At 37.4% G+C, this 556,411-nt stretch overlaps 67 protein-coding genes, 1 long non-coding RNA gene and 7 pseudogenes across 104 annotated transcripts in view; 42 read left to right on the top strand and 33 right to left on the bottom strand.

Moving 5' to 3' along the window:
* LOC137951469 (LOB domain-containing protein 4-like) overlaps positions 1-1,699 on the top strand; it is a 1,920-nt gene extending 221 nt beyond the window's left edge. The window contains exons 1-2 of the mRNA XM_068798135.1: positions 1-223; positions 1,045-1,699. The exon at positions 1-223 is cut by the window's left edge and continues 221 nt beyond it. Of these exons, the coding sequence (XP_068654236.1) occupies positions 47-223; positions 1,045-1,383 (516 nt within the window). The 5' untranslated portion in view covers positions 1-46 and the 3' untranslated portion in view covers positions 1,384-1,699. The remainder of the gene's footprint in view (positions 224-1,044) is intronic.
* A 2,152-nt stretch (positions 1,700-3,851) lies between these two features.
* Positions 3,852-6,200, top strand: LOC137951285 (protein FAR1-RELATED SEQUENCE 2-like; the record flags this gene model as incomplete). The annotated part of the gene is given in 5 exon segments (XM_068797871.1): positions 3,852-3,907; positions 3,909-3,936; positions 3,938-3,970; positions 4,934-4,982; positions 6,184-6,200. Coding segments are annotated over 5 exon segments (183 nt in total), but the record flags the coding sequence as incomplete, so codon positions are not given.
* Positions 6,201-15,913: 9,713 nt separating this feature from the next.
* On the top strand, positions 15,914-18,309 carry LOC137951284 (myb family transcription factor PHL12-like). Its single transcript, XM_068797870.1, has 5 exons — positions 15,914-16,037; positions 16,516-16,592; positions 16,919-17,088; positions 17,609-17,729; positions 18,043-18,309. The coding sequence occupies exons 1-5, from the start codon at positions 15,914-15,916 to the stop codon at positions 18,307-18,309; spliced, it is 759 nt and encodes a 252-aa protein (XP_068653971.1).
* Positions 18,310-20,036: 1,727 nt separating this feature from the next.
* Positions 20,037-22,044, bottom strand: LOC137951283 (elongation factor 2-like; annotated as a pseudogene).
* A 2,210-nt stretch (positions 22,045-24,254) lies between these two features.
* LOC137951118 (zinc finger protein CONSTANS-LIKE 4) lies at positions 24,255-25,277 on the bottom strand. Its single transcript, XM_068797719.1, has 4 exons — positions 25,174-25,277; positions 24,934-25,071; positions 24,698-24,808; positions 24,255-24,481 (listed from the first exon to the last, which is right to left on the bottom strand). The coding sequence occupies exons 1-4, from the start codon at positions 25,243-25,245 to the stop codon at positions 24,413-24,415; spliced, it is 390 nt and encodes a 129-aa protein (XP_068653820.1). The 5' UTR covers positions 25,246-25,277; the 3' UTR covers positions 24,255-24,412.
* A 3,146-nt stretch (positions 25,278-28,423) lies between these two features.
* On the bottom strand, positions 28,424-41,861 carry LOC137951840 (uncharacterized protein At4g15545). Its single transcript, XM_068798783.1, has 10 exons — positions 41,473-41,861; positions 41,049-41,117; positions 30,290-30,343; positions 30,103-30,166; positions 29,936-30,004; positions 29,576-29,812; positions 29,380-29,425; positions 29,196-29,274; positions 28,940-29,075; positions 28,424-28,802 (listed from the first exon to the last, which is right to left on the bottom strand). Exons 1-9 carry the CDS (start codon positions 41,755-41,757, stop codon positions 28,983-28,985), a joined length of 996 nt encoding a protein of 331 aa, XP_068654884.1. The 5' UTR covers positions 41,758-41,861; the 3' UTR covers positions 28,424-28,802; positions 28,940-28,982.
* Positions 41,862-43,354: 1,493 nt separating this feature from the next.
* Positions 43,355-47,322, bottom strand: LOC137951706 (phytoene synthase 2, chloroplastic-like). Its single transcript, XM_068798567.1, has 6 exons — positions 46,920-47,322; positions 45,860-45,910; positions 45,333-45,505; positions 45,013-45,248; positions 43,998-44,190; positions 43,355-43,674 (listed from the first exon to the last, which is right to left on the bottom strand). The coding sequence occupies exons 1-6, from the start codon at positions 47,224-47,226 to the stop codon at positions 43,489-43,491; spliced, it is 1,146 nt and encodes a 381-aa protein (XP_068654668.1). The 5' UTR covers positions 47,227-47,322; the 3' UTR covers positions 43,355-43,488.
* Positions 47,323-49,763: 2,441 nt separating this feature from the next.
* LOC137951705 (protein JASON) lies at positions 49,764-53,925 on the top strand. 2 transcript variants are annotated; one of them, XM_068798566.1, is made up of 7 exons: positions 49,764-50,055; positions 50,181-50,226; positions 50,340-50,434; positions 51,668-51,924; positions 52,461-53,301; positions 53,387-53,466; positions 53,623-53,925. In XM_068798566.1, exons 1-7 carry the CDS (start codon positions 49,915-49,917, stop codon positions 53,708-53,710), a joined length of 1,548 nt encoding a protein of 515 aa, XP_068654667.1. In that variant the 5' UTR covers positions 49,764-49,914; the 3' UTR covers positions 53,711-53,925. The 2 variants fall into 2 exon arrangements, with proteins under 2 accessions (XP_068654667.1, XP_068654666.1); XM_068798565.1 differs by having other exon boundaries at positions 49,764-50,061.
* A 1,372-nt stretch (positions 53,926-55,297) lies between these two features.
* LOC137951966 (glutathione S-transferase F9-like) lies at positions 55,298-56,371 on the top strand. The gene is made up of 3 exons (XM_068798969.1): positions 55,298-55,557; positions 55,653-55,701; positions 55,784-56,371. Exons 1-3 carry the CDS (start codon positions 55,411-55,413, stop codon positions 56,221-56,223), a joined length of 636 nt encoding a protein of 211 aa, XP_068655070.1. The 5' UTR covers positions 55,298-55,410; the 3' UTR covers positions 56,224-56,371.
* Positions 56,372-56,600: 229 nt separating this feature from the next.
* On the bottom strand, positions 56,601-66,069 carry LOC137951965 (CBBY-like protein). The gene is made up of 11 exons (XM_068798968.1): positions 65,832-66,069; positions 63,804-63,853; positions 63,548-63,611; positions 63,188-63,236; positions 62,857-62,925; positions 62,095-62,156; positions 61,339-61,419; positions 60,469-60,623; positions 60,279-60,363; positions 57,016-57,159; positions 56,601-56,838 (listed from the first exon to the last, which is right to left on the bottom strand). The coding sequence occupies exons 1-11, from the start codon at positions 66,059-66,061 to the stop codon at positions 56,733-56,735; spliced, it is 1,095 nt and encodes a 364-aa protein (XP_068655069.1). The 5' UTR covers positions 66,062-66,069; the 3' UTR covers positions 56,601-56,732.
* Positions 66,070-66,660: 591 nt separating this feature from the next.
* Positions 66,661-68,026, bottom strand: LOC137951282 (transcription factor JUNGBRUNNEN 1-like). Its single transcript, XM_068797869.1, has 3 exons — positions 67,834-68,026; positions 67,192-67,493; positions 66,661-67,080 (listed from the first exon to the last, which is right to left on the bottom strand). Exons 1-3 carry the CDS (start codon positions 68,024-68,026, stop codon positions 66,661-66,663), a joined length of 915 nt encoding a protein of 304 aa, XP_068653970.1.
* A 12,346-nt stretch (positions 68,027-80,372) lies between these two features.
* Positions 80,373-82,302, bottom strand: LOC137951281 (transcription factor JUNGBRUNNEN 1-like). Its single transcript, XM_068797868.1, has 3 exons — positions 82,089-82,302; positions 81,241-81,539; positions 80,373-80,774 (listed from the first exon to the last, which is right to left on the bottom strand). The coding sequence occupies exons 1-3, from the start codon at positions 82,300-82,302 to the stop codon at positions 80,373-80,375; spliced, it is 915 nt and encodes a 304-aa protein (XP_068653969.1).
* Positions 82,303-84,686: 2,384 nt separating this feature from the next.
* Positions 84,687-85,151, bottom strand: LOC137951280 (cytochrome P450 86A7-like). The gene has a single exon (XM_068797867.1). It carries the CDS (start codon positions 85,149-85,151, stop codon positions 84,687-84,689), a length of 465 nt encoding a protein of 154 aa, XP_068653968.1.
* A 7,980-nt stretch (positions 85,152-93,131) lies between these two features.
* LOC137951793 (molybdenum cofactor sulfurase) lies at positions 93,132-115,062 on the bottom strand. 4 transcript variants are annotated; one of them, XR_011112163.1, is made up of 24 exons: positions 114,778-115,062; positions 114,580-114,678; positions 114,225-114,283; positions 113,847-114,007; positions 113,532-113,695; positions 113,310-113,436; positions 112,841-112,943; positions 112,721-112,766; positions 112,567-112,605; positions 112,326-112,482; positions 111,715-111,817; positions 108,862-108,900; positions 108,572-108,688; positions 107,888-107,965; positions 107,668-107,769; positions 106,610-106,712; positions 100,996-101,106; positions 100,094-100,158; positions 99,815-99,966; positions 99,411-99,643; positions 98,953-99,095; positions 98,686-98,796; positions 97,579-97,824; positions 93,330-93,415 (listed from the first exon to the last, which is right to left on the bottom strand). XR_011112163.1 is itself a non-coding variant. In XM_068798706.1 (23 exons), the coding sequence occupies exons 1-23, from the start codon at positions 114,887-114,889 to the stop codon at positions 93,299-93,301; spliced, it is 2,541 nt and encodes an 846-aa protein (XP_068654807.1). In that variant the 5' UTR covers positions 114,890-115,062; the 3' UTR covers positions 93,132-93,298. The 4 variants fall into 4 exon arrangements, 3 of the variants coding, with proteins under 3 accessions (XP_068654807.1, XP_068654808.1, XP_068654809.1); XM_068798706.1 differs by lacking the exon at positions 97,579-97,824 and having other exon boundaries at positions 93,132-93,415; XM_068798707.1 differs by lacking the exon at positions 97,579-97,824 and having other exon boundaries at positions 93,132-93,415; positions 113,544-113,695.
* A 440-nt stretch (positions 115,063-115,502) lies between these two features.
* On the bottom strand, positions 115,503-122,101 carry LOC137951758 (ubiquitin carboxyl-terminal hydrolase 2-like). The gene is made up of 6 exons (XM_068798647.1): positions 121,870-122,101; positions 120,813-120,862; positions 119,048-119,094; positions 116,715-116,761; positions 116,529-116,631; positions 115,503-116,418 (listed from the first exon to the last, which is right to left on the bottom strand). The coding sequence occupies exons 2-6, from the start codon at positions 120,841-120,843 to the stop codon at positions 115,648-115,650; spliced, it is 999 nt and encodes a 332-aa protein (XP_068654748.1). The 5' UTR covers positions 120,844-120,862; positions 121,870-122,101; the 3' UTR covers positions 115,503-115,647.
* Positions 122,102-124,526: 2,425 nt separating this feature from the next.
* Positions 124,527-128,707, bottom strand: LOC137951849 (uncharacterized). Its single transcript, XM_068798797.1, has 10 exons — positions 128,511-128,707; positions 128,105-128,209; positions 127,226-127,287; positions 127,051-127,134; positions 126,933-126,964; positions 126,725-126,806; positions 126,061-126,310; positions 125,697-125,924; positions 125,224-125,516; positions 124,527-124,996 (listed from the first exon to the last, which is right to left on the bottom strand). Exons 1-10 carry the CDS (start codon positions 128,532-128,534, stop codon positions 124,750-124,752), a joined length of 1,407 nt encoding a protein of 468 aa, XP_068654898.1. The 5' UTR covers positions 128,535-128,707; the 3' UTR covers positions 124,527-124,749.
* A 6,877-nt stretch (positions 128,708-135,584) lies between these two features.
* On the top strand, positions 135,585-138,507 carry LOC137951968 (trihelix transcription factor ASR3-like). 3 transcript variants are annotated; one of them, XM_068798977.1, is made up of 3 exons: positions 135,586-136,285; positions 136,378-137,000; positions 137,992-138,507. In XM_068798977.1, the coding sequence occupies exons 2-3, from the start codon at positions 136,388-136,390 to the stop codon at positions 138,330-138,332; spliced, it is 954 nt and encodes a 317-aa protein (XP_068655078.1). In that variant the 5' UTR covers positions 135,586-136,285; positions 136,378-136,387; the 3' UTR covers positions 138,333-138,507. The 3 variants fall into 3 exon arrangements, with proteins under 3 accessions (XP_068655077.1, XP_068655078.1, XP_068655075.1); XM_068798976.1 differs by having other exon boundaries at positions 135,585-137,000; positions 138,007-138,507; XM_068798974.1 differs by having other exon boundaries at positions 135,586-137,000.
* Positions 138,508-138,999: 492 nt separating this feature from the next.
* On the bottom strand, positions 139,000-150,940 carry LOC137952291 (uncharacterized). 2 transcript variants are annotated; one of them, XR_011112212.1, is made up of 3 exons: positions 149,783-150,940; positions 148,397-148,546; positions 139,000-139,511 (listed from the first exon to the last, which is right to left on the bottom strand). XR_011112212.1 is itself a non-coding variant. In XM_068799412.1 (2 exons), exons 1-2 carry the CDS (start codon positions 150,925-150,927, stop codon positions 139,505-139,507), a joined length of 1,152 nt encoding a protein of 383 aa, XP_068655513.1. In that variant the 5' UTR covers positions 150,928-150,940; the 3' UTR covers positions 139,000-139,504. The 2 variants fall into 2 exon arrangements, 1 of the variants encoding a protein (XP_068655513.1); XM_068799412.1 differs by lacking the exon at positions 148,397-148,546.
* On the top strand, positions 141,366-145,693 carry LOC137952062 (calcium-dependent protein kinase 15-like; annotated as a pseudogene).
* A 535-nt stretch (positions 150,941-151,475) lies between the features above and the next one.
* LOC137951679 (ras-related protein RABF2a-like) lies at positions 151,476-154,618 on the top strand. Its single transcript, XM_068798510.1, has 7 exons — positions 151,476-151,629; positions 152,266-152,343; positions 152,442-152,610; positions 153,326-153,373; positions 153,678-153,751; positions 153,904-153,997; positions 154,337-154,618. Exons 1-7 carry the CDS (start codon positions 151,591-151,593, stop codon positions 154,429-154,431), a joined length of 597 nt encoding a protein of 198 aa, XP_068654611.1. The 5' UTR covers positions 151,476-151,590; the 3' UTR covers positions 154,432-154,618.
* A 603-nt stretch (positions 154,619-155,221) lies between these two features.
* Positions 155,222-156,399, bottom strand: LOC137951279 (probable aspartyl protease At4g16563; annotated as a pseudogene).
* A 933-nt stretch (positions 156,400-157,332) lies between these two features.
* LOC137951850 (uncharacterized) lies at positions 157,333-163,026 on the bottom strand. 4 transcript variants are annotated; one of them, XM_068798799.1, is made up of 10 exons: positions 162,829-163,026; positions 162,066-162,223; positions 160,770-160,918; positions 159,349-159,437; positions 159,118-159,256; positions 158,855-158,929; positions 158,612-158,733; positions 158,414-158,489; positions 157,821-157,880; positions 157,333-157,722 (listed from the first exon to the last, which is right to left on the bottom strand). In XM_068798799.1, exons 3-10 carry the CDS (start codon positions 160,908-160,910, stop codon positions 157,594-157,596), a joined length of 831 nt encoding a protein of 276 aa, XP_068654900.1. In that variant the 5' UTR covers positions 160,911-160,918; positions 162,066-162,223; positions 162,829-163,026; the 3' UTR covers positions 157,333-157,593. The 4 variants fall into 4 exon arrangements, with proteins under 4 accessions (XP_068654900.1, XP_068654902.1, XP_068654903.1 ...); XM_068798801.1 differs by having other exon boundaries at positions 162,066-162,210; XM_068798802.1 differs by having other exon boundaries at positions 162,066-162,189.
* Positions 163,027-164,309: 1,283 nt separating this feature from the next.
* LOC137951526 (BTB/POZ domain and ankyrin repeat-containing protein NPR1-like) lies at positions 164,310-170,264 on the bottom strand. The gene is made up of 5 exons (XM_068798239.1): positions 170,155-170,264; positions 168,590-170,013; positions 167,458-168,208; positions 166,594-166,791; positions 164,310-164,783 (listed from the first exon to the last, which is right to left on the bottom strand). Exons 2-5 carry the CDS (start codon positions 169,139-169,141, stop codon positions 164,512-164,514), a joined length of 1,773 nt encoding a protein of 590 aa, XP_068654340.1. The 5' UTR covers positions 169,142-170,013; positions 170,155-170,264; the 3' UTR covers positions 164,310-164,511.
* Positions 170,265-175,289: 5,025 nt separating this feature from the next.
* LOC137951640 (uncharacterized) lies at positions 175,290-178,121 on the top strand. The gene is made up of 3 exons (XR_011112147.1): positions 175,290-177,240; positions 177,363-177,437; positions 177,649-178,121. It is a non-coding gene; the product is annotated as an uncharacterized lncRNA (long non-coding RNA).
* Positions 178,122-179,062: 941 nt separating this feature from the next.
* On the bottom strand, positions 179,063-183,261 carry LOC137952272 (protein argonaute 2-like). The gene is made up of 3 exons (XM_068799388.1): positions 182,870-183,261; positions 180,996-182,214; positions 179,063-180,745 (listed from the first exon to the last, which is right to left on the bottom strand). Exons 1-3 carry the CDS (start codon positions 183,201-183,203, stop codon positions 179,299-179,301), a joined length of 3,000 nt encoding a protein of 999 aa, XP_068655489.1. The 5' UTR covers positions 183,204-183,261; the 3' UTR covers positions 179,063-179,298.
* Positions 183,262-189,230: 5,969 nt separating this feature from the next.
* On the top strand, positions 189,231-199,046 carry LOC137951647 (xylose isomerase-like). Of its 4 annotated transcripts, none has more exons than XM_068798465.1 (21): positions 189,231-189,318; positions 190,243-190,325; positions 190,412-190,525; positions 190,645-190,719; positions 190,966-191,095; positions 191,207-191,298; positions 191,394-191,444; positions 191,724-191,803; positions 192,714-192,768; positions 195,088-195,189; positions 195,331-195,382; positions 195,852-195,897; positions 195,973-196,028; positions 197,435-197,486; positions 197,585-197,664; positions 197,749-197,819; positions 197,914-197,954; positions 198,049-198,148; positions 198,227-198,298; positions 198,401-198,478; positions 198,568-199,046. In XM_068798465.1, exons 2-21 carry the CDS (start codon positions 190,266-190,268, stop codon positions 198,601-198,603), a joined length of 1,443 nt encoding a protein of 480 aa, XP_068654566.1. In that variant the 5' UTR covers positions 189,231-189,318; positions 190,243-190,265; the 3' UTR covers positions 198,604-199,046. The 4 variants fall into 4 exon arrangements, with proteins under 4 accessions (XP_068654566.1, XP_068654567.1, XP_068654564.1 ...); XM_068798466.1 differs by lacking the exon at positions 189,231-189,318 and adding an exon at positions 189,336-189,517 and having other exon boundaries at positions 191,727-191,803; XM_068798463.1 differs by lacking the exon at positions 189,231-189,318 and adding an exon at positions 189,336-189,517.
* Positions 199,047-199,346: 300 nt separating this feature from the next.
* Positions 199,347-199,829, bottom strand: LOC137951278 (mitogen-activated protein kinase kinase 5-like). Its single transcript, XM_068797865.1, has one exon. The coding sequence runs from the start codon at positions 199,827-199,829 to the stop codon at positions 199,347-199,349; it is 483 nt and encodes a 160-aa protein (XP_068653966.1).
* Positions 199,830-210,038: 10,209 nt separating this feature from the next.
* On the top strand, positions 210,039-212,261 carry LOC137951320 (transcription factor MYB13). The gene is made up of 3 exons (XM_068797901.1): positions 210,039-210,209; positions 210,816-210,945; positions 211,058-212,261. Exons 1-3 carry the CDS (start codon positions 210,071-210,073, stop codon positions 211,881-211,883), a joined length of 1,095 nt encoding a protein of 364 aa, XP_068654002.1. The 5' UTR covers positions 210,039-210,070; the 3' UTR covers positions 211,884-212,261.
* A 1,550-nt stretch (positions 212,262-213,811) lies between these two features.
* LOC137951643 (protein REBELOTE) lies at positions 213,812-225,881 on the top strand. Of its 5 annotated transcripts, none has more exons than XM_068798451.1 (14): positions 213,812-213,974; positions 214,223-214,361; positions 214,494-214,551; positions 214,943-215,063; positions 215,161-215,212; positions 215,283-215,389; positions 216,929-216,997; positions 217,380-217,904; positions 218,891-219,193; positions 219,722-220,045; positions 220,413-220,619; positions 221,583-221,672; positions 221,780-221,877; positions 225,499-225,881. In XM_068798451.1, exons 2-14 carry the CDS (start codon positions 214,244-214,246, stop codon positions 225,542-225,544), a joined length of 2,118 nt encoding a protein of 705 aa, XP_068654552.1. In that variant the 5' UTR covers positions 213,812-213,974; positions 214,223-214,243; the 3' UTR covers positions 225,545-225,881. The 5 variants fall into 5 exon arrangements, with proteins under 5 accessions (XP_068654552.1, XP_068654554.1, XP_068654551.1 ...); XM_068798453.1 differs by having other exon boundaries at positions 214,219-214,361; positions 215,295-215,389; XM_068798450.1 differs by having other exon boundaries at positions 214,219-214,361.
* A 613-nt stretch (positions 225,882-226,494) lies between these two features.
* On the top strand, positions 226,495-250,161 carry LOC137951568 (uncharacterized). Of its 3 annotated transcripts, none has more exons than XM_068798322.1 (17): positions 226,495-226,711; positions 226,953-227,157; positions 227,755-228,063; positions 228,175-228,264; positions 229,087-229,560; positions 229,793-229,900; positions 231,130-231,260; positions 231,385-231,517; positions 231,820-232,180; positions 232,272-232,759; positions 232,946-233,125; positions 233,208-233,366; positions 243,246-243,320; positions 243,961-244,105; positions 248,008-248,201; positions 249,129-249,344; positions 249,467-250,161. In XM_068798322.1, the coding sequence occupies exons 1-17, from the start codon at positions 226,503-226,505 to the stop codon at positions 250,094-250,096; spliced, it is 4,107 nt and encodes a 1,368-aa protein (XP_068654423.1). In that variant the 5' UTR covers positions 226,495-226,502; the 3' UTR covers positions 250,097-250,161. The 3 variants fall into 3 exon arrangements, with proteins under 3 accessions (XP_068654423.1, XP_068654422.1, XP_068654424.1); XM_068798321.1 differs by having other exon boundaries at positions 247,993-248,201; XM_068798323.1 differs by lacking the exon at positions 226,495-226,711 and having other exon boundaries at positions 227,010-227,157; positions 227,741-228,063; positions 247,993-248,201.
* Positions 250,162-250,776: 615 nt separating this feature from the next.
* On the bottom strand, positions 250,777-252,566 carry LOC137951677 (ubiquitin-NEDD8-like protein RUB2). The gene is made up of 3 exons (XM_068798508.1): positions 252,354-252,566; positions 251,226-251,485; positions 250,777-251,053 (listed from the first exon to the last, which is right to left on the bottom strand). Exons 1-3 carry the CDS (start codon positions 252,444-252,446, stop codon positions 250,945-250,947), a joined length of 462 nt encoding a protein of 153 aa, XP_068654609.1. The 5' UTR covers positions 252,447-252,566; the 3' UTR covers positions 250,777-250,944.
* A 647-nt stretch (positions 252,567-253,213) lies between these two features.
* On the top strand, positions 253,214-255,091 carry LOC137952198 (uncharacterized). Its single transcript, XM_068799272.1, has 2 exons — positions 253,214-253,536; positions 254,412-255,091. The coding sequence occupies exons 1-2, from the start codon at positions 253,351-253,353 to the stop codon at positions 254,895-254,897; spliced, it is 672 nt and encodes a 223-aa protein (XP_068655373.1). The 5' UTR covers positions 253,214-253,350; the 3' UTR covers positions 254,898-255,091.
* A 5,587-nt stretch (positions 255,092-260,678) lies between these two features.
* On the top strand, positions 260,679-267,418 carry LOC137951791 (nucleolar complex-associated protein 3). Of its 3 annotated transcripts, XM_068798703.1 has the most exons (14): positions 260,711-260,725; positions 260,846-261,016; positions 261,800-261,969; positions 262,065-262,264; positions 262,370-262,578; positions 262,669-262,771; positions 263,049-263,212; positions 263,487-263,625; positions 264,035-264,211; positions 264,294-264,433; positions 264,535-264,858; positions 264,970-265,112; positions 266,313-266,410; positions 266,658-267,418. In XM_068798703.1, the coding sequence occupies exons 2-14, from the start codon at positions 260,859-260,861 to the stop codon at positions 267,174-267,176; spliced, it is 2,544 nt and encodes an 847-aa protein (XP_068654804.1). In that variant the 5' UTR covers positions 260,711-260,725; positions 260,846-260,858; the 3' UTR covers positions 267,177-267,418. The 3 variants fall into 3 exon arrangements, with proteins under 3 accessions (XP_068654805.1, XP_068654803.1, XP_068654804.1); XM_068798704.1 differs by having other exon boundaries at positions 260,679-261,016; positions 266,342-266,410; positions 266,658-266,747; XM_068798702.1 differs by having other exon boundaries at positions 260,688-261,016.
* A 350-nt stretch (positions 267,419-267,768) lies between these two features.
* Positions 267,769-276,691, top strand: LOC137951539 (peroxisomal ATPase PEX6). 2 transcript variants are annotated; one of them, XM_068798261.1, is made up of 16 exons: positions 267,769-268,236; positions 268,765-269,406; positions 269,510-269,753; positions 270,281-270,422; positions 271,137-271,320; positions 271,414-271,605; positions 271,681-271,956; positions 272,099-272,170; positions 272,369-272,455; positions 272,555-272,677; positions 272,775-272,885; positions 273,000-273,038; positions 273,161-273,282; positions 273,376-273,520; positions 275,040-275,111; positions 276,275-276,691. In XM_068798261.1, the coding sequence occupies exons 1-16, from the start codon at positions 267,955-267,957 to the stop codon at positions 276,362-276,364; spliced, it is 2,823 nt and encodes a 940-aa protein (XP_068654362.1). In that variant the 5' UTR covers positions 267,769-267,954; the 3' UTR covers positions 276,365-276,691. The 2 variants fall into 2 exon arrangements, with proteins under 2 accessions (XP_068654362.1, XP_068654363.1); XM_068798262.1 differs by lacking the exon at positions 276,275-276,691 and having other exon boundaries at positions 273,438-273,520; positions 275,040-275,113.
* A 777-nt stretch (positions 276,692-277,468) lies between these two features.
* On the top strand, positions 277,469-280,060 carry LOC137951277 (probable receptor-like protein kinase At5g61350). The gene has a single exon (XM_068797864.1). The coding sequence runs from the start codon at positions 277,469-277,471 to the stop codon at positions 280,058-280,060; it is 2,592 nt and encodes an 863-aa protein (XP_068653965.1).
* A 4,866-nt stretch (positions 280,061-284,926) lies between these two features.
* LOC137951275 (auxin-responsive protein SAUR71-like) lies at positions 284,927-285,256 on the bottom strand. Its single transcript, XM_068797863.1, has one exon. It carries the CDS (start codon positions 285,254-285,256, stop codon positions 284,927-284,929), a length of 330 nt encoding a protein of 109 aa, XP_068653964.1.
* Positions 285,257-288,470: 3,214 nt separating this feature from the next.
* Positions 288,471-288,950, top strand: LOC137951274 (protein PHLOEM PROTEIN 2-LIKE A9-like). The gene has a single exon (XM_068797862.1). It carries the CDS (start codon positions 288,471-288,473, stop codon positions 288,948-288,950), a length of 480 nt encoding a protein of 159 aa, XP_068653963.1.
* A 5,508-nt stretch (positions 288,951-294,458) lies between these two features.
* LOC137951759 (porphobilinogen deaminase, chloroplastic-like) lies at positions 294,459-304,393 on the bottom strand. 2 transcript variants are annotated; one of them, XM_068798648.1, is made up of 5 exons: positions 304,050-304,393; positions 302,726-303,131; positions 296,115-296,318; positions 295,044-295,221; positions 294,459-294,773 (listed from the first exon to the last, which is right to left on the bottom strand). In XM_068798648.1, the coding sequence occupies exons 1-5, from the start codon at positions 304,265-304,267 to the stop codon at positions 294,661-294,663; spliced, it is 1,119 nt and encodes a 372-aa protein (XP_068654749.1). In that variant the 5' UTR covers positions 304,268-304,393; the 3' UTR covers positions 294,459-294,660. The 2 variants fall into 2 exon arrangements, with proteins under 2 accessions (XP_068654749.1, XP_068654750.1); XM_068798649.1 differs by having other exon boundaries at positions 302,726-303,136; positions 304,050-304,108.
* Positions 304,394-304,726: 333 nt separating this feature from the next.
* LOC137951632 (exocyst complex component EXO84C) lies at positions 304,727-311,183 on the bottom strand. Of its 2 annotated transcripts, none has more exons than XM_068798427.1 (7): positions 311,005-311,183; positions 309,883-309,977; positions 308,166-309,207; positions 306,260-306,784; positions 305,706-305,894; positions 305,323-305,459; positions 304,727-305,223 (listed from the first exon to the last, which is right to left on the bottom strand). In XM_068798427.1, exons 1-7 carry the CDS (start codon positions 311,098-311,100, stop codon positions 304,980-304,982), a joined length of 2,328 nt encoding a protein of 775 aa, XP_068654528.1. In that variant the 5' UTR covers positions 311,101-311,183; the 3' UTR covers positions 304,727-304,979. The 2 variants fall into 2 exon arrangements, with proteins under 2 accessions (XP_068654528.1, XP_068654529.1); XM_068798428.1 differs by lacking the exon at positions 311,005-311,183 and adding an exon at positions 310,338-310,418.
* A 2,597-nt stretch (positions 311,184-313,780) lies between these two features.
* LOC137952366 (peptidyl-prolyl cis-trans isomerase FKBP17-1, chloroplastic) lies at positions 313,781-315,119 on the top strand. The gene is made up of 4 exons (XM_068799513.1): positions 313,781-314,090; positions 314,380-314,502; positions 314,588-314,704; positions 314,837-315,119. Exons 1-4 carry the CDS (start codon positions 313,797-313,799, stop codon positions 314,957-314,959), a joined length of 657 nt encoding a protein of 218 aa, XP_068655614.1. The 5' UTR covers positions 313,781-313,796; the 3' UTR covers positions 314,960-315,119.
* Positions 315,120-315,764: 645 nt separating this feature from the next.
* On the top strand, positions 315,765-324,402 carry LOC137951357 (vesicle-associated membrane protein 722-like). Its single transcript, XM_068797961.1, has 5 exons — positions 315,765-316,220; positions 317,158-317,299; positions 317,391-317,511; positions 323,751-323,813; positions 323,960-324,402. The coding sequence occupies exons 1-5, from the start codon at positions 316,031-316,033 to the stop codon at positions 324,107-324,109; spliced, it is 666 nt and encodes a 221-aa protein (XP_068654062.1). The 5' UTR covers positions 315,765-316,030; the 3' UTR covers positions 324,110-324,402.
* A 349-nt stretch (positions 324,403-324,751) lies between these two features.
* Positions 324,752-329,194, top strand: LOC137952220 (OVARIAN TUMOR DOMAIN-containing deubiquitinating enzyme 11-like). 3 transcript variants are annotated; one of them, XM_068799303.1, is made up of 11 exons: positions 324,752-324,852; positions 324,932-324,986; positions 325,649-325,845; positions 326,006-326,079; positions 326,291-326,345; positions 326,765-326,818; positions 327,040-327,113; positions 327,346-327,394; positions 328,197-328,296; positions 328,781-328,837; positions 328,928-329,194. In XM_068799303.1, exons 3-11 carry the CDS (start codon positions 325,681-325,683, stop codon positions 328,969-328,971), a joined length of 672 nt encoding a protein of 223 aa, XP_068655404.1. In that variant the 5' UTR covers positions 324,752-324,852; positions 324,932-324,986; positions 325,649-325,680; the 3' UTR covers positions 328,972-329,194. The 3 variants fall into 3 exon arrangements, with proteins under 3 accessions (XP_068655404.1, XP_068655403.1, XP_068655402.1); XM_068799302.1 differs by having other exon boundaries at positions 326,744-326,818; positions 328,212-328,296; XM_068799301.1 differs by having other exon boundaries at positions 326,744-326,818.
* A 2,586-nt stretch (positions 329,195-331,780) lies between these two features.
* LOC137952250 (probable BOI-related E3 ubiquitin-protein ligase 3) lies at positions 331,781-333,154 on the top strand. The gene is made up of 3 exons (XM_068799359.1): positions 331,781-331,949; positions 332,043-332,295; positions 332,620-333,154. Exons 1-3 carry the CDS (start codon positions 331,891-331,893, stop codon positions 333,118-333,120), a joined length of 813 nt encoding a protein of 270 aa, XP_068655460.1. The 5' UTR covers positions 331,781-331,890; the 3' UTR covers positions 333,121-333,154.
* A 4,684-nt stretch (positions 333,155-337,838) lies between these two features.
* LOC137951273 (uncharacterized mitochondrial protein AtMg00810-like) lies at positions 337,839-338,666 on the bottom strand. Its single transcript, XM_068797861.1, has one exon. It carries the CDS (start codon positions 338,664-338,666, stop codon positions 337,839-337,841), a length of 828 nt encoding a protein of 275 aa, XP_068653962.1.
* A 5,751-nt stretch (positions 338,667-344,417) lies between these two features.
* On the top strand, positions 344,418-345,676 carry LOC137951272 (fe(2+) transport protein 1-like). The gene is made up of 3 exons (XM_068797860.1): positions 344,418-345,047; positions 345,139-345,288; positions 345,371-345,676. The coding sequence occupies exons 1-3, from the start codon at positions 344,418-344,420 to the stop codon at positions 345,674-345,676; spliced, it is 1,086 nt and encodes a 361-aa protein (XP_068653961.1).
* A 5,107-nt stretch (positions 345,677-350,783) lies between these two features.
* Positions 350,784-354,704, top strand: LOC137951650 (E3 ubiquitin-protein ligase RSL1-like). Of its 2 annotated transcripts, XM_068798470.1 has the most exons (4): positions 350,784-351,433; positions 351,869-352,053; positions 352,910-353,631; positions 354,097-354,704. In XM_068798470.1, exons 1-4 carry the CDS (start codon positions 351,304-351,306, stop codon positions 354,485-354,487), a joined length of 1,428 nt encoding a protein of 475 aa, XP_068654571.1. In that variant the 5' UTR covers positions 350,784-351,303; the 3' UTR covers positions 354,488-354,704. The 2 variants fall into 2 exon arrangements, with proteins under 2 accessions (XP_068654571.1, XP_068654570.1); XM_068798469.1 differs by having other exon boundaries at positions 351,346-352,053.
* A 1,079-nt stretch (positions 354,705-355,783) lies between these two features.
* Positions 355,784-358,632, bottom strand: LOC137951659 (O-fucosyltransferase 23-like). Of its 2 annotated transcripts, none has more exons than XM_068798482.1 (2): positions 358,469-358,632; positions 355,784-357,572 (listed from the first exon to the last, which is right to left on the bottom strand). In XM_068798482.1, the coding sequence occupies exon 2, from the start codon at positions 357,461-357,463 to the stop codon at positions 356,099-356,101; it is 1,365 nt and encodes a 454-aa protein (XP_068654583.1). In that variant the 5' UTR covers positions 357,464-357,572; positions 358,469-358,632; the 3' UTR covers positions 355,784-356,098. The 2 variants fall into 2 exon arrangements, with proteins under 2 accessions (XP_068654583.1, XP_068654584.1); XM_068798483.1 differs by having other exon boundaries at positions 358,522-358,627.
* Positions 358,633-363,251: 4,619 nt separating this feature from the next.
* LOC137952354 (DExH-box ATP-dependent RNA helicase DExH6-like) lies at positions 363,252-377,410 on the top strand. Of its 2 annotated transcripts, none has more exons than XM_068799493.1 (15): positions 363,252-363,469; positions 363,788-364,031; positions 365,164-365,254; positions 365,420-365,735; positions 365,891-365,965; positions 366,070-366,114; positions 367,489-367,579; positions 367,662-367,720; positions 367,868-368,029; positions 369,825-369,877; positions 371,304-371,337; positions 371,466-371,555; positions 371,659-372,663; positions 372,833-373,909; positions 376,607-377,410. In XM_068799493.1, exons 1-15 carry the CDS (start codon positions 363,332-363,334, stop codon positions 377,012-377,014), a joined length of 3,888 nt encoding a protein of 1,295 aa, XP_068655594.1. In that variant the 5' UTR covers positions 363,252-363,331; the 3' UTR covers positions 377,015-377,410. The 2 variants fall into 2 exon arrangements, with proteins under 2 accessions (XP_068655594.1, XP_068655595.1); XM_068799494.1 differs by having other exon boundaries at positions 363,379-363,469; positions 363,793-364,031.
* Positions 377,411-378,835: 1,425 nt separating this feature from the next.
* Positions 378,836-379,581, top strand: LOC137952355 (germin-like protein 8-2). The gene is made up of 2 exons (XM_068799496.1): positions 378,836-378,950; positions 379,046-379,581. The coding sequence occupies exons 1-2, from the start codon at positions 378,839-378,841 to the stop codon at positions 379,579-379,581; spliced, it is 648 nt and encodes a 215-aa protein (XP_068655597.1). The 5' UTR covers positions 378,836-378,838.
* Positions 379,582-381,019: 1,438 nt separating this feature from the next.
* Positions 381,020-381,982, top strand: LOC137951407 (putative germin-like protein 2-1; annotated as a pseudogene).
* A 14,303-nt stretch (positions 381,983-396,285) lies between these two features.
* LOC137952386 (probable WRKY transcription factor 14) lies at positions 396,286-398,682 on the top strand. Its single transcript, XM_068799541.1, has 3 exons — positions 396,286-396,920; positions 397,622-397,762; positions 398,082-398,682. The coding sequence occupies exons 1-3, from the start codon at positions 396,370-396,372 to the stop codon at positions 398,680-398,682; spliced, it is 1,293 nt and encodes a 430-aa protein (XP_068655642.1). The 5' UTR covers positions 396,286-396,369.
* Positions 398,683-405,302: 6,620 nt separating this feature from the next.
* On the top strand, positions 405,303-410,834 carry LOC137951930 (uncharacterized). The gene is made up of 11 exons (XM_068798926.1): positions 405,303-405,553; positions 406,516-406,704; positions 406,926-406,979; positions 407,201-407,311; positions 407,582-407,644; positions 407,727-407,981; positions 408,163-408,309; positions 408,402-408,429; positions 408,513-408,583; positions 409,887-409,946; positions 410,369-410,834. Exons 1-11 carry the CDS (start codon positions 405,347-405,349, stop codon positions 410,435-410,437), a joined length of 1,254 nt encoding a protein of 417 aa, XP_068655027.1. The 5' UTR covers positions 405,303-405,346; the 3' UTR covers positions 410,438-410,834.
* A 580-nt stretch (positions 410,835-411,414) lies between these two features.
* On the top strand, positions 411,415-411,783 carry LOC137951271 (auxin-responsive protein SAUR77-like). Its single transcript, XM_068797857.1, has one exon. It carries the CDS (start codon positions 411,415-411,417, stop codon positions 411,781-411,783), a length of 369 nt encoding a protein of 122 aa, XP_068653958.1.
* LOC137951931 (uncharacterized oxidoreductase C24B10.20-like) lies at positions 411,780-418,154 on the top strand (annotated as a pseudogene).
* A 592-nt stretch (positions 418,155-418,746) lies between these two features.
* Positions 418,747-419,260, bottom strand: LOC137951071 (non-specific lipid-transfer protein C, cotyledon-specific isoform-like). Its single transcript, XM_068797636.1, has 2 exons — positions 418,910-419,260; positions 418,747-418,800 (listed from the first exon to the last, which is right to left on the bottom strand). Exons 1-2 carry the CDS (start codon positions 419,251-419,253, stop codon positions 418,791-418,793), a joined length of 354 nt encoding a protein of 117 aa, XP_068653737.1. The 5' UTR covers positions 419,254-419,260; the 3' UTR covers positions 418,747-418,790.
* Positions 419,261-421,227: 1,967 nt separating this feature from the next.
* LOC137951495 (twinkle homolog protein, chloroplastic/mitochondrial-like) lies at positions 421,228-429,071 on the top strand. The gene is made up of 21 exons (XM_068798185.1): positions 421,228-421,637; positions 422,231-422,364; positions 422,714-422,769; positions 422,854-422,911; positions 423,012-423,122; positions 423,298-423,381; positions 423,461-423,541; positions 423,726-423,791; positions 423,880-423,996; positions 425,368-425,415; positions 425,505-425,590; positions 425,702-425,762; positions 426,272-426,454; positions 426,567-426,698; positions 426,778-426,839; positions 427,385-427,468; positions 427,749-427,880; positions 428,091-428,187; positions 428,261-428,395; positions 428,483-428,550; positions 428,636-429,071. Exons 1-21 carry the CDS (start codon positions 421,400-421,402, stop codon positions 428,697-428,699), a joined length of 2,097 nt encoding a protein of 698 aa, XP_068654286.1. The 5' UTR covers positions 421,228-421,399; the 3' UTR covers positions 428,700-429,071.
* Positions 429,072-429,582: 511 nt separating this feature from the next.
* LOC137951715 (patellin-4-like) lies at positions 429,583-432,163 on the top strand. Its single transcript, XM_068798578.1, has 4 exons — positions 429,583-431,068; positions 431,174-431,298; positions 431,378-431,522; positions 431,742-432,163. The coding sequence occupies exons 1-4, from the start codon at positions 429,686-429,688 to the stop codon at positions 431,991-431,993; spliced, it is 1,905 nt and encodes a 634-aa protein (XP_068654679.1). The 5' UTR covers positions 429,583-429,685; the 3' UTR covers positions 431,994-432,163.
* Positions 432,164-434,767: 2,604 nt separating this feature from the next.
* Positions 434,768-437,440, top strand: LOC137951270 (G-type lectin S-receptor-like serine/threonine-protein kinase At1g11330). The gene is made up of 7 exons (XM_068797856.1): positions 434,768-434,836; positions 434,952-435,205; positions 435,490-435,556; positions 436,261-436,471; positions 436,562-436,799; positions 436,882-437,032; positions 437,138-437,440. Exons 1-7 carry the CDS (start codon positions 434,768-434,770, stop codon positions 437,438-437,440), a joined length of 1,293 nt encoding a protein of 430 aa, XP_068653957.1.
* A 4,622-nt stretch (positions 437,441-442,062) lies between these two features.
* On the top strand, positions 442,063-445,604 carry LOC137951337 (G-type lectin S-receptor-like serine/threonine-protein kinase At1g11330). Its single transcript, XM_068797927.1, has 8 exons — positions 442,063-442,800; positions 443,393-443,428; positions 443,575-443,688; positions 443,866-444,038; positions 444,164-444,374; positions 444,477-444,714; positions 444,807-444,957; positions 445,209-445,604. The coding sequence occupies exons 1-8, from the start codon at positions 442,116-442,118 to the stop codon at positions 445,509-445,511; spliced, it is 1,911 nt and encodes a 636-aa protein (XP_068654028.1). The 5' UTR covers positions 442,063-442,115; the 3' UTR covers positions 445,512-445,604.
* Positions 445,417-453,255, bottom strand: LOC137951335 (uncharacterized). 2 transcript variants are annotated; one of them, XM_068797924.1, is made up of 9 exons: positions 453,110-453,255; positions 452,903-453,017; positions 451,626-452,671; positions 449,869-451,265; positions 449,532-449,662; positions 448,234-448,982; positions 448,023-448,135; positions 445,928-446,257; positions 445,417-445,691 (listed from the first exon to the last, which is right to left on the bottom strand). In XM_068797924.1, exons 1-9 carry the CDS (start codon positions 453,161-453,163, stop codon positions 445,688-445,690), a joined length of 3,939 nt encoding a protein of 1,312 aa, XP_068654025.1. In that variant the 5' UTR covers positions 453,164-453,255; the 3' UTR covers positions 445,417-445,687. The 2 variants fall into 2 exon arrangements, with proteins under 2 accessions (XP_068654025.1, XP_068654026.1); XM_068797925.1 differs by lacking the exon at positions 445,417-445,691 and having other exon boundaries at positions 445,842-446,257; positions 448,369-448,982.
* A 1,108-nt stretch (positions 453,256-454,363) lies between these two features.
* LOC137951543 (uncharacterized) lies at positions 454,364-462,566 on the top strand. 3 transcript variants are annotated; one of them, XM_068798268.1, is made up of 18 exons: positions 454,364-454,448; positions 455,233-455,305; positions 455,771-455,814; positions 455,998-456,040; positions 456,194-456,421; positions 456,573-456,686; positions 458,181-458,252; positions 458,487-458,531; positions 458,633-458,712; positions 459,322-459,386; positions 459,470-459,536; positions 459,680-459,793; positions 460,655-460,728; positions 461,109-461,206; positions 461,327-461,386; positions 461,462-461,527; positions 461,617-461,670; positions 462,260-462,566. In XM_068798268.1, the coding sequence occupies exons 1-18, from the start codon at positions 454,390-454,392 to the stop codon at positions 462,308-462,310; spliced, it is 1,407 nt and encodes a 468-aa protein (XP_068654369.1). In that variant the 5' UTR covers positions 454,364-454,389; the 3' UTR covers positions 462,311-462,566. The 3 variants fall into 3 exon arrangements, with proteins under 3 accessions (XP_068654369.1, XP_068654368.1, XP_068654370.1); XM_068798267.1 differs by having other exon boundaries at positions 459,467-459,536; XM_068798269.1 differs by lacking the exon at positions 456,573-456,686 and having other exon boundaries at positions 459,467-459,536.
* Positions 462,567-463,008: 442 nt separating this feature from the next.
* On the bottom strand, positions 463,009-465,981 carry LOC137951562 (dihydroceramide fatty acyl 2-hydroxylase FAH1-like). Of its 3 annotated transcripts, XR_011112136.1 has the most exons (8): positions 465,858-465,981; positions 464,819-464,880; positions 464,580-464,672; positions 464,293-464,489; positions 464,086-464,191; positions 463,605-463,751; positions 463,285-463,466; positions 463,009-463,118 (listed from the first exon to the last, which is right to left on the bottom strand). XR_011112136.1 is itself a non-coding variant. In XM_068798303.1 (7 exons), the coding sequence occupies exons 2-7, from the start codon at positions 464,867-464,869 to the stop codon at positions 463,338-463,340; spliced, it is 723 nt and encodes a 240-aa protein (XP_068654404.1). In that variant the 5' UTR covers positions 464,870-464,883; positions 465,858-465,981; the 3' UTR covers positions 463,009-463,337. The 3 variants fall into 3 exon arrangements, 2 of the variants coding, with proteins under 2 accessions (XP_068654404.1, XP_068654403.1); XM_068798303.1 differs by having other exon boundaries at positions 463,009-463,466; positions 464,819-464,883; XM_068798302.1 differs by having other exon boundaries at positions 463,009-463,466.
* A 1,852-nt stretch (positions 465,982-467,833) lies between these two features.
* LOC137951269 (pentatricopeptide repeat-containing protein At2g29760, chloroplastic-like) lies at positions 467,834-469,510 on the top strand. Its single transcript, XM_068797855.1, has one exon. The coding sequence runs from the start codon at positions 467,834-467,836 to the stop codon at positions 469,508-469,510; it is 1,677 nt and encodes a 558-aa protein (XP_068653956.1).
* Positions 469,511-470,387: 877 nt separating this feature from the next.
* LOC137951268 (uncharacterized) lies at positions 470,388-471,773 on the bottom strand. The gene has a single exon (XM_068797853.1). The coding sequence runs from the start codon at positions 471,771-471,773 to the stop codon at positions 470,388-470,390; it is 1,386 nt and encodes a 461-aa protein (XP_068653954.1).
* Positions 471,774-489,441: 17,668 nt separating this feature from the next.
* Positions 489,442-492,414, top strand: LOC137951112 (tubulin beta-7 chain). The gene is made up of 3 exons (XM_068797711.1): positions 489,442-489,911; positions 491,012-491,281; positions 491,422-492,414. Exons 1-3 carry the CDS (start codon positions 489,518-489,520, stop codon positions 492,096-492,098), a joined length of 1,341 nt encoding a protein of 446 aa, XP_068653812.1. The 5' UTR covers positions 489,442-489,517; the 3' UTR covers positions 492,099-492,414.
* A 165-nt stretch (positions 492,415-492,579) lies between these two features.
* On the bottom strand, positions 492,580-493,431 carry LOC137952029 (putative germin-like protein 2-1; annotated as a pseudogene).
* Positions 493,432-494,527: 1,096 nt separating this feature from the next.
* LOC137951121 (germin-like protein 8-2) lies at positions 494,528-495,435 on the bottom strand. Its single transcript, XM_068797721.1, has 2 exons — positions 495,324-495,435; positions 494,528-495,211 (listed from the first exon to the last, which is right to left on the bottom strand). Exons 1-2 carry the CDS (start codon positions 495,433-495,435, stop codon positions 494,676-494,678), a joined length of 648 nt encoding a protein of 215 aa, XP_068653822.1. The 3' UTR covers positions 494,528-494,675.
* Positions 495,436-497,603: 2,168 nt separating this feature from the next.
* Positions 497,604-498,503, top strand: LOC137951119 (germin-like protein 8-2). The gene is made up of 2 exons (XM_068797720.1): positions 497,604-497,715; positions 497,828-498,503. The coding sequence occupies exons 1-2, from the start codon at positions 497,604-497,606 to the stop codon at positions 498,361-498,363; spliced, it is 648 nt and encodes a 215-aa protein (XP_068653821.1). The 3' UTR covers positions 498,364-498,503.
* A 4,425-nt stretch (positions 498,504-502,928) lies between these two features.
* Positions 502,929-503,836, bottom strand: LOC137951111 (germin-like protein 8-2). The gene is made up of 2 exons (XM_068797710.1): positions 503,719-503,836; positions 502,929-503,606 (listed from the first exon to the last, which is right to left on the bottom strand). Exons 1-2 carry the CDS (start codon positions 503,828-503,830, stop codon positions 503,071-503,073), a joined length of 648 nt encoding a protein of 215 aa, XP_068653811.1. The 5' UTR covers positions 503,831-503,836; the 3' UTR covers positions 502,929-503,070.
* A 2,509-nt stretch (positions 503,837-506,345) lies between these two features.
* LOC137952360 (germin-like protein 8-2) lies at positions 506,346-507,280 on the top strand. The gene is made up of 2 exons (XM_068799507.1): positions 506,346-506,457; positions 506,570-507,280. The coding sequence occupies exons 1-2, from the start codon at positions 506,346-506,348 to the stop codon at positions 507,103-507,105; spliced, it is 648 nt and encodes a 215-aa protein (XP_068655608.1). The 3' UTR covers positions 507,106-507,280.
* Positions 507,281-507,775: 495 nt separating this feature from the next.
* On the bottom strand, positions 507,776-508,102 carry LOC137951267 (germin-like protein 8-7). Its single transcript, XM_068797852.1, has one exon. The coding sequence runs from the start codon at positions 508,100-508,102 to the stop codon at positions 507,776-507,778; it is 327 nt and encodes a 108-aa protein (XP_068653953.1).
* Positions 508,103-519,397: 11,295 nt separating this feature from the next.
* LOC137952361 (germin-like protein 8-2) lies at positions 519,398-520,163 on the top strand. The gene is made up of 2 exons (XM_068799508.1): positions 519,398-519,509; positions 519,623-520,163. The coding sequence occupies exons 1-2, from the start codon at positions 519,398-519,400 to the stop codon at positions 520,156-520,158; spliced, it is 648 nt and encodes a 215-aa protein (XP_068655609.1). The 3' UTR covers positions 520,159-520,163.
* Positions 520,164-521,330: 1,167 nt separating this feature from the next.
* LOC137951266 (pentatricopeptide repeat-containing protein At4g21300-like) lies at positions 521,331-527,217 on the top strand (annotated as a pseudogene).
* A 10,498-nt stretch (positions 527,218-537,715) lies between these two features.
* Positions 537,716-539,762, bottom strand: LOC137951393 (protein LIGHT-DEPENDENT SHORT HYPOCOTYLS 4-like). The gene has a single exon (XM_068798013.1). It carries the CDS (start codon positions 539,097-539,099, stop codon positions 538,386-538,388), a length of 714 nt encoding a protein of 237 aa, XP_068654114.1. The 5' UTR covers positions 539,100-539,762; the 3' UTR covers positions 537,716-538,385.
* Positions 539,763-551,314: 11,552 nt separating this feature from the next.
* On the bottom strand, positions 551,315-555,909 carry LOC137952153 (protein CHUP1, chloroplastic-like). Of its 3 annotated transcripts, none has more exons than XM_068799221.1 (9): positions 555,287-555,909; positions 555,128-555,205; positions 554,232-555,008; positions 553,154-554,149; positions 552,940-553,071; positions 552,656-552,837; positions 552,421-552,532; positions 552,167-552,310; positions 551,315-551,726 (listed from the first exon to the last, which is right to left on the bottom strand). In XM_068799221.1, the coding sequence occupies exons 3-9, from the start codon at positions 554,988-554,990 to the stop codon at positions 551,625-551,627; spliced, it is 2,427 nt and encodes an 808-aa protein (XP_068655322.1). In that variant the 5' UTR covers positions 554,991-555,008; positions 555,128-555,205; positions 555,287-555,909; the 3' UTR covers positions 551,315-551,624. The 3 variants fall into 3 exon arrangements, with proteins under 3 accessions (XP_068655322.1, XP_068655324.1, XP_068655323.1); XM_068799223.1 differs by having other exon boundaries at positions 555,294-555,909; XM_068799222.1 differs by lacking the exon at positions 555,287-555,909 and having other exon boundaries at positions 555,128-555,274.
* Positions 555,910-556,411: the final 502 nt, after the last annotated feature.

Genomic DNA, 556,411 nt, shown 5'->3' with positions numbered 1-556,411 from the left:
GGGATCTTTGTTAGAGAGGGGGAAGCGGTCGACCCTACTGGGGAGAATGAGGGAAGCGAACCGGAAGCAAGGAGCGGCGTCGCCGTGTGCTGCCTGTAAATTGCTAAGGAGGCGTTGCGCTCAGGACTGCGTCTTCGCGCCGTATTTCCCCGCCGACGAGCCTCAAAAGTTCGCCAATGTGCACAAGGTCTTCGGTGCCAGCAATGTGAACAAAATGCTACAGGTAGATGCCAATTCTCCCTTTCAGTTCTTGCTCGGGAGAACCGCACATGACTCTCGCGGAGCATCGCCGATCACCTCCACCTGGGTGACTCCGGCAAGTGTCGCCGCTTCAGAAAAGAGCCCTGGGCCCATGAAGTGGGATCCCACGGGCGTCCACTTGTGGGGACAGAGACCGACCGCCGACCGTGGCCTGCACGAGATCATCCTTTGTCCTTGCTTTGTTTCGCTTATTTTGAAGGCTGCACAAGGCATCATGGGTCTAAAAAAATGGACCAATATTTCACAATGGGCCCACTAGAATGGACATTGACATAAATAGGCTAACCACTCTTTTGCCAAAAATCTATGGTCCATGTGAGGGCATTATGGTTGGTATGCTGTGGGCCACCCCTAAAAAATTGAGACTGATGTAACAACTTTGACCTCATTCAGAACAGAAAAAAAAAGTTTAGAACGGAAACGTTTTCAAACGATAAGATAGAATTTGTAGGGAGGGGTCCGTCACATGAGGATTCTTAGTTGTTTAATTTAGTGCCCCCTCCCTCTGGGTCTGCCTTTGAAAGAGATGTTCTTGAATTGACCCATTCTTTACGCTCGAGAAGAATTCAAAATTCTTGCCTTCGAGGTGACATAATCTTGATGTCACTCTTGGATCATCAAACATGAACCACCACTTTTTAATTTTTTCAGTTTTGTTTCGTTTTTCTTACTTGGAGTCTTCGTTTTTCTCAGACATCTCTCGCTATTCAAGCTTCTGTATTGGGTTGAGAGGTTTTCTTCCACTGAAAATGAAAAGCTTTAACTGTGTGCATGTCGGAGCAGGAGTTGCCGGTGAACCAGCGGAGCGATGCGGTGAGCAGCATGGTGTACGAGGCGAATGCGAGGGTGAGGGATCCTGTGTATGGGTGTGTAGGGGCTATATCTTCTCTCCAACATCAGATTGATTCACTACAGACTCAACTGGCTCTGGCTCAGGCAGAAGTGGTCCATATGAGGATGCGCCAAACCGCTTCCTTCTCCGGCAGCCTCGCCGCCGGGAACTCGGGCTTGAGCGTGATCAATTCGCCTTCTTCGAAGATGATCACATCTCACAGACCCTTGATTGCTTTAGATATGATGGTTGATCAGGTCAACATGGGCGAGTCTCTGTGGTCTTGTTAGTTAGAGAGGCTAGATACTTTAAGATTTTACCAGTATTAAGGACCTTTCTTTGCTTGCCACCTATTTATACTTTCCCTCATCTTTATCATTTATCTATTACCTACTTACAATACCTCTCATATAGTGAATTGTGACCCTGCACCCACTTGAAAGAGGATGGAGGCGTCTTGATCTTATGATCGATTAACAGTATATTGTAAATATTGTTTTAACATATGATGGAGAGTTGATGTAGTTGTTATGGTTAGACTTTGAAGGCTTGTTTCCATGAGCTTTTGTCGATGTTTTTGATATGGGTGTAATAGAACAGTATCATTATTGAGCAGCAGAAGCAGATGAATGCATTGCTTTCCCATTTCTGAAATTTAAATTTACACAAAGAAACTGCACTAAGAATTGCTCACTTGTGCTTTATGGGGACACTGTAGGGGCCTCTCTCTTACTCGTGAGGATTCCTTAAATGACCCAGTGTGGAGTAATGACAATACAAAGCAGCAGAGACATGAAGGAATGTTTCACTTCAAAAGTCCCCAGTAAATTCCAACTGCAGTAGTCCTAATCAAAACTCGTTTAAGTACATCACAGATTTACAGTATTAAACTTCATTATTGGAGCAATGTCAAGATAAAAGAAATTTAAACAGCTGTTTTGTCACCTTGTCTAGTGAAGATTAAGACCAAAGAAGCATCTATAATCGCCGAAAGAATCGACAAATCCCTTTGTTCTGCGTGTGATTTTGTAGATTGGTTGTTTGTATCTCACCATTGGAAATTTTCAGTCGCTCATCAGTCACCTTCACTCAGTTTTAAGCCAAGGACTGCTAAGTCTTCTTCTGAGCAGCGGGAAGTGGCATCCCATCATAGGTGGGAATGAGCTTTGGATTATATAATCACAGATCGAGTTCTGTAGTACAAGGCTAGTAGGGATTAAATGGTTGAGGAGATCTGATCAAATCTGTTGACTTTGCAAAAGCAAATGACTGTGACTGAATTTATTGTTAAAATGTTGGTGGTTTTCAATGAAAAAGTTTTCAGGTTTGTGGAAAAAGTGCATGAAGAGAATCCCCACCAAATCTATTGACTCAGAAATGGGACCAACTGCTTCAAATCACTGTTCAGGTCTCATTCAATTAAACTTTTTATTTAATCTAAGTTTTTTAGAAGATCAGCTTACATCTGTTACAAGTGAATTAAGAGAATCAAAAGAAAACTTTTAAAAGGAATGAGATGATCAACAGATCAAACTCCAGTCAATTCACTTGGGCAAAATGTTTCTTCTTATTTTTGAGTCACACATTTTACAAGTATCTTCTATAACTTTTTGTAATTGACATTACAGAGATGAAGTTTTTTCCCACAATCAATCTGTATCATGGCTTCTTCATTAAGGCATGGCCTGAAAGTCTCAGATACTGATTGAGTCAAGTTTTTTGTGTATTGACAGCAGACATTTTCAACCAGACATCACCGACAAATCTTCTGCAACTTCCAGTGTTCTCTATTTGTGACCATCAAATGGAATGTCCAGTATTCATCTAAAATTTTTTGCAACTTCCTGTCTGAACCTCATCTTAGTATGAGATGAAATCCGGGTTTCACTATTGACATGGGTTTCATTTCAAACCAAGATTGAAAGTTTGAAAAAAAATAAAAACATGGTTAAGAAAAGATGAGTTTAAAGAGAGAGAGAGAGAGAGAGAGAGAGAGAGTTAGGGATGCATTTAGCCACCCACCCATCTCCGTAAAATTTAAGAATTTCTCCAAGCAAGGGATCCAAAGAAATTCCGAAAGATTGCAGAAACTTCAGCCCTGATGGTGTACGAGAAAATTTGGGAGGAAATATAAGTTTCCAAGTGAAAGTGTCTCAAATGTGCTTGTGTACAAAAGGTTTAGATGGAACTATTCATGTTTTACATTACCTCGAAAGAGATCTCATCTTAAATGATGGAATCTCACTTCCCTGAAGAATAGTTCAGTGGAATATATAATATAAGGTGATGCTATCTCTTTGTTATGACAATGTGATTTAATTTCTCTTTGCATTACTCCCCTTTTAATGAGTTCAAAGTTACATTTACTAAATCTTCTAAAACAATTAGCAACAAATTACTATTTTGATGGTCATAATTTTGATGAAAACCATAAAAAAAGCGAGGAATCCGTAAGAGATGGATGTGGGGAATTAATTAGATTCACTAAAGATTCTGATGAGAAGTGGGAAGTGGTGGAATTTGTTGAGGGTCACAATCATGTCCTATTGACTCCTTGTAAAAGGTAATTTTTGCCCTTGCATATGCAAATTACACAAGTGCATAAAAAACTTGTTTGATGCTAATGTTTCTACATCAAAAGTTTTTTTCTTTCTTTGAGATATTATCTGGAGTACATGACAAGGTTGGGTATACTGAAAGAGATGTTATAAATTATGAGAGTGACAAAAGACAAGAATTAAGAGATTATGATACTGAAATGTTGTTTTATCATTTCAAGGATTTACAAGAAGTAAATCCTTCATTTTTTATAGTATGAAATGAATAATGAGAAGAGGTTAACTCACTGTTTTTTGGATAGATGGAGAAGCTAGGAAGGCATATCACAATTTTGGTGAAGCAGTTGCTTTTGATACTACTTATGATTTTAACTAATATAAATTGATGCTTGCGCCTTTTACTGGAGTTAATAATCATGAACAATCTACAATGTTTGGGTAGTGGATTATTGAAGGATGAGAATCGGAATTCATTTATTTGGCTATTTCAGCAAATTCTCATTGCTATGTCAAACCAACACCCTCATGCAATTGTAACAGAACAGGACCCTAGCATAGTACATGCAATCAAAATTATATTTCCAAATACTTTTCACAAGTATTGTTTGTGGCATATACTAAATAAGGTTGGTGAGAGAGTTGGTCCTATTGCTTGTGATGAAAAATTCCAAAGTGATTTTGCAGATTGTGTATGAAACTCTGAGACACCAGAAAAATTTGAAGCAAAATGGTTAAGTACTAATGAAACATTTCAATTAGATCATAATGATTGGTTTCACAAAATCTTTAGTGAACGGAGTTAGTGGGTTCCTACATATTGCAAACACTTATTCATGGATGGAACGTAGATGAAACAAAGGAGCGAAAGTATGAACTCTTTCTTTGACTCTTACTTCAATAAAAAGAAATCATTAGTTGAATTCATTCACAACTATGAAGAACCATAAGCAAACAAAGGCAGTAGGTGAAAAAGGTTGATCATGACACATCTTATACGAAGCCCTGAATGATTACCCAATTCAATGTTTAGAAGCAAATAGCAAAGGTATACACAAGGTCCATATTTTTTAAGTTCCAAAAAGAACTGAAAGAGAGTCTAAGCTTTGTTTCACAAAGGGAGGAAAATTCAACAATGCATTGGGTAAAATTACTTGGGGTGGGTACATACTCAAATGAATGACCTTGAAGACTTTCATATGATCCACATCAACAACTTGCCTATATGAAGTTTGAGTCAGAAAGGATCCCTTGTAGGCACATTCTTATTGTTTTAAGAAATTAGTTTATTGAACAACTTCCTAACCATTACATCAGGAAGAGATGGACACAAAGTATAACTGTTAGTTCAGGTCATAGTGGCTATGAATTTTGAGGTGATGTTGTGCCCTTAACACCTAATAGAAGTCGTGATATGGGACTTATTACAAAAGAGAAAATAGTTGCCCTTCACCTACAGTTGCTTGAGCTCCAATCACTTGAACTAGTGGAAAATGAATTTAGGAATGAGAAAGGTAAAGGTAATCCTTCAATCTATCCTCCTGAGATTTCAAAAACAAAAGGTAGTGGTAAGAGATTGAATGGAGGTAAAGAGAAGGGAAGGGAATGGAAAAGACTTATCAAATCATAAGGTTGTGTCATAATTGTAATGAGCTAGCACACCATGGTAAGAGGAATTGTCCTAAGTCAAAGAAAAAGTAATTAATTACTTATTTAGTTATGTTCACAATAATTTATTTTATATTCTTATATACTTGTTGATTACGTTTTTTTAAGTGAAACATCTATATCTGTTGGAAGATGGGCCCAAACCCACAGGATTAAGGAAGGCCTACATATCCAAGTGTTTTGGAAGATGGGCCCAAACCTATAAGATCAAGGAAGACCCGCATATCTAAAAGTGTTAGAAGATGGGCCCAAGCCCATAAAATATGGACCCACCATGATCACAAGAGCTGGTGGGACCGACCATGATCACGTGAGGTGGCATTATGAGTCTTACTTATAGAGCCCTAATTATTATGGAAGGAAGTATCACAGAAGAGTTTCATTTTAAATGTGTTTTAGTCATATTAGTCTTCTATTTATATTAGATTATTTGATTATGCTAGGACTTATCTTTTTAAGTGTTAGACTTTGGGTGTAATTGGGATAAAGGTAGTTTAATTGCAGTTGGACTCTACTACTTTCCTCTATAATAAATTGAGGTTCATGTACTCTGATTATAATAAGTCAATGAAATATTTCTCTTTTCCATAAATTCAACATGGTATTAGAGCAGGTTTTGTGAGTTGACTTGGTCAACTCACAGAGGTAATGTGATATTTTTCTGATTTATTATCTCTAGCAGTTTAGGTTCATATTTATCTTTTTTTTTTCAGTCCCTATATCCGTTATTTGCTTTACGTTTTCACCTCCATAATGAGCTTTTCATATTGCATATTATATAATGAAGGAAATATATTCGAGTGTACTTTTCCAAGGAATTTTATTTTTTACAATCGGAGTTATTTACAAAGAGATCGATATTTGAAGCAGCAAAGGTCAGATTGCAAAAGAGGTTCATGCAACAACAGAAAGCTTCAACTTGTGAGCTATTTTATGCTATCAAGAACGAGACTTCATATGAAGAATTATATATAAAAAAATATCTATAAGCCTATTTTCTTACATATTCAACCAATTCTCGATCTGAGTTTTTTATATGAAGATATTGATCTTGGAAGAGTACTTAGTTCGACAAAGATCGAAATATATCCGATTATATATTTCAATAGAAGTATATTTTATGAAGATAAATTATACTTGGATGAAAGGTATTTAAGTCTAGTTTTAGAAGGAGAAAATTTTATGTCAATCTAATCTTTATTTAAGGATATATTCACATTAGAAAAATCAAAGGTCATATTGGTATCCTGTTGCTTTGAAAAAGCCGAATTTAAGCCAATTGTTTTACGTCACTTTTTGAATTGCTATTATTGATCAACTATATCAGGTAAATATCTCACTTACCCTTTTTTGGTTACTACATTTATGTTATTTGGTTCAAGCTGGGAACATTGCCATTACCTCCTAGCTTGAGGGGGAGAAGTAGAAGAAATACAAGAAAGAGGTTTTTTATTTCATATATTTTGGTAAGTTTTATGTGACCAAAATATTCAAGAAAGGGGGAGCACAAAAGATGAAGTTTTTATATCTAAGAAGATTTTTTTTGCAACAAAGAAAATTGAAGATCAAGAATCCTGACTTACAGTAATAATTATTGTAATTATTGGTGATACCTGACTCGGCTCGACTCGATTTTATTTCTCGGATTGGATTATTATTTTGAGGTATTCACAACATATTCCTTGCTCAACATATTATTTGGTGTAGATACTCGCATTGGATTATTTCATGGGTCTTTTTTACAAGGATTTTATTATTTTGGTTTGTGTTATACGGGCCCAGTCCCATTTCAACTGCTACCATTATTATTGAAGAAGTGGTGGCCTTAGCATCCTATCTTCTTCTTTACCCATTACCCATTGGTTATTTGGCAGCTTTTCTCATACCATCCTTTATTTGACTCTCACATACCTCTTTGGGCCAACCTCTTTCGTGTTGCTTCGGTTGGGAGTTTAAGTCCATCATGGTTGGGTATTTTAAGTCCATTGAGACTTTTTTTATGTACTTGTGGGTCTTTTATCGCTGTCTTGTAAATGACATGCATTACCCACTTATCATGTCTTTTATCGCCGTCTTGTGAATGATATGCATTACCCACTTATCACGTCTTTTATCCCCGTCTTGTGAATGATAGACATTTATCACCCATTTTTACCTGTGAGAGTCGGTGCTCGGGTTGGGACACCGTGATGGAGGAACTTATTACTACATATATGTTATCCTCCTTAATTGGCATTTATTACTCCTACCACTTGAGGGTCGTTGTCATGTGAAGGGCCACGGTGATGAAAGAATTTTATTACACTTCTGAGCATTGTGTATAGACCCACTACCTACGAAAGATAGGAGTGCCACTACCTGAGAATGATAGGAGTGTGCCCTACTTCCAACATGGGTTATGACTGGAGTATGGAGCAATTTCATACGACTTGGAGTAATTTTACTCTCACTTATCTTATGCCAGTTGGGCCTCATGGAAGAGAGCACCAACATGAGGGGGAGTGTTGGAAGATATGAAGGACTGCCATTTTATTCGAGAAGAACTTATTCATCATTTGCACCAAGTTGGGAGTTCATGATGTTCTCTCCCAGCTTGAGGGGGAGTGTTAGAAGATGGGCCCAAACCCACATGACCAAGGAAGACCCACATATCCAAGTGTGTTGGAAGATGGGCTCAAGCCCATAAGATCAATGAATGCCCTTATATCTAAGAATGTTGGAAGATGGGCCCAAGCCCATAAGATATGGATCCACCATGATCACACGAACTGGTGGGACCACCATGCTCACGTGAGGTGGCATTATGAGTCTTACACAAGAAGAAGTCTTACAGAGCCCCATTATTATGGAAGGAAATCTCACAAAAGAGTTTCAGTTTAAAGGTGTTTTAGTCATGATAGTCTTTTATTTATATTGGGTTATTTAATTATGTTAGGACTTATCTTTACGTGTTAGAGTTTGGGTGTAATTGGGACAAAAATAGTTTAATTGTAGTTGAACTCTACTACTTTATTGTAAATAGAGGTTCATGTACACTGATTATAATAAGTCAATGAAGTATTTTTTTTTCCATAAATTCAACAATATCAATAGAGGGGCATCCCTTGCATGAGTTTCAAGCTTCAACAACAAATGCAAACAATTGTGATTTCTTAAGTTAATGGTTATATGAGCGTTTTAAGTTTATATATTTTGCTATGGTGATACATGAATAAAAAAAGTTGATATTATTGTAATTATTTTGTAGGTTTGTGAACAACAAAAGATTGTGAGCTGCTAGAAGGAAATTTTTGCACAAGTTGATCTTTTATAGTATGCGTTTTGTAGGCATACATTGATCTTTCAGATAGATGATGTTCTACACAAGTTGAGTTAGAGATGTTAAAGAGAACAAGATTAATTATTAGAAATTTTGAGGATGAAAACTCTGTCAAGTTTTGAAGCACATTATTCTATATCATTTGTACTACGAAATTCTCTTCATTAATGAATTGTATCATATAAACATATTTTTGTAGTTTCAGATTGTAAATTTGAGCATCAAGAAAAAGAATATGATTACACAGCTCGCCAATGTTCTTTTAAACAAATATTTTTCTATGCAAGTAAATGAGGTAGTCATCAAAAGCAAGATGTCATCATTTGTATAATCTTCCATCTTGGACTACCTTTCATGGCAAAATATATTTTTATACCATAATAAGCAAAGTTATGCAGCATACATTTTTTTCAATGAACACACTTAAAACAATAACACTCTGAACAACAACTAGCCAGTTCTCAGGCATTTCTTTTAATCACCAGCTTCTATATCTATATCAGGCCTTAAAAAATATCAGCTTCTCAAAATGACCATACATCATTCACTCAATATGCCGTGTTACATTGAATCAATTCATTTAGCTAGTCCAAATTCTCACGAAGCTGTAAAAAGCAAAAATCAATGAGATAGATATAGATAAATTCTCACTAGTCTTAAAAGTCATCTATGTCAAAATCCTTGCAAATTACTTCTCTTTTGAGGTTGAACAATGGAAATACAATAAACAATAAGTAAAGAAATAAAAATCTATGGTTAAAAGCTCAAAGCAATATCAACAAATGGCTAACTAAGAAAAGTAAAGAGTTTAGTACACAATATGAGTAATATGCCTCTTCTAGGATTTGAACCCAGATCTCTAGTTGCATGGTGCCATACCATTAGGCCACATAATCTTCTCATTAGAATGAAAACGACACAACTAGTATACAACTCAGTGCAAATAGTTATATATACACCTAACACCTCAAGACCTTCATAGTCATCCTTAAACTCTGTAGTATCATCAGACAACCTTGTTATCAATTGACTCACCTCTCATGCTTTGCTTTGAAAAAATACCTATATTGATTTTTGGTGACCTGTTTGTGAATTTTCTTTCAATATTTTTTTCCATAGCACAAATATCAAAGTTTAGTACTTTCTCGAATAATCTCATCGTCAAGTTCAAATATCACATTACAAGGTCAACACAATACAATTCAGCATGAATAACTTCCACATCCAGATGTAGTCACATTTAGAAACAAATGCCATTGACAAGCATAATCCAACATTGAGGAATAACACTAATCATCAGTATCCCTTACTTGATTTGCTTACCCTGAATATGACCAATACAAATCCACTAAACCAATCTGTAAAAAAAACAAAAGGAGAAAGTAAAAGTTACACTGCTTTGAACATCACCTAGAAGCCAAGTTGACTTGTATACACAATTTTATGAAACTAAAGGAAAACTTATTTTTAGGCTTTTTGTGACAAAAAGAAGATGATAATATGGTTGCATACGAAAGAAGAAATAGTCACATAAAATAGATCAATTTGGGACTTACTGTTCTCCCCCCCCATCTTCAAGTCCTTGTCTACTCGTCATGAATGTTATGCCTCTTCACTTAGCAACATAATGAACCTGCAAATCACATAAGAAATTTGGTCTTTGTGATAGGAAGAAAACTTTAAGCTTGCAATCTTACATAGTTCCTTTATCAAAATGAATGTGGTTTAGACATTTGTATGAAGAAGGAAGAGTAGAGGTCTGGATGTATGCAAATGGACATGGAGTCCTAAGTCTAATTAGCATTACCATATGCAAGATAGATATAACATTTAGAAGAAAATGTTAAAAATCATTTGCTAGAACATATTTCAAAGCATAGAAGCTTTGAGAGTCCAAAATTTGCAACCTTTGCCGTTAAGTTTTCATCCAAAAGAATGTTTGAAGACTTGACATCTCTATGAATTATGGGAGGATTTGCTAGCTTATGAAGATAAAAGAGTCCGCTTGTTGAGCCTAAGGCAATTTGGAGTCTTCTCTTCCAATGAAGGTAAACCGCACTTTTATGTACAAGTGATTGATTTTGAAGGAAATTTTTATAAACAGTTCGGAATATGGTTGGGGAAGGAGGACTAACCGGTTAAGCTCTCTCCTAATGTTCCATTTGGGGCTTAATATTCCATCCCATTATCTTTTCCTGCTTGTGCCCATGATGTTGGAAAGATGGATAGACCATTTAGCAGGATGACCTTATATAAAATGATTGAAGTTGAAGAGTTCCAATTGAACTTGAAGATAATCATCCATGTTGAAAAATCAGTTCTGAAGAGAGACTGAGCCAAGGTTGAGGTCAAGTTCTATCCACAGGTGCATTTCTAGTGCATGAAATAATGTACTATTTGATAAGTCACGGAAGAATGGTGCTCTGAAATACAGAGTTCCTTCATATGGATAGGCACAGTTGCAACTCTGGGGGCTAAACTTGTGATATGCAGGACATGATTTGCTTCCACAACTAGCCAGACTGGTGGAGTAAGGTTCGTCTGATTGCTGCTAGAGTTGACAGTAATTGAGGCTAGGAATCTGAGTGTAGATTGGATTGCCATAAAGTCTGATGTAATGAGATATGCACATCAGTGGCGATTCAATAGAAACAACATAATGCTTGGAACTAATACTGACAAAATATTTGAAAAATGAAGTCTATTCTTCCTTATAAAGACATAAAGAATTACTGAAATCGAGTTTCCCACAAGCATCCCTTGCTCCATTAGACTGCAAAGATTGAACACAAAAAATTGATCACTCCACTTTGTTGATAAAAACAAAAATTGACGAGTTTCCGTTTCATCGAGTACTGACCACAGAAACTGCAAATTATGGCAGACTGTGGGCAATGACATCTATGACAAATTCTTGATTTAAATCTGTTGTTGGGCTAACATTACTGGGCTTAGGTTCTTGGAGTTATCTTCGTTCAGTAGTGCCTTGAAAATAAATGGCATTTATCCAAAAAAATTAGATTAAGTTGGAAATTTTCAGCAATTCTGGTACTATGGTGGCGTGGCTAATTCTTAGAACACGTAATTCAATATAAGGTCCAAAATTTATTCTATGAAGGAGCAGTTGTGATGTCACTGTGTGACTTTTGGTTGCGGTTCAATAGTCTCATGGGGGGCTTTCTGCACACATGTCTTGAATTCAAGTCTCCTTAGGTTAAGGGTCTATTTGGAACCCCTAGATAAGAAAAGAACATGAGAATTTGATCATTATTATTTTTAAAAATTAGATAATGATCAAATTCTTTTTTTCATTAACTATTTTTGGAAATAATAATGGTCCAATTTTATTTTTTTTACGATGGGGTTCCAAATAGACCCTAAAGGTATCGAGGTATAGACCAATTGTTATAAAATTTATCTATATCAATTCTAAAAAAACTTCACTCACGCGAAATTACATCCGGCCATTTACCGAACAAGAACAAGAATGGTGTAACAGTCTTTAATAGTAGAAATCAGAAAAGTCTTCAAATTTATCAGAATTTTCAAGATTTTAACAGTGAGTATCATCACTCAAGGTGGTTAGGAGATGCTGGTAGTTCATGGCTTTGTAATCAGGCAACCCATTTTAATCCTAAAATAGTTTTCCTTTCCTGGAGGTAAGACGATGAATAGAAACTTGATTGCAATTTGATTGATGAAGTAATCCTAAGAAAGATGAAACTTAGTTGCTGTTTCTTTCCACTACTGACATTTTGGTAGGTTTTTCTTGACTTTTGTTGCATGGGCTTTGTGGCCATTATTTCTCCAAATCAGTTCATTACAAGCAATTGTTTACTGGAGGTGATTGATCAATCCAGCCTGTGATGCTTTTTGTTTTGGTTCTTAGAATTCATTTCAGTTGTTCAACCAATTTTGAAGGAGAAAACTAAGAAATACTGTTTATGAATTCATAATTTCGGACTCATTCTATAACAGTAGGCGCCCCTCTTTAGGAAAGTTCCTTCTATGTTCTTCAAATTTGCATTTTCTCATGGAGATAATCTTGGAGTTGGGTACTCTGAATCTCTTCTTCTAGGGGTGGGAGTCCCAGTTTTTCGAAACTTCTTGCCCTGGGAAAAACCCAAGACGTCTTATATCCGATACATAAATCGTCTGGGTAAGACACCCACCCCTTATCTTTTCCTCTCACCTTTTCTCTCTCTTCTCTCTTCTCTTTCTTTCTTGGAAGAGGTCCATTAAAGAATAAAGACCAACTCTTTGGTGTTTTTTTTGGTTTAACAACTCCACGGCTTGCCAAACCCTATCAAACCCCCTACGAGACAGCCAACAGATTCCACATTCTCACATGCAGACTTAGCTAAAATTTCTTTTTCCTTTTGACATGCTCTCACATCCCTTTCTTCACTCCAAAGAGATAACTTTAAATAATATCCCACCTCCCACATTTTCTTTGACATTCGCTGCATATTACTTTTCATGGAAACAATTCCTTCTTTTCTTCTTCTTCCTTTCGTTCATTTCCAGGCTCCATCTCTGCTTCTGCTTTCACATTGACAGTGAACATCTTTGACCCTTCCAACCACCCGAGACAAAAGCAGAAGATCCAGGACTTTTAACCGCCTAACTAGGGCGGATTTGGATAACGAAATTTTCAATAATGATCTAAAATAGAGTTTTCGTGGAACGAGAGGGATCCGTCACTGTATCTGGATTCAGTAAATATTTGATGCAGTCGGAACTAGATATCTAGCTTTCTTCTCCTCTTGTTTAGATTTTGAGATTTGTAAATAAATTGGATTCAAATAATGTTATATCCACTTTGTATACGTATCTGGTCTATTAACACAACCTTTGGTTAAAAGAGTTTTTTTGTTTTTTGTTTTGTTTTCCTTGTGATTTGTAAGAAAGTGGAACTTATGCCTTTGAAATCTTCCCATAGGACTAGTTCATGAAGAAGACCTATTCATAATCCAATTTCGGGAATGAGTTTCATTCACGTGAATAACTCAAGCAGGCACGAGGGTTTTTTCTTTGAATTATTAGTATGCTGTCAAATTCTTGAAGACTAGAACTAATTTCAACTTATATTTCTATTTTTTTACCAGTTTTGGAAAGCAAATGGAATTTGGTTTACATTTGGTTTCAAATTGGAGTTTTGAAAGAGGAACAGCATAAATTAAAAGCAAGGTACCTACTAAGGTAACAGTACTGAGACATTGAACAATGCCAATTGTGTAGATGGTCCCAGATTTGTTTAGGTTAACTGCTAGCTTTTCTAGGCCACAAGGGTTCTTTTCCTCACAGCTGTATAGGGTAGGCTACCTTGGACTTCTGCTCTCTTCCATCTTTCTATTCAACCTTCATGGAAATTTCCAAAACAAGCAGAAACAAGTCCATGTTGTCAGAGATGGCTCCACATTTCGATTCGTTTCAATTACACGAGAGGCACCATCAAATGGTGGTCAATCGTTCACACTGTTCTCAGTTTGCTCGATATCGCCCTGTACGAGGTTCGGTTAGAGAAGATTCCCTTCTCTCCTTCCCTTACGACTTCAAATTCTGGTTTATAAGTTGTGTCTATTTCACCAGAAGCCCCATTATTATCAAAAGTCCTTTCCTGAAGCTGAAACGTAAGACTGATCACCAGCTGGTAAGTTCTTCGCAGAACCCACCTTCTTCTACGTAGGGGAAACCCTAACTTTCCCATGCAATGAACCACATGGTGGATTGAAGTACGTTCAAACCCTGAAACAGTTTCCTATTTCCTTTTTCTTTTTTCGGAGGAATATCAGCAAACAGCTTCGTTGCTTCGTTGTCCCCGGAAGGAGAGAAAGCGAATCATTCCGAGCTGTCCTGGAAGAATTTCAGTTTTTTCAAAGCAGCAGCAGTGTTGAACACGGAAGTAGATCGTCTGAGGGGCTGGAAGTAGGCACCGTCTATTGTTGACAAGGGATTGATGGGGAAAAGAGAGCGAGGGATATGGGGGCGCGTTTCGCTTGGCCTTTTGTCTGCACATAAATCCCATTCTCTTGAGTCTTGAATTGACTGTTCTGCAGTTTGCACACCGCACACCTCTCTTACGAAGTCGGAATCAACCCATTTTTTCCTTAATTTTAACAAACGGCAAAAAGGGGCTGGAGATGAGATGTTAGTCCAGAGATTGGGACGTTCGCATGATCCGGAATGTTAAGAGATGAGAGGTTCAACTGTTGGGAGATTTTGGAGGAATTTTTTTTTTAAGCAAGGTTTTAAATTTTCTTTGTCAGATAAAGAGTTAGAGAATATTAGATATTAAGATTATTTTTTTTAAAAATGATGAGTATGTTGTCATTTTATCTTAATCAAAAGCGATCTCCTTAAGTAAATTTTTGTTTTCATGTTAAAATTTAATTGACTCACCACTTTTTGCCTACTCTCTACCAAACCTTTTGGATTGCTCTGAATCGTCACGAACACACTTATTTGTCTTCTTCTCCAAGAATAATCTTTTTTTAAGGAGTTTTAAAGCTTGAAAAACCTGAGAAACCCTTTTTGATCAGTTGAAGCTTTTAGGGAGAATCGACCATTGAAAAAAACACACACAAAAAGCCCACGTGATGGAATGTTGAAGTGTTTTTAAGCTTTACGCCATGGGAAAAATCAAAGAAGAAAAAGATATCAAGGAAGGATAATTCCTAATTCTCTCTGCTGTTGCTCCCATTGGCTCAGAACAGAAGAACTGGAGTACGATTCTAAGCTGTTTCTTAATCATTTTTAACAGCTTTTTTACAGTGAAACTGGCTCATTATCTCTGGTTAAATTGAACAGAACTGCAAAAATTTCGGCTGTGATGTATTCCTGGGGGACCAATCAAGTTCCTCGCTTGTTGATGGCCATAAACGTGTCAAAATCAAGGTAGAGAGCGGGATTTGGTTTCCTGGAATGTGTATCACACTAGGGTTTTGATCTTCTTTAATGTCTTTTGGGTTGCAGGGTCAGTGTTGCAGCATATTTTGACTGGAGAACGAACCTTGAAAGTCCGAAAGAGTGCGAGACTCTTCTTTCGCTGCTGCTGCTGCTGCATATTTATGGTGTCCATGAAGTGACGGAGGATTGCTAGACCTGCCTAACATGGGAGGCAAACAGAAATTTATTATTGGAAGCCAGCAGGAAACTACATAAAGGAGAAAAGAGTCTCTGAATTCTTTTTCTTCCGTTCTCCTTATTTTTTTTCTCTCTTTGTCTGCTTCGATCTTCTTCTTCTTTGTTGCTCTACTGGCGGGAAAAGGAAGTATTATGAGAGAACCGGAGAGAATTACGACGAGGCAGTACACTAGATCGGAGGTTCCACGGCTCCGGTGGACGGCAGACCTCCATTCCCGCTTCACTGAAGCCGTCGACCTTCTGGGTGGTCCGCACAGTAAGTTTGCCGCGTGAAAGCTTGGTTCAGCCATGGATGTTTTCAGGAGAATGAAGCCTCTTCTTCTTGTTTGCTTCTATGAAAAAACAAGCTCGGAGGCAAAATTAAACTGAAACTGTACTTTTCTATTGTAAAACTACCAGATTGTTATGTAGAGACCAGAATCTTAAAAAGATTTGCGTCTTCTGTTACCTAAAAACCTGCAAAGGAAACAAATTAAATCAGCAAACTTCTGTTGTATTTTACTCTCAATTTTTGTTTAAGTTGCACTGATCTGAGTGCAAGAAAACGAGAGAAATTAAAATCTATGTTGGTTATTTTAGTACAAAAAATAGTTCAGTGATTACGTAGGTTGAATAAGTCGGCTTTGCTTCTAGTTCTGAAAAAGTGGTTAATTCCCTTTAAGAAAGTAAAGAAACTCAAGAAAAAAATCTTTTTTTGTTGATAGTTTTTTCTCTGTTTTTTTTTTTTTTTGCAGAAGCTACACCTAATCGAATTCTTCTCCTCATGGGCGTGAAAGGACTCAATCTAGCTCATGTGAAGAGCCACCTTCAGGTACGATTTTCTTTTACTAAAGGTAAAGAGACATTGGTTCAAAGGAAACGGATTAATCAATTTGCACAATTAGTTTCTTCGTACGATCAGCCATGTGTCTGTTTTCATCTTCTCCAAATCTTTGATTTGGAGAAGACAACGAAAACTGTATCAGTATTTCCCTGAATCAAGATCACAGATTTAAAGTTTCGTGGGCATTCTTGTGTACCGTTCAAGGAACTTGCAGAATCGACGCATAATTAACAATCTGAAATGCTCTACCATTTCCAACCATTTCGTTCATATCCACGTTCATCTTTAATAATTTAATTTCCTCTGATCAACAGATGTACAGAACTGCGAAGAATGGCGATCGTGTTAGAGGCTTTCCGACCAGAGGTTCAAGCCCGGGAAGACGGAATATGAGCTGCAACAGTGTTGCAATTTTTGATTCATCGAGTTTCTGCACCTTACCCCGGTGGACTAGGGAACCAAGCTACAGTTGCTCATCTCAACGGTAAATTTAAGTTGGTAATTTTCAGTTTCATTTTACAGTAGCTGATGCTTTTGGAATGATAAGAACTTTAAGCTTCGGTAGCCATTTCCTTGGTAGCGAACAAAGAGTTCATCTGCTTCACAGAAGCAGCAGAAATCCATGAGAAACAACAAGCGGATGAAACCACAGTTGTGTAGAAATCGCTTCTGGGTTTTCAAATTCTTTAGCAGTAGCCTTCATGAAGGAAAGATTTTATTGTAACAAAATCAAGAAACGAAAAACCTTTGCACTGTTTCTTCTGATGCTCACACAAGCTTCAAGAAATCACTCAATAGTTTTCTCCCTCTTCCAGATCTCTCTCTTTTTGCTTGTTTTTCTTTAATGAGGATTTCTGTTGCAGTAGGTCGAAACATTCGGATCCGTGAAAAAAGTCCCATGTTTGAGAAGTAATAGAAGATCACTGCCTAGTTCTCGTCGTTTATCTTCATTTTCGTTATTTGCTGCAAAAGACATGATCAGGATCTTAATTATGGATGTTCAGGTCAGAAGGGAGGGAACCATGGACACTTGAGCTGGGCAAAAATTGTTTTGGGGGCGAAAGCCATTGGGAAAGTGATGGTAATTGCTACAGCAAAGTAGAGATGGAGAGCTTTGGAAGTCAGGTGAGCTTACTTTCCTCATTGCATGCTTATATATGGCACTGTTGAAATGTAGGGACTGCTCTCACTTCTGAGACTAAACATATCAAAGTCAGTAACTCTTCAAAAGAGTTTCATTTCGTCTACATTTCAGATTAAGAACAATCTTCATTAAAGGGTTTCTTTTATCTGAAAATTTGAATGTATAGTTGCAGAATATATGTTATTACCTTCATTCTTCTTCATCCTACACTACGTAGTCTTGATGACAAATACGTATCAAAGGTCTGAAGTTTGAATTCTGAACTTGTTTTCTTTTAAATTTCTTTGGTGGCAGCTCACTCAGATGAGTTCTCTCCAAGGAAAAGCCAAAGAAGAGGACACCAGAGACAGCTGTGAGCTATCTCTGTCATTTGGGACATGGGAGACGAATACAGATGGAAAGATGGGAGAGACATTATGCAATGGTGGTGAATCAGATATTAGTGAAGGAGGAACCTCAAGCAGGATCGCTGAAAATCACAAACCAGTCATGGCTGATCATATAGACTTAGAGCTCTCCATATCAATCATTCCAAGTTCAACTTCGAAACACTATTCTTGAATTGATTCTTTTTTTTTTTGTATGCTGTTTCTTTAGCCAATGTTGTAAAGGTTGTAGTACTTGATCTCGTTGGTTATTTGTAAAATAACCCCTTAGTGTTCTTAAGATTTTCTTAGTCCTGATGTTCTACTTCCGTGATTGTTGGAATATTTTCGCTCCAGTTAGTCCAGTGAGGCTGCAAACCTGACTTTTTTTTTTTTTACTTACTTTTTTTTTATAACTTTATAGCTGAAGTGGGTTCACCTCTCTCCTGATCTCTGTCCCTCTGTCTTTGTGTATCTCGTTGCTCATGTAGAGAAGAGAAGTCCCTGTTTTGATCGATTGTTTGCAGAAGAAGGGGAGGAGCACCCTCTTCTTTCCTGCCTTCATTTGTTTAGTAGACAAGATACCTTCTAGTATTCCATCGTCAACAGTAGAGGGAAGAGGCCATATCCACCCCTCTCCATGCAAGAGTAGGGCAGTATCCATCACACAGCGAGTAGTAATACAGCTTCGCACTCTACGCTGCCGGGTTAAAATAAACTCACTTAGCCTTTGTTAAAAAAATGGTTTCGGTAATGAATCCAAGAATTTGCAATGCTGACTCGTCTCATCACCGCCCCGTGCAACTCAAAATCTTAGGGCACGTTCTGTCACTCTGCAGCACTCAGTCCTGACGTTCGGAATTTAAGGTCACCGATACGCCTAACACCAGTAGGTGCTTGGATGATAGTGAAACACTTAAAACGGTTGTCTATTTTCGTCCAGACAATTGATATCAATTGATATCATATTTGAATGGTTTTCAAAACCCAGACCTGACCCAAATTTTGTCCTATGCCTTTGTCTCATTTTTCGACTTCCCAATTACATTCTTGCGGTTGTTCGAATTTTACTTGATCTGAATATATCGGGGATTTAAGCTCAAGCTTAGCCTTGAGCCTAAAATTGGAATCGAGATCGAGCCCAAATAAATAATATATTGTGATTAACTTAGTACTATTGAACTGCAATCTACCATAATGGAGCCGATGATTTTACAATGGAACATACTAATGTATAATAACCAGCTTAATAGACCTAAAAGAAATAGCAGACACCTCCATCAATAATGTTTATTCCATTGACAAATAACAACATTAGGAGTTAAGGAACCCAAAAAAGTTAAATGATCGATTGTCTTTGAGGTTTCAGGTAAATAAAGGCAACTATCAACCAACTAAGAGGGAATTAACAAGAGTAATTAGAGTAAAAGGTATTTTTGTAAAAAATCTATACTAACAAGTTAACTCACGAGCTAACAAGTTGAGCTTAGAAAATCTCAAGTTTAGCTTGTTATACTTAACGGGCCTTATTTCAAGTTTGAACTCGAGGTGAGTTCAAGTAAAAAAACTAAACTGAGCTGAATTTTTTTTAAGTCTAGCTCGAACAGTTTCCGAGCCGGTTTGGCTTGGTGCCACCCCTACTTGAATATTTGGTCATCCCCACATTAAGCCATAGCCAAATTTATCTTTAATACAATTTTATAAAAATAGTAAATAATTAAAATATATTAAATGTATTAAATCAATAAAATAATACAAAATTTATTTGCAACTCTTAAATTGTTTTTATCAAATGCTTTTGTTAAAATAAAAAAGAATCTCATAATAATTTATTTCCAAGGGTAAGCTTTAACCGGAGAAAACTTTCTTTTGTTTTATTTTTTATTTTTTATATATTTACAACAGTCTTATATATACATAAAATTAAAACCGGATCTCCTCTAATTTCTTGGATTGTATTTCTGCTCTGATTTTCCAGAGGACTTCAGATATTTGCTCCTTCAAACCTTTCCTTTTCCTAATATCAGCAACCAATTGCCCTGCCTGAGAAGTTGGCTCCATCGGATCGGAAGACACCTCTTTGCTTTAGCCTGGCCGGAAGTGGCAGCTCTCATATCAGTTGAGAAACCAAACGACTCAATAACTGGAAGATATGCCTTGATGTTGTAAAGAGGACTTCCAGGCCTCTGTAATTCTTCAAACACGTGGCCTCGCTTCTGATTCAGAACACAAAGATGCCACCAAGGGCCTGTTCTGGTGCTTGAATCTCCACAAGATAGACATGCTCCATTAACCTGGGCTTGGCGGTCAACTGGGAGGCATATATGACCCTTCTTGCTGTTGGAATAACATGACCACCTCCTCCGTGACTTGCATCAGCAAGGAGAACAACGTCACAGACTTCAAAGCATACAGCACGCATGTTCTCTTCAGCTAGAGCATCTTCCTTTGATGCCCACTGAAACCCAGCAACATCAGAATCCTTGATTTCATTAAGGTATTCAACTCCCTTACATACTCAACAACCATATTTGGTCCAGTGGTTTCTGGCCCAAAACACCAAATCTTCCTTGCTAGGTCTTGTCCCAGCCAAATTCCTTAGAGAGAAACTTGGCACGGTTCTTTGGATCATCTCTTGGGCCAATTTGGCCCTCATCAATGGCCTCAGCTAAACCTTCTTCCATAGGCCTAGCTTCCATATAAAGCCAGATTGTGTTTGTTAGGAGACTTGCTCATTATAGTACGGCATGACTTCTCAAGAACAAAGATTTCAACTCCACCCATGAAGACTTCTTGCAAATCCTTAAGGCAGATTTGAAGATGGAGTTCTCCAGCTCCTGTAATGATTATATAAAAGTAATTCAATGAATGGATCTAAGATATAACTGTCATAAATAAAAAAGCAATAAAGGCACATGAAAAATAACCTTTTTTTAAGCCTAAAATTGGTCAATGCCAAACTGATTTTATCTCACTGGTCAAGTCACCATGAAATTTTCAAAAGAACAAAAGGAGGGAAAACTCACTTATGAGTATCGCATTCATTTGGAGAAAACTGACAAATTTCTTTTACTCTAGTGGTTCCTTCATGTGTGACCTCAAGTTTTCCCCAAAATTCCTTAACGGACTTACATATGGAGACCCTATTGAACTCGTTTGGTCCTAAGGCACATAACAAGAGATTTATGGTCTTGAAGTTTGTTTTGAGTTACTCATTGTCGTCCCTAGTTAATTCACTAAATTCTTTTGCAATCGAGATGCCATTTTCAATTTTTTTGGGCTCAAAGGGGCCATTTTTTGTTACATGCCAAATGTCTCAATCCATGGATTGAAAGAAGAACTCCATTCTTACTTTCCAATATCCATAATTTGTTCCATTAAATAACAGTGGACGGTTGGTAGACTGTCCTTTGGGAAGGAGCAATTTATCTGAGATGTCATTTATTGTTTTCAAAATCAAGGAGATTTTGAATTCAATTAAGTTCTTGGCCTACTCTGATACCAATTATTGGTCCAATTGGCTTATCAAGAGGGAGGTGGGGGGAGGGGTTTGAATTGAGTTATTCAAATTAAAACTGATTTATGTGTGAAATCAAACTATCATACATAAAAGTAATTCAATATAAATTGAGCAGGCCATAGGGACAAAAAGATTTTTTATTCTCGATGTTCTCCTGGTAATAGTCACACAACAGGAACCCTTGCTTGGAAAAAATTTCACTATTATATTCTAATAGCTAGAAAATCACTAGGAGATTTTAGCTCTTTCTGGCCACGAGTAGCTCAATACACGATTTAACATTATTCATTATGGGTTGTACATAAACTTCTCTAAACAACGTCTATATAATGACTAGTGTAAGGCACTTTTTAATGTTGTGCTGACTTCATTGCCAGTAATTGCCCCGGGTTTTCTAGCAAGATTTGTCATCAGATGTCTGGTTACAGGTATGAAATATCTTTTGCTTCTGTTGATTTACCAAAGAATATGTGTGCCACTAATGACATCCTTAAAACCACATGGGCCTGCACGTCTAAGGCTTTAGGTTGCATTTTTATTTATTTTACCATCTATATACAGAGTTAAGATTTTCTACTTAATCTTTTAGATTTTTTTTCAACTCTTTGCTGATCTAATTTCAAGTGGACCTTATACATCTTGAGAGTCAACGAAGTCGATCACCATAAAGGAAAAAGACCTGGACGAAAGATCAGAAATTAAGCTGTTATTTTCATTCCTCTGTTACTTCTGCTATTGTTTGTGAGATTAACACTTGTTGAAGTGAGGTGGGACTACATGGTCCAAGAACAGAAAAGAAAAAGTATTGATTTGCTTCTGAACCTACCAAAATGGAAGCAAATATGGACCACCTCTTCTGCTGCCTCTCGAGTCTGGGGAGAGGTAGCAGATATGGACCAGTTGGGAGCTTCCATGTTCACTTGCATTGATCAAACTCCACTTGGATACAACATCTGTTTATTTGGAGCAGTATCTTATTTTGGTACATTTTCTACTCATATATGGTGTTCTTCCCTAGTGGAAGAAGCACTTGGTCCTGCTCCTCTGTTTTGGCTAGCTACATTTCTTGTGCTAACTGTTGCTTTACTACCACATCTTGTGCAAATAGTCATCCAGAGATCATTGTATCCAATGCATGATCATTTGATACAGGAGGTTAAGCACTATAATAGAGATGTCGAGGACAGTTTAATGAGTTTAAGGGAACAGAACAACTCAAAGAAGCAGACACAACTTGGGTTTCCAGCCAGGGTGGAAGGCACAATTCGGTAATGGAAGGAACACTATAAACAGGAATTGGTGCATACAAAAAGCGCATACAGACCACTGTTCATTCTCTTGGATCTTTCAGTCAATTCTCCAGCCACTGATTTACCTGAAGTTTGCAGCCAGAGTGCAGTTTGAAGAGCCCTGTTATGGTGGTATTGTTGCACCAACTCAGTAGGCAACCTTGTAAGTAGGCCCTCCCCACCTTAACATCTTTGAGATCAAGCTTTTCAGCTCTTCCGCACCGTAATTACAGGAAATTTCCGGAGATCATTTGCAAACTTTCCTCTTTGTTCAATACCGAAACAGGGAAGCTCTTCCACTAAAAAAGACTTGTATCGCGTTACTTTTGTTTTTGCTCTGCGTTGTTGTTTCTGTTGATCGCCCTTCCTTGCTTCAATTAGCAACCAGTACACGTTCTTCTGTTGTTATCTTTTTACTTTTGCTGCAGGTTTATGCTTTCTTCTATTCGTTACTGCTTCCTAATGCTGTTTTCATTTTCATTCAGACAGTTTACAGGTGATCTACTCGTAGCTGCAACCAAATAGGTATCTTCTGCTCTCTCTTTGTTCTGTTCTTATCTTCTTCTATTTTTCTTTTTCTTAATTTCGTTGCAGGATTACGTTTTCTTCTCCTCTTGCTTTTGCTATTCTGTATTTTTCATCTTTGCTACTTCCTGATGCTGTTTTCGTGTTGATTCTGACAATGATCCAGAGTCTTCATGAAGTTACGTGGGAAGAAATCAAATCAGTATACAGCTTTGGAGAGCCTTGAACTCGGAAACCTGATTTGGTCCTGCCCCAGCTTGGCTTGCATAAAGACATAATGGTTGAAATATAAATTCCGTAGTTATTAAGAGAGAGAAAATCATATTCTCAATGAAGTTTCTGTTCCAGTGTCAGATTCTTTATCTAATCAACTTCAATAAAATGCACTTAAAATAAGTTCTCTTATCCCAGTACTAACCATCGAAATTGCTTAAAATAAGTTCCAAAAATACTATTAAAACGATCGAAGCCACAAACACCCTTCAATTTCCCAATTACGCAATTCGTGATTCAAATAAAGAAGATTTCAAGTGCTTGAAATTCGATAATTAAACCCATACAACTAATACCATATAATCCAGTTAGATGACCAAAGAATGGTCCATTACTTAGATCCCTTTCAACATAACCTTTCTTTTTACCCTCTTCTTGTTCAAAGGAGTTCTCCCTTTGATAGGCACTTAAAAGAGTTCTCTACTCGTGCACTGTGATTATAAAAGATGAGTGGCAGCAACTATTGCATCTGCTAAAGAAAAATCAGATGAACTTGCATTGAATTATAAACAAAAGGGTCATCCTATGCCATTTTGATTGATATTCTCGACCACTTTATTTCTTGTCAGACACGATTTCTTGAAGAGAAAGAAAGAATGAAGAAAGAACACGATCTGTTTCAAATATTTCAGCTGCTTCTTCTTGGTTTTATTCTCTTTTCTCTTTTCCTTCTTCTCTTTCAAAGTCATGCATCAGTCGAGTAATAAGAATGGATAAATGCACACGGCCTGCTCATACCAATCCACTCCATTATCTTCACCCTGCAATTTCATCCAAGGGAAAGCCATGAGAGGAGTTTTATAAGAAGGCTTGTTAATGAATCTTTATTATGAGTTATTGCTCGTTTAATAATACTAGTTTCGTTGAAACTAAGTTCACGGAAAATGATCAAACAGGTACATTTTGGAACTGTTGATGAATGAATTTCATTCACCTGAATTCTAGTTTTGACAAGTTCATAGTTAAGTTGATTATACCTTGTTTCTGTTGTCATGGTGTTCCTCCTCGGCCCGATGAATTTCATTGTTGCTGGCGAATCTTCCTCGGACTCGTCGGCGTCTGTCTGCTAGGGTTTTACGGCATGCATACTGGAGTAAAAACAGATGGAAGCTTCAGATGGATTTAGACACTTTAAGCACATGGCGCTTGAGCAGAACTAAAGCTAGCTTTTTAGCATATTAAATATTTAATATAAAACGAGCTGAAGCTTTACCTTGATCGTCTTGTTGAAGTTTCTCTGATTTCTCTTCTGCAAGTATCTTAGAATTCTTCCCTTTCTTTCTTCTACAGAGTAACGGGCCACTTTTGCACCGGAATCTCCATTCTTAGACAGCGAATTGCCATGAAACTCCTGCAGATTCACCAAAAAAAAAAAAATGTTTAGCTAAATCCAGAATCCATTCAGAGATACGAACACGAAGAAAAATGAGCAGCAGATTGGGTCCGTAAATACCCAGAGATCATCCATGGAAGCAGCGGCGTAACCACAGCGGAAATCCGGAACGAACCCGCCGCAGTTCTCCATCAACCCGCAAGAATTCGCGGGAGCACAGTTGAACTCTCCATCCAGCTTCGTCTCGACCCCGGCCGTGTCCATCACCGAGACTCCAAACCGGTCAGGAAACGCAGTCTGGAAGTCCGAGGGGGTATCGTCGATTTCCGACCAGATTGTATCGAGTTGGCCGGAACCCAGGTGGAAGCTGTCTGCAGCCCAGACGCCGCAGTTGTCGCCGGCGGTGGGAATGTCCCAAAACCCCGCCTGGAAATTGCATTCTGGGTCTGTGGTGACGTGAGGAACCGAGGTCATCTCTGCTACCAACGATTGAATCTATGAATGGGTGGAGCCTGGACGTGAATTTATACAGCCTTAACTTGTTTGTCGTTTATGCATGCCTGAACAAGCAAGTTGCCAAACACTAGGAGCCAGGCCCCCGCCTTGGTCTGGTTTTCATTTGATTAACCCCATTACTAATTATCATCCATGACGCCCATAAAGGCTTACCTAAACATGATCTCCATCAACTTATTTCCTTATAATTAGCTTCTTAAAGTTTATAGTTGAAAGATTAGTATACATAATTGTTACTAAGCATCGATCGATTCGTCCGATTCGTCCTAATTTATGTCGTCGATTTGGATTTCTTAAGTTGGATATAAGTTTGGACATTTGGCTTAATGCATCCTCAATATCTAACCTTATGCTAAAAGATTCCTATGCATAAACATATAGTACCTGATACTGATATGGCAAATCTTAGTTTTGGACCATCCCAGAGGAAGTAAATGGGAATTAACTGGGCTGATTTAGGAGCTGGGTTGAATTGAGTTGAGTTAAGTTACAAGTTTCAAAGTGAAGACTCAAGAGAAAGAACTGAGTTATTTTCTTTTGTTTCAAAGTGAAGACTCGAGAGAAAAGAGTTGAGTTGAGTTATTTTCTTTTGTTTTTTCACCATGAAGAAAATGACAATCTGACATAAAACATAAAAAAGTGAAAGAAGGGATCTTGGACGGTCCATCCGAATCCGATACCTTTGCACCCCAATCTTTCCGATTATTTCACGTAAATATTTTGGTGGTTTTCGGTTTCTGTCTTCCCCATTTCATTGGCTCTAGGACCAATTTACTGCAGACAATTCTGCAACAAGCTTCAAAGGGTCTTCCTTTATGAAATTTGTTAAAAAGCAAAAGAAAGACTGGGTTCGACTGGAGAGAGAGATTGCAATCTCCAGCCTGACAAACTTGTCTCTGTATTGATTGATGTGTGGCATCGTGTTCCCCTACTGAACTCGTTTTTATTGACAGTTAGATGCCATGAGAAGTGAATCTGTAGAGCAAGGCCATGTTGAACAAGATCACTGGAGATTTAGGGTGTTTCCATGTTCTGGGTCTCTGCTTCCGCTACATCTAGAAGTATTCTTTGTTCTCCATGTTACCATCTTTGTGGCTCTGGGACTACTTTCTTCTGGGTTTGTCTCCTTTTTCATTTACAACCCAATCCATTCAACTGCAAGTAGGATGGACTTTCCCCTCGAAAGGAGATCCTGTCAAGAAGACAAGGATTTCTTTTAGATGTTCATGTTTTTATTCCCTATCACCTGTTTTAGTTTTTTGCGGAAGTGAATGTGAACAGCAGAGGAAATATAGATTGCCTGTCTTGGGAGAAACAACCAGACGAAACTCCATTGCCCATCTTCAAGTTGATGATGGGAATATAGCAGTCCTGATTTGTACGGATCCCCGGTAGTAAGCCGCTGGCATTGGGTGAACAATGAAGCCTGCAAATTGAGGAATTGATACCTAGCTTAAGCTAGTGACAGATGATAGATTTGACAGGTAATTTACGAAGCTTTAGCGACAATCACACGGACACTTCCCCTCTTTGAATACTTTCATGTCGTTTCTAGGTTAAAGCAAAGGATAAGTGCAGGCCGTAGAAGCCTAGATTTTGGATTGAAGTGCCCAGATATCAAAGAGTCAACAATGAAGCACTTTTGACAGAGGAAGGAAGAAGAGATGGCCTTTGAGATGCTTGGTGGGAATTGGCCTAACCTTAGTCTGGTTTGCCTTTTGCCCCGGAGGATTCAATACCCTTAAAATTTACTTCTCTCACTGGGCTGTTTAAACTAAGCTTGATTTGCTACAGCAGGGCTGTTTAAGAGCTATGACATATAACCTGTTCGGTTTGATCCTTCTTTTCGTCTGCGCCAACGTTGGAAGAATGCCGGATGTTCAGAGCTTTCTGTATTTAATCAATCTTTACAACATTTTGTGCATGGAAACCTAATATGATTGTTGGGATCAATTGTTTGTAGCTATTTACTTTTTTACCTGCCCAAAAAGAGAACAATAGAAGAAAAGGAGGACATCTAAAGAGAACTATTGAGAAGATAAGATGCCTGAGGGAGGTATCTATTCTATAATGGAAGGAGGGAGGAGGGAGAGAGGGATGACCAAAAGAAACTCCTATTTAGCTAAAGTAACTACTCTAATTACTCTAATTACTCTTAATTAGAATTGAAATTTCTACTTTTAAGGAGCAAGTTATACTAGTTTCAGTTAATCACTCTAATTTCATCACTATTGTTAACCATGATCTATGTAAAGATATTTGTAACTTCGTCATCATTGGGAACAGATGTGAGAGTAACTTTATCCTCTACTTTCTGCTAAATAAAGTGATAGTCAAGTTCTATATATTTGGTACATGGGTGGGAAAAAAAAGTTCTCTTCTATAGCTAAAATGTTTTGATTTATTATTATAAAGGACCTAAGTGAATATAGTATTGTTTGAACCTATGTCACCTAGAAACTATTAGAAGCTAATGCTTGACATTTGCTTCAATACTCATTCGAGAAATACTTTTTTTGTTAGCGAACCTTTAAATAGCTGAGTATCCTTTTGAGAGCATTTTAGTTCTTTCTGATCAATGTCATTCAATATTAGTACGCCTCGAAGGCTTACTTTGCGTTGAAATTTCAATTAATCAAAACTAGAGTAGAGAGAAGCTCCACGGAGCTTTTGGGTAAGCCTCAAAGCGTACTCTTTTAAGCATTACAGAGTTCAGGTTCTGGGTGAGAAAAGGAGGTTCTGGGCAGTCGTTTTTTACTATCTGATTCTGTCTGTGTTGCCACTTGAGCTACAAAGTAACAAGAATGATGAGATTTACGAGCAGCAGACACAAAATTCAAACGGATTCGAAACAGAAAACGAAGTGCATCAGATTGTTTTGACAAAAATATATCAACATTGATACAGGTAGAGTTATAAATATACATTTTCAATTAAACCTATTGAAATAAACAAGTAACCCTTCCGGTCAAAACCAGATTGGCATTAAGAAACTGTTCAGAGGAACTGAAGAGTACGCCATGAGCATAACATGGGCTAATAATTTACCAAGCCTGCCACCAGGTATCCACTTTATGCCCTACACAAACAAGAACGACGCTTACCAATCTTCGGTTAGGTGTTAGCTCAGCAATGTTGAAGTAACCATTACATCTTCCTCTCAGTTAAAGTTGTCCGCCTGTTGTGCATCCATTTCATCTGTAACAAGGCCACAGAAAGAAACCACAAAGTACCTGTAGGAGGTGGGGAAGATGAGGTTAAGAGTGTCGTACAAGAACCATTGTAATCAACTGATGCTACTGAATTAAACACTACCAAATAGTCACACATCCACTCATGTGTGCACGAGTGAGAGAGGCAGAAAGAGTACTTGCTACTATAGCTCTTCCGTCAGAGAATTTTCCGTGGAAGGTTTAAGCTGCACTGCGATTTAGCAATCCCTGGAAAGATAAATAGAGATCGTTGTTCTCGATGCCAAATATCACTTCTGCTTTCCTTAAGGTTTCCTTCATCAAAGAAGCATAATTTGTCAATTAGATAATAATTAGTGGCAAGAGCTATGAATCAGAAATGATACAGCCCGGTAGGGTCATTGCAAAAGCTGTTTGTTCCAGAAACTGTATTACCTCCCGTGATTGCCTCTGGGCATTGAGCTCCTTAATGTTGGCTAAGAAAGCACCAAACTGCTCATATGAGAGACGACTTCTGAAGTACATAATGTCAAGAAATGATATATTATTAAAAATGATTTTAAATTTTAGCAATAACATAAAGCAGTTCTAGGAACTTATAAAAAATACATGGACTAACCTGGCTTGGCGGAAGAATTCCTTTCCATCAATACGAGGAGTTCGTGCTGATAAGCACACAACCTCAGTTAGTAACATAATACAAGGAAATACAGTGTATGCAACAAGCAAAATGGTAAACTAAGTCCACCAAAGTAGTCCAATGTCTGGATAAAATCATTTAGAAGCTCTACAGTGAAAACTTATATTATACTCACCAGGCAAAGAGCGTCCACGAGGAGGGGAGCTCGGTGCAGAGGACTGTGTACTTGAGGGATACCATGATGACAACAATCCCCTACCTTCAAAATTACCAGATACATTTTTTGGAGATACAGCTGCCGAATATCCCCTAGGAGAACCACCTGTTGAAGTAACTTTAGGTGTTTCTGTGGGAGTAAATCGTGGAGTGATATACGGAGTCATTGAAAATCTCTGACCAATATACCGTGAAGCTGTAAGCAAATAGAGATTTTGAATTACATAAAAAAATAAAAACAAGAATCACAATGTAAACACTTGGCTTTCAAAAAAATGGGTGTCAACACTCCAACAGACTTATGTAAAAGCAGCTTTACCTTCTATCTCCCTGTTTCCAGTGGAGCCACCAACATAATTTGTTGCCATGTAGCCATTTGAGGACTCATCTGATTTATAATACCATAAAAAGATTTAAACATTCATGCTTAATATATCGTCAATGTAAGTATAATAAGCCAATTACACTCAAGAATGTAAATATTACCCTTCACCAAGGAGGATTTTGTGACTGATTGGTCACATGTCCCAATATCAACCGTCTCTGCTTGCTGTAGAATAACAAGAAAACTGTTGAGTTTTCAACAATAGCTTGGTCTGGGCAGTTCATATGAAGAAAATAACAACTGTGACTACCCAGTAAAACAAAAGAGATCATTGTAGTAATATCTTACATGTGCATTATCATCATTCAATGATTGCATCAGCTGTCTCTTGAATGTCTCCAACTGTTGAAACAGATAAGTGAGAATCAAAATATTTATGGAACTTTGGAAATTAGTTAATGTTTTGCTAAAAGAAAAACAAAATTGAAATATTAACATGATTCCATATGCTTTTTTATTCTGCTAAATGAACTACTTATTCCCATAAATATCCCTGTTTCATTAGAAGAGAACTATTCATGAGGCACCATAGCTCCTAAAATTTGATAAAATAGCATATTCTTATTTTACACATATATTTTATCAGTGCATACAAAGTGTTGAAATGTCAACCCACTCAAAAACTTAACACAAGGCACAGGTAAAGAAAAATAGAAGACAATCCATGCACCTCTCCTCAGAAACTAGTAAAGAAAGCAGCCAGCCAGAATTTATCTTTGGATATTGAATATGCTCACATAACCAAAAGTGTACATAAATGTACGAAACAACCAACTGCTTCTCTACTTCCATATTTGGTTTCTTGGACCAAAGTTCATAGTTCTGGCCCTAATCTTGATTATTCAACCAGAAATTGTCCACGAACCATACAGACACGAGAGATTAAGATATTAAATTTAGAAATCTAAAGAATATAATATCAAAACAAATCTATAAATTATATTGATGACAAAAACAGAAAGTAGTAGTTACAACAAAATGGCATCAAGCTAATATTACACACAGTACAGTGTCCACCTTCAACAATGCTCATAATACGTCAAGCACACATGAATCTTCAGTAAAATAATTTTTCTTTGAGAGTTAACAGATGTTGTATAGTTTATTGTAAATGTTGAATAGACACAGACTACACCCTAAATCCTGGTGAGACTTGAACCCAAGACCTCACACAGGATATTCCAGAAATTTCAAGGCAATATGTGCATAGATGTGTAAGAATGTAATCAAATAATGTTCTCAAGAAGATGCAAGATGCTGATAAGTATTCTTTTTTCCTTTGAAAGTAGAATTATGATCAAATACAACAGGAAGCAAAGATATTAGGATTGTCAGCCGCATATTGTCAAGGGCCTAGATAAGGTTAAACATAAAAAGCCTCTCTACATCAATTAATCCTCATTTCTTAGAGCTTCCCTAATGAAACCTCTTTTCTCATTGTTATATAAAAAATAAAAAATAAGCATGCTTAATACAGCATTCAGTAGAGTAATATAACCTGATAATGCCTTAATACAACCAAAATAACAAGACATTAAAAATGAAGTTTTCCATGACTTTTGATACAATAAGAAGGCTTACAAGCATTTCCAACAAAAATAGGAAGTATCATGAAAGAACATGTTGAAACAGTTACAATGACTCCTAAATTAGTAGGGGTGTCAGTTTTATCCCATTTCCTGATTATTCATCTGTTGTTTATTAAACAAACTAGATACGGAACAAAAAATTGTATCCATATATGTAATCAGGTAATTTTACCCATCTACCACTCATTAAAAGGAACCGAATCGGGTAATACCTATACCATATCTGATTACCCGAATACCATTTATGTAAGGGTAATAACACAATTTCTTTAAATACCTATATATTCTAAGTTTCTAATTCTAACCATATTTTCACTATTCCCTGTTCCAACCATTGACCAAGAGGATATGCTCGACGCTTTGGAATTTCTTCCCCTCTACTCTCTCTCACTCAGATCTTTCACTTCCAAGCTCCAGCCTCCATTCCTCTCCAAAAGTTTGCCCTCTCTTTCTCAGCCTCTCTCCCTCAAACCCTAAGCCCCCTCTCAATCAATCTGTCACTCGTCCCCCCTTCCTCTCTCTGTAAAGCCTCTCTACCTCTCGTCATATCCCTTCTACCGTCTTTTTCTCAGAGTCTCAGCCCCTAGCTCAACCACCTCCCTCTAGTCTTGTTCCCTCCCTCAAAAGAATTAAACACTCTCTCTCTAAAGCTCTCTATTTAAAGCCCTCAATCTCTTGTCCCAATTCCCATTTCTGTATAAACTGTAAATGGATTTTTAGTTTGGGAGAAGAGTTAAGGATGTCTCACTTTTATAAGGAAGTCAATGTTATAGAAGAAATTTGTCGAGGAATGATGGCTATTTAACAATGGTCTAGTTTGATCATTTGATGCCATAGGAAGTGTATAATTATGTTTGTAACTCTAATGGGATTTTCAAGGCTGAAAGGACTACAATAGCCCGTAGCTTTTGAATGTTTTGTCTGAATTATCTTTTATTAAAAAACAGAAATAGGATGATTATTTGCATTAACCAGTACTGCAGCAGTAATTGTGATAATCATTCTCTCTATTTTTTGCAGATAAACAAACATAGGCCAGCATCAAATTCAAATGATGTAATGATGATGTAGATTTATCTTTTTGAAATATTTTTTCTAAATATATGCAGGAAAGACCTTATGTTTGATGTTATATGACTTTTTACTGTCTTTAGACATTACGTTTTCTTTTTTCTTTTTCTTTAAGTGTTTTATATTTTAATCATTTTTTACTATTTTCTGCTTATTTATCTGTTTACCCATTTACCAGGTCAATAACCGGGTAAATAAATAGAATCGGAATACCTTCAAATAATAATTAGACAGAATTGATATGGAATATGGTGCTTGAAATGGTATACATAATAGGTTATTCCATTTTGTATACCATTCACACCCCTATAGGATAGCATGGTTGATGTTGGCTGGCAGACTAGTTTGCCCTTACTAACGCAACAAGGCAATAAGTATATCATCTCTTTTTTTTTTTATAAAGCAAATATATCATCTCTTTTACAGCATACAAACTCCTTTTCTTTTTTTCTTTAAGGTCAACACAAATTTATTGAGAGATGTTAAAAGACACGTGTGTAGGGATGACATGGCTAGTAAATAAGGAGAACTTCCATAGAGATGGAATAGAATTGTAATTATGCAAGCTGGTGTATGACCTCTTATGTTTTTTTCCTTTTGAAGTATGTAACCCTAAGGGCATTGTAGTCATTGTAAACACCTTCCCACAATTATAAATATAGTCTCAAGGCATGGGGTAGAGCATTCAATCCTTTTCCTCTTGATTCAAATTTGTCCTTACACCTCTTTCTTTTTTCTTCTTCTTTCTCTCCCTTAGTTTCTTCTCTCCTCTCTCCCAAGAGTTAGAGTTCCTCTCTTCTCTCCTTCCCTTGAGATCTCTTGTGTTTATGTGTTGGCCCTATAAATCAACAAGAGACACTTAAGATAACAGAGAGATTATGATTTGATAACACTGGCAAAGCCTTGGCTCTGGAAGAAGGTACCAATGTCAATATTGTCAACCTCACTCATAATATTTGAATTTTGAACATTTCGATGTCCATAAGTTAGTCGTGCAACCCAGAAAAGTGAATAGGAGAAACAAAATACAAATTTATCTTGGTCTTGAATCAAAACTATTTCTACTCATTTACTTTGTAAGTATACAAGCTCAACTAACAATGAGCACCTAACCAATAAGAATTTCACTTTTGAAGTTACCACAACCCAACCATTTTTTTTGTGTTACATTTTGTTCACCTGTTCTTTTTGCAAGAGAGCTAAAGGTTCCTTTGTATTAGGGTCACATGAAAGGTTTAGACTTTTTGAACACCCTAGTGGATGCATAAAGAACCCTCTGACTTTTTTATATTCTTTGAGAATGACTTCAAAAAGTAAAAACCTAGTTCTTGCAAATTTTCTATACTCTTATCCATAGTTAGGGATACCTAAAAAGTGAATAACTAAGTAGAAAATTTCATTTACTTTTAATGGGTTAATTAGTTCCTTGATCGTAGGAGGTTATTTCCGTTTTCATAGTCATGGGTAGTTTCTTGTATGGCTATATATAGCCGGGATGAAATGTAACAGAGATATGGTGATTAATCTTGAAATATCTGATACAAGAATTTAAGATGAAGAAGAATATATGAACAGAGAATGAACAGAGAAGGAGAAGACAGAGTAAGGAAGATAGATTTCAAGATTAATCACACATATCTCTGTTACATTTCATCCCGGCTATATATAGCCATACAAGAAACTACCCATGACTATGAAAACGAAAATAACCTCCTACGATCAAGGAACTAATTAACCCATTAAAAGTAAATAATTGTTAACCCACTAACCCACTAACTAATTACCAACGACCTTAGCCATGTCCGGCTCTACCTTCCTGGTCTCTTCATGTGGCCATATCCTGATACAAGAATTTAAGATGAAGAAGAATATATGAACAGAGAATGAACAGAGAAGGAGAAGACAGAGTAAGGAAGATAGATTTCAAGATTAATCACACATATCTCTGTTACATTTCATCCTAGCTATATATAGCCATACAAGAAACTACCCATGACTATGAAAACGGAAATAACCTCCTACGATCAAGGAAATGATTAACCCATTAAAAGTAAATAACTGTTAACCCACTAACCCACTAACTAATTACCAACAACCTTAGCCATGTCCGGCTCTACCTTCGTGGTCTCTTCATGTGGCCATATCATTCCCCACCCCTTAAGAATCCTTGTCCTCAATGATGAAACCAGGATAGGACTTGGTGAAACGCCACTCATTCTCCCAAGTTGCATCTTCTGTCGGTGCCCCCACCCATTTCACTAAGATTTCAGATTTGGGCCGATATTTACCCTTTTGGATCACACTTCGATCTAAGACCTTCTCGGGTTGTGGAAGAACCGTTGCCGTGTCCGAAACAAGGGGAAGTTGGTTAGATGTTGGAGTAACTAGACCCAAATGCTTCCGTAACAAACTGACATGAAACACATCATGAATTTGAGAACCAGGAGGTAAAGCCAGTTTATAAGCCACCAGACCAAGCTTCGCAATAATTTTGTATGGCCCAAAGAAACGTGGGGCGAACTTTATGGAGGCCCTAAAAACCACAGAAGTCTGTTTATAGGGTTGGAGTTTCAGATACACATAATCGCCCACTAGGAATGATACCTCTCGTCTGTGTTGGTCTGCTTGACATTTCATCCGCTCCTGAGCCAACAAAAGGTTACGCCGTAGTTCACGTAGGATGACATCGCGGTCACATAGATACTCATCAACTGCTTGTACACAAGAAGTGCCTGGTACATAAGCCAGTAAACTTGGAGGTGGAATACCATAAAAAGCTTCAAAAGGTGTCATCTTGGTAGAAGAGTGAATGGAAGTATTGTAGCTGAACTCGGCCCAGGGAACCCATTCGATCCATTTTCGCGGCTGGTCTCCTGCAAAACAACGTAAATATTGCTCCAAAGTTCGATTGACAACTTCCGTTTGGCCGTCAGATTGAGGATGGTAGCTCGAGCTCATACATAACTTGGTTCCTTGTAGCTGGAACAATGCTCGCCAAAAGGAGCTGATAAACACCTTGTCTCGATCACTAACAATTGAATGTGGAATTCCGTGCAAGCGAACCACTTGGGCAACAAATGCCTTGGCAACTATGACAGTCGTAAATGGGTGTTTCAATGCTACGAAATGAGCATATTTTGTCAATCGGTCGACGACTACCATGATAACAGTATACCCATGGGAAGAGGGTAACCCTTCAATAAAATCCATCGAGACATCCGTCCACATTTGAGTCGGTATGGGTAGCGGTTGAAGCAATCCTGCGGGCTTCATACAATCGGTTTTAAACCGCTGGCAGATATCACATTGTTGCAAAAAATCCTTTACCTTATGGCGCATTTTAGACCAGAAGAAACTCTGTTTGATACGGGAGAGAGTTTTATGAAACCCAAAGTGCCCACCTATAGGCGACGAATGGCAATCAGCCATGATCTTTGGAATCAAGAAAGAGGTGGGGCTCAAATAAACTTTGTCTTTTATAAACCACACACCGTCACGTTGGAGTAGCTTGGGTCCTGCTAGAGATGGCCCTTCTTGTAATAAGTCTTTATTAAAGGAATCCTGTTGGACTTCCTTTTGAAGCATCGGCCACCAATCTACACGTGGTTGAGAAATAGATAAGAATTGAAATTCAGCTACACGTGATAAAGAATCTGCACCTTGATTTTCAGGCCCATGTTTATACTCAATTTCATAATCATAACCAAGTATTTTGGGCAGCCAACGAGTCTGTGCTGGTGTAGTAATTCGTTGCTCCAGTAAGTACTTGAGACTTTGTTGGTCGGTGCGGACTGTAAATGGTTTCCCCAGCAAGTATGGTCGCCATTTCTTTATAGCTTTAACAATTGCCAACATTTCTTTCTCATAGGTGGACAATGCCAAGGCCGAACCTTTTAATGCTTCGCTAAAATACGCCACTGGTTGATTATGCTGAGTCAGAATTGCACCGAGTCCTATTCCGCTGGCATCACATTCAATGACAAATCGTTGAGTAAAATCGGGCAGACATAGGGTTGGGGGTGATGTCAATGCTTTTTTTAATAACTGGAAAGCTATCTCTGCATCATCATTCCATTGAAAATCATCCTTGCCTAAGAGATGGGTCAAAGGAGCTGCTATACTTCCGAAATGGCGGATAAATTTCTGGTACTAACCTGCTAACCCGAGAAACCCCCTGACCCCCTTGGCTGTAGTTGGTGTTGGCCATTCCAAGACAACTTGAATCTTGGTTGGATCCACCGATACTCCTTGCGTAGAGATTACATGACCCAAGTAGTCGACCTGTGAAACTCCGAATTGGCATTTCGACTCCTTTGCAAAGAAACTGTTAGTTGATAATATTTGTAGAACAATTTGCAGATGTGTAAGGTGGTCTTCCCATGACTTCGAATATACGAGGATATCATCAAAGAAAACCAAAATAAATTGCCGGAGATAAGGACGGAATAAATCATTCATGAGACCTTGGAAGGTTGCTGGAGCGTTGGTGAGTCCAAATGGCATAACCACAAACTCATAATGCCCTTCGTGTGTTCGAAAGGCGGTTTTAGGAATATCTTCTTCTCGCACGCGAATTTGATGATAGCCCGACCGTAAATCTAATTTAGACTAAAATTTCGCACCATAGAGCTCATCTAATAATTCATCAATGATAGGAATTGGATACTTATCTTTAACCGTGATGTCGTTGAGAGCGCGGTAATCCACACAAAATCACCAAGTGCCATCTGTTTTCTTTACTAACAGGACTGGAGACGAGTATGGGTTGTGGCTTGGCCGTATCAGACCAGAGTGCAAAAGCTCTTTTACCATTTTCTCTATCTCAATTTTCTGGTAATAAGGGTACCGATATGGCCGCACACTGACTGGTCCCGCTGTCGGCTGCAATGGAATATGATGGTCATGTGAGCGCCTTGGAGGTAAGCTGGCTGGTGTTTCAAACACCTGAGAGTATTGAGCGAGTAGGCGGCCCATCTCAGGAGGGTAAGAAGTTGATTGGTTGTTGCCGCTGTTGGAAGGAATTATTTGAAAAAATATTCCCGTGCCTTGTAACCCATTGAATTCTTTGTCGGTTAAGGCTTCTATGCCAGACCGTTTCAATCCTTGAAATGTGTGGAAGGTTCCTGCCATGTGGAATTGCATGGTGAGCTGCTTGTAGTTCGTTTGGATGGGTCCAAGAGTTGCAAGCCATTGTACTCCCAATACCAACTGGCATGCCGCGACCGGAAGAATATAATAGTCGGTGGTGATGGAAAGTCCTTGAATGGTGAGAGTGAGCGCTCGACACTGACCAATGCATTCTATCTTCTCTCGATTAGCAACCATGACTTGGAGTTTCTTATCTTGTAATACCGGTAACCCAAACTTCGAGACGATGGCCTGATCAATGACGTTATGGGTGTTGCCACCATCTATCAGTACCGTTACATTTTTGTTTTTCAATTTTCCAAGGACGCGTAACGTTTGTGGGTGTTCGGTACCTGCAATAGCATGAAAAGAAATTTCAGGTAAAACTTCATGAGAGTTTGGTTCTGATCGATCGTCCTCCACATCTTTGATGCCCGTATGGGGTGAATCCTCGATCCTAAATAATTGTGGTCGTTCGCAACGATGGCCTGGAACGAACTTCTCGTCACAATAATAACATAACCCCTTCTCTCGACGTTCTCGGGCTTCTTGGTTGGTGATACGGCAGAAGGTTGCCGGATGAGGATTGGAGCTTTGGTGTATGCGTTGGGTCGGTGGAGGTCCTAACACACCAACGATTGAGTTTGGTGAGACCTTTGGTGTAAAAGTTGTCTGAGACCGGAGTTGCTGGTTTGGTCTCCTCTACAACTGGTTTCGTTCCTCGATTAGCTGAGCCACTCCTATTGTATCTGCCAAGGTGCGAGGTTGTTTAATCTTAACATCTATGCGAATATCGTCTCGTAGTCCTGCAATAAAACAACCTATAAGGAACCTTTCGGACAGACCATCCACTTGGTGAGAAAGCCTTTCAAAAACTTCTTGATAAGATGTGACGGATGTGGTTTGTTTAAGCCGATTCAGAGCTTCGGACGGGTCCTCATAATCGGTTGGACCAAATCGAAGGTGTACAGCCTTGGTGAACTCCTCCCATGTGAGTGGTCCGCGAAACTTCGTCAACCACCGGTGCCATTGTAGGGCGACGCCTTCTAAGTGGAAAGAGGCGAGCTAAACTTGGACTTCAGGTGCAATGTTTTTGAAGTCAAAGTATTGTTCTGCCTTGTAAATCCATCCAATTGGGTCGTCTCCGTTAAATTTCGGGAAGGATAACTTGAGGTTCTGATGAGAATGGTCATTTCGAGTGTTTGGACGAGAAGGATGTGGGTGGAAAGCTTCATCACGTGCAAAGGGGTTGATGTCAGAAGAGCTAGTGTTTGGGCTTCGAAAGGCTCGAAGAGCTTGAAGTTCGGTTAACACCGTTTCTAAGGTGGTGTTTACCTGATCAAAACTTGACTCGTGCCGAGCCAAAATTTCATTGACCTCGTTGCGGAATTTTGCATGCGTTTTGCTGCGAGTATCCATGGTTTTTTTTTTTTTTTTTTCTCTCTGGTTTGCGGCAACACCAACATCAGCAAAAAAAATTATTTGTACCTAAGGTCGCAGCGTCGGTACCTTAGTTCTGTAATTGGATGCGTCTCGGCAGTGGCCAGCTCCAGTACCGGCAACAACGGCAACGACGATTCCGGCAACACGGCAACGTAGCAGCAGCGAGGAGGAATCAGGCACAGAGCTTGAGTCCCGGCGGCGGCAATTTTTCTTCCCCAAACAGAGATTTCCTCTGAATTCGAAGAAAAATTCTTCTTCTTCCCGAACAAAAATTTCTCTGCGTTCGAAATTTCTTCCTGAACAGAGATCTCTGATTTCGGAATTTCTTTCCGGCGACAGAGAGAAGGCTGCGGTAAAAAAAAAAATTCAGCAAATAAAAAATTTTGGAACAGAGGGGTTTGAAAGGAAACGGTGACAGCAGTTCGGAACGACGGAAAGAACGGAAGGAGAATTAGGAAAATTGAAGAGCGTGACAAAGAGAGACGCAGAGACAAAGGAAGGAACTCGCGGAATGGAATCCCGGAGTCGTAACAGTTCGAAACGACGGAAAGAACGGAAGGAGAATTAGGAAAATTGAAGAGCGTGACAGAGAGAGACGCAGAGACAGAGGAAGTAACTCGCAGAAGGGAATCCCGGAGTTGTAACAGCTCTGATACCACTGATACAAGAATTTAAGATGAAGAAGAATATATGAACAGAGAATGAACAGAGAAGGAGAAGACAGAGTAAAGAAGATAGACTTCAAGATTAATCACACTTATCTCTGTTACATTTCATCCCGGCTATATATAGCCATACAAGAAACTACCCATGACTATGAAAACGGAAATAATCTCCTACGATCAAGGAACTGATTAACCCATTAAAAGTAAATAATTGTTAACCCACTAACCCACTAACTAATTACCAACAACCTTAGCCATGTCCGGCTCTACCTTCGTGGTCTCTTCATGTGGCCATATCAAAAATTTCAACTTTGACAGGAATTATGTTATTTCCCATTAAAAAAGTAGTTTACAAAAGACTTTCTTTTTTTTTTAATAGCAAAGTCACTCATGGTATCAACGCCTCCTTTTCCATTTTTTTGTGAGTTCCATGGAAAGCGCATAAGGTCTATTGATTAAAACCAAGAAAGCACTTAACTTGGCAGTAAACAATAACAAAACAGGAGAGAAGTTTATAAAATGCAATTATGCACAGTCAAACTGTAAGCAGGATATGATAGGTGCTTGTCAACCTTCAACGTTGATCTATAATCTGCATGTACTAAAGATAGAAGAGGTGAAAAAAGAAATAATAATAAGACAGAGTATAAATGAATTCTCACATTTTTCAGATTAAGGATAAAAAGAGTAAGCTAGAACATAACTATTTCATTAATAGCATATATCTATGGAGAAAACTATTTGCAGGTAAAGAAAAAATCAGAGAAATGGTACAGGAGACACTACTTAACTCGAGGAGTAATGTCACCATCTATAGCCCAAAGCAGGTAATGAAGTCATGCAACTTCATCTATTAATGATCTTATCAACAGTGTGACATTCAAAAATTTGCATCACAAGTGATTTTGATGGTCCATTTAGTTAAGCCAAAGGAACTTTATCTTAAATTAATGACATTCAGCAATTTCATTCTACGCATTTTCTACCCAAAATCGTGTAGCTAATCAATGTAAAGAAGGTTCTCCTCGATATGAAAAAACCATAAAATAGTGTGTGTGTGTGTGTGTGTGTGTGTGTGTGAGTGAGAGAGAGAGAGAGAGAGATTGAATCAACAGTACATGATTGATATTATTCATTAAATATACATCTCACCTTTGCCAAATCCCGGTTCAATTTCTTCACCGTTGCTGTCAATGCATCTCGCTCACTCAGCAGCTTAACCTTCAAATATAATGTTTTGCAGTTAAAACAACTAAAATCACTTTTTAGAAAGAAAATATGTACATTGCCTGAGAAATAAAAAAGCAAGGTAACATGAAAACTTTGAGAAACTAAATAGAGTGGAAATAAGGTTTCTTATTGAAATCTGTACTTTCTCAGCTTCCTTTTCCTCAACAACTTGACACTATCAGAGATGATACGAACAACATGGACAGAACCCCACAAACAAATGCAGAGTAAAAGCCCTTGCAACTCAAAGATTGCCCTCCACCTCCACTCATTACCTTCAGCAAACCAATTAAAAGAGAATGAAGGAACATCAGAAATGCAAGAAGAAGGGCAACAAGGATATTACATTTTCATCAACAGTCGCCCTTAGCTTTGCATCCATATCACGGAACATTTCACCCATCTCAGACAGCTTTTCCTGAAGGTCAAAAATAAAGCGGTCCTTCTCAACAACCTTTTGCCGGAGTCGTCCGGTCTCAGAATCAAGCTTTGAGACCCGCGACGCAATGGCCATGGAAGTAATTTTCCTGGCAAGATCGAGTTGGTCATAGGGATCCGTGGGGATGACGGAGAGAATCTCATCGGGAAGATGAAAATCGGCGCCGCCGCCAGCGATATGGTTGCTCATCATCGACGGAGTGTTGATCGAAATGTAAGAAAATCGGCAGCGTCCCCTGGAAGAGGGTTTCGGGGGCTCCGGAATAGGAAGCAAGCTCCACCTCCACGATAGTGGTAAATCTCCTCAGAGACAAAAGGGGTAAAAGGGGTATTTAGCTGAAACGTCTCCGTAAATTAGATTTGCTTTCAAATGTTTTGAAAGCGTTTCCCTCCAAGTCCATGCCTTTTCGCGCTGCCATGCCCCCCACTGTCCACTTCAACTAATCAACGGCAGCGTTCTCGACTTATCGTATGGGTCATCGAGCACCTTTAAATCCCTTACAGAATGGTTTATATTATTTTAATTAATAAATTTAAGATATTTGTTTATTTTTTAATACTCCCCGAATCACGTGTATGCCCCTCTTTTGCATCTATACATTTGGTTAATTTAGGTTAAACCCCATATATGATTACCAGTTCTGAGCTTAAATATTAGCACCAACTTTGATACTATGTGAAATTTAGTCCTAAGACTCATCCCAAAAATATGTATCGGTTCAACGGTTTGATCCATGTTTCAACCCAGTTAAACTGCAACCAGAGGCAATGACCACCATGGTCCAACCAGAAGTATCAAAACGACTTGGTTTAACACTATCACTCACGGGTGGGTCCTTACGTGGGACTGTCATTTTAAACCTATTCTACTATCAAAGGAAGTACCATGCAGAAACAGAAGGATAAAACTGCAGCAACTAAAAGGAAAAAAATGGAGAGAAGCAAGAAAATTATAGATTTCATTGCAGCTGGGAACCGTCAATTAGCCATTCCTTTTTATTATTTGATGCATTTGATGCATCAAATACACTAAAAAAGGCTATATTTGATGCATTCTCGTTTCACATTTACATGTCAAGTGATATGAAACCCATTGACTCAAAATGAGAAGTACTAAATATTTTGGGTTGACTGAAGAGCAATATTACCCATCAATGAACTTCAGGCCATTTTCAGAAGATATTTTTGGCAAACTTCCAAGTATCAAGAAGTTACCTGTTATCTAAGAAATATATGTTAGCAAGAGAGTAACTCCCTCATCGATACATCAGAAAGAGTTAAATAATAGTAGTAAAAACAAATAAAAAGAAGTCAGCTCAGATGCCATTGACCACAATCTTCTGTCCAACATGAACAAAGAAGACTGATTCTAGGAATGGCTAATTGACGGTTCCCAGCTGCAATGAAATCTATAATTTTCCTGTCTGGCCAATGAATTGGAACACAACTCTGTATTCAGAGTTCAATCTTGAAAGCCTAGAGTTAAAAAAAAAAAATATCTAAAATTCTAATGGGGCAAAGGGACTCTCACTGGGGACCTGTTTTATATAATTCAAACATTCATCTCTCCAAATTCCTCCAGTGACAGCTTTTTACTTCATGGATTGCCGCCCTGGTGTGATAAATGATCAGAACCACACTGAGTTGCAAGAGGGTTATGCCAAGAAGCTAGTTGAAAGAAAATAAAATTGGAGTCCATGAGTTTGGTCCTTGTTGTCAAGACTTCTAAGCCCACATTTGAACTTAATTGCATTTAGAAAACGAAAGAATTGCCATACCAAAAGATAAAATGAAAGAATTGCATTTCACTATTTCTTAAGCAATCATACTTACATTTTCTTCTTGGAAAAGATTCTCAAGATTTTGGAATAAAAATGCATGACCGACAAGTTATATCTAAAGATGAACCCTAAGCAATAAGATTTTATGTTCTTCTCACAGAACCTGTACTTACGGATTTTGAAGGGCCCATTAAGGTTCTTGCATAGGCTACAGGCAATGATACTAGTTTTTTTGCTTTCCCTACATATGCACGCTTAGTGAAGTTGTTATAGTCATTCGCTTCAATTGCATCTAAGATCTGCCTGTATAGCAAAAGGGACGCCAAAACCTGCAAAAAGTTGCAAAAGTGTAAGATGTCGTACAGTTGCACATAAAAATTGCTGTTGAGAATCTCTTCTTATAACTGCCGTATGAAGCATCATGAATCACAGTTCTAGTTACTGCATTGCAGCATTATTACCCCTGGGCAAAAACATTTACTTTGTCTCCTATAAACAGATACTTAGCATCATCAGGAATGAGGGTATTTTTGCATTACTCATCCAATATAAGATCCACAAGGTGGACATAGGAAGATGGACGCTGCCTTCTAAAAATGAGTGGTTCACATATAGTATCATGTTACGTGAGAAGGTAAGTTTCTGTTTGTACCGGCCATCTACTAGCTGAATTGAGCTCTGAAACACCCTTCTCAGCTTCGTTGAAGAACAACCGCGCACGTTTTATTTGATCTTTCATAAAGCTCTTCCATTTGTCAGTCACTTTCCCTCTAAAAATGTCATCATCTGATAGGCCAGCATGTGCCAGCTCATCTTGAGGAAGGTATACTCTCCCTCTTCTAGCACTGCAAGAATGAGTGAGAAAAGATCAAATACAGAAGGAAGAGAAGGTCAGGGAGTGTTGAAATATCTTTTTGCCAAGGCATGTTGAACTTATGAAGAGTTTGAACCACTTAAAGGTGCTTTCCACACAGAGATCTTGAGTTTATAAACAGTATTAACCATTAAATCATCTTGTAGCACAATTCCAACTGTTATATCAAAAATCTCAAATAACTATGAGTTTTTATGTTCTATATTGAAATTGTTGAAATACAAGTCAAAGAGCATCTTGATCATTTATTATTTGTGTATGTCCCTGTAAGTGCTGCAGTAAGTTAGTCAACATGATAGGAGTATATGTTTCAATTTTCAAGTTATTCTGATGAGTATTTAGGGAGTTATTGAGTTTTATGTAATGAAGGATATTATAGTAATTTGTCTACATTCACTTAAGTGAGTTAATTAAACAAAGAGGGCTGGAGTTCAGCACTAACATGTGCTTGTGCCACATCTCTTTCTATCTCCCTCTTGCCTCTTATTCCTTTCTCCTTCTTCTCCTTCTGTCTCTCTTCTTCTTTGCTATTTGTCATTATACATTTGACCAAACACTTAAGGATCATTTGAAATAATTAAGTTCAGATGATCCCAGATATTATGCTTTCAGACCTCAGATTCATTGTTGTATTGAAGGCCATGTTTCATTGGACCATTTCTCTGACCTCAGACATCATATTTAGAAGTCATAGACAGGCCAATTTCACATTCTGCCTTCATTCAATGCAAGATGTTTAAAAACAAAACCAAAAAACAGAAATCAGACTATTGAGATTGATATGAAATCTTACTCCTCTCCAACATCCCTAAGTATGTTCGTTAGCTGATTTGCAATCCCAAGGGACAAAGCTGCATTATAGACACTCTCAGAGGTTGCTTTTGACTTGGGGCAAATCCCCATCACTGGAACGCTCACAAGCCCCACAGTCCCAGCCACATAGTAGCAGTACAGATAGAGCTCGTCAAAGTTGTTATATCTTGATTTTCTCAAGTCTAATCTCATTCCTTCAATCATGTCCTTGAATGGCTACTTGAGAGAAAGAACAACACACCAAATTAGTGTGGTCACTTACAGTAAAAGTGAAATTTCATGCAACTCAATTATCATTACCTGAATGTCAACCGGGTACTTCAATACAGTGTCTGATAAAGCTGCATCATACATGTCATATGGGCGTCCTTGAAAAAGATCATTTAACCTTTTTTCCCAACGATCAAGAGCTGTGGGGGTTATGTGTGAAGCATTTGGCCCATCCACAAGTTCATCTGTACGCCTGCACCACACTAAGCATGAAGACCATGTTAGTAAGAATATATGAACAAAAATACTCCAACTGAAACCAGACCCTGTGACAAAGTGTCATTAAGAACCAGACAAAAAACATTTCGTATTAAAAATGAATTGATAGAATGGGAAACCATCCAATCATTCAAGTAGTTAGACCACTAAAATGACATACAGATGTTTTAAATCGCCTCCTCATGTAGGTCCTGCAGTTGCTCTTATATAAAGATTGGCATTCAATTATCAAGGTTATTTGTCTAGGTTACTAAATTGTCTGGGCACTGAGATAAGCTACGCAGTGCCTAAAAAAACACTAAAAACAATGCAATAATCAAATTACTGTGCAGTCATACCATAAATTGCCCATACAGCTCTCTGCCTTTCTGGAGTCATGAGCAATGTTCCTGAAAATAGAAAAACAAAATATCAATAAAAACTGTGGCAGCATGGACCTCTATTTACAGTGAACCATCCCTAGAGTTGTGTACACCACTGAAGTATATACTAAGCAAGTTTCTGGCCCATGTTAGCTTTTTGAATCCCTTCGCATTTCCTATAAATGTGTTACTTTAATCCAGCTGAATTTTGAAGCCCCAGAAAAATCAGTCACAAAACCATTGAGTCGGTCTAGTTTAAACAAACTAAACAAACAAATGTTGCAATTCATAAGATACAGTGAAGTATTAGGAATTACCAGTGCTACAGAATGTAAACGCCAACAGAAAACTTGCTTCACTCTAAAATGGTAAAAGGTAAGAATTGCATTATGGTAGAGGATAATGTGACGCAATGAAAGCATCAGATGGCAATAACAGTCATCGCCAAAAGCAAATAAAATTGCAAATCAATGTCTAAAAAAGAAAGACCCCAAACTATCGGGTGCTTCAACTCTTATGGAAAGAAACCAATAAAATGAGAAAGTAAGCCTAAATACTTTCCAGTGGATTCAGTAATGATGTAAGTAAAAGCAAAGTTCTGAAAACGAAACATTCTATCAAATACACCCTGCTCGATATACAGATAAATTCAGGAGAAAAAAGGAAATAATTTCAAGTTTAAGTGCTTCAAATTTCAAACCACAGCTTAAATCCACAAACTTAAATTAGGACGGTAAATGGAAGACACGATTCAAAAAGAAGTAATACATGAATCTAAACGCTAAAAGAACGAGTACAACTCCCTCTGCTTCACAACATTTTCTACGAGAAGTACTACATGAATCTAACGTTAAAACAACGCGTACTACATCCTTTGATTCCCAATATGAATTAGCAGAAAAAATATAAATGCCAAAAAGACGAGAAAAACACCCAAAAACAGTTTGTAAAACTGTAAAAGTAAATAATGCCAATACTTCTCTTCAGGTACACAAAACTGAAAAAAAATCACAGACAGGCACAATTAAAAGAGTACCCAAGTAAAAGGTCTTCGCATACTCAGCACAAACTTCACCACAGCGATCATACGCTTCATTCAACAGATTCTTATCCTTCAAAACATCCGCCAAAGCTTTATCGTTCCCCACCCTCCTCTGCTCTCTCACCAAAGCCGCCTGCTTCAACACCACCCCATACACCATCTCTTCCGAAGACCTGGACGGACTCGCAACAACACTAGCCGAAACCGAAAACCCATTAGAGGAATTCAAGCAAGGAATTCGAAACCTTTTCGTCTTGCAATCGATTCCGGGAAAAACCGTCCAGAGATGAGCTGCAGACATGATAAGACGTTAACTTTATCGTATGGGCGAACCTGCTAAGCCCCCATGGAGGAAAAGGAAGGTGACAGAATTGTTCACTGCGGTTGTTCTAGTGGGAGGGATCTTCTATCGTGGAGCTCGCTTGGAGTCCAGTACAGTTCGGACAAGCAAGAGAGCCGCGTTGTCTGCCTTTTGTGGATGGTAACGTGGGAGACTGGAAGCCTTTCAATTCGTCCAATGGTTCACGTTCAGGAAACATAGCATTAGCTCACTGAGTCACCGAGTCCGCCCGGAATCAGCGGCCAGGATCAATAACATGTGACGACGGTTGAAACCGATTGGTCAAATTCTTGATAGAATCCTTGTCCGAAGAAAAGTGCGCAATAGCGAATATATTAATACATAAATTAAGTTTTAATTATGAATGAAGTGTCACCGTTTATACACTCGCAACTCCGGGTAAAGAATAATATGCACACACTTTAGGGATAAATATATTTTTTGTTATCAATGTTCCTCTAGTGATAGTCACTGCCCAAGAACCCTTGTTTGGGAAAAAAAAATTATTATACTTTAATAACTACAAAATTTAAAAAAAAAATTTGGCTCTCTTTGGCCGTGTAGTTCAATACATGATTTTAAACAATGCCAATATCCCCAAGAGATTGTTATTAGCACATTGTGAAATGATTAAGGAATATGTACTATGATGGATGTAAGAATGATCGAAAGAGAATAAGGTTTTCAAAATGTGTGGCTCTCTCTCTCTCTCTCTCTAAAAAACTTTTGATAAAAATTTGTAAGATAAAGGATAGTAGCTCGAAGATATGCTAATAAATCCTCATTCACTGTTTTACTCACGGTTTGGCGAGTTATTTATAAATTCCCTAACTCAAATTAGTCGTTATTTGCCCGTTTGCAAAAATCAATACTTTAATTGATCGATTATATTGATTACTTCTATGTCAGAGTGTGATTTACTAATCGATTAATATGTTATCGTTGGTCCATAAAAGTCAAGTTAATCGATCATTATCAGTGGATGATTGATCAATCAAGATTCCCACTGGTTATGCAATGCAAGTATGATCGATCCGTGTATTTTTCTATGATCGACCATGTTTTATGTCCCTTATTGGCAAGGTTATGAGTAATTGATCAATCATTCTATGAAATTTTGCTTGCCTGGACAGTAATGATCGATTAATCCAGGTAGGATGATTGATCATGCATTATAGCATGAAACGGGCATGTTTTGGATGATCGATCAATCAACTATGGTTGATAAATCATGCTTTAAATTTTTGGCCAACACAATTTTAGATGATCAATCATTACTAGCGGTTGATCGATCGTTCCAATGCCTAGTTTTAAAATGTAACTTTTGATGAAAGTTTGAGAATTTTTCTCTAAATGTGCTAACATGTTTTATAAATGATGTTTATGATGATCCTAAACATTTCTATATGCAATTTATAACCTAAAACTCAAATTTAACAAATGTACTTAAAGAATAGGAAGTTTGGAATGCTTTATTACAAAAGTGACTGAGTTTAGACATTTATCTATTACACTAGGACTCTAGTTGTTTCATTGTGGGTATTTCTTCAAGAGACGTTATTCAATTTTGCTTGAGGTATTGAATTTGGCTTTGACGCTTTAGACCTAGATATACTCTCGAAGGTGAAATATATGAAATATTTGTATTTTTAAATTATTAGTATAATTAAATTTTGTTATCATAAAAAACAATATGAGAGTCAACATCAACCAATAGTCACAAGAATGACTTCTTTATTATGTCGAGTATTCTTATCTTCATGAAAATAATGAGTTTTTTGAAGAGAAAGGTTAAAAAAAAGCTAAAGGAAAAAAATTTCCATTAACCAAAATTTGATGGTATTTGTACCATTTTGGACGAGATTTTTTTTAAATTTTTTTTTGTTGCATTAGAAAAATATTAAAATGATAAAAAGTGAGTTTCTTATTCAAGTTGGAATCGACCTAGGTTATTCAAATCCTGATTTAAGTTGGATCAAGTTGGGTCAGGTGAAGCCCGAGTTCAGAACACAAGGAGGATGTGGAACTCTGACTCGCTAGATGTAGCTATAAATAGTTGCATATGTGATTCACAATCAAGATTTTTCGACCTAGAATCGACTCAATTTTAGTTATTCAAAATATGAATCGAGTTAGGATAGATTGAGTCAAGTTAGCTTCAAGTCCAAAGCCAGGGTGAGTTGGGTGAGACTCACACAAAATAAGAGAGGTGAGTCCAACTCCCAACCGCGACCTGGTTTGGAAAAATCAGCAACATTGACTTCTCATTTATTTTCTTAATATAAAAATTTGAATAAAGCTGACAATAATTCAAAACAAATCTGGATTAAACAAAACGATGAGGAAACAGGCTCTAGCCCATGGGTAGCCTACTAGATTCGACTTCGTCTAAGCGGAGGCCCACAAATATTTGGTTTTCCCTCGCAACTAACCAAATTTAAATTTCGAAAGTCCCAAATGACATAATCATCCTCGTCTCCTCTCGTTGTTTCCTCGACTCTCAGACACTCTTGAAATCCCGCCGACTATTTCTCTCTTTCGTGCTTGTTTCCTCCCTTGATCTCTATTAATTTTCATTCGTTCGATAACTTGGAGGTTATCTTTACTGGAACCGGAAGGGTCAGGTCTGCGATTCTTAAGTTTTGATTAATGCACCGGGATCAGGTAAATATATTGGGGCGCCTTCTCCTCGACGTCTTTAGTTGCATGGGGTGCTTCTTTGGCTGCTTCCGTGTCAAAGATGGCAATCGCCGTCAGCCTCCGCTTGTGTCCGACCGCATCTCTTCCAAGGCCAGCGTGAAGTCTCTGATGACCTTAGTTCATTTTAATTTTTTTTTTTCTGTTTTTTGGATTATCGTATGAAACAACTTGTGAAATGATCTTGAATCTTGATTTTTTTAACGATTTTCCTTCAGGACCCGCTGGCCTCGAAAAGTCGCCTTGCTTCATTGCTTCTCGAAGGTATTAGTATCAATCTGGGAATATTGGGGAATCTTGTTTTTCTTCATTGATGAATTGGTCTAGGGTATTGAACCTGTTTCCATTTTTCTCTTTGTTCATGTACTTCTCCAAAGATCAAAATGCTGTGAAGCATACGAAGAGCCATGATCTGCAGCCTTCGAAGATTACTGATGGTCGAGGCTCCGAAGATCAGGAACTGAAGGATGAAGTAAAGTTTTTATCTCTCTACTTGTTTCAACTTCATTCTTTTTACTGTATTATCATGCCATCTATTAATATAACGTGATATTCCCTTTCATTCTATAACCATGTGCTAGTTGCTCCTGAAGCCGTTGCTTCCACTTCTCGAGTGATACCAATCGATCGGTGCTCCCGTAATAAAACATGTTCTTGGTATGCGGGCAGATGCTCTTATCTATTTGGAATTTAGAGATTGTCGTATAAATCCCCTTAGTAGCTAACGAGGAGTTAGAACATAGGGATTTTTAATTAATTAATTAATTTATTAGTTTAGTTTTTCTCTGGGTGCTAGAATGTAAGAAGGTTGTTGAACTTGAAACTTAAGCCAAATTGCTCGATCATCTTCATTTGTACCCCAATAACATAAGGTGCTTAAAGCGTAGACGCTAATTTGTATGTTCTATATTTTGACCACATATAACGATACTAACTTTAGAATTATCTTTTGAGGCTCAGAGAATATAAGTGCAATTTGGTGATCACTCTTTTAATGTATCTCATTAGAAACACATGATAACAGGATATGGCTGGCAGAATTTTATTGACAGAACCTATTTTAAAAAGGATCGTTCGACTAGATTGGATCAAGATTTGGTTACTTTCCTTTATCTTCACAGAAAATCTCCTATAACAACTAGCAATTTAGAAATTTTTTAAAAGTAGCATATGAATAAACTTTTCTGTTTGTAAATTGAGTCAAAGTGTTCTTAGCATGGTTGAGGAAATCTTTACAAACAGATTTAATGCAAACTGATGCAGGTGTGAGATAACTGCTTCAAAATATGTGAGAAATGTTAATAATATTTCACATGGATGGAGATGTGGGGATGTCTTCAAAAAGTTTGAATTTAGATTGTGCCAATTTATATTAGAGTAAGGAGGAAAAGTGCTCATGTAGCTGCCGAAAGGTTGGGGCAAAACTATAATGATGCTGGTAAAGTTGAATTACAATAAATGTAATTTCTATAAATCATCAGTCTGAAGTTTTCTTAATATTGTGGTTCTATAAAATATGGCCAACGCCAACGTCTATAGTGTGAATTAGGCCCTGATGATGAGTGAAGAATGATCCATACTAGTCTATTTTTGCTATATATACAGACGAAAATTGATATAGTCCAATGCACTAATTTTACAAGAAGCTAGTTTGAAGTACTACTATAGTGAAATATATCACTCATTTGTAGATGGTTCACTGCAGGCAAAATTTCTGAAGTCCTGTGGGGCACTACTTCAAACTCCAGTTGAAATTAGGAAAAGATTGGAAAGGGAGAAACTTGAAGTTGGGTATGATGCATCATCCAAATATCATTCTTGGCTTCCCGGTACTGCTTGCAAGAAAGAAAATTCGGATGAACAACAAAGTCAAAATCCTCATTCATCTTATAAGCTCCAGGAGGAGAAAAATGAGCTCTCGGTGCCAGAAAGGTCAGCTTTGCCTGAGGAGAAATCAAGAAGGTATTTCTTTCAACTAGAGAAATCATTTTATTACAAACTGTTCTTGATCTATGCCACATTATTCAGTGAGATGAATGATTTATTTCAAGCTGTTCCTTGCAAGAAGGATTAGTTTTTTTACTGGATCAATCATCTAATCCTCTGTATCTGCCAAGCCATTGGTTATTTTTTCTGCATACCCTGAATGAGTATCATACTCTCGTTGTGCATTTGTTGCCGTGCAATGTCCAGGATTACAGCCTTTCTGTTGATATCCATGACGCATAAGATGGAAAAAGCTGGCATCTGTTGGATGGTTATCGTAGTTTTAGAATGAAATTTTGGCCCTTTTGGACGTTTATAATGGGACCAAGTTTTGATGGTATATCTTGTTTGTCAATATAGTATGATATATAATTTCTTGCATGGGAAATTTTTTCTTCACAATTCTCACTAGACTGCATCCTTGCTGCTCATTTTGTCTGTTCTGCTTTAATATTTTCATCATTTGGATCTATCTATGTGCTAATGTTCTATATTTTTTTATTACCCCGAAGCTTTATGCCAGAGCTACAGAAGATGGAAAGGTGTAGTGGTGGCTCTCTTAACAGAAGTGAACTTGAGCCTATACAACCAGAAGTTCAACGACTTCATGAAGACTATAATGAGTTACCTGCTACCTCATCCGAGCTTCCAGTTTCAAAAACCCAATGCAGGACCAAGTCTGTAAGATTTGAGAATGATAATCTTGTTAACACGGAATTTGTTTCTACTGGAAGCACCCCACTTAGGAATGAGACACGACATCGAAAGCAATGTGATTCTCCGGACTCTGATGATGGTAAACATAAACTGGTTGGACCCCGGTATTCACCTTACCCCACTCCTCTCAGACTTACAGACGACATGCAAACCCCAGGTACTGTTTACCCAGCAAAAACGTTAAATTTTGCAATGGGGAGAAATCCTCGTGTCCGTTCTCTATATGTTTACCCAGTCCTTAATCCTGTCGAAAACATTTCCCAATGGAATGCACTGAAGGAAGATTCTGATACCTTTCAAGTGCATTCGTCGGGAGAAATTTCCAACCTCAATAAAGCTTCTAGCTGCGAAGATCGAGAGCATGGCGCCAAGTGTCTTGCTATTCTGGATCAGCAGAACCCACTTCCTGTCGATGCAAGTTTGTCGCATTGGGTGAAGCCTGCATCAAAGGACGAGAGAAATGCAAGCGTTGCGAGTCCTTCAAAAGGAATGTCTGACTCAGGTAGGAGCACTGAGATAGACAGGCCGATTATTGGTCTTGTTGCAACACACTGGAACGACGAGGAACCTTCACAAATTCCTCCAAAAGAATGGGATGGTAATGGCATTCCAAATTCTACAACTAAATACAAAGAGGTAGTAATGCTTATCCTTTTCCATAAAACAGTAAGCTGTAGTATTTTATTCTTGTTTATTAAAAGGTGGACTGGTTCCTCTACAGGATCAGAAAGTTAGCTGGCATGCCACGCCCTTTGAAGAGAGACTTGAAAAGGCTCTCTCAGATGAGAGACTTCTTCCTAGGTATTTACTTTTCATGCCGATACATCACTAGGTCCTTCGATGAAGCATTTGTTCTTGATCTTGCCGATTGAAGGATTTTAAAGCCCTTTCTATCTATTCTGCCATGATCTGTTGAATCTTTTTATTCATGTCTGTCATGACTTTTATCATCTGTAGGAAACTTCTTACTGGGACACCAATTCATTTTGAAGAGAGCGAGGAAAGCGACACTGCAACTTCCTTCTTGTCGATCCCCCCCACATAGAGCAGTTCAGAATTGATGGATTTGGGCATCCGTTGTTGTTACATTTGGGAGATGTTTTTGTAAATTGAAAGGCAGTACTACTACCGGCTCCCCGTGTCTGTATATACTACCATATTGATCGTATTCTTGTATTACCTTTTTGTATGTGATGAGGTACCTAATGAATGTGGAGATCTGGACCCGCTACGGTTCTGCATCAACTCAAAACTTTCATATGTGATTCACTTCTCATTTAGATTTTCTACTTTTTGTAGTTGTTCAGGATGTGTGTGCAGAGTTGGTAGAATAGATGGCTGGAGCAACCTGTTCAATGATTTTCAGTATATGTTACATTGCTGTTTGCTTCTATTTAGAAGATATATCTAGGGGTGTTATTTTATCATCTAGGAATATTTTGGTCATTTTACCATTTTTGTGGTTAATTTTTTTTAATGTAATCGTGTTTTGCATATTAAATTACATCAATAGTTAAACTTTTATGTACATAGGATGTAATAGGCATGACATGTAATAACAGAAAGTTGCTAATCAGTGGGTTTTGTTATACCAATTTGTTGTAGAAAGAAATAAATGTTAGGGATTTGGTTGTGGTACAAATGATGATATTTGCAACTAATGGATGACAGAGTAATATCAACACTCTTTTGTTTGTTTCAAGTTTAAAAAGAATTAATTTTGAGTCATTCTTGTTGTTCAATGAGTGAAGGATTGTGTTTTTTTTTTAAATATTTGGTTCTCTTGTAATCATAATTTTTTATCTGTTTATTTTGAACTATTTATGGCATGGATATCTTACAGGTATAAAGAGAGTGAAAAGAGGGGAGGGAAGTTCCCTTCCTTTCTTTTTTTTACTTTATGCAGAGTGTATAGACAATTTTATGTAGGGTTTATGTACAAAGGTTATTCCTAATTTTATGTAGAGGCCATGTTTGATTTTATGTAGAGGTTATGTCCAATTTTAAGTAAAATTTATGTATAATTTATTTTATATATATTTTACGTAAAATTTTAAATGTAGATTGAAACTGTAACCCGGCTCGAGCTTGAGCTTGGTTAAAATTTTGAGCTCGAGTTTAATTATAATTTTAGGTTTGAGTTTGAAATATTTAAATCAAGCCTAACCTAACTTAAATATATGTAAGTTTGAGTATGGCTCGACTCGATGTCACCCCTAATGTTGCTAATTCCCTTTATTTAATTGATTAGGCAAATGAGAAGTTGTGTACATCGAATACATCCATGTTGATATTATGGCCCAATAGCTGGACATGTACCTCACTAATCACAAGATGTTGGGTCTCATAAACAACAACCATTTAAATTGAAAAGATGATTTAGCCATCAATCCATAGTTTATGATAGTGGGAACATTCTTATGTAGGTTAGTGTTGTACCTTTTTTACTTTGACTAATCATTTTAGGTTGGACCAAATCTGACCAAATCTACATGCCGGCCGCCTGTGGGCGGCTGTGGCTACTTTCATACGAATAATCAATTTTTCTTCTTGTTCAAGATTACTTCCCACGAGATACTCGCTCCTGTCCTTAGGCGACAACATGATCCAGTCGCCACCATGAATCACGTGGGTGGTTTGCAAGCGTAGCTTATTTCTCTTCTGTTCTTATAAAACGACTAGCCGCATTTTTCCTCTCCTTGAATTTGCGTTTGCCTCCCAGAACAGGAGAGAGAGAGAGAGAAGATGGTAGTGAAGGTGCACGGGCCCGCATACGCCTCTGCAGCGAGGAGGGTACTCGCTTGCCTCATTGAGAAAGATGTTGAGTTCGAGATCGTCCCGGTTGATCTGATCAAAGGAGAGCAGAAGGGGCCTGAGTACCGAAAGTTACAGGTGAATTTCTCTACCCTGCTTCTTCTGTCTTGCTGTTTAATTGCATCTTTCCTTTGAGCTTTTTCTGTACTTACGTTTTGGGTAATCTGTCACAGCCATTCGGAACGGTCCCAGTTGTGCAGGACGGAGATTTCACTCTCTACGGTAGGCTTAAAGGAACCTTCTCTAGTGGATAATTCAATCCGTCATCTCTTGTCCTATGTTGATGATGATCTTTAAATTGCAGAGTCGCGAGCTATTCTCCGATACTATGCGGAGAAGTATTCAGCACAGGGGACCAACCTGCTTGGCAAGAATTTGGAAGAAAGAGCACATGTGGAACAATGGCTGGAAGTTGAGGGACAGAACTACCAACCACATATTTACACTTTAGTTCTTCAGCTTCTCTTTTTTCCCAAGATGGGGAAGACGGCGGATGAGAAGACGGTTAAGGAGAGTGAAGAGAATCTGGCACAAGTGCTGGACATCTATGAAGAGAGACTGTCAACGAGCAAATACTTGGCAGGAGATTTCTTCAGTTTGGCTGATTTGAGTCACCTTCCTTTCACTCACTACCTTGTCAATGATATGGAGAAGGGTTATATGATTAAAGATAGGAAACATGTGAATGCTTGGTGGGAAGATATCTCCAGCAGGCCTTCTTGGAAGAAGGTTTTGGAACTCTGAATATCAGTTTGCCAATCTTACTAAAGAAAAAAGAAAAAAACATAATTTTTCCTGCTTAGTTGTTGTTGCTGGGTTTCATCTGCTTATGGAAGTTGTCGAGTAAGCCTGTTTTGGTTGATTGTGCAATAAACTCCTTTTTCCAGCTAAATTCTTGTTTCTGGGTATTGAGAATTTGGGTCTGCTGGAGGATTCGTCTGCTTATGGAAGTTCTCAAGTAAGCATGTTTTAGTTTAATTCGCAAAAAAAAAAAAAAACAAAAAAACAATGCGTACTCTCACTTCAAGAGTGGAGCTTCCCAACCTTATTTCATTCCTCTGGAATCTTACCTTGCTTTCCTAATCAAACATTGCAATATCCCTAACCATAACAAAATAATGAAAGACGCAAAATGAAATGGTTACTCTTACTTTGTATTCCAGACTATCAATGGCACAAGAGCTTCCCTACTTACATGTTTGTTACGAGTACATCACAATGCTTAGTTATTTTCATAGTTCTGGGTGCAAAATTTAAGACTCTAGCTTTTTCTGCCGTAATCTGGGGATGCTGAGGTCTGCACCTCCAAATCCATCCATAACAGCACTGGCTGAAGGGAACTCAGCTCTTGAGGTGAAGCTAGAAAAGAGACACAAGAAGAACTTGTTATTACATCATCTACGATGTAGGAAACTAAGTAATTAAGCACGCAAGTCAAAGGAGTTTGAGCGGGCAAGAGAGGAAACAATTCCGAACAGGTACTCTTGAAACCAAAAGATCAAATAGCAGCTGATAACAATTAAAGAAATGCATTACCTGCTCCTAAGAACCACACAAGGCATGCCAATTTGCTCAGCTGCAAGCACCCCAGATTGGCTTCCTGCGATAAGCACACAGTCTTGTACAGGTACACCAGCATATTCTGCTCCAGCACGCAATGTCACCACAATCTTTTTAAAGCTGGATGTGCCAAAAGCAATCAATTTCAGCTTCCAGTGAAAATCTTGAATCAAAGTTTAATACTACAATAGAAAAATAATTAATTGTTCTCACAGTCCAATATAAGACGATGCTCAAGTAAAATGAAGATCCCAGAAGGGTCCTCGAGTATTAAGTAGGTGAAAACTTTTGATATGGTCACATGAAGAAGATCACGAAGGTAGAGCTGGACATGGCTAAGGCTGTTGTGTAGTGGGTTAGTGGTTTAGCAGTTATTAATTAGTGTTTATTCAGTTAATTGTAATGGGTTAATTAGTTCTTTGATCGTGGGAGGTTATTTCTTTTTCAAAGTCGTAGGTAGTTTCTTGTATGGCTATATATAGCCGGGATGACATGTAATTAGGATATGTGTGATTAATCTTGAAATCTATCTTCCTTACTCTGTCTTCTCCTTCTCCTTCATATACTCTTCTTCATCTTAAATTCTTGTATCAGTGGTATCAGAGCTGTTACGACTCCGGGATTCCGTTCCGCGAGTTCCTTCCTCTGTCTCTGCGTCTCTCTCTGTCAACGCTCTTCAATCTTCCCCAATTCTTCTTCCGTTCTTCCCGTCTTTCCAAACTGCTGTCACCGTTTCCTTTCGAACCTCTCTGTTCCGATTTTTTTTATTTGCTGAAAATCGGAGTTACCGCAGCCTTCCCTCTGTCGCCGGAAAGAAATTCCGAAATCAGAGAAAATCTCTGTTCGGGAAGAAATTTCGCCGTAAGAAAATCCGAAGTCAGAGAAAATCTCTGTTCGGGAAGAAATTTCAAAATCAGAGAAATTTCTGTTCGGAAAGAATTTTTTTGTTTCGAAATCAGAGGAAATCTCTGTTTGGGAAGAAAATTTGCAGCCACCGACTTCCTCAACGCTGTTGTTGCCGCCGCCGGGACTCAAGCTCTGCACCTGAAGAGTCATTGCCACCTCGCTGCTACGTCGCCGTTGAGAATCAACCCGCAGATCTTCCTCAACGCTGACGCACACGTCGTTGCCATTGTTGCCGGATAGCCGTTGCCGTTACCATTGCCGGTACTGGAGCTGGCCACCGCCTCGCCGCCGCCGTGCATCCATCGCTCGATCACCCCACTCTCTACGGTGTAGTTGCCGGAACTCGACCTCTGCCACCGAAGCCGTCCTCTGACTCTTCGTCTTTCTGCCGCCGGAAATTCGAGAAAATCTCTATGTGAAAGGAATCAGAACCATCGCCTCCTCGCCGTCGCCGTGCATCCATCGCTCGATCACCCCCACTCTCTGCTCTGCGCTCTCATCTACCTGCGCTCGGTGCGAATCTACTCACCAGCTCAGTCAATTTTTTTTTCGGAACTCGACCTCTAGAAACAGAGGTCTCTGTTTACAGTTGCCGTCGCCGCTAAGTCACCCGTTTGAGTCCGAGTGTCGTTGATCCTCCAAAAAAAAAAAAAAAAAAAAAACCGGGTTCGTCCATGGATACTCGCGGCAAAACGAATGCAGAGTTCCGTAATGAGGTCAACGAAATCTTGGCACGACACGAGTCAAGTTTCGATCAGGTGAACGCAACCTTACAAGCCGTGTTAACCGAGCTCCAAGCTCTTCGAGCCTTTCGTAGCCAAAACACTAGCCCTTCTGAAACCAACCCATTTGCACGTGATGAATCCTCACACCCACATATTTCTCGCTCAAACACTATACATGATCACTCTCATCAACACCTCAAGTTGTCCTTTCCAAAGTTTAACGGAGACGACCGAACTGGATGGATTTACAAGGCTGAGCAATACTTTGAATTCAAACACATTGCACCAGAACTACAAGTTCAGCTAGCCTCCTTCCATTTAGAGGGCATCGCCTTGCAATGGCACAGGTGGTTGACGAAATTTCGCGGACCATTCGCATGGGATGAGTTTACCAAGGCTATACAACTTCGATTTGGTCCAACCAACTACGAGGACCCTTCAGAAGCTTTGAATCGCCTTCAACAAACCACAACCGTAGCAACTTATCAAGAAGCTTTTGAAATGCTTTCCCACCGAGTGGACGGCCTACCGGAAAAATTTCTAATTGGTTGTTTTATTGCAGGACTTTGAGACAACATTCGCATCGACATTAAAATTAAACAACCTAGACCTTGGCAGATACAATAGGAGTGGCTCGGCTCATCGAGGAACGCAATCAGCTGCAGCGGCAACCAAATCACCAACTACTCTCACAACCAACTTTTGCGACACCAAAGGTCTCAACCAAACCAATAGCTGGGGTGTAAGGACCTCCACCAACCCAGCACATAAACCAAAGCTCTAATACTCAACCAACAACCTTCTGCCGAATAACCAACCAAGAGGCACGAGAACGTCGAGAAAAGGGGTTATGCTATTATTGTGATGAGAAGTTCGTTCCAGGCCATCGTTGCGAACGACCACAATTATTTATGATCGAGGATTTTTTCCCTACGGGCATCGGGGATATTGAGAGCGATCAACCAGAACCAGACCCTCCATGAAGTTCACCCAACGTTTCTTGGTTCCATACACAGTCATTACGAAAGTTGGTCTGGTGGTTCATTTACTAGCTTAAGGACAAGGATCCTATCCTGATTTCATCCTTGAGGACAAGGATTCTTAAGGGGAGGGGAATGATATGGTCACATGAAGAAGATCACGAAGGTAGGGCCGGACATGGCTAAGGCTGTTGTGTAGTGGTTAGTAGTTTAACAGTTATTAATTAGTGTTTATTCAGTTAATTGTAATGGGTTAATTAGTTCTTTGATCGTGGGAGGTTATTTCTTTTTCAAAGTCGTAGGTAGTTTCTTGTATGGCTATATATAGCCGGGATGACATGTAATTAGGATATGTGTGATTAATCTTGAAATCTATCTTCCTTACTCTGTCTTCTCCTTCTCCTTCATATACTCTTCTTCATCTTAAATTCTTGTATCAACTTTGTCCTATGTACAGGGAGGGAATACTGTTTTGACATTTGCAAATAAAGAATGCAGATTTGGGTCACAGAATGAACTAGTCCATCAAGGAGATCATATAAAAGGTGTATACTTTTAAGGAACCACCAAACATCAATTTGCATTTCACAACAAAGTGTCTTCGACACGTGAAAATAATGTGACAAACCTCTCATTAGAGCTTGTGTCAATATCAACACTCAATTTCAACAGAGAGGCAACCTCCTTAGCTATTCTTTGTTTCTCAATTGAAGCTGTCTCAAAAGACAAGTAAAGAGGCTGAGTACCATATTGACAAAGAAGGATTTTCAGACTCCAGAATCAAAGTTAAGAAAGCCTGAGGCATTGGAAACTCTCACCTGATTTGCTTGCTTCTTTAGCCAGTTCCTCATCCAGACTAGAAGAGACTCCTTTACCAAATATTAGTTGACCATAGAGACTTCCTTCCATTTCAGCCTTGCCCACTATCTTTATCTTTGAAGTTCTTTCACTTCCCAGCTTTTCGACAACAGACCTAATAAATTAAGGGAAAATGATTGAGAAACAGATATTTCTACATTATTTCCTCTTCAGGTTCATAATCCTTGAAATACTTGTAAAATAGTCACCGATTCTATGATTTCACATGTGCAATTCATTAGATGAATTTCGAGATGATGCTCTTTCTTCTGTTCTTCATTTTCTTTGAAATGAAAAATGTATGCTGTTATTAAGTCTTCAAACGGATTTTCACTCCCACACAAAACAGAGGAAAACCAATCAAATACCTCTTGGCCAGTAGAGAGCAGTCATTTACTTATTAAACAACCTTTTATTACATAGATTCCAAATATTGTTAGGACTGTATAAACACAAATACTGCTATATTGGAAGTATCTAAGTAACTAAGGTTGTCAGAACTAGATCCAATATACTGAACATGTTGCACTGCTTCACTATTTTCTTTTCCCAAAAAAAAAAAAAAAAAGAACAGTTGGTTGACAAGTTACACAGAAGATTCATCTAAGCTGAGTGGCTGACTCAAAACCTACCTATTGCCTTGCCAATAGATGGACAAATATTATTCTCATAATTTTTTCGATGAGTAAAGAAACGTTTATGACAGACAATTTGGGAATACCACTAGATTTATAGTCAAAATTTGGATATCTAGACACAACAAGAGGCAACTTTCTATGCCTAATAAAATGTATTTGAATGATAACAAAAACATCTCAGAAAGCACATACCTGGCCATTTTATCACCATTTTTACTATAGGCTGTTAGCATAATCACGGGAATTCCTTCATTCAATGCATCATCAATGAAACTGCAAACATAAAATGAAAAACAACACTGAAATCTTGATAAGAAAACAGAATTGAACTATTGAACTGCTAAAACGCGACATATAAAGTATTGCAGATTCCCAGCAATAATTTTAACATATTTAGACTACTACTTTGTGTTATTGAAGCAAAATATTTGATGACAAGCTTTCCTCACTTTTACAGAAATATACAAATGTCTTTTCTGTTTAATCTGATAATCATTAACATTGTTAAACTCTTAATAGAAAAACTTAAAAGCAGATATTTCTATTAGTCCAACGTATTTCCATAGCTTATGGCTATCTGGCACATTCACTCTTGATTTTATCCATCTACGATTTTTTAGAATTTGTGACTAGCGCACTTTATTTTCTTCTTTCTGGTTTAACCATATGATATTAACATAATTAAAAGTTTTAGTTCTAAAGCTTAAAATAGATTTTGCTTTACTTCTGTAGCTTGTGGCTATTGAATCAATTAGCCCCTATTCTTGTTTGAAGGTCAAGGGAATTGATGATTTGGACAAGAAAGCATTTGTAAAGGAAACATGATATCCTGCTGAAGAGAAGTGTTAGTTTTCATTGTCTACGTTGAGGATATGTATCTTACATTTAATTCAAGAGAGAGTAGATAACCTGTATTCTGTTACAGAATGACGTTAGAAGAGAACTCACTTTTCAGCACCAGGTCGTAAAGCCAAACTTTTTGTCATTACATACTCATCCAAGGCTTTACGCTGCCAAAATACCAAATACCAATAAGTAGTTCAATAGTTTGCAGAAACAGATCACTTTTAAACACAAAGATCTAATACAGGGAATGCTATAAAAAGGTCAGAATGAGTAAGGAATCTAATAAACAAACAATGTAAGATAAATATCTGCCATATATTTTAAGTGTTTGTTCATCCAAGAAGCACCTTTACAATGGTCGAAAAGTGATGGGTTCAAGGTAGGAGATTCTCATCAATATGAGGCTAATTGTGTGAGATAACTATCAGAAATGTTTAGTATTTGTTCAACCAAGAAGCACCTTTACGATGATTGAAAAGTGATGGGGTCAAGGTAGGAGATTCTCATCAATGAGAGGCTTTTTGTCCTAAAACAAAAAAGGTAATCAAATAGTAGTTAATGAGTCTAGAGGCATAGTGCCAATATTTTGCTACATGTAGGGAGGCAGGACGCATCACCTATTTCATTGTGGAACAAAAATCAAATCAAGGCTCTTGGATAAAATAATGACCCAGTGGCAATTTTTATAGGAGAACATTCACATTCCATTTTGAAAAATTTTCTTAGTTAATCTTCTTGAAGCAAGTGATCCAAGTAACATTAACTAAAATTTTCTATGTCTCCTAGAAAGGAAATTATGGGCAATGCTACCAACAGGTAACACACCAGTAAGTTGTTGGCCTTGCAGTTTCAGCACATGATTACCTTCTCCTTCAGTACACTTTTCATGAAATTCTCCTTCTCAGTTGTAGGTAGTGAAGTAGGCCAACCAATCTGAAGAAGAGATAACAAATTGAGATACCGTTATAAAGATCTTTTCTTGAACCTGAATACACAATGTGATTACGTTCTGAAAATTAAAAGTAGTTCCTTTCTGCACATAATACATATTTAGCCTTGGAACATGGCAAACTTTCTAATCTTGCAAACTTGAAGCCCCATTGCAACTAGTTTTTCTTCTATTTGTGGAGAATAACTATAGTCACAATGTGATTACGGAACACAGAATGCTTGATGCATTTTCAAGGTATCTTACCCGGTTAAAGAATAACATAAGCATCCTCTCCTCATCTCCACCAGCCTTCCTGAGAAGTATTTAAAATAATTGCTGTAGTGTGAAACAATAATATTTACTATAAATCCCCCTACTGGAGGTTGAGTGTGAAAGTGAATTTGACACGCTTAAAAGAACAAAGCCCAACTCCAAGTGAATTTGACATGAACAACGAGGTAGCTTGATTCTAAAGTGAATTTGACTATAAAAGGAGCTAGCTAATAAAAGGAAAAATCTCTTTTCACTAGTAGTTGAGATCTAAATACAAGAAAAAAGTGCACTATGTAATTGACAATTATGGCACTGAGAGGACTTATAATGGCTTGGAGGTTGAGCAAACACCTTGCGAGATCTAAATATATTGGATCAGTCCAATTTGCACAATCCAACCCAAGTTTCTGAAATGCTGATGACACAGAAGAATTAAAAGAAAAAATAGAAGAATGAGTGAAAACTAAAAGATCATTCAACAAAGATATGATTGAAAATGTTTCCTAATAAAACATATATATGGGAAGAAACATTCAGAAAATAGTAAAAAACAAGTCATCATGGCAAAACAAGACAAAAAAAGTGAGGGGTTAATGAAAAGACACACCTATATTAAATGCTTCACGATTGCCTGATCTGTAGACATCCAGGAGGACTCTGACAAAAGAAATTAAGAAGAATAAATGCCTAACAACATTCACATGCTCATGCTCAAAGAACACCTTTCAGAATAATACAACAAAATATGCTAAAATGAAACAATGATCTTCCCATATATCAAAGGATGACTACACATCAGTCAATTGGAGTAGAATTCAGCATTTAGTGTCACATATGGCTAATAGGAAGTGAATCAACATAAAGGTGAAGATGTATGCTTTTCTTAAGAGTGAAACTAAGAAAATAGCAGAGCAAGATAACTGAAAGGGAACATTTTATTTTACACAACATGCATGCCCCCTGTACTAAATCATTCACAACTTCTATATTTGAGAAGCCTTTCTTCTATAGTTCTCTTTTCTCCTGCCTAACAATGACACTTCAGATAAAAGAAACCAAGTGATCTTTCAGTCTGTAGAGAACACCTTGGGACAGCCAATACATTTCCTGAACACAGAGATAGCCAATATATAAGAAACAAAGGAGAGTTATTTGAGATGGCTGGGGCATGTTTGACAGAGACTGAGCATTGTAGCAGTGAAAAGGGTTTTGACAATGTTAGGAGAATGATGGAGATGAAACCAGAGTATCACATATTAATATTGGGTAGATTTTTGGGTACCTAGTTTTTTTTTTTTTTGTGAATTAATGGCCTGCACAAATTTTTTGGCATATATAATGGTCCAAACTCATTATCAGCCGCTAATCATACTTTTCTCCCTCAAAAAAAAAAAAAAAAAAAAAAACTTCTCACTCAGTATGTGGAATCCTGGATGAAATAGAGGAAGACCATAAACAATATGAATAAAGTGGTGGTTAAGACATGCATAACAGGAATCAAAATAGAGAGGCAACAATCTGACTAATGATGATGGGTTTCTATATAAGTTAGTAGTTCAGTATTAGTGATAGTAACCGTATGATCAAAAGTCATCACCACCACGGTTTTATAGTGTCATGACTCCACTATCCATCATGCATGTTGCAGAAAATGACTTTGTAGATAATATGATAGGACTATATGCTAGAGCAATTAAACATAGCAAGTTAAATATCAGTTAAAATTCGATGCTTTTACTTGGGCCAGTTCTAAAATACCAAAAAATTGGCGGTTAACTCTTTAACTTTTGTCCTTTGAGCTTAAGGACTGTACTTTCATAAGTACCGAAGCCATCTATGAAAGGAGTACTACCTACTCCTAGTCTCCCTGATAGCAACACCAGCTATGTACCACTTCAGGGAGTTTATCTTTAAAAGGAAAAGTTTCGGGAACAAAGAAAATGTCGCAGTGAGATTAGTTCTTGCAGATTTACTAATTGGATCATTAAAGAGAAAAAGTGATCAGTTTCACAACCTGTTCCAATTACCATACAGTCATATAAGGAATGCACTTTTTCATATTTACTTTGCCGTTGTCCCTTGAAGAACTAATGATGGAATAGACTGATTTCTTTAGAGGCAATTGAACATCAGTAAAAGTAGAAGAATTCCTCAAACCGAATCTTTTACCTCCTGAAATCATTTTTATGGTGGAGTACTAGAGCCCTTTGGTTCCATTACACCAACTAAATTTTTAACAGCTACCAATCATCTTCTTCAACTACTTTCTTCTTTATCTCCAACTTGCAACATGTGAAAAAACAAACAGGAGAAAAACAAGAAAACAGAAAAAAATGGAGACCAAGCTTACAAATTTAATTATTGATATTATTCAAACATATAATCCAATAAATCCAACAGAAGCTAGAAATGAAGAGTCACTTAACAAAACTCTAGATGCACACGAATTATAAGAACAAAAAAAAGATAATCTTGAAACAGACAATGAGAGCTATCAATCCCGTGGATACCAAAAACCTTCAACCACATGGGTAGCAGCAGTGGAAGCAGCACCAGAAATGTAAAGATGGCACAGATACGAACCAACCAAACCCAGGATACTTATCAGTAGAAAATAGAAAAATTAAAACCTTACCCTTCTACTTCAAGGAGAACAGCGAGCTGCCGAGACGCGGGTTCCACTTTCTTGGGTGGCAAACTCCACGAAGCAAAACGTGGAAACCGCAAACTTTTGCAAGGAAAGGTGAGGCTTCTAAGCGGGGAGAAAAGGAAGAGATTAGAAGGAAGAACGATTTTGGGGATTTCCGGTTTCAATGTCCTTGAAAAGCGAAGAGAGTGGAGAGTTGAGCAGGAACCTGATTCCATGGCCAAACTGTGAGGTTCTGAGGAGCACGCACGAGCTGAAGCTGAATTGCTCATGTAGAGTTCAGCTGTCGAATACGGACATTCAGGGCCCATAGGCCCTATTGGTCATTGTAACCTTCATGGCCCATTTAGGATACAAAGGACTTAGTGTGAGTTATTAGGGGTTTAAGCAATAATTTTTAAAAATGAGTTTTAAAAAAAATAAAACTCTTGCAATTTTTTTTTAATATTTTAAATTTAATCTGATCGACTGTCTTCTATAGCAAATTCAAGCACCTGACTTTTCATATAACAGGCCTGATCACTACTTTTAATAAGCTTATTCAGACCAGAATCACTTGGATTAATTTCTAAGATTAAATCCTGGGATGTCCCTCAAAATGAGAAACTGATCAGTTCTGCACGTCTCAAAGAAGGAGAAGAAGAAGAAGAAGAAGGAAATTAAAGAACATCTCATAGCATCAAACCACTTCATCCTCTACCCGAGATTACTGTAAATTTTTTTGGCTTGAATGTAGAGTACACAGTAACTCAGTTTATGAATCCTGTGGCTCTTTAAGTTGTTTTACCAGACGAAATTATTACACCATTTCTACAAGTTATCTGTAGCTGTAGTAGAGGTTTGGATCCAAGGCGCAATCGACCACGACGCCGAGCTCATCCCAGCCGCCGTATTTGCAGACCTTTTCAGTACTGTCTGAGCTCGAAAAACTGGAATATGGAGCAGTAATCGAAGGTGTTTGAGTTATAGGGCTCCACTGTCCTGACAAGAACTGGTTCCTGTCTTCGTCATGGTTGAGTTGGGGTACTTGCTGCTTCTTAACTGGGTTGATGGTCGAACCTCCTACGACTGAACAACCTTCTCTTTCATCACGACCACCTGGTTCGTCTTGGATGGATATTTTCGGACTCGAACCAGATGGTTTTCGCTTGTTCAAATAAATCTCAGTATTGCATCCTGGTGTGAATTTCCTGTTGGAAGCAGTTCTTCTGAAGATCCGACAGATTGTCCAGACTTCCTGAAACCCCCACAGTGAAGTTGTTAATATCTGGGTTGAAGAACAATTAGTGATTCGAACTGAAACATAGAGAGGAATAAGAATTATACTCCATGAAAGGAGAGAACTTACAGCATCTTGGGTGTCTTTCGCAGTGAAGACACTGGTATTTTTGGTGGCTGAGGGAAGGCGAAACTCATGCATCATCCATTCAGTTTTGGTGCCTTTTCCTGCACTCCCCTTGTAGTAAACCAAGGATTTCTTTAGCCCAATGCAGTTTTGGGTCTTCTCTCCGTGATAATAGATGGGTCGATCAATTCCTGTTGCCTTCCAGAAACCAGATCTTGTCACCCTGTTGGGTCTGATACTGTTTCTGTATTTTCTTCCTCTCAAGCAAAAGAAATACCATTCCTTCTCCCCAACACTGCTAACTCCTTCATTTCAATCACAAACAAGAAGGGACACAAAAGATAAACGAATTTAAGTTCAGTCTGTTGATATTCATTCTGGTACAATATGTGACAAGAGCTTGAAACTGAGAATGAAGTTTTATATGTTATTATTCATCTGAGGCAACCATGATCTCACTGTTCATGACTCCACAGCCTGAGATAATTAACTGAAACCCAGATTCTTCAATTCTATTATAGATAAACTGGTAAGATGAATGGTAGCAGTACTGGTAAAAGATTTATGAGCAGATACTTCTGCTAGAAATTATGTAAGCACGGCGCTAGCTGGAGGAACAAATCATGAAGGGTGAATCATACTTACTGGGAAGATCCCATGGATCATACTTATAGATATCAATCTGTTTGATCACTTCCATGATAATAGGTTTCTTCTCCACCTTACGACGTAGATAAAACCCAACGAGTTCTTCATCTGTGGGATGAAACCTGAACCCCGGAAGAATCACATCCTCTTCACTCATCTTCGTCATCTCCTCCTCCATCACCATCTCCATCCCGATCTCCATCTTCCTCAGCCGTCGAAAAACATCAAGAGCAGCAGAGTTATAAACTTGAAGGTAGTCTCAGTTAGGTCCAGGTAGCGTCGGGGGTGATGAATAAACGTTCGTTTCGTTGGAGTTCTGGGCCCAAAGCACCTTTTACAGTATTCCTCGCAAGACTTTTCAGAAAGAGGCAATGTGGAATTCAGAAGGAGCTTGTTAAGGAAAGGACAACATACTTCGATCAGATTGAAGAAACTGCTGTGGAGGACAGGCAAGACTTTGCTGAGGATTGTGACAATTTGAACAAAACCTCCTAAATGTTTGACTTTTTGAAGATATCTCATTCCTCGTCTGTCATGCTCATGGGAGAGCTTCTCTCTTGGCTTGAATTTTAGTTTGAATTTCCTTTTTTTTTTTTTTTCTTCTTTTCTCTTTGAGACAAGGTTGAATAGTCTTTGTTTCTGTCTTCAATTTTATTTTTTTGGTTATATAGTCATGGTCTTTTTTTCTTTTTTTTTAATGACTATTGACTGATAATTTTACCCAATTATCGTTTCTATTTATGTTTTTGCCAGTTTGTTTATGAATAGATGAAGAACAAAAAGTGTTACCCTACCTATGATCCTGTTACTATTTATTAAATGCAATGGTTTGGTGCTTTATAATCACTCCTTGTGTATTTGTAATCAATGAACCTTTCCTCATGTCATAAATAACTTAATCTAAATATAATTCATTTAAAGATAATATATACTATAGTGTTATATTTTATAGTATTTTATATCTTTTTTATGTTATTCATATTAGAATTATTATTTTCACATTTAATTCTTAATCTTTTAATTTACCCATTTAGCCTATAACTTTCAGGTAATTGGGTTAAATAATTAAGTAAAAAACACTTTTAATTTATTTCAGATGAAATGATCAACTAAATATACAAAAAAAAAAAACCAAAATAACCTTTACTCCTTTAGATTCTTTTGTGTTTATAATCCTACCCATTCATGACTTGTTGTGGCATTTTCCATAGCGAAAATTGAAAATCCGAGTGGTATTCAATACAAAAACAACTTATAGTAATACGGATCGATGGGGCATGTTTTAAAGTTCAATTATTGGAATAACTCATCTAATATAGACATAAAAATAGGGCAAAATAAGATTTAATTAACATAATTTTGTGTCGTTATTGAGTAATAACTTGGATCAAGTTGATTTTGACAAAATAGGTTTTATGTTAAGTTGTTTATTTATTTATTTATCATGGAGAACATGCCTTATTTAGCAACTTCTTTTTAGTTTTGATGTAATGAATCTACTATAATAGTGGTTTATAGATAATACATGATTATTGATGAGAACTCATAGCCAACTTGGTATGAGCTAGTAGTCAATCTTCAAGGAAGTTGAGCTTCAAGATTTGGATTACTTAAAAAGAGCCAAAACTAGATTGTTTGTAGGTCTTATAAAACTAAAAAAGGTCTATGATTAAATGTTTCAACAAGGGTTAGTGTCATTCAATTTCAATCCACATTGGGTTTTCCTGAGACCCCTCTAATTAGAAGTCGATATAGAGGTTGTCTTTTTTCAGTGGGTCCCATATGAATGGATGGTCCAAATTACTGCCTCAGATTGAGACATGTCTAAGAAAATCTCATGGTCATTAAGTTATTGAGAGTCCTAGGTTCCTTTGAAGTAGAGACACCTTATTGGACCCTTGACCCAGGCTGCAATATGAAAATGAGATAATGATCACATTCTCTTTTTTACTAACTATTTTTGGGAATAATAATGGTCAAATTCTTATTTTTTTTCTTCTCCATGGGAACCCTTACAATTTCGACAAATTGAAACTAAACATTGCAATATTCTTTTAGATAGAATTGAAAGATTTTTTTTCTCTAATAACCATTCAATAATTTTTCTATGAACTCAGGTAATTCAAAATTAAACTGATCAAGTCTGAACTGTTTCATACATGCATGGTACTTCTAGAGGGTACAAGAAAGGAAAATATGAAGCACGGAGTATTGACAAACGAGGCACAAAGATTTATGGAAATTATACTCTTTGTTGAATGTTGGGCAATCAATCACTTAAAAGCAAATATTCTAGGCCCAACTTTAACACTTCAAGAAAATTTGAAAGTCTCTTGTCAAATAAAAAATCACGAGTCCATTGGATTCTCCAGGGTTGTCCATTGAGGAGAAGTAATTCTTCTTTTGGAAAGCCTTCAAGGGTAGGGCTCTCCAAGTGAGGTTTGTCTCTCGGAAGAGTTAGAGAAGACTCCAGTTCTGATTCAACTTAGTGGAAGAGGGGTTTAGATCTAATAGTTTGTAAGGGAAGTGGGAGGAGGGGGGAACTCTTCCCCTCCCCCTTCTCTATCCGTAAATTGAGTTCTTAGGGTGACAAGAAATAGTGGGAGGAAGCAGTACCAGAAGAGGGAAGGGGACCCCCTACTTTTTGTCCATGCCAGAAGTTTTCTCTGGACGGAAAGGGAGTGGAGACTTGCCCCCCTTCCCCGAGTAAAACAGGAGAAATGGTGAAAACCTGCATCTGTCTGTCAACAGGAACGAGATGGAACGAGTCCAAGTAGATGATGGTATCCTAATGGGGACATGGAATCTGACTCCGCCCCAGTAAAATCCAAGTCAGGGTTGCAAACTCCAGGTTGACTTGACCAACTCACGAATCAACCCAGTGAGTGACGAATCCAATTCACGAATTAAACGAATTATTTATTTCTGTCTTTCTTTATTCATGGTTCAGGTTGCAAACTTGCAACGAAGTGTTGACGTATGGATGAGAGCAAGTCTGGATTTGCGGTCTTCCTGCTATAGACATTCCAAATTCTGTGGAGTCAATGTGAAAGAGAAAGCTTCTTCTAGATTCATTAATAAAATCACAAGAAATATCTCGAGTCTTTTGAAAATTAAGCCAAAGAACTTTCAAATTGACGTAGCCTTCCTAACTAACCATCATTTCTCCCAAAGAAAATGCCTTCATTGACGTTTTCATGCCTAGCTACCCAGCACTAGTCAAGGATTTCATAGTCATCACATGGTCCCTCTTTCGGTATTTTTATGGGAAATATTGTACATATATTATGTTGCATGCCGAATCTGATTTAGATACTAATTTCATAAATCTACAGGGTTTTTGTTAACTCAGACTCAAGACTCAATTTAGACACATGAAAATCGGGGTTGGATTGGGACTCACTAGTTCGGTGATTGGACTTGGAACGAGTTGGAAGGGATTCAAGTAGAATAGAAGAGTCGAATCCCTCCCTATAACTCGACTCACCCAAGTCGCAATCGACTCGATAAGTAAGAAAACCATGTATAATATATAATTATTATATTCATTGATTGGATCAATCGATACAACATAATATATAAATTTGAATGTAACATCTCATTGTAGGCATACATATTCACTTATAAATCATTGTGTGACTTTTTAGTCATTGGTATCTTACATGGCTCCTCTTAATCATCAGGATTAGTTACCTATATACCCCTAATATATAACATAAATATATAATCAAACTAATGCTTATAAAACCATTGTAATATTTACAAAAATACCAAATGCCCTGATATCGAAATTTAACTTTGGCAAAAAAAAAAGCTTCCATATTGTTTGACTTTTTTCTCCCATGAGGGCATGTAAGTTATTCGTTATGGCCTTCACGATGATATAAGACTTACTCAATAATTATACTCTTCATCAAATTAATCAAGACCTTTAGGTCTAAAAGAACCCTAATGAGTCCACATTAAGTGTTATGCATGCAATAACATTATTATTTTATTTATAGTCTAATTAATTTTATTTATTTATGTTAAAGGATTAATAGACCACAAGGGTATTGTTGTAATATTTTATGTTAAACCTTGTAAGGGTGAACCCTATTTATGGGGTAAGAGTAATGAGAAGGACAAACATTGATTTAGCGTAAACAAGAGTTTTGAGTTTTCCTCAACAAGCTTAGGGGTGTACGTTCTTCTCAAAGAACTTAGGGTTTTCAAGCTTCCCTTTGGCTTGATTTTTGTTTTTCTCTACTTCCTCAGATTCGGGATCATAACAACTGGTATCAGAGTAGGAATACAATGAGCGATTCTTCGTCCAAAGGAAAATGGATTGCCGTGCTTGATCTATTGGAAGAAATACGTGGACTTATAGTATGGGAAGAAGCCTTGCGGGACGGAAAGCGTAAAAATTCCAATAAAATTTCTGCAATGGAGAGGCATCCCGCTGCCGCAGAAAAGGTTAGTCGACCTAAACTCGCTCGAGATGCTGTAACAGACGGGCAGAAAGGCCAAGTGCCAGAAATTTCACAAATTCTGAGCAGGGAAGTCATGCACAAAAATCCTGAGCATGGCAATGAGACCTAGAAAATCCAAAACATCACACCCACCTTCTCGAATAGGAGAACGAAAAATCAAATCACCTTTGCTCACGGCAAGCAAAACTCCTTCCCAAACATGAGAAGGAAAAATTTCCAGTGACTCTTCCAACCAGGAAATGTTTTCGAGATATGATTCTCACAGGAAGGGCTGATTTGGGTTTGGCATCAACAATCCCCTTCTCACGGGACGCAAAACATCTCCTAGTACAGGAGACACAAAAAATATGAGAGCCCTCTATTTCGAAAAATCTCTAAGCGGCGAAGCCCCAAAGGGCGTTGTTCGCCATCGAAAAAAGAAGAGGCTCCGTCGGCTTCATTGGACAAAATTCCGGTGGGCTTTGGCTTCCGGACTCTCACTCTCCCTCTCAATCTCGCTCTTGGTAGCCCAACGGGGAGCTAACTTCAACGTATTTTGGGGTAAGTTTATGGAACACGCTCAATTGGTATGTCTAAACAATTCTTCCATGGGGGTGAAGGGGCTCCAAGTGGCTGAGCAGCAACGACGCTGCTCGAATTTTTAGCTTGGTGATTTTCTATTTTGTCAAGCAGAGAAATATAACCATTTTGACAGAATTCCTATTTTTGTGTCTGAAATGCGAGTTGGGATTTTTTTGGGGATTCCGGGATTGATAGTAACAATTCTATGGGGGATGAATGATTTTTCTATTGATGAGAACAACAACAGTGAGTTTGTTCTTGGTCAAATTGACAATGTTGTGCTGAAAGTTTTGGGTCCCATGTATGATGCTCGGGCCCTGTTAGTAGAAAATTTTCTATTCGGTGGGAGTTCTGAATATGAGAAGGGAGCCAATGTGGAAAAAATGGAGATAAATTTTTTTTAGGTGTGTTGGGAATGGTCTTGTGGATGCATTATTTTTATGTGGCTGGGTTGGACAGTGAGACGAATTGTCCACTAGTTACTGCTATTACAGTGCAGAAAGGGGCTCCAGTAGATAGCCGGGGTGGCACTAATCCAGAGGAGATATTTGATGAGAATAAAAAGACTTCGATAGGATTTTTGGGTGTTACTGGTTCTAACTTCATCATTGGAGTGCTCTGCAGAGAAGGTATGGTGGAAATAGCAACTGCCCTATTTTTTGAACTAAAAAAAAATGGGTTGGCACGACATGATTTTATTTCTATGAAATTGATGGATGCCAAGTTTAATGAAGTTGGTGAAGAGGGTATCTTCGAGTTGCTTCACTGGATTGAAATGGGAATGGTTTTGGATGTTGTTGTCTACTCTGTTGTGGTTGATAGACTCTGTAAAGAAGGATGTCTGAAAGAGGCTTTAGATTTCTGTGAGAGGATGAGAGCCAACGGTGCACTTGCATTTTTTTGTGAGTACCACAACCGGGGACTTTTACCTGACTTTTTGGGTTTTCTTATTTTGGTGAGGGGACTGTTTATTAAGGGTAGAATGGAAGATGCAAAAACCATTATGAAAGAGATGCTCCAAAGTCCATATATAACAGAGTTGATAGATAAAGCAGGGAATGAGATTGAAATAGAGTCACTAACACATTTTCTCGATGGTTTAGTAGATCATGGAATTATTCTCGAGGCATTCAATGAGCTTGATGTAATGTCTGAAATAAAGGTGGCATACTGGAATACTATGCTAAGGAGTTTGATGTTTTTGGGAATTGTAGAGAAAGGGCTGTGGGGGATGATTTTTCATATTGTGGATAGAAAACAAATCAAATTCTGGACAATCTCATGGACAACACTGCTGTTGGGCTCTACATAAAGAGGTCATCCTAGCGAGGCCATAGAGCTCTTTCCAGAAAAGAAGTGGAAAACTAATGATCCCAATTCTGTAACTATAACTGGCCTTCTTTCTATATGTTCACTGTTAAGGAAGGTGAAAATGGGTCAAGTAGTACAGCTTCCTGGCCAATTTGAGGACATTGGACTGGCTCCATTGGGTGACTGCAGGGTGGTTGTTCTCAATACAGTTGGGTATGCACATAATAGGTCCCTTGAAGAGGCTCATGGATTCTTCAACATTTTTTTTGTGCTGCTGCTGTGGCACTACAGCAACCAGTGCTGACTACAGTGGCACTGCAAAAACCAGTGCGGAAATTTAAAATTGTTGTTGCTGTTGCAGTGAAGAAAGGTGCAAAATAGCAGAAAATGCAAACTGAGAGTAAGGAATTTATTTCATCGATGGAAAATCTGGGTGCTGCTAGTGGAACAATAGGCTCTGCTAACCAGGATAATGGGGTAATGTTGATGGTGGTATATACAAACTATGGGAGGAATACAATCAAATTTTTTTTAGCACTGAACACTCTTCCAACGGTATGGAAGGTCACTCTGTTCCAACAGAATTGAAGGTCAATCTGCCCACAGTTAAAATTCCCAATCTCTTGCAGTGGGCTCATCCTATACTGGTTGAAATGACTACGATAGAGGGAGAGTTCTGGAATTATATAATCAGAGGTTATGATGAAAAGGGGACTGTTATACTTGCTGAAAATTATTGGGTGGGTGAAGTGAGAAAGAATGGGGAGACTAATGGGTTCTTCCACCAAATGATGTCTCTGATGCCAGTGCAGGACACAGGGCTGCCAGACAGCCAAGGAAACAATGTTGTTGTGGTAGTCCAGAAAACATTGTTGCTAGACAGCCAAGGACACAGTGTTGTTGTTGTAGTGCAAAAAATATTGTTGCTAGGCAGCCAACAACCAGTGTTAAAACCAGTGGCAGTGCAAAATGATAAAGGTGCGATTAATTTTGGAAATTTTGATAGTTGTTGGCTGTAATTGAGTAGATGCTCCAGAAATTTTTTTGGTCATTGACAGCCGTAGTTTTGGGTTTGGATCGTCATGGATACTTATTCTAGCCCATGTTGGCATGCGGGTTTGTAGGCTACAAGCATTCTATGTTGTGATTCCTGTGGAGCATGTGTGTCGACATAGTGTTGTGATTTCTGTGGAGAAAAATATTGCAGAGCAAACAACATTACCAATTCTTGGTATATCTAGGAATTTAGCTATTGTTGGGGTGGACCCTTCTGTAATGGGCATAGGTTGTAGCTGTTGCAATTCCTACTGCTGTGAAGGCACTGTATGAGGACACATGCCTTGCTTTCTATTTGGGCATAACTCTTTCTATTTGGGGGAGGTTGGTAAAGGAGCTAAAAGAAAACTTGTGGTCAACATGATAATGAACAATATGACGAATGCTTTGTCTACAAATGGAGCACACATTTATCTACATCCCTGGGTATCTTTTCACCAACTTCTCTGCCAAATTCCAGCAACATTGTTGCTGACAAGTCAGACCTCCAACATATTTTTGTTGGGGACATGCTACATTTTGCCCATGAGGCAAACGTTGTGGCAGATCACACAAGGGTTGTTAATATCAAACCAGAAGTTGCCAATTTGGAGCAAGTGATAGTTCAACTTGTTGTTTGGTTGTTTATCCATATTGGGGTATGCTACAACAAGTGATGCTTGCAGTGTCGGCAAAAAAAATAATTACTTCTCTGGTAGAATGCTCTAGTTTTGTCATCCAGAGGGCTGTCCCAGATACCGTGGATACTACTTGGGAGCAGGTGGAAACGTCGGCTAGCAGACCCTATCTTCGAACTTGAGGACAAACTCTTTCTTCCAAGGGGATGTAATGTTATGCATGCAATAACATTATTATTTTATTTACATTAATTTACTTTATTTTATTTCAGTTAAAGGATTAATAGGCCACAAGGGTATTTTTATAATATTTTATCTTAAACTTTGTAAGGGTGAACCCTATTTAAGGGGTAAGAGTAATGAGAAGGACAAACATTGATTTAGCGTAAACAAGGGTTTTGAGTTCTCCTCAACGAGCTCAGGGGTGTGCGTTCTCCTCAAAGAACCTAGGGTTTTCAAGCTTCCCTTCGGCTTGATTTCGTCTTTCTCTTCTTCCTCTCTACGAATCGTTGTGTTAGATCTTGTTAGATCTGGAATCATAACATTAAGTAACTCTTTTGGAAGCCATATCAAAATGGCATTAATGTAAATACCTCTCCCACATCAAAGAGAAGGCAAAAGAGGTAATTAAAATGTCTTCTCATAAGGATGGTACAAGGGTGTAGTTAAGGAAGATGATGTATGTGTACTTATGTCTTTTTTTTTTAAAGCTTGTAGCCCTAAGAGCATTATAGTCATTATGAACCTCTTTGCACAACTATAAATAGAGTCTCAATGAATGGGGTAGATCATTAAGTCTCTCCCCTTTCTCTCAAATTCCTCTCTAGCTTTTTCTCTTCTCCCAAGCTCTCTCTTTCTATATCTCTAGTCGTCTCTTCCCTTTACCTCTCATCTTCTTTCTTTCTCTTCCTTTCTTTTTCTCTTTTTCTTCCTCTCCTCTATCACCACCTTGGCCAAGGGCCTTGTCATGAGATCCTAAATCCAACATGGTATCAGATAAGTGGATTTAAGATACCAATATTAAGATAGTGATTAAAATTATCAAGCTTTATGTAAAGTTCTTTTGAAGAAGCAAGGATTAGGCTTCACCAAAGAAAAGTTCTTTATCCTTGTTTTTTCCCTCTAATATCATTGGCACCGAGGCTTTCATCTCTGAAAGCTGAGCAAGGGATGGTGATTCTCGTTTAATCTAGATAGAAAGCTTAAAAGTTACATCTGTTGCTTCAATGGTAACTGTTTCATGACTTTTTTATACTCGATTTTTAAAATCTAGTTCAATTGATCAAGCTCGGTTATGCTGTTATTTTTGTGCATGAAAAGTTGATTTGGTTGCTGGGAAAATACTTGTGAAGGAGCTCTTATGATTAACATAACTAAAGCTCATTGATCTGGTGTGTTTTTTAGTTTTTGATTTTGTTATATGTTGTTCATCCATGAAGAACTCAGTTTGCTAAAAAAGAGGGATGCCGAGACCCTCGAAGGTTGATATCATTTTTTTGTTTCATGATTATGGAATGTTGAATGATATTTGATTGAAGCTAGGCTTGTTTATCATTGTTTTCATGAGTATAAAGAAGCCATGCATACTTGATTAAGATCTCTTGATGTTTCATTGTTTGATGATGATAAGTTGATATTCAAAATTGAACTTGTGAAGTTTTCTTTGGAAGTACCAAATTTGTTTTGATTAATAGAGGATGCATGCTGGTGTTTTTCCTCTTATTGGAAAGTGTTTCACTTTGAGATAAAGGGTGAATTGACTTACCTAATCAAGAAAAAAAGGAAATTAGAGGTTGTCTTTTGGATGATAGTTGGTGCCTAAAACATAGAAGGAAACGGCTTATCTATAAGAATCATGACCACTTCAACGTTGAAGTTTTTCGAATGCAGATTGGGATGGATCACCTGATGTCGGGAAGTCCATTTTTGGGTACTATACCTTAGTTGGAGGTAAGTTGGTTACATAGAGAAGCAAAAAACAAAATATTGTTGCCAGATCTAGTGTTGAAGTAGAGTACAAAGCTATGACCCACACAATTAGTGAGTTTCTATGGATCAAATCCCTTCTTACTGAATTGGATTTATATAAAGGAGCTTCTATGGAATTATATTGTGACAACCAGGTGGTTATTATATCACTTCAATTCCGGTCTTCTACGAGAGGACAAAACACATTGAAGTAAAATGTGACTTTATACAGGAGAAATTTCAGGCTGATATCTTATCTCTCAAACATGTTTCATTACAAGGGCAGGTGGCAGACATTCTTACGAAACCAGTCATATTCAAGATTTTAACTACTCTATGTGGCAAGCAAGGTATCTACGATGTTTTCTCTCCCCCAGCTTGAGGGGAAGTGTTGGAAGACATCTCGAAATGACATCAATGTAAATACCTCTCCCATGTCAAAGAGATGGCAAACGAGGTAATTAATAGATCTTCTCGTAAGGATGACACAAATGTGTAATTAAAAAAAATGTATGTCTACTTATGTCTTTTATTTTCAAAGATTGTAGCCCTAAGGACATTGTAATCATTATGAACCTCGTTACACAAGTATAAATAGATGCTCAAGGCATGAGATAGATCATTAAGTCTCTCTCCTTTCTCTCAAATTTATCCTTAGCTTTCTCTCTTCTCCCAAGCTCTCTCTCTCCATCTCTCTAGTTGTCTCTTCCCTTTACATCTCTTCTTCTTTCTTCCTCTTCCTTTATTTTCCTCTTCTTCTTCCTCTCCTGTCTCACTACCTTGGTCAAAGACTATGTCAGGGGATCCTTAATTCAACAAATTCATAGCCATAATCGTAACATCATTTTCTTAATATTACAAATAGTATGTAAATAATTTTGTCATATTTTAAGTGTACCTATAAGTAATACATTACGGTTTAAACTTGACGAGTTAGTTTCATTATTTTAATTTATTAATACCCTCATGCATCTTCCTTAATGCTATGCATTTATTTCTCCAAACTTATTTATTTATCCATTTAATTGTTGCATTTATAAGTATAGAACATGGCATGTCTAAACTCTTGACACTTATCCCTCCTTCGCCATCTTTCAATTTCCTGAATGAAATAAGATATCTATTTTTTATATAAAACTTATATTAAACATATATCAAATTTCAGTCATGGTTAACTCTAAAAATAAGTAATCAAATAATCTGAAAGCCTTGTTACAAGTAATAAATTCAAGATTGTAAGATTATTCTATTAGATGCTAGATATTACGTACATTGACATGCCCCCTTGCCCACCCTTGGTCCTTCTCTTCCCCGAACCAACACTCAGGCATCAAAAGTCTCTCTCTATCTCACTCAAAAATCTTATTTTTTCGTGATCCGAACTCCTTGTTAGACTTTACACACACAGAAAAGAGAAGGTAGACTTGGGTCTTGACAAAAAGGAGAAAGCAGTTTGAGTCTATTCATGTGGGCGTCGGATCTAATAAACAAAGAGGGCAGTGGGTGGACGTGAAAATGTCCTCAGCTGAGCATGCTGGTCCATGCATTAACTGGGTCACCTTGGAATGAGATGCACTTGTGGAAGATCAGACTCGCTGGACCGTGCCCTAGACTTAGCCAAGCATGTGATAGGGTGTGAATGGATTTTATACATGGTGGGGATCTTTTGTCATTCATGCCCGAATTCAAAGATTAAGTGGACTTCATAATTCATAAGTTTTTCTTTTCTTTTCTTTTCTGTTTTTCTTCGTATTCATCTACTACTACTACTACTACCATTTTCTTGAACTGATATTGTCATTTCTCCTCTCTAACCATTATCTTTTTCTTTGGACTGGGATAAGTCTTCTCTTCTAGAAACCTCCATTTGTTTCACACTCAATAGATAGATCAGTTTATGTCTTTGAGTTGATTTATTGATTCTTTATTCTTCTTTCTCTGTACATGTGAATTGGTTTTATAAAGTTATTATTTTAATCATTTGCACTTTTCCTATGAAAATATTCATAAAAAAACTAAAAAAAAACTAACTGAAGTCAGGAGACTTCATTCCCTTAGACTAAAGACACAATTATTCTAATGTTTGATATATGCGGGACTATTCTAATACACTCTCTCACGTGTAAACCCTCTTTCTAGTTACGCAGGTTATTTTTATAATATTTATTGTGATACCATGTTAAATTAGGTCAAACTTTATCTTAAAACGATTAGCCAAAGTTAGAGACCTCTTCCTAATTAATTGATGTGAGACAATTCTAGCATATCTCTTGATCTCTCTTATTTCATATCTTATATATATAGTATATGCCATTGTGTGAAAAAGTGGAGAGAGAACCAGTTTTAACACTAGCATCAACTCTTCCATGTTTTATTTCATTTTGATTAGGCACTAACATAGAGAAATTATGAAATATTTCTCTATATATTTCTTTAGTGACAAACACAACATAGAGCATAATATAACCAAGTCCATCATACCATTTATTTCATACTCTGAAACACGATCTATAATCCATGTTAAAATCTAAAAGGAGCTAAAAAAATTCTACTAGTATCTACAACCATATACAAGTGTACGATCTAAGGCGAATTCGACAACGGCGCCGAGCTCATCCCAGCTTCCGTTTGAGTAAAATGAACTCTCAGCTGTATCTGGGATGCTCGTACATGGAGTAGTCACAATAGATTGTGCTACTGTGCTCACCTGGCCTGATAATAACTGGCTTTGCTCTTCACTGTGGGTGATGATCACTGGTTTCATCTGAGTCTGGTTAGTATGGAAGGCTCGATAATAGCTTATTTCCTTTCTTGCATCAGACTCCATACTGCAGGTTTTGGAGCTTGAGTCAGTTGGGTTTTGTTTGATCAATTGTGAGGCACGCCAATTATCTGGTGCAAATTTTCTGGGTGTGGCTGTCCTCTTGAAGATTCTGCACAGAGTCCATACTTCCTGCCATCACCAACAAGAAAAGATCGAGTGAAGAAGATAACAACTAGCACAGCAACTTTACTCGATTATTTGTTCTATCATTCTACCTGGCTTTTTTGTTTAAAAAAAAAAAACAAAAAATCGATTACCCTATTACCCAGTAAGAGAAACCTAACTTCTAATATATAGATGTTTGAATAAAAGTAATTTAATCATATGTATAATTAATATCTCAAAGGTTTTATAATTTTGTTATGATTTTATGCGTTATATTTTGAAAGTTTTATTCACTGGTTAATGAAACACCCTTTTGCCCTTCCGAATAACGCAGATAAGAGAACAGGTTAGGGGTAATCGGTACGAACAAAGGGAATTTCTCTTGCTCATTCTATCCCTTACGGACACTTTCATCTCAACAACAACAAATCAATTCCTATCTTCTGTTGCTAAGGGAGATAAAACTTGAAGGAGAAATTTTAAATCTTACAGCTTCTTGGGTGTTCTTGACACTGGTATTGATGTTCTTCTCCGCATCAGCAGGAGGAAGACGAAATTCATGCATCATCCAGTCAGTCTTTGAACCTTTTCCAGCACTTCCTCTGTAGTACACCAGGGACTTCTTCAGGCCAACGCAGTTGTTGGCTTGAGAAGAGTAGATTGGTCTGTCGATGCCTGTAGCTTTCCAGAAACCAGACCCAGTCACCCTGTTTGGTCTTATGCTGTTCCTGTACTTCCTCCCCCTCAAGCAAAAGAAATAACATTCTTTGTCTCCTACATTGCTGACCCCTTTAACAGACAAAAAAAGCAAACATGAGTTAGATTTCTGTAGCTCTTAATGGTGCTGATGATAACAACTATGATTTGAATGTTAGTTCCCCCATAACAAAATCAAAACCAGATGGATTTGACATTCCAGAAAACCAGGTTCATGCTCTTCTTTACTGGTTTTACTTTTTAAGGGCTGTGCTAAAACCAATTCCCGTACAAGTCATAGAGATGTTTGAACGGTGACGTGAAAGACAACCTGCTGCTACTCTGGTTTTGGTAAAGCTCAACTAACTTAAATCCATGGTAGGTTTTGACTTCTGGAACTTTCATCGAATAACCTATACTTGTTGAGAAGATGAATAATGGTACTTTTTTTTTTTTTTTCTGATTTTCGTTTTCAAGGATTATAAAGAGATTCTGATCATAAATTTTATGAGGAAAAAGAAATCGAACTCTGTGGTGCAAAGAGGAACTCTTCAAAGCCATGCAGAAGCTTTAAAACTTGGCCAAAATTAAGTACCGGAAGTAAAGAAGACGATGATAAAAGAGCAGAAACAAATTACTCACTTGGAAGATCCCATGGGTTATATTTGTAGATATCAATCTGTTTGATGAGCTCAATACTGAGAGGTTTCTTCTCCACTTTACGACGGAGATAAAACCCAACAAGCTCCTCATCTGTCGGATGAAATCTGAATCCCGGAAGTGTCACTTCTTCCTCTCTGGTGTCCGAGCTGCACTTGTTCGCCACCTCCATCTCCATCTCCATCTCCATCTCCATCTCCGTCGCCAGTTTCTGAAGCAACTAAGGACCTTCCGTCACGGGCTTCTTATAAGTGTGAAGACGGTTCGTCTGGTCAAGCCGCGAAGGCCGATTTTTTTGTCTTTGAAACTAATGGGTCTTTAATGATTCAGAGAAGACTCGGCTAAATCGATGAAAAGAGATGTTTCCACTGTTAAAAGCCACCTGTGACACAGGAAAATATTTTATAAATGAATAATACTATTGCCGAAGATGAGGAAGAAGTTCTTGCAGCATGGATTTGACTGAACTCCAAGTTGGACTTTCCGTAGATTTCGTTTATAAAAAAATAATTGTTGTGAAAGCAAAAATCCATCATTGTTGTTGACATTTCCTCCCTCATTCAAAGTTTCCACAACATCCCTTTTTATAAGGGATATTTAGGAAAATACCAGAATAAAAAATTTTAATTAGCCAAAAATTGAAGTTTCAAACTTATTTAATTAGCTAAACGTCCTTTGATAAAAGATGCTCTCAGAAATTTGTATATATATATATATATATATATATATATACAAGGGTGATCTAATACGAAAATCTATTTTGTGCGAAACATGCGAAACGCTATCTCAGCTGTTCGATCAAACGAATATCTCAGCTGTTTCGCATGTTTCTCACCAAATAGTTTTTCCTATTGGATCACCCTTGTATATATATATATATATATATAAAATAGAAAAAAATCCCATTTTGTAATATTAACAACTTAAGGTATGTTTGGATTAAGGGACAAGTCATATGATTTATTTAAAAAGGAAAATTAGGAACAAGTGATAAGTTAAGTATCATAAATTTATTATCACACTAAGAAATACTTATTATAAATATTTTTGGGAGCATAAAATAATATGTTCTAATATAGGACATGGTCTTAATTCAAATAAATATAATAAAATATTAATAATAGTTTTAATAATAGAATATGAACTTGAATAGTTTATTTAGTTACCATATCAATCTACAAGATCTAGGGGAAAAAAACTGAACTCAATGTAGAACAATAATGGTCAAATGAGTGATATAGTTGAAATTGATGAACAAAAATAAAAATAAGTCACTCCAATAATCAATATGTAAACTTAAAAATTTAATAACTTAATAAATAAAGAGTTAGATTGTAGATCAAAAGCAGAGTCACACGATTGCTCACTATTATAAGGTTATTGGGTGTCTGATTCATAAAATAGGTACTTTTATGTCGACCTACTTCAAGGAGAAAGAAAAAATGATATGCATTATCATTAACTTGTGGATCGAACAAAAAACAAGTCTTCTCTATACACTTAAGAAGGATCACTACAAGATTTCCAAGGCACTATATACATTGTATAAGTATCGGCCTGTACCCATAATTACCTCCATAGTACAATTATTAGGTATTCAAGTACATGTTGTTCTACCTCATTCAAATTAAATAGATATTTATGAATTATATCAATGTATTTATTATTATTTAATTTAATTTAATTATTCACTCTATTATATTATAATTAATAAAAGTAAGTATATTAGTCATAAACCTATATATATTAATATATTTATAATAATAATGATGTATTATAAGTACTTTAGTTTATTATAAATTATAAATTATAATATAATAATAATTATTAATAATAAATAAGATACTTCTTTATTCTTATTTTAAAATTTTAATTATTTTAATCATTAATCAATGTCACATTTTTAATGGACATACCATCATATAAGCTTAAAATGAAGTAAAGTAGAAAAATGAAGGAGAGAAAGGACGAGAAAAAAAACATGTGGATTGATTTGTTAATTTATCTCAGTTGTCGTGATCATCTAGAATGATTCCGATTCCTCAAATAGTTTAATCTCTGGAGGCGTTACCCATCTTGTTTAGGTTTTTTTGATCTAGATCATTGTCACTATCCCCCCGTTGTTGACTTCCAACTGTGATAATATTTGGGTATGAGATTTCGTAACGATCAAAGACAAACTAGAAGAAGACCCAAATTCTGTGGATGACAATTTCAGTTAAATACCCAATTTCAAAAACATATTTTGAGAAACAACGATGCCATGAATTTATTTTGAAAAATACCCAACTTTGACCGGTCCACTGTACATGTGTTACCACGTCATCAGTATAGTGTGAGTAGATGAACACATCAACTGCTATGTCACTATTCCAACACGCCATCTGCCATGTAAGCTACCACATCATTAAATGATAAAAATTTGAATAATTTTTTTTATTTTAAAAAATCAAATTTATGAATACACTTTTTATTACCTTCTATAAAAAAAATAATAAATTATTAAAAAATCTAATAAACAACAGCTAGATCTTGTTTCTTGACAGAGATAAACCTTGCCAAGTGATCATCTAAATCCTGCTATGCTTGGCTGTATTTCTTCTCCCATCCAAATCCCAGTAACCGCATCGTCTTCCACAAGAAGCTCGGTAGGGAGTGTCGCAAGAAAGTAAGTCGAGTCGCTGTATCTAGTGCCGTCGAAAATCCATTCTCCATGAAAGTCACAGACAGAAAGCCAGGATTCGTTCCTAATACAGAGGCACAAGTAGAATCAAAAGAAAGTCTCTTGAACACTTCCTGAAAATCCAGCGTCAAACCCCTAGAGACAGCATTTTGCAGCACAGGCAAGAGGCCTTCCCTCACCACCTCATGGTTCTTCTCCACATAGAAGCTCTGAAACCTCTTGGAGATGAATCGCGAGATCGCCATCTTCCTTTGCATAAACCAACACTCCCCATCGGCGTTAAATATCCCGGCACCCAGGAAGTCGAATATCTCAACGAAGTTGGGGCCTTTGTCGAAGTTAGCGAAATTCGTCTTCATCATGTATTCTGGGGGTCGCAAGTGCAGACAATCTCCTTCCAGTGATGACAGGGCAAAAATAGGGCTTATCATATAATGACGTGGTAGATTACATTGGCAGACGATGTGTTCATCTACTAACACTGTATTACTGACGTGGTAAAACATAACTAGTCAAAGCTTAAATATCACTTTGATCGGTCAAAATTGAGTATTTTTCAAAATAAGTTCATGGTGTCGTTGTTTCTTAAATGCAAAGTCTGTCGGGGTTGTCTCCATCGCCTGACCAGATCGCAAGGTTTGAAACAGCTAGTCATTTTAGGACTCTATATCATGGAATGGTGATACAGACTCGCGAGGTCTTGAGTTTAAAAGCTGGACTCAGAGTGAGTTAGGGAGAATCACAGTAGGGGTAAGTCTGACTCCTTAACTTGACAACCTGCCCTCTCCAGAATTCGAGTTGACTCATCATGAGAAGTGGCTCACAGAGTCTTGTCTTTCAAAAAACAGGGTATCGACCTTCTGATATAATCCCTGGTTGACCGGAGCCGAGTCCTAGCTCTGAACCACATTTGATTTAAAAACAGAAAGCGAAAGAAATAAAAGAAAAAGTTTCATTAATATCTGGGAGAAAAATTCAAAACAAAAAGGGAAGATTATTGTGTTTTTGTCACAGGAAGCGTTCAAAATTCAAACCATCTGCTATCATTTTTCAAAGAACGGATGGTGGTGGTGAGAGCGGCCGGAGACGACTTTGAAGAGACGACTGGACTTTCTCCGGTCAACCGTTGGAAGAAAAAAGAGGGCTGTGGAGAATAATTAATGGCCCGTAACTGAAGATACGAACAAAGGAGGAAGAAGAAGTCGTCAGGGTGACGCTGCGTCTTTGGACGAAGCAAATTTGACTTGGAAGTTAGAACTTAGAACGAGGGCCTTCAGAACCTTCACGTTGATCAATAATAATGTGTGACGTTGAAGTGAAGCTCTATCAGCAGGCAAGCAATTTTATAAAATTTAAACCTAGGTACATCTATATTTTAGCTTAATTTTTAAATATTAATTAATTAAATTAAAATTTGATTTTTTATTTTTAGTTATTTCTTATCTTATACTTTTATTATTATTGATATGAGTTTATTTTTTTATTAATTTTAATTATAAATAGAGATAATAGCATTATTATAAATTTGATGAATTACATATTATAAATAATAAAAATGGGTCTAACAAAGATTAATTTGACTTGATTCCTCTCTCTCTCTCTCTCTCTCTCTCTCTCCTATGTTTTGTTAGAATTAGAAAGTTGAAATTGGTTCTTTGAACTCAAAAAGACCAATCACAACCTCTTGTGCTTAAGAGGTTCTACAATTTTGTTTTGTCATCTCTCGGTATTGTTGTATGCAAGTTAATCACGCTTATGCACTTGTAAACAATGTATCTTATCTTAATAAAAAAGATGAACATAGCTTAAGAAATATTGTTGAAGATTAAACCTAAAGCTCATTTCTTGAAGAGGAAGAAGAGATTCTTGAAGTTAGTTTTTGAAGTCGGTTCATTATGTCATTGTGTTCTAAATAAATTGCAAAACGCAACTTTAAAAGTAAGCAACCGATAGCTATAAATGAGTCATGTTATGAAGGAGTCATCTGCATCCTCAAGAATTAAAATTTGAAGTTCAATTATTTGAGTGTTTGCTTGATATTGATTGTTACTCAAAAATCTTCTGCTTAAGAATGCAAAGTTTGTCTTTAAATAAGGCAAAGAATACTCATCTATTCAATTTGACCAATTAACTCGACGTTGATTTCAAGGAAGTGATACAATTAATAATTGGGTTCAGTTCAAGTTAAATTATCAAACTTGATTTCTTGTTGAATCCTATTGTGTCTTTTCATAAATGAAAAATAACTAATTAAACTACTAATAAACCAATTAATAGAACAATTAAGCAATAAATTAAAATATAAATATATAATTAGATAATTATTTATTAGTTAAACAACTTAATGTGATAAATAATTATATAACTAATTCAATAGTTTCTAATTATTTATTTAATTAAATATTTTAGAGTTTAATTTTGATAATTTAATTAGTAATTTTTTATATAAAATCAATTTATGTGTATCTTATTTATGAATTTATTTTTATTTTTAGTTAACATTTAGAATTTTTTTAAATATTATTATATAAATATAAATAAACCAATTTAAGATGTCAAATTTTCATTTAATATATTAATAAGAGTTTATGCTTGGAAACAAAGAAACTGTATTCTAAATTTAATTTAAATTAGTAGCACCTTTCCCACCGGAAAGTGTATAGTTCGATTTTCTTTGGAACCCTTTCCCAACAAATTTTTAAAGTCACTAGAAAAGTGTTTCTTGTGAGTGCAGAATTTTTTGAGAATTCCTTTTCTCAACGAATTTAAAAATTCAGTGGCATAAATTGAATTGTGGGAGCAAATCTATAATTCATTGTGAAAGATAATATTTTTTCCAACAGATCATAAAATTTGGTGGGATAAGCATTTCTATGCATAAATATTTGTTTTCAAAAATCGATTTTCTTGCAGTGAAGGTTTTCTTGCATTTGAGCCTTTAAATTTTTTTTTTTTGTAATTTTTTATTAGAATAACACGAAACCCATTTTCCAATCCACTTTAATTAATTTTCGATAAGAGGAATTTCAATAAAAGTTATCTTGTCCTTTGAATATCGTAAAAGTCGATCAAATCACGAAGCTAATGAAGTAACCGAGTTTGATCAAACTGAGTTCAATGGGTTTAACTACCGATTGAATCCAAATAAAGTTATATGATCATATTTCTAATAACTTTGTAAGAAATAAGAAAATATTAGAGGAGAAAATTCTTCCATGCTCAAGATATTGGAGGGGGTCGTGGTGGAGCCCTTGTCCCTCTCATGTGGACATGGGAGTGGCAATTGTCCTCCTTGTCAACATGAGGAAGCTTCACACATCGATAGGGAGGACGGACACAACCCCTCCCTGATTGATAGGAGGGAGGGTGCAACCCCTCCTCTATCCTCTCTTTTCCAATTCCATTTAGATGGGGGAGTTTGTGCTCCCTCTCAAAGTTTTACCTATCAGACCTACACAATATGACCACATTTTTTTATCAAATGGTTCAGTCCAAGTTTCCCTCTTCATCCCCCTCTATGGATTGATATGGTCCTAGTTACCTTTACATTCTCTACAACATGCACGAATGGAAAAAATATTTTGATCAAAGGAAATTTTTTGTACTTGCATTTTGTTCTATGGACTACCATGGACACAAATACACCTAAAGAAGAATCTTTTGTCAAGGAGTAAGTGAACAACATTTGGGTAACACCCATACTCAGCCCCCTTTTTATATATCCAACTTACACCTCTTAGTATAGCAAGTTTATGACCTTTAGCATTAGTATGAACCTGGAATTAATCATTCCTAGAACTATCTTGTTTAAAGTAAAATGTTACAACTTGGAATTGGAACCTGTATTGGACCCTAGAGATTCCCTCGGCTTAGAATCGAGGTGGGTCAAGGGGGACTCGCTCATTGTAGAAGAGTCAAATATGACCCCATGATCCAATCCACCCTATCTCAAATCCAAGTTGACCTGGCCTATTTGGGGGTTGACACATGAGTTGTAACACCATGGTCCAAACCAACAAAAAAATACTCCAAGATTCTGCCTCAAATATACATATGTTCACACCACCATCAATGTTGTATATTGTTTGATTGTTACATTTATTTAAATAAGTATCGACTTCCACATAACACTAGTATTATGCCAATATCTCTATCATATCATGATCTTCACAATAAAATTTATATTGGTCAATAATAAGGTACACTCTAATACATCACCCACTTTTCACAACCTCACCCTACACATGATTGAGCACTAGAGAAAGTATTAGAGGCTGCGTACAAATATTCCAACTGTTGCTTTCCAATGCATCATCCAATGAATGTTTGATGTATATATTGAACCTTGTTCATCTACTAGATGCATGGCTAAATCCCTTCATATAAGTGGTACTACTCCCTCATGTAGTCATCGACTTGCCTAATCAACATGGTTTTGCAACTCATATAAGTGGTACTACTCCCTCATGTAGTCATCGACTTGCCTAATCAACATGGATTTGAAAGGGGACTATGCAGTTTAGGATAGACTAGTCTCTCCTATTATTCCCAAATTGACTTGTGTCTAGCCTTTTGATTTGGAGTGATCCGACACAATCTAAATTTTCGTAAGGTTCAAGTAAAATTTCAAGTTCTGATCGCAAAACCTTATTAACCACCTGTTCATTTCCTATTGGTAGGTTTTTGCCTAGAAAATATATATTCTTATTGATTGAACCAAACCCTTATGCCCTTCCCTTACAACTTCGAATTCCTAGGGTGAAATATTCCTATATATGAGGTACACCCACCTTGAAGTCTTCAATTGGACCCCATTCTTGTCAACCTATGTTCTCATTTCATTTGTAACCTTTTTTCAAATAAGACCTTAGTGATGTAATTTCATCCTAGTCTTAAGTGATGAACTATAAGGGAGTATATGCGCATTGTTTACTAATCTTTTTGCTGGTGAAAGTTGTTGAAAAGCATAGCTCTAAACTAAGAAGTTTAGATGCTTTAGTCCATACTTAGCTTTGAACTAAGAAGTATGAATACTGAAAACATATTAGTCATGAACATTTGATACTTAGCTTTGATCCCAATATCCATAAGATTTTGGCACATTTAACGCTTTATAATATTTGTACTACAAGGTCGGGTTGTTTCCTTTTTTAACATAATAAGCGAATGCTAGAATAAACATGATACATTTAGAGAATTTGTTCACTATCTCTAATACCATGATCCATCTACCTTGGATGACACCAAGATGAAATCTGTCAAACCACTTTCCCAAGTTCTCTCAGAGATGAAGTAGTGGCATGAAACATGCATTGACTTCCTTGGCTCAATCATCTCTTATCGACACATCAAACTAGTTCACACATTTTAATCCTCATTATCAATCATCCTAGTTAAATAATAGTCCTTGTCTAAGCAATACAAAGGTTCATTTTTCCAATGAATATCATGAGATTCCTCAAATTGTTATACCTTTGAGACAAAGAGGCAATGTCCCTGGGTGAAGAGTAGGCCATGCTTAATTAATTGAAAATCATCTTATTCTATCTTATAGGTTGGCTTCAATCGTGAGTTTAGCTAAATTAATGTGTTCAAAGCCCTCCATGAATCTAATTAAGAAGGGTAATACACTAATTGCTAGTTCTATGAGATTGTAGCTTCCATCTGAAGGTCAGGTTTGCATTCGAGCATAATATCAAATTCCTCTTTCATAAATTCTTTAGGATTTTAAGTTATTTAAACCTATTTCTATAAATTTTGGTTTATTGGTTACCTACCAACTTACTTATTTGGCATTCATGTCTAATGACACACATTTTTGGCTCAATCATTTCTATCATCGCGAGTAAACTTTTTTTTTTTTTCATGAATACTGCTAAGTAATATCTCACATGGATCAATAAAGATTTTGGGTTTATTAGTTGAGAAAAAAATTCCTCTACAATGTGGTTGGTCATTTTTTAATGAACTTTAGATCCAATTTTTATGTAGTATCTGAGTAGGTGCTCATACCTAAACCACCGCCCAGGAGCCACAAAGAATGCTTACATACAAGGAAGTGTATTAAAGAATAGCTAAAGAATAGCTCCACATGGGTTAATAAGTAGAAGATATTGGGTTTATTAATTGAGCAAGAGGCTTACTTTCTTAACTTAACTAGTCATTTTTGGGATAAGATATAGACCCAAGTTTGACATATGGACTAGTCTCTCTTGAAGGACTTACTCTTAGGCTTCCTCTTTGGGTTGTCCCTTTTGACCCAAGTGAAGTCAAATTTTAATAAACTCACCATAGTAATTGCAAGAACCTTGACTTTATATTGCAACAAACTCTTGATTCATTAAAGGCTGCAAATCCATCATAAATGAGAAGGGCCAATACTTTTCAATATATTATGTGCATTTTTGAATGTTACTCCCAAATTAATCCCATATGCTTGAAACACTTGAGCTTCTTCCACATGTTTTATGAAGTTCATCAACTTATGTTTACAAAAATTCTCTGATTGCTCTATATTTCCATCCTCCTTCGTTTCTTACTTAATTAACTTTAGTTAGTCATTTTAAAATGGACTTGGATCAACTTTAACACTACCATCATTTGCAAGGAAATTGACAATGGAGTGACAACAAAAAAGGTTAAAGATAAGTTCTTAAAAAGTTGAACCCTACCTCAATAATGCAAACCCATCCCTACCTTGACTTTTGCTGCTCATAAACCTTTTTAAAAAAAAATAAAAATAACTATTGTAAAGGAAAGCAAAAACCAATAAATTAGAATATCTAAAGTCATCTAAAAATCAAATTTGCACTCAAGGAGTATTTTTAGTTTAATCAGAAAAAATAAATCATAAAATTTCAAATGCTACACTCAATAACAAATATTGTAAAAAAAATTAAAATGAGCTATAATCTAGCAATTACCTTCTCCACATTATGAAATGCTTGAATTTGTATTATATCCTGGGGAAAAAAGGGGAAGAACTTTCATGTCACTTGGTTATGGTTAGGTTGAGTCCCATAGGACCATAACACACTATGAGTCTGGGTCCATATGCATGCAATAGAATATAAGCGGCAAAAAAAAAAAAAAAAAAAAAAAATCCTGGTAAAAAAATTATATATTATGTTGATAGTTCAAGATCTAAGAGAAGTATAACATGATATTTACCCCTAGATTCGTCCCAAATGAAAGAAAAATAATAAACCCACATCTTTTCTAAGTGTGAATATACATTTGAAGTAGAGTTCCTTAATATGGGTCCCAAGTTTTTCAAGTCATGGGAAGACTGCTTTTCTCCCTAAGACGATCGAAGATTTGAAACTTACCCAAAACGCAGTATATTTTAGAAGATATACAAGGTTCCTTACTGTAGAATTTGGATAATGAATTCATGCTTAACAAAGTAAAGAGTGTTCATGACCAATGAGTTTGCAGTCGCTTCCTTTGAATAGCATGAAAAGAACCTTTTTTCTTTAAAAAAAACAATTGTTTCTTGTGTTGGCAAGGAAGAGTTGTTAGTGAAGGCAGGTAAGGAGTCAAGTATGTCTCTTTCTCATAATATAGAAGCACGGTCAGAGTTTATTTAATGATCAACAATGACAGTCATTACTGTCTTTGAAATTAATTTTGCTAGGATATATTTTTATCCTATATCTCGAACCAGCAAATCCCTAGTTCTGGAAGGAACTCTCTTCTTTCTTCTTCTTCTTTCCGTTTACAAGACTAATTCTTGCGGGACAATAGAAACTTCTTCTTCTTCTTTCCGTTTACAAGACTAATTCTTGGGGGACAATAGAAACTTCTATAGTCAATAAATGAAAGGAGAATGGAGGACTTCCCTTATGACGGTAAGGGGTAGGTGAAGTTTTTTTTTTTTTTTCTTCAGTAGGGCCTCCCACTGCTGACAAAAAAGAGGTAGGGTTCCCTCTCCCCCACTTCCAGTATCATTTGAACTGAAGAATGGGAGCGGGGGCCTTCCCCTCCTGTGTCTATTATGTTATCACATGGGAAGGGTTTTTGCTAGGTCTTCTTCCCCAAGACCCATACATTGGACGAACAACATTTGAACTAGAAGATCCAAACTCTAAGTCGAGCTTAAAAGGATCTGGGCCCACTCTGTCATCGATTTCTTCGCGAACTAAACTCAGAACTCAACCGTGTCTCCCCGGTAAACAAAATCCTGCGATCTATACATTAAATTAATATTAATAATATATTAAAAGATCTATACATTAATTAATTAATATTAATATTAATATTAAAATTCATTTTAATTTAATGTTATACCCTATATTTTAAAAAAAAAAGAATTTGAATCAAATAAATTTTAATAATTTTTAAAAATTATTAAAATTTTATTCCTCCATCAAGCTGTAAGCTTCATAGTTGCGTCGCATAACTTTGATACAGCCGAGAAGATAATCTGTATCCTAAGCAAATGATATCTGTTCTAAGCCTTCCGTCAGAGCTGTGGAGAAGCAAAACTTCTGCTCTGTCTTTTGTGAGACTAATCTGTTTTGGGATGTATTCTTTGACCTACTTGAACCCTTGTCTCCAGAACTTCCTCCTCGCCCTGCTTTATGCTCTCTTCATACTTTAGCAATATGCCAAATAAAATTCTTCCCTGTTTCCACAGAGATCAATCAAAATATGAGTCAAAGAGGAAGCGAACAGTGGCACATATCTGAGGAGTTTTCCAGGCTATTAGAAATCATGCATATGTTCATAGAACCACTTTAGAATCACAAATTTGTTAAACTGATAATAGTATCATTGACTACATGGAAAGCGGTCAGTGAATGATCTATGCTTAAACAGCAAAGAGTGCAAACGAACATATACTAGCTGATTCACTCGATTTTCACCAATTACTATATAGGGCCCCACATCATAGAAACTTATGGATGCTCTTCAATCAGAAAAAAACGTAAATATGATGAGGAATCCTGGACTCAGATGATGGAACTAGCTCTAGTGATGGGTGTAGTTTGGGAATTAGATCAATTAAAGAAATGAATGTTGTTCTCCTACTAAAATGGTTTTGGCGTTTCAACACTGTCCTGAAGCTGGTTTGGAGACAGATCATTGCTGCAAAACTTAATTGGCAGGAAACGTGGTGGCTCTCACAGAAATCTCTCACCCCTCTGACGCTCCCTCATGGTATTTCGATCGAAATTTGCTGAGGGGATTTGCCACTATGCTGGAAATGGAGTTAGCCTATCCTTTTGGAAAGATCAATGGAGAGACAACGCTCCCCTAATGCACACTTATCCCCTTCTCTACCAACTAGTTAGAGACCAAACCATCTCGATGGCTAATTCTAGACATGGGACGGGGATCAATGAAAGCTGGGATCTTCAATTCCAAAGGAGTCTAAAAGATGAAGAAGCTGAAAAGCCTGCCACTTCACCCTTCCTTTGCAAAATGTCAAACTAAGAGAAGGCATGAATGGCAAATTAATATGGACCCCTGACAGCAGCAGGATTTACTCAGTCTCATCACCCTATTTCAACCTGAAAGGCAAGCAGGTTAGCCTCATAATGCTGCAGCCATTAGCTGGAGACTCTCCGCCCCCCCCCCAAGGCTCGCTTTTTCTTTACAGTGGTTTGATGGGAAAGATTCTCATTGTAGACAACCTAAGAAGAAGAGGTAACTCTATCCCAAATGCTCTCTGTGATTTCTATGGTTTTGAGGAGGAAAGTATCAGCCATGTCATTTCACTTGAGTGTTTAGGTCCATTGCTTTGAGAAAATTGGCATCTAGATCTGGATTCCTAGTTCCCTCACTCACCTTTGTCAACTCGGGATGGTAATCTACCTTCCAAGGCTGGGCAAAATGCTCCTCTCAATAGCTTTAGTCCATATCCCTTGGAGCTTTGGCTTGAATGCAACAATAGGCTCTTCGACCTCAAGCATAGCTCTGAAAATGAGGTCATCCACAAAATCCCTGGTTCCATGGTCTCTGGCCTTACGATTCATAGAGAGTTTGAAAGCTTTCTAGACACCTCTCTTCGGGAAAATTGGAAACTTCTTGCTTAAATATCTTGAGAGGTCACCTTCCCCTCTTGGGGTCATCAAACCTGAATTCTGATAGAAGTGCTCTTGGATGCTCTTGTCCAACAGGAATTGGTGGTGTTATTAGAAGTCATGATGGTTTGGTGCTCGCTACTTTCTCAGGGCCAATTGGAAGGGTTGACTCCATCACGACTAATTGTCTGCTCTCAGGCTGGGAATCCTCACCTTCACTTCGTGTGTTCGATGCTCTCCTTCAGTAGCGTCTTTGGATTGAAGGCGATTCTAAAGTCATTATTGGGTGGTCTTCTTCTTTTTCCAGACCTCTTTGAAGGCACTAGCAGATGTATCATAGGATTATGAATCTTAACTCTCCTCTTGATGGTGTCTGGTTTCATGTTCCTCAATCAGCCAATTCAGTTGTTGACTCCCTTGCCAAGGAGGGGATTACCCATCAACACCTTGTTGTTTTAGAGCCCTTCCCTCTTCCTTTATAGTTTGTTCTCTGGCTTTGCCTAATAAAATCCCATCCTTTTCAAAAACATAAAAAAAAAAAAAAAAACTTTATAGGGGCTGAAAAATGGATACAACCCATACTTGCAACTTGAAATGAGAGGCTACCTATACATATCAAATATCCACAGCTCTTTGTAAACATTCAAGAAACAACATAACAAAAATGAAAATCAATAAAGACAGATTAAAATAAGTCCTTTGCTAAATGTAGTGTAAGGGGTAGTTTGGTCATTTTACATGGTCTATATTCTTCGATGAGAGTACTGCCATGTTTAGGATGTTAAGGTGTGTCTATAGTCCAGATTTCATGTTGTTTAGAGCTATGGTTAGGAAGTCATGAGGAGTTATGTCTAAGAGGGGTAAATAAGTAATTGTCTCATAAAACCACTTAAGTTAATAAGAAGGAAGAGGGGTCGAGTTTTTTATCCTAACAAGAGCTCTCTCCTCTAGTACTATATTTCCTGTATCACCTTGTATTTTTGGGTGTCTGTTTTGTACATGTGTTTGGTTCTTCTACAAATAAATTGTCCTATCATGCAATCAAGTGTGTTTTTCTGGGGTATTCTCATACACAAAAGGGATACAAATTTTTTTGCCCATCCACTTGGAAGACATTTGTATCGGCTAATATGACTTTTTTTTAAAGATGTTCCTTTCTTCTCTACTTATTGATAAGGTGTCTACTTCGTCCTTCACAAATACAGGTATAATTTCTCCTTATCCTGTGGAAGATGTTCCTAATCTGCCAACAACGACAAATCATTTAGAAACGGGCCAAGGTTCCCTCTATCTCGTCTGTTCTAGAATCCTCTTTGTCTATAGCTCCTGAGGTAATTGATTTGCATCTTCTAGTTGCTATTCGTAAGGGTGTACATATGTCCACTCGACTCCAGTTGCCTCATTATGTGTCATTTGATTCGTTGTCTATTCAATACAAACAATATGCTATGTCATTGTCTTCCTATATCATTCCTTCTTCTATGTAGGATGCTCTCCGGTCTCCTCAGTGGAAGCGTGCTATGGATATTGAGATGAAGGTTTTATGTGACAGAGGTACATGGAATTTATGTGATCCACCTTCAGGTTTTACAGTTGTAGGATATCGTTGAGTATACACTGTGAAGTACAAAGCGGATGGTCCTATTGAAAGATATAAACCTCGTTTGGTTCTTAAGGGGTATACTCAAAACCTAGGACATCCATGTTTTTGAGACGTTCTCACCTATTTTCAGATTGACTTCTCTCTATTTTCTTGTGTTTGTTGCAGTTAACCATGGATGATTCTTATTTTAGTTAGACATTAAAAATACTTTCTTAAATAAAATTTAGAAGAAGTGGTTTATATGGAGCAACCTCATGGGTATATTGCTCAGGAGGAGATTGGAAAAAGGTGTGAAGACTAAACAAGGCAATTTATGGACTTAAACAGAGTCCTTTTCTATAAGTGCGTTAAGCCAATTCATAGAACATCCATGCAAGGTTCATCTAGAGGTTGCTACGAGGATACTGAGGTATTTAAAAGGGTCACCTGGAAAAGGGTTGTTTTTAACCTTACAATCACTTGAAGATATAAGCCTTTTTAGATGCAGACAATGCTGGCTCCACTTGGTAGTAAATCCACCACTTGTTATTGTGTATTTGTAGGTGGAAACTTGGTAAGTTGGAAGAGTAAAAAGAAGAATGTGGTTGCATGTTCTAGTGCAGAAGTTGAGTATGGAGTTATGACTCATACTCGAAGTGAGTTGATGTGGGTGAGTTTTGTTCCTCAGAAGTTAAACTTGTGGGTTGCACAACTTATAACCAGTATTGTGATAACCAGGTTTGTAGGCTATCTAGTGTTTAATAAAAGGATCAAACATATAGAAGTTGATTGCCACTTTATTCGAGATGTTGTAATGCGAAAAGAAGTTGCTTCCCCCTACTTTTGATCTAGTGATCAAGTTGGTGATATTTTTACTAAAGCCTTGGCTAGATGTGAATTTGGGCCATTTTGTAACAAGTCGAGGCTTCTAAACATATATGCTCCAGCTTAAGGAAGAGTATTAAATGTAGTGTAAGGGGCAATTTGGTCAGTTTACATTGTTTGTGATCTTTGATCAGTGTACAGTCATGTTTATGATGTTAAGTGTCTATGGTCCAGATTTTATGTTGTTTAGAAACGTGGTTAGGAAGTTATGAAGAGTTATGTGTAAGGGGGTAAATATGTAATTGTCTCTCAAAATACTTAAGTTAGTAAGGAGGAAGAGGGTCGATTTTTTACCCTTATGAGAGCTCTCTCCAACGCTCACTTTCAGCCACTTTCTTCTCCCTTTCTTCTTCTTTTTCTCTTCTCTCACTCTTCTATTTCTCGGTTCTTCCCATCCTTGTGGTTTGAGTGGCTCAGTTAGTGGTTCCAATCTCTGGTCTGATTCTCTTGCAACATAAGGAGTCTCCCTTCAATCTCTAGTTGTTCCAATGACACATAATCTCTGCCACTTTATTAATCTTTCTTGCTTAATAAAGTTCACTATTTCCAAAAAAACAAAAGAGTTAGTGGTTCCAATAAATGCATTTGTCAAACCTAACATGGATATTTAGAATTTCAAATCTGTCACATTGAATATATAACATAAGAGAATTCTTGCTTTCTATCATTCTTGTATATAAATATTGTTGGAGAGTAAAAGAGTCCATTACTCTACAGTAATACATGTACTTCACGCTCAGGCCAGTTGTTTGTGTGGGAGTTATTGAGTGCAAAAGAATAGTCCCACATTGGTGTGACTTCAAAAGATCCTATGCTCATAAAGAAGAGACCTCCTAAATTCACTTGGTCATTAGGAAAAACTAATCCAACTTCAACATGATAGCATGACCAACCCAAACACGTGTTTGTGTTTAGTGTAGCCTCTTTGTCTCTTTTCTACGGCCTATGTGTGTATGTTTTCAATGTCTCGAGTCTTGGATGCAAGGGGGAGTTTTGATGGGTAAAAAAGTCCACTTGTATATGGTTGTACATGTGTTCTATAACTCAAGCTAATTGTTTGAGAAGACCACATTACTTTGAACTTAAAAAAGGTCTAATGCTTATAAGTAGGAAAGAGGTACCTTAACTTGAGCTAGTCATTTTGAGAGGAATTAGAGCAACTATAACAATTACGTTTGTTAATAAGTGTCACACCCACCCCACCCATACACACACACACACACACACACACACACATCCCTCTTTTTTTTATAGATTCTGAATTTAGATTATATGAACAGAGGCATCTTGATTCTAAGGCAACACAAAGTTGGTTCATACTGAGAAAGAACTTCAAAACCAACTGAGACTTACAAGATAACCTAAAAGCCACCAAGTTAGTCGTGCAAAATAGCAACCTACCTGAAATCGCCTGTATGATGCTAAAGTTGCCAATGGTTCCTTTGACCTCTCAAGTTGGCCAGCTTGTACATCAAGATTTACCATCTGACAACGGTTGCAACCACCTAAAGACTGCAAAAAGAATGATATCTCATACAGAAGTTTGAGCTATAACACAAATAAATATACTAACATCTACATTTGTTAAGCCTACTGACACCATGGAAAGCCTGAACTCAACCGTGGGGTGGTTATAGCAGCTATTTTTACCAGCCTCTAGAAGCTTACCGTAAAATACACATTCCCGATATAAAGACTTCGCCAACTGTCTTCAGCATAAGGTTCTGATCCTGAAATGATGAAGTTTGGACGAAACCTCATGGGATATACATGAGAAAGATTTTTTGCCTCATGATTCCTCCCATGTATGTCTGCCATCAAAGACAATTTATATGAGTGCAAATGGTTAAGTAGAAACACAAATAACCAGAAAAAAAAGTCACTACACTAGCACACAAATCAAACTCATGAAATCTTTTTTTCAGATTAAGAAGTTAAAAAGTCAAATGACCTAATGTTTTTGATATTTTTCAGAATTCTCATGTCTTATTCTTGGTAATCTCTTACGGTAATTTACTTTTTTGTGTATTACTTATTTTTCAAGCGTTTAGGGTATATAAAAAAGAATGAGAATAAAAAAAAGTTATACAAGAAAAAGTAAGAAACAACGAACTAGTAGGACATACTTGAATCTACCTTGTGAGTAAGGTCTGCAACACTCTCCTTAGATATTAGTAATAATTGAGCCTCATTAACAAAATTCAATTGGCTCTGAACATCTCTGCAATCTCTTATTCTGTAATTCTTGTTCACATGTTGATGGGAGGCAGGACCCAAACATCTCAGTAAGGTACAAGGACGAGCAACAGCTTTGGAAAACCAGATGTTGATTTCATTATTGTACCCCGACACTTCATACCTAATCAGATCAAATTGGCTTTAACTTTAAACCTAAGTCAAACTAAAATTAAAAATTGAAATAAAAACTGAAGTTCTTTGTCATCTATTTTACAATAAAACTTTAAAATAACCTATTTTTGTTGACCTTTTGCAACAAGTAATTTTACAATGACTCCCAACAATCTCATACCTATGGCCATAAAGATCAACTTCTTCCCTCATACCGCTACATGAATTCTGTTGAATAGAAATCTGCAGTTTTGCTTCACAAATTTTTGATTCCACAATTAGTGTTCTCTCAATGAGATTTATTGAAGTATTGATCAGAGACATCTCTGGCACCTGTAAGAGAATGGGAGTTAATATGAGATAGTTCTATTAAGCTCATTCATGGTACAACATATGGGTAGGGGGGGGGGGGGGAGGCGCGAAGAGAGAGAGAGAGAGAGATGCAATACTGCACCCCCACCTTTTTCTGTGTAAGTATTTCACCACTTGGGCTTTTGAGGAGCCACTCCCGATCATACCGCAGGCCTAGAGAGGAAAGACCAAAACCATAATGATATCATGCGTTTCATTGCTGTTTCAATCTTTTGGAAACACTATAAATACTACATGAGCTGACCAAGACAAATTATTTAAAAATAACACCATCAGAGAATAAAAAGTCAAAATCTCATATCAGATATCAGTGACATAATGTACATGTCAAAATTCATATTACACAAAAAATTCAAAAATGTAGTCAAAGTCATATGCCTAGCGTTCTTTCTGTTAGCCACAATCAAATCAATCTCTCTAGAAAATCTGGAATTTCTGGGCTGATCAACCAGATTAAATGTTTTTATCTAGGCAAACAGCTCAGCGAACAGAAATCCAATTCACAACAGATAAAAACAGAACTTACAGCCGTACCAGTTCTTTCATTAGTAGTAGCTTAATTATAGCTATTGTTTTCTGTTTTCAAAAGTAATTTTCTACTTTTTCAGTGAAAATAGAGTATAAAATAATAGCTCCTTGCAAGAAGAGAGAAAGGAGTAAAGAAATGAGCCAAGAGAAAATAAATTTTAAAAAAAAGGAACTTCGCTGCTAAATAATGGTTTCTTACAAACTGGACTTCTCGCTTCTGCAACCATATCAAGCATAATATATATATAGAAAAAGTGGTTGTAAATTGGTCCCAAAAAAAGGCCAAAGAGCAGAAGGTTCATTAATCTGACAAAGAAATAAACAAAACTATCACGTGTAAGCTAATTTTTGAGTATCAACTATCAACAGTAATCCATTTCATTCTTATTAATGACTATTCAAATGAAGAAAGCCAAACAAACAACAAAGAAATTATTCTTTAGTTAGTCCATAGAGTCGTACCATTACTGTCAAGAGGCCAACTGTCCACAGTGAATCCACCACATGATTTTATAGGATAGATTATGATGGACTCTAGATATGTGCCTGCCACTGAGTGGCTCCTTTTCATTCCTGTAATTCATCCATCGTTAAAACATCAGCAACTTTTAGATTCTCATTAAACTTAAAGCAGGATTAGATGTGAGAAAGCGTAATTCATCCAGTATTAAGACATCAGCAATTTTCAGATTCTCATTAAACTTTGTTGGAAGATATAATTCGATTTTAGTGGCAACGATGTAAAATCTCTTCCTTTCTTGTCCCTTTCCCCCATTCTTAGGGTAAAGGGCATTGTTGTAATTTTTTACACTTTTACTATTATAAATAGATGATAAGGGGGAGGATTAGGCACATCACTTAACCGTAATCCTCTTTCCCCCTTTCTCAAACTCTCTCCAAGACATCCGTCCCTCTCTCCTTCTCTTTTTCTAGTCCTTCTCTCTTCTCACTTCTCTTTTCCTCGTTCTCTTTGGTTTCTTCTTCCCTTTGACTGATCAGTTTACATTGATTATCATGGGATCTTAAATCCAACATGGTATCAGAGCTATGGATTTAGGATCCTGAGGTTAAGGTGGTGATAAATTGATTTTTTTTATCAAGCTTCACATGGAATTTTTGTTGGTGAAGCAAGGACCAAGTTGAAGCATTCAGATTATTCAAAGATAAGTTTTTTTTCTCCCTCCTTTGTTGAGATGTTATACTGATCTTTGATCTCGAAAAGAAGGTTGATGAATGAGTTTTCTCGTCCTATTTGGATAGAAGGTTAAGTGTTTCTATGTCTTATGTTTTAGCATAAGATTTTTGTACTCAGTTTGCTCAAACTCATGCAAGTTCGATAAAGGAGCAGTTTATGCACTGTTGTTGGTTTGAATCCTTGGAAAATTATATTTTGGATCAAACTTTATTAGTTCTCTGTTGTAACAGTGGATTATCATGATCAAAAGCATGTTTGAGATCAGTGGTTTTCCTAGAGGACTATTGCATGTTACTGTTTTTCTGGTTTGCTCTATATAGAGCTCGTTGATAGTTGAGAGGAAAGTTTTTTCTTTTTGGAAAGGAAGTTTTTGTGTTTTGTTATGTTGAAGGCTTTCTATATTGGTTTATACTCTGAGATTTCTTACCTAAATTATTCAAGAGAAAAAGGAAGTCAAAGGTTGTGATCTTTTATACTAGTTGGTGCATATTTTCTAGAAGGAAAGTTTCTTTCATTAGAGATATTCTGATTTTGTCCATGATCTTTTGAGGTTTGATTTGGTTTTAAGATTCTTTATTGATTAAGAAAGATATGAAATCTATCCTAGATAGTATGACTAGCACGTGGAATAATTTACTCTTTGATTAAGTGCATTCCATACCCCTCTTTCACACCTCAAGTTGAGATATCTTCAGCTATGTATTCTAGTAATAGGGGTACAAATTCAACCAACAAAGGTCACGATAGAAATCCTAGGAGTGGTAGAGCTCGTTCAAGCTCCTCAAGGACTAATAATTGATTGAGTACTTATTGTGGAGGATTAAATCATCTGGTTGATTCTTGTTGGAAACTTCATGGCAAGCCGGATTGGGCTATTGGTAATCAGGCATCGGTCAATAATATTGATAAAATGATGAGAAAACCAAGTCATAGAAAGAGAAGAAAACAGTCTCAGATGATGACTTTGAACTATTGCAGAGGTTGAAAACTTTGATGGTATCACATCCACATCTTCCTCCACTATTGTTGCTGCTACTACTGTTTTAGGTATGATTTCTGCCATTTCTTCTTCTTCATCTTGGATAATTGATTTTGGAGCCTTCGAGCATCTCATAGGTAATAAAAGTCTTTTACATTCTTTGTCTCCATGTCTACTAGATAAATTTGTTACCACAGTAGATGGATCCCAAACCATGGTCCTTGGGATGAGATCCTCCTCTACTACTCCTACACTTCAGCTTAATGATATTTTATTTGTTCCTCAGTTTCCGTTAAATTTATTATTTGTAAGCCAGTTAACCAAAAAGTTTAATTGTTTTGTCACTTTTTCCTCTTCTTCTTGTATTTTCCAAGGTCTAGTTACAAAATAGGTGATTGGTGAAGGCCATGAAAAAGGGGGTCTCTACTACTTAAATTTGCCTCAAGTGACTGCGGCTTCTAATTCTCAGATATAAGCACAACAATAGTACAACAGATTAGGGCATCTGTCATTGTCACTTCAACAAATGTTTCTTTCTTTAAAGTCTCTCTCCCGTTTGAACTGTGAGGTGTATGAATTAAGCAAACACCAAAGAACTACTTACTCTCCTCAAGTAGAAGTTAAATGTGTTGCTCTTTTTTCTTTGGTTCATTCTGATGTATGGGGACCCTTGAGTATTTCAAATGTTTCTCAAGTTAAGTACTTATATTAGATTTGTCAATGATTTCACTAGAGTAACATGGTTGTTTTATTCAAGGATAAATCCTAAATTCTTCCCATATTTAAATCTTTTTACACCATGGTCTCAAATCAATTTAGTCACAAATTACAAGTACTTCACTCCGATAATGCCAAGGAATATATGTCAGGAGACTTTCAAAACTTCTGTAAGGATAATGGCATTATGCGTCAAATCCCATGTGCCAACATGCCTCAACAGAATGGTATAACTGAAAGAAAGAATCGACATATTCTTGAAGTAGCTCGTTGCCTTCTTTACTTCATGAATGTGCCCTACTTTTATCGGCTACATGCAATTCTCACTGCCTGCTGCCAGCCATCCTCTGTACTTAATCATAAGTCTCCATATTCCTTATTATTTCCAGGTGAGGACCAGTTTTCTCTTCCCTTGAAAGTATTTGGTTGTATTTGTTTTGTATATGTCACATCCTCACAGAAAGTAAGCTAGATCCGATGGCTTTTAAGTGTATCTTTTTGGGTTACTCTTGCACCCAAAAATGATACGATTGTAATAATCCCTGTCTTCGTAAATTGTTTATATCCAAGGATGTGACATTCTTTGAAGATAAACCTTTTTCCTCCTCCAAGGATGCTCCTCCAGGTCTTTCTTCAATTCCTAGAGCCCCTAAGCCTGTTGTGACCATTGATGTGGACATCTCTCTTCAACCCCCTGATGTATCCGCTGATATCATACCTATGGAGTCTACGGATCATTCCGAGGTAAGTCCTTCATCTTCTCCTCCTATTTTTGGTCCACCTTATGATATGGACCATTGCTCTCCGTAAGGAACCTAGGACTTGTACTAGGTTTGGTACCTCTCATCCTATATCTAATTTTGTTTCTCACCATCGTTTGTCTCCTTCTTGTTGTCATTTCCTTGTATCTATTTCTTTTGTATTTGTCCCACAGTCATATCAAAAGGCCCTGAGACATCGAGGATGGAAGGCAGTGATGGAAGAGGAAATATATGTTTTATATGAGAATAAGACTTGGACCTTGGTTCCACTTCCTTCCGGGAAGAGACCCGTGGGCAGTAAATGGGTATTTGTTGTTAAGCATAATTTGGATGGTTCCATAGCCCGTCTCAAAGCCCATCTAGTAGCAAAGGGGTACACTCAATGTTATGGAGTTGATTACGAAGAAACTTTTTACCTTGTGGCCAAGTTAAATTCGGTCTAAATTTCATTCTCTCGCTGTAATTTTTTCTTGGTCTGTATATCAACTTGATGTGAAGAATGTTTTCCTAAATGGAGACATTAAGGAGGAGATCTATACGTATCAACCACCACGATTTGAGGTTGAGAGGGAGTTGGTATACATATTGAAAAAAAATTTGTATGGTTTAAAACAGTCTCCTCGAGCTTGGTTTGATAAATTTAACCAAGCGATGCTTCGATTTGGATTTACCAGGTGTTCAGTAGATCATTTTGTCTTTGTAAAAAATACCTCAAAGGGAATCGTATTACTGGTAGTTTATGTGAACGATATTGCTTTGACTGATAGTGATACTGATAGTGATACAGATAGCATAAAAGAAGTCAAATAGAAGATATGCAGTGAATTCAAAACAAAAGACTTTGGACTTCTTAAATATTTTTTGGGCATTGAGGTCTTTCAGTCCAAGCATGACATCGTCCTATCTCAAAGGAAATACGTTATTGATCTACTTGAGGATACAAGAATGATAGGATGTCGATCGGCCAACACCCCTATGGATGCTAATACAAAGTTATGTGTAGGCTCCGGTGAAGATGTTGATGTAGGTAAATATTAGAGACTGGTGGGAAAACTTATTTATCTTACTGTGATCAGATCAAATATATCACATGTAGTAAGTGTGGTTAGTCAGTACATGCATAAACCACAACTTACTCATTGGCAAGCTTTAGAGAGGATTCTCATATATTTAAAAAGAGCTTCAAGCAAGGAACTCCTATATAAGTGTCATGGTCATTTCAACATTGAAGGTTTTGCAGATGCTGATTGGGCTGGATCACCTGATGATAGAAAATCCACTTTTGGTTATTGCACATTAGTTAGAGGTAACTTGGTTATATAGAAGAGTAAAAAACAAAATGTTGTTGCAAGATCCAATGCTGAGGCAGAATACAAGGCTATGCCGCATGCGGTGAGTGAGTTTCTATGGATCAAGTCCCTCCTGACTAAATTAGGGTTCCACAAAGAATCATCTATGGAACTTCATTGTGACAACTAAGTTGTCATCCACATTGCTTCCAACCAGTCTTCCACAAGAGAACAAAACATATTGAGGTAGACTGCTATTTCATATGTGAAAAATTACAAGCAGGCATTATATCTCTCAGACATGTTTCATCTCAGGAACAGGTTGCAGATATTCTTACAAAGCTAGTGGCATCCAAGATTCAAACCACTATATGTGCCAACCTAAGTATATATGATGTTTTCTCTCACCCAGCTTGAGGTGGAGTGTTAGAAGATGTAATTAGAGTATAGTGGCAATGATGTAAAATCTCTTCCTTTCTTGTCCATTTCCCTTCTTAGGGTAAAGGGCATTAATGTAATTTTTGACATTTTTACTATTATAAATAGATGCTAAGGGGAAGGATTAGGCACGTTACTTATTCCTGATCCTCTTTCTTCCTTTCTCAAACTCTCTCCAAGACTTTCGTCTCTCTCTCCTTCTCTTTCTCTCTTCCTTCTCTCTCTTTTGTTTTGTTTGTTTTTGAGAAAGTGATGAATTCTATAAACCAGAAACAAAAACAAGATTAGGTAGGCCTCCTCCTTACAAGAGGAGCATGGAGGGAGACCCCCTGCTTAGCACAACCGTCTACAACAAAATTCTTCCTTCTCTCTTCTCACTTCTCTTTTCCTCTAGTTTTTGGGTTTCTTCTTCCCTTTGACTAATCGGTTAACATTGATTATCATGGAATCCTAAATCCAACAAACTTAAAGCAACGTTAGATGTGAGAAAGCCATGAAAAAAAAAAACCCATGATCCAAAATAAGAAAAGATGGCTTATTTGCAATCCTTCCTTTACCAACAATGCATTCATTTTGTCCAACTCTTACGCAATATTAGACTTTCCTCCAATTATATGACAAACGAAGTCAAGATGACAAGAAAGATGGAATAAGAATCTGGAAACCCAAAAAAGCATGTCAACACATGGAGAGTAACCTTCTTCTTTTTGTAATGGTGTCATCTTTGTTGGCAGCAGATAATCTTCCCTAGATTGGCTTTGCTTTGAGACAAATGCACTCACAATAAAATTGATAAACATCTGCAATATTAGATGAAAAGACTAATTGTAAAACATAATGTCCAACAATGATACAAATTTATAGGAATTGACAATTAAGCAAAATGAATCTGTAGACCAAAATCATATGAAAGGCTCAAACTTCTATGAAACAGTTCATGGAACAAGTTGAAGTAACACAATTCGACACAACCACAGCGAACAGAAAGCCACTGCAGATGAACTTCTAGAAGTTCCTTGCAAAATCACCAACTGAAGTTAAGCGGCTTCTTCCCCTCCATGCCCAAACCAATATGGGATTATTCTTCCACAACAATTCTCTCTATCAAACAGCTAGCTGGAGGGTTGGGGCAAAGGTATAGCCATTAAAAATTGCGGTTTTTTACCCACTAACACCCCCTCTCACATCAAGGCTTAAACAAAATAGCCCACAACATGGATAACAATATACACAAATGCAATGCAGAACACATACATGAACTACTAAATAGAAATATAAAGGCTTGAATTTGCTGTGTACCATGTTGACGTTAGCTAGTTCTTCATAAAATCGCTACAGAACGTTAGGAGAATTTTTCACAATGATCAAGCATGGGATCTTTCTAAGTCCAAGTATACGTGGGATTATTCTTCCACAATAACTCACTCCAAGAATTAGTATGATATGTGCAGCACAAGTACAGTCTCAGTGGAACTTTTTACCCACAGCAAGGATTACCCCTCATAAGTCAGGATTTAAAAATATCTCATTAAGTTACATGGTCCAGAATTTCCGCCACCTAACAGAAATGAATTGTAGAGATGAAGAGCATATCATACATTTGACTGTGTTACAGAAAATGTCATTTCTTAACTCTTGTAAACTTTTTTGTTCTTTTTACTGTTCCTTTCTCCTATAGTATGCTTATCAATGTAGCAAAATCTTCAAGAAAATCAGTTTTTTTACAAGAATAACATGAATAACAAGAATATTCACCTTAGCATCTTCAAATGTTGACATATAACCAAAGGATATCCGAACAGCTCCTGTTGGTTTCCCATGTATAATGTCAAAATCATCCCAGCAAACATGCCCAGCCTGAAAAAGATGCATAGGTAATAGAATTTAAGAAATATAAAGGAATAGAAGACATGATCTAAACTAAGTAACAAGAGAACAACCACAAACAACAGGGAGTGGGTGACAAGGGTAGCACCTCAATGTTAGAAAGTAGATCAGAGTGGGCTAAGCCGAGAAATTTTGAGCATGCACCTGGGTTGCAAAAGCATCCTGTCTAAAGAAAAAAGGAAACAAGAAGAATATAGCAGATGCTACGACAGGATGATATAGAAAATTGACATTGATCAATAGACAGTCAGGTGTCCTGTTCAATCATTCAAGTAAAAAATGGAGACTAGGATGGCAGCGGGATGGAGTTACCCCCACACTGACTTGTTTGGAGGGACCAAATTGAGCAAAAAGACCCCATCATTTTTCCTTTTGAAATATTGATTACACACACATATTACACCCCTTTCCCCAGTGAAACTTGAACCCGAGACCAGACACTAGAAATGCCCCATGTGACAATTGAGAGGAAGGCCCAATCCACATAAAATACACAGACTTATGCTTTTAAAGAAAATTTAAAAACTAATATTGCTAACCGCAAATATAAATTGGTATAACACGGCCAAAATTGCTCCCAAGACAGTATTAGTCCACAATATTCTAGTTTTGAAAAATAATCCTCAAGCAGGCCTTGTAGCCATCCCTATATCCAGTTATTTAAAACATCACTATGTCCAAATGCCTCAACAAGATTGTGTTTATGCAAACTTTCTCCAAACCAAGAAAAAAGCTAAGGCCTCTCATGTAGATAAGAATCATGAAGGCCTACCCGCAATTGTATCTCAGACAAGGAAGCCAACTTTTCCACCTCCCTATGTCCGAACCAAGATCCATCAGGTCTTTTCAGATTGAATGCTATAGTAGGACCCTTGTCCCAAGATGATACCTGGAAAAAGTAAATTGGAGTAAATGTTGTCAAAATCTTCCCGAATAAGGACCCATGAAACACAAGACAAACATCTCATACACTACTACATGCATATTACAAAAGCAATAAACAATATCCAAGATTAAATAACTAGAAGAGAAAAATACACATATAAAAAAAAATTATATTACCTGTATAGTAGCAGAAGATTGATAGTATCCCTGTTTTTTCTATTAAAAAAAATGGTATAGATCAAGCTAACATTCAGGGGAAGAAATATAACAAAGGGGGAAGGGAAAAAGCATTTTAAAAGATTTAAAACACTCTGGCTCAAGCCACTGGATATCCTGACAAGCTAGATATCTTGATCAGTGATAATTTTCATACTCAGTAGAAGTGAGTTGGAAGATATAATTAAGGTTTATTTAGTTTACTTTGTTTCCTGCAAAACGTCATTTTCTAGGGAAGGGAGATCAAACCGATTGTAATTTTTTATATTGTTTAAGTCATAAATAGGGGGAGAGGCGTCTGTAAACCCTAATCCCTCCCGTCTCTTTAATCTTAAAATTGCAACATGGTATTAGAGCATGTCATATATGCTTATTTGTAGGTTGATTTCATCAATTCACAGAGGTGATGTTTTTAATCCTATTCCTTATTCTTGTATTAGCTACTCTTCATCCTAGAACATTGTTGTTTTCTGTAAACCCATTTTCTTTTGTACTTTTCTGCTTTTCCCCTTAACTGTGCTTCAGCATCAAGAGGTTCTTTGAGGTATCCCGTGTTTTGAATATAGGGTTGAAGATTGAAGCAAAATGGATAAAAGAGAAGACACTTCTTATGGAGTGAGGAAATTCAGGTGAAAATTGTGTTCGTTCCAATTTATTGTTTGGTTGTTTTTGTCAACCGTCTGTAGAAACTGTTTTAGCCTTAGATTATATGATGAGCGTACTTTGGTTAGGAGAAGTTTAACAGAGAACATACTAGCAGCTTCTCCCACTTTATGAGAGCAATTTTTTTAGTCCACACTCGATGAATCTTTCACCATACCCAGCAGTAATAAGCCTTCCTAGCTTTTATTACAAACCTCCTTCTCTTGGGGAACTCTGTTTTGTGTTTTCTTTCTTGGTAGCACACTCATTTCTCATTGCACAAGCCACTTGGCAACACGGTACTTGATTGTTGGCTATATTAACATTCCCACAAGATCTATCTTTTTGGTGCTGGTAAAAGAGAACCTATTGTTCAATCACATGATGGCGTCATTTTTTTTCCCTCACATGCTGTGTTTTGGTACTGATCTTGATAAATTCATAACCACCTCCTCAATCAACGAAGATCGATGAGGTCTATCAAGCAGCACTAGTTGATATGGTGATCGAACTGCAGGAATTCATTTGTGGAGATCTTCCATTTGGAGTTTCAAAGTATGATTGGGCGTCTTAAATGAGTTCTTGAAAGTCTTCATTAATGAAAAGCTCTGGAGTTATTTCAAGAAAACTCTGTTGTTCAACTGTTTCTCTTTTCTTTTCAGCGAGATGTCGAGTTCTGCATATTCAGCTTCTCCACCAGCAGCCACAAACATTCAGATTTCTATACGAATGTTGTGCTGGAGGATTTAGTTGGAGAATCAGCAATTGGCCCAAATCAGATCAAATTTAATTTCTGGGTCATTTGGTTTTTTTTTTTGTTTTTTAGTAGTTTCTGCTAATGGAGTGGGGATATTTCATGGATGTTTTCAATTTCATCAGGGGATTTTGGATCATACTCAGCCCCTGTTCTGAGCGAGCTGGTGCATGAGTGCTCATCAGTTTGATCAATGTAATGAAACCTAGCAATAATCTGAAGCAGTTCGCAAAGTTTTTAGTGTATGAAATATGCAGCAGAATGCTGCTGCCTCCATTGCCAGATGCTGGAGAAAAATTTTAAACCTCAGAGGTTCATGATGTACCATATATCCCTACAAGGAACTGGCCCCACAAACTATCAAACATCAATGGAGGAACATAAGGAGCACATGGAGCCTACTTTATCTTGTTTAATTTCACACTTAGAATCAAAAGGAGGTTGCGATCTTGACTGTGTCTACGGCATCTCATGGCTGGACCCTATTGGTCTTGCTGCTGGTTTTGTTATAAACATGCTGAAGCTGTTGAAGATTTACTTGGTGCTGCCTTTTGTTCAAAACTATTCTTTTCTATCCCTCTTGAGAAATACTTACTATGAGATCTTGGTGAAATTGATGGTCTTGGTCAATTTTCCAATCAGTCTGATGGTTATCTTTGGTGAGTCTATCATCCTTGTTTCTTATTGATTGCATTTAAGCCAGTATATCCCCCTTTTTTGTGTATTTTTTAAATTTCTTTTTCTTTTACTTGTCCCCATTGCATCTTGTATAATGTAGACTCTTTCTCATTCAATAAGATCAATTCCTCATAATTTGTTCTGGAACTCCTTTTTTCAATTTGGACCTTAAAACTTTTGTATGATTCAAACTTTGTCTAGGGAATTGCTTGTGTCAATCCCTTGGTTAAGAGTTCCTTATGTTGGTCTTTTTATTTTTTTATATACAGGTGACTTTTGTTGTTACCCTTAAGTGGGTTTTCTATTGGCGTCCTCTAGTGATTATTATTACTATTTTATAATTGAAATCATTTATGTTAGTTTCAAATTTTCTTATTTTCTCACCTGTATTTCTTTTACACCTTCCTGGGTTTGCCCTCTAATTAGGTTGTGAGAGTCCTTGTCTACTTTGGACATCAAGAGATGGTTTGCTATCAGAGGGAGAAGGTGTAAGAAACATTTTGCATTATCTAAAGTTTTATTATGATCAAGCTGGGGATCATTGCAAGATTTTCCCAACTTGGGGGGGGGGGGGGGCACACGTTCTTAATGCAAAAGCCACAAATTTTGAAGTTGTCCATCTAAAAATAATAGAAGACTAAATGTAGGAGGGAACAGTCCATCAATATCTGGCAGCAAAGTACTAAGAACAAATTTTTTAGCATATGATGGTGCAATTTCTAAGCTCATAAAGAACTGACCTTGGAAAAGCTTCTTTCATAAATAACACAAACAGGGGCTCCATTTGCATGTCTTAAGGCCAACAGTATTCTCCTCGTATAAGTGGCAAGGGATTTTGTATGCCTTATCAGGAAACAAATAAAAAACAACATTAACCTAATAGCATGAGGCTAGCTGATCATAATAAAACCTCTGTAACTAATGTCACCATATGTTAATTGTTAGATATAATTTAAGGGATAGTTTGGTTATTTTACAGAGTCTGTATATTTCAGTGAAAGTGTCATTAGATTCAATATGTGTATATAGTCTATGGTCCAAGTTTCATAGTTTTTGGACATGTAATTATGAAGGATGTAAGGAGATGCATGTAGGAGGCATAGAGAAATTATTTTCTCTCCATACACTTAAATGAATAAAAGAGAGATGGGGCTTGCGAGTTTTCCCTATCAAGAGCAGCTCACACTCTCTTCACAACCCTTCCTCCTCCTTCCGTCTTTCTTCTCCCCTCTCTCATAATCCTTTTCTTCATTATTTTACATGAATAAATGATAGAGTAGATGCAGTAGTCACATGGTCATCATCCTTAATATAGAAATAGAGGAAAATGTTTATTGCACTGTATCCTTACCGAGAAATTGCAGAAATTGATAACATGTTAACTATTTTGAACCCATGATGAAGGGAAGCTATGCTGAGGAATGACAGAGTTCCATCTTCAAACCATTCTTCAATACCTTCCCTTCTCTTTACAAAGTCAATATCAGCAACTGATGCAGCTACAGTACCTTAGAATTTCAAAATTTATGAAGCCATATTAGCTTCCAAATGAAATATAAGTATGTATGTCATGCTTTTATGATACTACTAACCTCCACTAAAATATATCTTCTTTAGTAAACCAGCAGCTTCTGTGATTGCACAAAGAAACCCGTTATAAAAAATATGTGCTACTCAATAAATCCAAAAAACTTACACACACAGATTAATTAGAATAGAAAGTGGAAAAAGTACTAATGTGTGTACCGGTTCGAACAACAAGAGCACCAAGTCCAGTAGGATAGCCAAATATCTAACCAAGAAAACAAGATGATAAATGGGTCACTCTTCCATAAGTAAAATTGTTAGAGCCAACCTCCTCCATACCTTGTAAAAAGAAATAACCACAAAATCAGCAGGAAAATGAGTCAGATCCGGTGGTTGGGTTCCGCATCCTTTCGCAGCATCTAACAAAACCATCCACTGACCCCTGCCTCTCAAACAGTTCAAGAACAAGGCTTAGGATTGACACATTTATAGAATTGAAGTTTTCAAAAAAAAAAAAAACAGTAAGAGAACCAACTGCTAGAGTACTTGATTAATATACCAATTCAACATAATGGTTATGAGATCAAAGTAATAAACTGCCAGTTAAGTGGGAGACTCTAACTAGCAGACCTAGTTTTGAGAATTCAACATGATAAAATGGCATCTCTGACTCTTACACAGTAGAATTATTCTATTGGATCCAAGTAGCATGTATGGGAACGAGTAATCATGAAACATTCAACAGTTACTGATGCTACAGTGAAATTACAAAGAAACTATAGCAAGAACTCATATAACTTTTATATACCTACAATAAGGTGAACCTTCCAAAACTCTTCCAGGATATTTCTTGATAACATTCACCAAATTGAGGTCAAATTTTGTGCCAGAGAAATTGCATTCTGAAGGAAAGGCAAATAAGTTGTATATAGTACCTGCAAAAGAAATTTCATTCAGAAAACACAGTGCAAATATAGCTTCTATACAATAACACTAATGTTTCAAATAAATAAAAAATTGCTTAAGATACCAGACTGAGTACTGTTTTGCACTTCTCTTGAGAAAGCTCTCCTCTGGACTGGGTGTTGTATTATTTTAACAGAAGTTGGATTAAGATGAGTATTTGATGCACTACGCTCCTCAACCTCTTCAATATCTACAGCAAGAGCTGTTGCTCCATGGTTCAGAGCATATCTATTATTTCTTAATTAAGGATTTCTAGACATCAGAGACCAACAGCAGTGAGAGAAATATCAAATAGGATGTACTCCTACATAAACCCCACTCATGAAACTCACATAACTCAATGAACTTGTAGGAATTGAGGCTTGTCACAGAAGGATACTCCCTGATGCCTAGCACACTATTGTGGTTCTCCATCGAATACATGTAACAGCTTTCCCTGCTCCAAGGGAAGGCCTCACCCACTATCTTGAGAGCAGCTGTTGCCCCAGAGGTAAATATGCATCTATAAGCATCTGAAGGAGCATTGCAATAGTCAAGGACCTGGCAGAAAAATTGTTAGTTGCAGCAACAAATAAAACATATAGAACAGGTAAATCCCGCCACAAACTATTTGTTATCATAAAAGACAGTTCCCACATCATTACTATTGTCAGCAATCCGGATCTTCAAATATATATCACATGCCAACTACTATTACCAAAAAATTCACAATAAGCTGATGGAATCCAAAAGCGTGACAAAAGACATATTCTAGTACCTGTTGTCTCGCTGCTCTTACGATATCAGAAGTAGCCGAGCTGGTGTCACTTTGGCTATCTAAATTCCCCAATTTAATGAAAACATTTTACCACAACAGTAGCTTTGAAGCAACCAAAAGCACATTAGCAACATTCAATGTCTCAACAGAAAACTCCAAGTTGTCCTCAAAACTATAAAGTAAAGCTTGATTTACTAGAAATTAAAGCTCAAAATAAAATACTAGGGAAAGAAAAAGTAAAACATAAGCGAAAGGTAAACAACTAATCCAACTATAACACAAGAAGAACTATCAAATTGAATTAATTTTCGGTAATTCTATAATATGATAGCCTCTTGCATTATAAACGGGATACGAGGATTGCCATAAACGTTGCCTTTGAAGTCTCTAAATATAGATTCCAATTGCGATTCCGAATATAGAGAAGCGCCGGCGTGGTCCAAGTAAACAAGACCTGAAATTACAGAAACGCAAACAATAGGAGGGGAAAAAAACTAAACTAAAACCGACGGAAATAGCAGAATTAATTTCTATAAGAAAGAGCCAGTCGGACCATCTAATCTTCTGAACTCCGAATTTCTTATTTCGTCGATGTTCTTCGGGGCGTTCGGATATCCGTAATCTTGGGCGAATTCCTTCACAAACTCGTCCTTTACTTGCTCCATCGTACTCAAACTCTCTAGACGAAGTAGTAATTGAAGAAACTCAAGGCGAAAGTCCTAAAGGCTTTGAAGCATCACCCTGCAAATTTCTGTGAGAAGATTCTGACACTGAGAATAAAAAACACGACACATAAGCTCTCGGTAAGAATCTATTTCGGATCCGCCGCCATGCTGGTAAGTAGTAACAGCAGAAAGAACTATGACAATTAAGGGTGCCTATTTATAGTTTTGTTTGTCTTTAAAATGATAAAAAGTACCAAAAATATCGGTGAATTACTTTTTTTATTAGTGTACTTAATGAAAAGTGCACTTTAAATAACTTTTTACTACTTTTAATGTTTCGCAGATAAAAGAATAAAATATTATTATAAAATTTTAAATTTTTGAATTTTAATGACAAAGTGTATACTGTAATAGTTTCAAACTTTTTGTTATTTTGATTATACCACGACAAATTCCTAGAATAAGAGTAGAAATTCATGATAATCAGCCGGGCGGCGCGGCCCAGATCCCACTCTCAAGTTCGAAGAAAACTGATATCTTTTTAACCAGACTTCTGATACTGGAAATGCGTCTCTTGAAACATTTCAGCAACAGGCACTAGAAAACAGGATCATAAATAAATCAATCTTCTCCTCATGGCAGGGAGAGCTATAATGCTGCTTTCTAGGAAGTTGAGAGACTAAGTTACACAAAAAGATCACCGCTAGCATTCCTATCAACAGTATCAAGAACCAATCATGGTGGGCTCATCCTTTTTCTTACTTGGGGCTGCCTGCCTTCTCCCGAGCTTTCTCGATCAACGGCTTCAACTGCTTCTTTTCTGCCAATATCTTCAGAAAGTTGAAGAGGAAAGGAATGTAGTTGTGCTTCCTCCTTATATTTTCCGTCCTCCATTTCTTGCACTTCTCCTCCTCTATTAATATCTTCTCAGTCGCAGCCTCAATCCCTGCATTCACCTCTAAAAGAGATTTGTTCATTGCATTAATAGTGTCTGTTGCTCTTTCAGCTTGTGCTATTGTTGACTGCTGCAATATTACATCCCTCTTCCTTTGTAGCTCCCTGAGTTCAGCAGTATACATCTCCTTCCTGTTTTTTATAATAGCCATCAGATTGAATCGAATCTCACTTCTGGAGTACCTCTCAATTCTTTCCTGAATCACAGGTTGAACCAACTGTAACCAATCCAAGTCACCAGGCCCTCCTGGACAATCTCCTAGGCTAATAGGGCCCTCCTTCAGTCCATCCAGCTCATAAAGAACACCATCAACAGGTATGTAGCTGATGAAATGGTAAACATCATCATCCTTTATTGCTACTTTCTGCTCATCAGGAACAAAGGGCTCTGGCCTAGCAAAACTATTGTGGGCTGTACGGATAGCTTCACTGTTGTTGATTGCCAAGCCCTTTAGATCAGGTGGAAAATTTTTTGTGAATTCTCTCAACATGGAGAGTTCTGGCCCTATGTCCACCTCTGGACAGTTCATAAGTATAGAAAGTATGGCCTGAGTTGCACATGCATTATTAATAACCTGCAATGATCATTATTTGATTAAAGGGAGCCAAAAAGGGTTTTCCTTTTCCACTTACTATTAAATGATAGGTTGAGATAGTAGAATTAACATTCTCAGAAAAGACTAACCTGACTAGCAAAAAATAAATTAGGATTAGGATCCTTAAGTACAGGGCGGTCATCCTTCTCTCCAGGACGCCACTTGAAAAGGAATATCAGCCCATATACTGGTCTGTTAAAGAGAGTAAATGTCATTAAAACATGAAGAAACAAAGTGCTAAAGCAATAGAAAGGCTAGCAAAAGATTAAAATTACCGGAGATTGTTTAGTGAGTCCAAGTCCAATGAATACAATTCTTCCACCTGAGTCCAAGCAGTAAGCTGTTAGTTTCTCTTCCTTTTCAAGAAAGAATGAAAAAGATAATAAAATACTAGATAATAATGATCTTCCGCATAAAGCACAAAAATGCTGAAATCACAGTTTCAGCAAAATTATTGCACTATCTTTGACATATCAACCAATTGCCTCACACATAGGGGTGGCATCTAGCTGACCCGAGCCCGATCTTGCCTATGTTCGAGCCAAGTTTGATTTAAATATTTTGAACTCGAGCTCAAGCCGAGGCTAGCCTCGAGCCTAAAATTATAATAGACCTCAAGCTTGAGCCGAGTTCGAACTCCAACCTACATTTAAAACTTTGCATAAAATACAAGTCAAATAAGTTGTATATAAAATTATGCATATATTTTACATAAAATTGGGCATAACCTCTACTAATTGGACATAACCTATAACCTTTGTATATTAACCCTGTATAAAATTATCTATACACTATGCATAAAATTATTCATTAAAACTGCATAATTATGCATAAACTTTATTCAATAATCAAACACAAAAACATTCCTTTGAAAAGCAACACTAGGTTTGTCCACTTGTACTCAACCAGATCGTTTTGATTCAAGGACTAGAAAACTAGATCATGGAGACAATGAATTTTTTTAAGAAAAATGGTTTTGAACGACTTAATTGTATGCCCATTTTTGTTTTTTCTTCGGAACATAGATTCATACAAGAGCAGTTCTGAAATGCTACCAATATGTTCTTCAGAAAAACTTGAGTGGGGTTAGCATTAAGAGAGTACATCAAACAATTTGAGTCTCTTTAAGAGCCGTGAGGAAGAGACAGTCGGAGTTCAAGAAACAATTTTTTTTTATGTGCTTATGATCTCACACGTGTGAAATCGCACGATGCCTTCACGCGCAGGGGAAAAATTATTTCTCCCCTAACTTAGGTCTCTAGTTTTCCACCGAGACGACGCGGGGGGGCAAGGGGGTCTAGCGGCGCCAGCGAGGAGCTATCCTCAGGGCTGACGGTTGCAACGAAGGCGGCGGCGACCGAAGCAGCGGTGAAGGAAGATGAAGGGAGGAAGAAATCGAACGGAGCAGCGGCAAATGCGGCCAACGAGCAGCTATCGACGGCGACGAACGCAGCCACAGAAGCAGATGGGAGGGGCTCGGCGGTGAAGAGAGGAGGAAGAATTCCGCCCCCCCCCCCCGCTCCTGCTCTCGGCTCGCGCCTCCCAGTCCCAACTCCCGAACCCTCGTTAAGTTAACGAGCCGGCTCGCGAGCTTTTGAACCAAACCATGGTTCGGTCGAGCTCGGCTCGTTAACTCAAACGAGCCTTATCTAAATCAAATCGAACCGAGCCAGAACCGAGCCGAGCTTGAGCCGCTCGCAAACCGGCTCAGTTCGATGCCACCCCTACTCACACACTCTAATAAGGTGTTTGTTTTGATCAACTGAAGTGCAGTTCTTTAATGCCATGGCAAAAAACTAGTTAAGCCAACTTAAAAGAAACAATAAACAAGGAGTTTATAACACATAGTTATAAGACCAAAGGAAACACATACTATGAGTTTATTATTTTCTTTCATTAAAAATTAACAAGAACATACATGTTTATCAACAAAAAAAACTTAATCATCCCACTGAAACATCACAAGATGTTCAAATCCAACAGTGAAAAAACTCTCAGATTCTGCCACTAGGAAAAGTATGTGAAAATAATAGAGTATGCCACAGAAAATTCCTATAATAAGAAAAGAAAAAGAAAACCGTGTCAAACAATGGAAATCATCAACATCTAGTAACATAAGAGAAAGTGCAATAAAAAGAAGACTCCCCCTTGGAGGCTATGGGGACTTCTCCAGATTTAGCTGATAATGTTTTTTAGAGTAACATATCAAGGGTCTGCTTCAAAATATATGAAGTTCAAACATAAAAAAAAGGAAACCCTGACCAGAAACAGTGTGACATGGTAAGGAACAGATAAGCAACTCTTATTCCTGAAACACTACAAAAACATTGCTGCGTGTGTTAACCAGGCATATGAAAATGAAATAAACAAGAAATACTATGCATAACAAAATGGTGAACTCACATGTTCCCTCTAGTTTATATGGAATTTAAATGGCTATATGACTGAGTAATTGTGCAGATAAGATCCTATTTTCCAGATACCCCTGTGCAATGCACACATGACCCACATCCTTGATCATATCAACTGACAACAAAAGTCCTTATACTAAAAGCTACAGCAGCAGAAAACGTTTCTCAAGCACTTGCAACAAATGAACACAAATTACCTGGACGCCTTTTACTAGCATTTGTTGTATAAGTTCAGTAAAAACACCTGTCAATGCGAATCAGGCATTGTCAGCAATTACTTCTTAAGAATGCATTCTTTTCAAGAGAGAAACAAACCAATAAATAAAAGCAGATGTCAAACTTGAAGTTCAAAAACCGAGCCATTTAGTTAAGTAACATATAAAGTTCAGAATTGTGCTCAGAAATTATCTCATTAAAAAGACCAGTTAGCGAATGCAGCAGTGAGTAATTCTCTTACAGAACTTTTCTTTTTAATAAAGATGAATTTGATAAAGCAAGAAAAAAGAAACAAGGTCAAAGGCAGAAAAGACTCTAAACCCAAAAAATACAACAAACAGAAAGCAAAGAGATAAAGAGGGCAAAGAAAAGAGCTGCTTACACCAAAAGTTGGCTATTGGTCCCTTCTCTAGCAAGAGTATTCACTACATTCATCTCCTTGTTTTCTCCCTCTCAAATCTCCTCTACTGTACTTTCAATTTTTTCAACTATCCTCTCTGTCCTCGCGACATTATCAACTAAAGTTAGACAGTTTTTACCAATGCAGTATCTTCACAGTACATCCTTCTTACAAGTGTTTTAGCCTGCTCGTGCAGTTGCTGTACAGAGGACCTCCCTCTTTTTCTTGCTTACATCCAAGGATCTCCTCTGCTTCTTGCTTATAACCAACATCATGTATTCCAGTCTGTTTTCAATATCAGATAGCACTCTCCGTTTAACTTCTTTTTTCATCATGTATGCTTAACTATTCTAGAATGTCATATTTCAAAGACATCACCACTCTTTGCCATGATGAATGTATGCACCTAGACAACTAGCCACCTGACAGTGATCGTACACCATCTGCCAGCTGGGTATAAATAGTAAACTCCACTTCCATCTCCTTACATGTCAAATTTAAGTTTAAAAGAAAAAAAGGCTTCTGGACAGAAAAAAATAATGATAATTTTCCATTCTTTTTCACTGAAAAGAGCAAGGATAGACAGGTGTCTAGTTTATGACATGTTTCAACACCATTTTGGTTCTTTCTAAATGTTGAACAGATGAGAAGATTAAGCCAGGGAGAAAGATGAAATGAGCAGCCACACAAGGGAAGACTTCTAAAGTTAAAAAAAGATACCTTGGCAAATTGATCAATACTGTCAATGAGAGACCAACAGGGTATCAGTCTCCTGTCTTTAGTTGTTAAAGAGGACTACTGAGTTTCTCATTTAACAAGTAATTGAAAGATTGGATGGTTAAGGACAAATATAAACATGATTTGAGGCCTAGTCATGCCAAGTGGCATAAAAAAAGTAATAATTATTTCAGTTGTTTCTTCATAATATTTAGAACCCAACATAATTTTTTCTAGGCAATGAATAAAAACTCTTTTGCTCTCAAATAATAAACCAAAAAATGAAAAAGTTACGGTAGTTGCAATGAAGTTGGTTCTAGGTGGTTTAAGCTGTTTACCATAGAAAACAAAAATCTGTTCCATGGTATTTACTTTCTTCTTTTTTATATATATGGTACTTAATTTCATTTTGTGCTTATGGTCCTTTTGGAGCCAAAACAGGAAAAAAAAAATCTAACTCATAACCAGTCTCTAGCAGACAAACATATTCTTTTTTTTTAAACATATTCTTGATGTGAGAATTGAGTTCAAGTCCAATTCCCACCAATCCATGGGGACATTCAGTATGTATCTAACCAATGTTCAAATAAATAATAATAATAAATTTGAAAAAAGAGATATAAGTATACCGGGATCAGATTCAATTGTGCACCACGACATGCTGAGGAAATTTCTCAAGCTGCATGGTAGAGAAATAGATGAGAAATTACATATAAACAAAAAACAGTTGTAGGTCAACAGGAAACCATTAACCTATCAAAGAATCAGTTGTCATTAACATAAAATGCTATACAGGGCTGGTTATAGTGGATACCAGATAACAATAAACAATTGATTCTCATACCACCCAAAAATATTAGCATAACAGACCGAGCTGAACATGCTCTAACTTTTCACAAAAAAATATATTGTATAACTAATACCACCGGGGCCATCACTTCGTAATTGATTCTACATTCTCAAAACAACAATGCCATTTTTTCAACACTAAGGATTTGATAAGATTCTAATAGTTTATATATAGAAAAAGGCATACTTAAAATTGAGACAAGAAAAATACTAAGGAAAAGAAGATGAGGTAAGCAGGTAACAATTTGCAAACAAGAAGGTGGAGAAAATCTGCTCAAACTTCAATAAATCAGAAAAGACTCTAAAACTTGGTACCAGAACTCAGATACTTAAAGGTTTCTTCATCTGAAGGGCAAACACATTTCTTACTCCCTGTATCCTTAATGCAGCAAAAAGAGGACTTAACAAATCCTAGTTGAACACAAGAGGAAAGAATGAGGACCTATTCTAATAAAATAACAGCGCACCAATATGCTTTACGCCCCAATATGAAAATAGCTCCACCGAAGCCTCTGCAGCTTCAACCCACTAAAAGTAGAATGAGGCCAAACAAAGATTTCACAACGACTCAGGCACGGGCAACCAAACCCAGGAATGCAAAGAACAGACTTTCCTACACGAATGAAACGTGCTACTCCGAATTGCAAATAGTGATCTTCCTAGTCCTAACCATCAGCATCCGTTCCAAAAATGTCCGACAGGACGATGCAACACACATAGAAGTAAACAAATAAAAAAAAATAAGGCCCTAAAAATAAAAATAAAAACAGTAAGAATAGTGAAAACAACATGGATAAACAAGTGACGCGACCAAAAATAAAAGAAACAAATACATACATTGAGACAACGGCCTCTCCACAAAATTCACAGTCCCTCAACTAGCTCCTGCGGAGACGTTAAAACTGGAATTCATAGAACACAAGTACAGAGGAGTTTGATTCGGAGAAACCCTATTTCCGTCCTTTGACTGCTGATATTGGAGAAGAGTCGGAAGACGGAACGTCAAGAAGCTATATGTGAAACTTGAGGGAGGGCGGGTGCTAAAGATTGGACTTTTAAAGTCCAAGATTTTACAAGTTCATGGACTATTACAAATCCAAGGACTTTCAATGGATTTAGTAATTGTACACCATGGCGGTATTTATGTATTGATCATCCATTACTGGTTCAGTATCGTTAAATGATTTACATGCCATTGAAAGATGACAAAAACACCTATTCACTCCTCTTTTTCGAATTAATGCCCTTTTTACTTTCTTAATATCATCAAATTTTCTTGTAGAATTATATGCTAAATCCATGAAAAGACATAAATATCTTGTAGATCCGATGTGAAAACGGTTATCTCAGCCAACCAATCAAACTGTTATCTTAGTCATCCAATTAATGACTATCTCAGCCGTCATCAACGGCTATATCATGATCGGCTAAAATTACCATGTGTCCCTAAATCCATCGTTACCTATGATATGATATGATCCAAGAAATTCCATTTCACCTCATCAAAATGTTTTTTCTATGTCTAACTTGGTAATTGTCTAATTCGATATATTGCTCTAATGGAAATAATGAATAAATTCGTGAACAAAATAATAGAAACAAGTACTCATTTTTATTTAATAAATGCATGTGGTCCAATTCCTGCACCGAATCCATGAGGGCTTGGTCAATATGTCCCACTAAGAGAAAAGTAAAAGATTTTTTGAAGTGAGGCATATTTAGCTTCGGTCTCTCATTAGTCTCTTCCTTGGAAAATTTTGCCTAGAAACTAATTATATTTGGTAATCTCTATTATATCTCTCCATTGACAATTAAAAAGTTATTGAATAGTAGATATGGAAGAGTCTTATATGACTCTTATAGCAAGAAATATCACAAAGCCAGGATTAATATGGTCGAACCTTAGAAGAGTCTCACGAGAAAGAGGTATCACCGTAGAGGTTCAATTTAAAGGTGTTTTACCGGTGTTAATCTTCTATGCATGTTAGTTGTTTAATTGTTTAATTGTTTAGAAAAAGAGTGAGATACAAAGAAATTCTTGAAAATTGGGAACGCGATCGGTACCCACGGGATTCCCTCCTAGGATCTCTCCATGGCTACCAACGAACCCCCCCTTCGTGTCATCTCCTTCCCTGGAGTCGGATTCACTCCTTGTCATTGACCGTTGATATGTTGGTCTGGTCACATTTAAACTAGTGAGATTTCGATTTTCTTAGTCATGATGTTATATAATGTGTACATATGAAGCAAGCAAACGTACTAGTATCAATTTAAAGAATGCAAGAAAGGTATTTTGTCAGATTTTATTATATAATATGATATTATGTTTGTTTGGATTCTTCACAAAACGCAGGGAACAGAATTTGTTTCTTTGGTGGAACTAAGAAAGGAATAAATTCATGTCTGATCTCCATCGCATTACTCTTTCCTCCTCAGCAAATCACTTATACCTGCTCTTTGGGTCTGCGGTTCGTTCACGACGAAACTTGTCCACCTTTCAATCAAACAAGGGTGGCTGAATGGAAAACCACAAAGAAATCTTTTCTGAGAAGGACACTGAACAAAGCCCAGAAGACGAAGTCGGTTCTTCCATGGAGTTGGAGAAGGTTGATTTAAGCGACACCGTAAGTTCACCTCATTCATGACTGCTTGCTTGAATTTGAATTGCGCTTTATTTACTGCTTTGGCAGGATTCGCTAGGGAGACGCGACAGCAAGATGGAATCAGTGGAAAAAGACGAAGGCGAGTTTTCATTGAACATCAAAGCTCCGTGCCCAGAAGAAGCCTGGAGCCAGGACTGGAACGATGTTGCTTGGGATCTAGAGTTGGAATCAGGAGACGAAGGAGCGAGCTGCGATGGGGGAGCAGAACTGGATTCATCTCCTCACTGCAAGCAATCAAAGCAGAAACTGAAAGGAGAATAACTGGCAAAGACGTTGCCCATGTCATTAATGATTCATATAATCTCTTGTTTATATAATTTCGTTCAAGTTTTATACATTTAAAATTTTTATATGTGAAGCCGAATGTTTGGTCATCTGTGAAGACCATGAATCCCTGAAGCATAAGAGAGAAGATTGCATTATATCGATGGACATTGATTAAAAACTTTAAATGAAAACCCTTTTTAAAATCGTTTTAGCCTAAAGTCAAGAGGGTATATTTTACTTCTTGTGAAAATCGCTATATTCTACCCAAACCTGCAAATGCTCTCCGTGTGTAAGATTAATATTCTGAAAGCTTCCATTATCATCACTACAATAACCAGCAGGAAGGGAGACGATAGAGTTGAGACCATAGATATGGATCTCACATGGCTGTCATTTCTATCCTCAAACTCGATGGTCATATAATTCATTTGGGCGGGCAACTTACTTTTGTCAGTCATAGCAGGTCTGGGAAATATGATCAAACTACCCTTTAAACCTGAACAACGAGAATTAGAAACCAATCCCACCATTGTTTTGTTTTTGTAACCTCAAAATAAACGGTGAGGCATGAGGTATCGCCAGTATGAAAATGCAAAAATGAAGTATGAAAATAAGAAATGAACCTAAGAATATTATTTGACCACACAAACCAAATGGCAACCAATGCAATCTGGAACTTTTAATATTTACCTTCTATGAAAAATACGGACGAATGAAAAGCAACTCTGATATTGGCTTTTGTCATACAGAAATTTGTAGAAACACCAAGGACCAGTAAAAGGTTTCTTCAAGGTTCAGGAGAGCCATCTGCATGATCATTGACGTCAACCGGTGGGCTCACAACAGGAATATCCAGACTGCCCCTCTCTGCCTCAAGAGAGATCTCCTTCACATCAGCTTCTATTTTATCTACAGCATCTCCATCCTCAGAGAGTGGAACTGATCTTGAGACACTTAGACAGGCTTTGTCCACATTCCCGTCTGAGCAGGACTCTGCTTTCTCTTCAAAAATTTGCTTCCCTGTGTTTTGCTGCCTGGAGACAAGAAAACAGTTTTGTTTGCAAGCACATATTTAATCGGACAAGTCCAAGGCCTTGTTGAAATTTTCTCTGAGAGGAGTAGTATTGAATAAAGTGACTAAATGATACTATTCAACAACAAAAAATAAATGAATACAAAACTCTTGCACTAGACTCACGGAATTGATAACAAAGGCAAGCTGATTAAGTAAAGAGAAATGGGGACAGGGAAAAAGTAAAACCTCTGAACTTGTGATTGCAAAACATTGATATATGCAAGAAGCTCTTCCTTTTCTTTGGAAGCAACAGACTCTTTCACTGCAGCATCCTTCCTCAGAGTATCAGCATCTGCCTCAGCAACCCGTGCCCGCTCTTCAGCTCTTAGAACTGCAGCTTCTAATATTACCACATGCTCTCTAGCTTTTGCAAGCTCAGAGCGCCACATAAGCGCTTCTTGAAAAGCAGAGTCTCTTTGCTTCAGCACCTGATTCTTCTCATTGTTTAAAACCAATGTTTGTTCTTCTACAGTTCTCACCTGCCACATTAGTGAGGTCAACTAAAGGCAGCTTCTTCGTTCTAACAAATTGAGAAACAATCCAAAAACATCAACAAGAAGGAGATCAATGTCTTTTCAGTCGAACATGTTTTTAAGGCCTTCTCCTCAAGCACCACAGCAGAATGAAAACAAAATTCATAGAAATGAAAAGAATATAACCTTATACATGGAAAGCTCCAGCTGCTTCTTGCTTTCCTTGCTCAAGCGCTCAATTTCTGCACAAGCAATTCTTCTGTCTTCTTCAATTGCATAAGCAGCAGAAGCTGCAGCCTCAGCAGCTTCAGCAGTGTCAGTTAATTTCTCAGCAATCTCTTTTATTGTCGCATCACGAGCACGAAGCTCCCTAGCCAACTGTTGTAACTCTTCATCCTTCACCCTTAAAGTTTCCTGAAGTACCATAGCAAGAGGATCATTGTACAAAAAATAAGATGATACTTGAGAATTCACTAGGTTCATTAAATCAAAAAATCTCTTCATACACAATGACACAAAAGAATAAAGATAGCAGGATAGAAGTTGATACCTTCATAATGGTTAGGTCGTCCATTTGACCTGCATTTGACTTATTTGTTTCGTTTGCCTTGTTGTTTGTTACAAAGCCAAGTGCAGCTCTCATAGATATTCTCATGGCTGCTTCAATTTCTTTGGAAGCCTCCACGGCTGTGGAATTGGCAGCTGCAACCACAGTTGCAACCGTTCCTAATGTAGCAGAACCATTTCCGCTAAGGGAATTGACAGCTTCCTTATGAGCCTTTAGTACTAGCTGCGCTGCACTGGTTGTTTGGAAAAAGCATGATACACCAACACTCAGTAAACTAATAATAAACTAGACTGTAACACAGCTTGTAATACAGGGAGCTACTGGAAAGTTTTCTCAATGAACCTCTTTACCAGCATAAAGCTTAATCCTATGGACAGCATGTATGGGTACTAAGTAGACTCACTAAGTGAATGGTCCCAGCACAGAGTACCATAGCAAAAACTGACCATTGAATAAACCCAATCAATCAATATTGGTAACTGAATGTAGACCATTCTGTACTCTAACCTAATAACCATATAACCAGGATATATAATAGTGTTTTAAATCAGGATCCATATGTGCTTTTACGCTGCTTGAGATACTTCATCATCGCTCCTAGAATATATTTTAGAACAGGATACAGAAGTTAAGCATATAGGCTTACAGTAAGGTGGATACCCAAGCTCCAGCAGCACCTGGAGTTTCTGCACAAAGGAAGTACTCTTTTTTTTGTGGGGTCCCAATATCTTGTGGATGTCGTAAAGAAACATGCATGTATCAGGACTCGGGACAAAGTTAAGAATTACTGCTAACCTCGGGAACACCAGTTCCATATATAAAGCAAAAAATTACATTCTCAAACTCAAGGATACAAAAACAGCACCCATCATATTTTGGCAGTCCACTGCACCAATAACACGAGTGTAGTAAGGAACAATATCAAAGCTATTACAAGAATTCAAAAAGTAGCATCATAAGTAAGAGGCTCACTGAAAATTCACTGGAGAGATGGTGATTGTGCTGTTTGAATCGAACAAGATACTGCCCTTTACAACTGACTCATTTCTTCGAAGTCTAAGCCATTAAAGATACAGAGTTGAAAAAATCCAAAAACTAATGAAGGTGTATTTAAGGAGCAAAGGTTTAGGAATGTGAATACTCATACTTGTATTCCATCTTTCCAGTGGTAGGATCTAATATCACCCATCGCTCATTCCATTTCCTCAGCTGTTTGGAAAATAAATCACCAATAAGAAACAGCACACATGGGAGATTTATAGTGTGAGGTCCTACATTCAAGCCTCAGTAAGGGTAAAAGGGGTGTATGTCATGTGTAATCAACATTTTAGAAAGAAAAAAAGAAAGAAAGAAAGAAACGACACAGTAAAAATGGAGAGCCACAATGTATTTTCATATTAGCGATGCACCGTGAGTGGATAATCTGAAACAGTACTAACCAACCCACTTTGACTAGTCATGGGTAGTTTATAGAGGCATGACAAATTGATAAAATTAAAGAAGTCTCCTTTCATATATCCTAGAAACAAACAGCGAAACCAAGAAAAACAAAGACTTGGTCCGTCATACAAATCTGTTTACTGTCAGAACCTATGCGACAAAAAAGGTAGATGGCATGACTAAATTTCAAGAAAAGCTTCTAATTAAGGCACCTTATGTTGCTCGTGTACTGTTCCATTCATATAGACCGTGTTCTACGGATTAGATGCATCATCGAATTGGAAATGAAATGCCTTTGGGGGTAGCAACGAGCGAGGAAAATTCATGCATACCTAAATGTAATTATCTGACAGAGATTCCTTTCCTAGAGAGAGAAAGACAGAAAGAGAGAAAGAAAGAGTTTAGCATAAAAAGTCCATCACGATTCAGTAAATTCGTCGCGGACATGATCTGGGCAGCATGGACTTCAAAAAAGATCAAATTATAAATCCAAACCATCTGAAACACCTAATTATCCACAAAACTGTAAATATCAACAGTGTATCACAACTTAGACACGAAAATGAAGCTAGTTAAATATACGTACCGTTTCCGACCGTTTTAGAAGCGGCCCCTGCAATATATTCCTTCCCGATCCCGCCGTCAGCTGTCTCTTTATCTTCTCGAGACTGTTCTCCGTATCCCCCAGGCTCTGCCGGACGATCAATTAAAATGAGGAAAACAAATCAGTATCTTTCCCTCCTAAAATTAAAGCATTATTTTAGCTACATTAAGTGTCCGAATAAATAACACAATTAAAAATCCTCAACAGAAACTCATCGAGAGCATCCATTCAAATTCATACATAGAGAGGTGTTAGGAGTGAGTGGAGAACTTTCCCTCCTAAATATCGGTACGAAAAACACAATCAGAAATCTTCAACAGAAACTCAGCGAGAGCATCCATCCAAATTCAGACAAGGAGAGATGATAGGAGTGTGTCAAGAAGAATACCGGTGCAGCTCCATTAGAGGCCATGGATCCAGAAATCGAGGATTGGAGAAATAAATAAAAAATGAAAACCGATTAAAATGAATAAATCGGAAATAAAAGGAAGAAGAATAGGTCCTCGCAGTTGGTCGGAATCTGGAGCAGGGGTTGTGAGGGCTGGTAGGTTTCATGCGACTTTCGGTTATCACGTCTCCGGGGAAGTTCACTCCTGCGCTCTCGTAGAAGCCGCCTTTTCGCCTTTTCTATTTGAACCTGGACCGGAATGACTATACTGGACTTTTACAGATGGGCCTTGGGCCGATGAGGTCACCTATTATGGACCAAGATGAGTTAATTTTTGGTTATTTAGATACTATATTATATCTATATTATATTGTAATATATTTTTAAATAAAAAATTATCCAAAATAAGATAATATAATTTAAATAATTTAAATTTATTTCAAATGTGACAGTTCATTTAAAGAAAGAGACCACCTGATTTATGTGAACATAGATCTATACTTTTTTTTCTTAAGAATCACAAATAAAAAATAAAAAAAAGAATTATAAAGTGAATTTCTGTACCCCCACAGATTTTTTTCTTCTAATTGTTTGATTTTTTGAATTAATATTAACTAAATCGATATAAACCCCTTCCAATTTCTTCGATCTGGAAGCCCCTTAAACGATTAGTCAGTCCAATCGAGTTAGAAGGTTTACCAGTTGAATGGTTTTATCTGTCGTTCTTAGTTTGTAAATCTATAATTGAGACAAATAATTAGGTCTAGTTGAATTGTGTTCAATCTATTTGGTCCAATCTAGATTTTATATATAGTTTTTTTAATATATTCTTTATTTAAATAATAAAAATATAAATTAAAATCTTAGTCGAATTTATGCAGAGTTCAATTTGGACCATTGAAATTAAATCTAAACAAAACCTTTATATAAGGTCATTCCACCCGAATAGAGAACTAGAGGTGGCTTCGAACCAAGTCATCTCGCGAGCGGCTCGAGTTCGGCTCGGTGCCAGCTCGGTTCAATTCGGTATCTCTCGAGCTCGACTGAATCTAGGTTCGGCTCGACGGCTCATGAGCCGGCTTATTAATTTAACGAGCGGGATTTGGGAATCAAGGGGATTTGGAAAATTTTCGGGAGTCTGTCTCGGGACCGGAAGAGAGTCGCATCGCGGGGCTCTCTTCCATTCCGGCTCTATGATTCTCATGCCTTCTCTGCCATTTCCCATGTTTCTCTACCATTTCCATGCCGTTTCAGCACGATTTTCTTGCAGAAATCGTTGTTCGTCAGCGGGGATTAATGGGAAATGGGGGATTTTGGTCTTCATATTCCTCGGTCTCCTTCTCCCTCTTCGATTCCCCACTCTCTATCTCAGACTTCGATATCTTCGTCTATGGTTTCTTCATCCGAAGTTCTTCCTTGCCGACAAGACGAAAGCAACGATCCAACAAGAGGTAAGATTTTTATTTAATGTTCTATTTTTTTTTTGTCGCCGACCTAACCCTAAAAAATTTCTAACTCTCGCTTCGTTTCAGCAGTGTTACTTCATTCTGGGAAAAGTTTTGGAGATATCCCCGAACGGCGAACACTCTTTGTTTCTGTAAGTGTTGATTTTTTTTTTCATTTTAATCTTATGTACGATTTCTTCCTATTTTATCTTCTTCTTCTTCAATTTCTTCATCTAAAGTTCTTCTTCATCGACGAGACGAAAGCGACGGTCCGACGGGAGGTAAGATTTTTATTTAATGTTTTGTTTTTTTTTGTCACCGACCTAACCCTACAAAATCTCTAACTCTCGCTTCGTTTCAGCAGTGCTCCTTCATTATTGGAAAGACTTTTGGAGATATCCCCGAACAACAAACACTCTTTCTGTTTCTGTACGTGTTGGTTTTTTTTTTTTTATCTTATGTATTATCCAGTGTGAAAATATCTTCAATCACTCTGCACATGACCTATAACTTTCTGTAAATCATTATTTTCTTGGTATTGAGGTTGAATTTCATCAGAATATTAGAAGAGTAGTGAACCTAAGGTGTTTCTTGCTCCCTGCTTGAAGCATTGTCCTTTTAGCAAGGGTACCCTTACCGCCAATATATGTTCCATATCAAAAGGATTGTCCTTTCAGCAAGGGTACCCCCAATACATGTTCCATATCAAGCAATATAAGGGATGAGATCAATTCCGAAGCACTTTTATTTGAGAGAGAGAGAGAGAGAGAGAGAGAGAGAGAAACAGTCATTGAAAAATAAATAATCCACATATAACAGAATAATGACTACCTCATATGTTTTTTTTAGAGATATAAAAATGTTAAAGGTTAGGGGTATTTGGGTAATTTTATAAGAATGTTAAAGGTCAGGGGTATTTGGGTAATTTTATTTTAGGATATTGTGTTATGAAGTTATTGTTAATGTAGAAACCTCCCTAAGGAGGTACATACAAGTTCCTACTTTAGCAATTTTGAATCTTTTGATAATTTTGATAATTTTGCTTTGTCTTTTCCTATCAATGTCATTAAAGTGTTCCCCCTAGAATTGTTAATCTTCGTAGGCATTATTCTCCTTATTGTTGATAAACGTCTTAAATTATATGTAGGATCTTTGTTGTTTGAATTGCTTTATTTTTTATGTTTTTTATTTATAATTTTATTTTGTTGTAGAAGTAAGAATGTCAACACCTCCTCAATTGACATCAATAATTAACACTAGTTATAGTGTGGCAATAAATAGTGACTCTATCAAACACCTAGTCAATACAACTCAAAAGACTGGTTTGTTAAGTGCGGAAAGCCAAGTACCTAACCCAATTGGACCAGGGGTGGACGAAACCTAACCCAGGTGGACCGGAACCACCTAGCTTTGACACCCACCGTTCTCGTTCTCTACTGCTTTCGTCGGGATTCGAATGCGGAACATGGTGTCCAGCTCTGATACCATGTCAAATGCTTAGCCAATACAACTCAATAGACTAGTCTGGCTCTGATACCATCTCAAGAGGTTGGCCAATGCAACCTAAAAAACTAGTCGTTTAAGTGCGGAAAGCCAACGTAATCAAGAGAAGTGGACCAGAACCACCTCTGACACCCACCCCGCCACTTACCGCTCCCCGTGGGATTCGAAGGCGGGATGTGCCAGACCTAGCTCTGATACTATGTCAAGAGGCTGGCCAATGCAACCTAAAAGACTGGTCATTTAAGTGTGGAAAACCAACCTTATCAAGAAAGGTGGACCGGAACCACCTCTGACACCCACCCCGCCCCTTACCGCTCCCCGTGAGATTCAAAGGCGGGTCGTGACGGACCTGGCTCTTATACCATGTAAAGAGGGCGCCCAATACAACCTAAAAGACTAGTCATTTAAGTGCGAAAAACCAACTAATCAAGAGAGGTGGACCAGAACCACCTTTGACACCCACCTCGCACCTTACCACTCCCCGTGGGATTCGAAGGCGGGACATGTTGGACCTGGCTCTGATACCATGTCAAGAGCATGGCCAATGCAACCTAAAAGACTAGTCGTTTAAGTACAAAAAGTCATAGAAGTGAGCCCAGATGAAATTACCATAAATGATTATGAAGGTGACTCTACCCATACTTCAAAAAGACAGAAAAAGTCTCATGTGTGATTGGAATTCAAAAAAATATCACTTAATGGTATAAAAAAGGCTCGGTGTGTTCATTGTAAAATCAATTTGAGTGTTATTAGTAGTGGAGTGACCACACATATGAGTCGACATTTGAAACGTTGCCCTAGTAAAAAAGAGGTAATGAAAAAACAAAAAACCTTAAACTTTCAACCAGTGGGAGTGGGGTCTAATGTTAATCAGAGTCCATTTGGACTTCTTTTTATGGATTTTGGAGGCAAATATGATCAAGCTAAAATGAGAGTACTCCTTGCTCATTTAATTTTTGAATAAAGATGGCAAATATGAATTATGAGAAAATATATCGTAAGACCATGGAGGTGTACGAGGTAGAGAAAAAAAAATTGAAAATTTTATTAAAAGAGATTAACAAGATTAGTCTTACCACAGATATTTGGAAAATCAAAAGATTGAATACATGGTTATTACTAGGCAATTTATTGACAGAAATTGGAAGCTACAAAAATGAGTCTTGAGTTTTGTGCATGTTCCTCTTCCTCCTCGTGGCATTGATATAACATATGCTATTTACAAGTGTTTGAAAGAGTGGGAGATCGAAAATAAAATTTTTAGTATTTCAGTTGATAATGCTGCATATATGACGTTTGCATGAGAGTTTTGAACAAAGATTTTTCAAGGAAAAAAAATTGGTTTGTGGTGGGAAGTTATTTCATGTGCATTGTTGTGTTCATATTCTGAATTTAATAGTCCAAAATGGTTTTGCTCAGATTAAGGATATCATTGAGAATGTGCGTGAGAGTGTCAAATTCATAAATTTGTCTGAGGTTATACTTCACACTTTTTCTGAAATTGTACAACAACTATAACTTGGTGAAAAGAGGTTGGTTATTGATTGTCCAACTCGTTGGAACTCCACTTATGACATGTTGTCTTCTATATTAAAATTCAAAGAGGCATTATCTATATTTAAAGTTAGAGAACCAACTTATGATTGTTGCCAAGTCTTGATGAATGGGAAAAGGTTGACATGGTGTGTGAGATTCTAAAATTTTTTAATGTAGTTACTAATATAATTTATGAGAGTGACTACCCTACTTCTAATTTGTACCTTAGTAAGGTATAGAGGGTAAAAGAAGTTTTGAATTTTTATTATACAAATGAAAATATTTTCATTAGGACAATGGTTAGTAGAATGCAAGAGAAATTTGAGAAGTACTGAGGTGAATGCAATTTATCGATGGTTGTTGCTTCAGTTTGGATCCAAGGGTCAAATTAAGGTTGATCGAAATGTGTTTTCCAGAAATATATTCTAAGGAGGACGCTACGATGAATATAAATTTAGTTCGACACACCTTATAAAAGATCTGCGATGAATATGTATCCTTATATAAAGTGGATATTATAAATGAAGAGATTGCTTCAAGTACTAGTTCTATGGGTGTTTCCACAAGTCGTAGGTCATATTCTTCATCAAGTTCTGGTTGGTCAAAGTTAAAGAATTATGTGAAATAAGTGGAAGTAGTTAATTCACTAAGGTCAGAATTGGAAATTTATCTTGAAGGTGTATATAGTTGTGAGGAAACTTCACAATATGATTTTGATGTTTTAGAATGGTGCAAGTGAATCATATGAAATTTTGGGTATCATCTTAGACGATAACAAACATCCTTATAATTCCCATATCCATAGTAGCTTAAAAGTCTACATTTAGTGCTGGTGGTAGAGTAATAGACTCATATCGTTCTTCCTTGACATCAAATACAGTTCAAACTTTGATTTGTGGCAGTGATTGGGTTCGGGCTCTTCACAGAGTAAATAAAATCAAAAAGTGAATTTATTTGATTAATTATTTATTATGATATTTTTTAGTTTTATTTATTAAAATATTATTTTATGATTACAACCTGAGAAAAAGAGTGTAGATATAATACTACCAGCTACATAACTTTTCATGTTTTTATCATCACGGTAATTTTAATATTTTTAACGACATTAAGTAACTAGTAGTGGAAGAGTATTTTTTTATCTGATAATAACTAATTTTTTTTTTGTCATATGTGGAGATTTTGCTCATACATGGACGTATATTATTTTATAGCATGAAGAGAAACAACTATAGTTTGTAAATTTATAATGGATTTATAGTTTTTATTTGGGTGATTGTAAATTGATAGTGATATTTCATTTAATTTAATTTTGTTGTGTTTGATTGTATGGAGTTTATTCATAATGTTATGCAGTGTATGAAGTGTTTAGATTATTTTATGGAGTGCATGGAGTATATAAACAATTTCATGGAGTGTTTATGAAATGTATAGACAATTTTATGGAGTGTTTATGCAGGTATTATGTACATAGATTATGCCCAATTTTAAGTGGAGGTCATGCCAAATTTTATACAGGTATTATATATATAGATTATGCCCAATTTTAAGTAGAGGTCATGCTCAATTTTATACAGTTATTATATATATAGGTTATGCCCAAATTTATATAGAAGATATGCCCAATTTTATGTAAAATATATGCATAATTTTACATACAATTTATTTGATTTATATTTTTTTAAAATTTTAAAATTTATGTTAAAGCTCGAGCTCAGCTAAAAACTCGGCTCGAACTAAGTTAAAATTTTTGGACTCAAATTCGATAATAATTTTAAGTTATGTTCAGTTCAAAATATTTAAATAAACTCGAACCCAATGCAGATTCGGATCGGCGGAGATTTGTATCGCTTCGGGGAACCACCGGAACAACTCGATTCCTTTCGGCGAATCACCCGTATGCGAGGAATACCATTTTGCGTGGTCGCGAGATTCAGTAAGGACCACCCACCGTACCCGCCAAGTCTGCGGTCACATAAATGAGCGACGACGACAGCTCAGTAACAACGAAATGACGAAGACGCCCCAATTTTTGTACTCGAGTTACCGGGAAGAGGCGCGCAGGCTAGCGTCCAGAAAAAAACCCCAGACCAGAAAGCGACGTATCGTGGCTTGCCCCGGTCAAACCTCGGTCAAACTCGCTTTTTCGATCGTACGCCGAGCTGGCGAGATATGAAAAATGGCAGAGCTCCACTGGCTGACGTGGGGCCCGTGGGGTGATGGATGGAACTTCTCTGACCTGTTAACCTGTCATTCGCCTAAAGTTAGAAGCCCGTAAGACGCTCTGTTAGCCGGTAAGGGAAATCCTCTTGGGCTTCTCATGTTTAAGGCTTGCGATTTGTTTTGCCCTAAAAGCTGCATGGAAAAAATGACCTAATGATGTGCAGGCCACGTGAGCGAGATTTGATCTGACGGCTGATATTGATGGAAGACGGTGGCCCACATGAGCAAAGGGACACTGACGTCGGAAAAAATCATTTTGGCGGAAGCTCTTGCAACTTTCTCAGAAAGGTTTTTGAGTTCTTGCCCGCCCATGTAAAAGGGTTGATGTTCGAACCGAGCAGAGATTCCTAAAAAGTAAAATAATGGAAGACTTAAGGAAATGAGTAGGGTACTTGAGAGTTTAATTTCTTCCTTTCTTCCCGTTTAAGCATTTCTTTAATGGGTCTGTCTTTGATCGGGTCTCAGAGAGACAAGCCTCTCTCTTTCGCTCGCTTTGTTGCTCTGTGATCGGTGATTCTCTTACTGAGTGCTGTCACTCCATGAGATTTTTGGGGTTTGTTGAAACTGTCAGTTTGAATGGATTTGGTTGGCGTTTTCTTATAATGGGGGCCTGATGTTCTACAAGCTGATGATGTTCCCTACCTCCCTCTCCCTTGTTCCGCTTTGCTTCTTCTTCATGGAGGTAGTAGGCCCGAATCACACTTGAAGGTTTGGAGCTTTGATGTTTTGGAGGCTTTTTTGTCTGGGGACCCTGGTCATATCAGTGGATTCAAAGGAAATGAGAAGGAGAGCAACAAAATGCAAAGACGAGTAAAGAAAAGATAAAAGAAGAGCCAGGGGAGTGTTTCTCTTGTTTTCTTCTTCTGCTGTATTATTTCATGTATGAAGTTTCATGGAAGAGACAAGGTTTACATATTTCCCATCTCTTCCATGCCGACTTTACAATCCTGGAGTCTCTTGTCCATGTTTGCAGAATGAGCTGGAATTAAATGTAGCCTGAGTGGAGTCGGTCGTTTTCAGGAAATAGCAGCTGGGAGACAGGTAGTTTTGAACAGATAAGGGGTCAAGGTGAGACAAAGACCATCATAGCAGCTTTCTTCTTTCCTCGTTCTTCGCTTCTCTGCTACTCATTTCATGAAGTTTCCAATGGCTGAGCAAAGCAATCCAGATATGATGATGGAAGTAGGAGGGGAGAGGAGCCTAGAGAGAGAGTACAGAAAAGGGAATTGGACCCTTCATGAGACTCTTGTTTTGATCAGTGCGAAGAAGATGGACGATGAGAGGAGACTGAACAGAGGGAGTGAGAGAGAGGGAAGGAGCAAACCAACAGAGCAGAGATGGAAATGGGTGGAGGACTATTGTTGGAAAAATGGGTGCTTCAGGAGCCAAAACCAATGCAATGACAAGTGGGATAACCTCATGAGGGATTACAAGAAGGTAAGGGAATATGAGAGGAGGGTGAGTGAAGGAGGAGGGATCTCATACTGGAAGATGGAGAAGCATGAGAGGAAGGAGAGAAATCTGCCCACGAATCTTTTCCCTCAGATATTTGAAGCTCTTATTGAGGTGGTGGAGAGGAGAGGCTTCCAGAGAGTCCCCACGGGTCTTGCTGTTAACAAGGAACGCGAAGTGGGGACCCCCATGAGTAGCAGCAACCCATCATCTTCAGTTCCTCCCGCTTTGCAGCAACACAAATCAAATCCAAGTCTTCTTCCTCTCCCTTGCCCAACACCACCTGTCATGCATGCCCCCTTTTCAACTGATCAAGCTTTGCCTCCATTAGGTACACTCTTTCTTGTTAACTATTACAATATGGCTATTTTTTCTCCACTAGAGGTCCAGTGGAATATTTCAGACTGGAAGGTGTTCCACTGAGTTGGGATGTTATCTTCGATTTCAATAATCCGTTGTCAGGAACTGCCGAGTTCATTGAATGAATTTATAAATCCAAGCTAATTAGTTCAATCAGTTGGATTCTTTCTGTGATTTCTTCATTATTTTCACGGGTAGAATTATTTATCTTCTGGTGTTTGTGAAAGCGAGGATTCGTTAATTCGAATTAGTCCTTTTCCCGGGGTATTGTTCCAAATCTGACGTTCATAACCGTTGCTGCTACTAGTGCTATTCCGTGAGCATTCAGTTTTTCAGTTATTCTTCCAACAGTATTTCGTGGGTTTCTTATCATTTGACTGCTGTTACTCAAATCTCTTAGAGAATGCTCTAGTTTATGTCGTTTTTCTCCTCCTTTCCCTTCAACTGTATACAAGAATAACACCAAAATGGATCTTTGTCCTTTTAGGCTTCTTTCATTGATCTTTCCCTTGAGGAGTTCTTGGTCATTTGGTTACTGTTGCCGATTCTTTGTTGAGATGATGGGTGGCATCTTCGTCTTCCTTTTCCATTCACTGTGATCCAATCTTTCTCCCCAGTTTTACACTTACCAATGGTTTCCAGTTACCCCTCTGCAGCCTTTTCTCTTTCTCTTTTTCAATTTTAATAGTGCTCTTTCTTTTTTATTCATCTGCTTTCGCTACAGTCCACAGACCCTTTTTCCTCAAAGTTTTTATTGGTTTGCTGTTTCTTCGGTTTACCCACTACTTGTCCGGGTCCCTTCCTCTTTCCCCTTTCTGCCTCACTTCTTTAATTGGTTCCTTCTCTGGAAAAGTAACAGTTGACTGAGCTTTCTCATTCTGCTTTTGATTCCTTTTTATGTATCTTTCGCATCTGCTACAACTTGTATTGATTCGTTTGATTCTATATTTTATGTTGGAGAGGTGCTGATAGCTCAGACTCTGATGGAAGCGAGTTTTCGAGCTCCCCCACAAAGAGAAGAAGAATGGAGGAGACCAGCACCAGCTCCAACACCACTCATGAGCTCCGCTCAGCAATCTGTAAGAGTGCTTCCATCATAGAGAAGACTCTGCTGGAGTGTGAAGAGAAGGAAGAGAAAAGACAGAGAGAACTTCTGAGTATGGAAGAGAGAAAGCTGAAGATTGAAGAATCAAAAGCTGAGATCAACCTTCAAGCCATTAGTGGACTCACTGGTGCTATCAACCAGCTTGCAAATTCAATCTTTGCCCTGGTTTCAGAAAAGAATCAAACAGGTCCAAAATGACGAGGAAGGTGAAGGTCATCCATCATTTCCTTTGCATGGACGATTTCTTCCATTGATATAAAATATTAATCATTTATTTTGTAACTTTCGTTTGGGGGGTTAAATTTTCTTCTGTATCTTATGATAATCCTGTGGAGAACTAATAATTTATTTTGATTTATAAGACATGGTCTATTTTCGGTGGGTCTTTGCCAACAACCCACCCATGTCTAGATCGTGACGTTGGCATCCCAACTTCTGTTGGGACCCTTTCTTTCAATCTCAAGGAAGAGAATTTAGACCATCTTCCGGGCTGGTACATCATTGAATGCAAGACTCTGATGTTCTGCTCATGGCAAGGCCTGTCCACCGCATAAGAAACATTAGCTTAGGCTGTAAGGCTGTTTCCTTTCCTTCTATTCTGAATGAGCCATAGAGCTATCACATCCTGCTGAAGGGAAAGGGGAAAACCTAATAAAACCATGCTGCACACTTTCCCCATTCCTATTTGTCCAGTCTAGCCATTAATTGCCAGAAACATCCAAGACTGCTACCTTATACATTCAACATTTATGACAAACACATGGGGTTGGGGATGCTGCCATGAGGGCCACCGACCTGCAAGACCTAAATAGATAGGCAATAGAAGATAAAGAGATTACCATTTTATAGAATAATTGAGGGCATTTATCATCAAGAGTTATTTAAAGAAGCTGCTGAAAAAAGCCTTCTTTTGGGTACTGCTCACCTACATGCTCTACTTGCTTCACTAGTTCACCTTCATCCGCTCAAGAATTGGGAAATACTTAAAAGCAACGTTTATTTGGATTGTTTCAAAGCAGGTACCTAAATCCTAAAACAGTTTTTGTAGTACTGTTCCAGAAAATTTCAAATATCACAAAAGACACAAAGCTAATGGAGAGGGTGGTAACTGGTTTGGCTTCAAAAATGACGAATGGTAGCAGCTACACCCAGGAACTCGAATTTTAGCTGAGAATGTAAAAGGTACTATGAGCAGCACTACAAAAATCAATTCCTTCAACAAACAGTAATTGGATCAATGTAAGAGTTCTCAGGAACATGTATGACTAAACCAATATACAACTACATTGAAGCATGTGGGCTATTGTTCCAAGCAAGTCGTTGCTTTTTCCCTTGTACCACAGAAGATAGAAGCATGCATCTTCCTCAACTCACTCCCTACCAAAAAGAAGGGTACATGTTGTTAGTATAAAATATATAAACATAGCATGCTGACTTTCAATATATTGAGGCAGGAAACTAACTGAAAAGATTACAATAACACGTTCCCTTTGAATGGCAAGAAGTGCAAAATCATAGTGCTGCAAAATTTTTTGAAAGAAAGATTACTACGACTAACAAAAAGTAATTTCAGTTACGATTGTGATGTGTCCCACAGCATTACCAGTTGCCGGTTAAATTAAAGACAATATTTTCATTTACTTTCTCCATCTTACATACATCTAAGAGGTAAGAGTTGAGATTAAAACCAGATGCCAGAATTGATAGGGAATCGTAAAGAATACCTGTCACAAAGTTTATCAAATTGGTTTCTATCGGAATTATCACCTTTCAAATATCTTGGACCTTTAGTTTTGAAGTTACTTCATGAAGTGCAAAATGTAAAAATACTGTTGGCCACCACTAGGTTTACATATAAACTAAAATATATTAGAATCCACATGCAGAAATTTATTAGTTTGATTTGCTAACCACAGGCTTACCTTCACTGAATTTACATTCTAAACTTTTGACATAGATAGGCAGAGTCTATATTTACACTAGCATTTTGTTATGAACCCAATAACGGGCCGAGTCATGCAGAGATGCCAGGCTGAGTCAATTACTCTGGCGGAGTCAGTTACGAAGTCATTAAGTTTGCTTTTCAAGTTAAATGCCGTGGAGGGGCAAATCTGTAATTTTCCCTTGAACCTTTTGTTTTTCAAATTAAATGCGGTGGAGGGGCAAATCTGTAATTATCTCTTGAACCTTGTGGACATGAACCCTATTTAGAGGGGAAATGAAAGGGAAAAAGAGAAGTCTGAATTTAGGTTAAACAGAGGGTTTGAGTTTTCCTAAACGAGCTTGGGGGTGTGCGTTCCCCTTAACGAACCTAGGGTTTTCAAACTTCCTTTTGGCTTGATTTTCTTTCTTCACTTCTTCTTCCTTACGAATCACTATGTTAGATCCGGGACCGTAACAACGTGGTATCAGAGCAGAAACACGATGAGCGATTCGTTGATTGTAGATGAATTATGTGCAGTACTGCGTGCAGAGTTTTTAGCAATGCTATGTCAGTCTTCCATTAAAATAGAAGAGAGATTGCTAGAATTCAAGAAGCGTCGTAAAAAAATTTTAAAGAGGAAAGTCGCCATTCTGGAAATTGAACAGGTGTTGTTGTTCATCGGCCGACCTCAAATTTCTCCAGAGCAGCCGAATTGGGTTTCACCGAGTGCCTCCTCTGCTCGCAGCAACCTAAACCGAAGCCTAGACTCTGGGAATCTGAAGCGAGCTCGAGGCGAAGAACCTCGGGACTCTCCTGGGGGTCGATTGATTCCGCGACCCATGGAGACCCCTCATATCCTTGACGCCGGCACAACCAATTTGTTCGGAAAATACGAGCTCAGTAGGCTCATCGGCCAGGGATCCTGCACCAAAGGTTATTACGCCAAGGCCATCGTTGACGGCACGACATTCACCACTAAGGTTATTGGCAAGAAGAGCCTGGCCACGTCAGTTCCGAAAGCGGAGGAGGACGATACTGTTGAGGAAGACGAAAATTCCTGGAACGTGGACTCTGTTTTCCATAATAATCCGAAAATGAAGCTTGGTGTTGGAATCGTTGATGCCGATTCAAAAGAATTCTGTGCTTCCGCTGGTGAGTTCGCTGGTAACCCTGGATTGTGTGATGAGTCCGAGGATTTCAATCTTGTTCTTGAGGGCCACAAAGAAGATCACTGAAAGACCAAACGTGTTCAAAACCATCCAAATGAAGGTGCTGAGGAAACTTTGGATTTATCAGGACGGACAGGTATGTTCAATTTCCTAATTCATGATAATGAGGAGCTTTTTGATAGTGTGGCCGAGGTGCGAGATAAGGGGGAGATTGAGGTAAAGGGTTTTGTCTATGGGGGATGTGAAATTGCCAGTCACGAGGGACTGCAAGCAATTGATAACATGAGAGAAGATGCAATTACTCTATGCAACATGTTTCCCACTACTGAACACTGTTGTCAAGCTTCTGCCCATAAAGGTAGTGTAGATGTCAACAGAAAACAAATGGTTTCTGTAAGGCCAAATGATGAAGGGAAAATTACTCTCAAAGAAATTTCAAGAGGACACATGAAGACTGTAATGATGACTTATATTGCTGTTCATGAGAACAGAACCAAATTCTGGGCGGAGACTGAACAGGGTATATTTGATGCGGTTTTGCGTGGGTATATTGCATTTGTGTCTGATCCATGGCCATCAATTTCCAGTGGTGCAAAAGAACTAGTAAAAACGATGCTGAGAGCAGCCCCTAGAGAGTGACTTTCTGCAATTGAAGTTCTAAATCATACATGGGTCCGTGAGGGTGGGGATGCACCTGACAAACCAATTGACAGTGCAGTTTTAACTAGAAGGAAGCAGTTCAGGGCAATGAATAAGCTTAAAAAAGTTGCCTTAAAGGTAATTGCTGAGAATCTTTCTGAGGAAAAAATCATGAGCTTGAAAGAGATGTTCACATCTATGGATATAGATAACAATGGCACCATCATTTTTGAAGAACTGAAAAGTGGTCTGCCAAAGTGGAGGACTAAGCTTTCAGAATCTGAAGTTAGGCAACTGATGGAAGCAGCTGAGGTGGAGGGAAACGGTACAATTGATTATATTGAATTCATAACATCAACGATGCATCTGAATAGAGTGGAAAAAGAAGATCACTTGTATACGGCTTTTGAAAATTTTGACAAGGACAAGAGCGGATCCAGAGAGGAACCTGCTGGTTTGGCTGCACAGGGGTTATGCAGAGATCCACCTAGTGTTGGGGGTGATGTAGCCTGCCAGATATATGTTGAACTGCTTAGAAGGATACAGACAAGTGTTGGGTGCAGATTTTAAATGGTGCCAATTGATATGGGAGGGGCAGCTGAAATTTTGTCAGCTGTCAAAACAAATAATCTGGGTGCTGCCAGTGGAACATTAGAGCCTACAGTCAATTTTGTTTTTCAACACTGCAAACTGGTCCAGCAGTATTAAAGGTTATTCTGTTCCAGCAGTATTGAAGGTCAATCTGCCCACAGCTCAGTTAACCAATCTCTTGCAGTGGGCAAATCTTATACCTAATGACAGGTCTACAACAGCGGTGGAGTCCTGGAATTCTACACTAAGAGGGTCTGTTAAAAAGGGAAATGTGATGATTGCTGGATATTTACAGGGCAGACACCCAGGCCATGGGCTGAAGCTGGTAAGGGAGATGAAGAAGTTGGGTGGGGCAGGAGAGGCCAACCAAGTAGTTGATAGCATGACATGCAGAGAAGGGGCAAGGTTGCACTCTATCTCAATAGGAAGCTTACACTGGCAGAGGCAATAAATGCCAACTTCTCTGCTGCTGCTACAGCAAGTCACCAGAGAGCACTAATTGCTCTCCGTGAATCCTCTCAGCAGAAGTATAATGACGTTGCTGCTGCCAACTCGGTCCCAAACCATAGTGGTCTGCAGATGGAGAAAATACTTCAACAGAAAAATTATATTGCTGTTTGTGAGACCATCATCAGATATGGAATCCTTGTTCAAGATTTTATTAAGTTAAGCCCCATAAATGAACACGACCGTCCTTCGAGCTATACAATACATATCTACAAGCAAAGGTCAATAATACATGTCCCTGCTGATATGGCGACATATACCATCCTCCTAAATGCCTATCGTTTGGCTGGGAGTGTAGTGAGGGCACCAAACATTTATGAGGAAGTAAGACATATGGCAGCAGTTGGAGTTGCGAAACCAGTTCAGAATTGGCACTTCTTCTTCTGTGTTGCTATTGGATTGTGGGCTGGACTCCTTAATGGATACACAACAGCGTATTACACTAGCGATGCTCACAGCCCTGTGCACGGTGTTGCTAATTCCTATCGGACAGTCACTGCCACAAATGTGATCTTCGGGCTTGATCTGGGATATAAGTCTGTCATTATTCCCATTTCTGCTATTGCTGTCAGCATTTTTGTCAACTTTAACCTTGCTGCCATGTATGGCACTGCGGCGACAGCTCTTGCAATGCTGAGCACCACTGCTACTGGTTTGGTCATTGAGGCATATGGTCCCATTAGTGACAAGGCTGGAGGTTTTGCTGAGATGGCTGGCATGAATCACAGGATACGCAAAAGAACGGATAACCTTGCTGCCGCTGGAACCACTACTGCTGCTCATGGAAGGGGGTTTGCCATGGGTTCAGCCGCCCTAGTGTCTTTGGCTCTCTTGGGTGCCTTGCTGAGTCGTGCTGAATTTTCCACAGGGGAGGGTTTAACACCTAAAATCTTCGTTGGGTTGATGGTGGGTGCAATGCTTCCATACTGGTTCTCTGCCATGACCATGAAAAGTGTAGGAAATGCAGCCTTGCAATTGGGCCGAAGTGAGGAGGCTGTTTGACGCAATTCCAGGACTGATGGAGGGAAGAGCAAGGCCTGACTATGCTGCTTGTGTCGTCCAGTGGGTTGACGCGGCTGCCACAGAGGCTACTTGGGAAGCTGTGGCGACGTATCGGCATGCCTCCCTACTTTCGAGCTTGAGGACAAGCTCGTTCTCCGAGGGGGTGTAATGTTTTGAACCCAATAATGGGCCGAGTCATGCAGAGACGCTGGACTGAGTTAATTACTCTGGCGGAGTCAGTTACTGAGTCATTAAGTTTGCTTTTCAAGTTAAATGCCATGGAGGAGCAAATTTTTAATTTTCCTTGAACCTTTTACTTTTCAAGTTAAATGCCGTGGAGGGGCAAATCTGTAATTTTCTCTTGAACCTTGTGGACATGAACCCTATTTAGAGGGGAAATAGAATGGAAAAAGAGAAGTCTGAATTTAGGTTAAACGGAGGGTTTGAGTTTTCCTAAACGAGCTCGGGGGTGTGTGTTCCCCTTAACGAACCTAGGGTTTTCAAGCTTTACTTTGACTTGATTTTCTTTCTTCTCTTCTTCTTCCCTACGAATCGCTGTGTTAGATCCGGGACCATAATAAAATTTCTCTCGTCATAAACACAAGATTACCTTACACCATATTTGATGTGTCTTTATAGACTCATGACAAAGTGCCCATATATGGATAAAAAAAAAGATGCACAATGGGTTCAAAGTCAGATCCATCAACTTGAGACAAGATTCAAATTTTGTTTTCTATGAACTGAGAAGGGAATTGTCAATAGCTACAGCACTTATCTTTTTCTCCCTATTACCCCAGAAACAACCATCTTAAATCTCCACTAAGAGGTGGACTGTGGTTTAGTGCCCTAAATAATGGCCTAAACCAGAAGAGAAACAATCTGTCTTAAATGCTGGTAAGAAATGATGCCTGACATAGCGATGGTTGGATATTTCATACATCAAAATAGTTGATTTAAATAGGCCAAGATTTATTCCATACTTTTAGAACATTAGTTAAGTTAGAAGTGTCAAATATATATTTCATAGAATTTTAACTTTTTTAATTCGATCAAGGACCATTCAAGCCTCAGAGTCAACTCAACTTGATTTTCAGATTGAAATTCATGATTCTGAACATCAGTGATCAATAATTGAGGGTTCTTCCCGCTCAAGAATAGAAAAACTTCCCAAATAATATAGCAAACAATCATTCCAAAAAAACAGATTAACAGAGGTTATTTTTTACCTCAAGTTATTTATTCAAGTGTAACTTACTGTGAGTTACGTACATAAACTGTAGATAAGTGTATGCAAAGAAATGTGTATGTAATCAAACATTCAGGGGAGTTGGGTGGGGGGGATGTGTTAGAACACTTTGGTGATCAAGACCTTTCACGCCTTAGTGATCCAATCTCTAACCTATACCCCAGAACAATATGGAAAGAAAAACTAATTGAAGTGGAAATAAAGAAAACTATTAAAGAAAAGGAAAACAATATCATGGAAATGGAAAGAAAGAAAAATACAAAAGAGAAAAGGAAAGTCATATTGTTGAATGCCAATTTAAAAGAAAAAAATACACCGTTGGAGGTTATATTGAGTGCCAAAAGCCATCCAATCATTAGTGATAACCCAAGCTTTTGCAAATCAAATACAGCTTAGTATTTGGGGCTAGGTCAGTCCCCTGGGTATTTAAAGGATTGTCTTTGCTAACATTACTTCAGATGCCATACAGAATGCTTAAGTTAGCCTCATGTTGGTAAGAACTTAAAAGGATAATAAGAACTGATGTCTTTTAAAATGGCTCTAATGAAGTTTCAGCTTTACTTTTGTCACGCAAAATTGAAAACTTGGATACAAGCCAAATTCAGATACGATCTAAGCCTAGATTCTTTTCTAAGCAAGTGACCAAATCTTTATTTCTTTCAACAGGTAAGTTACTTTTCAATGATCCGGGCAGTGGGCCATGACCATTTCAGATTTGTTAAAGAGAAGATATAGAAGGCTTCTTACATGACTCTCACAGTAAGAAGTCTTACAGAACCAAAATTATTATGGAAGGAGGTCTCACAAAAGAGTTTCAGTTTAAAGGTGTTTTAGTTATGTTAGTCTTCTATTTATGTTGAGTTATTTAATTAAGCTAGGACTTATCTTTAAGTGTTAGAGTTTAGGTGTAATTGGGACAAGGGTAGTTTAATTGTAATTAGACTCTACTACTTTTCTCTATTATAATTAGGGGTTCATGTACTCTGATTACATCAAGTCAATGAAGTATTTTTATTTTCCATAAATTCAACATGGTATCAGAGCAGGTTTTGTGAGTTGACACGGTCAACCCACAAAGATAATGTGATCCTTGTTTGATCTATTATCTCTAGCAGTTTAGTACATACTTTTTTTCTTCTTTTTAATCTCTATACCCGTTGTTTGCTTTGCGTTTTCAATTCTATACTGAGCTTTTCATTTTGCATATTATATATTAACGGAAAGATATTCAAGTCTACTTTCCAACTCAAAACTAATATTGGCAATCGGAGTTTTCTAAAAAAAGAAATTGATATTTTAAGCAACAGAGGTCAGACTACAAGAATGGTTTGAGCAATAGCAGAAAGCTTCAACTTCTGAGCTATTTTATGCTATCAACAACAAGACATTATATGAAGAATTATATATAAAAAAAAGATCTATAAGTCTATTTTCTTACCTATTCAACCAATTCTCGATCTAAGTTTTTTATATGGAGATATTGATCTTGAAAGAGTCAATGGTTATGCTAGCAAAAGGAGAAAAAGTACTTAGTTCGGCCAGATTACAGAGACCGAAATCTATCAGATTATTTATTTAAAAAAAGTATATTTTATAAAGATAAGTTATACTTGGATTACTCGGTTCCAACATACTATTTGGTGCAATTTCCTTATTTACTGATGGATTCGCTGCGGACTATTTCATGTGTCCTTATTACTCTTAAGGACTTCCATTATTTACCGGTTATCCACTGTTATACAATTGCACATTTGGTACATGTTATTTGGGCATTGGCCCATTTCCGCTACTGCTATTGTGTCTCTTTGATTGAGACATTATTTCTGAAGAAGAACTCGATTGCTTGCCTTGGGTTCATTATTTGCTGACTATTGTCAGCATTGGTTCGTCTGATGCCGAATTTGAATTTCTTAAAAAAATAAAACACATGGTGGCCTCAACATCTTATCTTCCTCTTTACCTATTACCCATTGGTTATTTGGCAACCTTTCTCCTACCATCCTTTATTTGACTCTCACATACCCCTTTGGGCCAACCTCTTGTGTGTTGCTTCGATTGGTTTACCTTTATACACACACACACACACACACACACACACACACATATATATATATATATTGGGTGTTTTAAGTCCTTTGAGACTTTTTATATGTATCCGTGGGACTTTTATTGTTGTCTTGTGAATGACAGACATTACCCACTTATCACCCATTTGAACCTTTGATAGTCAATGCCAGGGTTGGGACATCGTGATGGAGAAACTTATTACTACATCTATGTTATTTGAAGCTGAGATCACTGCCATTACCTCCTAGCTTGAGGGAGAAAAGTAGAAACGTAGAAGAAGAAGTACAAGAAAGAGATATTTTATTCCATATGTTGTGGTAAGTTTTATGTGACTAAAATATTCAAGAAAGGGGGAGCACAAAAGAAGAAGTTTTTGCACCTAAGTAGAAATTTTTGCAACAAAGAAAATTGAAAACCAAAAATCATTTTCATTGCAAGCTGAAATTATAAACTCCAGCTTGAGGGGGATCTCCGGTTTATAGAATGAAATCCTTTCTTTATATCGGTCTGTAATTCATGGATTCCTCGTGTTCGACCCTCGATTAACAAATTTGGGAATCCAATATGGATTATGACCTGGATCAGATCAATTTTTTTTTTTTGAATCTCTATGTGTGCAATTCCTTCGAAACCTGAGGATATTCTCCTATTTTTTTGTACATAATTCTTGATACAATCTCTTATTTTTTCATCTTCCTGGAGATCCCTCGAATAACTTTTTGGTCATGCGAACCAAAGGTTGAAGAGGACATATGGAAGCCTCTTACACAACTCTCACAGTAAGAAGTCTTACAGAGCCAAAATTATTATGGAAGGAGGTCTCACAAAAGAGTTTCAGTTTAAAGGTGTTTTAGTTATGTTAGTCTTTTATTTATGTTGAGTTATTTAATTAAGCAAGGACTTATCTTTAAATGTTAGAGTTTGGGTGTAATTAGGACAAGGGTAGTTTAATTGTAAATGGAATCTACTTCTTTCCTCTATTATAAATAGGGGTTCATGTACTCTGATTACATTAAGTCAATGAAGTATTTTTCTTTTCCATAAATTTAACAAGATCCACCTTAGCAAAAATATGACAAGTGAGGACTAAATCTAATTGTCAGAAATGTTTTACCTCAAAGCTTTTGCACTATCAATGCCCATCACACTTTTTCAGATATCAACCGCTTCTTTACTGTGTCATGTTACCATTCATGCCTCAAAAGCAGAGAGCTGGTCTCTTCCACCACAGAAATCTTTCTCCTTCTAGGGGACTACACACTAGCTATAGATAACATTTTTGAGATATGAAAGAGAGTGGCTCTTGACTCATATGCCATCCACAATAAAATCTTAACAAGTGATCCATGAGTCAAAAAGCACACGACTAGAATTAATGGTCTCCCGTTAGCTTGGCAAATAAAACTTTGAAATTATTTGCCATTTCAATATAAAAGAATATCAACCTTTGACTCATATATGTACTTAATAAATAACACGGAATCCATGAGTCAAAAAGCACACGACTAGAATTAATGGTCTCCCGTTAGCTTGGCAAATAAAACTTTGAAATTATTTTCCATTTCAAAATAAAAGAATATCAACCTTTGACTCATATATGTACTTAATAAAGAACACGGATTGTTGTTTCTTCATTTAGTTTATCCGCTGCACAGCAGAACTAGGTCATTTGGTTTCAGCCATATGGCAATGATTTGGCTTACAAAATTATGCAAATAGCCTGTTGTCAGGAGATAGTCATATTACGTGAAAAAGAAACATGTGGTTCAAAGCATATGCAAACTATCATTAGATAATAATGGAAGGGAAAGAGAATTCTCTTACGCCTCAATTTTAACTTCTAGAAGCAAAAAAGTGCTAGTCCATAACAGCAGGGAAATGATTATAACTAACTCTACCATGATTTTATTATGGCTACAGTTCAATATACAGAAAGTTCCTAAATTTACAAATGCCAAAAGCTATCTGTTGAAGTCTACAGGTGCAAAGTAATAACACATGTATAACATATGGGTGAACCTGAAAGAATAACATCCTGTCTCTAGAGACAACTGCATGGACGTTAACTTCTCTTGACAATTCATTGCTCTCTTGAACACGATGATCATCCTTTTATTTTACTTGTTTAAGCATTACAATATCTTTTATTCATTTTTGAAAATTATATTTGAACTCTATGTTGTAATAAAGTGAATGGAAACTGACAACTTTGAACCATGTTGTCAAATGTTCATTATGTATTGCTCCATCTTTTCTCCATTTGCTGATAGATCAGTTAAAAAACCAAATACGTGCCATTACTTTTTAGGATTGAAATGTTACTCAATAGGGTTGGCATGCCTAAATTAATCGGAACTATGAAAAATATCGGATTTTCTTTTAACCTTCTTATCAACCAGAACTTACAGGATAGACAACAAAATCTCAAATCATCAGAATCTAGAAAACAACAAAGAGAAAATAACAATCAGAATAAGCAAAAAAGACTATATGTGCGTACCATTTGATGATGGATCCAAAAAGAAAATGTTGCATGATGGGCACCTTCTCTAACACCTCCGCCTTGTACATTTTCAGCAACCCGCTGTTAACTTTATTCCAACTCGGAACGCCGCTTATGTCATCCAGCATTGGCGAATGCTCTGCAAAGATCCCCTTCTTCACCTTCTTCACAAACGCCACGCACGAGAGATACAAATACTCGTTCGAAAAGTTATCCAAAATGTCCTGATTATGTATCGATTTCGGCTTCATATATTTGTGATCGATCAGCTGAGCCGACCCAAAAATGAAAGGTAAGAAGTGGTAGTCATCCAGCCCCCAGACTCCATGCGACCCGGCGGGCTCGAGGGAGTAGACAGTTTGAAGCTTCCTCATCAAGTCCAGGTACTTGACGAAGATGCGAGCCACCACGGCGGGGTAGTCCTCCTCCTTGAGCAGGCCAAAGCGGGCCAGGCAGTAGAGCCAAGCGGCGAAATTGGTCTCGTGACCAGTGCCGTAATCTATACGCGAGGAGTTACCGAAGCTGTCGAGAAAGAAAGGGACGAGTTCGACAGTTGCAGATGCGAGTTCTTCCGGGAGGATTCCCATATGGAGTGACTCGGCCGATTTCTCCAGGCGCTCATGCCATGTACGGTAGGAGACGTTGCCATAACGGGAGGTCTGCTGCGCCGGAGGGATCTCATCCACCCAATCAACAAGCGTCTGGAGGAGAGCAACGATGGCAGCGACGTTCGGCGACGAGTGGCACGGGTCAGAGAGCTTATGGCCACGGACGGAGTGGGATAGCGCCGCTACAAACCCGAGGAAATGAACGCCGGACGGGGAGGAGAGGAAGCGGTGCGCATCGTCCGGCGAGGAGATGCGTTTGGAGGGCTCTTGGAAGGAAAAGGGCGGGGAGAGAGGCGGCACTGGGAGCGGCTGAGGCACCGGAGTGAGGATGATGGATTGGGTATTTGGCGGCGGAGCATTCAAGGCCGGAGCTCTGAGAGGACGATAGACGGGCGGGGGACATGACTCGACAGTCGGCGGCGGACAGGCGGTGGGTCCGCCGCACGAGCGGCAGAGAGGGGCAGAGGATGGCGCCGGCCGCCGTTCGTCCGTGGTTCGATCTTCTTGGGTGGAGATATGCGAAGCGTCCGCCATTTGGGATCTGAGAAATCAGATATGTCACATTGACACTTTCGCAGAGGCTAGTAATAATAATGAGTGACTGGACTTTTGGAATTTTAAATGGAGGCCCACTTAAATTAAAGCCCAAAGAAGGTGAAACCCGCTTGCGAATTTCTAAATACAAAAATCTTAGATCTCAAATTCTAAATTAGCCAACGAGATATTATAATTATCAATACGCCTTATAACTTTGAATCTAAACGGGAAATAATATAAAATAAAATATTTTTTTATATTTAATTTTTTTTTTTAAAAGTTCACCCGAATGGCCTCTCTCCTCTTCCTCCTATTAACCATAGAGAAGAGACCAGAACTCTTTATATTTTCAAATGGAGGCCCATTTGACTTGAAGCCCAATTGCGTTGAAGCCCGCACGGCACGCCTCCTTTTAAGTTTTATCTGGTATTCTACGTTGCGCGACCGCCACGTGGATTTTAAATATTTTTCTGTTATAGAGAAACCGTAAAAGGATTATACTGAAAGACGCATGATTTCATCATCTTCATGAAGCCCGTGGAGGAGACGAGTCGTTGAAATAATACGAGAGAGACAACTCTCGCGTTTGCTGCTCACTGTTCCTCGTTGGCAAACCGGAAGGATTTTTATTAGCTAATTGGAGGCGATCGAATTTGATCAATGTCGACTACTGGTAACAAGAATCTCAACGCAAAATTGGTGTGTATTTGTTCACTTTTTTTGTTCTCCTCTGATAATTCAACAATTATAGTATTTTATTTTATCTTTATAGATGACTGCAGGAGTTAGGAGGTTAATTGTTTGGATTGGATTATTGAAAGTTTGTCTTGTTTGTAATTTTTATTGGCTTTGTAATCCGGTCTTGGAAACAGATTTTCTTTTGTCTTAAATATTTTCTAATTTTTTTCTTTGTTTAGATGCCTGATGATATCTATTGTAATTTATTTATTATGTTGTTTTAATGACTAGTTGATATTGAATTTTTTATTATGTGCATTTATGCTTTCAGAATAAAAATTTGAGCTCTTCCCTGTCGGTTTATGAACCTCTGATCCGCATTGTTTTTCTTTTGAACTTCTGACTGTTCTAACTCACTTCTTCGACCACCTATAAAAATCTGGCGAGGTGCAATGGTTCGCAGAGTCTATTGCAATTTTTAAGTAGAGGGTTTTTTTTTTCTCTAAGTTTTTAATCAAATGTATTCATTTTTTTTTTCTTCTTCTTCTTATTATTATTTGATTTCCCTATTTTTTGGTTTATCTTCATGTCTCATTTCAACAATATCATGATGCCACTGTTTGAACTCTGACAATATGTTTTAACTGGATAACTTAGGTTCTTCTTGGAGATGTAGGAACTGGAAAGTCCAGCTTGGTTTTGCGGTTTGTTAAAGGCCAGTTTGTCGATTTTCAGGTTGGTAGTCTCCTTGGAGTGCAGAGTATTGACTTGGAAGTTTAGGATTTGGTTTGTCTTAATTTGGTCGTGATTATTGTTGTGCTTTGGTGCTGCAGGAATCCACCATAGGAGCTGCCTTTTTTTCACAAACCTTAGCTATTAATGACGAAAGTGTAAAGTTTGAGATATGGGATACAGCAGGACAAGAGAGGTACCATAGCCTGGCACCAATGTATTATAGGGGAGCCGGAGCTGCAATAATTGTATATGATATAACAAATGCAGTAAGCAATCTGTTCCCTTTTTCTTATTTATAATGGACTTTTTGCTTTTTACACTGTTCTTGAGGTTGTTGGATGTTGGGGATGTGCTTTCATCAGGAATTTATTCTGATGTATTAAGCATAGAAATAGCTACAAATCGTCAATATAGATTTTATCTTCTATTGAAGTTATGTTCAATGTGCTATTGAATGTGATTTAGCTGTGTTTTTTCTAGATTTGGATGTTCTGCTTTTCGGCAAGATTTTTCTCATTGGATGGTAAGACTGGAGTGAACATCAATAATTGCTTTCAACCATCATATCGTGTCTCTAAAAGTAATTTCTTTTCTGAGTGAAAAAGGGTTATGGGATTTAATCAAATTTTCTTGATTTAAATTATAATCAGGCCATTGATTAAACACTCTTCATTCATTGATAGGGCATGATTGCCCTAGTAGTTTGAGCTATTTTAGAAATGTAGAAGGCCATGTAGTAAGTTCAATGTAAGAAAGAGATCTGTATGCTATTCACTTGACTGGGTTTCTCCATATCAAGGACCTTCACTTTGTTCTGGAACAAATTGTATCATGTTTCTTAAGAGTAAAAAATAACAGAACTAAATTAGATTTTTTTTAATTACTCCAACAGGTTCAGTAATCTTCTGCTTTTTATTATGATTGAGTCTTGTTTCCAATCATGCTACTGCATATAAAACGTATATCTTGTTTATCTTGCTGGCTTCATTTACTCGTGCAAAGAAATGGGTGCAAGAAATTCAAGCACAAGGTAGTGTCAGGCTTCTTTTTCAGCTCGTGTTAATATTTATACATGGATGAAACACCATTCTTTGATTACAAAGTTAACAACTGAATTAAATTATTTAAACTGACCATGGTATTTATGTTAAAACTAGTCAGTCTGTTTTCTGAAAACATTGATGCTAGGGAACATTAATTGCATAAGACAGGAAACCTACGAGTTCCTGTCTAGATGATTATCATATAATTGTTATACCTCTACATTTGTGTGCTTTTTGTTATTTATGTTGCAAACAATCAGGGTATGTTGCTTATGCTGGGTTTATTTGAAGGTAGTTCGAGCACAGTCATCGCAGTTGCTGGAAATAAAGCAGATTTGTTGGAGGCAAGGCAAGTGACAACAGAGGTGAGTTATTTAGTTGTCTGGGGGGACTTGGAATATTGATGGCTCCTTTTTGGCAGATGGGTTGCTGCATCTGATTGGTTGACCTCAAAACCTTTTATTTGATAAATAAAGATAGTATAGCTGTGTCTTCCGAATCTTTATGATTGTTGCAGGAAGGACAAATGTATGCCCAAGAAAATGGCCTTTTTTTCATGGAAACTTCTGCTAAAGCCGCAACAAATGTCAACGAAATATTCTATGAGATTGGTATTTTTTCTTTTTCCCTCTCTTCTCTTTTCTTCTATATGGTGTTCCATTATGTGACAACAATATTGAGAACAGTGTTGACGCTTGTGACTGCTGACCAGAATGTTTCTATTCATTCTAGACAAGCATATTTAGATACTATTTGTGAGTTTCGTTGTGCGCGGTGATCTACTTAATTATGTTTATTGGTTTGATTCAATTTATGAACTGATTGCATATGCAATCCAATGTTGATGATGCAAATTTTTTGACAAGCTGTAATCTTCAGTTCTTTTTGCTATTTACGTGTATCTCCAGTTTTTACTGGTTATTGAGGATCTGCTGACTCTTCCTCTGCAGCAAAGAGGCTACCCAGAGCCCAACCAGCCAACAAATCATCGGCCCTTCTCACGGCTACACCAGCAGAAAGAACCACTTCATCTTGTTGTGCTTAAGTTTCCTTCGTCTCAGCCATTTCGCCTACAATGTACTTAGTAATCTGCACGCTGGCCATCTCCCTCTCTAGGCATGGACACAGTATCGCCTCTGCTTTTGATCTTTACTTGTTAAATTTGATTTTTATGTTTCATATATTGTAAAAGATAATTGCTTATTCATAGTTATATACCTTTAACATGGTTCCATTGTCGCTAGTCTCTTCACCTCAGGCCTTGTCACTTAGTATTTTTCTAGCATCTTATATGTGATATAAAATAAAATATACTTCAGAAGTGTGTGGAATGAGAAAAGGGAGGAATCTGAAGTGGGTTCTGAATGTAACAAGTGATTATTTATAATTTTCACCGAATCATCTGATCGAACATTAAACACTTGGATGTTCTGAGAAGAACAAACAAGCCGTTAACGACATCAATCAATAGTCTGACTGATCTCCTTAGCATTTCTAAAAGCTAATCACCATTTTCATAATCAGATCAAATCTTAACTAGATGATATCAATTGCTTATAAAGAACTCAAACTATGTTTAAAAAGTGATTCTTTATCTTCCTAACATGCACGCACATTATAATTTATTCCCATTAACACTGGTTTCATTGAAGTTCCATGTCCACATTGAACTATTGGTTATCAGACAATAGATACGAGAATTACAGGTCAGTGGGTCTAAACATTCCATGGCTGATTCATCAAACACATGGTTCTTCGCCGCCCAACTAGATTACCTGAACTCTGCTTTATTTTTATTGTTTCCCCTTCTTCATGCAAATTCATGGCTCTTCGCCTTAGTGCCCACGAAGACCATGAGAAGTTGCAGAAGAAGCACAGTCCACATTCTGCTGCTGGAAGTTGCCAAATATCCTTGCAGGTCCGTTGTCTCCATCTTCCATGCTTTGAAACAGCAAACACTAGACTGTTGTGGAATTGCTTGGAGCAATGACGGGATAAAAGTAATTCTCCTTGGGTAACGTGAGGTTCGCATTGTTCAGGAACTGGAAAGAGATGGAAGGAAGATTGTCCTCAGAGAATGAGTTGTTTAGATAAGGAACCTTGTAGCAGAGATCATATCCAGTTCTTCACTCGTGTTCAGTCGACCGAGCGTAGTTTACCATCGATCCGATGACTGAGAGGAGCTGTGGATAAAGTGTGCCTGGGAGATCAGTGTACGTGGTGCCTGAGTCGATTAGCATCCCACCATAACCTTCTGAATCGAATGACCTTAAGCTTGATGGCACTGTAATGGAGGTGTTGCCCACAGTGAAGGCCAATGTAATAGTAGTTTGGGTACAAGGGGTTTGATAACATGGTGGTGAACTGCAAATACTCTTTGGAAGAGATGGCAAGGTCTCCAACGATCAGAAGACTAGTTATGTTGGGATTTCTAGCAAATTTAAATCCCAGGAAGCAATGGGAGAAGCCCTTTTGCAAGAAACCCAGTTGAGAAGGGAGTGACAGAGGCCCCTTTCCATACCCAGCAATCCCCACAGGTTCCCTATAGGCAGCAGTCACACAACCAAACGCGAAATTTGACACCTCCCTGGTGTCTCCAGGGCTGCTACTCCCATGAACCCAGAGACTGTCCCTGGTGAGAGCCCCAATGACCAACCCTCCTGCACCATAAGTGTATGAAAATGGAGGACACGGCCTGGGGCAAAGAGGTGGTCAGTGAGCATCCGGCTCCCGTGCATGGGTCATAGGAGTTATCAGAGCTGTGGACGTCAAGACAGTAAGGACTGGAACAAATGTCTCTGAAGGAAGAAGATGAGAAAGAAGGAGAGTAAGTGGCAACCAGCTTGTAGTCTCTGAAGTTGTCACAATCCATGCAATCAAAAGAAAAGCGGCCACAGGGAACCCATGTGATGTCACTCCCGGTGTCCATATAAACCTGAATGACCTGCTAGGGTGTCCCCAGATTCAAGGAGATAAGGTATCCATTCCTGTAAGACCTGAGTGGCTCCAACATGTCCAATACTTCTTGTGGCATTGAAACCTTAGAACCCAGAAAGGGTACCGAAGGTCTAGAAGGAGATAGACCCAAAACCAGAGATCCATGACTCTCTTTGGGTTTTGCATGGGAAGGATTTGAGAAGCTGCTGAGCAGCAGAAACAGATAAGGAGGGATGATGATCATCAAGGATGACAACATTGCAGAAACAAGGGGAGAGAGAGAGAGAGAGAGAGAGAGAGAGAGAGAGAGAGATTGGAGGAAGTGGCTGATGTTCAGAACATAAGCAAGACTATTTATAGACATGTTCAGGCTCTGTGATTGATTGTGAAGTTGGTGATTCGTGAGTAGTAAGATGAGAGAGAGAGAGAGAGAGAGAACTGGTGTAGGAATATTTCTGCATGAAGGGCAGAGCTCTTAATGCAAGGGATTGGAGAAAGAAGGAAGCAAAAGGGTTGATAACAACAAGAGTCTTTTCATTAGATTAATAGAAACCCTGGATGCATCAAAGGCATCTGGAGAGGAAGAGAGAGATCCCACCGCAGAAATAGTTTTAATGGTAGGCCACTCTAGCCATTTTAATATTACAAATTTTTTTTAAAGTTAATTTTTCCAATTTTGCAAGAAGTTGGTCACGAAAAAATGAGTGAAGAAAATTATGTAAAAATTGAAAAAAAGAAAGAAAGAATGATTATGAAGAGCATGTCCGAGCAAAGAGATTTTGATTAGTATTACCATATTCCTTTATTTACATTTATTGATTTTCAAGTTGTTCTTGAAGCAATTTAGAGAAGAAAATCAGATACTGGTGAAGGAATTTATTTCAAAAATTGAAAGACAAAAAGTGATGGGGAAGAAGATGAACACAACCTGATCATCTTCACAGATCAAGTTATAAAATAAAGAAAACCCAATAAAAGGTGAGAAAATTCTCCAATGAAAGAACGGTACTCGCCTGAATAGCTGATTTTACTCCTTTATATATATAAAAAAAAAAAAAACAGAACGATTTTACTCTTTATCATACAAGTGAAATTTGCAGTTTCCATCCATATACCATCCCTTGTGGTGAATGATACAATCTTCCCATTCAAACCAGACAACCCTCAGCCTTCTCTTCCTACAATTTGTCTCCCTTTTCCTCTAACAAAGGGACAAGCAGAAAATAGGATTAGAATTGCAGAATAACTGCACATTCATATGCTGTTCCCTTCACTGCCTCTTTGCTAATTGCTTCTTTAATCCCTTCACAATTTTCATAAACCATATCAAGTTCATTATTGCCAACACCGCAGGCACTCCGAACACTAAGAGGTAACCAAATGGGTGTAACTGCTCAACCTGATTAAACAGAAAAAAATGAAAGCAACACGTAATTGATTGAATCGGGTGCACAGAAGAATAATAGACTGAGCATAGTGCAGATATTGGAGTCTTACCTGATTGTAGTGCAGATAGACGTGGTAGAACAAGTAGACGAACAAGAGAACTCTAGCTATCTGCATAGAGTAGCAAAAGGGTAATGGTTCCACAACTAAAGGATGGTCAATGTTGGATAGGGGATCAAACTAAGAAAGAAGGTTAAATTTTCGTTTGATAAAACTTTTTCAATCATTAAAATAGGGAAGGCCTTCTGCAAATTTCCGGCAGCAGGCAGCCTATGTGGGTTATTCGAGTGGAATGTTATAGATTTTTCGTGCACAAGATGTCACTCTATAGGCTAAGTTACTGTGTCAGATCTCAAAGACTACTTAGTCTACAGACCTGAATGACATATCCAAGGAGAAATTCTAGTGTCTGATCTCTGCTGATTATCTTCAACCACAATGCTTGTATGGCATAATTAGTCGGTGTAAGACTGTTGTTTAAGACTGCCATTGAGCAACTAATAACAGAGGCTCACTTTAATACAAGTACTGCTGCTCCATATACGTACTTTTTTTCTAAAACAAGGTGCTGCTCTATAATTGACGTCTAGGTTTTAAAAAATGCTGAATGAACAAAAAAAGAGAGAAAAGAACAATTCACCTACCAGCCAAGTGAAAAACATAACAATTCCATTCATAACATATGCATTGGATCTCTTCATTCCTGCAGCATCGAGATACCTGTACAAACAGAAAGATGTTTCACATCAGGGAAAAAGATATATTAAATATGTTCAGGAGTAACATGTAGTAATTTTTTTTATTTTTTTTTGAGCAACATGTAGTAATTGATTTCTCGTTACCATCTCAAATTGATTCCAGGAGTTGTCGTCTCAGATATCAGAACCATGTATGTATAAAGTTGCCCTTCCCCAGTAAAAAGTGAGTACGCAACAGAAATTACAGAAAGAAAGTGGTGAACAATCTGAAACAAAACATTTGCACTTTGTGGAAACCCATTAAAAACTCTAAAGCGATTCCATAAAATAGTTAAAAAATTGGTTTGATAAAAACAGAACTAAGGACTTGCAATAGAGTATACTCACATATTCTATGCCACCTAAAGATGGGTACATCCACATTATCATTCCAATGTCAGCAACAAAATACCCCACAGAGACCTGTCAAAAATTGAAACCTCGTCTGTAGCACAAGACCTAAATGTTTACGCTGACCTATGAGTCAAAGCTTGGTTCAGGTAAATGATACATATGGAGTTGGGACGAATCTTTTGGTATATTCAAAATCTTCATAGAATATACATGAAATGGACATCCTATAAGACTTCAAAAAAGGAAAGAAAGCTTACCCCCAATGCAAAATTGGAAAGAGTAGACCTTCGGAAAGTCACAAGACCAGCTAATCTATTGTCGGAGAAGAGATCGGAGAAGAAAACTAAGTATAAAGCGGTAATTGTGATGAAAATGGCATGAAGAGTGGATATACCCCTACAGAACATTTCAGAAAAAGAGAAAATAAGAGAATTGAGACAGAAACAAATAAGAAGGAGATAAGTTTTAAAAGGACATTTTCCTCTCACCGGTTGTTCCATTCTATTCGCTGAATTTTGTTCAGGGCAGCATAGCTCATAAAATAGAAGGAACTGATCAAGTGCGTAAAATCATATGCCTGCAGAAAGAACAAAAAATTCAAAACAACAAAAACACCATATGGAAAACCATAACAAAAATTACAAGACCCTTTCAGGTCAGTGAAATAAGGAAGAGATTAAGTCCAAAAGAAAATATAAGGAGGAGATAAGCGAGCCACCAGCATAAGTTTCTCTAAATGAAATCAATTTGTTGTGACAGCATCCAAAAGTGTTATTCTCCCTTTCCTAAATATATTTCTAATTAACAAAATGAGTATAGAATTTCATCTATGCCTCATACAATTTGTGCATATATCTGGTTGGGAAAACAAATATTCATGCAAAATGTATTCTAGATAAAGATAGCTCAAGAACAGTTGATTAGAAGCTATCCTCATTTATTCATCCAAATGCTACAACCATTTGACTGACAAATACTTAACATGTCAGACTTTAGAAAGATTTGACTTGCATGAACATTATGTTGTTTCACAAGGATGAACAACAAGATCCTAGTGAGTAGCCTCTCAGACAAATGGTGTGAGTCTTCCTCTTATTATTTAGAATATGTCTCAAAATAACTCAATTTCTCATTTTATGAATAATTATCATGAAGTCATCATCCAAAGAAATACTTGGAGCTTTGCTACAGTGCATTGGTTTATATTCTTTTACTGAAATTAAAATCACAAAGCTAACGAGAAAATTACTCACAAAGCTAACGAGAAAATTACAGGTTCTCAGCTCTTTCTCCATAGAAATGCAGTTCCGTTGACTTTGTATGGGATTAATTTAAAAAAAATGGACCAGCTAGAAAGTGATGTACCAAGAACATCATTGATGAAAATAATGAGGAAGACTTGAAGAAAGTTGACCACATATAGGATGCAGAAAATAATACAGCAGAATAGAGGAGTATGACACTTGTAGCCAACCCCAACAAATTGGAAAAGGATGTGCTGATAGTGACAATATTAATTTGACCACAAGAGGAGGAAAAAAAATTGAAATGTAAATTTGAAATAGCAGGCTACATTTTGTAACACAAATCAGCAACACAATATTCCTATTAGGATATACTCCATTTGATTAGCGTCACACTAAGTTCATCTAACTGCTTCACTAATCTACCTGAACGCTTTAAAAGCAGCAATTAGTTGCATTTCTAAGTTCACACATCTCCCCACCAATCCTTTAACTGTAGTAAGAGTCTTCATTCTTTAAATTTTCATGGGTAAAAAGTGAAAACAAAATAACCACAAATGCTTTTGAAAAAGTTAATTGGGTAAAACATTTTTTGATTTATGTAATAGATGGAAGAAGATTACAATCTGAAAGAGCCATGCAACTGTAGAACAGAAGGAACATACCATCTTGCACAAGAAAATGCCACAAATGATGGATGTGTAGGGAATAAAAGGATCTGATAGTAGGTAGTTCTTGACCAGGACCTCAGCCTGGCTACCATATGATTTCATCGCCATAAGTGTTATCTCATGTACTTGCATCATGACATACACTGTAATACAATGGAAATAATTAGCAAACCACCAAAAGCAACCAAAAAAGAAAAAAAAAAGCAGCAAAACATGTCTCTTGAATGCTCTAAATTAGACTCTAATGTGTACAAAGTATTCATTTATATTTATTCTTGCAATAGTCCTCATGGACAGAAATTTTGAGCATTTCATAAGTTATGTAACTTAATGTAAGGAAAGAAGTTTGGAAAACTATAAAAAAAATGTAATAATGAATACAAGATGAAGCACGCAAGTCCGTAATTAACAAGTTCAAAGCCAAGTGGTAGCAACTTCCAATTGAAGCTAGTCCACTTTATAAACCAATGATATACATGTAAAATCAAATTTTATATTCTCTTGAAACTTCAGTGATAAAAACTTATTGCCTTTCTGCCATTTAATGCCCAGTTAAAGACCTTTGCAGCAAGTCATACTGATTCAATTATTACTCCATTTTAAGTACGACAAAATTAGAGCTGTTAACATCCAAATTTACTCCATTTTGGTCAGACTACCTGCAGGATTTGGACTGCAAACCAAATTTACACATGGAAACTTCAATTAGGTAATAGTTTAATCATTAAATAGGGAAACATTGTGATCTAACTAGAACAATCACAGATATAACCCTAAAAGAAGAATATGAAGAGGAAGAAGAACAAGACGAAGATAAGTCTTGGATCTTAGACAGTGAAATCCTCATAAAGAACCGAAGCATTGACTGTAAAAGCAAAAATCTTTGCCTACATGTGCATGTGTACCAAGAAACATATTTGTACTGCAAACAATGGCTAATTTTCCCTTATAATGATGTATTATGCAACATATGAGAATGGGATGAAAAATGTATATGGGAAGAAAACCAATAAAATCAGAAGGTTCATATTCACTGGGTACAAGAGACAACACCCTGATGACAAAGACACCAAGAGAAAACTTCCTCATGAGAAGAGAATTAGATTGAATTATGATTATAAAATTTTGAGGGGTAATTACTATTGCAATGTTCCAATAATACTAAGATCTACTGAAGGCTTAATAAATAGATCTATTTGCTAAAAAAAATAAGGCATTATCTTCTATTTAAAAATTGCTAACGCAACAAGTTCTAAATTCAAATACTCTGAAAGAAAAATAGTGGACTACCTTAAAAATTAGAATGCCAGAAGCAATTTCAGTTCCCAAAAAAAAGAAACAGAACGAAGAGAAGCTAGAAGAGCTTTCTCCGCCAGCAGCATATACACTGGTACTGAAATCTAACCAGAGAGTTCTGTCACAAGTACATCTCCGCCTATTACCAAGAGCTTTCAAGGAAAAGGGTATAGTTAATGACATACATCAAACAACAAATTCCCAAGTTCGTTAAGAAAAAATAGAAGATGATCATAACAAGTATGACGCAGGAAAGGTTACAGGCAAGAAGGTAAGAATCAACAAAAACAAGTTATTCAGGTGAATCAATAATAATCAGATGACACGAATCCAGAGAACAGCCAAGAGAAGCAACAAGAGAGGAAATTAAAAACCAAGCCGTGAATTGTGATAAAAATAATACCAAGATCAACAGAAGAAGAAAAACCCAGAAGGAACCACACTGATACTCAAATCTAGCCAATACCTCGATGTGCACAACCGACAACTCGACCGCATCCCCCAGAAACCAACAATCAACACCTAGAAGTCAACAATGGAAACACACCAAATGCTGCGAAAGGAAAACCGTATTCGGGCAAATAACAGAAGCCAACAAGAAAAGAAACCGATTGCATTAAACAATTGAAACTAAAACAGCAACAACCCAGGTGACGGAATCGCGATGCCCAGATCGAACACCTTACGTTTAGCCACTTAAAAGATGAGAAACAAACGAAGATCACATTAATGGCGAACAGGGTAGTAACCACGTTACCTGGGTCGATTAATGGAAGTTGCTTGGTGGTTGGGATTGGTTGCGACGCAATACGAGTCTATCCATGACTGAAAGAAGAACTAGAAATCGAGAAAGACGAGAAAAACAAAATCACCATCTCCATCCAAAGCTCCAAAGCCGACGAAGGATGATAGAGAAAGAGAGGGGATACAGAGAGAAAAGACAAAGCCTGGCTAATTTAGCATGCATTCTTCACAGCATTTTGCCATAGTTTTGTTTCTATGTAGTCTATAATGGAATTTTCTTTGTAAATTTAGTATGTAACAGAAAAAAAAAAAATATAGATCTTAACGACGGTACATTCATGTTTCATATACTATCATTACAGATATACTAAAGTAAATAATATTATTATAAACAGTATCATTTGTCTTATAAAAAAAAAATGGTATGCAGCCAAAAAAAAGTTAAACCTTGATGCTGAAAAATACCAAGTTTGAGTTGAATATAACGGAATTATTTACTCAAATTCGAATGAGTGATGAGACTAACCTTCACATCATCACATACCAAATGTGCGTATTTAAAGTACATAAATTATTATTCATTCTCGCATGATTAGTCACAATCTTTTCCTATCACCTAATTTATTACTAGTTTGGTATTAGTTTTATGTTCTAATCTTCATTAAATAGTCAATTGTCTTTGACCCTCAATAATTGACACACCTTTTAGAATTCCATTACTTTGCTTAGACATCTTCTACATCTTGGATTTTTTTAAGTATTTCGTACAAAGTTTCGACTCCATCCATTAATATCCAAAAACCTAACTTGTTCAACCGAAAAGAAAAAGAAACACGGATTGAATTTTTTTTAACTTCTATCAACTAATTATGTGTTATCGAAGAGGACTGATCCAATACGAAAAACCATTTGGTGCGAAACGCTATGTCAGCCACCCGATCATGATCAATGACTATCTCAACCGATTCTCATGTTTCGTACATTTTTCATATTGGATCAATTGTGGCTATCGAATATGCATATAAAAATTGAAATCTCAAAAAATATATTTGTCTTATCTGATTAAGTTCCATTTCAACTCCAATTTTTTTTTTATAACTTTAACCAAAAATTCAAATTCAAATTCAAATCAATTTCACTTATAGGTCATATTCTCAGATTTTTTTTCTTACCAAACTCAAAAATATGATAAATTTTTTTGAAAATTCTTCACAAATTTACTTAATAAAAATAGAATTTTATTATGTTACAGTAAATTGCTCAAGTGACCAATTTTTTGGTGGCTATCAAAGAAATCCCTTTTTTAAATTTTTTTGAGAAACAAACGAAACTTGAATTCTCTTTAAATTGAGACTGAAATTTTTAGTACACTGAAAGCAACTCAGTGGTTGAGATTTTGTCGGCAGTTTCTCTTTCAATTACAACTCAACTCATAAATGAAAGATTCAATGAAGTGGAGCCTCCAACGCCCATATGGAGGCAATTCAAAGCAAAGAAAACGAATAAAAGCTTCCTTCTTTTCAGTTTGTTCTCAACAAGACAAGCTAAATTTGGATCTAACAGAGGAAACTTTTACAACAAAATTTTACAGAACTCAGAAAGAAAAAAATTACAACAAATAAACAACAAAATTTTCTACATATCTCTTTAGGGATTTTAAATACACTTTGCAATCAGTACGTTATAGTTGATATAGTTATGACTTTCTTGAGGCTTTCTGTTTCACACCCTCCATCAAAGAAGTAGAGGATGATGATGAAGAAGAAAATCCTGATCGTGTGGTTGATTCAGCTTTGTCCTTGGTAAAGGCTTTATGGACTTCAACTTTCAGCTCACAAAACCTCAGCCGTTTGACCCTCTGCTCTTCAGGAGTGCCCCTCTGGAGGTAGAACAGATCCGGCAGATCGTCTTCAAGGAACTTGTCTAGTACTTGGGAGCAGAGGGGGAAATACCGATGACCCAATTCCACTGCAGCCATAACCAGAATAAGAATTGAAAGTGACAAACGGTTCCATGAATAAAGAGGTTAATAAACCAAGAAATTACATCAAGAGGATCGAAAGTATGGTAACGATCAAAATTTGTTCTTTCAAAACTTGATAATGCAAATCATAACATGCAAAACCAGAGGCTAGTAACGCCTTTGTAAAGAGAGATGCTGCCTTTTAATCACCAGATAGGGTTAGTGCACTCAAGAGTAACATCACCTAATCAGGCGCTAGGCAAAGATAATAGTGTTTATTTGTGCTAGTGGAAATAATCCAATACATATACTACTTTCAAGAAAAATTTGTGGTTATCAGTTAAAAAAAGGCCTCCCAACTTCGGCAAGTCATTTTGGAATAGACCTAGAGCCAATTTTAACATGATATCCAAGCAAGAAATCTGTTCTATGAATCCCAATTGGAGCCCCATTTAGTTTTCTTCATATGTGCTATTGACATAGCAGGCAAGCTGTCTACTTGTGTAAGTTTGACATGAGGGATAAAGTTAGTAAGAATAATCGCACATGAACTAATTTTAAGAAGAGTCTTATGATTATTAGTTGGAAAATGACCCCCTAAATTTGGTTAGTCATCTTGAGAAGGACTTGGACACAATAAATTTCCAGGTGACCTACATTGCCTAAAAGATGTGTCGTTTCTTAGCTCTTGCGCAAACACACAATGTGTAATGGGAAAGTTAGGGCACTTAAGCTTTTATTTAAATTATAAGCTGAAATGTTAGGTGGCATCATTTATTCACTCTCTCATTTAGGCCTAACAAAGAAAAAGTGAGTTCTCTTTATTCCCTTCCCACTTTCTTTACAGGCCAACTCATTTTTGTCCAAATTATACGGGCTCTATCCTGTGGGTTCCATCTTGGATGTTAAAAGCACCTCCCATATAACCACCTCAACATTGTTGTCATCCCAACTTTGTTTGAGGGATGTATACAAGTCCATTGGCACCATTTGGATTTATCATTTGTTAACATATGATGGGTTTCCTCTCTACTTCCATATGTATTGTCTTCCTCCACTTCTTGCCAGTGCATCATTCAATGTTCACAGAACCCTTTGCAGTGGTGCACTAGTAAGTTACTATGAAACAAAGTTCAACCATATCAAGCAACTTCTATTTTCTCAAATTTTGGTACCCCTCATTGCTCTCCAATAAGTTCATTTCCAGATTGGTCTTCATAGTTTCACAACGCATCTGTCGCAGTGTTCTTTCTTACCTCAGCAAGTCACTTTCTAAAGTGTGACTTCTTAGCTAAGCAACTAGTCTACATCCACGATTTAGATTTAAGGCATCTTATATAGGTGCAAACAGCATGCCAATCCAATCTGATAGGTGGGACCTGCATCTGATTTTCCTGAATGAATATTAAGAGGTTACTGTTACCTAGCTCATTAGGAGCTAAACCAGAGTCATTTTGGGTCAATTACAGAAAATAAATGAAATTTTGATTTCGTGGAAGGTGAGGTGATCACTTCTGTTCAGTAAAAGAGTATGGATATCTCATCACGACTCTAGAACCAGAACAAAAGCCTTTACTCATCAGGAAAGAAATATCTGAGGATAAACAGGCAGTCTTATGCAGCCAGCCTAGGTGAATAGAGTCATCCCAGGTACCCAAAGGCAGGCAGACACTTTAATATTCATAGATATTGATAGATTTTTATGTGAAACCATGCAATCACAATGACAAAAAAATTGTTTGTACAGGTAGAGAAATCCAGTGTAAAGTACTCTATCAGAAAATGACAAAATAAATAAATAATTAAAAAAGGGACCTGTTTTTATTAGGGCATCCATCCTTGAACGCAATCTTTTGTGCTGCCCTGACGGAGTTTCATTCAAATCAACCTCTCTTAAGGTACCATTGATGTTGTCCGGTGCAGAAAGACCAGCAAATTCAGATGTTGCTTCTGCGTGAGCTATTTTCATGGCTACCTTAGCTTCTGTGGGGAAGAGCAATTTGGCAAATGCCACTGGTACAAGATAATACGAGCTGTAAGCTCCTTAACATCTATGAGTGAGACAATTATTGATGATTAACTGAAAACAACCAATAATGAATCAAGAAACCACCAACAGACATATGAAGGTTCAATTCAGATTTCAAACTTAATGCCAGCATTAGAGACTAAAAAATCGGACCAGTATTAACATGCAAGTGTTCAAACATTCCACAATGAATGTGGATACAAACATCAATCCAAACCTAGGATGTCCTACAGCACAAATAACATGCTGTAACTGATGACAGCCACCAACTAACCAATGGATCTTTCATCCAGCTCAACATTTACATCCATAACTTTCTTTTGCCAGTTGGAGAGCTTGATCAGCATACATGATTTTAGCACAAAAGGAAAATAAAGAAGGATCCAGCATGCTAATACAAGATTCAGGCTGGGCACGTCCCATTTTTTATAACAACATTTTTCAGAGAAACATCTTTGAATACAAATAGACATGTATAGGAGATTGACAGAGATTGACAGGCTCAAAATATGAATATCATAGGATTTATGGTTGAGAGACATGGTTTACCTCTATTGAGCGTCAATTAACAATCATGCAAGAAAAGATATGAATATAGGTTTTTACCAACAAACACTCAAACAAGAAAAGATATGAATATAGGTTCTTACCCCTGTTTTCCAGGTACAATAGTTTCATATTAAGATCGTCTGCCATAATTGGTGAGCAGATGTATTCCTCCCCTATCATTGGGTTCCTCCTCATCTCCCTCTCCAATATATCAATACATACCCTATCTTTGTTTGATTCCTGCCCGTGCTCTGTTTTGGCATAATAATCTTTTGCTCTTGTCAGTCTTCTACATATACTGACAGCACATTGACCATCAGCCGTCATCTCAGACACAGAGGCACCTTTACTGAGAAGTGACACAATTACTGTTGGCTCCCTTCTAATGGCAGCAACGTGAAGAGCAGTATAGCCCCTTGCATTCTTGAGATTTATGTTGGCCAAATCAAGTTCAAGCAACTCGGCCACTATCTTGGAGTCGCAGTACGCAGAAGCATAATGAAGAGCATTAGCATCATCTAATGTTATGTCTGACTCAGATAGAAGCAGCTTCACAAGTTCAACATCATCTGAATCGAGTGCCTTATGAATTCTCCCAATCTGTTTTTCACGCACAGGATCCATGGGTGCTGACATAGCTTCATCTGGCTGAACTTTGACACGGAGTCCTTTGATTTCTTCTGATGCTTCTTGTGGCACCTCCTTCTCTATCGAAACAGAGTCAAGATCAGACCGTGCAACTCTCTGGATACAGTGGTTGAGTAGCTGACTTAGTTTGCAGTAATAGGCAACCTGGAGAATTGGAATTACATCTTCCACAAGAGCCTTGTCGACAAAGTTGAGAAGTCGGCGCTGAAAGGGAATGAAACAACCTGTCAGCTTCCGAAAGCTTATTTCACTAGATTGGCCAGATTCAACTCCTTCACAGGCATACTGTTTAGTATTTGACGAGTTACTTGAACACTATCACAGCCAAGTAGAACTACAGATGTAGAAGTTAATGTTTACATCTAAACGACAAAGATTCTAGTAAGATAGATCCTTAATATTTGAATCATGAGAGTCAAATAGCTGGTCTGGAAATATTTTGGTTTTAGACTGTTGCTTAGTGAAAACAATAGCCATCCCTGTATGTCCAGCATCGATAAACTTTGCCAATTTCTTGATGTTACTAACTGGTATGTTATGCAAGAAACTTATCAAAAGAAATCACAAGATCAATGAATTACTGACCTGGAAAAGAGAAACTAATTCTGTTATCTGGAAAACCGAAGACGCATACATTAATTCCACAGCAAAAATAACAGCAGGCCGGCATGCATCATGGGCACATCCAGGATCAACACATGTTGAAACCTCAGGTGGGGATGACTTTAGCTTGCCGGTGTACACATAACTCAGGAAAATCTTGAACGCTTCATGTCCAACCTTTCCGTTAGGCACCAAATCGTTTATGTCATATTTGGGTCTCCGTTCTTGACGAGAAGATGACCCATTCTCCCGTGAAAAGAGTTCGTGGAAGAATTTACTCCGAGCAGATAAAATACATCTATGAACACCCACCGAGACTCCTTCAACAATTATCTCCGCATCAGTACAGTCAAATTCAGAATTAAGCAAGAGCTTTTCCAGATTAGAGCTGAGTCTACTCAGGCTGACTATTTCTGTATTGGACCCTGCTTCACGACTGCTGGAGGCAGATATGTTGCAGCTACCGGTACCATTGGATAGGTAGGAGGATGACGTGAAACTAAAAGCAGTTGATGGTTCAAGCAGATTTTCCATTAGTTGACTTTATTCTACCGTCTAATTTGCTCCAAAGGATAGCAGCAATGAAAACAGTCAACTTGGAAGCAGCAGAGATTTGGAAGACGATCTGGATGCGACAAAAGGAACCCAACCAAGGAACATGGAAGTCCCAAAACCAGAGGTCCAAAAGATTGTTTTCACGCCAGAATCAACTCAACGCCATGAAGAGAAACATGGAAAACTAGAAGAAATTCTTGAAGAACGGACTAGTGGTCACCAAGCAAATAGAAACAAGGATTGAGTTTGGAGTTCAGTATTATTCAAGCCACGAAAATATCCACAAAGGCGTTTGGTGGAAATCAGAAAAGAAACTTTCATCGAATGCCCCGGATAGAAACAAAAGACAGGCTTCCTTATGTCAAGAGATTGACTTTCATAGCTTGAACTGTCATGCTCCCGTCCACCATCCCCAAAAATGAAGTATTTCAATTGAACTTTCTGAATAGCTAGACAAAATGCCCAATGAAACGAGGAAAAGAAAAAGGAAAAACAATAAGGAGTAGTGCTCCTTTTTCCAGAATTAGCACCGACTGCAACCTGAGACCCTGCCACAAGAACAATTACACCGAAACAGAGCACAGATTTTAACCAAAAAACCTCCCAAATGACAAATGTTTAGCGGAGGAAAATAAAAAAAAAAACCCACCAGCAACACAAAATCAACAATCGAATTCCAAAACTCCGTCACAAAACAGTATAATTTCACAGACCAGGCATCCGTATCAAACTTGATCCAAACGCAGTCCAAATTACACGAGCAAGCAGTAAAAACCGTTCGTTGCTCCTCGAAGTTATCCCCAACCAAACACAACAAATTCAAACTTCAAAATTCCAAATTCCTCCCAGATCTATCAATGACCACCGCGCAACACATCAATCTTACCCCATAAAAGAAAAAAGAAGAACCAGAGAGAAAAAGCCAGTCCGTCGAAAGAAAGAAAAAAGATTTCCGGCAAGAGACGGAATCAAAGCAAGAACAACTTTTTAACTGTAAGAAGGTGTACGTTCTCCACAGCAATTGAACCGAACTTCCTCGCTTCTTCCCGGAGACAGAAAGCAGAATCAGAGAGAAGTGTAGTCGTCGATTTCTTTTTTTCTTTTCTTTCTTTCTTTCTCTAGTTTTTTCTGGGTTATCTGCCGTTGCAGATGCTGAAGTCTTGTGCTGACGTCGTCGGAGTGGTCATCTTCGTCGCTAGGGTTTGCTGACGGGGAAGGTTGCGTCATGGCCACCCAAGTCTGCGCGACAACTGTAGCAGTGGTACCCACTGAGAGTCTTTTTTGACTCCTCGTTCGGAAACGGCTCATTACCGCGTGACACGGTGGTGGGCCAACGGGTGGATCCGACGAAGAGATTGCTTGTCCGAGTAAGGCACGGTTAGTGATGTCCGTAAAAGTTTAAGATCGGGCAATCAAGATCGTCCGTTTTCAGCAAGCGAATTTAGCTTGGTCTTCTTAAAAAGAGGAGAAGCGGGTAGGGATCGGAATGGAATTTGGAATAATGTTCGGGGTTTCGTTGTCAAGATAATAATAAAAGGCGAGGGGACCTTTGCATGCAATAATAATAGGAGGAGAGAAGGTGGATTCGGTCAAATCTTGTGATTACATTAAATTAATAATTAATGCGATTTTTATAATATTTGTTTAAATACTTTAAAAATAAAAAAATCAAATCCTTATTTTAAAAAAGAACCGAATTGCATCATAGGAGTTCAACCTGATTTTGACCATGGTACACAGGGTCATATCAATTTTGAACCATGGTTCAAAATTGAACCATGGTCATATCAATTTTGAACCATGGTTAAATTCGTATGGTTAGAATAATTTATTAAAAAATAGAGAAAAATGAAAAAATTGAAAAGAATTTGTTACGTGTGAGTGAATGAATCCAAAACCAGGAAGTTTCCGGTGGCTTTCCTCATTAGTGGTTTTTGGCTTCCCCACGAAGCTTGATTCTCGCCTTTGTCTTTTTCTGGGAAACTGGCTTTGACGGGAAGGACAAGCCGTTTCGTGTCACACAATGACGGGGCCGTCCTGTCGTGTCTTACTTTAAAGCACCGTTATTTAATTAATTATTATTTTTAAACAAATTAAAATTTAGTTTAGTTTTGTCAAATAGAACTATCTAAAATAAATTTAAATCTATTAAAAGACCATTTTATATTAATATAAATTCCTTATTTTTAATATTATATTTAATGACTGTTTTATGATTAAGAATTTAGATATTATAAAGTAACAATTTGACATTGTAAAAAGTAAGAATTTGTTTAATTATTTTATTTTTATATTTAATTAAATAAATCATCTTAATTTATTTTAAATTATTTTTTACTTTAAAAATTTTAAAATATATTTTAGTTTAATTAAATAAAACTATATTATAAAATTAAATCTATAGAATATTTTGTATAATAAATACCCTCTTTTTTCATTTACATAAATTTATAATTTATAATATTATATTTAGTTAATATTCTAATAGTGATATTTTAGATATTAAAAAGTAATTTTTTTATTAAACATTTGGAAATTATAAAATTAAATTTTGTTTAATTATAAAATAAAATAAATTTATTTATTAATTCTAACAAGTTAAAATCTATCTTAACTTATTAATATAAAATATCTTATAAAAATTAAATTTATTAACACAAAAGAAAAATCTATTATACGTCCACTACATGTGAGTCGTATCAAATGCCATGCTCCCCCATATCAGGAAATTTCCTGCGATATAGATAAAAAGGGAAAGACGATGGCAACCGGTGATTAAATAAACTGATGTTACAACCATTAGACTTGACCGACCGGCTTCACTTTTAGTCTGAAGCTAGTAGAAAAAGATATGCAACGAAGCTTCCTATTCAAGATCGTTCTGATTCTTCTTTTTGGATATATAATGACCATAGGTTCCACTCGCCTCTGGGCCCACCAATGAGGTCACTTAACTCTCCATGATGCACAAGATACATGTTCCACCCACTTCATAGATTCGTATCTTATTTAATCCATTTTTCTTATATCACCCGCTCCAATATATTTTTCTTATTTTAGTACAATCCATTAAACTCGGTTTAATAACTTATTATAAATTATTAATAAATTATTAAAATTATTTAAAAATATATATATAAATATATAAGTGTGACACGATCTCCGTTGGGCTCTCGTGTCCATATTACTTTTCGTACGTGTGGGCGGTTTCGAGAGTGAAGGCTCTTTTGATTTCCTAGAGAAGCAGTTAAAAGAAGCGGGGAAATTCGCCTCTTTCTTTGACTGCGTTTCCCTTTATCAGATATGTTCCAGGCTCTCTTTTTCTCTCTCATCTTCCTTTGTCAAAAAGAATTTTGTTTCTTTCTGTTTCTCTTCCTTTCTGAGAAATGAATCCGCAGCTCCACCTTTATTCCGTTCGGGAATCTGATTCTATCCGCATGCGATGGCCTCTCTGCAAGACTTACTCAATGAAGAAGGATTTCGGCGCCGGAATCCCAAAAAAGCCGCAAGGTAGAAGGCAGAAACCATCCGCGAAGATTCAATTTCTCTCCCAATTAACATCTGCCGCGACGGTAAGAGTGTGGGTCTCTTTAAAGAAAGGTCAGAAAAGGGATTCAACCATAAGGGTTCTTTGCTGAAGTCATTTCCCAGAGAATCCTCCAAAAGGGTTGCTTCCAAGTCGGGATTTTCAAATTCTAAGAGGCGGGTATCTCTGGCCATAGAGGGACACAGAGGGAGCAGAGCCTGCTATTGACGAAGTAGCTGTAGCAGTCAGGTTTGTTGCTCAAGCATGGTTGGACTCACAGGGAAATAGCATAGTTGAAACTGCTGTATAAAAAAAACCAGTGATTGAGGGGTTTCTTGAGGTTTTATTTTCTTCTGAAGACGATGAGATCCTAGAGCTGCTCATCTCAGTTCTAGCAGAACTTATGGTTCGTAATGACACCAATAGACAAGTTATACTAGATTGGATGCAGAAGTGGAAATCTTTATGAGATTGTTAAAAAAGTTTACTATTTTTCTAAAGACCATAGTCTTTTTATATTTATTGAAACCACAGACTAAGCAGTTGTTCTCTCCGATTTGGATTCTTCTGGTTCTCAAGGTTTTGGAGTATGGGGACAAGTTACAGACCTTGTTTACAATTCGATGTAGTCCACAAGCAGCTGCTCTTTATTTCTTGAATAAACTTATGACTGGTTTCAATGCAGAAAGAAATGTGGAGAATGTGAAACTAGTCATTATGCTTGGAGGTTTAAAGTTTCTTGTTGAGAGGCTTTACGTAGGAGGTATCCATGAGAGGAAAACAGCGGTTTCACTTTTGTCTTCATTCATTCAAGCTGATGGGAAGTGTAGAAATTACCTAGGAAAGAATATAAAGAAGGCTCCTCTTATTGAATTTTTCTTAAATGAACGATGGAAATTTGGTGCTTCTGCTCTATGTTTACTGATAGAACTCCTTTGGATTGTGAAAGCAATTGTGAAAGCTTTGGATTGTGAGTCCAATAGCACAACGGTTCAAGAACAGACGAGTAAAGCTCTCTCACTCTTGGGAGGAAAATTCTTTTATACAGGGGAGGCTTCTTCACTAGAATCATGGCTCCTGAAGAAAGTAGCCACTAACTACGAATTCACTGGAAAATAAATAGTTGTGGACGAAACTACAAGATTGGTGAGTCTTTACAGAGAATGCTTTTCTGCTACACAGATTACTAGCTTCCAGAAACAAAAGTAGATATAAATGATATGTTTAATACAATTTTAAGCTAAAAAATCAAAACAAATATGCACCAGACTCATATTCACTCAAATAAAGAGATTCTCTTGAAAAATGATATTGCATTTACATGATCTTTTTTAAAGGATCAAGAGGAAGGCACAATGGAGAGTTGGATTCAGAAAGCAGCAACTGTCTTGCTTTCAAGCGGGAAGAAAAAGTTCTTGGCAGGTCTTTCAAAAGCTATTGCCAACGGAATCCCATGTTTGGCACATGCTTGCTTGGTGACTGTTCACATTCTTTGTAAGCATAAATCCAACTTGGAACTAGAACATCTGGAAATGCTACTCTTCCTTAATATTTTTGTACTCCTGCGTGAGTTCGTTCACTGGCTGTCGCTAAACGGAGATGTTCAGGCGAATGCCAACCGAGGAAATTCGACGCAGGGCTGAAGAAACCTAAAAGACCAAACTTTCCAAGAAAAGAAACACTCACTATCTGGAGATCACATTCTACGGCTTTGCTTGATCACCATCTCCTGGAACCCTCTCCGGCTCCGAACCTGCCTGTTCCCCTAAACTGGACCTTGCCATGACCATACCCATACTCGTTCCTCTGCTCCCCATCCTCTGCGGAACATTCCTTAGCTAATTTACTTTCACTAGGGAAAGTGTCCCAAAAATCGTTAGTGCACTCTGTAAGTGGGAGTGAAAGTGAATTCACTCCATGAGTCTTTACTTTGTGTGGTTTTGCTCAAAGAAATTACCATCACTGTCTAATGTCTGGGATGCACTTTGTGAAATTTTTTGTGATGTCAATGAGACTCATTAAGACCAGAAGTCTTTGTTCTTACCAGTCTTCTCAGAGCTTGCGGTGGGTTGAAGAGCACAATTGGGGAGATAAGTTTATCGGTTCATTTACAGAAATGGTTACGGGAACAATGTCTTTGTGGGGAACTGCTTGACTAATATGTACGGGGAATGTGACTGTCTAAGTGATGTTTGTCAGTGGTTTGACCAAATGCTTGTAAGAGACATTATCTCATGGAATTCAATTTTTATGTCCAGCAAAAGAACTTTGATGCGTTTGCTGGATTGGTTTCGAAAATGCAAATGAAAGTAGTAGAGCCAAATCTGATTACCTGGGATACTATGATTTTTGGGTATGTGGGTCATGACCATGCCAAGAAAGCATTGAATTTTTTCTATGAAATGCAGTCTGTGGGTGTGAAGTCGGATTAGTCTCTTGTAATTCCCTATTTCTGCTTTGATTAAAAATGGGCATGTTGTTGAAACATTGGAGCTTGTTCGGCAAATGCAAACGGTAGGCTTGCAACCTTATCTTGTCTCATGGACAAACCTTATTAAAGGATATGTGAACTTAGGCTGTTTCACAGAGGCACTAGGATTGTTCTCGAGTGTACACTGCTACAATGTTGCTTTAGATGAGCTTATAATATCAGCGGCTCTTAAAGCATGTACAGGTCTAGAAGCTCATAGACATGGTAAAGAAATTCATGAGTACATAATAAGAAATGGATTTCAGATTAAGGGTTATCTTAATGCTTCTCTAGTGCACATGTATGCTAAATGTCAGGAGCTTGATCACAGTAGAAAACTGCTTTCCTGGAACTCCTTGGTTGCAGGTTATGTTAACTATTTTATTTTTGTTCTTATAGGTTTTGGATGCGACTGTACTATTTGTTTGTTTATTTATATTTATCTGTGCACACAATCTTTGGATTCCTTTGGTTTTGGTTTAGTCATTTGATGTTGTTTTTTAAATCAAGTTAGTTATTTTTTAAGAAGCGGAATGAAGCTTGAATAGCAAAGGAGAGTGAAATGGGGGAGCCACCAATTACAACAATCATAAAACATGAGAAAAAAAAAACGAGAGAAAAGTAAGTAGAATGAGCTAATCAATCACAAGTAAGCCATGAAGCAAAATCCTTTCTCTGGCATATATTTATCAGCGGAAGCGTTGGCCGACGAAAGAACTTGATTCCAGACAATTGTGAGAGTGCTTGCAGCATCCTGGATATCCTCAAAGTCGGCCAACAAACACCAGGGAGGATTGGCTGCTTTTGCTGCACCAGCTGTTGGCTGATGAATAGTCCCCTTTAGCAAGGGGGAGCGAAAATTTGTGGCGGCCAGTGTGATCCTGTTTAGGACTGCACTTGATTCAGCAGTGATAGAGTCTGCCGAGCCTAATGGGCCAGCACAGGCAAGCCAAGAACTGCTGTTATGCAGACAAAATAGGCAACCAAAATCCGCTGGTCCCAGGTTCATGAAAGAGAGCTACCATCGAAATTATGTTTTATGGTCTCTGGATTTGGAGGAAACTGAGGAGATTGGAGAACTTGTTTCTTATTATGCCAAGCTGTAAATTATGCCAATTTTATCTAAAGAAAGAACTGTGGTACTGTGTAAATTCCTTTGGTTGGCGGGTCCGCAAGAAAACTTGGTGAATGCAGCTGTTGAAGATTTTTTCTATAGTTTCAGCTTTCCCTCTAAAGGATCTATTTTACCACTCTCCCCAAATTCACCTTAGAACAATGGCCAGGGTGGCACCGGTATAAGATTTTATCAAGAGAAGGAAGGTGCATTGCTGGATGAATTGGTTGAAAGTGAGGGGTCATGCAAAAGCCGATGCTGTAGAGTTAGGAGGATTTTGTGCCAAATCTGGATGGAGAGGTGACATTGGATGAGGAGATGATCAACTGTTTTGCTCAAGTTGAGAAAATTAACCACCAGCACTCCTTTTTGGATCAAGTTGCCTGCAGTTAGAATTTCGTTTTTCTCTCCATACCAGCCAAAGACAATGGAGTTTCCAAATAGTTTCTGTTGCTGGATTAGGATTATTGTTGGCAAATCTTTCTGCATTTTAGAAGGAGGCAACATTGGATTACCCGCTTTTATTCTCTTTCCACATAATTTTTTGTTGGCCTTTCCATCAGAAAGATCTTTTGGCTCTTGTTTTGAATTCTGTTGCAGCATCTCAAGATTTTTAAGCTACTTGCCTTTATCTGTTATTATTACTTCTTTTGAGAAGGAGAAGGTTAAAAATCCTCTAGAAGGAATTGGGGTTCTTGTTCCTTCCAAAGAGCAAGGAAATGGTTTGAACACTCCTGGTATGCTTTTGCAATGAATGAATTAGTATTGTGTGGAGATTCTAATGATTCATATCTTGGACTTCTATTAGGTTTTTTTCAAAAAATGTCTTGGAGTTCAATTTCCTGTGAATGCTAAGCAGGTACTCTCTTTTCTTCCACGATGTTTCCTGATTGAGCACCTAAGGGCCACTATCTTTTCACGACATTCATTGGAGGAAGTCAGAACAGGGATCTAGCAAGAGCTCCATTGTATGGGAGCTTCCCACACCTGTCTTTGTGCCTTTTTTTTCCAATTAATTTTGTTATGCCTTTTCATTTTCTTTTGCCCTTGTCTTTATATCAAATTACTTCTAATCATAAATGTTTATTAGGGATGAGCTAGTGCCATTTGTGACATCTGACCTTAGGAAGCTGCTGGGTGTAGAGGGACAACTAATATTTTTGAAGTAAGAAATTCACCTTTTTAGTTGTTTACCAAATTCTTGTAGTTTCACCATATGTGTCATTATTAAACATGCATGCTAGTCATTTCTTTTTCATCATTTTTAACTCAAAAGAAGTTAATGTTCCATGAGTTGGGATTATCTTAGACTCTAGGAATTTAACCTAAATATATCTACATCCTCTAAACCTTACTAACGTTATTTGTGGATGCAGCTTTATGAGGCTATCAAGCAGGAAGAGTAGACCCACTATGAAGAGGGTGTTATAATTGAAGAATATTGCAAGGGTTTCAAACTAGGGAACCGGCTACTACGAGCCTCAATGGTGAAGGTGTAACCTAGCTGTGGCCCTACAAAGCCAGCTGAAGAAACAAGCCCATCGGCTGATTTGGAAAGCGGCTGTGAGGAAGGTTCATCAAATAGCAGTGCTGAGTGAGAGTTTGCTCAATCATGTTAGGATGTTTCTCAAGCCATATATTCAATTTTGTAACTGCAGTTTGGTCTGGCAATTCTGTTGCAAGTTGAATAGTAGTTTCTTTTCTTCAAGCCTTTGTTACCCATTGTGAAAAAAATGTCCCTTGTAGGTTATGTTTGAGGGCTTCGGGATGAGATAGAAATATATAACTTCAACTTTTGATATTTTTTATTTTGCATTGATGTCTTGATAGGTTGATGTTTCCATTTGTTCGCTAGAAAAGAAAGAAAATATTTCTTTTGAGTTTTTATCTGTCCTCAGATTTTCCTAACTCCAAACTCTTCTTTCATTTATTTTCTGGTTTCCACTTAAGAGAAGGGACCTTTCTATTTGCATTTCCTTTTGTTTAATTATTTTATTTTTATCTATTTAATTAATTAAAATTTTAATTTAATTTTAAGTTATATATTAATTTATCGAGTTAAAATCTATCTTAGTTTATTAATAAAAAAAGATTTAAATACAACTCTCTTATAAGAATTAATAGATTAATTTTATATAATAAATTAAGGAAGGTTGATATTATATTTAATTACTAGTTTAAGAATGAGAATTTAGATACTGCAAAATAAAAATTTGATTAACAATTATAAAGTAAGTGTTTATTTAATTATTTTATTCTTATATATTTAATTAATAAAAAAATAATATATTAATTTATCACAAGTTAAAATCTATATTAGTTTATTAATAAAAAAAATTAAGTGCAACAATCTTATAAGAGTTAATAGACTAATTTTATATAATAAAGTATCTTTTTATCTAAATTGATGATGGTTAATATTATATTTAATTATTAGTTTAAGAGTGAAAGGTTAAAATTTGAAAAATAATAATTTGATTAATTATCTTGATATTATAAAAGTAAATATATGTTCAGTTATTTTATATTTAATTAATTAAATAACTTTACTTTAATTTAAAATAGTTTATTAATTTTATAACAAGTTAAAATCTATCTTTTAGTTTATTAACTACCTTAATGAATAAGGAAGAGTAAATAATGTCTATGTTTATTTTATTTACCAATTATGAACTTATAATTTATACTTAATTAATTCATATATTAATATGTTTACTTGGATATTTATTATGGATAAGGCTCTAAAATTTATATATATGATAAAATAATATAATATAATATAATATAATATAACAAAAGGAAATATTAGTCGATAAAGTTAAAGCCAGTTATGTACATATAAGACATCTTTTTTCACAATCTTTATAACTATAAATCAAACTTAGAACTAAAACTTTCAAATCTGGTAAAGCTACTCACAATGCTCAACGAAAAATTTACTTCTATGCAAAGAACATAAGATTCTCCAGCTTGCTGTCGGAGAGAAAAAACACCCAGATGAAGGAGAAGAAATGCACCAGAGACTTCTACGCAAAGAACGTAAGATCCTCCAACTTGCTGTGCACCTTAGGGAAGCGACTGAGATCAAAGGAAGCATGAGAAGAAAACCCAGATGATGCAGACGAGGCTGGCGAGCCAGATTTAACCCAATCTTCATAGTATTGCCTCCCTCTATAAGCAACAGTGTCAGCATAATATACTGGTGGGACCAATGAGACCGGCTTCGTCGAGGGAGCAAAAGTGTAGCACAGGTTATATATCATTTGCTGAAGCTGATCAGAAGTGAACGAGTGTTCATCCCAGAGAACATGATAATGTGTTGCCTTGCTGGTACCTAAAATCCCATGGTGACTGCACAAGTAGAAATCAAACTCAAATGGATGAACAATTTTTCTGTCAACCACAGTCCCAGGTTCCACATTTCGATTTTGAAGGAAGAATCGAGTTTGGTGGCGTTTTTGGGCCACAACTAGGGTAATGGTGGGTGAGTATCCTTCCGAACAAATAGCACTCTTGATATCTGCAAGCTCTTCATTGAGGACCATGTCAAACTGGCTTTTGCCCACTCCATCTCGAAACAATATAATTTTCTCTGGTTTAACTTTGTTAATCCGAGCGTAAGTTTGAATGAGCTCCAAACACATACTGCCAAACTCTAGTATCCTTTCAGTTCTACGTTTCTGTGGCCGTATCCGTGAAGAATACTTGTTAGCAGCAGGCCAGTTCATGGAAGCTGTGACAGCAGCAATAGATGGGCTCTCCAAATCTTGGCGGCTCTCCCAATCTTTGCCAGTGGGATGGTTGACATCAGCACCAATGAACATGACATGGCGATTGTCAGCCAGACCGGGAAGCCTGTTGAAGAGCACAAAATTGGAGCCTCCCATCTTCAGGTTAATCTGGAGAGCCATGTTGACAACATAGTGGTCATCTAACTTGCTTGCAATGTTACTCCGGCAACACTGCGTGACAATTCCCAGTTCTGTTTCACAAATTCTTTTCAAACTCTTGTAACCTGGGTGGTAACCTGGGCGGCATTCTTTCACTGGACATAAAAGAACTTGTAGCTCCTCCTTTCTTTCCTTGTGAATTTTTTCCAGGATAGAGCGAACTCTATGCGGATTTTCAAGGACTTGCATGTTGGACCGTTCAATGAAAAGTGGCTCTTCTTTCATGTGGATTCCAAGCTCTCTGGATCTTTGAACAAGGCACTTGATAAATGCACTCAGTTCGTATGATCTTCTTATATCCCTAAGAGATCCCGAGAAGTCAAGGATTCCCCATCCATCAACTTTCTTACCTTCCAAAACTTTCTTGTTCGAAAAATTCCATTGGCAATTGTTTTCAGGAGTGAGATGGGTCTCATTACCATGTTGGTCACGGATCTTCAAGCCTGGTGGATTGAGCACCCCTCCGGTTGCTTTGGTCATATTAAAATCTATCCCAAGTTTGAAATGCTTAAATATCTCAGAGCTGTTAAATACAGGAAGAACAATGCAGTTACAATTTCATATCATTTATGACAAAATCAAGGCACTGCAAGATGAATGAGCATATGAGGGGGAAAAAAGGAGGATTTGCAGAATTTCACGACTAGAATTTCTGAAGTTTAACAGAAGCAAAGATAAATAAATCATCATCTAATGGCACATCTAGGTCTAATTTCAAAAACAAAAAAATATCAAACACAAAATGCAAGCAATTAGGTAAAGTAGAACAATACCTGTAAGGCCCATCCTTCGCTTTCACAGACAGACAGATATAATTCTTCCTCTCATATGGTTTAGCCAGAGCCAAACCCCTAACCATTTTTTGCTGTTCCTTGTCCAACTCTTCTTTAGGATACTTCTGTGCTTCCACCAGCTCACAGAACTCCATTGGTACATAATTCGTTTTACCATTTCTGCTTAGATCCAAGCAAGGTAGGTTCTCATAAGCAATCTTCTTTCCATATTTCGAATCATAATATTTTTGCATTCCAATCTCCTTCTTTCCATTTGGGTCCTTTGGATCATCGATGGGGAACTTCTCATTTTTTGCAGAGAGTTCCCTAAGCCCCACCACCACGAACTTCTGGCTAGTCTTCCTATGTTTAACCGTTACCTTCAAATTTTTCATTGCATCTTCGATATTCCTTTTTCCATCCGGGGTCAATGACATCTTCTTGTCCCCAAATGACATTCCAAAGCGTTCTCCAAGGAAATTGATAACTGGGAGCTGTTCAAGAAAAGTGTTAACAGAGTAGTCCACACAGAGTGCCAGGCCCTGAGAAGTGGGCTTTAAGCTCTGTTGTAGTCCTCTTAAGGCCACGATTCCTCTTCCCAGATAACATTTCTCTTCCTCCGTCTTAGGATAAAACGACTTCCCAATCTGTATCCGAGTCCTGCTCAGATTTTCTTTGAAGATAACATCCAGTGCTTGTAAGATGTCTCGGGGACGAGGAAGTGCAGAGTTGGAGCTCTGGAGATAATCTTGGAGCTCCTTTAGTTCCAACCGTTTCACTAACTTTATGGTGCAAATGTAGGTCTGAGGTCTGTCATCTTCTCCCTTGGATACAGCAAGTTCAAAAACTCCATCAGGAAGCCGGATCGCAGAGTAAATGTTCTTGTCACCATCATAGGCCGTTGCTGACATTCCCGTCGGAAATTGACGGCGCAAATACTCGTTCTTCACTAAAAGCTTCTCAGGTTTTGAGACTTTAGAATTCGCATTAGGCTTCGATTCGATCTTGCGTATTATGTCGATGTCATACTGCAGAATTACAACGTCTGGATCAAACTTGACAAGAAAGTGATTAACCAGAAGGCTCCGTTGCTTTTCACTTAGACGCCCACCACCATCCGGTCGATTAATGGGTACCCTCCCTCTGTTTTGCCCTTGTGAGCTCTTTGGTGGCTGAGAAACCTCCACTTTTCGGCTGACATCCGCAGCTACCTGATTAACTGCATTAGATACTTCGAAGTTAGTCTTTCGTCTCAAAAGTAAAAACTTTGAAGTTACACACTGTCTTTCGTCTCAAAAGTAAAACTTTGAAGTCACACTAATCAGTGAAAATAAACGAACAAGAGCATATGCAAGAGTGAAAATCGAAATCAACGTTTTTTCCTGTGAATAACTCGATGATGAAAGTGGATTAGTCACTGATACTACCAAAACCAAAAAAACAAAAAACAAAATGATTTTGATCGTGTCCAGACCGGGTAAAATGGAACTTTAAGTAACTCGATGATGATAGTGGGTTGATCACTAATTCTAGACGAAAGACGATTTTGATCGACTGCAGATCGGAGAAATGGAAAATTATATGTCGACGACATTTTTCTTATTGCTGTTCATTTTAATATCGGCTCTGGTCGTTGGACCTCGAGAACGATTTTGACAAAAAAGAGCAGAGTGAGCAGAATAGAGAACACGCCAAAGAAATAAAAAAACTTGGACCCATCAGGGTACCTCGGCCGTCTCTGAACGTCCGAGCTCAGTTCCGACGTCATTTACCCGAGCTCAACCGAACAAACGACTCTCCCGGAACCGACCGACGACAGTCGAATACCAATTCGAGAAAAGAACAAGAAACAGTTCAGGAAATTAACCACTTACCGTCGTCGATAGCCGGAGAAGAACCTCCGCCACCTTCGCTACTATTCCGGCCACTGGAGACCGCATTCTGCGGCCTCCCTAGATTATCTTGCTCAATTCCTCGTTTCAGCGCAGCCAGGTACCCTCCCCCACCACCCGAACCAGACCGTCCTCCGCCACGGCTACACCGAAACTCACTCCCATTCCCCTGATCAAGCCCATCATTCTGCTGAACATCCAACCGCTCATTCCGATTACCACCACTTCCACCTCCACCTCCACTTCCAACGCCTCTCCCCCTATCTCTGCCCATCGAGTACCCTGACGATCTCCCTCTGTGAGCCTGACTCTCCATCAAAACTTTATGCGTAACAACCTCACTCTCCTCACTCTTGCTATATGTGTGCTCCGTGTCTGGAGAGGGTAGAAGCCTCTGCTATTTATAGCGGTCCGATTCCCAGGTCCGTTGAGCAGGTAAATACCCCGGTGTTTCGAGTAAACGATAAAGAACGCGCCGACTAACAAAAGCCAGGGGCTTTCCATTGGTTGCTTTTTTCATCTATCCGTACAGTCCGTTTCACGTCTCTATCGTACCCGTCCTCCGCGAAGCCGCTTAGAGGTGACAACCGGTCTGGTCAGGGTCTGCATCGGGTTCGAGATACTTCAAACCGCACAGTTTTATGTGTCCGAGACTCGGGAGTTGGGATCAAGAAATCTGGGTCGGGTCACCTCGTGTATGGGGAATAACCAGACAGGTCACAGGAGTTCTCGTCCCCTCCAAATCACAAGTCGACCCGACCAATCGAATTAGTTCATCCCCTCTGGACCTGCCAAACGGCCATCAGCTTCCCATCCGGCTTTGACTGAGGTGGGCCAGATAAGTCATCAATAACTAGGAATCTTCTGACCGAAAGTGAGAGCCAGATTCCGTCATTAGTTAGCGCGTGACGAGGTAAGTATACGTCCATGCTTGCGGCCCAAGGAATAAGGATTCTCCGCCAAGGAACTAACTTCTCTATCGCTGAGTTCACTAGCTTGAGTACACTGTTGACTCGGCAGCGTTCACAATCAACTCGGGCACTTGAAGTACTATTCGGTAAGTTCCTCTGTTGCTTCCTGCTTTCCCTTTGGCATTCAGCGCGTGGGGTCCCTAGCTAGACTGCTTACTTTTTGACTAGTTCGTTCACTCAGCCGAGTTCACAATCAATCCGAGCCCTAGCAGCGGTAAGGGCCTTAGGGGAGTTTTCTAGATTCCAGTAGAACTTTCTTGATGTCTCTAGAGACGGATTTACCCACAAACTAAAAAATGAAGGATTTTTGTCTTAAAATAATATAATTTAGTGGTTAAATATAATTTTTTTTATAACACCAAAATATATAAACTCACAAATTAACTATATGGGATAATACTTTAAGACACTTAATTCTATAACCGAGAGGTCTCAAACTATAACTCCCATTAGGGGTGGCATTGAATCGAGCCAAACCCGAATCTACATATGTTTGAGTTGAGTTTGATTTAAATATTATAAACTCGAACTCAAGTTGAACCCAACTCAGTCTCGAGCCTAAAATTGTAATCAAACTCGAGTCCAATAATTTTAACTAAATTCGAGCTCTAACTTCAGGATTTGGTTATAATTTAACTGAAGTATATATAATTGGAATCCTACGTATATATTGGGAATTACTCTATTTAATAAGTTGAAGGACTATGATTTTTTATTGATGGCCACTATTCCAAAATCCAACTATTTATCATAATCATCTAAATAGAGCCAATTGACTGATGAACTACCACCAAAAGCCTGTTTTATCAACTTTTTAATCAGTGAAGCAATTCAACCATCTTGTTAGTCATGTTGATGCTTCTCTTGATCTTCATCCATTCTTTGCAAATCTTGAGTTCCAAATGATCATGATTCTCCCCAATTGGATGGAGGTGCTCTCTAGCTAGTTCTCTTTTATTGCATTGTTTCCTAAAACTGTAGAAAGATGCCCATCCCTATTTTTTTCCTTACACCACTTGAAGGTTGATTCCAACCCTCCCTTGATGCATGAACTTTATTGCATTACTGAAAGGTAGTACAAAGTTTCTTAGGATTGTAAATGAAAAATAATTTCTTTGATGCTAAAAAAAATAATTCATCTGTCAAGAAGGAACAGTTTTACATTTCCTCTCTCTCAGAAATTACTGACATTCAAAATTCCCAGGTCCGTTATTCAACTAAAAAAAAAGAATTGAACTTTTCAATTCTGTCTAATATGAAGAAAGATTATTCATCTGGGTTAAATAAGGTATAGAATGTTCTCATGTAAGAAAGCATATGATGTAACAAATCAAAAAGCATAAATATGTATTTTTTTGCTTAGGAGATCCAATAAGAATGCAAAATAGTAATATTTACCTGATTAAATTGGTCACTATTTGATGAATCCTTAGCACATCATCAACAACCTAAGACAAAAAGTTCAAGAACAATTAGAATCTTGAAAATTAAATATTTTAACTTATGTGGGCCATAATTTATAAGAGAAAAAAATAGATTTGGCATCAAAATATTTTATGAATTAGGTGCTAGACTATCTATTAGACTATGCTATTATTGTTACTTGATAGCCATGGATCATAGATCTAGCTTATGGAATTCCTTTTGAACTTGCCCAATTTTGAAGCGTCGACTTTTGAATCCATAGCTTGGCAACCTCGCGTACTCTTTATGAGAAGAAGATAGCTTGCTTCAACTTTATACTAATATTGATTCGTGAGGTGAGAGGGGTCAACAAACTACCCAAGCATCCTATGGCAAAAAAATCATTTCAATAGGCAATAGCAGATAAAACATGAAAAAAAATCATTGTTCTCACCTAAAAGAGCAAATTGCACTCCGATTTTTCTCGCCAACAATCAATTTCTTTGTGATCTTCCCGAGCCCTAAATCCCCATTTACGCTCGCTCGCGAACTACTGTCGAATCCCAACTATCCCAAATAATGAAACCCAATGGATGAAGTTGCTTGGCCCCTCATTAAGTTAACAAGTCGATTCACAAGCTTTCGAATCGAACCATGGTTCACTCAAACTCAGCTCGTTAACTTAAACGAGCCCGATTTGAATCTCACACTCAGTTCGAACTCCAAATAAACAGAATCGAACCGAGCCGAGCTCAAACCGCTTCGGTTTGATGCCACCCTAGTTCCCATATCACATCCAACTTCAATGTTCACTTGTGTTTGTGATTCCACCTCACTCATTCAAGACTCACAATTATTATATGATTATAATTTAAGATATTTGTCCAAATTTTGGTTGTTTTTCCCGATACAACTCATGTTATACCAACATAATTAGGTAACTTATATTATATTTCTAGAGCACAATGCATACTAGTCAACTGTGTACACAGTATAACACTCAAAGAATTTGTTTGATATGCATAGAAATGCATGGACAACTGTCTGAAACTACAATACTTATAATGGAAATATATTTGCAAATCCTAAACTGTCTTATAGGACAATTCAACAATTGTACAAGTATAATTAATAATTGTGCATTTTCTTGGACAGAATGGGGCTCCCAAACTTTGCACAAAACTTGCATATACATTACAATCTCTTGAATGGGCAAGCACATTTCCATTAAATAGTTTGAATACAAAACACTAGATACTTGTGGGAGTCTATGACACCAACAATAAAAGACTCATATTGAAAAAATTAAAATTCATATTATGCACAAAAAATGAGAGCGAAAAGAAAAGTAAAAAGAGGGATGAAAATGAGAGAGAAAAGGAAGAAGAGGGAAGGGGAAAAGGAAAAGAAAAAAAGGAAGGGAAATAGAAAAAAAAAGAAATAGGAGGAAAAGAAAAAATAGAAAAAGGAAAATAATGGGAAGAAGTAAGAGGAAACGAAAAAAATGAGGAACCTAAGGAAAAAAAAGAAAAATAGGACGAGAAGAAAAATGGAAGAAAAGAAGAAAAGAGGGAAAAGGAAAGAAAGGAAGAAAAGAAGGCAAATGAAAGAAGGGGAAGGAGGAAAGAAGGAGAAGAAGGAAGGAAAGAAAAAAGGAAAAAGGGACAAAAAAATCTCCCATTGAATTTGAGAAATGCAACAAGAGAAAGCCAATTCTAATTTCCAAAATTTCCCTCCTCCTCTACAAGGGAAAAGAAGAAAGAAAGAGAAGAAAGAAGGAGAAAAATGAATGAAGAAAAAGAAAAAGAGGAAAAACTCTCAACAAATTCTTGTAATCCACTGGGAGAAGGTACATGCTCCCTTAGATCTCAAAAAATTTCATTATTTGTTTTGTTGGCAAAGCCAGATTTCTTGTAGTGAATATAATTTGGTAAGTTGATAGTGACAAGGAAATATAGATATAAGGTAGAACACATTTTTAGGAGAAAATGTTTGATAAATTGGCGTAAGCACAAACTAACAACAAATAGATAATAATTGAGTTTTTTTAATAGCCACAATAATTTTTAATGTTGGTAACAGATGCATACGATATCTCCCACTGCAACTTGAAGCAACTACCTCACACCAAAACAAACCTCCCATAGGCTTCATTGCACAAAAATAACCGAAATTAAGGCCAAAATATGTTATTGAACTAAAAGTACAAGAGAGCCTTAACCTACCAAACTCAACTACTGCCTGCTTAGACTTCTCCAAAATTAAAATGAATTTGAAGTTTGTTGACTAACCCAAAAAAATAATTCACTTTCGCTAGGTAATTTAATTTCATCTTCACTTTCACTTGCCACTACAGTTCTTTGTGGTACTTCATCGCAATGGTCCAAGAGAGAACTCCTTGAGAGGTTTGTCACATGTATGGGGAAGCTATAAGAGGAGAGTCAAGAATGTAAATTACTGGTAGATGCTATGATTTTATATTTTCTTGGAAAAAAGAACTGAAAAGATTATGGGACTAGGCTTTCAGAGTTTTTGAATTATTTTCCTTTGTTGGAATCATTTTTAAGTATGGGCCTAATAAGGGGACACCATTATTTGTTGATTTATTTTTACAGAACAATTGGAAGGATAATGCAAACTCTAGTAGAAAGGAACAATTTAGCCTCACTTTACATAAAAAATATTGTAAATAAATGAAAAACATTATTATTTCATTTGAAAGGACTAAGTCTATGACATATTGTCTTTTAATGAATATCAAGAGCAAAAGATTTTCACATCATGTAATGCTTCCATGACAAAACTAACTCGTTTACATGTCGCTAGTATCATGATACCTACCATTTGGTTCCACTCCCTCTCTCTCTCTCTCTCTAACATGTTTCTAACTATTATGTGTGATGATTCTAAACATTCTATATACAAATTATATTACAAAGCTCTGATCTCACGAGTACATAAGGAATAAGAATTAAAATACTCTCTTACATAAATTTACCGAGTTTTAATATTTGTCTATTGACGCTAGAACTCGAGAATACGTTGATTTCTTCCTCGTGGGTGGTTTTTCAAAAGATGTTCTTCATTTTGTGTTTGAGGTTTTTATTGTGGCTTTGATGTTTTAGACTTTGAGATGCTCTTGAAGGTTAAATATCTAGAATACTAGATTTACAAGTTATTAGTTCAATTAAGTTTTGTTATCATCCGAAGGAAAGTGAGAATCAACCTATAGTCAACAAAACTAAGTCTAAATAAAAGTTTTTCAAAGGAGACTATTTCACCTACATGATAGCATATGGGAAATCGATAATCGATCACATGAACTTCAATACATTGTAGCTAAGATTATTGCCAAGGGTATTCCAATAGATGATAGAATACAAACATTTGCCGTCATAAAAAAACTTCTTTCATCATGGTCAGACTATAAGATCCAGATGAAGCATAAAAGAGAACTCCCACATTAGACAAAGTGTTGGTGTCAATTCATATAGAAGAAAATCATAACAACAACATAGAGAAAACCATGGGTATCGGATTTGAAGTTAGTGAAAAAATAAATTTGATAAAATCAAAGTAGACTAATTTCATAAAGAAGAAACCCAAGAAATACCATGGTAAACCTAAAAAAAGAAATTCAAAAGGAATAAAACAATAGAGCATGTTTTATATATAGAAAATCGGGTCACTTTGTTAAATAATGTAAACACAAGAAAAATAAAGGGCAATGTGGTAAGGGGAATATGGTAATTAGAACTAGCTCAACTGGAACGGATGACAGGTTAATAAATTCGGCTTTAAACAAAAGATGAAGGATGAAGGCTTTCCATTTGGACTTCAGATTTTATACTGTAGAGGCTCACGCGATGGGTTGCTGGGAAATCTCAGTCCCCCGGAGTCTCCTTGTTTCTCTGACTGCAAAGAAAGTAGCGTCCATTCAGAAACCTTTTCACATGTGGAAAAAACTGAGAATTCTGAGGCTAAAATGGTCCAAGAGGAGAAGTCTCTTTTCAGTGCTTATCAGCAACCATCTTAAGCTGTTTTTCTTCTTCTAACGTAAGAGTAGGAAAATATTATATTTAGACCGAAAATCTTTTTAGTATTATTCTATTCTGAAAATTTTATCCGCCGGTTATTTAAAACCCTAAGTGTTTCCTTCCCTGCGATTAGCTTCTTATTTTCTACATATTTAACCTTGTTCTCTGCTCGACTACCGTCTTCCCTCGATCATCGGTTCTTGGTGAAATTTTTACTGGTAATGCAAGGTCGCAGTTGTTCTAGTCTTCTGTTTTCCCATAGTTTATTTTGATTGCAAGTTACTTTTTTTTAACTGATTTTGTTTCTCCGTGTTGTCGTTCGAGAGTAATGTGTATAAATGCATGAAGTCATTATTACGGCTGTAATTTTTTGGGATTTCCTCTGTTTGTCGAATGGCGGAAGCCTCTGCGTCTTCGTTGTTTTAGACATCCTATTAAGTTTGAATACAGTTGATGCTGATTGTTCGTTCAAGTTGGTTCGATCTTTTTCTTCTTCTGATTTTTTCTGTGAGATATCATACTACTCTTTTTTATCTAATGGAATAAAAGAAAAAGAAAAAGTAGCAATTTTCCTGGTTTTATGCGAAACCAAGTGGATGCTGATGAGAGTAATTTTCATATCAACAAGACGTTGTTTTCCTCCATGTATCATGCTTTTGGTTTGATAACAATCTCACAGTTATGCATGTTCAGGTTTCATTAGCATTTTGCAGTTAACACTTTACTCGTGATCAGTGTATTTGCTATTATTTTCAATAGCCACACGGTTTCTACAGTTCTTGTTTCAGCGATTTTTATTTTTATTTTGTGAGCATGCTCTTTTTTTGTCCCTTTTTATGCAAAAATTAATTAAAATATTTCCTTTCGGTTGGGTCATGTTTGATGCTTCAATTCCTTTGCATCTGGTAGTGTTGTTTCATTATGATCCCCTACTGCATTGCAGAGATCACTTGCATGAGATAAAACATGGAGGCTAGAAAAATTCTTCTGTTACTCCTTTGTTTGGAATTGTCTTTCCTGGCCGTTGTAAGTTATGTCTACACGATTTTAGTGTTATCATTTTTTTTTCTTTTTTTCTTAATTTTGTCTTGAGTATCTTATCCCATGGGCAGATTGCAGTGGGGCCACCTACGTGCCCTGCTGATGTTGATGCAAAATGTGATGATGGAGCTTTGGATGAATGGGAAGGTGAATTTTTCCCTAATGTTCCCCAAATTAAGTATGAGGTATGTGGTTAATCAGTTAGTTCTACCTGCTTTCCTAGAAAGGTTAAGCATATTTTTTTCTCTTTTCTTAACTTCAGTTTCATATATGCATATATACATATTAATGTTTATTTATATAGGGTCCTACTAGCAAGCACCCTCTTGCATTTAAATGGTATAATGCTGATGAAGTGATCCTCGGGAAAAAAATGAAGGTCAGTTATAACTGTAACTTTTTTTTTTTGTAGTCTTTTGGCTCTCACCCTCAGTTACTTAGGGGGAACCCCCGTATTTTTTAATTGATGGGCCAACCTCTCTGCTCTGTTGAGTATTTCGTTCCAAGATATTGAAATTGATACAAAACCTGAATATTAGAAGGGCCCTTCTGATTCTACCAGACAAAAATATGTCTTAACATGATAACTAATTCGCCAACTGACAAGAATATGTGTTGATTGTAGGATTGGATGAGATTTAGTGTGGCATTTTGGCATACATTTCGTGGAACAGGAGGAGACCCTTTTGGTGCTCCAACAAAGCAGTGGCCTTGGGAGGATGGTACAAACTCACTAGCTATGGCTAAAAGAAGAAGTAAGTAGGGGTTATTATGAATTTTTACATCACTGAAATTGTAATATCTATTTAACTTCTTGAAGTCCTTGTCAAGTTAAACTAATTTTTTTAACCCTTTGAATAAAATAGTGAGAGCCAACTTTGAGTTCATTAAAAAGTTGGGTGTGGAATGGTGGTGTTTTCATGACAGAGACATAGCTCCTGATGGTAAAACTTTAGAGGTAAGTCAGATAATTTGATTAGTTGTGAATATCATACCACTTTTGATGTGGTCTCTCTTTCTCTTAAATACTATGGCTTCATTGTCATGCCTCAGGAAACAAATGCTAATCTGGATGACGTGGTAGCCCTTGCAAAGGAACTTCAGGTAAATGTTTTTTCTCTCTTGTCATTGTGCTCCTCATGCTTTCTGGCACATCAAATAGAGGCTTATTGAATATACTCATGATTTATCTTTTTCGTCCATTCTTCTTTATATTAGATCTTTTGCAAGCTTACTTGAAAAGTTACATGAGTTGCAGTTTGTGTGATTCATCTACAAATAATTTTTGACATAGCTTATGAGGAAAAATTTTGTTTGTGCACTTTTGAAATGATTTTCCTTGCTTTTCTTATCTATTTGCTCAAATAAGTCGTTCATGTGAAGCAGGGGACTAAAATCCGACCTTTGTGGGGTACTGCTCAGTTGTTTCACCATCCTCGCTACATGCATGGAGCTGCTACCAGGTGTCTTTTTTTTTCCCACCTTAAGTTTGTTGTCTTCATTCTTTATGTGCTCATAGTATGACAATTCAGTGAGACATTAATCAATAGATAGGATGTTGGTTCATGGTACTCCAACAAATCTGGTGGAAACTAAGATTGGCTTGATTGGAGAGATGGTTGGAAGGCTAGACAAAAAACATTCCTGAAAATGGTAGTTGAAGTTCTCAAACCAATGATATAAAAAATTACACCTCAGCAATTACATGATAAAAAATAATTAGACAGCCCCTTAAGAGGAAGTAAATTATGGGTGGAGTAGCTTTTCTTAAAAAAGTACATATTTTTGTACCAAAAATTGGTCTCAGGTTGCAAAGAGTAAGCACGCATGCCATACTAGCGCACAAGCAATAGGGGGCCTATGGCCCCTACAGGAAACATTAGAAAAAATTGTAAGTGGAAAAATTTTCTGTTTATCCAAAACTTTGTCATTTGTACTGGTTATAAGGGATGAGAAAATTTCCCTCCTAATTTCTCGTCTCATAAAAAGTTGGAGTTAACTGAAACTTGAGTTTTCTATTACTTCAATAGGAAGCAATGGAAAAATAAGCCAAGAATATTAAACAACTAGTCCTTGACTACTCATCCCCTTTACCTCAATCCTGCTTATTGTTATAATATTGGGCTTTTTTTTAAAAAAAAAATCTAGTGTAGGCACAAATACTACATTTAATTTTCATGCCAGTTCTCATAGTGGCACAAATGCAAGAAGAACTTGTCAAAGAAGACAATAGGAAAATTGGGAGGGAAAAGGATTTTCCTGTTATTTTATTTTTCTATGGCGACACAGCTGGAACCTTAGTCCCAGTTAAATAACCTTGTTTTCTCTTTATGGGTGTACTTACCACAAAAAGCTTATGATTTGCTTCTGCAGTCCGGAAGTAGGTGTATATGCATATGCTGCTGCCCAAGTCAAGAAAGCCATGGAGGTGATTGTCACTATATCTCTGTTCAATTTTTTTTTAAATGGTGATTTTTATTTTTATATATTTTTTGAAAATGGCAATGTGTTCATTGCCATTTATTCAGACAACTGGTAGTAAACTAGGGTACAACAGTGAAGTACAACATGGAATACAGATTTATTCTTAATGAGTTATAGAGGCAAAGACGGCCCTAAGGCACTCCTTAGAAACCGTTGATTTTGCAAGGTTTTTTGAGACAAGGGTTTGTTGTACTTGGGACCTGGTCCACTCAATTTTCCATGAAGAAGAAAGATCTACTACTTTATCAAACAGATCAGTTATGCAAAAATCCTTATTGGAGATGGCAAGGCCCTTGTTTCTACTGGATTAGAACTACAACAGTCTAGTAGTGCCATAAGGGTTTCTCCGCTGATTGTTTTTTTTCACCTTCAACCCTGGGAATGCCCAAAGAGGATTGATCTAAATTTAGTTTCTACCTGCTTTAGGAGGGGGTTGGATACCCATGTAATAAAGTATAATCACTTGAAGTACAATCACATTTGCCATGGAGATGGCAATGCCTTTGTTTCTGCTAGATTAGAACTACAATAGTCTGTTGGCCTTAGCAGTGCCATAAGGATTTCTTCGCTGCTTGTTTTTTATTTCTCCTCCAACCCCAGATGGTCTTGGGATGCCCAAAGAGGATCAATCTAAATTTAGTTTCTACCTGCTTTGGGAGGGGGGTGGGGACCATGTAAAGTACGACCACTTGAAGTTGCTCTTCTCTTTTAATATTCCCTTCCAGATGGTTGATGCCTTGCCATGGTGGCTAACCATGGGCAGCCAGTTAGTTTGGTTCAGCTTCATATTTCTTGTCAATCACTCATAATTCTTGATACCTGGTGGAATTGGGAGGAAATTCTCTCTAGTAGTGAAGTTTCACCTCTAGCTTTGCTCCCTTGGTTTCCCCTTCGAGTGGCTGGCTCAAACTAAATTTTGATGTCAGTTCTGAAGGTGATCAGGGGCCTGCAGGAATTGATGGCACAGTCAGAGATCATGATGGAAAGGTCTTCTTCTTTTCTTCCAGAAATTTTCTATTCCAGTAATTTTTGAAGGAGATTCAGCAGTTATTATCTCTTGGTTTATAAAGAAAAAGGATACTTCTTGGAACTACTACATGTCCATCATGAACATCTAATATATGCTCAGGTAAATTCATAGACTAGCAGCATACCCACTGATCAGGCAATCCTCTCAGGGACCAGCTCTTGAAGCAAGGTGTCTCTTGCCAATACCTAGTTGTTGGGAGCTCTTTCCCGTTGGAATTGTAGGGCTTTGCCGCTCTCTTTTTAATTACTTGTCATTTTAGAAATTAAAACATTCACTATTTAAAAAAAAAACAAACTTTTTTTGTTGTTTGCTGGTGAATCTCCACATCCATTTAGCTAAGAGGGTTGTGTTAATTTTTTTTACCCTCTGGATTCCCAATCCACACAAGTGAATACCTTAACTTCATGCACCTATGGTGTAGTCCTTTAGTTTAGCTTATATGTTTGTTGGGCATGGTATGGGTGATAAGAAGTAATTGGGAATTCTGGCCTGCATGACTTTAATTAGCGTAGCTCTTCCAATATAGGGTGGCTGATTTTTTTCACACCTTCCCAATACCAGCTGCAGTAATTTATTAGTTGCTCTGCCTATGAAAAAGTACGTAGTTACTCTGCCTATGAAAAAGAGGTAAGCCCAAATATGTTGTTGGAAGACAAAGTGCTGCATACCTGTATTTAAGCCATTTCATATTCACTTTCTCTATGCTTATTGAGTCCATCCTGATCTTTAGACAAATTGATGCTCCAATTGATTCTTTCACCAGACATATACTCATAGAGGCTGAACATTGTGTTGATGTTTTTTTTATTGAAAAGCAAATGAAAAGAATACTAAGGAGAGAGAGAGGAATAGGCCCCAAATTACAACGGAAGAACTCTTTCCATTAGGACAAGCCTCAAATTACAAGAGAAGAGCTCTTTCCAGTAGGACAAACTGCAAATTACAAGGGAAGAGCTCTTTCTAGTTGGACAAGTCTCAAATTACAAGGGAAGAAAGTTTTCCAGTCTATCTCACTATTTAAGAAAATACCAAATAGGGAGTTTTCTGAAAGAAAAAATAAATATTAGATATGTTCTCAGAGTTGTATGAGCTCTATTGTTCTTTATGTTTTCTTTTCTAACAATATGAATTAGATATCATTAGCATCTTATAATTTTTCCCAATAGGATCCATAATTTATCTTATTTTCATTTTACGGTTCTGAAGCTTAGTTAAGTTGAACAATTTTTGTAGGTTACTCATTACCTCGGAGGACAAAATTATGTTTTTTGGGGTGGAAGGGAAGGATATCAATCTCTCTTAAACACAGATATGAAAAGGGAGTTGGATCATATGGTGGGTATACTGATCTTTCTCTATTAACTTTTTGCTTATTTATTTGTGTTACTGCATTTATGTTCTCTGGTTTCTTTACATGTTTCATTTCATCCAATAGCATCCATGTTGTTTTCCTTACTCCTAGAGTGTCCCTTGCAGGCAACTTTTCTTAAAGCCGCCGCTGATTGGAAGAAGAAAATTGGATTTAATGGTACGTTCTGTTTTTACTTTAAAAAGCGTAGCTATATCACTTAGATTAGTCTTTTTAGTGTCCGAGTTGGGGACTCAGATTGCTCATTTCTTGATAAACCTCTTATTTATCCCCCCCCAAAAAAAAAAGTTAAACCTCGTATGGATAAGCTTGGGATATTGCAAAAAAAATCAATGGAAGGTTTATGACTGCTTATTTCTACATCAAAGTTAGTTTTAGTTAAGTATTGGTACATAATTAAAATTACAAGTACGATCCTTCTGTAGGGGGTCTGAGAGTCTTGGACGTTTGTTCCAAGTAGATTTACAAGTACGAATCATCTCTCAGAAAAGATCTACAAGTATGAAAGTATTTAGCTTCTGTGGAATCCTGCTCTGAAGGGCTTGAACTCTCAATTTGATTTCCTGTATAGGATGCGGCCCTCTTTTTCACTCTTTCACAAAATAAGTATCTGTCTTTTATCTTTCAGGTACTCTTTTGATTGAACCTAAACCTCAAGAACCCACGAAGCACCAGTAAGTTAAAAGATATCTTTTCAGTAAGAGAATTTGTTGCGTTGTTTCAACCTTTTAACTTTCTATATTTACCAGGTATGATTGGGATGCTGCTACTACAGCAAGCTTTCTACTAAAATATGGTCTTTCAGGTATGCATCATCTGTTTCAACAATTGCTTTTTCTGTAATCTCCTTTTTTAAACTTGAGAATTTTTTTATTTTTTTTATAAATTTTAAATGAGCTTTTATTGAGAGAGAAGAGAGTACAACAGACCTTACCTAGGGAGAAGGAAGGCTACAATAATAAAAACATTAAGGTCTTGATGGCAAGATCCAAAAGAGAAGTGGAATCACATGCAAGCCTGTTTGCAGCTGTGTTGCATGACCTTGGGGAATGGTGCCATGTAGTGGTGAGGTTCTGTTTTGTTCATAATCTCCTTGACCAGATGAAGTAATATCCAATTGGGATCAGTTCCCTTACTACACCAGCTAATGAAAGTATAGGAATCACCTTCCACATTAAGCCGTTAATGAGTGGTTGGACATCTACATGAAGAGAAGCAGAGTTTATTAATATAATGTAAGATACAACATACAATCAGGAAGAGAAGATGAAATCATTCATTAAGAAGAGTGGAATCCCCAAATATAGAACCAATTAACTACTAGGCTAAGTCTCCTTCTACCACCACTAGACTAATGAAATCTTCATTCTCGTGAGTTGTGCTTTCATTTTTGCTTCAGTTGTGCTGCAATGATCTCTTTGAGCCAAAAAAATCATGTGTTTGGCTAGATGAGTTTCCAATTGCATCACCAACTCTAGTTGGGCTGGGGTTACCCATGGATCTGTTCTCAAAGTTCAATTTCAGCAAGAGGTAGCCTCTTCAGGTGCCCCTCTCTAACATGCTATGTCAGATTCTTTAAACAGATTGACCTATGTCCATCGCTGTAAAATAGTTCATCAATTTGTTAAACCATTGAATCTCAACAACCAAAACCAGATCAAAACCAAATGAAAAATGTCAACTTCGAGGATAGTCGCATCTTGGCACAGACCACTGCAATTCCTCTGAGATAATTGTGTACATGAATCTGGAGGTAGTCTCAACCATCGGAGTTGCCTTGGGTACATCTGAGATATTTGGGGTCTATAATGTTATTTTAAACTGTACACTTCAATTATGTTTTTCTTGAATGTGAAATCCTCCCTTTCCATGGTGAGACTTTAATGCAAGACATCATACTAGAAAGCCCTGGTGTGACCATTAACCAAAAGCTCAAGTCACACACAATACTTTCTTTTGAGAGATACTGTAATGACATATAACAAAGACGTTTTCATGAACAAAAGGCCAAAATTACTGCTGAAGGAAATCACTGAAACAGAAATACAGACTTGATTAAGTTGGATGTAAAGATCCCTGGGGTATTGCCCACTTAGTTATTGAATTCTCAGTTCACAGAGGAGCTCAATTATAGTAAGAGTCGATGTCTGTTGAAAGTACATTTTTTTAAAATTTTTTAAATTCTTGAAATCAATGATTTGAATCTATCAGGGGAATTCAAACTCAACATTGAGTGTAACCATGCTACCCTATCCAAACACAGGTGTGGATTTATATTTTGCATTTGAATTTAAATGTTCAGTTGAGTTTACAGATTATGCAATGTGGAGCCTTCCATACTGAATTTTTTTGCTCTTCCAGCTGTTTCCATGAGCTTGAAACTGCAAGGATCAGTGGGTTGCTTGGAAACGTTGATGCAAACACCGGCGACCCCCAGATTGGTGAAAAATTGTTGTATTATATTTCTGAAAGGGAATGAATAGATTTCTGCTTTAATTAATAATGAAGACATTGCATTACTATAGGTTGGGACACTGATCAATTCCTCGTGGACATTGGAGAGGCAACTCTGGTTATGCTAAGTGTGGTTAGGAATGTAAGTCTTCATGTAGCTGTTTCAACTCCATAAGCTTACAGATCTTGAAAGTTTAGGGAGAGTTTGTTACTCAATTAGCTTTCCTGGTGAACAGGGAGGGCTTGCACCTGGTGGATTCAACTTTGATGCAAAACTGTGAGTTCTTCCTTGCAAATGTGTTCTAATGTATATGCTTGTAACTTTTAGTTCTGACCCTTGACTCTTAACTTCTTGCCAAATTGTTCCTCAGTCGGAGAGAGAGTACAGATCCGGAAGATTTATTCATTGCTCATATATCCGGAATGGATACCCTGGCTCGAGGACTTCGCAGTGTTGCGAAACTTATTGAGGTCAGGATTTTCTGAACTCTTCTCTTTCAAGTGGGTTATCTGTCATCTGACATTTTGTTTTTTGGCATATACTACTAGGAGGGTGATTTGGATGAGCTGGTTCGGAAGCGATATGCAAGCTTTGACTCAGAAATTGGAGCCATGATTGAGGTTCGATTCAATGCTACAGATAATTAAGAAGACAAGGATACAGATGTATATAGAAGTAAACTCAGGTAGAATTGATTTCTTATTTGGTCATCTTCTCTGCAGGGTGGAAAAGCAGATTTTGAGAATCTAGAGAAAAAGGCCATGGAATGGGGAGAACCAATTGTTCCTTCAGGGAAGCAGGTACTTGGATCCTTCCAAGAGTTATTTTGTTACTACTTGTTGCATATGCCACTGCAATCACAATAAAAATGTCAACTTTTCTTGAGCAGGAACTGGCTGAGATGATCTTCCAATCGGCTCTGTAATCAGACATAGACACTAGGAGAAACATCAAGATCTGAAGGTAGTCAATAATAGAGCAAGGAAATTTTATCAAATGATGGTCATAGCAACAGCAGCACAATCCAGCTAGCTGCAGAACATGGGATCTAAGTTGATAGCGGGATGAATCATAATGCTAGTGGCAAGACCTTCAAGTCTCTACAACGATGTCATTGCTGTCAGAAGAGCTCATTTTATTGTTTCTCTTGAACTGACTTTAATGTAAGTGGGAATAAACATCAGCCATTTCTCTTTGCCCATAATATACTTTTGCAAGCATAAAAAAAGGATGGGTGCAGTCTAGCTACGGGGTTGCTTCCTGGGTGTCGGTAACATTATTCAAAAGTCGAAATCCTGGTAAAGGGCGAGCCTACTCGGTTCATTTATTTGACCACCTGAGGTGGAGTTGAAAAGAAGTCATGGCCATTGTTATTATTCAAATGATGCATAATGAGCTAGTAACTGCCTCACAAGTGTCGACAAGTGATTCTAATGCCTTACAATTCACCATTTTTTCAACTACAAGTGGTCCAGTTTCAAGGTCAAAATGTAAGGAAAATCCTTCAATTGCCTCAACAAGTGTCCACAAATGATCCTCAATGGGTTATAACTATCCATTTTTTATTTTATTTACTATCCAGAAAAAAAAGCTTCAGAAGATCCATGTCAATTCCATACTTGAAAAGTTTGATTGTTGCTGCACACACATCCATTCTGCTATGCCTCCTCACCCAAGAGCTAATGAATGGGAAGAAGTGCCGGAGCAAGAATTAGGAGGCAGCGGGGCAGGCAGCTGTGTGCTGGCCGCCCGGGTTACGAAGGGGTGGGTTAGTAGCTGCGCCGCAGTCCACGTTTTGGCTGGATCTTTCTGGAGACAACAACCGATGAAGCTTCGAAACTCCTTTGACGCCGTCGGCGGTAAGAAGCACTCAAGTATGCTTAAACCAAGACTCCAGATATCCCCTGCGTATCCGTCGTCGCTGCCGTGGTTATGATCAGTGTTGTTCCGCTCCGGACTCATGTACGCTATTGTCCCAACAGAGTAGTTGCAGGGGTCCATAGTCTGTGCCAAAATACGACTGACCCCGTAGTCGGCGATCTTGGATTTGGTTATTAATGAGAAGGTTGGAGGGTTTAATATCCCTATGAACAATCTTGCGGCGGTAGAGATAAGCGAAGGATCTGTCGCGCAGAAGCGGCTCAGGGACATGGGATCAATCAAATATAGGTATTTGAGTGGTAATAGTTCAAAGAATTATTATTTTTTCTTAAGGTGAGAAATGAAAAATTGGAGATAAGATGGAGGTCAGATATGGTCTTCTACTTTGTCTTCCTTTAAGAAAACAAGGAAGGTTCCATGTTCTTTCGTTCTTCGTGCTACAACCTCTAGGCAAAATTACCATTCCAACCAATTTAGTCTGATTACTAATACTTTTGAACTATGTTGTTTTGGTTGGATAGAATTAGATCGATTGAGAATGTGTCCTTCTTTCTAGCTATGCCTTTCCACTCTCATCTTACCTACAATTTCACTCTCCATTCTCCGCTCTTCTCTACCTGCGCTCTCCGTCCATTTGCCCGCCATCGATCGCCTCTCATCTTCATGCTCATCCCTCCTTGGCTTCTCTTCCTCTCTAATTCAACCGACTTCTTTTCCCAGTGTCTCTCTTTCTCTGTTTTTGCCAGCCGTCGTCCCTCTCGGTTTCTCTCGTCGCCCCTCTCTACCCATAATTTCTCTCATCTCATCCTGGTCACCCCCTATTTTGAACCTTCGACCCTAAATTTCTATCAATTTCCCAAATCGAAAAGAAAAAACCCAGTCAAACATTGACCTGATGACAGACTCTTCAGTGACTAGAAAGCGAAAGAGAATATCGAAATGGGGAATCGTCAAAGTGTGGGAAGACGGATTCAGTCAAAAGGCTTAGAGAAATGAGCATTCGTGAGTTGCGGGAGCAAACAGTTCTTTGTGGCACTTCGTCGCAAGGGTCCAAGAGAGATCTCATTGAGAGGTTTGTCACAAGAAACAATCATCATTTCATTTGAAAGGACTAAGAAACATTTTTGTTATGAAGTCTATGCCATATTGTCTTTTAATGACTATCAAGAGCAAAAAACTAATGCTTCCATGATAAAACTAACTCGTTTACAAGTCCCTAGTTTCATGATGCCTACCATTTGGTTCCACTCCCTCTCTCTTTCTCTCTCTAACATGTTTCTAACTAATATGTATGATGATTCTAAACATGTCTATATACAAATTATATCCTAAAGTTTTGATCTTACAAGTACTTCAGGAATAAGAGTTAAAATATTCTCCTACATAAATTGATTGAATTCAAATATTTGCTCTTTTTAAGCTTGAACTCGAGAATACGTTGATTTCTTCCTTGTGGGTGCTTCTTCAAAAGATATTCTTCATTTTGTGTTTTAGGTCTTCATTTTGGCTTTGATGTTTTAGACCTTGAGATGCTCTTGAAGGTTAAGTATATGAAATACTAGATTTGTAAGTTATTAGCTCAATTAAACTTTGTTATCATCAAAAGCAATGTGAGAGTCAACCTTGTGAAGTTGGTTCAAGGCCAATCCCAAAATAACTAACCATATTAGGAAACCTCTTTCCCAATTAATAAGCTCAACATATTTGTTTTCACTAATCCATGTGGGATTATTCTTTAACACTCCCTCTCACATGTAGGCCCTCTGGGTTCTTACATGTGGATAATTTGGGTGGAGGCCCACATACGAGTCCCTGCTCTTATACCATGTGAAGTTGGGTTCAAGGCTCATCCCAAAATAACTAGCCATCTTAGGAAACCTCTTTCCCAACTAATAAACTCAACATATTTGTTTTCACTAATCCATGTGGGACTATTCCTTAACAAACCTATGGTCAACAAAAACTAAGTCCAAATAGAAGTTTTCCACATAGATCATGTGATTCTTTTCTGATCTATCATCTCAAGTATTTTAGGTTTTATTCTATCTTTTTTATTTCTTTCATATTCCAGTACACGTTGCTTTCTTGGAATTAATACCTCCATATTAAAAATTATACATTGATAGAAATATCTTCGAATCTACTTTCCAACACAATTTTTTTTTGGCAACCATAGTTTTCTATAAAGAGAAATCGATATTGGAAGTAGTAAAGGTTAGACAGTAAGAGAGGTTTGAGTAGCCGTAGAAAGCTTCAATTTTCTAGACGTTTGATGCCATTAAGAACGAGACTTTATATGAAAAATTAAATGTCAAAAGAAATATATATAAGTATGTTTTCTTACCTATCAAACCAATTATCAATCTAAGTTTTCTAGAGGGAAACATCAATATTGGAAGAGTCAATGATCATACTTGCAAAAAAAGAAAAAATACTCAGTTTAGCCAAATTAAAGTCTGAAATCTATCAAATTATTTTTCTCAAAAGAAGCTTAATTTATGGGTAAATATTATACTTCGATGAAAGGTATCTAATTATACTTTTAGAATGAGAAAATTTCATGTCAATTTGATCTATATGTAAGGAGATGTTTGCATTGGAGTCAACAACTGTCAAGCTACAAAATGAAGAAAATAAAGAGGTCAAGAGCCATGATATCAAAGCAGTTACAAATTTGGACGGTCAGATAAGCCCAGAGATCAAGGGGTGACTTTTCCCAGTAGGATTATAAAACTCTATAAATAGAGCTACATACGTGAGAGAGATACAAATAAGAAATTCTGAGCTTTGAAAAGCGTTCTAAAATGAAGAAAAATGTTTCATGAGAAAAGTTCAACTGTTCTTGAAAGAAAATGAAGAAATATTCTTTGTTCAAGCAGTTAGAAAAGGTCTTGCAAAGTTCATGGGCCCCTTAGTATTGTGCACGTCTAAGAGGGCGGAAATGTCCATTGTATATTTGGAAAAGGATCGTCAACATCGAGTGCATTATAAGAGGCAAATCTCTTCCAGAGACACTGAATACACGTTTTGGGCCTGATAGAGGTATCTTTTAATTATTTATTATTTTTTGTTTAATTGCTGAATCAGGTCGGTAAAAGGTATGCATTGACACCAGGCAATTAATTTTATTTAAAGTTTTGTGAGTTGAATTATAGTATTTACAACTTTGATCTCATTCACTACGAGTATAATGCAGCTCATACCCATGCAATCACCATTTCCCCTTTGAGCAGTCAGATCCTAGGAGTCAACACAATTGCAGATGCCGTGTTTGGTTCCAACCAGCTCATGTCTAATGAAATTTTAATGAAGTCTTTCCTGGTGGACAAAAACTGGTTAACTATTGCTTTCATTGTAGGGGTTTTAATCAGGTAATATGTGAAAAAGTTATGACTAGGGTGTCTACTAGTTATGAGTTTTTATGACGAAATTTGTCCAAAGTTTCATTAAGGTTATTTTGGAAGAGTTGGATTTGGATTGTCGTGTTTGATTGGCTAACAAATTAAAACAATGTTGATCACCCTGCAATTTTTGGTAAAAAGAATTTAGTCATGTGTTATATTTTACAAGTTGCTTCAATTGAATGTTACTTTTTTATGTTTTTGATATTTTTGATATTTTTTCTAGTGCACCGATGTTTATTTATATAAAAGGTGTTAAGTTGAACACAATCTTCTTTTTCTCATGAAAATACAATATATGTTATGCTTTAAATATGTGGTTTACTTTTTAGCACGATTGATCCAATACGAAAAGCCATTTGGTTTAAAACATAAGAAACGATTATCTCAGCCATCTGATCATGATCGGACAGTTACACACATTGATTCCATTAGTGCACAAACCACTTCTTGGTGTAGGAGGTGAGAGGCTTATGAGGGCAAGGGGAAGGAGGGGGACAAAAGGTTTTGAGTTCGTGTGCACGCTCACCACGATTTAGAACAAACAACTTACATAAAATATTAATAAGGTTAATCAAAAATTAAAAAAATATATATATTGTTTTTTTATAAATATAGGTTAATAAGTTAATCATTTTTTAAATAATTATTAAATATATTCGAATTTCTGAAATAAAAAATTACAAAAAATAACTTGATAATGAAACTTCTTTATTGATTACAAGTAGTAAAGAAATACAAATAACTCAATACAAATTAAAATATTACTTAATTAAACAATTTACTCAAAATGAAGATATTTTCTCGTCTATGCTTCTCACAATAATTCTTGCCTCACTAAATTTAAATCCTCATTATTCCTCATGTAAGCGTTAGGCTTACCCAAAGCTTAGGTCACACTTTCAAAGCACCAACTAACCTAGACATGAATCCCACCTACTTCTTTTTTGTGAAGTACAAAGTGGTCTCACTTATCGACAATTAATTTGAGACAAATCCAAACCCTCAAAAGGCCAAAAAAACATAAACGAGGTCGAAATCGAGTGAGCTCGAACTCATCTCAAATTTGTCGTTGTAAAAACCAAGTGGTCAAGATGGTTGGACGGTCCAAGTCGAGTGAGGTCGAACTCAAAGATCTTTTATAAATAATAGAAATTAGATGATTTCTTATAACAAGGCAATAATTGCTTTAATCATAATTTTTTTTAATTATTATTATAAGTATACCCAAATAATTGGGTAAAATTCTGTATTTTTGATTCATTCTACAATACTATTACTATAAAAAATAATCGGGTAAAATTGATATATAATGCTCAATTTCTAAGCTCAATCAAGTTTGTATTATTGAATATGATTGAACCAAAGATAACTTTAAGTTTCTACAAGAAGAATTGAATTTTCCCCTCATGATTTCAGGTAAATGGTTGATGGGTTTGCATCCTAACCAATCTTTGACCAATGAAAGCATTTATAAGCACCTAATTATTTCCATTTTAAGGTCCTATTTTCAAGCATCACTTCAATATTCATTGTTAACTTTTCAAATATGTTAGCATCTCACCTAAAGCAAATGGAAATTCAGGACTCTGACCTGATTATCTCAATAAAACAATGACATTTACCCTAAGATAAAAAAAAAAAAAAAAAAAAAAAAAAATCCCTTTCCATGCAACCCAGAGTGTGATTGAGGTTAAAGATTACTGCAAAAGTCATTGAACACCATTTTTATACTTTTTTTTCTTCAATCACTTTCATCATGTCCACCTTCCTTCAGAGAGAAAAATTCTTTCAGCTGGAGATTTCCAGTTCCCAGACTTTGTTGATCTGCTTTCAGATTCTGACCTGTTCTTACTATTATTATTTGTGTTTCTGTTCAAACTGATTCAGAATCTCACCATCTTTTTCTTGTTCTTGCTTTCTGGGTTCCTTCAACAACCAAAGACTGAAAGCATCCAGATGCTTTGAAGAAGAACCCATGATCGAAACTGAATGAGACCTGATTTGTTTAAAGATTTGTCCATGAACCCAGAATGTCAGCCTGTTGCAGAGGGCCTTTCAGTGTGTTTGATAGGCTGCCTCCTTGTCAACAACCATTGCCAACCCAGATGGGACATCAGGTTGAATACTGAAGATTGATGCAGAGTCAAGCCTGACGTTTCCTCTGCAAGTGATTTGCATCAGTGGTGACGCAAACCCACCAAGTACAGATGAAATGGTTCACATTTATGTGGAAAAGAAAACGAGGGAGAAGCTGGACCCTTTCATTTCATCGAAAAGACTAATGTTAGAGGCTGTAAACGGGTAAGACTCTAGAGTAATTCTAGTATCACTTTATCTATTAGACTTTCCTGTAAAGAGTAAATTAATGGATGCATTAAATAAATAAAACAATACATGAAAATTATAACATAAATAAAGTAAGTAAAAATCTGAATTAAACATGAAAATAAGTTAGTTATCTCTAAGTAAGAATTCTTTAAAATTAAGTCATGAAAGGATTTCTTTTTCTTACACTTACAAGGGAGAGATTAAAATTATAGAACTCCTTATCCGTTTTTCATGTAATTGGATTACGAAATAATCACTATTCAGTTTCACCTATAGAATTTAGGAATTGAGAATAATATTTATCGTGATTTTCATTGATGTTGAGACAGGTATTTATAGAATTACAATAGTGACGGTAGAGATTACAACTGTTCAGAGTTTGAGTTTCTATTCCGATCTTTATCCGTATTTCTATCACCGCCTACTCAAAGGAAGTTGTAGTGCATTTCGTACCATATTGTTGTTTTTATTTATGTAATCATCTTTTAAGATCAAGATGGACCGATACAGAAAGCCTGATACACTACATATTATGGGTTTCAATATGATATCTGAGACTGGGACACCCACCTCTGATTTAAATGTGCAGTTCTACTATTCAGAGATAGAGACTCTTTCGTGTTATCAGAAGAAAACTAGGTTCAGACTTGAAAGAAAAAACATTGAAAAGATTAACAAAGACAAGGAGGATATTATATTAATAATCAAGATATTAGAAAATCATGCAAGATGAATAGTAGCATCATAATATTGAACTTATAGATTCTATCCATGAGGATATATTCTTTGGGAGGAGGAAAAGAGGTTAAAAAATCATTATGTCATGCATAACTTATGTTATATATGCTTCTCTGTTGTTAGTTAAGATTACACTTCTTGGAGCTAACCTTGTTTTTCTTTTCTTCACACAAGAATCTAATCTTGACTATCTCAGCATCGACATGCTTTTGGATTATATCAGTTGGCGAGGAGAATCTCGTTTTCATGGGTTAAGTTGCGGAGAAGAAAAGAGAGAGAAACTGAAAATAGTAACACCAATAAAAGTGTTGAGGAAAGAATGATAAATTAGAAAGAAAGAGGAGAGGACTCGTGTAACCAACTCTAACAAAACATATGTTATATATGCTTCTCTGTTGTTAGTTAAGATTACACTTCTTGGAGCTAACCTTGTTTTTCTTTTCTTCACACAAGAATCTAATCTTGACTATCTCAACATCGACATGCTTTTGGATTATATCAGTTGGCGAGGAGAATCTCGTTGTTATGGATTAAGTTGGGGAGAAGAAAAGAGAGAGAAACTGAAAATAGTAATAAATTAGAAAGAAAGAGGAGAGTAGGAGAGGACTCATGTAACCAACTCTAACAAAACATTGGTGATGTTGTGTGATTGCAATTCATGTTACATGCATTAGGTAAACTATCATGAAAATCTAATTATTAGGTACGATCATCATGTTATTTTCATTAACCGTTTTTGAGAATAATAATGGTCAAATTTTCATTTTATTTTCCATGGAAATCTAAACAGACCCTTAATGAGAGGCATCCACCTTCTTTCCTATGGAAGACGAAAGGGAGGGCGGAGAAAGACCCTTTGAGAAATAGATTGAATGATTAGGAAAAAAAGGTTTCCCTGCCTTGAAAGACATAGTGGAAATCAAGAAATTGTCATAATAGTGTAATGTAAAATATTAGAATTACATTAGATATTGAAAAAACTCACTAATATTCAAACAAGTGATGTGGGAAGAAAAAGACATATTTGTCACTACAAAATATAATAAATGATTGTGTTAACCATGATGAAGGATAAACACAAAAAAAAAAAACCCAAATAATGTGTTGCTCCCACAAAATAATTAATCTGATTTTCCTTCATATAAGACACATGTCTCTTTATAACTTTGCTTGAAAATGAGTCCAAGGATTAGTCCCACTTGAATTAAACAATTAGGGGCAGTCCCAATCCATGGCTGCTTGCTCACATGGGCAATCTTTTGGCAGAGGAAACATCAGGAATAGTTGATTGTAAGTGACTTGGGACCATAGTTTTGGCTCAGTTTGTACTCCACTTAAATTTATATATATTCAAATATGAATAACAGGGTTGATTCCATGCAAAAATCCCTAAAATATGAGATAATTGTTTATATGCCCTTGATTTTCAATTGATGCCTACATTCCCTGTACTATGATCAAAATTGTCTATATCTCATTTATGATCTTGTTGATTTGTTCAAAATAAGCTCATTCAAGTAAAATGGGATTAATTTAATATAAGATTATGAGACACACATATGTTTTAATTACATAAAGTCAATCACATAGACATATTGTGAAGAGATAGTTTATCTTTTTATTATTTTAAGAGGGAGTTAAATTACCATATATGGAAGCAAATTTGGTAGCATTGAAGGGATATGTAGGCATTAATTTGGATTAATTTGGGACTTTAGGGTGTGTTGACAATTATGCCATATTTTAGGAAATATCACGAAATTTTTAAAAGATATATAATATAAAAAAATATTCAAAGTCATCCGATAAATAAATTCTTCATGGGGTCTATCGAAGAATTTTTTTTAAAAATCATTTATTTTATAAAATTGGGTTTGATTTTGTCAACCCCATATAATAATCGATTGAATTCCTAATACACAATAATCGGATTAACCATGTTAAGCAGGGTTGATTTTTGTGAATCTCTATGATGACCATACATATCAAAGTCTTCAATATCGAAGAAAAAACACGTTCCTAGACCCACAAATACATTGATTACGAGTTAAATTAAACAACAACTGCAACAATTTAATTTAATTAAAGAAATAGCTATGTCAACTAACTATAAGATCACAATCCATTTTTAACTATATTTGATATTGTTTCAATCATTTTAATGTTTAACAAACTTGGAAAATTCAATGTGACTTTATATTTGCCTATTCCCACTTGATCAGATAATTTATATATTGACTCAATTCATGGCACTACTTCAGATTTCTCTCATACAATATCATTATTGACTTAAATGACTTCATCTTTTCATTCCCTCCCTTTTTTTTTTCTTCTCCTTGAATCTCACACAAAAGAGATAGGCATGGAAGCTGAGATGTCAGAACATAATAAGTGTGAGCCCCCAGGGAGGAAGCCTAGGGTCTTTTAAGCAGGTGGAAACCCTAAAAAAGAATTTCAAAAATTTGGACTTGGAGGGTAGTCCTCAAAAGTCTTCTAAGGCAAGTGAAAGCTCTACTTACCTCAGAAACAAGTCAAAAGTTAGGCACACATACTTCTAAAACAAAATCATTTAATGTTTGCTTCCCTAACTCAAACACTTGTGATAAGGTTTTAAAAAGAAAAAAAAAAACATAAGGGGTCTAACATGGGAGTGTTTGTTGAAGGGAGACCGCATGGGATTGTATAATCTTTGGGTTTCAAAGATTGGTTACCTACAAAATTGTGACATGTGATTACGTTGCTTCCTTGACATGAAATTTTGCTCTCACTAAATGTTGGCTTGGGTTTGGGTTGAGTTTTAGGGTTTCAATATAGTTGGACAAGAACCCATAATTAAATTATGAGTTTAATCATATGCCATTAAAATGTATTATGCATTCAATAAGTATTATTTAATTTTAAGATAGATAGTATAATATGTATCGACTAATATCGACTGATAAAATTTATCTTAGCAAATACTTATCAATTTTTTGGGTACTTAATCGTAGCAAATGAATTTTTTTTGGGTGTCATTAATATATATCATGCTTTTGCTTAATAGTATTTTATTTTAAGATAATATAATATGTATCAACCAATATCATATATATATATATATATATATATCGAATTTTTAGATATTCCCAAAAAGTATGAAATTAATTAAGCTTGATTAATTAACTATGATTTAATTCTTCAAGTATGGAACTTTTGGAACCTTTGGATGGTGTTGTCATGTGTCTAACTTACCAAAACTGTCTTTCTTAATGAATTCATGAATGGATCCATCAATGGCAACACCTTATTCTTGTTCTTCACATGATTATTTGTAAAAAGAATTAGGTACAAATGTCTCTCCACTTGATTATGTAAAAAAAATGAAAAAAATCATCTTATTAATAAAAAAATTAAGAAAGTTATGCCATGTCTAATGATGTTGAAGGTTAACCACAACAATGTCTTACCATAAAAGAAACCATACCATAGCCAAGACAGAAATGCTAGTCGGCATCCAGCTTCAGTTCTCCTCCAGCTTAATAACTGATATCACTAATTGATCCTCTCAAACATTGGAATTAAGTAATTAAGCCGCTGATAATAGGAGATTATGTATACGGAAGAAGTGCTTCCCATAAGCACGATTAAGTTAATGTGATTCTTGCCGTCATCAATCAATCAAATGCTCCAAAATTTGACTAAGCACTTGAACTTGTCTCCTTGAGTTCGTTGAATTTTAAGCAAAAGGCCATAACCTATATGATTCATTTGGATTTAACTTTAAAGACTTTGTGTATAGATGATTAAGTGGGTAGTTTTGGGTAGTTTACAAGAGTTATTCTATATTGGTGAACTGTGCAGCTCAAAGTGATAAAGAATAGTGAGGTGAAAGAGACTTGAAGATGGTCTTTTTTTATTTCTTTATTAATTGAAAGAGTTTGGTAAGAGGGGATCTTACCCTCAGGTTCTCTCTCTTCTGCCCTATATAAAGTGCAGTGAGATGGAGATGCTGGAGGCCTTCCATCAGAGGTGTTTTTTAGCTCAGAGAATAAGTACAGAAACATGGGAAGAGGGAGGGCTCCTTGCTGTGAAAAGATTGGGCTGAAGAAGGGTCCTTGGACTCCATCAGAGGACATGAGACTCATGGCTTATATTCAGAAGCATGGCCATGGTAACTGGAGAGCTCTCCCCAAACAAGCAGGTCTCTCTCTCTCTCTCTCTCTCTCTCTGTAAGATCTCATGACTGTCATCTTGATGGTTTATGAGATCTGAAAAACCCAGAAGCAGAAAAAACTGTTTCAGAGATTACACGAAGAAACATGTTCATGACTTTTCCAATAATGATTTAGATTTGTTTACAGTCTTTGTGAGAAGATAAAGAGGTTCACTTCTCAAAATGAAGAAAGTCTTGTACAGTTTTTGCATGAATTCTGAGTTTTTAATGAGGTGAAGCTTCCCATTAGTGGGAATGTTTTTACTTTCTTATCTCACTTCTGTGGCTGTTAAGAATTACCAAACTCGGCACTAATGGACCCATGTAACCAGAAAGTCCAAGGAGACTCTTAGTCTCCTACCAAATGTCCAGTTTTTTAGTTGAACAAACTTGTCTTGAAGATGTCATTTAGGAGTGCTTTTCTTAATGTTCACACTTGCATTGCATCGAAAGTAGTAAGGTAGGTGTGGACAAACAAGAAACCATTGAAAATCAAACAGTTTCAAATGGTTGTAGTTTGCTTAAGATTATATAGGAGTGGAAGAAATTTGATCGTTCTTGAAGTTTCTTTTTTTTTTCCTTGTTTTGTTTCAGGATTATTGCGATGCGGGAAGAGTTGTCGATTGAGATGGATTAACTACCTTCGACCCGATATTAAACGAGGAAATTTCACTCCAGAGGAAGAAGAAACCATAATCGAGCTACACGGATTACTTGGAAACAAGTAAATTATTTTAGTTAATGAAACTTACTGATCTAGCTAATCGCTGGCTTAAGTTTGATTATATAACACCTTACACTTGTTGATGCTTCACAATACCTTCATCGCCATACAGGTGGTCAAAAATTGCGTCTCGCCTTCCTGGAAGGACCGATAACGAGATTAAGAACGTTTGGAACACGCATTTAAAGAGGCGATTAGTGCCAAAAGAACCTAATCCTTCTTCAGAGGAGCTTAAAGAGACTTCCAGCTCGTTTTCATCGTCGGAGTCGACTGTGTCAAGTTGCAATCAAAGTGATGGCATCAAACAGAAAGCTGAACCAGCTGAGCCTGAATTCGACCTTGAGAGCACCCATGAAGTGAGCAATAAAGCACCAATGGAGCACCGGGATTCTTCAATGGAACTCATTGAAATCCCTTTTGAACCTAACCTGGACTTATGGGATATGTGTGACCTGGTGAGCTCAAGTGAACAGCCTAAAGCATCTGCAAACAAGCCCAAACCATCACTCAGGTCTTCATCATCCTTCTCCTCCACCACCTCCACCTCCACCTATACTTCATCTCCCAACCAGCATGCCCTATTCAAAGAGGAAACTATAGACCCCTCAGAGGGGATGTTTGAGATTCCAAACAAAGCCGATTCAGATATTTGGGACATGTTGGATGATAACTTGGTTTGCTTGGAATCAACCATGACCGTTCTTGAAGCTCAGCAAAATGGAGCCACAGAGGGAGACACCAAACAGTGGATTACAGACTTGGAGTATGAACTTCAGATGTCACCACAAGAGGGTGAACCTCTCCTAGCCTTTACAAAAGACGCAGCTGAGGCAGAACCGACTTTTCCTTCTCATGATGGGAACCTAGAATTTGAATTTGATCCGATCGTTGCTTATTTTCAAATCCAACCTCCTTCACCGACTCTTTTCAGTTTATAGAAATAAAAAATATATATTGTGGCTTCAAACTGAAGTCTAAATAGTGGATTTCGCCTGAGTAATATGTCTTGCCGTCGATAACATCGCCGACGGAGAAAGTTCTGCACCATCCCTAACACAGAGATCCCCTTAAAGAAGGGAATTGAGATACAAACAAGAGGATTAAGATTAAGATACATATTAGGTATATCCTTTTTTTTTTTTTTTTCATTATGACCGAGTCCCTTGAGTACTCCATGCCGATGCAAGATGGCAGGATCGGGACGAGGAAGAACTCTGTAATGAATTCTGTCTGTAAATGCAAAGTGGGTAAGAATATTCAAAAGCTTCAAGCTTACTATGAAATGTGATTCTTGTTATTGTCGTGATGGTATTAGAAAGAAATGGAGATTTCAGCTTTCATGATTCAACGGCCATGGGTTCCTGCTTTTGGAGTAAGCGATGGTTCAACTGTTAACTTGAAACTGTTGGAGACGTGTTTCTGCTACTGTGTCACTGTCAGGAACGACGACAAAATTGACTCTCACTCATGCTGTTATGAATTTTTTGGGGGGGAATTTTTCTGGTGGAGATTCCGGATTGTTTCTTTAACTTGAAGCAAGAACGATGAATTGGCACAGTTAGATTAAGTACAAAAACGGGTTTCTTTAGCTCTCGAATTTGGGCGCAGCCATGGCCATTGTGTTTGGAACGAGGAAAATGAGCTCGGTTTGGAGCGAGATATCGTTGCAGTTGTAAGCGAGATTTGCCCAGAAAACCGATACACTTCTCGGCGGTATTAGACCATCAATCTCATAGGTTAATGGCATAAAAGAGGGCAAAAAAATTAGAATTCACTTCATTTGCTTTAAATATATATCAAATAATTATTTTATTATATATCATTTAATTGAATACTTAATTAATATCTATTTAAAATAAATACTTTAATCTTGTACAAACTTAATTTTAATTTTAATTTTAATGCATAATCTATTACAATCAATGCCACGTATTTAATTATCTTACCTCAAAAATCAATTTAATATTGAACAAAAAACTATAATATATATATAAACCCTAAGCCCTAAACATTATGTTAAAAACACATCTAATCCTATTTTATGTAAATATACATAGTAATAATCTACTAAAATAAATTCCAAAATTTGATAGTTATCGTCTACTGTAAAATTAAGTGAAAAAATAAAACAATAAATAGGAAAACAAGGATTTTTTAGACCTCGATACGATTACCAGACCCACTTACCCACAAATTTGAACTAAAAACTTACACAATCTATTTCATAACCATATATAAGTTTAAGAAGATAAAATAAAATTATTATTTTTATGTTAAAGGTCAATTTAGTTAGTATACATGGATTGCTACTGCCAATTATATGATTTTTTATATAATTTATTAATTTATTAATTTTCTTTCCCACCCATGATTTGACATAAAACTCGCCCCGTAAAATCCGATCATTACGTGGAGACGAGGTTGGAGTTCCAAACTTATGATAGGTTTTTGTGGGAACAAGTTTCAGGTCAATTTTACGAAGTAAATATGGGATACGATTTCCATACTTGTGATAGGTTTTCACTAAGACGGGATTGAAGTCAAGCTTATGGGGTGGAGATGGATTTCCAAAAACTCAAACCATGGCCACCACTTAATATGCACCTAGCTTATATATGGACTTGTTCCATTTAAAAAAAAATGTAATAAAAAGTATAGTATAAATAATATATATAAGTATGTATGTATGTTTAAGCAATGACCACATAGACTATGTAAATAAATTAATGTTTTATATTAATTATCCTAGTTATTATTGTTAAAAATTAAAAAAATAAAGATTCAATTACCAATATATAATGACGTAGGACCCTACAAAAATCTTTTCCCCGCAATCCATTTGGCGTTTTCGACTGCGCGCTTTCGGCACTCGCTGATTCAACTAGCTTGCCTCTCGTTCTTCATGACCCCCGCAGACGCTAAACCCTAAACCTCTGGAGTTCACTATTGCCCTCTCAAGCATAAGACGCTATATATCGGTTCAATCTTTCATTTGCCAACTTCCTGCTATTTCTCATTAGCGTTTACAGGTGATATAATTTGTTTTTGGTATGTGTTTTTGTTTCCATCCATCTTCTGAGTTTCAGAATTTTAATCCGTTCTAACAAACACTCTATCTCAATTTATGCTTTTTGTTTGTATAATGGTTTTGTTTGGATTTTATTAGTCTAATGTACAGTGTTTAGGCACCTGCACGATTATGGGGAAGGTTATTTCTGTTTTTTCAAGCTGAAAGTTGCTCTACTCTTCGTCTGACTTTCTCTGTTTGGTTAGGTAGATCGTCTCCTTGGTTCCTGGCATGGGGAAACTCGGGAAGAAGGCGAGGAAGTTCGCTCAGAAGAATCTTCAATCAGTACTTAAGAAGAGGCGCAAGTTCAAGTCTATGCGAGATTCTTTCAGAAGGAAAAGTTCCGCAAGTGAGGATTTTTAATTCTTTTTAATATTTGCCATTTTGTGGATATGAGCTTGTTTACTGAGTTTGCATTTTTATGAGACACATCATTCATTAGTGGCTTGATGGAATTCGACTTTACTGTTTGCCAACGTAGGAGTTGAAGAGACCTCTGAGGATCTTGTGGAGCCCATTACAGGCCTTACTTCTGGAGGGTAAGATGCTTATGAGATATCGAATTCGTTGACATTGGCTGTTGCATGTAACGTACGCGGACAAATTAGTCACTTATCTTAGCATTGGATGTTGGCAATATGATACCTACATAGTCCTGTTTTTTAGGACCTCATGGATAGACATATAGGTGTATCTTTGACATCTTTCTGTAAGGATAGATAATTCATCATCTCCTATGAAATATTTAGTTTTTCTTTTTTCCTTTGTTGGTCAAAGATTAGAGGTGTCTTTACATCTTCCAGATTGCAAGGAGTTGTATCTAATAGTGTCATCAGCTACGGATGTCAAATATAATTGCATACATGCAACTTAGGCTTTTCCGAAGGTATTGATATGCTGTTTTGAATGTATAATGATTGCTATTTTTAGAACCCTTGAAGGTACACTTAAAAATGCAGCTTTGGCCAATACTTCTCTGGAAATGTTATTTGATGAAGATGATAGTGACTTTGTAAATGAAGGATCTGACAGTGATGGTTTTTTATCTGAGGTCAGTAGAATCTTCTGTGTTTATCTATCTTTTCAATCTTCATGTATATTAATTTTCTTTCTAAACTTTTAAAGTGGTCCTCTTAATGTGTGATCAGGATGAAAATTATCCGTGCTTTTCAGAAAACAAAAGTGAGAATGGTTCAGAAGGTCAGCAGACTTTGATATCAATTATTCCATGAGCTTCTGTTCACTTTACTAACATGACCAACTTTGTCAGGCTTTTCGGCAGAAATGAGTGCTGACTGTGCTTCAAAAGGACAGAATGAGGAAATTCATCATGAGCTCATGGAGCAAAAGTGGAAATTAGATAGACTCAGAGAAAAGGTAAGAGTTCTGTATTGATATTAAAATTTGTCAAATTTACTAAGGATGCATATGGATAACTTCTAGGCACTTAGGTAGCACACTTTGTCTCTTGGGACGAAAGGTAGCACACCTTGTTTCTTGGGACAAAAGGTAGTACATATTGCTTAAAAAAACAATGTAGCACGTATATGAAAATTCATTGCTTCCCTCAATGGTCAAAACACTATGTCTGTGTTAGAAACCAACAGCAAGTAGTAACAAATTACATATTTTAGTCAATATTTTATATCTTTTATTTTACCAATTGAAATACTAGAAAGAATGATTTTCAAATATGCCATGGGGCCATGAATATTTCTAGATTAGATGTGTAAGTAAATTTTTTGCGCAATTATGGCCCCACAGTGTGGCCTGACAGACATGTTGACCATGATGTGAAAGACAAAATGAACCTTATCTGAAATATGTTATGTGAAATATCAGATTTACCTTTTTTAAAAAAATATTTATGTTGAAAAATTAAAAACTAGGGAATAGGATCCATCTCCCCTTCCCCTGCCTCTGTGGAAAGATAAATGTTTCCCTGTTATCTTGACCTGCTTCTTCCGTGTTGCCTTGATGCTCTTTTTTTTTTTTGTCTTGCGGCACAGGAGAGTAAGAATAATTGGAGGGGATGGATGAGGAGGTCCCAAATTTCCTCCAAAACCCCCACCTTCCTATTTTCTTTCTCATTTAGATAGGATCGGAAGCTGGGGAAATTTCCTGTTTTCTATTCTTCAACAATGGCAAGAGAAAGGAAAAAGAGGGAAACAGAGGAGAGGGCGAGGGATCCCCTCCTCATCCTCCTGCATGGCAGAATGTTCCTTGTTTAGTCAGAGAAAGGGGGAAATGGTTCCCACTTCTTCTCAAGTTTTGACAAAAAATATAGTGGGGAATTGGTTATTCTAGTTTAGTAAAGATATTGTTCTTTCTCATAAAAATAAAAAAAGATATTGTTTCAAATTTTTTGAAAACATAGTGTGCTAAGTGATGTTTATACCCTACTTGAAACATTTCAGTTACAGTCTTCACAGTCGGGGCTCCACTCTGCCCAAATTTGAAAATGACATTCTTAGGGTTTGACTTGGAAACTGGTATTTAATTTGTCTAGGACTGCTACTTGTTCAGGAAATGTCAATGGTTTATTTCTTTCTTTTTTTTTCTTTTTTTTTCTTTTTTTTTTTCTTGCAACTAATGGGTGAATGCACAATAACAGAGAACTATATAATATTAGCAAACAACATTTGAGTTTCCTTTGCATGGTAGTGTAAAGTGGGATTATCTGCTCCCTTCAAATATTTTCTCATTGGAACTCTACAATGGTGAAAAAAATATCCATTCTAAAAAATAAAATGTGGGTTTTGAACATAGCACCAGTGTAAGGTATCTATCTAAATAAGGGAAATATTTTTGAAAGTGGAAGCTTTTTCTTTTCATTTTACTCATCTTCACATTTGTAACTCTTCTGATATGTTGTCCAGTTTTTTGATAAGCTGCCTTCAAATGAAAAATCTTCAGGATCCAAAATTCTCAGCTTTCTTGGAAAAGCACAAGTCAGACCTGGAGAAAATCAAAAGCAAAGACACTGTAAGTTTTTTGGCACTGCTAACCATAGTTGAAGTTATAGAGCTCTTTCTTGCTTTGCAATTTGAGATTCATTTTGTTAGTTGTGTACAAGTGGTCCTCTGATGAGGACAACTGGTGTAAAGCTGCTTTGTCTGTGTGCCAATGATAGATGTAAAGGCATTCTTGCAACCACGGTGTGATTGGTTGCTCTGCTAATTTTTTTTTATCAATGTTGTGGGCAATGCTATTTTCCAAATATGGCAAATTTATACTGTTTCACTAGCTCTCAATTTTGAAACTTGTTCACTGAAAGAATGCCACCTGCAGATATCAGTTTCTATTATTACACTTCACTGTGCCACCTCTTGATGTGTGTTCTCATCATAATTATGTTTCATGGCAGTCTTCTGATGAAGAAGATGAAACCGGTGACCAGGATGCTACAACAGTAAGTGAAGGTTCAAGATCACGAGAGGGTAGACTCCTCACAAGCTACATGGTGGATGCTTGGTTTGAGTTGGTTGTGGAGAAAAAGAACATGTCTGTACTTCCTAATCTGTTAAATGGATTCCGAGCTGCATGCCTCTTTGAAACAGATGGCCCAGATTCAACCTTATATTATAAAATTCAATCTAAGGAGACTTTCTGTAAAATATTGATGTGTGTACTGCAGGAGGCTGACAGTATATTCTGTAAACTATTGGGTATTACCAACTCAGGTTGCAAGAGGGAGAACATTGTGGAGTTGGTAAATTCATCAAAAAAGTGGAAGATTGTTAAGCCATTAATAAGTTCTTACTTGAGGAGCACACTTTATCTTTTGAATCAGATTACAGATAGTCAGATACTCGAGTTCACTTTGTCTCGAATTAGATCTTCTATTATATACTTGGCTGCATTTCCGTCATTAACAAGGAGGGTCATTAAGGTACATTTTCATTCTCATTAGCACATTGTTGGCTAGTGCAGCATTTTTTTTCTTGAGGAATAGAAATATTTTTCTGGTCAAAAAAATAAAAAAGTAAAAACAACATGGTACTGCCTCTTTTTTTTGTTTTTTTTCTTAGTTTTTGTTTTTTTGTTAGTGTGTTGTTTTGTTTTTTGCTGATTGTTGAGTACATATCCATGCACCCCAGGAGACTTGAACACATGATCTCGCATTGGGAAATCTTCATGTGGCTGATGAGCCAATGGCTCAATCCATGTTTCCTTCCCCCCACCCCCCCCCCCCACACACACAAAAAAAAAGCGGCTCAATCAATGGTACTGCTGTTATGTGGATTCATATTCAGAGGGGCCTACCATTTGGCCGACACTTTAACAACAATAGTGGTTTTCTTTGTATAGCTTTGTTGTTGGACATTCATTTCCCTCTCATCAGATTAGATTAAACCTGTTTGATTGTATTTACTCTTTATTTCCCTTAAAGTCTCTTAGGAATACCCTTTGTATTTTGTTTCTGTTTTTTTGTCACTAAGTTTTGTCTGTTTAAAAAAATTATATTCTTCACGTTTTTCAGGGAAGAAAAAAGGATAACGTGATTCAGCTCTGTAGTGCTTTTTTCTGTTATTAGTATTACAATATAGAATGGGTTTCAGATTAATCTAGTCATTGGCATAATTCCACTTGGCTTTAAGTTGTATACAGTACTGAGCCAGCGTCACTCCATTGTCTGAGAGTTTTTAAGAATGCTATACCAAAGTTTGATTAATTTTGGGTATACAGTAAGAAGATTATGTGAGCATTCCTAAAAAATATTGGTAGACACTATAATGGATACCAGAAAAGATGGTGGTTTAGAGCAACAAAGACCATTACTATAAAAGTAACAAACAGGGCAATCTTTTGATTGGAAAAATGGATAGATGTGTAAAATAGAACTTGATTTTAGCTTCTGCTTTCCTTTGGGTGCAGGTTGCAGTTCTCTTGTGGGTTACTGGAGGAGGAAGTTTGTCAGCCTCTGCATTCTCGCTTCTGTGGGAAATGGCTGTTCAGTTAGATTCTGACTTCCTTGATACAATCTTTATCAGAGCATACAAAGCTTTTATTGCCAAATGCAAATTTGTTGATGCCACAAATTTAAGACATATTCAGCTTCTCAGAGACTTTATTTCAGAACTTTATTCAATCAATATTCAGAAATCTTATGATTTGGCACTTTCCTCCATCCAACAACTTACTGGGATTTTGCAGAATGCTCTTAGGACAAAAAAGAAGGTATTTCTTTTTGTCACAAATTCTTTGAAGTTGTTAGGAGTTATTGTTTTCTCTCGATAGTTTTATGAATTTTATTACAATATACACACGGTTGTAAGAATTAGAGTCGGTCAGTCAATTGGCAATGGATTAATTCAGCTCAGACCAATTGAAGGAGACTTAAATGCAGGCTTTTGAATAATTGCATTGTATGCATCAGTACACCTTGGCAGTAAACTTTCGAGGGTTTATATTGGCTTTTTCCAGTCTTATGATTTAAATATTTAGTTAAACCAACTCTTCTGATCTGTTTCAAATATTTGGTTTAAGATTTATTGAGTTTCTTGGGAAAAAGTTTGAAGGTCTTACCAGAATGGACCAATTCAAGCTAAGCATATGAGTGCCACTGATTTAGCACAACAGAAATTGGTGAAGTGTGGGTTTGATCCAATTGAAATGTCCAATGCAGCCAAGTTAAAAATGAACAATGTCTATCCCTGCAAATTAAGTTTCTTATTGTTATTTATTTTCTTTTCATTGTTTTCGCAGGAAGCACTTAAGAAGATATACAATTGGCAGTATATGAACTGCATCCATCTATGGGTTGATTTTATTTCTAACAATGCAGAGGATCATAATCTTCAAAAGTTGCTCTACTTAGTTATTCAGATAACAAATGGTGTGGCTCACTTATTTACTGGTCCCCGCTACCTTCCTTTGAGACTTAAATGCATTCAAATGCTCAATCAGCTTTCAAATGCCACTGGAGTTTTCATTCCTGTGGCCTTCTTAGTGTTGAGCTCTCTGGAATACAAGGGTAGTCTCAAAGTGTTCAAACCAGGACCGACTACAGACATCTCGTTGTTGCTGAAGGTTAGTGGTGAAAAGTTTTTATTTTATGTACTACTTCATGTTATTGTTTTCTGTATTGCGGGCTTAGGAGGATAGGACAAATATCTTCAATGCAATTAGCAACTAACTTGGGTATTTAATAGAACAGAGAAGGTCAATTCCTCTATTGAGTTTGAGCATTCTCTTTTCTTCTCTCGGCAAGTAGTCTGCCTCTTGATTCTTATTCTACTCTCTTCATGTCTCATTTCCATTCTTTTCTCTGGAGCATTTATTCTTGTTTTATTGCATAGTAAACTGCAAATAGAAAGTAATGTGGTCTGCCTGATAATTGTTCTGCAGATTTTTTCTGTTGATTATATTTTCATAAAAATGGAAAAAACTAATGCAGGTGCCAAAACATTTACTCAAATCACAAGACTTCCACTATGAGTGTTTGTTTTCGGCAATTGAGATGCTTGCTGCACACTTTGCTCAATGGAGCTATCATATATCTTTCCCTGAAATTGCCACCATTCCGCTGATTAGACTGAAGCAAATTCAGCAGAATACAATAGTTGATAGTCTGCGACGTTCTATACAATGTTTAGTTGATCAGGTACACATTCCGCTGCACACTTTCTGCTTCCTCTTTTATATTTTTTTCTTTTCCCATATTATTTTATGAGAAGAAAGAAATGAACCTGGCATATGATAGATCAGAATAGAGGAATATGATTGAACCCAAGCCAGCTTGAGTTTTGATGGTCATGATTGTATCATTTTCTAGGAAGGTTTTATTTGAGGAGAAAAGAATATGGACTTGAGTCCATGTAAGTTGGGTGTTCTCAAATTTTGATTCAGCAATTGGAAGGTAAAATGGTGAACACGGTCTTGTTGTAAAGATGATGAAGGTGGTGATCCTGTTAATAATGTGACTAAAACAGGGCAAAAGTTGGTGCAGCCAACTTTGCCTTAACTTTGTTCAATCTCCTTCCCTCTATTTGTATAGAGTTGGGGATTTGTTGACCATCTTGTTGTGATTGTTTGTTCTCTTAGATCTCGAGATTGAAAATATGAACTGATGCTGAGAATTAGTACTTCTGTTTCTGCTTTTTCATATTTTGTTATGAATTAGCTCCTAAATGTCTTATATATTTAAACTACTAGAAGAAATGAAATAAAGCTTTTAAAAATGTGTAGTTATTATGTAATAGGATGAATTAATAACAATTCATGATGTGCATGGGGCCTTTGGCTTGATGTGCACATGGAGGGTTTTCTTGGTTCAAATATCACTGGTGCTAAGGGTACTGTTTTAGATGTGTCAATATCAGAAAAGAACATTGATCCATGAAGAAACACTTGACTTGAAGTAGGCCAATCTAGCAATAATGCAGATTGGAGTACTTTTGTAGTGACAAGCTAATGATTTTGGTTATGTTAGTGCTTAAACTTTGATGGGTGCAAAATTTGAAATCTAAGATGGTAAATTGACTTGCTGATGGTAGTTTGAACAACATGAAAGAGTTGAATGGGTGTACAATTATGTCCCTGAGATCCTTCAATTTCTATGATGCAGGTTGAGCAGAATGTGCAGTTTGTGCAAAAGAAAAGAGAGGATGTTGCCTTTTCACCAAAGGACCAAACAGCTGTTGATTCATTTCTTCAGGTTTGTGTCTTTTTCTTCCTGTCTTCAGGATTTAAACTGTTGTCATTTGGTAGAGGAACTTGCTGCAACTATAATGCCCTTATTCGTTTCTTATAAATGATATGCAGCTAGAGCGAAGTGGGGGAAATGCACGTTTTACTCGATATTATACAGGTCTCTTACAGAAGTCAGTTGCCAGAAATCTAGCCATGAATGAGAAGTTAAGGTAAAATTCTGTCATTCTCTCTTTTAAAGTAAAATGGTACCATATAAGAGAGCTTTTTATCATTTTACTTACTGTGTGATAAATCTAGTGGAAATGAGTTGGAACAGGGTAGATGCCATCGGTACTGTTGGTACTTTCCATCTTTTAACTTACTGTATGATAAGTCTAGTGGAAATGAGATGGGAACATGGTAGACGCCAGAGGTACTTTGGTGCTCTTCACTAGAAATTTCTCTGATTATCTTGGAAGAGGTCCTTCCGGCGTCTAGCTTTCACCATACTGCTACAGGTGGTAAATGTTTGTGGTACACACCTTACTCCCAAGGGGGATGGATGGCGTCTCATGTGAAGTATAGTGTTGGTTCTTATTTTTCTTGCCAATAGTTGCATTTAGTATTTCTACCTCTCATTGTGTTAAATGAAACAATGACAATATAGTGGGGCACCAAATTCGAGAGCTTGTATTTGGAAATGATTATTGTTGGCTCCATTCATGTTAGCGATTTTACTTAGATTTACTCACTAAAATGGTACTTTGAGAGCATAATAGAAGAGGAGAGAAAAACCAAGAGAAATTCGGTGAGCTTTTTAACATGCCATCTAGCTAAGAAATGTAGAATTCCTTTATAAGTGAAGTTTGCAAGGCCCCTATTATGACTGAACTCAAAAGAATATAGGGGTAAATTTAACTTGATAATTAACAGAGTTAAGACATATGGTATGTGTAAAAAGTAGGAAGAAGAAAGGTTGAGGAGAGAGAATGAGAAGTAGAGAGTTTGGAGAAGAGAAATTGAGAAAAGAAAACTGAAAATTCGTGGTTGGACTTCCTCCAACTTCTATTTACAGATTTAGGTTTGAGTAGGTGAGGTCAATTTACAATATTGTCCCTACTTTAAGTGAAAACCTTAATTCTCTATATCTCCTATTCTACACCTCCCCTTTACATGGAATTCGGTCCATAGACATAGTTTGATACGTAGAATAAAATTACATCAAGAAATATAAATAACGACAAGGTAAAATGACCAAAATGCCCCTATTCCGTTTTTTCAAGACTCCCCCTCAAGCTGGAGAGTATACGTCGAACAATCCCAGCTTGCTGCAGAATTTCTGGAATTCATGCTTTCCAAGTACTTTAGTTAGGATATCGTCGAGTTGATCACATGACCTAACATACAAAGTAGTTACTTCTTTCTTCATTACTGCATTTTGGATGAAGTGACAATCTACCTCTATATGTTTTGTTCTTTCATGAAAGATTGGATTATTTGCGTTGAAGATTGTTGCTTGTTTATCACAATACATAGTCATAGGACCATGATGATCGAGGTCAAATTCATGGACAACAAATTTTATCTACATTAGCTCATTGACAATGTGGGCCATTGCTCTATATTCCGCTTCTGCACTGGACCAAGCCACAACATTCTGTTTTTCACTTTTCTAGCTGATTAAATTTCCTCCCAAAATACACAATATCTTGTCGTTGATTTCGTGTCAAGCTTGGAGCCTATATAATCAGCATCAAAGAAAACTTCAATCTTTAAGTGATTAGTAGGTTTGAAAAGGAGACGTTTTCTTGGTGCTCCCTTCAGATATCTCAATTTTCTTTGTGCAACCTCTAGGTAAATTTTACTTGGATGTTCCATGAACTGGCTCACTACACTCACTGCAAATGAAATATTTGGTATAGTAAATGTAGCATAGATGAGTTTGACGACTAGCCTCCGATACATTGTTTTATCTTTTAATTTTGGAATTTGATCATCATGAAGATCAAGTTCTACTTCCATAGATGTATCCGCATGTTTAGCCCCCAGAAGACCATATTCTTGAAGCATATCAATAACATATTTCCTCTGAGTTCATGTTGTTCCTTCTTTGTTTCTTGCTACCTAAATATCTATAAAATATTTCGACTGACCCAAATCCTTAGTTTGAAAGCGATTCACCAACTTGGATTTAATTGTTTCAATACCTTATTTGTCACTCCCGGATAGAATGATATCATCTACATATACCAGTAAGATAATAATTCCAGATGATTGTTTCAGAATAATAATGAATGATTTCAATGGCTTCTACAAAATCCCATGGATATAAGCACTTGGCTAAAATTTTCAAACCAAGCTCGCGGACTCTATTTTAAGCCATAAAGAGCCTTCTTTAGTTGACATACCTTATGTGTCTCCCCCTGAGCAACATACATGGATGTTGCTCCATATAGACTTCTTCCTCAAGGTTGTCATATAAGAATGCGTTTTTATTATCTAGCTGGAATAGAAACCAGCTATGATGGATACGAAGAAAGGACATGCGAGCAACTGGAGAAAAAGTCTAAAAAAACACCCACCCCAAATGTTTGTATAACCTTTTGCAATAAGACAAGCTTTATACTGTTCAATTAATTCATCTGAGTTATATTTAATAGTATAGACCTATCGACATCCAACTACAACAACACCTGGAGGTAAGTCACATAACTCCCCAGTCCTTCTATCTATTAATGTTTCCATCTCAATATCCATGACATTCTTCCAATGAGGTTGCAACAAGGCCTCCTTCTCTGAAAAAGGAATAGTTCCAAAACCCTAAAACCTGGAAAAGGACCTTCCTTTATGTAGATTTCTGCTTCAAAGGGGAGAAAGAACTCACAAAGAGTGAAAACTAGTTGTTATGGAACTTGATAGCTTAATACCATTGATCAATTGGTCATCCTAATTACATTGATCAACCTCTTCCAATGGCTCTACAATTTATCAATCATCCTAATCACATTAAAATTTATGCCCTAATGCTCCAATGCTTGTTTTACCCAAGTTATGGAAGTTACATGACTATCTTCTTACAAGATTAGAGTTCTTGAGATTTTCAATGAAACTTAGATTCTAGGTCTTCTAGTCTTCATACTTTAAATCTTGTAAGTTCTTCTTCAAGATGACTTGATATTTCTTTTTGAGCTCCAGGTATTTGGTCTTGTATTGTTTTTTACAATTATTCCTCATAGACCTTGAATGATTGTCATTGGAAGGCGAAATGCGTTGTCTACATCTGAAATGCTTAATTTTCAACGTTAATTGAAAAACTCAAGTTTTTATTATCGCCAAAACATGGGGAATTTACATGTTTATTTGAGGCAACAACCTAAAGTCAATAGCGACTGCCTCAACCTAAAGTTCCTTTGTGCTGCCATATAGGAAAACAAAATTTATGTTTTGATTAATTTTTCTCATTGAAAAATTTTGCTATTGGAAAAAAATTCCCTCTAGTTGCTATTGTGCTTCCATAAGAAATATTGGAAAAATTAATTGCAGTATTTGTGTTGATATTAAAAATAAAAAAAAGGTTTTATAAATAATAAAAAACAAGGTGAAGGTAGAAGGTGAAACACTCAAGGACCACTTTAGTGTTTATTTTTCCCATGGACTAAATGGAGCAATTGGGATGGAAGGATGAAAAAATTCCATCCCAAGAATCAGTTCAAACACCAAAAAAATTGGTCAAATGAAAAATTTCCATGAATTATTGTTTCTTACGAACAATATTTGTACATTCTGTTAGATTCTACAAATAGTTTTTCATGGCTAATTCTGATTTAAAATAGAGCTATGATATGATGCAGTTTGTTAGAAGGTAAAAAGCAGGAAAGGAAGAAGCAGCGGAAGTAAGCCATCTCTGTAATGGTCAATGTGAGACTATCTGTACATCTCCATCGACTGCAGCCGATCATTCCAAGTGCATATGCCTAGACGGAAGCATCCTTGCTGCAAATTTTTGGCAATCATCAGTGGTAAGATATCATCTCTCCGTAGGACATATAGAAGGTGAAATTGACGACTGCCCTGTAATTTTTGGTTCTTGAATCGATCAATCTTCCAAAATTAGTTCCTTAAAAAGACAGAAATGTGTATTATTGAGAATTGTGTATTTTTTATTATTTAATGAGGGTATGTAATTCTACTTGATGAAAGTTTTTAATGTCTCTCTGGAGTTATTTTGGATCAATTCTACAGATTTTGAATCATGATTTGGCACATTCGTGTAAAAAATCGTGTATAAGAAAAGAAAAAAGTATAAAATAAGATTTAAAGTTTAATTGTGAAAATAAATATTTCTAAATATGAATTGAAATTATGATATTCAAAGAGGTTGTATTTGAAAATCGCTCCTTTTATATAATTAATAGATATTTAGGCTTGTTTTAGTCTATATAATTATCATAGCTTATTTAGAATGATTTTTTAAATTAGCCAAAATTTATCTAATTATAGAAGAGTCTAGAAGATAAGTAATTAGATTGCATTAAATTTAATTTTTATTTATTAATTACTAACTTATTCATATAAAGTAACATATTATATAATTTGAAAGCAAATTTTTATTCACATGAAATTACATAGAATTATTTTTGTTCTTCTCGAAGTATATACAACTTTAAAATATATTCTTATTTTTTTCGGACTTTAAAAATAAATAAATAAATAACGGCATTCTTGGGTAATGCAAAAAATCCAATTCCAAACTGTTCTATTTTTTCTTCGTTTTCTGTCGTGCGGATTCGCGGGCCTATTTAAATTGGAGCAGAGGATCCTACCACCGCTTCGCTAGTCGTAAACGTAAACGAAAATGCTAGGAGCAGCAGCAGAGGCACCTCGGGTGCCGGCTACTATACCCTCCCATGACGAAGCCGTAAGCCATGTCTTCACCAAACTCAAGCTTTACTGCCTAGATCTTCTCAACCTTCTCCAAAACCCTAAGAAGTCCTGCCCGACCCTAGCAGAAATGGCGGATTTTCTTAGTCGTACTCCTGGTTATGCGTTGCAGCCTTGTCTCGAGTACGTTATTTGTGGTTTCTTCTGGCTCTGCTTCGAGTTTTTTACTTTGTGTTTTTACTCATTGACTGACTTTTTGTATGAATTTGCTGGGGTTATTACTTGCTTGCTTGCTCAGTGGTCGTCGTACTTACTGAATTTTATTTTATTTGTTAAGAAAACCTTTAGAACTCACCTCGAAATCTCTTGTATTTGAATGTCATGATGTGTTTGTTTTGTGATACGTACTTGTTTTACTTTTCAGCTATACCCTGTTCCCTTTGCTGCTTCTTCTCGATGCGGCTGTCCTATGCAGGGGCAGGGCATCCCGGAAGGTGGAGAAAGAAAATGAATTCGGAATGGCTGATGCTTCCCATAAACCGTATGTGATTGGCGATATTGTGGCAGAAGGTGTGCTTGTATGCCTAGAGGAACTACTGAAAAAATGTTATTTTGGGTCAGTGAACCAGGTATTTATGTTCTTAGTTGAAATATTTTCGATCATCCGTTCAACCCAGCTTCCTCACTCTGTTTCAAAGTTATGTTACTCTGTCAATTCGTAGATTGCTTTCTTCATGATTTGATAATCTGTTTCCTTCAATTCTGCTCCACTTTATACTTACTGTTCCATTGAAACACTTTTTATTTTTTGGAAAAAGGAAGCACTTACTTTGTAAATCATTTGAGCCATGGATCAATCGCAATCCTACAGAATTCAACTTTTCAACTTGTTAATTTAAAAATAGCATCATGATGTAGCCACTGAGATTTCCCTAACTGTCGCATGCTTAATCATATTATTTGGTGTACCCTAGCTGTCCTAGCATGTAATTATCTGGTTGGTTGATTGTGAAAAAGGTGCTTACTCTGAAAAAATAAAGTATAAATTTTTTCATATAAGTGTTCATCACAGTCTTTTTTGCTCCTTTTGGTTTTGAGTTGACTAATCCAAAATCACCATTTTGGGATAAGAAAAGCTGCAGTATTCTTTTCATTTAAAAAAATAAATTGGAATTTTTTATACTAGGAATTTGCTAACCTGTTTGTGAGAAGGGATGACTTTTCAGATGGTTGTGGTCCTGAAGAAATTGGCAACTGGGGCTTCACTTTCTTCTTCTGAGGCATCGGAAGAATTTCGTGAAGGGATAGTTCGTTGCTTCAGAGCACTGCTGCTTAGGCTACATCCTTGCTCTGATACTTCATGCTCATGTAAAAGGATCACTGCTTTGCCTGCCTTTATTTTGGGAGAGAGTTTGCAGGCCGAACTCATGGCCCCTTTTGGATGTTCCTTTGAAGCAGAAGAGTGTTTACTTGCATTCTTCCAGTCACGTGAAGCATCCCCTGCAGTTGGACACTGGTTATCTCTTCTACTTCAGGTGGAATAATTTCTAATGCATTTGTGCATTTGTTTGGTGTTTTAGTGTTCCCTTCTCATTTGGGTGTGTTAGAGAATCTGAACAACCTACTTTGACTTTGACTGCGAGAAGATTGCAGATACTGAGGCAGTTAGAGGACTTCATGGAAGTGGAAAGCTCCGGAAAGAAGCATTTTTAACACTTCGGGTGCTTGTTGGAAAGGTATATTCTGAATTTTGTGTATGCTTACAATCATGTGCCAGTATATACCTTCTTGTTATTCTATTGGTGAAGTACAGCAATTTTAATTTGTTATAAAATAGCATTACATCCTGCTTTCTAAACCACTTTATCTTTTGTATGGGCATGATTAGCAATGTTTCCAAAGATCATTTTAAGCAATTGGTAACTGTATTGCACCTTTTCTGTTTGGAACTTGAATTTAATCCTGGTATTTGTCGGATGAATTTTTGTTTTTGACCATTTTTCTTAGTGATCATCCATGAATACATTCATGACAGTGAAACTATATTTACATCAACAGAGGCAGTTTTTTTAAATAATAAATGCATGTAGCATTCATAAAATTAATCCCTGGAGGTTGAGTAAAAAATGTCAGTTGTTGCTGTTTGAAGTTTTCATTTATCCTTGTGGAAGCTCAGCCACTTGGGGCGTATCTTGTGTGAGGTATTGGTTTCTGGTCTCACTATGGTCTGGGGTTCAACATTCAAAAAAAAAAAAAATTCCATTTATCTTTTGAATTCTTATATGTGTCAATCTGTCTTTCTCAAAAAGGAAAAAAAGGGCTGATGTGTGTTTCAAAAATAAATTTTCATCTATCAAAGTAATGGTGTTGGGGGGGGGCTTTAAATGCTTGTTAACATCATGGTTTTTTTGCTTTTCATATGCTTGCAGATGCACTGTACAAACACATTTGGTTTTTTTTGCTGAAAATAATGTAATTAATGTGCTTAAGTGCCAGAAGTATGTGGTTTTAGGTCAAGGAATGCCATTGTCTTAGATCTTATTTTTACTTACCTGCAGGTTGGTACTGCAGATGCACTGGCTTTTTTTCTACCAGGTGTGGTTAGTCAGTTCACAAAAGTCCTACATGTTTCAAAAACCATGATTAGTGGTGCTGCCGGTAGTGCGGAAAGCCTTGAGAATGCAGTACGAGGTCTCTCTGAATTCCTTATTGTGGTACTTGGGGATGAGGCAAATTGTACTGGCCTTCGAATGTGTATGAATGAGATTACTGGTTGTCATTCCAATAAAGACAACAGTCCCCAGTCTATTCTTGTCACATTTCAGCAGTTGTCTGCTAAGACTCAAGTTCAACAAGAAAAGCCAGAAGAAAACTCAATCTGTCAGCCATATGGCGCCATTATTCCCATTTCTGATCTTAAAGAATCTGACTGTTCATATGCTTCTAGATCTTTTTATGTAAACCGCACAAAGGAATGGCTTGAAGAAACATCCGTACGTGTGGATAAACTTCTAGCTGCCACATTTCCACACGTAAGTTTCATCATGTTTGCATTTATGATATGCTTTTCTACCTGTGCTGTCACATTTACCCATGTAAGTTTAATTATGTATGGATTTATGATATGCTCTTCTACCTTTTGATTGTAACTAAAGAAACTCTGTACTGTCACATTTCCACATTTAAGTTTTATCATCTATGCAATTTTTATATGCTCTTTTACCTGTTGATCGTAACTAAAGAAATTTTGTGCTGCCATCTTAGTTATGTGTCCATCCTGCAAAGAAAGTGAGGAAAGGGCTTCTGGATTCAATATGGGGATTAGTTTCAAAGTGCAACTACACTCTGAAAAGGAGCAAGTTAATGTTTTTGGTGAGTTAGCATCTTCTACTGGTGCTGTTTGTACCTAAAAATAATATTAGATTCTTTGTTATTTTGATTGGTTCTGGAAAGAATGATAAACTGCTCATTCCATGTGAATTCTTATATGGTATATTATATTTCGCATTTTATTGACAATCTACAGTGGGACAGTACTTTAACTGGCTTTTCTTGAACATTCCATTTATGGTTTTATGCCATTATCTAGTGTAGCAGAGAATTGGCAGAACTTTAAGGAGTATAGAAAGGCAAAGGTTAAATTTTGAGACTTAAGTTGGTACCTATGTGGGAGATGACACCTCAGTGCTTTTTGCACTATTCTAATTAGCACAATGTGGTTATCCATCACAAAAGTAAAACATAAGGTTGCCGGCATTATTTTGGACTTTTTGGGTTTATAAATTGTTTACTTTATCCATTTGCTCTTGGTAGAGCATCCATATCTGATGCTTTTCTCTTGGTCTTCCATCATTCTTTTTGGTTATGACTATGCTATAAAATCACTTTTGTGTGAAAGCTGTTCTGTGTGAAAGTGCTGCAATTTATTGTGATTTGTTAAAGCATCTGGGGTCTATGTAAAAAATATGAGTAAGTGATGCAGCCATAGGAAAAATAGAGAAAACAGTATAAAGAGACTAATTAGGTCACTCCAAGGTTTATGACTATGCTTTCTGTCCCAATCGCTTCTCTGCTATTTTAGCAGATCTTTAAAGTTGTTTGGCACGAGTATGACTCTTGTTGATCTGTTCTTTCTCTTCCTCTCTGGGATCATGCTGTTCTGGCCTTTAGTTATCTACGATAGCATGAGCTGGAGTGGCTTAATTAAGAAAATCCTAGTCAAGAACTAAAACAAGCTGACCCTATCAAGATCTGCAAGTGAGAGAGGACCAGTTAAAAAAATTCTTATTAAGAATGAACATATTGGACTTTTTTTTGAAAGTTTCACATGTTGGACTTTGTTACTAAATTAATTATGTTTTGTAAATTTAGATATTTGGACTAGAAGATTAGGGTGACTAAAAGGAATCTTGAGCAGAACTTTGTTATTCCTTATTTACCTTGCTTCTTTTTTTTTGAGCTTCACTAAGCCGAAGCTCCTGGCTTGCTCCTGTTTGTTGTCATTGATATTTTTGACGTGCACTTGATTCATACTACTTTGGCAGCTTGGTGCTTTCATCTTTCTTCTTAATGTTTATGGATTGTTTTTATTAAAATTTCAGGAATGCATATGCATCTTAGTTTGTGATGATTCGGTGGATGTGTCTTCAGTTGCACAGGAGTTCCTTCAATCTGTACTTAGGGTGGTTGGGAAGTACTTAACCGAGGATGAAGTTGCTGAAACTTTTAACAGGTTGATAACTCATTGTTCCCCTCCATGGTTGTCTAGTATTCATTTTCTTTAATCAGTAAAATTGTCTAGGATATACCATAGGCATTTATTTCCTAGGTCTGCTGAAGTCACTTTTCTGTACTAGGCTCATAGAGAAACTGCCAAAATTGATGCTTGGAAATGAGGAAGCAACTGCACTCTCATATGGTCAGAGATTACTGGCACTGATGTATCATGCAGGTCCTCAACTTGTGGTGGATCATCTTCTTTTGTCTCCTGTAAGTGGGACAAGACTAAATATGATGGACGAAAAGTTTACTGATATAAAATGTCGTCTAATTTCCTTATCCATGTCTCAAATAATATTGTAATCAATCTTAAGTATATATTTTTTTCCCGAGACATTTTCTTATCATAATTTCTTCTTCTTCTTTAGGTTTATAAATTCTTTGTTTCACTATTTTTAATGTTAGATCCTTGGAATTCTTTCTTCATAAAATCTCATCTCTATTCTGAAAGAAAAAAATTGCTAGATCCTTGGACCATGACGAGTAATCCAGTTGTATGATTGGATTTGCAGGTTTCAGTTGCTCGCCTATTGGAAGCATTAACCTTATCTTTGAGTCATAATTCAGTCTTTTCTGGTTCTTTTGACAAGCTTATTTTAGCAAAACAAAACTCTGCTGGATACCTTCACTCAGTGGGAGAGTTGAGAACTGGATTTTGCTTTAGTGCTGATGCCCAGACTGTGGATAATGCCCGTCAGCCTATGCCCCTACATTCTGGTTCTTCCACTCGAAACATACTAAACTCTGTGGAAGATGTCCCTAAATATTTTGAAATTCCTCGCATGCCACCATGGTTTGTTTATCGCGGAGGCCAGAAGCTATACCAGGTTCTTGCAGGAGTACTTAGACTTGTTGGTTTGTCCACAATGGCAGGTCTCTGGAGCTCTTGAAAAGCGACTTTTTTCCTTAAATTACGTCTCATTTTAACTCCTGTATATTTATGTTTTCCTTGTCATTTGACCAGACCAGCGGAGCAAAGTGCCGTTATCCATTCTCATTGATCATCTGATGGACAATTTTCGTAAACTTATCTCCGAGCTTCGGATCAGAGAATATAGTAAAGAAAGCTGGCATTCTTGGTATGTCAGAAGTGAGTTGGGGCACTTACTTCGTCAAGCAAGTACTACTGCTTGCGTTTTAAACGAGATCATATTTGGCACATCTGATAAGTGCATTGAACAATTTGGGAAAATGTTCTGTCAATACTCTGAGGACATCAAGTTTTTTTATGGTATTCGAAATTCTATGGTTAGAGATTCTCTCTGGAAAGTCACTGGTGGAAACGAAGCAAGCGTTCATTTGATTGATTGTGTTGGTAGCATATTACATGAATATTTGTCTTCAGAAGTTTGGGACCTTCCCACAGATAAATATTCCTCTAAATTAGCTCAGGATGCAGAAGTGGAGCATCTGAGTTGTCACTTTTTCCAGGACACTGCAGCGCTGCACCGGGTCTCTCTCTCTCTCTCTCATTCAGTGGTCCAGTTTTTGTCTTTTCCTTTTCATCAATTTCCTGCATCCATTTTCAAATTGAGATGTACTGATTTTGGATCACCTACAATGAGGACTCATTGGCTGGTCTTGCCAAGTGCATCACCTACTTGACACACTTATTATAATGTAGTTTCTTTGAAACAGGTTATTCTAGATGGGATTGGTATTTTCAGTATAACTCTTGGAAGAGATTTCTTAAGCAGTGGTTTTCTACACACATCCCTTTATCTTTTGCTGGAAAAGCTTATCTGTTCGAGCTACCAAATACGGAGTGCTGCAGATGTTGTCCTACATATGCTCTCTACATCCTGTGGGCATTCTACTGTGAGTCTTGGTAGCTCTACTTTATTCATTTGGTGGCTGAAGTTTCTCTGAAGTGTAAAAAATTTATCTTTCTTGATGACAGGTTGGAGAATTAGTTCTAGCAAATGCAGACTATATAATTGACTCTTTATGTCGACAGTTACGGCATTTGGATCTCAATCCTCATGTGCCTGATGTGCTAACAGCTATACTATCCTTTATTGGGGTGGCTCATGAAATATTACCGTTATTAGAGGAACCGGTAATTTATCTTTTTCTTGCATTAGAATCATAAAAAAATGATGATCTTCGTCTAACTTTATTTTTCCTTGTAAGCATAGACCAAATAGTTAGTGTTTGGATCATAATGCATATACCAAAGTAACATATTTGGCGTTTCGACATCTGATTGTAGCAGCAGTCATATGGTGCAGTGGATATTGGGGGGTGACGGGTGTAGCTATTAGGTTCACACATAAGACAAAAGTGAACTGTTGATGGGTTTGAAATGCTAAAAAATGTGAATCTTTACCCGTTTTGGTTTGTCTTTAATTCCATGTAGACAAAGTAGCTGCATTATGTGGATCATTTTTTCAAATTGCCAACCATTTATTTCCTGTCATGGATCTCTGCAATTAAAAAAATATTATAGGGCACATCACTTAGGAATTAAATGTATCTAGGAATTTCTGATATGTATATAAATTTGATGTTGTCTATCTAAAGATTAAATTTTTTTGTTGAATTTAGAACGCCTTTACTGAAATCTTGAGCAAGGTGAGAGAGGGAGAAAGAAAAAGAAAGAGAGACAGAGTTCTTGGGTAGAGAGGAGAGAAGAGAAAAAAAAAAGGAAAAAGAGTTTAGGCTAGAGAGGAAGCCTTCACGAGAGAGAAGTAGATAACTACTTCACTTTCTTATTATTAATTTGAGTACAAACACCTCTAGTTATAGTACAAGAAAGTAGTAGAGTCCAAGTACAATTAAACTATCATTCTCCTAATTACATCCAAACTATAACTCTTAAAGATAAGCCTATCATAATAAAATAACTCAACATAATTAAAAGACTAACATAACTAAAACTAAAACTCTTCTATGAGGACGTGATCATATGATAAAGATGTCAGCTCATAGTTATCATTGTGGGTCCCACTTGATCTTCTAACTCATTCTAGCTTGTGCTTCACATCTTCCAACTCATGCCAGTGCGTGTGATGATTCATTATGTCATCTCACGTTCTCATGGTGGGTCCCACATTGTAACACTCCCCCTCAAGCTGGGGGTGAGAAAATGTCGTAAATGCCCAACTTACTGTAGATGGTGGACAAGATCTTACGAGTGATTGGTTTGGTGAGAATGTCTGCAACTTGGCTTTGTGAAGATATATGTTTGAGAGATAATATGCTGGTTTGGAATTTTTCTCGTTTGAAATGGCAATCTACTTCAATGTGCTTTGTTCTCTCATGGAAGACTGGATTTGATGTGATATGTATTGCTGCTTGATTATCACAATATAGATCCATAGGAACTTCTTTATAGAATCCCAGTTTAGTGAGAAGGGATCTGGTCCATAGAAGCTCACTAATTATGTGTGGCATTGCTCTGTATTCTGCTTTTGCATTAGACCTTGCAACTACATTCTGCTTCTTGTTTCTCCATGTAACCAAGTTCCCTCCAACCATTGTACAATATCCCGAAGTAGATTTTCTATCATTCGGGGATCCAACCCAGTCTGCATCTGAGAATCCTTTTATGTTGAAGTGACCATGGTTCTTATAGAGAATCCCTCTTCCTGGAGCTCCTTTCAAACATCGCAATATCCTTTCTAGTGCTTGCCAGTGATTGAGTTGTGGCTTGTGTATGTATTGACTCACCACACTTACTACATATGATATATCTGGCCTTGTTACACAAAGATAAATGAGTTTCTCCACAAGTCTTTGATATTTTCCAATATCCACATCTTCTCTAGTACCTGTAGATAATTTTGTATTTGAGTCCATATGGGTTTCTGTTGGTCTACACCCCCATCATTCCTGTGTCTTTTAGTAGATCAAGGACATACTTCCTTTGAGATAGTACAATCCCATGTCTGGATTGTAGTACTTCAATACCCAGAAAATATTTAAGTAGTCCAAGATCTTTTGTCTTGATTTCTGCATATATCTCTTCTTTGGTTTCCTTAATGCCCCTCGGGATCACTACCGGTTAAGACAATATCATCAACATATACTGCCAAAATCACCTTGCCTTTAGGTGTCTTTAATAAATACGGAGTGATCTACATAACATCTATGAAATTTTGCCCGCATGAGTGCTTGGCTAAATTTATCAAACCATGCACGAGGAGACTGTTTCAGACCATAAAGAGATTTCTTCAATCAACATACCGACTCCCCCTCAACCACAAATCCAGGTGGTTGTTGCATAAAAATTTATTCCTTGATATCCTCATTAAGAAAATATTTTTCATATCAAGCTGATTTACTTGCCAGGAAGAATTAGCAACCAAAGATAATAAAATACGTACCGAGTTCATTTTGGCCACCCGAGAGAATGTTTCCTCATAATCAATTCCATAACACTGTGTATAGCCTTTAGCAACAAGATGAGCCTTAAGGCGAGCAACGGACCCATCCAAATTGTGTTTCACAGTAAAAACCCACTTACAACCGATATGTTTCTTATCTGATGGAAGAGGAACAAGAGCCCATGTCTGATTTTCATAGAGTGCCTACATTTCTTCGTCCATTGCTGCCCTCTACCCTAGATGTTTGAGAACCTCCTACTAGGACTGCAGGACTGCAGGACTGATATGGAGGAAATAGATGAAAGCAATTGACAACATAAAGGAGATAAACGATGGTGAGACACAAAATTGGATATGGGGTGAGAAGTAGAGGGCTTAGTGCAAGATTTGGGTTCTTTTTGCAAGGCAATGGGACGCGTATCATATCGTGGGCTAAAAATAGCATGAGAAGATGGACTTACCTCGGTGGGATCCGTAAACTCAGCAGGTGTGGTGTCAACCAGTGTCTTTGGGGGTTGTACAAATTCCGTAGCACGGGGCACAACCGGTCAAGGAGAAGCTGGTATTGAAGATCGACTTGGAGGAGCCTTGTCAGAGTAATATAAAGAGTTTTCAAAAAAATTTATATCCCTAGACACAAGCAACCTTTAGAGAGTGGGATTATAGCAAATATAACCCTTCTGTGTGTGAGAGTATCTTAAGAAGATATACTTGACAGATTTGGGATCAAGTTTACTGTGTTGTGGAGTGGTAATATGAACAAAACATTGACAACCGAAGACTTTCAAGGAAAGTGAAAAAGGATCATCATCTGGCAACAATAAGGAGTATGAGGATTTATGACTGAGAACGGAAGAGGGTAGTCTATTTATAAGAAAGCATGCAGTAAGGATGGCATGCGGCCAATAAAAGTATGAGACTTTCATGGTATATAGTAAACTGCGAGAGCATTGTCAGAGTAATATAAAGAGTTTTCAAAAAAAGTTACATCCCTAGACACAAGTAACCTTTAGAGAGTGGGATTGTAGCAAATATAACCCTTTTGTGTGCGAGAGTATCCTAAGAAGATATATTTGACAGATTTGAGATCAAGTTTACTGTGTTGTGGGGTGGTAATATGAACAAAACATTGACAACCGAAGACTTTCAGGGGAAGTGAAAAAAGATCATCATCTGGCAACAATAAGGAGTATGGGGATTGATGACAGAGAACGGAAGAGGGTAGCCTATTTATAAGAAAGCATGCAGTAAGGATGGCATGCAACCAATAAAAGTATGAAACTTTCATGGTATACAGTAAACTGCGAGCTACTTCAAGAAGATGACGGTTCTTCCGTTCTGTTACACCATTTTGTTGAGGGGTGTAGGCACACGATGTTTGATGGATAATCCCATTCTCTTGACAAAAAAAGTCAAGGTCTCTGGAAGTATATTCTTTGGCAATATTAGATCGAAGTACTTTTATTTTCTGACCAAATTGAGTGAGTACCATAGCATGAAAGGATTTAAATATGGATGGTATTTCAGAATGTTCTTTAAAGAGAAATAACCATGTGTTACGAGTAAAATCATCAATAAATGTAATAAAGTACTTGACTCGGGAAGTTTAGCCTTGCTTCTGAAGTGGATATGGAAGTTCAAATTCATCAAACCTTTGGAAGGATATGGTTCGTACCAAGTTGGGTTGGAATTCTTTATGGTGGATGTCAGGGGGAAATCGGAGAAGGCTATCATCAATTTGGAGATCTCTTTATTTACTTCTTCCAGATTTCTCCTCAGCTTGTAGATTCTTTGTGGGTAACGGCATGTCTCTTAAATTTTGGGACGATTGGTGGACAGGACAGGAACCATTGAGAAACTCTTTTAGCAGTCTATTTCTTATCTCCACTCAAAGGGAGATAACAGTGGCAGATGCTTTCGAGGGAGCTGTTTTGAGTCTTCATCCCAGAAGGGGTCTTTCTGATGTAGAAGCAATGGAAGCAAGCCGTTTACTAGATTCTTTGAACCATGTCAGGATGAGGCCTTCTAATGCAGACAAGCTCATATGGTGGCCTGACAAAAGCGGCAAATTCTCAGTTGCATCTGCATACAGACACATTAATGGTTGGGATTCAACGCAGAGTGAGCTTGATATTTACTTTGTGTGGCAGCTTTGTTGCCCTCCAAAAAATAAAATTCTTCATGTGGAGTGCTTGCCAAAATAAGATCCTTATAGCGGATGTGCTTCGAAGAAGGGGTCACCCCTCAATAGACTTGCTATGTCCTCTTTGTAACATTGAAGATGAATCCGCCAGCCATACCCTGTTATTATGCCCGTACTCTTGGAAGGTTTGGTCCTCTATCTTTTGCAAGTTCGATTTGCAAATATGTATCTCTGCAGATCTGTTCAGTTTTAGCAAGTCAATCTATGGTTATCCCCTTCCTGGGCTCGGTAAAATGATGCTATCGGCATGTGTCAGTTTTGTGCCATGGGGGATTTGGAATGAATGGAATAGGAGGCGGTTCGAGGCTAAATTTGAATCTGAGAAAAATGTAGCGAACAAAGTGATGGGCCAAATATCCATCTGGCTCTTGACAAAAAAACATTTTTGTTCTTTCAAGGGCACTTCTATTCGTGAAAACTGGAGCAATCTAGCAAGGTTGCATTTGGGGACCAAGATTCAAGTTATGAAAGAGTGGGCGCCCCCAGAGGTTGGATACTTAAAATTGAATTTTGATGGTTCTTCTCTCGGTAATCCGGGGATCGCAGGTTTCGGAGGTGTGATTTCAGACTCATTTGGCAATCAATGGTTTTCTTATGCGGGTCCATTAGGCATCTCCAACTCAACGTCTGCAGAGCTTCATGGTCTTCTCAACGGGCTCCGGATTTTCAAAGATAAATGTAGTGGCCCAATTCACATTGAAGGGGATTCCAAGGTAGTCATTGGATGGGGCCGTGACACTTCATTTCCACCATGGAGGCATTGGGAAATCTTCCAAGAGATTTTAGAGATTACCTCACTATTTTCTTGTATTTGGTCTCACACTCCGAGATCTGCAAATTCGGCAGCAGATGTGCTTGCCAAACAGGGAGCATCTCTTCAACATCTTGTTGTTATGGATCTGCTCCCTATCTCTTTGTAAACTTTTTGTTTTTAATGGATTACATCTTTATCAAAAAAAAAAAAAAAAAAAGTACTTGACTCGGAAATATTTGAGACGCACAAGGGTCCCCATACATCTGTATGAATTAATGAAAAATGAGCAATACTTTTAAAGTTTTGGGCAAGGTGAGTATGTTGTCCTCTGGTGTTTGCTCAATTGACAGACTTCACAATTTAACTCTGACCTTTCTTTAAGAGTAGGAAAAAGACGATGAAGAGATTGTGCGGATGGATGTCCCAACCGATTGTGCCATAGACTTGTCTCAGTTTCACTGGTTGAAACGGTATTTATTTTAGGCACGTTCAGGTAGTAGAGTCCCCCTTGTTCACGACTTCCACCAATCACCTGTTTCATTATAAGATCCTGAAACACACAAGAAGTGGGTGAGAAGGTGATGGAGCTATTAAAATATTTTGTGAGTTGACTAACAGATAAAAGATTCTAGGGAAAAGTAGGAACAAAAAGAATATCTGTGAACGGAAGTGATGGTATAGTAGAAGTTGATCCTTTCCCGAGAACTTTAGTTTGTGAGCCGTCAGCTATGGTAACAAATTTATGTGAGACAAAGAGATATTGAGTGTAGTAGATTTTTGTTACCTGTGAGATGTTTAGAGGCAATGACAATACTACCAAAAGGCAATACTATCCCTTATTGGGGATTTCTAAATAAAATTTAATATTTAAAATTTAAAAATCGAACATTTTTACCCCTCTCCCTCCCCTTCCGATCCTTCAATGACAAAAGTCACAAAGACGGAAGTGAATTCGCTCTTCCTTCTCGACAAAAGGGGGGAAGGGTAAGCTTCACCCACTTCTTCCATTAATCTTTTTAAAATTAAAACTATTTATTAAAATATTATATGATAGCAAAAGATGATTATACATTTTTTGTATCTATTAGGTTAACAAGGACATATTTGAAAATTTACCATGTTTAATAACATAACATCTAGATCATCATAATTAGAAATATGGCATATAAGAAAGCCTTATTTAGAGATATCTTTTATTTTAAAAAAAAAAAGGTCTTTGTTTTCCAATAAAATATGAGTCGTTCATAGAGATGTAATGGAAAAGTCAGTATGAAAAATTGTTGTCAAATGAAATTATCTTATGTCCTTATGAATTATGAATCAACTAGCTTGGTAAAAGGGTTAGTGGTTTTTGCATTAATCAATTGTTGTGAGTTCGACAGTGATCGTCAACTCGGTTGATCACATTATTCCTAATCTCACCACTTGGATCCCCCTCGTGGGTTGGTTGAAATTATAATTTGTTAATAGCTCATCAGGTAATTCAAAACCTTCTAGCAGGGGAGAGTTCATAAGAGAACAATATTGCCTAGTCGCCGATACATGTCATGTATTGAGCTACATGATATCGAGGCAATTATTACTGGGTTTTAATTTTTTTTATCTAATTTACTTGACACATTCAAAACAACACCTATATGTGACATGTGAGCCCTAAAGGGCATACAAGTCTTTGTTGGCATATTTAATTCTCCCTGTGTTTTGGTCTCAAGATCCCCATTAAGGTAGTTTTTATGATAACAAACACTTAAGCTACTAATGAAGTGTGTTAAATATGTTTTTTATGGCACAAAAAATCTCATAGGTAATTTTTGGTTGCATAATGTTCGATAGGCAACGGATCGTCTACACGGTCCATTGGAAAAGAAAACAAATAGCTCAAAGAAAGTGCACTGTCCGAATGGTCTAGGAGCACCAGAGAAAGCTCTTTGAAAGCAATTGTTTGGGACACCCTCCAAATGGCCCAAGAGAACACTCAAGACAATAAAGCAACCAATTTGTCTAAATGGCATAGAGTCGGCCATTTGAATGATGAAGAGAGAAAAAACTCTATGCCAATCTGTTCGCCCAAAATATCCGAATAGCCAGCCCAACAAAGGCAAGAAGAGAACATAAGAAGAAAAGGCCTACAAAGAAGACCGTTTGATTGGATAAAAACTGTCTGAACGGATATGAGAGAGAAAAGCTACTGGAAGAATCGACCCGACGAATTGTTCGAACGGTTAGGCTAAAGAAGTCGAATGCCTAGGAAAGAGAAAAGGCACAATGACAAACCATTCAAACGAATTGAAGAAAAGCATATGGGCATTTATTGATGACCGTTCCATCAAACCATAATCATCCAAACGATACATTCTAGAAAAGTTGTAGAAAGATATTAAAAGTTTTCAGTATTTCAAAAAAAATAAAAAAAAGAGAGATTAAAAGTTTTGATTTAGCCAAGATCAAAATCTGTAAGTGACCTATGTGAGTTGCAACTCATAAAAAAATTAAGTATTTTCCCATGATTTTTATCAAGATTTCACCAAGCTTTACAAAAGGACAAAATGTCCTTTCAAAGCTCAATGGCTCCATTTGTTAATGTTGAGATTTCATTTATTTAAGTTGTTTTTGCCCCCAAAGTTTGATATTCTTGACCGGTAAGTCTCCTACGATCACTCATTGATTTTAGAGTTCAAATTTTTGAATATTTGATAAGCCACTTTCAAAGGAGTTAAGTATTCTAAGCTTTTACTTTGAAATTCTTAATTGCTTAGCATAATCGTTGCTAGAATTCGAGCATTAGTACTTTAAAATCATATTATTTAGTTTAGAAAGAGAACTTGAAGTAGCATTTGCATAGTATTAAAAAATTTAGGGCTGATTTTCAAAATCAATTTAGCACACTTGGTCAAGTAAATTTGAACTAGTGATCTTGTACTTTGATTCCTTAAAACTATTTAGATTATTACTTGTTGGTCTTGAATTGTGAAATCCATTTTGAAAGTGTGTCCTCCATTTCAAAAACCTATCTGATTTCATTTTGAGTTTCAATTTTGAAACTTTAATCAATTAAGGACTATTTGAGTTGTTGTTAATAAATTAAGACTATTAAGGAATAGTTCCACATGGATTAGTGAGTACAAAGATCTTAAGTTTATTAGCTGGAAAAAAGGTTTTCTAAGTTGCCTAGTCATTTTGGGATGGGCCTTGGACCCAACTTCATATGGAATCAGAGCGGGTACTCATATGTGGGCCTACACCTAAATTATCAATTTGCAGAGCCACAAAAAAAGGCCTACACTTAAATTATCCACTTGTAGAGCCACAAAAGAGGGCCTACACCTAAATTATCCACTTGTAAAACCACAAAAGAAGGCCTACACCTAAAATTATCTACTTGTAGAGCCGTAAAAGAGGGCCTACACCTAAATTATCCACTTATAAAGCCACAACAAAGGCCTACACCTAAAATTATCTACTTGTAGAGCGACAAAAGAGGATCTACACATGAGGGGGAGTGTTAAGGAATAATCCCACGTGGGATAGGCCTTGGACCCAACTTCACAAAGACCACCTCTCTTCGTTCGTGGCTGTGGATTAACTGCTAATAAACCTTTTGTGAGTTTAAGTTGTGTTGTTTAGTTGGCTGCTAAAATTCTGTTGAGGGTATAAGTTGGAGAGTCTTGTTTTTTGTTACTGAAAATCCCTGTGTAGGTCTAGGTAAGTGTACCTAATTGTCGTTGACTGTAAGTTCTTGTGTAGGCTGATATTGCTGAAAAATTCCTTTATGGGTGGCAAGAGTGCCTAGTGAGTTGTTGCAAATCCCTTTATGGCTCTAAGCAAGAGGGCCTGATTAGTTACTAACAAATCTCTTTGTGGATCTAGGTTGGAAGTCTAGTTTGCCATTGAAAATCTATGTGAGCGAGTACATTATAAACTGACCGATGTGGTCAATCAAGTGGATAAGTCTCTGTGTGGGCAACATTATGATTAACACTTGAGACAATTTACTGTAGACACCATGTGACTTTCCAAACATAGTGAATTAACTCTGAGCTGAAAATACCTTAAGAATGGATTAGCAACTTGAGTTTGGGTTGTGAACTACTATAAGTCTCTATGTTTTGTTGTGATTTATTACTTGTGCATGTACTTGATTTTGAATGAATTAGGGAACCTCCCTTAGGTTTATTGCTACTGGACCTAACACCTTGTTTTGGAAAGCGATTTCACTGTCAGTTGGCCACTAGGAACAAGAGCCCATTGGGTTCTTTTTAATGTATTTGGATAAGTTTGGAGATATTATCAGAACATGAAATTGTTGCACAACTGCACACTCCTAGGAAATAGACATATCGACCAGGGAATGGGTTATCCTACAATAACTTGATTCGTATTTGATTTTTTTTTTTTTTTTTTATGTTTTATTTTCCTTTGCATTGAGGGTATCTCTTGCTTTGTACCTTCTCATCTTGCCTTGAGGATACTCTGCTGGGAGCTCTCTTTATAGAATCCTCTTTCATGCTAAAAGTAATGAATTTCTTGTGACTTCCTCAAACTTTTAGGTTTTCTTTCTCTTTTTTTACTTGAACTTTATTGGTTTAGTAAGTGAATGTGATTCTTTTTTGTTCTTTACAGAGACTAATCTAATTCTTGATGTATATTTCACAGATGCGAGTTGTTTCAATGGAGCTTGAGATTCTTGGTCGGCATCAACATCCAGAATTAACTATTCCGTTCTTAAAGGTCTTAATGTCTTTGTCAACATGTTTATTCTTGTTCAATAGTTCGACATTGTAGTTGGGTTTTTTATTTGGGATCTTCTCCATAGAACCAAACATTGTCTTTTTGAAACATTAGCTGCTATTATACTCCTCCAAGATTTGGACCCAAGAATGCTATCATTACCAAAAAAAGCATGTGGGTACTAAAGTCTCTTTTACATTTTTTGGGGTGCTTGAGACTAAAAACGTTTTCTTTCATATACATTTCTACCTCTTTGTGTAGAGTATTAACATTCACATAAAATGAGAGAAGCACCACTAAAGAGTTCTTGTCTTTCCACCTTGACAACTGATTGATGTAGATAAAGCTTCAGGTTCACTTCTACCACAATTTTGTAAAGAACCAGCCAAGAGCTTGAGATGAGTTGTGGCACCTCAAGTATGCATTAAGCTGGACTACTGTAGTATAAATTTTATAGGCTATCAAGATTATTGAGACTTTTTCATCTTGTGAACTTCCAAAACTGTACTCTAGTCAAATTGCTGTTATGCTAGTTTGTGCTTTCCTTTTTGCACGGTCTCTTTGCTATATTTATGGTGCCAACATGTGGAAATGTGATTCAACTTCTCTTTAATTGTGCTTGACTGATATTATGCTTTAGGCTGTGGGTGAAATTTCAAAGGCCTGTAGGAACGAGGCTTCTAGGGTGTCTGGGGATGCATATTCATTTCTTATGGACATTAAGACCAAGATGTCTGAATTGGAGCAAAAGGTGAAAGTAAATCAGAGTCAGAATTGTGTACATGGTAATTGTTACAAGTCTGATTTCTTTTGATCTGTTTTTAATCTAAAGATGGTGTGGAAGTTGTTGATGAACCACAAAAAGAACATTATTCATAATTTCTAGTTGAGTTAGCAAAGCCTTTTATTCATGATTAAATGTTCTTTAGGAGTGAAAAATAGCATCATATGTCAGAAAAGAAAATTTCTAAAGCTTTGCTGCTTTTTTAAAGTGCTTTATTCAATTTTCTTGTCTACCACTGAAAATGGGCTAGACAACTCAAAACTTCCCTACTAGTGATCAAGTTTGCGATATAGCAACTTGCTGACTTCAGTTCACAAATGGTGACAGAAGTAACTCTTCTCCTTTTCCTTGATGAAATTTATTTTCATAGGATCACATTAAAATACTAATTAACAGGTCTTAGATTGCATAAGAATTGAAATTATGCCTGAACTTACACGTTCTGATCAATATGAATAATCAGAGGCTACTTCAAATTACACCTGCCCTACATACAAAATACTCGTATTGCACTTGGACACTGCAAACAGTGTTTATACTCTTTGTTTTGTTGCTATGGCCATCCAAATGCCATTACATAGGGAGCTTGTGTAGGACCCACCTAAGTATCGTGACAAATTTTAAAATTTAGGTGGACTAGCTCAAATGAAAAATCATTTTTGAAAAGAGAAAATAAAGCACTGAATAAAAATAATTTTTGGTTTAACGATGATAAAGTACTTCTACAATGTGCATAAGTCTTGCATTTTGTACCTCTTTAAACCCTGTCCAAATCTTATCGATTGCATAAGGAACTAAAAAAAAAAGCCTAAACAGTTACAGTGTGGTATGCTGTTCTAAAGATGAATTCATCAATTTGTGATGGCTTCTCGTCATCAAGTAATGGAGATGTACTGCATAGAAAATTCTATTTGATATTAGCCTCATATAAAACTCTTCTCAACCTTCCAATTTATGGGACTCTTTTTTAGATACTCCTGCAGAAAAGTGCTTTCGTACTCTGTTTCAAAAAAAAAAAGTTGCTTTTGAACTTAGTTACACTTATCCTTGGATTTGGAGCAACTTCCTTGAACTCTAAAAATAAGTTTGGATTTTTTACTACTGCTATGTTTCTTAATGACAAGAAGGGATCAATAAATTCTGATTTTTTTTTATTTTCTTTTTGAAAAGTTGACTTACTTTAGCTTTTATAGTTAGAAGGGCATAAGAATTTACAATTGGAGAGGGATTATTTATTTATTTATTTTTAAGGAGAGGAATTTCCTCACGCCTCATACAACAATAGGAAAGGAGTGCCCAGTAGTCAGATGTTGACACGAGGTGCCCCTCTTTAGCTAGTCTGTCTGAAATATCGTTGGTTGTCCTAAAATTATGCTGCCACTGAACATTAAGGTGGCTACAATGAACTACAATTTCCTCAAATATGTATGCAGGCCTTCAAGGAGGTGGTCAGCCTCTTCTAATCTAGCTAACATCTCTAGTTGAATCTCCTTCAGTTGTTACTGGTGAGCTAAGTTTCCAGGAGTAGAACTTAATTCCTTACATGATAGCATTGGTTTTCTGCTTTGGCTGAGTCACATGAACCAAGAGGAATCAAGAATACGAGAAAGATTCTATTCATGTGGTTGCAGACAGCAGCCCCAAAACCAGCCAACCCCAGTTACCCAATGAACTCCCAGAGCTAAGCCTGCCTACTATGGGGGATGCAGGCAGACAGTCTAGCTGGAGTGCAAGCTGAAAAGGTGGAGACAGCCTTCCATTAGCGAAGAATGCTAGAGAGGCAAGGGTGGGCGACCCTTATGCTGGCCTGAAGAAAGATATTCTGAAGAGCATCTTCAACAACAATGGTCATCGATCTACATATTCCATTGATTGTTCTTTTGTTTGTCCTTCCAAAGGAACCATGAAATGGTTGCCACTGCCACAGCGACCTTCCAAAGAATCTGCCCAATGGGAAAGCTCCAATGTAACTTTAGGATAAGAAGTCCATGGGAAGAGGCTCAGACACTGATTTAGATTCCCATTTTACTGAAAATTGCATGTCAAACAGAGAAGCTGAAGGGGCTATGCAATAAAATGTGGTTGACTTATTCTTCCACAGCGTCATGGACATTGTGGAGGCTGTTCATCACCTGGCGGCCCTTCCTTGAGAGTAGTTTCTCACATGGAAGGATTTTTTTGGTAAGCAGCACAACATGTCAGATGGATTACCTTGAAGGGATTGAATAGAGATTTTGAAATATTTCAGTTGATACCATAGTCAATGGAGGAGTATCCTGCTAACAGCATGTAAGTGGAAAATTTTAGAAATCCATTAGGCTGTGCTGTCTTTATGGTGCTAGTGACAAGAATACACATATCCAAAGCTGAAACATTAATTTGAGGCATCTGCTTATTGCTGCATTAGGCACAACAGAGTTCCTTTAAAAGCAGCCAAATGTATCATGTGTTTGGGGTCTTATATCAACGGCCCAAGCCGAGCTGAGGTCAGCTCGAACCTTGGTAGGTTTGGGCTCAACTCGAACTTGAACATGAGCTCAAGCAAGACTAGAGAAAAATTTAATGGGCTTGAGTTCAGCTCATGCTTGGCTCAATTATAGGGTCGAAAGGAGCAGCATCACACCTCGTAGTTTAGGAAAATAGGAGAATCGAGTGCTCCACAAATGCCTGGTGATGGAAAATGTTAGAAAAAATAAATAAAGAGATTGAGGAAGAAGAGGTTAAGAGCTAAAAGGACAGGTGAAAGAAAGAGAAGAGATAAGAAGGCTGGAGGGAGGGGCTGCAATCCTCCCCTTTCTTTTTACTGGAAGGGTCAGCAGTGCCTCTACAGAATGAAAGAATGAAAAAAAAAGGAAAGTGAGGAAATGAGAGGAAGCAGACGGGGGAAGAAGAGGAGAAAGAAGAAGACAGGAGAACAAGAGGAGAAGAAGACGGGAGGAAAGAGTGATGTGAAGCATACAGGAGGAAGAAAAGAAGTAATAAGAAAGGTGGGAGGAGAAAGAAATGAGTGACGAGATACCCCAAGGAAGAAGAGTTTGAATAGATGTACTTGCTAGGCAGGGAGCTACCCTACAATCTCTGGTTGTAAGGGAAATGCGCCCTCAAACTCTGTAATGTTCTTCTGTTTTATTAATACATCTTTATCAAAAAAAAAAAAAAAAAAAAGATGTTTGTGTGCAAAACTCAATAAGAAAAGATGCCTCTCTGCATCAGTTATTATCGTGTTAGTTGTTTATGTTATACTTATAAATGAGAGAGAGCCTTAATGAGAGTGGGACTATTCTTTATTATTTTATGCTTGCTTTTTAACACTCCCTCTTCTGCTAAAAACAAGAGAAAAGCATGTCAGCTTTAATGAACTCTTGTTATATAAGTTTTATGAGTGGCCCAATGAGCCTTGAGCTGATTTACATAATGCATGAACTCGGCTTCAATTCAGTAAACAGGCCTTATTTAAGGTTGAGCTTGGTTCAAACATGAAATAAATCGGGCGGAATCGAGCTTAAAGCAAGCAGAGTCAGCCAAGCCCAAGCTGCTCCCAAACTGGCTTGACTGGTTGCTACCTCTATATTTCACCATTAAACCTTTACTACCAGATGCATTTATAGGAAAATTAGAATGCATTGTAAGTTTATCATGCAAGAGCGGAATGATAGAGTTTTCTTTACTTGCGTATAAGTGATGTTTCCTTTTATAGCACAACGTATATGAGAACTTTGATTTTATAATGCCTAAATTGTTGAGGTCTGATCTATAAGAGAGTGTTATAATAATGACTGACTGCAACATATGCAATATTTTATTCAATCTTTGAATTTCTTAAATGTTCTCTATTTGATATTTCATCCAAATCTCTTTCCTGTATGATTATTATTCATTGAGTTTAAGCTTGCCATGGGCCAGAAAAGGAAAATGTCCTAGTCAATGATATTGGACTCCAATTAGAGCATTGGGAAGAAATGCTACTTAAGCTGAATGAATCAAGAAGATATAGGCGCATCATTGCATCAATTGCTGGATCATGCTTAGTGGCTGCAACTCCTTTACTTGCTTCAATGACGGAAGCTGCATGTCTAGTGGCTCTCAGCATAGTTGAGGTACTATTTCTTGCTTCCATGATTAAAAAATCGTCAATCTTGTAAGCCTCAAAGTGTAAAACCATGAATCTGACTTAATTATTGCAAATGGTGCCTTTTACCTATTGTGCTCAATTGGCTTGTTGATTTCAGATTTATGTCAAATAGTTCATAAGGTCTTTCTTAAATTTTTATACAATTAGAATAGAAAACAGATAACTCAAATACTTTTACCCATTTGAACCTGTCAGAAAGGTGCTTCTTCAGGTCAATAGATGGGTAAATTTTCAAAGCAAGGTACATGCATTTGTCATTGACTTTTTTATGCAGTGAAAGTAGAACACTAGAAGACAAAATCTGTGTGGATAACTTATTTAAGGTAAAAGAAGAATCTTACTCGTCCTAGCTGTAGTATCTGTTCATCTTAGGAAATTTAGCAACCATCCTCTTTTCTACACTTGTTTATTCTAAAAAATAGTCAATAATCTTATTTTATTTAAATCTTAGTTGTAGGTCCTATGTCTTCTCTTTTTTTTAAGAAGAAAATGTCTTTTTTTTATTGCTACCTATTTGCTTTTTTTGTTTTTATAAAATCTTAATGGTTCATGATTATTACAGTCTAAATAACTCGAGTTGAATTATAAGTAGAAAATATGCTAGAAAAGTTCTATTATAGTAATGCTTCTTACTTTGACAATCTATCATTGAATTTAATAGGAATCTGGTTCAGGAGTTGTAAATAAGCAATTGGAGGGTGTTGCAATTATTGATAAAAATCGGAGAGCACCATTGGCTACAATATTATTCTGTTGTTCTGTGTTGCTCTTAGCCTTTGGCTGGATTTATTCACAAACCTACTCTGAACTTCTATGCTGTGTCATTGATCACTTGCATATGAATACCTGTTAGTAATTGATGCTTTTCCATGTAAAATATATGGTTCTGTAGGATGGAATTGCGACACTAGCTAAAGTGGAGGAAGCTTTCCGATATGAGAAGGAAAGCAAAGAAGAAATCGGACATGCAATTCTGGTTTGCTCATTTCAAGATGTTGAAGACGATATGGAGTCTACAGAAGAGGGAGTCGATGAAAATAGATTGCTTCCTGCAATGAACAAGATATGGCCATACTTGGTTATTTGTGTCAAAAATAGAAATTTGTTGGTAAGTTGTTTTGATCATTTGTTTCTGATGTTACAGCTTTACAAATTCTGACATTATATCCTTTTGTCAGCCAAGGTGTTTGATTTTAGTGATGTTTTATAAATTATTTGCTCTCCTTGCAGGCTGTACAGAGGTGTATGGGTGTAGTGAGCAGTGTGGTGCATATTTGTGGAGGGGATTTCTTTATTCGCCGGTTTTATACTGATGGATCTCACTTTTGGAACCTCTTGATCACGTCACCCTTTCATAAGAGACCTGTACCAAAAGAGGAAAAACCATTACTACTTCCCTACAGAGTTATGTCAGAAACTCAACTAGAATCTAGGGCTGAAGGTTCCACTATTAAGGTCCAGTCAGCCGTGCTGAACATGATTGCTGAAATCTCCAGAAATAAGAGGAGCTCGTCTGCATTTGAACAGGTCCTAAAAAGGGTCTGTGGCCTTGTAGTTGGAATTGCTTGCAGTAGTGTGACCCGTTTGCGTGAAGCTTCCATAAATGCTGTTTCTGGACTGGCATGTATGGATCCTGATTTAATCTGGCTCCTGTTGGCTGATGTTTATTACTCTTTGAAGGAGAATTTTCCTTCGCCACCTTCCTCTGATTTACCCGAGGCTGTGCGACTTTTACCTCCACCAACTTCCAAGGATTACCTCTATAAACAGTATGGAGGAGAAAGTTTTGGTTTTGATGCTGATCCCACTTCAGCAGAAGTGGTGTTCCACAGGTTGCAATCGGAAACTTTTTCTAAATAGATGTACAATACTAGTTTGAACCAAAAGAAAGAGCAAAAGTGTACAGCGACTGAAGAAATATTTATATTAAGTTCTCTCTTTTTGTATTTATTGATCGATTCAGTCCTACGGTTTTAGTCATAAAATAGGAAACAAATACTAAAGCAAACACAGGTACTCTCCTCTTAGCTCAGAAAATTCACTAAAGCAAAGCAAGTGACCTTGTGCACTTTGTAACTGTTGTGACTATGGTGTTTCGCTGGGGAGATTGAACAAAGTGTCAACTCACTATTTGATCGAACAGAAGATTGCTTGAGCAAACCTGGTGCCTGCGAGCGACCTTGACATAGATTAGACAAAGTTTTAAAGGATTAAAGCAATTTTCGAGCTTATTAGCATCAGTATCGGTTAACCACTCAAAGGTCAAGAAGCACAGAATTGCTCTCTTTTCTGGTGGTTACTAAACCAGGGGCTTCCTAAATCCACATCTGAGCAGGTTGACAATCCAGATATGTGACCTTCTGTTGTTTGTGCTGTAAGAAAGTTAACAGTATTGTTCAACAGACAATGTAATAATGAAGTAAGTCCTACAACTATTTACATTGGCTATGTTATCTCTAAAGAATCCCAAATCTCGAAGTTCAAATTATGTTAAATATGTCTGTGACAATCAACTAAACGTATATTATGACGTAACAATAGCCAACACTCAAGAATAATCTATTTAGTAATTGGGATCGTCGCCAACCGTACACAATGAAAACATAAATGGGTGTTCTACCAGAGAAACTAAGAAAACAGGTTCTCCAAAATTTCACATAGAAGATTATCGCCCCAGCCCATTCAAAATTCAGATGGATGATTTATCATCATAGGCCACCTCTCAGAGCAAGTACAAGATGAAGAACAGAACCACCCTCAATGTTGTAGTCTTTAGCAGTTTTGTCATCCGCTAGCTGTTTACCAGCATAAATAAGCCTGTCCAAAAATTGAAGACAGCTCAGGTTATTGGACTGTACAAAGTAAACGAAAAAATCAAGTGCCACTTTTGAAAGAAGTAGCACACATGACATATCTACTTCATCAACTTCAGGTTAATAATTCAGGTCCATCTCAGAGGGATTCAAAAAACCTAGTAAGAGAGGCAAACCTTTGCTGCACGGGAGGAATCCCTTCTTTCTCCTCCACTCTCTCCTTAATCCTTTCAATTGTATCGGTGGGTTCAATATCGATTTCGATTTCCTTTCCTGTGAGGGTCTTGACCTTAATCATTGTCCCACCCCTGAGCCTCAGAACCAGATGAAGAGTTGATTCTTTCTGGATGTTATAATCTGCAAGTGTTCTTCCATCTTCCAATTGTTTTCCGGCAAAGATCAACCTCTGCTGATCAGGGGGGATGCCCTCCTTGTCCTGCAAAGCCATCAATTAACATATGTCAGAGATATGAGACAGAAAAAAGCAAACAATTAAAGAAAAAGTATCATCAATACTTATAATGCGGGATATGTTACTCTTTTAAGTACTCTTAGAAGAGAACCAGTTATCTGGTCACCTACAATAAGTGCATATTGGAGAGAGGGTGGAACAAGGTCACTGATGCCCATAGGTTATAAGCTATCTAATGCATGGTTAGAGACTTTTATCTATTCTCTTGGCATATCAACCACTTTCACAATAACCAGATGGAATTAGAATAGAAATGGTAATAGTTAAACATAAGCATGCATATAATGAAAAGACAGGAAACCAGATGATTAAGCTGGCTCACTACTCCCAATCAAATCTAGTCATATTAGGGTATACGAAATTCACTACAAACTTCTTATTCATCCTTACAGATTTCATAAATGCAATAGCCGCATGCACTGGCACAAAGCATATAGCAACAAGAACCTACAAATACTACCCGCAAAGACCAAGTAGCAAACCTAAGTACAATTCAGGAATAAAAGCATACCAAGGAAACAGCTTCCGAAATTCAATTTCACCAAGCTCGAAGAAAGAAGATAAGTAAACAACATAATGTAAGCTTCAAATTTTCAATAAACCCAATTAAAAAAAAAATCAACAACAACAATACGACAACCCCGGCATCAAACCACATCATTATGTCGAAATTTAAAAACACAAAAAGCTAAATTCCCCCCCAATCAAAAGACACATTATAAAAATAAAAAAAAACGAAACACCGCACGGAATCAAAACGCACACATTCACAAGCGTAAACTCCAACCCAAACCGAATTTTTCTGGAAAAAAAAAAAGGATCAAATCGGTACCTGAATTTTCGCCTTGACGTTGTCAATGGTGTCACTGCTCTCGACCTCGAGAGTGATCGTCTTGCCCGTTAGGGTTTTCACGAAGATCTGCATCTTGACGGGAGAGACTGAGAAGGTAGAAGAAGAGTAACGAAACGAGAGGCAAAAAATGAATTTTTTGAGAAAAAATTCAGGGGAAAATCAGAATTTATAGAGCTGCGGACTCTTTAGTTATTCTGATCCGTCTTCGCGTAGTCTCCACGTCCGACACTGATTTAACCGATTAAATATAGAAAGGGCAGATATTTACGATGGTTGATCCACACCGTCCGATGGGTGACCCACCAATGGGTCACCGACCCAATGCGGCCCACTTTATCTCTTTTAATGGGTCTTGTATTAACTCGTATTTGCCGATACGGGCGAGCGAGTGTATCGGCCGATACGCACTCCGTGAACTCTCATTTAATGGTCAAAGCCGCCACTCCATACAAATCAATGCTTACGTCATCGAAATCCCAGGCGTTTAGGCGTTACTTGCGCGCCTGCGCGGGCCATGGCCCGCATTAATGCCCGATAATTGTACCCGGTAATATTAATTGTAAAACTAATCTCGAATTAATCACTTAAATAATGATAATTAAGCGCAATAATTTTCCCATTAATCTATATATTCTATGTACTGCATTCAATTGTTAGTGAAGACATAAACATAAACCATAAACCGGGATGATTTTCTCCAGCTGGTGGCTTCAGCCTTGAATGCATTAATGGCGCCATTACTGATAAATCTCTTTTCCCAATCTTTCCTAACGGATTCTATTTAACCATATTTAATAATTTTCTTGAGATTTCGTCATTTAAACCTCCTCCCTTCTCTCCCTTAATACAAGGTGAGCTCGGCATTTCTCTCTCCCGTTATTGGATTCTCTGGGGACTCCAGAGTTTTTCAGTTCGGTTCGTTTCCTTTAAAAGAAGAGGCTGTTGGGTGGTGGGGTGTGCGCCGGAGGTGTTGTTGATGGCGGCGGACGTGAGTTCTCTGGTGAGGATCCTGAACGGATACAAGGAAGAGGAGAGCAGCGGCGCGGGGAAGAAGGGTTTGATTACGAGAGATTTGTTGGGTGGGTGTTCGATTGTTGGGTCTAAGGAGTTGGATCTCGACTTGCAGGTACCCAACGGATGGGAGAAAAGACTCGATATGAAGGTGAAGAACTTCTTTCAGTGGGTTTCGGTTTCTGCTTCTTGTTTTTATCGGTGATTCACCGTTGTGTGTTTTTTTTTTCCCGTCTTTGTTCTTCAGATAGTCTTTGATGATTTCTTGGTTTGAGTTCTCTGTTTGTTTTTTCTGTTAGTACACCAAAACTAGTTTCGTCGCATCCATGAAATGTCTGGCTGGCTGGACAGGCTTCTTCCTAGTTTTGTTGGATTGGGCTTTTTGTGGCGATTTCTGCTTGAGATTCAAGTTTCCGTATCATTCTGCAGAAGAAAAAAAAAGACAAATCCATATCTGGGTATTTATTAAAAGTATTTATTGGTTGTCTTTTAATTTAATGAATACAATCTTCTCCGTTCTTCCTGCAATCCTTTTTATTTATTTATTTTCTGTTTTGGTTTTGAATTTCATTTATTCTTCGTGTGTGAGTTCAACACTTTTCAGCCTGTTCATCAAGTTCTTTCTGAATCCTTTTCTGTTGGCGTTGTGCGCTACTGGTTTTAAACTTCTTTGCCTCTTTCTCGATGAAACATTAATTTTTCTGATTTTTTCCATCTCTGATTCTCACAAGTAATCTCCACGTTCTTCAAGTTTGGAAGCCTTCTTTCTGCAATTTAATGCATTAATGCTTCGGTATTCTCTTCTCCCAGTTTTGAAATTCTTTCCCACGTCACCTTCCCGATATTCTTATTTTAACCCGTCAAGGCTTCGCACCATCAATTTGATCTTCTCAATCTGCGCCAGCAAATTTTAATATCCAAATTGTAGATAACTAGGATCTTCTGAGATTTTCTTCTTCAATGAAGAACTCCTTTCTCTCTCTGCTGCTCTAACATCAGAAGCCTATTTGTTTTCAAATTTTTCAGTCAGGAAAAATCTATCTCCACCGCAGCAATTCGCCGACCTCCACGGCGCCCAACGAAAGGAACCCACAACCCCAGGTGCAGGATCTGAATTTCCCGCCATCTTCTTCGTCCGGATTCCTGGACGACGACCTCGATCTCAAACTCGTCCCTACGGGAAAGTACCAGAGCGTCTGCACCCTCGAGAAGGTCAAATCCGCCCTGAAGCGAGCCGAGCGTGGCTCCAATTCCGGCAAAAAACGCTCCTTTTACCTCGACGGATCGTCCTCATCGCCGGCGTCCTCGTCGGGGGAAGCCAAATCCGTGAACTCCTTCGAATCTGAGAAGGAGTCCGATACCGCCGAGAAGATGTTTGCCGCGGCCTGCCCCGGGTGCCTCCTCTACGTGCTGATATCGGAAGGGAATCCGAGATGCCCGAGATGCGACACGGTCGTGCCGTCTCCGTCGATGAAGAAGCCGAGGATCGATCTGAACTGCTCGGCTCTGTAGAAAGCCCCGATAACATCATGAAATCCCCTGTTTTTTGTTGCAGCTTTTTAAATTTTTGCTGATTTAAATTTAAAATTAATTGTTTTTTTCTGGGATCAATCTTCTGATCACAGGAAGGAATTTTCATATATACTTTTTTTTTTTTTTTTTTTTTTTGCTACATATACAGAGAATAGAAGATGAATTTTAATACAGTCCAGGCGACAAATACTACTTGAAATTACAAAAACACCCGCGTACGATTTCTAACGTAGTTTTTCTAATGCTTTTAAAAAGTTTTAAAAGTGACGTCACGTCGAGTCTCCATCTTCCCGGCTTTTGGTTCCCACTTGAAGGAAAAGTCCAGTCGCGTCAATTAATGGGTCCAATTAATGCACTCACATTTAATGAACCGACCTCGGGCCCACATCTTGTGTCGTCCAGTCCCACGTTTCATCGTAAGGCGGGCCCCATTAAATGGGGCTTCCGTCGTCGCACGTATGGCGTTTTCTTAATACGTCGCTTTCATTAATTGTCTCGAATTTAATGCTTTTGTAAGCGCTTCACTTTGCGGTTAAAAAATGGAATGGGGGTCCGGGAGGTGCATATAAAATACTCGCGACTCGCAAAGTGGAAGGTGCGTGTACGCTTCCTGGGGCGAGCTCCTTGGCCATTGATGGGGGAATTAAATGAGTGGTGGACCCGCGATGTGGATTTGTATCCGTATTAAATGCGTCTCGACCTGCAGCCAACCCAAGTTGATCCGGGTTCGGCTGAACCAGTTATACCCCGTCGAGTTCCTGACCCGGTCAGGTTTATATGTAAGTAAATTATATTTTATTAAAATTAGACATCGATTGGTTAAATAATAAATTTTTTTACCCTTTTTATAAGAAAATAATTAAATCGGACCAAACCAACCGGTACAGTTCAACTAAAGGTCGGTTCTGGTTCGATCGGGTTATGGATGAGGCGCAATTTGATTATGTTTCTTATAGAAGGGGCAATCGGTGGCCCTCACCATTCTTTCTATCCCTAGGAGTCGCCACACGAGGAAAGTGTGACAATCGACGGAGGGGGGGGTTCCACCTGCCTTGCCCGTCCTCCCTTGTGGGACCGGGATTTAAGAATGGGTTGACTAGACCGACCATTTCCGAAGAGAGAATGAGAAGACGAAAAGCAACTTCCCTACCCACTTCCTTTATGCATATATGTCACCCTTTATGCATTATATAAAATTATATTTGTTTTTCAAATATGACCTACCACCTACCCTCCATTATTAATTATATTTCTTTTTACCAAAATTTCAGTTACATGAGAGAAAAAGGTCAGTAAACTGGATCCCACCATAGGCAACCAACATGACCTACCCCTAATGGTGGCACCCAGCCAAATCGGTTCGTAAATCGTTCCTCAATTTGAGCTTGGCTCGACTCAGATGCCACCCATAGCCTACACCAATTTGATAATTTTGATGGCAGAAGCTTACCACAATCATGGGATAACATGTAGAGGGGTGGTGTGAGAGGTTAAAGAGAGTTGGTGCACTCATTTAATTGCTGCAATTCACTTTGACAATGCCTCCAAAAACCAACTTGACCCGTCTCTAACCTATTTATTGTTCCTTTTTAAAGCATTGAGATGTCTATCATCTCTCAAAATGCAAACTCATGTTAAATATAAAGACCCAAAGTACACTCACCCATATTATTAATTTGGGTTCTTTTCAATTGGTGGATATGCTTCATTTAAATGTCTTGGATTAAGGGTATGTTTGGAACCCTATAGAAAATAAAATAAAAATTTAACTAAAAATAATTAATGAAAAGGAAAATTGGATTATTACCTTATTTTTATTAACTATTTTTTAAAATAATAATGATCAAATTCTCATTTCTTGTCCGGAAGGGCATGTTGCATGAGATGGTTCCCTCACTTGTTATAAAGAAAGAGTTGAGAGTTCATGCATGGTCTTAAATGCGTTAGTGTGACATTAATAACAAATACTGATAGCTGCCATTAATAAAATAGTCAAGTAAGGGTCCCATTACACCCACTTTCATTGAATTCTTCAACTCTAACCCAAGAGTAATGAGAGATTGGTAGGAAATGTGTCCACATTCCACTAAAGCTCCACTTAATCTGGGTTTGATCATTTATTCCATGAGTGTTTATTTTCACTAACTATTTTGTAGAATAATAATGATCAAATTTTTATTTTCTAAGGGGCGAAACGACTCCCTCGACCATCTATACAAAGGCTAAGGTCCTTCTCCCAATTTTTTAGGTGACAAATAATGATATCGACACTTCATCAATGAACCTAATCACCTTTCAGGTCGGTGACCTAATCCGATATTATTATATTAAATTATTTTTTTATTTTTGATTTTTGATTTTTATTTTAATTTGCAGTTGAGTCATATTCCACCAACCCTTTTATAGTCAATGACTAAAATCTTACAAGTTCATTAGCTTAATAATCAAATCTTATATGAGTGGTTACATGTTTGACCTATTTATTGGTTTTATATATATATGCCTAAAGTAATAATGCTTCATTTATTATATAAAATATAACATCAACGATTCTGTTCTCTTCGCTGAGTTCTGTCTAATCATTCCCTCTATCGTTTTTCTCCTTCTGCCTCTGATCTTCCCCGGCGCCGGCGACACTCGACGCACTGAATTTTTTTCTCAGCCCGAGCTTCCTCCCCCTTGGGTCCTTCTCTCTATTCTTATGTATTTGGTTCCACAGTCACCTTCCCAGCATTTCTACCTTTGCTGTTTTTATTTTATTTTAGTTGATTCAAGGGTATGCAGAATTTAATACCTGTTGATACATAATATTGAGGAACTTTTGTGTTCCTCGGTGACCAAAGTTTATTTTTTATTTTTATTTTTGCCATAACCTAAAACTTCAACCGAGTTCGAGCTTGCGCATGAGCCGAGTTCGAGCTCCGATCTATATTTAAAATTTTACATAAAATATATGTCAAATAAATAGTATATAAAATTATGCATAAATTTTAATTAAAATTGGACGTGACCTCTGTATATAAACCATGCCTAAAGTTGTCTATATAGTTTGCATAAAATTGTTCATAAATAATGTATAATATTATGCATAAATTTTATTATTCAATAATCAAACATATAAATTTAAATAAAATATCAATATCAATTTACAATCACCTAAATAAAAATTATAAATTCAATATAAATTTAAAACTCTAGCTCTTTCCCTTCATGCTAGAAAACAACATACTAAGTCCCCGTCCTCATGAGCAAAATCTCCACCTATGAAAAAACGTAAGAATAAAACTTATTATTACCTGATAAAAAAATACTCTTCCACTACTAATTACTTAATATAACAAGAAATATTAAAATTACTAAGATGAAAAAAGATGAAAATGCAAATAATTGGTGGCATTATCTCCATAGTCTTCTTATCAGGGTGTAATCATCAAACAAAAATTTAACAAATAAAACTAAAAAAATTACTCAAAAATATCATAATAAATAGTTATTCAAAAGTAGTTCATCTTTTTTTATTTTTCTTGACACTGTGAAGAGCCCGAACCTAATCACCGCCACAAATCAAAGCTTGAACTGCATTTGGTGCCAAGGAAAAAATATATGTGTCTATTAATCTACGACCATCACTAAATATAGATATGAGAATTACAAAGATGTTTGTTGCCATCTTAGATAATACCCAAAGTTTTAAATTATTTATTTTCTACCATTCTAAAACATCAAAATCATGGTGTGAAGTTTCCTAACAAATATACACACCTTCTTCAAAATAATTTTCCAATTCTGACTTTGGTGAATTTACTACTTTTAATTGTTTCACATAAGTCATTAACTTTAACCATTCTAAACTTGATGAAGAACGCGTTTATGACTTGTGGAAACACCCATGGGACTAATACTTGAAGCAATCCCTTCATTACTAATTTTCACATTATATATTAATACATATTTATCATAAATCCCATGTAAGGTTTGTTGAACTAAGTTTATATTCATTGTAGTTTCCTCTTCAAAATATATATCTGAAAAACTCATTTCGATAAATCTTAATTTGATCATTGGATCCAAAACTGAAACAACAACCATCAACAAATTGTATTCACCCCAGTACTTCTCAAATTTCTCTTTCATTCTACTGACCATTGTTCTAATAAAAATATTTTCATTTGTAGAATGAAAATTCAAAACTTTTTTCACCCTATATACTTTACTAAGGTACAAATTGGAAATAAGGTTGTCACTCCTAGAAATTATGTTAGTGACCACATTAAAAACTTATAGAATCCCATAGACCATTTAAACATTTTCCCATTCATCAAGACATTGCAAATAATCATAAGTTGGTTATTTATCTTGAAGTCTAGAAATGCATTTTGGAATTTTAATGCAACAACATACGTGGAGTTCCAACAAGTTTAAAAGTCAATAACCAACCTTTTTGTACTTAGTTACTGTTGTTGCACAATTTCAGAAAAAAAAGTTTAAAGTCAAAACTCAAACAGATTTATGAATTTGACACTTTTATGCACATTCTCAATGATATCCTTAATTTGAACAAGATTATCTTGGACTAATAAGTTCAGAATACGAGCACAATAACGAACATGAAATAACTTTCCTCCACAAACCAATTTCTTATTTTTTGAAAAATCATCTTTTAAAACTTTTAGAAAAACATTATTATATACAACATTATCAAATGAGATATTAAATACTTTATTTTTTATTTTTCAATCTTTCAAACACTTGTACATTGCATCTGCAATGTCAACACCACGATACCACGAGGAGGAGGAAGAACATGCAAAAAACTTAAAACTCGTTTTTGTAGCTTCCAATTACTATCAATAAAATGGTCAATAATAACCATGTTTTCAATCTTTTGATTTAAGGACTTCCAAATATCAGTGGTAAGATTAATCTTGTTAATATCTTTTAATAAAATTTTCAATTTATTTTTCTCTGCCTCGCACACCTTCATACACTCCCTCTTAATGGTCTTACGTGATATTTTTTCATAATTCACTTTTTCAATTTTCATTACAAAATTAAATATCTCCTCTTCTACTATCATGAATGGATGCCCATGCATAAGAATCCAATGAGCAATGAGTACTTTCATTCTAGCTTGATTATATTTGCCACCAAAATCCATAAAAGGAAGGCCAAATAGAATCTGATCAACATTACACTCCATTGGTTGAAAGTTTATGGTTTTTTGTTTTCTCATTGCGACTTTTCTATTAAGACAACGTTTTAAATGTTAACTCATATGTGTGGTAACTCCACTACTAATAATACTTAAATTGGTTTTATAATGAATATAATGAGATTTTTGTACCATCAATAAGTGAGACTTATTTGAAATCCAACTACACATAAGACATTTTTTGTCTTTTTGAACTATGTATGAAGTCTCCTTCTTTTTCATTTAAGGTAACTTGATCTAGACTCACTTTTATTATCTAGGGGTATATGACTATTGTGGAGTGGAGTCGGTATCTATTGCATCTCTAATATCTAAAATTTTGTCTCATTTGCAACTTTCGTGAGTACCTGCATTAGTACCTTGTTAGATTCTAATGTTTCATGAGTAGTGGCGTAAAATCTTTTTTTTCAACTCTCCCCTCGCTTAAATCCTATTTAATGATTATCGCTAGTTTTAAGGAAGGACGAAGATTCCGATCGAACGAGAGCAAAAGAAACCCCACAATATCAACGGCTAGGATTACATTATGTTCAACTTCGGCATCTCGTTCCCGCGGCATTCGAGACCTGGGGTTTAACTTGCTAGGGTTTACCTTGTACGCCTCCGCTGAGTCGCATCGCAAACTCTACAAGCCGGAATTTTTAATCTGTTGCTTCTGGATTTTGTTCAATTTTTGTGATATCTCTGTCTTTCTTCTCTTTGTCATTCAATCCAGCAACGTTGCGAAAATGGGGAAGAAGAGGAATAAGATAATCCTACCGCCTCAGCTGCCTCCGGACGTTGCCGATGACGATGTCGAAATCTCTGATGAGGATGTCGAGTTTTTGAAACAGAATAAGGCGTATACGGGCTTTCTTAAGAATCTCGATACCAAAACCATCAATAGGTTCGCCCTCTGAACTTGAAATGCTCCGGTGTTCGAGTTGGATCTTTTTGTTGGTGTTGAAAACATAGAACGAATGTTTCAGGTTTCTTAGTCGAGCTCGCGAAGTTTCGTTTGGCTCGTTTGTGGGATTTTCTGATGTCTTGGCGTCTTTAAGCTTGCAAAATCATTATTAGCAATCTAATTTAAATATCAACTACTGATAGGTTGCTTCTTGCTTTGTTTATTTGGTTTGTGTGTAAAATTTAGGTTGTTTGTTGGAAGTCAGAATAGCATGTAAGTGATTGTTTGAAACAATTTTTATGAAGGGTTTGTAATATTGATCTCGTGATCTATTTATTCTTGGCGACTTATTTTACTTTTCTGTCGCTTAAGATTGACTTTGATGTTTAGAAAATTTTCTTGCCTGTCCATTGCGGGCAATGTAATTTCCCTTTCTCAGTGTATTCGTCAAATAAACTATGCACATTCTGCAACCATCCAACAGAAATTTGAGCACATTATGCTTCTAATTGCAGGCATGTTATTTTCTTGTCTGGAGTGATAAGTCAATTTCAGACAAAAGTTTTCCTTTAATGGAGAACATAATTTTACGTTATTGTTTATTTTATGGAAAATAAAAAAAGCTGAGGCTGTTCACGAATTGATCTTGCGTAACTGAAAGAAAAAGATACATCAAAATTATTTTCACTTATTTTTGCTAATTAATCATCTCTTTCTGTGTTAATGTTCATCAAACCATGTATTGTGCAGTTAATTTGAACTTAAAACTTTATTTGTAATTAGGCATGTTGTCCGTGTCGCTAATCAGAAAGAAGATGATTTGGAGTCTTTGTATGAGAAACGGAACAAAAAGTCATCATTGCAGACACAGGCAGAAGAAGATGGCCTTAAAGTGGATCCAGTTGATGTGCTTCCAGTTAAGACATTGGATGGACAGCTGTATTATAGAACAGGTAAGCATAATTTTCTTTAGATAAGGCAGGATAAAAATGGTTGCAAAATTTTCTATGGTCTATTATGTCACTGACATACAAAAATGCAAGTGCAGCCTCTAAATCTGAGAAATCGGAGAAAGAAGAGGGAACTGCAATTGACAGTAATCCTGATGAGAAGGATAAGGATATTGTAAAACTCACAAAGGCAGAAAAGAGGGCAAAATTGAAAAAAATCAGGAAGGAGGCAAAGAGGCAAGCAAAAGAGCAAATCAGCACAGATCCAGTGGAAGAAGCAGTGCATTCAGAAGTACTGGTAGAGTTTGCCTCATCAAATGTTGTTATATCTAACTGTTATTATATCTTGTTTTACTGTTCGCCCATTACTCTATAAGCTAAAAGGTAATTGTCTATCATTCAGGCAGAGGTGAAAGAAGAACTTTCATCCGAAGAAGCATTTCAGAGGAAAAAGAGTAAACTGGCAGAGGTTGGGTTGGCCTTGCTAGCAGATCCCGAAGCTAACATCAAATCTTTGAAGGAGATGTTAAAAATGTGTGAAGATGAAGATCATAATATTGTTAGGCTTGGGATTCTTTCCTTATTGGCCATTTTCAAAGACATTATCCCTGGGTTTGTTTTATTCCAATCATCTATTCTCTTAGCATACCTTTCTCTAATGTTACATCTCTTGATTTTAATAGGTCTTTCTGTGTTGAGCAGTTATCGAATCAGGCTTCCCACTCAGAAGGAGTTGGAAATGACCGTTTCGAAGACAGTACGCAAAACACGTTTCTATGAGTCCACACTTCTAAGTTCATATAAGGTTTGGACTTGTTGCCTTTACTATCAGAACTATATTCTGTTCCGGTCAACATGAATACGTGATTATAGTGATTTTGGGACATTATAACTGTATGGCATAAATATTTGTGTAGGGCATGAATACTGCCTGATATCATGTTTGAGCTTCAAAGCATTTTTACCTGGTTCAAATGCTCATATTTGTGTCTATTTGGTTATGTTGTTATTTTACTTTGTTGTTAAACCTAAACCCTCACAATGGTCTCACTTTCAACTATATTATTGTGTTTTTTTTTCAGGCATACCTTCAGAAGCTAATAAGTTTCCAGAAGCAGCCTTCTATGAAACATGTCACTGTTCGTTGCATGTGTAATTTACTTGATGCTGTTCCACATTTCAACTTTTATGAGATCTTATTAGCCTTTGTTGTGAAGAATCTAAGCTCTTCGGATGATTTTGTGAGGTTCTGCTGACCTCCTGTTCCTTCTTGTTTTTCTCTTATTGTATCAAATTTTATTAGTTATTGTTCTTAACATCTTACTTCATCCATATTGTTTTCTTTTTAAGTTGTCATTTTAGTCATTACTGCATGGTTGGTGTTAACTTTTAGTTTTCAATTGCTATTTATATTTCCGAAAATTCTCATTTTTCCCTGAGGTTTCAGAGTGATTTATTGCCTTGATTCTCAGTCAGCTGCCTATATGCTAAGCTACTACTATATTTTTTACGCTTTCCAGGAAACTTTGTTGCTCTTCCTTGAAGTCACTTTTTGCCAATGAAGGAAAGCATGGTGGTCAAGCAACTGTAGAGGCTGTTCAATTGATTACAGATCTTGTGAAGATGCAAAATTGCCAGCTTCATCCCAATTGTGTTGAGGTTTTTCTTTTGCTTTTTCACGATATGAGGCTGTATGTGTTGGACTTTGTGCAGTGCATGAGCTTGAGGTCCTTGAATTCCCATTCTATCTGTATATCAGGAGATCTCTCTCTCTCTCTCTCTCTCTCTCTCTCTCTCTCTCTCTCTCTCTCTCTCTCTCTCTCTTCTCTCTTTCTCTCTTTCAAATGAAAGAAAATATCATGGATTACCTACAAACTAGTCAGTCTGAAGACTGGTAATAAAGTTTTTTCTTGACATCGTATCTGATAAAGTTGGTCTACTTACTCTAAATAGTGGCAACAGAGATGTCTTCTACAATTATTGTATTGTTTATTGCCTTTGAAAATAATTAATATAGTATAATTACGTTGTTTGCAAAATTTAACATGTTATTCTTGTTAAATGTCAGGTTTTCTTGTCCTTATCTTTTGATGAGGACCTTGGCAAGTCGAGATCTTCAAAGAAAGACGAAAAATTTATGCACAAGAAAACGAAAAGGAGGCAAAATGATGAAGCTCCTGACAAAGTGCCAATTAGTGAAAAGAAGAAAAGCAAGAAAGAATTAATGGCAAAAACAAGGGAAGAGGTACTCTTTCTTCTAGAATCATCTTAAGATTCTTCTTCTCAGCTTCACTAATTTTTTTAATTTTTTATTTTATAATATACAGGTCGTTGCAGATTTTAAATCTACATCATTTGTTCCAGACCAAGAGGAAAAAATAAGGATGCAATCAGAAACTCTTTCTGCTGTATTCCAAACATATTTTCGTGTTTTGAAGAGCTGCATGGAGCCTGCTACTTCATACAGGTCCACTTTTTGAGGGTTGTTATCTCTAGATGGTTTCATGGTTAATGGTTTTTATATTATGCTGAATCTTGGTTGGTTCATATTAATCTAATTGCTTTCAGGTCCAAGATTAATAATGATTCTTTACCAAGTGGATTTGGTGGGCACCCATTACTTGCTCCATGCTTAAAAGGATTGGGCAAGTTCTCACATTTGATTGATTTGGATTTCATGGATGATCTCATGAAGACTCTCAAATTGCTTGCGGATGGACGTGGGATCCAAGACAATGTTTCCCCTGAAAACAGTTTGAGTGTTACAGAACGGCTCCAATGCTGCATAATTGCATTTAAAGTTATGAGGAATAATCTTGATGCTTTGAATGTTGATCTCCAAGAGTTTTTTGTTCAACTATATAATCTGCTTATTGAGTACAATCCAGAGAGGTTAGCTGCAAAAAGTTTTGTAATATGCTTTAACCATGTGCAGTGGAGACAACATAGCTTCTACTGCATGATCCATATGTTTGAGTAACCCTTCATCTGTTTCTTTGGCAGAGAAAATCAGGGTGAGGTTGTGGCTGAAGCCCTAAAGATAATGTTGTGTGAAGGAAGGCAACATGACATGCAAAGGGCTGCTGCTTTTGTTAAACGTTTGGCTACATTCTGTTTATGTTTTGGGTCTGCAGAGGCTATGGCAGGTAATGATTTTGTTTGGAATCTTTTAAGATTGGTGATCTGGAACCTAATGGTGCACCTATTAGAAGGTTTTTGTTGAAGTTAATTGAGGGTCTGTGTAAATAGAAAAACTGAGAAAATGACATGGATGCTTGTGGTTGAAAAGACTTGAAGAAGGTCAAAGTCAGTATAATAACTGGCAAATGATCGGTGGAATGGTGGAAGGATCATGCAGTTGATCCAACATAGTTGAGACAAGCTTTAATGATTATGAATGCTATCTTGCATGACAATCATAAAAACATTTCCATCAAATATTTATGAAACTCAATGTAAAGGACCATAATCATGAGGTTGAAGTTGCCCGAAAGTGGAAGAAAAAAAAGAGAGGAAGGAGAAAACTGCTGTACAGTCAGGCAGTCTTGTTGTGAGTCCTGGCACCTCCTCCCATGTCTTTTATTGATAACTTAATTTAATAAATTTACATCAAAATATACCCAAAATAGACTAAACTAACGGAAAATTGTAACTTTTACCCTCCTAAGAAATAACTTAAAGAGATATATCATAGTAAACACATGAGCAACAAAATGACCAGAATATCCCAAACTTCGTAATGCTCAGTCATTGACTTTTTCAGTGTCCTACTTGAGCCAAATCAGGTGGGTCCTTGATTAACACGTCCAACTTAGGTTAAATTCATTCCCTTCTATTTATTTATTTACTTTTTTCTGGGGAGGAGTGCAGTAGATTAAAATCTGCCATTGCAGTTTCCTGGGATATTTTGTAGTTTTAACAATTGGATTTTCTGTTTTGATGAAAAAATGTGGATCCAAATGAATAGGTAATTACCAGGGCATTTTAGTAAATTTTAAATATTAATGCAAAGGAAAAACATTTTCTTTATTCATGATGCACATTTAGCATTCTTGGTCTTTTGGCTAATTAAATCTGAAATATTCATACAATTTAATATTTGATATGGTCCTTGGACTGTTTCTCGCTAGTTGCATAGAAGTTGGGTTGCTTGAATGCCTAATCCATTGGTTTCAGGTTGCTAACGTAAAAGAGGTGATTCTATTAATTTTTATTCCATACCCATATATATATATATATATATATATATATATATATATATGTATATATATATATATTTTTTTGTGAAAAAGGTGTAACATCAAAATCTGAAGCAGCCTAACTTTCCATTCGAAAAATATTTGCAGCATTGGTCACATTGAAGCATTTGTTACAGATGAATGTCAAATGCCGCAACCTATTAGAGCATGATGCAGGCGGTGGCTCTCTTTCTGGTTCCATTGCAGTATGTCCTTTCCCAATTTAGTTTTGAGCAGACATGAGACATCAGTATCAGTTGATTGGTTATCAAACTTGTTATAAAATGCTAGACCTAAACACCTTTTACTCAGTAATTTGAGCTTCTTCACTATTTTAGCTTTGGGAGATCAATCCTTTTGCAAGATTATCAGGGCAAATGTGCCTTGTAAATAGACGATCTTCCATTTTTATATTGGTGTGAATCATTCCTCTAATCCAATTCTTCTTTGCAGAAATATCAACCAGATGCTACTGATCCGAATCTGAGTGGTGCACTTGCATCTGTTCTGTGGGAATTAAGTCTACTCTCTAAGCATTATCATCCAACTATCTCATCAATGGCTTCGAACATTTCAAGCATGAGTACAGCCCCCAATCAGGTTTTCCATTCCATTACCACTCCTCAGCAAGCTTTTTCAGATTTATCAATTGAGCGCGAGCCCTTCCATCTAAATAGCAGCATTGCCAGTTCTAATCGTAAAAGGAAGCGGGTAACTGGGGCTTCATCCTTCACCTCAAAGAGACTACAGGATCTGAGCAATTCAGTTGATGAAAATGAGGTGAAAAAGAAGCTGTCAGATCATTTCACGGTGCTTCAAGACATTTCAGAGAATGAGAGGTTGAGAGGAGAGTTGAACCAAATACAGATGTGTATTAATATGTATGAAGAGTACAAGAAACAAAAAAAGAGGAAAATTTCTGGATTTAAAAAGTCCAGTGAAAAAGGCAATACAGAGGCCTTAGCTCCGTAATCGTAAGTGTGTCTCTTGCTTTGATTTGATCAATCTTGGTATCAAAAGAGCCACCATTTTTTTAAACTATGAAGACAGGGGAGGTGCTCAGCAGAACATTCCAGGTGTGTGGTGATAATATGGAAAATGGGAGCTTGAGCTCTCCATGTAGGGTCTCAATGCTTGATGAACTTGGTGAATTTCATGTATTTATTCAATTCCTGTGTTGTTCTTTTTGTAAACTGAGGGTGCTTTGCTGTCAATGTTTATTTCATTATTGTCGAAGTTGTTCTAGTTCCGCTTGAACAGAACTGGATACAGTAAGAAGTAAAGGTTATGGTCATTATTGTCCACCCTTCTTCGGAAGGATTTGTAGTCTAAAAGTTGTTGAAGATTCATAACTCAGTTATACTCTAATAAATACGCTATCAACAGAATCTATGAACATTTTTTACTAAAGAGAAGGTAATATGCTGTTTTTCAGAAGTCATCAGTGTAGCATTAGTACGACAGGTTACAACAGGCGGGATGCCTGGAACCGGTTAGTGTTGCCGCCTTTGTAGTCCCCTTCCGTCCGATACGTCACCTGCCGACTCCGCGACAAGCCGTCATTGCGAGCAAATTTATCGCTGCTCTGCTCAGCCAATCAGCAGAATAGAAATTGTTGTAACTGCCTCGGGTCCTTATTTATTTATAATTATAGGAATTCGAAGTCTCAAAGCTCGAGGACTTTATCTGGTTATCCTCCCATGTTCTTGTACCATTCGACGATTGCTTGATTTCGGTTTGCGCGGCGGAGATGGTGGAGAAAAGAACGAAGTCGAGGATCCTCTTTTCGAGCGAGAGTCTCGTCGATTCCGTCTTTAAACAATCTGGAAGTTGTCTCGAACATGACAAGGGAGCGGCCAGAAAGTTGGAGCTGAAGAATTCGTCTTCGGTGCGGCTAAGAGCTGGAGTTCTCCGTTGTGTCAGGGATAAGGAGGTCACCGGGAGCTTAAAACACTCGGCTTTTGATGATTCTGCGTTGGTTGGGGTATCGGTACCGGTTTTGAAGAGATTGTCCCTGATATCGGGATCGCTGGTAAAGCTTTTTACTTTCTTTTTTTGCCTGTACTTTGTTGATAGAAGATTAGAAGTGAAAGTATTCGCTATATCTTTTTTTTTTCTTTCTAACACGAAACACCATTGACGTTTATCAGGACCAGAAAATCATTTAACAAGGTGGCTGAGTTTATTACCATGAGTGACAGAATTGTCTGTGTCGTTTTTAGTTTTCAATGGTTATCTGAAAACTCGTGACGTGAAATTTAGGTACATTACAGTTCTTATAGTGTTAAGAACTGATTGGAGCAATTCGTTGAATGTTACAATTTGCTACTTCTATTTCTACTTTGGCTCCATATGTTTTCGTTGTTTATTTTGTGTTTTAATTCCTTATTATGAATTAGTATTACTCAAATAGGGTTTCAGGAGACTAGTTAACGCCCAGCGCTGCGCAATATTAGAGTCTATCAAATATAAATCTGCTGATTTGTTTGAATAATTTTTTTTTGTGTGCGAGGAGTTGAAAGCGTTATCCTTTTCTCTTCTCTTTTCTGATGGTATGCAGGTTCTGATCAAGAATGTTGGAACTAATATGGGGAGAATCGGTAGAGTTGTAGTGTTAGAAACTCCACGTCTAATGCTTAACGAGTCCAAGAATCAGCTCAAGCCTTTGCCTACTCAGTGTCAAAGTGTGATGGCTGCTCTTCCTTCTTGTATTTACCCTCCAAGTGACAATATGCCTTTTTATCAAGAAGTTGCATATCTCTCTCCTCAATTGTTGTTTAACATTGGTTTGCACATATCATGCCTCAGAGCCATTGTTCAGGGAGGCCAGGAGTCTTTTGATTATTTATTTGATGTAGAGAAGCATGAAGAAGGCAGGAATGGAGTGCATGATTTTGAGGTTCAGATTGAGTTACTACCATGGCCTGAATTGCCTAGGTATGCCTCACATTTGAGGGTTTCTTTTGTAAAGGTACCTGAGTGTGGAATGCTTGAATCACTGAAGGGATCTTCAACAACTGAAGCGGAAGATCGACAAGAGTTGATTGATTTGGCTCTGCATATATACTTTGGAGTGGATAGATTTATTGCTAGAGGAGATCATTTCTACATCCAGATAAACTGGAAATGCAATTCGCCAATATGTATCTCCTGTAACAAAAAGACCCTTGGAGATGCTCGAGATATTAAAATCCACTTTAAGGTCTCTATGTTCTTGTCTTTCCTTTTCCATTTATAACATGAATTTTTGCGAAGAATTTGACGTGTAATGAACTTCTTATTGATCATAACTATTTCATTATTAGGTTGTAGCCATGGAGCCAACTAACGAACCATTTCTTCGTGTCAATCGCAACCAAACAGCAGTAGTACTTGGAGGAAGTGTCACTTCTTCTGTACCTCCTGTGTCATTGCTGTCAGAACTCAAGAGCTTGTTGCCTTTGCAGTATGATGTGGTGAAAACTCTGGCATCCATTCTTACTCCTTTACTCTGCCCATCAGCGCTTTCTTCAAAGTTCAGGGCTGCAGTGCTCTTATATGGTCTGGCAGGTGAATTTATTCACATCAACTTCACATTGATCAATAAACCAGATGTTGGCAAAAAAGAATTGGGATTGTGTTTCTTTATTCTGAAAAGAACCATGATTCTGCTATCACCTAACTATATCCAACTGAAATGCTGGTTTTTGTGTAACGGGCTGGATCTTTCCAGCTATCAATCTTTATAGCATACTTGGTAGATTTTGCCTTGAATCTCAATGGGTCTGAAAATTGGTTTCTTCAGCTAGTGCAAAACATGGGTAACTTAATGTGGCTGTGCAAATAATGTACCATGTTGGAAGGCACATATCTGCTCAGTAGTTTGGTTGACAAAGCATTCAGAGCAATTCCATTTCAGAGCTCAGCCCTCTGGAGATTTTAAGTAGAATCTACCACTTAACTATCAATGGAACCTCTGCTCCTGTTATGCTCTTGAGTATTACTGAACCATTTACTTCAAATGCGTGTGGAACATTCACTATGTGGTATCCTAGATACTTAGTGTTCTGAAGTGACTGTTCAACTGATTCATGCAGGATGTGGGAAACGTACGGTTGTTAAGTATGTTGCTTCCTTTCTCGGTCTGCATGTGGTGGAGTATAGTTGTCATGACCTGATATCATCCTCAGAGAAAAAGGCGTCTGTTGCACTTTATCATGCTTTCAGGACAGCAAGCAGGTTCTATTGGGCTTCACGCTGTTCATACAATTCACTTTAGATTTTCTGTTGTCCTCCATGAAATTTCGTTTATCTGACTAGCATAATTTCCATAAGTGATTACTGCTGCTTGAAACAACCCCTATATGGTAGCTTCCAGGCACCCTCTTATCCTTCATGTAAGTTGTTAATTTGCAAATGGATGGGTATGAGTAGAAGCTAAAGCTGTGATCATTTCAACTGAAGTGGTCTAACAATCTCTATTCCTATGATAATAAGATGGGAGCTTCTGAAACTGTATTAATTCATACATCAAGTTTTTATCAGGATCAGAAATATTATAAAAGCAACCTGGTTGTGTCTGTGTCTGTCACTGTTTAGCAATCCCCTGGGTTATAAAATGACAACATTTGTTTGTACCTTTCAAGTGCCGTTAATCATGAAATTGTGAAAATTCCAAAGTTTGTGTCAATAATTTTTGAGTTTCTCTGCCTTTCTTTCTTAGGTGCATTCATTTATTTCTCAGTGGCATCTGTTTCTACTGTTTTTCATATTCTCTCATTAGCAGATACAGAACCACAGTCACTCATTTAGGTGATCTGATAAACTTGTTTTTCATTTTTTTCTCATTTTTTGAAGACCCATATGGCCAGAGAGTTTGTATGTTCATTTATTATGCGTATTGTTTTGCATACCATTCTGTTGTTGATGTATTAAGAAATGATTATGAAACAGATATTCACCAACAATACTTCTACTTCGCCATTTTGATGCATTTGGAAATTTATCCTCTAATGATGGGTCATCACTGGATCAAGTTGGTGCTACCTCTGAGGTTGCATCTGTTATTAGAGAGTGTACTCAACCACTTTCTGATGATGAAGATTGTTATTCCAAGGAAGAAACTGAGGGTGGTGATGTAAGATCCACTGTCTCGTTATTCCTTTTGCTCTATCATGGGATCTAGTCTAACAGTATTCTAAATTATTCTATGCATGTACTTAATTTTCAGTATATAGTAGAATCTCCATGGGCAACAAGGCATCCTGTACTGCTAGTTGCAGCTGCAGACAGTTCTGATGGTTTAGCATCATCAATCAGACGTTGCTTTAGTCATGAAATAAGTGTGGGCCCCTTAAGTGAAGCACAAAGGCTTGAAATGTTGTCCCAGTTTCTACGACATGTATCAAATGACTCTACTATTGTAAGTGAATAAAATGTCTCTTATTCATTGTTTTTAGTAGCATAAATTAGTTGTATATATATTTGTTTCGTGCAGAACGATGGGGAGGCGGTTTTGAAGGACATAGTTGGACAAACAGCTGGTTTTATGCCTCGGGATATACGTGGTTTAGTTGCTGATGCTGGGGCTATTTTTGTGCCTAAACTTCATGAAGAGATTAGCATTTCTGGGTCCAGAGATTCTGCTATGAACCATTCTGTTGAGACTAAGCTTTCACATGAAAATGCAGCTCAGAGTTTGGGAAAAGAAAACCTAGCTAAAGCTTTGGAGCGTTCAAAGAAAAGGAATGCTTCAGCATTGGGTACTCCAAAAGTAAGACAATTGTTCAAATAATTTGATGTTGAAGTGTCAGAAACAGAAATGCAGATGAAGGTGCTTGGCATGTATTCTTTTAATGTTCATGCAGAGGAACTGCTTGCCGTTTGTTGAGAGATGTTCAACTTTATGCTTGCAGGTGCCTGATGTTAAATGGGAAGATGTTGGTGGGCTGGAGGAAGTGAAGAAATCCATTCTTGATACTGTTCAGGTAATTTTTGGTTTATTTTTTCTTACATCATATTTTAGAGTGTATACTGTATTATTTACCTTTATCTGGCTCCTTGGTTCTTTGTAATTTTCTAATTTAGTTTAAATTTTATTGAAAATGATAAAATATTCTTAGTGTTGTTTATATGCTGTCTGATTGTATTTTTATCAGTGAGTTACAATTCAATGATTTTTGCAGTTACCTCTTCTGCACAAGGATTTATTTTCATCTGGATTACGTAAAAGGTCAGGCGTCCTTCTTTATGGTCCTCCTGGGACAGGCAAGGTAAATGATCTAATTACGAGTAATCTTGAAATATAAAAAGTTCACTGAAAATATGTAATCTCCTGCTCTGATCACTGCTGTTCATATAAAAATTTTCAGACATTATTAGCAAAGGCTGTTGCGACGGAGTGTTCATTGAATTTCTTAAGTGTTAAGGGGCCAGAGTTGATCAATATGTACATAGGGGAGTCAGAAAAAAATGTCCGTGACATTTTCCAAAAGGCATGTGATACCTATAAAAAAAATTGAAGATTGTGTAGATTCTGATTTGTTTTTGCAAGTGAAATTCATATACATTTTTATGTTTATTTCACTGTAGGCTAGGTCAGCACGTCCATGTGTTATTTTCTTCGATGAGTTAGATTCTCTTGCACCTGCAAGGGGAGCTTCTGGAGATTCTGGGGGTGTTATGGACAGAGTGGTTTCTCAGGTGATATTCCTTTGGGTTTCACATGTTCCTTTCTTCTCCAAATTCAAAATTTTCTTTGTTGTCATAGTCTTCAACTTATATAAGCTAAAAACAGCTTTCGTTCCATGTATGTAGATGCTTGCAGAGATTGATGGTTTGAATGATTCCACTCAGGTTCTCTCTCTCTCTCTCTCTCTCTCTCTCTCTATATATATATATATATATATATATATATATATATATATATGTATTTCTCAGACCAGCTTATCCCTTTTTTCTTCTGGTTCATTATCCAGGATTTGTTTATTATTGGTGCCAGCAATAGACCAGATCTTATTGACCCTGCACTACTGCGCCCTGGTCGGTTTGATAAGTTGCTATATGTTGGAGTAAACTCTGATGCATCATATAGGGAGCGGTTAGTTTTCAATTGGTCTTTGACTGCATATTAAGGTTCATATTTCACTAAACATATTCCTGGTCTTGTGCTTCATCTTTCTCACTTTTATAGGATTCTTGCTGCACTCACTAGAAAATTCAAACTGCATGAAAATGTGTCTTTGTTTTCAATAGCAAAGAGATGCCCGCCAAACTTCACCGGTGCAGACATGTATGCATTGTGTGCAGATGCTTGGTTTCATGCTGCTAAGCATCAGGTAGCCTTTCAATTAAAAATTTTCTCACATTGAACATGTTCTGTTGTGATTCCTTTTTGTTGAGGCTAGAGTCACCTTCCTGTATTTAGAAGTTAAATAACCTATATTTCTTGATATTGAAACCACTTTTTATAGCCATTCATTATAATAGTAATAATTGTTAAGGTATAGTCCCACATGGATTAGTGAGTACAAAGATCTTGAGTTTATAAGTTGGGAAATAGGCTTACTAAGTTGACTAGTCATTTTGAGATAGGGCCTTGGACCCAATTTAACTTGGTATTAGAGCAGGTACTCATATGTGGGCCTGTACCTAAACTATCTACTTGTAGAGCCACAAAAGAGGGCCTACACCTAACTATCCACTTGTAGAGCCACAAAAGAGGGCATACATCTAAATTTCCTACTCCTAAATTATCCACTTGTAGAGCGACAAAAAGAGGGTCTACACGTGAGGGGGAGTGTTAAGGAATAGTCCCATATGGATTAGTGAGTACAAAGATTTTGAGTTTATAAGTTGGGAAAGAGGCTTCCTAAAGTGGCTAATCATTTTGGGATGGGCCTTGGACCCAACTTAACAATAATAATAATAAAAAGCACACATAAGCTAACTATTATGCAGAGCTAACTATAAGCTAACTATTAAGTTTGAAATTAGATTTGAGTTTATACCAATTGCAAAATCTTAATTCATACGGAGAGTGACTTTCACAGTTGGAATGGTTGTCCAAAATTGCAACTCCACCTACTCAACTTTGTTGACCAGGGACATCCTCATATTTATTATTATTAACACTGTTACTGCTATTGTTGCTTGCACTTTTATTATGTTTTTTTCAATTTTAAAAATATTGTGGTCATAGGTAGTTCTGATGTGCCAAACCTCTGCTGCTGAGGGTTGTTAATGCAAAAAATTAAAAAAAGGTTTAATCTTCTGGTGAATAAATCAGTCTATAAAAGCTCTCCAGAGGGACAGATCCTTATTGCTTTTGTGAAGAACTTTCCTTTTTCTTTGTCGAAGTCATCTTTTACTATTCAACAACATATAATTGTCATGAATGACTACTTATGATGGGGAACGGGTAATTGATTTTAATTAAAAGTACCTGATGCAATAGAGAAAGAGAAGAAGAGGAACGGGAAGGGAGAAAGAGAGGAGAAAAAATTTCATTCTATCACTAATTTCTCATACAGTTACAATCAATTAATAATAAATGAAATTTAAATTCAAAATTCAAAACTAGATAATATCAATAACTGATAAATCTTGTAAAATCAGGGAAGATAAAAATAAATAAAATATAATAAATAAATTATAAAATGTGGTGGTCCTGGTGGGGCCCTATGCCTCCGAGTATACACTTGGGTGATGGGTGGCATACTGGTGTCCCCACCAAACATACTGCTGGGCCAGTTTAAACTAGTGACTTGAAGTCACCAGATCTAAAACCTGGATATGTGATGCAAAATAGTCATTCCTTGTGTTACCTGCTAACTTTTTCTGATGTGATTTACATAGGTTTCAAGCTTGCTTGGCAGTGTGGATGAAGGATCAGATTCAGTTGTTGTAGAAGTGGATGATTTTATGAAGGTATGAATTTTTTGATTCAGCTCTCAGTTTAAACTGGCAAGTCTCTCTGGTTTACAGAGGTGACAATTTCATCCACTTATCCATTATTGTCTTACCCATCCATTTAAAAGCAGATACAGAAAAAAAAAAATCTTTGCAATATTAGGATTTACTTGTTTACCCGTATTTTGTTTATGACTTGGAATGGGTTTGGATAGAAGGTATTTTGTACCTACTTATCCAATTACCTGAATAAAGAGAGGTAAACTTCATAATTTTTAGACCCTTCATTTTTAAGTGTAAGAAATAAATAGAGGTGACTTAATTTAATAAATGTTTAGTTCATGATATCTTAATTATATCTAAGCAATATTTTCTTCTATGTTATAGTATTGTTGTGTGATTTTTATGGTTTTTATAATTTTATCATGATTTATCCATTTGATTTTAGAAGTCTTGTAATCTTCTATGGAAGCGGACATGAAAGATTATTTGGGAAAAGACAATCGTTATTTGTAAAATATAGAATAAAGGAGATTAAGAAAGAGAGGAGGGAGAGAGAAGAGAGAGATGGCCGCAGCAAGAGAGCGAAAGAGGAGCTCTCATTAGGGTTCTAAGTCAATCCCTAACACCCTTTTATAACTTGAGCGAATTAGTGTACAAGGACGAGAATACCCCTACACACTGGACTACTTATAACTCCCTCTCTACACATCCAAATTACATGAAAATTGAACTAAAGACACACATCTATACATCCTGGGTAAGATAGTACCCTCACTAGAAAGTACAGACAATGTAAAATGACAAAATTACCCTACTACTGTTTTCTAACAATTTTTATATATATGTTGTAGTATTGTTATGTGATTTTTACAGTTTTTATGATTTTATCATGATTTATTTATTTGATTTAGAAGTCTTATTACCTATTTATTATTTACCCATTTCCTGATACCTGCGAGTACTTGAGTAAATAAACAGGTAATGAAACACCTTTTACTGGTTTTGTAGAAAATGAGTAACTGAACAGATTGTGGATGATCGGAAAGTGCCTATTCCGTCCATTACTGTTGCCATCCCTACAGTTTTGTTTTATATAAATCTCAATTTGACCATCCCAGTTCACCCCTTAGATTTAGAAATCTAAATCCAGTTTCTTAATGTTTTGGACTGTTTGTTAGGTGTTGGGAGAGCTATCACCATCACTGTCCATGGCCGAACTGAACAAATATGAGAAGCTTCGTGATCAATTTGAAGGAGCTTCAAGGTGACCATGCACAAGTGGCAAGCTTGAAGAATTGGTATGCAAAGAATACTGGAAATGGTAGAACGTGACAGCAGGAATAATGAACTTTTCTTGTGGTATTTCCCATGTAAATAATCCGTTGATGATCTGCATAAGGTAGAATAAGATATGTCAAATTTATCTCACAAAATTGAGCATCTGCCTTTGTGGAGATCTCTTGTGAAGGTTTGGAAACTAAGTTGAATGTGAAGGTAGAGCAGCTTGTTTATTATGGACTGCTCAACATTTTGCTGTTGAGGGTCTTTTTAGTGTGGATAATTAACAAAAAAAGGTTCACCAGCTGGTGACTAAACCAGTCTATAAAGGATCTACAAGGAGACAAATCCAGAACTTCCATTTTTTCTCCTCCAAGCCATCTTGTGCTATTCCAGAACAGATATTTGGTTTATTACTGCTATTTTAAAACTGATTCAAGTAGTCTTTTGGTGCCAGAAAGTTATTTCTGTGCTTTAAGCTGCTCCTCTTTTCAGTCGGTATGTAAAGTTGCTTTAGATCTTCTTATATTGTTGCAAAAGATCAAGCCTGACCCAGATGATCTCACTTTGAGAATGATACAAACTGCAGGATTAAAGAAAAAACTAGGGGATATGCTCATTAATCATTATATGTAATGAAATTAGATTTGGCGAGTTAGTGGCGGCCATGACTGATTTGAAACTTTTGACCAGGTCGGGCACGAACAGAGGGCCGTGGTGCGCAACCTGTCTTCTCTCGATTGTGATCTTCTACATCAAGGCCCCCCACTACCAGAAAAGGAATGTAGAAAACCTATTATGTAATGCAACCGAGCTAAAACTAAAACTAATCCCTGGAGAAAGACTCTGATCAGAGGCAGGCTTACGCTTCTGTTTGGATCTTTTTAAAAGGGTTAAGGACACATATCTTGGTGATACACGACTTGTATCTTCATCCGGGTTTACCAATCTTAGCTCTCATCATCTCTACAATTTCGTTTCAACATCCAGTCTCTCTGGAAGCCACGTCTTGTCACTCTTTCCTTCCCGGTGTTTCTTCTTCCTCCGCCACCTTCTTCCTTCTTATACTGTAGTCCCCCTGACATTCCACGTTCATGTCCATGACATTCTCTGGAGGAGCAGGTCGGCTGCTGGCCTCGTTTCTCTTCCTCTCTTTCCTCGTTATTCTTATCGTTTTTGCTTTACAAATCTCGGCGGAAGAGGCGTTCTCTCCTGCAGATAACTATCTTCTCGATTGCGGGTCACCCAAGAGCACTACCTTAGAAGATGGCAGGACATTCCGCTCTGACCCACAATCTTCCTCTTTCCTCTCCACCTCTGAGAACGTCCAGGCGTCGACGCCCAACATTTCTACTAATGCGACTAGCTCGGTGCTCTACCTGACGGCCCGAATATTCCTGGACGACTCCACCTACAGCTTCTTCGTCTCCCAGCAGGGACGGCATTGGCTCCGTCTCTACTTCTACCCAGTTCGGCATCCTCTGTATGATCTTACAACCGCCGTCTTCTCTGTTGCCACCGACACTTACGTCCTCCTCCATGATTTTTCCGTCACCGACCCCAACGCAGTTGTCTTCAAAGAGTACCTTATTAATGTTACATCCGATCGGTTCTCCATCTCCTTCTTTCCTATGAAGAATTCTTATGCGTTCATCAACGCTATCGAGATCGTCACAGCACCGAATTCGCTGATTTCTGACACTGCTACGGGTGTTTCACCTGCCAGGCAGTTCTTCGGCTTATCTGACCATTCGCTGGAAGTGAGATACAGACTGAACGTTGGGGGACAGGCGATCACCCCACTAAATGATACGTTAGGACGTACGTGGGAGCCCGATGGCGCTTACATGAAGCTCGCAGCCATGGGGAAGAATGTTTCAGTCTCACCCAAGATCATCAAGTACAGCGATGGCACCGGATCTTCGCCGATAATTGCTCCGAGCTCTGTATACGCGTCGGCGGTAGAGATGGCCGACTCACAAGTTGCTGACCCTAATTTCAATGTCACCTGGGAACTGAAGGTGGATCCGACTTTCTCCTACCTTGTTCGGTTGCACTTCTGTGACATCGTGAGTAAAAGCTTGAACGATCTCTACTTCACTGTCTACGTCGGCGGGATGATGGGAGAATCCAGCCTCGATCTCTCCACCCTCACATCTGCCCTCGATACAGCTTATTATCAGGACTTCGTCATTAACGCCACCACCGTCGGAGTCGGAAATGGTACCCTCCTGGTTCAGGTCGGCCCTGCATCAGGAGACAACGCGGGCAACCCCAACGCCATCCTCAACGGCATTGAGGTGATGAAGATGAGCAACTCCGCCCGTAGCCTGGACGGGCTATTCGCCGTTGATGGTTCGAAGATCGTCAAAATGGGCCCTGATTCTATGACGAGAAGTAGACGTGCCGTGGCGATAGTTGGCATCGTGCTCACGGTCGGGACCATGTTGATGCTTGCCGCTATCTTCACCCGGTGGCACAAGCGGCCGCAGGGATGGGAGAAGCGGAGGAATAGCTTCTCGTCCTGGCTCCTCCCTCTCCACATCTCCAATACCAGCTTGGGTGGATCCCACCGCCACCCATTCGGCTCCCACAGGAGCAAAAGCGGCTACTCCGGCTTCTTTTCCTCCTCCCTCGGTCTCGGCCGGTTATTCACTTTCGCCGAACTGCAAGAGGCGACCCAAAACTTTGACGAGAAGGAAGTGATCGGAGTCGGAGGGTTCGGGAAGGTTTATATGGGCGCCCTCGAGGACGGAACAAAACTCGCCGTAAAGCGTGGCAACCCACAATCTGAACAAGGGATCAACGAATTCCAAACGGAGATTCAAATGCTCTCTAAGCTCAGGCATCGGCATCTCGTCTCTCTCATAGGCTACTGCGACGAAAATTCGGAAATGATCCTCGTCTATGAGTACATGGCCAATGGACCACTCCGTGATCATCTCTACGGCTCCAACCTACCGCACATCTCATGGAAGCAACGCCTGGAGATCTGCATCGGTGCGGCTCGTGGGCTACATTATCTCCACACTGGAGCTGCCCAGGGTATCATTCACCGTGACGTGAAGACGACCAACATTCTCCTCGACGAGAACTTTGTCGCCAAGGTCGCCGATTTCGGTCTCTCTAAGGCTGCCCCTTCAATAGAACAAACCCATGTTAGTACTGCAGTTAAAGGCAGCTTCGGGTACCTGGATCCGGAGTACTTCAGAAGGCAACAACTCACAGAGAAATCCGATGTTTACAGCTTCGGAGTCGTCCTCTTCGAAGTGTTGTGCTCTAGGCCAGCCATCAATCCTGCATTGCCTAGGGAGCAGGTAAACTTGGCCGAGTGGGCGATGCAGTGGCAGAGGAAAGGTCTGCTGGAGAAGATCATAGACTCGCACCTCATCGGCACCATTAACGCCACTTCCTTGAAGAAATATGTCGAAGCGGCCGAGAAATGTTTGGCCGACTATGGAGTTGATCGACCCTCCATGGGAGACGTGCTGTGGAACCTCGAATACGCCTTGCAGCTTCAAGAAGCCTCATCGCAGCAAGAGCCACAGGAAGATCAAACTTCAAAGCTCATCTCGTTGAAGTCCAACACCAATAAGAGCTCGGAGGGGGACAGTGCGGCGGCTAGTGCCATGGGAAACAACTCGGGGCCAGTTTTAGCCAATCCTCTGTTCACTCAAGGACGGTGAAACTGGGAGCTGTATGATTGCAGGAAGAAAATGTACGATCGTTAGGGCTGTTAACGGGTTCAAATCCAACCCATTAGGCAAAACCCAAACCCAAGCACGTTTCTTAACGGGTATTCGTAAGAGCCACCAACGGGCGCCAGAAATGACAAAAATAAGGGAAAAAGAAAAAGAAGAATACAGTAGCCAGAAATGCTCATTTCTCCAAAGCAAGGACTGGAGTTGATGTTCATAACAAGTTTCTTTGAATCTGTGAATATTCGACCTCATTGGTGTCGAAACTAGTGAATAACCGATAAGAGTTCCGTGTGAAAGCTTTTTCTGATTAGCTCGCGTCCATGATCATCTCTACGAAACTTGCATCAGAATAAAAAAGATAATACTCAAAATTCTTTAAGATTTATCACTTCTCTGATCCTTCATGTTTGCACTGTCTCGAAAATTATAAGGTAAGCATGACTTTTTCTATTCGGTTTAGTATTAGAAACTTGAATCTGTTAACCACCACCAACACCATTGTGAAAGTTATCTTGTCCACAGTTTAGTTCATCAATAATCGGTGAAAGATTCAGTTCTTATGATATTTGTTTTCTTATTTTCTACAGCTATTTCTTACTCCCATAACTCTTTTATCTTTAAGCTTTATAAATTGGCAAGGAGCCGTTGCGATCCTCACAAAATCAGGTAAACATTTGACTGAATGGGTAATCTGCTTGAACACTGTTTTGTGATTTCTATGACATTTTTTTGGATTACTTGTTGGTGGGTTTCTCCATGGATTTGCTATGAACTTCTTGGCTGTAATATCTGAGCACATCCATGATGCTTGGCATATATTAAAGGATTTTTCTTGTCCTAGAATTTTTCTTCATCTGCTTCTACTTGCAGTATTGTTTCAGAAATTGATCCATACCATTCACCTTGCTCGAGGAATCAGGATTAGCATCTTCACGGGTGATAAAGCAGCAGCTTGGTACTTGAATGCCCTTTAACTTGAATTATTTCTCCTGTACAAGCTGATTATTTACATCTTGAAGGAGCTGTGAAATTGCTGACAGGTGTGAGAGGCTGTAGTGGGGTTTAAGAAGGAGCTGGGAAGAGTGTTGACAAAATCAAGCTTAGAGGGATGATCAGAAGGCTATTCTACTTGATAGCGAGTAGATTGTACGAAAGGCTTCGATCAAATCTAAAAGAATCCCACGTGATAGTTGTAAAGAGATTTTTTGTCTTAGAGAAACAGTTCATGTTGGTTTGTTTGATTTAAAGACTAACGATTTCTTTCTGGAGGAATACTCGGATTCTGATTATGTAGGAAGTGTCAATGATAAGAAGAGCAGCTCGAGTTCTTTTCTCCTCTCCTTTGTTTGATTTTGTTCTTTTCGTTCAGATAGGCAAGGAAACCAATAGCAAACCATTTGCCATCACCGTGGTCAGTCGACAGAAGAGGTAGGTAGTGGCAGAGATGAAAGGGGAAGGGGAGTGAAGGGACAAGAGGGAGAGAGGCTTTATGTCTTTCCAAGAGCGTGGTTTCTAACCTTTCTCGGTAAGAAACCTCTCCCTCGGAAATTGTGAGGGGCACTAATGCTCCCTATAACGCGTGGACAGCGCCGGTTCGTGAGCGGCTCGAGTTCGGTTAGATTTGATTTAAGTTAACGAGTCGAGTTCGACTGAACCATGGTTTAGTTCAAAAGCTGGTAAAATAGCTCATTGACTCAACAAAGGCCCGGGAGGTAGAAGCGGATGTTTCTTGAACCTTCTGTGTTAATTAACGAATTCCCCGTGTTTCTTTTACAGTTTCTTCGATTTTGTTTAAGTGCTGGTCCACCTTAGGTTATCGTTTCAACAGGAAAAAAGAGGTTGCAGACACCACTCAGCTCACAGTACAGCAGGACAATGAGAAGAAAAGTGCAGATATTCAGCCCCAAAACAACGAAGACAAAAGTAACTGGTCAAGAAATGGAAAACCCATATCCTGCATTGTTTATTCAATCTGTTATTCACAAGAAGAAGAGAACTGGGGAACCAGAGCAGCTTCAGCAGAGCTTGGAAATCCGGCCGACGACCTCCCGGAAATACTCGACGTCGCAGGGTATCTCCAGCACTCCGTCCTGATCATACCCATACTCGAGAGCAGCACTTTCCAGTATTGACAAGACGAATGGATGCTTGAACAGTCTCCTGTGTACAAGGATCCTCTCTTTCTGAGTCTCATGCTCACCTCCCACCAGCATTGGAATGTAACCTCTAAGGACGTGATCGTTGCCTCCCTTCTTCTTTCGCCTCCCCATCATCCATCTGCTCCGGGTTTGATTTGCTTTAGATCTTTTATAGCAAAACCCGGAAGAGACAGACAGTGAAGAAGGTAAAAAATTAAGGTTATGTGGGTTGAAGGAGAGCTTTTCAATTGAGTAATTACTGGAGATTGGTGTAGTTTGAAATGAGTTGATGGCGGGCGGAATTTATTACCATGAAAGTACTGGTTCTTCCTTACCGAAGCTTCATGGAAGTTTCTTTAATTATTCTTTCTAGTTTTTGTTTTTTATTTTCAAGAGTTTCAGTCCAGTTTGCCTGATGGTGATTATAATATTGTTAAACCCTAAAAAAATAATGACTTCTGAAGATTTTTAAGTCTCAAAATTACATCTTCGCCGAGGTTTAATAGGATGAGCACAAAATATAAGAAAATGTCTAAGTTCCAATTCTCTTCTTCCAGGGATTTTTTCTAAGGTTCATTCCCGGAGGTCAAGCATTACAGTGGACAAGATCTAGAAGAAGAAAAGGTTGAAATCTACTAAAACGGAAAATTGTGTGTAATGAGAATGAGTCTCATTTAATTTTTACTTTTTTTTTCACGGATCTGAACCTTTCTTCCTTCCACTTGGAAATCGATCTCATTCATCTCATAAAATATAGGTTATTTTAAAGGTAATATTATTTTTTACCTGATCCAGTCTCGAAGAAGAATAGGAGAAAGAAATGAAGAACTGAGATCTGCCAAAATGAAATTTCAACGTGACTCTGAAACTCATTAAACTAATTGGTTCTTAAAATAAGGAAACTTATTATCAAGTTTCAACGCTAAAAAAGATTAAAAAAAACTAACGACACTCTTACTCTAAATTTTCCTTCGTTAAAGCAGGTCTTGCCTTTTTTTTTTTTTTCTAAAAAAAATTCAAAAACAAAAAATATCACATATCCATCGTAATTGAAACTGTAGATAAAGCGAGCAACAAATCTCTAAAACTTACAAAAATATCTTGATGCCATTTCATTAGCAGTTCTCCATTCTGGGTCATCCTCACATAAAGAATCCTACCAGACGTTTTCAACAACTTTCTTATTATTAAACTTGCAGAATAAGATTAGGATCACTGCAAATCTCTTCTGTTCATGAAGAAGATACTGTCTTTTAGGGAATCCAGGTGATACAGGCTCACATGGTTGACATATTTGGGTAGATTTCATGGACCCTCCTCTATCAACTAACTTGATTTATCTAAACTAATCTTTCCCATTAAAAATAAGAACAAGGATGGGCTACCAAACTATCTTATTCATTTATTGGATGGTCTTGAAACCTGATCTTCATTTATAGTGTTTTACATGAAACATGCAGTGAGGCAGATATTGAGTTCTTGGAGAATATAAGCATCTTAAGGAAATATACCTTTATTATCCAAATCTAGAGTCTACTAAATTGTGGATGCACAGAAAGCTTGATTCTTGCAAGGGCATTTGGTGGAGCATTACAGCGCAGAGCATTGATGATGCTCCTACAGGCTTCTTCAGCAGGGTGGAGGCACTGGCAGGGCAATATTTCTTAAACTGATCAAATATTTTTTAAATGTAAGTTAACTTGTTTACATTAAAATCTTTAAATTTATCAAATAACAAGCTACTACAGTTTAAATTTTAGTGTGGACACAGAAAAAGAAAATCTTAAGAAACTAGTCTTCAAGAGAATCGTTCTTGACTTGATTTTCTCACTCAAAATTATTTCTTCTGAGATTATTACTCTCTTCCTATGTGTATCTATAATTTCTAGACATTTCACAGTTGAATGGGTTTCTTTTAACAGCTTAGTAACTATTTGTATCGTCAAGTTAGATCAGAAAGGATCAAGTATTGCGAAAATGGAGCTTCTTTCTTTGGTGAAACGGAAAATGAAAGCCTTTGATTGATGACTTTCTTTTTATATTTTACAATCTGTCTAGCATGCAATCTTTCCTTTTCTGTTTAGGGGTAACGGCATGGAGGATATCCCGACTCCATCAAAGGAGTAACAGAAGCCGTCACAGACGCCCAAAGACCTGTCGCCTGCATCAGAGGCAAAAGACCAGCAAATTGAAGCCTGTAATCTCAAATCACCATCATCTGTGGTGATTACAAAGATTAAAAATCTTCTCACCCATTTCAAAGGAACAGTCGCCAAAGAGATTTTAGTTTAGACTAACTAATGCAGCTTAAATTGATTTTTATTGTCATGTAAGCACACTGCTCTGAACATGCAGCAACCATGTATCTCATGCGTGGCATTTTGTGGCGTGTCTGTGTGCCACAGTTGTGATGCTTTTCCTTCTTGAGCCAAGCGAGTTAGGAAATCCAACATCTTGAAGTCACTGCCAGCCATTGTAAGAGAGGAATCTTAGGAGCAGAAAAAACACACCCGTGGAATGTGAAAACCTCAGCCTCGTAAATTGATCTCCCCTAAGCATTTACTTGCCTTTTCACATAATTTGAATAAGCGGAAGGAAGAAAACAATCACCAGTCAAACCATCCAGGTATATTCATTCTTATTGTCAGGACAATGTTTGTTTATCCCTCTTATCTTACATGAAGGAAAAAAGCCCGGATAAAAAAGAAAACTCTTATGGTTTGGCCTTTGAGAGTGTATCCACCACTTGCCGGAAATACTCGACGTCGCAGGGAATTCTGAGTATCCCCTGCTGTTCATACCCAAACTCATCTGCAGCCATTTCCAGTAACACGGCGAAGTAAGGATGCCGGAACTGTTTGGTGTGGATCAGCACCCTCTGCATCTTCTTCTCCGAGCCAACCAAGACAGGCACGTATCCTTTAGGCGCCCGCTCACCAGCCGCCTCATTTTTCTCGCCGACCAACCGCCGGTAGACGGTAGCTCCACGTCCGCTCTTCCCCATCCTCCTTTCCCTCTCATGACCGACTGAAGCTGTCTGCATTCCCCACAAGCTCGTGCTCCTCTTATACCTCAAGGAGGAGAGGAAGCACCTTATTAAAGTAATGAAAAAACTACTCTTGATGTTTAAGGAGGAAAGCCATTGACTTTGCTGTCCTTAGGGTACTTAAAAGTTCAAAAACTCTCTAATGGGGGACTAAGGAAGTGGCCGGTTTAGGTTGAAAGGGATGTGAGTGGAGGGAAGACCTCTAATGGTAATTCATTTTTGTGATTGATTGAAGCTAGTGTCAATTTCTGTTTTGGATGGTTTGACTCTTGGAAAGTTTTCAATTCTCAGCCTTTTTTATTTCTCTTTTCAAACCTTTCTTCCTCAAATCGTTTGAGCTTTAGAAAGGAATTCTCAATTTACTTGATCTTCATTGGAGACTAATTTGAATTGAATGGCGATCTCTGGTAGTGGAACTTACTGTTGCCATTTTGTAGGATTTGATCCATAAATATTTCTTAATAAGCTGTCTCCTGTTGATCTGTAGCGGCTGCCTCTTCCTGTTACGTAAAAATCCAGACAGCTTCATTAGGAGAATTATGAATAATTATCGATAGATACGTATCGGGTTCAGTAATGCCCACCTCTCGGCCACCATGTCCTTCATCTCCTTTTTGAACAAGTTTTTTTTATTCAAAAAAAAAATATAAAAAATTTCTACTGCAAGTTTAGTTTATCGAAAGAAATAAAGGGTCCCAAGCTGAGATCATGGAGGATTCAAGGAAGACCTGACGTATACTGCAATGCGTGAAACATGCCCCCATTAGAGATCTCCAAGAGCAAGGAAAGACACTATTCATGATCTCAGTAATTTCCAGAAATAAATCTAAATCGCCATTGAAACCAACTCACACTTGATAACTCTTGATTTACCTTTTCGTCTTATGATAACCAGTACTTCAACATGCTGGAAAAAGCAAAATAGATAGGATTCAGATTATTGCAGCAATTGATCTGGAAGGTAGACCAGAGCATGCAGGTCGCCAAAATCTTGAAAAATCAGCATCTAGATGCTAACATTAACAATATGATAAGTAGTAATCTGAAGTCTGAAAGCCTACCATAGGGTTATATCTTTAAAGGGTTTTGACCCTGAGGAATATTTTTTTTTTAAATCTGAAGTTTCATGCTGCTCTGAAGTTGATCCAGATGTGACATTACAGGCTTTTGATCTCCTTCAAGCGTGCTTGTTGCCACAGTTGAAAAGAATGCTTAAGAATAGAAAAACATTTGAAATACACCCGTTTTACAGTGTGAGCAGCTTAAAGGTCTGTCTTCATTAAAGGAAGAATTAACAGTATTGAGTTATTTGAAAAGAAGAATTAGAAATAAATGACAACTTAAATTTATCATAAATACTACAAAGAACAATGAATACTTACTACAAATATTTCTTGAAATAATTTGTCTATAATATAATTTATTCCAATATATATAGGATAAGCGGTGGCATCGAGCCAAGCTAAGTTCAAACTTGCATATATTCGAGTTTGGCTTGATCGTAATATTTTGTACTCAAGCTCAGCCTTTGCCTAAAATTGGAATCGAACTCGAACCCAAAAATTTTAACTGAGTTTGTGCTCAAACTCGAGCTGGGAGAGCCCAAAATTTTACAATGTAGCATACTAATGTATAATAATGAGCTTAATAGATATAAAAGAAAGAGCAAACACCTCCATCAATAATATCTATTCCATTGGGAAACAACAATATTAGATGTTGAGAGACGCAAAAGGGTTGAACGATCGATCGTCTTTGAGGTTTGAGGTAAATAAGAGCAACTATCAACCAAGTAAAGAGGGAATTGATGAGAGAAATCAAAGTAAAGGGTGTTTTCGTAAAAATATTATACTAACAAATCGGCTCACGAGCTAACAAGTCGAGCTTAAAAAATCTAATATAATGTAACGTAACATTAATACTAACTATGAGGACAGTGATTAACATGAAATAAGATTCTTCAAGTAAGACAGTTTTATTCACTGTGTATATACACTGTAGGCTCATTTTTTTAACTCTGCAGCGATTTGGAAAATTCAGTGATGTAGAATATAAGAATGTAGAATAATACTGTCTTAATGAGTTTTATCTCTAATTCAATCAATCTTTATCTCTATCGTAATCTTTATCTTTTTCATAAAATCGTTTGAAGGAATCTACGTATAAAGCAACACAGAATAAAGTTTCTATAAGCATTGATGCTGCGTTTTTTTTGTCAAATAGTTACCAGCAAATGACATTCTCTCGGTCCACAAAACGGTGTAGGAAAAAAAATGGCTCCAGAACAAACTGAGATGCTGAGGCTAGTTGATCTCTCGGTCGGTCAATTACCTGGCCTAACATGCAGAGAACTGTGCGCATTCTTTTCGAAATAAAGGAATCCCATCTCGAAGAAACTACAGTCCAATTCGAATATTTTATCTGGTTCAGGGCTTCCTCTGAAAATGATCCATCTGGGTAGGACGGATGTGTCCGATGATCGCCCAGAAACAAAGAAGAGAATTGTAACTCGCAACCTCCTTGAATGGAATCTGAAGCTTTTCGTGACTCACGGTTTCGACCCTTTTTCTCTTTTTAGATTCGATGCATGCGCTGTAACCCTTTATGCCTTTGTTCTCGCTCATCTTCCAACTCAGTTCATCTGGAATCTATATAGAGAGAGTGCGTTCATGCAATGGCTCATCGAAGTCGCCTGCTCGCTTCAGAAAGAGTGTAGAAATCTGCAGCATCAATCATCATGTCTTGGGAAAATTCTCATCAAGTTGCTAAGATCGAAATTGGAAATACAGTCGTCAGTACAGTAAGTTTCTACCTCCATCAATTCATCTTCTGCATTAATTATTGTAAGGATTTCCTAAACTGCAACTGAGTTCTACCATGGCTTTGGTCAACTTCGATCCTTATTTTACTGTAACGACCAAAAATACCTTATAATTTAGTGTAGATACCGAGTAGAAACATAGATCAGATTTGTCCTTGAAGACTTAAGGATTAAAATTTTATTTTTCAACTATATAATTGATTTAAAACCTTGATAGCCTTCCCCTCTAATACACTAGATTGTTTGAAAAGCAGTGATTCTTACATCTAAAAGGAATTCTCAAAGCCCTTTTAGATCAGAATAGCATCCTGAGTGTTCATCATATGCTCGAACATACTTATTTGACATCACCCCATATTAAGTTAGAAACCATACTCACCATCACCATTGATGCAGAAAAACGAGAAAGGCAACATCCTCACAGTCAAACCAGATGGCCTCACTATAATATGGGGAGGACCTGCCAGCAATGGCCGCTACTGGCATAAGGCCACCGATTTCGTGGAACTCATTGCAGTTACCTGGCTCGAAGTAAAATGCAGCCTTCCCCTTTCTTTTCTCTCCGCAAATACCCAGTATGAGCTGTCCTTCTCTTTGAAGTTTAAGGAAGAAAGCCAAGGTTGGAACACTCATCCTGTCATCTTCTGCGTTCGGGTGCCAGGACAGAAAACCATTTATAAACGAGTTGATCTCTCCAAAGAAATAGCAACATCTGGTAACGACTGGATAGATCTTCCAAAAGGGTTAGTATTCAAAATCGAGAATACAAAAGAAAATGAAAAGCTGGACTTCGGCATGTATGAGATAGAAAATGACCAGTGGAAGAAAGGGCTAATGATCCAATCGGTGAAGATCAAGCCAGTGAAATAAAGGTTTAACAATCCAAGCAGTACAGATCAAGCCAAAAAAGCTAAAGCTCCAAGCAATATAGCTCAAGCCTAAATCCATAAAACATGAAAATTGGTGTCTGCACATGTATGAAGCAGGTGATTTATGCTAATGAAATATCAGTATGGAGCTTGGGAGCCATATTTTTATGCTTTTGTATCAAGATTGAAGGAAAAGGCCTTTTGTCAGCAATCTATGTGTTTAACCGCTGCTGTTGGCAGCACCAGCAGGTTGGTCAACGCTTTTTAATTTACCAGTAACAGAGATGCTACTTAGACCAGAAGTTACAAACTCAGGGTGTCATCGAATAGGTATCTCTCTTTCTCATGAAACCACAATTTTAATAAGATAAATCAGTTGTTTAAATTGAATGCATTCTTGATGGAAGCGTCCCGTGTGTCAAGATTCAGGAAATTCACAGTTGCCAAAAAAAAAAAAAAAGCCATTCTCTGTTAACCCTTAATGAAAGCTTTGACAAAACGAGCTAGAGTATCTGTTGGAAGACGGAAATAACAAGCTTCATGCATTCAGTTACCATTGTTGAGATATTGAACTTGGGCATGTCCTTGTATAAGGTTCTGTTACGCCACTCACTATTAGGTCGATTTTTTAGTGCAATTAATTTCAACATGGTATCAGAGCAGGTTGGTCACGAGTTTGAATCCCGCTCCCCCCGAATTTGTCCCTTGTATGTTGGGATCCGAATGCACACGGCTTGTCCTTGTGCGGCGGAGTGTTGAGATATTGAACTTGGGCCAGTCCTTGTATAAGGTCCTGTTACGCCTCTCACTATTAGGTCGATCTTTTAGTGCAATTGGTTTCAACATGGTACCAGATCAGGTTGGTCACGAGTTCGAATCCGCTCCCCTCCCCCTCTCCCCCCCCCCGCGAATTTGTCCCTTTTATGTTGGGACCTGAATGCACACGGGTTGACCAACCTGCTCTCATAGCATGTTGAAACCAATTGCACTAAAAGATCGACCTGATAGTGAGAGGCGTAATAGAACCTTATACAAGAACCGGCCCAAGTTCAATATCTCAACAACCACGATACCTAGTCCTTTGCAACCTCAACCCTTCCACACAAAAAAACATAAAAAGAAACAACTTCAAACATAATAAGGAAACAACTCGGTAAATTCATGAGCAACGCAATCGAAGAGAGACAAATGAATTTGAAATCTTCTGTTGTTTGAGGCTTGAAATGTCAGAAACTTCGCAATTTCCATCATGCCTAATGCAAAAGGAGATTATGGATTTGGGATGTAAGATCAGTGACCTTATCGAGAGATTTCAGGTCAGTAAGACCGGCAATTTCGCTTCTCCGGTCATCGATAGAGTTGAGTTCTTCCTCCATGGACCTGAAATGTGGAAGATCCAAAGTCTTAACTTCCGCTCTGGGTGTTTGCTCCACCAGTTCATTGGGTAGGTACTCTGAGCTATGATTTGATTTGGTGCTTGGGACGGGAGATTATTCCACCAGTCGGGTGGCAAATCCTGAAATAGCCAAGACGAGACAGGATTCGATTTGTTGTCATGTTATTTCTTAGCGTCAATGGGATCACACCAGATGATAAAACCCTGTCATTGGTAAATCTCCACTATGACATAAACAAAAAATATATAACCTATTATTGTCTAATAAAAAAATATACTCTTACCCTACTAATTATTTTATATAATAAAAATTATTAAAATTAGAAAGATGATAAAAAGATTTAAAAAAAATCAAGTAACTAGTAGCATTCTCCACTTGCTTTTTCTCAAACAAAAATTTAATAATAATTATCTAGTATTAGTTCATTTTTTATTTTTCTTGGTACTATGAAGAATTCAAATCTAATCACCACCACAAATCAAAGATTGAACTATATTTAGTGCCAATGAAGAATGATATAGGTCTATTGCTCTACCACCGACACTAAAAGTAGACTCTGAGGTTACTACAGATATGAAAATAGTAAGAATCGCTATTATCATCTTAAATAATACCCAAAATTTCAAAGCTTTTTAATTTTCACCATTCTAAAACATCAAAATCATATTGTAAAGCTTCTTTACAAATATACATATTTTTTTCAAGATTATATGATTCCAATTTTGGTGAATTCACTACTTTCACTTGTTTCACATAAGTTATTATCTTTGACCAACTTGAACTTGATGAAGAATGTAACATATACTTGTGGAAACACCTAAGAGCCAACACTCAAAACGGTCTATTCATTACTAATTCCCAAATTACACATGACTACATATTCATAATAAATCTCAAATAAGATCTAACGAACTATTTTTATATTGATTTTAGCTTCCACCTCAGAATATATATATGAAAAACATACTACAATCAATCATAACTTGACCATTAAATCCAAATTGAAGCAACAAACTTCAACAAGTGGGATTCACCCCATTTAGCCTTTTTTGCACCATCTAGAAGTGAGATTTCTTTGAATTTCAACCATACATGAGGCATTTTTATTTATTTTTGTACTCGTCATTTTTATTTATTTTTCAACCACAAAATAATGGAAAGTAATAGGTTGAACTATATAGCATTAAATAAATTATCACCAATAGGGGTGGCATCGAGTCGAGCCGAGCCCGAACTTGCCTATGTTCGAACCGAGCTTGATTTAAATATTTCAAATTCGAGCTCGAGCTTCAACATTCATTTAAAACTTTTCAAAAAATACATGTCAAATAAATTGTATATAAAATTATGCATATATTTTACATAAAATTGGGAATGACCTCTACTTAAAATTGGGCATAAGGGTGACATCGAATCCAGCTGAGTTATAACCTTATTCAAGCCGAGCTTGATTTAAATATTTCGAACTCGAGCTCGAGCCGACCCTAGCCTCGAACCTAAAATTTTAATCGAACTCGAGCCTAATAATTTTAACTGAGTTCGAACTTGAGCTCTAGCCGAGTTCGAGTTTAACCTACATTTAATACTCTATATAAAATATATGTCAAATAAATTATATATAAAATTATGCATACATTTTAAAAAAAGAATGATAGGGGAGGTTCAGGATTGAATTTCAATAATGGATTAAAACGCACCAATATTAATTTTTTTACTCCAAATGTTATCTAGCTTATTTTGTAATTTTTGAATCTGGCCATAAATTTACTATGGCCTCCATAGTGGCCCTGGTTGAAAATTTTGTCGTCAGGGATGACGGTTGTGATGGAGGCGGTGGCGGCGACGACGGAAACAGAGGCGAAGGCAAGGGGAGGAAAAAATCGAACAGACGACTACAGAGGCAGCTGGTGAGCAGCTGTCAACGACGATAGAGGCAACGACAACAGCGGACGGGAGGGGCTAGGCTGTGACGAGGGGAGGAAGAATTTTTCCCCCTCTCGCTCTCGCTCCCGCTCCCTCGCTCTCCATTCTGACTTGGCCCTTTAACAAGTCATCGAGCCGAACCTGGATTCGGTCAAGCTTAGCTTGTTAATTTAAACGAGCCGATCCCGGATCTCGAACTCGACTCCAAATCCAGGGATACTGAATCAAACTGAACCGGCACCGAACCGAGCTCGAGCCGCTCGCGATCCGGCTCGGTTCGAAGCCACCCCTAATCACCAATTCCTTTCTCAAAGAGCTGGCCAACTTTACCTTGTGTGTCCTTGAAATTCCTTCCTAAACCCTAAATTTTCCATGGAGTAACTTATTGTGTCACCTCTTTCCACCCAATTATATTCTTCAAAAACACTTGTTCTCTTTCCAATTTCAACATATACCCTTAAATAAGTTTTTCTAAAATTGGAAATTGGAAAGCTTTCCAATTTGTGTTGTTTAAAGAAGTCTTTCCTTGAAATTTTTGATATCACAAAAAAATTCAAATACTGCTAAACTAGAAATTTCAACTATAGCAGTCCTTTTTTTTTTTTTTTTGTCTAAACACAACATCTAGAGTCAAAATATAACTTCAAAGAAAACCATCAAATAACAGATAATATAAAATTAAAAATTAAAAATTAAAGCATATATATAATGTCATACTCCATGAATAAAAGAAACGATTGAAGACAACCATATCCAACTTCAAGAAATAATGAACAACAACAGTTACACACAAACCATGCAATGAGAGTAAACCACAAAAAAATATTAACTGCTACAAATTTGGTTATCATAGAAAACAACAAAGGGAGCACAACAAAATATTAATCTCTGACCGTATGTCTTAGTATTAAAATACTATTGCATATTCCAATTTGAGATCTAGACACAGATCTAAACTGAGCTAGGGTGTAGCTAAGCTTGAAGTATTCGCTAACCCCTTTGGTTCGATGCCACGCCTACCTAACACTCAAGAATTAATACTCACCCAAACTAGGGTTGCCCAACTCACAAATTTGATAGCTATATGGGTTACATTTGGGTCGTATTGAGTCATATAATATAATATTGTAGTTTTTGTATAATATAGAGGCAGAAAAATTCTAAAAATAAATAAATTAGTAATTTAAATTTATTTTAAATAGGATATAAATATTTTTTAAATACTCAATACAAAAAATGTATGTGGTACACCTATTTTGCAATGTTAACAGCTTTAGGTCAATTTTGATTAGGGAAAAACATTTAATATAGTTTATTTACAAATGGGAATTAAAAAAAGTGAAAACTATAAATAATTAACTTGATATTTATCATATACCATAAATGTATAATATTAAATATATACCATATATTATAATAATAATCTAATTATATGAACTAGTCACATGTGCTATAATTTAGTAATATGATCTATTCTAATTTATGACATAATATAAATCCAAATAAATTTAATATATTTTTAATATTAATTTTATAATATAATATGATATTCAATATTCCATGATCTTATTGAGAATCTTCCTTAAAATATACTCTAAAATACTTTTTTATAATTGTTAAAGAAATATTTTTATCTATCATTAACATGTGTTTTATTATAAGTCACTTAATCTTTATTATTTTTAACATTTTAGTTTTAGTTGCATTTAATTTTTTTTATTGATATATAAAAATCTAATATAAGCATTTATTATAATAATAATTTAATATAATATATAATTAAAAATTCATAAGATAATATTAACTTAAATTTTATATTTAATAATTTATAATACGATATTACTCTATGTAATGCTAAGCTAATACAATATTTTATACTTAAAAAAAATATTAATTTTATTAAAATTTAAATTTTGATCTTATTCAAACTTAATTTTAATTTTAATACAACATATAATTATTTTATTTTATCGTAATCAATATCAAATATTTAATTACCTTATCGTTTACATATCAACTTGATCTTTTTGTCAATTATCGGGATCCAATTAATGATTTCATTCCCAGTCTTCCAATTTTTTGGGTCCTATTTTTTTTTTGCAATTCAGTCAAGCAAGCTCTTCCAGCTGAATTTTTTTTCAAATGCCCATTTTTATTCACCATGAACCTTCACAAGCAGAGAGAGTGAGGGAAAAAAAAGAATCAATGCATTTGATTGTTTCAGAATAAGAAGCTCCTCTAATCAACTACCTAAAGAACTTAAAATACAACCATTAGATTACAAAAAGTACAAGCTCCAATGCCCCTGAGGGATGCCGCTCGCAAAACTCCAAAGATGCTATCACACTCTGTTTACCTTCTCCCTTCTTTTTTACTCCTTTTGAATTGCAGTTACCAGTTAAAGAAACTGGGACCAGCCTGTGAAAGCAACTCCTCTCCAGCGTCTTTACCCATCTGAACCATTTCTTCCAGAGAATACGAGCCTCTTCTTGAAGTTTCAAGTACTGAAAATGAGGAAGAACCAGGTTGATTGAATTCAAGTACCCTTCTCAATAGACAACATATACAAATTTATATTTTTCACAAGTTTAGTTATGCTTGTCCTGTTCGGTTCATTTACTCTGTTGTGGGACTCTGTTTTGACAGGGATTCCCTTTTTATAATCATGTTTTGATTGGGTCAGCTTGTAGCACTGCACGTTAATTTTTATCCTCATAATATTACTTCTGCATCTTAATTGAACTAATAAAGATGCAAAAGGAAAAGATAAAAACCTCTTGTTCCATCAGGAGAAGCAACCAAGCCTCTGAACACGCAGTACCCATCCTTATCCCGGTATGCATAGCCAGCAATAGGAGTGCGGCAGGACCCATCCAAGGTTGTGAGAAATGCCCTCTCACATGCAACAGCAAGTCGTGTTTCCTCATGATTCAGTGAACCTATATAATTTGCCTGCAAGGTTAAATCCGAGACCTATTCAGGCATTCAGAATAAAGAAATTATAAAGCAAAATGATCCATAAAGACGAAGCTTACACATTCTGTTCAGTAATGCTTCAGTATCACCAAATAATCAACAAGAATTTTACCTCCAGCAGAGACAACTGTAGTTTTCCCGTTTGAGGTCTATGAGACGTTCACCTCCAACCCCTACCTAGCTCTCTGGAAGAGCTAGCCACTAATTAAGTAGCTATAGCAGAAAAAATAAAAGGAGCCCGGAGCGCAGGGTGGCCTAACAAAATTGAATACAACTTAACTTAGACGTTCTTACCAAGACCATTTGTAATTTTTTCACTTCCCAGTATCCAATTAATAGAGTGTATAATACAATAAACTTGTCAAAACATCCCATTTCCATTCATGCACCACATAGTATCCTACACTTAAAACCCCGTCAAAAGTGAATCTGAAGATGCCTCTTGTTTCTCTACTGTGGACCTCCATAGACTTTTCATGCGGCCTTCCAACCATCGGATAACAACCTTAAATGGCACCAATCAAAATTCAACTAAAACTTCTACCATTCTTCCCTTAAGAACCAAGCAGTCTATTTCACTCGAGTAGGGGTCCATCAGCAGTCAGTAGATCCTTAGTTTGGTCAAGTCAGACCTCACGAATGGCTATCACAAACAGGTGCCAGGAGACTCAAAACAACTTGTCATATTGAGATGAATATAGAGAAATAACATCTCAGTTTTGGATTTATTTTATTTTATTTTATTTTATTTGAAATAGCTGTTTTGGACATTTTGGCAAATAAACTTCAACAGTGAAACTTAGATGTCCTTTATTGAATTTTAGTCCAATATCATTTACCACTACTTAGAGGCAAAATCTAAGACTTACCATTTTATCATCATTGCTTCTGCAAGCTATCCCAATAGCACCTTGAGCAATGGCTGGAAGCATTTCCTCTACAGATAGAATAGCAGTGACATTCTCTGTCATTTTTAACCGCTTAAGCCCTGCTAGTGCCAATAAAGTAGCTTGGACATCCCCCTCAGCTAGCTTTCTCAAACGGGTCTGGACATTCCCTCGGAAATTGACCACCTGCAACATAATTTGGTTTCAGATAAACAAAAGGAACAGAATGTTACAGTTTATAACTGTTGCCTCTTTTCACTCTAAATAATACTACAAGAACAAAAACAAAGTCAAAATAGAAAGCTCCAATTCACACAGTTCGCATGAAGTTTGATGTGCAAGACAGTCCCACATGAGGAGTGTTATGGGAGTTGTTATGAATCTGAACAGGTATCCACGAGTCTAAATTAAAAATAGTCGTTTTCTTATTAAAATGCAACCATTGTTATTTTCAAATCCCAAATTCAGCAGAAGGATCACCCAATGAAGAGACTCTTGAGACTACCCATCCCTTTCTAATGCCTTCAAGTTCTGATAAAAAAATAAGTAAAAATTGAGAGTTTTGGAGAGAGAATGAGGGAGAGAGGAAAGAGAGAAGAGAGCTTGAGAGAAACTGTTCTTGATCCCCACTTCTTCTGATTCACTCAAGTGTTAGTTAGTTACAAAAGCAACCGTGTTTAATTACATTTTACATAAACCCTTCTATCTCCCAATAGACATACCAAAATTACATGAAATTTGTACTACAAAGAAATTTAAACATGTTGAACAATAAAACATCATCTCCACAAATTACAGCTAAGATAAAATGACAAAAATGCCCTTCTGATGATTTTCTAATATTCCCCCTCAAATTGGAGCATATATATCCATGAGACCCGGCTTGCCAAAAAAAAAAAAATCAAATTCACATCATCCAAGAGATTTAGTAAATATATCTGCCACTTGATCACCGAATCTAACATATAGAGTAACGACTTCCTCTTCATCACAACATGCCGAATAATGTAACAGTCCACTTCAATATGCTTGGTTCTTTCATAGAACACCAGATTTCTAGCAATAAATATGTCTGCCTGGTTATCACAGTATGTTCATCTTTTTGTAGATTAAACTCCCTAACCATATATCTCACCCACATCAATTCACTGACCATATGAACCATAGCTCTATACTCAACTTCAACACTGGACCTGGCTATGACATTTTGCTTTTTACTTTTCCAATTAACAAGATTACCTCCCAAGAATACACAAGAACTTGTGGTAGATTATCTATCAAGTTTTGACTCTACATAATCAGCATCAAAGAAAGTTTCTATTAAAAAGTGATCTTGAGATTTAAATAACAATCCTATACCAGGTGAGTCTTTCAAGTACCTCAATATTCCCTGTGCAGCCTCCAGATGATCCTTCCATTCACATTCCATAAACTGGCTAACAACACTTATGGTAAATGAGATGTCAGGACGTGTTACTACAGCATAGATGAGCTTACCAACTAAGCGGCAATAAACTATCTTGTCCTTAAGTTCTTCACTTTGTTCATTATAGAGATCATGCCCAACTTTCATAAGAGTTTTTGCTGGTTTAGCACCCAACAAGCCATATTCTTGCAGCACTTTGTGACATACTTTCTTTGAGTTAGTACCAAACCAGCTTTGCTTTTGGCCACTTCAATACCTAGAAAATACTTTAGGTTTCCTAGATCTTTTATTTGAAAATGTTTGGCCAAATGCATTTTAACCTCTTCAATGCCTTTCTCGTCACTACCAGACAAAATAATATCATCAACATATACAAACAAGACCACAATTCTAGTTTTTCGCTTCATGATGAAAGGAGAATGATCACAGTGACTTCGAGAGAAGCCAACAGACATAACTATCTAAATGAATTTTTCAAACCACGCCCTAGGACTTAGTTTCGGACCATATATGGCCTTCTTGAGCTTGCATACTTTACTCATCTCCCCCTGAGCAACATACCTAGAAGGTTGCTCCATATACACCTCTTCATATGGGTCTTCATGCAAGAAGACATTTTTATATCTAATTGGAATAATGATCATCCTTGATTTATAACCACAAAAATTAAAATTCGAACAGTGGACAATCTAGCAACCAGGGAAAAAGTTTCAAACATGTCAACACCATATGTGTGTGTACCCCTTTGCAACCAACCTTGCCTTGTACCTCTCAACTGTGTACACCCAACGACATCCAATCACTGTAGGACCAGACGACAAATTACATAGAACCCATGCGCCTCTATCTAGAAGTGCATCCATTTTAACATCCATCTTTCTTCCACTGAGGAGATAACAGAGCATCTTGCACTGAAAGAGTAGTACAAGAGGACAATGACAAAAAGTGTTTGTAATGATCAAACAAGGAATCAAAAGAAACAAAGTGAGACAATGGATACCTTGTACCTTTACAAACACCTTTCCGAAGAGCAATAGGAAGATGCAACTCACTTAACTCAAGATCAGTAGGCAAGGAGGATTCAAGAGCCGATGTGAGAGGAGAATCTAATAACTTATGTGTAGGCACGTGCCCTCTTTGATATACTTGTAACAGTTTTCCTATAGTAGCATCACAAAGAGTAATAAGAACATCCTCCACCACAATAGGTGCAACAGTATTTGGAGTTGTAAGACATGGAGGTTCCTCTATAGAGACTGATGAGTAGAATGGAGTGTTCTCAAAGAATGTGACATTAGCGAATATAAATTTCTTTCAAGTAGAGGGACAAAAGCATTTATACCCCTTCTGAGTACGAGAATATCCCAAGAAAATACATTTTAATGCATGAGGAGACAATTTATCTCTAAAAGGACCAAAAACATGTGCAAAGCAAACACATCCAAATACTCGAAGAGACAACAAAAACAAGGTGTCAAATGGTATCAATACCTGTAAAGGGATTTTTTCTCCCAGAACAGAGGAAGGCATTTTGTTTATGATGAAGCAGGTAGTAAGAATCGCGTCTCCCCAATGAGATTTTGGAGCATTCATGTGAAACATCATAGTGTGTGCGACTTCCAACAGACGATGGTTCTTACACTCAGCCACTCCATTCTGTTGTGGGGTAAGAACAAATGAGGACTGATGTACAATCCCTTTGACAGAATAAATCAAACTTCTAGTTCATAAATTCTAAACCATTGTCGGTGCAAAGTACATGAAGAGAATTATCAAATTGTGTCTTTATTTGATTAAAGAAAAGTTGAAACATATCAAATACTTTAGATTTCTCCTATAGGAGATACAACCAAATACATCGACTAAAAACATCAATGAAAGACAAAAAATACTAGATACAGGATAGGGACCCCAAACATCAGAATGCACGATGTCAAATAAGCAACTACTTCTAGATTAATTGAGAGGAAAATGTGTTCGGTGATGCTTGCCCAACTGACATGACTCACACTGAAATGAAATATTAGAAGGAAATGGAGGAAAAAGTTGAACCAACTTCGCAAGAGAGAGATGACTTAACCGTTGATGCCACTGTAAAGGTGTGTCATCAAAATGTATTGCCTATAATGAGTGTTGTGAGTAGCTCTCCAATTACTATAGTCCATCTCTCTCACATACGGAACCAATCGTCCTCCTCATCGCGAAATCCTGGAAAACACGATAAGAAAGATAAAAAGTGACAAAACAATTCATAGACTTTGTGAGTTGACTAATGGACAGTAAATTTAAATGATATTTGGGAATAAACAATACAGACTGGGGTGACAAAAAGATGACAGAACTAATGCACCCAATCCTTGAACTGAGGATATAGATCCATCAACTAAGGTGGTATGCTTAATTGTAGGGGACTCTTGTAGCTCAGAGAATATTGAAGACATACCTGACATGTGAGTAGTGGCACCTGAGTCAAGAATCCAAATAGAGGAAGGATACACATGTAGACCGGATATACCTGAGCTAACCAGGGTAGTTGTAGGAGTAGAAGTCTAAGCCACAGATGATGAAGTAGAAGCAGTAGTCAACTATGCCATATGTTGAATTAGCTGTTGCATCTCATCTGATGCTCCAGGTACAATGTGCATTGTGGGCCCAGTATGCTCTGTAGTCTCATGAATAGGAGAATTTTCCCCTATAGATTTGCCAAACTTGGCCCAACACTTATCCAAAAACATGGTTGATACGTCCACAATGGGTACATTTTTTGTCCTGCCTATCACCACGACCTCGACCTCAACCTTGACTGTCTCTTCTTCTGCCCCTTGTACCACTACCTTTACCTTTAACATCTTTTTTGAATCCCAAAGCGTTCAGTGCAGACATAGGAACACCTATAACAACTTTACCCCCTGTGACACAACATCAGATTCTGCGGGTAAAACTCTGCTATATGCAGTAGAGAGAGACTGGACATCCTCGGAAGCTAGAAGTTGTGCTTGGACAGCATCAAATTCTGGTCCTAATCAATCCAGTGGCAATGTGTTCCTATCCATGCTGCTTTCTAGTTTCCCTCTCATCAGTAGTGAAGAGGTGAAAAACAAAGATCTCCTGCAATATGCCAATTAACTCACTATAATACTCTGTGACAAATCGTTGACCTCATTTGAGGCTCAACATTTTGGCATATAACTCATATACCCTTGATAGATTACTCTCCTGAGCATAAATGGATCTAAGGAGACCCACATCTCCTTGATTGTGTCACAGTTCATAATTTGATTCTTAATTTTGGAATCAACACTATTAAGCAACCAAGTCATCACTTAACTATCCTCAACTTCCCAATTATCATTTAGTGGGACTGGGGGATTATCTTTAATGAACTTAGTCTTTTTCTTAGCTTTCAGGCATATTTGAACAGATTTTGACCTAGCAAGATAACTTTGACCAATTAATCTTTCGGAAGTAATTATAATTGTATCTTATCCCTCAAAATTACCAGATTCTCTAGAGCGAGTAATAACTTCACAATATCCTGCATATCTATCACTAAGCAACCATAATCAGCCAAATAAATCGGTGCACAGGGTATGGGTCCCACTTCCTAAAAAAATAGGGTTTGCAGGTATACTTGCACAAAACACCCAAATTGTTCCAAAAAAAAAAAAAAAAAAACAGAATATATGATTTAAATCAACAACTATTGTAGATCATGTAGAAAATAGGGCTGATACCACCTTAACAGGGGGTGATGCAAGCAAAAACAAAATCCTGTATTGGGTTGTGCACCAGAAAATTGGGAGTTTTCGCTAGCCAAAAATGTCCTCTAGGACATTATTCCAGCATTAGACTGCACCTAATAGCAGTAGAAGCCAACAAACCTAAGGTTTTGGCAGGAAAAAAAAAGGAGAAAAATTAATTTTTTTTGTAACCAGTCAAGACCAAACCTCGAAAAACCCTTTTCTGAACTTGTTGGCTTCAAAAGAGGAAGAAAATAGAAGAAGAAGGCTTGATTCCAGAACCTAAAGCTCTGATGCCATGATAAAAATAAGTAAAAATTGAGAGTTTTGGAGAGAGCATGAGGGAGAGAGGAAAGAGAGAAGAGAACTTGATAGAAACTACTCTGGATGGGGTCAAGCATGACCCCCACTTCTTCTTATTCACTTCAGTGTTAGACAGTTACAAAAACTACCCCTATTTAGTTACATTTTACATAAACCCTTATATCTCCGAATAGACTTACCAAAATTACATGAAATTTGTACTACAAAGAAATTTAAATATGCTGAACAATATAGTATCATCTCCAGAAATTACAGTCACGGTAAAATGACCAAAATACCCTTCTTCTGGTTTTCTAACAAGTTGGTTGGCTAACTTCTTTGTATTCTTAATCTTATGAGTACATTCTTCCCTATTTTATGCTTACACTAAATTATCTCTTTATATATATCAACAAGTATAAACAGTTGTGTCTGAAACTTTTATACTTCCACTTGAAATTTTCTTTTCTTCCCTAAAACTGTGAAAATAAGATTTCATTAGGTAAAAAAGTCCCTAAAAGGGTTGAAATGATCATCTACAATGAGTCATATAGTATTTTGAATCAGAAAAATACATCATTGGAGATCACTCAAAATGGCATATGCAATTTCTAACAAGGTTTGACTTGACTAGGTAGAGAGCATAATTATAGCATTTGATCTAAAACGTGGGAAATAACATCACGCCTTTTAAATAGAAAACAAACTTGTGCCTTGAAGTTCTTGCAAATAATAGATGAACTTCTGATTTACAGATTTAAGTGGTAGGCTTGCCACTGAAAGAAGAATGGCCATGATATTTATGAGGATTTGATCACGACATTAGCTTGTCAAAAAAAGAAAAAAAAATCAAATGTTTCACAAAAAATCCCACAATCACTCGTTAAATGCAATTTGTCAAGCTTTCTGAATTCTGTTCAAATAATGCCAGAGACACCAGTCACCAATATAAACCTCCTCTTATATTCCCAAAGGGTTTGGGCAGAAACTGTATGCCTTTCCAATATGGCAACCATGCATTTCTTACCAAAAACTGTGTTTTACCTTATATTTCATGTTTACCACCAGTGACTTTTGGAAAAGGAAAAAGTTAATGCCACAAAAAATTTGATTCAAGCTCTCACCTTAAGAGATGGATATCTGTATAGTATTTGAGACTGCCTCCGGAGAGAAGCACTACCCACAACACTCCCTGCTGGAAGTTCAGCAAGTGAACTTGCACTTAAACAAATAAATGCATCTCGTACATCCTCTCTGGGAAGGTTGCATGGTAGAATCATCCCATCTGGAAAGTATGTAGGGACATCTTTCATGGAGTGAACAGCAATATCAATTGATCCTTCTAAAAGTGCCTCATCAATCTCTTTTGTGAAAAGGCCTTTGCCCCCTATATCTGCAAGTGGTTGATTTAGAATTTTATCCCCTGTAGTTTTAATAATGATAATTTCAATTGCCCCTTCCTCAGCCAGCTCAGAATGGGTTGCCATGAGCTTGTCCCGTGTCTCAAAAGCTTGTGCCAGGGCTAGAGGACTGTCCTACACATAGCAGGTGGAATAACATCTAAATGGATTAGGACTCCAGATGTTGTCCAGAAAAGGAGACAATTAGGTCCAAATTCCCACAATAAAAAAAGACAAAATGAACGACTTTTTATTTACAAGAAAACCATGGGAAACACATTCCACAAACAAATACTCATTAAAATATAAGAATATAAGAGAGAGGGAGAAAGAAAGGGGAATGGCTAAGAAGTAAAAGACTCTATTTTCAAGAACAGATGCAAAAACCTAGGAAACTTCATGATATAAGATGAGAGGTTTGAAGCCAAATCACCTCGGGGGCTTCATGATATAAGATGAGAGGTTTGAAGCCAAATCACCTCAGGGGCTTCACGAGTAAATCAATAAAGAGGAAAGAGGTATTAAGAAAAAAGAGAGAGAAAGACATCTTAAAGTTTTGAATCCCAGCAAAAAGAAATTGAACGCTGAGAAGAACAAAAGCAGAACCAAATTGCATATGCAATTACTATCAAGTGATCCACAGAATATCTAAACCATACAGAACGTAAGTTTATCATCATTATCACATACCAACGTCGGATAGATGCAAACTTATATCCAATGTCGAACTATTCGAACATGCATTTAAAGGATTGAGAAAGTAAATGGCTTTCGCAAAAAAGAAAGCATTTGAACATTCTTTCAAAGAAATCCGTGACTCTCCGCAGATGTTTATATACTAAGAAGAATAAAAGAAATTCGATAAAGAAACTCATGAAATGCACAATGCACTTAGTTTCCTCTATAAGAACCAAGAAACACTAAAAAACATAAAAAGTTCTCAGTGGAAACTCGAAGAAAACCAAACAAACAACGAAAACACCAAATCATGCAGACTTCGAAAACGAACAAAACCCAGAAGGCAGAAAAAGAAACTTTCAAGACTCACCTTCCTCTCGTGCCAATTCTAATGAGAGAAACCTTTGTCAGCAGCTCCTGCTCAACAGCAACAGCAGCTTTCGATACAATGAGGCTCCGAGAGTGTCTCGAGGGTTGAACTTTCAAGGAAGGTGGAGGGAACCCGAGTGCACAAATGGACCCAAGGTGCATTTTGGCTGAGGAGATAAGAGGGTGCTGAAAGGTGGGTCTCAAAGTGATCGTCTCCATGCGAGAAGGATGGAAAAGGGGAACGAGGAAGGGAGGAAGGGAGGGGAGGAGGAAGAGAGAATTCGGTGAGACGGGGTTTTGATTGGGAAGAAGATAATGTCAGGGGATTGACCAATCCACTCGTCTCTCTTTTAGCTTTTCTCACTGCAATCAAATAGCTTGAGTGACAGCTCATTGGGACATGCTAAAATGCGCCCACTTAATTGAGTAGATCAAATAACGCAGGCACAGTGGTTGACTACTGCCAGACATGAAGAAGAAACTCTCCAGTCTCCAGCAGTTCCAAGCTTTTAACCTTTTTCACTGTCATCGCCAGTCATCTCTTTCGAGCTTCCAAAATTACAGATTAGATGAACCGTAGCTCAAGCCAGAGACTCCTAAAATGCGCTTGGTTTCAAAGAAATACAAGCCCAGCCGCAATCCAGGGAGAAGAAGCGATCGTAAGAAGTGGAGACAAGGTAAAAATACAAAATTTGCTTTAAAATATTATAGCCTAATACAATATATACCAAAGCTCACAACCTTTCACCTACTAAGAGGGAAGCCCTTATACAACAACAAATTATAATGATTTGGACAAAATCATACAAATAGTAACTATTGCATGAATTGAGATGCTCATTTGCAATTGTGTAACTTTGGCATTGTCAATTTGCACCTCATACTTCTCCCAGTTGGCAGTTGATCAGAAGATCCTACTCCTAGTCCTTGTTTAGCTTTCTGAATCAGAAAAATACACGGGGCTTTCTGCTTCACCCATAGTAGCAGAAACAAATGTCTCAGCCGACTGTTCGGATGAGAGGGTAGAAGCTGTCTCCTCAGAATCAGAGATCTCATCATGGACAATAATATGTTCTTCATCGATTTCAGATGATTCAGAGCCACTTGTGCCCAACAAAAGCTTATTTATAGCTGCCTTTGCTGTACCCACGAACCATTCATCCTCAGGAAGCGCACTGAGAAAATGTACCAGTTCAGTTGCAACCTTGCAGCATTTCAGAATTACACATATTGAATAAAGAAAGACAAAAAAGGAAAAATGGGCTGAAACGTACCTCTGTGGGTCTATGCCTCTACCAGAGAAAGTTCGTATTGCTCTTGCAATTATAGCTGATGCAATCTGGTGGACATGTCTTGATGGATAACCACCACAAACAGCAATTTCAACAATAAAGTGCATGTCAAGAATCAACTGGTGCAAGGGAAAAAAAAAGTAAATATAAGATAGACGTTACATACTCAATATTTCGATCAACTTTAAAGTTGAAACATGAGATAACCTTCAACTTGGAGGTGAGCCAATTGCACTCGTAATAGGATAACAAGCATTTTTGAGAGCATGTGATGAAATTGCACTAAAACATGGTTTGGAACCAAAAACATTGAGCGAGAAAATGGCAAGTTTAGCACAAAGCTATAAAGACGGTATGGTACATACTTGCTGCAAACCAAATGGCTGAAGATCAGCAGATTCATCCTCAAACACATCCCAAAATTCCTGTTCATCTGATAGCCACATTACTACCGTCTCAGTTAGCCTTGCCAGCAAGATCTTTTGAATCTTTTCTTTACCAAGTAATACATCCCCAGCAACACTTGCCAATTGCTGAAACCTAGCAAATAAGGCCTGCAAATAACAGCACAGAAAACATCAAAGTTAAAAATAGGATATCAGTGATGAAAATAAACTAATGAGCAGTTTGTTTGAAGTTCAGATGACCCCTGAGACACATTGTTAGCTGTAAGAAGGGGCTACATGACACACTATTTTCCACAACCAAATCATGATCAACCCTCTGATAGCTAACTATTAACATAATATTAACATATTATGGTGAAAGTATGCATTGATCAAATGTGGGTACAAGTTACTGGGACAGTTAGAACCCACTCAGCCACTCTGGAATGGTTTCTGAGATAATTCATAGCATTTGATGTACATGTTGACAGATGAAATAATACAAATAACTGAAACAAAAAAGGGCTGGCTACCTGGAATGGCAAAGATGGAAGTGGGTCAGAATCCCAGTAAAGATCACCAGCTTTACTGTCCAAATAGATCCGTGCTTCTAACCTTGTTTTCCCTTCTCTTGAATATATGAAGCTCAAAATATACTGACGACAAAAATGATCTCTGAGCTTATCCAGTGAGTGTTGGAGTTGGCGCCTCCAATCTTTATATTCTACTGGATTATTAGCAAAAGGAGTACTATTTTCAATGGGCCTAGATCCTGATTCTTTAATTTCAATTTGTGGATAAAATATCTTTGATACAGCCATGGGCAGCAGTTCATCAGCAACAGTAAAAGCAGTTCCTAAGAGTGCAAGCTGTTGAGCATCAGTTTCAGCTCTGAAATGCATGGGCTCCTTCAGATCAGAGAGGTTATCATCTTCAGAAGGGCTGGGTAAGACTTTGATCAAAGTTTCTATATATTTGTCAAACAATTGTGAAAGCCTATTTAAGATAGCTCCGCCAAAATGAGAAATTGCCAGTGGAGTTAATGGTTCTACAATCTCCTGTAAAACAAATTGGAATTCGCATTAACATGTAATATCTGGTAGAAAATCAAATAGTAGGAACTTTTCCTTCAGCTTACTTTACCAGCATGCCAAGAGAAAAAATGAAGCATTACAAAGAAAATGACACTTGGTGGACAGATTTAGACATGATATGAATAGCATACACCTATACAATATAAGATAAGAAGTATCTGGGGGCACATTCTTTTCTGCCTAATACAAGAAAGACTGCTGAATTAGTTAAACACCAAAGATTATGCTCATCCAACTTCTTAAACTCTTGACTTCAAATGCCGCTAGTAACAATTCTAGACAATAGCTACAGTAATTGGCTAGATCAATGCCTTAGGAATTTCATAGTTTGACTAATTCATGTGTATAGTTAATCCTATCCCTCTCATACTAGGATGGAGGTTAATATCTTTGGGATTGGGCTTTTTTGAGTGTATAGTCAGCCATATCTCTCTCATACTAAGGCTAGGTGTTAAAATGTCTGGAATTGGGCTTCTTTGAGTTCCATTTCCAGCAAAATTAAATTTTCAACATTGGGCAACCTAGTGGTGTTTTTTGCTCCTAAATAAGGGATTTCAATTGCCTTCTGCAGAGATGTGAATCACAATTCCAGAATGAGAGTCTCCTCCCTCCCTCCCTCCCTCCTTGCCCCAAAAAGGGTAGTTCCAGAAAATCAAACAGTAACTCACCAATACTGTTTTCCAGGAATGCATATTCCAGAGATTAATATTGGTGCCATCACATGCAGAAGAGATATGTCAATAATGAATACAAAACATACCAAACTCCCATTCAAAACAATAGACCCCAGAAGAAGTCACTTGACAATGATTGTATCATAAGGTGACCTCTATTAGATCACTCTCTCTGAAGTTCTAACTCCGAATCTTGTTAGAACTTAATAATAATATTTTAAGTATTTCTAGTCACTTGAGGCCCTTCAATTGGTGGATCTCAGCAGGGCTGTCAACAGATATGAACAAACATGAAATCTCTTCTTCATTGTCATCATTGTTCTGATAATCACAACATATGGTTCATATGATGGCCTAAAATGAAGGTTTTTGAATACTTTATGTGCCCCAATTTTCCTTCTTAAAAACATTTTAATGAATTTTTAAATCTGTTGATATTAATGAAATGAATAATGAAAATACATATCCCACTTATTCTAAAATCAGAATACAAATTATCATGTAACATAAGGTCTTGATGTTTCATATGTCCAATACCTGGTTTATATAATGATATCTTGAAATCCAATCCATTCACTGCAGACATCAGGTTTTCTTAGACATACACTAGTACTCACTTGCAACTACAAATAATCCAGCTGCCAAATTTTGCAAGTTTGGATATAACTTACCGTCACAAAGCTCATAAATTTTACTCCACTGCCAGTAAGCATAACAGTTGATGATGCAGAAGGTGAAAGTGGGGGCCCATACTGATGTGTCAAGGGCACTGTGTCTTCATCTACTGCTAAGTCAAGAACCATCTTTCTAGCACGTCTAAAATTCATCTCAAGGACCTCTTCCATATATGGGTGCACAAGCACTACAAGCAGGTTAGAAAATTTCAACCCCTGTGCTTCTAAAGTTGAGGAGTGAGTGAGACTGGCCTGGATGCAGATGCTTGCAGCATGAAGAGCAGAAATTGTCTCAGACGGTGGTGCATATTCCTTCACCAAGTGAACAAAAGATTCAACCTCCCACTCGGCCCACTGCTCCAGTCGATCTGTGCACATAGGCATGTCTCCAAATAGTAAACCAGATTCTTTTGCAACTAGTGAGATGGTAGAAAATACAAGTTGAGATAGAGTTGCAGAGTAAGTTTCAGAGTATAATGAACATGATGGTAGGAAAGCATCAATGCTTTTCTGGAGACGGGACCCAAAGGCTTTTAGGAATAATTGATAGGCAGCAGTGCCCTTCCCAAGTTTGAGTAAACCAGATAAAGCCTTCTTCAGCTCAGCAATGCTAATGGATGGCTGCTCAGCAATCCCAACAAGCTGATCAAAAAGTATGGTTTTTCTCTTGAGGAGAGCAACTTTAAATGGAGAAGGTTCAGAAGTTGAATTATCTCCATTTTCTTTCATTTCTGGAGAACTTTTCTCCTCAGCTTCCAGAGCTAATAGAGCTTCTTCTACTTTATGTTCTGCCAAGAGAACGTCCATCATTTCTAGGAAGTCTGCTTTGTGCTCATCTAATGGATCAGGAGAAGGATCCTCAAATCCAGAGCTTTGAACATCCTGCTCACTTTCTGGAGCCTCACTGTTGGCTTGGGTCCACATTTCCAACTCACGACAGACACCACTCATCAAATCTTGAACTAGTATCCCTTGAGAAGATATGTGCTTCTGCAGTTCAACCAATTCATGCTCCATTTCAATGACCTCTTCTGATATTCTGCAAGAAACCCAGAGTACAAAACAATGGTCAAGTTAATCTACAACTGATTTTGGGCCTATAAATACAAAAATCAGAAATAATTTCAAGCACCCATCAACAACTGCCTCCAAGTGGACATTCATATCATGTTCAAGAAATAACATCAAAATTCCACAGTTTCTTCCGAAAGTAAATAGAAAAAAAAACTTGCAGATAACCAGTGGATTATCAGTTTCAAGTCCCAAGAGAACCCACAAAAAATAAATAAATAACTGACATAAGAAAAAAAAGTATTAGTTCATATAAAAAGATCGCAAGCACAGACAAACAGGCTGAGAGGCAAATAAAACAAAGATATACATAGACTTGTAAGGAGTCTCTGTTAAAAATGAAACAAGTTCTAATAGAGAATACTTTACTGAGAGAAAATTACATTCAAGGGTTACTAGTTCTACAAAATGGGATTTAATGAAAAATGAACATTGAAAATTGCTTATACAAACCATGATTGGAAACTTGAATGATATCTTTGTGATTAATTTGATTCCAATTCTTTTGGGGGCGTCAGAAGCTGCTTACAGATGAATCAGTTTCTCCAACCATGATAACTTATCTTGAAGCCCTATATACAATTAATACTACTATTGCTGGTTCTTATTTATAGTTAACTGTAAAGTTGGTGGCATAAATTACCTAAGGAAGGCCAAATACTTCAAATGCATGTTTCCACGTAGGTTTTCAACTGCATCCTTCAGATCCAGAAGCTCCGAACAGAGGTTACGAATGCCCTGAGTGTAATAAACACTTTGATGTCATTAACATTAGCATGCACAATCACAAAACTGGCAGCTGCGCAACAAACATATCGAGCCAAAAAATAAATGTTTGACGGTTCAAGGCTTTCTCTCATTGAGAAAAGATTATATCTATGATGTTAAAAATACAAAAAAAATTGCTTCATCCTTTTTTTCAGAAAGAAAACTATTTCACCTATACTAGGATAAATCCTCCTTATTGTCATAGAAACGGACTTGCATAGATTAGTTACTGCAGTACATGCTGGGAACCAAGGTTTTGCCATAAAATAAAAGAATAATGTTCCCCGACAAATAGAAAAGGTTATTAAAATCACATTGACAAACACATACACAAGCTTATCTGTCATAGTGAGATTGGAACAGTTATCCAAACAACCAAGACGACCTGGTCCTGTGCTAAGGCCTGTGACTAAGAAGAAAAAGAATACAAATACATAAATGAGAAAAATGCACTGAAAAATTGCAATCCAAGGTATGAAGAAAGGGGAAATTAGAGATTCTGATACACATCACTTATCACGCTATAAGAACTGCTGAGAAAACACATATGCTTATGCTGTTGAAAAGTGTTCAAACTAAAAACAACAGAATGCCTAAATCAAAGTTGATAGCTTCTTCGAGTTGATCGTTTGGAAACGGAAGATTTTCAAAATCATTACAGAGGAATTAAACGAAAATCAACCCAAACAACCTGCTGAAATAAGTTGCAAGTTCTCTTCGAACAAACTAAAATAAGCAAATGATAATTTCATAACTAAGATAAAGCGTGCACACCCGAAACATAGCAAATCACAGGCATGTGTGCATACGAAAAGTTGCAATGCTGGAATCCACCACTAACTGAGCTTCCAAATGCCTTCATTTCACAGTACAAGACACTACAGAATCGAATCCCAGCATATTTGAACTTTTCTCCAGCAACCGGACTTGCAATAACGAAACGCAATAGAAGTTTAAAAAAAATAAACGAGGGAAAAGTAAAGGGATGAATGCTGACCTTCTCGGTTTGAGACTGGTAAATGGAGTTGATTCTGGACTGTGGCGTGATCCATTCGTGAGAAGGAAAATCTTCTTCCTCGTCGCTGCTCTCCATCTCCTTAATCGACCTGTATCTCTCTCTCTCTCTCTCTCTCTCTCTCTCTCTCCGTGGAGTGAACCGACGCAGATGTGCGGAGCGAAGCCTGTGACTTGTGGACTTCCTGAGTGGCTTTAGTTTAAAAGCACCGAAGAAAAGCCGGAAAGAGAAAGCACGTGCACAGGACCTGGCTGAGAAATGACCATTACAAGCTTCCACATTATTCAAAATGCCGATTAAACCACAGGGCAGGTCCAGGTTCTTCAGGTTCAGACTAGAACACCATAGTAAATACAGCAAAAAAAATTGTCCATTAATTTTAAATCCTATAAATAAATAATTATTATTTTCTAATTTCTCCCGCACCTCTGGATTTATGTGAGATTTATTTATAAACAAATTATTATTATTTATATTTACTTTTCTTTCTAAATATTTATAAATATTTATATTTATATTTTTTTCTATTTACAATATTTTTCGGTATTTGTGTGGTTCTATTTATTTGAAAATTGATTGTTAGAACCAACTTGCACCCTTCTTTAAACTACAGTTTAATTTTTAATATAATTTTATATTATATTTCTAAATACGATTATATTATTATATAGCTCAAATCTAATGGATCATTGAGGTAACTAGGGGTGGCATCGAGCCGAGTTCAGTCCGAACCTGCATATGTTCGAGCTGAGTTTGATTTAAATATTTCAAACTCAAGTTCAAGCCTAAAATTGTTATCGAGTTCGAGCTGAGCTCGAGCTTCAACATTCATTTAAAACTTTTCAAAAAATACATATCTCGAGTTCGTGCTCCAACATACATTTAAAACTTTTTAAAAAATACATGTCAAATAAATTGTATATAAAATCATGCATACATTTTATATAAAATTGGGAATGACATCTACTTAAAATTGGGCATAAGGGTGGCATTGAATTCAACTAAATCTGAACCTTGTTCAAGCCGAGTTTGATTTAAATATTTCGAACTCGAGTTCGAGTCAACCCTAGCCTCAAACCTAAAATTGTGATCGAACTCGAGCCTAATAATTTTAATTGAGTTTGAGTTTGAGCTTAACCTACATTTAATACTCTATATAAAATATATATCAAATAAATTATACATAAAATTATGCATACATTTAAAAAAAAAATGATAGGGGAGGTTTATGATTGAATTTCAATAATGGATTAAAATGCACCAATATTAATCATTTTTACTCCAGATGTTGTCTAACTTGTTTTGTAATTTTTGAATTTGACCATAAATTTACTATGGCCTCCTTAGTACCCCTATTTGAAAATTTATATTTTAGGAAAAACTATAAATGTTTTTCCTATGATACATATTTCCCAAAAAAACCTTTCAATAAAATCTTATTACTATTAGTGACTTATTAGAAAATTACAAGAAATATTTTAAAATTTTATTAGGAAATTTAAATGGACCTCTTATTGCCTCTTTTAGGGAAATAAATAAAAATTGATAATCAATCTAATATATTACTATACTTATCGATAAATTTTTAATCAAATAAAATGTCAAACACAAAATTGCAATGAAAATTGCCTCATACTAAAAGTATTACAATATCAACTGTTAAATACTTATTCAAAAAATTTCTCTACGATTTTCTAACCCATCTTGGCAAGAAAAACTTACTTAAAAAATTATATTTTTTTTAATAAAAATTTTCAATTAGAAAAATATTTACAAAAACTATGAGACACTAATAGTCCCTAGAAACTTATTTCTACTAAAATGTATTTTCAATTTTCTTTAAGAGCCGTGAGGAAGGAGAGTTTAAGGATTTTCTTTTCACTTTATGATCTCGCAAGTGCGAAATCACACAAGCGAAAGTCGCACGTGCGAAAATTGAGGGGTGGGGAGAAATTGTTTCTCCCTTGAACTTCGGTATCTGGTTCTGGTTTTCCTCCAAGACGACGCAGAGGAAGGGGGCTACGGCACCAGCGAGGACCTGTCGTCGGGATGACAGCTGCGACGGAGGTGGCGATGGAAACAGAGGCGAAGGCGAGGGGAGGAATAAATTGAACGGACGCCCACAAAGGCGGCCAACGACAACAGCGGATGGGAGGGGCTCGACGGTGACAAGGGGAGGAAAAAAATTCCCCCCCTCGCTCCCGCTCCCATTCCAGGTCCCGACTTAGCTCTTTCACGAGTCGATTTGCGAGCCATTGAGTCAAACCTGGATTTTGTCGAACTCGGCTCGTTAATTTAAACATGCCAATCCTTGCTCGAGATCCAGGGATACTGAATTGAACTAAGTCGGCTCGGTTTGAAACCACCCCGAGAGGTAACAATGTTATAGGATCTTAATAGAAATTTTATTTTATTATATTATTATTTTTTATTTTAAAAAATATAACAATGATAATAATAACCAGATTAATAATATTATCATAATGGGAGGTGAGGTAAGAGGAAATTTTATTTCCTATCTAGATAAATAGAAAACAATACATGCTAATATAATGATTTATTCCACTTCAATAAAATATTTCCAATTCTATAATAGTCCAAAAAATAAAACACCAAGTATGTCCTAAAAGATGCGATGGGAAAATGAAAATGGGACATTATATTTGCATATTTGATATTTTTTAAGACTCTATGAACCTTATCCGAATCCAAGATTCTGAACATACGCACCGAGAGCGTAAGTCAACGGGCCCTCGGCCGCAAGAGCGACGACGATGAGGACGAGCTTCCTCCCTTCACCATCGGCTCCATGGCTTGCAAATCCTCCAACTCGGTCGAGTTGTCCCAAAAATCCACAGATAATTCTGGCCTCATCTTCTTCCTCTTGTTCGAGAAGGGCCATATTATCCATCTCCGCGTCTCCTCTCTTCCTCTTCTCTCCTTTCTCTTCTCCTGCTTTAGACTCCACGCCTTCTCCTGCAAGTTTCTTTGTGCTAGAAGGCTCAGGCGGCGTGAAAGCGTTCGACATTCGTTCAGGAGACGGCCTGGTACCTGTCAACGGCGACCAGGTTAACTTGATTCTTCCGTTTCTCTGTATTCGTTTTCTGCTTATTTTATCCGTTTCTCAGTATTCCAGTTTAAATTTTGCCGTTGATCTGAAACCACTAATGGCGACTCCCTTTGCCAGTTTCGTTAACCAGGACATTGTCGTTCTGAATTGATAGTTGCGTTTTATCTTGAGATGATGCTTATCTGATGAATTCCACCATGAATGGATTGGTCTCACCGTATATTATCTTTCTTATTGTACTGCCTTGCATTCATTTCTTTATGCATTCGGTTTCTTTTGATACATAGGTTGCAATCCACTACTATGGAAGATTGGCAGCAAAACAAGGATGGCGCTTCGATTCAACATATGATCACAAAGATGAAACAGGGGAGCCTGTCCCATTCACTTTCGTTCTCGGATCTGGCAAAGTAGGTTTTACAAGTTCAAACCGAATTTATCATCTCATTTAACGACTGTGCATCAATCTGTTTGGGAATTGAGATATCAAATTAGGTGATTGCAGGCATTGAATCGGCTGTGAAATCAATGCGAGTGGGAGGAATTCGCCGAGTCGTTATACCACCCTCGCTGGGGTATCAAAACACCTCACAAGAGCCCGTTCCACCGAATGTATGAATCTATGAACCTCAAGCTCGCTTTTTTTTTTTTTTGTATCCTTGATAAAAAAACTGTTTCAGTTCTATGGAGGGGTAAGATCATTCCAAGTGTTGATTGTCTTCGCCATGTCTGTATGATTTTCAGTTCTTTGACAGGCAGAGACTCTTCACCACCATTTTCAATCCTACCCGGCTTACCAACGGAGAAGGCTCCACACTAGGCACTCTCATATTTGACTTCGAGCTTGTCCGCGTCCGCCATTCATGAACTTCCCCAAGATTTATCAAAAGAAATGTGTATTTTGACCTTTCATCCCTGTCTTCCATATAAAAAGTACAGATGAGATCAAATTAGCACACTTCTAAACCTTAGAATATATTTTTTTTTTCCAGAAAAAAAAGTGTATCTTCCTGTATCTTTGGTCTTTTGTTTTGGTCGAATTCTTTCCGATTTGCCCCGACACCAGATATCAGACTCCCGAGCGGCGGGGCCTAGAGACACTCGAACTCCGTAACCCATGTGTAGTTAAACTTGATATTTATTTTTTGTGTTATCTTACTATATAATAAATAAAAAAGAGTAATTGATTTAATTAATTGAAACGGTTCATTGACCGAACTGACCCAGCCACCTCGTCCCCTGCATCGAGCGGGCGGAGTTAAAAGTCCTGCTAGCCCGGCTGGACCTCTACTCCTTCAAATTACTAAAATACCCCGAACACTCATTTGACTAAACTTATAAGTCATCTGTGCCCTGGGCGTAGGGTAGGCTACCTCTCTCCAGGTCGAAGGTTCAGGCCGCGGACCCAACTCATTAAAAATAACGCGTATAGTCAACCCGTAATTCCCTTCTAGATCTGATCCACCTTCTGCCCGCCCACGAATCGTGTCCTTTAAACAACGTCGAAACTACGTGTCAGTCCAGATCACGAAACATACTTTTTGATCGTGGAAACCAACGGTTAGGATCCGGTTCAAGAGTGGGAGTCTTGAAGCGTAATTCGGACGACTTTCGACACGTTTCCTTTCGAAGGAAGGAGTCAAAAAATGGTATGTCACACAGCAGCCGAGAAGGAAAAGCGACAGTCGCACCTCTCCTTTGTTGCTCCATCATTTCCCCTGAAGAAAAGATTTGAAAAGAAAAAAAAGGGGCGCGTTAACCCGAAATTCATTTATTCAAAAACCCTAAAAGGACAAGGACAAATCCCTGGACTTTTCTTCCTCGATCTAATTCCGCTCTCTTTCCTGAGAAGGGGTAGTAGAGGAGAGAGGTTGAAGAAGAAAAGAAAGCCGGAGGTGCTTTTTCCGTCAGCGAAGGGGTATAGTGAAGGGGGCGAATATGGGGCAGAAATCTCTGATCTACGCCGCGGTTGCCCGGGGAACGGTGGTCCTTGCGGATTTCACGGAATTCACTGGTAATTTCACTTCGATCGCAGCTCAGTGCCTTCAGAAGTTGCCGTCGAGCAACAACAAGTTCACCTATAACTGCGATGGTCACACGTTCAATTATCTCGTCGAGAACAGTTTCAGTAAGTTTTGATTTCCTTGTACGGCTGTTTTGGTTATCGAGATCTAATCGCTTTTGATGTTTGGCTGTTAGATCCTGTTTGATATTGATCGATTATGGTGGAATTGTGTGAGTCGCGTTCTGTTGTTCATCAATCTGATTTGAAGGCTGCTTTCGACTTGAGTTTTTTTTTCTAGTTCATGGTAGTTACAAGTTTTTGAGGTAGTTTTGATGATTAGTTAGAGGTTAATTAATGTTTGAACTTAAAAGTCTTAAGGGAGGTTGGGAAAAGGAAACAGAATTGGGGAACTGCCTAATTTGAAATTTGAAGGGCGATACACTGATACTGTGAGAATAATGTTTTCAGTGGACTCTTGATTGTCTCTTTTAACATGCCATCGGGGGGTCTGGACTGATCTATCTGTTTGCTATCCTGACCGAAATGGTGATTCCTACGATGCAGAGTAAATTCGCCATCGGATCTATTTCGCCCATCCTATTTCTAATCTTCCTCTATGTGGTCCGGTTAAGTCAATTAAAACGGGCCAATGAAAAGGTCTCACGTGTTTTCAAATCTTCGTGATTCGGTCCAAATCTTTCACGGAGATGATTAGCTCATGAACAAGTGTTATGGGGTCCATTTTTACTGCTTCAGCACGTTTCGTTTTTGGTGCTGCATTCTGTTATGGCAAGCACATTTGTGACTCAGGATGCTGTCAGTGTTTAATAACATTACAAAATGTACGGAGTTTCTGAAATTTATGTTTGAGACTGGGATGTGTTCAGAGCCATCTTTGAGTTCTATTAATGTGTCTATATACTTATTTTCTCTAGCCTGTCCAAAAAAAAAAAAAGTATACAGAAAGGAATACAGATAATCTAGTAGTCACACTTTTTCTTTGTGGTAAAGAGGGCAATGATGATGAACTATTGTTAAATTTTGATTTTCTGCTTTGCAGCATACTGTGTGGTTGCTGATGAGTCAGTAGGAAGACAAGTTCCTATGGCTTTCTTGGAACGTATTAAGGATGATTTTGTATCAAGATATGTGAATGGAAAAGCTACAACAGCAACTGCAAATAGCCTCAGCAAAGAATTTGGGTATTCTCTATGGTTTTGGGTAGTTGAGTTCTTGTCATGACTTGTTTTGTCTTTTTCATGGTCTGATATTAATTTTTTCTTGGTGTTTTAGACCTAAGCTACGAGACCACATGCAATATTGCATAGATCATCCTGAGGAAATAAGTAAGTTAGCAAAAGTGAAGGCCCAGGTTTCTGAAGTGAAAGGTGTTATGATGGAGAACATAGAAAAGGTATGTGCTGGTGAATATTTTTTGTTTCATCCAGGATAAGTTGGAGGGATGAGCACCCTTTATTTACTTAAAGGTTAGTCTTCTTAGCTAGAGACATGCATTTGCATGTAACAAGAGCATCAGGAACTATTAGATTTTGTTCTTGGACCTCATTTCATTTTATAAGATGACAAATAAGTCATATCTCAACTGTCTTCTGATTCACAATTAGAAGTCAATTCATTAGTTAGTTGTGGTAATTAATTTCCTTGAGACATTGAAAGTACATAAGGATTCTATATATCAGAAAGTCTATGCTCAGTTAAAATTTGAGACTATGGAGTTTAATCAGCTTTTAATTCACAAGGACAGAGAGTGGAGATGGAGATGGAGAATTTGGTGTTCTCCCTAATTTTGGTTGCCGAAGAAATGGCTTCATGATATAGTTTTTCTGCTTCCTGAAAAGTCATTCATTTTACATATTGTGCAATTTTCTTGAATGTATATTCCTCAAACAATACGACCTGGACCCTGGTGGTACTTGAACCCAGGACCTCAAAGTAGAGCCCTTCAATGTGGCTGTGGAATTAAAGGACCAATCGACTATATTTCGTAAAACTGAGCACTTTTCTGGCACTATTCTGCTACTATTCTGCTGCTTTTATGTGGATCTGTTGTATATTTTTGAATTTCGTCTTAGCAAGAGAGGAATTTTGGGTTATTTTTGTTTGTAAAAAAATTTGATTCGGTTAAAAGAGAAGGATGTTCCTGGCGTGATGGTCTGGTAGATTTACTCAGTGGCAGATGGACTGTGATGGAGTGAGGGTTTATGATATGGACATTGTTGTTATAGCTATGGTTAGGGGTGGCATCGAACTGAGCTGGTTCGCGAATAGCTCAAACTCGGCTCGATTCGAAAGCATTTCGAATCGAGTTCAAGTAGTGGTTCGGTTGCTTTCGAATCGAGTTCAAGTAGTGGTTCGGTTCGTGAGCCGGCTTGGTTACTTAAAAAAACCTCTTTCGGGACTTGATAGCTACGAGAGGGCTTTGTTTTTACTTTTCATTTCGATTTTGAAGTCTTTCAAAATTGAAACAAAAAGTCTCAGATAATCTCTTCCGATCGTAACTCTCCCTTACCTTTAAAAAACTGCGCCTTCTCCTCAAATCTCCACAATCTCTAATGGCGCAAGAAGACCACATTTTCCGTAGTCATTACCCAGCCATCCCGGTGCTGAACCTCACCTTGCCGAAATTCGTCCTCCAAGACGCTGACCGGTACGCCGACAAGGTTGCCATAATTGAAGCCGTCCTTGGCAAGGCTTTCAGCTACCGGGAAGTCATATGAGACACCTCTAGGTTCGCCAATACGCTAAGAAGTACTGCACGCCTGAAGAAAGGTGGAGTCGTGGTTGTGGTCATGGCGAATGTCGCTGAGTATCCCGTGGTCACACTGGGAATTATGGCTGTCAGCGGAATATTTTCCGGTGCCCCATGGCTCATCCATCAAAGATTCGGAGATACGGAAGCAGTTGGAGGATGCCAAAGCAGGCTACTTGGTCACTAGCGGTTCCGTCTACTGCAAGGTCTACTTCGTCACTGGTGGTTCCGTCTATGGCAAGGTTTGCTTCTTCAAATTTGAAAATGACAGAAGGAGTAGATTTTTACATTTTTTGAGTTTTGTTTCCCTTGTTAAAAATGGGTAAAAATGTCTCTTTCTCTTGACTTTATTTTGGTGCTTTTGAAACTTCAATGAATTGGCACTAATTCTAGCAAAAAATGCGAGACATCTATGATGGTTTTTTTTTTCTTTTTCTGAACTCATCATTACGCTAAAACAACTGCATTAGAGAAAAGCAAAGGGTAACAGTCCATAATAGCAATGAGAGAGAGAGTCTTATGATGGGAGATCTACTGGATGCCATTTTTAAAATTAAAATTTTACAAAAAGAAATATAAAACTAACTACTGCAAAAGTAGAACAACAAAAGTGGGAATATCTAGTATGAAGTATAGGTATATTATAAACTTATTATATGATAAACATGAATAAAGTAAACTTTTGTTTACTCAATATAATAATCAATTACTGTTCATCATCTTCTTGTGCAGATACACGTCTGTTAATGATTTATAAGTAATACGGCCTTTCATGCCTACCCGGCAACACGGCCTTACTCAACGTGACTTGGGTGACGTCCTATATCATATACAAGAACGAAGATGAAAAATAAAGATATTATAAAATTAAGGAGCAAGTTTTACTCTACTGGTGGTTAGAATATAAAAAAAAATTATAATATCCTTACTTCATACTTGGATATTCACTAATTAGCCTTCCACGGCTCTGATACCAAGTACAGCAGGAAGAAGGAAATAAATCAGAAGGCAAAACAACTATAAATAAGGACAGAGAATAACTTCAAATTTATTCACAATATAAAAATAAGTACTTACAATAAAACTTCCACAAGCTAAACGTCTATATGGCAACCTAGAAGACAAATTTTGAGCTTCATGATTCAAGTGATGCCTTACAAGACTAAATTATCTCCTTATATAGACGGAGAGAATAAAGTGGATTGTAACATATTTTCAAATCCACCAATAATACAAAGATAAGCCTCTATGATTGAGGCGGTTGTTGGATGACTCCTCCATTATTGAGGGGTGGTTGAGAGGAACCTCTATCATTGAGGTTGGAAAGCAACTCCTGATGTGTTTTTTCCCAAAGTTGCTTTCTTTTCTTCAATACATTTACCCAAACACTGTGAAGGCTGCTACTTTCGGCTATCCACTGATGTAACTGAATAGAGAATGGCCGACCAAAAACACTATATGTGCTGGGATTGATATGACAAATGAGCCAACTATGAGCTGGAGGATAAGATTTTCTCTGTTGATTTGAGACGGACATTGTCGACGAATCTTGATGATGCGATCCTGTCATATCTTCAAACATCCTGCAAATAATAAAGTTATTTCTTTTTAGACTTTGATTCCAAAAGAGGAATCATAGTCTCCATATAGTCCACCATGGTGGCTCATCGTCATCAACTGGCTGGCTATCAAGTAATGAACCAGCATGATTCTCATCATCATCATTTTCAATATCTTCTTCAGCAGCAGACGGTTCTGACATTGACATGTTGCCTTCTACAGATCTGGAAGAAGAAGGTGTGCTCTCATTGCACATACCAAGAATAGAACCCTTCATTGATTCTAAAAGTTTCTTCATTAACTCGGCTTCCGAAATATTTGGATATTTGACCCTAAATTGAGTCTTGAAATTGCCGAATAAGTTCTTTGGGTCATAATGGACCTCAGACACTTTATGTAATCCAAGTGCATTCTCATTATTGAAAATAACATACTTAATTTCTGTAATTTTCTGATCAAGATTTGGGAAAATTTTCCACCATCGAACATGAAAAGTCCGAAGCAATATAGGGAGACCTTCTTCATTAAAGCCAGAAATATAGTCCCATTGCCAAATCCATGGTATAGAAAATATTATGAAGAAGATGAATAGTTCTGCACCATTGGGTATCCTACCCAGAGCTTTAAGCTCAAGACTTGTTTTAAGCCACAAATTAAATTGAACCTTCATTGGCTCAGGTAATATTTCTATCGGCGGTCCAAATTTGATCCACTAGTTAAAAACCCAATTAGGTAAAGGTAACAACCTTTTATAGACATCCTTACTCCATTGGAAGAACCAGGAATGTCGATGAGTGGGATTTTGGTAATAAAAAGGCATTAGACTAGGCATCAATATAATCCCAATAATTGAATTCCTTATCATTAGGAAGGGCTATGGATTTAGCCAGATCAAAATTTCCCCAACCAGAGGGATGCATAAATTTCTGAATGGTACATTTGCTGTACGCTCTTGGGCTATCCCATTTAGCCACGTTGGTCAGTGTATGATGCACTGAGATAGAATGCACATGAACCAAAATGGATTCAAATGAATACCACTGTTTTCCTACTCGGATGAGGCAATAGGCATCACCAAGCCACTTCTGCATCATCTCCCAAGAATCCAAGGTACCATCGAATTCTTTCTTATTGAGGATCAAAATTATGAGAGGGAGGGAGGGAGGGAAGACGATTTTCCCCTTTTTATGTGCATCCACAGCAAATCCTTTTACCAAACAAGATAAATGCACTTCATTTATTTTCTTTTATGTTCAACCAAATGCAGCTTAACTCACTAAAATTTGTTCAATTACTTATTTTTTGTTTGCTAGAAAGATGAGTTGTCTAGAGATTACTTTGAAGATCTCAAAAGACAAGTTTAATCCCCACTTGAATTGAAATGTTCCACCCTGTAAATAATCTGGTATTAGCATGTAATCCTAACTTTTCAATGTTTAATCATAGTCTGAGAATCTGATTGTGGAGATAATGCTACCAATTACTTGATTTTTCATCTTTTTCTCATTTTGGTAAGTTTAAAATTTATACTGGATTTATAGTTTTATTTAGGTGATTATAAATTTATATTGATATTTCATTTACTTTTGGTGTGTTGATTATTGAATAAAGTTTATGCATAATATTATGCAGTGTTTATGAACGATTTTATGTAGTGTATAGACAATTTTATACAATATATACAAAGGTCATGCCCAATTTTATGTAAAATTTATGCATACTTTTATATATAGTTTATTTGACATATATTTTATGAAAAGTTTTAAATGTAGGTTGGAACTCGAGCTCGAGTTCGAACTTGGTTAAAATTATTGGGCTCGAGCTCGATTACAATTTTAGGCTCGAGGTTGGGCTCGCTCGAGTTCGAAATATTTAAATCAAGCCCAACTCGAACATAGGCAGGTTCGAGCTCGGTGTGGTGTATTGTGGTTTTCCTTCAATATAACAAGTCTCCAAACTTCCCTGCAGTAAAGATCTGATCATATTTGTGGATTCTCATCCTGAAAGGCATAACGTGCTCGGAATATCCTTCTTGTGATTGTAAAATGGATTGTGACCTCTGTTTAATTGATGGGTGTGAATATTGTTTGGGTTCTTTGAGATTTATTTTTGTTTTTGGTGCAGAATTAGGGACTTCTTTTGTTACGTTCAGAAACAAATACATGAAAATTTAGAACTTAAAGAATTAAAAGTGTTTAGTTTGACTATTTCTGATATAAAGAAGTGTTTAATCTGACTATATCCGTTCTTTGGAAGGACAAAAACTTGCTTATTTAGTTCCTCAAAGTTTTGATTAGCTCAGTTTGATGGTCATCATGTTTGCCACTCTGAAGTGCATCTATCTTTGCTTGGACAATGGTCAGTGGTAGGATCCTTTCTGGTGATAATTTCAGTAAATATGAGCATGATATCAAATTTTGGGGCTTAAGTTGAAAGAGTTCCTTCACCAGTGTGCTAGAGCTATACTGAAGAGGGTGTGGGACATCTCTGCTGTACCATTTGCCATCAACACTATTATTCACAAGGGGAAACTGAAGTCTAATGTAGCTGAAGATGACTGCTGGATGATTGAAGTGGTGATGGTGTTCATTAACTTGATAAGTGCTTGCCATGGGGTGATGGTGGAATTTTACAAGACAAATTGTAATTTTTTATGTTTTTGGGGTAAAATTTTGGGCAATGAGGAAACAAATATATGCAATTTGGGTAAAGATGAGAACGTTTAGAATTGAGATGGACATGTGGGAAAAGTAGGAAAGATAAAATTTGATGTGGAGACTTTGGTGGACTTGGGGTGGCACTGTAGGTGACATGACAAATTAATCTGTTTGATATGGTATGGGCATGAATGATGCAAGGATGTGATATGAGCTTTTGTTATGTAAGACGTGGTAATGCTCCAGGTTTTATTGATGAAGGTAGGATTGACTAGAAATTTAGTCTTTGAAATGAGATGAATGAAGTTTATGAGGAATTTATTTAAAAAGGTCTAAATGGGCATTGTTTTAATTGATTTAATTGTTTGAATGATTTATTAAAATGTCGGCTTTGATTATTAGGAAATTTTAGAGGGTTGAAGTCTTGTCTGGAATTTATTAACAATTTAATGCTTGTTCCCTCTGCCCATCTGGTTTTGCCATTGTTGGTACATGAAGAGGCTGACATAGAGATTTTGGAGATTTTTGTTCATTTTAAGGGCGTATAATTAATTTAGACTGCTGTAACAGAACAGTTTATTATAAGCTACGGTCGTATGTAAATTTGAATGTAGTTCATTGTAGCTTGCTGATATTAACTGAATTGTGTTTGACATCTTTAATCAGGTTCTTGACCGTGGAGAGAAAATCGAAGTCCTTGTTGACAAGACTGAGAATCTTCGGTCACAGGTATGCTGGTTGGATGCTCACACCTGTTTTGCAAAATAATCTGTACAAAGCAGTCAACAAATGATGTTAATATTACTAATGGTATCATCTGTAATCTATGCTGCATCATAGAGTAGGTTTTGTGTTGATCTTGTTTCTTCAAACAGGCACAAGATTTCCGCAGTCAGGGAACTCAGATGAGGAGAAAGATGTGGTTCCAGAACATGAAAATTAAGCTGATTGTCTTGGGGATTTTGATAGCTTTGATTCTAATCATAGTGCTATCCGTCTGCCGCGGGTTCAACTGCGGAAAGTGAGGGCTACTACCTGTTCTGAAATCCAGTGACATCGCTGTTTTGGTTATAGACAGCTTTGCATATATGTAGGAAAGGTAAATGGATTGAGCTGTGATTTCGAAAGCAGAAAACTAGAGAGTATACAAAGAATGTTGTAGTTGTTAGCACCTTGAAAAGTGCAATTTGTTGACATTAGAGCAAATGTGATGCAATACATGAAATACATTCATGATGTGTTTCTCCATGGACTACCGAATTCCCATTTGATTAGCTACCGTTTCAAGCAACTGATTGTGCATCTCTTACGATTCGTAAATGAGGAATTACATGAAATACATTGATGACGTGTTTTTGTGCACTCGGATGAATTTTTTTTTCTTCTACTAAGCAATGCATGCCATTAAAGATCGTATAAATTTGGGAGCGTTGGGCACCTGACCTTGTTATGATCATCGTGCTTGCTAACGCAACCCTCTCCTCCTCTCCTGTGATATGTGCGATATGTGAGATTTGTCCTGGCAAAAACGAAAACATCTAAATTCCAGATTTCTGTATAGAATCATCTAAACCGTCCATGAAAGATCATCTCCACGTAATTTGGAAAAGGCATCGCCGCATCCGTGTCCGAAATTCACACGTCTGCCTCGAAATGTCCAAGGCCGTTGCTGTTTCCAACACTTCACCGCTGCTACCAAGGACGACTTCGACTCCAAGGTTTCCCAATCCAACGTTTACAATCCAATCAAGCCAAACACTTCCAATCTGTGAGTTTTCTCCGCCTTCCGCTTTTCCTTTTGCTTCGAATTCAGTTTCGTCGTTTGATTTCTTGTCTCTGTGTTTCAGAGCTTCCGTTTACCTGGTCTAGTTTTTGGTGGGAAACGTCTAGCTGCAGAATCTGGTACCACTTCCTGGCCATTGATCTCGTTGTTGTTCTCTTTTGGATACTTTACCTTTTTTCGCCCTTTTGGTTGTTGGAACCTGCTGCGGCTTTAAAAGGTGTTTTTATTGAGCCTAACTAAGCTATGGATTGGAAAGTTGTCTTTGGGTTCGTTTGTGTGATATGAATCTTCTTCTCGGTATCCAGCCACGCCTCTGGATTGGAGGGGCTGGCCACTAATATTTCTTTGTGCGTCTTTATTCTCGCTCTTCATGTTGACCATCTATCTCTCGTTTTTGGGTTTTGAGCTGATCACTTGATAAAAATTGTTAGGAATTGGTTACGGGTATTTGATTGTTTCTGCCGCCGTTTGAAAAACAAATGGAGTATTAAACTGAGCGGATGAACTGCTGCTTGTTTTTTTTCTTTTTTCCTGTTCTATATGCTTCTTTTCGTTGTTACTCACAAGCGCCATTTTATGGGCCAAAAAGAATAATCCTACACAAATTTGTAGTGGTCTATTGTTGGCACTGAATTGTCTGTATATTGTCTAATCATTCCGTCGTGGAATCAATGTCGGTCGGTTGTTTTTTACTTACATTTCCAATTTTGGTGTATTTAGTTCACCGGCAGTTGTCCTCTATTGAATGACTTTTTTTCGTCTCTGTTCGCTTGGTTTGTAGTGTTTAAAGGGAAATGCTCGTCTTGAGCTACAATGACGGAACAATATGACAATACCCATGCCAGTTCTAGTTCTAGTTTAAATAGCAGTCTTCAAGACACGGAGGATGACCGTACCATTGCCAGAATCTTATCTGAAGAAGATCACCACGAGAATAGGACACTTGGGAAGCGCTTATCTCATTTAGACTCCATTCCTGTAAGCCCATTTCTTTGTTCAAGTTCAGTTCTTTCTTCCTTTTCTATCGGGAGTGGGAGAGAGGTGTGGCATTCCATTCTATGCATGTCCGTTATTGTCTGCCTTCTACGTATATGATACCATTTCATTCTTAATGCTCATTTTACTTGGTTTCTTGCAGCTGACGCCTCGAGTCAATGGGACAATTCCTACTGTGAATGATGCAACCTTAGACCATGAACGTTTGCTGGAGAGGTTCTAATGCAAATTTAACTTTTTCTTTTCTTTTTTTCTTTTTGTGAAGTTCTTATTTTTCATTAGCTTTTAGGTTAGTAGTTTCTTCTGTTGGGCCTGGAATTTCACGTGAGTTGATTCTTCAACAAATAGTTGCCCTACCTACACTTAAATCCACTAGCACTTTTACTTTTTGTAGTGTGTTGTTTCTCAGTGGTTTTTCTTTTGGCAGATTAACGACATATGGCTTAGCTGAACTGCAAGTGGAAGGCGATGGAAATTGCCAGGTTCTTATCTAGATTTTGTGTTTTAGGCTTCTATACTTATATGGTATTGTAAGTAACATGATCATAATTGAACTTTGAAGTGAAAAGATGTATTGGTGATGATGGTTGTTCAAGATTCTTAATATGAATTGAGTTGGTTCTCATATCTTCTCAATGACCAAAATATCCTGGGAAGTTTGAACTTTCATTCACATATGAAAGACCCCCTCAAATAGTTGATCAAGGACTAAGACAAGTGTATGCCTTTTAGAACCTGTACTGATATCGTAGTGCACTCTATCTGTCATTTTGTTTAGACAGGTTGTGGGGATAGCAGGTTTTGGGGCGTTCAAATTATTCATTTTCTCTTTCATTTGTAACTAATTATGTGTCAAATATTTTTTCTGGTATATGAGCAGTTTCGATCTTTGGCAGACCAGCTATTTCGCAACCCCGATTACCACAAGCATTTAAGAAAGCAGGTTGTGAAGCAGGTACAAGTTAAAATAGACTCTTCTAACCACCTTTATATTTTGGTCTATTTTGGGGAGTACTTCATTGTGAGGCTGATTTATAGCTTGGTACTTTGTCTAATCCAAATATCCAAGAGCTGGGATGCAGTTAATTATTTAGTGTACTGGACTATATAGCAGTCTCTTTAGTGGATGCATCTTTCATGGCTTCTGGAGTCATGAAGTTTGTCTTGGTTTTGCAGCTTAAGAATTGCCGGAAACTGTATGAGGGCTATGTTCCTATGAAGTATAAAACCTACCTCAAGAAGATGAAAAGGTTGGGTTTATCACAGATCTGATATTTGTTACTCTGTTGATATTGTTGTTCCTATTCTCGACTGTGATGCTTAGCTGCATTTTGATTTTGTTATTAGCACTGTTAATATTACTTCAGGAAACCATTATTATCTTCATTATTATCACAATAATATAAATGTTATCCATATAATGCATTGAAGCTTATCTTATTAAACTGATATTTTTCCTGTTCAAATCGTTGTTCCATTTAGATCAGGAGAGTGGGGAGATCACCTTACCCTTCAAGCAGCTGCTGATCGGGTAATGTCAACTTTTACATTTATCTTGGAAACTAGATAATTTCTAATTGAGCTGTTGTTACAGAATTGTTAGTGCCGCAAATGTTACATCAGTTTATTACACGTTGACTGATGTTGGTTGCTATTTTAATTGAGTTGTTTATGATACTGGAGATTGATTTATTCGGCACAATCTGTTGACAATGCATGGGAATTTAAGATGCTAAACTGTTTCAGAAAAAAAAAAAAGCATAAGAATGAATGTCAGCCAAATTGGTTTTCTAATGCAGTGAAAAAATGAAGTGGTTTTCCTTCACAAACTGACTGAAACTTTGTGTTTAAATTGAAACTGAAAATAAAACTGTAGTAGTCACCATACTAGCATCGGGATGGTTTAATCCTATTTTTTAGAAAAGGTTAGAAGGCAGCAAAAAATATTTGCTCCTCTTTCAACATTCAGATCATTATTTTTTTGAAATTAATAATGAAAATGCACACTGCATGGGAGTCATCAGATCATTAACCTTCCTTGGTTCTTACTTGGTGGAGCCAGCCTTTCTGGTGTTTTCTGATTTTTATACACCTGGGAAATCCAACTAGGCACTTGATTCAGTAGCCTATAATTGTCCTGTAGATCAAGCTTAGATTTGGCAGATTATGTGAAGTTAGTGCTTCATCAGATTTTTTTTAGCAATGCAATATTTCAGTTTTGTCTTTTCTATCTGTTTGTCCACTTAGATGAACATATCAACATTTTATCTTCACTGAACATATGGAAGCATATCTTTTCTGAATCATAAAAACTGATGCTCTGTATCTGACAGCCCTTTAACTTGCAGTTTGGTGCAAAAATTTGTTTGGTTACATCCTTTAGAGACACTTGCTTGATTGAAATTGTGCCCAATGGTCAAAGCCCCTCAAGAGGTAAAGCTATCATGGATATGTTAGACTTATCAATGTATACTCTCTTATAGACTTTATTTTGCTTTGTACTGTTTTACCACCTTCGCGCGAATATGTCCTTCAGTGAACTAATTCTCAAATTTGATCCGAATAGTATATTTTGCAGAACCAATAATGTATTGTCTTCTGTCTTACATATTTCTGCTTCTCATTATAGTTATAGCCTAATTTCTTACCTGAGGAAGCCTCATGCATTGACATTATAGTAATGCAGATAATTTCATCATAGAATATGGATGTATTGTACTAAGTTTGCATAAAATTTGGTTGTCATGAGGGGTGGGCGTCTTAGTTTTCGAAGTTGTATAAGGATGGCAAAAACCCAAGATGTCTCTGGCATAACGTCCCGTAACTTCTAAAAGGGAGATGTCTTAGCAACAAGCCCCCACCCTCCAGTCCTCAGTAATGGGTTCTCTATAGACTGATCGAGTTATCCTCTTTGCAGAGCTTTGGCTAAGCTTCTGGAGTGAAGTACACTACAATTCTTTATATGGAGTTGGAGGTAACAGAAGACTGATCTACGTACCATTTGTCTTTGAAGTTTGAGATACTGTGCTGGTTGTCTTATTTACATCTACCATGGACTTCGCAGATGTCCCAACTCGTGTAACTAGAAGGAAACATTGGTTTTTCTAAAGGTGCTTTCCCAGTGATTATGTAAATAATGTATATACACATAAATTAGAAATCTTTTCTAAGATGATGTAATAATCCTGCAGCGCTTGCACAGGAGCAAATCCATGTTCATGTACACAGTTCCACCAAATTTCTTGCAGATTCGGTGGGATTTAAAATCATATTGTACAATGTTTTAATATGTATAAAGTATTTGAGGACCCAATATATTGGATTTCTTGTAGGTTTTTCCGGTGGTTTTATTTTAATCTCCCAATTTTATACATTTACATCCGTATTTATATACAAAGATTATATTTAATCTTTCTCTGGTTTCTCGGATCATATCCGCCTCTTATGTTATAGAAGATGCTCAATCTTTGCCTTAAGGTTTTGCTTGATGAAGTATTGATCTATTTCCACATGTTTAGTTCGATTATGATTAATTAGATTATGTGAAATATCAATAGTTACTATGATTAATTAGATTATGTGAAATATCAATAGCTACCTTGTTATTACTGAATAAGTCTATCTCACAGTTTGGGCTAAACTAATTTCTGTTAATAATCTCTGAAGCCAGAGAATCTCACAAAGGCTATTAGCCATCTCCTGAAACTCGGCTTCAACATGATAATGCTACCACCTTTTGTTTCTTACTTCTCTAGGTAACTAGTTCCTGACTTTAGGTATCGAAAATCACTTGGCATCCTAGACCATCTTGGCTATTGGGAAAATTTGAAAAGTAGGATCCATCTGAGGAGGTTGACGGAAATCGTCGTTCAAATACCTTATCTTATCTTTGACTGAGATATACATCTCGACAACCTTAGATCAGAGTGCCCAATCGGTGCATCAATATTGTGTGGTCTAGGTCGGGGTTGAAGTTTTGGACAAATATTCAATCATTCTCGTGGTCTATCTCGACCTGGACAGAGGAGGATGGAGATTCAGTATACTTGAAGTCTGTATCGGCCATAGACGAAGGTGATGAGCGCAAGAGATACTCTCGTTTGTTCTCTGGGTTTTGACTCAGTTGAGTCCGGTCCGAATCGCTGGGCTTAGAAATTAAATCCGCCCGGGATTAACTTCGAACCATCGTTGTCCCTGCGATGATGGTTTCTGAACAGCGCAGGACAGGAGGGCTCCCGCCGAGATACCATGGTCCCTTGTCTCCAGAACGGCATTCCGCACGTCGGAGGCTCGGCCAGAGTCGCTGCACAGGCTCTGAGACCATGTAGTTTTTTTCTGTAAAGTCTTATTTTCATCTCACGATTTCATACATTTACTTTCGTATCTGTATACAAAGATTACAGTTAATCTTTTTCTGATCTCTCGAATCATATCCGTCTCTGATATCTGTTTTTACGGTTCTAGAAGACAACTCAACAGAGGAAGAAGTCGTCGTGTGGAAGATCTCATGTCCCAGACTTATCAACAACCGAGACATGTAGCACTAAGAGTGGGCTGTCTCGTCACAAGAGTCTTCCCAGGAAAGCTCAAGGAAACAACAGAAAGAAGAAGAAAAAGAAAAAGTGATGCCCGCTACGTTGAATGGATTCAAAGGTAAGGTTGAAGGGGTTCCAAAGGCCAAGTAAGGTATGTTTCCAATACAAGATACCTTCAAAAGCTTCAGATTGGAACAACTCACTTCTCCCCACCAGACCTTATAAAAAGTTTCTGCTGCCTTTCTGTGCCTGCCTACCACTACCCTTTGCATATGCCCATGTTTGTTTTGTTTTTTCCTCACATTACAAGAGAGCAGATCAAACTTCTAAAATCCTTTTTTAGATTTTTTAAAATATATTCATGCGAAAGTGATTGAGATTCTGACCACTCAGGGGCGTGAATAGGAAAAAAAAACCAAAGGGGGTTGATTGCTTCTTTCCCTTTATTGCTGGCCCATTATTGGGCCCTTTCTTTTTCTCTTTTTAGACGAAGAAAAAAGCTCTCATCTTTCTCGTGGGTGTGGATTTGATGGGGAGATCTGATCAAGAAGGGAGTTTCTGAAAAGAGCAACACTCCTGTCCTGTTCCTCCCTGTGTTTTTCTCCTAGTCCGCTTTATGGGCCGGTCTTCTCGTGGGCCCCTTCAACCCCTCCCAAATCAAAAATCAAAAGTGGGCGTGAAGCGTATCTAACACGGAGTGGGGCCCACCGCTTCATGTTCTGTACGACACGATTAGTTTTTACTTTTTAAATTAATTAAAATTAGCGGTCCGTGATTAGCGGCAGTAACTAGTAAAGAAGGGAATCGAAGGCGGGGCCCACCACCCCTGAATCGGTTCAAGAATTTGGGGCAACCGTCCAAAGCGGGGGGATAGGAGAAACAGCGGCTGACGGGCCCACCTCGTGGAGCCCAGTGGCGGCATCTATCTATCGATCTCTCTGGGCTGTCTGGACTTAGTTCACTGAATCCACGTGCGACATGGAGACGGAGAGTGTCATGATCGAACGAGGAGTCGGACTGTAGTGGGACGTGGACGTGGCGGGCATAGGCGAAGGTCCAAGAGCATTCGCCACGTGGCGCATTACGGCGCCTGTCAGTTTGGATTTTGTCTGGCAAAAATCGCTCGCACGAACTTTCTCTCGGTTTCTCTCAGAATAAATTTAAGATAAAATGCCCACACGAAACTCAACTCACTGAGTTTACTATTGAGATGTTAATGCCTTGACCAACCGTCCCATTTGGAGTGACTCGGTGGGTTTGAACCGAGTCCTTCTTTTCTATGAGAAGAGAGCTTGGTTGTAAGAGACTTCCTTCCACAAAAGACAGACGGGCATTTGTTTTTTCTCTGCACACCAAACCATAAATAAACCCCTTCCCACCTTCTCTTCACTTCTATTGCTTCATCTGATTCTCCCGCTCTCTTTCTTCTTCTCTCTCGACTCTTCCACCACACACCAGACCTGAAAGCAAACAGAGCAACCCACGCTCGTTTATGATGGCCGTTGAAGCTCACCATCTCAACCTCTTCCCGTTACAACTCGTAAAGAATCGGTATGTCGTGATCTCTTCACATCTGTCACTCTTGTCTTGAAATTCTCCTTCTCCTCCTCTGTTTTTCTCACGGAGGTTGGGTTACTCTTCCAGGGAAATCTTAAATGATTTCGAGAATAACGCCAGTTTGTACAGTACCCAGATGGGTTTCGGCATCCAAGTGCCGCCCTTCTATAACTGCGCCTACCCCTCGTGCGATTCCGTCGTGACAGATTCGGTGCCGGTGGTGACGACGGTGGAGCCGCCGACGCGGAAGAGGACCAGGGAATTCTCGTTTCTTGGGGAGGATTTGTCGTCCCAAATCCAACAGCATCAGCAGGAGATCGATCAGTTCATTGCTTATCATGTAAACTTCTTCTCCTTATTCCACTTCCCCCGTTTCCGTTTTTTCGGTAGTTTCGCTGCGCCTGAATCCGAATAGAGATTTGATCTCGAATTAGTTATCTGTCTGCATGTTTTTACTTAACTGGGTAGCTGAAACGTTAATTTAATTCGTAACAACTTGGCATGGATTATTCAACTAATACAATAGGAGATTGCATTCAAATTCTTTTAATAATCTTCCCGGTTCTGCATGCAAATCCTTCAGTTACCGTGAAACTGTTTTTTCCCGCACGATCTCCATAATCATTCACCGTAGCTAAAACTCAAATCCCCATTTGTATTACAGGCCGAACAGGTTAGATGCGAGCTTTCGGAGAAACAACGACGACACTTCCGCCGCCTTTTCGACGCCGTCCAGCCAAACATCCTGAAGCGACTCAAGACCAAAGAAGACGAGATCGATAAAATCGGAAAAATAAACTGGGTTCTGGAAGAGCGAGTCAAGAGCCTGAGTCTAGAGAATCAGATATGGCGCGACTTGGCCCGAACAAACGAAGCCACCGCCATCGCTCTCCGCACCAACCTGGAGCAGGTCCTCGCGCAGGTCCGCGCCCCCTCGGCCGGAGAAGCCCCAGCCGACGTCGCCGAGTCCTGCTGCGACAGCACAGAGGCCGACTCGGCCGAACCACCCAGCCTGAAGTGCAGAAACTGCCACAAGGCCGAGTCGTGCGTGCTGCTGCTGCCCTGTCGGCACCTCTGCCTCTGCACCGACTGCGGCTCGGCCATTCTCACCTGCCCCGTTTGTAAATCGGATAAGAACGCCAGTGTCCGTGTCAATATGTCTTGAATTAAATACACTTAAAACGTTAATTTTTTTCTCTTAATCAGTTAATTCCCTATTTTTTCAGCTTAATCTCTCTTTAATATATATAGAGAGAGACGGTATTTACGATTTTACCATACAAAGGGGATGACGTGGAAGTACTTGTCAGCAGAGAGCCGAGAGGAAAAAGCGGGAAAAAGTAATAAAGAAAAAGTCCACGCCTTTTGTTGTTTTCTTCGGGGAGGAAAAGGACACGCGGGCGTTCAGAGTGTCATTCCCCCATGCGTACTTTAGCGTATCCAAAATATTAAATATTTCTAATTATTAACTATTTATTAGCTCCCTAGTTTACTTAATTAGATATATTTAATACATATAGGATATAAATTTATTTATGTCATTATTTAAATTGGAATAATTTAAAATTAGAATATCAATTTTAAATTAAATTAACGAATGGCCCCATGTATCAATCTGTACCATACATTTGGTGGGGTCCATCAGTGAGGAAGATGGTAATGATGGTTGAGGGAGAGGTCTCGGCCAGTGTTTGGGTTTGGTTGAAAAAGGAGGATTGTCTCTGATATAATTGTAACTGCCCAAAAGTGATCAACAGATCACACCAAATGGGAATTCATGTGAAACTTTTTTTTTTTTTTCCTGATCAGTTTAATGAACCAAAAGGGGAGTCCACACTCTTTTGATTTTCTTTTCTTTGCTTTAGGATTCCAGACTCTTTTCATTGAAGCATGGGAAAGAAGGTGTGAAAGAGAATCAAAGACTCGACTTTTCCAACTTCCAGAGAGTCACAGATCAGTTCACCCTTGGAAGAAAAATGGGTAGAAAAAGGTTTGTAGCATCTAGACCCATACCCGCCTGCCTGAAACTTTTTAATTTTTTTTTAATGTTTTGGTGGATCTGGCCAAAATGGAAAGATGATGAGTCACATTGCTTGTTCCACTTTGGTGGGATCATATCCATATTCCATGGGATTGATTGGGAAAGGGAGTAAGGCCCTGTGCAAAAGAAAAGCATTATAAGTACATGGATTCTGTGATGCAATCTTAAATCTCTTTGTTGTTCTCTCTGCTCACCTCACACTCATTCTCAGCAGTTGTTCCTTTCCTTCCTTTCTCCCATTTATTCTTTCTTTTCAAAGGTTTTGGCCGACACCCACTCCTAGATGACAACTCATTTTGCTTCCTAACAACAGCATTTGCCTTTTTTATGAGTGTTGGATCGTCAATATAAGAATCTGCAATGTCCAAATCAAAACAAAAGAGAGAGAGAACAGAACAGAACAGTCTACAGAGAAATGATATCACTGCAAATCTTCTCCAAGCAACTTTCTTTATGTGGGAAATTCAATGGCTCTGCCATGAGTTATGCTTTTCATGGGGCTGGGATTTGGTGGGTATGGAGGGAGTAGGGCTGAAGCAAGACATTTATTTATTGCTCTGTTGAAGAGGCAGGAGACCCTATGGGCATGGGAGAGGAAACCATTTTATTGCTCTGTGTCACAAATCCATGTGCTCTGCCCATGACATCCCTCTCCATCGGAGAAGAGAGTGGAGAGAGAGAGAGGGATTACACAATCAACACTCCTAATTACAGCTCCAACTTCCCATCTCAGCCAACATCATTTTGTCCTGGTTTCTGTTTGCCATGATTCAGGACAAACAAAGAAAAGAATCTTTTCATAAAGAAACTACAATCACAAACAGAAACTAACTTGAACATACTCGGAAACTTACAGAGACCCAAAAACAAACACTTGATGTGCTTCTACGAAATTCTGTATTTCCACTCATGAGGACGGTGGTGGCATTAAGGCATGATTTCACAGAGGCAACAGGAAATAACTAATTAGATAAAGAAGATTACACACCGATCAAGGTTTTGGGGAGGTGCGTGCATGACTGCTCATCTCTGTCCTACTTTGCTTTTAGGAAAAAAGTATTCTTCTTTAAAGTGAGTAAAAGAGCCACGCATAACAAAAGTGAGAAAAGAACCACACATAACAACGTTGTGGGGTTGATATTTATATTATTTAACAACGGTGTTCGACGAATATCCCAAGCCGATCTCTGCTTCTACAGAGACGTGAAGTCAGAGCAGCCCATTACCTCATAAGGATTCTTTCTTCTTCACCGACAAATTTATTTTGGGAGAAATGGAACATAATGACAGAACTTGATGGTCTGTTCCATGCAGGGTGTTTGAGATTCACGAATATCTTACTTCTCTCTGTACTGATGGTACGCCAGAAGACTTCATCTGCCGTGCAGTCTGTTACTACGATTAAACACCCACTCCAATGGCGTAAGCGGAAGATTATTGTAAACATCAAGTCCAGCCAAAGCTTGAGATTAGTTTGAGAGAGAGAGAGCATAGAGGCTGAGGGGGGCTTCGGAATGTCAACCTACTTGAATAGAGAGAGTTGCTGTTAAAAATAATGGGAAATCGGCAAGACTGAGGACTAATTGCAGGAAGAATCCCTCAGTATCTCTTTTTACAAAATCACCTTAGCCCCAATGCTCAAAAGATTCAATCAAAACTGGTGTTTTCCATGATTTCGTTGTTTCATGATTCAACTCAACATAGTTTCTTCAAAGATGTCTTAGCTGAGATGGCAATCAGGGCGTTCATTCATGATATTCCGTTTTTAGATTTTTAAAAGGAAAAATACAAAGCTAGATTAGTTGAAGGTTTTAGCAAATACAATAGATCAAATTTTTTATCGTTTATTTACTAGTTACTAAGATGACTACTGTTGGAATATTTGTTTGTATCGACCGAGCAATCTTTGTATAAGATCCGTGGGGTTGCTTTCCTAACAGGCATATAACCTTGAAATACACCATATAGATGTTAAAACATCATTTCTCAATGGTGAATTAGGAGAATAAATTTATATGAAATAACTGGGTTTTGTAGTTCTGAGCAAGAGAATAAAGTGTGTAACTTAGTTATATCTTTATATGGTCTAAAACAAGTTCTTAGGTAGTGATCTTGATTACCAAATCTATATGGAGGCTGAAATGGTAGCGTTAGAGTTGGCGGGTGGAGAAGTTGAATGGCTGAGGAGTCTATTATTAGCAATTCCCATGATAGATAAACCAATTCTAGCTATCTTAATTAATTGTGATAATCAAGCCACTTTAACAAAAATTAAAAGAAAATCATACTTCAAAGTCACCTAAGCTTATTGAGCTTCGATATAAAATTTTTTGTAAGCTCACATCGACTTGAGTTATAACTTTAAGTTAGATTAAATCAGTGGAAAACTTGGTAAATCATTTGAGTAAGGACTTGTCGAGAGGACAAGTATAGTGTGCTTCAATGGGATGGGATTAAAGCCTATTACTTGAGTTACTATCAGTGGCAACCCAACTTATCTGATTGGATATCCTAAGATGAAGTTTCAGTAGGAAAAACAAGTTGAATGAATGATTGATAAGAGCACCAAATTAAAATTAAAGTGATCGTTCACATCCCTTCTCTAAGAAGTAGGTGCTCAATTGCATTGGATATGAGGTTAGTGTATTACTTTAATGATATTGAGACAATTATATCAAGGTATAGAGATGTAGAATTAACACTTAATTGATCGATTTTCTCAAAACCTATATAAAGTCCAAGTTCAAGATTCGTTTACTTAAGATTGGTGTGGGTGGTGAAATTCCAACTAGATGATTGTTTAAGTCCAAAAGACACCTATCATAAAATATTATAGTGTATTGACAGCTCGAACCATGTTAATCTAATTAAGTGTCAATTTTTAATTTTCTAAAAAATGGTGGGGAATGTCTGAATTATTTTTTGAGAAATTGGAAGGCTCGTGAGCGTCCATCTCCTTCCTCTCTTTCCTTTCCCTTCATTCTTCTTTTTCCTTTAGACCCCCATTGGTAAAGCAAAGGGGACATTTTGGGTTTAAATGATTCTTCACCCTCTACCTACCTTGAGTTGTGTGAGACTCATACATGCGCGCGTGCAAGACTCATGCTCACATGTGCATGTGGTCTTTCAAATTTGTGGCCGGTCACACATTTTTACACTTGTTCGGATGGGCCATACATGTCACATGTGTGGCCAAAATAAGATGGTTTTTTTAATGATTAGATTGATTAGACCATTGAGATGGATCAAGATCAAAGTCATTTAATGAAAATGGTTAAAAATCTGAAACGTTAGATCGAACAATTACTAGATCTGAACTGTTGAATCAAGTGGTTACAAATCTAAATGTTACATATCAGAAGGGTCAGATCAAAAACTGTTACAAATCTATTGGTCTGACATAAATAATTTGAATTGTTAGATCAAAGCGACCATAGATTTGGATGATCAGATTAGTCCAAAGATTTGGGTGGTTTTCCCAAAAGGGTTAGAAATCTTGCAGAGTTTGTGGGCTCGCTTAGTAATATGCATGCTTAAGAGGGCATAAAAGTCTGATTTGGGTAGGCAGAAGAAGCACAATCTCATCCCCCCCCGATTATAAACAAGGTTACAAAGTGTATTTATACATAAATTAAATAACAAAAAAATACTATTTTTGGCACTCGGAGATCCCCCCCACAAGCTGAGCGTCAGATTGGTACGTGAAGTTTGGACCCAAAAAAATCAAAGAGAAGGCGTGGAATACGTTTGGTGAAAATATCGACAACCTGTAGGTGACATGGCACATACTGCATGTGAAGTTTGTCAACAATAACAAATTCTCGAAGAAAATAATAATTTTACTACACATGTTTTGCGCGTTTGTGAGAAATTGGATTGGAGTTGAGGAAGATTGCACTTTTGTTGTCACATAAGAGAACGAGTGGTTGTGGAATAAGAAGATATAGATCACAAACGAGATGCGTAAGCCAAATAAGTTCAGTTACAATGTGCACAAGAGTACGATACTCAGATTCACAGTTGGCACAGTTGGAACATGATGTCGTAGGTTGTTTTTTAGCACTCAAAGAAATCAAATTGTCTCCAAGATAAATAGAGTAACCAGAGGTGGAGCGACGAGTATCAGGACAACTAATCCAGTCAGCATTAGAGTAAGCAACTAGAGCACCAGGAGTAACAGATAGGCGAAAAGTAAGGCCAAAGTGAATGATGCCTTTGACATAGCAAAGAATACTCTTAACAACAATAAATTTATCGTCAGTAGGAGCATGCAAGAATTGGCTAATAGAGTTGACCGCATGGGCTATGTCAAGGCGAGTGATGGTCAAGTATTGAAGGACGCCAATGAGAGACCTGTAAAGAGTGGGATTTGAAAATAAAGAACCATCAACAAACAAATGTTGTGAAATGACTATAGGCGTAGGAACCAGTTTGCTATCAAGTAACAGAGCTTGAATAAAAATATCAAGTGTATATTTGAGTTGACTGATAAATAAACCATTGGTAGTTGGTAAAGCTTCAAGGCCAAAAAAGTAACTAAATGGACCCAAATCTTTGGAGGCAAACTCAGAATTAAATTCAACAGTGAACTTGGTTATAAAAGCTAAGTAGTTGCCAGTAATAATGATGTCATCAACATAAAAGAGCAAATATATAGTGTCTAAGCGCATATGAAAGACAAACAAAGAAGTATCAGTATGACTGCAGGAGAATCCAAGTTGAGTGATAAAGGAGCTAAAGTGTTAGAACCAGGTACGAAGAGCTTGCTTGAAACTATAGAGAGCTTTCTGCAACTGACAAATGTGATGAGGAAAACAAGGGTCAAGTACCCATGAGGCTATTCCATATAAACATTTTCAGTGAGAGTACTGTTGACGAATGCATTCTTGACGTCAAGTTGGTGAAGAGGCCATTAGTTGTTCAGAACAATAGAGAGCACAACTCAAATAGTAGTAGCTATTACCACAAGACTAAAGGTGTCAGTGTACTCAAGACCAGGGACTTGAGTGTAGCCCTAGGCAACGAGACGTCCTTTGAGACGCTCAATGGATCCATTAAGCAGATATTAGGTTTGAAACACCCATTTGGAGCCCGCAATATTGGTGTTGGCAGGTCAAGGGACTAAAATTCAGGTTCAATTATTTTGGAAAGCTTGAACTTCTTCATCTATAACAGCAAACAAAACAGGATTTTTAGCGACAATTTTGAATCCTTTCGGCGCAGTAGAGGCTACGAGAGCAGAAAGAAGTCCAGAGGATCCCACGATACTGAGGTTGACCGGATGGCGTGGTTTGAAAATTCCAGTTTTACCTCGTGTAAGCAAAGGGTGAGAACCCAATGGTAGCGTAGAAGTAGGAGCAGGAGGAGTGATTAGTGTCTCAGTGGTTTTGGACTAGAAGCCTGGTGCGACGAGGAGGGACCTGTAAAAGAATCAGTGGCATGCATAGACTCATCGATTGGATCAATACAAATAGAACATGGGGTAAATCTAGATTGAGTAATGTGCGGAGAAAATAGTGTGGAGGAAGGAGGGGTTGCTATTTGGATAAGACTGGGTTCCAAAAAGTTGGAAAAATAGAGAGAGTAAAAAGGTTGAGCCTGAGATGATTTTATGCAAGAAAAGTTGTGTTCATCAAATTGAGCATGGCCGGCGATATAGATCCGAGAGGTGACGGGATCAAGGCAATGAAACCCTTTATAAGAGGGACTGTAACCCAAAAAGATGCAGGAAAAACTACGAGGTGAAAATTTATTAGACATATAATCACGTAAACAAGGATAAACACAACAACCAAAATGATGAAAATTTTCATAATTTGGAAAGGAACCATATAAAAGTTCAAATGGTAATTTACCTTCAAGAAGTGATGTTGGCAAACGGTTGATGATATAGGTTGCAGTGTTGAAGGCTTCAACCCAGAAGCAAGGAGAGAGATGGTAGTGAAAAAGGTGTCAGATTAGACTCAGTGACATGACGATGTTTGCGTTGTTCACGCCCATTTTGGGCAGATGTATATGGGCAAGAAATTTGATGATGGATGTTAGAGGTACTAAGATGAGTTTGGAAGCAAGTGCTAGTAAATTCGCCCATGTCGTCACTTTGAAATTTTTTAATATGGGTTGAATATTGATTTTCCATAAGTCTTTGAAATTGGGTAAGAATATTATAAAAATCATATTTGAATTTCAAAGGATAAAGCCATGTGAAACGGGAAAAATCATCGATGAAGATAACATAATATGCAAATCCTAAATGGGACTTGATAGGCGAAATGCCCCATTTGTCACAATAAATAAGATCTAACACATTAGACGACGTATGTTCATGATGTGGATAAGGCATACGATGATTTTTTGTAAGTTGACATGAACTACATAATGATGGAGATGACAATAAGGAGGTAAGATAAAGATATTCTTGTTTATGTAAAGAAGAAATAACAGAATGATTTACATGTCCAAGGCGAGCACACCATAAATCATAGGAAGCATGTAAAAAATTATTTTTAAGCACAGAAAGAAGGGCAGGGTTGCCATGCTCCAGCACATATAAACCTCTATCTCTATTACTGGTTGCCACCACCATTCCAATGAGATGATTCTGAATAGTGAAAAATTATTAGTAAATGTAATAGTTTAAGGAAAAGCATATGTTAATTTACTGCTGGAGAGAAGAATTTTGGTGAGGTGAGGAACAACTAAAACATCTAGCAACCGAATATTGGGGGAAGGAGAGATAATACTAGTGTGTGAGATAAGTAAGGAGACATAATTCCCCACAATAACAAAGTCATTACCTGTGTACTGAGTGGACTGATCCAAGATGGATGGGTTATTCGACATATGAGTAGAAGCCCCGGTGTCCAAGAACCAATCAGAGGGTGCAAATCCATTGAGAGTGCACGATCCAGTGAAAGCTTCAGCAAGATGGGCATGAGACTCACTGAACTCACTACGGGCATAACATTGGTTGCAACGATCAGCATAGTGACCATCAAGATGGCATATCTGGCAACAAGGAGGGGGTGCCCTAGACTAGAATGAGTTCGACCTCAGTTGACATAATGGCGGCTAGAACCGTTGGTTCAACCAGAGCCTCAGCAGGTCGACCAGTCCGAACCAAAGGATGTGGCAGTGAAAGCAACAGTGGGAGAAAAAGAGATCTCTAGAGATTTCTGGAAAAGTTCAAATCTCTCGACTCTGGAAGTGAGGTCGGAGAAATGGGGGAGAGGCATCAGAGTCATTTGTGTGACTGAGAAGGTGGAGAAATAGACGTTGAGTCCACGAAGAAACCAGTTGAGTTTATCAGTGTTATCGACTGGTCTGCTGATTTCATTAAACTGATCATAGAGACCTTTGAAAACACTAGTGTATGCGATAACAAATTGATTTCCGCACTTCAGTTGTTGGAGGTTGTCTTTGAGACGGATTTCTTGAGCCTTCAACTGGTGATTGAATACATTTTCTAACGCGAGCTAGACTTTGCGTGCAGTGGAGAAGCCAATTGCCTCAGCCATTGTCTCCTTGGTGAGAGAGGAAAGGGGTAGACTTAGAAGGTGAACATCCATTGTTCTCCATCTTATATATTCAACAGTAGGGGTGTTATACTCTATGACGGTAAATTGAGGTCGTGGTGCAAGGGTTATGTCCACACAACCAAGGAGATTTTTGGCTTTCAAGAAGGGGAAAAAGTTGGCTTCTCCAGAGGAGGTAGGTGGTGGAGGAGAGTTTAATAGTAAACATGTGAATGAGAGTTTGAAAGGGAAGGAACAGAGAAATAGAGTCAGCAGTCATTGAGGTTTGATTTTTTTTTTCAAATAACAGTGAACCAAAACGGGCACAGGGTTGAGCCACGGGTTGATGCTAACCCGGGCTCCTTGCTTGGGTCGATCGACAATTTGGTTTGGCTCAAGGAGGAATGAACCCTTGGGTTCAAAGGGGAGAAAAATAAAATGAAAAGAGATTTTGCTCGGGAGAGGAAGCGACGCCGCGATGAGGTTGTTGCGGCGGATGGTGGTGGAAAACAAGTGGGCCGTCACGTCGGGATGGAATCTGAGGGGCATTGACTTTGTCGGTGCTGGTGTCGGAGTCGATGCACAGAAGTTGGCAGCAGCGGAAATCTTGTCATTCTTGCTCGGGGAGGCTTCTCACTGGAAAAAATGGTGATTGGATACACAGAGGATCGACGACATTTGATACCATGTGAGTTTTTAATAAGAAACTTTTTATTCACCATGATTATAAACAAGGTTACAAGGTGTATTTATACATAAATTAAATAACAGAAAAAGACTATTTTTGGCACTCACAGATCCATCGGTTCTGGTGATGGAAGCCTGGTTTACAGGCTTCTATTACAGTGCCATATCGTTCACATGCACAACCTCTCTACATCCTACTCTTCTCCCCCTCATAATAGTTTATTCCACAAAATATTTAAAAAATACCTTGATTTGGTACTACCTCATCACTCGAGTAAAAATACGTCGGGGAGAGCTATTGAAGGACAAATTTAGAACACCCATAAGAGATAACAAAGGCGACAATAACAGGAAGAAGAGTGAGATAGATAGATAGGTTTGGCACGGCGCCGGGCAAAGTGATTGGCTCAGCTGTGAAGCTCGGGGATTTATTTATTTTTAGTATATCTTCGGCGAGATTGCACGGAGAATGGGAAGAGAAAAATACCAAGGCAGCGACAGTGAACTAGGGCGTTAAGGATTTTCAACAACGACTAATTGGTTTTGATTAAACGATCGGGACCTTTGATACCATGTAGAATATAAAAGTGTAGAATAATATTGTAGTGATTATTATTGATCAGGTGTATACTATTTATAGAGTTACAACAAAGACAGTAAATGATTACAACTCTACCATTTGAGTTTATCTCTAATTCAATCACTAGCTATATCTATCCTTATCATTATCTTTATCATTATATTTATCTTTATGTTTATTTCTATCATTTTTTTCGATCCTCTTTTTCGTTCTTCCAAGAGAAAGGAGGAGAGATGCCACATGCTAGGAGGCTTCTATCCTCTTTGTTATTGATGGAGAGAGGGGCAGAGATTCCTCCGTATCACTATCCTCCACATGCTAGGAGGCTCCTATCCTCTTTGTTATTGATGGAGAGGGAGGCAGAGATTCCTCCGTATCACTGCGAAAAGAGGAGAGAGTTATAGGGTTTAGCCGAGTTTAATTCGACCCGATTCCTTGCCCGGGTTATAGGGTTGAACTCCGTGAAGTCCGTAACCTGATTTTCCAATGCTTCTACATGCTTGACAATTCTCTGCATTTGACAGTGACGGCGCAACCGAAGAGAATTATCGACTACTCATTTCCCACCAGATGAAGCTAGATGTAGTCATGAAAGCTTCAAGGATTCTTTCTTCTTCACCGACAAATTTATTTTGGGAGAAATGGAATATAATGACAGAACTTGATGGTCTATTCCACGCAGGGTTGTTTGAGATTCTCGAATATCTTACTTCTCTATGTACTGATGATACGCCCAGAAGACTTCGTCTGCCGTGCAGTCCGTAAGTACGATTAAACACCCACTCCAATGGCGTAAGCGGAAGATTATTGTAAACAACAAGTCCAATCAAAGCTTGAGATTTGTTTTAGAGAGAGAGGATAGAGGTTGAGGGGAGCTTCGGAATGTCAACCTACTTGAATAGTGAGAGTTGCTGTGAAAAATAATGGGGAATCGGCAAGACTGAGGACTAATTGGAGGAAGAATTCTTCAGTATCTCTTTTTACAAAACTACCTTGGCCAATGCTTTAAAGGTTCAATCAAAACTGGTGTTTTGTTTTCTATGCTTTCGTTGTTTCATGATTCAACTCAACTTACTTTCTTCAAAGATGTCTTACCTGAGATGGCAAACAAGGCGTTCATTCATGAGATTCCATGGATAGATTCCAACAAAAACCGAGCTTCAGCAAATTCCATCTCCATTTTCGCTGTTTACCCACCTCAAACTCATCCTATGAACAAGATTTGACGAAGCAGAAACTGTGAGATTTCATCCCATTAATATATAATACTCAATCAGACACGCCGAGGCTTTAAGCCTTCTCATGGCACCTTGTGCCCTACACTCTCCATGAACAATCCAAAATCAGTTGACTTTCCAAGCACAAATTTTCATGAGAAGAAGTTACAGCTTAAGCTTGTCTGGCATACCGTGATAACTATATGGAATCAGAAGATATAAGAAAGCATTGTTCAATTAATTTACAATTAACGATTATCTCATTACTGACCTAAGACTTCCTTCAATTAATTTCTCATGATAAATGACTACCTAACCCTTTTTGTATGAGGCGAAGAGCCAAAGTTGTGGCTTATGATGTAACGCAAGCAGCTTCTATAAATAATCCCTCACCCATCGACATTAATCACAATCTTCACCAACATGGCTGCTCAGTCTATTAACCTCTCGGTTGTGTTCTTCTTCCTCTTCCTTCTCAGTCTCTCCTTCCCTCCGGTTTGCTTTGCACAATCAAGCAATCAGAGTGATGTTCCTGCTGAATGCCAGGCAGATACCAACGAGTGCAATAACAAGTCCGCAGCATTACGTCTCAAGATCATCGCCATTGTGTCCATCTTGATTACCAGCTTGATTGGTGTCTGCCTCCCACTCTTTTCACGATCTATTCCAGCGCTCCGGCCGGACAGAGACCTGTTTGTGATCGTCAAGGCCTTTGCTGCTGGGATCATCCTTGCCACTGGGTTTATGCATGTTCTACCGGACTCTTTTGACATGTTATGGTCGGATTGTTTGACCGAGAACCCGTGGCACAAGTTCCCCTTCAGTGGGTTTGTGGCCATGTTGTCTGCCATTGTTACTTTGATGGTGGATTCGCTAGCAACCAGTATATACAACCGGAAGAATAGTATCGGTGTGATCCCCGAAAGTCAGACTCACGGCGGCGACAGAGAGATGGGGAGTATGACTGGAGGCGCACATATTCATGGCCATGGGCTCTCTGTTAAGGATGGGTCTCCAGACTCCCAGTTGCTGCGTTACCGTGTTGTTGCTATGGTGTGTTCTCTGATAAAAAAAACTTTCTTCTTGTTGCGAGAAGAAAAATTATCAAACATTCGGCTGACTATATTTTTTGAGTCCTTGGCAGGTTTTGGAGCTGGGAATTGTCGTTCACTCGGTGGTGATTGGGCTGTCTTTAGGAGCCACAAACAATACCTGTACAATCAAGCCTCTGGTTGCTGCACTCTGCTTCCATCAAATGTTTGAAGGAATGGGTCTCGGTGGGTGCATCTTACAGGTAAGAGAGACAAAAACCAGAAAAAAAACAGGCCCTTCCTGAACTCAAGAACCATTCATTTGATAAGAAATCTTGATTGTAGGCGGAGTACAAGATGTTGAAAAAATCCATCATGGTCTTCTTCTTCTCCACCACAACTCCATTCGGCATCGCTCTGGGGATCGGACTATCAAACGTGTACAGTGAAAACAGTCCAAGCTCTCTCATCACAGTGGGACTACTCAATGCTTCCTCAGCGGGGCTTCTTATATACATGGCCTTGGTTGATCTCTTAGCCACAGATTTCATGGGAGCCAAGTTGCAGAGCAATATAAAGCTTCAGCTCAAATCCTATGTTGCAGTTCTCTTAGGTGCAGGAGGCATGTCAGTCATGGCTAAGTGGGCATGAAAGGTTACACCCAAGCTTCCCAATCAAATCTAAAATCATAAACTATGGGGTACAGTTTCATATAAATCGATGAGCCTTGTGTATGAATGAAAGGAATTAAAAGGGTTTATTTCAAATAAGTATCAGGGTTTAAACTGTGTGCAAATAAATATTCAATCATCTATAGGAAAGTCAAAGTGGCCGTGGCCTCATAGAAACTGGTGTAGTGTCTTAATCATATCTCACCTCCGACGTTAAATATGTGGAAAATGTGGCATTCTTGTTCATTCACGGAGAGAAAGAATGCCTGGTCAGGTTTTGAAAAGTCCTTACCAGACGATCTTTGTGACCTGCGTGTGCATGTTTAGGTCAGAATGAAATTTATCCTTTCAAAGAAAACCTCTAGCAAAAATTGTCTAGTTTTAGACGCTTTATATTTTCTTTTGAGTGCTGCACATTTTTCTAGTAAATTACGGAGAAAACACCGGATGCCAAATGGTTTTATATTAGAAATGGGTATGCTATGAGAGAGACTGAACTGAACCACGATTTTGTATTAATTTTGAGAGTATTTATATACAATTTTTAAAAAAAAATATCACCTAAACAGAAGGGTGATTCGGAGGAGTTAAAAGGATAATATTTTTATGAACGACTCAATTGATTAGTATACAAAGTCAAGGTATTATATTATTTAGCTAATTTAGTGTTTCTAATATTTCTCACACGCTAAATAAATGAAAACTTTACCGTATTATTTTTCAAATCAGGAACAAAGTTTATTTCAATTTTGAACTCCAAAAAACATGGTTTCGGTATCAAAAATTAGAATGACACCCTGAAAATTTGTTGAAACTTAGGATTCCATGATATATAATCATAATAGAAGAGGATTAAAGAGTGAAAAGAAGATGAAAAGTTATGGAGAGAAGGTTTTAGGAGGATAGGAGGAAGAGCGATAAATATGGAGAAAAAAGGAGGAAAATGGGGTAACGGACTTGTTCCAAACCCTCCCCATTAAACTCTATTTATAACTGATAAAAGTACAATGTTGCAATTATGTCCTTCACCCTAGTAGATGATTATGCCATCCACCCTATTATTATAATTATGCTCTCCAGACCCTCCTAGATCAAAATCTCATTATATAAATACTTCATTAATTTGCATCATTAAATCAAGTAATTACTTTTTTTTGGAAGTTGCCATAATTTAGAATAAGAACACTTCTTCTCACAAATAAATCAAGGAAAGTTTCTGAAAATTAGATGATTTCTAAAGATTCTTTTAAGATATTTTTAGTTAACAAATAGAAACTTTTCAAGGGTAGATTATGAGACATTTTCCTGATATTGTTGATCAATAATAACAACTCAAAAAGTGAAGTAAAAAATTCGGCTTAAATTCGGATCTTCGCATGCGACAAGATACCAACAAGTATAACTAGACTAACATGAATGTAAATATCTCCTTAAATGTAAACCAGATTAACATGAAATTTTATCCTTCTGAAACTAGACTTAAATACATTTCATCGAAGTATAACTTCTCTTTATAAAATATACTTCTTTTGAGATAAATAATCTGATAGATTTCGGACTCTATAATCTAGCCAAACTAAATACTCTATCTTCTTTTGCCAGCATGACAATTGACTCTTTCGCTATCAATATCTCCTTCTAAAAAACTCAGATTGAGAATTAGTTTAATAGGTAAGAAAATAGTCTTACAAATATTTTTTTGATATATAATTTTACATATAAAGTTTTGTTCTTGATGGCATAACAGCTCAAAAGTTGAAGTGTTCTACTTCTGCACGAAACTTTTTTGCTGCTTGACCTTTGCTGGTTTAGATGTCGATTTATCTTGCTAGAAAAATATATTTTCAATAATTATTTTTATTTGAAAACTAGACTCAAATATCTTTCCAATGGTATATAATTTTCTCTTTGAAACATATGGTAAGAGAGTTAAAAAATGAAAAACATGAACTGGGAAATAAGACTTAAGAAAAAATGAGAAACTTCTCTTTTTTCTTTTTCTTTTCTTCTTCTTCCTCCCTTTCTTCTCCATATTTTTCTCAGTTTACATATCAGATCTTGGCCTGCTCTGACACCATGTTGAAACTTAGGGTTCCATGGTGTATAATCACAGTAGAAGAGTATTAAGGGGTGAGAAAAAGAAAAAGAGTTGTGGTAAGAATGTTTTAGGAGGAAAAGAGGAAGAGTGACGAAATTGGAGAAAAGGGAAGGAAAATAGGGTAATGGACTTGTTCCAAACCCTCCCTTAAGCTCTAATTATAACTGATAAAAGTATAATATTAAAATTATGTCTTTCACCCTAGTAAAGGTGAAGAAGAGACAAAAAAAATAAATCAATTACATCAATGATACTCAAATTACATCATATCTTCCAACAAAATTTATTCCAATTCCGCCAATTTGAGTTCGAAGACATGTTCAAATTTAAACCAAGAATGAAAGAATTACATTACCTTGATTTTGACATGTACCTTTCGAGTTTAATCGATTTTTTGTGATACTTTTGAATACTTTTTATTGGAACGCCTTGTAATTAAGGGTGGCAACAGGTTATGTTCGGATCAATCAACTTAAACCTATTGTAAAACTGGTTGACTCAAATATGACCCATTTATTAAACGAAAATTTTCTCCCCTCTTTGCCTCTATTGTCATCACTCTTGTTGTTGGCAGCTAGGGGTGGCTTCGAGCCCAAGTCCACACGACCAAGGAAGACCCACATATCTAAGAGTATTGTAAGATGGGCCTACGCCCATAAAAAGTAGGACCCACCATGATTACCACGAGTTGGCATCCTTATCACATAAGTTAGAAGATCAAGTAGGACTCACAAAGATAACCACAAAGTGGTTGGAAGATCAAGAATGACCCACAAAGATAGTCATAGCTGGTTAGAAGATCAAGTGGGACCACAAAGATAGCCACGAGCTAACATCTTTATCTTATGGTCACGTCCTCATAGAAGAGTTCTAGTTTGAGTTATGTTATCTTCTATTTATATTGAGTTATTTAATTATGCTAGGATTTATCTTTAAGTGTTAGAGTTTGGATGTAATTGGGACAAATATAGTTTTATTGTAATTAGACTCTACTACCTTCCTATATTATAAATAGAGGTTCATGTACTTTGATTATAAAAGTCAATAAAGTATTTATATTTTTCATAAATTCAACAAAAAGCTAACTAACAAAGATAAGGACTTGGCAACTCCATGGAGGCCATGGATGAAGCCTTGGTTGTATGGGAGAACGAAACCACAAAACTCAACCAAAGACACTATAAGAAAATGGACTTTTGCCAAAGAATTTTTTTTTGGCAGAAGTCTAAACTTCGTTGGAAAAAAATACTTCCCGTGAAAAAATCGTTGGCAGAATTTGCTTGTGCATTTTTGCTAGTAGAACTTCTGTCAGCGAAATTGTAAATTCGTTACCAAAAATTAAAATCTTTTCTAATGAATCTATAAATTCGCAACTAGAGAATTTAAACCTCTACCATAAAATATATAAATTTGCTACGAGAAAGTGTCATGTTTGCCAATGAAGTTGAAAATTTTTTGGGAAAAAATGTCATCTTTGCTAATCAAATAGGTTGTCATAGAGTACTCCCTTTGCCAATGATTTTATAAATTCACCAGCAGAGAGTATTTTATCAAATTTTATATTATTTGTAGATTTTCAAGCCAAAATTTGAATTTCGTTGGGAAAGCATAAAAATTGATATTTCCCTATTTAATACAAATAAAATATAAGTATAAAAAATAATTGAATTATAAAATTAAATGTATATAACAAGAGAATTTTAAACAATAAAGTTCCAAATATTTTTCAAGTTATATGAAAATTTATAAATATAAAAAAAATAACAAAAAACTATACACAATCAGCAGGAGGATGACTTTGAGTCAGCATCTGCACCTTTTCAATTTTATGAAGGATGAAAGGAAGTATAAGCATTTATCTTCAAAATAAGTTCAAAATTTTCATCTTCACAGCAAGTTCAAAACTTTATGAATGTCTCATCTACCCTTTCATCATCATCATGTGAAACTTGAAAAATTAACAACCAACTTAATATGAATACTTCATAATAAGAGGAAAAACAGATGAATGAGTAGAAAGGAATGTGGATGAACTACAAACAATTGCAAGTTTGCACAATCAAGTATGTGCTTCCTTAGCAAATAATAGTTTTCTATTGGCCGTCTAAAATATGAGCAACATGATCAACCATATATAATAATAGTTTATAAATTGAAAAGGGTAACTCTAGCAAGACACTACTCAATCATGATCATCTCTCAATTTGCCTTCTCATAATCCAATTCTTTAAGCCTTCATTGGTGTAAAAAGTCATATTAAGCTTGAATTTTCTAATGTAGACCCATGTGGTTAGCTTTCTTGAAATTTGGGGTGCCAAAGTCACATATCCTTATCCTCTTTCATAACACCTAAATGGAGCCCTCACCATGGGTCTCATCCATAATGTCCCATTCTATCTTAAAATAAGAAGCCAAATGGCTCTCTTTCATGAGTCTCATTTTTCTGACACTTGCACTTTGGAGACTAGATGTCTTAGGTTTCGGTGCTCTCAATCTTCACTTGATGGATTTCGAGGGTTGTGTCATAAAGTCGTGACCTTGAAGCAATTATTTAATTCCCTGTCCATGTGATAAACCAAGTGATTGTCTTAGTGGAAGATGCGGGTACCATGAGAAGCATCTAAGAAGAGAAAGTTTAGTTTAATTGAGAATAAGTTTTTTTTTAGGTTGATTTTCTCTATTTTTTTATTTTAATCTCGATTTATTTTATTTTTTGTTAAAAATAATAAAAATAAAAACCTAAAATAAACATAAAATATAAATGCATAAGATAATAACTAAATTTAAATAAAAATTGATTTATGTTATTTTTTTATAATAACTAAAACGGCTTGATTAAGAAAATAGTGGTTTTAGACAAGTAATTAGGAAAAAACTTCTCACTCGCTTCTCACTTTAACAGCATGCTTAATGATAAACTAGATATCAGTCCTGCGAAAGAGTCAAGGAGAAATATTCTATGCCCTGTGACATGGAATATGGTGAGGAATTCCAGCGGGCTCTTCCTTTCTCCGTACTCCATTTTCAGCAACAGTAACTACCCCTTTTCATCTCTGAAGTTGCTGATAAAAAGCTAGATACCTAGAGGATGAAGTTTTTTTTTTTTTTTTTATAGTGTTTTACAACTTCCAGAATCAGGGAAGGCTGAAGAAGGAAACATTCCCATCTGCCGAGCGGCAAAGGTTTTCGAATTGATTTTCCGTGCTATTCTATTGAGGGAACGTACTAAGTTTTTTTATGTCCTTTTCTGACGACGTTGTTTTGATTTGGGTGGTGGAAGGTGGTTCAGATATCTGGAAATTTAGGTACGGGAAGTGAAGTTTTCGTGGGTTTTATGTGAAGGAGAAGCTGAAAGATCCAATTTTATTTGTGTAAAGAAATCTTACAAGTTCAGGCTATTTGGGTTTGGGTCCCTCATATTTGTGTTAGTTTTGGATGTAAGAGCTGTTAATAGATATTTTTCCTTGATTTTGATCGGAAAGCCAGCGTTGAAAAGTTCCTTTTTGTCTATGATGTCGTATGATCGCGTGCAGCTTCCAGAAATTCATTTTCTTGGAGAAATTTTTGCTCAAAGCGAGACAGATGGGTCCCAACGCGGTTTTTGTTCGGGGAAATGCTATCGGAATGTCTCTTCCTTTGGTGGGTAATTCTATGCATTTATGACGTTCAGATTTTGTTGTAGATCTTGATGGTTCCGGTTGCGGAAAGAGGCTTATAGCAGAAGGCGGATTTCTTTTAGTGGGTTGCTTTGAAAAAAGAGTTATAAACAATTTACAGTTTATTAGCTGTCGGTTTTAGATTTAGGATTTACGGGGCTGTCGTATCTTTTCTGAGTAGCGGGAGTGAAAATGGTGGAGGTGGGTGGCCCTTATGATGGGTTTTCGATGGATTTTGATGACGATGAGGAAGAATTCCGGAGCTGTATCACCGAGGAAGACGAATGGCGTGAGTCAGAAGAGTCATCAGATATGGGTGCTAATGTTGCTGAGGAGGAGGATGATGAATCAACATTGAAGATGTTCTTTAAAGGAGTCTCAATCTCACCAACCACTGATCTGAGTTCACGTGTTTCAGGAATTGGGGTTGTTATGGAAAGGTCGCCAAAAGTTCCTGTTCTCCAAGTGCAGAAGAAACTCGATTTCTATGTTGAGGAAGTAGTGGCGGAGCTTTTGGCTTTGATGGATGGTCTGCTAGAGGCTCTCAAGAGTAATGCTCACCGGGTTTTTGCATTCACAGATTCTGAAGTAGTTTATGATCAGGCAAGTGCATTCCCCTTTTCCCAACTGTGAATGGTACAGATGTCTGTAATTATGTGTCTGTTCAAGCAATGTTTTTATCGAATGCTAAGTTAATTTATAGATGAATAGTTTTTCGGTTTCACAAATGAGCCATGTTTTTCTTGGTGAGTATATTAGGTTTAGGTTTTCCACTGTCCTTGTGGAATCGTCTACACTAGAATCTGTTGCCAACGAAAAGGGATAATACACCTGACTACTTCTTTATTAGTGACCTGGCATCAGTTCTAGTGCGGCAAACATCACAGAATCAGTGTGCATGCTCTCATTTGATATAGTTACTTTACGGCAAAAGAGCTAAAGGGATGCACCTCATTGATCTCATTAAACCCATGCATTAAGGAGACGATGATGGTTTAGTGAGTTCAGATGAGTGTCTGCACAGAAAGTGATCAATGCGGGAGAATGTATGGATATAGTCTAGTTGCTGTATGGGTGAAATCTGGATAATGAAAGACTATTTAGATACACATTTAATGGCAATGGTAAGGATAGTTGAGTGGGAATGGCATATTGTTCATATTCTTCAAAAAGAGAGCAACTGCTTGGGTGAATAATTTTTTTCCATTCTGAATGTCCAAATAGTGAATTTTCTTCCCCTTTATGGCACAGTTAAGACATTTAATTTGCTGGGTTCCAGTCTTTCCATGTTTTGGTTTTTTACATCAATGTGATCAATAGATCCTTATTGTTCTTCCATTTGTGTGTTAATTGGATGAACACGTCACTATGAGTTTTTTTGTGGTAGATACAGTTGCAATTTAGGAATTTTATGGTCGAAGCAAACGCTGATATTAAAAGTAATTACCATCCATGCCAGGTTACCCGAGGTGAAAGGCTTGACAATCAGCTGCTAACAGCTCTAAGTGAAAGGATCCTCGAACATGCCAGTAAACTTGAAGTCTTTGCTCTGAAATTTGTTCCCAGTAGCCAATTAGAGAAGCCTCTTCAATTGGCTCGTGAAGCAATTACACATTTTGGGTCTTTTGAAGATTGCCCAATGTGTTGCGAGGAGAAATTACCATCCCAAATGGTGACCCTAAGTTGTTCTCATAAATTTTGTTCTCACTGCCTAATGACTTACATGGACAAAAAGGTTGTAACCGCTGTGGCCCCTATAAGATGCCCTCAATTGAGATGTACATATTACATATCTGCCAGTGAGTACAAATCATTCCTTCCCGTATCCTCATCAGAGAAAATGGAAAGATTCCTGGCGGAAGCAAATATTTACTGCCCGTATACAAGCTGTTCTGTGTTGCTTAATCCCCAACAGTGTTTATCTACTAGGGCCAGCTCATCAAGCCAGAGTGAGACAAGCTGTATCGAATGTCCAGATTGTCAAAGATTTATCTGCGCAAATTGTGGTGTGCCATGGCATTCATCAATGACTTGTGAAGAGTACCAAAGCCTGCCGATCGAGGACAGGGATGCCGGCAACATCACTCTGCAACGGCTGGCTCAGAATCAGAGGTGGAAGAGGTGCCAGGAATGCAGGAGGATGATTGAGCTGGCACAAGGTTGCTACCACATTACCTGCTGGTATGATCAAATCTTTACTGGGATGGTAATTTTATTACTGTTTTTCTTAGTTTGTAAATAGCGATAGCATCCATGTGCATGTGGAGCCCTCCTGATTCTCAACCACTTGCATTTATAACAAAGGGCTGAAGTCACACTTAACAATTGGCCTTTGATCAGATCTCCTGTGTTGCATCCGTGTGAGGCCCTATGAGTTGTTTATCTATGCATCCTCAAACCATCTTCATGTCCAGTAAATTGAGCTTTTGGTCAGCTGATTTTAGATTACAATTATCCTACGTTATGTGGGTTAAGATGTCAATCTGGTTTTGTACAGTCACCCTCCTGTACCTCAGTAGAATTTATGATACTCCTCAAATCCCTCGCAATGAATTTTTAGATCCTTTAATAGAGTTAGAAGGGATAGAATTAAGTGGTGAAAATTATAAGAATCGTCGTGAAAAAGCACTTGTTGTAATCTGACAGGTGCGGCCACGAGTTTTGCTACTCATGCGGAGCCGAATACAGGGATGGACAATGTACCTGCCAATGTGCCTTTTGGGATGACTTGAACTTCGAGAGTTTAGGCAGCCAGACAACACAGCACCAAGAAATAGAACCATGGACCTGGGACTCATTTGATTCTCTGCCAGATATTACAGATGGGTATTCTGATCAAGAGAGATCACAGTTAGCTTTGATCCAGAGGTTTCTTGCAGGAGGATTCAGCCTCAGTGATCACCATACATGTCAATCTCCACCCCGATGTTCAGATTCTTACAGTGATACCATAAAGGATCTCCATCAGCTACCTTGGCTTGAGAGGTTCGTCTCTGTGATTAGTGACAACTATTTTGAAGATTATGTCCATAATTGAAAGTCTACTGTTAATGTTCAATATTAACAGCATAAATAAGTTCGTCTCTGAGGTTTCTCTCTGTGTTTTTTTCTTCTTCTCTTTCTCCCATTACAGTAAAAAAGGGGCATGAAGGTTCATCTCCCTGACATGTAGAGAGTCTCTACTACAAATTATCCGTAGTGAATGACCGATAACCAGAGGATCTTCTTTTCTTAAAAGAATCCTCTGTTTTTCACATCTGTTTCCCATTTTAACAATTTGTTTTTGTTTTTATCGTTGCAACTAGTAGAAGAAAAAGAAAAAAAGATTAAATTTCTGAAAACCACCAAATCAGAAACATTTTCGTAAGTACAAAAAGAAGCTATAATGTGGTACAAAAGAACATGAAAAAGGGGAAGAGAGCGCAGCGAAGAGCAAAGAGACGAGCAAGAGGGTTTGACACGCTGTGAGGACGGAAAATGAAATCTTATGTTGAATCATGAAATTTCACTTCTTACTTTCCATCGTTAGTTACTTTCCCTGTACACTAACGTTTTAAAAGACAATTTCTATAGAAAATTTGATGTCTATCATCAATTTCCCTGCGCACTAACAGGACTTGAGTGGGAGTAAGCGTGAAAAAGATTACAGAAAACAAGAGCGAGCTCCGGAAAGAAAAACGACACAACTGAAACAATCAAAGAGTTCATATCATTTTTTCCCACCTTTCAATTCTTTATTAAAGTGAATCGCCTCCACCATGTGTCACTTAAATGCAGCAAAGTCGCTGCAAATCGGACCCAGAAACAAGAATTAAACAAAATCATGACTTCAGAGATTTTGAGCTGCACCCAAATTGAAAAAAGGAAAGAAAAGAAAAAAAACCATTATGACCCATATGACCAGATGACAGCTCTGTTTCTCCGTCTTTCTTTAAACATAAAAAACTGATTATACTAATGCCACCAACTAATAAAGTTATTGGAACCATGTGAGAGGGGGACCCAAGACAGAGAACAACATGAGCAGGAAACAGCTCATGGAGTTGGATTCATGTGCATATTTCATGGGCGGCTCCTTTTTATGATATGACCAAAACAAAGACACATCTCACATCCACGATTGCTACCAGTTCTTCCTGTCAAAGAACGATGATTTTCAATTGTCATTTTGAGTGTTAGGTGGAACCAGGTGATTGAGAAGCATTAATAAACTCCGATACAGTGTAACAGTACCCAGTGAAGATGAGAGTGCGTTGCGTGCCCTGTAGGAAGTCCCTGCTTAGTTCTAACCAGTTGGGAATTTAACAGAGCTGGCCGCAGAAGGAGAGGGAGGTCTTTGAATCTGCATCAGCAGGTTTTTCTGCATGAAATATGATTACAAAAGATTACAAAATTTTGTACACAGGCATTTGCATTTGTGGCAATAAGGAGCTGACAGGTCTCTGTTGTTATTCCCAGGAGCTGGAGCTTGCTGGAAAATCTATCCCCCCAAGCTAAATCTGAAGAGCTTACATGGGTTTATCTCGAATTTGAGAGCATCTTTTTCACTGGACATTCTAATGAGAGAGGAGAATCCTGAAGAGTGAAGACCCTCCTTCACAACAACACTTGAACAAAACCATCCAAGAGAAAGTACAGCAAAAAACATTCAGCATGAGATGTTATTAGTCCCATAACTGATTGCTTGAAGGTTAGAAGCAGACATATCTGTACTCCATCTCTGAGGACCTCCAGACTTTCCCAAAATATTGTATGCATAAGAACCCCACCTCACTTCTATCCCACATGAATTTTTTACACCTGATCTCATCAACTTCTGAGTTCTTTCAAGTACTATAAGGCTAGAAAAAGTTGAGAAACTGTTACCAACAAAAATATCAGCTCTCAAACACACTTCATAATCTATGGCAGATTTAATAAGATAAGGGTACCTGTTATATACATCCCAAACTCCTAGTCTCGTCTTTTCATAAGGAAGCAAACCCTCATCCCAGCCATTCAACACGGATTCATCCTCCAAAAGGCTATCAGCAACTGCAAGATAGACAATAATAGGTTTTTGCAGGCCTGAAATGTGAGCTACCCTGTCCATGATCTCCTTTTTACTGCTACAGATTTGGCTAATGTTAGACCTCTGCTCAAGTTTTTTACAGTGAATCATCCAATCCTTCTCTATCCTCATGTGAACAGCTACATAAGGCGTCTGCATGTGAAAAGAGTTCATGGAATCAATACTCCGTTCCTGGGTTTGGGATTTGCTTTTCACTTCACTGCCTATTTCTTGAATCTTGGAAACAACTCTTGTTGCTTCATTGGATATCTCATCGACTAGAGCCAAACACTCAAAGATCTTTGCATAGTCCTTAACAGGCCAGTGATCATGCCAAAGGAAAGGATTCTTCCCCACAATCCGAATTACCTCGTATTCAGTCATTGATGTTTCACTGAACTCTTTTAATTGATCCAAGTCTCTTTCCACGGTCCACCTTCTACCGCTCCCCTTCCGGAGCTCTAATGGCTCAGTTTTGTTGGAAACCTCAGAATAACGACCCAGCTGAACAAAGCCTTCACAGAGAGCATTGAATCTATCAAACTGGAAGATCTTGTCAAATGCAATTGGCTCCAAGAGTTCAACCTCCTTATAAAACAGAGACGCACTCAAGCTAGGCATTAAGAGCGTCCTTTTAAGCATTCGGGCAGTTAAAGAGGCCCTTGCCAATGCAATCTTTTGGTTATTTAAACCCCAGACAATCTGCGGTACCTCCAGGAACTTACCTTTTTTAATCTCGGGCTGTGAATTCGAAATTGAAGAGCTATAAATCCAATCCAATCGTTTTTCCTCGAACGTAAGAATACTAGAAAGAGGATACAGAACAAGAGCTCTTAAGATTAAAACGATACACACCAGGCAAAAGCATCTGAGGAAGATTGAGTTCATGTGAGGACCCATTAATCTCAGAAACTTGCAGTTTACTAAATCTATTGAACTAGTGCGAGAACCCTTGAAGTTCATTGCGAATGGTTTCTATCACTCTTGTACAGTCCTTTACTTGTGTTAATGTGACATTGGCGATGAAATTGCATCTCAAAACCATCAAAGATACTTGTGTTTCAATCCGAACCTACAAGAGCATATAATAGAAATCAGAGAGATCCAAATGCTTCCTTGCATTGCAGATTGTGTCAGTTTCAGACGTCAACGGAGAAAAAAGAAAGAAAAAACGCAAGTGACACCCATCTCTCTAAGCAAAATTCATTCAGAATGGAAGAGAAGACAGAGCGTGAAGAACTCTCACTTTGTGACCTCTACTCCAAACAAAAACTATCCACGATTTGTACCTAAAGCAACTCAGATAAGAGACATTCAGCACGGCAACCCTGAAACCCTAAAATAACACACCACTTCCACAAACTAGAACCGAACTGCCTTGAAAAAAACAAAAATAACCAAGAAAAGAAAAAAAAACTCAAAACTTCTCAAAACACGATAACGGGCGCCCACTCCAGTGGTAAATTTACAGCATGCAGAACCGAGAAACCATAGAAGACCTCAGATGCAATGAGAACAAACAAATAAAAAAAGAAAAAGCTCGTAATAACAAAAAGATCATGAAATCAGTCTGTAAGCTTAATGAAAAAGCAAAAAACATGAGCAAAACACCAAGCTGCATAAGAATTTTTACCCGACACAACTAAACACCACCGCAAAACCAGTCAAATACACAGGAACAACGCTCACCATTACACACTCAGGCAATAAACTACACAGTTAAGGAACTCGCTATTCAAAAGCTCTCGAAACATGACGAAGCCACCAAACCAAGCGTCATAATTGCCGAGCGCCAAACTAAAAAAATAGAAGGAAAATCCCCGTAAAAATCAATCCCAAAATAAAGACCAGAATCGAAGAACACAACAAAAACTCAAACAAGACAACAGACAAAAAAAAAAAAAAACGATACGCAATGTGAGCCCCCTGACAGAGTGGAACAGCACAAAAGGAAACGAGAAAAGGGACCTATAAACGAAGCCTTGAAATCTCTGCAGAACGAAATCCGCAACAAAAGTAACCTGCTTTTGTCGCGGTTGATCCCAATTCCGCAGCATGAAGCTCGAGAAAGCCTGATCATGGAAAACCGAAAGGTAGTTGCAGAGGAAGATCTGTTTAAACAAATATTTCTAAAGTACCCCTCTGCTCTTGCCTCTCACGGGAATCCCTCCTTTTTGTCCGTTCTCTAGAAACTATCGACGATCTCATCCGTTGATTTCATCAGCCAAACTATGATCTTATGGGAGGGTCAGATGATTTCTGTCCACATGAAATAATTCGTAAAATATTGCACTTGATGTACGTTTTTAGTAAACAATAATTTTTTCTTGCTAAATTTGTGGCGACATTGTTGACTGGATTGAGATGATCTTGATCGTCAGATGAAGGTAACAGATCAAGATCATTGTTATTCGTGAAGCAATGAGAACCGATGGATTGCGATGGAGGAGGAGGACAGTTGGAGTAATTTGGAAGGAATAATAAAGTAAGAGTGGGCCCCATGGGCCCGCTTTTTATAGGTATCAACTGACAGAACAAATCTTCCAATTTGCATCCGGACGGGACGGGACGGGGGATCGGACTCTTTACGTGACGTACGCTTGACACGCGGGCTATGATAGATGTATATTGGACCACGGAAATGCCTTTGAGTACAGCTTGCTTGAAGTTGACGTGGACGTGCCAAATTTGAGTGGATTTTTAAAAGCTTTGACCCGACCTAAAGCCTGTTCAACTAACGTGGTTCAAGATAATGAAGTTTTTTTTTTTTATAAATTTAATAAAATTAAAAAATTATATTATATTAAAAAAAAATTAAGATTATAAAGAAATAAAATCTTATAAATAAATTAAAAAAATATCCCTGCACAAAATGGATTAAGTCAAGTTGGTTTCTATTGATCATCCCTTTGTGGTCAATTAGATGTAACTTAATGATTTATTTATATATACTTCACTAATTAATTAGGTCAATGTAACTTAGAGGGGTTTAGGGTATCAATTAATTAAGTGTACTAACCTAATTATAATTGATAATTATGTTAACATAATTAATTTTGGATATCTTAATGATTACTTATTAGTAAATTATAGACTAATTAGGGTAACACATCATGATTAAATTTGTTGTTAATTTAAGTTTTTTAATAGGTTATTATAAAAAGCATATATAGCTTAGTGATTAATTATTTTTCTCATTTTCAAAATTTATTTGATCTATATTAAGTAAAATAAAATAAAATATTTTTAAATTTAATTTATTATTTCATAAATATTTAAATAAATGTGCACATTTATTAAAATAATAAATAATTTTGAAAATATCTTATCGATATCTAATTAGTTTAGACAAAGTTATCAGCAAAATTCAAAAATTTAATAAATAAAAGTTTTGAGTACATTCTATAACTTTTTTTATGGCTTATGGTCAGTGAAACCCATTTTCATATATCACTATTTCATATGGTCGGCAAAAAGTAAATTTTGTCAATGCACCTCTACTCTCCTAGGGTGTTTTTTTTTATTTTTTGTTGTTAATTCATTATACGACTTGTATTTTTCGAATATGTGAATTTTTTCGACCCTTACTGGAATCAATTTTTTCTATAAAGAGAAATCGACATTTGAAGCAGCGAAAAGTTTTGTGTTAGTAGCAAAAAGTCTCATTTTACTTAACTATTTTTACTAACATTACTGAGGATTTATATTAAAAATTATATCTCAAAAGAAATCTATGTGAGTCTACTTTCTATTCCAATAAACCGTTATTAATCTGATCTTTCTGGAGAGAGATATACACATTGGAATAATCAAAGTTCATGTTGATATCCTATTGCATGTGAATATCCGAATTTAAGCCGAATATTTTGCTTCACTTTTTTAGTTGCTAATGTTGGTTGAATTTCCTATTTGTTTTCAAAATCTAGCCAATATTGTACCAACTTGATTATCTTTCATTCCTTAATTTTTTTTGTTTGATCTCACGTTACATTAGTTTCCTTAAGATAAATATTTCCCATGAGTTTAGTTTCTTTTTTTATAAAGTCTAAAATTTTTTATTTAAAATTTTTTGTTTCCTTATTCTAAAATCCAAATATTAGTATTCTAAATCTCCCTTATTCAATAATTCATCTCTTGAATATTTTTTTATAGAAAGTTTCAATTATTATGTTCCATCTCAAAACTTTCTTATTGGTTTTTTTTTTAAGTTTCCTTAATCATCAGGTTCGGAGAAGAATTATTTTTTTACCTCCCTCTTGAGTAAAACTTTGTAACTTTTTGTCCAGCTATTGGTCTAAAAACTCCTCCTTCTTACTTTGAAGTATGAAGAGCTTCATTGTGTTTTTCCTTCTTATTGAAGTATGAGAGTTACTATCTTTTTGTTCACACCCTTAATTCCTCAAAGTATTTTCTTCAGTTTTTTTTTTTCAGTTAAAATCACTTTAGAATAATGCCTATAGACCCACCACCTAAAAGTATAGGAATACGCCCAACATTCAGTTTTAGTTAAGTCTTTTTTTTTTTACTCAAGAGGTATTTTTTGTTTGAGCTACCCTTAGAAAGTGAGTAGTCTCTTTGTTGTGCCCTAAAGTTTGGCAATTTTTCCACCATTGAAATTAAATAGAGTACGTTTCATTCTATGATTGTTTTAACTGGTGTTTGGAGTTTTTTTTGTGTGGGTAGTATTGATTTTTCTTCTCTCACCATTATGTTGTGCAAACAAATAACAAAGCGATCCCCAATTTGAGGGGGAAAAGTAAAGGAAGTACAAGATTGAGGTAACCAACAACGAATAATTCCACATTTTGTGGTAATCAATTTTATGTGGCTAGAATATCCAAGTAAGGAGGAGACAAAATGAAGATTATAAACAAGATGTGAACTAGAAGAAGTTGAATCAAAACAAGGCAAAAATTATTTTTCAAGCACACAAGTTTATTGACCAAAATTATTTGCAAATTGAAGTTACAAACACTAGCTTGAGGGGGAGTGTTAAGAGACACCCAGGTGTGTAGGCGTGGCATGGCTAGTAAATAAGTAGAACTTCCATATAGAGGGCATATAGTTGTAATTATGCAAGTTGGTATGTGTCCTTTTATTTCTTATTCATTTTGAAGCGTGTAGCCCTAATGACATTATAGTCATTGTAAACACCTTCATACAACTATAAATATAGCCCAAGGAATGGGGTAGAGCATTCAAGCTTATTCCTCTTGGCTCAAATTCATCTATACACTTCTCTCCTTCCTCTTCTTTCCCACTATTGGTTTCTTCTCTCCTATCTCCCAAGAGCTAGATTTTCTCTCTTCTCTCCTTCCCCTTGAGATTTATTGAGTTTAAATGTTGGCTCTTGAAACCGACACTTGTACTAATATGCATGCAAAAATGATTAAAAGAGATAAATGTTTTATAAGGTGGGATCACTCTCTTTCTCTCTAAAACACTTTTGAAAAGGAATTCACATTATAAAACTTCGTGGCTTGAATATATACCAATAAATATTTATATTTCTCTTTACTCATGATTTGGTGGGGGTATTTATAGCTTTCCCAACTCAAATTAGCCGTTATTTGCCCGTTGACAAAAAATAGTAAGAACTTCTAGGTAAGGGTTGATTGTTGTCAAGGGTATAGGTTTTGGTGATTAACCTAATAGTCATTACAATGTGGGTAGACTATGGGTAGACGGTGGGTAATGGGTTGTTTTATATACTATATCTTTGTTCTATTACCCAGTTCACTAGAATAGATAAAAACATATTCCATTTTTAATTTTTTACCTAATGGTTAAATGGATAATTTTATATATTATTTAAAAATAAGATAAATATGACAACAAAATAATTAAAAATAAAAGATTAAATAAAACGATGACATTTCTTAAGTTTCTTTTAAAACTCTTCCATTTCCTATTTTTTTTACCTAACAGGTAAAGAAAATAAGTAAATACATAATTTAATATATTAAATTAAAACCATATAAATATGATAATAAATAAAAAAATATTTTAAAATTTAAAGAAAAGTTTAACATTCCATAAGATTCATAAAAAAAAACTATAAAAGATAATATAACTATAAAACTAATAAAATATTTAAAAAAATATTGTGCGACACCCACAACACGATATGTATGTTTCAATATGAGTACTCTCTCTATTCTTCTAAGATAGGTATGTTTAATATAGAACCCGAATAATTAAGTATGAAAAAATAAATTATCCATATCCTTTTTGTTTATAAATAGGGTAAGCTGTTCTGAATTCATAGACAGGTAAAAAGTTTTCTTCTGTATCCTTCATAATTAAGCAAGTAAAATGGCCCTATGACATTATATCAAATAACTCGATTTGTTCCATAACAAAATGATTTTAAAAAATATTTTCTTATATTATTATGTTATTTAATGTACATGATTAAGTAATGTTTTAACATATATTACAAGGTTTTTTTAGAAAAATTATAAATTAATGAAGGATAAATGCGTAATATCAAAATAATGTAACGTCTGAGTAAGCTTATAAATAAGGAAGGATAAAAACGTAAAATCAAAAGAAATCAAAATCTTCCAAATATTCGGATGAGCAATTTATTTACCTAAAAGACGGCTCAAATAATGCAGATTGAAATGAATTCTTCAAATGTTTAAGGGTATAACAGTAACAATAGAATCAAATGAACAAAACCCTATATATCGATTTTGTTCCGTTTCATCTCCCGCTTCTTTCTTCTCCTATTTCTCGAATCGTCTAATCCAGCAATCCCTCCCTCAGCTTCCACTAGCGTGATCTCAATCAAGGGCGTCTTCTGCAGTTCCTACTTCAGTTCAGTACATGTTGGCATCGTCTTCGTTTATCAACAACACTGCCGTTGCCTTCATTCACGGGCTTATCGTTTCTTATGCTCACTATATGCCAGTCTTGAAGTTTGGATTGGTGAAAAATATTGAAGAACAAACGCCGAAAACTAAGGTTAGAGATTCTATACAGTATATATTACTGTTAGGAATCTTTAAATTTTATTTTAATTATTTTAAGTTTTTTTCTGTTATTTGAAATTTGTAATTCATCGATATCTCTCTATGGATGCCATTTTTAGTTATATATATATATTTTTTTATTTTCTCTGTTTTTGGCCTGAAGTGGAGCGTAGCGGGTTCGGCATTTGCAAAATGCTCCCCAAACCTGCGCCGCCCTTATCCTTAGGCGAGGGGTTCAGAATTTTGTTTGAGCGAACTTGGCATGTTGAGTAATTGATCTGAAGGCTTAAACTCGTATATGTTTGCTTAGTATAGGGCGGCGACAACCATTCCAGGTCTGTTATCGTGTAATGCAATAAAACTGATACTTAAAAAGGAACGAACGAGAATCAAAATCTCGAAGCTCGACGTCTCCCTTTCAGCAAAGAAGCAAAAAATGGGGAGGCGACAGAAGAAGGGAACGGGTCTCCAAGAAAAAAGTCCAAGTGCCTCTGAAACTGTACGTATTCAAATCTATAAACGCCTGGAAGAGTTCCGTGCAAGTGATGCTGAAGGTTGGACACTCTTCTCTTTTATCTTATTCTTTCGCTTTCAACATAGTTCATCAGGCTTTTAATGTTAAATATGTACCTGCATTATGTCATTCCTTTTCTTCTTCATCTTCTCCTTCTTCTTCTCTCTCTTTATCTCTCTTTTCTCACGTTCTACTAATGTTCCTTGTAGGTTGGTATAGAAGTAGACGTTGTCTCCTCTGTTGGTTTCTGTGTTCTTGTTTCAATTTTTGTCTGTAATATCGTTCTATATTGTTTTATTGTAATGCTGCTTTTCTCTTTCATCATATTTAGGATTTTCATTTCGCTGTTTTAAGTATTTTATAGAGGTGGTTTGTGGGGAAGTGATAAATATTTAAAAATCTGTCCGACTTTTGGCTACTTGGATTTCTTCTTGAGATTATTGCTAACCTAGGTTAATTAAGTGTTCAATGCCTTTGAATGCTTCACTGTGGTTATTCTTCATTCAAAGTTAAGTTTTTTCTTTTCGAAAATTTCTCTTCATGGTAAGTTAATAATTAAAACTAAATTACTTTCTCATATGGAGGTTATTTAATTTTCAGGAGGCAAGCTGTAAAAGTTTCTTTAGAACAAGATTTATGGACCTGTGGACTTTTTGGTTATTAAGTTAAAAGCTTTAAAACCATGGAAACACACCAGATGGATAACATCTTTAGCAATACTTCAAATTTCTGCAACTTTATTTCTATGTTCAAGGGATGTATATTGACTTTATAGGGTATCAGTAGTGATGTCAGAGTGCATGAAACGTTTAGAAGATTCTTGTTCATAATTAATATGCAACTTGGATTGGCTAAAAGAGTGAAGTTCCTGGCTCCTAAAGTTCACTGAAGACATATATGAATATGGATCCTCGCTTATTACCGGTATAATCACCATTATTATGATCTTGGAAGAATCCATTGAATTTCTTTCATATTTTCTGCATCAAATTTGGAGTAGATCATTTGTTATTATTTGATTGTTATGTCCTGGACGAGAATTAATCTAAGATGCTCCAATCTTTGTGAAGAGTAAATTCTCTAATAATAGTTTTTAGAAAGATAAGTCATTTTTGTTATAGTTACTGATTACTGCTACATCAATGTAACTTAATTTTTACATTGGCTTGCAGTGCTCACTTTTGAATCCACATTAACTAATCCTGAGCGAGCTGTGGTGCATGAGGTATGCAAAAAGATGGGCATGGTGTCAAAAAGCTCAGGGTGAGTGTAAATTTGGTTACACCGATATCTCATCTAAGGTGCTCTAAAGTTATTTATTTTTCTGCCATTAAAATAATTTATACTGTCTACTGCTTTTATATGTCTTTTTTGTTCCAGGTACTTATATTTATGTTTATAAATTTTTTAATCTTGGCTTATCGGCAGGCATGGAAACAATAGGTGTGTTTCTGTTAATAAAAATAAAAAGAAGCTGGATCCACGGAGGAAAGAGAAGGAGGATATCAGTTGTTTAGCATTTTCTGAAGCATCAATGGAAGTTTTACGTGATTTATTTACTCGTTATCCTCCTGGTGATGGGGAACTTAGTGAGCAAACTCGTACTAATCTTAGTAAGAAAATTGGTAAAATATGTACTAAGAATGATAATTGCTTCTCTAAACCTTCTATGACAAAGGAGGAAATTGCAAAAAAAGTGGAATCACTTACCTCAAGACTGAGTAAGGATCCACAATTAAGACAGGTATTCTTCTTACCCTGTTTAATGTCAATTTTGGACTTGTTTCTTTGTTTGTATCTCTTGTACTTATAGTGTGCCTTAGCCCCAAAATCTTATGCTTTGTTAAGCTTTTTTTTCATTATGCAGAGATTTACTGAAGTATTGGTTTGTGTGTGCAGATTGCCCAAGAAAAATCTAAACTCCCCATAACATCCTTCAAGGATGTTATCACATCTGCTGCAGAATCTAACCAGGTATGTTTGTCAACAATATACATGTTACTTGTGGTCAACTTGAGTTCTTTCTTCCCTCCTTTATTCTTTGTATTTGGAATTCCCATTTTGTTGTTTCATGGCAGGTTCTTTTAGTATCTGGTGAGACTGGATGCGGGAAAACTACACAGGTAGCTAGTTCTATTTTTTTATAATGTGATAAAAATAAGTTATACGCTTTTGAAATTTTCTGTTATACCGGCAAAATTTATGTCATCACATGTTACTTGTATGCTGTGAAGTCTTTCTGGTTTTTAGTGCTCAAGAGTATTTAAAAGAAATATAGCAAAGTTTTCTCTTAAGGTTGAGGATGCCTACCTCCAACATGTATAACTTTCAAATTTGATGTGTTATAAATCCAGTTTGTGAATTTTAGAAGATATTGGACTTCATTTGAGAAATGTGTGCATATTTTTCTTTACAAATGCAACAGAAGCGTCCTTTTAGGGTCATGTGGATGTTGGCAGTTATGGATTTGAAGCACAATAGTGCATGCTAATTGATTTCTACTATACCTTATGCACTTTTCTATTGCACATACCTTCTGTACTTTTGGCAGACCTCAAATCCTGTGGTCAATTTAAAATGCCATTCAATTTTTTCTCTCTCCGCCATTAGGATCAGTTTATAAGTTTTAGCTTGATGTCTTTTTTCAAATTTTTATTTATTTTTCACATGCCAATAGTAAGTGTTTGTTGTTTGAACAACTTTCCAAAATGACATACTTCTTCACGCCTCCCATCTCTTTCTCTCTCCTTTTTTATTTTTTTTATTTTGGAATATTATGATAGATAGGTGTTACCTTAAATCACTTCAAGTCCTGCGGTCAATTTAAAATGCCAGTTAATTTCTTTTTATCTTCCTTACCTTTATAAGTTTGAAGCTCATGTTTGTTCTACCTCTTTCCCAATCAGCTTTTCTGGGATAGTATCATACTTAACTGTTACCTCAAATCATATAGTGAAATAAAGGTTGTCTGCAAGGGAAGTTCTGTATGTGAGAACTTAACCAGAACAAGCACACATACTATAATGGAACTATTAGACTCTTCTATAATGAGAAGGAAACGAGTAAATTGAACAATTGTAAGCACCGAAAGCAACAAAATTTATGTGTCAGTGTTTTAGAAAATTTTCTTAAGCTATGGTGCTTGAGTAACTCTTTCTTTTTATTCCTACTATTTATATGAAAGTATTTTATTGTAAATTCAAAGAGAAACCCAGAAATGCAAGGCCATTGAAAGTAAGGGGTCTACTTATGATTGACAGTCATTTCTCTCGTTTTATTAATACATCTTAAAAAAAAATGATTTACAGTCATTGTGGCATAGATATTTGAGGTACAAGTGGTTTGGTTGTGTTTTGACCAAGTTGTCCTGTGCTTTCTTTCTTCTATTCTTGTGTTTTCGCTCATACATACTGTACATGCACATCCACCTGTTTCATACATCTTGTTTAGCAGCACTGTTGTCTTTTTGTCTAAATTTTTTTGTTGTTCCAATCCAGGTCCCCCAATTTCTTCTAGATCACCTTTGGAGTAAAGGTGAAGTGTGTAAGATTGTTTGTACCCAGCCCCGAAGAATATCAGCAATATCAGGTTATTTCTTACAGTAATCCGCTTCAAATCATTGGTTAATTTCTTCCTACATTGCTTATGTATTTTGATATTTTATGAGCAGTTGCTGAGAGAATCTCATATGAAAGGGGAGAGAGTGTTGGAGACAGTGTTGGTTACAAAGTATGTTCTTGTTAAAAAATCTTTTCTTTTACAAATTTGGCTTCTTTCCAGTGCATGGATTTAGATTTTTTTTCTGAAATAAAATTGTCATTAATGAATATTTATATTATATTAATGGTCTTTGCAAATTGGGTTGAACTTGTTCAGATACGATTGGAATCTAAAGGTGGGAAGCAGTCGTCTATAATGTTTTGTACAAATGGTGTTCTTTTGAGAATGCTGATTGACATAGGTGGAGGTATTTCCAAGTCAAAAGCTGAAAATAAGTCATTGAAGGATATCAATTTTGGAATAACACACATCATTGTGGTAATTAGTTTACTTGAATATATGAACTTTAAACATCAGTTATGTGGCCTTTCAGACATGTGACGAGGTATTTCTTTAATCCGATGATACAGTTGTTGCTCTATGTTTTGTATTTGTTAATGAATTTATTATATATTACTATTATTATCATCATTGTTATTATTTTTATACTTATGATTGTTTATTTATATCATTAGCACTTTTTGTTTCCCTCAAATTAAATCTTGGTGCACTTAAAACATAATAGAAAAAGGAAGTTTGAAATTTAGAGGTGCTGTTGATAGTGAGAAATGTGGGGGTAAAATAGCTTTACAGAGAAGAGGTTAAGATGTGTTTTTGAATGGTAGGGGAAATCAAAATGTTAAGTGAGTATGCTATCCTCTATTTTATACAATAATTTATTCCGCTTGAAGCTAGGTTGCCCAACACTTATCTTTGTACCTTTAGATCTTGAATTCTGTAACTCTTCCCTGCACTCTTGTTCTGTCATAAGCCTCCAATAGTTTGTTAGTATGACATTTTTAAATTTACTTCCATTAATAACAAATTTTATGCATACTCTATATTAGAATTACTAGAGGGCCTGTTTAATAGAAATAAACTTTTTGATGAAATACTTGTGGACCATATTTTGGCTCTGGAGTTTTGCTTGCCCAAGTTAGGACCTATTATGAATTGTAATTTATAGGGGTGTGTAATTGCATCTAATCTCTCTTGTTTCAGTTAAATGTTATTTTTCCAGTTAAATGTTTTAACACTTAGTTGGAGATTACTCAATTGCGTACATCTAGTCCTCAAAATGTTAGAAAATGTAAGTAGCATACAGTTTTTATGTTCAAATAAGTTTTCATGGCTTTATCTACTAACAGTTGAAGCACATCAATGATCCCACAAGAGGTTCAACATAATAGATTGCTTTAAGTAAGATTGTAATGGCTACTAGATCTGTCATAAAGGGAATTGTGGTTCAGTTCTCTTTTTTTAAGGAGTGAATCTATCATAAAGGTTGAGATAGGTCATTGTTCTGGTTGATTTTGAATGTGATACAGGTCCATTTTCTGTGCATTATTTGAATAACTTTTCTACATGCATTGCAAAAATTTGTCTGCCTGGAGATTACTTGTGAACCAGTATCATGAACAAGTTTCATTACATGAAAAATGTCTTACTGTGGAAGATCAATCAACTCTATCATTGAGCATATCGGCAAGGTACTAACACCTGCATATATGAGTACATGATATTTGTATCCAACCTAGATAGTCCAGGTGGAGGATATCATTCATGGTGTTAATGAATAGGACAATTTTGTTTTCCTGATTAAATACATGCTATCATGAGTTTTAGACAGTAACACGTTAAAGGTCTGTCTCTAAGCCTTAACAGCGGCTAGCCAATACACCCAAAAGACCGATATGTTAGGTGCGGAAAGCTACTGCCTAAAAGAGTGGACAAAACCACTTTGACACCCACCCCACCTATTCTTGACCGCCTCCCACGGGATTCGAACGCGGGACGTGGCATGTCCAGCTCTGATACCATGTCAAGTGCCTAGCCAATACAACCGAAAAGGCCGACCTGTTAGGTGCGGAAAGCTACCGCCTACAAAAGTGGACGGAACCACTCTGACAAGCCTTTCATCTAATGCCAATCCATGTATAATACCATGAGTGAATTGGTGGCCTAGAATTGCTTGTCCATGCATCCTTAATCATATGACATGCATGCTTCCTTACTGTTGTTGGCTCCGAATATTTGTTAATCTCTGTTTGTCATATTTGTCTTTGTTCATTAGGATGAAATTCATGAGCGAGACCGTTTTGCAGATTTTATGCTCACTATTCTCAGGTATCCAAAAGTGGGTTTTTTTTTTTTTTTAAAGTAAGAAAAGTATGCTCACTACTCTTAATATTTGCGTATTAATCATGTAGATCAAAACTATGAGTTATTACTGCATCCTGCATAGCTTTTATAATCTGCATTAGGTATTTTAACTAAGAAAAATTATGTATAACTTTATCGTTTGACTTCGAGGACTAGCTGTAACTGTGTAATGCAAGCCCCTAATGCATTTGAAATTTTGATGTTCATTGGTGAACCCCAACCGTCTGTAGTTCAATCATTCTTTTTAGTTTGTCTTTTGTAATGGCTCTGAGACACATCTCTTCTCTTTGTTGTGGCTAGAACCTTCTATAGTTCAGTCCTTTTTAATTTCTCTTTCATATTGGCTCTGACACACATCTATTTGGTTTGTTGTGCCTGCCTGGCCCCTTTTCCTTCTTAATAAAATCTCTCGCTATTCAAAAAAACGAAAAGAATTTTTAAGGACGTGTTATTTTGATGTTCTTTGGTTTGTATTTAATTTGGCAGAAATGAGATGGTATAACATTGTCGAATATAAGTCAGACCTCTTGGGACCATTGAAAATCCATCAGTATTAAAAAAAAAGTGTTCTTATTTGAACCACTCTGTGATCTGGAGTAAGCGATATTGCTTATTTCTAATATTCAGCAGCAGCTTGATCAGACCAAGCCTTCGCAATTTCAGAATCCCCCTGTTGAACTCATTGGAGAGTTGTTCATGAGATTGTAGACATTGGTTCTTGTTTTGATTGTCCTTGGATCCATGTTCCCAGGGCTGCTAATGCTTTAGTTGATTGCCTAGGAGCCTCCCTCCAATCACTTGTTGTTAGGGGAGTGCTTCCTTCTTAGTTGTTCTTTGTTCTTGGTTTGCCTTGAATTAAATCCCCTTTTTTTTTAAAAAAAAAACAAAGATCCTAACATGAGTGATTCGGCAAATTTGGAATTCCTATGTTCATTCATGTGGTACTTCATCATACGAATCATCTAAGATCCATCTGTCTAGTCATCATCGTATACATCCTGAAAGTCGTATGCTTTAGAAGAAGCTTTTATGGTTTGAGAAGTTTTTTAATCAAAATGTCTATGAGCTTAAATATTGATGTGATTTAGGCATACCTTTGTTACTTTTTAGTTGATGACCTAGTTTGGGTTTGCTGCGGTACATGATTCATGTATTATGTGGGAATCTTCTGAGCACTGTTGCATACTCCTTACAATTAATATCATAAAATATGCATGCATGTTATTTATTTTATTTATCTATTTAGAATGGATATGGTTATTATGTCCCTTACATGATTTTGCTGATGAATGCTTGCTTCTCTGCTTATTTTATTGATTAATCATGTATATCATTCTTTTTTCTATGTACCTCATGTAATATTTTTTTATTGTGTTTGACCTTTCTGCAGAGACCTGCTACCTTCATGTCCTCATCTGCGACTGGTTAGATTCTGTACTTCTCTGTTGATTTTTTAATTAATCTGTTGTAGCTTTATTGACTGATGCATAAGGTAGTTGGAAGTTAGTTTTTTTTTTTGTATATAGAAGCAACTTTATTTTCCCATCAACAGATACTCATGAGCGCTACGCTCGATGCGGAGCGTTTCTCCCAATATTTTGGTGGCTGTCCAATCATTCGTGTTCCTGGTTTCACTTATCCAGTAATATTTTCCCCCTCAAATTAGTATCTTTCTGTTACTGTCCTTTTTGCCCAGTTACTGTGGACTTTTTTTCCCCTGAAGCATCTTCTTATTCTTCTTTTAGGTTAAAATATTTCACTTAGAAGATGTTCTTGCTATACTAAGTTCAGCAGAAGGCAACCATCTCAACCACAAGGATTTCTCTGGGCCCATGGAAGACACTGAGTTGAATGAAGATTACGGGACTGCATTGGATGACTCCATTGAACTGGCATGGTCCGGTGATGAGTTTGACCCCTTGCTTGAACTAGTTTCCACCAAGGCCACCTCAAAAATATTAAACTACCAACATTCTATAACTGGTGCTTCACCTTTGATGGCTTTCTCTAGAAAAGGTCGAGTTGGTGATGTTTGCATACTGCTGTCATATGGTGTAGATTGCTATTTACGTGCCAAAGATGGGAGTACTGCACTTGATTATGCACAGATTGCAAACCAAGATGGAGTTGTTGAGGTTCTGAAAAAACATATGGAGAGTAGTAACTCAGAGTCTGAGGAAAAACAACAATTGCTCGAGAAATATTTATCGAGCGTGAATCCAGAGCACATAGATACTATGCTTATTGAGAGACTCTTAAGGAAAATATGTCTTGACTCCAGTGAAGGAGCTATCCTTGTTTTTCTTCCAGGTTGGGATGATATAAACCAAACCCGTGAGAGATTACTTTGTTCACCATTTTTTAAGGATTCTTCTAAGTTTCTTATAATCTCCCTTCATTCTATGATTCCATCTGTGGAGCAGAAAAAGGTTTTTAGACGCCCTGGACCTGGGGTTCGAAAAATCATACTTTCAACTAATATTGCTGAGACAGCAGTTACCATTGATGACGTTATTTATGTTATAGACAGTGGAAGAATGAAAGAGAAAAGTTATGATCCTTATAACAATGTGTCCACACTCCATTCATCCTGGGTTTCAAAAGCTAGCGCAAGGCAAAGGGAGGGACGGGCTGGACGGTGTCAGCCGGGGATTTGTTACCATCTTTTTTCAAGAACTCGTGCAGCTTCTCTACCAGATTTCCAAATTCCTGAAATCAAGAGGATGCCAATCGAGGAACTCTGCTTGCAGGCAAGAATTTCCCTCAGTTGCTTTTTGAGAATAAACTTGTTAAAGTGTGAACTTTGCATCAATTTGGTATTGAACTCGCTATTAAGTTACTGAAACTTTGCTTCTGGCAAGTTTTAATTTGGGTTTTAAGTTCAATGTCTGTGCTTTTTGTTTCTTTTGTGCTTTACAGGTGAAACTACTTGACCCTGACTGCAAAATAGTTGACTACATCCAGAAGACTTTGGATCCCCCAGTACTTGAAACAATTAGAAATGGAATCATTGTTCTTCAAGACATTGGTGCATTAACACAAGATCAACAACTCACGGAACTTGGCGAGAAACTTGGCTCTCTCCCTGTCCATCCATTGATCAGCAAAATGCTACTTTTTGCTATTTTGATGAACTGCCTGGATCCTGCACTAACTCTAGCTTGTGCCTCAGATTATCGGGATCCCTTTCTTCTTCCCATGGCTCCTGATGAGAAGAAGAGAGCAGCTGCAGCCAAATCTGAATTAGCTTCATTATATGGGGGCAACAGTGACCAGCTAATTGTTATAGCTGCATATGAGTGTTGGAGACGTGCAAAAGATAAGGGCCTAGAGGCTCAATTTTGTTCACGATATTTTGTCTCTAAAACCACCATGAATATGTTGTTGGGTATGCGAAAACAGCTTCTGAATGAACTCCTCCGAAATGGGTTTATCCCTGAAGATCCGACTGGTTGCAGCTTGAATGCTCATGATCCAGGCATCCTTCATTCTGTTTTAGTTGCTGGTTTGTATCCAATGGTTGGAAGACTACTTCCACCATTTAAAAACAACAGAAGGGCAGTTGTGGAAACGGCAAGTGGTGCCAAGGTTCGATTGCATCCTCATTCTTCTAATTTCAAGCTGTCTTTTGCTAACTTTAGTTCACGCCCACTGATTGTATATGATGAGATTACACGTGGGGATGGAGGGATGTATATAAAGAACTGTACAGTGGTGGGACCATATCCATTACTGTTACTCGCAACAGAGATGGTGGTGGCCCCCGCAGATGATGATGGAGATGAGAGTGATGACGACGAAGATTCTGAAAGTGAGGAGGATGACGAAGTCGAGGAAGGAGCTTCAGCCTCTGAGCAACAAGAACGGATTATGTCTTCTGCTGATAATACTGTTGCTGTTGTGGCTGATCGATGGCTTAAATTCCGGGCTACAGCACTTGATGTGGCTCAGCTTTACTGCTTGAGGGAGAGGTTGTCAGCTGCCATTCTGTTCAAAGTAAGTCAGAGTCTAATTTTTATCTGTCCCCACCTGCTGACTTGACATCTTGATATGATATAAATTTTTTTATTTGAAAATTGTAAAATTTATTCAGAAGGAAAAACAAGATACAGGAGGGAAAGTGGAATACTATACAAAGAAATCAAGAAACTAAATTTACAACATGATGTTGATGGTCAGTCCTTTCTTTAGGGAGAGAATCAGCTGAGTAGTTAGCCGATCTTGGAACATGCTCCCAAGAAACCTGATTAGAAGCAACAAGATTTATAATATGAAGGAAATGGCAATCATATTGCTATTGGGGATCGCCCAAACCTTCCCCCCATGCAATAATCATTGCTGAATCTTCTTCATGATCAGAGGATGAGAAAAGTTATCAAAATATAGTAAGAGACCATCCTTTCGAAAAAAAAAAATCTGGCAACTTGCAAGCCACCCTTCTGCTTCAGTAGAGTCCATGATGGCAGTGGGGCCTTGGTAAGATAAAAGAAATCTACCTTTATGATTTCTAACTGCCTCACCAACATCCCCACTCCCAGGATTCCCTTTTGAAGAACCATTGAAAGTTAGCTTAAGAAAACCCAAAGGAGGAGTGTGTGTGGATGGGTGTCCATGGTTCAAGATGAGTTCACTTGGTCACAGGGCTGCACAGAGCAATGTTAGCCCAATTTTAATCCAAGGGCAAACCCTGTATAGTCCAATTGACATGATAAAAGTTGGCTCATATACCTGCTGTGCATTCAGATTAGAAAAAAATTAGTAGGTGTGGTGTTCAATATCATATCAATGAGAGAACATAGTGACGATTCCTTGCATATGTCTTGTTTATTTTCAGATTCTTGTTGCATTTAATGATGCTTAAATTATTGGAATTTTTAAGTTTTAAAACAAATTCGAAGTGGCACCACATAGATGGGAAATAATAAGAACCATCTGATATGATCTGGTGTGATCGATGGTATCTTAATTATGTGAGTGTAGAAGGGGGTTTGTGATAATAGTAGGACTTGGGAAATAGAGCAAGGCTGATAATTACATGACCTAAGTGATATGCTGCTGATGAGCTTGCTAAGAAGGCCGTAACACTTAAAAGGCTCAATATTTGGCAGGATTGAGCTGTTTTGCTTTTAACCGTTATTATTTGGCCTCCTCTTTGTGTTTTTGCTTTTTTGTGATGCTTTTTGCTCTTACTGCTTGTAGTTTGAGGCCCTTGGTAATTTCCCTTCCTTAATGAAACAATCTTTTCTGCTTTTCTAAAAAAACGACTTACATAGTTGAATTAAAATTACTGAGCAGAATGGGGAGGTGAAGTTTATGTTGGTAGTCCTAATAAGGCTGTTACTAGCTGTTGTTGATAATGATAGTGACTGTCAATTTTGTAATATTGCTTGATACAGCTTTAATGAACATGTGCGTACATGGTTGTGAACATGTAGCCTGTGTGATCAAACAGTGGCTTCCGTCATGAATTGGCAGAAATAATATGGATTAGGAAGTTACTAGCGAATCACTTGGTTATACAAATCAGGGAAGGCCAGTGATTCCATAACCTAAACATCTACTATAAACTCTGTCATGGTTACTGCATGTGCACGTGCTTAGTTTTCTATTGTCTTATTCAATCAATTTGTTTCCATTAAGATGTTCTGTGCCTTTTGATATGATTTCTTAACTGTGACGTGTACTAACAATAATCTGTCTGAACAATTTAAACAATTTCAAAGAGCATCCAGTTCATGAGACTTATTGTGGAACAATGTAGCCATTCAAGGTGTGTTTTGTTTCTACTTTTAGATCTGCTTGAGTTCTAGGTTGCTTGGGCTGTTCCCAAGTAGCTGTATAGAAATTTCAAGTTTCTGACTAGGAAGACTGCTTGATTGTGTTCTGTTTCTTCGCCATATGTTAATTAGGTAGAACTGTTTGGATTATCCATGTTTCTAGATTAAAAAACTGATGGGGACAAGAATTTTTAATTATTTAAGAAACTCTTTATTATTTATTATTGAAGAATATTTTACTAATCTTCTACTGCCACATTTCTCGAGAATCTCACTAAGGACTGCTGTCAGACTGGGACTGGACTGTCCAGTTGAATCGGGTTTAATTGGACCCAGTGTCTTTTCTGGGTCTGTGCGTCTGAAAAACTGGGGGAATGGGGAAACTTGGTTGACTCACTGAGTCATGTGATTCTAACTACCACCAAACATGACAACTTGTTGGGCCTTCCTCCTCACAGAATTGATGGGCCCAACGGAGGGACGGGGGATTGTGTCTGCCTTGCTTTATATTTTCTTTGCAGGCAGGCAAGGGGCCTTCGCCATTTCTGCAGTTGTGCAGAGCTCTGCATAGTGGTGGCTAGACAATAACTTGAAGAGGTGGAGCTCCCCTTCTTCCCGGCTTTGCTTGTACAGAGAGGATTGGCTTGCCCCCTACCTTAACTATTCTTAATTTGTTTAATTTTAATAAATAAAATTAGAAAATGATGTCAGCTGATGTTATGTCCAGTTGTTGAACTGGCTTTATGTGAATGGCCAGGGGGTCTGAGAACATTTCTTCTTAGTTCTTTCTTTATCTTTATGTTTCTTCATTGTCAATCTCTCCATCAATATTTTACTGTAATAACAATCCATGTTTACACTGTGCTGGTTAAGTGTCACTTTGTCACATACTAACGCATTGAAATCCATGTTTCAGGTGAAACACCCACGGAAAGATCTACCATCTGTTTTAGGTGCCTCCATTTATGCAATTATCTGTCTTCTTTCTTTTGATGGGGTTTCTGGAATTTCATCAGCACTGGAATCTGTTGAGTCGATAACGTCCAAGGTCAACGCTGCAGGAATAGGCAAGTCACCCAGAGGGAAATTTCAGCGACAGGACAATGTAAGTGGGTTTCTTAGATCACTTATGGCAGATGACAAAAGCAGTCATTATCATTCCCATTTTCGGAAGTCCCGGAACACTGAGTCTGCAGGCCACTCAAAATCTCCAGTGAGGAGAAACAAGGCCCCAGGGGTTCTGCCTCAAGGTTCAGGGGGTCCCTTGCTCACAAGTGGTGGTTCTTTTAAACGAAGACGTGGAATTGGAGCCAGGGAAAACTAATTACAGGTTGGATTTCTGCTGAAGTATGTGCTGGAACTGAGCATTCTGTGCTGAATCCCCCAACTTCTGAGACAGTTGTGCTGGGGTCAGGACTGCGCATTACTCTTACCCCAAGGCGTACTTGGCATGAAATGTTTGAATCTGCAAAGAGGCGGGGGTGGCAGCATCGAACAGGCTGGAAATGTATCAATATTAATTCCCAGTTCAGCTGGTCATGTATGTTCTTCAATAGAGAATATCTGTTGTTAACATGTAGTGTCCATTCTTGTTGTAATAGAAAGAAGAATCACGAAAGAAAAATCAAGATGTGCCGAATTGCTGAATCATGCTTTCCATAATCTAAAACTCTCTTGAAGTTTTCGCAATTTTGGGCTCCATCTGAGTCGTCCCTTAACAGAGTAGCAGAGTTTAGCCATTCACCTGGCAAAAAGGTTGTCCGACGACCGCCATGTTGGATTTTTCTTCTGCAGGTACTTCCTAGGCACTTAGGCCTTCTCATCCCTGCCTCATGCACTCGAATCTTCAAGCCTTGAGCCACCGGAAGGAGAGAGCTCGCCTCCCCCCCTCCGCCGGAGAAACTGAACGAAGCAATGAAAAGGCCACTCAGGCACAGGGAGGAGTACAAAGCTCTTTTTGGCTATGTGTAACTCAATACATGATTTTTAGACAAACAAATCTCCACAAGAAATTGTTACTAGATTTTAGCTCTAGGCATTTCTATTTAGATTAACAAGTTCTAGATGAACATTTTCACAATTTCATAAAAGAAAGGGAAAAATTACTCTTACTTGGAGAGATGCTTCTCCTTGAGAGATTCAAGCCACCTCCTCCTTTGTAGCACGTTGTGGAATGATCAAAGAGCTTGTATTAAGATGTATACAAAGATGACTGAAAAACATAAAAGGTATTTTAAAGATAAGACTTTCTTTCTTTCTCTCTAAAGCATTTTTTATGAGAAATTGTAAGATAAAGATTTGTGGTTTAAAGATTTGCCAATAAATGTTCGTGCCCTTCTTTATTGATGGTTCGGTGGGGGTATTTATAGCTTCCCTAACTTAAACTAACCATTATTTGTCTATTGACAAAAATCAGACCGTTGATTGATTGATGACTGGTAAATGATTGATCGATCAATATGTTATCATTGATTGAGAAACAAAAATTTATTTTTAAAATTTTTATTTAATTAAAAATTGATGACAAATCAATCTAGAGTTTGATTTGCATCGATTATCCAAAACTAAGAGAAAATCTTTTGATTGAATTGATTATTAAATCAAGTAATGGATTACATGAATCATTGAAATCTGAATTTCATTAACCAAACAATTTAACAAGTGGCCTAACTATTCATGCTTATCTTTCTAACGTATAAGCAATACATCTGGAAATGGTCCTTAGATTTGATGCAATAAGAAGACTTCCCGCAAGTACCAAAATTATCAAAAAATTTATTTATGTACGCCTTTTCCAGAAACTTGAGTTTGTCAAAGTTTCTGCTTAGAACCAATACTAGTTAAGAAGCCGTTTCAGATCTAATTTGATTCCTTTATAGCACTCAAATTGAGTTTCTGCTGTCGGAAAGGTTGTTCTTCACAGAAATCTGAACCAGAGCATTAGTTGTTTGTGCAAGCAGACTAAACTTAACTTAAAAAGAAAGGAGATGACCCAGTAGAATGCATGCAAATACGACCCTTTCAATCCAAACCAGATCAAACCTATGAATTAGTCATCCCTCGTTTCCATCTATAAAATGCCATCTCTCTCTTCTTCCTTTAATCACAACTTCATCTTCATTTTCTTCTCTGCACGGAGAGACTGAAAATGGCCAGAAATATCCTTGTTGCTGTCCTCCTCTGCTTAGCTTCATCTCTCACATTTGCATCCGATCCAAGTCCACTTCAAGATATCTGTGTTGCAGACCTCAATGGCACAGGTATTTCCTGAACACTTCTCTACTCTTACCTCTTATGCTCTTTACAAACACTTGCAGTGAGTTTTAAGAGCTAACTGAGTCGTTTGTTTTGGCAGTTGGAGTAAATGGGTTTGTCTGCAAGGACCCCAAGCTGGCCATGTCTGATGATTTCTTCTTTACTGGGCTCGACAAAGTGAGAGCCCCGACAAACGCTGTTGGTTCCACAGTGACAGCAGTGAATGTGAACCAGATTCCTGGTCTCAACACTCTAGGCATCTCCATGGTGAGGGTCGACTACGCACCATACGGCCAGAACCCTCCCCACACGCACCCACGAGCTACTGAGATTTTAACCGTCCTGGAGGGCTCGCTGTTCATCGGTTTTGTCACCTCTAATACTGAGAATCGCCTCATAAGCAAGGTGCTTCAGAAGGGTGATGTGTTCGTCTTCCCTGTCGGCCTCGTCCACTTCCAGTTCAATGTGGGGAACACTAACGCAGTCGCCATTGCAGCTTTGAGCAGCCAGAACCCTGGGGTGATTACCATCGCTGATGCTGTTTTTGGGTCAAACCCGAAGATTTCAGCTGATATTCTGGCTAGAGCTTTCCAGGTGGAGAAGAGAATTGTTGATCTTATTCAGTCCAAGTTCTAAATGGGAAGATAAATTTACTAGTATAGAACAAAGTGTTCCATTCATGGTTCTTTTTCTGCTAATATGGTAATAAAAGAAGTTTCTGATTGTTCATCATTCAAGTGTCTGACTCGGCCATTATATATCTCTACAAGATCTTCAAATTGAACTGTCAAATAGCCATGAATTCTTTCAATGGAGTTGGTATTCAGAAGCTCGAGTTCTATGATTTACTGCAAAGAATTAGGAAAATGGAAATCTTGACTCGTTAGGTTGTTGCTGACTGAAAATGGCCTTACGTCAACAAGAATGAGTGATTGATGAAAGTATGATACAAACTTATGATGTCAAGAAATGGGATCGAGCAGCTGCAAGGAAAATTAAAAATAATAATGTCAAATTGTTGCTTTCAAGATCCATATTGAAATAATTTTGATAAAAACAAACGTTTAAGTTACTAATATATGCATTTAAGTATGCCTTGCAACTTAAAAACCCTAGATATTACATCAAGTACTATTTGAGCTATTGTCACCTAAGTAGACACATAGGATTGGTCTTATTATTTGTACTTGAATTGTAATATCTACCTCTACAAGAGTCTTATATATTTGGGCTAAATTTCAAGCAAGTAACATTTGCATCATTTGTCAAGCCTTGGCAAGGCAAGACTATCAAGCCTCGACTATTGTTATGAATTGAGAGCAGTCAAGCCTAAGCTATTGTTATGAGCCCTAAGACCATGTAAAGGTAGATAATTCTTATGTGGGTGTTGGAAGATGGGCCCAATCCTACATGACCAAAGAAGGTACATAAGTCTAAGTGTGTGAAAGATGAGCCTAAACCCATATGAGTAAGGAAGACTTACACATAAGAGAGGTAGAAGATGGGCTCAAGCCCACAAACCGAGGATAAGACCCATAGGCCACGTAGTGATGGCATGATGGTAAATAAAGAACCACCCTCTGAGATTATCTGCCGCTGCTCCTCTCTCTACTCATTCCAACCGGTGGTCAGTAATGAGTTTAGGAAGAGACAATCATGGCCAGCTGAGTCCCCAGCTTATACTCCTGCTCAGAAGGATGCAGCAAAGAGAAGTAATATTTTCTTGTCTGCCGTCTAATCTTTTGTCTGCAAACAGTATACTTATTTGAAGAACTGAGCTGGATATATATCACTTTGCTTCTGTTGTTCTCTTCTGTCCTCTACTTTTGCGTCTTCACGCGGTATGTATTTGAAAAATCTAAGACGCTTTTGCTTGAGTAGAAGCCGTCTACTACTTGCAGGCGTATTGAATATAAAAAGCAAATCACTTGGCATGACCATTTCAAGAGTTGCTCTGCACTTCTCTTGACTTTCTTCCCACTCTTCTGTATAAATATCCATGCATAACTTGCTTCTTTTTCACCAAAGATATTCCATTAATTGTTTCATCTCCTTGTAGTTTGAGAAATCGAAGATGGCTGCCTCCACCCTTGTGCTTTTGCTTCTCCTCTCAGCTTCCTCTCTATGTTTTGCGTCTGAGCCCAGTCCTCTCCAGGACTTCTGTGTCGCCACCAAGACAGATGGTAATTTTCAAATTCATGGTTGATTTATGTTTTAACTTAGCAAAATAATTGATTGTATAAATCAAGGAAATTTGAATTAGAATAAAAAATTCTCTTCTTATCCTATAAATAGACATGTTCTTGATATTAGAATTCATCTTTGATTCAATAAAATCTCTCCCTCTCTCTTTCTGTCCGTGGATGAGGTTTTCAAGGCCAAACCACAAAAAAAATCTTTATTTTTCAAGCATTTAGTTTCATTTTTGCATAAACTATTTCAGGTAATGCTCCTCTCATTTCTTTGATTCTAATCAATTGATCATTTGTTTTGCTGGCAGCGTTGGTAAATGGGTTAGTCTGCAAGGACCCGAAGCTTGCCACAGCTGATGATTTCTCCTTCTCTGGACTTCACATACCTCGCAACATATCAAATGCAGTGGGATCCACCGTCGCCCCTGTCAATGTTGCACAGGTTGCAGGACTAAACACGCTAGGCATCTCCATGGTCAGGATAGACTATGCTCCCTACGGCCAGAATCCCCCCCATACTCACCCACGAGCCACAGAGATTTTAACAGTCCTGGAAGGCACTCTCTATGTCGGTTTTGTCACTTCCAACCCTGAAAATCGCCTCATCACCAAGCATCTCCAAAAGGGTGACGTCTTTTGTCTTCCCGGTTGGACTCATCCACTTCCAGTATAATGCAGGCCTCACTAAAGCAGTTGCCATAGCTGCTCTCAGCAGCCAGAATCCAGGAGTCATCACCATTGCTAATACCGTGTTTGGTTCGAATCCATCAATAGCTGAAGATGTTTTGGCCAAAGCCTTCCAAGTGGACAAGAAAGTGGTCAGTTACATCCAATCCAAATTCTAGGCGGACGACCATCAAAATGATTTGAGAACTCGTCGTTAGTAATTTGTAACAGTAGAAAGAGTCGTCATGGAAGAAGGATTTCTACAATTAGTGAGCATTTAACATATTTATCAAGCACCAAGAAACAACGTTATTGTGTGATCTGGATCCTTTATCGTGTGCGCCCATGAATGTTTCATTTCCTAAGTTTCTAAATTAAGAATTTTGGGTAAGTATTTAACATAATAAACCTATAGCTGCAAAAGCAATAGTCAGAAGTGTGACCAAGAGGCATGAATCAAGGAATTTTTGGGACAACGTAGCTACAAACAAGCACTACAAATAAAAATGAATATCAGTACGTACAAGTTGAAATTGTGCCTCTAAGGCTATGCAGATGATGAAGGTGGAGTTCATTTGACCTTCCAAATTCATTGTATATATTTTTGCTACATATTATACAGCTTGGCTACAGATATGTTTTGAATATCAAAAGTTTCCAAACCATTTCTCTAGGCTCAAAAAAGTAATCTAAGGTCTTAAAAAACCACCTCGTGCTTGGCAGACCAGGTTTAGTGATTTGTTTACTTAATTTTAGGTTTCAAACAAGTGAAGCAGATCCCTCCTTGTTTTATTACCACTCTTCTTCTAACCGATTATATATTTTTCATTATGCTGATGATACTATCCTTACAGGAAATAACATGTCACTCATTACCATTGATTTTCACTTTTCTTATATATATCAAAGGAACCCTTGACTATGGTATAGTCTTCTTGATACCTTCATCTTTCGACATTCTTGCCTTCTCAGATGCAGATTGGGGTGGTTGTGTTCTAACAAGGAGATCAACCAATGACTATGCTATTTTCTTAAGAAACAACCTAATTTCCTGGGCAGCCAAAAACCAACCTATGGTTTCTCGATCAACTATGGAAGCTGAATATAGGGTCATTGTTGTCAAAAAATCATATGTATTTTCAATCTTCATACACTGTACTGATTTACATAATTTATAGAAAAAAAAGAATACATAAATCCCAGGATTTCATCCTGAAATCTCTTGGAGGATAAATCAAAATCCTTTGATTACTCTTGGACGTCCTCTAATTTATCGGCATACAACTCTTGGTGACAGTCCCCCTCAAGTTGGTGCATATAGATCTTTGATGCCTAATTTGCCAAGTGAGTTGTAGAAGTTCTTGCCGCATACCACTTTTGTATGTCTGCCAACTGGTCTTCAGATTTAACAAACGGAAATTGAATTATCTTGGCCTCAAGGTTTTGCTTAATGAAGTGTCAATCTACTTCCACGTGTTTAGTCTGATCATGCTGAACTGATTATGCGAAATAGCAATAGCCGCCTTGCTATCATAGAATAAATTCATCTCATGGCTTGGGTCGAAACCAATATCGGTTAATAGTCTCCGAAGCCAGAGAAGCTCACAAAGACCCTTAACCATCCCACGAAACTCAACTTCATCACTTGATAATGCTACAACCTTTTGCTTCTTACTTCTCCATGTAACTAGTTTCCCTCTAACAAACGTAAAATAACCCGAGGTAGATCTTCTATCTGAAATATTCCCTACCCAATCATCATCTGTATAACCTTCAACCATTAGGTGGTTGTTTTCTAAACTCAAGTCCTTTCCCAAGGGAAGACTTTAGGTACCGAAGAATTTGATTCACAACATTCATATAATTTTCACTTGAACAATACATGAATTAGCTTACTACACATACTGTGTAGGCGATGTCAGGTTGTGTATGGGAGAGATAAATAAGTTTTCTAACCAACCTTTGGTACCTTCTTTTATCTGTAGGCACTTAGTTTGGGTATTCTCCAAGCTTATGATTTGGGATTATTAGGGTATATGCAGGCTTAGACTCCAGTAATCCAACTTTAGATAATAAATCTAGGATATATTTTCATTGAGAAAGGAATACGCCTTACTTAGATATAGCAACTGCAATTCCCAGAAAATATTTGAGTCCTCCCAGATTTTTTATCTCAAATTTTGTTGCTAGTTGCTCTTGAAGTCTTGCTATTTCTTCTGGGACATTTCATGTAATGATCATGTCATAAACTATCAAAGTTGTTACCTTACCCTGTTGATGCTTTAAAAATAGCGTATGATCCAAGTTACTTTGTTGAAAGCCATATTTCCTCTTTGCCAATCTCAATCACCGAAACCAAGCTCTAGGAGATTACTTCAAGCCATACAATGTTCTTTGTAGCTTGCACACTACTTTTGCTTTTGAATTTGCCATATATCTCGGAGGAACATCCATGTAAATTTCTTCTTTAAAATCTCCATGGAGAAAAACATTTTTAACATCAAGATGGGGTTAAACAACACCCTCACAATACTTAATTTGGCCACTGGTGAGAATGTCTCTTGATAATCTATGCCATATGTCTGCGTGTATTCTTTTGCTACTAGCCTTGCTTTGTACCGTTAAACTGATCCATCAGATTTGTACTTGATGGAGAATACCCATTTACACCTAACTATTTTTTGACCTTCAAGCAACGAAACAAGACTCCAGGTCTCATTTTTCATTAATGCCTCCATTTCTTCCTTCATAGCTTGAACCAACCTAGGGTCTTTCAGAGCTTCATCAACACTTGTGGGAATATGGTGTGAGGAGAGTTCACTTACAAAGTTCTTGAGGGGTTCAAACAATTATTTTGTAGATACATAATTGGCAATAAGATTTCTTGATTTGTGTTCCTTCACTTCGGGAGAATATCTGTTCGGTTGTTTGCCCCGATTATGCTTAATAGGTAATTCATAGCCATTGACAAGAGTATCCACATTATTAGAATTTTGAGGTGTGGCAGGAGTACTTACCTCACTGATATTTTTAAGAGATGGGTCGCTGGATATTGAGGAGTGGAGGGGTACTACTGCTTCAATTTCTGGAGATGTCAACTCTGGATTAGGTTCTGCTACTTCAACTTCCAGAGATATCATTTATTAGTGTCCTTGAACTACTCAAATGTCAACCAATTCAACGTTTCTTCTCGTGTCTCCCTCTTAAGAGAAGAATTGGAAGCGATGGGAGAGTAGAAAGAAATGGATTCCAAGAATGTGGCATCCATAGTCACATATGTGTATTGAGTAGTTGGATCGTAACATCGATACCCTTTTTGATGGACCACATATCCCTAAAAAAAGACATTATAGCAAAAAGATCAAGTTTCTTGCATTGGTTTGTTCGGAGATTAACGAACACAATGCAACCGAAAATTCGAGGTGGAAGCATCAACATCGTAGGTAATGAAACATAGGTTGACATGACCTGTAATGGACTCTTGAACTCAAACATTTTGGAGGGCATGTGGTTAATAAGATGGATTGTCGTATCAACAACATCAGTCTAAAGGAGGCTAGGCACATGAGTTCCAAGTAAAAGAGCTCGAGCCATTTCAAGAATATAACAATTCTTTTGTTCCGCGATACCATTTTGCTGAGGAGTTTGGGGGTATGAGGTTTCATGAATCAGTCCATGATTTTGAAAATAATCACGGAACTGTTGATTCACATATTTTCCACCTTTATCAAATCGAAGAATTTGAACTCTAGCGGAGGACCGAGTTTGAATCATTTTATGAAAAGATCTACATATATATTCATCAAAATCTCTAACTCTTTTATGTGAAAATTTTAGGGCCACATATTTATCTCACAACCTTTTTTTTCACTATGACAGTAAATACATAAGAATAGACTACCATTTTGTTTGGGAAAAGGTGACCATGGGATATCTTCATGTTCACCATACTTCCACTACCAAACAACTTGCAGACATCTACTAAGTTTTTCTATATAAATTGGCTTCGCATCAAACTCCCAATTCACCCTTTAGAGGGGATGTTACACAAGGAAAAATGACCATGAGTGCTACACAAGGGAGGACATCCACCTCCTTTCAATCCATACATTGAAGGACATCTTCATACATGACACAAAGCCACCCACCTCAAGAGCCTTCTAGAAGAACTCCTATAATCACTCACACAAGGGGCCCATTACAAAGATCTTTTCATGTTCAAGATTCTCCTACAAAATCTACCAATCAATCATCTCATTCAATGAAAGAAAATCAAGGGAAATTATCCCCTCAATTCACTCAATCAAAAGGAGAAGATCAAGATCCAAAAAATTATGAAATTGGAGAGGAAGGAAAATCCTTTGATTGATGTAAAAATATGAAACCTATTTGCATGGTCCTCAAAGGAGGGTAGTACGTTAGCTATCGGTGTATTTGAAATTTATTTGAAAATGATTCCATGCATGAAGTATGGGGAGTATATAAGAACTAGGTGAGAATAAAAGAACACAAAGAATGTACATGAAATAGAAACTGGGAGAAATATTTTGATAGTTGAACCTATACCAAGTGATTTTCAATTAATTTTTTATTCATCCTTTGCACCTTGAGTGCTTATATGATTGGCTTCCACTAAAGAACAATTTTGTAGCTTTTGTTGAGCATGTTGCTATAGTTGAGCGTTTTTGTCCAAGCACTACATAGACACAATACAATGACTCACTCTCAAAGGTGCCCCTTGAGTTTATTTGCTTGTGGTTCAATATGGTATTGAAAGCAAAATTTTTTTTTTTTTTGAGTTTGTCAATACCCGATTAGAAGTTCTCATTGTAGATGTTGAATGACTCGACAACAAGGGTCCCCTCTAGGCCCTTTTTTTTCAAAATGAGATTTTTATCAACCCTCTCGCGTTCTGTGACATGAGGGCTGAAGGGAAATCCTCCCTCCCTCAAAAAGAGTAGCAAATCTCTTTTTGAACATTGAGAACTCATTTATTTGAGTTGATTTGGCCCTAAGATTTGTCTCTATCAACTTTAAGGCTTCCACGACCTCTCCAATGCACTATGAGATGGTAAGTATAATATTCTTAATACTTTTTCTTTTCTTACAAGGTTTAGTGATTTCACTTAATTTAAAGTTATGTTTTTAGGGTGAGATTAACAAAGTTGTCTTTTTTTCAAAAACACCCACTCTAGACAAGCCAGTGAATGGTCATTTGAGGAGAATAGAGTTGCCCATTTTAGAATTATGTATTTTTATGTTTTATTTGTTTTTGTAATTGTTGACTTTCAGGACTCCATGGATGTAGCTTATGGAGAGAAAAAAAAGGCACCCATTGGGAGAAAATAGGAGGAAGAAGACGTTATGGACTTATTGTCCTAACCCTTCCCCTAAACTCAATTTATAAATTAATGAACCTATAATATTATAATTATGCCCCCTCGAACTTAACGTAATTACATCAATGTCATCTCTATGAGATGCTTCTTTATTTACCATCCTGCCATCACTCTGTGGGCCTATGGGCCTTGAGCCCATATTGCACATATCTTGGATGTGTGGGCCTTCCTTGGTCTTAAAGCCTTGGACCCATCTTCCAACACACTTGAATATGTGGACCTTCCTTGGTCGTCTGGGTTTGGGCCCATCTTCTAGCATTCCCCCTCAAGCTGGGGGTGAGAGAACATCATGAACTCCCAACTTGCTGCAAATGGTGTATAGGATCTTCTCGTATAAAATGGTTGTCCTCCATATCTTCCAACACTCCCCTTCATGTTGGTGGTCTCTTCCATGAAGCCCAACTGCCATAAGATAAGTAAGAGTAAAATCACTCCAAGTTGTATAACATCGCTCCATACTCCAGTCATAACTCATGCTAGATGTAGGGCACACTCCTATCTTCTATAGGTAGTGGGTCTATACACAGTGCTCAGAAGTGTAATAAAACTCCTCCATCACTGTGTCCCTCCACTGGATACCGATTCTCAAATGGAAGGAGAAACAAATACCAATTAAGGGGGGTAATGGATAATTACCCAGAAGATAATATTCTGGGGCCACTTTGGCTTTCATCATCATCAGAATAGTCAATGTTGATAAAAATCAGCAATTGAGAAGTCTTTCTTCTATAATAATGTTTTATCCAAAGAGACATATAGCAATAGCTGAAATGGGCCTAGACCCATTAACACATACCAAATAATGAAAATCTCCAAAAATGACCTATAAAATAATTCTTTGCGAGTCTGTGCACCAAATAATATATTGACCAAGGAATAAGCTGTCAATACTTAAAAATAATAATCCAACCAAAGAAAAAGAATCAAGTCACGTCGAGTCAAATAGTAGACCAATATAGCCAAATCACGGAAGAAATATCTATAAAACTCGGGACCCAAACTCGTATAATCGGGGTAGAAAATAAGTGGGCTGAGTCAGGTTGATCGGACTAAGTTGACTCGGTCCGAGTTGACCCTAGTTAACTTGACAGAGCAGAAGCAAAGCTAAGATCAATAGGGTGGCTAGGTGAACTCGGCTCAGAACCAATGCTGGATTAATTCAAGTTTCTTAAGGGGGGGTTAGTCCACAATAAACTTGAAATGAAGTGAAGAATTCAATTCATCTTAAATGAATTGATTCAACTTCAACTCATCCTTGGGTGTTAGTATAACGAGTTCAAGTGCACTAGAAAACAGATTCCAGTGTTAGTGCCCCTAAATGAAAAGTATGATATAAACAAGAGAATGAGTAACTTTTTATAATATACTTAAATATAACATATACCTAAACAGATAATTAACCAAAATAAACATAGTTACTACACTTATAAGTGATTTAATGTATAGTATTAGAATATATTAATATCCTAATTAATGAAAAACTATATTATATTAATTAATGATTATAGTTGATTATAAATTAATACAATAATTACGTGTGATTAGAATAAATTATTAAAATAAATAAATAAATATAAAAAATAATATAAGCTAATTTAATAAATAATTAATTAAATTTTAATAACATAAGATATGTTTTAACATTAAAAACCACTAATTTAATACAATAATTAAAATTTTAATATATATATATATTAATAGCATAATATATATTTTTATGTATTATTAATTAATATTTTAATTATGACTATTAAATCACTAATTTAATATAGTAATTATAAAATGAATATATTAAATAAATAAAAATAATTATTTTATAAATAAAAATTATAAATTATTATTCTTATTATGATGGTTTAATTTCTACACTACTCTCAATATTGTTGACTTTTTTTTTTGTTTAAGTAACTTGATTAGGTGACTAAATGTAATTGGCTCCTCCCAAAATGGTCAACTACTCTCCTTGTAGTCAACTACTTTTCTTTCTCTACCAAGTTTTGCTAATGGTAGTGGGCAATTGCTTCTAAGTGGTCTACTACTTTCATGTAGTCAACTCCTTTTCCTTGTGGTCAGTTCCATTTTTTTTTTTTTTTTTTGCTTAAGTAGTCAACTCATTTATTTTGCAATCAACTTATTTTCCTTTCTATTTATTCAAGTAGTTGACTACTTTGCTTAGTGATTGACTCATTTTTACTTTATGCCTCAACTCTTCATTTCTCCTTGCAATGCAATCGACTTTATTTATCATTTTAACTCTTTTACCCTCTTCTGGGGTTGGTCGTTCTAACGTTTTGGTAAATGGTCTTTAGTAAAGCTTCTTCTCTCTCTTGTTTGGTCAAAAAGATGTGCTCGACTGGTTTGATAATATGTTTTCTGGCATGAGCTCTTTACAAAAAAAAATTTATATGAGCCTTTTGGCCAAATATTTGTTGTCAAAATTTTCTTTTGAAGCTTTTCGAGTTACAAGTCATACTTAAATATAATTAATAAATTAAGGATTTATTAGCATAAAACTATCTTAGTAGGGATCTTGAAACCAATACATTCCATTGGTACTAACACATTTTGTTGTCCCTTCGGTCTGTTTGAAACTCCATGGAAAATAAAAGAAAATGAGAGTTTGACCGTTATTATTCCCAAAAATAGTTAATGAAAGGGAGAATTTGATCATTATCTCATGTTCACAAACTATTTTTCGGGATAATAATGGTCAAATTCTTATTTTCTTTTCTTGAGATTCCAAGTACACTAAAAGGTCCTAAAGAAATATAAAAAAGGAAAAGAAAACTAAAATAAAAAAGAAAGGAGATCTAACTGTCAATTAGAAAATTAGTTAAGAAACGATGGGAGATCAACTTCCTACTTAACATGAAATCTTGAGTAACATTCCACTCGTATATGCTATGGAAATCCACTCACTTAGTGTAAGTGGATCTCGTTTAATTACCAATCACTGGCCTATGTTTTAGCACAACCAACCCCTAACCCCCAATTTCTTTCCAATTATTATATACAAACGTGTTTAGAAGTTTTAGCATATGCCAGAGAAAGTTTATTTTCGGGTTGTATTGGTTAGGTACTTACAAGTGGCTCTTGTTTCAGATGTGTTCTCGACTTTCATTTTTCAGTACAAACTACTCTAAACCATTTAGATTTATTTATAGAAAAACTTTGCAAATTTTGGTACTAAACTGGAATTAAACATATTGGTAACATTTGAAGCCTAAATCAGTCTTTTTTTCTGCGGACTCTCTTCACTTAGAATTCGATCTTGTAGCCTATGCACCAGAGTTCTATTAAGAAGATTGAAAAAGCAGCAAATGACCGTCAAATCAAAACATCAAGTCCTTGTTGGTATCAAGTCCAATCACCGGAAACCCTTCAGACTCATTCATCTCATCTACCCGCTTATTTCATATTCTTTTAGTTTAAGTCTATACATCTTATCAATCAGTCCATATTCGAAGCTGTCAAGAGTGCAGATAACCAGAGCTGAGCTACAGAAGCCACTGGCCATGAACAGGACTCAGGGTTCATTTGCTTATCATTTTAACATTTTCCCACTTTTTTCTGTGAACTTGCTGAGAAAAGGAGCTTCACCATAAACTTGGAAAGAAAATGTTGTAGTCAGTATGACATAAATAAAGAAAAAAGCTCTTCAAGTAGCATAAACACGGCTTAATATGGGATTAATTGGGTACTAATACCTTCTATCCGTGTCATTAAAAAATCATTAATTAACTAATATTGATATCCCAATTATTTACAAATGGGTAATCTTTCATACCTTATCATAAAAATAAAATAAAAGATAATAGGATAAAATGATCAAGTGAGACAGTGAAGGCGACGCTGGAATCATAACAAAACATTGATGTGTGTATAAGAAACATGATGAGAAAAGGACAAGTAGTATCAAACACTTGGGTAGGAGGCAATGTGGGCAATGAGGTCACCAAGCACTTTGAACAGAGGGAGCTTTATGTTCGTTCCCTGTTACAACTTTGTGGCTTTGCTCCAAAAGGGATGTCTCCCTGCATGCCCATGCTATCACCCTTTGCCCAACAAATGCAAGTAATTCCATTCGAGACGACACTTAGGTTTATCCATTCTCGTAGGTAATGGTGGTCCAGATTCTCTTCTTATACTGAGATGTGTCTGATAAAACTAAATAAATTTGGTGGAGGAGATAATATGAGTAGTGCCTAATGGGTAATATGCCTCTATACAGTAAGTCATATTGACCCACTTTCCTCTGGTATACATATAATAATGTTAACATCTGATTCCTATTCTTAACTTCTTCTTCACAGCACATATTCATATTCTTTTTAATTTTTGTCTGGAAGCCATCACTGCTATCCAAAATCCATTTGTTCCTTTTGCATGCATAAACACCCAAAATCTGATAAGAAGGTAGACATTTTTCTAATAACAAAATTATACGCAACCAATATTAGCCAAAGTGTTCTTGTTCCGTCACTATAAGAACTTTTAATCATCAAGTCACGAAGATACTCCTCTGTCAGTTCTACAACTCTTTCGCAATCACATCACCCTTATCCCAAACATGTTAAAGATAAACCCAAATCCTAAATAGCCTCCTTCAAGCTTCATACCTAATATCTGCATCATGAAACTTATATGGTCGTTCTAGTAAAGTTTCCTTCCTGGAATAATAAAGCTAGAAATGATGGAAGGCACAATCTGATTCCCTTCATTTTCCATTTCCAACATCAATTATACATGCCGACCTGATCAGTCTCATCAGAAAAAAAAAAAAAAAAAAAAAACGTAGATGAAGAAGAGAAAGCTGATGCTTTTTTTACCTTCAGGGCTCCACTTTGTTGATGCAATGATTTGACAGTCAAACTACTGCACAGTTCTAATAATTCTTGATAATTTCCTTCTTCTATATCAAACTGTCAATTTTCAGCAATCCATCTGCCAGAAACTAATTGCCGACACTAGTTATAATCTAAAACTATTTCTGGGTTTTGTGGCATTCTCTGCAACAGTGACTCCTTGTATCAGTGACTGGATCCATGAATCAGTGAACTGTTTCCAGTTCTGATGAGTTCTTCCAAACACTTTTAAAACAATTCTGAACGCCCATTGTTTGTAAATGATACTGCTTCAGTTTTATGACATGGGGGGTGTGCACCTACAGCCTAAGAAGATCTGGGAAAAAAAAACGAAGAATCCTTATCGGCTGATGCTGGGTGGATAGCTAATGTTTGTTTTTCCAAGAAGTGAGATTCTCTTCCATTGCTGTCGTAAGATGAAGGTCCAGATGGTGCAATATATATGGTTGGGCTTTATATTTATCATTGAATTAATTAAAAACTGACTGCTGGTCTGGTTGGATCTAGCTGTTAAATCTTTTTTTTTTTTTTGGTTTGACCTCATTGTGGGTTCTTCCCTGGAGCTTGATAGTTTCACATATGTTAAACCTTCAAAAACATTTAATAATTTATCATTTGTTAGTTGATTATGATAAGATGAAATCATCACTATTATTCAAGCATTATCGTAACTCCCTCAGTTAATATCTTGGTAAAAAAACCAGGTTACATTCGACAAATTGAAAGCTGCAGTGTAAAACGAAGAAGAAGGTAATAAGTAATGCTTTGTGTACACAAAAAGTCTACATCTCAACTCTTTCAGACTAATCTAAATGTAAAACTAAATGACTTGTCTCATTCAGATACACAGTTCAGGAAACCGCTAGTCTACCCTCCGGATGGTAAGCTGCCTGCACGTTAAAACTAAATTAATGGAGGGATCTGGCCAGGTGTCCGTCTTCTCTAAATTAAAAACTGTTGAGCTTTCCCATGATTAAACCCTTGCTTTAGCCCTAAACCATGCATTAGTTAACATCAAACAAACCCAGTTTTGTCAACATTTCCCAGATGACAAACAAAGGGATGGGAAAAGGCGATCCGGTGATGACCACTGTTTTGGCCTTTTGAGTAGAAATGTGGTGAGCTTCTCAGCTCGGCATAAGATCTCCAAAAGTAAAAGCTCCCAGTTTGTAGGGCTTTTGTGATGTTCTCATTGGAAGTAAAGTCATTTTAGAATGCAAAGCAGCACGTTCATCACCCACATCCCAATGCCCATCAACCCTAACCCTTATTTTAATCCAGTTTTGCAGAAGCTGGGAAGGAAAGAAAAGCTTGGATTTGGAGCTCCCGAGAAGGCATTTGTATATATTGTTCAGATGTGGCTCAAAAGAGGGTCCATCGTAGATACTAGGGTTTGCATGGCTAGGCCTCTCAAAGGTAGGCACTTGCAGTGGTAGACCACTATAAATTAGTTCCTCTTTTTATTCTTTTTCTTGGGAGGGTGTGGACGCTGCTGATCCTCTTTCGAGTTCTTTGACTGTGTGGGTAGGGAGCTTTGGGCACGGTGGGTGATGTGGATGGTTATGTGCTTCACAAGCAACAAAGATTGGCTTCCTGGGTCTGCACAGACGGCTGCGATCGGGCCCAATCCGATCGCTCAGCTGGTCGACGAATGACATAAAAAAGACGTCATGCCGTGAGGCAAGTGTCAGGCGAGTGGATCAACATGGGTGTCACCAAGCGTGACCAGAGGAGCTAAACAAGAACTTGCAGGGCTCTGGTTCTCATTAATATAATCGGGATCTTGTCGCCTGCATCGAGAGTCATGGCGTCCTAGGGGTGCTAATTGGTCTTCTTTTTCTAAGCACGGATCAAGCCTAGGATTAAACAAAAGGGTCCTGTTCACATGGGCGGATGCTTCTGATTCCTGGGGGAAGACGAGCTCTGAGGCATTGCACAGAGAATCCTACTGTGAGGTTCTTCTCTTTTGAGATTTCAATGGACTTCTCTTCATGGAGGAACATGAGAGAAGCTCTGTCTTGAGCTCAATCAATGTGGGTGTGGGGTTCAATGACCACTTGATCATCATCTTGTTTTCTTTTTCCTCTGCGCATCAAAATTATCATTAAAAACTGACTCTTTTTTAACCCTTTTTAACCCCACAGCTCTTTGTTAATTAATCAACTTCCAGTTAGCATTAGGCTAGAGTTTTCTAATAAAATTAGGATAGCAGATTCCTCAAGGTCGTCCCACCCTTAAAACATTATACTTACTGCTCCCTTTCATTTAGAGAGAGAAACAGAGAAACATATATGACATCATGAACCTTGAAGAGCAGCAAAGTGGTAGGGTGTCTATGGATGAAAATGAAGGAAAGTGAGAGAAAAGATAGTGTTGGCATCGTAGGTCTTTTTGAACCACTCCAGTCCAGCAACAACCCATCCAAGTGGTGAGACTTTAAGGAGAGAGAAAGAAAGAGAGATTGGGTTCTCAGGCCAGACTAGAGAGATTCTGTAAAGGTCCCATCAAGCAAGGGAGGAAGGTCGGTGATTCCCTTTATGATCATTGGCCTATTGAATACTTCAATCCCTCACAATACTAAACTAAACTTCCAGTTAACACCTCATGTGTGAACTTGGACCAAACCCAACATCAAAACCTTTCATCCCTTCAGAGCCTTTCTTCAAAGATCATACAACAGCCCCACTTGTCAAACCTCCCAAAGGTCAACAAGACCCATATTTTGATTTGAATTTTAAAAGCTTCATGTTCAACTCCAATGCGTTAGTGTGATGTAAAGCTTTAGTCAGTTCATCTTGTGTCTCGATCCATTGCAGATTTTTCTGCAGGTTTTTCCAATCAAATGCTTAGCATTGAATTTTTTTGGGTCCATTTAGACAATTTATCTCGAGTCTTGACGGCAAATTTGTCGACATGTTGTTCAAATCGAATGTTTGGGATCAGATATTTGTGGGTCCAATGGAACCCATGGAAAAGAAAAAAAATCCATTATTATTCCCAAAAAATAATTAATGAAAAGAAAATTTTGATCATTATCTCATTTACAATAAATAATTGGCCTCGATTATCAAAATTACCCTTAGTGTGAAAACCCCTGGTGATATGGCTGCAAGAATTTCAAATGGACCCTCCAAAGTGTGACACCACTACAACATGTAGCAAAGGGCATAGGAATAAAATTAATGTAAATCTTACTTGTTGTGCATTACTAGAATGTGGAAACCACGAAAAGAACTGCCGACTGCTTACAAAGTCAATCTTGGAGTTGACATTTTAAGTCTTTCGAGCAAATGGCAATCCCTTTCCTCTTTCTTATCTCTCTCCAGTTTCAATCAAATTCTTAGAAAAACGAAGCCCTTAATTAGAAAAGAACTTCACATGCCGGCTTTCCTCCATGAAGGAACTTCACTGGCAGCTTAAACAATTAGTTTGTGTTTAAAATAGTTTGTTCGTAATATGAAGTTGTGTAACTTGGTATGTCGATTCGTTTTGTCCGTTAATGAAGGAAAGACGAGGGAGTTCTTGTTTTGAATATGGTAGTTTCAGAGTTGACAGAGAGGGAAGTCGAAATTAAGAGGTGGGAATATGTCGAGGGAGGAAAATTTTTAATCCTAATGGTAACTTGCCAGTTTTATTTTTGCTAAATGAAAATGATATTAGAACGATTATACTGTGCACAAATTTTAAAAAATGAGGCTGTTATCGAAACGCTGGCCGAGAAATGCGGTTACTTGCCGCCTTTATCTTTTTCTTTTGATTCAAAGCATTTAAAAATGAACCTTCAGAAAGGTCTTCTCTGATCCCTACAAATAGAGAAGGAAAAGATTGATTTCACTTAATGGAGCAGAAAAGAAAAAGAAGAACAGTTAGCAGAGATTTTGACTCCGTTTGGTTGATATGATTTAAATAAAGCATCGGCATTCTGCCCCTCTTTCTGTCTCTTGTTGCGTATGCGGAAGAACTGTTAATGAAAAGTCAGCGTCTGAAGCTGATCAAAATGCGAAGCAAAACGTTTTCTCTCCTTCTCTCTCTAAACTAGGGAGTTCAGAAAAACTGCTGCTGCTTTTGTTTGTTTTGACAAAGAGGAGTTGTTTCGAGTTTCAATTCTCAATCTCTCCCACTCTCTCTCCTTCCTGCTCAAACAAGTCCCATCCCCCACGAACTCTCTTCTGTCACTCAATCATGTAGAAAACCCATATATAGAAAATGCCTGGTTTAATTGCTTCCTCCGCGTGTGATCAGTCTGTGGGAGATTAGAAGAGTTCTCCTGTTGCTGGTCTTTGTAGATTGTAAGCTAGAGGCATGTGCAGTTTCTTCTGGCAGAGAATGGAGAATGATCAAGGGGATCTCGCCGATATATTTAGAGCCAGCGGCGGGGGAGCCAACAGCGCTGCATCTAACAACCCCATCTCTGATTGGCAGTTTCCTTCTGAACCCACCAACCTCCCATCCGAGATGGAAGACCCAGTTGAAGATTTCGGCGATCCTTTCTCTAACATGAGAGATCCGTTGCTACACGAATTGGACTTGGCGGGTTCCGTCTTCTTCAACAGTTTCAACTCCGCGGGTTTGGTGAAGATGAACGTGCAGGAGGAAGAAGAGAGTGTTGCAGGGGGTAATTTTCCCGCTCAGAAGATTTTGGGTGAAGAGTTGAAGAGGCCTTCTAATATCTTCTCTAGAATGCTTCAGATCTCCCCTACGCCGAAGACGGCCATTTCTCCCTGCAGCAATTCTCCCTCGCCCGTGTCAGCCTCTCCGAGGGGGGCTTCAGTCGCCACTAGCTCCTTATCATGTTCGGTAGATAATGGAGGAGTGCAGATTTCATCCCCTCGGAATCTCGGGATCAAACGAAGGTAAGTTTTAAATTTCAGGCCTTGGATCTACTTCTCATCATCTTCCCACTTTGTCCTTTGGATTGATTTTATACCACACCGATTATGCTAGCTTAATGAGCTTCAATATTAACCTCATGAATTCATCAATGCCCCCAAAAAATAAGCAAACATGTTTTGCCTATAAAATTGACTGGGTTTGCGGGAATTCGTGGGCGGAAATCTCTGAGCAAGGAGTTCAGTGAAAATTCTGCAAAGGGTCTAGTCTTTGTCAAGGAATAGTTGAGAATAGTTATCAGAAACTCTCGTGAGGCTTCTTCTTTCAATAGAGCAATCATAGACCGGTTTTCAGGGGCCTTAACCTGGATGAAAAGGGGCATACTCATCTTTCATGTAGTTATCTGAAACTTGTTTTTGCCTAACTCACCAGAAAGAATCCAATCCCTTCCCTTCTGTATAGCGTGCTGCTGCTCAAGAGATTATCCTTTGGCTTTTCTGTCGATTGCAACCTAACCATGTGATCTTTTCCACCATACAAAACCAATTAGCAGGAAACCCAAAAGTAGAGACAGATAGGGAAAAGACTGGTCATACACGACTGTTCTTCTTAACAATTTTGAAAAATTGAAGTCGACCCAGTGCTTCTGCCACTTCCGAGTCTTTTTTGGTCACTTGGGAGCCAAAAGAAATACAGTTATGAATTTTTGCTTTTATCTATTCAGAAAGAGCCAGGCAAAGAAGGTGGTCTGTATTCCGGCGCCTGCAGCTGCAAACAGTAGGTCAAGTGGCGAAATTGTTCCGTCTGATCTATGGGCATGGCGAAAGTATGGGCAGAAACCAATAAAGGGTTCTCCGTATCCAAGGTGATTTCACTCCTTCCTGTATTTCGTTTCACTGAAACAAGAACAAATAAGATCTTCATTAAGCAAGACTCTAGATTTTGGAAGAGAAGAACTACTCGAAGCATTTTTCTCTCCCTTTGATTCTGCTGACTAGTTTGAGCATTAAATAAAGCATTTTATCTCAGAAGAAATGGAAAACACATAATCGTCGTTCCTAAAAAAACACCACAGAGAGAAAAGAGTTTCTCTTTCTTTCAAATCAATCATGTTCACAAGCGATCTAGAGATATGATTTTGATTTTAAATCGACTGGTAACATGGCTTTTTAGTTTTAATACAGAGGATACTACAGATGCAGTAGCTCCAAAGGTTGCTCGGCAAGAAAACAAGTTGAGCGGAGCCGAGCTGATCCGAACATGCTGGTCATCACGTACACTTCCGAGCACAACCATCCATGGCCGACCCAGAGAAACGCACTCGCTGGTTCGACAAGATCCCAGCCGGCGAAAAGCAATGTAGCTTCCAAGAACCCATCTTCAACCAGCACCCTGAAACCCACGAACATGAAGGAAGAACTCAAGGAGAACCAGAACGACAGCACTTCTTCAGTCACGGCTGGTGGTTCAGTGAATCCCGGCACGGTTAAAGAAGAGACGGGTGAGACTGAGAAGCCAACTGCAAAGATGGAAGAGCACAGCTTCGCTCAAAGCCATCAAGGTTTCCACTACAGACCCGTTCCTCTCCCTGATTCACATCAACCTGACGATCTTTTCGCTGGCTTGGGGGAATTGGATCCTGACCCATTCAACCTCATATTCTCACATGGATTTGAAGGGGAGAAGTCCGATGAAAATGGAGAAAACAAGGACGTATTGGATCCATTCTGCCTTTTCGATTGGCCAGGAAACTCGTTTGGAGGAGAAAATAGGAGGCATTTATAGCAAGACCTTGGAGTATCAAACACCATTTAAAACAAGTCATCATGCTTTGTTTCTTGATGGTGCAGTTTCTTCTTCAGGGTCTTTTTATAAACAACCTTCATTTCCTGTTGAGATTAAGTGGGGAGAGTTGATCGTTTTACTTTTTTGTTCTTTTCCTGTTATTCACCAGAACAGTGCAGATTTGGTAAAAAAGAGAGAGAGAGAAGATGTTGTTTGCTGATTGGGAGCAGAGACCCATCAGACTCACATTCTTTGGAATATTGGAGGATGGGACAGAAAGCTTAGGAACAGAAGCTTTCAACAGTAAGAACAAGTACATCTCACAAGATATGACAGAACAGCAAGACAAGGAGTTGATATGTGAGAAGGGCTTTTCGACGTTCTCTTATCTTTCCAAGTGGGAAAAATAATTCAAACTCCCTTTTGCCGTGTGGAAATTCTATAAAGAAGATCAGAAATTTGTGGGGGAGATAGAAGAAAGGAGAAAGGCAAAAGAAAGACAGCTTTTGACTTATTCTTGTAATATCTCTGATTTCTTGTTCAAAACCAACTCACCAGCGCTGGGAGAGATAAAACTAGCTTCTGGGTTCCTCACCTTTCTGTTTGTTGATCCCTTTTCCCTCCAACATGTCACAGATTGGAGGTTTAAACTTTATATTTCAGTGTATAAGTTATCGAAGATTGTTCCTGAGAATAATACCTTCACACTATAAATCAAGTTTATTCCTGATTCACTTTCGTTTCTCCCTCATCTCCTGACAGTTCCAAGCCGCATGTTTGAAAGGAGGTTTCACTTGCAAGCGATCTCTGCCTGGTATGTGCAAGCAATCTTGGGAAGGGAAATCCCTGAAACCATTGCTTTGGCCAATATGGAAATCATTATATGGGAAAACAATTGTCTCCAGAGGGTCTTCTCGCTTACACTTTGTGTACGTCTAACGCCTTGCATGCATGCACCCACGAACAAGCAAGTTGTAGACACCTTACTAGTCAATACTTAATATAAACAAACAAGAATGTAGTTCTTTCAGAGAAGGAGATGAAGAAAATGTGACCTTAATTTCCATTCCATATACTGTTTTGTATTTCTAAATTTTTGTCCCATTAACTAGCGTCATCTCAGCTTTTATAGGCTGCGTGGGTGTTCTCTCTCAACTCTTTTAATGACCTCAAGCTGTTTCAACTGTCATCTTGTATCAGATAACCAACCTGTTGGATCATAAACTTGATCCATGATCCAAGCCCAACTCAAGGAAACTTCGTGATTAAGAGATAAGTCGGCAACTAAAGTTGGTTTCTTGGAGATAAGTTCATCGCTGGCAAATAAGTTTGAAGAAACAAAAAAGTGTATGACAATGAATTTGCCATGTAACAGAGAATTATGTGGTGTTTATTCACTCTTGTTATCTATAAATACCTATGTAAACTATGTAAAATGATAAGAAAAAGAAAATACAATACAGAGAGTTATGCTTTTAAGTCATTCTTCTTCTTCCGTCTCTGTGTGAGAAAAATTCAAAAAGTAACTGAGAGAGATAGAGAGAAAGAATGATCGTTATTTTCCAACACAACCCAGGGTTTGACCGTGTTGGCTTAATTTCCAACCTCGTAATAGTAGTTTTTTAGTATTATTTGATTTTCATATTAATTTTCATTCATTCACAGCCTCCCCACTGAACTGTTAGATCAAGTGCATCACTGGTCATTATGGTTCATTAAGTTAATTTTTTATTTTTTATTTACTGAGAACAGTTAATGGGCAAAAACCCAAATGTGGAAGAATTGTAGGCACTATTTGCTTTTGTTCAACTCATATTCTGTATTCTTATTATGGTAACCTATTCCTCTATAATCATCGTCTTCCTTTTTCATTTTCTCTTGCTTTCCTTGTGTTCTAATGTCTCTTCTCCTCTTCAATTCTGCCACTACTGACTCTTTTTGGATTTTTCTTACCATCTAGTAAGAGTAAATTTCGTCTGACAGAGGTCCAAACTCATGAGAGACGATTTCTCTCTGTACCATTGTACAGATTTGATTGATGAAGACGATTGTATTTTCCCATCTTAGATGACCTCTCGTTGCTTCCAGAATAACATGATGGGGTCTAGTATTTGATTGATCGTTTCCGGTGAGAGAAGCATTTGAACTTTGAATTTTGAAAAACACTGACACCCCTTTTACCCACTTCAGGCTTTCTCAAATTCTTCCACTTAGGTGAAGAAAAAAAATCCTGAGTCCCTTTTCTCTACTCACCGAAAGTTTTTGATTGATGGGGAATAAACCATCAAAGGTTTGAACCCAGCTGCAGGCATCCGAGTTATGGGGCAGACTGTAGCCATGATGCTTTAAGGCATGAAAGCACTGAAGGTTAATGGTGCCATGAAGCAAGCTCCATCTCGGATAGTCTTTGTGTTTACACCAAGTGTTTGATGTTTTGCCCCATAGAAGAAGTTTTACAGGATCAAAGTCTCAATTGTCATGCTAAACAACACAAGAACAACAATGGCAAAGTAGGTGTCCTTTGAAAATAATGTGCAGTCAATCTCATGGTGGTCCCTCATGAAAGATACCAGAGGAAACAGTCATAATTGATCATGTTGATTGTTGCAGACCTTTAGGTGATCTAGTACAGCCACAAAGAACAGGTGCTGCGACTCCATTTGCCCACCATTTACAGTGGCACTGTTACGCAATATTCATCTCTAGATTCTTCAATCAAATTGATATATCATGTTTGTCGCATCACCATCAAGGGGTTCCTCCTGTTACTCCAATCCTCGAAGGATTGATCTTTCTACCATCATGGATTGTGACTGCAGAACCAACCTGGTGCCTTGGGGCTGTTCATTTCTATCATGAATCACAGTCACGGGATGGAATCAGCAAATATGAACTACTAAGGAAAGTGATACTGAAGTGAGCAGAGTTTTTCATCTGGCTTGTTGATGATAAACCACACAATTCTTCTCTCATCAGGCTCTCCTTGGTGGTAAACCACAGAGCTCCCATCATGGCAAAGATAAATAGCTAAAATTTCTTCTCAGCGGTTGCTTTACACTATAAAACATTAACAACAGTACTCGATGACTAACCAAATGTTCAGGAAGAAATTCTCCCAAAATAATAAGTATAAGACCCTTTTAACTATAGATATATGCTAGACTAATGTTAAATATCTTCTTAATGAAAGAAAGATTTCTTTAGCTTCTACATGTGGAAATTTTTTTTTATGAATATTCATTGCTTATTTTGATACTATGTTAAAGTTAGGTTTAAATCTTTCACAAAATCACTAGTCAAAATTAGAACTTTTCCCAAAATGATATTCAATTTTGGGTTCATTTTTGTAACAAGTAGATAAAGAGCATCTTCTTCTCATATTTTGATCAATAGGATTGAATTTTTGGGTCATAGTTTTTTCTTTTTCCCACCTTTGGTTTTAGGATTTTGGTTGGACAAATGAAACAAAGCCTAGATAAATGCTGCTCATATAAACACCAAACAGATTGGTTGAAGAAAAAATGAACCCACCAAGGCTACTAGAGCATTCTTTCGGACTGACGAAAAGAATGGTTTAGTTTTTTAACCTAAAATGCTGCTCATGATTGAGCCTAACTTGGAAGCTTCAAAGTGGGACTAGTGGATGTGTTTGTTGCCTCACATGGTGCGGCGGAATAGAGAGAGAGAGAGAGAGAGAGGGGGGTTGGTATCTATGAGTTATTAATTTTTATGTGTTTGTCATATAGTTTGGTATTGATATTTGAACATTATACAAGTGTCAAGATTACAATGATTATTAACAATGAGGGTGTTGTTGTTGCTTTAGGAGCAATAGCAACTTCTCTAGTAATTATATCAACTTATTTTGAAAACATATCTACACCTCAAAAGTTGGATTGGGTGTAGGGGCTCATATACGCCTAATGTTGGAGCATAATGAACATTTGTTTAAACGTGCTTATAGGATGAGACTGCATGTTTTCACCAACCTCTTAATTTTCTAAGAAGTATGAGACTTTTTGTCGACACCAAGAACATTAAAATTGCTATATTTATGGTTACCATAGGTTAGGGCCAAATACTTTCACTGTTTATGGAACAGTTCAAATGCTCAGTTTGGACTATCAATACTATTTTAATAGAGTACTAAATGTGATACCCAAATTAAAAAAGGATTACATACACAATTCTTCTACTAAAATGTCCATCCAAAAATAACAGGCAATGATATGTATTATCCGTATTTTAAGGTGAACGATTATTGTAATTATTGTTTATTAAAAAGAATAATTGTATTAACCTTCAATGTGCAAATTTCAGAATTGTATTGGAGCAGTTGATTGGACTTACCTAAAGGCCCATTGGACACTGCAAGGTTTTAGAATCGGAAACGACACTTATCACAAAATGTGATGGCAATTTGTAATTTTAATATGGAGTTCACTTTTGTAGTACATGGGTGGGAATCGACAGCTAGTACTCGCATTTTGATGCATGTATTAGATGCCCCTAATGGATTTATTGTTGCAAGAGGTAATATGTTTGTTTTATTTATTTATTTTTGTACATTATAGCTGTAGTTTTATTAATCATTATTATTGTTTCATATTGTAGGAAAGTACTACTTGGTAGATATTGGATATACTAACTTGCTTGGTTTTTTACACTTTATTGTTCAACTAGATATCATTTAAATGAATATGATAAAAATCATCTTACTCGAACTGCAATAGAGTTATTCAACCATCGTCATTCATCATTAAGAATCACAATTGAGAGAATGTTTGGTATGTGGAAGCAATAGTTTGAAATTTTGGATCGAACACTTCCATATCCATACAGGACTCAAGTGAAAATTTTAATTTCTTATTACATTATTGACAATTTTATATGGATATCAGATTGAAGTGATGAAGGAATTGAAGAAGATGTAGTAGAAGTAGTAGAAGTTATTGGGGATGATGTATAATTTTGACAAGATCATAAGTAGATGAAGATGATTTGGAGGGACTACTAGGGGGGGTTAGTGCACATGACTCAGGACATGATCTTCATGCGCATTACGCAGTTCATGTCCTGAGGTTATTAGGGAGCGCCGAAATTCATGTCATGTACATGAACATCCATGACTCAGGAAGTCATGTCCTAAGAGTAAACGGCGAAAAATATTTTCTGCCCGATTTTGAGAATCATCTACATGACTCACACGCGGAACTGTCTCTCGGGGCTCTCTCTGCCACACACCCTCTCAGCCATTTCATTCCCGCAACCCTCTCTCGTTCTCTGCTGCCTCTCTCGTCTCCACCGTCCCTCTCCGGTCTTCCTCTCTACGGTGTCCATCTTGCTGCGAACGTCCTTTCGGCGTCCTTCTCTCCATCTCGGACTCACTCTTCCTCTGAACCTGCTGCTCGATTTTGATATTTGGGCTTCGATTTTTTTAATTTCTACTTCAATTCGTCATCGATTTCCCCATTCGGCTTTGATTTCAGCTATCGGCTTCGGTTTAACAGCCATCCTCCCTCTCCTCTCCCTCTCGACCTCCATCGCAGAGCACGGGAGGTCGAGCATCTGTTGCAGAGCTTCTTGGCCTCCCTCTCTTCTCCCTCTCGGCGTACCGTCGGAGCGCCGCCTCTATAGGCGTTGCCCACTGGCTCGCTGTTGAGGAAGACAATGATGGTTTAATTTTTCCTAAGTTAGGAAAAATTAAACTATCTTCATAAAAATCATTAATTTATAATTTTTATTTATAAAATAATTATTTTTATTTATTTAATATATTTATTTTACAAATACTATATTAAAATAGTGATTTAATAGTCATAATTAAAATATTTTTAAAATAAATATTTGATAAATTATTTTTGCATAATTATCCGATTGCTATAGTTAATTAAACCAATGGTTTTAAATTTTGTGATAATATATTATTAATTAATAATACATAAAATATATTATGTACAAATATATAGTGTGTTAAAGTTATGATTAGATCAATTTTTTCTCTTAAATTATTCATTTTTAGGTTAAAGTATATCGTATGTTATTAATAAATTAATAATTCAACATATTACTTTCGTTTTTGTTATTTATTTATTATTTGTAATTAATCATGTACGTATTTCATTGGCTCATATAATTACCATATTAATGCATAATAAAATATCTAAGAAATAAACAAACTGAATTAACGAACCATTTTTGTAACAATATAACAACTTAAATGCGAGACAATACGTAGAGTACAATAGTTGATTTAACATGACCAATTTATTTTCAGATATATTTTTTTTAAATTTTGTATTTGATATTTTATTTTACCGAAAATTTATTAGATAAATATGGTAATATATGACATTGATTAATAATTTATATTTATTTTCCCAGAAAAGGGAAAATTTAAAATTTTCATGTAATTTCTTAGTAAAGGACTAATAAGATTTTATATTGAATATTTCCTAAAAAAAACTAGAAATATTTTTCTAGGGTCATTTTTGAGTAGGATAAAGCAAGAAACCAATAGATGAACGGTTTAAATCGTAGCGATTTTTTCTCTTTTTTATATGCCTCTCCGTTTCCCTCTATTTTCAGTGATAAAAGACTCGTCTCCGCTAGCCCTTCCTTTCTCCCTCTCTCACTCGCAAGCTCAGAGCAGAGCTCTAAAGACATGGCGAAAATCGCCTCTCAGCATCTATGTCCGGCTCTTGGTATTCAGCTTAAAACCTCCTTTTTAAGAAATCTTGCCCTTCAATGGCCAAACCATTCGGGACCCGGAACGCGGTTTTTGTCGGCTTCTTCGCGGATCAGCATGAGCTTGAGAGCAGGCATCGTTGGTCTTCCTAACGTGGGAAAGTCCACTCTCTTCAACGCTGTTGTAAGCCCATTTCCCCATTCAGTTCAATGTGCCTTGAAACATGAGACTCCACTATGCTTATCTTTTCTTTTTCTTTCTCTTCTAAGTTACAGGAGTTTGTTATGTCTCGTTTAATTCGTCGGAAGTAAAATTCTAAGTTGCATATGAGTTATGACTACTTGTTACAGTTTTTTATCTAATAATTTCAGTGAGGCCTAACTAGTTACTCTTGGTAGACTTTTATGTGAAGCTGGTTATTTTAACTGATTCATCAAATTGGGAAGGTGTGGTGGATTACTGTAAGCTAGGTGGTTATGTAGTATTTTGAATACAAGTTAAAATTTATCTGTAAAGGTTGGCCATTGAATTATCATCATTGTTTTGTATAGGGAGTAGGAATGAATTTGTTATAGGAATGTACTTCGTTATCCCAAAATGGAACTCAGCGACTCTTTAGGTTTGCATTCAATGGTTTAATTAACTGTTTCAAGCACGTCTTTCAATCACACATATCTCTTTTTTTATCTCCACGCTCCTTTGTGTAGTGCCAAGTGCTGAATTTTGTTCTATATCTACACAACCTTTTTTGAGAATGTAATCTAAGAAGTACACGTAACATATGCAGAACTTTTTTCAGGAAAAATAAGTTGTCTTGAGTGTAAATCTTTTTTTCAATCTCTAGAAGCAAAATCAGGCAGGAAAAATATCTCACCAGACTCTTTAAGCTAATAATTTTCACCTCATTCTTGGAATAGTTAAATTTCTAAGAAGGCTGTCAAATCCATTCTTGTTATTTTTTGCTTCTTTGTTTTCCCTATTTCTTCCCAGTGCTTGTGTGTTTGTTTTCAGCTGCTTCCATTATCTTTTCATTCTTTCAGAAAGGATTTGAATTCTTAGTCCATATTTATTTACTTATTTTTTTAATTTGATCTGTGACTGAGTTATTATTGGTGATTACGCACCTTCACCTCTTCTGTTTTTAGGTAGAGAATGGAAAAGCCCAGGCTGCTAATTTTCCTTTCTGTACAATAGAGCCCAATGTTGGCATTGTTGGAGTTCCAGACTCACGTTTGGATGTGCTTGGAAAACTCAGCAAGTCTCAACGAGTGGTTGCAACTTCTATTGAATTTGTGGATATTGCAGGATTGGTAAAAGGCGCCAGTCAAGGGGAGGTGTGTACTATGGTTTGGCCCTCGGTCAAGTGGCATTGAAGTTTCTTTGTTCTGTGGATAAATTTCGAGCACTATTTTTACTGTTATGTGCAACCTCGAGTGCTTTGGCTGGTGCTGACTGCAATATATTGCTATTTGTGTACATAATGAGTGATGGTTTTGTGGTTATTGCCATGTACAGATGTTCAAAATTTTCTTATTCTTTGTGTATGGTAATATAGGGTCTGGGAAATAAGTTCCTGTCACATATTCGTGGAGTGGATTCTATACTTCAGGTATGTGGCATCTTCTGATATGCAAATGGTAACTCCAAACTGTTGATTTTGCAAATTTTGTGTCAAACCTTGTGGACATTTTCAAAAAGGTTTGTTGTGATTCTAAAATTGAAGTAAACATTATAGAGAGGTCTGCAGAAGATTTTGGGAAAACGTCAATGGCTGCTGTCTTATTTGTCAAAAAATGGTTACATATTTATTTCTTCTTTAATTATCTCCAGGTTGTGCGCTGCTTTGAAGATGATGATATTGTTCATGTGAATGGAAAAGTCAATCCAAAATCAGATATTGAAGTGATTAACTTGGAGCTAATTTTCTCAGATCTTGACCAGGTATGAAAGTTAGAGCTTGTTGTATACAAATGGATTAGATCTCACTTCTGGTTAAAGTATTTTCTGTTCACAGATGCATACAACTGAACATGAGTAGAAGTTGGATGGGACCAATTTGAATAATGTAATTGTAAAACCATCCAAAAATTTTCTGTAATGAACAATGCTTTCGCAATCATGAATTAAACCCTGACTAATGCATTCACTATCATGAATTATTCCCTGAATAAAGTGAAACTAATAGACTTAGGATGCTTACAAGTATTGCAGATTGAGAAGAGAATGGATAAACTCAAAAAGGGCAAAGCAAAAGATTCCCAGTCAAAAGTCAAGGTAGAATTTCTAGTTCCATGACAACCAATGTGTAGTTATTGCCCAAGAAACCAGCTGTCTTAACTGCAACTGCTTATCTCAGGAGGAAGCTGAGAAATCGGCTTTGGAAAGAATCCAACAGGCACTTATGGATGGAAAACCAGCACGTTCAGTCTCTTTAACAGATTTTGAAAAGGTGGCAGTTCAACATCTTTGCTTACTAACGATGAAACCTGTCATATATGTGGCCAATGTTGCTGAATCTGATCTTGCTCAACCTGGGGATAATCCACATGTAAAGCAAGTTGGAGAACTTGCATCAGAGCTGCTATCAGGGCTTGTAACAGTATCTGCACAGGTAAGGTGCTAAATTTAAGCACCAGTGGGTAATCTTATGTAGCCTAACTACATGTTATTAAAAAATAAAAAAAGCCATATACATTCTTTTTTCCCTGCTCCTATTTTTAATCTACTTGTTTTTATGAACTAAATGAGGCAAGGTATGTGTTATTGATGACTAAGGGTTACTGACTTAACAGGTTGAGTCAGAACTGACTGAACTTCCACCAGAAGAAAGAAATGAGTATTTGAAATCTCTTGGGGTCGGTGATAGTGGACTGGGGAACCTTATTAGGGCAACTTATCAACTATTAGGCTTGCGAACGTACTTCACATCAGGAGAGAAGGTGACATTTATATGAAAATAAGTTATCTGTTTTTTGTGCGACTTTCTTTCTTTCTTCTGGCTAAAACTGTTGCCTTTCCAAATTAATTACAGGAAACCAAAGCATGGACTATCCGTGCAGGTTGGCTCTATTAATCTGTATTTTTTAAATCTTAGATTGAATGGTGTGGGTAGAATGTTAAATGATTATGCTATATCATTCAGGAATGACGGCACCACAAGCTGCTGGAGTTATTCATTCTGATTTTGAAAGAGGCTTCATTCGAGCTGAGACTGTAAGAAAGTCATTCACATTCAAAAATAAAATAAAATTACTTCATGATTTTATCTTTCTAGCTTTCATATAATGTAGCTATAAAATAATAATAATAATAATTTTCTGAATAAAGTTGTTGGAATAGGAAGTGGCAGATTTTGATATATCGATATATAAAACAATCATGTGAAAGTAAGTTTGTTTTGTGCTTGGTACTTATGTAAATCTAAAATAAATTATTATAACTCCTTTCTGCTTTCTATCACTACAGAAAATGACCATTCCTTTACTGCATCCCGAATGATCATATGTTACTTACTGAAACTTTGAATAAAGGATTAGTATCTTTATTGCCAATCATGCTCAAACGACAAAATGCTGATTAATTTTTTTTCCTCCAGTTGAACTTGAGAATAAACACATTGCAACCATGTCCTGTTTCATTCTTCTCACTATTACCAGCTAATCAGACACTTTTTTTATAGTATTCAACTCTAAAAGTACTGTAGTCAACATTAATTTTAGTATGCTTGGGCGTTTCAAGAAAAAATATTTTGGCCACCCCCATTCGGTTAAAGCTTACAATTCAGATCAAAATTTCTTATTTAAAACCAAGTGTGTAGTCTGTTCTACCTGCATAAATAGGTTTTGATTGTTTTATTTTTGGAAGACAATGAGAAATAAATTCTTTTCTATTTTATGCCACTTGTACTTCATGCATAAATAAGTTTTATTATGACTATATTACGTGTAGAAGTGAAAAAAGCAATGAGAACTTCTCATTGCATAATTGTCAGGTTTTTCTGAATCTTCCATGATATAGGCTGTTATATTTACGTTCATTCTTTTAATCCTCTCTTCCCTGCCATCTTCATGGTTTCTGCTACATCTTATTCTTCCTTCACTTATGGCCATTCTTTGCAAGCCTTTGGTCTAAAACGGGAGGGATGACCTTAATTTACTTGTGGAAAATCTACTTCAAACCTTTCTGGATGTTTATCTTATGCTCAAAGAAATTGAAGGCACCAAGCCCTGTACTCCACCATCAATCATTCTTCCTGATTAAGCACGGAAAAGCCTTTATCTTGTCTGCACCTTTAGTTAAATTATTTATCATATTATTCTTTTCACTGTTAGATCACCCTTTGGTTACCAAAAATACATGGTGCAATGTTTTCAAGTTGGTGTTATCTGAACAATAGATGAATCATAATGGGTTGTGATCTATCATTCTGTACTGCAGTTCTGTTACTTGTCAGCCCTTTTATGAACTTAACAAAATGCCATGACTACAGTACCTGATTTTCTGTTTTACCAATCAGGTGTCGTATGATGATTTTGTTGCAGCTGGGTCACTGGCAGCTGCAAGGGAAAAGGGACTAGTAAGTTTGTTACACTTGTCTGGTATTGACAAACACATCGACATGATAGGTGCAACAGCATCAATAAGACATTTTCCATTTTTATGGCCCCGTTTTAGATATTGATGTTGGGTAGTGGATTCATGGTACCCATCAAGCATACTGGACTGCACTTAGACCATGCTGGTTAACCAGGTCCACCTCCCACAAACCCTATTTGAGTTCTTTAACTTGGAAGTGTGGCTAACAAGATGCAAACCAGTCACACCTACCAGGTAAAAAATGTATGTTGGGCCAGCTGCAACATTGAAAACCTCAGATAAGGGTTTGCTTACACCATTTCTTAACATATAATAATGAGACAAATCTCTCTCAACAAGCATATTGAATGTCCACCTACATGAACCAGTTGTGATTGACATGGACCACTTGTTTTGCTGCAGCTGAGATCAGAGGGGAAAGAGTATCTGGTACAGGAAGGAGATGTCATGCTTTTCCGGTTCAATGTATGATTTTGCCATTGGAATTTGAAACTCAACAGGGATATGCTGCCCCTTGCCTCTGTTAGGCAACTTTTGGAGTTATCTCACCGGTTGAGTCTTCAATTATTTTCCCAAGATATGATTCTTTTTTCCGAACTCAGAAAAATTATATTCTTTTTCACATGTATCAATGCCTAGAGCAACCAAATTTTTTGCTGAGAATCAGACCAATTGAGCTTGTTCAATGTATGTATAATAATTCAGGAAGAAAAGACAGATCTGAACCACAAATCCTTATTGTGAAACAATAATCAATATGATGTTGGGTCCCTTTAATGCCCTGATGAAAATCCTTGAGAAGAAGGATTTCTGTTTGCTTGTAAGCGACAACTACACTTTTGATTGGTTTGGGTTTCTTTGAAGTTAAGCTGATGATCTCTCCAACATCAAAACCTTATTTGTGCTATTGTTAGTTAGGTTTGTTGTCCTTTTTTTTTTTTTTCTGAAATCTTGCCCTAACAACTTTCTTAAATTCCTTTTGTTTTGGGTACGCCTCAGATGGAGGGTCGCCCTCAGATGCCCTATCTCCAATGATGAGGAAACATACCCCACCAGGACCCCACAAACACCTATCAACGGTCCATTGTCTCTTGGCCCACCTAGCCCACTTGGCACACTTGGACGTATCCTTTCTGTACAACGAACTTGAATGAGAAGATGATGTCCTGCCCCCGACCGCTTGACAATTTGCAGAACTCGGTTTGTGTGCGCGCGCCATTGATTACAGATGAATTGTGTCTGTTCGTTCCGGTTTCTGGGCTGTTAAACGCAAAGATGGGACCCATATCGTTTGGCTGTCAATGGGACCCATGCCCTTTTGCATGGAGAAACAATGATAGGTCACCCACCATGAAATCTTGCAGCTGAAGGAGTGTATATATCAAGCATTGTTCGGATGATGATTCATTAGTCCCTCTCTCTCTCTCCTTCTCTCTCATGTTGCAGAGATGAAGAAGATGAATGTGTTACTGAGGAAGTGTAAGAGTTTGTCAAAGCTAGGGAGATCGTCTTCTTACAGTAGCCTCAGGTCCAAGACCAGTAGGGAAGATTTTTGGGGGGAGATGACAGAGGAGGAGCAAAGAGAGGCTGTGTTCGTTGGGAGCTCGAGAAGGCGTTACATGATCAATGCCAAGCTCCTGGATCACCCTCTCTTGAACGCTTTGATCGAGAAGTCCAAGCATAATGCCGGAGACATCTCCGTCAAGTGCGAAGTTGTCATCTTCGACCATCTCTTGTGGATGCTCGAGAATGCGGATCCTGAAGCGTCTGCTGAACCAGAATCGTTTGAAGAACTGGCGGAGCTTTACGCGTATTGAAGAACTTTGGTGCTTGTTTATCTCATAAAAAAAAAAAAGATTACGGCTAAGAACATAGATGGATCTTATCGACCGCAAGTTGGATCACTTGATATGTTGCTCTGATTCATACCACGCTTAACTCTCTTAACAGTGTATGGTAGAGAGATCACCCTTTTTGTGAAATGTCCATGCTGGTCTCTGTAAGCGCTTTGCCAGTGTCTATGCTGCCTTCGTATCGTTGCTTATTTGTTCCTCTCACTAATAAATAGAAGACAAATTGATTGATCCTCATTGACTACTGTACTACTGTTTGTTGAAATGAGGGACTCTTGTATTAATAAATTTTCGAATGCTTAAGAAGTAAATTCATAAATTTCTGGAGGATGAAGCTTAGATCAGTACTGGGTGTTGTCAATGTTTTAGGCTAAGCTTTTTTAGCTGTTTTAATCAGTTTCTTCTTCTGGAATTTTTTCTTTTGAAGCCTATCCCAAGTGTTTTTCTGCAATTCTTCTCTCTTCTTTCACTTCGACAGCCGACAGAGTATCCTTCCGCAAGTGATGTTCCATCCTTCACCTTCCTAGGTAGCTATCTCTTCGTTAAATTACCCCAGTATCCCTTCGCGCAATTTATTTCTCCTCTTTTCTGGTTTGATGAAGGAAAATAGCTGAACACCCTACTTTATGAGAATCACAAACTGCCATTAAATCTTGACAACTGAAAACTGGAAAAGCGAGCTTTCTCTCTGTTCAGCTACTCAAACTCTGAAGTTCAAACTTGAAACTTGAAATACTCTGCCATTGTATCCTATACTCCATATGAACATCGTGGCTTCTCCCTTGCGTTTCATACAAAGAGCTTCATTTTGCCAATCAGCATTGCGATGCGAAGCTGGAGTTTCTATGGTTCAGGGAGCTTCCAGGGGAATAGGACTTGAATTTGAGAGCAATTTGAATTGTATTATATTCTGGTCGTCCCTCTTAGGTTTTTATACCTTTCCTGCTTTTCCGTTTGGGAAGAACAATTATGGGTTCTTGCCTTCTTGGGGTTAAAGCCCCTGAGTTTCTTTCATTTGCATTAAATCTAAGAGCTTGATTTCGAGATTAAGAAAAAGCCTATATACTCTTAAGTTGTTTCTAGACGATTCCTGATTCCCTTTCTGGGACATTATGAGTGAACTGCAGCATCATAGGGTCACAGCTTTCTAAAATTCTATAGGTGTTTGCTGAAAGTTCCTGTGATTGCATCTTCGTCGGCACTCTGGTAGAACCAAAATTGATTAGTTTGTCTGTGAATGTTGTCGGTCAGGACTTTAATCTCGTGCCAATTGTCTCAAACATTTTTTCATGATGAGGTTTGTGTGGTTATATCAGATTTTAACAGTTTTCTTTTTCGTTTAAGATTCACATCATGTTCCTGGTTTTAGAGTTTTTTTTCTTGTTTCTATATGTTCTTATGGTTTGTGATGGTCCTTTTTACTTGTACTTTTTTTAAATATTTGTTTGGCAGTAGCTTGAGAAACTTGTCAAATTGTTTCATGTTCCATCAAATCTTGACAGTTCTCTGTTTTATTTGAAGGAAACGGGATAACCACAAAATTTCTGCTTGGTTGGGCTTTTCTTTAATCCTAATTACTTGTCAAACTTATGGTATTCTTGTTTACAGCAATTCATTCTTGCAGTTCTGGCAATAGTTGTTAATAACATTTGAAAGTTGTGTCTGTGTAGCTGTTTATAACATTTACAGTTTTTTATAGCTGTTTTGGAGTGGCTGCAAACCCTCTTGTGTCCGTCAGTGACTCATACTCACAAAACTCAGCAGCCGCTCCTCAAATCTTAACTTTAAAAGAGCTCTCTCTGATGAGGAATCTGTGGAGGTTGCGGATCTCCTTTCCCTTGTTGAAGCCAAATACATTCAGGGTTGGTGCTAGGATTCCACGGTGTAGAAATGTGACCCCTCTCGAACCTATACTGTCGTCTCCCAATACTCATTTCTATGTGGTGTTAGCTCTAAACCAGTCCCCTTTAGGAATGTCCTTTGGAAAATCCCAGCCCCTTTTAAGGTGACACACTTCCTTTAGTGAGCTAATAAGGGCAAGACCCTAATTGCTGACCAGCTCTCTAGGAGAGGGAGATCCCTTGATGATCCTTCGTGCAACCTTTGCTTAAATCAATTGGAATCTATCATCCACCTTCTTATCCATTGTCCATTTGCCCAACCAATCTAGACAGCTTTTACCCTGACGTTTGGTCTCTAGTTTTGCTCCCCTTCTCCATTGTTCTCTCTCAACCCGTCCCTTGGGGCAAAACTGATAAAAAATTGTAGGGATCATCAGCATGTCATTCTCCTGGAATGTTTGGATCGAGTGCAACAGAAGGGTGTTTGCAGGTCAGCAAACCTCATTGGGAGGAATCATTGAAAAGTCAATGCACAATGCACAATATATTATTTTGGGCAAGTAAGCTAAAGGATTCATCTCATCTGCCCAGCTCGGTCATTTGAAGAAACTGGCAATCAATCATTCAAGTGGCCCTGAATCATGTTGCCCACCAATTGCTTGAGTTCCTCCTCTAAATGATTGGTGTAACTTAACATTGAAGGCAGATCTAGGGGGAACCCTAGGCCCGTCGGTGGTGGGTGAGTGGTGAGGGATTCATCGAAGGCCGTTTTCCTTGCATACTTAGCTCCCTTTGGGCACTATGAGTGTACTGCAGTGAAGCTCAAAGCTCTCCTATTAGGACTAAAGTCTTTATTTCAAGAGATTCTTGACCCCTTTGGTAGTCAAGGGTGACTCCCTGCTAATCATTTCATGGATCTCACACAGCAAGTCTCCACCAGCGTGTTTTTTTGGAGTACTTCAACGAGATAGAGGATATTAGTAGATCTAGACATATTTGTTGCTAGCATGTTCCTAGGGATCCAAATGGCATGGCTGACAATTTGACTAGAGAGGGAGTCAGTCGTCAGCAACTTGCTTTTGGCACCTCCCTCCCTTTATGATCTTTGATCCTTTTTTATTTGTGTATTATGGCTTTTGTTCTTTTCTTCTTGTACTGTAGCCTCTATGGTTTTCTTGGTTTGCTACTATTGAATTTCTGAAAAAGAGAAAAAACTTCATTAACTTGTTGTAATCTGAGTATATGAACCCCTATTTATATTAGAGGAAAGTAGTAGAGTCCATTTACAATTAAACTACCCTTTTCCCAATTACACCCAAAGTCTAACACTTAAAGATAAGTCCTAGCATAATTAAACAATTGAGCATAAATAGAAGATTAACATAACTAAAACACCTTTAAACTGAGACTCTTCTGTGAGACTCCTGTAAGACTCCACCATATTAATTCTGACTCTGTGAGACTTCTTACTATGAGAGTCATATAAGAGTCTTCCATATCTTCTCTTCAAAAGCTACTTTTGTATCTTCTTGCTCCTTGTCTTGGGCTTCTTAATGAATTCCCCTTTCTCTTTGCTCTCAAAAAAATAAATAATAATAATAAATAAATAAATACAAGTTTGAGATTCTTGGTCCTCATCACAGTTTATGTGTTGATATTATTGATTAAGATTTCATATCTTGTTCTATTTTATTTTATTTTTGTAACTCTTTCATGCTTCTCTTCTTGGGACAATCTTTAATGGCTTTAATATGATTATATTATTTCCTTGTCTCATAGTAACTGTACTCGATTGTCATCTCACATTCTAAGATCTGAATCTTTTCAATTAATGTTTTTTGCTTGATTGTTCATTATTATCCGTTTTCTCTTGCACCTTCATAGAAGGAATAGGAATAAATATAATACACTTATCCTGATTTTTTAAGCTTTATTCATTTGTATGTTGGATTATTTTGTCAGTGGCATTTATTTTACGGCATGTATCTTAGTTTTCACGGACTTAATAGGTCCAGTAGAATATTTTCACAGATTTCTGGTCTATAGACTTTGCCACTTTAAAGACTTTTTAGTGTTCTCAGATTCACACATGGTGGGTTTCTCCATTCACTCTGATATATATATATATATATATTGACGTAGGCTGTGTCAAGTTGTTTGAGATTAAGGAGGTAATTGGATGCTATACTGAATAGAGATCTGAATGGTTTTACAATTTGGTTTAAAGTTGGGTTTTTGATTGACAGGTTAGGCAGCTTTAGAGAAGAAAGAGAATGGACTTGTAATTGGTACTTGTAGAAATCCTAACGAGGCTACTGGCCTTCTGGATTTGAAAAGGAAGTTTGGGGAACGCCTTAACATACTACCATTGGACATAACAGTTGAGAGAACCATAGAGGTAACTCCTATACACACTCAAAAACTTTCTTGATTTTCCCAAAGCTGAATAAGCAGAACTGCAATTGTTTTTACTTTATTCAAATATTTGTTACCCACACAAAAAAGGAACAAATGTTTGGTCTATTAGGTTGATCCTTTTTCTTCATTTAAACTTTGCCTCTTGTTCATTTGAAGGTTAGTTCATGAATCTGCACTTCTGAAACAATCAGATATGACATTTGTATTTGCAGGAGGCGGCAGAGTCTGTAAGAGAAAAAATATGGATCTTTAAACCTTCTCATTAATGTGTTTGAAATTCTTTCAATTCCTAATGTTCTGTAGCCAGGTTAGTGTTCCCTAAAAAGAATCAAAGAAAGTACAGCAATGTTTCACCAATTAACGGTGGTAAAGTTTTTCCCAGAGAAAAGAAAAAGAAAGGAGAAAAACAGATATATCTAGTAATGAATCAGCTAAAACTATTTTGCTAGATGAACAATTTTTCCCCTCGATGCCTTTTGGTTTTCAGAATTGGAATTGATTGTGTGGGATCCAGTGCAGAAACAACATTGGCTAAAGTTCAAAAATCATATTTAATGCTTAAATATGAGGTAAATGCAGTAGGACCGATCTTAGTGACCAAGGTACATATATTTCATGCCCTCTGCGTCTTTCTTCGACAACTTATATATAAAACAATTGATTGAGAGTTCATTCAAGAATGAAGGATATAACATCATCTCTTTTTCTCTCTCTGAACCATGGTTTGCTATACCACCATATCCAATATCAGGTGACATACCATATTTCAGGAAGGTTATTATGGTGTGTATGATCCTATACTGACCGATACAGACCTTCGTGGTATGGCTGATGTGTACCATATTTTATGTGTCTGTATTTTTTTATTTTTTTTGTAAGCATTTGTGTATCTATAATTATATGGCAAACATTGGCCTGATCTTTCAATTGATAAAACTGATAAATGGCCACTATGTACCAGATATTTATGTGTCTGTATTTTTATTTTTTGGTAAGCATTTGTGTATCTGTATTTATATGGCAAACATTGGCCTGATCTTCCAATTGATGAAACTGATAACAATCACTCTGTGAACTATAGCAGCACTTATGGCCACTTCTGAAGGCTGGAGGTGGGTGAGGAACAGAAAGAGATGTTGCAGTTGTGGTAAACCTAGTGCGAGAGTGGGTTCCGTTAGGGACAATCCTTTAGGGGTTGGCATTCATACTGTGCATTCAAAGGAAACACTTAATCAGTGTACTGATCTGTACTTCATTGTCCTTGATTTATTTTGTCAATATTCAATCTCTCAAGTAGTGTGGGAATATTAGCAAAAAATGAATGTATTAAGTAGAAAGACTCTACCGTGAGGCTTTGAGAGTCACATATGCAGTTTCGATGGTCTATTCCATGAAAGATCCAATTGCATCAAGTGATTCATAACTGACAATAACATGATGTTTCCCTCTTTCACCAGATATTTTAGAAGGTATGATCATCTTTTTGGGTACAGAGGATCTAGTTCGAAGCCTATAGGTATGGAAGTCTAAAATTTCAAAATTTTCACATGCAGCCCTGAAATTGAGCTCCAGTAAACGACTTGCTAAAGATAATATCTATTGTTGATGATCAATTTATTGGATGATTCTGAAGAGACAAAGCATAGTAAACGTTAATCAACCAAGAGAAGCACCGGAGCACAAGTTCATGGATGCTTTTAGAAAGGACTCACAGATTCTTGTTTGTTGCCAGAAGATCTCTCAGTGTACCAAACTGATTTCTTTTTTTCTGAAAATTTCTTTCCTCCTGTTCATGTAGTGACAAAGACTACATCGGTGGAGCTTGCATGAAAGAAGGATCCTGTTTCATGCATTTTTCTGTATCCAGGTACCGTGGTTACAAAAGAAATTTCAGCTGAGAGACTCTTTTAAGTATTATCAACAATACAGAACTTAGTGACAATGGCAAGTTTTTTTCTTGGGATGGCCAGGAAATTCCTTGGTAAGTTACTTTGATAGGAAAATATTTTGGTCCTGAGACAATGTACTAGACAGAGATAATATAAATATCCTTTGACAAGCTACAGGCAAGAACTGGCCGGCATTGGAGCTATGGGAACCCCCTGAAGCATCTTCTGATAAGCTTGCCTATTATTTCATTTGTTTATCTTATATGGTGCATCTTTTGCTCGGCCGTTTCTCTGCATTAGGGAAATCAAAATCCATGGTAGTTTGTCGCCATCACCACAGAGATGAGATCGAGTTGTTGGTACAACCTACAATGAGAATCCAGTCCTACAGTGCTGCTTTGATTCACATTTAGTAAACTTGAGATAAAAGCTCTGGTAGTTCGGCATCATTCAGAGTCTGTCTATAATGGAACCACCAGCTCTTTTCAACAACTTTACTCCACATATCGAATTATGTGATCCATTAGTAATCTTTGGGTATGCAGCCTTTAGTGATCTTTTTGCAGATCCTTATAACATATCTTTAGTTTTTGGTTTATGCAGTCTCTATCTGGAGCTTCAGATTTGAATCTTTAACAAGAAAAATATGCGAAACAAAATCAGGAACTGGAACAGGTAACTGGTACTCTTTAACTTCTATTAAAATCAGGAGCTTAGTACATATTAAGAGGCATCCTCAGGGAATCCTAATACAAGTTTCTCACTCCTTTTATTCAATTCAGACATGACGCTAGCTGCTACTCTCGATCTCTACTTCCTTCTCCTATGCGATCCTGCGAAGAAGATGAGTGAAAATCGTAAATGCTCTGATCTGTGATAATAGAGTATTTGAATGGGTCGAGAGATGAATAAACTAAAAGAGACTATGTTAAGCTAATTTACCTGTCGCAGTTGGTCTTCAAGGAGACGGGGAACCCAAGTTTGATGCCGCAAGAGGCAGGGACCTGGCTCAAGTACTTGTCCTGCACGCCGGCAAGGTTCTGCACTGCGGCCTTGAGGCAGCGGCAGATGTTTTGTCGGTCAACCGTAGTCGTGGCACTCTTGGCCAGCATATGCAGTCCAGCGCAGCAGGCGTCGGCAGGCTTGGGCGCCTTCCCGGTGACGAATTTCACGCAAGAGAAGGCCTGGTTGGCGACGGTAGGGCAGGTGATGGCAGCTTCCGAAACCTGGGCTGCGACGAAGATGAGGGAGACGAGTAAGCAGCCTGAGAAACAGAGGTTCTTCATGGTAACGTCGTTGATTGTAACGAAAGAGGCTCTTTCACTGCTGCTGCTGCTGCTTCTTCTTCTTGAGCTCGCTGCGGTGGTGATCTCTGTGAGTGGAGTGGTGAGGTACATATACAGTGGTGAATTGCAGTTTCTATCATTTTGGGGTTTGGGATTTCATCTTCCCGATGCTATCCGTTTCATGGAGTTGCAGAGCTCTCATCGGGAAAGACGAAGAAACAGCGTTTCCATGCACGGGTTACTGCTAACGTGATCGATGAGCGATGAGGAGTAGTAATATTCCAGCCAATTGGGCGGTCCAGATACTCCAAGTTTCGTCAGATAAGGAGCTGCGTCCAAGTGAAACGGCTCGACTCAACCGTTACAGAAAACGATACGTTACGAAACTATCATCAACCGCCGGTCACGTGATTCGGACAGGAGGATTCTGGCCGATAGATACAGTATATATTTGATGGTATGGCTAAGAAATTTTGTCATTTCACATAACTCAAATATTTTACATATTCGCGTGGTCACACCAAGGGGGGTAGTGCACTTTGAAAGTGAATTAATTACCTAGTAAAAGTGAATTAATTTTTTGTGTTATTGTATAGTGAAAAGTATATAAGAAATTTATTAATAAAAGATTTAATTCTTATAAGATTTTTTATTTCAAATTTCTATTAATAAGTTAAGATAAATTTTAACTTGTCTGAATTAATAAATAATTAAATTAAATTTATTTATTTAATTAAATATATAAAAATACTTAAACAAAATTTACTTTTATAATATCCAAATGCTTAATCAAATTATTACTTTTTAATATCTAAATTATCACTCTTAAAATATTAACTAAATATAATAATAAAATCATAAAATTATGTAAATAAAAAAGAGGTTATTTTATTATAAAAATTACTTTTACAGATTTAGTTTTATAAGATATTTTTATTTAACTAAATAAATTATTTTGACTTGTTTTAAATTAATAAATAAATTAAAATAAATTAAGATTATTTTTAAATTAAATATATAAAAATTAAATTATTAACAAATCCTTACTTTTATAATATCCAAATGTTAATCAAATTGTTACTTTACAATATCTAAATTCTCGCTCTTAAAATAGTCATTAAATATATATATATATATATATATATATATATATATATATATAAATAAGGGTATTTTATTATATAAATTATTTTAATAAATTTAAATTTTATTTTAGATAGTTTTATTTGACTAAACTAAATTAAACTCTAACTTCTTTTAAATTATTAAATAATTTTTAAAAATAAATTTAAATTTATAAAAAACTTTAAAAACTCAATTATTTATTTAGTTAAATATATAAAAAATTATAAAAAAAATACTTAATCAATTTTTTACTTATTAATATCTAAATTCTCACTCTTACATTAGAAATCAAATATGATATTAAAATTATAAATTTAGATAAATTAAAAAGAGGGTATTTTTTTATATAAAATTACTCTGATAGATATAATTTTTATAAGATACATTTATTTAACTATTATTTTAATAAACAAAGATAAATTTTAACTTGTTTAAATTAATAAATAATTTTAAAGTAAATTAATATTTTTAATTAAATATATAAAATAAAATACTTAAATAAACACTTAATTTTATTATACAGAATGAATAAGAATTTACTAGGGAGTAATTTTATTTTCACTCATTTTTCTTAAGAATGAGTAATTTTATTTTCACTCATTTTTCTTAAGAATGAGTGAAAATAAATTAAATAGTTAATTCACTCTAACTCGCCACTTGGATAAGTTTTTCGGTTATTTTTACTAATGAAAATACTGAAAGTGAAAATATTCATTTCCAGTGTGCACTAACATGGCGTACCGCAGTCAATGGCGTGTCTTAGGCTAGGCAAATCTTGGAATATTTAGGACAGTTCCGCTGCAGGCGAGTGGCAGAGGTTAAGAGTCCACGCTCCACACTGAGAGACGAAGAGTACTTGAGTCTTAACAGTCATTTTACAACCCTAAATAAGCAAAGCCTCAGCAAGTCGTCCTCATCTGTTCATCTTTGTTCAAAAGGATTCTCTTCGTTAATTATTTTTGCCGCCCCTTTCCCTCTCTTTCTTCCCATGGAAGGTTGAGGCTAGTCATCGTCGGAAGGGATGCATCATCTCTCTCACCCCCCTCTGCGAACTCTCCTTTCACCGAACATACTAATGGCTCACAAGTTCTTGCTCAAGTCTTCCCCTTCATCCTCAGCGCTGTCTTCCTCTCTTCACCGCTTCATTCACCTTTCGTATGCTGACAGGGGTAGACTCTTCACTCGGCCTCCTCGACCGCCCACTGCCCTGAGAATTTCCAGGTTTTGCTCGCGTGCCTCTGTAATGATACCGGGAACAGGTATTTGTTTTAATTCCAGCTCCTCTTTTCTCCTATTCTAGGTTCTAGTCTATCGTTGCTGTCACTTTAGAGCTCTTTTCGTCTACCTGCTTTTCGTTTCCTGATAAGTATCATGTTTCGACTTGGTCCCGTTGTTAGTTTTTTTTAATCGACTTATGAACTTGCACATGGTTTCAGGTGTCTCAATCTCTATTTCCTAGAAATTTTCATTTAGTCCTTTTTTGTTCTTCTTCTGAATACGCTGCGTTTTGCTTTATGGTTGCTCTAATTGTTGACTGTAGAGCTTGTTTCTTATGATGATACATGTTTTTCTTTTCGTTATTTTAGTGGACTGAATTGTTCTTTCTGCTCAGCTTTGGTGTTTTGTAATTTGATCAATAGAACCCTGGTTCTTCCCCTTAAATTCGTTTGTTGGTTAATTTGCCGGGCAGCATGCGATTTTTTTTACTGAAATTTTCTTTCATTTCGATTAAAATGATTTTCCTGCTCTGCGATTATGGTTATGGATGTGGTTCCCAGTCTAAATGCCTTTCGTTTTAAACTGCTCTGTTTTAATAATGCTGTGTTTCATTTTCTGGGGCTCCTGCCAAAAGGTCATACGCAGATACTAGAGGATGAAACTCGTGTTGCTGCACGACTTTCTGTACTGAAAAAGAGGCTAGAGGCCGAGGGAATAAGCTGTGGCACTTGCAAGCCTGGACAGTACGATCACATGTTGTGCCCTCAGGTTTCTGCTACTCCTTTGTTTATTAGTAATTTAAACGTTTTGTTCGGCAGTAACATTTTCTACTGTTCTTTTGGTTGACTTCTTGCATCTGTTTGGTTTAAGCTCAGTAATTGCCTGATACCATCTCATTTTGTATGCATATATTCTCTGTTCGGGGCACCTAAGAAGTATCTTTATCTGACATCCTGTGCATTTGTGCTCTGTGTTGACTTGCATGTCACTTAGAAAGCATTTTCAAATTTCATTGTCGCATCTGTAATACAAGTAATGATTGTTTAGATACATTTTTTTTCTTTGTTTTAATTTTGGCATCACCATTTCCTTTTGTGTATAATATCCTCTAAAACAGTGTGCAGGTGGAGACGCAAAGGAAAGAAGTTTTTCTCTATTTATACGTGAAGATGGGTAGGAGAGGGAGAGAGAGAGACCTTGCCTTTTGAATTTTGGTCATTGAATTGTTGGTTAACTGTTTTCTTTTGTCTACTTTAGAGACTTGGCTATGTGGTCATGCTTTAGAGCTAAATGTGGATGCAGAGGCCACGTGACGGTAAATTTGTTTGTACTGTTAAAGATAGTTTTATGGAGATATCTCCAAGAAAATTAAAAAAAAAAAATTCCTTGTCGAGATTAATACTTTTAATTTTCAGGCTTACGGACAAGCTGCAACAAAGAGTGCTGGTAATAAGTCAAAGTCAAAAAGTAACTCCTACAAAATAATTACAGAGGAAAACCTTAATCTAGAGCCATTATGTCCTGAGGTAATCATATTTGTTACTTAACATGATACTAACTATTTTTATTTTTTTTTAAAAGGTGTATTTAAATTATTTCTATTGGCTGCTTAACCCAACATAGCTTTTCATTGAGGGAGGGTTAGAAATTACAAGTGTCTCAATGTCTATTTGTTTACTTTTTTCTTTTTATAAATTCCAGCTACTTGAATACTTCAATGAGCGGATGATATCTGGAGAAACATTAAGAAGAAATGGTGTTATGCAACTCAGACGGGGTGATGAGGTTTGTAAAAGATTTAGTTTGATTATAGTGAGTCATGATGATTCTTTGCGTAACTATTATATGTTTATTCTTTTCCTAGGTTGTTATTGCTTTTGCATACAGAAGAAATGGAAGCCTTATCAGTTGCAAGTACAGAACCGTGTCCAAAAAGTTTTGGCAGGTTCCTTTTATATTTTGATCATATACAAATTTTCACTGAACTGAAGTTCTTTTCATATTTTTCACCATTTGAAAATTCAATCTGATGAGGAAGATTTTTTTTTAAATATTGATTAGAATTTTTTTAAGAGTGCAACCGTATGACATGGTCTCAAATTTTTGTTTGATGACTCTTTTCCTATCAGGAGAGTGGCACAGAGAAGATACTGTACGGAGTTGATGATATTAAGCAAGCAAGCGATATCATCGTTGTAAAATATTCATCCCTATTATTAAGTCATCTATCTTTATTTCATTTGTTTGTTTAAATACTTATTTATCTATTTGATGTGAAAATAGGTTGAGGGTGAAATGGATAAACTTTCAATGGAAGAAGCTGGATTCCGTAACTGTGTGAGTGTTCCAGATGGTGCACCTGCAAAAGTTTCTGAGAAGGAGTTGCCAACAGAAGAAGAGGTTTGGAGCAGTTATATCCTCTTTCTCAGCTCTTAATGGTTAAAAGCATGGTGTTTTGAAATTTTTTGTTCTTTTACCTGTCATGTTTACATATAAGAATGTGGAATTTTTTTTCTTACTTACTGACAAAATTTAATATTTTTTTTTCTAGTTGTCTGCATCTAATATGAAAATCATGAGAACTAAGAAACAAAATTCACCAATGAAATTACAAAACTCAAAGGGAGCTGGGAAAAGCTCAAATATTCGATCTGATAAGGAACTATATGTTATTGCCGATTTAACTGATGTTTTGGAGTAGTAACCTCCAATAATTTATATTATTATAAGAATAAGTCAAGACAACTGCACAGTTCATAGTTGTCCGCTAGTACTCACTAGCTGGTAATTTATGTGAATGTTGTTCTTGATCATCATACCTGAGTGCATGTTGACATGTATCTCTTATCCACTTATACAATTAGGAAAAGGGCAGCCATTTGAGCCAGATTTGCAACTTTGGCATGGTTGGGTTGGCTTCACAAAAAAATTGGCAGGTTAACGCATTCATGCTTTAAACCTGTCAACCTGGTCACTTGTGAGTGAATTGATATGTCTTTCCTCATGCATCTTCATGTGCAAGTTTCCTACTAGGTTGGCTGGTCGATATTTCCAATGCTTATAATTGGAAAAGTATACTTTTCTGCAATAGCTTATGAAGATATCATTTTTTTTTAGAATATTCAGAGAGTTAGGTGAAGAGTGCTGTTAACCGCATATACTTGGCTAAATTAGCTTTTTTTTGGTAGCTTAATTTCAACCTCTTCTTTCAGACAACTGGATGAAGAAGGTAATCAAGTTGCCGTAGTTTATAGTGTTATCTTTCTGAGAGTTCATCTGTGTAAATTAGTTAACTTCTTCTCTGTTTGATGTTTGTGCAAATTGCATAGAGTCTTCTTAGCAGTTGATGTGAGCTTTTCAGTGCAATTAAGCTGAATTTTTCCTTTCTATTATTGTTTTGTGATTTAGATACTGTCTTTCTTGTTTTGCTCATATATTTCTTTTTTGTATTACTTTTCGGCAAACTTAATCTATAGTTTGTTAAGAGTGTGGGTATGGTTCATTTTAAGTTAGCAACTAATTATTCCCTTAGCTAATGATGTTCAGTGACATAGCCAGTGATTTCAGAAAAAAATATAAAAATGATGCATATCTGCTGTTTTTTTAATCTATAGTCAGGTGTCATTTATCTAATGTAAGGTGTTCTAATTAACTCATGAAGGGCGGAGCCATATGTTCCTAACAATAATATTTTCTATAACCACACTAGAGATGTTTACTTCATATATGTACTAGACACCTAACTTTCATTGATGTTTTTTGTAAAGCTAGGACAAAAAGTATCAGTATTTGTGGAACTGTAAGGAGTACCTTGCAAAGGTATGGCATAGTTTTTTCCTTATGATGTGTGGTCAATTTCTTGTTTGCAATGCATAGGAGAATATATCACTCTTTATCTGTATCATTAGGCATCTCGAATTATTTTAGCGACAGATGCAGATGCACCTGGACAGGCTTTAGCTGAGGAGCTTGCACGTCGCATTGGCCGGGAAAGGTTCATGTTCTCGTAACTTCTTTGTGTTTCATATGTGATCTAAAGTAAAGATTTTTATTGAAGTGGTCATTTCAACTTCTCATTTCATCCTGTGATATTCTAAACTAGCAGATGTTGGCGAGTTAGGTGGCCTCGGAAAAATGAAACTGAGATTTGCAAGGATGCTAATGAGGTTAGGGTTTGTCTTGCATTTAAAAATTGCATGAGTATCATATTGACATTAATATGAGTCTAAGAACATCATATGAGCTCAAGAATGATGCACTTTAACAGTTTAGGTCACTTGTGCGACGAGGTACAACTACTGTGATCTGATAGACATGTCCAATTATATGGCCCTTTCATATTGTAGAAATAAATATTTAAAGTGTTAAGCTTTGGCCACTAAAAGTAACTGTTCTCTTCTGAGTTCATTCTATGTGACCCTCTGGAACTCTAGGCCATGAAATTGATACCTTTGATTGACACACTTGACAGTGCTAAAACCTCATCCAGAAGAGAAGGGGTGCTAAAACCAAGCATCCCAGTTTTGAAAAATGTATTATTTTAGTTAAAAAAAACTAATAGTACCCATTGCAAAATAGAGTAAATGGGCGATTTTGCAGCACTAATTTCTTCATCAATAGTTGTGTAGCAGTGGTTTTCATATTTTTATTAATTGGTCTTGCCTCTTCACCGCAGGTGCTCATGTATTTAGGGCAAAATGCCCTAAAAGAAGTAATTGAGAGTGCTGAACTATATCCTGTCCGTGGTTTATTCCAATTTGATCACTATTTTGATGAGATTGATTCTTACTATACTCGTAGTTCTGGATATGAAATGGGTGCATCGTCTGGTTGGAAAAGTCTGGATGAGTTGTATAAGGTAAGTAGTTTGATCTTTAACCAGTTCTCTAATTTCTAACATTTGATCTTTACGCCAGATCTCTGTATTTCTTCCGTAAATTGCATTTTTAATCTTATTTTATCTTAAATAGGTTGTACCCGGAGAGCTAACAGTTGTTACTGGGGTTCCGAGTTCTGGGAAGAGTGAGTGGATTGATGCTCTCATGGTCAATCTGAATGAAAGTAAAGGTTGGAAGTTCGCTGTTTGCTCAATGGAGAACCAGGCAAGATGATTATGTATTGAAGATATTAGTGTTGTAGACCTTTTGCATTCATGGCTAAATCTATTTTCTCAACAATTAGGTTCGGGAGCATGCAAGAAAGCTTTTGGAGAAGCACATAAAAAAGCCTTTTTTCATCGCAAGGTAAATTTCAAGCTCCTTGTGTAACTACTCATTGAGATGTCATAATTAGGTGACTGCCATTGCCTGAATATATTGCAGTGGTGGTGGTTAACATGATGTGAGGATACTAATGCAGTATTAATGTTAGACTTCATGAAATAAAGCTTTTTGTGAAGCACATTATCAAGCCTTTCTTTGTGGAGGGATACGTTCAGGCTACTAGTGCAATTACCGTACAGATGTCATGATGAGGAATGACATTGCATGTGAGAGTATTTCAGTGGTGATACTAAGCATAATATTAGAAATATTATTTTTTTGAAAATATTAGTAGAAAATTATTGCAACATTGATATCAGCATACAACATCTAGCATCTTCACCTAACACTGGAATTGGCTTGATTGGATTCAGGCAGGCTCCAAATATTGAATCGAGCCTGGCCCAATTCAAGATTATTGTGTGTCTTGGTTTGCACAATCAGTTTTTCTAGGGGTTGCTTTCTTATAATTTATTGTTTCGGGTTAGAACCTAATTATTTTCAACCTTGTATTGGCTTTCCTACAGTTATGGAGGAGATGCTGAGAGAATAAGTGATGAGGAACTAAAACGTGGAAAAGAATGGTTAAATGATACATTTTATCTCATACGGTGAGTTCAATTTTTAATTTTTTGCATTTTAATAGTTGCTAGTTACTGGGAATTTGAAGTCGGTCTGGCCCATGATCCTACACTAATACATTTGACTAGCAGACTTGCCCCAGATTGATGGGTCTTCATTGAATTAATCTAGCCATCTTCTATCTTAACCACCATATTCTTTTTAAGTGAGCAACAGTGTCATCCACAATGAAGTACTGGGAGAAGGATAAGTAGAGATTCCCTGCCAAAGCTTTTACTAATGGCCCTAATGTATTTGTGTCGGGAACAGGTGTGATGATGATTGTCTTCCATCAATTAAATGGGTTCTTGAGCTTGCGAAGGTAGCAGTTCTTAGGTATGGGGCTCGTGGGCTAGTGATCGATCCATACAACGAACTAGATCATCAACGTCCACCGAGCCAGTAAGTTGTATGACTGCCAGTTTATTATTTTTGTTTTCTTGCGCTGCCTTGACTTCATACTCCACAGTTGATATTTACCATTCCATTTAGAGTATCTTCTGTAGATGGTCTATCTCACCTGGTGGGAGCTTGTTTGTGCTCAAGTGTAGTATGACCACAAGAAAGATTGTTCATATATTGCATTGCTCTTTGTTCTATATGTGGTTACAGGACAGAGACAGAATATGTGAGTCAGATGCTTACGAGGATAAAGCGCTTTGCACAGCATCACTCATGCCATGTCTGGTTTGTTGCACATCCAAGACAGGTAGCCAAACAACATCTGCAGCGGCCCTTGTCCCAATTTGATGATACTTTATTAACATTCTCATCCTTTGCAGCTACAAAACTGGATGGGTAGTCCTCCTAATCTTTATGATATAAGTGGAAGTGCTCATTTTATAAACAAATGTGATAATGGCATTGTAGTTCATCGGAACCGAGATCCAGATTCTGGGCCCCTAGATGAAGTTAAGGTTGATAATGTCATGAAATTAGGATTTTTTTGTGTTATTTATGAAATTGTATTTTTTGGTAACCTGTATCTCTGCATTTGTGTGCAGATTTTTGTGAGGAAAGTGAGGAATAAGGTAATAGGCAACATTGGAGAGGCCATCCTATCATACAGTAGGTGAGTCATTCTTCATCTTGAGCAGTAATTGATTTTTTATTTTTTTGCCTTGGCTCTCTCGATTGATCGTAACTTGTCTCTGCAGAGCCACAGGAGAGTTCAAGGATGTAGAGAAAAAACCTGTAGCTAACATGAGAAAAAGAGGATGAATGGAAATAGACAGGGAGCTCAATATCCAGTTTTGATCTGAGATGAGGAAATTCTTCTCAGTACATACTTGGAAAAACGAATAACGCCTTAAAATACTATCTCTAGCTGCTGAGGTCTTGTAAGTTCTCACGAAGCGTTAGTGGTTAGCTCCATCAATGGTTTTTTGCCGCAGTACAAGTTGCCTGCTTTCTAATCGAGGGTCAAATGTGCACATCCGGGTTCTGGAAGCTTGTAAACAGTTCCTATTTCGTAAATGTACATGTTAGATCAGCAGATAACATATTTTTGTGGTCTACATGTGTCACTGCTGCTCTAGTTTCATATGTATATTTGATTTGTTAAACGGTGTACACAATATCATAATTTGTTCCCTTCAGAGCCATGTGATTGTGTTCCATGTTCTGTTAGTTTGTGATCTAGAACAAGCTTTGGTTCTTCTACCGTTTGGTTTACCCAAGGCCTAAAATAAGCAAAGCAACAGCTACTGATAGAGAACCCAAAAGCAAGCGCAGTCAGTTTGGAATGAATGGAAATAATAAAAGAGCTGTTGCAGTCTCGAAGGAGACAGACAGCATGCGCAACAGCTAACAGAAACTACCATCAGTCTACAACCAAAGCTTGCATCATGGCGAAATGCTGAAAGAATCGGAATCCCAAAGAGGAAAATAGTTGAATATTATTAGCTTGCTCTCGAAAAAAAAAAAAACTAAACCAGGCGAATCCCTTGTTGATTCTTTTACATGCCTTTTTATCTGGCTGTTATACAGGGAAAGGAACCCCAACGGCTCGTTGGTGGTGGTGCCAGATAATCGACCGTTGCGAGATCCTTTGAATTCGTCAAACCTCGATGCAATACCGCCGTTAAAGAGGACAAGATACGAGTGTCCCGACACCGAAAGCAGAGGAAGAACCCATTAGCTTCCTGTCGGCCGTGTATCTCTTCAATCACGGCTTTCCGTGTTTATCTTTCTCTTCAGGTCAAAGCATGGCGGTTGAGGTGGTGGTGAAATCGGAAGCGGCCCAGAGTGTTGAGTTTGCTCTCTCTCAACCTGAAGAACCCAAGGCGGTGGGTGAAGAGACCGTTAAAGTTATTGACGAGGACGTCCAGAAAACGAAAGATGGCGTGAAGGACGAGGAGGGTGTGAAGAATGTCGATAGTGGGGATGCTTCACCACCGCCTGCTGTCTTGAAGAATGCTTCGTTCAAAGAAGAGAACGTTTTTTTCTCTGATTTGAAGGAATTCGAGAAGAAGGCTTTGATAGAGCTCAAGGCGAAGGTGGAGGAGGCGATCCTTGCAAACAAGCTTCTCAAAGAGGACGAAAAGGAGGCAGATGTTAAGGTGGGAGTGAAGGAAGCTGATAAACCCAAAGAGGAGACCGCTGAAAAGGCAGCATCAGCGGAAGGAGAAAAGAAAGACGAGAAGCCTGTTGAAGAAGGAGAAAAGAAAGAAGAAAACAATGTCGAAGTAGGTGAAAAGAAGGACGAAAACACAGCCCAAGTAGGAGACAAGGAGGAAGACAACAAAATCGAAGTTCAAGAAAATAAGGATGAAAAACCTGCAGAAGAGGTAGAGGAGAAAGCTATAAACCCCCCAGAAATAGAAGGCAACAAAGATGAAAAACCTGCACAAGTGACCGAGGAGAAGGACGACAAATCAGATGCGTGTGTGCAGGAGAAAACTCACTTAGGCGAGCAAAAGGCAAAAACCGATGGAGTTGCGGAGGACAAAGCTGTTGAAAGCAGTGGGAACTTCGGCACCAAAAAGCTTCAGAACCTTGAGGCGGCCACCGAGGAAAAAGCCGCAGAAGCCGGCGAAACAAGGGAAAAAACCGAAGAAGCTGTAGAGTTCGCCAAGGACATTTCCCTCTGGGGAGTCCCTCTTTTGCCCAGCAAGGGCGACGAGTCCACCGACGTAGTCCTCCTGAAGTTCCTGCGTGCCAGGGAATTCAAGGTTAACGAGGCCTTCGAAATGCTTCGCAATACCCTCTTATGGCGGAAAGCGTTCAACATCGATTCGATCTTGAACGAGGATTTCGACAGCAATCTCAACTCCGTCGCTTACATGAACGGCGTCGACCGCGACGGTCACCCAGTATGCTACAACGTCTATGGGGTCTTTGAAGATGCCGAGTTCTACCAGAAGACATTCGGAACAGAGGAGAAGCGCGAGCAGTTCCTGAGGTGGAGGTTCCAGGTGATGGAAAAGGGCATCGAGAACCTAACTTTCAAGCGTGGAGGCGTCTCTTCGTTGCTTCAGATTACTGATCTGAAGAGCACTCCTGGACCCTCAAAGAAGGAGCTGAGGCTTGCAACCAAGAAAGCCGTTACTCTGCTCCAGGACAACTATCCAGAGTTTGTAGCACGAAACGTAAGAACTTCCACCTCTCCATTTTCCTCAATTCATTTGTAATCTGATCTTAATCTTCTTCTATTTTACTGTGATTTCATCAACTCAGTTCACCTATTGTTGCAGATCTTCATCAACGTCCCTTTCTGGTACTACGCCTTCAATGCTATTCTCTCCCCCTTCCTGACTCAAAGAACCAAGAGCAAGTTTGTCTTTGCTCGTCCATCCAAAGTCACTGAAACCCTTCTCAGGTAAGATATTCTTTGGTTTTCTGTGCATTTCCATTGTTTTTGTCATGCTCTGAGAAACATGTTCCAAATTTGTCTATAGATACATTCCTGCTGTTGAGATTCCTACCCAGTATGGTGGCCTTAAACGAGAGAATGATACCGAGTTCTCTGCCGGTACTGGTGAGGTTGTGGAAGTTACAATGAAAGGTGGATCAACTGAGACCATTGAAATTCCTGCACCAGAGGTAACTCTTATCACTGAACTCTCTGTAATTTAACATGCTAAAAAGAAGAGAACAGTCCGACTCCTTACACAGCAGCAATTTGTTCTTCACTCCTCCACTCCAATGGGGTTTTCTCTCTCAAATTCCAAAGACCAAGCTGACACTGATCGATCCTTGTAATCGCGCAAGTAATCTTAGAAAAAATGAATCAACTAAAATACATGTCCATTTATGCAACAGGCGGGATCTACCATCGTTTGGGACCTGAGCGTGCTTGGTTGGGAAGTGAACTACAAGGAGGAATTCGTTCCTGCGGATGAAGGCGCATACACCACCATCATTCAAAAGGGCAAGAAAATGGGTTCACGGGAAGAAGCAGTTCGGAACATGTTCAGGAACAACGAGGCAGGGAAAGTTGTTCTAACAATTGAGAATATCAATGCCATGAGAAAGAAGAAACTGCTGTGCCGATACAAGGTTAAGACAACTTGATATTCAGTCTGCGTGCTTTGCAATTCATGAGATCTGGGGACAATTTGGAGCTTGATACTAAAGAGATTGTTATACATTTGTTTATTCCTTATTCCTTCTTTTTTTTTTTTTGTGCCTATGATTGAAACTTTTTATTCTAAAATTAATATTTAATTAAGTAATTTTTTTTATTTTGATTATGATTAAAAATTCTATTATGGGTGTATTGGGGCTTGACTATGATACTATGTATTTCCTGTATTATAAACAATGGCCCGATGTACTAAAATGAAACGAGTCGATAAATTATTTCTCTTTTCTAGAAATTCAACGTGGTACTAGAGCAGGTTCTATTAGTTGACTTAATAAACCCACAAAGATAATGAATTATTTTCTTATTTGTCATCTCTATTAGTTTTAGGTTTGTATTCTACTTTTTTCTTCCTCATTCATGTTTTCTTACCCTACTACCCAGTTTTCCTTGGAGTTCATAGATTTATAATATACTTTTCATATTAAATTTTTTATATTTATGGATATTTATTAGTCTATTTTCTAACGTAAAAATAATTTTGGCAATAAGATTTTTTAAAAAAATAAATGGATATCTGAAGTAGCAAATGTCAGGCAACAAGAAAGGTTCGAAAGTTTAGTTTTGAGACACTTTATGCCATTAAGAATGAGAGTTGATATAAATAATTGTATCTCAAAAGAAAGCTCCAGGAACCTAATTTGAAGGGCCATGAGCTACTTTCTTCCCTTGAGCTTAATGGCTCACTTGCTCTACTTTCCAGTGTAACCAAATATGCACTTTCTCTTTGTTCCTGAATCGATCTCTATTTTTCTTGAACATACATGGCCTAAAGTTCATCAACTAACCATTTTTTTTATGTGTGTTATGACAAAATAAAATAAAAGTAAAAGTATATTTAAATTTTAACTAAATAAGTTCTCTTTTACGAGTAAAACAGTCACTCATTAGACCTAGAAGAAAACTTTCATCTTCAAACATCGTATACTCCAAAACAGTCACTCATTAGACCTAGAAGAAAACTTTCATCTTCAAACATCGTATACTCCAAAACGAATCTTCATCTTGATACTCGAATTGTTGTGTTGTCTATCAACACTTGCCTGCCATATAAAGAAAATTTTCAGATTTTTTTTGAGTTGATACCTTAATATATCGAAGCCCTCGACGATACGAATCTAATGCCTCCAAAACCACACGATGGGACGATGAATGAGCTTCTATAAGCCTCCAAAATATTTTCAGACTCTAACAACTTCATCTAATCGTGTGGTATCTTTGTGGGTTTCTTGATAACGAAACCATCCTTGACAAGCTTCCTAATATTTGCCCATGGCTGGCCTCATTGGGGTCAACCCAAACTTTCCCCTTTCTAAATTCCTTTGGGACGACTCGTTTTTGTTTTTTTCTCCTTGTAGAAATCCTCGCCTATGACTCTCCTTCAATTCCTCGTCAGTTTCATAGTTAGCTTAGGACTCCAACTTCTGTTCTTTATCAATAACGCCGACGCTGGCGCGGAATTGAGAAACGAACGAGTCTGTCCGTGCGGTCCGGGTTTACGGGAAACCCGACGAGTCTGTCCGCGCTGGACTTTGGCGCTTTAACAAGTCTGGCTGGACGAATCTAGCATCCGTGAAGGGTCGACGTGCGGTCCCGAAAATTAAACTCGAGCGCTGTTCATCTTCTTCCCCGCGACGCTGTTTTTAACAGCGCGGGATGAAATTTTTCGGGAGCTGCTGCGGTGACGGCAGCGGGAGCTGGGGGCTCTCGGTGTCGCGGAATTGACGACGGCGGCGGCGGCTGCAACGTGGGGGGAATGTGTGGTGGCGCAAAACTGGTTGTCTTCTTCCTCCTACCGAAAAACAGAGAGCGTCCTCTGTTTTTCTGTTTCCAGCAAACGTCGCCGGAAAATATCCACCGGATGCGTCGTTTTTGACGGCAGCATGTAACGGAAATTTAGTATGAAATAGTTCTGATACCATTGTTGGAAATAAAAACATCTCGGTAAGCTCTGTTTCGTCTCTGTTTCATGGTATTTCAGAAACAGAAACGGAAGAAGAAGAATAAAACTTTTCAGAATGTCTTATGCTTCGGGACTATTAACCTCAAAATGGGTATGATTAGAAAATAAAAAATCTGAAACCATTACTCGTTAAAAAGGGACCAAAAAACAGCGCAGTTATAACCACAACTTCACAAACAAAAAAATTACTCCAGCCATGTCTTTTGTTGTTTATAGAACTTTTTTCTTCGTTTCTGCTTATTCATTCAAGAACCAGAAGTAATTTTTATTTTTTTTTCCTCTTGTAGCGGACACACAAGAAACAAAATTTCTACTGTAAAAAGTTTTCAGCCGAAAAATCTATGAAAAAGAAAATGATTTTTTTGGTTATTTTATTTCCTTTTGAGAATGACAAACTGTCCCTGGGATCCCCAAGGATAAGATCATTCCCGAGGAAACTACAGTGGGGACGAAAAAAAGTTCTCGGTCATCGCAGCGGCGTCCCCTGCAAGCAACTTGATCGAGATTGCCTGCTACAAGAGCTCATTTTGTTGACTCCTGCTCAAGTCTACCGACCCCACTGAAGCAGGAACGCTGAAATTTCCACGAAGCAATTCCAGTCAAGCAACCAGGAGTTTAAGTCTACAATAATTTTCTTTTGAAAGGTGGAAGGAGGTCTCAGTGTGGTACTAGTATCAAAGAAAAATGGCGAGAGGATTATGCTATCTCGTGGTTTCAGCAACTTTCTTGGGCCTCACTTCGATGGCAGCTGCAATTCCCTGGACTGTGGCCTACTATAGTGCTCCTTATGTTCGTAAGTTCTCATTCCGGGTAACTTAGATGTACTCTCTAGATGATCTTCACTAGCACTGATTCATCACGTACATCTTTCTCACCGGTGCGCCTGTTGATGGTATATATAGCTTCTTCCTGCTATGGCAACCAGACCAAGGGCGTCCTGATTGCAGCAGCCAGTGACGTCATTTGGCACAATCGAGCTGCATGTGGAAGGCAATACTCGATCCGATGCGTCGCAGCTACTAATCAAACTGGTCGTCAGCCATGTAAAGAGAGAAGTGAGGTTGTGACGATCGTGGATTATTGCCATTCAGGATGTGCGGCAAACCTGTATCTGTCGGAGGAGGCCTTTTCCAGAATAGCTGATCTTGACGCTGGGATTATCTACATAAACTACGAACTGTAAGCTACACATGATCATCTCATCTTGTCCTAGAGCTGGAGAAATAATGATAACTCATTTATCGAAACTGTGTAATATTAAGAAGTCTAAGAGGCTGCCAAGTTCAATGGGATCCGGTCTGTGAGACCTCTCTGGTTCAGTTTGGTTTTTGCATCACTAATGTACACAATCAGGAACTGTCTTATTTTCTTCGTGTAGGGTATCGTCCCTAGCTCCTCAAAGTGGAGAGAATGAAGGTAATAAGGCTCCTACTTCTGTGTTTTCTAATTGTATTATGTTGTAGATTCACCACCCTTTCCCCTTCCTGTCAGGGCCACAAGCTCAACCTCCTGAATACACTGGAATGGAAGGTAAAATTCCTTCTTTTTCTATCTTTTTTCCATTTCTCAAGAGTTTTCTCGGCTTTCCACATATCAATCTTTCTATCTGAAGTTTTTGCAATTTGGGTTTCACATTTTGTGATTTGGCTCCATTCGATGGTTCATGAGATGATTTGAGTTCCTGTATTCTGTAGAAGCTCCACGAAATAGTAGGCGTCTCTGGATAATACCCGCAGTGTCCGTAATGGTGGCAGCGCTCTCAGGCTCCATCTTGTACTACTTGTGCAGATGCATAATCAGAAGAAAAAGTATTTGTAATGCATCATATTTTATGATTTGAGCTCTTAACTATCGATTATATTGACTATGGCTTTTTCTGGCAAAGCCAATACAACTCTATGGCAAGTATTACAAGAACTATGATTAATTCAACTCAATTCTGTTGTGATCTTTACCAGGCCGATCGAAGAAGACAAGAGAACAGTTCTATGATCATAAAGCTGTTCACATCCATGTCACTGACGTGAACAACCTCCTGGAAGGCGAAACGCGACCAGTGTTACCATTCTTCAGCTTTGATAGCATCGCTGCCGCTACTGATGGCTTCTCAGCTGAAAACAAGACTTTCCCTTGGTTAAATTTTGAAAGTACAAGAACCAGTTTGATCTAATTTTGCTTCATTGCATTCTCATCTTGAGATTCTGAGCGTGAAATTGAAATGCAGTTGATCGCAGGGTAAAGTGGGGAACGGAGGACTGATAGCAGTAAAGAGACTATCAAGGAGTTCCAGGCAAGGTGTAGAGGAGTTCAAAAATGAGATCATGGTTATTGCGAAACTACAGCACGGAAATCTCGTTAGACTCCTTGGTTGCTGCATTCAGAGCGAAGAGAAGATACTGATTTACGAGTATCTCCCGAATAAGAGCTTGGATTTTTTTCTTTTCAGTAAGATTAACCTCCACTTACTGGTAACTTCCTCTGGATTCTGTATTGAAGTGCTTGCTTTCAATGGGATATACCATTAACGTGATGCAGATCCAAACCGGGCAGCGATGCTCAACTGGGATACACGCTTCCATATCGTGGAAGGGATTGCTCAAGGGATGCTTTACCTTCACAAATACTCAAGATTAAGAATCATCCACAGAGACTTGAAAGCTAGCAACATTCTTCTGGATGCTGATATGACCCCCAAAATTTCTGATTTTGGCATGGCAAGAATCTTTAGACCTGATGAATCCCCTGAAAACACAATAAGGGTGGTTGGGACATAGTGAGTGCAACCTTCATCTTGTCATTCTTTTACTCGTCTCGCATCCCTCCCAACTACTGATTTCTTGAATGATCAATTTCAGTGGTTACATGGCTCCTGAATACGCAATGGAAGGCCACTTCTCTGTGAAATCGGATGTCTTCAGCTTTGGTGTTTTGCTGCTTGAAATAGTGACCGGGAAGAGGAACAGTGGCCCTCACAATTTCGACGACTCTTTAAACCTTCTGGGACATGTAAGCACTAACTGTTATCAATCAATCTGGTCACTGGCTTTTTCTTTTGTGATTTTGAACCACCAAAGGACTACTGATATGATTTAAATGAGACACTTCTCTCAGGCGTGGAACCTGTGGAACGACGACCGGCCATTTGAGTTGGTGAATCCTGTTCTGCAGGATGAACAACCCAATTGGAAACTGAAGAAGTGCATTCATGTGGCACTGCTGTGTGTACAGGAACGGGCAACAGATCGGCCTTCCATGTCACATGTCGTCGCCATGCTTGGAACTGAAGATGCACCATTACCTGAACCAAAACAGCCCGCTTTTTTCATTCGGGACAACGGAGGGTTTTCATCCGTAAATGTGGAAGAAATCTGTTCTGCAAACGAGCTGACGATTTCCTCATTGCCATGCCGCTAAGGTGTTGACGTTTTTCGTTTTCATTACTGTTCTCGCTGCTGTTTCAACATGTTTAGTTACTTGTTGGTGTTTCTAGCTCATCAAAGCAACTGATGCGACTGAAATTCATACCAACAAGACATTTCTAAGTTCACATTAGATACAATCACCCCAAAAAAGACCAAACTTGGAAAATAAGGCTGAGATCTTGGGCATATGTAACAAAAGAGATTTTTAGCCCTAAGCCGTGTCATCTCAAACAGAACCCTAAAGATTAAGGCACTCCAAGCCTTAAAAAAATCCATAAATTCAACCTGGCCATCAATGTAAATTGAGTTGAAATGGATCCAATCACCTCTAAAAACAACAAACAAAAAAAGTGAGAGCTCTAAAATAAAACTTGCAATTCTCATTAGTTACTTAGGATGTGTTTGGAACCCACAAAAAGGGAAAAGAAAAGAAAAAAAAAGGGGAGAGTTATTTTCTGTTGGTTGGCAACAGAGAATCATCGAGAGAAAAGAAAAAAAAGAAGAGAAAAATAGTTATTTTCTCTCAAGTTTATATATTTTTTTCTCCCGAAACACTGTCATTTTGTGAGAAATTTTTTATTTACTAAGAGCAAAAAAAAACTTGATCACAAAGAAAACAATACAGTTTATCATCTCCTAATTTTCACTTTTTGAACTAAGTACTGTAGGAAAATGTCTGTTTCTATTCCTATTTTCTCTCTTGTACACTCCATCACAAGGCGCAAAGGGGAACAAAGGGGCTGATAACAGTAAAGTGACCTATTTGGATTCAAATAGAAGAGAAGAGAAGAGAAGATATCGATATACGAGTATCTCCCTGAAAAAGAGTTTGGATTTCTTCCTTTTCAGTAAGACTAATTGTTAGATTTAGGATCCATGTAATGAGTAATAACCGAACTAGTTTAGGGGGGGGGGGGTAGAGTTACAAGAAGAAGAAAGAAAGAAGAGAAGATGAGAAGATGATTGAGTGAGAGAGGAAGGAGAATGGGAGGGATCGGCTAAGAGAGTGAGAGTGAAAGAAAGATGGAAGGAGGATTAGGGTAATGTAACATTCCTAATCCTCCCCCTTAACATGTATTTATAATATTGAATATCTTACCAATTACATTAATACCCTTTACCCTAAGAGAGGAAATGGACAAGAAATAAAAGTAATTTACATCATTGCCACTATACTTGGTTTACATCTTTCAACACTCCCCCTCAAACTGGGGGTGAGAAAACATCATAAATACCTAGTTTAGTTTGTTGCATATAGTGGTCTATATCATGGATGTGACCTGTGTTTGTGAGTATATTTGTCATTTGTCCTAGAAATGAAACATGTTTGAGAGATATAATGTCAACTTGAATTTTTTCTCGTATGAAATGGCAATCTACCTCAATATATTTTGTTCTCTCGCGGAAGACCGGTTTTGAAGTAATGTAGATGGTTGCCTAGTTGTCACAATATAGTTCCGTAGGAGTTTTTTTTGGAACCCCAATTCAATAAAAAAATGATTTGATCCATAGAAACTCACTGATTGCATGGGCCACAACTCTGTTTTCTACTTCAGCACTGGATCATGCAACCACATTCTGCATTTTACTCCTCTATGTAACCAAGTTCCCTCCAACTAAAGTGCAATACCCAGAAGTAGACTTCCTGTCATCAGGTGATCCGGTCCAATCTGCATCCGTAAATCTTTCATTGTTGAGGTGACCATGACATTTATATAGAAGTCTCTTGCCTGGAGCTCCTTTTAAACATCGGATGATCCTCTCCAAGTTTGCCAATGAATAACTTATGGTTTATGCATATAATGACTAACCAAACTTACGGTATATGATATATATGGTCTGGTCACTGTAAGATAAATGAGTTTCTCCACTAGTCTTTAATATTTACCCACATCTATATTTTTACTAGAGCTTGCACACAACTTTGTGTTAGCCTCCATAGAAGTATCTACCGGTCGACATCCGATCATCCATGTGTCTTCTAATAGATCAAGAACATACTTTCCCTCGAATAAGACAATCCCATGTTTTGATTGGAAGACATTAATACCCAAAAAATATTTCAGAAGTCCAAGGTCTTTTGTTTTGAATTCCTCGCATATCCTCATTTTGACTTATTTTATACCTTTCGTATTACTGCCGGTTAAGACAATATCATCTACATAAACTATCAGTAATACACTCTCATTTAAGGTATTCTTTACAAACACATAATAATCTACAGAGCATCTACTGAATCCAAACCGCAACATTGTTTGACTAAATTTGTCAAACCAAGCCCGAAGAACCTGTTTTAAACCATATAAAGATTTTTGCAATTTGCATATCGACTCCCCTTCAACCACAAAACCAGGTGATTGATACAAATAGATCTCCTCCTTAATATCACCATTTTAAAAGGTATATTCACATCTATTTGATATATTGACCAAGAAGAATTTGCAACAAGTGATAATAAGATTCGTAGTGAATTTAACTTGGCCATTAAGGAGAATGTTTCCTCATAATCAACTCCATAACACTGAGTGTATCCATTTGCTACTAGATGGGCCATTGAACCATTGGGATTGTGCTTAATGGTAAAAACCCATTTATAGCCCACGGGTTTCTTTCTAGAAGGAAGCGGAACCTAGGTACATGTTTAATATGACTGTGGGATAGATATAGAAGAAATCGATGCAAGGAATTGACAAGAAGAAGAAGACAAATGATGGTAAGAGATAAAATTGGATATAGCATGAGAAGTGGAGGACCTAGTGCACATCCTAGGCTCCTTATGCAGAGTTATAGGCCTATAATCAAACTATGGACCAAATACAGTAGGGGAAGATGGGTTTACCTCAGAGGGACCCATAAATTCCACAAGTGTGGTATTGGTCGCTGCTTAAGGGGGGTGACATAGATCCATATCAAGTGGCACAATAGGACTCGGAGTTGTTCGAATTGATGAAAGACCCGAAGGAGCATCTTTAGAAGAGTACAATGATGTGTCCTATAAAAAAGTAACATCTCAAGAGACAAATACCTTTCGAAGAGACGGATTATAGCAGACATAACCTTTTTGGGTACAAGAGTAACCCAAGAAAAATACACTTAATAGACTTTGGGTCAAACTTACTCTTCTAGGGGGGTGTGACATGAATAGAACATGTGCAACCAAAGACCTTCAAGGGAAGGGATAAAGGATATTCATCTGGAAATAACAAAGAGTATGGGAATTTATGATTAAGTACTAAAGAGGGCTAGTCAATTAATGAGAAAGTAGGCAGAAAGAATGGCATGGGGTAGTAAAAATAAGGCACATGCATAGAGTAGAGCATGCCACATACTACCTCTAGGAGATGTCTATTTTTCCTTTTGGCTACACCATTTTGTTGAAGAATGTATGCACATGATTTTTAATGGATTATGCCATGATCCTAACAAAAGGATTGAAATTCACCAGAGAGGTACTCTCTAGCATTATCAGAATAAAAAACTTATATTTTCTTACCAAACTGAGTGTACACCATGGCATGAAAGGACTTAAATATGAAAAAAAATTCAGACCTATCTTTGAATAAAAACAATCATGTGACTCGAGTGAAGTCATCAACAAAAGTAATGAAATACATAACTTGTGAAATGTTTGAGACACTCAATGATCCCATATGTCCAAGAAAGTGCAACAGATCGACTCTCTATGTCCAAGATCCTCGGCATGCTTGCCACTGAAGATGCAGTTTGACTAGAACCCAGATAGCCAACTTTATCTTTAGAGATAAAGCAATTGAACTATCAATCTTTAAATGGGGAACAAATCTGTTCTAGAAACGACCTAACTATTTCCGCATTGCAATGCAGCTTAAGGTTTTTTTTTTTTTTTTTGTATGTGTATCATTAGTATTTTCACATATGATGTTCCTAGCTCATCAAAGCAATTGAGGCGATAGTGCAACATCGAATGTTAATTTCTTATCAGTCTCAAGGTAAGGCACAGATTAGGAAATCCCACAACATCGGATTTTATTTCTCAATTATTCTCCTTACAACAATAATACTGCTACTCAGGATTCAAAAGATAAAGCAGACAATAGTAATGTTTTTTTTTTTTAAATGATCTTTAACCAAAGCAGAGACAATTATAATCTACTTTAGAGTTAGTAAAACGACTATTAATCCCCTATATTTTAACATGAAAATGGAGAGTAACCTAAACAAGACATATTGAAAGTTATAAATATCAACTAGTACTACAAGTGAGCTGATCTCCATTGTTCTCTTTCTTCCAAATTATTCCTAAGCTTTATGAATTTTTGTCATTTTAGTATTTAATATGTACTCTTGACCCAGTTCAGTTCAAGTGCATTGCTGATAATTCTAGAAAGCCCCAACTTCCAATTATTAAATGGTCGGAGAACGACTTTTGATCGGTCACGTCTCACCCAGCACCAATGTGGCGCAGCTGAAGCCTGAGTCAATGGTCAATACCCACCTACAGCAGTCTGCAAGTTTCCAGGAAAGCAAGCCTCACAGTAGATATAAAAATTAAAATTCAAACACTTCATGGACAGAGCTTCTTTATTTGTTTGGATCTCCAAGGAAAAAAGATACGTATTCCATTTTGATACCAGATGCCTCTCCGGAGACGCGGGGCCGTCTCCCTGCTCTGCCTCTTCTTCCTTTCTATGATCTTCGTCTTGACCAGCGGAGCCTCCTTCGAGATCAGAAACCAATGTCCATACACTGTGTGGGCCGCAGGGATGCCCGACGCTGGTGGACGGCGGCTCGATACGGGTGAAGCATGGATCATCCCTATGGCGGCCAACACAACCGCTGGCCGCATCTGGGGCCGCACCAATTGCAGTTTCGACAATAGCGGCCGAGGAACGTGCCAAACCGGGGACTGCGATGGCCTCCTCGAGTGCAAAAGCTATGGCTCCGCGCCGGCGACGCTCGCCGAGTTCGCCCTGAATCGAGTTGGAAAAATGGATTTTTTGGACATATCATTGGTCAACGGGTTCAACATCCCCCTAGAGTTCAGCCCCATGACCGGCTGTGATCAGAGAATCAGATGCTCGGCGGACATTAACGGGCAATGCCCGGTCGAACTACGTGCCCCCGGTGGCTGCAACCACCCCTGCACCGTCTTCAAAGCCTCCGTTTATTGCTGTACGAATGCGACTAGCTGCCAACCGACCTATATCTCCAATTTTTTCAAAGAGAAGTGCCCAGATGCTTACAGTTACTCCCAGGATGATACCTCCGCCCTGTTCAATTGCCCTGGTGGGACAAACTACAGGGTTATTTTCTGCCCATCAGGAGCCTCAACTGATCGATTTCGTTCATCATCTCCGACGGGAAACAATCAAGGTAACTTCTGCTTGATTCAGCTATCTTCTTCCAGCAACTGAAAAGCAGAACTAGGTAGAAAAAAGAAGCGACAAGAATTGCTATTAATTCATTCTCCAGACTAGTCACCATGATGATAGACTAGTCTTCTGCTTGTTAGGGTCGCCAACGCAATCTCCGCCAAGGGCAGTGGATGGAGGTAACAGGTTTACAGACATTTTCAACATACAAATTAGGATTTTCATATAACGATTAATCTATGACTCCATTAACGTAGTAACTAAAACTCCGAATATGAATATAAATCTGAGTAATTTAAGATTAAGGAGAATAAAAACAGAGAAAATTATCCGTTTTCTGGATACTATAGCGGAACAAAAAATAAGCTGGAATGCTGGACAACTTAAATGTGAAGTACTTAACACATTGCCTTCTTTGGTGAGATCAATTCCCCTCAATCCATCGATTGATTTTCTAAACTCATTTGAGCTCATATCCATTGGATTCCCCAACCTCTGCCTCCTCTAGAGCCCAATAAAGTTTCAAAATCCTTTCATTGTGTGACAATTTATGCAGTTACTCCTATACATTAACACTGGTCATCGCTCATCAGGTGCTCCATCTCCGTCTCTTCAACCTGGAAACAAAGGCAAGAATTCTAAATTTTTTTGTTTCCATTTATCTATTTATCAGTCCGCACAGCCAATCTTGCTCTGGTTAGGAAAAACATAAATGCTGTCATTCGCTCAGATATAAAACTACTTGATGATTTCTTTCTTTTGCAAGCTCCTGCAGGAAATGGGCGTCGCCGATGGGTAATCTTAGCAGTTTCTCTTTCTGTACTACTATTGCTCTCAGGGTGCATCCTTTGCTTTCTAAGAAGATACCTGTTTCTAAAAAGAAGAAAAGGTAAGTCTCAACCACTGTAATTCGCCAAAAACTAGAACCAATGATTCATCAAGTGGATCCTAAAAGAATCTCCAGCTCTTTACAACCTCATTTTGCCATATTGGTTGACCCCAGCCCCTAAACTGACGCTTGAAATAATATTCAAACAAAATGAAAACATTTTTTTATGCTCACCAGGAAAGTCAAGGAGCAAGCAAGACCAATTCTTCCCTGAGCTAATGACTGATAAAGGTGTTTCCGGTAGGCACCCCGATTTACCATTCTTCAACTTCGACAGCATTGCAGCTGCTACAGATAACTTCTTAGCTGAAAATAAGCTTGGAGAAGGTGGCTTTGGACCTGTTTACAAGGTAGCATTTGAAATCTTTTCTAAAATAAGAACTATACTTGTCAGAAATGCAATGTGAATTTTCAGTTCATGATCGCCTATATGGTATTTTGATGAAAAAAGGTTTTGTTGAACTTTTCCTAACAGGGTAAACTACCAAGTGGACCGGAAATAGCCGTCAAAAGACTATCGAGGAGTTCAGGACAAGGAGTAGAGGAGTTCAAAAATGAGATCATACTCATTGCAAAGCTTCAGCACAGGAATCTTGTTAGGCTTCTGGGTTGTTGCGTTCAGAGAGAAGAGAAGATATTGATATATGAGTATCTCCCAAATAAGAGTTTGGATGCATTCCTCTTTGGTAAGATTCATCACTATCAACAATTATAGATTTGCTAAGAGATTTGCTAAGAGTGGCCCGGAGTACATGCTTTTGACCAATTTAATTATTAACTTGAAGCAGATCAAACTAGAGCAGCAACTCTGAACTGGGAGACACGCTTTCAAATTGTAGAAGGGATTGTTCAAGGGCTACTTTACCTTCACAAGCACTCAAGATTGAGGATCATACATAGGGATTTGAAAGCTAGTAATATTCTTCTCGATGCTGATATGAACCCCAAAATTTCAGATTTTGGCATGGCAAGGATTTTTGGTCCAGAAGAAACCCAAGCAAACACAAGAAGGGTGGTCGGAACATAGTGAGTAGAACCTAATGTCAAACTTGTTCTTTAACCAACTGTTTGGTGCCACAAAAGAAAGAATTTTCTAAGGAAATATTGATGACATGCAGCGGTTACATGGCTCCTGAGTATGCAATGGAAGGACATTTCTCCATAAAATCAGATGTGTTCAGCTTTGGTGTCTTGCTCCTTGAGATAGTGAGTGGAAAGAGGAACAACGGCCATCACGACTTCAGGAACTCCCTAAACCTTCTCGGATATGTGAGTATTTTCTATATATATACTCAACACTACTTAGTCATCTACATAATTTAATGTAAAGTTGGGTCCAAGACCTATCCCAAAATGGCTAACCAAATTAGAAAACCTATTTTCCAACTAATAAACTCAACACCTTAACACTTACAAACAGTAGATCAATGGCTCAGTCACCCTTCACTCTTGACTATTTATTACTGAAAAACTTAGGAGTCCACTACCTAATTTGTTGATTATATTCTGAACAATTTCAGGCATGGGAGCTGTGGAATGACAGTAAGGTAAATGAGTTGGTGGACCCCATTCTGCAAGATCCACAACCCAGATGGCAACTTGAAAGATGCATTCATGTTGCACTGTTATGTGTGCAAGAAGGCTCAACAGATCGGCCAACCATGTCCAGTGTCATAGCTATGCTTACTACTGAAAATGCCACCTTACCTGAACCCAAGCGTCCTGCATTTTTCATCCGGGAAAACTTGGAGGATTCAACTTCGAATAAGGCGGAAACGTACTCTGTAAATGACCTAACTATTTCTGTTCTACAATGCCGCTGAGAATCCAGCTTTACTTCTGATACTACCTTCTGGATAACCATTTTAACCTTCTCATTGAAGATGACAAGCAGCAATCCTCTTTCTTAACCCCCACTAAGTTCCATTGCTCGCTGGAAACACAATTCTTAGCTACAATGCCTTGTTGGAGCTGACAACAGTTAAGTGCAGATACCATTTCACCTGAAACACATTAAGAGTAGCACTCACAGTGGAGAAAAGAAGAACTCTTCAAGGCTATCGAATAGGAATACCATATGAGCAATGTCTAACAGGGATGGAGTAGAGAAGTAGAATATATCGTCCCCATTAGGACATCCGACAACTTCTTGTGAAAGAAAGATGAAGACATAATATTTATTAGCAAAATGAATATTTTTATACCCACAAACCAAGGGAACTTGGAGCTAAGTGATCACCTTTTCCTTTCCTCTTTTGGCTTATTGTGTACATCTGTTGATTGAAAAAGACTTAATACAAGCAATTGTTGCTCATGCATCAGTTGACAAAACCACATTCTTATAACTACAATGGCTTGACCAGATTGACTTGTTCCACCAATAAGTTCCTCACTTCTGTGAAAAAGTTCCTTGTACTCTAAAGAAAGAAAATTAACTAAAGCACTAGCAGCCGCAAATTGAGTAGCTAGATCCATTTTCTCTGTTGTGTCCAGATGCAAAAATTTGGAGAGACTACAAACTATTTCTTCAATTTGCTCCATTTCACATCCTTCAGCTTCCATGCCAAACCTGGGAGAAGAAGAATGAATCAAATATATATACCAAAAGGAGACTTACTTTGGCTAAATGAAGGGGGGGAAAGATCATTTTGTGCAGATACAATGCTGATAATTATCAGAAATAAAAGTCTGCCATGGCATCCAAGGAACCTCAAAAAGAAACCCTCCAACTTTTTCTTTCTTCTTATTCAGTAGCCAACCATACTCCTGATCTGATATACAGTTTCACCTATTTTCTTACGAGACACTTCTTCCCATAGTGACAACAAACAAATACCCTTTTTTCCTGAAAATGTAACTAACAGAGTTTTTAGGTTACATTTTCAGACTACTTATCTTTAATTAATTAGAGAATTAAATGCTTGAAGACAAAAAGGCTTGGAAAGAATAAAATCCCCAGTACACAAAAAACCCAGTCCATCCAACTTAACATGATATAATTTACAGAGCTGTTCAAGTTACAGAAGTTAAGAGTACTGGTGAAATGTTTTCCTAACTGTTATTATACCTAGCAACAAGTGAAAGCACTCTGGTTGCCAAGCCAGTCGTAGGCATTTTGGGGGTGTTATCTTTTTCTTTTAATGATTTTAAAAAAAGAAAAAAGAAGACCCAAAAGTCCCAAAAGGCCCAGAAACTTTGGAAATTACTTCCTTCCCTGTTATAAACCATATGCCTTTTTGTCAAAGAATTCTTTTCTCCATTACCTTCGCTTACTTGTTTCAATTGCACTTCATGTTTAAGATCAATGTCCTTACATACAACCAATCAAATTAAGCTTCAATATCCCTACTTCAGTAGCAATAATTGGTAACCCCAGCAAAGAAAAGATATGAGACTAAAATGCAGAACATGAGTGTGGCTAGGAAAAAGGTAAAAAAGACTCAACCCTCGACTGAAATGCATGCCAACAAGACATTTCACGGCTCACGTAAGATATGATCCTCCAAATGATTTTAACAAAATCTATGGCATTTGCAACTGAAGTAATAAGCAATTGTGGATCCAAGTCCAGCATCTGAAACAATGCCGTTATTTCATTTTTATGGTCTTCCTGTAAATTCAAGAAACTGATATCTATGGGACTACTCTGCTCTTCATATATGGAAGTAGTTGTAACATTGAAGTAATCAGCATTTTCTTATACTTGGATGAACCAGTGATCTCATGATTTCTGTCAGATACATAGTATTCTACCCCCACTATGATTTATGAATTATTAATTTGAGAAGCAAACTAAAATAAATTGGATAAAATCCATTCTAATTGTTAAATTATATACAGTGTATTTATATAATTTCTTTGTATGGATAGTTGACGTATTACAGTTATTGTTGTTCTTCCTTCCCCAGATCATCTTTCTATGTTTATCTTTGGTTAACTTAGTTAGAATCAAGGTTTTTATGTAATATAGGAGATGAGGGCCGGTATTATAACTTTGTCCTGCTTTCACTTCAGTGGTGTAGAAAATAACTAAGGGTGGAACTTAACCCCAAACTAGAGTCTCTCTGACTCTGTGGTGAATCTCTCTTCCTCTCTTTGTTCCTTCTCTCTCTCTAATCTCTCAGTCTCACTTCTCAATACTAAAGCTTCCAGCCATAACAAACAAAGCAAGAAAACATGCTGAACATTAGAAAATAATCAATATCCTCATGCGGTACATATATCTTATAAACAAAATGCAACATAACAGAAAATTCAATAACATCATTGCAGCCACTATTGACAGAGATGAAATCCATAATATCAGAACGAGGTCCTATATACTCAAAACATACCTTCCCAATTGACCAATCAAAATAAGAATCGCAGCAGATACTTCGGCGGAGGTAAGTGTTTCCAGGATCCTAAGGAGACGCAGAATCATCCTATCATATATCCAATCCCAACGCTGCATGCAGACATGATAACATGCTTGTGTCAAAACAAAATCAACAGTAATAACCACACACAAGATAAGAGGCCAAAGAAAAAAAGGATTTGATTTACCATGTAGCAGGCAACTAGTTCCAACAGGGAGACAATATCACTGTAGTGACCCAATGTCTTTTCAGCAACATCTTTACATTTCACAGAAATAGGATTTTTATTCATATTTAGGTTATGAAAACAAGTGTCACTCACTGGAAATTCTTCAGCTCTCTTAAGATGTAAATGGCAAGTCTCATCTTTTGCATATTCCTGTAGTTTATCCAGGAGTAGGAAAGCAACCTTATCAATAGAGGCTTCCCCTTCACCAAACGGGCATTGGCCACATTGTGACAATTTGCATTGGGATTCAACTGTTTCAGGCCCTCTTTCAAGCTGGGAAACAATTGATTTGATAGTAATCATTATTAAAGGACAAGTGCTGGCCATCAAGTATTCCCTTCCACATATAGATGCAAAGACATGAAGTACAGAGAGCACCAATGTCGAATCATCTCTGCATGTTCGAGCAATGTTGTGGGAAGCCTCACAAATGAAACCAATGTGACCAAATGCTGTACAAAGAGAAGCCAATATGATGGCTCCAGCCATTAACTGCTCAATTGAAGCAGATATGGAGGACATGAAGACATTTTTATCATCCCTTAAAATGACTTTGCTGCTTGATTCAGACTGTGTGCAGGTCCTACATTTGATACCATCATATACCAGTAACGTTCGATTAAGGAGGAAATCTTCAATGAGGGTCAACAAGATGTGTGCTTCACATATGCCGGTGAATGAGAAGTTTAATTCCGAATATGAAATGTCTACAAAAGGACAAAATCAACATCATGGATAATGACTTGAATAAAAATCAAACCATCTATAACAGAAAGTGAGAAATCTGACTAAGGATGATTCATGTTTTTAGATTTTGCACCAACAGGATACCTATCGTGTAACCATCTATTATAAATGCCGGTCGCTCCTTGATTAATTCTATAACACCTTCAGATGCCTCTTTGACTGGGGATCTAAACGAGACATGATACACAGACTCCTTGCTTAAGTTCTAAAAAAAGACACGTCTTTTACTGCACAAACTTTGCCATGTCTAATAGAAGATCAACCGGTGCAGATACTACTGAGAAGCTTGACCAAGGCAATAAGCTTACAAAAGATCAAACTAATCTCAACATCAGGGTATTTTTGAAAATTCATACATTGTCCCTCAAAAAAAAAAAAAAAAATCAGGGTATTCCATTAATTGTTATGAATGTCTAATTGTGCACACATTTTTCAATTTGCTGTACCAAAATTTTCAACAGTATTCAGAAAAAAAATATATATTATGGAGAAGTAAAATCTTGTCAAACCTTTACTTATTTCCTGTGCAAAAGTACCCAAGCTGTCAGAAATGTCAACATTTTTGAAGCCCGATGATTTTAATGAAGCCACAGCCGAGACATTATAGAGCAACAAGGAAAAGAACAGGCAAGCCTTCTCCCTATAATAACAATAGAAATCAAGATTAAGTTTCTGGCATACGTAAAGACACCAACTAACAGAAAACACATCTCTGTCAGTAGTAGACAAAATTCAGAACCTCACAAACAAGTCAAGATGCCAGCAAAGATTTTTTTTTTTTTTAAGGAAAAAGTGTGAATGCCAGAAAAGATATTGCCACAAAAGAAATTGTAAAACATCACTTACTCAGGTGAAAGATAGCCTTGTGATGCAACAGCATGCAGAATCTCTGAGACAGCCCGGTCAGTCCGAGAAAAAATAGGTCTTTGAGACACAAAGTTATCCATCGCAGAAAGTATTGTACGAATTGTATCATCTTTCATATTCGGAAACAGGACAAAATACATATAAGTGCTCTTCCCTGCAGCTGTCTTATCACCTATAGACAAAATTTGCCTCTCGTTCACAACACTTTGATAAACACCATTTTCTTCATTCAAGGCTTCCTCATTCACATTACATGGGCAAATGATGTTATTGAAGGATAGCCCGTGGATGGTTTCAAGGGATCTGAATTTTAATTTATTGGAATTAATTTCCACATCAATTACATCAAAAGTATAGGATTGATCCAAACGGTCAACCTCAGCCATCAAACCTTGCTCCACCAGATAATCAGTTTCATCTATTGTGGAGATACCATGTCTTGGGGATTCAACTTCAGGCAACGTTGGTGACAAGGGCATCCTAATTGAAATTCTATACCTTTCTTCATCAGCTTCATCATCCATCTCCAGTAACTTCATATAATTCCCCTTTATCTCCAGTTCCTTTGTTAAGTACTGTTCTAGATCTTCATCTAAGGGTGGTGAGAAAACTTCTTGCACAGAATCCAACTTTCGCCTTTTAATGAACATGTTTGGTCTGCTATATGTATAATTAACAGAATCACCATTTCTGATTGGCTCAGAATTGCCATCTCTTTGGGATAGAAAGGAGACAAGCATATCATTCTTTTGACAAAAGGTCTGATGTAAAGCATTGAGTTTTTTTTCTATCTTCAAGAGCAGTTTCTTCTCCTTTGGGTCATCTCGGACCCTCTTTCTCTTCCTGGTGCGGCCAACAGTTTTCTCTTCAACTTCATTTTGTAGAAGAGTTGAATTGGAATGTGCAGCTATGATCTCTTTGTCAAGCAGAATACGATCACCACTTTCAGCCACTAGCCCCACATTTACATTGTGCTTCTTCTTAGTTGATCCTTCTTTTGAGTGATCCTGGGTTGATTTTTCCGTGAGGTTAGAAAAGGCACCTCTTCCCTGTGAGCCCACCAACTTTCTATCAGAAATAGACGTGCTAATCGAATGCATGCCAGAATTTTGTGACTTGTTTCTGATGGAACCTCCAACAAGAGACTCCAATTCAGAACTAATACCTGAAATCAGTTGTGAATTGCTCCCTCTTGAGACAGGAAGCAAAGGCATAGCAAAATCAACAGCCGCTCCCACCAGTCTAAAATCACTGAGGGCACTATACTGTGATTTTACCAGCTCATTGTCATCTTGACAATGCAAACCACCCACTTGTGCATCAGAGGGCTGATAGTTTGAGTCAAAGTCACACAACCTTCTACATTCTCCACCAATCTGCATAAGATAAACATACAAAAAGCATTTCTCAGAACATAACATAAATAGTGGGCACAGAACTTCTTCATAAATAATTCAAATTACTAAATCGGCTAAAAAAAGAGTTTTAAGATGCTTCTCCAGTTTATGCAACCATAATATCAATACTTTGAAAACTATGACCACATTGAATAGTAGCTCCCTACTAACTTTCAAGTACCATAACTTTCTATAGTACTTGAAGGCTCAAATCTTTTCCAACATATTGTGTATTTACTCTCAACAAATTATTAGCTATTGCACTTCCTTAGAGGCACTAAAGAAAAATAAATAAAGAAAAAAAGCATGCCATGAGTTTAGTGCAAACAAGGTACAGACCTTTTCTGAGCCATTTATACCTTCAAAACCCTGAGATAAGCAGCCCTCAAGCACACATAGCCGACGAGAAATTTGAAGAGCATCCTTCTTTAAGAGAGACAGTTCCTCCTTTAGTAAATACTCTTGCACTTTCTCCAGCTTAGAGCTTCTTTTGGATTGCCTCGCCCGAATCTTTTCTTCCTTGAGCAATTTTTTCAAAATCTTTTTGTCCAAGTTCCCTTTGGCTCCAGAACATGAACAATTCTTACATTCTTTTTCTTCAGAAACCAAACTTTTGATCTCTTTTTGTAGGGCATCCACTTTTTCTCTTTCTTTTGACAGTTGCTGTGCCAATCGATCAGCATATCTTTTCTGCTCTTCAGCTTTCACTGATTTCAGATCTGCCCGCTTCTTTTCTCTATTTGCTTTCTGCTTCTCCGCATCAGCCCTTCTATTTGCTTCTTCTACCTTTGATCTCTCTAATAGCAGGTCTTCTTTGGCCTCCCTGGCCTCAAATTTTAATGTTTCCGAGCAAGCTCTAATTTCATCCACTCTCTTCCTCTCAATACCTGTAAGGCCGTGTGACTCTTCAACTTTGCTCTTTTCCAATTTCAATAGTTTCCATGCTTCTGCAGCTTTCTTCTTTTCTAACTCAGCCTTCTTCTGCGCTGAATCTCCCCTAATTCTCTCTTTCTCAAGAAGTAGCTGGAGATCCTTCACTTCAGCCTCCCAATCTTCTTGACTTCTTGAACACTTATTTTCTTTTAAGGTAGAGATCTCAGCCCTCAAAATAGATATTTCATTTTCCAACTTGTATTTAATTTTGGATTCTTTCTCTTTATATTCTCTCTCTAGCTTAGACTGCGCTCTCTCTTTCTCAAGAAGCTCCAAGAGCTTCTTCACTTCTGCTTCCCAATCTTTTTGCCCTCTTGAGCAACCCTTTTCCTTTAAAATAGCAATCTCTGCCTTCAAACTAGATAGTTCTTGTTCCAACTTGCACTTAAGGTTGCATTCGTTCTCTTTTTCCTCTCTCTCTAGCTTTGCCTGTTTTCTCTCTTTCTCGGTATCTGGGAACAATTGTCGTAACTTTATATCAGCTAATAGAATGCAAAATCAGATTCAAAGAGCACATTTAACAAGCTACTTCTATTATATCGCTCAAATTGCATCTCAGAAGACATATAAGATCTAAAAAAATATAAAACACAATTTAGTAGTAATAATAAAAAAATAAAGAGAATGAGAAGAAAAAGCACAGGAAAAAGATATAAAGAAATAAAGAAGACAACGTCGCATACCTTTCTTTAATTCAATGTTCTCGGACTGCAGAACGTCGATTTGATGCTCCAGAAGCTTCACGGCTTGCCGCAGAGCATTTCTTTTCTCTTCCAACTTCGAATACCTATCTTGAAGCTGTTTCAAGAGAGTATATATAAATGCTACCTAAGTAATCAACGAAATGATTAACATATGAAAAGGACACATGGAAGCACAGTGAAACTTACCGTCGCACAACAGGTTTTCACGGACTGCGGATCTCTGATTGCATCTGCCGTCATTGCAGCGACGACAAAGCAGAGCTATTGTTTCTAATGTAAGTAGATTTGAGCTGCGAAACGAGGGGACTCCATGAAATGTCCGACGCAGAAGCTCGAAGAGCCTAAAACCCTTAAGGCCTAAACTACAGAACTTTGAACGGGGATAAATAGCGGCGACAAGGAAAACGGAGCCCCACGAAGTGGACTGACTAACTTTAGGTCCGACGAGCACGAACCGAACCGACTTAACTTTGCTCAATCGATGAGTGGCTCATGGCCGGGTTGTCAGACTCGGTGAGTCTGACTCACTTATGGGTATGGTATGAAATTTTATAAAAGACTATACTTTCCCCCTCGCTTCAACCAAATGCCTGGCAGAACAGGCACTATTATCCGTCTCTTTAGAGGGAAAAAAGGGTGAATTTGTGATTTGAGGTAAAAGAGTAAGTAATCAAAATTTAAAAATAAAGGGGATACCGGTAAGGGTGGCATCAAGCCAAACTATTCAAACTCGGTTCAATTCAGTTTTTACTTGAGTTCAGCTTGAACTCGAACTTGAAATAAGGTTCATTAAGTATAATAAGGCAAACTCGGCTTATTAGCTCATGAGACGGATCGTTAGTATAATTTTTTTTATGAAAATATATTTTACTCTAATTGCTCTGGTTAATTCCCTCTTTATTTGATTGATAGTTTCTCTTATTTACCTCAACCCTCAATGGTAATCGATCATTATGTCCTTTTAGGTTTATGAACATCTAATGTTGTTGTTTGCCGATGTAATAAACACTATTTGATGAAGGTGTTTTTTTAGCTTTATTAAGCTTGTTACTTATCCGTGATAACTTACAATTCAATGGTACTAAGTTCATCATAATTTTTTTATTTTTATTTTTTGTAGTTTTAAATATAAGTTGGAGCTCGAATTCTTAAAATTTTTGGGTTCGAGTTTGATTCTAATTTTAAGCTCATGATAGAGCTCGAGTTCGAAGTATTCAGGTCAAGCTAATCTAGAACATATACAAGTTTGAGTGTGGTTCGGCTCGATGTCACCCCTTACCCGTAATTATGCATATTTAGGGGAAAAAAGAAAACTATTTTCAGGGCTGAGAAATGTGGGCCGGTATGGGAAGTGGGCCGTCCTCCGTTCGAGATCGGAGGAACCAAACCCTTCTTCAAAAGCCATAGAAGCTGCAGAAATTCAAAAGGGTAAAGAGATGGCGTTGGCTTCAGAGCGTAATCATAGTATGCTGGAAGAGGCGCTCGAAGTGAAATCTCTCAGACGAATTATCAGCGCCTACCTCAAGTAAGCTGTTTATGTTTCTGATTGCTCTAGTTCCTGCACCATTATCTTGTTATATCTTCTCACTTTGACTTTAATTATTAGCTCAGTGCTTCTTCGGGTCTTTTTTGAAGCATTTGATTCGTGTATTCACTTCTGCAGTTTAATAGTAAGATTTTTTTTTTTTTTTTCTGAATCACGTGAGCGATTGACTGTATAAGCATCTATTTCTCATTGTTAGCCAGTTTGGTTTTGCGTGTGACTGTTAATCGAAAACATGCTTTCTCATTTCGGATATTCATCTGGAAAAAGTGTAGTTCTGGATAAATTTATGGTTGTATTAGAATTATGTTTTTATTTCTCAACAATGAGGAAAGTTGTTAGCCCTGATTCGTTGTCTTAAAAAACTTAACAGGAAGCTTCTCATTTCTCAAACAATTGTACGAGAGAAAAGTTAATAATCTGGACATGAATTTTTGCTTTAACGAAGTTCTATCCTTGATTTATCAGTGATCATATTTGAAGTTGTTGTGCAAATACTTTTACGAGCGTACTATGAGTAATTCTTGTGTATGGAAGAGCATTGGTAGGATTTGCTTGTAAATTTCTGCTGCACGAAATCTAGGACCAAAATTCACTTATTTATTTATTTTTTCTGAAATATAGAATGGCTGTATTTCGCGTGCTTGATATTACTCTGCTTAGTTGTTTTTCTCCAAAATACAAGTACATTTTGACAAGTATCTACTTTCCTTGTTCTCTTCTTGTGCTTACCATATCCTTTCTCCTTCATAAAATACTAATCCAGCTATCCCGATGCTGCTGATGCTGATGTGAGAAGATATGAAAGATCCTTTCAAAAACTTCCACCAGCACATAAGGTAGTTTTCAACTTAAGTTAGCGTTTTGTCTTCCTCTTTTTGAATTAGCTGTACTGGGTGAGCATTCTGATGGAATTTATGTTAATACCTATATTGAGATGCTTATCTGGAAGTTTTCCCTCACCTGTGAGTTTGGACTGGCTGTGGGAAATGTGTGAATTCCCAAGTCATGTTTGGACTGTATCCTAGCTTTATGTAGCTCTAATTCTAAAAGTTGCATTATGTGGGCAGCACAATGCTCACAAAAAGTTGTTGATATTGTAAGTTGTATGTCTTGTGAATTTTTTACATCTAGCTTCTGTTTCTTTACCTACTGGAGTTTGAAACCTTAAATTAAACCTATTGTCTTAACACAGAGTTCCTACTTGAGAAATTCTCCTCCTTATTTCTGTCTGAGGTTTATTTGTATCTTACATTACTCTAACAGGAGTGTAAATTGCTGATAAATATCTCATGCTTTTGCAGGCTCTCTTGTGTCATTTGCCTTTGAAATTTCAGAGGCTCAGACGGTATATTTTTCTTTATAACTTTAATGTGTCACTCTATTAACACAACTGCACAGACGTCTATGTGTGCTGACATTTCATGTCAACTTTTTAACATGAATGCATACATTTTGGTTTTACTTGTGCTTGGTAAGATATAATGGATTCTTAATGCCACTGATCGGTTGGGTGCTTTATATGTTGCAGATGTATTTCTATAAATTCGTATTTCATCTTTAACATGCTTCAGGTGATTTGTATGTCCTTTTCTTCTCATCCATGTTTCATCTACTCATTTTACTGGCCTAATGCTTCTTTTTATTCAATAAGAGTTTTTTGAAGAATTATAGCATATCCTTAAAACATTTTAGGAATTATCATCATTCAATTATTATCACTGCAGGCATTTGAACCTCCACTGGATATGAGTCAGGATGTTGACATTTGTGATAAAAATGACCTGGGGAATAACCATGATTTCAAAAGCCAGACAAGCTTTAAGGATCTGAATATTTGTTCTGGACATCCTGAATCTTCTAGTGGGAGGGCTGATTATGCTGAAACATGGGAAGTCTGTGGCAGAGGAAAAGAAGAGATAGATCATGATCTGCCCCAGAAGGCTAATAATGAGGTGCCATCAGCAACCATTTCCAACGTTATCAAATTCTTACTGGGCTATAAGTAAAAATCAAATTTCAATTAAAACTACTCAGTAGCATGCCATGATCTGAAGTTTCTACATTCTTTTCATATAGAAATTTGACTTATTTAGATTACAACAGGAGATGCCTACGGAAAACTGTCACAAATCATTTAGTGAAAGCAGGTCCATAAACTCTGAGAGCAATGCTAAGATGCCGAGAAGTGGGGATGACATTGAAATTTCCAATGGAAATGTGAGTGTTATTTATTTATTTGTGTGTAAGATGGGTCTAAGGTTCACATCCCTATAGAAATTAGTAGTTTTAGACTGAATTGTGCTGTGGAATATTATAATCTTGGAAACTATTGTAGTGTTAAATGTAATAGATCCCACTCAAGAATCAGGATGGTCTTAAGATTTGGTTTTCTTTTGCCCCATCTCTGTGAAGCCAAAGAGCTCCTCTTGCAGTGAGTAGGAGCTTGATGGCAAAAGAGGTGTTTGGCTGCACTACCTTTTCAAGACGCTGTTCTAAAAACAGGTAGAAGTACAAAATTGCATACTTCATAGTGCTACTTGGAAGTTCTTTTCTTGAGACCAATATACTTTCCTTGCTTTTTCATATTCCTATAGTATGGAATGTCTCTTGAATAAGATGGAGCTAAATAAAAACTTACAGTTCTCAAAGGGATACTTTGAAGAAGCTTCCCTCACTAGCAGTTCCTCAATACTCTCTTTCAAAATGGTCGTCAAATGCAGTGCAGCAATTTGTTATTTTGAATCAACATGAAACCTGTAGACATCATACTGGTATATAGATGACTTCTATTCGTGCTAGCATCTAATCTTCATCTTTCAGCTGTTTTTCAACTGACTATTTTGAAACCTGCCCAAAGTGTTCTCGTATCCTTTTGTTAAGTACCAACTGGGTGAAATGAACTTGTTGTCTATATGCTGCTTAGGTAAGCTCTATTCTCTAAATGCAAAATGCTTGAGGTTCAAATCAACCCAAAGTCTTCCAATCAGTAGTTCTAGAAAGTGATTTGTATTTATCACCAGGACTGAAACATGCCTAGGAGGTGTTACTACTTCATGGGGGTGAAGAAAACTTTGCACTTGAGAATGCTCGTGCATGTCTTCAGTCAAACTAATTCAATTTGTGTTTCGGTCTTTACCGTTTTTCCCTGTTAAAAGATGAGGAGAGTTCCTATCTGATTTTCATGTATTAGAGGCAAATTTACTTCTACAAGACCATAGTATCAGTTTCATATTATACATGAAGATTTAATCAAAGAGGGGACCTAGGGCAACATACTCATACTAAAAGTTGTAAAGTGAGGTAAGAGGGAAATAAAAACTTTAGTTGGACACCTTGAATAGCAATCCAATGTTATATGTTATTTTTAGTATGTTACAACTTTCAACTCCTCATGAATGTGTTAACAATATTCAGTAATTTTCACTGGAAGGCTGCAGACTTTTTTCACAATTTAGTTTCTACTACTGATATTTTGATACTTTATTTTAGTTTTCTATCTTCTTTTCCATTGTAGTATTCATTGAAGCAGAACAGAAAATCATAAGGCTTCACTTTGTTATTTTGAAGTAAATGCTTGAAACCAGGACACCTACCAATCTAAACTTGTGGATTCTAATTGTTCTTGTGTAAATTAAGAAACAGAATCCTTGCAAAAGGACATCTCTCTCTCTCTCTGATTCAGTTCTATTAACACAATTGTAAACCTTTTAGGCTAATTCTTCATCACATGATTGGTTGGATCCGTCATTACAGTTGAATGTTCCTTTTGTTGATGTTGACAAGGTATAAAATTCTGTTTCCAGCTCTATCTATATCTTTTCAGATCATCTAATTCTTTGGTCATATAAATTTATTCTGAGCTCTTCCTTTTCAATGTCAGATGATTGACCATATCATACACTGGTCATTTGCTATTCTACTTCTTTCTAGTAACACCAATGATATTATAGAAGATAAAAGATTCTTTCCTACTTTCCAGACATATCAGTAATGGTTTATCTTCATTTATTGTATCAGGTAAGATGTATTATAAGGAACATTGTAAGGGACTGGGCGTCTGAGGTATTTTCTCATAAACTTGGGCTTTTAGGTTCAATTGATTGTTATAGTCACTGTACATAAATTTCAGCACTTTAGCTCTATTTTATATATTAACTAATTAGGGACGAAGAGAACGTGACCAGTGTTATAAGCCCATCCTTGAAGAACTTGTCCGCCTATTTCCCCAACGGAGTACAGCCAGGTGAACATTAAATCTATTTTGCTTTTATTTAATATTTTCTTGTTTGAAAGTCAAATAGCTTAAATTAAGATTCTAAATGCTGTAAAAGATTCAAAAGAATTATTGATGGGCATAGCAGCAGGTTGAGTTAAATGGGGAATCCACCTTCTCTTCCTCTGCTTAACATAGGCATAGGGAAGCCACCCCAACCCATGGGGCTGGGTTGGGGACCAGCAGAAATAACAGCCAGGTTTAGGGCTGGCTGGTCCTACTTCACGAGGATGACAGGGGCGATGGGAGAGAAAATAGGGAAGATGGGAGGTGGGCCATCCCTGTCCCTGTGTTCATGAGAGAATATGCAGAGCTTTCCCTCTGCATGGGAATGGGGCACAGAGGAGAATGGCTGTGGGGATGCCCGGGGGTTTTGAATTTTCAACACTCTTGGGGGGTGGGGATGTGTTGTTCTGAAAACTATCTTACACCCACCTTACTGATTTCTAATTATAAGACACTAATCCATCATCCAGTACAATCAATGTTGTGAGAAACATATGATTTGTTGTTTTTCAAGTTGTTAGCAATTCTCCCAAGAAAAGATCATGCTTAACATGCTATTTGGTGGGGTAACAGGCCTCCTTCTTGCTTAGTCCCTGGGGCTGGACTGGGGAGATTGGCATTGGAGATATCACGTCTTGGTATGCCAATTATGCTATTTTTGTGAAGTGCTTTGCATTGAGGTCCTAGTTAAGGATGAAATCAATCGAGTTTTTATTAGCAGGTTTCATATGCCAGGGAAACGAGTTCTCTTATTACATGATGATCTGCTCAAGTTTTATACTTAACAAGTAAGAAGCTTGGATTTTTTTTTTTTTTTCAATATATATTCACACCCTTCTTTCAAAAAAAAAACTTGGAATTTTCATGAAGAGGAACATTCTGAAATTGTTTGCTCAATTCTTTAAACCCATTGTGTATATGTTATTTTCAGCTCAGAAACTGCTGGCGAGTGGACTATATATCCTTGGATTCATAGCAATTGTAATTCCCTTTCAGATAATGACCAACTTCGGCCTATTACCTTTCCAGATATTCATCCTGCTAGGTATTACTTTCAGCTAAATGATTATTAAATGTCATGGTATATATTTCGTAAGGCTTATTTATATGACAACTTTCTTCCCAATTTCAATTTCTTGTTGATTTGCTATTTTTCGTTGTAGAGTTTGTGATTTGTTCTGATGCATCCGTGTTCATAGGTACATATGCCTTTGATTCATCCTTCTATCTAAAAACAATAAATTTCATCTACTTCCGGATGCTGGTGAGCATTGGAGAACATAGAGGATAATACTATCATAGAAACAGTTATGAGTTTGAAGAGTATTAATTAAGTGTGGATTTACATCTTAATACTTTGAGAAACCCAAATTAAAAGAACAAGCTTTTATGGAACTGCTAACTTATGATATCAATGTGTTTTGTTTGCTTGGTCTCATAGCATGTAATAAGTACAGTTTGATGTATTATAAGAAATATATAACAAGCAACAGTTTGATGTAGATATATATCTTACCTCTTTATTGTATTTTCATAATATTTTTGGTTTAATAATTGATGTAATTATGTATGAATTTTCCTGTTATAGAGAATAACATAAACATACTCCTCTATTCTTGTGTAGTTTATCTGAATAATTCTTGTGACTTTAAGAGATCCATTGAGAGAGCAATTCTCTTGGTCCTACTAAGCCATGACATTAACGTTTTTTGTTTGTCACTTGCTAATATTTGCAATATGGAGATTGATTTGACATGTGAAGTGGATTCATAAAGTATTTTACATTTTATTGTGCGTTATTTATATCTCTTCATGGTCTCTTTTTTCTGTTATTTTTATGAACATATAATCTTCTATTCACATGCTATGGCCATAACATTCATTCTTGACCAGATTTTGCCCACAGTGCAGGAATCACAGAAGGTTTTTCTATGTGTGGTGGTGACTTTGTGGAAGTTTACAATGACAACAATCAAGAAGGTCAGACAATAATTAATTTCTATGTGTGGTAGAAAATAGGCATGTGTTGGGTTTGGGCTAGTACCTCAATGGCAGGGAATCTCTGCCATGAGCCTTGAGATGGGAGGTTCAAATACGTGGAGGCTTTACAAAGTGAGTTACAACGTAGTGGCTACAACAGTTATAAAAAAAATAAAAAAATGTAGAGACTACATCTATGTCATGCACCGTCTACTAGTTCCTTTATTTATCATACCTTCGATGAATTAAAGAGAAAATGCAACTATGTATCTGTAAAGGCATTTTCAGAAATTACTCTGAGAATGTAACTATTGCATTTGGCAATTTCTTTATACGCTTTTGTGGTTTTCTCATGGATATTTTACTTGGAGTTTTTGCAGGATCTTGGGATGCTGTGGTGACTTGTTTCTTCTTAGATACAGCACATAATATTGTTGAATACATAGAAATTATTTCAAGAATTCTGAAAGATGGAGGAGTGAGTTTTCTCCAAGTTATTTGTGAAATATTATTCTGCATTCACAAATACAAAATTTTTAGATACTTTTAAATATCATTAATTTAGTGAACATTGTTTGTCATTTTGATCCATTGCCAGGTGTGGGTAAACTTGGGGCCACTTCTTTACCATTTTGCAGATGCATATGGGGAAGATGAGGTAATGGTCTGGTGTGAGGTGCCCTTTTTTCCTTTATATTTGGATGGTGAATATAGTGGGTGTTGTTTGTGACAGATGTCTGTTGAGATAAGCTTGGAAGATGTGAAAAAGATTGCATTTCATTATGGATTTTCATTAGAGGTAATTATTCTATCATCACTGAGCTGATTAATGGTTATCAACATCTAGAGCACAAATATTTATTATGATATTGTGTTTGTTGATGACAGTTGGAAAAAACTATTGAAACTACTTTCACTGCAAATCCTCGATCCATGATGCAGGTAGCATATTATGATGTGTTTTCTTTTGTGATGTTAATATAGTATTTAACATGCATCTGTCCGGTTCTAAATTTGGCAGCATGGAATTTGAGAAAGTAATCTTACTTACAGTACAAGTCTCAAAACAGACCATGGTGTTTTATCTTCTCTACAATTTTTAGGTACAAAGTTATCCAATGAGTGAAATGAGGAAATCCCATTGATGATATAGCTCTCATCAGATACTCTAATGCTCAATTAAACTTCAGATTCTGATTTTTGTAACTTCTGTTGGAGGACCATGTGATCACTTAAAAAATTTAGTCAATTTGAAGTGGCTCTCCTCCAGTACCCCTAACGAACTGAAGAGGATAAACATAATTAATTTGTAACTTAGGTAGTAGATGATGCACTTCTTGACTACAGATGACAATGTGTTGTTGTGTTATCATTAGTTTGTTCATACTAGGTGTTCTTGGTGGCTGACCCTGCGACCAACTAAAAATAAATAAATAAATAAACAAACAAATAAATAAAATCCTAGGGGACATATTTGGGCATGGTTTTTTACTTTTCTACTCTTCTAATGATGGAATGAACTGAACTGCAGAATCATTACTTCGCTGCATTCTGGACAATGAGGAAAGGCAAGATTATGTAGGCCATGTTGGGTCCTGATTACATTTCTGTCCGTAGTAGTTTTTAGCACAAAGATTGAAATTTATGTATCAGGCTGCATTTTTTTAATTTTTCTTTCGACTTTATCCGCAGAGGAGACGACAAAAAAAAAATCGTATTGAATTTTTATTAGACTCTTATAATATTATGCCCAAAACATTCTTATTTGTACGCTTACTGTCTGTCCAGATGAGCCAGATGTTCAATTCGACTTGATAATGAGTTTTATCTCTAGGCATTTTCAGGCCCCACTGGCTTCAACCTATTAATTATTTGTTTGCATGAGAACTAGTGTAGTTTGTCCCAAAAAAGAGGTTGGAATTCTGTGCCCTAGTTTCAGCTTTTCCCCTGCGTTAGGGAATAGTCAGATGCTCCTTGCATCTGATACGTGTCGGACATTTTAAAATCTGATATGTATGAAATGTTACGGCCGCTATATTTAATCTGTATTATATATCGGTCGATACGCGCACAGCCGGTTTTGAGCGTTGAATCTGATGCCGATGTCCCAGTATTTGGTTATATTGCATGTATTCCCCAGCAAGGGCAGTCTCCTACAATAAAAAGGCTACAATACTTTCCAACATCGTTATTCGTTCATGTCAGTCCCATGTGAAGCATTCATGTCAGGACGACTTGATAATGAACAACAACTGATTGTTTTGGCTAATTGCTAGTCTATCACCAAAAAACCACATCCCAGATAACAATAAATCAAGCAAAATCGAATCTTCTCTGGAAGTTTTTTCATTGCAGGAAAGACCGGCAAAAGAGTAATTCCAGACAGGGAGCTACACAAGGAGAAAAAGCTAATAAACAATCAGGAAGAAAAGAATGGGTACACAACAAGGAAGAACCCTTAGAGATGCTCTAGAAGCAGGTCTCTGTAACAGCAACGTTTCTCAGCACAGCCAGGAGAGGTTGCACCGATCAAAAAATAATCAGAGAAAATCTAACCTCTACAAACTGCCACTGCTTTATGATTCTTCTAAATCATCATTGCGCCTCAGTCATCTGCCTCTTGCAACGGCAGCAGCAAATTTTGTGGGAGGAAGAGTTCCAAACATCTTGTCCCATACAGAGGATGTAATCCCAAAACCTTTGTTCTGAATTCTGAAGTGATGATTCAAATGGTACTTCTGCTCAAATGGAAGAACGAACAATTTACCAAATTTTTAGAAGCTTTTCTTTTCTTGTTCCAAAAGAAAAGACTGACTATGTTTTGGAGCGAGATAAGTTATTTCAAATTATATACTTTGTCAATTACCATACCATACCTTCAGATTCCGGGGAACTGCACTGGAAGGCTGCCCATGGTGAAGGTAATGGTGTGTCACATCATACATGACATAGCCCAGCAGGCCACCTCCAAATAAAGCAGGACTAGTCGATGGAGTTGAAAAAAGCTTGACCAGGTTCCAAAACTGGAGACACAAGGAAAAGGCATTGATTTTGTGTCAGATCAGAGCTTTTTTACTTTTTTTTTCTTGTCAGTAGTAAGGGATATAGACTAAGTTGACTACTCCCGCTGTTTCCAGCTCTACTTAAATGTTCAGAACGGTTCCCACTATCTTGTACCTACGATAAGTACTTTTGATTCACAGGTTTTTAACAGTATGAAAAACAGAGAACAAAATCCCGGGCAGAGAACATAAGATTAAAAAGTTAAAAGTGAAATATTTTTCCTTTTCTTGTTATGATATTGTGAAGTTCGAAAAACGGCGTTTATAGGTAACATTGAAAAAGAGAAAAAGATACCGGTACACATAAAAGAGCCGTGGCAGCCGGAGGGAAGACAAGACGCAATCCATCCATTGGATGTTTATGATGGCAGCCATGAAGAAGATAGTGTACGGTGTTTCCCCTGTAATGAATTCCAAAATAATTGTTACGAACATTAAAGAAGCAAAGAGAATTAACTGACAAAAGGAGGCAATCAAAAATTTATTTCAAAACTCAATTTACCAGTAACTCTTTGTTTTAATGTGGAAGAGGAAACGATGCAAAGTATACTCCACCAACGACCACACAAATATACCAACTATCATCAATACAGCAATCTGAGTAAGTGTGAGACCCCTTTGGAAGGATGTATACTCAAACCAACATACAACCGGCAACCAAACAAGTGGGATAACCCACCATACAGTCAGTGTCAAGAACTGCAATAAAAAAAACAGGGATGAGTCAGGAAGCTGCAATTACACCAATCAAAATGTCAACAAATATATCATAGCAAAAAAATAAGGCACCTCTAAGAAGTTATTTGCAAAAAAACGTGGCCCTTCCTTGCTGACAATAGGCTGGTGAACCCATTCCTGATAGGACTCACCAAGATGGCCTACCTGTAAAGAGGATTGCAGACAAGTGCCTGAGTTGAAAGTATACTATAAAGTGGAATCAATTTGCAATTTGAGTAGAAGAACAGCTAAGAGAACAATATCAGTGAAGAGTAAGATGAATGCAAGAAGGTAAAGGAATAAGATCTGACCTGGAAAACAAGAGGCTTATTCAAGTCCACAGTAAAGGGTTGAGCAACCATTGTCTCGCTTGCTGCTACCAAGAAAATAATATACAACAGCTAAGTCAGAAGTTCACGGAACATGGACATGATAATTAACGGTCAACTCTCATTTTTCTTTTGAAAGGTTTGCTGTCATTTAGCACAAGAGCGTTGTAGGTCGCAGATCTCCATTAGTAACGGGAAATTTTTGTTAAAGATCGTTTTCCTTCGTGTTGGCTTACTTCCAAGAAGAGGTCGCAGAAGATGGAAAAGGCTCGAAATTAGAAATAATCGATAAACACAACAAGCCTCAAACGTTTCTCGAAGAAAAAAAATCTACCAAATACATAATTGTAACTTCTATGCCTTGGAGTTGAACACTCTGTAATTAGAGGAAAACTATTTTTGTAAATACGAGAGACCGTATGCCCTTTCCAGAACCAATTAAAAAGAGATAATGGCGATATAAATGACAACAGCATTTTCCATTTCAGGAGAAAAAATCGGAAATAAGAGAAGAAACTACAACTTTATCCGGATATTACTGAAAAATGCCGTAAAAGACACCCGCGAGTCCAAAAGGATGACAAAGATAAGCGTAAAACTCGGGGAGGTCAAGACTCGGCAATTCCTCAAGCTAGCTGAAGACTGCCCTTATCCGTACATCGAAACACATAGCCCAAAAAACCTCACCACATCTGATCTACAGATGTAGCTACTTCAACCACACAAACCCGCAGAAAACACAGCAAAACACAAAAATAACCAGAAAAATCTCAAGAATGAGTACCGAGCTATCCATTCTCAAAAAGAACAAAAAACCAAACAAATTGCCGACGGCGATAAAATGATCACAAACACAAAAAGAACCGCAGCAATTGAAGACGACGAGATCGCATCAAAAGAATCAAAACCATAACGCCAGTAAAAATTCAAAAAAATCCACCATCAAGCCACTGTAAAATGCTCAGATCATTGCAAGAAAAAAAAAAAAAAAAACCAACAGTCATACGCACAGATCACTTACTTGGATAACGCCGGAGGGAGAGAGCCCGGATCTGACAATCCACGGCAACTAAGCCCTAGAATCTCTAGTCCGGACCCCCTCGGAACAAACGCGAAAACGGGAGCGTACGAGCTGAGGTAGATTTTTCCGCGCTCTCGGGCGGTATTTATTGGAGAGAAGATCTCACCGACCAACCTCGGCCGTTGATTTTACATGGAATCTCGCCAGTCGCGTGGATCCCATCCCGTTGGGTCATGGGACCCTTCCGTCGTCCGCCCTTCTCATGCAACTTAACAGAACGGAATGGAAAGGCGGCGTTTTCGGGCTGTCTTTACTTTTTAATTATTTCCATCTTTTCCGCAATTTCCTTTTTCTTTTGCCACGCCTAGCGGTTGGTCTCAGAGTCAAAATCGCTTGTCCCGATCCCCTTCGCACCCAATATTTGACCGTGAAATCAACCATTTTTGGCCCTCTTACTTGGCCCGGTTCCACAGGGATTCTAAAGGGGTCGGGTCAGGGATCCTACTTTACTTTCTTTGCAACTCTACCTATCTCGCACTAGGGTTCGGGGTTACTAGAAATGTGTTGGACAAGTTTAGTGATTGAACAAACTTTGTTGGACAATTTGAGTCTTAAAAAGCCAATTCTCAATGAGCTAAATATTCTTGTGATGTTTACTTGTGTATTTATTTGGCTCTATCTTTCCCTGAATCTTTTTTCTCTTATTTTAAAATCATCGTACTAATTATAGCAAAGGCATTAGACTCATCGTTTGCATTAGGATAATGATCCATTAGGTTACATGGTTGCAAACTTAATTTAATCCACTAATTATGATCGTTCATCATTTGTGTGTTGAAAATTTCAAACAATATCATTATTAAACTGCATTAAGTTTTCTCCCTTATTTGAAGAAACAAATGAAATTTGTTTTGAGTTTTGAATTTTAAATCAAATCAATTAAGGACTATTTGAGTCGCTCTTCTATAGATTGGGTGTACTTTTGATTTGTGTTTTAAAATTTTAAATCAACTTATTAAGAAGTATTTTTAAGTATGTGTCAAAGTGCAACCATGTAACCTTTGTACCAGTCTTATGTAGGCAAAATCAAAGTTCAATTCATCGATAAAGCCTTTTATGGTTAAGGTTGAGGTGTAGGAATCCTTTTGTTGGTTTATGCTTGTGTAGCCTTATAAGTTGTTCTAAAATCCCTTTACGAGTGTAGGCATTGACCTAGTTTATGTTGTTGTAAAAGTCCCTTTGTGGGTTATATTAGAATTTAATTTAGATAATTTTACGAGTTAGTATTCGTTTAGATAGTAAGAATATACAAAACCCCCAAGTCTAAGAAAATAAAATTTTTTTAGTAGAATTAATAAACTTATTCATCACCCCATCCCCCTCTTTTCCCCTTTCAGGTTTATTATTCATGAGACCTGATACACCCAATTTTCTCTTCCTTAAAAAAAGAACTCTGTTTACAATTATGTCAGTCATTTTTGTTTTATTCATAATAATGCTATTATCTCCATTTTAATCATCAAAATTTGAAAAAAATTTAAAATTTTCAAATGAACTCTAACATTATACATTTATAATAAAAAAAATATTGGCTTGGTTTGATGACCAGCCAAATTAGATTCAACTAAGACTTAACAATCATGCTCTGCCTTTGCATGTGGTTGACTATTACGGTCAATCTTCTAGTGAGCAATCACTCAGTATCGATTGCGGACAGCATACGTGGGAGACATGATCCTGTTTAGATTCCTTGTTCGCAGGCAGCGACGCTCGAGGCACGTGGGCGAAATGGGCCCAAACAGATGGATCCAATGTAGTTGAAATGCGGGGGCGGATAGAGTTTGATTTGGCCAAATTTATGGTTGGCAGTTGGCATATTATGGAAGAAGATACAGAGGCAGACGGGCTCGTCGACAAGATACAGTTATCCGACTGCGGGTGAGACCACAGCCCTGAGGTAAGTCTTGGGAAGGTAAATGAGTTGCTGCCCTTCGTTTCTCCTTCCATTACTCAAGCAACACGCCGGTAGCACAAGGCAGCTCTCTCAAATCTTTGCGCAAGCAATCACCACTGCTCTCACTCACTCCACTCTCACATGGAACTTCATCATTAGAGCCTATGCTAAAAGTCCCACACCCATCAAAGCCATAATCGTTTACAACCATTTCGTCAAGTCAACTTCCCTAATTCCTGATAATCATACCTTCCCTGCTCTACTTTCTGCATGTTCTTTTCTGCACTCTCTCTCCAAAGGAAGAGAGATTCATGGCTGTGTCAGTAAAATTGGTCTAGCTTCGGATATGTACATTCAAAATGCTTTGATTCATATGTATGGGGTCATGGCTGAACTGAATGATGCACGACGACTGTTTGATTTAATGGGTGTTAAAGCTTTGACGACTTGGAATTCAATGCTGCAAGCCCATATTGGACATCCTGCTTCCCATGTTGAAGTAATGATTTTGTTTAAAGAGATGGTGGGTGGTGGGATTGGAGTCGATGATATCACCTTGTTGATAATTATGTCGACTTGTTGTCAATTAGGAACCGTAGAGTATGGGAAAATGATCCATGTATTTGTACTTAAAATGGGGTTCATTGGTAAGGTAAAATTGGAGAATTCACTTCTGAAACTCTATGCCAAAGTCCTTGACATGGATAGTGCTTCTCGGCTGTTTGCAGAGATGGGTTCAGGAGATGTGGTCTCGAATACTATCATGGTGAATGGGTATGTTGACTCGGGCTTGATGGATATGGCTTTTGAAGTATTTGAGAGGGTAGTTGAGAAAGACCTTGTTATTTGGAATTCTATGATTGGAGGCTACATGAAGACCGGCCAACCAAAGAAGGCATTGGAGCTTTTCCAGATAATGGAGATGGACGGGGTGGCTTCAGATGAAACCACTGTAGTCGTTGCACTCTCAGCTTGTACTAGCTTATCAAATTTCACATTTGGCAAATTCATGCACCAGTTTATCTATCGAAGAAACATTAAAATTGATGTTTTTGTTGAGACTGCTTTAATTGATATGTATATCAAATGTGGGAGTATGAAAGAAGCAGTTCAAATATTTTTCAAGATGAAGAACAGAGACGTTTTCACTTGGACAACGGTAATCATGGGGCTGGGTACTCATGGGTATGGAAAGGACGCAGTGAGGTTGTTCCTGCAAATGCATACTGATGGGGTGGAACCAAATGAAGCTACATTTGTTGCTGTTTTAACTGCATGCAGTCGTTCTGGGCTTATAAATGAAGGACGGTATTGCATTAATCAGATGATAGAGGTTGGTCAAGTTGTGCCCAAGATAGAGCACTTTGGATGTGTTATTGATCTGTTAAGTAGAGCAGGGTTGGTACTGGAAGCAAAGGAGTTGATCAAAATTGCCATACCCATTGAAAGCAGAACTACTGCTTACAAGGCTCTACTTAGTGCTTGTGTAAGTCATGGTGATTTGGGCACCGGAGAGGTGGTGGCAAAGGAGCTGATGAAGATGGGATCTGATGGCCATGGGGTGTACGTTTTGCTATCAAATTTCTATGCTGTGGCTGGTAAATGGGATGCTGTTGAGGAGATTAGGAGAACCATGAAGGTGTTGGATATCAGAAAAGATGTTGGGATGAGTTTTATAGACATGAAAGCAGATCTCTAATTGATAATTAAGGTGTAAATCCCCTTAAAGAGTGAGACTGGAAGTCAACAGAGGAGCTGGAAGGAGAGCATGTATAATATTGTTGTTTAGCCACATCCAACTAGATGTGTTTATTAGATGAAAGAGGCTTCGGATGGTTCATTTAGCCTTTGAAACATGGATCCTGAAGATCAGCAATCAGTCAAAAACTAAGAGAGAAGACCAACTTGATGGTGGTTGAACAGAAAAGTGGAGGAGGATGCGTGTAGCCGACTTGAACTTGGTCGAGATAAGGCTAAGACTTTGATGAAATTAAACAAGACAACCAGTTATTTCAAATTGTGAATTACAGAGTGAGTGCATGTGGAGTCAACTGAATTGCAGCTTCTGATGCCCCCAAAACTGGGAATTTTAGTGCTTTCTAGCCAAAGATGTTGGAGGCAGGAGTCACAGGGCATGTGGTAATGGTACTGGAGCTCTTACTTGCTCATCTTTACGGATGATGATATGGAATATTGAGCTGAGATGTTGTGTTTGATAAATCTAGTTATGGCCAGATGTGGACTTCTTTTTTCTACCTGCTAGGAGACATGCTCGGTCACTTTTTGTGTTCTTTATATTCACTTCATGTGACACAGATCCTTGAGATTCAATATCAAAATCAGTATTACATGCATGAAAATGTGCATCGGCAGACTGAAAGAAGAAAGAAGAGTAAGGATATAAATAATTTGAATGTGTTTGTACATTTCTATTTAGAAAGACGATTGTCAATCTCCAAAAGTATGCAGTTACAACAAAAGAAACCTAGATACAGCTACGAAAGATGCATTCAGATTACATAACTGTACTGGTTTTAGACACCTTGAAACCGTCATATTTGTGCCCCTGACTACTTTTAACTCTTTAACTTGTTCCAAAGGGTTTCAGCAGATTTTATCAGCAATATCCAAGCTACGGTTAGTGCGACAGCCATAACTCGACCTTCCAAAAGTCCAACAAGAACTGCCACAAAGAACACCAGATGACCTACATGCCATTTCCTTGCTAGACAAACTTTTTCTTCCCCTAATTTTATTCCCTCACCATCAACTTCTTCACCTGCATCTACAACCTCATCTTCCTTGTCTGTTCCACAATCTAGTAACTCACTATTAAAACCTGAACTTCCCTCCTGATCTTGGCAAGCTTTTCTGCCCTTTGCAACACGGAGTTTTTTCAGCACCAGCTTCTTCCATTTGGCTTTGAAATTAACTGAGCCTTCCTTTTGAATGCTTACGTTTTCAATGTAAACTAAGTTCACTTCACTCTTCCAATTCATTGATTCAAATTCTTTCAGATCACAACAACCCTCTTTCCGAACACTGAAATCATGGGTGTCAAAAAATTTCACCTTATTCTTCGATTCCGATGTTACAAATTTCGATTTTGAGTGCGGCTCTGTTTGTATTTCCCTGAACGAAGTTTCTTGCCTTTTACCCTTTACCAAAGCCACATCCTCTTTACTGTATCCCGACTTGCTCGCTGGAGTAGAAATCTTTTTTCCTTGCTCACGTCGCTTAAAGCAAAAATGTATAGACTGGCTCCCAATTTCCAGTAAGAAAAGCAGGAGTACAGATATAGTCATCACCAAAGTGATCTCTTTTGTCCCAAGAGCCAAAACCAACACGAAAAACATCATCGATGCAACAGAAAGTTTTCTTTGAATGGGAAAGGCTGGAAGCTCACCGTCAGTATCCGACTGTGAAGCTTTTTTGTTGGGCAGATTCAAGGTCTCCTTGGATGCCAATGAAGTGAAAACTTCTAATTTTCTGGCTGGAGGACGTCGAAGCAATTTATCACGCTTACCTTTTTCTGGCCTGCTCTCGTGCAATTTATCAACCAATCCATGAGGAAGACTCACAGGACTGGGCAGAGGAAGGCCAAGCAACTCCCCAAACTTAGTATCCTTTTCCGTCCTCTTACCCGAAGTCTCCAAACCGCTGCCGGTTTCAATAATTGCCGGAGATGGACGAGTGACAGGAGACGAACAACTTATACTGGACGGATTAAAAAAACGCGATTGAGCACCATCAACAACCAAATTCGAACCTGAAGGGTAAGATTTCTCACTGTGCTTCCTCGACTTCTTCAGCCGATCTCGATTCTTGACGATGAAATCCGCAAGAGAAGTCGGAAACCCGGTTTCAAGATTGAGAGACGATCGGTTTCGTTTGCATTTCAGATCCGATATCAATTGCGGAATCTGGCCGAACTTCTTAGCTTTTTTCCACGAGAAAGGCATGATATCTCCTCCTTAGAGATCAGCGACCATCGACATAAACGATACTAAACATCGAAACCTTCACGCCCTCCCCCCCCCTCCGTCGTCTTCCTCGCAAAACTCCCTCCACTCCGATAGATCGGAAAAACCGGAAAAATTGCCTGAGAGAGTGGAGAATCAGAACCCTAGAAGGGGGGAGAGAAGAGATTTAGGAGATTTTGTCCAGCTATTTTTAGAAGGTATTCGGTATCGAATTGGCGCGTCGGTAACCGGATTTGCCTATATTTATGCATGACGGTGTGGGACCGGAAACGGTCAACAAACTCCGTGCCTGTCCGGGTCCGACAGGGACGCCCTCTTCACCGTCTGCAACTCGTGGACGTTGAGTGGACTGAAAAGACAAAACTACCCTCATAGTATAAAATAGAAATCCTTAAAATTTTTAAATAAATTAGATATTTTGTTTTATAAAAAATATGGGTTTGGACTAGTCCTCCGACTTTAATTTATTTCAATTATTAAAATTTAAACAAACTATTATCACCTTTATTTCTTAGGAATTTTTTAAGAGAAAAAAACCCTGGATTTTTAATTAATAATAGTTTTTATACCTTGAATTTTTTTATTTAATTACTTTAACAAATTGAGGTTAGGAGGGTATTTCAGTCTTTTCAACAACTGAAAATTAATAAAAACTATCAGTCTAAATCACGGATGATTAGAGCATAATCGAGATTTTAAAAAATTAAAGAAAACTGGGATTTGGGGGGAATGTAGACTGTGAGCACTGAGCTGGGTGGAATGATTAGCCGTCGGACACGGTCGAGGCGTGCGGAGCACGTGCACGCGTTTCATGTTGTTTCGTGCCATCTGCCTTGGTTCGTGGAAGTGCTGCTCAAGATTAAAGCGGCACAAAATGATTGCACTGCACTATCACGCCAGGACAGCGGGAGTCGTGGCCGGTAGCTAATTATTTCAAAGCCACGCGTTTGACTAAGTGTCACGTGGGACCCGTCTTGATGGCGGCAGTCCGTCCTTTTAGCGGCGGCCGACACGTTTATCTGTAATAAAATGACAAAAAACAAAATCCCTCGTTTTGCAGGCATATAATTCGAATTAGTATACAATTAATTAGAATTCAAATGGCGTTAGTATAGAAAGAATCAGTCGCTAATTTCCTCTTCCTCGGTCTTGTCTTACTATGATTTTTTTGGCCATATCTTCTTCCACTCGTCTTTGCTCAATCTGTTCCCGGTGGCCCACCGCCGTCATTGTTACCGTTGACCGCTGTTGAGGAAGATGACCCATGCCGAGAGAAAGATGACACGTGCTGTGCTATGAAGAAGACGATAATTTAATTTTTCTTAAGTTAAGGAAAAATTAAACCATCTTAATAATAATAATAACTTATATTTTTTATTTATAAAATAATTATTTTTATTTATTTAATATATTTATTTTATAATTACTATATTAAATTAGTGATTTAATAGTCATAATTAAAATATTTTTAAAATAAATATTTGATAAATTGTTTTAGTTTAATTATCCCATTGCTATAATTAATTAAACCAATGGTTTTAAATTTTGTGACAATATATTATTAATTATTAATACATAAAAATATATATTATGTTATTGATAAATATATTTATTTATTTATTATATTTATTTTATTATTATTATATTAAATTAGTGAGTTTTAATGTTAAAATATTTCTTATGTTATTAAAAAATAATTTATTTATCTATTATATGCGCTTATGTTATTTTTTACTTTTTTTTATTAATTTTTAATTATTTATTCTAGTCACACATTTAATATTGTATTAATTTATAATAAACTATAATCATTAAGTAATATAATATAATTTTTCATTAATTAGGATATTAACATATTTTAATACTACATGTTAAATCACTTATAAGTGTAGTAACCGTGTTTATTTTGGTTAATTATCTATTTAGATATGTGTTATATTTAAATATATTATAAAAGTTTACTTATTCTCTTGTTTATATGATATTTTTCATTTGGGGCACTAATACTGGAATCTGTTTTCCAGTGCACTTGAACTCGTCTACACTATCACCCAAGGATGAGTTGAAGTTAAATCAATTCATTTAAGTTCAATTCAATTATTCGCTTCAATTCAAGTTCATTGTGGACTAACCCCCCCTAACGAATTGATAATTTTGCTGGCGCACGCAAAGAAAATTTTGGATTTCTTTCAACGAATTTTCGGATTCGCCTATAAAATGTTAAAACTATTTTGAAAATTAATTTTTTTCCCGGCAATTTTAGAATTTCGATGATGCAAAAATGTGGTACTCCTTATGGATTATATGATGGCTCGAGCCACTATGTTACTTTGTATATCAATATCAAACTTATTTTTTACCAAAAGAATACCACCAAACAATTTTTTTGTCAATATAGGCACATGAGTTTAATTGAGTAATCTATAAAATTTACCTCCATATATAGGCACTTGATTAATAATTGATCATCAATGTAAACCTTGAACTTCTCTACCCCCACATTCATGTAGTAGTTGAGAAAGACATGACCTACCCAATGAGTAAATAGGGGAATATAAATCACCAATTTTCTCCTTTGAGTTCCTTAACACCACATGGATCTTCCTGACTAGCTCTCTCATGACACCGTCCACTCTAGATCCTAATCGAGGATGTGGATAGAGATGTGAATGGACTGGATGTGAAAGTGGATGTATCGTGGACCGAGAAGATGTGGAGGCATATATATAAGCTAGAAAGTGATATACAAAATAAATAATAAACTACAATCATATACTAATATATTGTAAATAGAAAATAAATTTTGAGTAGTCTTTAATACCTTGGGCCTTTGGGACTCGATAGTCCACCCCAAGTGGCTCACCACCATGCATCTTTGAACTTGTCGGACCGTCCTCAGAGGTGCTGGACAAGGGAATCAGTAGCCTAAGTGGACGAGGAGGCAAAATGTAAGATGATTTATAAATTATATTTTACAATATCAATAATGCTATAGATAAAAATAGCACGAAAGACTTTAAAATAAAGTCATTGACATAAACTAACATTGTTGATTTTCAAAAAATATTCGGATTCATCTAATTGTACTTCTTTTTTCATTTCCTTCCATACGATCATATTCTCCTTCTTCTTCATCTTCTTCTTGTTCTTCTTCCTTTTACTTGTGTTCTTCCTCATCTTTATTATCTTCATTCCCTACCATGTACACTTGTACGTTCAGGCGGAACGTCTTACCTTGCCAAGTGCCCAACTTTGTTGTATGACTCCGCAACATGGAGATTATCACATAACATCTCTTGTTGGAGGTATTTTCTTCATTACATGTGGTTAGCAATTGCTCTAACACGTCAAATACATTTCTCCTAAAATATTTGTGAACTATACCTCACGAGCCATCGGTTTTAACTCATCCATGTGATACACCTATTCTAATTGAAATGCCAATGCAAAATGGCTGTTATTGCACCATGTCCCCAACTACTAAGCTAAAGTTTGATTGAGCATTTTACATGTTATGTATAATTTTATGAGTTATTACTTATTTTATAGTTAAGCTTTCATTGAAGTATATGTGTGTTGAATTTTTGAAAAAGAGAAAATTTTTACTAACTTGTTGTTAATTGAATACAAGTAGAATCCAATTACAATTAAACTACCCTTATCCTAGTTACACCCAAAGTGAAACACTAAAAGATAAAATCTAGAACAATTGAACAACTAAACATAAATATAAGACTAATATAACTAAAATATTTTTAACTAATTGTCTTATGTGAGACCTCCTCATGTGAGACTCCCATAAGACTCCACCATATTAATTTTGGTTATGTGAGACTTACTATTGTGAGAGTCATGCTAGACCCTTCCATATTTACTCTTCAACACTCCCCCTCAAGGTAGAGTTTATAACTTCAGTTTGTAATGAAAATAATTTTTGGTCTTCAATCTTCTTTGGTTATATTTTTTACATAAATAAATGTTAAATCTTCATAATTTGTTTTCTCCCTTTCTTGAATATTTTGGTCACATAAAAATTACCACAATATGTGAACAAAATACCTATTTCTTGTACTTCTTCTTCTACTTCTCCCCCTCAAGTTGGGGATAAAAAATATATGGAGACCCAACTTGGACAAAACACAATATGGGAGAATAAAATCACTCCTAGCCACACAACAAAGCTCCATACACCAATCAAAATAGTCATAGTTTGAAACACATTCTGCTCAATTTTAAAGGTATAAAAATGACCAAACTTTAGGGCTTAACAAATAGATTACTCACTTTTTAAGGATAACTCAAACACAAAATCACCTATTGGGTAAATAATAAAAGACTTGACTTAGACTGGATGTTGGGCACACTCCTATACTTTTTAGGTTGTGGTCTAAGCATTGCTTTGAAGTGATAAAAACACAAAATGATAAACTAAAAAAATACTAAAGGGGAACAACTTTAACTGGACGGAGGTGACTTTGCAACACTCATACTTCCAAAGTGACTTTTTTTATTTTTTGAAAACTAAGGGAGACTATAATGATAAAAATTAACAAACTTGACCAAGTATAACTTATTTGGGGTGACCACAATTTTTTTGAGTTTAATATGCGAAAGATACACAACCAAAGTAACAAAAATGTATAACTTGTGTAGAAAGAAATTTTTGCATACTTTGAAAGAGCACATCATGGAGTGATTAATTCTAACCAAAATTCACTAATTAGAAGAGAAAATTTGGCTAAAAAATAGGATTATAGGAGAAAAGAAACTCAATTCACGCCAATGCATGGAGAGATAATAAGAGAGAAAATAGGAATAATAAAGAAATTTTTGGCATAACTAATCTTTGGTACTTTTGATATCAATATCTCCAAAAATATAGTTCAAAATCACAAACGGTTTATTTCTAAAGAAATTAGACTCAAATATATTTAAATTAATACCTAATTTGGCAAAAAAAAACTATGTTCTTGAATTTTTTATAACCTTTTGATTCGTTCCGTTCTATAGTTTGACTATTGCCGACTCCAATGCGAATATCTCCTTAAATATAATTCAGATTGGCATCAAAATTTCTCTTTCTGAAACTAGACTTGGATACCTTTCATAAAAGTAGAGATTTTATTAATAAAATATACTTATTTTAGGAAAAATAATCTGATAGATTTCGGACTCTATAATGTGGCTGAATTGAGAATCTTTTTTCTTTGGCCAATATGACTATTGACTTTTCCGAGATCAATATCTCCCTCTAGAAAACTCTGATTATGAATTGGATGGATATTTAAGAAAATAGACTTATATATATTTATTTTGATACATAATTTTTCATATAAAATCTTGTTATTGATAATATAAAACTGTTCAAAAGTTGAAGCGTTTGGATGCTACATTCGAATCTCTCTACAATATGACATTTAATGCTTGAAATATTGATTTCTCATAAAAATACGTAACCATCGAACTCGTGTTTCATGATGTATTGTGCCATCTGCCTTGGTTTGTGGAAGTGCTAAGCAACACAAAATCATTCTACTGCACTATCACGCGTGGAACCGCGGGGGGTCGTAGCCGGTAGCTAATTATTTGAAACCCACGCGTTACACAAAGTGTCGCGTGGGACCCCTACGTGATGGCTGCAGTCCGCCCTTTTAATGGCGGCCGACGCGTTTCTCTCTAATAAAATGACAAGATATTTCATATTAGGTCTTATTTAGGAGTGGCATCGGTTGGGTAAGGTCGGTGTTCTAAACACTCATCTTAACCTCTAATCCTAACCTCGGGACAAAACCCAGGGTTAGAAAACCAATCCCGTTCCCACCATATTGCCCTTGTTCTTGACCCTTCCCTGCCTCATATGGTCATAGACAAGTTTGGAGCCCAACTTCGACTCCAAACCCAACATCTGAACATGACTTTATAAAAAACCTAGAGGTAGAAAACCAATCCTAACTTGCTCCTTTTCCCTTTCCCCCCACCTTATTTTTTCCCCCAAAATCTAACCTGAAGTTAGAAAGCCAACCCCGACTTCTCTCATATGCACATAAGACACTTTGATCTAATGGTATGTCAAACATTTTGTTTTTTAACATTTTCGATAATAACTCCCTTTTGTTTGCACTAGGCGTGCATGCTCGTTCGATGGTGCAAAAATGTGGATATGATGGCTTGTGACACAATGTTACTTTGTATATCAACATTAAACTTATTATTGACCAAAAGAATAATACGAAATAATTTTTTATCAATATAGACACATGGAAAAAGTCTAATTGAATAACCTATAATATTTACCTCGATATATAGGCACTTGGTTAATAACTGATCATCATCATCAGTGATAAACCTTGAACTTCTCTACCCTCACATCCATGTAGTTGAGAAAGACACGGCTTACTCAATGAGTGAAGAGGGGACTATAAATCACCAATGCTCTCCTCTATGAATCCCTAAACCCCACATGGATCTTCCTACCTAGCTCTCTCATGACGCCGTCCACTCTAGAGCTCTTCGACGGGCCGCGTCCTCTCCTAATCGAGGATGTGGATAGAGACGTGAATGGACTGGAAGTGGAAGTGGATGGAGAAGATGTGGAGGTATGTCTATAAGCTAGAAAGTGATACACAAAATAAACAAATAAGCTACAATCATATACTAATATATGGTAAATAGAAAATAAATTTTGAGTAGTCTTTAATACCTTGGGCCTTTGGGACTCGATAGTCCTTTCCAAGTGGCTCATCGCCATGCATCTTTGAACTTGTCAGATCGTCCATAGATGGTGCAGGATAGGAGAGTCGTAACCTTGGTGGACGAGGAGGCATAATGTAAGATAATCTATAAATTATATTTTATAATATCAATAATGCTACTGATAAAAATAACACAGAAGACTTTAAAATAAAGGCATTGACATAAACTAACATTGTTGATTGTCAAAAGTTATTTGGATTCATGGTTATCTAATTGTACTTCCTTTTCCTTTTCTTCCATACGTTCATATTCTCCGTCTTTTTCTTGTTCTTCTTCCTTATACTTGTGTTCTTCCTCATCTTTATTATCTTCATTCCCTACCATGTATATCGGCACACTTGTACGTTCAGGCTGATTGTCATACCTTGCCAAGTGCCCAACTTCGTTGTATACCTCAGCAACATGGAGATTATCACTTAACATCTCTTGTTGGAGGTATTTGCTTCAATACATGTGCTTAACAATTGCTCTAACACGTCAAATACATTTCTCCTGACCTATTTTTGAACTATACCTCACAAGCCATCGATCTTAGATCATCCATTTAATAAACCTATTCTAATTGAAATGCCAATACGAAAGGGTCGTCATTGCACCATGTCCCCAACTATCTAAGCTAAATTTTGATCGAGAATTTTACATGTTATGTATAATTTTATAATTATTACTTATTTTATAGTTACGCTTTCATTGAAGTATATGTGTGTTGAATTTCTGGAAAAAAGGAAAATCTTTACTAACTTGTTGTAAACTGAATACAATGAGCCTTTATTTATAATAGAGGAAACAAGTAGAATCTAATTACAATTAAACTATATTTATTCCAGTTATACCCAAAATTAAATACTAAAAGATGAGTCTTAGAACAATTAAACAACTGAACATAAATAGATGACTAATATAACTAAAAAACCTTTAAATGATACTTTTCTGTGAGACTTCTTCCTATGAGAGTCCTGTAAGACTCCACCATTTTAATTTTGGCTTTGCAAGACTTCTTACAGTGAGAGTCATATAAGACTCTTCCATATATGCTCTTCGACACTCCCGCTCAAGCTAGAATTTATAACTTCAGCTTCCAATGAAAAGGATTATTGGTCTTCAATCTTCATTGGCTAAAACTTTTTCATAAATAAATGCTACATCTTCATCATTCGTTCTTCCCCTTTCTTGAATATTTTTTGTCATATAAAATTTACGTTAACATGTGGAACAAAATACATTTTTTTTTGTTCTTCTACTTCAACACTCAAGCTTGGGATAAAAAGGACATAGGGAACCAACTTGGACAAAACAAAATAAGGGAGAAGAAAATAACTCCTAGCCGTATGATAAAGCTTCATACACCAATCAAAATGGTCATAATTCAAAACACACTCCGCTCAATTTTAAAGGCAGAAAAAATGGCCCAACTTTAGGGCCTAACAAAGAGATTATTCATTTTTTAAGGGTAGTTCAAACACAAATTATTTCTTGGGTGAGGAATAAAAGACTTGATTCAAGTTGGATGTTGGCCATACTCCTATACTTCTTAGATGGTGGGTCTAAGCATTGCTTTGAAGTGATAAAAATATAAGAAGATAAACTAAAGAAATACTAGAGGAAAATAATTTTAACCGAAATGAGGTGACTATGCAACACTCATACTTCCAAAGTGACCTTTTTTTTAAAAAAAAAAAACTAGGGGAGGCTATAATGGTAGAAATAATTAAACTTGACCAAATATACCTTTTTTGGGGTAACCATAATTTTTTGAAGTTAACTATGTGGAAGATACACAACCAAGTAACAAAACGCAAAACTTGAAAACAACATTGCACAATTTTTTTTTTTTTTTGCATACTTTGAAGGAGTACATCATGGAGTGATTAATTTTGACCAAAAATCTCTGATTAGAAGAGAAATTTGGTTAAAAAACTAGGATTCTAAGAGAAAAGGAAACTCAATTCACGCTATTGCATGAAGAGAAAATAGGAAAAAAAGAAGAGATTTTTAGCAAAACTAGTCTTTGGTACTTTTGATATCGATATCTAAAAAAATATAGTTCAGAATCATAAACGGTTTGTTGCTCAAGAAACTAAACTCAAAGAACTTTAAAATTAATACCTAATTTGGCATAAGAATCTTCATTCTTGAATATTTTACAACCTCTTGATTTGCTTCATTCTGTAGTTTGATCCTTACCGACTCTAATGTGAATATCTCCTTAAATATAATTCATATTGATATCAAGATTTCTCCTTCAGAAACTAGACTTCGATATCTTTTATAAAAATATAACTTTTCTTAATAAAATATACTTCTTTTGATAGAAAAATTCTGATAGATTTTGGACTTTTTAATTTGGACGAACTGAGTACTCTTTCTTCTTTGACTAACATGACCATTGACTCTTCCAAGATCAATATCTCCCTCTGGAAAACTCAGATTGAGAATTGGATGGATACTTAAGAAAATAGTCTTACATAAAGTCTCGTTCTTGATGGTATAAAACGGCTAAAAAGTTGAAGCTTTTGGCTACTACTCAAATCTTTCTTGCAATCTGACCTTTGTTGCTTCAAATATTAATTTATTTGTGTAGAAAACTTTGATTGCCAATTTTTTTTTGCGATAATTTTCAAGATGAAAAGCTCATTATGAAGGTGAGAACTCCAAGAAAACAATGAGTTCTGGGAAAGGAATGAAAGAAAAAAGACAAAATACGAACATAAACTGCTAGAGATGATAGATAAGAAAATGATCACATTATCTCTGTGTTTATCGAGTCAACTTACAAAATCCGTTCTGATACCATGTTGAATTTCTGGAAAAGAGAAAAAATTCATTAACTTGTTGTTAACTGAGTACAATTAGCTTCTATTTATAATAGAGGAAACAAATAAAATCCAATTACAATTAAACTACCTTTATCCTAGTTATTCCCAAAGTTAAACACTAAAAGATACGTCTTATAACAATTGAACATCTGGCCATAAATACAAGACTAACATAACTAAAACAACATTAATTGATACTCTTCTGTTAGACCTCCTCCTGTGAGTCTCCTGTAAGACTCTGCCATATTAATTTGGGCTCATAGAGATTTCTTACTGTGAGAGTTATGTAAGACTCTTTCGTATATACTCTTCAATAATTTGTGTATTATACTTGAAAGTAAACATGTTATTGCCCTTATCATTTGTTTCATACTACACTTCGTATTAGTTTGATACTAAAAAAAATTTAATTCGTTTCATGCTCGTATTTTTAGCATTATGTCCATTTTTTTCTACATTTATGCTTGTCTTATGTTCACATTATCCTCGTGTTATGCACGTCTTAAGTGCCAGAAATATTCGTATTATTATTAGAATTAAGCATGTTAAACTTAAAGTCCTATGACTCTTCTCTCGACTACCCAACCTATAGCTAAGACAATAAAAGCAAAATTGACAACATTGTGATTTGTTCTACAACACATAAACATGAAAAAAAATCCATGCGATGATTCCATCTTATTCCCCCTCCTTCACAACGGAAAATTATTTCACCGTCATATGGACACCATTCCATCATAGTTCAATAAATCAAAGATATAACAAATAATATACACACGCTAAAGTAAAATAAATTATAATAAATCATAAACAAAGTAAAAAGTAAACATAAAGGTTTAGGGTCGTGAATTAGGTTTAATGTTTAGGGTTTAGGGTTTAAGATTTCAGAATTAGGATTTAGATTTTTTAGGGTTTTAAATTAGGGGTTAGAGTTTAGGTTTAAGGTTTTTAGGGTTTAGGACGGGCTTATCGCTAAAAATTATTAAAAATAAAAAATCGCAAAGTAATATTAGTATCAATGGATTGATCTTATATAACATTTTTTATGTTATTAAAAAAAGATAAGGATGAAGAGTCACTTAGTTTAGGGTTTTTAGCTTTTAGGTTTTTATGATTTTTAGGGTTTATGGTTTTAAGGGTATTAGGGTTTAGGGGATTTTTATGGTTTAGGGCTTTTAGGGGTTCTAGGATTTAGGATGGATTCAGGATGGATTCAGGATTAGGGTTTTAGGGTTAGTATTGTAGGGTCTAATATGGGTTTAGATTTAGGACTTTAGGATTAGATGGGTTTAGGGTCTAAATATTAAGGTTCCCAAAAAAAATTGGTTCAGGAATATTAGTTGGATCTGAACCACAATTCAGATCTGAATACGCATTTGAATACGGATCCGGATATGGATTCAGATCCAAGTACTATTTCGGACAAACAAGAACAACAAGAAACAAACAACAAAACTTACAGGGCATGACGACAGAGTGAGTGGCGGAATGGCTAGAAACGGTAGCCCATAGTGGTGGTGACAACAAGGGAGAAACAGGCAGAGAGAAAGGGAAAAGCGTGGGAGGAGAGAAAATGGGGCGACATGGAAGAAAGGAAGAGAAAATGAGGGGGAGAAGAGCCAATTACAATAATAAGTGGAACTCTACCCCTTGTTTGATTGGGGTGAGGTTTTAAAAAACCCCAATTCTGCTCTGAACCCTGAACTTTGAACCCTCACACCATATAAACTATTTCATCTATCATTCCATTTATATATTGTATATTGGTATACAATATTATGGATATATTGAATAATTGTCTATATATTGTTTAATTACCTATTTATTAGATGGTAGAACATGTAATTGCTATTAATTACCTAACGAATGACAAATGTGTCATTCTTGAGCCATTTAATATATGAAATACCATCTTCATCTATGAGTGGAGTTGGTTTAGCCAAATGTCCTAAGAGATCTCTAGTGATAAGGAATCTCTAACCCACTGAGCCCAACTTAAGTAATTTGAAAAGGTATAATGATAATCTTAAGTAAGTCACTTTTACCACTCATACTCATATATTCTTCACCCATCACTAATGAATATTCAAAGTACTATATCAACCAACCAATAATAGAAGAGAGCAAACCAAGCAAGCCAAAACGAGTCAATCAACAATTCACACTAAGCCAAACCAAACCAAGTCATTAATCATGCTCATAATCAAGGAGATTTTGATTCCACGTGCTAGTCCAAATTATATAAAATTGATTCCAAATCTTTCTCAATTAAGAAAGAATTATAAAAGCAAGTGAAGTCTCAATGGATCTTGGCTAGCTTAGAGGATCTTTCTTAAAGAAGAAAACTTTCCTTCTATGTCACTTGCTCTAACTATCAAACTAAGATCACAATCTTTGACTTCCTTCTTTCCTAAATGAATTAGGAAAAAAATTTCAAAGAATAATCTAACATATGAAGCCTTTAAATAGATAAATCACAACACTTTCTTTCCTCCAACTTTATTTTTGGCAAGCTCTAGAAGAAGGAAATTTTCCTTCTATGCAAAGAGCTCCAACTTTGTGATTTAAATCACAGTTTGATCTTACCTTTTCACCTTGAATTTTTTAGGTAAGATAATCCAGAGGCTAACACAACCAATGGAAGGTCAAAAGTCCTGCAAAATATCAACACCGTTTAAAAAAAAATCCTCTTCTCGGTAATAAGAAAACAACCTTCACCGAGCTCTTTTAGATAACAAACATACAAACATAACATAAATCAGTCTTGAATGAATTTAATCATGCTTTCATCATGATAATCCACATATACAACAAGAGGACAAGAAGACCTTCATCCAACATATGTTTTTTCTAGGAGAGAAAAACGAGCATATGCTTAAACCTAGCATTTAACATTCTCTTGCATGATTCAAAGTAAACCAAACATAAATTTTTTTGCGTGAGATGGAATACTTATCTTTATCCAGAGAACACTTATAGACTAGTAAACCTCTTGCCTAGATCAAGACATTATCAAAATCATCTCATGAAAGGTAAAAAAAAACTTATCTTGCTTGTCGAGCCTTTGCTTCACCAACAACAACACATGAAGTTTGATAAATCTTACTTAATCACCACCTTAATGTTGGGATCCTAAACCCATTGTTCTGATACTATGTTAGATTTAGAATCCCATGAAAAAGTCTTCGACCAAGAGGGTGAGAGAGAGGAGAGGAAGAAGGAAGAGAGGAGAAAGGAGAGACTTCGAGAGAAAAGTCTAGGGACAAATTTGAGAGAAAAGAGGGTAGACTTTATGATCTGCCCCTTACCTTGAACATCTATTTATAGTTTATGAAGGAAAGTTACAATGACTACAAATGTCCTTAGGGCTATAAGCTCTAAAAAAGAAAATACATAAGTAGACATAAATCATCTTTTTTAATTACACCCTTGTGCCATCCTTATGAGAAGATCATTAAATTACACTTTGTACCACCTCCTTGACTTGGGGAAGATATTTACCTTAATGCCACTTTGAGATGTCTTCCAATAAAGGCAATCCTCCAAGTAGAGAAACATCAAGGTTCTAGGAGGCAACTTCTAGATGTTTAAGGATTGTAATTTGGTATATTGAAGGCAATCTTCCAATCAGAGAAATAAAGACTTCCAAGAAACAACTTCTAGATGTTTAAGGAGACAATTGTTATATCTGATTTTAATGAGATCTTCCAAAAATAAATCATGTAGAAATAAATCAGCAACAAAGACTGGATCCTATTGTCGACGCCAATCACGTTGATATACCAACATCAATGAAAATTTGCTTGCTAAAAATAGGTTGTAAGATTTCACCTTGATTTTGTATCAATTCAAACGAGTATCTTCGATATAGGCTGAGACGATAGAAGGTATGGCTCCAGCAATCTTCCAGAAATAAGATAGACGCCAACGAGGTTGGTGTTGTTTCAATAGTGAAAATTATGGAATGTGATTGTTGTTGTTGGAATGAAGACGAGCCAATGAAGGCAATTTGTTGTATAGTGTTGGAGTGACAAAATTATTGTGGGATATCGGTAGCTGTATGGTGTTGTATATGCCAACCAACCGAATACCGAACTGCTTGAGATATGCCCATCGTATTCTAGGAAACTTCCAACATAATACCAGGTTGAATACCACCAAGTCGAATACCAATCTAAGTGAGAGCTTCCTTTGATCAGGTTTGTAATCAATCCTCTTGCTCAAAATATAGAACCATGATCACCATGATGAATGTGAAGCGGAAACTACATGGAGCTATGTTGAAGACAGTAGCAAAGTAATGATCTACAATGATAGATAACAATTGTTTCTCTCAATGTGAATCAAATATCATTGTACCAACCTTCAATTTCCATTTAGTTAAATGCTCTTTGAAGACTGAAATGGTTTTCACGTATCTTCATAAACCTTAAGCCTCTACTAATATAAGGAAAATCAACGGATTAGTTTCTCCAAGGTATTGAAGCGAAGTCTCTTGCAACAAAGTAGTAGTGCTGGTTTTTAGATATTTTATCTAGCAACTTAAGGAGGAAAAATGAATTCAGCCAAGTATACAGAGATTGGGAGAAACATAGCAACTTAAGATACCAACAAGTACACCGAGAAAAGTAGCAAGCATACTAGCAGATTAGCAGTAAAAAAATCGTCATTAAAAGACACAAATTAACAACAATAAATAGTATTACATGGAAGCATGAAGTATGAACAAAAGAAAAACTTATCTTTGTCATGCAGCTCCTCCATGCTGAATAGTTCCTTCATGAATCATGATTTGAGTAAAAAAAAATTGGAATCCTAAAATCACTGCTCTGATACCATATTACTTTCAGGATTCCATACTATTAAGATCTTCAACTTAGAGTGTAGGAGAGAAGAGGGAAGAAGGAGAAGAGCCGAAGTGAGGTGAAGTGAAGGAAGGGAGAGGTAAGGATGGATGAGAGAGAGAGAGGGAGAAATGGATACTCTAGAGGAGAGAAAAGAGGGGAGGATAAGGGTTATGGAAGATATCCAAACCCTTCCCCTAAACCTTTATTTATAGATGTCAAGAGTACATAAATGACAAGTATACCCTTGATCCTAGAGTGGTGAAGAAGAGACAAAAAACTAAAGATAGTTATAATAATGACACCTAAGCTTGTCTATGTCTTTCAACATTAAGTAACATCTTATCTCTTTGTGTAAATGTCTTGCGAAAAGTTCATGTTTCATGGTAAAGATTTTATTTTTATAGCTCATTGCAAAGATTTTATGGGGTGACAGCTTGACTTCGAGGTGGGACACAAACAACATTAAATTTATGACTAATAGTAATTTTTTGGGGGAAAATGAATACAAAAAAAAAAAAACAATTTTATGATCCATTATCCAAAATTAAAGTTGGGTTCTAGTCCAAACCAAATAATTAATTTACTTGAAGTTTCGAAAACCTCATTTACACTGACTAATAGAGGGCTCTATTTTAGAGTCTCGCATTTTTTTTTTTTTTTACTTCAACAAATTTAGTCTCGAATAATGTATTATCTCTTGGAGGAAGATAAGCAAAAGTCTTAGAATTTTTGGCTAATGATAGTATTGTTGGGAAAGAATTACAAGAAAACAAATTTATGATCCACACTCCCAAACTAATACAAAGTTTTTTTTTTATCATCCCAAAATTTCTAATCCCATGTCTTTGTGGGACAACTCTAATTATCTCCCTCATATGTGGGTGTTTTTTGTGACCTATATGAACAATTTGTTAGTTAAGACCCACTATAGGTACCTATAATGCTACTATTGTGAAACTGGGTTCTCATCTAATCCCAAAAGACTACTGGAAGTTAGAAGATCTCCTTCCAAATAAGGAACATATAATCTTTTTAATCTTGAAACTATGTGAGACTATTTAAACACTTCCTTGCAAATGTTGGTTCTTGTGGTTCCTTCATTGGTCAATTATGGGTAGAGATAGATTCATGTACAAACATTTTTACTAGAGTAATTAGGTCAAGTTTAGTCCCAAAATGGTGAGCAATTGTTAAGCCTCTTCCTAAGTACTAACTTTAAGTCCTCTTTCTATGCAGAAATATTCTTAGCAAATCACATAATATTATTATTCAACAATCTACCAATATGAGAGGGCTAAAGGTATTCAAGTAGAGAAGACAAAGAATGACATGGGGTGAGTCCTAATGTGAACCTGTCATTTTCATTTGATTATTACATTTAGAGCTAAACTTAGTTTAGTTTAAAAAAATGTTTAGTTTAAAATAAGAAATAAAAATAAAAATATGCAATGTAATTTGCGTAATTGAATCTATTATTGCTAATTTAACATCCACATTAGGCACAAAATCATTTTAGGTCCCCCTTGCCTAAAATAAAGACATGACCTCTCTATATTTAAGTTTTCCAGGATACGGGCTACTACCAACGTGGTAGAGGTGAGGGATAGGACCAGATTCGATGGAGATTTGGTGAAGAAAAATGAAAAAAGTATAATTGAACTGCAAGCTATCACAGAGGAGTCCAAGACTTTGAAATGGAGCATACTAATGTATAATAACCATCTTAATATATGCTAACCAATTGGCTCACGAGCTAACAAGCCGAGTTTGGAAAATCTCGAGTTTGCCTTATTATATATAATGAGCCTTATTTCAAGTTTGAGTTCGAGCCGAGCTCAAGTAAAAACTGAATTGAGCGAGTTTATTTTTTAGCTGAGTTTGAACGGTTTGCGAGTCGGTTTGGCTTGGTGCCACCCCTACTGATAGTATTGATCATGCTCATTTCTCACCTTGAAAATCCACTTACCTTTAAAGTATAAATCTATATGACCCTAAGTAAATGACGACATATAGAAAAAATAATATTTTCTAAGTAGCAAAATATACATCTGCAAGCATAAATTTTCACATCGACATCGAGCATCATATAAGGACTCTTAAAATCCAACAAAAGGCCATTTTTTTTGCCTAGCAAGTTAAAAAGTGATTAAGTATGCTCAAAGTATCCTCCTAGAAACCAGCCAAAGCAGTTAGGCCATCACATTCAATGTTAGTTTGCTACATTTCAAAGTGGTCCTACATGTTCCTCACCAACAAGGAGGTGATAAAATAAATGACATATTTGAATACAGCCCAACCTCAAGGCTTGATGTGAAAAAGTAGAGAAGAGAGATAAGGATTGGACCACAATGCAAGTATCCCACGGAGAATCGACTGGCCACATGGGTCTGGCTATGTTGAAGGCAAACAAAACTAAATTGACACTCGTGGGGGTGGCTGCATGTGATCTCCCAGACATGGGCAAATTGTTACCATAATTGTCATAATTTTGTCCATTTGAGTGTCAAGTGGATGAGTCCAATTAGTCAATCATGTGTGTCCCATAATTTCTTATGTGCTCTTTTACCTATAAATCATAATTAATTAAAATATTTTCATAATTTTCTTCTCTTAAGGCTACAAACAATGGTTCGATAACTTATTGGGTCGATCTGCTCCCTCGACTTGAGTCAAAATTGATTCGACTTAGCAATCTCACCCTAATTGTAGTCGGGTCTCGATTTCAGTCATGATAATATGTTACAAAGAGTGGGATTAAACATTAATAAAATTTTTTAATAAGGTTTAGTAATTATTCATTAGATTATATAGATATGACATTGATACCTTTCTTAAACTCCAAGCCACAATGCCATGACCAGTTGAGACTCAAAGGCTTCAAATCAACAAATTAGTGGTGGTTAGGGTTTAATGGCCGCAAGAATTAAAAAGAAAACACATACTTAATTTGGAAGGGAAAGAGGCTTCAATCCTAACACACTAATCTTGACCGTTCATCTCACTCGATCTGAAATGGTCCACCATCTAGGACTTCAACCGTTGCTCCATGATACGGAAATCGTTATGTCGGAGCTGCAGCCGAAAAATACCTTTCGGTCCCGCTTTTTTCTCTCGCTAGGCTGGTGATCCGAAACCGCTTTTGGATCTGTCCAAAAGCATCCGAAAGCGGTTTCCGGTTTTCGCTCCGGGCTATTAATAGTACCTAATCCTTCGCCGTCCCTCTCATTTACTCCCTTTTGATCTCTGCCTTCGTCGACTCGGGTTTCCCGTCGCCGTCCCCGGTTTTCCGATTCTCCTCCGCCGGAAAATGAGAGAGATCCTCCACATCCAGGGCGGCCAGTGCGGCAACCAGATCGGAGCCAAGTTTTGGGAGGTGATATGTGATGAGCATGGCATAGATCATACTGGAAAGTATGCCGGTGATTCAGATCTGCAGCTTGAGCGGATCAATGTCTACTACAACGAGGCGAGTGGTGGACGATACGTCCCGCGTGCGGTGCTTATGGATCTTGAGCCGGGAACGATGGACTCTGTGCGGTCGGGCCCGTTCGGACAGATCTTCCGGCCTGATAACTTTGTATTTGGTCAATCAGGTGCTGGGAATAACTGGGCTAAGGGGCATTACACGGAAGGGGCGGAGTTGATAGATTCCGTCCTTGATGTTGTCAGAAAGGAGGCGGAGAACTGTGATTGCTTGCAAGGTGGGAATTTTTTCCCCCCATTATATGTCTACATATAGTTTTGGTTGGTGTTTGATGTTGAGATTCTACTTATATGTTGGAAGTTTCCCTGATTGCAATTTTGACTTCGAAAAACTATAAATGTGGGTAGGAGATGAAAGGCCTAGACCTGGATCTTTCATTTGTAGTACAGTTCCTTAGATCTGTTGTGTTGAAATCCGCCTCCCCATTGTTCGAATTTTACTCTCCTCTGAAATTATTTTGCTTTGTTAAATTTTACTGTTCATTTTGTCGGTTCGTCGCGATCTTCGCTTTGTTGTCCTTTTCTCTAGGTGTTGGTTTCCCTTTCCTCTTCTAGCTTAATTACCCTGATTTATAGGTTGATTTGAGTCTTCAAGTGTCCATTTGCGTTTTCTCCTTCCTTCGTAGGCGTCTTTTGTTCAAGATATGCTCATTTATCTTACCTTCCCTCTTCTTGTTTTTGGACCCTACTTCTGATTGTAGCTTAAATCAGTTTATTTGTTTATAATTTGATGCGTATAAATCTAGTTCAAAATTCATCACTAGTAGGTTGCAGTTTGTCTCAAAGTTTGCTCTTTTCTGGTAGTACCGCGCTCATCTGCTTAGATCTCTATTTTTTTTTTAAAAAAATTGCCCACATCCCTTTTCATGCTATTTTCCCTCGGCTGGATGAGTCTGGGATTCAGATCAAGGACAACATTATACTGAATTGCCTATTACTTAGCTTATCTTATTTTGTCGTCTTTGTAGGCTTGCTACTTCTGCATTTTTCTTATTTGTTAGTAATGTTGAAGGAATTTTTTGTGTCTAAATATCAAAGAAGACAAACTATCTCTTATTTGATCTGGATGTTTATTTTAGTGTTTGGCTTGTGTATCTCATTTCTGTAGGATGTTTTCTTTGGTGATCAGCGAACTTGTTTTGTTGCCACATCTGGATATTGGAATACCGTAATTTACTTTTAACAAAGTCATAGATAGTCTTTTTAACATTAGAAAAATTCAGGCAAGAGGTGGTAGAATATCTATGTATATATTTTTTTCTTGTGTTTGTTTTGACCCTTTGTGAAGCATGATTGACTTCATTTCTTCATGTAACAGGTTTCCAGGTATGTCACTCGCTTGGTGGTGGGACTGGGTCTGGCATGGGCACTCTTCTCATCTCGAAGATCAGGGAGGAGTATCCAGATCGAATGATGCTTACCTTCTCAGTTTTTCCCTCACCAAAGGTTTCTGACACTGTTGTAGAGCCTTACAACGCTACCCTCTCTGTCCATCAACTTGTAGAGAATGCAGATGAATGTATGGTCCTTGACAATGAGGCTCTGTATGACATCTGTTTCCGCACTCTCAAGCTTGCCACTCCCACCTGTAAGTCTAAATTGTTTCCTGAATCAGTTTTATGTACGTGGTTATTATTTATCTCATGTATTTACATGTCTGGGAAAACATTTATGCATTGGCTATTGTAGCATTCCTAAATCCTAATGTTGATATCTTTTCTGCTCCAGTTGGTGATCTTAACCATCTCATATCTGCAACCATGAGTGGAGTCACTTGCTGTCTCCGCTTCCCCGGACAGCTAAACTCTGACCTTCGAAAGCTTGCCGTTAACCTTATTCCTTTCCCTCGTCTCCACTTCTTCATGGTTGGATTTGCCCCCTTGACTTCTCGAGGCTCCCAACAGTACCGTGCTCTCACTGTCCCCGAGCTGACCCAACAGATGTGGGACTCAAAGAATATGATGTGTGCTGCAGATCCTCGTCATGGTCGCTATCTTACAGCCTCAGCCATGTTCCGTGGAAAGATGAGTACAAAGGAAGTTGATGAGCAGATGATAAATGTCCAGAACAAGAATTCATCCTACTTCGTGGAGTGGATTCCAAACAATGTGAAGTCTAGCGTTTGTGATATTCCACCCAAGGGGCTCAAGATGGCTTCAACCTTTATTGGGAACTCAACCTCCATTCAGGAGATGTTCAGGAGAGTTAGTGAGCAGTTCACAGCTATGTTCAGGAGGAAAGCTTTCTTGCACTGGTACACTGGAGAGGGTATGGACGAAATGGAGTTCACTGAAGCTGAGAGTAACATGAATGATTTGGTGGCAGAGTACCAGCAGTACCAGGATGCTACTGCAGATGATGAAGAGTACGAGGAGGAAGAGGAAGAGGAAGAGAACCCTGAGTGAGAGGTAATTGTAACTGAAATATCACTGTTGTTGTTCCTGTGAGGGGGGGAGTGGTAGTTATTTCTGTTTTGGAGATTCTGTCTGTCTCTTGGGCTCTGTTTGCCCAAGTCACAAAATGTACGAAATGGGGATGGGTTTGTTAATGAGTTTTCGAGGTTGCTGCATACTTCTTTTACGTGTTTTAGTTTCCACTTGTACCGTATCATTATCATTCCTGTAAATTTAGGTACTTAGGTTTGATTTTTTCAGTGTGATTTTACTAGTTCCATATTTAGTCAGAGACTTGGATTATGTGAATCAGTGCTTGTTATTGTCATTTTGTTTTTCCTGACAAGATTGGAGCAGACGGGAATTCATAATAACTCTCTCAAGTATTTCAAAATACAACTTCACCCACCACAGAAATATTCCTTGCCAAAACCAGTCACAACTAAAGGAATTTTTTCCTTGAGATGTTGAGAGCTTTTTCCGAGCAGCTGATCTAGAACTGGGTCTGGAGGTAATCCACCATCTTCTTGTCCACTTGGAAGGCCTTGGCTAAAACATCCGCATAAATGGGGGGATTCGACCCAAACACTGCATCAGCAACGGTGATCACGCCTGGATTCTGACTGCTGAGAGTAGCAATGGCAACCACATTCGTGGATCCGATGTTGTACTGGAAGTGAATTAGACCTACTGGGAAGACGAACACGTCACCCTTCTGTAGTGTCTTGGTTATGAGCCTGTTCTCGGGGTTGGACGTGACGAAGCCGACGTAGTGTCCCATCGAGGACTGTCAGGATCTCGGTGGCTCGTGGGTGTGTGGGGAGGGTTGAGGCCCCAGGGTGCGTTGTCCAACCGGACATGGAGATGCCAAGAGTGTTGAGTCCTGAAATTTGAACCACATTCACTGGGGTCACGCTGGACCCTAGACGATTTGACGTGTTGCCTGGTTTGTGCAGCCCGGAGAAGCAGAAGTCGTCCGCCGCAGCCTGCTTTGGGTCCTTGCAATCTCGCCCATTCGCCCACACTGCCCAAGATAACAAAGGACACGATGAGATCAACGATAACAATGAACAACCAGGGGAGCTGTGAGTTGAAGGCTTCCTCCTTTTTTAACCGGAGCTGTGAATGAAAGGCTCCCGTCGGTGGTTCGGATGTTACGTTATTCATAACGGATTTGAGCCCTATTTACAGAATGTGAAATACATAAAAGTTCTCCAAAAGGCACATATCTACCTGAGCTGCTGGATTCTGCTACACAGAAGTCCTGGAGGGGCTTGTGATCAGAGGCAAGAACCAGAGAGAAGGTAAGAACCAGGACCAGAAAGAGGATAAAAGCAGTGACCATCTTGAGAAAGCTGGAAGGAGGACGAAAGGGATAAAACAGTGGGAGCCTCTGGTGCTCTGCCTCCACGAAATGACTTTTATATATATATATTAATCCTGGATTGAAAAGGTCCTTGTTTTCATTGCTAATGTTTCTATCATGAGATTTCTTCTTTAGAGAACAGCCAGCCCACAAGAGATGATGACTCTACACTCATTCGGCCTGCTTTAAACGCGGTTATTTGATTATTGAATAGATGTAATGGAGGTCGTCTCTTTGCAATGTGCAGAACCAATCTCAGTTGAAAATTTGTAATAGTAAATTCTAATGTAGAATTTATAATATGCTAGAATATTAGGATTAAAAACATATCTGGATCAATTCCGTAAATTTTGCCTTCTGATGCAGAATCTCTATGACGAACGATAAAAACAGATATGGTATTCCTCAACTAAATCGCCTTATTCCTCAATGGAACTTTCGTCTCTCTTCCGGATGGGGAGAAGTGTGATTTAGTATATTGGAGACCATAACCATGTTGTGTGTCTCTTTATATAGGGTTCCCATAATTCCCTATGGTATCTACTTAATTGACCCATATTTATAGTCCATTCCTTAATGGGTTTAACAAAATTAGATCACTTAATTTCAGCCCATTCCATTAATAATAGAAAATATAATTGTATAATAAATATGTTACCCAAATTAGAATAAGAAATATAAATTTCCTAACAATCTCCGCTACACTAAAGTGAATAATCTATTCACTCTCTCTAGGTTTGTTCCCCACCGGATCTAACATTTTTTATCTACATGCAAAAATGAGACCTTTTTTATATATATTTTTTTAAGTTCCATTGCATAGGATAGTTAAGACAGCTATCTCGTACTGAGGAACGTTTGTCAGTAGGAATCCGTAGCCGATCTTAGTTCTTTTACTTCTCTGGCCCTTACCTGCTTCACCGATCTGATCCAAAACTAAGTTGAAATAATTGTTCAGCTCTGAAAACCACATTCAAAGTATCCTCTATCATCTAGTTCTGAGATAATGTGGTCTGTACGAAAGAGACTTAACTCACAACAGCTTCTCTATCATCTAGTTATGAGATAATGTAGCTTCAGAAGAAAAACAAACTTCTTTATTGACAATAACGTAGCAAAATATAAAATATAAACCCACAACAGCTTCTCTATCAACCGAACTCTGCAGCAGCTTCAGAGATAGTTTCATTATTCAACCATTGAGAACAAGGCGTCTCTCCACCTCAAAATTTGGACTGTATGACATCAATTATCTTCTTGTCCACCTGGAAGGCTCCAGCCAGAATATCAGCAGAAATCTTCGGGTCTGATCCAAAAACAGCATCTGCAATGGTGATGACACCCGGGTTCTGGCTGCTCAAACCTGCGATCGCGACTGCACTAGTTTTCCCCACATTGAACTGGAAATGGATGAGCCCGATGGGGAAGACAAACACATCACCCTTGTGCAGCAGCTGGCTTATGAAGCGATTGTCTGGGTTGGAGGTGACGAAGCCAACGAACAGCGTGCCCTCCAGGACTGTCAAAATCTCCGTACCCCGTGGGTGCGTGTGGGGGGGATTCTGGCCGTATGGAGCGTAGTCTATCCGCACCAGGGAGATGCCCAGGGTATTGAGACCAGGAATCTGCATAACATTCACCGGCGTCACAGTAGACCCAACGGCATTTGTTGGGGTTCTCACTTTGTCCAGTCCGTCGAGGAAGAAATCCTTGGCCGTGAGGCGCATGGGGTCCTTGCACACAAACCCATTTACTCGAACTGCAAAAGAATACAATCCAGTTAGGACAATGATTACAAGTTACAAGAAGCTGCAAAATGGTGTAATACAAACAACAGAACAATGGAGAGAAGAAGATAACTGAGGAAGTACCAGTGCTGTTAAGGTCTGCAACACACAAGTCCTGAAGTGGACTTGGATCATAAGCGAAGGAAAGAGAAGAAGCTAAGCAGAGGAAGGCAACAACGAGGATGCTTCTCGTCATTTTCAATCTCTCTATCTAAAAAAGAAGTGCAAGAGCTAGCAAGTATTGCCTGAAAGATGAAGAGAGAAATAGGCTTTTATAGATAAGCTTGATTCTGTCTCAAGCAGAGACTAGACTCAGAAATCCCCATTGAAAAGATCTAACAAGACTCTCTATCTTTCCTTCTTGTTGAGGTTTGCCAACTGAACCACAACTGACCTGATACACGGTTTCATAGGCTAACATGAACATTTCAAGCACCTCTGTCATCAATTCTATGGACTTTTTCTGCACGAAGAAAGAATCAAACTCTAACCATTGTTATAGGTACGCAAAAATCTTCGAGTAATAGTTGAAAATAAGAGCACACACACCGTGTTCCACACAAACAAGGCAAGGTAGCTGATGGATCTTATTCACATGACTAATCGGTGTGCCTTGACCGTTTTGAGGTGGAGATGGGGATCAAATCAAGAACATGACATGCTCTAAAAGCCCTTTCACTCTAAAAGCATTCCTGTTTATATTGATTTGATATTTTTTCTATTGGTATCAAATTTTAATGAAAATAAACAGTATTTATGTAAATAAAGTAAATCAACAAGGTTGGCTGGACTAATTCCAACCTCTTCTCCCTCTCTGAATATGACCTTCCCCAGTCCCAATACTAAGAATGGGTATTTTTGTCTTTTATTGTATAAATTCAAACTTAAATTTGTTAAAGAAATAGCAACTATTAAGGGAATTAATGGATATCCATCTTTTGAATAGGTTTTAGAGGTATTCTATATAATCCCACATGTTTCAGACTTCCAAGTAATCGATATTGATACATCATTATAATTTTAAAATTTTATTGAATTCAATTTATATACATAAAACTTGTAAGTCTTTGAAAATGAGAGAGATGGCAGGTATATGTATATATATATATATATATATATATATATATATATAGATAGATAGATAGATAGATAGATAGATAGATAGAGGGCTGATCCAATTTGAAAGCCATTTGGTGCAAAATATGTGAAAGGCTATATCAGCTATCTGATCATGATCAAAGGTTATCTCAGTCATTCGATAACGGTTATCCTAGCAGTTCGATCATGTGGTGCGAAACATGCAAAATGCTATCTCAATTGTCTGATAATGATCAACTGTTATCTCAGCCATCTGATCAACGGCTATCCTAGCCATCCGATTAATGACTATATCAACCGTCAGATCATAATTGGATGGTCAAAATAGCTATTGATCAGACGACTGAGATTGTCGTTGATTGGATGATTGAGATAGTCATTTTACATGTTTTACACCAAATGGTTTTTCGTATTGGATCAGCCTTCATGTACACAACGGCTGAGATAGCCATTGATCATGATCAGATGACTGAGATAACCATTTTGCATGTTTTGCACCAAATGATTTTTCGTATTGGATAAACCACATAAATATATATATTGATTTGTTTCCATAGTTTTGAAGACTATTTAGGAGCCACTAAAGATCCATCACCTACCTTAAACTTTTGAAAATCATCAATTCGTTGTCAGAGACACACCGATTAGTCATGTGAATAAGATCCATCACCTACCTTGCCTTGTTTTTGTGGCGCACGGTGTGTGTGCTCTTGTTTTCAACTACTACTCCAAGATTTTTGCGTACCTATAACAATGGTTAGAGTTTGATTCTATCTTCGTGCAGAAAAAGTTCGCAGAATTGATGAAAAAAGTGCTTGAATTTGATTAAAAAATGTTCATGTTAGCCTATGAAACCGTGTATCAGGTCAGTTGTGGTTCAGTTGGCAAACCTGAACCAGAAGGAAAGATCCAAGTTAAGATCGTCTGGAAGTCGTTTATTAATTTGGGACTGCTGAGGTTTGCTGTGGTCGTTATTCCATAAAACAGAATCATTATTGACCTCGCGCCTAATCCTTTTTTGTTTAGTTAGTCGTTATACCATAAACACAGTCAGAAATGATTTTTTTTATGTAGCAGATAATGATTCCATCCACCACAACCTAATAAAAAAATTGCAGTCTTGTTAGACCCTTTCAATGGGGATTTCTGAGTCCAGTCTCAGTTTGAGACAGAATCAAGCTTATCTATAAAAGCCTATTTCTCTCTTCATCTTTCAGGCAATACTTGCAAGCTCTTGCACTTCGTTTTTAGATAGAGAGATTGAAAATGACGAGAAGCATCCTCGTTGTTGTCTTCCTCTGCTTAGCTTCTTCTCTTTCCTTCGCTTATGATCCAAGTCCACTTCAGGACTTGTGTGTTGCAGACCTTAACAGCACTGGTACTTCCTCAGTTATCTTCTTCTCTCCATTGTTCTGTAGTTTATATTACACCATTTTGCAGCTTCTGGTAACTTATAATCATTGTGCTAACTGGATTGTATTCTTTTGCAGTTCGAGTAAATGGGTTTGTGTGCAAGGACCCCAAGCGCGTCACGGCCAAGGATTTCTTCCTCGACGGACTGGACAAAGTGAGAACCCCAACAAATGCCGTTGGGTCTACTGTGACGCCGGTGAATGTTATGCAGATTCCTGGTCTCAATACCCTGGGCATCTCCCTGGTTCGGATAGACTACGCTCCATACGGCCAGAATCCCCCCCACACGCACCCACGGGGTACGGAGATTTTGACAGTCCTGGAGGGCACGCTCTTCGTTGGCTTCGTCACCTCCAACCCAGATAATCGCTTCATAAGCCAGCTACTGCACAAGGGTGATGTGTTCGTCTTCCCCATCGGGCTCATCCATTTCCAGTTCAATGTGGGGAAAACTAGTGCAGTCGCGATCGCAGGTTTGAGCAGCCAGAACCCGGGTGTCATCACCATTGCAGATGCTGTTTTTGGATCAGACCCGAAGATTTCTGCTGATATTCTGGCTGGAGCCTTCCAGGTGGACAAGAAGATAATTGATGTCATACAGTCCAAGTTTTGAGGTGGAGAGACGCCCTGTTCTCAATGGTTGAATAATGAAACTATCTCTGAAGCTGGTGCAGAGTTCGGTTGATAGAGAAGCTGTTGTGGGTTTATATTTTATATTTTGCTACGTTATTGTCAATAAAGAAGTTTGTTTTTCTTCTGAAGCTACATTATCTCAGAACTAGATGATAGAGAAGCTGTTGTGAGTTAAGTCTCTTTCGTACAGACCACATTATCTCAGAACTAGATGATAGAGGATACTTTGAATGTGGTTTTCAGAGCTGAACAATTATTTCAACTTAGTTTTGGATCAGATCGGTGAAGCAGGTAAGGGCCAGAGAAGTAAAAGAACTAAGATCGGCTACGGATCAACCTCAACGAAATTAACGTAAAAGAAGCAACTGTCAGCCAGCTTATACTACTAGAAACTGTGGTTAACAAAAATAATTGGCTTCATCTACTGAACTTTTTTCACATTCGCAGCACCCTTTTTTCCTGATCTTGCAAATAATGGGGAGAATCTGTGGTTGCAGATAATTGTAACTGAAACAAGTGTATTTGCTGCCAGGAAGAGTATACTAGATAACCACAGCTGAATGAAGACATTCTTTCCTTTGAATTCCAGCAGCTAGCCCCACATAAGCCAATGTATTTGAACTCCCATCCACAGCATCATACAGAACAAGCCTTTCCAGCAGAAGAACCTTATAAAGTATTGTGTTGTAATGATCTATTTGGTAAGAAGTTAAAGTATGCAAATAGCCTTCAGTTTTAAGTTAAATCGCTGAATTTATGACAAAATTATAGCACATAATTAGTTGATTAAAAAAAACTCACCCAATTGACTAACCTTGTTGAATGCCACAAGAACTACTGTCTGCACAAAGAAGCAGCATGGTAGGTCTTATCCAAAGCGCATGACAAGAACCAACTACACCACCTTCTAAAGCAAGAAAGAAACAAGTCTTTCCTGCACAGAGTGTTAGAAATGTTCTTTTTTAGTTGATCCATTATTAGGTAGTTTTCCCTTAGATGTAGGAAAATAGGACAATTGTAAAAGCCCATCAATTCCAACTCCTTTTTTATATTGGAAAGAGGTTTTGAGAAGTATGTGAAAAAAAGGATCTGGTCTAGCCAAGAAGTATGTGACTCCATCAGTTGTACTTTGGATAGACTAGACGGTTTTTTGGAAATTCTTGGAATTTGTCTACCATGGCTGGAGTTATGTATCTTGGTTTTCACTTTTAGTTTTTTTTTAATGAATTTCATACATGTATTTAGAAATTCTGCTTACATTTGGTATTATAGTAGAATCTCTAGTCTGACTACTCTGATACCACTGACATTCCCCTCATCCAAGCTCATAGCCCATCATCCACGTCAATCCTCAGATCTTCTTACCAAAACTAGACGGTTACGTCTAGTCAAGGATGCTGTCTAGAAACAGTTTTGCCTCTATTGAAAACCATCCCAAACGAAGAAAAAAATATTCTACGGTAGAATAAAAAATAGAGACTGCCTTTCCAGAACTAATGATACCAAACTAATCGGTGCGATCATACCAGCACTAATGTACCAGATTCTTTATAAAAAAATGATACCAAACTAATGTGTGTTAGGAATTAGATGCCCTAATTCCAAACTAATGAGAACAATAACAATAAACGAAGAAGAAGGAAAAAACAAGCACGAAAAAGACAACAAGATTTATACAGGTTCGCCTCAAGGTGAGACTACGTCCTATCTTCTACCGTTGTAGTAATCCACTATAAAGATGAAATAGTTTACAAGAGAAATCGAACACACTTACATGTATTATTTTTCTCTAACCTCTCTTGACTACAACCGATGCTTCTCGGATCATTAAAACCCTAATAGCAACGCCCCAAATATAAAGAGAAAACTAGGGCAACAACTTCCAAACCCCCCATGACGACCTTACCGTGAAGGTCGATCAGCATACCCGCTCAGTGTAAGGTGTTGATTAGACTTCACAACTTAACAATCGCCTTTTGGGATACTAATCCACCATTAATATCTCATCTACAATGGCTACAACTTCTCAATCCTCAGAGAGAAGTCCAATTGAAGTTGTACACAACTTCAATTTCTCAATCGTAATAGGATTCTTCCCAAGTGTTAAGACTTCAGTTTATCAACATATTAGCCGAATTCTGACTTCCTTGAATCTTCTCAAGTGCTAAGACTCCATCCTCTAGAGCCAATTTGATGAAGTGATAACGCACTTGTATGTGCTTTGTTCTGGCATGATAAACATGATTTTTCGCTAAATGAATAACACTCTGACAATCACAATACAACGCAATCTTCCCATGCTTGAAACCTAATTCTTCCTAGAATGACTGTAGCCATACCATCTCTTTGTTGGCTTCGATCACAATGACATATCCTGCCTTAGTAGTGGAAAGAGTAAATATCTTCTGCAACTTAGAGACCCAACTAACTAATGTACCACCCAATGTGTATACATATACAATGGTACTTTTCTTGCTATCAATGTTTTCAGTCATGTCAGCATCTACATAACCGTGTAAGCCAAGAAGAGATGATGACTCGGCACTCATTCGGCCTGCTTTAAACGCGGTTATTTGATTATTGAATGTAAGGGTGGCTTCGAACCGAGCTAGCTCGCGAGCAGCTCGAGTTCGGCTCGGTTGCGGCTCGGTTCGATACATTATATTTTGAGCTTGAGCTGAGCTCGAACTCAGAAATGGGCTTGTTTACATTAACGAGTCGAGCTCGAGCAGAGCCAGGTTCGACTCGCGAGCCGACTCATTAATTTAACGAGTGATTTGGGGATCAGGAGATTTGGAAATCTTTGGGGAAACCTCTCTTCGTTTCATCTTGTAGCCTGCAAAACCCATACCTCACTCTGCCATTTCCATGCCGTTTCAGCATGATTTCTTGCGGAAATTGCTGTCCGTCGGTAGGTATTCAAAATGGAGGATTTGGTCTTCAAATCCTCGTTCTCCCTCTCCCTCTTCGATTCCTCAATTTCTTCCTCTGCAATTTCTGTCACTTCTTCCTCTGCGATTTCTGTCTCTTCTTCCTCTGCGATTTATTTCTCTTCTTCGTCTTCGATTGGTAATTTCAATATTTTTAACGACATTAAGTAACTAGTAGTGGAAGAGTATTTTTTTATCTGACAATAAATAACTTTATTTTTTTGTTTTTGTCATAGGTGGAGATTTTGCTCATGCAGGGACGTATATTATTTTCTAGCATTAAGAAAAAAAACTATAGTTTGTAATTTTATAATGGATTTATAGTTTTTATTTGGGTGATTGTAATTTGATTGTGATATTTCATTTATTTTTGTTGTGTTTGATTATTGTATAGATTTGATTTATAATATTATGCAGTGTATGAAGTGTTTAGACTATTTTATGGAGTGTATAAACAATATCATGGAGTGTTTATGGAATGTATAGAGAATTTTATGGAGTGTTTATGGAGTATTTATGGAGTGTTTATGCATGTATTATGTATATTGATTATACCCAATTTTAAGTAGAGGTCATGCCGAATTTTATACAGGTATTATATACATAGATTATACTCAATTTTAACAAGAGGTTATGCCTCAATCTTATACATGTATTTTATATATATAGGTTATGCCTAATTTTATGTAGAGGTCATGCCCAATTTTATGTAAAATGTATGTATAATTTTATATATAATTTATTTGATATATATTTTTTGAAAAATTTTAAATGTATGTTGAGGCTCGAGTTGGGCTCGAGCTCGATAAAAATTTTAGGCTCGAGACGAGGTTTAGTTCGAAGCTCGGCTTGAAATATTTAAATCAAGCTCGGCTCGAACATAGATAGGTTCAGGTTCTGCTCGGCTCGATGCCACCCCTAATAGAATGGATGTAATAGAGGTCGTCTCTTTGCAATGTGCAGAACCAATCTCCACTACTATTTTTTCTGCTCGGAAGAGACTGTTCTGGAATACTTAAACAGAAACTATCCCACTCGAAGAAAGATTAAGGTGGCCGACCAGCTGTGGGTGCCTGAAATTGATTTTTCTGCTCGGAAAAACCACAAAGTCGACGATTGCCCTTGCACGAGCCACATTGATTGAGTACAGTAAAAGATTCATAGATGTTTGAGAACTGTCTATGTGGCTCAGGACTAAAAGCTTGTAAGCCTATGTGTCCTTGTGTATAGAAGAGATGGTGAAAATCCTCTCATAAGTCAAGGCTGGTATTATTTGTGAGCTGTTGCAAACCCCTAAGTAGGACTAGACTTATATTGCCAAGTTAGTTATTGAGAAATCCTTTTGCGGGTCTAACATTTTTATCTACATGCAAAAATGAGACTTTTTTTTATATATATTTTTTAATTTCCATTGCATAGGATAGTTAAGAGAGCTATCTCGTACTGAGGAACGTTTATCAGTAGGAATCCGTAGCCGATCTTAGTTCTTTTACTTCTCTGGCCCTTACCTGCTTCACCGATCTGATCCAAAACTAAGTTGAAATAATTGTTCAGCTCTGAAAACCACATTCAAAGTATCCTCTATCATCTAGTTCTGAGATAATGTAGCTTCAGAAGAAAAACAAACTTCTTTATTGACAATAATGTAGCAAAATATAAAATATAAACCCACAACAGCTTCTCTATCAACCGAACTCTGCACCAGCTTCAGAGATAGTTTCATTATTCAACCATTGAGAACAAGGCGTCTCTCCACCTCAAAACTTGGACTGTATGACATCAATTATCTTCTTGTCCACCTGGAAGGCTCCAGCCAGAATATCAGCAGAAATCTTCGGGTCTGATCCAAAAACAGCATCTGCAATGGTGATGACACCCGGGTTCTGGCTGCTCAAACCTGCGATCGCGACTGCACTAGTTTTCCCCACATTGAACTGGAAATGGATGAGCCCGATGGGGAAGACGAACACATCACCCTTGTGCAGTAGCTGGCTTATGAAGCGATTATCTGGGTTGGAGGTGACGAAGCCAACGAAGAGCGTGCCCTCCAGGACTGTCAAAATCTCCGTACCCCGTGGGTGCGTGTGGGGGGGATTCTGGCCGTATGGAGCGTAGTCTATCCGAACCAGGGAGATGCCCAGGGTATTGAGACCAGGAATCTGCATAACATTCACCGGCGTCACAGTAGACCCAACGGCATTTGTTGGGGTTCTCGCTTTGTCCAGTCCGTCGAGGAAGAAATCCTTGGCCGTGACGCGCTTGGGGTCCTTGCACACAAACCCATTTACTCGAACTGCAAAAGAATACAATCCAGTTAGCACAATGATTATAAGTTACCAGAAGCTGCAAAATGGTGTAATACAAACAACAGAACAATGGAGAGAAGAAGATAACTGAGGAAGTACCAGTGCTGTTAAGGTCTGCAACACACAAGTCCTGAAGTGGACTTGGATCATAAGCGAAGGAAAGAGAAGAAGCTAAGCAGAGGAAGGCAACAACGAGGATGCTTCTCATCATTTTCAATCTCTCTATCTAAAAACGAAGTGCAAGAGCTTGCAAGTATTGCCTGAAAGATGAAGAGAGAAATAGGCTTTTATAGATAAGCTTGATTCTGTCTCAAACTGAGACTGGACTCAGAAATCCCCATTGAAAGGGTCTAACAAGACTGCAATTTTTTTATTAGGTTGTGGTGGATGGAATCATTATCTGCTACATAAAAAAAATCATTTCTGACTGTGTTTATGGTATAACGACTAACTAAACAAAAAAGGATTAGGCGCGAGGTCAATAATGATTCTGTTTTATGGAATAACGACCACAGCAAACCTCAGCAGTCCCAAATTAATAAACGACTTCCAGACGATCTTAACTTGGATCTTTCCTTCTGGTTCAGGTTTGCCAACTGAACCACAACTGACCTGATACACGGTTTCATAGGCTAACATGAACATTTTTTAATCAAATTCAAGCACTTTTTTCATCAATTCTGCGGACTTTTTCTGCACGACGACAGAATCGAACTCTAACCATTGTTATAGGTACGCAAAAATCTTCGAGTAGTAGTTGAAAACAAGAGCACACACACCGTGCGCCACAAAAACAAGGCAAGGTAGGTGATGGATCTTATTCACATGACTTATCGGTGTGTCGCTGACAACGAATTGATGATTTTCGAAAGTTTAAGGAGCTAATCAATATACTCTGGAATTAGCTTTTGAAGTTCAGGATAAAACTTCCTGAGATTTCATTTTTCTCTGTAATGGGTATTTAGAATTTTAGAAACAAAATCAGCACAAACTCACATTTAAAAATGTTTCAAATTTCTCATAATCTTTCTTTAGTGGCTCCTAAATAGTCTTCGAAACCATGGAAACAAATCAGTATATATATTTATGTGGTTTATCCAATACGAAAAACCATTTGGTGCAAAACATGCCAAATGGCTATCTCAGTCGCCTGATCATGATCAATGGCTATCTCAGCCGTCGTGTATATGAGGGATGATCCAATACGAAAAACCATTTGGTGCAAAACATGCGAAACGACTATCTCAGTCATCCAATCAACGACAATCTCAGTCGTCCGATCAATAGCTATTTCAACCATCAAATTATGATCGGACGGTTGATGTGGTCGTTAATCGGATGGTTAGGATAGCCATTGATCAGATGGCTGAGATAACTGTTGATCATGATCAGACAATTGAGATAGCATTTTGCATGTTTCGCACCACATGATCGAACGGTTACGATAACCGTTGATCGGATGGCTGAAAAAACCATTGATCATGATCAGATAGCTGATATAGCGTTTCACATGTTTTGCACCAAATAATTTTTCGAATTGGATCAACCCTCTATCTATCTATCTATCTATATCTCTCTCTCTCTCTCTCTCTCTCTCTCTCTCTCTCTCTCTCTCTCTCTATATATATATATATATATATATATATATATATATACAGACACACACGCGCAATTGATCCAATACGAAAAACCATTTGGTACGAAACATGCGAAATAACTATGCTAGCCATCCAATCATGATCGAACGATTGAGATAGCCATTGATCGGACGACTGTGATAACCATTGATTGGATGACTGAGATAGCCATTGATCGGACGACTGTGATAACCATTGATTGGACGACTGAGATAGCCATTGATTGGACGACTGCGATAACCATTGATTGCCATCTCTCTCTCATTTTCCAACAAAGACTTACAAGTTTAATGTCAATAAATTGAATTCAATAAAATTTTAAAATAATAATGATGTATCAGTATCGATTACTTGGAAGTCTGAAATATGTGGGATTATATAGAATACCTCTAAAACCTATTCAAAAGATGGATATCCATTAATTCCCATAATGGTAGCTATTTCTTTAACAATTTAAGTTTGAAGTTATACAATAAAAGACAAAAATACCCATTCTTAGTATTGGGACTGGGGAAGGTCATATTCAGAGAGGGAGAAGAGGTTGGAATTAATCATATAACAATGGTTAGAGTTTGATCCTTTCTTCGTGCAGAAAAAAGTCCACAGAATTGATGAAAGAGGTGCTTGAAATGTTCATGTTAGCCTATGAAACAGTGTATCAGGTCAGTTGTGGTTCAGTTGGCAAACCTCAACAAGAAGGAAAGATAGAGATATCAAAGTTAAGATCGTCTGGAAGTCGTTTATTAATTTGGGACTGTTGAGGTTTGTTGTGGTCGTTATACCATAAAACAGAATCCTTTTTTGTTTACTTCGTCGTTAGCTGCATTTGTAAGCAAACCGCCTCTACGTCTTACATGCATAGACTAAACACAGTCAGAAAAGATTTTTTTATGTAGCAGATACTGGTTTCGTCCACCACAAGCTGATAAAAAAAATTGCAGTCTTGTTAGATCTTTTCAATGGGGATTTCTGAGTCTAGTCTCTGCTTGAGACAGAATCAAGCTTATCTATAAAAGCCTATTTCTCTCTTCATCTTTCAGGCAATACTTGCTAGCTCTTGCACTTCTTTTTTAGATAGAGAGATTGAAAATGACGAGAAGCATCCTCGTTGTTGCCTTCCTCTGCTTAGCTTCTTCTCTTTCCTTCGCTTATGATCCAAGTCCACTTCAGGACTTGTGTGTTGCAGACCTTAACAGCACTGGTACTTCCTCAGTTATCTTCTTCTCTCCATTGTTCTGTTGTTTGTATTACACCATTTTGCAGCTTCTTGTAACTTGTAATCATTGTGCTAACTGGATTGTATTCTTTTGCAGTTCGAGTAAATGGGTTTGTGTGCAAGGACCCCATGCGCGTCACGGCCAAGGATTTCTTCCTCGACGGACTGGACAAAGTGAGAACCCCAACAAATGCCGTTGGGTCTACTGTGACGCCGGTGAATGTTATGCAGATTCCTGGTCTCAATACCCTGGGCATCTCCCTGGTTCGGATAGACTACGCTCCATACGGCCAGAATCCCCCCCACACGCACCCACGGGGTACGGAGATTTTGACAGTCCTGGAGGGCACGCTCTTCGTTGGCTTCGTCACCTCCAACCCAGATAATCGCTTCATAAGCCAGCTACTGCACAAGGGTGATGTGTTCGTCTTCCCCATCGGGCTCATCCATTTCCAGTTCAATGTGGGGAAAACTAGTGCAGTCGCGATCGCAGGTTTGAGCAGCCAGAACCCGGGTGTCATCACCATTGCAGATGCTGTTTTTGGATCAGACCCGAAGATTTCTGCTGATATTCTGGCTGGAGCCTTCCAGGTGGACAAGAAGATAATTGATGTCATACAGTCCAAATTTTGAGGTGGAGAGACGCCCTGTTCTCAATGGTTGAATAATGAGACTATCTCTGAAGCTGGTGCAGAGTTCGGTTGATAGAGAAGCTGTTGTGGGTTTACATTTTATATTTTGTTACGTTATTGTCAATAAAGAAGTTTGTTTTTCTTCTGAAGCTGCAGAATCTGTGAGAAGGGATAATCTGGACTAGTTGGTCTAGGAAAATTTATATTTGTTTGTTTATTAAACCAAACTCAGTCACCGTTCCAATGAGGTGACTGGGTGTGCTTGGATTTGGTTGAATCGAGCTTGACGACCTGGCCGATAATTTCTACAAGTAATTAAGACTCAACTTGATGTGAGTTAAGTCTCTTTTGTAGAAGTATTGAGAATATTTTTGAAAATCAAAATGTGCTTCTAGCATTACCAGTTTTAAGTTTCTTATACAAATAGCAGATGAAAGCTCATCTGTGAACAAGAACAACAAATCCATAAGCGTACCTTAAATCTTCAGAATCATGCCTCACCTGCAAATCGTTTTGGCATTTTTCATAGGCTTGTAAGTTGTAAATCATGACTTTGTTCCCTAGTATCTACCTTACAAATCTTTTATTGTGTGGATGAAACAGTTGGATCAAAGCAAAACAATAGTTTTGCTGCATGTAAACCTTGGTCGAGAAGAACTGTTGAGCATAGATTAGGCAAATAGCTGAAACAGATTATTGTAATGGCTGTCCACGTAGAATCTGGACTGAGTTTTAATCACCAAATTCTTGTCCACTTGGAAGGCCTTGACCAAAACATCATCAGCATGCAAAAACGGCATTCTGGGTGCTGAGAGCAGCGATGGCCACAGGATTAGTGCTGCCTGATTAGGGAAGACAAAGGCATCATCCTTATGGAGAACCTTGGTGACGAGGAGATTTTCAGGGTTGGAAGATACAAATCCGACGTAGAGAGTGCTTTCCAGGACTGTCAAAATCTGTGGCTCGTTGGTGGAGGTGGTGGTGGTGGGCGGGTGCATAATCTGTCCTTACCATGGAGATGCCCAATGAGTTCAATTCAGCAATCTGTGGTACATTAACAGGGATAACAGTGGATCCCGCTGTGCTTGATATGTTGCGAGGTATATTACAATCTTCAATCAAAATTCCCAAAGAGATGTCTCTTTGTCGAATCAGCAATGGCACTACTAAATTGAAAAGTGATAACAGAAGAATCCCTACCTCAACGAAATTAACGTAAAAGAAGCAACTGTCAGCCAGCATATACTACTAGAAACTGTGGTTAACAAAAATAATTGGCTTCATCTACTGAACTTTTTTCACATTCGCAGCACCCTTTTGTCCTGATCTTGCAAATAATGGGGAGAATCTGTGGTTGCAGATAATTGTAACTGAAACAAGTGTATTTGCTGCCAGGAAGAGTATACTAGATAACCACAGCTGAATGAAGACATTCTTTCCTTTGAATTTCAGCAGGTAGCCCCACATAAGCCAATTTATTTGAACTCCCATCCACAGCATCATACAGAACAAGCCTTTCCACTTAATTCTGATATTGCTTCATGGTAGAATTAGAGGCAAGAGGCAGAGAACCTTATAAAGTATTGTGTTGTAATGACCTATTTGGTAAGAAGTTAAAGTATGCAAATAGCCTTCAGTTTTAAGTTAAATCACTGAATTTATGACAAAAATATAGCACATAATTTGTTGATTAAAAAAAACTCACCCAATTGACTAACCTTGTTGAATGCCACTAGAACTATTGTCTGCACAAAGAAGCAGCATGGTAGGTCTTATCCAAAGCGCATGACAAGAACCAACTACACCACCTACTAAAGCAAGAAAGAAACAAGTCTTTCCTGCACAGTGTTAAAAACGTTCCTTTTTAGTTGATCCATTATTAGGTAGTTTTCCCTTAGATGTAAGAAAATAGGACAATTGTAGCTGCCCATCAATTCCAACTTCTCTTTTTTTATATTGGAAAGAGGTTTTGAGAAGTTGTATGTGAAAAAAAAGGATCTGGTCTAGCAAAGAAGTATGTGACTCCATCAATTGTACTTTGGATAGACTAGATGGTTTTTTGGAAATTCTTGGAATTTGTCTGCCATAGTTGGAGTTATGTATCGTGGCTTTCACTTTTAGTTTTTTTTTTTTAATGAATTTCATACATGTATTTAGAAATTCTTATTACATTTCGTATTAGAGTAGAATCTCTAGTGTGGCTACTCTGATACCACCGACATTCCCCTCATCCAAGCTCGTAGCCCATCATCCACGTCAATCCCCGACCTTCTTACCGAAACTAGATGGTTACGTCTAGTCAATCACGCTGTCTAGAAACAATTTTGCCTCTATTGAAAACCACCCATCATTCCCAAACGAAGAAAAAAAAATTCTACGGTAGAATAAAAAATAGAGATAGCCTTTCCAAAATTAATGATACCAAACTAATGTGTGTTAGGAATTAGATGCCTTAATTCCAAACTAATGAGAACAATAAAAATAAACGAAGAAGAAGGAAAAAGCAAGCACGAAAAAGACAACAAGATTTATACAGGTTCGCCTCAAGGTGAGATTACGTCTTGTCTTCTATCGTTGTAGTAATCCACTATAAAGATAAGATAGTTTACAAAAGAAATCGAATACACTTATATGTGTTATTTTTCTCTAACCACTCTCGACTACAACCAATGCTTCTCAGATGATTAAAACCTAATAGCAACGCCCCAAATATAAAGAGGAAGCTAGGGCAAACTTCCCAACCCCCCATGACGACCTTACCGCGAAGGTCGATTAGCATACTGACTCAGTGTAAGGTGTTGATTAGACTTCACAACTTAATAATCGCCTACTGGGATACTAATCCACCGTTAATATCTCATCTACAGTGGCAATAACTTCTCAATCCTCAGAGAGAAGTCCAATTGAAGTTGTACACAACTTCAGTTTCTCAATCGTAATAGGATTCTTCCCAAGTGTTAAGACTTCAATTTATCAACATATTAGCCAGATTCTGATTTCTTTGAATCCTCTCAAGTGCTAAGACTCCATCCTCCAGAGCCGAAATGATGAAGTGATAACGCACTTGTATGTGCTTTGTTCTGGCATGATAAACATGATTTTTTGCTAAATGAATAACACTGATTGTCACAATACAACACAATCTTCCCATGCTTGAAACCTAATTCTTCCTAGAATGACTGTAGCCATACCATCTCTTTGTTGGCTTCGCTCACAATGACATATTCTGCCTCAATAGTGGAAATAGCAAATATCTTCTACAACTTAGAGACCCAACTAACTAATGTACCACCCAATGTGTATACATATACAATGGTACTCTTCCTGCCATCAATGTCTTCAGTCATGTCAGCATCTACATAACCATGTAATTCTGAGTCTAACTTTCTAAAACATAAGGTTGAGTTTGCATTGCCTCTCAAATACTTGAGAATCCACTTCACTGCTTCCCAATATTGTTCCCCGAATTACTCATATATTTGCACACAACTCCTATTGCATGAGCTATGTCGGGTCTAGTGCACACCATAGCATACATGAGATTACCAAAAGCAGAAACATAAGGCACATTGGCCATGTGGGCTCTCTCCTGCTCTGTAGAAGGTGACTGCTCCTTAGATAGCCTAAAGTGACTAGCCAAAGGAGTACTCACTGGTTTTGCATCATTCATGTTGAATCTGCTCGATAACTTCTTCACATATTCTTCTTGTGACAGTGTCCCTAGTAATCCTCATCCCAAGGATTTGTTTTTCAACACCCAAATCCTTCATTTCAAACTTCTTGGACAACTCCCTTTTCAACTTATCTATTTCGTGTTTACAAGCACCTACTATCAACATGTCATCAACATATCGTAGTAGAATGATGTAGGAGTCATCAAACTTCTTCACATAACAGCAATGATCCGCTTAGCACCTCAAGAAACCAATACTACTCATGAAGATGTCAAACTTCTTATACCACTGTCTTGGAGCCTATTTAAGACCATACACATTCTTTTGAAGTTTGCACCCCATTTTCTCCTTTCCTTGTGTTTTGAAACCCTGTGGCTGCATCATGTAAATTTCTTCCTCCAACCATGAAGAAAAGTTGTCTTTACATCCAATTGCTCTAACTGCAAGTCTTCATTTGCCAGTAGTCCAAGCATTGTTCTAATAGTAGTCAATTTTACTACTTGAGAGGAAATCTCAGTGTAGTCAACGCCTTCTTTTTTTTGAAAGCTCTTTACCACCAATTTTCGCTTGTACCTCTTGTTGCTATCACGTTAGTCTTTTATTCGGTAAACCCATTTATTCTGCAAGACTTTCTTCCCTTTTGGTAGCTTGGTCAACTACCATGTTTGATTGGATAATAGTGAACCCATCTCATCCTTCGTGGCCAACTCCCACTTGGTTGATTCATCAACTTGCACGACTTCCTCATAACTCTCTGGTTCACCTTTATCAGTCAACGAAATAAAATTCAGTGCAGGGGAGTACCTCTGTGGTGGTCTGCTAGTTCTAGCACATCTCCTAAGTTCAGTCACAAGAATGTTCTGATTTACTTCTGGGGGTATGTTTTCCTGGTCTTCCTAAGCAATATTTTTCATCTCAATAATTAGAAGATCTCTCAACTGAATCACTTCAAACTTCTGGCTTCATCACTTGTGCTGTCAGACTTTATTCTCAACTTGTCTTTTATACATGGCACATTCATTGAAGATCACGTCTTTTCTCCTGATAACCTTACGACTTTGGTCATCTTAGAAGCGATAACCAAACTCGGTACCACCATAGTCAATAAAGAAACATATCTTAGATTTAACATCAATTTTACTTCTAACATTAGAATCAATATGATTATAAGAAACACAACCAAAAACTTTCAAGAACAAAAGGTTTACCTCTTTGCTGCTCTAAATCTCTTATGGTATTTTGCAATCCAATGGTGTTGAGGGACCTCTGTCAATCAAATAGGTAACGGTGCTAATAACCTCAGACCAGAACATCTTTGGCAATCCCACATGTAATCGCATGCTCTTAGCACGCTCGTTCAAGGTCATGTTCATCCTCTCAGCTATACCATTCTGTTGAGGTTTTCTAGGAATGGTTTTCTTCATCTTGATGTCATTATCAGCAAAAAACCGCTTTAAATTAACATCTATGTATTCTTCCCTATTATCTGACCAAATGCACTTCACCTTCAAATTTGTCTCTTTTTCAACCATTGCTCACCATCTCTTAAAGGTATCAAAGACACCAAATTTCTTTTTCAGGAAATAAATCCATACCTTTCTGTTTGCTTCATCAATAAATATCACATAGTAATTTGAACCACCAAGGGAGGTAACAGTTGAAGGCTTCAACACATCATTGTGAACCAACTCCAATTTTGTTGTCTTTTGCTCCTTTCTAGCCTTAGAAAAACTAACTCTTTTCTGCTTGTCGAAAATACATCCTTCACACAAACTGGTAGCTTCCCTTTGGACTGAGGCACTTTTATTCCCTTCTCACTCATGTGATCGAGCCTATAATGCCAAAAATCAGAATCAGTAATAGCATCAACAACTATAACCGTGTCTCTTGTAACTGAAAGTGATGTAAAGAGTTCAAGTTTTAACTCCTCATGCAACAACCATGGCTCCCTTAGTGACTTTCCAGGCATCACCATTAAAAATTACATTATGACCTTCATCATCAAGTTGTCCTACTGATATCAGATTACGCATCAGTTTTGGTATATGTTTCACCTTATGAATTTTCCACACTGACCCGTTTGACATCCTCAAACTGACATTACCAATATTGATAATATCCAAAGGTTCTCCATCAGCAAGATACACCTTCTCATGATCTCCAACAACATAGTTCCCCATGATCTCGTGCTACACAGTGGTGTGAAAGGAATCTCCTGAATTTAACCCCCAAGAATCAATAAGTCTATCAACCAACAAGAGTAAAACATCTTGTACCTCTTTAGTCACCACATTTCCAACATCACTTTTCTTTTCATCCTTCTTCAGTGCTCTATAGTTCTTCTTTATGTGACCAGACTTGCCACAATTCCAGCATTCCACATTCCTTCCAAATTTGGACTTGCTTCTACCATTCTTTGACTTCCCTCTACTATTGACCTTGTTGAAATTCTTCTTGAAGTTTCTGCCCTTAGTATCGACATTTAGAAGTAGACGATTCTTTGAAGTCCTTTCTATGAACTTCCTCCGCGAGAATGGTATATTGAACATCATTAAAGATCAACTTCTCATTGCCTACAGAGTTGCTAACTGCAACCCTCATAGGCTCCCAAAAATTTGGCAGAGACGCCAAAAGAATTAAAGTACAAATCTCATCATCAAATTTAATTTGAAAAAAAGTCAATTGATTGAAAATCATGCTAAGCTTATTCTAATGTGATGCCACAGCTGTATTTTTTGTCATCTTTAAATTGAAGAGTTTTTTCATGAGATGTACCTTATTATTTGTGGAAGGCTTCCCATACATATCAGAAATACCAGCGAACTTGTTGATTCCTAGTGACGATCCTTCTCCATCAGCCATTGCTCTCAATCACGAACCAAAGCTTTGATATCACTTTTTAGGAATTAGGTGCCCTAATTCCAAACTACCGAGAACAATAATAATAATCGCAAAAGAAAGGAAAAACAAGCACTAAAACAAACAAGATTTATACATGTTACAATGTGGGACCCACAATGGTGCACGAGCTGGTGGAACCCACCATGAGGACGTGGGATGCCAAGAATAGTCCTCACCCAAGCTAGCACGAGTTAAGAAGATAAGAAGCACAAGCTAAAATGAGTTAGATGACTTGAAGATCAAGTAGGACCCACAAAGATACCACGAGCTAGAATCTTATTAATATGAGTTGGAAGATCACGTGTGACCCACAAGGATAAGGCCACGAGCTGGCCTCCTCCCTTCTTTCCACGTTATTGAAGAAGAGTTATAGTTCAACTTATATTAAAACTCTATTAGATTGTGTTATCATTTCATGAAAGACATATCTTAGAGAGTTAGAGTTGGAATATAATTAAGAGATTTAAAGGTTAATTATAAAAGGACTCTATCACTTCCTCTACTATAAATAGAGGTGTTGCAATTCAGAATTAATCAAGTTCTACAATTCTCTCTTGAGTAAATCTCTCTCTCTCATTGCTTGGCGCACTCCTTGCTCCTCTTCTCTTCTTCTCTCTACCTGAGAGCCTTCTTCCCCTTTTCTCCTTTTTCTTTCTCTCTTCCCTTGCTCGGAATATTAAAAAAGGGATCCTAAATTCAACAATACAGGTTCGCCTCAAGGTGAGATTACGTCATTTCTTCCACCACTACAGTAATCCACTATGAAGATGAAATAGTTTGCAAGAGAAATCGCGCACACTTACATGTGTTGTTCTTCTCTAACCTCTCTCGGCCGCAACTGAACCTCGGATAATTAAAACCTAATAGCGACACCCCAAATATAAAGAGGAAATTAGGGCAACCACGATACAAGAGTAAAACTCCCAAACTAGGTCCTTAATGATTGTCGTACCAACTCAACGTAGGGCGTGTCAGAGCTAGGTGGTTCCGTCCACCCCTGTTCTACTGATGGGTTAGGTACTTGGCTTGCCGCACTTAACAAACCAGTCTGTTGAGTTGTATTGGCTAGGCGTTTGATATGGTATCAGACCTGGGCACCACGTTCTGTGTTCGAATCCCAGTAGAAGCGGTAAGGAACGGGAATGGTGGGTGTCAGAGCTAGGTGGTTCTAGTCCACCTGGGTTAGGTTCCCTCCACCCCTGGTCCACTGATGGGTTAGGTATTTGGCTTTCCGCACTTAACAAACCGATTTATTGAGTTGTATTGGCTAGGAGTTTGACAGGGCGTTGATTAGGTTCCACAACTTAACAGTGTGCACCAGTGTTGAGCTTGCATCGAAGCGCAGTCAATGCCGTTCTAGCGGGTCAAAACAAAGCTGAGACCGGCACTGTGTGTGTCGACATTAAGCTTGCATCAAAGATCAGCCAAGGCAATTGCGGTGTGTTAGAATAGAGATGAGATTGGCGCTGTGTGCAGCCAAGGCCGTTGCGGCACCTTGAAATAGAGTCAAGGCCGACGCTGGGTGCACCGGCGTCGAGATCATTATGGTGGCACAGGTATTGTACCTGGTCATTGTGCATATCTGGAGGTTGTCAACATGCAGAAATAAAAAAAAAATTGTGTTGAAGGTGAAATTCAAACCCATGCACATTCAAAGATAAACCTTGCCTTAGACCACTTGGTCATCTCAACTCAAGTGTTTTATTTGAAAATTTTAATATATATATATAACAGAAAAATTATTTTGGTTTTCATACTTTTTTCACTTTATGCATATGGATTAAATAGTTGTGCATGCATATATGAATGTTTAATATGCATATGTTAGTTAATTTTCTATCTATAAAAAATTATTTAGGTTTATGCATAATTAATTTTTTCTTCATATTTTGTTGACCTAAATATAAGGAATTAATAATTGGCATAAATTTTAGTCAATTATTTTGATGTCATATTTTGGTTTACATTTGAATAATTAAGTAATTCTAGGTGGACAACCATTATTTCGGCTATTTGTCTAATTTGGTACTTGTTTTCTAAGTTGTTTGTTTTATTTAGTTTGCATAGTTTTTTTATAAGAATCAAAGCAAGTTTGAATAGATCTGTAATTAAGTACGTTTATAATGTCAACTCATTATTTGATTTCTGAACATAATCCGTACTCTAGATGAGCATAAAAACAAGTCTTGAAAATAGAATACAGTAATCAATAAAGCAACCGAGGGATTACAAAATTGATTCTTCTTTTGCTCTTGAAACAAAACTTACAAATTCTTGATGGAAATACAGAATTGTTATCTACAAGACCCAACTTTAGCTAAATATATCCTCTCTGTGACATATGTAAAACTGAATTTCAAACATCCATCTTGAAATTCATACACAAAATTGAAATGGAAACAAGGATGCTTACCTCTAGCTATGGTGATGAAATACAAGGAACTTCCAAAAATTGTCTCAGTTATTCAGAAGCTCTTCGATGGAGAAAACACATACCACCTCTGCTAGAACAGATCCGAATTCCTTAAATCTATATTTTACCATCAAAAGAAGGGTGGTTACAACCGCTGACCTTCCCTACATCTAAGGGGATAATGGGTCAATCGTGAAAAGTAGGAAACTGCTAACATTCTCCCAGTTGACCGATTCAATACTTAATATGTACCATCTAATATCGATACAATCTTATAACTTTTTTTCCCATAGACAAAATATCCTTTTAACCAAACAAAAGAATTAAAGTTGCATGAATCGTGATGATAAGTTAGTGTAAGTATTATCTTCCACATATCACAACGCAAATTTCTCCCTTTGAATGAGAACCATATACTTTATTGACCTCTTTTGTCTTCTTACCTAGAATAGATCAATTATGATAGAGTTGCTTATATAAAATATTAATTATTACCACATAAAATGATTAAAATTTTAAACATAGAATCAAAATATGATTTTATGAATATGCAAATGTCAATATCACAATCCAATGATGTTGCAGAGACTGGCCTTCCTCGACAATAAATAAGACTCAATTTTTTAATGCTCATAAACTATCCATTTTCATCTAAAATCCTAACATGGTAAAAAAGACAACTCAAAAACTACAAATTCCAAGAAAGATAAAACCAAAACAAGTGCCTCCAAAAGAAACAGGAAGTGGCATTTCATTTATGGATTGTGTAGGCTCCCTTTACTTTTCTAAGCATCCTTTTCATTTAAGAGTCCATCATAACTAAAGAATCTATAGGTGGAGAAAACCAAGAACTAGCAAAATAGTAAAAATCATTCATACAAAAATACTCAACACTAGATGAAAGGAGAAAAATATAGAACTACCAGCCAAACAAAAAGCAATTAAATCAAAAACAATTCGAGAGATGGATTTCAATAACAACTTCAAAAAGATTAGAGACTATAGTACAGAGAGATGTAGCTCACTAACATTTCAAAATGTAAAACATTTGAAGCTTTCAAGATCTAGATATTTCCCATTCAGAATTTGGAATTAACAAAAGCCAGTACAATGGTATGATTTTAAGCAAGACTGTAATTGGACGCTTAAGTTACTATTGCAAACATAAGAACCATAAAAAAAACCTTGATATTCAATAAAGGAAAACAAATAAAGAGAATGTATCGTAGAAAGTGTAGAAAAACCAAAGAGGGAGAGAAAATAAAGATACAACTGCAATTTATGTCAGAAATTTAAAGGACCACTAAATACAAGACTAATAAACCTATTTTAAAAATGAGGAAGGTAAGAAATAACACATAATCAGAGGCTCCTCTTTCACAAGAATGATGATTGTTGGTTCTAGAAAAAAAAAAAAAAAAAGAATACAGATGATTTATTAATATTCATAAATATCTTCAAAAGAGCAAAAAGGAATTGGAACAATAGGACAGGAGGCAAGGGTATCTCTCCTCGGAGACAATAGAAGAGGCAAAGGAGAGAATGGAGATCGTTTAGTGAAGAAGGCCTTGTGTGATGGAGTTTTTCACCTTGCGTAATTGTTCATAAAGAGGACAATGCCTGGATGTGGCAACGATGAAGAATACGTGACTGATGGATGATATGATTTGTAGAGGTGGAGTAGGGCACAATGATGACAACGATGACAATGAATGGGGATTTCAAGCTCACAGAGAAGAGATGTCGTGAAGATGGAGTAATACACAGTGACGACAACAACGTCGATGAATGAGGATTTTTGGCTCACTGAGGAGAGAGGTCATGAAGGTGGGATGCTTGGTAGAGTTGGAGTAGGCCATGGTGATGACAACAAAGATGATGGATGGGGATCTCTGGCTCACAGAGGAGAGTGACCACTAATGCTGCTCTCAGTCAGGCAGGAAGAAATACTCTTAGTAAAAAAATTAAATTTTGACCATCGATCAAGAAAAAATGCTGATCAAACTGTCAAAATTCATATTTTATATTTTCGCACAATAAAAACTTTAGTATTAAATCAAGCCTATATATAAGACTGATCCATTACAAAAAGTCACTGGGTGTGAAACATGTGAAACGGCTATCTCTGTTGTTTAATCATGATCAGACCGCTAAGATAGTCGTTTCGCATGTTATGAACTAAATGGTTTTTTTTATTGGATTATCCGTGTATAGCCGTTAATAATTGGACAGCTGAGATAATTGTTGATCGGACGGACTGAGATAACTGTTGATCGGGCGGACTGAGAAAACTGTTTCACATGTTTCACACCAAATAGTTTTTCCTATTGGATCAACTCCCTCTCTCTCTCTCTCTCTCTCTCTCTCTCTCTCTCTCTCTCTCTCTCTCTCTCTCTCTCTCTCTCTCTCTCTCTCTCTATATATATATATATATATATATATATATATATATGAAGAAAGTATAGATATATAATTAATTTTGTTTGCACGATTTGGAAGACTATTTAGGAGCCACTAAAGAAAGATTATGAGAAATTTGAAATATTTTTAAATATGAGTTTGTGCTGATTTTGTTTCTAAAATTCTAAATACCCATTATAGAGAAAAATGAAATCTGAGGAAGTTTTATACTGAACATCAAAAGCTAATTCCAGAGCATATGGATTAACTCCTTAAACTTTCGAAAATCATCAATTCGTTGTCAGAGACACCGATTAGTCACGTGAATAGGATCCATCACCTACCTTGCCTGTGGCGTACGTTGTGTGTGCTCTTGTTTTCAACTACTACTCGAAGATTTTTGCGTACCTATAACAATTGTTAGAGTATGGTTCTTTCTTCGGGCAGAAAAAGTCCGCAGAATTGATGACAGAGGTGCTTCAAATGTTCATGTTAGCCTATGAAACCGTGTATCGGGTCAGTTGTGGTTCAGTTGGCAAACCTGAACAAGAAGGAAATATAGAGATATCCAAGTTAAGATCGTCTGGAAGTCGTTTATTAATTTGGGACTGCTGAGGTTTATTTACTTCGTGGTTAGCTGCATTTGTAAGCAAACTGCCTCTATTTCTTACATGCATAGACTAAACACAGTCAGAAAAGATTTTTTTATGTAGCAGATAATGGTTCCGTCCACCACAACCTAATAAAAAAACTGCAGTCTTGTTACATCTTTTCAGTGGGGATTTCTGAGTCCAGTATCAGCTTGAAACAGAATCAAGCTTATCTATAAAAGCCTATTTCTCTCTTCATCTTTCAGGCAATACTTGCTAGCTCTTGCACTTCTTTCTTAGATAGAGAGATTGAAAATGACGAGAAGCATCCTCGTTGTTGCCTTCCTCTGCTTAGCTTCTTCTCTTTCCTTCGCTTATGATCCAAGTCCACTTCAGGACTTGTGTGTTGCAGACCTTAACAGCACTGGTACTTTCTCGGTTATCGTCTTCTCTCCATTGTCCTGTAGTTTATATTACACCATTTTTTCAGCTTCTTATAACTAGTAATCATTGTGCTAACTGGATTGTATTCTTTTACAGTTCGAGTAAATGGGTTTGTGTGCAAAGACCCCATGCGCGTCAGGGCCAAGGATTTCTTCCTCGACGGACTGGACAAAGTGAGAACCCCAACAAATGCCGTTGGGTCTACTGTGACCCTGGTGAATGTTATGCAGATTCCTGGTCTCAATACCCTGGGCATCTCCCTGGTTCGGATAGACTATGCTCCATACGGCCAGAATCCCCCACACATGCACCCACGGGCCTCGGAGATTTTGACAGTCCTGGAGGGCACGCTGTTCGTTGGCTTCGTCACCTCCAACCCAGATAATCGCTTCATAAGCCAGCTGCTGCACAAGGGTGATGTGTTCGTCTTCCCCCTCGGGCTCATCCATTTCCAGTTCAATGTGGGGGAAACTAGTGCAGTCGCGATCGCAGCTTTGAGCAGCCAGAACCCGGGTGTTATCACCATTGCAAATGCCGTTTTTGGATCAGACCCGAAGATTTCTGCTGACATTCTGGCTGGAGCCTTCCAGGTGGACAAGAAGATAATTGATGTCATACAGTCCAAGTTTTGAGGTGGAGAGACACCCAGTTCTCAATGGTTGAATAATGAGACTATCTCTGAAGCTGCTGCAGAGTGGATGCAGAGTTCGGCTGATAGAGAACCTGTTGTGGGTTTACATTTTATATTTTGCTACGTTATTGTCAATAAAGAAGTTTGTTCTTCATCTGAAGCTAAAGAATCTGCGACATGGGATTTGGTCAACTAAGTAATTATGAGTCAACTTGATGTGATTTAAGTCTCTTTCGTAGAAGTATTGTGAATATTTTTTAAGATCAAAATGTGCTTCTTATATAAATAGCGGATGAAAGCTCATATGTGAACAAGAACAACAAATCCATGAGCCAACCTCAAATCTTCAGATCCTAGTATCTACCTTACAAATCTTTGATTAAGCGTGTGGATGAAACAGTTGATCAAAGCAAAACAAGAGTAGTAAATCTAGTGGGAATTGGCCGAATCTTGAGGAATTTGCCCTAAGTTTTTTTACATCTTCCTTCATTTTACACCCTTCTTCCCTTCACTTTAGTGTAATTTTTTTACTCCCTTTTAGTCTCTTTTCTTTGATCCTTAAGTGTGTTCACAATTTTTTAACCATATCATTTAAATATTAAAATCAAAGATAAATACAACCATTCATACATTCACACAATGAACACATGATTTATCATGTTTGCACCTTCGAGTTAATTCGCTATGTTCAGATTTCTAGATGGCACTTATAGCAAATTGTCTCTCAAAACAATTATAATGTGACCCACCTTGGGATTTATGCAACAATTATCTACAACCAATTTTAAATACCTCACCCTATGTATAACAAAAAATTAGATTGTCCAACCTAGACCCACAAGAGGATTTGTCAATAACTAACTTGGCAATATAAGTCTATACCTACTCAGGGGTTTGCAACACCAAGCTGGACCTACACGAGGATTTTCAAATTTCACTTTTACACACAAAGACTTATAGCTCATAGGAGCAAACAAGGCTTACAATCTGCATGAATTGTACTGCAAGTGGACGAGCTCAACAGGGAAGACGGAGACATCATCCTTATGGAGAACCTTGGTGATGAGGCAATTTTCAGGGTTGGAAGTGACAAAGCTGACGTCGTGAGTGCTTTCCAGGACTGTCAAAATCTGTGGCTCGTTGGTGGTGGTGGTGGGTGGGTGCATTCTGACCATGGAGATGCCTGATGAGTTTAATCCAGCAATCTGTGGTACATTAACAGGGAAAACAGTGGATCCCGATGCGCTTGATATGTTGCGAGGTATATTACAATCTTCAATCAAAATGCCCAAAGAGATGTCTCTTTGTCGAATAGGCAATGGCACTACTAAATTGAAAAGTGATAACAGAAGAATCCAAGTGTTTTTCAGATCCCTACCTCAACGAAATCAACGAAAAAGAAGCAATAGTCAGCCAGCTTATACTACAAGAAACTGTGGTTAGCCAAAAAAAATGGCTTCATCACTGAACTTTTTTCACATTCGCAGCACCCATTTTTCTTGATCTTGCAAATAATGGAGAGAATCTGTGGTTGCAGATAATTGTAAATAAAACAAGTGTATTTGCGGCCAGGAAGAGTAATCTAGATAACAACAGCTGAATGAAGACATTCTTTCCTTCGAATTCCAGCAGGTAACCCCACATAAACCAATGTGTTTGAACTACCATCCACAGCATCATCCATGGCTGGAGGTATGTATCTTGGCTTTCACTTTTGGTTTTTTATTTATGAATTTCATATATGTATTTAGAAATTCTACTGACATTTGGTATCAAAGTAGAATCTCTAGCCTGGCTTACATTCCATTAAACATTCTGGAAAGGCCATCTCTATTTTTTATTCTACCGTAGAATTCTTTTTCCTTCGTTTGGGAATCAAGGGTGGTTTTCCTGAGGGGCAAAATTGTTTGTGGGCAACATCCCTGACTAGACGTCGGTGAGAAGGTCCGAGGATTGCCATGGATGATGGGCTAAGAGCCCACTTGAGAGGAAATGCCAATGACCAGCCGTCAGCCATCGTTTGGGTCCGAAAACGGGATCGTCGATGAGGGGATCCGAACTTCAGTGCTCGCAGGCGTCAAACCATTAACGCACTATGCGCATTTTCTTCCCAACTCCCCGTTTGCCCCGCTTGCACCTCCAAGTCGCCTGGAGCTGGCGCTGACCACGGTTGATCCTCGGCCGAAAGAGATCGATAGCAGCGTAGACCAGGGAATCTGAGCTCAAGTTTGGGTGACTGTGAGCACCAGACGGTGCGTTGAAGAGAAGACGAGAGGCGCTGTGTTTCATAGAGCGCCGCCATAATGGGTGTTGTGTGCACTGGTGTCGTGCTCACGTTGGAGGCACACCGGCAGCAGTAACACTAGTGGTTCGATTGGTAGCAGAAGAAGGAGACAAAGGTGAGGGGGGTGGTGAGTTGAGTCCCGAACGGACGAGACGTCTGCCTATGAGCAGCCGAGAGACGGTGCGTCAGAATAGAGTTCAGATCCGCGTTGTGTGTGCCAGAGTTGAGCTTGCATCGAATCACAGTCAATGCAGCTCTGGCGGGTCAGAACAGGGCTGAGACCGGCGGTATGTGCGCCGGCGTTGAGCTTGCGTCGAAGAGCAGCCAAGCCCATTGAGGCGTGTCTGAACATAGATGAGATTGGCACTACGTGCAGCCAAGGCCGCTGCAGCACCTCGAAACAGAGCCAAGGCCGGCGCTGCGCCAGCGTCGAGATCACGATGGTGGCACACTTCAACCTCCAGCACGTAGAAATAAAAAAAATGTGTTGGTGGTGGGATTCCAACCCATACACATTCAAAGCAGAACCTCGCCTTAGACCACTCGGTCGTCTCAATTCAACTTTTTTATTTGAAATTTTTAAATATATATATATGAATAACGGAAAATATTTATATATATAATAAATAACAAAAAAAATATATATATTGGTTTTCATACTTTTTTTTTACTTTATGCATATTAATTAAATAGTTGTACATGCATATATGAATGTTTAATATGCATATGTTAGTTAATTTTCTATCTATAAAAAAATATTTAGGTTTTATGCATATTTTGGTTGACATAAATATAAGGAATTACTAATTGACATAAATTTTAGTCAATTATTTTGATGTCATACAGTCCAAGTTTTGAAGTGGAGAGATATCCTATTCTCAATGGTTGAATAATGAGACTCTCTCTGAAGCTACTACAGAGTGGATGCAGAGTTCAAATGATAAAGAAGCTGTTGTGGTTTACGTTTTATATTTTGCTACGTTATTGTCAATAAAGAAATATGTTTTTCTTCTGGAGCAACAAAATCTGCGACGTGGGATTTGGTTGAATCGAGCTTGACTACCTAGCCAATAATTTCTACTAATCAAGACTCAACTTGATATGAGTTAAGTCTCTTTCGTAGAAGTATTGTGAATATTTTTTTAAGGACAGAATGAGCTTTGGACCCAATTTCACATGGTATCATAGGTACTCATATGTGAGTACAAAGATTTTTGAGTGTATTAGTTGGGAATTCCTAAGTTGGCTAGTATATTTAGGATTGATCTTTGACCCAACTTCACAGGAATAATTCCAACCAACCTGTTAAATTACTTTACATAAATACTGTTTATTTCATTATATGTACAACATGCCATTATTTTTATTTTTCATTAAAATTTGATAACAATAGTAAAAATATCAAATCAATATAAACATGAATGCATGAGATAATAATTATATATATATATATATATATATATATATCAATAAAAATAATTTTTAAGTCTTCTCATTTAATTTTGATGGTTAAATTGAAAATTGGGTGCAAACTTATATGAACTTAGGTCTATCCTCCCCTTTTTTTACCATATTTAAAAGGGTTAGTTTTCAAAAATGTTTTCATGGATGTCATAATCTCATATTATTTTCAAATAAAGCCTCATAATTAAATTTTAGTGACCAATTTGAAAAAAAAATGGCACTCAAAAATACCTATAATATTTTTAATTTTGTCCTTATTTTAGTTAATTTTCAAAGTAATATATTATATTTGGCATAGAGATTAACTTAAAATTTTAATGCATATATACTAGCACATATACATATATGTCTAGCATGTTATGATTTATTTTATGCTACAAGGGAAGAAATGGGGGATCAAATCAAGGACAGGACTAGCCCTAAAAGCCCCATATGTATTACTTTTAAATGATAATATAAAGAAAATAAATTTGACCAAAGTAATAAGAAAAAATATCAATTGATTCTAACAAACCACCAAAAGTTAATTCCAGCCGCTTCAACAGCATGGACAAAGCATAGCAGCGCAGCCTATGCAGAATAGAAAAGAATAGACAGAACTCGACAAGATGATGTGGATTCATAGAGAGAGTTGCCTATGCCTGACGGGATTGGATCGGGTTCGGGTCCGTTTCTTCTCCACCTTCCAAGCCGGTTACTGTTACCCTTTGGATTTGTTTGCTGCTGGAAGAGTGTCTGTGCTGGTGGAGTCATATAATGCGTGCGAGAGATGTGTTTTCATCCCATAATAGCATCTCGTTTTTTCACAATCTTGAGACCTAACCGCATAGCCGTACGAAAACTCTGTCCATTTTCCGCTTAACGGAGAGGAATCTATTGATTCTTGGTTTTCCTTGATCTTGCATGATTGTTCTGATGCTTCTGCCCTTCAAATTGGGAGGCAGGTGCATGCCCAAATCATTATGAATGGATTTTCGAAGATGGGTTCTCTGGAGACTAAGGTCTTGAGTATGTGCATTCTCTATAGAAACATAGTCAACGCAAAGGACGTATTTTTTCAGAGGGAAAGGCAGTATTCATTGCCTTGGACTTGGATGATCAGAGGAATTACCATATTGAGTTGGTTCAAATACGCATTACTTTTCTATTTCGAGATGCTTGAAGTTGGTCTTTTGCCCGATAAGTTTACATTCCCGATTGTTATTAAAGGTTGTTGTGGTTTATCAGCTTTGCAAGTGGGTAGCCTGATTCATGAGACAATTCGTGGGATGGGCTCGAAAGAGGACGTCTTGTAGGTAGTGATGTATGAAGATAATGTTTCTTTTGAAGAGGCACGTCAGTTGTTTGATAAAATGATTGAAAGAGACATAGTTTTGTGGAATGTGATGATTACGGATATGTGGCAAATTGGGATGCAGGCGAAGCACTTGGATTATTTCAAAAAATGAGGGAAATTGAAACTGAACCCTATTCAGGGAGCTTTGTTACTTCTTATCAGTTTGTGCCTCAGAGGCAAACGTTGAATATGATTTATAGCTACATGGTCTTGCTATTAGATGTGGACTTGAGTTAGATGCATCAGTGGCTAACACCATTGTCGCTATACATTCAAAATGGCAACTCTTTGGCCTTGCCTGTAAATTTTTGGGTAGTACGCCTCAAAGTGATTTAGTAACTTGGAATTGTATGATATCAGGGTGTGTCCAAAGTGGTTTTAGTGAAGAGGCTTTAAATTTATTTAGTAAAATGCTGTCAGCTGGTGTAAATCCTGATCCAATTACTTTTGCAAGCTTCCTTCCTTCTGTTTGTGAAACAGCTGGTTGGAGGCAAGGAAAGGAGGTTCATGGATATATAATAAGAAATGGAGTGAATTTGAATGCATTCTTGAAAAGTGCTCTTATGGAATTGTACTCTAAATGTAGGGATGTGGATATGGCATAGAAAGTATTTGATACAACCCAGGTGATGGATGTTGTTATTTATTGTGCGATGATTTTTGGTAATGTATTAAATGGAATGAACCCCAATGCTTTAGAAAAGTTTTGTGCTCTTTGCTAATTGCTAATGTTAAACCTAATTCAATGACATCAGCTGGAGTTTTACCAGCTTCTGCACCTTTGGTGGCACTGAGATTAGGCAAGGAGCTGCATTTTTACTCTATCAAGAATGGATTTGAAGGAAAATGTTATGTGAAGAAGCACTCTAATCAATGTATGCCAAATGTGGCAGAATTGAAAGAGGCTATCACGTTTTCAAGAAAATACATGAAAGGGATTCTGTTGTATGGAACACAGTGATTGCAAGTTTTTTTCTCAGAATGGGCAACCTGAGAGGCCATTCATCTTTTCCAGCCAATACCGTCAGCTGGAGCAGTACATGACTGTGTTACTATTTCCACTGGCAAGTTGCAAATCTACCAGCACTTCTTTATGGAAAAGAAATTCATGGGTTCATAATGAAACACTCATTAAGGTCAGACCTATTTACTGAGAGTGCCCTATCCGACATGTATGGGAAATGTGGAGACTTGGGTTTGGCTCGCCGAGTATTTGATTCAGTGCAAACAAAGAATGAGGTTTTATGGAACAGCATGATTGCTGCATACGGAACTCATGGCATGGCTAAGGAGGCCTCCATGTTGTTTCACAAAATGGAAGAAGCAGGAATTAAGGCCGATCATGTTACCTTTCTTGTACTGATATCTGCATGTGGTCATTCTTGCATAATTGATGATGGTTTAAGATACTTTCTTCTGATGACTGATGTATATGGTACTGAGACTCGAATGGAGCAGTATGTGTCCATGGTTGATCTGTTTGCCAGATTTGGACAGTCGGATGATGCATTTTGCTTCATAAGAAACATGCCATTGGCTGGAATTTGGGGTGCTGTCTAGGGGCTTGTCTGGTCCATCATAATGTGGAACTTGCTGAGCTTGCCTCAAGACAGCTTTTTAAGCTGGATCCACAAAATTCTGGATGCTATATGTTGATATCTAATATCAGTGCAGTAGCAGGAAGATGGAAGAGAGGAGTACAGAAAATACCAGGTCTTAGCTGTATTGAGATCAATTGCACCAATCAGATGTTTGTTGCTGCAGATAGACAACATACAGAATTTGCACAGATTTATTTGTTGTTGCAGTGTGATGGAATACTCAATTTCTCTCAAAAGAACCTAAGACAGGAAGCAAGAAGGACATCACTTGCAAGAGAAGTAAGAAGGAAAGGCACCGAAGAAATTAGCAGGTGACACACATGCATGAGAGACATGGCCTGAATAGTAAAAAGGGGTTTTTGCATGAGAAGACAGCTCAAGGGTAAACTTTGAATCTCAAGAGGTTGTAAACTTCTCTTGATTTATGTAGTTAAAGAATCTTAATTGATTGAGGAGTTTCCCAGATAATGTAATGAGAAAAGTATAAATATGAGTGTTGGCAAAATGAAAAATCGGTCAACCCTTTTCCAAAATCTCTTGTCTCTCATTGCCCTAGCATCTCTCATGCCTTTTCTCATCTTTTTTTCTCTCTTTTCCGTTTATCTCTTACTCTATTACCCTTTCTTCATCTATTTTACTTCTCTCTTCATTCTTTCTCTCTTATTCCAACCCTTTTATCCTCTTTTTTTCAACTTTTCCTTATACTTTTAAGAAAAGATAATGACCTTTCATAAGTGGGTTCTTATCAATTGACTTTAGAATAGTCTTTCTTTGGGACCTTCTCCATCTCAACCATACCCAAATAGAAGATCAGTTTGATTAGACTTCAGATGCAGTCATATATCACATTATCTATTTCAAAGAAGCATATTTAGTATAGTAATATTACACTTGAATGGAAGATATTTGAGTCTATTTTCGAAAGAAACAAGTTTCAAGTCAATCTGATCTCTCTATTAAATAATGCCGCGGTCAAAGTCGACTAAGGTCCTACCGCTAAACAAAGCAAATAAAAAAAAACTAAAAAATATTGAAGGTGAAAGATTTACATACCAAATTAAAAATCTTTGAGTCTACATTTTGGAGCAACAAGCCATTTGTTATTACGAGCTATATTTGGTGAGATATCAACATCAGAAATTATAAAGGTCAGTTTGTCAAAACTTTTTTCTTTCCTTGAGCCCATTCGGCCTAGCCCAGCATTTCCCTTCCCCCATTACCTAAAAAACCCTAAAAATTATCTCTTCACATTCTCCACGTCTTTCACCTCATTCTAGAGTCCAATCAAAACTTTTTTCTTTCCTTGAGCCCATTCGACCTAGCCCAACATTTCCCTTCCCCCATTACCTAAAAAACCCTAAAAATTATCTATTCACATTCTCCGCGTCTTTCACCTCATTCTAGAGTCCAATTAGGTCTACATTCATTCTTTAAAAAATCATATCCTTACATCTTAGGAGAAACCAACTCCTCCCCCCTATTTTCTCTCCCAACCTCCCTAACTATCCCTAGTTATTTTCAGCCAAACCCATGACCTTAGACCTTTCTAAATCACATTCCATCCCCCCTAAAAATTCTCTTCCTTCTCAAGAATCACCTATACAAAAAAGAGGAAACATGGTGAACACAATATGCATGAAACAACAACAACAACAACAATAACATGATATTCTTGCTACTCTCAAGTTTAGCCCTGAAAATTGGAGAGACATGATTTCTAATTTGGAAGGGCAGGTGCATCACCCAACAAGCATGTTTCAATCTTTCATAGAAGTAAGGTTTTGCAAGACCTCTTTCCCCTCTTCAACAAACAATGGATTATAAAATCTCAACAAAATCTATCTTTGGTCAGTATTACTATTCACCAATCACTTTCCCATCTAACCTTATCACCTATGCTATCTCTACCAAGCCAAAATTATCAACCAACACCCTAACTTTTGTCTGTTCCGGTCACTACACCCCTTACCCTCCACCTCCATATTTTTCCACCTTACCATGGAATCTCACCCTATCCATCGACAATTTTATTACACCAAATTAATCAATTTCATACATTACCCATATACCCACCACTACCCACTTTGATTCCATAATAGCCCAAATTTACCCTATGCACCAAAATACTTACACCCATTTTTATCTCAATTTAGTTATCCTCTTAACCAACTCGTGAATCCAATCATTCACACTACATCTCAAGAAAACAACCTTCGTTATTTCCATCCTCACCCCAACTCATACGGATCACCAATATTCTATCCGAATACAACTCACCCAACTCCCTCATATTCTTTATCCATCTCAATTGCTCCTTCTCCACCAAGCTACTCATCCAACTATCCACCTTTGTGACGATCCCCACCCTATTCATTCCATGGACCATACTATACATTACCTCCCTATTTTCCAATTCAACCCCAAATCAACTCACTTTCCAAACACAAACCCTAACTCGTCCCAATAAGAAAATTTCACTCATAGCAAAAACCATACCCTCTTCCTCATGCACCACCTATGGATCACCATCCTCTCACTTGACATAACCACCCACCATTATCTAAGACCAAAATGTTGCTGCTCTAAAGGAAGCTTAGTTGCACGGGCCCCAATGCTCAACAAGCACCAGCTCAGCCTAACACAATAGAAAAAACAAAGCAAGTGTAACAAGAAATACACAACTTGGGAGATTGAAGACAAATTCCTACAAAGTTTTCTCCATCTTTCAACCTTGAGGGCAAGGTTGATCTTCTAGGAATGGTGGAATTGATAGAACCAATTTTATGTAAAAGCACATGTGGATCAAGCTAAGGGAGGGGTGCGAATTGTAATTTGGGGCATTTATTTTAAAAAATTCTAATGGACGCTATCTTAAGGGTAAAAGTGGAATTTTGATTTTGTTTTCTAGAAAATCTAGGGGGTGCCACTTTGGAGGTATTCGTGTAATTTGAGGACCATTTATTTTTAGAAAAGGGAAAATATGGTCTTTGCTAAACTCCAAAGCGTTATGACACAAGAAGCTGCCAACCCCTTTAACTGTTCTCAAAAGCATCGAGTTCAATATACTGCTAGATTACACACATAAGGTCTTGGTAAAAAGGAGCAGGCTACAATTGAAGAAAAAACATGAGATCTTAAAGTAGACTTCTTCCTATAGTTCCTTATTCTTCAACCTTGAGCACAAGGTTGATCTCCAAGGGCAATGGAATGATAGAATACTCAATTTCCCTCTAAAGAACCTAAGACAGGAAGCAAGAAGGAAGAACATCACTTTCAAGAGAAGAAAGAAGAAGGAAGGGCGTCACCTAACAAATAAGCAGGTGACCCACATGCATGAGAGACGTGGCTTGAAGGGTAAAAATGGGTTTTTGCATGAGAAATTGGAATCACAAGAGGTTGGTCAAAGAAGTTTTACTTATATCTTTTCAAAAAATCTCTACAAGTTCTACTTTCCTTTTTTTTTGAAAGATCTTTAGATATAGGATTTTATTTGATTTAGTGAGTTCCTAGAATCTCTCTTTAAATTATGTAATCTTTCCTTGATTTATGTAGTTAAGGAATCCTAATTGATTGAAGAGTTCCCAAATAATGTAATGAGAAAAGTAAAAATAGGGTTGTTGGTTGAATGAAAAATCAGTCAAGTCTTTCAAAAATCTCTTTTGTTTCTCTTTCCCTTCTCCAATCCGTGCCTTAGCACCTCTCATATCCTTTTTCTTCTTATTTTCTCTCTTTTCCTTCTAGCTCTCACTCTATCTCTCCCTCTTACTCTACTTCTCTCTTCTTCCCTTCTCTCTTATGCTAACCCTCTTAACCTCTCTTTTTCAGATCTTCCTTGCCCTCTTAAGAAAATATAGGGACCTTCTACAAATTAGTTCTTATCAAAGTATTTAGAAGGAAAAAGGCTATGTTCCGTATTTAGACATTCCCTTGCACTCAATGTGTACAGAATCAGAGAATCATGTTAGTCCTACCCTTCCCATTTCCAGTTTCCAATGAAACTAATGTCTTCAAGTTTACTTGTTATAATCCTGAATCAAATGAAATCAAGTATGTTTGTGACAAAGACATGAATATTTTTTGCCTCTTCTTGTAGGTAGTTGCAGGTGATGCATGACTGAAACAAGGACCTTGGCTTGAATATTTGGCAAGATTGCATATGTACCCAGAATCATAGTACAAGGTGTCCATGACAAATACACTCGATTAGCTTCCACTTTGTTCATTTTTTTGTTATGTGAATTGTGTTCATCGGTATCTCATGAATTTAAGATCAATAATTTGGATTTGCTACTCATGTGTCAAAATGCTATTTATTTTTTTAGTAAGAAGGCGAAGCTGAAGCCAATTGAAGTACAATTGTCAAAACTAGGGGTGGCATCGAGCCCGAACCTACCTATGTTCGAGCCGAGCCTAGGCTCGAGTCTAAAATTGTTATCGAACTCGAGCCTAATAATTTTAACCGAGTTCGAGCCGAGCTAGAGCTTCAACATACATTTAAAAATTTTCAAAAAATACATGTCAAATAAATTGTATATAAACTTAAGCATACATTTTACATAAAATTGGGAATGACCTCTATTTAAAATTGGGCATAAGGGTGGCATCGAATCCAGCTGAGTCTGAACCTTGTTCAAGCCGAGTTTGATTTAAATATTTTGAACTCGAGCTCGAGCTGACCATAGCCTCGAGCCTAAAATTGTAATCGAACTCGAGCTTGATGATTTTAACTGAGTTCAAGCTCGAGCTCTACTCGAGTTCTAGCTTAACCTACATTTAATACTCTATATAAAATATATGTCAAATAATTATATATAAAATTATGCATACACTTTAAAAAAAGAATGATAGGGGAGGATCAAGATTGAATTTCAATAATGGATTAAAATGCACCAATATTAATCTTTTTTACTCCAAATGTTGTCTAGCTTGTTTTTTAATTTTTGAATCTGGCAATAAATTTACTATGGCTTCCTTAGTGCCCCTGGTTGAAACTTATATTCTAGGAAAAACTAGAAATATTTTTCCTATGATACATATTTCCAAAAAAAACTTTAAATAAAATCCTATTACTATTAGTGACTTATTAGAAAATTAAAATATAAATTTTAAAATTTTCTTAGGAAAGTTAAATGGACCTCTTATTGCCTCTTCTTGGGAAATAAATAAAAATTAATAATCAATCTAATATATTACTATACTTATCGATAAAATTTTAATCAAATAAAATGTCCAACAAAAAATCAAAATAAAATTTCCTCACGCTAAAAGTATTACAATATCAACTGTCAAATACTTATTAAAAAAAATTATACGATTTTCTAGCCCATCTTGGTAGGAAAATCTTGCTTAGAAAATCATATGATTTTTTTATTAATAAGAATTTTCAATTAGAAAAATATTTACAAAAAACAAGAGACACTAATAGTCCCTAGAAACTTATTTCTACTAAAATGTATTTTCAATTTCTTCAAGAGCCATGAGGAAGGAGAGTTTAAGGAAAAAGTTTTTTTTTCACTTTATGATCTTGCACGTGCGAAATCATCTTCGCATCGAGGGTGAAAATTATTTCTCCCCAAAACTTAGGAATTCCGCTGAGACGATGCGGAGGAAGGGGGTTACGACGCCGGTGTCGTCGGGGATGACGGCTACAATGGAAGACAAATGCAGCGGCGACGAAAACAGAGGCGAAGGCGAGGGGAGGAAGAAATCGAAAGGACGATGAGCAGTTGTCGACGGCGACAAAAGTGGACGGGAGGGGCTCGGCGGTGACGAGGGGAGGTCGAGCTTGGCTCTTTAATTTAAACGAACCGATTCCGGATCTCGAGCTCGAGAGATACCGAATCAAACCAAGCCGGCACCGAGCCGAGCTCGAGTCGCTCGCGAGCCGGCTCGGTTCGAAGCTACCCCTAGTCAAAACTGGACACTACTGGCTTCTTACTATTTTTCTATGGCTTATATGGTAATTGTCAAAACAAATTGCATGGATGATTTGGCTGAGAGTCAAACTAATCATGGATAACCCCTGCTAATTACAGAATGGAGAGCAAGGCTACTTCAATTAACTCAGTTTTCAGCGTAGATTTCGTGCATAATGATAAAACAGATGGGGCTAAAGGACTACTCAAGGCAAACAAGCATGCATGTCTTGTAAGTTCTTAATGTGGGGCAGCTACCCCTCCGAGAAGTTAGTCTTTCGTTTCCTCCACATTTGTTTCTTTTCTTCCACTGTTGAAGAATTTCCTAGCCCTTACCAGATGATGAAAACCCAGACTTTCCAACTCAAGTTTAAGTTGGTGATCTTAGTCTGACGAGCAAACTAATCTCTACTCCTTGTTTAATTGCAGGACTTATATGTTGACCTATACCATCGGAGTTCATCAGAGTCTTGACGATTAGCAAATGGTCTTCTGAACTTTGGAACTGGAAAGGGGCAAGATAGCACTGTCTGCATCTGATATATATACTAATATCATTAGAAAATTATGCAGAGGTAAAGAGGCTCTGCTTGTCAAGGATTGGTTCACTAAATATTGGCATCCGTTTTCTTCTTTGATAGGTAGATTGAACTGCATCGTATACAAGTTGTAACCAGTTATATTCTAATCAGCTACATCGCCCATTTGTGTAATTATTTCTTCCAACCCTTCTTAGTTAAAGTAAGCCCATTCAATGAAAAGAAAAAGATGGTGATAACTTAAATCTAATGCTCCGTACAAGCTGCTTTGAAGCTTTTGCCTTTCCGGGGCCCACACAAGCATAAACTTCCCCTGGTAAGCTTTTTTCTTTGGCAGTATCTGTGAGGTCAATGCCTTGGTTCATTTTTCTAACCTTCTCTGATTCAGAAGAGGGATTTGAGAGGATTTTGGTGCTTCACAACAATGCAACCAATCATGGATGGACCTGTTTTCCACCTAATTCCACTAAGAAAGACTAAGCAGCTCCCCCATCTCTCAAGGACTGAACCCTGGTGCATACTCATTGTACTGATTTGACACCATCACGAAAGAATTAATCAAATGGTGGGGAAATGCAGAAAAGTTCCTGTTTTATCTCCTAGTTGTAGACAAGGAAGCACCCTTGCCCTCGTTGGCCACTCACTGTGACCTGATTGAAAAAGAAACATATAAAATCCTACTCACTTCTCTTTCTTATTAGTTTTAGTGCAACAAGGTCAAATCTCTCCCTTGAACCAATATCAACCAAATAACGAATGCATCTTTTGGGCTTTTAGTAGTATTTAAGAGGAGAGGGAAGTTTGGTTCACTTTCTTTTTAATGGATTTAAAAGAGGCATATGAGTTGGGTGGTGAATCTTATCTTCTTTCATCTTCAAATTAAATTTGGTGATAGATGACCATGATGTCTGAAAGTGCCCTGCAAATGAACCAAAGCCATGATCGATGCTCTAGATCTTTGGAATCATTTAAAGAACCATCATTTATTGCCTACACTTTGTCAACACTCTTGGCTCTTCATTGGTTTGAGGCCATCTCCATTGGCTGCTGCTGTCAGGGAGCACACCTCTGCAAGGGAACAAAAGGGTAAAAGCCAGAAGCATGCTTTCAGAAGGCTCAGGCTCCAACTGCAGAATTGTTTGGACATCCTTGAAGAGACCGAAGACAGCTTCTTATTTGTTCGACGATAGGATCAGCAAAAGATTATGCAAGCCTAGACTAACTAAAAGTGATTCAGGAATATACGCAAACAGATTTCCTTCCAAAGATAATACCGGGGTCAAACAACACAGTGAGACGAGAAGCAGCAGAAAGTGGAGGGGAAAGAAAGAATAGGAAAGCAAGCATGATGACATTAATGGTTTAAAACCTCCACTTGTATTTACCGTGATGGATGACGAAGATTAAAGGATGAGTAGACCCATAGCACTTCTCTGCCGCTTCTTTTCATACAAGTAAAACAAGAGAGATAATATAAACAGTGGAAAATCATGAATTCATTTGCGAATGAGTACAAACGTTTGAAAAGGAGTCCGTAAAACAAGGCCATCCATGAAAAAGGAATTACAGAATTAAATTCAAAACGAGAACACCATAGTTGAAATCTTAATCCTTCAGCCACTGATTCAAAACAGGAAAACTACATCATCTGCACTTTCAGAAGAAACAAAATTTGATAGAAGATACAGAGAAAAATGATCTTCACGTGAAAGAAAGATGTTTTCTGGAGAAAAAAAAATTGGATCAGAATCTGTTTAATGTTTAATGTTTTTCTGCTTTTGTCTGGTGAAAAAAGAAGAAAAACAGGAGGTGAAGAGAAGAATCTGAAACGGGGAAGGAGGGCGGGAACGAAGGAGGAGGTGCGGACAAGACTGATGTGACACTGAAAGACAATACCTCTGACGTGTCAAATGACGTCAGAATGATCTGACAGCCCTCCTGTACGTCTCTACTTGACGTAACTTAGCAGTGTTTCACTAATCACCCAAACCCATAAAACACTTCTCCCTCTTCCTCCCTGGCTCTCGCTGCAGCTTTATCTCCTCGCTCTTGTCTTTCTCTACTCGCTTCTCCCCTTCTTCGTTCCCTGCTTCTAATTTTCAGGGATGAACTGATGAACCCACTTTTTTAACAGGCCCAGGTGAAAAGAAAACAGAAGCAAATCTCTAGAAAGAATCCTTCTGATGCCCCGTTGGTTCATGCATTGTCTAACTGTTTTCATCGAGAGCAAGCTTTCAAGTACTGATGTTCATACTTGAAATGGGTTTTGTCAACTGAAACTTACTGGATTTAAACCATCACGTATTTGCATTGGAATGCATAATCTTTCTAGTTTCAGTCAAACTCATACTGGTTTTCCAGTAGATGATTCTGAGTTTGTAAAGGTGTTTGATGATTGGCCTCACTGAATGCCATCAGTAAACTTGGTTCAGTGAAGTCTCGTAGTTAAGATGGTCTGGGACATTAAAGAGTGTTATGTGATCATAGAGCAGAACCTAGAAATGCTACTGCTAGTCTGCTACCTTTTGAACAGTTCTTCTTTGCATCTGTTGGCCTTTCTGGTCTATAATCTACTTGAACCTGTCCTCTGAGGGAGAGACAAGGTTGTCTGATAAACACGTGGGTGAGCACGATTAGCATCTGTCTCGGGTCCAGTCACGTCCCATCAACATCAAATCAACGATCGAGCACAGATTTCTGCGAAGGGATCTCTCCTCTCACTGTGGTGGTGTTTTTTTTAATACTTTTTTAACTTCTGGGCAATAGAGGACGATAGGACACGGCTGGGTTGAATTTTTTTGCTTTTTGTGTCCATTTTTTTCTCGTTCAAAGGATAAATTTTTATCGACGGCCCTGATTGCAATCATGTCTCGAATCCCAGATGTTTTTTGCCCGGAATGGAGGGATTCAAATTTCTTGAAAAGAACGACTGAGCAACCCAACTGCAGGTAGCCAAGGACAGATTCGTAGGCCTGTTGTTTACACTCCAAATACTCCCAGTGATATATAACTTCAATCAATCTTCTGTGGTCAAAGTATCTTGATATTATCGTAATAAAGAAACAGGTAGATTAGAGCTATCTTTTGGCATATGAAGACACTTAGGGAGAAGAGAAGACTATTATTCTTTTTAACATGTCTTTCAGTCAGTAATTTTCTATAAATTATCTTAGTTTTTTCCTTCTCATTCCTTGAAGAGCATTCCAACTTTTAAAGGAAAAAGCAGGAGCTATCAACAAGATGAAGCTGGAAACTTCTCTTATCGAAGAACAGGATCAGAAATTTAAATGCATCTTTACTTACAAACAATGAGTACTTTAATGGACTAACTGCTTTGAAATTAAAGTGAAATCCTTCAAAAACATAGGTAATCTCATTTGTTTTTCTCCTTATTGAAACCCTACTGAGGCAAAACGAAACTTATTTGACATAAAAACTGGAAATGTTATTGGAACAACCTTGAGCTTTTCCTTCATTTTGAAAAGAAATCCTTGTTCAGGAAAAAGGTACTTAGAAACAAACTTATGTGTAGTCCAAGTGAGAAAAGAGATTTGACTAGCCCAAACAAAACAAAGTTTTATGCACCCTTGCAGATACAGAAAGGCTGCAGCCAGGAACATCTAGTAAAGCCACTGCTCCACCTCCTTGAAAGAATTCAGATTTCTTACAACTTAACCAAAGGATAAATCATCAAACACCTTGTCTTACTCCCACAATAAAAAAAAAAAAAAAAAAACATAGATAAGACATGCACAGATAGAACAACGTGTATAAGCCAAAGCATAGCTTTCTGAGCAAATTCAAAATCATGATAGTTCCACCAAGCAAATATGTCAAAACTCTTTCACTGTTCTCATCTTTAAAAGGACCAAGAAGCAAAGCTCAAGGAGCAAAGGCAAAGTCACATCTTGTAGCAAAACATAAACTCTCGCAATTGATTCAGTACATGAAGAGTCGGTGGAGTCCATAAGATGATAAAGCAACATCGGATTTTCACACAAATAAAAAAATTAGTGTTCCTGGAAGTGTCAAAGCGTTTGATGCAAACTGGGATGAAAGTACAAACTAAGTGGGAAACAAGAGCAAAAGCCCAACAATCCCAGCATCACACTTCAGTTTTCTTCGCTTTAATTCTCTTAGGAGACTTCAGTAGTAATAAACCCTTTCAGCCAAAGAACAAGTAAAGTGAAGATTATCACATAAAAATTTGAACTGCTGAATCAAAGTGATGAAGATGATCACTATCTATCCAACCAGAAATTCATTAGGGTTTTGCAGATGAAATGTACTACAAACCAGAAAAAAAAAAGATTGAACAAATCACAGATTTTCATGTCCTGCGTACAACACTTATACAGGAAGGAGAAGATTTAGGCTTTCTTGTGGATTAAGTACTGCCAATCATGTTGACACCTTATAACCCATCAATGGAGCCACAGAAGACGCGGTTCACCAAACATTCAAGCTGCTTGAATGCTCTCAGAGATAAATAATTAAATAAACTTGCAACTACTTCACTGTCTTGTACCCTGTGACCATCTTCAAATAGAAAAACACCCATGAGACCCAGTAGCGTGACAAGAAAGCCTCTCTTCCATCTTAACTCATAAGAAAGCATCATTGAAGCAAACCTATTACACAGCCACACAGCAAAGCTTTCCTCAAGTGTGATCTGAGAAACGAGCTTTAACAGAAGGGAAAAAGAGCGAGAAACAATCGAAGCTGCCGATTAGTCCTTTTCAACTGTGAAAAGAAATCCTGAACTTCGTAAAGATTTTGAGACCGTTTTGATTAGCTCTCCAAGTAAGAGCATGAAAAGATGATCACTTTCAGCACAAACTGCTAACATTGACAGCAGAAGAGACTAAACATATTTTTAATCCGACAGTAACCATCAAACAAGATTTACAATGATTACCAGTACAGGGATTCTGGACGAAGAGCGATTGATATTTGATATAAGAAAGCAAAAAAAGGGCAAACCAGTTCTTCAGCATTTTCCAGAAATGAAGTTTGACAAGACAGATTAAACCAGCAAACTAGACGTCTTTTAAGTTTTAACATAGAGAACTACCAGTCTTCACAAGAATCAATTGAGCACAGACAAGGGAATCATAGACGCACGTGCATCGGTGCTTGTCATGACGACGGTCTCCTCGCTCTCCGCTGACGGGACGAGATGCCCATGACGGGTCTGGGCCTGACTGCCACTCGTCGCATTCAGGTCAGTCACATGCACGTGTGAGATGAATGGCTGGCTAGGTGGCGCCGACGCTGGCGGAGGATTCTGTGGTGGTCGCTTCCTCTTCTTCTTCTCGTAGGCGATCCCCCTTGCTTTCGCTTGTTGGTCGCGGACCTCCCTGAGGTAGAGACGGACGGCGCGGGCGCCGAACGGGTTGGCCTCAGGTGGGCCTCCGTTCTCCTCGAAGGCGGCGCGCAGGCGGCCGATGAGAGCGTCAAGGCTACCCCAGGCTTGACGGAGCGGACAAGGGCAGGGGGCTGGCGGGTGGGGGTGACCGAAGAAAGGGCAAGCGGGGCTGTGGACTTTCGTCTTTCCGAACTGGTCGAGGTACCGGAGGAACTCCAGCACATGAGCGCCGCTGCACCGGGAAAGAGCTAGAGGCGGGCGGTGGTTCTTGAGGTACTGCCCGAAAGTGTTCCAATCTCGACGCTTCTGAGACTCGTACCTGCTCAGTGGCATCTGGGTCACGGTATTGGTTTCCATCATCGACCTCTCAGAACTGCTATTACTCCTGGAACCGGAAATCGCAGCCGCTGAAGCGGCAGCAACTGCAGCGGACATTTTCTCAAAGCCGGAGGAAAACAGTTGCTGCACCAAATATCTCCAGTGACTGCTTAAACCAACGATGAGATCTAGTGGGTATTGGGGGAAAACTTTCCTGCAGTAGGTACACGCACCAGACTGTGAGTTCCGAGCTTCTGGGTTTTCCTGTGATGGATTTGATAGCCAAGCAACCAACACACAAAATCTGGTTATTTTTTTCAGTTCATCAGTAATGACATGTTCCTTCAGGCATACATACAAATGGAAAGAGGGTTTTTCTTTGGAAACTTCTCCTGTTTGTTATCTTACTCAAAATAGGTTATTTCCCCTACTAACACTGCTCTAGTCTTAAAAAAAGTAGAATCATGGGATCTACTCCTCTTTCATGGACGCGTACTCTACTTAAAATCCATGTCTGAAAACAAAGGATATCAGAACTACAGATCAAAAAAAGAAAAACCAGAAACACAGAAAAAGGATTTCTTTAAAAAAAAAAAAGCTGCAAATGATCGAGATGGTAGAGAAACAAGCAAAAACCAGCTCACTCCTTTAACACAAGCAACTACCAAATATTTAACAAGAGAAGAAGAAGAGGTGGATGAATTCAGATTATGTCCAGAAAGCTCTGAACCCAGAGAGAAAGAGAGAGTAAAGAAGGAAAAACTGAGGCGGAAGCAGATGAGTTGGGGAAGAAGGTATGAAAGAGATAAAAAGGGGAAGAGAGGTATATAAAACTGAGCAAAGGAAGTGATAGGAGAGAAAGAGAGGAGACAATGGTGGGCCCGTGCCGTCCACCTCTAGGAAGTGATGGCAATCTGACCGTTCCTTCAAATACGTCCTTTCACAAAAAAGAAAATTTCACTGCTCCCCCCCCCCCCCCCTGCACCCATTATTGATAAACCCCTTCATTTTCTGCTTCTCATCTTCCCGAGTCACTCCGTCGGTCACCTACAATAAAGCATCCAATGCAGCACAATCGAGTTTCTTTTAATCCATCTACAGTCTACTGCAACTGTTCAACATGGTTCATCTTTGGCCTGTAAAGAAATAATCGAGCATATCGTCGAACCATGTAAATCTTTTTGTTCCTCATCTCTTCTGGGTTGGCTAACTGTACTTTTTGTTTCTATGGAAGTAATAATGTTCTTAGAAGGAAAATCCACCAATGATTCTTTAATATGTCAGATTTTCAGGGGGCCTTTACATGATCTTCAGTTTCTACTTAGTTTTATATCTAAAAACTTCGTTTCCCGTACCAGAGAATAAATATGTTACTACAGGGAAAGACTGCTTTATTTACATGAAGGCTGAGGAAACAATGAAAGCAGGAGTTAGAAAAACTGAGAAAGTTTAACCTCGCAAGAATCAATAACAATTATGAGGCCTCAATTAAAGGGACAAAGGGAAATTCATGACAGGTAAAGAGAAAACAAGGTATCAGAAGATGATAATGGTGACAGTAATCCTTTTTCTGGAGCGTGTGGCCAAAGATTTGTTTCCTTTATTTGGCAGCAAAACAAAGGCCGAAGAAGGGCAGAGACTGCTAACTGCTCAGGTTAAAAAAAACTATAAAAACCTATAAAGAAATCTGCTGAAATCCCTGGCAGATTTAACAAGTGGGTCACCCAAATCCCAGTTTGCCTGTGGGTCAGGAATTTGGTGAATTCGGAAATTGTTGAGGTTTATCACCTGAAAATGATTGAAGCATGTCTTCTTGTCTTTTTTTTTTTTTACTATGGCTGGTATAACAAGCTAACATCTCCAGTGAGATCCAAAAGCTTGGCCTATCAATCAATCCATTGTAGCATCCAAGGTTCTCTACTGTATAATCTGCTCTCTTTTGTCTGTCACATGTGATAACAACTTTAAAAACCATATGGGCTTAATGAAGGTGTTTGATTGGATCCCATTGTGTCATGTCTTCAAGGTTTCCATGAAGCTAGACAAAAGCAATTCGGGAAAGATTATTTGATGCCTCTTGAAGGATTAAAAAGCCGTGGAAAAATGATCAACTACAATAATTTAAAATAGGTAAAAACCTGAAAATTCAAAACCAGGTGACTGACGAAGACGACATATAAGGACTCGTGTATTACAAACATTAGAATGGGGGTTTTTCTTCTTATAATGGAAATTCAACTCGTTGAAGAAACCAACTCACTCGATGCAGATTGGGATTTGCTGGTGGAAACACCTCTGCTAGCAATCAACTTTCTCCCAGAATTTGGCAGGGATCATCTTCTGCCAGCAAATTGTCAAAATTCGCTAGGAGAGAACATCCTGGAAAATTTTCCCATTCCGGGGAAAGCTTCTCTCACAGTGAATTTCACAGATTCGCTGGAATAAAGTTTAATGCTCCTAGCGAATTTGACAACTGTATGGGAGAAATCAACTTTCTAGCACTGAATTTAAAATTTTGATGCCAGAGATCACCTCCGGCTAGCGAATTGTCAAAAATCGTAGAGAAACTCCAGGGAATTTATCCCTTTCCCCAGAAAAGCTTCAATCCAGCGAATTTCATAGATTTTTTGGGAGAAAGTTCATTACTCCCAACGAATTTAAAAAATCACTACGAAAGATTAAAAACCTTTCAGCGAATTGCCCAATTTCATTGGGAAAGGTTTTTTTTCCTTTTCTATGTACCCTTTTCTTCCTTCTCCTTCTTATCCTATTTATCCTTCTCCACCACCCCCCTCCCCCTTTTTTGTCTTTTCCTTTCTTTCTTTCTTTTTCCTTCTCCTCCTATTTTTTTCCCTTTTTTTCCTTTCTTTTTTTTTTCTCTTTGTCCTTCTTCTTTTTCCTAGTGAAAGAGGAGAACAAAATTTAAAAAAATGGGAAGTTTCTTCTCCTTCCCTTTTTTTCCTTTTTTCTACCACCTTCTCTTTTTCTCCTTTTATTTTTTCCTCTTTTTTGTGCTCCTCCTTTTTCCTATTTTCTCTTCCTTATCTTTTTTTTCCAGGTATTTCTTTCCTATTTTCCCTTCAACATTTTTTTTTCTTTTTTTTTTTTTTCCTTTCTTCTCTTCTTTCCTTATTCTAATTTTTCTCTTCCTATTGTTCTTTTTTATTTTTATTTTCCCTAATTTCCCTTCCTTTTCATTTTCTCTTTTCTTCTCTCTTGTTTTCCTTTCTCCTCTTCTTTCCGTTTTCTCGTATTTCCTCTCCTCCTATTTTTCTTTTTTCCTTTTCCTTTTTCCTCTTTTTAATTATCCTCCTTTTTCCAATTTTCCCTTCCTTATCTTTTTTTCCCTCGTATTTATTTCCTATTTTCCCTTCAACATTTTCTCTTGGGATTGAAGTGCTACAATCTAGGTTTGGTATTGTTCTATCATAAAGAAAATATGTACTTAATGATTTCAAGATGTTGGGATGTCATCATGCAAACACCTATAAATACTAATGTGAAACTATGTGCTGGTTCCAGAGACGATGTAGATGTCAGAAGGTACCGAAGGTTGGTAGCAAAGGATATCTCAGCCTGAGGAGTGGAAGAGGCTTCAATGATCCAAAGCAATACTTATATCATCAAAAGATGGAAGTATTGAGGAGTTGAGAAGTTGAGATTTGGCCACCTCTAGATATGGCTTGATATTGGCCAAACAAATAGCAGTTGCTAGGTCCTCCTGCTGTTTTTCTTGAATTGAGATGTTAGTACACTAAGGTTGACCAATTTTCCACTCCTGAATCAGCCCTCTGAATCGAACCAAGTACTCATGCAAGTTTTCTCCTTGTTTTGTATTAAACATACTTTGAAACACTTCATACAATTTTTGTAAATTTTTGGTACCAAAGTACAAATTTGCATAAGTGTCGTGGTCTCAAAGTGGACAACAATATTTGCCACATACTCCTCCATGTTGTTTATTAACCAACTAATAGCCAGAGTGTCATTTTTTAGCCGTTTAATATAAGAGTTATATTCCTCATCAACAGGTGGAGCTAGTTTGGTTAAATGTCCTAAGAGGTCTTGAGTGATAAGGAACCTCTTAATTGATTGAGACCAGCTTAGATAATTAGACAACTTTGTTAAGGGTATAGTGGTAATCTTGAGGAGGCCACTTTTACTTTCCATGCAATCTTCAGCCATCAATAGTGAGTGTCCAATGCACAATATCAATCAAATATGGAAGAGAGGAAACCAAAACAATCCAAGCCAAACCGAGACAATCAAACAACTCAAGACAACCCAAGGAGAACCAGCCTCAATTATGCACGTAGTCAATAAGAATTTAACTCCACATGCAAATCCAAATCATGAAATTGAGTTCAAATCTTTCTTAATTAAGAAAGAATTACAAAGGCAAGTGAGATTTCAAGAAATCTTGGACAACTTTGAGTATCTTCTAAAGAATGAAAATTTCCTCGCATGTGCCAAGTAGCAATGAGAGATCACAATCTTTGACTTACTTCTTTCCTTAAATAATTTAGGAAAGAAATTTCAGAGAATCAACTAATATAGGAAGTCTTCAAATAAAATAAAATAAAACTTTCCTCTCGACAAGCATTAGAAGAAGGAAACTTTCCTTCTAAACATAGGGTGCCAACTTATGTATCTAAATCACAACTTTCCTCTTCATTGTTTTAGGTAATATAATCCATAAACTTAACATGGAAGGCTCCCAACATGAAAAAATAACAACAGATCTCTTCCTCAAAAAAAAAAAAAAAAAAAAAAAAGGGCAGCAATTCTATGACCCTTCATGAGTAAAAAAAAATAGAACCAGAACTTCTAGAAATGCCTTTGATCTTTGAGGAAATCCAACACACATATTCATATCATTTTGATAAAAAAAAAAACGTGGTTAATGCTAGATAATAGCACAGCTTGATTCAAAAAAATAATAATAATTAACCAAACTTCATAGTAGCATCAATCATAACAAAATGATCTTTTTTTTCCTAAGAAAGCATGAATTGAACATACCAAAGATAACTAGCAAAAATTTAATTCATAATATGAGATGACTCTAAAAGTTTTGAATGAATCATGCTCAGTAATCATTTTCTTTTCTGAGATAAATATCAGTAACAATCTCAATGAAAAAATAGAGGAAAAATTATCTCTTCAAGTGCCAAAAATGTTCAACATCACCTTGTTCAATGAAAAAACTCCACCAAAAAACTTGATGGTAGAACTTGATTAATCCGGCATCATAACCTCGAGATCCTAAATCTAAAGCTCTGATATCATGTTAGATTTAGGATCCCATGTTGTTTGTAGTAAATGAACCAAATTAAGAGAGAAGAAGGTAACGAGGGAGAGAGAGAGAATGAGGGAGGAACGAGTGGAAGAAGAAGAAAGAGAAAGAGAGAAAGAGTAAAAGGGTGTTCGGCTAAGGGAGATTGAGAGAAAGAGTAAAAGGGTGTTCGGCTAAGGGAGATTGAGAGAGGAGGGAAGGAGGATTAGGTTAAGTGACATACGTCATCCTTCCCCTCAATCATGTATTTATAACAATCAATATCTCAAGAATTACATCAATACCCTTTACCCTAAGAAGGGAGGAAAAGGGACAAAAATAAATGGTAATTTAAATCATTTCCTCTATACTTAAATTGTATCTTCCAACACATTGATTGTGTAGTTTTTGTACCATCAACTTTGAAAAATTGAGGTCACCTTAAAAAAACTCCCTTGATGTCCTACTCGGTTTAACTGATTGGTTAGTTCTATAGTTACAATCTCCCCTAGTTTTTCAACAAAAAAGGGTCACCTTCTAGATTCGTCTGAAAGTATGAGTGTTACATATTCACCTCCTTCTAGTTTCCATTGTTTTCCTCTAGTATTTCTTCAGTTTTTTATCTTGTGTTTTCATCACTTCAAAGTAATACATATACCCTCTACCTAAAAGTATAGGAGTGCGCCCATCATCCAACTTGAACCAAGTCTTTTCGTTCTTCACCCAAGAGGTGATTTGTGTTTGATTTACCCTTAAAAGGTGATAGTTCTTTATTGTGCCCAAACATTGGGCCATTTTTCTGCCCTTGAAATTCACTGAAGTGTGTTTCAAACTATGACCATTTTTTTTTGTGTATGGAGCTTTGTTGTATGGCTAAGAGTGATCTTCTCCCATATTGTATTTTGTCCAAGTTGGGTCTTTATCCCAACTTGAGGGGGAGAACTACAAGAAGAAGTACAAGAAAGAAGTATTTTATTCCACATGTTTTGGTATGTTTTATATGATCAAAATATTCAAGAAAGGGAGAGAACAAAATATGAAAATTTTGCATCTATGAAGTATTTTTTCAACGAAAGAATATTAGAGTCCAAGAATCTTTTCATTGCAAGTTGAAGTCATCAACTCCAGCTTGAGGGAAGTGTTGGGGAGCAAGTATGGAAGAGTCTTGCATGACTTTAATAGAAAAAAGTTTCCTAGAGCAGTAATTAATATGGTAAAGTCTTACAGGAGTTTCATAAGAAGAGGTCTCACAAAAGAGTCTTATTTAAAGGTGTTTTAATTATATTAATCTTTTATTTATGTTCAGTTTTTTAATTGTATTAAAACTTATTTTAAGTGTTAGACTTTGGGTGTAATTGGGATATGGGTAGTTTAATTTTAATTTGATTATACTTATTTTCTTCTATTATAAATAGAGGATCATTGTACTCAATTATGTACACGTCAATGAAGGATTTCTCTATCCTAAACTTCAACAACCAATAGCCCTCCCAAATGGCTAGTCATTTTGGGATGAAATTAGGCTCAATAGAACACTAGTATCAGAGCATGTTGTGTGTAAGGGTCGAGACCCTGTGCAAGCTCTATGAGGTGAGAGCCAGGTTATTTGTGTCTTATGCACACATTGTAGGTCCGTTACGTGCAAGCTTGGATATGAGGGGGAGTGTGTAGAAAAAAGTCACACGTTAAGAAATCTTAAGAGAAGTGAATGAGTTATAAGGTTGAGCAATAGGCTTCCTAAGTGGCTAAGTCATTTTGGGATGGAATTGGGTTTAACCAAATAATGGTATTAGAGTGGTGTATTGTAATACTACAAAGGCAATTTGGGTAAAATTGAAGATGGCTTACTCTCAAGAAATTAACTTCTCAAAAGTGTGTGAAATTCACTTTAAGCTCTCATCTATTCAACATGGTCAGCGTAGTGTGACAAAGTACTTTGGTGAGTTGAGTAGTTTATTACAAGAGTTTCGGACTTATCATCCACATACTACTGATGATAAACTACTAAGGAAGAAACAAGTTGAAGTTGATGTTGATCGGTATTTACATGGGTTGGGTCAGAAATATAATAGAATACAAGCACAAATATTGTCTAATGCAAACATACCCACTCTTAATAGTGCATATATGCGGGTTATTAGGACAAAAAAGTATGGTGATTAAAACTGGTGATCCTTCACCTCAGCTCCTTCCTCTAATAATTTGGCCTTATATTCATTGTCTACTATTGGTAGACAGGAGACCTTTTGTCAGAGAGACAAGTGAAGGTGGTGGTCATGTGTAGGGTAGAAGTCAAGAAAATCATGATAGGATTTGTTATACATATGGGAAAATTGGCCTTGTTTATGCTCAGTGTTGGGACATGTGATCAAGTATGGACAATTGATAATGTTATTCTTGATAGTCTACTGGCAATAATAAATTTTTGGAGAAGTTGTGAAAGATTTTTGAATGGTGGAAGGGGAGTTCCACTAACCTCCCTAGTACCTCTACTTCGACCGGTTCATTTGTTTTTACCTACACAACATTTGTTCCATCAAGTACAACAACCTTCCATGTTGCTTCTTCAAGTACTTGGGTTCGTGACTCAAGTGTCTCAACCCATATGACTGGTAAGAAGTCTATGTTTTCTTCTTTCTATAATTCTTCTTCTATAGTGTTAGTGGTCCTTGTTGATGGATAATGATCCTTAGTTAAAGTTGAAGGTTTTGTTCAAGCATCTCTAACTATTTCTCTCTGTTCTGCTTATTATGTGCCTCAATTTCTTATAATTTATTATATATAAGTAAAATCATGTCTCAATTACGTTGGTCGATTACTTTCTTTCCTTTTTCTTGTATTTTTTAGATCTATAGCTAAAGAAGATGATTGGTACAAGATATCAGAAGGATGGTCTCTACTAGTTTGGTGGATATATGGGAGCTTTGAAGTTGATGTTGACTAGTTCATTTTCTAATGTTGACTAACATCTTTAACTGGGGCACCCATATGCAAATAAACTTAATCAATTCATCTTTCTTATGTGAATCATTTACTTATGAGTAATGACAATTAGGCAAACATTGTCGCTCAACATATTTTGGTCAGGGTGGCAAGCACGGTTTCTCTCCTCTTTCTTTAGTTCATTCTAATATACATGGTCCATGTCAAATTCCTACCATTTTTTAATGTAGTTACTTTGTGACTTTTAAGTTTTGTAGGTTTAGTTGTTAAAAGACAAGATTTCAACGTTTCATGTTTTTGTTCAATTTCATAGAGAAATAGAAACACAATTTGGTGTTCCTATATATTGATAATGGTTTTGTTGATTTTGAGGACTCCCTGGATTCGCTAAGGAGAGATGGCATGTTGGGGAGAAAACAAGAGGAAGAAAGAGGATATGGACTTGTGTCCTAACCCTCCCCTGAAGCTCTATTTATAGATGAGTGAAATTATAATATTATAATTATGCCCCTAAAACTTAAACTAATTCCAATAGTGTCATTTTTTTAGATGACTCTTTATTTACTATCATGCCACCATGTTATGGACTCATAGTGACTCACTTGGCCCTGAGGTTAAGTACCTATGCCTTCTGCTCCTAATAGCTTGGTTTTTTGGGTAGTATTGGCTAGGTTCATAATATTTGGTATCAGGGTTCAAGTTCTCCTCCGACGAACCTAGGTTGCGGCCTCCCTCAGAGTCGTAGGTTACGGTCTCCCTCAGAGTCAGGTTATCTCCTACCTACAATCCATTTTTGAGCACTCTCCTTTCCCCCTTCTCTATCAGAACCATAGGCAGACCAGGACGTCAACAACACCTTGGTGTTGAACCTGAGCTGGACGCCAATCTCTTCTTCCATCGGATTACTCGGTCCATGGTCAGAGACCATAACATTTGGTATTAGAGTTAGTGCTTGGTCACAAGTACAATTCCCGACGGGTGCAGCAGATCGCAAATCCTGGACGCAAGCACCCCTCCTCGTCACTAGCAGGTAAAAGTCGTCGGGGTCGTCAGCTCGTGAAGGTGGGGTGTGATGTTATGGGTTCACAGTGACCCACTTGGTCCTGGGGTTAAGTACCTATGCCTTCCGCTCCTAACGTGTCGGTATTTTGGGTAGTATTGGCTAGGTGCATAACACACCACTATGTGGGCCCCTTGGTCTGTGGGTTTGAGCCCATCGCCCAGCTCTCTTGGATGTGTGGGTCTTCCTTGACCGTGTGGGTTTGGGTTCATCTTCCAACACTCCCCCTCAAGTTAGGGGTGAGAGAACATCATAAATGTCCAACTTGCTGGAAATGATATATAGGATCTTCCCGTATAAAATAGTAGTCCATCATATCTACCAATAGGTTCCAAATATATCAATTGTCACTTTACACATTATTGTTCTCTTCTTTCCATTTTTCATCAGTTGTTTTATGTGTATACTCAATAAAATGGAATTACAAAGTGAAAGAATCATCATTTTCTTGATGTTGTTCGTTATTCTTTTCATATGAAAGTTCCTAATCCTATTGGGGTGAAGTTATCTTAACTAAATGTTATTTGATTAATTGAGTTCCTTCTTCTATTTTGCATAGTTGTGTTCCACTTCAGGTTCTTTTGCCTTATTCTAGTTTTTCATAGCTTTGTTCTAAAAATTTTGGTTGTACTTATTTTGTTCAAGTTGGTGTTCCTTGGATAAATTATCTCTTCATGCTATTAAATATGTCTTCTTGGGTTCTTCTTGGACTCATAAGGGATATTGTTCATATGATCCTCTTGCTAAAAAATTCTATGTTTTTGTTGATGTTACACTTTTTTAGCAGGTTCAATTTTTTTCTTCTTCCTTTAGTCATCTCATAGTTCAGCTCCTCCAAATGTACCTTTGCCTGTTTTTGTGTCCACAAATGTTGTTTTTAGTTAGGGGTTGTTGTCTCTTTATCTTCTAGTGATCATGTGTAGGTGGACTCACTTGATTCTACTCCACTAGTAGCTGCCTCTTGTCCTCTTGTTTCAATGTTCGCTCCTTCAGTTATAGATCTTGTTGCTTCCGCACATGGTAATGGTCTTTATCATCATGTTATTGTTCTTAAAGCTCCTCGTTCTAAACCTAGTACCCATTATCCTTTGTTTGAGTTTGTTACTTTCTCTCATTTGTCTGTTTCATTTCGTGTTTTTAAATCTTCTTTGTCTATTCTTTCTATGCCTAAGTCTATGTAGGAGTCCATGATCTATCCTAAGTGGAAGCTACAATGGATAGTGAGATGGATCCCTTGCTTTTCTTAGGGTACTTGGAAGTTGTGCGCCTTACCCGTTGGTAGAGTTGTGGGTGGTTTTTGCTATGTGTTTTACAATGAAGTAAAATTTCGATAGGAGTACTAGTTGTTACAAAACTAGCCTAGTTGCAAAAGGCTATACACTAACCTATTGTCTTTTCTTCAATTGCTCATCTCAATCCGTTATGTATTTTAATCTTAGTGGTTGTTTATCAACTTTGGTCTTTCTTTCAACTTATGTGAAGAATGCATTTTTGAATGGTGATCTAACTACCATGCTATATTATTCGGCAACGGGGGGTGGGGGGTGTCAAGTTTACAGGCTTCAAAAAGCTTATGGACTCAAGTAGAGTCTTAGAGCCTAGTTTGTAAAATTTAGCCAAGTTGTTATAGACTTTGGTTTTTTTAAAGTCATTGTGATCACTCGGTATTTGTGTTAAAACGGGAGATATGTGCTATTATTTTGTTGGTTTACATTGATGATATCATTTAATCTGATAACGATATAAAGGGCATAAAAGATGTAAAACATCATTTGCAAGCCAATTTTCATGCTAAAGATTTTGGTATGTTGAAATACATTCTACATATTGAGGTAGCTTGGAGTCGACCCGGAATGTTGTTGTCACAAAGGAAGTGTGTTATTCATCTTCTACATGAAACCAGTGTGTTGGGAACAAAACCCATAAATACTCCAATAGAGAAGAGTTTGGATTTGTATTGTCAAGCTAGTCCAATATTGAAAGATAAAATTCAATATCGCCAACTCATGTTGAAGTTATTATAAAACTCGATATCGCCAACTCATGGTGTGATTAGTCAGTTTATGCATTGACTATAAGTTGTTCATCGTGATACAGTTTATTGGATTTTGAGGTACAAAGCAGTCATTAGGGGAAAGAACTCCTATATAAATTTCATGAAAATCTTGAGATTACAATTTATTCAAATGCAAATTTTGCTAATTCAAAGATAGATAGGAAATCTACTAGTGGGTTTGCACATTTGTTAGTGGTAATTTGTTAACATTGAAGGGTAAGAAACAGACAGTAGGAACTCGGTATAGTGTTGAGGCAAAGTATAGAGTAATGACTCATATATCATGTCAACTTATGTAAGTGAAATAGTTAATAGAAGAATTTGGTTTTCCAACTAGAGGTCCAATGCAGATGGGGTGTGGTAATCAGGCTACTATATTTATTGTAAAAAATCTCGTATTTCATGAGAAAATAAAACGTGTTGAAGTAGATTATCATTTTATCAAACATGTTGCGTTGAGAGAAAAAATTTATGCTTCATATGTTGAGTTGTTAGGATGATTAGGTGATATCTTTACAAAAGTTTTAAATAAAGAAAAGTTTAGTTACTTGTGTAACAAGCTAGAGTTAATTGATATTTATCATCCGGCTTGAGGGGGAGGGTTAACAGAATATTAGAGTTAATTGATGCCCTAACCAAAGAGAACAACACTTTGCCTTCTCTTCAGCATTTCTTTTCTTTGTTTACAATATAAGACGATCAAAATTGAGTCAAAAGTTATCTTTCGAGTAATCAAAAATGGCACTTAATTTTACAGTATTTTGGGTTCTTGATGTTCTAATTGAAAGCTCATTGTATGGAAGATCCAAATTCGAACTTGGGATCCAAATTGGTTTGATTTGGTTAATTCCTGGTTGGGGTGTCAGTGTCCAGTCTGAACTCAGGGTGAGTCAGGGAAACCACCTAATATACAAGGGACGATTCTGCACCCTTCTCGATGGTGAGTCGACTCGCGAACTGCAATGAATGTTCATTGTCGTTACATCATTATAGTCAATATTAAGCCAGATATTGCACTTCAAAACAAAGATAACACCTCTTTTCTTCTCCATTAAATGTTTGTCAAATCTAGCAACATATATAAATACAAAACCATCCATTTGCTGCAAAAAAGTCTTGTCCTATACCAAGCTTTTGGGCTGACAAGAACAGCAGGATCCTCTTTTCTTTCTTTCTTTTGTTTTATAGCAAAACCAAAACCATTTCTCATTTTGTGGCAAACCCAGAAATCCAACACCCCTCACACACACTAGAAACTGAACTATCTGAAAGCTTACTGAGATGGTAAGCTTTCTTCATTTTCTGTTTTTATTTCGCCTTCTCTTCCTTCTGTTTCTTGTTACGAATATGTGCAAGATTGCGCAGCTCCTCGAACGCGTGCATGGTCTCTGCGTCAAATCCTCCGGCAAACTGCAAAGACCATCAAGGCACTGGTATATTACAGGACAATCCTATGAGATTAAATTAGAGCAACTTGAAACTCATGTTTGATTAAGATGCTAGGAACCTAGTTCTCCCTTGGAAAAGTCCCAAGACTATTTTGGATTGAGTTCCAACTCCCAACCATGGTTTTGCTACTCGGCCGAGTCAACCCAATTTTGGAAGGGATTAGTCAAGTCTGGGTTACACTCGTTTTTTGCATTTTGTATAAACCCATTGAGACTCACTCTTAAGTTTTGCAAGGACTCAGAGAAGTTGACACAACCCGGATTTCACTATGGCCAAGTTGGTCACAATACCAACTGTATTTAACCCACTGTCATAGCAGAACCAGATCATGCTCATTAAAAGTGGAATTGTGCACTGGTAACAGTACTAGAGCTACATCACTCTGTTTTGTTGGCATATACCTGGTGAATTCTGAAAGCAAATCTCACTCCTTGAAGTAGCATATACTCCAATGCTGGATCCTTTTCAGATGCTCCCATAGATTGGAGCTCCATGGCCACCCTTTTCATGTACTTCTTTGCCAGCTTAACGGAGGCAAATTTTATCTAAAACCATTAGAAACAAGTTTAAAAAGATGAAGTAACGAAAAGGTTCCCGTGTTGCTTCATGAATATGAAGCTGAGATGTAAAACCATTTCAATGCAAACATGAGCACCTTGCTGATGATTCCTGTGTCAAGCATCCAGTCAGTTGGAATCTGAAACTCTTTGCAGTGACGGATTAGCCCATCCCTTGTTCTGAGAATGTTGTAAACGCTTCTCTCCATCCTAACATTGAAATGTTGGTACTGATTAGTAGCTTCAGAACAAAAAGAGCATACTCAAAACCCATTTTATCATAAATCTAGATTCACTGATCATGTAGGAAGAGAATAAAACAAGAAATCATACTTTTCGGAGAGTGAAACCATCTTCTTTAATGCAACGTCTGTAGGAAGACGGGAGTCATCTTCATATCGCGAAACTTCACCTTCCAACTTCTTCAAATCACGATATGCAAACGCTGCTTCACGTAAAGTATCTCCTTTCTTCTCTGGCCAGTCGAAGTGCTTCAGCACTGCCCTCTCATCCACCTTCTCAGCACAGAAAAGCAAACGTAAATTTCACTTTTGTCCAGAACGTAATCCAATTGCCACGACCTTTTACAGAAAAAATTAAGAAATTCAAGCACATACAAGGAAACAAAGTTCGTCGTCGAGCCACTTCACGAATGCTACAACATCTTCAATATCTCGATATACCGCATTATTGACCTCTTTTATCAATGAATTCACGAACTCCCCCTGCGTTTCTACATCAGCTTTTATCTGATGATGCAAACAGCGACGTTAAGAATTATGCATATTATATGAGAGTAATAAAGTTCGAATAAATGAGGTTATTACTTACAGCAAGCAAATGTGATGACCGATTCTCAATCTCTCCGATCATACTGCTTCTGGCATTTGCGACGTTTGTGGAATCACAAATTCCACCAGAAGAGGAGTCCTTCCTCGAATCCCTTTTCATTAATGAATGATAAAATTCGACGACCTGTGGAACCCGCTGCATCACACTTGTATTTCTCGCAGAAAATTTTGGCGGAGGAGGCGGTGGTGGTGGAGGTGGCGGTGGGGCTGGAACCCTGGTCGCCCCATCTTTCTTTGGAGCAGAGGGAACTGAGTCTGAAGGTCTTGGAGGGGGATTAGGGATGCGTCGAGCTCGCTTTTCGACTTCCAGAGCTATAATCTTGTTACTTTCATGTCTGCTAGTGAAGAATCTTGGACTCCGAACAACATCCACCTCGTATTTTTGAGCAATTAACTGGTGTCTGTTGCTAGTACCTGAACTTCTTTCTTCACTGTCATTATCATTTGGACAAAAGAAACCATCAGATTGTCTTCTCGTGTTCATCACAAAATCTTCTGTTGAACTGTTGGAACCACTAATTGAATGCCTTCTTCGCGGACTTGATTCCTTGACGTGCGACCAATCTTTATCCAAGCGAATTTTACATTCCAAATTTCGAATATCTGCATCATTTTTAGGCAGCTCCCTCAACTTTTTAACGGAATCTGCTCTCTTTGAACTGCTAAATTCTGCGGATTCATGTTTCAAAGCCTCAATAAGTGGCCTTCCATGATCATAAATATCATCGATGTTTCTGTTCTCCACACCGAGAGATTTCGGGCTGAAATCCTCATCCGAATCTATTGAAGAATGCTTTGAATGATTTTCGGAGTTTCTAAGTTCATTCCTTAAACATGAATTGACCCACCTCAAATATACAAGTTCCTCTACCTCAGTTAACCTGCTCATCTGCAGACCCTCAACTTGCTTGCAAAGATTCTCATTCTTGTGTCTCAAAATTGATGCCTCTGCTTCGACCTTCGCTATAACATCACTCTGCGACCAAAGTTTAAATAGAAAAGTTAGAAAAGAGGAAACGCTCAAATTTGATTGTCTGTACAATAATTGTGAACTTTACCTCAGACATCTTAGCAAGAGCTGTTAGCTGGGATTCAGCTGAAGAAAGTTTGCAAGCAAGATTTCTCTTTTGAAGTTGAAGCTCCTTATTCACACGCCGTAATTCAACCACTTCCATTTCCAATTCTTTTAAAGAGGAAACATTGTTCTCGGAATTTTCTGGCGTATGCTCATTGTCCTCACTTTCTCCAACTGAAGCGAAAGAAGCTATTTGTTCAGAGAGGTTTGATTTTTCATCTTCTAATAGTCTAACTTTCTGAATAAGGTTCTCATTCTCTTGCCCCTTCAAATCAAGTTCATCCTCAAGTTCTGAAACTCTTTTACTTTCCTTGCATTCCTGAAGTTCTGCCTGAAGCTTTAACTCCCTTTCCTTGGATTCTTGTAACAAGCTCCGTACATGATCTAACTCAAGAAACAAATCACGCGAGCTTTTGGTTCGATGGCAATCCAACGACTGTGGATGAACTTGAGCTGAATTTGCTGAACCGGGAAAATCACCAACAAGAGAACGTTTGACCCGGCAAACCTTCTGGTTGGCAATATCAGAGCTAGTGAGAGGTAATTTCTTCCCTGGGACTAAAGATGTGGGTTTGAGTTTTCTCTCTGTTGTAAACCCTCTTACAATATTTGCGCCCCATGTCGAATTAGACTTTGGCTTCAGCGGATTTCCGTTAGCTCTACTGTTTGCTTTCGTGGACTGGTTTTGGTCCGAGAACTTGTACAGTTTTGGTCGATTCACCATATACAGATCATCCCTCATTGTGGAAACTCAGTGAACCTGAAAGTTAGAAAAAAGAAATTGGAATTCAAGAAAACACAGGATGACGGCAAGATGAAATATCTCCTTTTTTCAAACTTATGTTCTAGTTTAGTTCTATGTCGTCAGTAATTTCATACCTGATGATATTACTCTGCTTCTAAAAAATCCATCGAGAAAGAAATTGGAAGAGAGGAGTGGACGACTCAAAGTCGCTCCTGCCAAAACAGATGCAAATATGTGCATTTGATAAATGAAAGGGAAAGTTGATAAAAAGGGAGATAAGAAATAAAACCTACCTCTTACCGGCGATGTCTCAAACCCAGTTCTAATGAATCGAGAATCATGTGATAAAGAAAAACACCCAGTTTATCTGACTACTCGTCTCCAGCTAGCAACACTCCTCAGTCGAAGTTTCTCACAGCCTGGACATGCCTGATAACAAAGAAGAGTCCTTGGCCGAAGGGTTTAGCTCGCTTGAGGTGCTAAACACTTTAGAATCAAGAGAATTGGAAAGATTTGTAAGAATACACCAAAGAGCAGAACTTTTTCAGAAAACCAAACTAAGCCGCCCAGACATTAAATCTCAAATTAAAAGCCTCGGAAACAAGTACGAGGTAATGTTTTCAATGAACTTGAGAAATCCATTAGTGAATTAGTGCAGCTCCTGCTGCTCGAGTAAAAGTACCACGAATGTTACGGAAAGTAAGATAAGCCCGTTCCAGAGATTTTATTGCTCAGCTCAGACTCTACAAGCACGGAAACATTGAAGAAGACAAAGCCTAGAACCTATCAACGAAGGTCTAAAACAGATTTGAAGCTTTCAACAGAGAAGAAGAGGAAAATCAGGGAAGGCGGAAAACTGCAAGAAAGAGGGATATTTGCGATTTCGAACCTCCGCCGGCCCTCGAAGCAGTACAAAGAATTTGAATAGAAATGGGCTTCAAATAATTTTGAACTGCGAAAGCACTAAATCCGAGGGGTCTGGTGCTCGTGAGAAGTGGAGAAGCCAGTTTTCTGTAAGAAAAACAGTGGCCGAAGCGCTTTACTACGCTGGTAATTTGAATTTTTGAAATTTGAATTGTTAGAACAAAGTAGCATCAACGGTCGAGGACAGGTAAAAATGATTTTGACAGACCATTCAAGTAGTGTAACTTCTTTTCCCGCGGTCAAAAAATAGCCTGACAAGAAAAGCAAACCTGCTCCGGGTTTTGTCCGATAGAAAAATCCGAATTCGAGTAGTGATTTAGGAGAAAAATAGAATATTCTCCGAAGCAAGAAAACAAAAAGCACAAAAGTAGGGGAAACTATTTGAGACCATGCTCCTCTTCGATTAGAGAAGGAGGGACTCTTACGGGGTCAAAGAGAAATTAACTAAGAAGAGATTGAAGAACAAAGAACAAATATTTACACTACCAAGAACC

This window comes from Aristolochia californica, unplaced genomic scaffold (assembly GCF_029961685.1).
Source record: "Aristolochia californica isolate CCGP_79_NKW_82.1479 unplaced genomic scaffold, dmAriCali1.0.hap1 SCAF_15, whole genome shotgun sequence".
NCBI classification, from domain to species: domain Eukaryota; kingdom Viridiplantae; phylum Streptophyta; class Magnoliopsida; order Piperales; family Aristolochiaceae; genus Aristolochia; species Aristolochia californica.
Note: the sequence above shows the minus strand (reverse complement) of the source record. Positions and strands in the feature narration are given on the sequence as shown.

Coding starts and splice junctions, on each gene's coding strand:
- LOC137951840 (XM_068798783.1), bottom strand. CDS start 41,757: ATGATGAGCAACCATATCGCTGGCGGCGGCGCCGATTTTCATCTTCCC. Junction 30,005..30,102: donor AAAATCCTCCTTGGTGAAGG/GTAATATTTACA, acceptor ATTATAAATCAG/ATGAGTCCTCAAATGGCTAC. Junction 29,813..29,935: donor TGGAAACAGGGAGATAGAAG/GTAAAGCTGCTT, acceptor ATTTGCTTACAG/CTTCACGGTATATTGGTCAG.
- LOC137951118 (XM_068797719.1), bottom strand. CDS start 25,245: ATGGAGAACTGCGGCGGGTTCGTTCCGGATTTCCGCTGTGGTTACGCC. Junction 24,809..24,933: donor ACTTCAACAAGACGATCAAG/GTAAAGCTTCAG, acceptor TTTTTACTCCAG/TATGCATGCCGTAAAACCCT. Junction 24,482..24,697: donor ACCATGACAACAGAAACAAG/GTATAATCAACT, acceptor ATGAAATTGCAG/GGTGAAGATAATGGAGTGGA.
- LOC137952220 (XM_068799301.1), top strand. CDS start 325,681: ATGACGGAACAATATGACAATACCCATGCCAGTTCTAGTTCTAGTTTA. Junction 326,346..326,743: donor AAGGCGATGGAAATTGCCAG/GTTCTTATCTAG, acceptor GTATATGAGCAG/TTTCGATCTTTGGCAGACCA. Junction 326,819..327,039: donor GAAAGCAGGTTGTGAAGCAG/GTACAAGTTAAA, acceptor TTGGTTTTGCAG/CTTAAGAATTGCCGGAAACT.
- LOC137951271 (XM_068797857.1), top strand. CDS start 411,415: ATGAAGAAGATGAATGTGTTACTGAGGAAGTGTAAGAGTTTGTCAAAG.
- LOC137951562 (XM_068798303.1), bottom strand. CDS start 464,869: ATGGTTGCTCAACCCTTTACTGTGGACTTGAATAAGCCTCTTGTTTTC. Junction 464,490..464,579: donor TTGCAAATAACTTCTTAGAG/GTGCCTTATTTT, acceptor TTTTTATTGCAG/TTCTTGACACTGACTGTATG. Junction 463,467..463,604: donor CAGTTCCCCGGAATCTGAAG/GTATGGTATGGT, acceptor CCATTTGAGCAG/AAGTACCATTTGAATCATCA.
- LOC137951275 (XM_068797863.1), bottom strand. CDS start 285,256: ATGCAGACAGCTTCAGTCGGTCATGAGAGGGAAAGGAGGATGGGGAAG.
- LOC137951650 (XM_068798469.1), top strand. CDS start 351,643: ATGGTGGAGGTGGGTGGCCCTTATGATGGGTTTTCGATGGATTTTGAT. Junction 352,054..352,909: donor CTGAAGTAGTTTATGATCAG/GCAAGTGCATTC, acceptor CATCCATGCCAG/GTTACCCGAGGTGAAAGGCT. Junction 353,632..354,096: donor TGCTACCACATTACCTGCTG/GTATGATCAAAT, acceptor GTAATCTGACAG/GTGCGGCCACGAGTTTTGCT.
- LOC137952198 (XM_068799272.1), top strand. CDS start 253,351: ATGGCGGCGGACGTGAGTTCTCTGGTGAGGATCCTGAACGGATACAAG. Junction 253,537..254,411: donor AGAAAAGACTCGATATGAAG/GTGAAGAACTTC, acceptor CAAATTTTTCAG/TCAGGAAAAATCTATCTCCA.
- LOC137951357 (XM_068797961.1), top strand. CDS start 316,031: ATGGGGCAGAAATCTCTGATCTACGCCGCGGTTGCCCGGGGAACGGTG. Junction 317,512..323,750: donor TGATGGAGAACATAGAAAAG/GTATGTGCTGGT, acceptor ATCTTTAATCAG/GTTCTTGACCGTGGAGAGAA. Junction 323,814..323,959: donor CTGAGAATCTTCGGTCACAG/GTATGCTGGTTG, acceptor TTCTTCAAACAG/GCACAAGATTTCCGCAGTCA.
- LOC137951965 (XM_068798968.1), bottom strand. CDS start 66,061: ATGGAATCAGGTTCCTGCTCAACTCTCCACTCTCTTCGCTTTTCAAGG. Junction 62,157..62,856: donor AAAGTGTACTGAAGGAGAAG/GTAATCATGTGC, acceptor GTATTTTGGCAG/CGTAAAGCCTTGGATGAGTA. Junction 60,364..60,468: donor TAAAGAAGCAAGCAAATCAG/GTGAGAGTTTCC, acceptor CTTTTGAGACAG/CTTCAATTGAGAAACAAAGA.
- LOC137951281 (XM_068797868.1), bottom strand. CDS start 82,302: ATGGAGATGGAGATGGAGATGGAGATGGAGGTGGCGAACAAGTGCAGC. Junction 81,540..82,088: donor TAACCCATGGGATCTTCCAA/GTGAGTAATTTG, acceptor TGTCTGTTAAAG/GGGTCAGCAATGTAGGAGAC. Junction 80,775..81,240: donor TCAAGAACACCCAAGAAGCT/GTAAGATTTAAA, acceptor TGGTGATGGCAG/GAAGTATGGACTCTGTGCAG.
- LOC137951268 (XM_068797853.1), bottom strand. CDS start 471,773: ATGCCTTTCTCGTGGAAAAAAGCTAAGAAGTTCGGCCAGATTCCGCAA.
- LOC137952386 (XM_068799541.1), top strand. CDS start 396,370: ATGTGCAGTTTCTTCTGGCAGAGAATGGAGAATGATCAAGGGGATCTC. Junction 396,921..397,621: donor AATCTCGGGATCAAACGAAG/GTAAGTTTTAAA, acceptor TTATCTATTCAG/AAAGAGCCAGGCAAAGAAGG. Junction 397,763..398,081: donor AAGGGTTCTCCGTATCCAAG/GTGATTTCACTC, acceptor GTTTTAATACAG/AGGATACTACAGATGCAGTA.
- LOC137951337 (XM_068797927.1), top strand. CDS start 442,116: ATGATCTTCGTCTTGACCAGCGGAGCCTCCTTCGAGATCAGAAACCAA. Junction 443,689..443,865: donor GTTTCTAAAAAGAAGAAAAG/GTAAGTCTCAAC, acceptor TATGCTCACCAG/GAAAGTCAAGGAGCAAGCAA. Junction 444,715..444,806: donor AGAAGGGTGGTCGGAACATA/GTGAGTAGAACC, acceptor GATGACATGCAG/CGGTTACATGGCTCCTGAGT.
- LOC137951968 (XM_068798974.1), top strand. CDS start 136,352: ATGAAGTTTCCAATGGCTGAGCAAAGCAATCCAGATATGATGATGGAA. Junction 137,001..137,991: donor TCAAGCTTTGCCTCCATTAG/GTACACTCTTTC, acceptor TATGTTGGAGAG/GTGCTGATAGCTCAGACTCT.
- LOC137951705 (XM_068798565.1), top strand. CDS start 49,915: ATGCACCGGGATCAGGTAAATATATTGGGGCGCCTTCTCCTCGACGTC. Junction 50,227..50,339: donor TGCTTCATTGCTTCTCGAAG/GTATTAGTATCA, acceptor ACTTCTCCAAAG/ATCAAAATGCTGTGAAGCAT. Junction 53,467..53,622: donor GATGAGAGACTTCTTCCTAG/GTATTTACTTTT, acceptor TATCATCTGTAG/GAAACTTCTTACTGGGACAC.
- LOC137951706 (XM_068798567.1), bottom strand. CDS start 47,226: ATGTCTGCAGCTCATCTCTGGACGGTTTTTCCCGGAATCGATTGCAAG. Junction 44,191..45,012: donor CTTAGGGATGTTGGAGAGGA/GTAAGATTTCAT, acceptor TCATTCTTGCAG/TGCTAGAAGAGGGAGAGTAT. Junction 43,675..43,997: donor ATTCAGCTAGTAGATGGCCG/GTACAAACAGAA, acceptor AACTTTTTGCAG/GTTTTGGCGTCCCTTTTGCT.
- LOC137951111 (XM_068797710.1), bottom strand. CDS start 503,830: ATGATGAGAAGCATCCTCGTTGTTGCCTTCCTCTGCTTAGCTTCTTCT. Junction 503,607..503,718: donor TGCAGACCTTAACAGCACTG/GTACTTCCTCAG, acceptor ATTCTTTTGCAG/TTCGAGTAAATGGGTTTGTG.
- LOC137951320 (XM_068797901.1), top strand. CDS start 210,071: ATGGGAAGAGGGAGGGCTCCTTGCTGTGAAAAGATTGGGCTGAAGAAG. Junction 210,210..210,815: donor AGCTCTCCCCAAACAAGCAG/GTCTCTCTCTCT, acceptor GTTTTGTTTCAG/GATTATTGCGATGCGGGAAG. Junction 210,946..211,057: donor CACGGATTACTTGGAAACAA/GTAAATTATTTT, acceptor ATCGCCATACAG/GTGGTCAAAAATTGCGTCTC.
- LOC137951930 (XM_068798926.1), top strand. CDS start 405,347: ATGGCGAAAATCGCCTCTCAGCATCTATGTCCGGCTCTTGGTATTCAG. Junction 407,982..408,162: donor TTGTAACAGTATCTGCACAG/GTAAGGTGCTAA, acceptor CTGACTTAACAG/GTTGAGTCAGAACTGACTGA. Junction 408,310..408,401: donor ACTTCACATCAGGAGAGAAG/GTGACATTTATA, acceptor AATTAATTACAG/GAAACCAAAGCATGGACTAT.
- LOC137951278 (XM_068797865.1), bottom strand. CDS start 199,829: ATGTCCCTGAGCCGCTTCTGCGCGACAGATCCTTCGCTTATCTCTACC.
- LOC137951659 (XM_068798482.1), bottom strand. CDS start 357,463: ATGAACTTCAAGGGTTCTCGCACTAGTTCAATAGATTTAGTAAACTGC.
- LOC137951121 (XM_068797721.1), bottom strand. CDS start 495,435: ATGACGAGAAGCATCCTCGTTGTTGCCTTCCTCTGCTTAGCTTCTTCT. Junction 495,212..495,323: donor TGCAGACCTTAACAGCACTG/GTACTTCCTCAG, acceptor ATTCTTTTGCAG/TTCGAGTAAATGGGTTTGTG.
- LOC137951393 (XM_068798013.1), bottom strand. CDS start 539,099: ATGTCCGCTGCAGTTGCTGCCGCTTCAGCGGCTGCGATTTCCGGTTCC.
- LOC137952153 (XM_068799221.1), bottom strand. CDS start 554,990: ATGAGGGATGATCTGTATATGGTGAATCGACCAAAACTGTACAAGTTC. Junction 553,072..553,153: donor GGTCATCACATTTGCTTGCT/GTAAGTAATAAC, acceptor TTGCATCATCAG/ATAAAAGCTGATGTAGAAAC. Junction 551,727..552,166: donor TTGCTTTCAGAATTCACCAG/GTATATGCCAAC, acceptor TGGTCTTTGCAG/TTTGCCGGAGGATTTGACGC.
- LOC137951715 (XM_068798578.1), top strand. CDS start 429,686: ATGGCGGTTGAGGTGGTGGTGAAATCGGAAGCGGCCCAGAGTGTTGAG. Junction 431,299..431,377: donor GTCACTGAAACCCTTCTCAG/GTAAGATATTCT, acceptor ATTTGTCTATAG/ATACATTCCTGCTGTTGAGA. Junction 431,523..431,741: donor TTGAAATTCCTGCACCAGAG/GTAACTCTTATC, acceptor TTTATGCAACAG/GCGGGATCTACCATCGTTTG.
- LOC137951335 (XM_068797924.1), bottom strand. CDS start 453,163: ATGACGGCAGATGCAATCAGAGATCCGCAGTCCGTGAAAACCTGTTGT. Junction 452,672..452,902: donor GAACATTGAATTAAAGAAAG/GTATGCGACGTT, acceptor AATTGTTCCCAG/ATACCGAGAAAGAGAGAAAA. Junction 448,136..448,233: donor AACTAGTTGCCTGCTACATG/GTAAATCAAATC, acceptor GTCTGCATGCAG/CGTTGGGATTGGATATATGA.
- LOC137951273 (XM_068797861.1), bottom strand. CDS start 338,666: ATGCGCTTAGACACTATATATTTGCTCTTTTATGTTGATGACATCATT.
- LOC137951850 (XM_068798799.1), bottom strand. CDS start 160,910: ATGATGCAAGTACATGAGATAACACTTATGGCGATGAAATCATATGGT. Junction 159,438..160,769: donor GCATTTTCTTGTGCAAGATG/GTATGTTCCTTC, acceptor TTCTTTCTGCAG/GCATATGATTTTACGCACTT. Junction 158,490..158,611: donor CCTGGAATCAATTTGAGATG/GTAACGAGAAAT, acceptor CTGTTTGTACAG/GTATCTCGATGCTGCAGGAA.
- LOC137951267 (XM_068797852.1), bottom strand. CDS start 508,102: ATGCACCCGCCCACCACCACCACCTCCACCAACGAGCCACAGATTTTG.
- LOC137951526 (XM_068798239.1), bottom strand. CDS start 169,141: ATGGAAAATCTGCTTGAACCATCAACTGCTTTTAGTTTCACGTCATCC. Junction 168,209..168,589: donor AATTAGTTTCTCTTTTCCAG/GTCAGTAATTCA, acceptor ATTCCCTTTCAG/CGCCGACTTCTCAACTTTGT. Junction 166,792..167,457: donor ATTGTACCTGGAAAACAGGG/GTAAGAACCTAT, acceptor ATCTTGTACCAG/TGGCATTTGCCAAATTGCTC.
- LOC137951568 (XM_068798321.1), top strand. CDS start 226,503: ATGCTAGGAGCAGCAGCAGAGGCACCTCGGGTGCCGGCTACTATACCC. Junction 232,760..232,945: donor ACACTGCAGCGCTGCACCGG/GTCTCTCTCTCT, acceptor TCTTTGAAACAG/GTTATTCTAGATGGGATTGG. Junction 233,367..243,245: donor TACCGTTATTAGAGGAACCG/GTAATTTATCTT, acceptor TATATTTCACAG/ATGCGAGTTGTTTCAATGGA.
- LOC137952272 (XM_068799388.1), bottom strand. CDS start 183,203: ATGGAGAGTCAGGCTCACAGAGGGAGATCGTCAGGGTACTCGATGGGC. Junction 182,215..182,869: donor TTCTCCGGCTATCGACGACG/GTAAGTGGTTAA, acceptor TATCTAATGCAG/TTAATCAGGTAGCTGCGGAT. Junction 180,746..180,995: donor GCGAAGGATGGGCCTTACAG/GTATTGTTCTAC, acceptor TGTATTTAACAG/CTCTGAGATATTTAAGCATT.
- LOC137951071 (XM_068797636.1), bottom strand. CDS start 419,253: ATGAAGAACCTCTGTTTCTCAGGCTGCTTACTCGTCTCCCTCATCTTC.
- LOC137951758 (XM_068798647.1), bottom strand. CDS start 120,843: ATGTCGTGGTGCACAATTGAATCTGATCCCG. Junction 116,762..119,047: donor TGCTAGTAAAAGGCGTCCAG/GTAATTTGTGTT, acceptor GCTTGGACTCAG/GTGGAAGAATTGTATTCATT. Junction 116,419..116,528: donor ATTTATTTTTTGCTAGTCAG/GTTAGTCTTTTC, acceptor TGATCATTGCAG/GTTATTAATAATGCATGTGC.
- LOC137951272 (XM_068797860.1), top strand. CDS start 344,418: ATGGCTGCTCAGTCTATTAACCTCTCGGTTGTGTTCTTCTTCCTCTTC. Junction 345,048..345,138: donor GTTACCGTGTTGTTGCTATG/GTGTGTTCTCTG, acceptor AGTCCTTGGCAG/GTTTTGGAGCTGGGAATTGT. Junction 345,289..345,370: donor TCGGTGGGTGCATCTTACAG/GTAAGAGAGACA, acceptor TCTTGATTGTAG/GCGGAGTACAAGATGTTGAA.
- LOC137951284 (XM_068797870.1), top strand. CDS start 15,914: ATGAGAGAACCGGAGAGAATTACGACGAGGCAGTACACTAGATCGGAG. Junction 16,593..16,918: donor ATGTGAAGAGCCACCTTCAG/GTACGATTTTCT, acceptor TCTGATCAACAG/ATGTACAGAACTGCGAAGAA. Junction 17,089..17,608: donor TACAGTTGCTCATCTCAACG/GTAAATTTAAGT, acceptor ATGGATGTTCAG/GTCAGAAGGGAGGGAACCAT.
- LOC137951277 (XM_068797864.1), top strand. CDS start 277,469: ATGTCCATGACATTCTCTGGAGGAGCAGGTCGGCTGCTGGCCTCGTTT.
- LOC137951647 (XM_068798465.1), top strand. CDS start 190,266: ATGGAGGCTAGAAAAATTCTTCTGTTACTCCTTTGTTTGGAATTGTCT. Junction 191,299..191,393: donor CTGATGGTAAAACTTTAGAG/GTAAGTCAGATA, acceptor GTCATGCCTCAG/GAAACAAATGCTAATCTGGA. Junction 197,820..197,913: donor TGCTAAGTGTGGTTAGGAAT/GTAAGTCTTCAT, acceptor CCTGGTGAACAG/GGAGGGCTTGCACCTGGTGG.
- LOC137951759 (XM_068798648.1), bottom strand. CDS start 304,267: ATGGAGACGATCACTTTGAGACCCACCTTTCAGCACCCTCTTATCTCC. Junction 303,132..304,049: donor AGAATTGGCACGAGAGGAAG/GTGAGTCTTGAA, acceptor TGTGTAGGACAG/TCCTCTAGCCCTGGCACAAG. Junction 296,319..302,725: donor ACAGATATCCATCTCTTAAG/GTGAGAGCTTGA, acceptor ATTATGTTGCAG/GTGGTCAATTTCCGAGGGAA.
- LOC137951966 (XM_068798969.1), top strand. CDS start 55,411: ATGGTAGTGAAGGTGCACGGGCCCGCATACGCCTCTGCAGCGAGGAGG. Junction 55,558..55,652: donor CTGAGTACCGAAAGTTACAG/GTGAATTTCTCT, acceptor AATCTGTCACAG/CCATTCGGAACGGTCCCAGT. Junction 55,702..55,783: donor CGGAGATTTCACTCTCTACG/GTAGGCTTAAAG, acceptor TTTAAATTGCAG/AGTCGCGAGCTATTCTCCGA.
- LOC137952250 (XM_068799359.1), top strand. CDS start 331,891: ATGATGGCCGTTGAAGCTCACCATCTCAACCTCTTCCCGTTACAACTC. Junction 331,950..332,042: donor TTACAACTCGTAAAGAATCG/GTATGTCGTGAT, acceptor TTACTCTTCCAG/GGAAATCTTAAATGATTTCG. Junction 332,296..332,619: donor ATCAGTTCATTGCTTATCAT/GTAAACTTCTTC, acceptor TTTGTATTACAG/GCCGAACAGGTTAGATGCGA.
- LOC137951282 (XM_068797869.1), bottom strand. CDS start 68,026: ATGGAGATGGTGATGGAGGAGGAGATGACGAAGATGAGTGAAGAGGAT. Junction 67,494..67,833: donor TGATCCATGGGATCTTCCCA/GTAAGTATGATT, acceptor ATTGAAATGAAG/GAGTTAGCAGTGTTGGGGAG. Junction 67,081..67,191: donor CGAAAGACACCCAAGATGCT/GTAAGTTCTCTC, acceptor TGGGGGTTTCAG/GAAGTCTGGACAATCTGTCG.
- LOC137951280 (XM_068797867.1), bottom strand. CDS start 85,151: ATGATGAAGACGAATTTCGCTAACTTCGACAAAGGCCCCAACTTCGTT.
- LOC137951677 (XM_068798508.1), bottom strand. CDS start 252,446: ATGCAGATCTTCGTGAAAACCCTAACGGGCAAGACGATCACTCTCGAG. Junction 251,486..252,353: donor ACGTCAAGGCGAAAATTCAG/GTACCGATTTGA, acceptor ATGGCTTTGCAG/GACAAGGAGGGCATCCCCCC. Junction 251,054..251,225: donor ATTCCTCCCGTGCAGCAAAG/GTTTGCCTCTCT, acceptor ATTTTTGGACAG/GCTTATTTATGCTGGTAAAC.
- LOC137951269 (XM_068797855.1), top strand. CDS start 467,834: ATGAGTTGCTGCCCTTCGTTTCTCCTTCCATTACTCAAGCAACACGCC.
- LOC137951119 (XM_068797720.1), top strand. CDS start 497,604: ATGACGAGAAGCATCCTCGTTGTTGTCTTCCTCTGCTTAGCTTCTTCT. Junction 497,716..497,827: donor TGCAGACCTTAACAGCACTG/GTACTTCCTCAG, acceptor ATTCTTTTGCAG/TTCGAGTAAATGGGTTTGTG.
- LOC137952366 (XM_068799513.1), top strand. CDS start 313,797: ATGAGGACGAGCTTCCTCCCTTCACCATCGGCTCCATGGCTTGCAAAT. Junction 314,091..314,379: donor TACCTGTCAACGGCGACCAG/GTTAACTTGATT, acceptor TTTGATACATAG/GTTGCAATCCACTACTATGG. Junction 314,705..314,836: donor AAGAGCCCGTTCCACCGAAT/GTATGAATCTAT, acceptor TATGATTTTCAG/TTCTTTGACAGGCAGAGACT.
- LOC137952361 (XM_068799508.1), top strand. CDS start 519,398: ATGACGAGAAGCATCCTCGTTGTTGCCTTCCTCTGCTTAGCTTCTTCT. Junction 519,510..519,622: donor TGCAGACCTTAACAGCACTG/GTACTTTCTCGG, acceptor ATTCTTTTACAG/TTCGAGTAAATGGGTTTGTG.
- LOC137952291 (XM_068799412.1), bottom strand. CDS start 150,927: ATGGCGGACGCTTCGCATATCTCCACCCAAGAAGATCGAACCACGGAC.
- LOC137951849 (XM_068798797.1), bottom strand. CDS start 128,534: ATGGCCTCTAATGGAGCTGCACCG. Junction 127,135..127,225: donor ACTGGAAAGATGGAATACAA/GTATGAGTATTC, acceptor TTAATGGCTTAG/ACTTCGAAGAAATGAGTCAG. Junction 125,517..125,696: donor TGGAGCTTTCCATGTATAAG/GTTATATTCTTT, acceptor CTAATGTGGCAG/GTGAGAACTGTAGAAGAACA.
- LOC137951270 (XM_068797856.1), top strand. CDS start 434,768: ATGGCAGCTGCAATTCCCTGGACTGTGGCCTACTATAGTGCTCCTTAT. Junction 434,837..434,951: donor TTCGTAAGTTCTCATTCCGG/GTAACTTAGATG, acceptor TATGGCAACCAG/ACCAAGGGCGTCCTGATTGC. Junction 435,557..436,260: donor TGAATACACTGGAATGGAAG/GTAAAATTCCTT, acceptor AGTTGATCGCAG/GGTAAAGTGGGGAACGGAGG.
- LOC137951495 (XM_068798185.1), top strand. CDS start 421,400: ATGCATCATCTCTCTCACCCCCCTCTGCGAACTCTCCTTTCACCGAAC. Junction 423,792..423,879: donor AAGCAAGCGATATCATCGTT/GTAAAATATTCA, acceptor ATGTGAAAATAG/GTTGAGGGTGAAATGGATAA. Junction 426,455..426,566: donor GTCTGGATGAGTTGTATAAG/GTAAGTAGTTTG, acceptor TATCTTAAATAG/GTTGTACCCGGAGAGCTAAC.
- LOC137952355 (XM_068799496.1), top strand. CDS start 378,839: ATGGCCAGAAATATCCTTGTTGCTGTCCTCCTCTGCTTAGCTTCATCT. Junction 378,951..379,045: donor TGCAGACCTCAATGGCACAG/GTATTTCCTGAA, acceptor TTGTTTTGGCAG/TTGGAGTAAATGGGTTTGTC.
- LOC137951539 (XM_068798261.1), top strand. CDS start 267,955: ATGGTGGAGAAAAGAACGAAGTCGAGGATCCTCTTTTCGAGCGAGAGT. Junction 270,423..271,136: donor GCTTTCAGGACAGCAAGCAG/GTTCTATTGGGC, acceptor ATTATGAAACAG/ATATTCACCAACAATACTTC. Junction 271,606..271,680: donor TATCAAATGACTCTACTATT/GTAAGTGAATAA, acceptor TGTTTCGTGCAG/AACGATGGGGAGGCGGTTTT.
- LOC137951791 (XM_068798702.1), top strand. CDS start 260,859: ATGGGGAAGAAGAGGAATAAGATAATCCTACCGCCTCAGCTGCCTCCG. Junction 263,213..263,486: donor TCTTCGGATGATTTTGTGAG/GTTCTGCTGACC, acceptor TACGCTTTCCAG/GAAACTTTGTTGCTCTTCCT. Junction 264,434..264,534: donor GAGCCTGCTACTTCATACAG/GTCCACTTTTTG, acceptor AATTGCTTTCAG/GTCCAAGATTAATAATGATT.
- LOC137951274 (XM_068797862.1), top strand. CDS start 288,471: ATGCAGAAAAACGAGAAAGGCAACATCCTCACAGTCAAACCAGATGGC.
- LOC137951632 (XM_068798427.1), bottom strand. CDS start 311,100: ATGGAGAGCAGCGACGAGGAAGAAGATTTTCCTTCTCACGAATGGATC. Junction 309,978..311,004: donor ACCAGTCTCAAACCGAGAAG/GTCAGCATTCAT, acceptor TATTACACTCAG/GGCATTCGTAACCTCTGTTC. Junction 305,460..305,705: donor AGCCATTTGGTTTGCAGCAA/GTATGTACCATA, acceptor CCCTTGCACCAG/TTGATTCTTGACATGCACTT.
- LOC137951543 (XM_068798267.1), top strand. CDS start 454,390: ATGCTGGAAGAGGCGCTCGAAGTGAAATCTCTCAGACGAATTATCAGC. Junction 454,449..455,232: donor ATTATCAGCGCCTACCTCAA/GTAAGCTGTTTA, acceptor ATACTAATCCAG/CTATCCCGATGCTGCTGATG. Junction 458,253..458,486: donor CTTTTGTTGATGTTGACAAG/GTATAAAATTCT, acceptor TTATTGTATCAG/GTAAGATGTATTATAAGGAA.
- LOC137951679 (XM_068798510.1), top strand. CDS start 151,591: ATGTCGACTACTGGTAACAAGAATCTCAACGCAAAATTG. Junction 151,630..152,265: donor AGAATCTCAACGCAAAATTG/GTGTGTATTTGT, acceptor TGGATAACTTAG/GTTCTTCTTGGAGATGTAGG. Junction 152,611..153,325: donor ATATGATATAACAAATGCAG/TAAGCAATCTGT, acceptor TTATCTTGCTGG/CTTCATTTACTCGTGCAAAG.
- LOC137952360 (XM_068799507.1), top strand. CDS start 506,346: ATGACGAGAAGCATCCTCGTTGTTGCCTTCCTCTGCTTAGCTTCTTCT. Junction 506,458..506,569: donor TGCAGACCTTAACAGCACTG/GTACTTCCTCAG, acceptor ATTCTTTTGCAG/TTCGAGTAAATGGGTTTGTG.
- LOC137951112 (XM_068797711.1), top strand. CDS start 489,518: ATGAGAGAGATCCTCCACATCCAGGGCGGCCAGTGCGGCAACCAGATC. Junction 489,912..491,011: donor GAACTGTGATTGCTTGCAAG/GTGGGAATTTTT, acceptor TTCATGTAACAG/GTTTCCAGGTATGTCACTCG. Junction 491,282..491,421: donor CAAGCTTGCCACTCCCACCT/GTAAGTCTAAAT, acceptor TTTCTGCTCCAG/TTGGTGATCTTAACCATCTC.
- LOC137952354 (XM_068799493.1), top strand. CDS start 363,332: ATGTTGGCATCGTCTTCGTTTATCAACAACACTGCCGTTGCCTTCATT. Junction 365,736..365,890: donor AGGATCCACAATTAAGACAG/GTATTCTTCTTA, acceptor TTGTGTGTGCAG/ATTGCCCAAGAAAAATCTAA. Junction 367,580..367,661: donor AAGAATATCAGCAATATCAG/GTTATTTCTTAC, acceptor TTTTATGAGCAG/TTGCTGAGAGAATCTCATAT.
- LOC137951643 (XM_068798451.1), top strand. CDS start 214,244: ATGGGGAAACTCGGGAAGAAGGCGAGGAAGTTCGCTCAGAAGAATCTT. Junction 215,213..215,282: donor AAGTGAGAATGGTTCAGAAG/GTCAGCAGACTT, acceptor CAACTTTGTCAG/GCTTTTCGGCAGAAATGAGT. Junction 220,046..220,412: donor ACATCTCGTTGTTGCTGAAG/GTTAGTGGTGAA, acceptor AAACTAATGCAG/GTGCCAAAACATTTACTCAA.
- LOC137951793 (XM_068798706.1), bottom strand. CDS start 114,889: ATGGAGCAAGTAAAGGACGAGTTTGTGAAGGAATTCGCCCAAGATTAC. Junction 108,901..111,714: donor ATGAAAGAAGCTTTTCCAAG/GTCAGTTCTTTA, acceptor TTTTTTTAATAG/AAAAAACAGGGATACTATCA. Junction 99,644..99,814: donor GTTGATCTTTATGGCCATAG/GTATGAGATTGT, acceptor TGATCTGATTAG/GTATGAAGTGTCGGGGTACA.